The sequence below is a fragment of the Homo sapiens genome, chromosome 3 (assembly GCF_000001405.40).
Source record: "Homo sapiens chromosome 3, GRCh38.p14 Primary Assembly".
NCBI classification, from domain to species: domain Eukaryota; kingdom Metazoa; phylum Chordata; class Mammalia; order Primates; family Hominidae; genus Homo; species Homo sapiens.
In genome coordinates, this window is record NC_000003.12 from 172,012,235 (window position 1) to 172,560,530 (window position 548,296).

The following is a 548,296-nucleotide window of genomic DNA, read 5'->3' on the forward strand; positions in this document are numbered from 1 at the left end:
AAGTCTAAGAATAAACATAATATGATTCCATTCATGTAATAAATGGATTAAATCTGTTTTTGTACAGACAAAGAAAATTTCTGGAAGCTTGCACACAAAAAATTAATATGGTTACTTTTGAGGAAAAGGTGTGAAAGTTTAGGTAGGATAAAGAAAACTTTACATACATTTCACATGCTTCTGTTGTTTGAATGCATGACATTAAAGATGTGTATTTATGTATTGTAATAATTCTTTTAACCCAACATATTAAAAAATTATCATTTCAATATATGTGATCAACACAATATTATTAGTGAAGTATATATTTATGGCTGGTTGATCTGAAACAGGTAAAACCACCTCGGGCTTGTGATTGATGTGAAGTGAGGGCAGGCCTGTGGGACTGAGCCTTTGACCTGTGGGGTCTGATGCTATATCCAGGCAGATAGTGTCGGAATTGAATTGAATTAAAGGGCACCACATGAATGTCTGCTGTAGAGTTGATTGGTTGCTGGTAGGAAGAAATCCTCACACATTTTGGTGACCAGAGGACACAGAAGTATTTTGTGTTGTGAGAGTAGAATACGGGGAGAAGTTTGTTTTTTCTGGGACTAAATCTTTCAAAGTCACTGTGTATTTTTTAAGCTTCCAGCACAAATTTCTTTTCTGTTATATGTAAGCTCCACAAGGGTAAGGATATTTGTTTTATCATTGTTTGCCCAGCACCTAGCAGAGTGTCTGGCACAAAGCAGGCATTCAATAAATATTTGTTGCAAGAAAGAGAGAGACAGAGAAGATAGGTCTCTTGTTCCTCAGGTATGTTGACATTACAGTGTCTTATGTGGCTTATATCAAGTGAACACAACTCATTCACTGAGAAAAAGAAACTCTAACAAGCTAAAAACAAGGGAGGCCTTGGGCAAAACCAGGAATTAGGTAAGACTTGTTTTTCATACCCCCTTCTATGCTCTTTCATCAAGCAAAACTCCAACTCTAGTTCTCTTATTCTATTCAGAATATTTCTAGTGCAGCTATTAATTTACTTTAAGGCATATGGATATTCTCACTATAATTTTGCTTCCCAATGTGTTACACTTCTCTAGGTTACTTACATTTTAAGGGATGTATATTTATATAGAAAAAGAAGTTCAACAGTTTAACAACAATATTAATAAAGAATTGAGAAAAGCTACAATTAAGTCTTTTTTGTTTTTTCTTGTTTGTTTGTTTGTTTGTTTTTGAAATGGAGTCTCACTCTCACCCAGGCTGGAGTGCAATGGCGTGATCTCAGCTTACTGCAGCCTCCACCTCCCAGGTTCAAGTGATTCTCCTGCCTCAGCCTCCCGAGCAGCTGGGATTACAGGTGGCTGCCACCACTCCCTCCTAATTTTTTTTTTTTTTTTTGAGACGGAGTCTCGCTCTGTTGCCCAGGCTGGAGTGCAGTGGCACAATCTCAGCTCATTGCAACTTCCAGCTCCCAGGTTCAAGCGATTCTCCTTCCTCAGCCTCCCAAGTAGTTGGGATTACAGGCATGCACCATCATGCCCGGCTAATTTTTGTATTTTTAGTAGAGACAGGGTTTCACCATATTGGCCAGGCTGGTCTTGAACTCCTGACCTCGTGTTCCACCCACCTCAGCCTCCCAAAGTGCTGGGATTACAGGCAACAGCCACGGTGCCCGGTCTAAGATTAACTCTTGGTATGACTTCAAATCATACTTAACAATTATAAATAGCATGTCCCTCAGTTGCTTATGTAACTTTCTATTCTTAATTTAAATTTTATCTTTTAAAGTGAAATATACACAATGTCAAATGGATAAGTAAGAATTATTTGGATATACACCAGTTCAATCATTTTTATGTCTTTAATGATTTAAGATGATAAAAAGGCATTAGTCTTTTTGTTCATGAATTTTAGGAAGTAAATAAAATTAGAATAAAAATATTATGCAAAGGTTACTACTGTTAGCCATGCTATACAAGTATTTCACTTCCATTCTTCATTTATGGTAGAATAGGCTCTGTGCTAGGGCCTGTGAATGCAAAGCTGTTCTCTGCCGTTGGAAAGCACAGTGTTGTGAGAGAGATCACTGAGAGCACAGAGGTTCATTATATTAGGGTGTGGTGCATGCAAAAGAATATGTACAAGACATAAAAGTAGCACAGAATGAGGAAGAATTGTCATCTTGACAGGTAAGGGAAGGTTTCACAGAGGACGGTTGTGAAGAATAAACAGGAGATTTTTTTTTTTTTTTTTTTTTTTACGACGGAACCTTCCTCTATCACCCAGGCTGGAGTGTGGTGGCACAATCTCGGCTCACTGCAACCTCTGCCTCCGAGGTTCAAGCGATTCTCCTGCCTCAGCCTCCCAAGTAGCTGGGACTACAGGTGCATGCCACCACACCTGGCTAATTTTTATATTCTTAGTAGAGACTGGGTTTCACCATATTGGCCAGGCTGATCTTAAACTCCTGACCTCATGATCTGCCCGCCTTGGCCTCCCAAAGTGCTGGGATTACAGGCATGAGCCACCACGCCCGGCCGAACAGGAGATTATTAAGTAGACCAAGCTTGAGGCAAGGAAGGGTACTGGAGGCAAGAAACATCTTGGTGTGCTCAGAGCACTGTGTGCAGTTTGTTATTGATGAAACAAGGCTAGAGGAATGGCTCCACAGAAGAAAGTGTGATAATATGAAATATATATTTGGTCTATGTTTCCTGGTATACAAATCTTAAAATCTTTGGCTTCCTCAAAGTGCTTTATCTTTTTATCTGCTAATGAATTGACTAATTACTGGCCTCCCCTGGGTAGCTTGCAGAAGGGGGCTGATCACTGGGAAGATCAAGGCATGATTAGAGGGTTAAGACTTTCAGTCCCACTCCACAACCTCTATTAAGTTGATCACCAATGGTCCACAATTTGATCAATCATGCCTAAGTAATGAAGCTTGCATAAAAACCCAAATGGACTGGGTTTAGGGAGCTTCTGAATAGCTGAACACATGGAGGTTCCTGGAGGGTGGTACCTGCAGGGAAAACATGAGACTTCCCCACATGCCTTGTTCTATACCTCTCTTCATTTGTATCCTCTATAACATCTTTTATAATAAACCACGTAAGTGTAAATAAAGTGTTTCATTGAGTTCCACAAACCGCTCTAGCAAATTAATTGAACCTGAGGAACCCCAGTTCCTAGCTGGTTGCTCAAAAACACAAGTAAAACAACCTGGGGCTTGTGACTGATGTGAAGTGAGGACAGTCTTGAGGAACTGAGCCTTTAACCTTTGGCATCTGATGCTATATCCAGGTATATAGTGTTGGAACTGAATTGAATTAAAGGGGACCAAGCTGATGTCCTCTGTGGAGTTAGTTGATTGGTTGCTGGTAGGAAGAAATCCCCACACATTTTGGTGACCAGAGGACACAGAAATACTTTGTGTTGTGAGTATAGAATAGGCGAAAATTTTGTTTTTTCTTCTCAGAGAAAGCAAGGCTGAAAAGGTGAAATGAACTAAGCTGAAATGTACTAAAAGTCTTGAGTACTATGAAAGTTGGCCCAGAAGAGCAGGGATGTGTCTGTTTTACTACTGACATCCCCAGCACAGTGCTTGACACGGGGTAGGCAGGAAATCAATAAATGAGACCAAGAAGGGCAAAGAAAAGAGAGAGTGAAGGAGTGAACAAGGAGAATGTGCAGCATCAGATACCAAAGTCGAGGCAGGAAAGTTTTGAAAGGGGGTTGTGGATGGGCGCAGTGAAAGCAGGGGCTTACCTACCTCATCACTCACACATATTTGTGAGTGTGTGAAAAACATTGATTTGTTAAATGAAAATATATAAAATATCCTACAATTTCTGGAACCTATCTTGCTATTCCTTAATTTTTTAATATACTTATATCCTCAGCAGGTGAAAACACTCCCACAGTTAGCCAGGTTCTACCCTCAGATGGTAGAAGTCTGGAGACAAGTCTAGGAGTTGTTGGAACTGTACCATTAGTTGATGGGGCAGTCAGTTCATTTAAAAGGTCCCCCTGCCCCCCTCCCCACCATTGCAAACATGATGAAAATACTGGCTCTCTTTTCACGCTGCTTCTACCAAGAACTTTCATCGAAAAACGCCACTTGAAAGAAAATAAAAAGACAGAAGGATGCCACTTGGGAAGAACTGTTTTAGAAGACCTACTGTTCCTGCACCCCCTTGACTAAGGCTCCAGTGCTTGAACCTTTCGTAACCTCTGGGATGACTTGACTGGGAATCAGAGACCATTTCCATGGAGTGGTAAAAGGAGAGTCTCAGTGCAGTAACTTGAAGGTGAGAAATGGTTGTGATCCTAGAGACTGTGGCTCTGAAGCACATTTTTTAGGATAAGAGCAAAATATGTTCTCTTTAAAAAGAGAAAAAAAAATCAGAAGTTTGGCTCTCTACATGGAAAAGAGTCCTGTATTATAACAAGAATGTCTTTCTTTACCTTCCACTGCATGTCTTTCTTTACATTTTCATAAACATGCTCACCTCACACTTTTTCCTTGCTTATCTATTACTAGAATGCCCTCCTCATCCTCTCTGTTCACCTAATGTCCTTTGTTACCAAACATCCGTTCCTCTGCTTCTGGGAGTACTTTCCCAAATTTCCTTTGAGAGGCCAGCTCACCTATTGTTTGTCACTGGTTTGGGTGGGATTCACTCTGAGCTGTAAGGGTAGGCCTAGATTGGTTTAAAATAATTCTTACATCCTTTTACCCAGGCAACCATGATTTGTTGAGGAACTGACATGTAACCTTGTCAAGGCCAATCAAAGACTAGGATGTATTTACTAGGAATTCTGGGATAGATACACTTCCTGCCAGAATCTATAAGGAACTTAAACAATTCAACAAGCAAAAAACAACCTCACTGAAAACTGGGCAAAGATACATTCACTTCTCAAAAGAAGACACACAAGTGGCCAACAAACATATAGAAAAATGCTCAGCGTCACTAATTATCAGAGAAATGTAAATCAAAATCGCAAGGAGATACTATCTCATACCAGTCAGAATGAATATTATTAAAAAGTCAAAAAACAACAGGTGCTGGTGAGGCTGCACAGAAAAGAGAATGCTTATACACCATTGGTGGGAATATAAATTAGTTCAGCCACTGTGGAAAGCAGTTTGAAGATTTCTCAAAGAACTTAAAACGGACCTATTAATAACATTCAACCCAGCAATTGCATCACCGGGTATATATCCAAAGAAAAATAAATTGTTCTACCAAAAAGACACAGGCACTCATATGTTCTTGGCAGGATTATCTACAATAGCAAAGACATGGAATCAACCTAGGTGCTTATCAACAGTAGATTGGATTTTTAAAACGTGGTACATAAACACCATGAAATACTATGCAGCCATAAAAAAATAATGAAAGCTTGGCCACGCACAGTGGCTCAGGCCTGTAATCCCAGGACTTTGGGAGGCCGAGGTGGGTGGATCACTTAAGGTCAGGAGTTCAAGACAAGCCTGGCCAATATGGTGAAACCCCGTCTCTGCTAAAAATACAAAAATTAAATGGGTATGATGGCACGCACCTGTAATCCCAGCTACTCAGGAGGCTGAGGCAGGAGAATCACTTGAACCTGGGAGGCAGAGGTTGCAGTGAGCTGAGATCATGCCACTGCACTCCAGCCTGGATGATAGGATGAGAGACTCCATTTCAAAAAAAAAAAAAGAAAAGAAAAAAGAAATCTTGTCCTTTGCAGCAACATGGATACAGCTGGAGGCCATTATCCTAAGTGAATTAACACAAGAATGGAAAACCAAATACCTCATGTTCTCACTTATAAGTGTGAGCTAAACATTGGGTACTCATGGATACAAAGATGACAACAATCGACACTGGGGACTACTAGAGATGGGAAGGAGGGCAGCAAGGGTTGAAAAACTAACTTTTGGATACTAGTGAGCGTAGTATTCAACAGTTTTTGTAGATCATTCCTATCCCAAACTTCAGCGTCACACAATATATCCATGTAACAATATTACCCTGTAATTTTGTTTGGCTTAAAATGAACTGGGAAGAAATACAAAAGTCAGCATTGGAACCCAGTGCCCCTGAGCAGGAGGTCCTGAGATCAGCCTCTTCAGTCTTTTATAACTAAAAGTAGAATAAGGAGGACAGAGCTAAGAAAAGGGAGAAATTAATCTAAACTAAAAGTTGAAATTATTAAAAAATTAAAAAATAAATAAAGTAATATGTCCAGAATAGACAAATATATAGGGAAAGAATGTAGATTAATGGTAGTTCAGGGAAGGGGTAGGGTGGGAGTGGGGGTGATGGCCAAGGAGTGTAGAGTTTCATTTTGTGGTAATAAAAATGTTGTAAAATTGATTGTGGTGATGGTTGCACAACTCTGTAAATGTATTTAAAATTGTTGAATCATACACTTTAAAGTAGGTTCATTATAGGGAATATGAATATCTCAATAAAGTTTCAAAAAGAATAAGTTAATATGAGAAAAATAGATAGACTTGAAAAATAATCTAATAAAACTTCTGGAGGTGAAAGATAGTCTCTAAAAGTGAAAACTCAGTAAGTATGTTAAACAGAAAAGTAGACTTAGTTAAAGGGAGAACTGGTAAACTGGAAAATAGTTTAATAAAATTCATGGAAAGCAACACAGAGAAAGAAATATATGAGAGATTAAAAACCCACATTTGTCTATAAAGAGTTCCAGAGAGAATAGAGATAATGAAGGAAAGGCAATATTTGAAGTGATAATAACAGAATTTTCCAGAATTGAAAAATGACGGATTCTCAGATCAAGAAGCACACAAAGTCCTGTGTAGAATAAATAAAAATAAATTTTAGCCTAAATGGATCTTAATGAACTCAGAGAACACAAAGTGAAAATCTTAAAAGCAATTATAGAGAAAATCAGAAATAACAAAAGGATAAACCCCCAACAGCTCAAAGCAATAACAAAGACCAGAAGATTTTGACTGTGTTGGGGGGAAATAATCATCATTTCAAGTAAAGAAGAAGTAAATATATTTCATTCAATAGATAATTCAAGGGTGAAGGGGAAACAAATATATTTTTAGCCAAAGATTGATAGTTTATTACTCCAAACGTATGATAAATCAATGCTAGGAAGGACATTAGATTCGGAATGAGGGAATGATATGCAAGAAACAAGATAGTGATTTTTTTTTAAATCCCTGACAGAAAAAATATGACGACTAATTTGGGAATTTTTTTTCTTCCTAATAAAGTGGAACAAAATATTAGCTACTAATATGTTAGATCGATCAGAAAAATAACAAAAGCATTGTTAGGGAGAAAAAAGGGAAGTTACATAAAGACAGAAGAAAAATTCACCTGGAAAAATGTAATAATCCTGAACTAACTTACATGTACCTCCCTACATAGCTTCCAAAGATACATTTCTTAAAGATCAGTAGAACCACCTGGAGAAGTTGATAAATTTCCAGATGTATAGATATTAATATTACCTCTTTCAGGAACTGATAAATCCAAAGAAAGGAAATAAATAAGCATACAGAAATTAAGGCATCACTTTCAATGCTCTTGATCTAATACATATTTGGAACCTCACACTTAGTAATTAGAAGTAGATATTTTCTCACATTTTCAGTATTAAAAAGAAATTGATTATGTACTAGCTCACAAAATTTAAAAATCAATAGCAGGTGACCAATATATTCATATTTTTGGAAATTTAAATATGATTTCTTAGTAATTTGTGTGTCACTCAAGAAATAATAATGGAAATTGGAGGATATTTGTATCTAAATATACATTGCTTTATTTATTTATTTATTTATTTATTTAGAGACAGGGTCTTGCTCTGTCACCCAGGCTGGAATACACTGGTGTGTGCAAGACTCACTGTAGCTTGGGCTCAAGCAACCCTCCCACCTCAGCCTCCTGAGTAGCTGGGACCACCATACCCAGCTAATTTTTAAATTTTATGTAGAGACAAGGTCTCTCAATATTGCGCAGGCTGGTCTCAAACTCCTGGGCTCAAGCAACCCTCCTGCCTGGGCCTCCCAAAGTGCTCAGATTATAAGTCTGAACCACCATGCGTAGCCTGCCCTATATATTTATATCTAAATGAAATTACTCTGTATCAAAACTTGTTAAATGCAGCTAAAGCAATACTTATGAGGAAATGTGTAGCCTAATGAGTGTTAGATAGTGATTCAATCAGAAAAGTCTTTCTTTTCTTCTTTATTACTTCTGCAAACAAATTTAGAATGTATCTCAAAAATAAAAACTTAAAAAACCTTTTTGTTGCAGTATACATACAGAAAAGTACTCAACTCAGCAACAATGTCTATGTATCTTATGTATAATGGATTTGATGTGGAGAAGTATAAAATGTGATTAAAATTTATAATATTAAAATGATAATCCGCATCATTTTATATCCCCAACAATAAAAATAAACTGTTTTCAATACAATATCACTATTAATAGTCTACTTCCTAAGAATAGATGTAAATCTATCAAGCAAAGATGATCTAGCACACCAAACAGAAAATATAAATCTGGTAAGTAAATATATGAAAGAACCTTTTGAAACAGTCCAATTTTGTTCTATATCCCATAGATACTAGAGAATTATTAGATATCACATAGGGTTCCAGCAGGGTTCCAGCAGTGAAGCGTGTTTAATGCAAGGTCTGTTTACAAAGGTATGGGCAAGGTTAAGAACAAGCAACAAGGCATGATGAAATTCTTGAGAATTTGTTCCCCACCCCCAGGCATCTTGAAAGGAGCTATATCCTTTGGTAGAGAAACACAGCCAGTCGCCCCAACCTGTGGCTTGACATGGAAGGAGTCCAAAGAACAAATGTCCCCCACACACCCTCCACCAGTCCTACCAGAGCCAGCAAGCTACTCACTCACACTGGGAGGGCCCAGAGACCTGCCTTTCATCTATACTTTGAGAAATAAATTTGTGACAAGGAGCTCCAGCATCCTTAAAAGCTCTGTGACCATTCTTCTCTGTCAGCCAGACCTTACAATGGGAACTGCAGCCATTCAATTGGAAAACTTAAATGTGGTGAGAGTATTTGGATCCTGAGGTGTCAGGAGCCAAGTGGTGGCATTCGACTGCCAAAGGTAAGGCAGGCATAGTTAGCATAATTGGCAGCAGATTCAAACAGCAATCAGAACAGTCTGCCAGTGCAGACCTATGGCATCATGGTGTTCTTAGAAGTGAAAGGGGTAGAAAAACTACTAAATTCTTAGTTAATCTGTATATGCAAATAAATTCTGGACCCAATGAACAAAAGTATAAAATGAATCATAAAAACAGACTCATGGCTTCTCAATCAATTCCCAGACTTGAGCCAGTTTACAGACACAGAATCAGGTCTGTAAACTCCCCAAAAGGGGAGGCCAGGTGCCCTAGAGGAAGAACCCTGGTATACTATGGAAAATAACTACTGTTAATCTTTTTTCCAGCCTTCCCTGAAGGGACCTACAGCCTTTCCTCAGGGTAACTGTGCATTGGGGAAAATGAAATAACCAGCTTTTAGGGGGACTACTTGGCACTGGCTCTGAACTGACACTTATTCCAGGAGACCCAAAATAACCCTATGGCCCTCCACGCAGAGTAGAGTCTTATGGGGGTTGGAAGATCAATAAATTTTAGCTCAGGTCAATCTCACAGTGATTCCAGTGGGTCCTTAAACCCAACTAACTAGGGGGATCTCATACGCTACAGGAATGAGCCTGCACTAGTACCCCTGCCAGGCTCAGTCATTCACTGGGAGCAGCCTGGAGAAAATGTGGCCTCAAAGAATGTGATGGTGGATCCACAGGTGTGGCCGCTGGGGTTGTCAATCAACTCCTAAGATCTGAGAGGCTTACTTTTCATGGCCACTGCACACGTCACTTACCTCTTTGTGAATTTGAGTACTAAGAGGAGAAAAAATGAAATGTACTTATTACAATTAGTGTTATAGGGGGAAGAATCAAAAGCTATGTAGATGGAATAACGTGGGGGCACACAAAGACCCTTTATGCTCTTGAAATATGCTCTACTATGCTGTCACAGCACTTACATTACCAACCATTAGTTTTTTCCCTTGGGTCAAAGCTTTAAAGACATATATTACAGGTATTCATTGGAAAAGCTGATCTTTAGGACATGCCCAGCCATATCAATTTTTTGCTCAGAGGGCACTCTGTTAGCCTCTGGTGTAACACATGTCCTACCTCATGTTACCATTAATTTACCTTGCTATCTTCTCCAGAGGGTAAGAGTTGTGTCTTATTTGATTTTATAACACATCTGACACTGACACATAGTGAGTTTTAAAGAAATGATGAGTGAGTGAAATGATTGAATGTGTGAATTAATGAGAGTTTGTTATCTAAGGAATCCAGAAGAAGTGGCCTATAGAGGAGGTAAACTTAGGTGAGGGCTAAAAGAGATGCCTCACTGTTGTGTAGTGGGGATTGATGAATACCTGGGAAGTGTGTGTGGAAGGAGGGGAGCCTTAGCTAATACGTGTCGACTTCATGATATTCCCTTGGTCTAACTGTTGTTCAGTCTGCAATTCATTGTCATGTTGATACTACACTTTATCTGTTTTTCTCAACTTCCCCCCAAAGCTCTGTCTACTGGAGGTCAGAATAACCTGTTAACTCAGAAATTCTAGTAAAAAACAGCAAAAACCAGTCATACTGTTAGGTGTAATAGAAAGGGCAAACAAATTGACTTCTACCTCTGAATTGATTGCTTTGGCATTTACAAATGCCAGTGCTTGTATAAAAGGATAGACTTCTTAAGGAAAAGGTCTTGGGACAAACTTTTTCATCAGAACTCTATGGTTGGTCTGAAGTTGGAGCTCCTGTCATATAAGCTCCAGTTACAATCAAAGTAAGACTAATGTATTTGCAAAATAGGTTTAGTCTCATTAAACTTGCCCTGATTATTTTATATAACTGCAGCAAGAATAACCATATAGGCTCTTTTTAAATTTGCTTTGCTGTAAATTTTGCCAAGGAATCTCAGATTAGACTTTAAAAAAATTGCTGTGCACTAGGAAGCCAAACCAAGGTAGACATCAGACTTTGCCTGCAGTATCTAATATCTGAAGATTCCTTGACCTGCCAGAAAGTGGCAATTTTTACACACTCACTGTAAGGGTGGGAACCCTTGAAGCCAGGCATTTTATGCACATTCTCAAATATGACATTCCAGTGAAAGTGTTGGTAATATAACCAATGCTTCTGACTGTATCCCGTTATGAAGAGGACAAGTTATTATTGAATTGATTCAAATAATCTTATTGTCATAAAAGTCAGAATACTCACAAATATTGTCCAAATTCTGGAAAGATCATGCAGAGAGAAAAAGCAAATGTTTCCATTATTATTTGCAAAAGTGTACTTTACCAAATTTCTGTAAACTACAGATAACTTAAAAAAAATTTTCTTAAATCTGAAAAACAAAACTTTAAAAGAACCAACAATGTTTCAAATTTACAAAGCCATAAAAACCCATAATTCTTCTTCATCAGTTCATTCAGTTTCATGTAATTAATTCTTGTTCTGCTTGGTCTTGGTTAGCCGTTTCATAAATTCATCAGTTTCTTCATTTGAGTGTTAGAAATATGAGTGTTAGAGATCGTCCCATGGTATGATCTTCAAATTATCAGAAACTTGTATTTATCAGGGTTATTTTCGTCCTTTCCATGAACCTCCTTGAAAACACAACACTGTGTAATATTGTTGCTTATAAAAAGTTTTCACAAAGGCATCAGAATAAAGCAACAAGACTTGAAATGTCCATGGTTAAAAACCTGATGAGAGTTTTTAACTCTCATCAGAGATGAGATGTCAATTGATGATGTCCATCATCTGATGATGATGCAATTGACAACTGACCAAGAAATTTGGTTATTTCTGTGGCATACAATATGTTAATATAATAACCAGAATTATAATAGATAACATACTAGATTTCTTAGATTTTTATTCAGTTTTGTGCACATATCAACAACACAACCATGCAAATACAACTCAAAGAAGAGTACACGTAATTTCTTACTTTGACAATGCTCTCTGCATAATTTAACATATCACATAAACAGAATTGGCTTAATATGTCTCTTTCCTACTTTCAGGGGCTCTTCTGAAATGTCCCAAAGTTAGTTTGAGGTAAAAAAAAAAGGACAATTTTAGAATTTGATTTGGGGAAATTTATCAAACATATCAAAAGGTTTAAAACACTTGATCAAAATAGGATCACAGGTGACTGTAAAATAACAGTCATTCATTTGACCACAGTGATAATTAAAAGGCTTCAAAGGCAAATGCAGAAGATTACATACAAAACCTTCTGTAAAAAACCTTAATTCTTTCAAGACTGTCTGTTGTTGTTATTGTTGTTGTTTCAGAGACAAGGTCTCACTCTGTTGCCCAGGCTGGGGTGCAGTCATGCAATCATAGCTCACTGCACCTTTGAACTTCTGGGCTCAAGCAATCCTCCCACTTCAGCCTCCTCAGTAGCATTTTGTCCTTCTATAAAATTTAAGAAGCCAAAACACAGCTGAGTGAAGTGGCTCATGCCTGTAGTACCAGCTATTTGGGAGGCTGAGGCATACGCTACCATGTCTGGCTAATTTTTTAATAGAGATGGGGTCTTGCTATGTTGGCCAAGCTGGTCTTGAACTCCTGACCTCAAGTGATCCTCCCACCTTGTCCTCCCAAAGCACTGGGATTACAGGCATGAGCCACCATGCCCGGCCCAAGGCTTAGTTTTCTTAAGTAATGAAAGACCTAATAAAGAAATCACGAGGCATAAGAAATTACTTTGATAAAACACAAAATCTTTTGTTTCATAGGTCAATTACTTAGAAGGTAAAGAAAAAGCTTTTATTATTATTTCTTATTAAGAGGAGTAAATACTCTAGGAAAACTTTGTTGTTTTAAGACGGGAGCATTTTATTTCACATCAGTGTACTTTTCATATTAAGGCTTAATTTTTAGAAAAACCTAAAAACAATTTTCTTCTACTTTTAGCCAAATTGATTACACACAAAATTTCTTTCATAAGGAATAGAAAGGAGATAAGATTAATCTCCCACAAATGTATCACTTGCTTACACCTTCAGTTTTGTCCTATACTTACTTCCTTCTCATATTGGAACAGCCAATCATTCTACCTTATGACAAAAATTTACTTTCCTTTTCCCCTTATCCTTTTGACCACACAAATTCTCTCTTATACCAAAAAAAGAAAAAAATATTTCTCTTTTTAACTATATGCTTTTACCAAAAAATATATCCTCATACTTATAATAACCTTCCTCACATCTCTTTCTCCTACCTACTGATTCTTGCCTGCCTTGTTTTTATTTCATTTTTTTTTTTTTTTTTTTTTTTTTTTTAGACAGAGAGTCTCTCTCTGTCACCCAGGCTGGAGTGCAGTGGCACGATGTTGCCTCACTACAACCTCTGCCTCCCGGGTTCAAGTGATTCTCCTGCCTCAGCCTCCCTAGTAGCTGGGATTACAGGTGCTCACCACCACACCCGGCTAATTTTTTGTATTTTTAGTAGAGACGGTGTTTTGCCATGTTGGCCAGGCTGTTCTCAAACTCGTGACCTCAGGTGATGCACCCACCTCGGTCTCCCAAATTGCTGGGATTACAAGTGTGAGCCACTGCGCCCAGCCTATTTCATTCTTAAATCCATATTTTGAAACAACTTTTAAATAATTTTGAATCACTTTGTAACAAAAATATGTCCTCCTGTCTCCTGTCTTTATAACAATTTTTCTCACCAAAATGTACCTTACTTTACTTTACATATAGAATTGTTTCTTTTCTTTTTTTTTTTTTTGAGACGGACTCTCGCTCTGTCGCCCAGGCTGGAGTGCAGTGGCGCCATCTCGGCTCACTGCAAGCTCTGCCTGCCTCCCGGGTTCACGCCATTCTCCTGCCTCAGTGTCCCCAGTAGCTGGGACTACAGGCGCCCGCCACCACGCCCGGCTAATTTTTTTGTATTTTTTAGTAGAGACGGGGTTTCACTGTGTTAGCCAGGATGGTCTCAATCTCCTGACCTCGTGATCCTCCCGCCTCGGCCTCCCAAAGTGCTAGGATTACAGGCGTGAACCAACGCGCCCGGCCTAGAATTGTTTCTCTTATTTCTAGTACTTTTAATTATATATATAAATTAGAATTTTAATTCTTAGCCATTGTGACCTAGAATACTGAAGACTAATTCCATTTCATAGTTTCTAGAAATATGTGCTTCTTCTATGTATAATTTTTTAGTGTGGAACAGGACATATTTACTGACAGACCTAAGTATGTTTTGTCTTTCTATAAAATTTAAGAAGCTGAAACTAAGCTAAATGAAGCAGCTTATGCCTGTAGTCCCAGCTACTTGGGAGGCCAAGGTGGGTGGATAGCTTGAGCTCAGGAGTTCGAGACCAGGGTGGACAACATGGTGAAACCTCGTCTCTACAAAAAATATTACCTAGGCAAGGTGGTGCACACCTGTAGTCCCAGCTACTTGGTGGGTTGAGGCAGGAGGATCTCTTGAAACTAGGAAGTTGAGACTGCAGTGGGCTGAGATCGTGCCACTGCACTCCAGCTTGGTTGACAAAGTAAGACCCTGTTTCAAAAAAAAAAAAGCTCTTAAAACCATTTTAAGTAGACATATTTTATAAAACAATTATTCTTGAAAAAGTATAAATTTTTACCTCATTTACATCTAATTTATTTATTTTAACAATTATGCTTGAACTGTTCATGAAAATTATGCAACATTGAACAAAACTAGTTAGCCATGATCTCACATTGTTTCCCTGTTACCTTTTTTTTTTTTTTTTTTTTTTTTTTAGACGGAGTTTTCCTCTGTTGCCCAGGCTGGAGTACAATGGCATGATCTTGGCTCACTGCAGCCTCTGCTTCCTAGGTTCCAGCAATCCTCCTGCTTCAGCCTCCTGAGTAGCTGGGATTACAGGCGCCGGCTACCATGCCTGGCTAATTTTTGTATTTTGAGTGGAGATGGGATTTCACCATGTTGGCCAGGCTGGTCTCAAACTCCTGACCTCAAGTGACTTGCCCGCCTCTGCCTCCCAAAGTGCTGGGATTACAGGTTCAAGCCACCACACGTAGCCTCCTGTTGACCATTTTAAAAACATGGGAATGTTGGGTAATCATCACCAAAGCAAGGATCCTAAAGTTAGAGACATGAGCGTTGTGCTGATGAGAATATACAGTTTTTGTTTGTTAAACCAATATTTGACTAGTCTTATTTACCAAATATTTGTCCAAATTACATGAACTAAAAGGCATTTAAGTTAGTTTCTATTTTCTTGATAAAATACTTAAGTGCTGATTTTTTCTTTAATTAGAACTCTTTCATACATTTTGATAGAGAACTATCACACACACGTAACACATATAGACACACAGACATACAGACTTACAGAACAGACAAAAGGAGATCTAGCTTTTTGCCAAATTGATTACACGCAAAATTCTTCATTTGCCAGTTTTCACGTAGTTTTTCTCGTCCCTTTCAGGTCTTCGATCCTGTCACTAGTTGTTAGCTAGGCAACCCTAAATTGGCACTTCCAAAGTTATGACTCCTAGATGAAACAAGGTAGAAAATTTACATCTCAAAGACACAGAGCTTAGATCTAAACATTATTATTTGCAGAAACAAGGAAGGCAGAGGTAAAGTTCCAGGTAAGAAAAGATGGCCAGGAAAAGCACCTTAAAATTTCTAGTGACTTACATACAAAGAGGGAGACACTCTTACATACAGAGATTTCCTGTATACATGTAAATTTTACAAAAAGTTTCAGGCTGGGCACTGCGGCTCATGCCTATAATCCCAACACTTTGGGAGTCTGAGGCAGGTGGATAACCTGAGGTCAGGAGATCAAGACCAGCCTGGCCAATACAGTGAAACCCGTCTCTACTAAAAATACAAAAATTAGCTGGGCGTGGTGGCACATGCCTGTAATCCCAGCTACTCAGGAGGCTGAGGCGGGAGAATCACTTGAACCCACGAGGCGGAGGTTGCAGTGGGCCAAGATTGTGCCACTGCACACCAGCCTGGGTGACAGAGTGAGACTCCGTCTCAAAAAACAAACAAACAAACAAAGTTTCAAAATAGCTGGCTAAATTTCAGAAAGCTATATTTTGGAGCCTGATTTAGTTTAATAGGCAGTTTTTTCAACTAATTTTTAAATGAGATTATTGACTTTAGGGCAGAGTTCACTGACATATAGGGCAAATAAAGCATTTTCTAGGCCTGCTTGACCTGGGAGTCTAACTTTTATAAACATTTTATTTAGCTGTATTTTTGTCTTTGGGATGGGATAGTAACTAAGTGAAAAAGTTGGTATATTTAATTCATATCAATTAGCCATTTAAGCTCTTTGTTTGGTCTTTTTTAAAGAGCCTTTTAAAGGAGGCAATAAAACAATTTAAAATATCCTTAGATGATTCAATGTTGTTCATCTGGAATGTTCCACATAATGACCATTGCAATTTTAAATGATTTTTATGAAGATTTAACCATTATTATAAGTATTTGCAGCTTCTAGGGCCTAATACGTATACAGCTGACCGCTGAAAACACGGCAGTTTTGCACTGCACAGATGGACTTCTGTGCATTTTTTTCAATAAATATATTGGAAAAGTTTTTGGAAATTTGCGACAATCTGGAAAATATGCATAAGCTGTGGAAGCCTAGGAATATCAAAAAATTAAGCAAAAGTTAAGTATGTCACACATGCATAAAATATATATGGTCTGTTTTATCATTTGATACAATAAAATACAAATTCATTTTAAGAAGTGCTATAGCTTAGATGTTTGACCCCTCCAAACTTCACGTTGAAATTTAATTACCAATGTTGGAGATGGGATCTGATAGGAGATATTTGGGTCTTGGGGCAGATAACTCATGAATAGATTAATGCCTTCCCTGGGTATAGGGCTATAGTGAGTGAGTTTTCACTCTGTTAGTTCCCATGAGACCTGGGTTTTGTTGTTGTTGTTTTGTTTTGTTTTGAGATGGAGTCTTGCTCTGTCACCCAGGCTGGAGTACAGAGATCTCAGCTTACTGCAACCGCCGCCTCCTGGGCTCAAGCAATTCTCCTGCCTCAGCCTCTCGAGTAGCTGGGATTACAGGCACCCGCCACCACACCTGGCTAATTTTTATATTTTTAGTAGAGACAGAGTTTCATCATGTTGGCCAGGCTGCTCTCGAACTCCTGAACTCCAGTGATTCACCTGCCTTGGCCTCCCAAAGTGCTGGGATTACAAGTGTGAGCCACTGTGCCTGTCCTAGACCTAGTTGTTAAAAAGATCCTAAGGCTGGGTATGGTGACTCATACCTGTAATCCTAGCAGTTTGGGAGGCTGAGGCAAGAGGATCACTTGAGGCCAGGGGCTTAAGACCAGCCTGAGTAACATAGCAAAACCCCATCTCTACCAAAAAATAGAAAAAATAGCCAGCATGGGTTGCATGCCTGTAGTCCCAAGCTACTAGGGAAGCTGAGGTGGGAGGATTGCTTGAGCGTAGGAGGTAGAGGCTGCAGTGAGCCATGATTGTGCCACTGCACTCCAGCCTGGGTGACCGAGTGAGTCCCTATCTCCAAAAAGATAAATAATTAAAAAGAGCCTCAGTCCTCCCCCTTCCCTCCTTCCTTCTCTTGCTTCCTCTTTCACCATGTGATCTCTGCACAGGTCAGCTCCCCTTTGTCTGCCAGCATGAGTGGAAGCAACCTGAGGCCCTCAGCAGATGCCTGTTAGGCAGCAGAATTGTGAACCAAATAGACCTTTTTTCTTTATAAAGCACCCAGTCTCAGGTGGTGCTTTATAGCAACACAGAATGGACTAAGACAAAAAGTTAAAATTTATCAAAACATGCACAAAACACACAGATCATATGTGGTGCAATTCACAGTTGAGAGAAATGCAAACAAACATAAAGGTACAGTATTAAACCACAACTGCAGTAAATGAACTACAGTACATACTGTATTAAACTGTAATAATTTCATAGCCTCCTCCTATTGCTATAATGGTGAGCTCAAGTGTAGGAAGTATCCACTTAAAATGTCATGTGATGCTAATAATCTCCATGTGGACAGTTCATCTCTCCAGTAAATTGCAAATTGCAGCAAAAAGTGATCTCTTGTGGTTCTCACGTGCTTTTCATCGTGTTTGCTCTAATACTCTAAACCTTGAATAACACTGTGGAACCCATGCAAAGTGCCACTAGCAATGCTGGAAGTGCTCCCAAGAAGCAGAGAAAAATCATGATATTACAAGAAAAAGTTGTATTGCTCAGTATGTACCATAGATTGAGGTCTGCAGGTATGGTTGCCTGCCATTTCATCCTGTGAACAGATGACATCAACTTATGGGATGGATAAACACAGAATAATACTGTAGATGTATTTTTCCTTCTTTATGATTTTCTTAATAACATGTCCTTTTCTCTAGCTTCCTTATTGTAAGAATACAGTATATAATACATGTAACATACAAAATATGTGTTAATCAACCATTTATGTTATTCACAAGGTTTCCAGTCAACAGTAGGGTAGTAGTAGCTCACTTTGGGGGAGTCAAAACTTATACTCAGATTTTTGACTTTGCAGGGATTGGCACTCTTGATCCCCTAATTGTTCAAGGATCAACTGTATATCCACAAATTAGTGTCTGGCATAGGGTAGGTGCTCAATAAATATTTGTACAACTATTTAAAGACCATGAGATATTGGGAGCCCACGGTTTTCTCTTTTCTTTTCTTTTCTTTCCTTTTGTTTTCTTTTCTTTTCTTTTCTTTTCTTTTCTTTTCTTTTCTTTCTTTCTTTCTTTCTTTCTTTCTTTCTTTCTTTCTTTCTTTCTTTCTTTCTTTCTTTCTTTCTTTTCTTTCCTTCTTTCCTCGCTCTCTCTCTCTTTCTTTCTGAGACAGTCTCGCTTTGTTGCCAGGCTGGAGTGCAGTGACACAATCTCGGCTCACTGCAAGCTCTGCCTCCCAGGTTCACACCATTCTCCTGCCTCAGCCTCCCAAGTAGCTGGGACTACAGGTGCGTGCTACCACACCCAGCTAATTTTTCTATTTTTAGTAGAGACAAGATTTCACCATGTTGGCCAGGATGGTCTCGATCTCTTGACCTCGTGATCCACCTGCCTCGGCCTCCCAAAGTGCTAGGATTACAGGCATGAGCCACCATGCCTGGCCGAGCCAAGGGTTTTCTAATGTGTTACAGTATAACGGAGTTTATCACAGAGACAGGGAGAAGTAAGTCTGTCTGAGTGTGGTGCTGGCCTTGTGGGGCGGTGCTATAGAGTCCCCATGGCTGGATTAGTAGATTACTTTACACAGCTTCTTAGGCTTCTGCAGGTCAAAAAAAACTTGGTCATAAACACACAGGAAACTTATAGAAAGAACTGGAGAGAGTACAAAGAGAATGGGAAGTCCTAAAAAGATGGTAGCTGCCAGAGTCAAAGAAAGGATATTTTTCATGTTAATGTGATCAAAATTTTACCCCCGGCTAATGAGGTCTGAGACACACAGATTATATGTGAAATTCCAAAGGGTATGCTTTCAAGAACTAGAACTAATATTGTGGCAACTATACAAATGGTGAGAAACTATTTAAAATATAACATCCTACCCTTTACAAACCAGAATAGGCCCAGTTGTCTCTGCAGTTAAGTTTACTCTGTTTTCAACTTATTACTTTCTGGTCAAATCTCAGAATCTTTCCTTGACCAAAATGGCTTGTATCTGAGCCATACTGCCCGAGCTAAAAACTTTTTTGGCTTCATTTTTCTGTGAAAGAAACACTGCTATGGACGGAATGTTTGTTTTGTTAAAATTCGTATGTTGAAATCCTAACCTCCCTTTTCTCTCCCAGCATGAGTGGAAGCAGTGATCATATTAGAAGGTGGGGCCTTTGGGAAGTAATTAGATCATGAGGGTGGAGCCCTCATGCATGGGATTAGTGGCCTCAGTAAAAAACACATGAGAAAGCCTTCTTTCTCTGTCTCTGCTCTATGTCTTGTGAGGATACAATCAGAAGATGGCCATCTGCAAACCAGGAGTCAGGCTCTCATCTTGCAAGAGATCTGCTGGTGCTTTGATCTTGGACTTCACAGGCTCCAGATGGTTAGAAATAAATTTCTATCATTTAAACTGCCCAGTCTATGGTATTCCGTTACAGAAGCCCAAATTGACTAAGACAGACACATGTATGTATGACTATCTACACACATATTTTTATCTAGGGCATATTCTGAAGTTGTTTGAGGATGATAGTATTTAGCATGCCTGCTGTGAAGACACCTACATATCATTCATTTTTTTATTTTTATTTTTTATTTTTTTGAGAGGGAGTCTCACTCTCTCATCCAGGCTGGAGTGCAGTGGCGTGATCTTGGCTCACTGAAACCTCTGCCTCCTGGGTTCAAGCGATTCTCCCACTTCAGCCTCCTGAGTAGCTGGGACTACAGGTGCGTGCCACCACGCCTGGCTAATTTTTGTATTTTTGGTAGAGACAAGGTTTCGCCATGTTGGCCAGACTGGTCTCCAACTCCTGATCTCAGGTGATCCACCCACCTCAGCCTCCCAAAGTTCTGGGATTACAGGCTCATTCAGAGGTCTTGACCTTTTAGGAAAAGAAAGTGACCCAAAAAAATTGTCCTGGTTTGTTTTGTGCTGCTACAACAGAATACCACAGACTGGGTAATTTATAATAAACAGGAATTTATTTGACTCACAGTTTTGGAGGCTGGGAAGTCCAAGACTGAGGGGCCACACCTGGTGAGGGCCTTCTTGCTGCACCATCCCTGGCAGAAGGCAGAAGAGTGAGAGAGCCCTTGAAATAGCAAGAGAGGGCTGAACTCACTGAACTATCTAATGAGTGGGTTTGTGATAATGAACCCACTCAGATAGATAGATAGATAGATAGATAGATAGATAGATAAAATAGATGATACTGATCTATTCATGAGAGCAAAGACCTCATGACCTAATCACCTCTTAAAAGTTCCACCTCTCAACACTGTTGCACTTGGGATTAAGTTTCCAACACATGAAGCTTGGGGGAGACCTTCGAACCATAGCAGGAATAAATCAGGTAAGAGGGTGTGTGTCTTGGTCCATTTGTGTCACTATAAAGGAATACTTGAGGCTGGATAATTTATTAAGAAGAGAGGTTTATTTGGCTCATAGTTCTTCAGGCTATACAAAAAATGTTGCACTACCATATGCATCTGGCAAGGGGCTCAGGCTGCTTCTACTCATGACCAAAGGCTAAGAGGAGTTGGTGTGTGCAGAGGTACAGAGATCACATGGCAAGAGAGGAAGCAAGAGAGAGACGGGGGAAGTGCCAGGCTCTTCTTAACAACCAGCTCCTATAGGAACTAATAGAGTAAGAACTTGCTCATTATTCGAGGAGGACACCAAGCCATTCATGAGGGATCTGTCTCCATGACACAAACACCTCCCATTAGGACCCATCTCCAACATTGGTGATCAAATTTCAATGTGAGGTTTGGGGGACAAACATCCAAACTATAGCAGTGGGCAAGAGTGGTGACAATGACTGTGAGGAAAGTAAGATCCAATCCTGCCCTGCGGTGGTACGGCTTAAGGTAATTCAGTGTGATAGACAGATTTTTTTTTTTTTTTTTTTTTTTTTTTGAGATGCAGTCTCGCTCTGTCGCCCAGGCTGGAGTGCAGTGGTGCCATCTTGGCTCACTACAACCTCTGCCTCCTGGGTTCAAGTGATTCTCCTGCCTCAGCCGCCCCAGTAGCTGGGATTACAGGCGCCCGCCACCATGCCCGGCTAATTTTTGTATTTTTTAGTAGAGATGGAGTTTCACCATGTTGGCCAGGCTGGTCTCGAACTCCTGGCCTCAGGTGATCCACGCACCTTGGCCTCCCAAAGTGCTGGGATTACAGGCATGAGCCACCGCACCCAGATTCATAGCTTTTTAAATAACTTTGCCACAAGAGAAAAATTACTGGTGATATGTCTTTGTCCTTGTCTTGTTTTATGTTTTTGTTAATGACTTAAATGGCAACATGGAAAGCATGCTTCATACTCATCAATATCACAAAACTGTGGAAGGTTGCTTGATAATAGACTCAATGTCCAAAAAGTACTCGTTGGCTGGGATGTAAAAATGAAACTTACAAATAAAATTTAATAAAATTATATATTCAACCAGTTAACTAATTAATGTCAGTTAAGATTAAATCAATTGCATATCTAATTTATGCCCAGCTTCTCATGGAAGAAGAAGCATGAGCTAACAGAATGAGGAGGCTGCTAAGAAATTTAACAAAATATTAAACCGTAATAGTAGAAGCGTTTTGTCCAAACTGAAGCAGGAAAAGATAACACTCTTTGTAGCTGTAGTCTTTTCATGCCTGAAATATTATGAGTGAAATCTGGATACCCAACTGTATCAGTCAGTTCTCGTACTGCTATAAAGAAATGCCTGAGACTGGGTAATTTATAAAGAAAAGAGGTTTAATTGGCTCACAGTTCCTCAGGCTGTACAGAAAGCCTAGTGGCATCTGCTTCTGGGGAAGCCTCGGGGAGCTTTTAATCATGGCAGAAGGTAAAGCAGGAGCAGGCGTCCTACACGGCTGAAGCAGGACCTAGAGAGAGGGGGAAGGTGCAACCAGATCTCCTGAGAATTCACTCACTATGCAGTACCAAGGGGGGACGGTGCTAAACCATTCATGAGAACTCCGCCCCCATGAGCCAATCACCTCCTACCAGGACCCACCTCCAGCACTGGGGATTACATTTCAACATGAGATTTGGGTGGGGACACAGATCCAAACCATATCACAAACTTTCAGAGATGCTGAACAGGTAGGCCCTCAGAGGTGGTAGGAAAGAAGGATGAAGAGAGATCTTTGACGAGTTCGGCATGTCAGGGACGTTTATTCAGGAAAAGAGAATCTCTAGGGAGCAAATGCCAGGCATGTTCAGTTCATTGGAAGGGAGGTCATGTGGAAGGTGAGTGTTGTTATTTTGTCTGCCTCCAGAGGGCAGAAATAAAACCAGTGGGAGAAAGTTGTAAGGAGGCAGTTTCAGAAGACCTGGGTTAGAACTACAGTTGTTGATAATAAGCTGTCTCCACAGGAATAGGTTTTCCTTTCCCTGGTGCTGTTCAGACTGAGGCTGGGTCCTTAGTTGTAATTGACATGGGAGCCAAGATTTCTGCTTTGGGAGGGACAGTGGGAGTCTATCAACCTGTGATTTTTAAGAGCCCTGTCAATCATTCAGCTTCTACCTGAATAGTTCTGGTAACTGTGGGACAGATCTCTTTGTTTAAAATGTGTTTTTCTTTAAATAAAACATTGAGCTAAAATTTGCTTATCTTGCCTTGAACAATAGAAAAGGCGGCAAAACCACAGATGTGACTGGTGAAGTTGTTGGAGAAATGTGCTTCACTGAAGTGGCAGTGTTGCTTTTAAAACAAGATGAATTGGCTTTTGGTCAGTGTTCATATTGAAGCTGGTGTCAGATATGGCTCAGGACATTAGAATAAGTAGTAGATGCAAAGAGTTAATGCCTTCTATTTAGGGTCAAGAGTATTATTATTATTATTATTATTTTTGAGATGGAAGTTTGCTCTTGTTGCCCAGGCTGGAGTGCAATGGTGCCATCTCAGCTCACTGCAACCTCTGCCTCCTGGGCTCAAATGATTCTCCTGCCTCAGCCTCCCAAATAGCTGGGATTACAGGTGTCTGCCATCATACCAGGCTAATTTTTGTATTTTTTTTTTTTTTTAAGTAGAGATTGTGTTTCACCATGCTGGCCAGGCTAATCTCGAACTCCTGACCTCAGGTGATCCGCCTGCCTCAGCCTCCCAAAGTGCTGAGATTACAGGCATGAGCCACCATGCCTGGTGGTCAAGAGCAGTTTTTAAGAGTAGGGGCAGAACTGAGCCTGCCTTGGGAACCTAGCAACTCGAGCTATAGGGAGAAGAAGGACATTGAAACTGAGAATGCAGCTGGGTCTTGTAGATATTACGTGTTACTAGTCATAGTGATCTTTGAGAGAGAGTTTCAAATTTAAACATTTTAGACTACAGAAGTGTTCAGAAAAGTTGAATTGTTTGAGACCTTTTCAATGCTAGCTTCAATACTTTCATTCTTTCCTGTGTACTACTGTTGCATTTTTTGATATAAATTATTTGAGATGAAGAAGTATGACTAAGAATCTTTTTAAAATTTGGACTCAGCCTACATTGCATAGGTGGTAGAAGGGTTTAAGAGTCTCTATATTTTGTTATAGGCCTTAACTTCTAGGCATCTTCATTTGGATGTTAACTTTTGTATTTGAGCAAATCTTAAGGTGCTTTTGGAGCAAAGTTTTAGCCAGGACTATAGTTTCATAATTTGGGACCTAGAGCAGCAGATTATGCAGGTTGTCAACACCAGATAGTCATACTCATTGCCTTAGGTTGAGGTCCTTCTTCCTATTCCCAGAACCATGACTCTGGTGTAAGTCTTATCATTTCCAAAGTAGGTTCAGGGCATGCATCTCTGACATGAGCCTTGTTCTATATCCTGCTGCTAAGATAACCTTGAAACCTATTTTAATTACTTCATGCCTCAATAATCCCACAGTGTTCTCACTGTATTAAATCTAAATCCCTCAAAGTATAGGTGAGAGCCCTCTATCACAAATTCCACCTTTTTCTCTGAAGCTTCCAATTCTGTCCTATTAATCCTTTTAAGAAATATATCTTTATTAATTCATTTACTCATTCATTCATTCATTCATTCATTCAAGGAGTAACCAATATTTATTTACTGAGTACCAGGTGCTTGAGTTTTTTAATCCTCACAACAACCTTGACCAGAAGGTTTATTAAAGATCACAATTTAACAAATAAGAAAATTCAGGTTCAGAGAACTTTATGCCCAACATCACTCCTTTTCTCTCATTATGTTCTATGCTCTCTCCAGTGTACCATACTTCCTCTCATTTTGCAAACATTTAATGGGCTTTTTTTCTGTGCCAAAACTGGTGTTAGGTGTTAGGGCAAAGAAGATGAATGAAACACTGAGATCATATATATGAACATGCATGTGAAATTATAAAGCATTATATGAAAATTGAAACTTTTTCTTCTTAATAAGAAAAAATTCAGTCTAGTGGAAGAAACAGGAATAAATAACTTTGTCCTCCAAACTTCCCTTGCCTACTTTTACCTCCTTTGCCAAGCTTGTCCTTCAACCTGAATTTGACCTTTCACATTCTGAAGTTTGCTCACTTACCTAGTCATTCAGATTCTTCCACATACTTTACAATTAATTCATTCACCAAACACAAAGGGGTCTTATATTCAAAGCAGAATTCTAGGTTGATACTAGGGATACAAACATGAACAAAACTCAGTCAAGTGGAAGAGATAAAGTATAACTAACTTCAGGCTGGGCACAGTGGCTCATGCCTATAACCCCAGCACTTTGGGAGCTGGGGCAGGAGGATTGCTTGAGCTCAGGAGTCTGAGACCAGCCTGGGCAACAAAAATGAAAAAAAAAAAAGAAACATTAAAAAAAAATTAGCCAGGCGTGATGGCACACACTAGTAGTCCCAGCTACTTGGGAGGCTGAGGTGGGAGACTCGCTTGAGCCTAGGAGCTTGAAGACGCAGTGAGCTACGATCATGCTACTGCACTCTAGCCTCAGAAAAAAAAAAAAAAAAAAAAGACTAACTTCAGAGCAATGTGAGAACTGACAAGGATTATAAGATTGTGGGGAAAAGAGGTATGAGACTGTAGGGAGGAAAGGAGGGAGTGGTTTTAGCCGGAGATCAAGGATGAGTAAATGATCTTAAATAGGGAAGAAGAAGTATGTTTCAGAGGGAAGGCACGTACAAAGGGACACAGGTACCTTCTGGAGCCATGAGTGATCAGCTGGGCTGAAGGCATGGCACCTGAGGAAGCCAAAGAGTCTGGAGCCAGAGAAGGCATTTGGACTCAAATGGGATCTATTGGATTGTACCCTATTGGCACTAAGGAACTACTGCCTACCCCCCGCCCCGGCTTCTCATGCAGGACTATGACCTAGAATTGGAGTTATGTTATAGAAAGATGGCTTCAAGTTCCCCTTTGAGGAGCTCCACAGTAAATAAGCCATTTAGGAGAGAGGTCCCCATTTCTCTGGACTCACCATTGCCTCCAAAAAAAAAAAAAAAAGGCTAAAATCTCCCCAAAAGAATGGCAAATGAACAAGGGAAGGAAGGAGCTATTTCTTAGTGTTCTTTAGACTTTAACAGAGTATTATGTACTGCTATTATTATTTTTTAGGTTAACAAAAGTAATACATTGTCTCTAGTGACTCCCTGAATGCTCCTTTGTAGCTTAATAGTTGAGGCTGAATGTAGCTATTCAGAATACCTGGACAGCTATGGATGGAAGGGGCTTCTCTAGGCTAACTTTTGCTCTCTTGTCTCCTGAATAATCTGAGGGGTGGCATGGGATGCAGTCTGTTAACCTCTTAGAGCCTGTACAACAGAAATACATTACATTTGACTTAATATGAACTCAACAGTTATTTAATGAGTCCTATTGTGGTCCTTGCACTGTGCTATATTTTACGGATATAAAGATAAAAGTAAGAAACAGTCTTTGTCCCTGAGAAACGCATTGTGAAATAAGGCTGGGTGAGTTGGCTCACGCCTGTAATCTCAACACTTTGGGAGGCCAAGGCGGGAGAATCACTTGAGCGACAGAGTTCCAGACCAGCCTGGGCAACCTATTGAGACCCCCTCTCTTCCAAAAAAGGAAAAAAAAAAAAAAAAAAAAAGGGTGCGGTGGCTCATGCCTGCCCCGTGCCTGCAGTCCCCAAAACAAACAACAACAACAACAAAAAACAAAAAACAAAAAGAAAGAGGAAAGAGAGATTTTAACTTAAGTATAATAAAAATTGCTCATACTATGTTAGTTGTATGAATAAAATGCTGTGGGAAATGTGGGAGTAATATAGCTCACAAGGTTGCTGTGGGGGTTAACAACAACAAAAAGCGAAATATATGTGTAAATGAAAAAAAGTCAGTTTTAGGCTTAATTATCACTGAGTAAACATTGCCTTTATATTACTTTGGCGATCTGCAGAACGCGCAGCCCTCGCCATTCAGGAGTTGTTAGTTCCCTAAGCCTCAGGTTTCTTTAGTCTGGCTGAACCAAAAGGAGTTTCTGCTTAGCTAGGCAGGGCCGGGGGACAACAGCTTCTGCGAGTCTGCGATTGTGGCGGCCGGTATATTCGGCGGTTTACGGTAATGGGCGGGCCCCAAATCCCCATGTGGTCCCGACATCATTGACATGGCGGAATCCCCCATCAAACCCTCCTGGTAGTTATTTGAGCGGCGGCGGCGGCGGCTGGAGGAGGAGAGCGGCGGCGGCGGGAGCAGCGAAGGGGGCGGCAGGGATCCTCCAGGCTGCCGGCTGGGAAGGCGTGGGCGACCCGGTGTGTGGCGCGCCCAGAGCCCCGCGTTTCAGCCCTAGGGAAGGTAAGGCGTGCAAGAGCCGGGGACTAGAGGAGACCGGGACCCCGAGCGCGATCGCCGGGTCCCGGTGCACTGGAAAGCCCCGGCCTGACGCCGAGTCCGCCAAAGTGCGTCCCTGTCCCGGGAGCGCCCTGGGCTTCCCGGCAAAAACTTGGCGCCGGAGTGCTGGGGCGCCCCGTGCTCGCCTGGGCACCCCGGGAACACGGGACCCGGGAGGGGGCGGCCCCCGCCTTGCTGGGCTGGGGTCCCCCGCCTGTGCCCCCTGCCTCAGGGTTTGGAGGAGTGAAAGAAACGGGTAGATTCCTCTTAAAAAAAATTGGGCAGTGGCTCGCGGCCTCCCCCCACCCCCAGCCTTCCCAGCAGATTTTGTCCGAGGAATCCGCTCCCCCTCCCGGAATCTCCGCGGCAGGAACGCTGCCCAGGAGGGGGAGGGCGGGCGGCGAGGCCGAGGAATCTTCGACGTGTCACTTTCTGAGGCTGTAGATTTCCATATGGTGGAGGGAAGAGGGCGGGAGTGCGAAGTGGGGCTGGAAGTTGGGGCCGCCTCTCCGCGCCGGCGGGGGCGGTCGGGGGCCTCGAACCCGGGGATGCTCGCGGGGAGGGTCCCGAGCCCGCGCCGGCCTGGCCCCCCCGTCCCCGGCTGGGCCTCTCCGGGACACTCCCCGCCCCGCTGCTGGCCACCTCCGAGCACGCCACGTCCTCCTCCCCGTCCTGCCCCCCGGGCTCCCCCCGGGCTGGGGGCGGTAACCGGCGGCCGCGGCCGGACTTGGCGAGCCGGCGGCTGGAAGCTCGGGCGGGGGAGCGGGGCGCGGCGGGAAGGAGCGGGCGACCCGGTGTGTGGGCCAGCGGAGCTCCGGTCAGTCGGTCACCCCGAGGGGCGCCTCGGCCGGGGATAGGGCGGGCGGGCGGAATCTGCGCCCCGAGGCGGCCAGGAGGGGCCGCGCGGACCGTCTGGTGCCCGCGGCTGGGCTGGGGCCGGCAGGCGTGGGAAGGGCCTGTCACTCTCGGCAGAAAGTGGGGCCTCGGGCTGTGCCCGCGAACTTTCCCAGAGGTCCGGGTCCCGGCGTCCCGTGGGAACCGGAGGACCCGGGCCCGCCGTCTCGGGAGACTGGGCTGCGCCGCCCGGCGGCGCCTTTGGCGGGGAGGCTTCCAGGAGTGCGCGGTCGGAGTTGGAGCTTTTGGAATCTCAGCTCCCACCCTGCCATCCCAGACGAAGGGAAGCAATGGCATTTTATCCAGACAGTGCCGTTTGCAGACTTCCTTAAAAGTTATAACTTTTTGTTTTCTTTTCTCCTCAACCCAGCATTTTATTTAAACAAAATTTAGAATTTGGCCGCAATGGGCCAACGCTGGGGCCAAAAATCCACAGGTTTCTCTCTCCATCCCTGCTGGTTTCTAGTCCCCCCTCCCCCTCTTCCCTCCCAGGCTTAATCATATTTTGGAACGGGTGAGGTCTTTTGTTGGGTGGGCACCCCCTGATTGCTTGTCTGTTTATTTTTTAATGTGCAACTAATTTGATTTGAATTTCCTTCAGTTTCCAGGCCTTCCTAGGGAAAGCTAAGGGAGAGGGAATATGCTTTTTAAAAATCGTTTTCTTTCTTTCTTTCTTTCTTTCTTTTTCTTTCTTTCTTTCTCCTTCTCTCTCCTTCCTTCCTTCCTTCCTTCCTTCCTTCCTTCCTTCCTTCTCTTCTCCTCCTCCTCCTTCTTGTTCTTGTTCTTCTTCTTTTTTTTTTTTTTAAATAAATGTGGCAGGAGGTGGGGCGTTGGGAATGGGGAGGCACGGTGGTTGTGGGCAAAGAGTCAGAAGGAGCAGACAGACCCGGAAGAAAAGGAATCTGCTCTGGAATAACACTTTTTTTTTGAGGCCTCAGGCCTTGGGCAAAATTGCTTCGCTCTGTAATGATTTCTGCTGCCGGAGTTGCTCCTCCACCCCTAAGTTAAAGCTATGAACCTGGGTGCCCGGGCAACGCCCCACAGTGGATAGCAGCCGGGAGCGCTGGTTTTGTGCCTTTTGTGGGGGCCCTTGGTTCCCCCTCATTGGAGGCTGACTCTGAAATTTACTGGATCAGTAAATTTCCTGGCTCCCTGGGAGCAGCTGTTAACGAGGATAAAGTCTCTGGGCATGTTTCTGGCCCTGCAAAAGGACCTCACCCATGAAGGTACAATTCTCACTTTGTTTAGATACCAGAGGGGCACCCACAGGCTGGCTGAGAATGAGGCATAGTTGATTAAAAAAAAAATCAGTCATTACAAAATTGTTTTTAAACTCACACGTGCTTTTAAAGTGTTGTGGTTTAAATTACTTTAAGATAAAAAAAATTCATCTGTAAGGATAGCGTTCATTTAAAAGATGCTAAAACTGCAGGATCTCATCATGAAATAGGAGGTTGTAGCTTCTAATTACAGTATATACAATTTCAGAAAGATATTCCGGTAATCTTTTAATACAGACTTTATAAATAGCTCACATCAGACGATGGGTTATATTGGAGAGCCAGTCTTCTGCGGTTTCTTGAAGAATGCTTGGGATCTGTGAGGAAGCTCTAGGCCCTTGGAGGCTAGGTAGCAGTTCACTCAGTAGGAGTTTGTGCTCCTTTTGCTCAGTATTTAACCTGGTAGCATTTGATGGATAAGTTCATTAGGAGCTAAGTAGAAGAACTTACCACACTTGTCAGTTTGGAAAATGAGGCCCGGGAAGGGAAAGTGACTTGTTGAGGGTCACCATTATAGACGAAAGTTTAATACAGGATTGTGTTAATAGCTCCTTTCTGGGATATCTGATGTGTACTAAGCACTAATTCCTGTGCTTTTATACATTATCTCATTAAAATTCTAGTATTTTCGATTTAGGTTGTGTTATGCACACTTTACAAACAAGGGGATTGAGATTTACAGAGAGAGAGTAACTTGCATAAGATCACGTAGCTACCAATGGTGTCATCCAATGGAATTTTCTTCAGTGTTGGAAATGGTTCTGTCTGTGCTGTCCAGCATAGCAGCCACAAGCCACATGTAACTGAGTCTTTGAAATGTAGCTAGTGGACTGAGGAACAACAGTTTAAGTTTTTTTTTTTTTTTTTGAAATGGAGTCTCGCTCTGTCGCCCAGGCTGGAGTGAGTGCAGTGGCGCAATCTCGGCTCACTGCAACCTCCGCCTTGCTGGTTGAGATGGATTCTCGCTCTGTAGCCCAGGCTGGAGTGCAGTGGCGCGGTCTCGGCTAACTGCAACCTCCGCCTCCCGGATTCAAGCGATTCTCCTGCCTTAGCCTCCCGAGTAGCTGGGATTACAGGCGCTTGCCACCACGCCCGGCTAATTTTTTGTATTTTTTAGTAGAGACGGGTTTTCACCATGTTAGCCAGGCTGGTCACGAACTCCTGACTTCAGGTGATCCACCCGCCTCGGGCTCCCAGAGTGCTGGAATTACAGGCGTGAGCCACCACACCCGGACTAAGTTTTATTTACTTGTAATTATTTTAAACTTAAATTTCCACTTGTGGCTAGTGGTTACCATATTGGAGAGCAAAGTGTAGAACTTTTTGACTCCCAAATCTTTCACATGTAGCTTGGTCATATTGCTCTTTATTTTACTTTGAGACAGACTCTCGCTCTGTTACCCCGGCTGGAGTGCAGCGGCATGATCACTGGCTCACTCACTGTAGCCTCCACCTCCCAGGCTGAAGTGATCCTCTCCCCTTAGCCTCTCCAGTAGCTGGTACTACAGGTGTGCACGCCACCATGCCAGGCTATTTATTATTATTATTGTTTTTTTGTAGAGACAGGTCTCACTAGGTTGTCCAGGCTGCATACTGCTCTTTAGATCTCTTAGTTCATTTTTCTTTCTTCTACGATATCAGAAGTTACATTCAGCCCTTAAATGGAATTTAAAGACTGAGTTAGCTATAGCTCAACTTTGCTTTCATATGTAGAGTGGATAAAATACGCACATTATTTGTTAACTCTTTGGTTTTAAAAACAATGTTTACATGTCATAGTTAAAACTGGTGGAAAAATCTTTAAATTGTATCTTTTTTGGTTTAATATAGGAATTGTGCATAGGAATTGCTGAAAAAGTAGTCAGAACTTGTTGGTTATTTTAGTGTAATAAGAGTACAAATAGGAAGCAATATGAAAAGTCACTAATAGAAAGCTGAAAAAAACGATCCTCTCATACCCGCGTCCATCCGTTCATTGGACAGTTCTTTTCAGACTTTGTAAGTATCAGTAAACCATTACTCACTTTTCCTTATGTAGCTGCAGAAGTAACCTGAAGAATTAAAATTATTCTTTTACTCTCAGTGTATAGAAATCAAATATCAAACACATTGGATTCATCCATGAATTGGGAAGAATATGTGTAAGATTAAAACAGTAAGAAAGATCTGTCCGATGGCAGATGTTCAAATCATTTTCTGATTAGTGGATTTAATTTAAATTCATTGAATTTTAGAGTTTCATTTGCTAAAAGGAATTTCAACAACTTTCTGATTTTGTATGGAATAGTGAAAATTCCAACTCTTTTTTTTTTTTTTTTTTTGGTGTGCTACCCTCAGGAAAAGGCAAATTATAATGTAATCTCTTTTTATTAGGATTTTTAAGAGGCAACTGCCAGGTTCAGTATAAATATATCTGAATCTATTGTATCTTCCATAGTTATGGTACTGTCCTGGGATAATTGCAGTTCATAGTCTTAACTCTAGACATATCCTGGAGGACCTATGTCTGTAAATTATCTTTGAATTGTTCTATGTTATTTTAGTGTTATGTGAATTACATTGCTTCCAGCTCTTTGAAAATCGTTAATTCAACTGCAGGTAAGGCGTCAGTTACTGAGACTGTTCAGATAACTGAAACATCCTGTTCATACCCATTCCTGACCATTGGGACCACTGTACTATTTTCAAGGATAAGATACCACTGTACTATTTTCAGGATAAGAACCATGTTATAAATAGAATTATAGTGTCCTAGTGAGTGTGACAAATATAGGAAACATGATTTAACCCATGACATATGGTTTGATTTGTAGGACATCCCCAAGTGCTTAATACAAATGAGAAATGTACTATAATCTTAAGGCATAAAGATGTTTAAATGATGGACAAAAATTGAGGGCCACATCTGAGCATCAGTTTGAAATCAGAATATCTCCTCTGTCAAGGAGTGACTTTACTTTCTAGCTGGGTCCTTGATAAGCTTTTGAATCTCTCTGAGTCTGGGTTTCCTCATTTTAATATAAGGAGGAAAGATCTAACTCGTACCTTTTCAAATGGTGTCACAAGGGATTAATGAGTCAGTGTATTGAGAAGTGTTTGGCAAAGCCTTATACAAACTCCATAGTTCATTATATTCCAGAGTTTAAAACTGAGCTGGTGCTATGGTATTTCTCTGCACATTTTCAGAGACCTCCAAATTGTGCTTGGACAGTTTGAAAAATGATTTATTTTTCTCTTTGTGATCAGTAAACAAGGTCCAAGCTTTAGATGTTGTATTTTATTTTACCCCACTCCTAATGGAATAGGTGATTTGTGACCTCTGCAAAGTTGTACTATACATAAGTTGTCCCATATCTGTGTTTTTGGGAAGCTGGTCTGTAGCTGGGCTAGTGTTGCTGAAGTGGGCAGGCCAGGCTTGATTCAGGGCTGTTTTTGAGGTGGCGGGAAAAAGTGCAGTCTCTTAGAGGAACGTTCAGTACTGAATGATAAAGGAATAAGGTTTTAGGCCTTGTATGTTACCTTAGCCTATTACTTGAGCTTTCAGCAATTACAGCTGAGAATGGAAAAGAATCGTATTTTCAGTGTAGGGGAGTCTTTGCAACCTACCTGCCTTTCCACTTTAGAAATCACAATTGCCTTTTCTTCTTGTTAACGAGGTTAATCCATTAAGTGGGATATTTATATGGTAAGACATTATTTTCAAGTAAATTAATTCTCACTCTTAAGGCTGTTGAGAATTCACTTAGGTGGTTGAGGAGAAGCTTTGTACTTTAGTTTACTGAGTGTCTCTCTCTCTCTCTCTCTCTCTCTCTCTATATATATATATACACTTTGCCTTAAAATATATATTATGGTTATGGCATTATGTGTTGTAAAGAGGGAGAGAATGCTTGAATTATTGTGGCTAGATAGGGGCAGGTAGACAAGCACAGGCCCAACTGGAAGGATGACTTGATGGTAGTTGAGCACTTTGCAAGGTACCTCCAGTGAGATGCCAGACCCTAGTAACAAGCTCACCTGGAGGGGAGTTTGTTTGTGGTGCAGGTTTAATGTCAAGGACCAGTTCTTGGAAACAGAAGGTATGTGGGGTGCCAGTTGAAGATCAGGGGACAGAAATGTTTTTAAAACCACCAAGTATAAATCACATAAGATCGATAGACAGTCGTGATCAGCCATCTACATACAGATGAGGATGTTTGTCAGTTTGAAAATGGATCGATTGTTGAATTTTTCTTTGTTTCTCCCCAGTTAAGATATGCAAGTTTAGCATTCTGTAAGTGTTGGATCAGAATTTCTGATGCCCTTGGCACTCACTACTCAGTGTCAGTTTAGACATTGGCTCCTAATTTTTTTTCTTTTTCTTTTTTAAGATACAGTGTTTCACTGCTGCTGGAGTGCAGTGGCTCTATCATAGCTTACTATGGCTTCGAACTCCTGGGCTCAAGTGATCCTTGAGTAGGGCTATAGCTAGGACTATAGGTTCACGCCACCATGCCTGGCTAATGTTTTTTTTTTTATTTTTATAGAGACAGGGTTTCACTTTGTGGCTCAGGCTGGTCTCTAACTTCTGGCTTGAAGCAATCCCCCCGCTTCAGCCTCCCAAAATGTTGGGATTATAGGTTATGAGCCACCTTGCCCGGCCCTGTTTTGTTTTTATAATATCATTAAAATACCTCATCAGTTTCAAATAACCATTTTGCAGGGTGGTAGGGGATTTTTCTGAGATGGTGTTGAGTCACAGTGTTATTTGAGGTTCTAGTAAGTATCAAAGTGTGTCTTGTGTTAAATGATTCTATTTGAGCTTAAAATGTAATTTCATTTCAGTTACTTGTTTATTGACTCAGAATGCATTTGTTGAGATCTAGACCAGGTTCTTTGTTAATGGAATGTTCTACTCTGTTCTGATGTTTTTGGAATCTTGTATAGAGAACAGTGTCTACCACCAAACTCCTAAGGCTGGATGGTGGTAAGTTCAACTCTTTGCTACCTTCTGAAATTTGAGAAATAGTAAAATTGGAGCACCTTCAGGCTGTGTTAGACTTTAAGGCTTCTAAATTATATTAGAATGTAAGGATACATCTTTGTTTTGACCCTGGAAAGAGTAGTAAAGATTTTCATAAAGGCCAACTAGTCATAAAAACTTACTTAAATTGACATGATCCTAACTCACAATTATGAAAAGCTTTCTGTTGAAATAATTGTGTAGAAAGTGATCTTTATACATGAACAAAGGTGGGATGTTTTAGAAATAATTGAAGATTCTAAGATCCCAGGAAATATAATGGTTTAATTTATTTTTAAGGGATTTAAGATTCCCCATAGCCTATGAAAGAGGGGTCTCTATTAAAAATAACGCCATTGTTCTAGATGTAGCTAATTAGGGATTTGCAATTATCTAGGCAAGGCTAGGATAAAGTTTGGCTGCCTATTCTGTATGAAAAGGTTTTACTGTAAATATCAAGTTTAAATAGATCTTAAGAGGAATATTTACCTAATTAAAAGAACAAACCACTTTTAAGCACCTTGGGAAAATCAATTTACTTAAAAGCAGTGTAAAAATGCAGAATGCATTCACTGATGCTGGTCTGCTGGTGGTCTTTTCATAGAGATACAGGAGCCCCTGGAAAGTCAGTGCTCTCTGTGGATTGCCATGAAATAAATATTGATTGACTCAATGCTATTATGTGAACTACAAACAGTTTACCAGCAATGGGTAGAACTATATTATTTGCTTGCAAAATACATCACAACAATAAACACAATATCTGCCTCCCCCACCCCACTCCACTCTACCAATAGACTCCAACTATGCCTATTTATTGGTTTTGGAGTTTTTCTATTGACATTTGTTTTGCTACTTGTTAACTTCTTTTGTCATGTGTAAGCATTTGATGGCAGATTGGGGACAGCAGGTGTTAAAGGTTTAAGAGCATCATTATTGCTTTTAGCTTCATTTCTTCTGCCTTTGTGTTTGGGCAAGATTGTGGAGAGTCCTGAGTTTAGTATTTAGATAAGGTAATTACATGTCCTTCTCCTCTACTTTTACTAAAGCAAGATCCTCCTGGGCAGCTTAGTTCCAGGTACTGTATGAACTTGCCAGTAATAAGAGTAAGTTTCTTTTAAAAGATTTCTGGATATTTTACGTTTTATACTCAGTCACTCAGATGCGAGGTTTTCTAGTATGTGTCTACTTAGGGGTCAGATTTGACCAGTTTTTAACAGTACAAGTTGTACATATAGGATACTTAATGTATTTCTAGGATATTATGCTTCATTTTCTCTTAGTATTTTAAAGGTTTTAAAAAACCCATTCTATACCTTCTATATCTTTTATTGTTTAAGTCATTCAATGGGAAAGAAAATAATAAAAGTCTTTAGATGCTGTTTCTGATTTTTCGATCATGGTTTTTTTAATCTCAAGAAAAATAATTCTGATTAAGAAATAGAGGTAAACATTATTCTGAAGTAGTGAATTAGAGAATACTTAAATATATTGAGCTGGAATCCTTGTGTATTGCATGTTGGGAATGTTAAATGATAAAGCTACTGTGGAAAACAGTTCTGTAGTTCATAAATATTTACACATAGAATTACTATATGATTCAGCAATTCCATTCCTATTCCTATACGCAAAAGAAAGCAGGGACTCAGGTACTTAAAAGCCAGTGTTTATAGCAGCATTATTGACAATACCTAAAAGGTAGAAACAACCCATGCCCATCAACAGATGAATGGATAAACAAAATATGGTATTATATATTGGAATATTTTGGTACAGTGGAATATTATTCAGCCATAAAAAAGAAGGCAGTTCTAATACATGCCATAACATGAATGAATCTTGAAAACATTATGCTAAGTGAAATAAGCCGGACACAAGAAGATAAATATTGTATATATCCACTTGCATGAGATGACTAGGATAGGTAAATTCATAGAGACAAAAAGTAGAATAGAGATTACCAGGGCTTGGGGGAAGGGAAGATGGAGAGATAGTGTTTCATGGGTTTAGAATTTCTGTTTGGGATGATAAAAAATTTCTGGAAATGAACAGTGGCGATGGTTGTACAACATTATGAATGTATGTAATGCCACTAAGTTGAATGCAGAAAATGGTAAATTTTTTGTTATGTATATTTTATGACAATTAAAAAATGCAAAAGTAAATATTGAAGATGTATCCTACACAGTCTCCATATGCCTCTTTACTCCCCCTTGGTCTGCTTCAGGCAGGTATATAGTTATTTTTTCTTCATCTGGCTGTTGCAGTGTAAATGGAGATTTCCCTAGGCCATTTTTTGGAGATCAGAGAGTTTCCTTATTTTATTAACTGACTTAAATTTAAGAGGAAAATGTTTAAAAGTAGATCTCTGGAGGGGAAAAAAGGGCATTTTAATATTGAGATGAATCAGGGAGTTTGTTAATATTGGCAGACCATGTAAGCACATGAAGATAATCTATCCTGAATAGCACAGCGAGTCATTTAGAAATCCAGTAGTAGGTGTACACTCGGACCTGTCACATTTTCTAACCTTTAAACATTGTTTTTTGTTTCTTTTTTTTGAGATAGAATTTCGCTCTTATTGTCCAGGGTGGAGTGCAATGGCGCGATCTCGGCTCACCCTGACCTCTGCCTCCCAGGTTCAAGCGATTCTTCTGCCTCAGTCTCCCGAGTAGCTGAGATTACAGGCATGCACCACCACCCCTGGCTAATTTTGTATATTTAGTAGAGACAGGGTTTCTCCATGTTGGTCAGGCTGGTTTCAAACTCCTGACCTCAGGTGATCTGCTCGCCTCTACCTCCCAAAGTCCTGGGATTATAGGCATGAGCCACCGTGCCTGGCCTAACCTTTAAACATTTTATTCATTCTTGACATCATTAGTACTGTGGAAAAACTTTGATTTCTGTTTAAGAGAAATGGTGTAAGTCATCTCTGTACTCATGTTGGAAATGCATTAGGTGTTAGAATTCTTTAGTTCCTTAGACTGTAAAACCAAGTTACAAAAGGGATAGAGTGAAAGAAAACACATAAATTCTGTTTTATTCATCTGAACTTGTCTCTGGCATCTAATGATTGCATAGTAGGTTCTGCTCCCTCTGTTTTTTTTTTGTGAGGTATTTGATGTTGAGTATAGTTGGATCATTTACCAAAAGATGGGCAAGATTTTCATTAAGTGATGGGATACCAAAGCCTAAACGTCGGATGAAAAGTATGTATACTCAAAATGTCAGATAAAAATTCTAATGGAAAGATTTAAATTCAAATGCAGGTAAGTTCTTAAGGAAAATTACATACCATTTACTACCACAAAATGTTTACCATTCATTCCAGAACTCCTGGAAAACAGTGTCAGATTGCAAGGGTGTGATAGTAATGTGTACATGTACTCTCTGTGGGTATATTTTCTTTTTTTTTTTTAAGATGGTGTCTCACTCTGTCACCCAGGCTGGAGTGCAGTGGCACGATCTTGGCTCACTGCAACCTCCGTCTCCTGGGTTCATGTGATTCTCCTGCCTCAGCCTCCGGAGCAGCTGGGATTACAGGCACGTGCCACCATGCCTGGCTAATTTTTGTGTTTTTAGTAGAGATAGGGTTTCACCATGTTAGCCAGACTGGTCTTGAACTCCCAACCTCAGGTGATCCACCTGCCTCAGCCTCCCAAAGTGCTGGGATTACAGGCATGAGCCACCACGCCCAGCCTTTGTGGGTATATTTTCGTGTGTGTGTGTGTGTGTGTGTGTGTGTGTGTGTATAGTGTGTATATATACTATATATACTCTTTATATAGTGTGTGTGTATATATATTGCTGTATATATAAATGGCTTGATACAAATTCCACTCAATGAGCTTTTCATACCATAGCTGTCATTTTTGTGGCCTACTAATTTCTCTGGCGGTAGGATCATTACGGATATCAAAAGGTATTGAGAGTCATGGTCTCCTCATATCCAGGAGTGATACGAAGAATTATTACATTGCATTTAGAATGCTCTTAAATGATTTTGGCCTATTCAAAAGAAAATGATCTCCCCTTTTCTTTGCATATCCTTGTTATGTTCCAGAGCCATCATTTTAGATAACTTATCATTTTCTTTCTTCTTTTTTTTTTTTTTTTGGAGATGGAGTTTCACTCTTGTTGCCCAGGCTGGAGTGCAATGGCGCGATCTCGGCTCACCGCAACCTCTGCCTCCCGGTTTCAAGCAATTCTTCTGCCTCAACCTCCCAAGTAGCTGGGATTACAGGCATGCGCCACCATACCTGGCTAATTTTGTATTTTTTTTTTTTAGTAGAGATGGGGTTTCTCCTAACTTAACATTTTCTTAAATATCTTCTAGCACTTTATCTGTACTTTTCAGAAGACTTGACTTTTTCATTGTTGTCTAATAGTCTCCTTGTCTCCCTTATTTGTGAGTAGGGATGATTTCTGATTTAACTTGGGGTCTTTTAATCGTGGGTACACAGTAAATATTCATTTGATGGCTGGGTAGCTGGATCCCTAGTTTGAATGTGCCATTTAAACTTAGCACCTTTCAATAAGAATGATACAGTGGACTTTGGGGACTCAAGGGGAAAGGTTGGGAAGAGGGTGAGGGATAAAAGACTACAAATTGGGTTCAGTGTGTACTGCCCAGGTGATGGGTGCATCAAAATCTCATAAATCACCGCTAAAGAACCTACTGTCTTTGGAACATGGCCTATATTTGAGGCATTTTTGTGTTTCCATGGTGTTCTTCAGTTTTTTCCTCAAAGTAGGGAACTAATAAATATTTAATTGAACAAATGAAGATGAAAGGCATGAGTCACCTGTAGTGCAAACCTAGCTTTTTATTCATTGCTATTTTAAAGAAATGAATGTTCTTCAGAGAATACATGACTTTTTTCATGTTTCTATTAGATTGTGAATTGATTTGGAAAATTCGAACAAAAAGCAGTATTTATGTTCCATGAAAATATGGGCCCTCAATTATGTACATTTTGTTTGTTTATTGGAGTCAGTTCAAATTATAAGTTAAGGGAATTATTTTTTAAAATAATGTAACTTTTCAGAGATTTGTGGTAGTTTTAAATGATCCTTTTTAAAAATAATCTTTGTCTGTCTTCTTCTTTTTTTTTTTTTTGAGACAGGGTCTGGCTCTGCTGCCCAGGCTGGGGTGCAGTGGCATGATCTCTGCTTACTGCAGCCTCCGCCTCCTGGGCTCAAGTGATCCTTCCACCCTCAGCCTCCCACGTGAATGCCACTATGCCCAGATAATTTTTGTGGGTTTTTTTTTTTGGTAGAGATGGGGTCTTGCCATGTTACCCAGGCTGGTCTGGAAGTCTTGGGCTCAAGCGATCCGCCCACCTTGGCGTCCCTAAGTGCTGGGATTACAGGCATGAGCCACACCTGGCCTTAAATGATCCTTTTATAAGTGAAATTCTAGAAAGGACATTTTAAGGGACAGAAACCCTCTCCTCCCCCAAATGTGCCTTGCTGAGCTGTTGGAGGCCCAGCTGAAAGAGTTGATTCTGTCCAAGTGTTGGTTAGTGCTAAACTAAGCCATGGAGAAAGGGTCAAAGAGCATGCCTTGGAAAGAACTTGAGGAGAATGACCTCAGCTATTTGCAGGGGGAGTTAAAGACTGTTAAGAGAAGAATCTCCTGGGACATTATAGGGCTGTGTGTTTGGAGAGGGGCGGTGCCTGTGAGGCTCTTGTTCTTTAGATCTGGGGTGGGATCTGGAAATCCTTATCAAGTGTTTCAGGTGAATTATATGATCAGACAAGTTTGGGGAACTCGGAGTTGGGGAGTTGGCCCTCTTGGTAATCTGTCCCTATAAGGTTTTCAATCTAATGGCTGGAAAGAGGTGAGAATAGTGCTTAGATTAAAGGACTCCAGTTAGGAGATAGGGCAAAATTGAAGGTTTTAATCATCATATTCCTTGGAGTAAAATGATAGCCAGCTATTGGCAGTTTTATTTAGAAATGAGGACACTTTTGTGCACTGTACTTCCAAACCCTCTGACCACAAGGCAGATGTAAAATACAGTAATAGTGGCCAACAATTTTCCAGCACTCACTACTTGCCAGGCATTTTCATGTAAATATGTATTCCATCCATATGTATATTCTGTGTGTGTCTGTGTGTATACATCCATTTATCTATATACAAACACACTTTCCTTAAAAAGTAATTCTGGAAGATATTCTGTTTTTCTGTAGGTGTTTCTAGTGTCCACCGCAGAAGCTGGTACATATTGAGTGCCCCCATAAGTGTTTATTGAGTGAATCAAAGATGAGAAGGCATACTCAAAAACATTAAAAAACTTTCCTAAGTCACTTAGAGTGATTTTAAAACTTTTTTTTAACTGTATCACACTGCTTCTCGATAGTTCAAGTTAATTATCTTATTTGTATCTCTAGACTTGGTACAGTGTCTGTGTTCCCAGGTGGCTGAATACTAAGGCTAAATATTAGCTGAATGCCTTCCATGTGCTCAACCTGTCTATTGTCTAGAAAACTAAAATCTAGGCTGGGCACAGTGGCTCACGCCTGTAATCCCAGCACTTTGGGAGGCCAAGGCAGGCAGATCACCTGAGGTCAGGAGTTTGAGACACACCTGACCAACATGGTGAAACCCCATCTCTACTAAAAATACAAAAATTAGCCAGGCGTGGTGGCGGGCACCTGTAATCCCAGCTACTCAGGAGGCTGAGGCAGGAGAATCATTTGAACCTGGGAGGCGGAGGTTGTAGTGAGCCGAGACTGCGCCATTGCCCTGCACTCCAGCCTAGGTGACAGGGCGAAACTCCGTCTCAAAAAAAAAAAAAAAAAAAATCTTCTTTTGAAACAATATTCTGGACATTTTCCAAGAGGGAGATTTTCCTAGATTGTTCTCTGTAGTAGCAACTTAAGCTTAGAATGAAAGAAACCAGAGGATAAAAGTGTACTTCATAGAAAGTAATGTATAAGAAGCACAATGGAGTGAATGGGAAAAATTTGAGACAGTTGGTTAAGAAATGGTAGTGAAGCTTTACCTTATTCGGACACTTTAAACACTCTATGAAAGGGAGTCCTTTTACTCACTGGTAAAACAGTTCTGTTCATCCGCAGTGCCTTTCATTTCAGTTAATAAGAGTAAGATGCTGTACCTATAATTTGCACCTGGAAAAGCAAATCCTCCTATTCCTAATACTAACTGTTTTTCTCCTTTTAAGGTTAATACTTTTAGGTGGTGTAGGTTGTACCCAAGGCAGCCACAGGGATGGGATGAGCAAAGGACTAGAGGGTGTCTATCTCTGAGAACTCAGAAAGCAGCTCCTGCAGTTAATTAAAGGTGACCTCAGGATTCAGAGGAACCTTGTGCTTTCCCAGACGGCCCAGGCTAAACCTGGGTAGCTGGCAACCCTAAATGCGTCCTTTGTTAGAAATCATGTAGGGCTCGACTCCATCTTTAGAAAGTGAGTTCACTGAAGGTGAGTTAAGGACAAGGCTCTGAAGAGCGGCCTGACTTGCTTTCTTTCCTTGTGTTTGTGGAGGGGTGTAGACAAAGACACTAAGTGAAGATGCAGCCCCCAAGGCTGTATTGCCTAAAAACCGTTTCTGGCTTCTTCACAGGAATATTCCTCGTGGTCTAGAAGGAGCTATGTGCTTCTCTGGAGATTGTTTCCACAGAATGGTGAGGACTGTTAGAACCACCTTCTCCTTTCTCTCCTGTCTCAGGAGGGAGGCTGTAAGTGCTAAAAATGCCCCTGAACAGGGGGGTAGGGGGTGCAGCACCTCCAGAGAAGTGGTACTTAATGCTGGCTGCCCACCTGACCCCTCTCTCTATAGTTGGAGGCTGGGGAAGCCTTTGCCTCCTTCCAGCTTTCAGGACTTGCTGTGGTAGGTCCTCATGATGCAGATTACCATAGCACTCAACTACTTCTTAAGAGTACATAGTTTCTTAAATATCAATATTATACCTCAAGAGGTAAAGAGAACAGTTTTAAGCATCTATCAAAGGAGGAATAGATTGTAATTTTAGGATCTGAGTGTTTTATTTCCTTATATTTCTTTAAAATTGCTTGGACTCTCTTCTCTCTAACCTCACACTTTCACCACCATCACCAAAATTTGCTTTGTATTTATACTCATTTTTAAATAAATTACTATAAAGTCAGTAATTTGGAGTCTCTTCGGAAGTTCATCTTTAAAAAATCCTCCTTCTTTTAAAGTGAAGTGGGAGGAGAAGAAATGGATAACAATTTTTAAGGTTTATATTTTATTTCCGGCTTTGTTTAGCAATACATATCTTAATGTACTATACAATTTCTTCACTAATGAAAAAACATAATTATTTCCAGTTTTATTTGATTTTGGACCTATTTTCTTGCTATGTGATTATTGTCCTGTATCTTTAATTACATCTTATTGACACCCGTGGCAATCTCAATAATTAGAAAACATAGCTTTTTAGCTTTTACCATTTGCTTATTATATTCAATTTAAACAGGGAAACAGTGTCACTTCCTGTTTATGTTTCACTTTGCAGTTCTCTTAAATTAGTTCAGTGTTCTCAGGAGTTCATTCAAACCTATGAGGGCATACTAGTTGACAAAAAAGAGAACAGAGGATTCAAATAAATGTCTCTAATAGATTATTTTAGCTTCATTTAGTGTGATTTTGGGTCTGAAGTGTTTGCCATTAACGTTCTAGTTGCATGTTTGTCTTCCTTGCTTTCGTGAGGAGCAGGGGCAGTGGGAGTGAGTAGGGGAGAACAGGCGATGGCTAGGGAAGGATGTAGCACTGATGAAGGTGAGTGAGTTTGTTCCTAGTATGTTTCTTTCTTTTTTTTTTTTAGACGGAGTCTTGTTCTGTCGCCCAGGCTGGAGTGCAGTGGTGCGATCTCGGCTCACTGCAAGCTCTGCCTCCAGGGTTCACTCCATTCTCCTGCCTCAGCCTCCTGAGTAGCTGGGACTATAGGCGCCCGCCACCACGCCCGGCTAATTTTTTGTATTTTTTAGTAGAGACGGGGTTTCACCATGTTAGCCAGGATGGTCTCAGTCTCCTGACCTCGTGATCCGCCCGCCTCGGCCTCCCAAAGTGCTGGGATTACAGGCGTGAGCCACTGCGCCCGGCCTGTTCCTAGTATGTTTCATGTGGGATGGCAGGTTTTCCAAATCCTAGTTTCCACTGAGTCATCGGTGAGTCCAATAGAGGGAGGATTCTAGCCTGATGTCAGACGTCCTGCTTGGCAGACTAATGAAGGACTTTTTTTTTTTAAAAAATGTATTTTTAACACAGATTGGTGTATTTGTATATCTTCAGTAAGTTTCAGTTTTAGCCAAGAAATAATCTTTCATAACATTTTTCATGAGAAAGCATAGAATGATTTTCTAGAAAGTTTAATGGCAAGTTGTGTTAGATGAAAAGGAAACATTTTTAAGGACACTATGCTTCTTGGGTATTCTTGAGCCCTTGTCTATAGATAATAGCCGGTTACAATGTACAGTTTTCATATTTGGAGGGGACATGGGAAACTACTCACTTAACTTGGAGTTAATATTTTGGTGCTCTGGAAACATCTGAGTTTGGAACTGTGCTGTGCACATCTCTAACTGGTTTAATTGCCCAGTCTCTCAGTGTCTTAGCACTCTCAGTGTTTTATGCTCAATCTCTGTGTCTTGTTATGACTATTTGGCTCAACGTAGTGTTTTGAACTAGTGATTAGGAAGTGGTAGCTGCTGCTGTTTTATTATTTTATTGCTTTACTCTGTGACTACAGACAGATTTAATTGTTGGATGTATTTCTTAATGGGATAATTATTTAAAAACATTCCCAGTTACTTTAAAAGCGTATGTGAATATTAGCCATCAGTTTTGTCTTGACCTTGCCTTTGGCTCCTTGAGTGTCTCTGTTCATGTGACAGCTTTCCAGCTCATCCTTAATGTCATACTCGAGCTGTTTATCTTAGTGAGGTAGTGTGGGCCTAAAATGAAATAATATATATCAAAAGCACCTGTGGGGGAAAGCACATCTGAATGCCAAGCAGTACTTAGTTACTGCAAGTGCTACTTCTACCAATATTTTTCTTCCTTTCTGCCCCTTTAAAGAGAGGTTGTCCCTTTTTAATAGATATATGACAGCTCTGCTTCCTTTCTTAAGTCTAAGATCAAAGAAATGTTGTAATAAAGGGGAGTCACTCCCTCCCATTCCTTCTCTCTTTTTGTGGATGTTGTTCTGTTTTTTAAGAGCGATCAGGTCTTGACATTAGTGGATGCAGCTGTTGGGCTCCCAAGCTCTGCCTTTCATCTCTGGGTCACCACTGCAGACAGCATCCTTCATCTCTGTCATGGTGTAAAGACACCACTGTGGGGGAACAGTGCGTTGCAGGTTAAGTACATGAAGTATTTCTAGAGATCCTAGCCACCTTTGCCGTTCATTGTTGTTTGGATGCACTTTTCTTTGAAATGACATGGAATGTTTGGCAGAGATGTCAATCAATAGAAGAGTTTCTCTGCTTTAGAGGTACCTAAACCTCACCAACTTCTTGTAAATTGGAAGACTAGCTCCAAAAAAGTAAAAGGGGTTGGGGGGAAGAACAAAACTTTTACTGGCAGGTTTTTTTCTAGACATAAACACAGTTGAATGGAAAGGATAATAGGGATCGAAGCCTGTCTTGCTCTATGAGAGTGAATGAGCTAGTGTTAGACTTTAATGCTGGAGAAAAATAACATCTACCTTTTTTTTTTTTTTTTTAAATGAGGCAGTCAGTGCAGTCTAACTGATGAAAATTAAAGGTCAGTTTCTTCAGTGCCCCACCTCAGTGCATGCCTTGGGCCATGTTAATAATGACAATCCCATTATTTCCTTGCAGTAGGCAGGAAATGCTGTCTACACCCATTAGATTTGTTTGAGTGGCCCCTGGCTGGAAATGAAGAAAATTTAATTTTCTAATTTGCAGGGAGGAAAAAAAAAAAAGCATACAGTGCTACATAGAGGTTGATTCTTGGGCTGGAAGGAGTGTCATTTTTAAAAACTTGAAATTCTGAATCTCTATTATTGAGACATTTGGCCCTAATCCACACTGAAATCATGTATGGATTTACGTGCAAGTTAGGTGTCTAGGAAACCTTTTTAAATATTGTCAGAATTGGCACAATTGTGGACGTTTTAACCACATGTTTGCAAACTGCCTAGTTGCTCACATGTCCCACTGGCTGCTGGAAACTTGCTTGAAGGAGGGCTTTGTCAGAGCTTTCTCTCGGAATATTAGTTTTGCTTTTCAGAAGCAACATTCATGTTGAAGAAAATCTGTATATTCATTAGGGTAATCAATTACTTTGTGGTTTCAATAACAAGAAAATATTATTAGTGTTACAGAGGAAAAAAATGTGAACCTGTCTTTGTACATTCTAATCATATTGCCTTGCAGAGTTACATTTCCTAATCTTAGGGCTGACTTGGTTTCTGCTACTGTTATGTCCTTTAAGAATGAGATCCTTAATTTTCTTTTTTTTTTTTTTGTAGCAAGTTGATGTCCCTCTTACATTTTTCCTTTTTATATAAGCCAAAAGATTTTTATTGCTATTTTGATATATTATTTGGTTTATTGGGATGTTCTATTACAGATCCTCAGTTGGTATATAATTCATTCTAAGATACTCAATATCACATTTTCCCATGAAATACATAATGAGAAGAGGACCTTAAGTTGAAAGGACTTGCTTGAAATCAGAGGAGTATTAGTAGCCAATACTACAAGAAGCAGACATTCAGTCTTTGTGTCTAGAGGAGGCAGAGTAAATCATCTCATTTTAATGGATCTGTAGTTTCTATTAAACAGAACCTGTCATATTAGCACCATAACTTCCGGTCATATATTTGTTTTGTATTGACTGTACATATAGAGCTTCTTTGTTGCTTCTTGAAATGATATATTGGAAAAACAAGGAGTTTCTACCATCTTCATAGGAGCATATCAATGAACCAAGAAAGTTTTATGAACATTTTCTTTTCTCCGTGTCCTAATTCCCAAAACCTTTAGCAGTTTGCCTAGAGCAGTGACCATTTTGCCTCTGACATTTTGTTTCTGGTTTTCATCAAAACCAACATCTTCCATAATGTTTATTTTCCTTATTTATTTGTCACTATTAATGCTTACAGGAAGCAGCAAAGCATGGAATTCTTTACTTTTTTAATAAGTGTAGTACTAGTGTAACTTATATGTGTGTTTTGTAGAAATACATTTTGATGATAGCACGTAACATAATACATATTTGGGAGCATTTTAAAAATATTTTCTGAATTTATATTTCACTTAAAAAAAAAGAGTGAGGTTTCTAGTGGCATTTTTGATATTAATAGTAAGAAGTCCTGTGATCCATACACCTTCCCAGTGGGTTTTTGGATAAGTCTCAGATTAGTTCTCCTCAGGACTCCTGACACTAATTGTTCTCCATGGCATGGGGGAATTTGAAGCTTATATATAAAGGACTTAAAAGGCTTTGAAAAATTTCTCCTGATACTCGGCATTTGGGAGTCAAAAGTTTGCATCTGAAAAATTGTTTTCTTGATTGAGAATTTAGGTTTGAAAGTGACTTTATGGATTATTAACTGGCCACCTGGCCTCTGTTATAGATTGTCTGACCTATTTATTTGAAATTTATCTAGTATACTTAAATTTGGCAAGAAATCAGGGCACAAATACAAGTTAGGCGTATTGTTTATTTTTCTAAGTCAATAACGCAATTCATTTTGCCATGGAAAAGTAATCATGGAAAACATTAATACCTGATAGACTGTATAAACTTGCTTAACTTTTAGCATAATGATACTTTTTTCCAGGATGCTGACCGGATGGTTTTATGTAAGGATGTTTATCTATAGTCCAGTGAATTAAAACTTTTAGGTAAATAGAGGGCATGTATTACTTATTCCTAGGGCAGTTCCTTTTGAATGATTTCACTTATTGAGAACTGTCATTTTGAAATGTTTCAAACCAATTAGGCATCTTTAGATCTAAATCTTCCAGCCTTCAGCTTTAGGGAATACATATTTGGATTTGCAAGAATGTGAAGATTTAGCCAGGTAGTCACTTCCTATTAGCTGTGAGAGGTCTTCGGACTCAATTGACTGGTGCTTGTTAAATATCTGTTTTTTTGGAGAATTTGTTTCCCTCCCGAAGAGAGAACCCTCATAGTCAGTGGGGCCCATTGACAATTCTCAAATACTATCTTTTAGGATTCTCGTGACTCAGTTTTGTAGTGAACTTTTGAATAAATATAAGTAATGAAAGATGGTAGATTTAATTTAAAAGTCTAGATTCTTTTAGATGTCAGTCAGTCCTGTTGCTAGGGTGGGGGGTGGTAGTGGTGTGTTCCCTCAGGTGAGAGTGTAGTGGTGGTGGTGGGCAGAGGGTAAGACACATTTATGAGTTGGCCCCACACCAGGCTTTTCTCTGTCTTCCCTAGGCCATGAGACTGATTACTTACCATGGTGAGAGAAAACCCTAAAGGCCCCCTCCACACTTCTCATTTGCCCTTTAGAAGACCTAGAAGATTGTAGGAACAGATAGATTGCATGAACTGGTACCTGAAGTTTAGGGAGCCATCAGTTCAATCAGTAGTAGTATTTATTTGAGTGTAGCTGTAAAGATGCGGCAAGAGAAGAAGCAGGGAGATGTCTAATTCCTCTGTTTGACTTTCCCACTAAAATCTAAATTCCTTGAAGGCAGAGACCGACACTTTCCTCTTCTCTTATATACAGAGACTGGCAAACAGACTGCTCAGCAAGTGTTTATTGAATGAATGATTTAATGATGGAGCAGGACATGTTGTTTTGACACTGAGATGCCATGTGTTTGAACCAGGTGAAAACTTATGTTTGATTTTAATTTTAAAGACATGTTCTAATTATAATTCTTACTATTGGAGGCATATGGAACTTTCAATCAAGAGGAATAACTGAGATACTTCAAATTATGTGAAGATAGAAAGGTTTTTCTTGTTCAGTCAATAATTATTGCATTGCAGATAACAGAAACCCACTTAAGCTAGTTTAAGCAATAAAGGTTTGAGGAAAATGAAGGCAGTGTTTCTATACCTCCTGAGCTCCTGGAACCAGCCCTGGGAAGTCACTGGAAGCACAGGTTGCATTTCATCTTTTCTTTGCTCTTCCTTCCCTGATATTTCTTTTTGCAGAGCCCATCCTATATGAATAATGGATGCTTATTCTAAACTCATGAAGTGATACCAATTTTTTCTTTTAAAACGGCCTGGTCTGCACATTACTTTTTTTTTTTTTTTTTGAGATGGAGTCTCGCTCTGTCACCCAGGCTAGAGTGCAGTGGCGTGATCTCGGTTCACTGCAAGCTCCGCCTCCCGGGTTCGCACCATTCTCCTGCCTCAGCCTCCCGAGTAGCTGGGATTACAGGTGCCCGCCACCAAGCCCGGCTATTTTTTTTTATGTTTAGTAGAGACAGGGTTTCACCGTGTTAGCCAGGATGGTCTCGATCTCCTGACCTCGTGATCCTCCCGCCTCGGCCTCCCAAAGTGCTGGGATTACAGGCATGAGCCACCACACCCAGCCTACTTTTTAATAGTAAATTGAAGTTATGGGTGTTAGATATATTCTTTGCAAGCCGTTTTGAAGCAGATTCTTTTCCTAATGTGTCATGTACAATCTGTGGGGGAAGAAGGTTATATAAAGCAAGAATGACTTCTATTCAACAAAATAGTGATATTCTATATTTTCCTGTCTCTTTTGTTTCTTTCTTTAAAATGAACTACAGTGAGACATGGCCAGATTGATTTCTTCCCTTAAATTGTCTCAGAAACTGTACCCAGTCCACTAATTGCTTTGTTCAGCGGACAGGAAATGGTTATATTTGCACAAGTTACACAATCTTAACTAAGTCGGGGCAAAGAACCAAAGAGATCTCTGATCTTTTTTTCCAGCATTAACCTTTCAGTTCCACAAACTAATGCATGATGCATAAACCAGGTTACTAGGGGACACTTATCAAAAACCATAAACTTATTTATCTGAATGACTTTCTGTTTAGGGATACTAAGAAAAGAAGTTACGTGAGGTAATCATGCTGGTGCTGAGGTTAAGTTTGTGCAGTTTCACTTCTTCCTTAATAGTTTTTTTATACATGCAATAAAGGACATGTCCGGAAGCTGATCAGTGCCAGCATGACCATGAAGTGCTCAGTCCCCATTCCTTCTCTCCTTACCCCTCAGCCCCCTTGCAGGCTATATACAAATTTATTCTTTTCCTTTTCTAGGGTTGGGAATTTGCCTCCTTTCTTCCTGCCCCTGTCTGTTATTGGTCCCTAGTACCCCAATTTCTGCTACTTTTCTCCTCCTTCTTTTTTTTTTTTTTGAGATGGAGTCTCTCTCCGTCACCCAGGCTGGAGTGCAGGGGCATGATCTCAGCTCATTGCAACCTCCGCCTCGCAGGTTCAAGTGATTCTCCTGCCTCAGCCTCCCGAGTAGCTGGGATGACAGATGTGTGCTACCACGCCTGGCTAATTTTTTGGATTTTTAGTAGAGATGGGGTTTCACTGTGTTAGCCAAGCTACCTGTCTTGACCTCCCAAAGTGCTGCGATTACAGGCGTGAGCCACCGCGCCTGGCCACTTTTCTCCTTCTTGAAAGTGGGATTTTCTCTTTATCATTGTTTGATTATTGTATAAGTATTATGATTGGCATTTTGCAATTTGAGCAGAGCTGATATTATATATGGTATTTCTAAGTACTTTTTTTTTTGACTCTGCCAAACTGTTAAGTCATTCTCCATCCATCTATCCATCCATCCACCCATCCATCCATCCTCTTCTCATTTTGACTTCTATTAGTTATTTCCTGAAGCCCGTATATCACTGAGAAAAAGTTAATCTTAAGTGAATAACTTAGGTCAAAATGAGAGGAGAATGAAGAATTAAGTGAATGTAGGCAGAGTCAGAAAAAAAAATAGTGTCTCTCTTTAAAGCATTACTTTTTTTGGTGATGCCTTTGAAGGAAGTGAAATTGGTGTATGATCTAATGCTACAAAACCATATCTTGCTCTCATAGATTTTAAGATTTCTCTTTTGAATGATCCATTGCTGTCCTTTCTTTACACGTATCTTTTCTCCCTATCTTCCTTGTTAAATACATTTTTTCGTTATATACTTTTGAAGCAAGTCTTGATTTTTTTGTATTTTCCCCATTTTTCTTCAAATGTTCCACAGTTCCCTAAAATAAGATAGCATTTTTGTCTTTTTCTACAGTCTATTCTTTGCTGTTTACTTCATCCCCACCCACCGCCACCAAAAATGCCTTCAGAAAGTCCCTACCTTTTCTTGTACATTGTCCTTCTGTTCAGATTCTTGTATCGCTGATACTCTCCCCTGCTACCCATTCTCCTCCCAACAGTTTTCTTTGATAGTGATATCTGCCTTGGAATTTCCACTGTGCCTGTTAAACTCTTTGAGAAGGATAATTCTGTCAACGTTTACTTCTCTTCCCCTTCTAGCCCCAAAGACTGAGGACAGTGTCCTCCTCATGCATTCCTGTGACGAGGAATCTGCACTGAGGTTTCTACTCTTTCCCTTACCAGGATTCTGAATTGTCTGTGACTGTCTGATATGATTGCTGATCTCTTTCCTGTTCTCAGATAGGACACAAGGGGTTCCATTCGGAGTTGGCTCAGGACATTCAGATGCCATTATTTTAGTAATGATCACATGATGTTTTGAGGGCAGCCTGAAAAAAATAGAGTCTCTAACAGAGGAGCTGGGTAAAATCAGAGTAGGACCATCTCTAATGCCTTTTCTAGCTCTCTTACTCTGATTTTGTGAATTTATCCTTAGGGACAGTTTTTCATCAGGATGAGACCCTGCTGTGGTCTGAATGTTTGTGTCTCTCTCCCCTCACCAAATTTATTTATATGTTGAAATCTAACCCCCAAGTTGATGGTGTTAAGAGGTGGGGCCTTTAGGAGACAGTTACATCATGAGGGTGGATCCCTCATGAATGGCATTCACGCCCTTATAAAAGAAGCTTAAGGGCCAGGTGTGGTGGTGCGAATCTATAGTTCCAGCTATATGGAAGGCTGTGGCCGTGAGAAGATTGCTTGAGGCCAGGAGTTTGAGGCTGCAGTGAGTGAATAACCCCTGCACTCCAGCCTGGACAACATAGCAAGACTCTCTCTTAAAATAGATAGATAGATTAGATAGACAGCCTAAGGGAGCCTGATTGCCCCTCCACCATGTGAGGACACAGCAAGAAGGCACCATCTGTGAACCAGGAAAGGAGCCCTCACCAGACATCTGATTTGTTGGTGCCTTGATTTTGGACTTACCAACCCCGAGAACTGTAAGAAATGAATTTCTGTTGTTTGTAATTACCCAGGCTAAGGTATTTTGTTAAAGCAGACCAGATGGACTAAGTCAGCCCCATAATGACCCGTTTTATATTTTTATTTATAATCTATCTGCTGCTTAATTTTGTGATTAGTGGCCAGCTACTGTTTACTCATCTTTTATTCATCTGTAAAACTCTTTTTAACTTGTCTTTGTAAGAAACGGTTGGCTAACAGATGAATTTTCAGGTTGTTCAGTTTTAAAATGTTTTACTTAAAAGGGTAAGACAACTCCCCAATGCAAAGTGTGACTTCAGAGATAACTTTCATTTCTTTGAAATGTAGGAAGTCCATAGCCATTGCTGGCTGACATCTTTCTGCTCAATATGCTCCAGGGGAAGATTATCAAATTTTAGCTTCTGAGCTTTCAAATGGCTCTTATTATCAGTGGCATATTACATGAAACTGGTTTTGGGCTCTTCAAATTTATATTTTTGGCAAAGGTGTTGGGAGATTTGATTTCATTCGTCATCACTGCAGTACCTGGCGCATAGTAGGCTCTCCATTTGGTGTGTTGGATGAATGAAGAAAGTGATTCTGCTAGTCAGTGGGGTTTAAAAACAAGTGTCCACCAACTTAATGGGTCCCCATTGATCCTGAGTTCACCTCTGTTGCCCTGTATATATGTGACCCCATGTTTATTGCAACCTTATGGGCATCTCAGGCACTGCAGAGAACAGCCTCTTAAAATTTCTGGTAGAGGCCTGGTGCGGTGGCTCACGCCTGTAATCCCAGCACTTTGGGAGTCTGAGGCGGACGGATCATGAGGTCAGGAGTTCGAGACCAGCCTGACCAACATGGTGAAACCCCATCTCTACTAAAAATATAAAAATTAGCCGGGCATGGTGGCATGCACCTGTAGTCCCAGCTACTCAGGAGTCTGAGGCAGGAGAATTGCTTGAACCTGGGAGGCGGAGGTTGCAGTGAGCTGAGATCGTGCCACTGCACTCCAGCCTGGGTGACAGAGCTAGACTCCGACTCAAAAGAAAAAAAATTTTTGGTAGACTCCTATGTGCCATTTCTGGAGAACTGAAATAGTAGTGGACATACATAGGATTCATTTTAGTGTAGATATGACTTTTTAGTGAAACTTGAAGTCCTACTTCCTGTGTGTGAAATAGGGTAATAGGATCACACCCGAAGAAATGCCGCCTTGTTCAAAAGTGACAGGATCGCTGTTCAGTTTGGAATATTGGAAAGTGGGCAGGTTTATTTGGAAGCACTTTGTTTTTACTATATGTGTAAAACTCCAGGGAGCATTGAATAGGATATGAGGTGCTCCCTTTGGCTGTGCATTAGCAACGTGGCAGTTACTGATCTGTCATTTACTTTGAAAAGGAATTACAAAGTTTTGGCCTCATGCCTGGAGTAGCTCCAGATGGTCAGAAAAGATTTTTGTACTGAAGTCAGAAAGTATATTGCAGTGATAGAATTGGGCTTGTCATGTTTATATTAGAACACTGGCTTCCCACTTTATTCCTCTGCAAAGTTTTTCTTTCTTTCTTTTTTCCCAGAGAGTGAGGGGAGGAAATTGTTGCTTTAGAGTTATGAGTCTAATATTTGGAATACTGTTGTTCTTGGTGATAATGATGTAGAGGTATGATTATGTGGTTAATGTAGTTACTTTGTCAACCTAAATACCCCTGATTCTTAGTATTTACAAAGGATGCATGAAGGCTTGGAATGTAGAGATACACCAAGACCATTGTAGCTGATGTAGAAATGCAGGTAAGAAGCTTCATTTGGGTTGCGTTTGCTTGTCTGATAACCTGGCTGTTAGCCCACAACTGTTATTTAGTAGCTTACCAAACTTCATCTGTTCTGTCTTCCCATGATTCTGTGGTTGCTAGGGGTAATGATGACGTTTGGGTGTTCAATATGGGTGGGAGGTGGGCCTGGGGAGATGAGCAGTGAGGCGATAATGATACTAACACCAAGTTTTGCCATTTTAGGCATTAGAGCATCTTAAATTCCACATATGATCTTGTGTACCTTCATATCAACCCTGGAAGGGGAACGATGTGATTCCTATTTTCCTGATGAGAAAACTGAGACTTTGGGAGGTAATATCTGCCCAAGGCAATATCTAGGTAACTCCCTTCTGCAGCCTGTTTACATATAGTTTTGGCGAAAATGACTACAATTTCCTGTCCTTTCAGGACAGAGGTGGCTACAGGCTTCAGGAAATAAAGCTCATTTTCCTCTGGGAAACTCAGGACTTGTCTGGGTTGAGCCATTTAGTAAAGCTTGGTCACAAGGCTCAGATTAAGACCTGGATCTACGTGCTGCTGTTCCCAGACTGCTTTCAGTTACTCTTGTGGTTACTGAGTAACTTGGGAGTTAGAAGAACATTAACAAAGTTTTGTGTTTTCGAAGAAAATGCTACACATGGAGAAGTGACACTAAGTTGCATACTTCAGAAAGGAATTTTTATCTGTTTTGAGATTCTGGTCTATACATTGAAAATGAACTAATTTTGATTATTATACTTTTAATTGGTTGCACGAGTGTGTGAACATAGGCAGCTCTTTTGAAGCACTTTTACTGAAAAGTGTAAAAATTTTTGTTGCTGTTGTTCAGTAGCAGACATATACAATACTCTCTTTTTGAGACATACACAATATTCTCTTATTGTGGATTTAGGGGTCTTGTACCAGATCACCCTTTTCTCAGATTGCAGCTCTTCCTCCTTGCTTTATGTAGAGTGGTTTCTAACTTGGTTCTTTCTCCTGTGCAGATATAAGACTTGGTCCGCAGTCTCCTACCCTCACCCAGTCTTCCATGAGCTATCAAAATCCTCCTCTAGGCTTTTATTATTTTGCTTCCTAATTTTGTCCTTTTAAATTTCCACTGTTTAGATATTATTCAGACAGCAGTGGTATTTTTCTGTATATAATGTGGCGCTGTAATTAGTTTGAGTTCTTTTGGGGTTGTGTCTTAAACAGCGAGAATGGCCTGATTGATGTGCTTTTTGAAGTCTTACTACCTTTTTGATGAGAAGGATGAAAGTGGTGTGGAGATGAGTTTGTCTGGCTTACTGTAAATCTGATCTGTGAGGCTTTTCTGCGTTCACTAAGGCACCAGAGTCGGACTCTGCTTTTTTTCTTGTTTGATGTTACTTTATTACACTTATGAATGAAATACTAATGCTGTTATTTTATAGAAGATCATAAAATAAAAGTACACTTTCTTAGTGTTTTATGTTTCTTTAAAAAGATAATTACCGTGAGTCATAGAGCTACAATTACATCAAGAGTTTCCTATACGAAGCAAAGTCTCTGGTGGGTTTTTGGTACAGTCTTTGCACCTGGATCAGTGGAGCAAAATGTCATCACACTTGAAAAAAAAATTACTTAACAGGCCCATTAAGAATCTTCAGAAGTTTGCATCTTGTTAGGGATTTGTGGTCCAAGAGTTAGTACTACAGAACAGGCTCTTTTGTAGACCTAGGGAAACCAGTTTGTTTCTCTGCCACTTAACCTGCAAGACTTATTATAGGTGTTTCCTTCTCCTGTCTGTTTTGAAGAGACTTCCTCTGGGAATTAATGGTAGAATACTTATGACTCCTGAGAGCAGAGAACGTTCAGGCCATCATCATCTTCTCCCTCTGGGCTGTACATGGCCTCCCTGTGTCTCTACTGCCTGTCATACCTCCCCACTCCTCCACCTCAGTCACAGGGCGACTGCCTTGCTTTCGGTCTACCTTTCCCAACTCTTCAGGCTCATCCTGGTGGATCCCATTCTGTAGCCCCTGCTGCTCTTTTCAGGGGATTCTATTTTGTCTTATACACTTTTGTCATTTAGTTACCCACCTATTCCCCCCAGTGGACTCCCATTCTGGGCTCCTGCAGAGGGCTTGTAAGTTCACCTTTATATCCCCAGGGTCAGAGCTGATGCTCTGCCGAGTGAATGGGGAAGCGCCAGAAAGAACAGAAGCTAATGATGGACTGGCTCGACCATGGCTCCCACTTTCAATACTCATCCCTCTGTTTCCTCAGACATTTTACTTGAATTAATTTTGTAGTTCTCCTTCTGAACTGCTGAGCAAGTATTTGGACACTTTGTGAGGAGCCTTTTTTTTTTTTTTTTTTGAGATGGGGTCTCACTCTGTCTCCCAGGCTGGAGTGCAGTGGCACAATCTCGTCTCACTGCAGCCTCCGCCACCCGGGTTCAAGCAATTCTCCTGCCTCAGCCTGCTGAGTGGCTGGGATCACAGGCTTAAGCCACCACGCTCTGGTAATTGTTTGTATTTTTGGAAGAGATGGGGTTCCACCATGTTGGCTAGGCTAGTCTCAAACTCCTGACGTCAGATGATCCACCTGCCTCGGCCTCCCAAAATGCTGGGATTACAGGCATGAGCCACCGTGCCCGGCCAGAGGAGCCCTCATTTATAGCAAGAATAAAAACATTTTGTCAGGAAATTTAATAATAAGCCCAGACTGAGTGCTTGCTATGTGCCAGACACTGTTCTAAATGCTTTACATGCATTTCTTCATTTAATCCTCACAGTGTCCTGAATTAGGTGCTTTATTTTATTATTTCCACTTTGCCAGTGAAGAAGCAGAGGTAGTGAGAGGGTAAGCAACTTGCCTGAAGTTAAAAGCTAGTCAGTTGTGGACTTAGGGTTTGTAGCCAGGCAGTTGTGGTCTTCAGGGAGGGGACATAACATCATTCCCCTCCTGAAACTCCATATTCCTTTGTAAATCTTATTCTGTGTTACATATTTTCCTGTCCTTCATTTAGTTATTTAGGTCAGCTTCTTGTACTTCTGCTGCAAAACGTTGCTGTCAATTTACTTGACCTGGTAACCTCCCGGTGAGTTTCGCCAGGGCTTCCAGTCAATTTAGCAGGTCACTCTAGTACCTGTGGGAGGGTGAGGGCATGGAATCCTCAGGAGAGGGCTCTGCTGTTGGCTGCTGTCTCCACTTGAAGTGGACAGTTTTGAATATCTTAATAAAATCAAATCGGATGTTCTTAGGTATTCATTCATTTTATTTTCCTAAGCAAAATGTTTTGTAAAATGCTGCTTTTACGTGGCTAGAGCCACTAAATATCTCTATTAATACTTTTAGGCAAAGGTTGAGATCTTTGAAGAATTAGTGGGTTTTAAAAATTTACTTATTTTTATTTTTTAATTTTAAGTTCTGGGATACATGTACAGAACGTGTGGGTTTGTTACATAGGTGAATGAGTGGGTTTTTTAAGTTGTTTTTGCGTGCCTTTAGTCTTACTGGTTTGCCTTAGTTTCTCTACTCTCCAGACTGCTGTGCTGACTTTTCATAGCTATCTGACTTTTCAGTCCAGTGCCCTTTTGATGCTCTGGCCAGGTGGCTCTTGTTTCAGCTTCACTGGGAGGGAGTTGTGGAATCTGGCTGACAATCCCATTTAGTCTTCTTCAATTTAATTGGCCTTTTCCCCTTTCAGATTCCAAGTAGGGGAATAGCCTAAAGCCATTTTAGGGGGGCTACTAAAGCAGTTTACAAGGTGATGCCTTATATTTAAATACCACCGTATTTCCAAATCTGTTTCTATTATATATATCGTTTATTGTAGCATTCTCACAGTGACCCTGTGGTGTGAACACAGTGACTATTATCCCAGTTTTCAGATGAGAAAACCTAGTCTGAGAGTTGTGTGCCTTTCCTTACTTAGGGCACTGTGGCAAATAAAGGGAGAAGTCAAGCTACTGCTTCCATTCCAGTCTCTGAATTCCAGGTCCCCTGCTCCCTTTTCTTTCCAGGGCATGTATGATGTCTCAAGGTTGGCTAACCTCTAATTGAAAATCTGTAGGTGCTTATCTTCTGCACTTTTGAAATGATATGAACGTGAAATATTTTCAACATGCTAACATTTTTCCAGGCCGTTATTAGGGGATTAAATCATCCTGTTACCGTAACTGCAATTTTAGATGTTCTGGTGCTAAACTGAGATCTGTCAATAGAGTGCAACCTTTCGAAAGTCTTAAAAAATAGGGTACATCTTGGACTCAAGAATTATGATATCAAAATAAGACCCTTGGCTATTTCCGGAGTGTGTTAGCCAATCTACCCTGTGGTTTTCTTTCTCTGGAATTGGTGAAGAAAGAGATAAACAAGATCCAAAACCAGGTCGCATGAAAGGATCAACACTCCCCTGGACATACAGTTGTTTGGGATAATCGTAAATCCTGCTGTCTGTAGTGGCTGACGAGGGGAGAAGAGCAGAATCCTAGCACTCCGGCTACTGACTGTGAAACTAATGTATCTTTGCTATCACATATTTAGCATTTACCTTTTACTTTAAGCCAAAAACACCTTACACTTTTCTTAGATGAGCTTTTTAAAAACATTGTAATTTATGAAAAAAATTTGAACATAGACAAAAGTAGAGAATAGTAGTGGATCCCCCTGGACTTATTACCCAGCCTTGACAATCAATCAGCTCGTGCCAGTCTTGTTTCATCTTTACCCGTTTTCATTCTCTGCTCCTTGCTGTAATATTCTGAAGCAAATCTCAGGCATATTATTTCATCCTTCAATATTTCAGTATTTTTTTCAGATAAGTTCTTTCGGAAATATATTTTCATCTAATTTAAAACAAAAAGTTTTCAGGAAAAATACAGGCATTTTTGCTGCAAAAATTGGTCAGGATTATGCAATTTCTAACTAATCAGCATTTTTCAAGGTTACTGGTTTTGGCTGACAAAATTTTTTTTCTTATATGTGGAAAAAATTATTCACAGTAACAAATGCGTGTTTTGATAGTGCTAAAAATTAGTCTATTTTTCAGACTTAATTATTCAATTAAAAAATAAGACACTTCATAAACTTTAAAACTATTGTGTAGAAACACACTGTTCTTCAGTTTTATGTGTTTTCAGTCATTATATTTCCCAGCTATTTCAAATAGGCTAAATATAGTATACCCTAAGCTTACTCAATCGTTAGTTTAGACTCAACTAATTTGGAATTTTCATTGAGTTGGATATAACTTTAATAGCAGGTTTCCATTCAAGCAAAGTATTTGCTAATTGCAGGTGATTATTAAGGCAAAGTCTTAAGGATTTATAGAATAAGTAAATGGTTTTATGGGCTCATGGATCTTTAGGTATATATATATTTATACACCTTAATGGTATGAATTTAGCCTGACTTGGAAAAACTAACCTGGTTTATATGTGTATATAGTCCATTAATTGATTCACTAAAATTTTTATTTTGTTAAAAATAGTGAAATAAAATCAGAATTAATTTTTTTTTATTCTCTGTGAAGAGTCTTATGAAAGGTGGTCAGATTTATAAGTCAGATTGTGGCTAGTGAATCTTAGTTTTTCTCTCAAATACCTCAAGACAGCATGGAGGCTGGTTGTCACACACATTCAAAGGAACAAAATACTTATTAGCTAAAAAAGGGTATGCACATTTTTGGGGGCTTTGAAGCATATTGTAGGGCTTAGTAATAATGACAGTGAAAATTAACATAGCGAGCACTTCCGTATGAAGTCATTTTCTCATTACCATGGTCTTACGAGGATAGATGTTGTATTTATCCTTGTTTTACAGATAGAAACTGAGACATGGAGAGTGAAGTAACTGGCTCCAATCCCAGTGCTAAGTGGTCAAGCCAGGGTCAGAATTGTAACAGTTGAGTTCATGAGTACTGGCCCTTAACAACTCTGCTGGAGTGCCTCCTTTGGTTAAATACTAGTAGTTCATATGTCGGAAACTCATCCTTCATTTTCTTCAATGAAAATACGGCATTTTACAGCAGTGCTGTCCAATAGAATTGTTGAAATTATGGAAATACCCGCGTTATCTAGTATGCGTATGCCCATTAGTCACATGTGGCTGTTGATTACTCAAATGTGGCTAGTGTGACTGAGAAATAGAATTCAAGGTTTTATTTAATTTTAAGTAATTTAAATTTAAATAGTTACATGTAGCTAGTGGTTCTAGTACTGGACAGAGAGGCTATAGAGTTTGAGAGACCTGGGAGAATTTGTAGTTTGCGTTTCCTGGGGTAATGACAATATCTTGGCATTTTGTGGCTATCAGTATCTTGACCTCGTTAGGGTTGTCAGTGAATGGTTGTGTCATGAAATAGTAATAATGTTAATAAAGGTGAAATTTTTACAAAGTGGATAATTGAATGTTTAAAACTGTGATGCCTAACAACAAAATCCTGTTTGATCACCAACCTGGGAAATCCACAGTCTACCGCATCTGGAGGCATCCTCTTGTTAATTCCTTTGTAGCCAAGCAAAAACTGCTTTGACATTCCCGCATGATTTTCAGCCTTGTAGATGAGTTCTTGCTTTGTAAAGAGTCCAGCTTCTTGGTCAAGCTTAACATTAGGCGTGATGATAAGATAGTAAAATGGACTTTGTGGGCCAAAAGCAGCCATTAAGAAGCAAGTGTTTAACTCTTTATCTTTCTCCTACAGCCTGATGTTGACAGAGCTCCCATCTATGAAAATACATCAAGAAAACTCAGTGGTAATGAAGCTAGATTTCATTTCAAATGACACTGAGGCCACATAAACGGTGACACTGATGCCTCTTATGATGTGCTTTCATCTAAGCCTTTATGTGGCACTTAAGTCTAATTATTTTAATTTTTTCTTTGTGTTGATGAAAAGGGCCGGAGTAGTTGTTTCCACCAGCCATGGTGGGGCTCTGAAATGGAAGCAAGCAAAGCCTCCAGATGGTGGCAGGTATTGGACCATAGCCACCCTGCAGACATAATTAAACATGTCTGCAGCCCTCTCATTTAGCAGTTATAACACAGACATTTTCTTTGTTGATGGGATTGAACTGTTATTGTTAGCATTTATGTGAAGGACTTGCAGTACTATAGCCAGGTGCTATTTCTCAGCTACTGTGTTAAACACTGGGCCTGGAACTCTGCTTTGAAAGGTTTGGAGAGAAGGTTCCTCCCAACATTGGGAATGAACATGGTGGTTGGGGTGTTTTCAGCAGGTCCTGTTTGCCCACTTTCCATTTGTAATTCTCAAGTGTAACAGTTCGAATGTAGAGACTGGCTGTGAAAGTGGATTGGGATTTTAAGACAAAAAGTATTGGACAGCAGGTGAAACACACTTCGTTCCTGGCTGCAGTACCAGCTTCTGTCTGAAGTTAGGTAAATCATTTAGTTGCTGTGGACTTTGACTTTCTTCAGTTGGCAAAACAACCTTTGGGAGGGGAAACCAAATATCACTAGAAAGTGATTTGACTTCTCGAAAAGACAATTATGGTTTATTTGTGAAATAAAAGGTAGTTGTGATGAGTGAGTTCCCGTTTGCTGTATCTGCCTCCTTGCCAATAAACTTCCCATTTACACTTTTAATGATGATTCAAAGAGCAGATCAGCATTATGTAAAGGCATTTTTGATGAATTAGTCTTATGCATGTCCCTATATGGTATATTCTGTAGTTAACTGTTTTCATTGAACCTTTACAACTGACTCCACCTTACAATGGGTGCATGATTTTGTAGCGTAAGTTTACTACCTGACCTTGTTTCATGTCCTCTTCACTGAGGACAAAAAAAAAAAAAGTAACACTTTTCTCTTGTGCTTTTTCTCCCCTGATCCCTTCCCCCACCACATGACCCTTAAGAAATGTTGTCCTTTTGGAAGCCAGGTCATTTGTCTGAATTTAGGAGAATGTTGAGTTGCATCTTCAAGAAAGGGATGCAACACAGGATGAGGACTGTGGAGGAAGACTTTCTCTGAGTAAGACCTTGCAAAACATAGATTGAAATATAATTGTCTGCAAATGAATTGACAAGTGTTGGACCCCATTTTTCCAGGCACTTGATTGAAAGGCTGCTTCTAGCCTGAGGGAGGTCTTGATGATGCTACATTATTGCCTGTGGCCATTGTGAGTGCCACTGAGGTGGCCCTCTTGTGTGCAAGTAGTTGTGGTTCCACAATTCCGCTAGGCTAGTATTCAGACCTAATTCTCTGCTTACAGATGCTGTGAATTCCGTAACTCAGAAATGTGTGCTCACAAACATCAAATCAGCCTGTACACAGATACATAGAGCAGCCATGTATCAAGGACTTAGAATGACTGCTGATCCTTGAACTCTTTTTTAAAAAGGAAAAATTAGCACAAGGTTAAAACTTAAAGACATCAGATTAGTTCTGTTTAACAGCAACCTGTTACTTCGTGCTTTTGCATGTCAGCAGCTTGTCCTAGAGTCAGCGAGATTTCTTGCTTGTGACTTAAAGAATCTTGTCTTTTGGCTGTAGAGTATGATTTCATGGTGGAGGATGTTGCAGATATCTTAGTTTGCTATTTTATAGCATGGGTTATACTTTAAGGGCTGAAAAAAATAAGGTAATTTAAGCCTGTTTTGAGACACACGGAAAGGAAGCTATTTCATAACTATCAGTCATGTGAAATTTGGCAGGCCCCTAGCCCGTTAGTGGCCACAGTCACATGATTGATTACCGGTTGGGGACCCACAGTTAGCTTATTGCAGAACTGCATCTGGCATAATTGGTGTTGTCATCCAGTGTCAAACTATCCACCCTGTTCTGCCAACTTCCTTCCAATAACAAAACTTTCTTGCCTTGCACGAGTGAAAGCCTGTGTGATTGTATGTGTTTAGAATTACAGAGTTTTAAACATGATCCAATCACAACTATTTGAACTTCTTGATTTTAGTACATTTGTACCTATGTTGCCAAAAACATTTTTTTCCTTGTCTTTGTGTCTTCTAAAACATTGAAGGAAGAGGTCTTTGATGCTTCCTTAATACTTTTATCATGTTTGAAGTCCTGAGCTCTATAAATAATATAGTCCTTATTATCTTTTTATCTTGATAATTTATAAAACTGACTGTCCAAAGATATGTACGATACTTGTAGTTTTATATCAAAGAATTTTAAATGCCAAGAACCAGGGAAGCCATCTAATTCTCCATTCGAGCTAGTGCCGAGACCTACTGGACAACATCTTGACACTTGGTCATTGGCCTGTGCTGGAGGCATGATATTCTAGTCCTGGTTCTGCCTCTGCCCGCCAGTTTGGTTTTAGATCTCTTCATTTTTGTGATTAATGATATGAAAAAGTTGGACCAAGTGGTCACTTAGGTTTCCTTCAGTTTTTGATTTCTGTATGAAGATATAGAAATATCCCCTACACGTCAACAACAACAAAAATGGGAATTAACCGATTCCTTCTAAAAGCTGAAGGCTCCTTGGCAGTGGATATTGACCCTTCAACTTTTAGAAGGAATCAGTTAATTTTTTGTTGTTGAAACATGTCTCATTTTTATATTGAGCCTAAATTGGCATGGTCAGAGATAGGCTTCTATAGCACTATTTTTCCACATATTTTTGAGTGGGGCACACATTGAGAAACATATTTTACATTGTAGCCCAGTAAACACACACACACACACACACACACACACACACACACACACACAAACATTTATATACATATAACTGAATCAAAAGTTTCACAAATCAATACTTGCCTTTTTCCTTTGTGATGCAATTCTATTCGATTTTATTTAAAAGAATGCCAGTCAGTGACCCACTAAATTGATTATGTGACCCAAGAATGGGTCCTGACCTGGAGTTCAAAAAACACTACTCCATAGCAACCCAGAACACATTCGTTTCTTCTTTCACATGATAACCCTGTAAACTCAACTATGGTTAGCTTGTTTGCCTTTAGTCCTCTTTTACAGGCTTAAGGTCCCAGTTTCCAAAGCTTTTTCTTTCGTGATTTGATATTTTGACTCATCACCATACTGGTCGGTTGTTCCTGGATACTTACGGTTTGTATCCCTCTTAAGGTACCAGAAGAAATCTAATCTCAAAATAAAATTTAACTAGGGCCAGGGTCTTTCTTTTATATTGTTTCCTACTAATGTCATTATATTACACATTTATTCTACAAATGTTTGTTCTATACATGTGTACTGAGCACTACTATGTGTTAGGGCTATCCTTGGTGCTTGAGGACACTGCAGTGAGCAAAACAAAAATGTCTGCATTCAGAGAGTGTACATTGTAGAGAATTGCACTAGCCACTAGGAGTATGGCAATGTCAAATGAAATACCCAAGCGCTCAGTCATAGATATTCCTCTGTACTGCTCAGTTGCACGTGATCTTTTAGGGCACCATGTTATTGTAGACTGTCAGGCATTTACTCTCTTCATTGTGAGTTCCTCCTGCCTTTCCACTTGAGTGCACATCTTGGCAAAGATGAAATGTCAATTTCTGGGAAAGGCACCTATGTGTTGTTTCCCTTATTATTTTTAATTAATTTATTTTTTTTAAACAGAGTGGAAATTAGAGACTTAAAAATGATCAAAATACAGAAATATGAAATTATTTTTCCTGAGGTTCAGACTGGTTAAAGGAAGATTGAAAGTTTCCATTGTATTTGATAAAGGCATGTGAATTCTAATCAGGTCACAGGGCATCAAGAGGGGTCTTTAACTCTTTGGGAACATAAAGTACACTTTTTAAATAAAATTATAACTTTTCCTGGGGTGACTTTGTCATGGGTAAATTTGGGCCAAGGTTAATGGTTTTAGAGGTTGAATTACTTATGTTTGTTTTATGTAAAGTAATATATTAGGGCAAGAGATTTGAATGAACAAAATAAACAAAAGATATGGTCTCTATCTTCAAAGCTTGCATTTTAGTTAGAAAACAAAATCTGCATAATGAAATTATATAAACGAGTGATCAAATCACATAATAAGTACAACTTGAAAATGATGATAGGTAAATAGAATTCATCAAGAAAGAATAACTGGAGACCCAGCATTTGAAACAGATGGGAATAAATTGGTTAAAAAAAATAAAAAAAAGTGTTTATAATAAGTTGAATGTAATTTAAGGAATCTGAAGCATTAAAAATCTGTGCTTAGGTGAAACTGCAGTTTATTTACCTTTTAGAAACTAGTCTGATTTTTTTTCCTTCTGTTGTTTGAAAATTTACAAATTAGGAATTTGTCATAGGAGATGTAAATATATTTCTAACATGAGAAACTAATGTCTAGATAATGAAAGGGCATGGGAAGGAAGCCTTAAACATGACATTATTCAGTCAGAATAGGATTGCATTGATCCAGCGGTGTGAAAATCATTATGGAGTGGTGTTTTCACACAGGCCTCTTCCTTTACTTTATTCTGAACTACATAAATATCAATTAAAGCTTTCTAGTCCAAGTTAGCAGATGGCGATTTATGTCGGACTTATAAACAAAGCCCCAGAACATTACTATACCTAATTGATGAATGCTCTCTCCCTTTCCTGAACAAAGATTTTGGCCTCCAGTGTGGTTGTCTGAGAGAAAATTAATGAATTCTTTTCTGTGGTCTCATGTAGAAAGGCTCCCGTTTATAGAAATATTTGACTTTTTCCCCCCCAAAAAAGAAAACTTGAATGCTTTTAAGTTGCCTAGTAATTTAAATTCCCAAAGATGGACTGGAATAGTATTTGGCATTAACATTTACCTAAAAAATTATATTTTCGGCTTACAGCAGAATGATGCCTCAAAACACAAAATAGTAATCAAAATAAAGCACACAGAAAAGTGGAATGTGTTTAATTATTATAACTTTAGGTAGACATCCAAATTAGGGCTCATATTTTATTGTTGTTTTTAATTATTTCTATTTATTATTATTATTTTTTGAGATGGAGTCTCCCTCTGTCATCCAGGCTAGAGTGTAGGGGCCAATCTCTGCTCACTGCAACCTCCATCTCCTGGGATCAAGCGATTCTCCCGCCTCAGCCTCCCAAATAGCTGGGATTACAGGCCGCCGCCACCATGGCCTGCTAATTTTTGTACTTTTAGTAGAGATGGGTTTTGCCATGTTGGCCAGGCTGGTTTTGAACTCCTGACCTCAGGTGATCCGCTTGCCTTGGCCTCCCAAATTGCTGGGATTACAGGCATGAACCACTGCACCCAGCCAGAGCTCATATTTTAGACTCTTTTTCTGTGAACTCTTTTCTTTCGACTTGTTGTTCTTTAAGGTGAGATGACACTTTGTACTAATTCTTAAAATGAACCCTTCCCTCAATTTGAAATATGTGAAAATAGCTGTTTTGTACTATGGACCTGTAAGTGGCGTCTTGTGGTTTAGGGGCTGTTGCAATGTCCACCTCCAGTGGAATGTAGGTCGCTGCATCAGAAGAAGGTAGAGGAGCCAGGCCTGTGACTGCAGAATGTATTCCTTACCTTTTGTTTGAAAATAGTAAATTTCATTTGTGAAACAAAACCTGCCTTTTCTTTTTCATCCTAGCTTCTTTGAAATGAGCAGTAGGCTGATCGGGGGTAGATATTCAAATATACTGAAACATTAAGGTTGCTGTAGATGAGAAAACAGTGGTACTTTGGTTGAGGGCAATCTGCACTAAACACTTTGACTTTAATGATAGCTTTCTGCCCGCTGCCACCCAGGTGTCTTTCTTGTGCTCATTGGTTTGAGGGTGCATTCCTCAAATGAGAGGGGCAATTCAGGTAAAAGTTTTCAATGTTCCTGCCCAAGGCAGCCTGCTAAAGGAAGTTCTCTTGGTGATGACCATCACATGATTGCCACGGGAATGTGTTTACTACACGATCTGTTGATACAGGTAATAAAGAACACACTGATGACTTTTCCCCACGTAATCTCTGAGGTCGGTATTTTAGTAACCTTTGAGATAATAATTTAACTCACGCCCTATAGAAATTATGTATGCAGTAGGCCCTTGGTAGAGACTGACATTTATATAAGGTCAGTGTTGGTTGACCTAGTTTGATCTGGCCCTAGATTTATAAATGAATGAATGATCTCCCCAGAATTAGGAAGACATGACATCAAAAATATGAATTCATCATTACTGTAAAAGTTTAACATGCTGTTAAACTGTAGCATGTTAGTGAGACGAGGCCTCAGTATCTTCTGCTGGTTGGGGAAAAAAAATAAATGTGTATTAAGTCTCAGGAGCCTGCGTGGTCCTCATGCTTGTTAAATCCAGAATGGGTCTCTCCCTTTCTCCAAAGATGGAGTTTGGCCTTGGTGGGATTCTGTGTTGGGAGCTGCAGTCCCAGATGCTTCTGCTAGTTTAATAGAAGAGATCAGGAAGAACAAACTGGCAAGTGAATTGGACAGATACAGACCCAAAAGACTTCAGATAATTGGAAAGAAATTTTGCAACCAGGGCATTTCTGCCATCAAAACAGAGGTATCTTGCAATGATTCTTGTGCTGGCTGTTGTTGAGGTCTTACTTTAGCACTGGGGATGGGAGATAATTCCCGTATAGCCATAATATGGGAAATCACCAGTATCCTTTAAGATGACAAAATTCAAATTCTAATAAAGACAGGATTTGGGACATTTTTTAAAGAGAGGTGCTGGGTGTGGAGAGGGAGGAAGTCTGGTTTCTGATAAGGGCTTCTCCTCATTTTACAAGTCTGCTTGTCATGAGAGAAGTATTATTCCTGGAAATGAAAAACATGGAGGCAGAAAATCCGTTTCTTCAAAAACAGATAGTGGATTTTTGCACTGCCAACCTAGCTGTTGATCTGTCAGTCTTGGTAACTGAAACCCTATGAGGCTGCGTAACATCTCAGATGTTCAGCTTCAAATCTGAGATCACAAACAGGGTCCTAAAACAAAAAGTTTGTTAAATGCCCAGTCAAGAAAATGGGGCTACGGAAAAACTCAAAACAGAAAAATAAGGTTTGTCTTACAAAATGTTCATACTGCATTCTTAGACCTAGTTGCTAATGACAATCAGTTACCTGAATTATAAAAAAAAAGGGGTACTACCCAGTTTCATTAATTGCCTTGTATCCAGGGCTTTGAAAGGAGATTGGATATTTCATGAATTGATTTTTGAAACTGAGTGTGGTCCTGCTATTAACCATGTCTTGGGAGTTCCCACCCTTGAAGGCATCTTCTGAAGCTTAGAATTTTTTCTTTCTTTTTTTTTAAGAGACAGAGTCTTGCTTTGTCACTCAGGCTGGGGTGCAGTGGCATGATACTAGCTCACTGCAACCTTGAACTCCTGGGCTCAAGTGATCCTTCTGCCTCAGCCTCCCAAGTAGCTACGGCTGTAAGTATGTATTACCATGCCTGGCTAATTTAAATTTTTTTTTTTTTCTAGAGATGAAGGGTCTTGCTATATTTCCCAGGCTGGTCTTGAACTCCTGGTCTCAGGCAGTCTTCCTGCCTCAGCCTCCCAAAGTGTTGGGATTACAGGTGTGAGGCACTGTACTAGGCCTGAATCGTTGAATTTTTGACTCTAGTCTTGAAGGGATGGAACCTGCCCTTCTAGTGTTGTTTCACTTTGGGATAAAGCCCAAAGGCTCAGAGCTCACCTGTAATCTGGTGGTGGTAGACTGATGTGTGTCCATCATGGGTTCAAAGTTGATATTTACTTAGTAAAAACCTGCCAGGCCTCAGATGGGAGTTAGATGGTGAATCTCCTCTCTGTGTCTGTTAAGGGCACCTCATGTGTTTCATGTAAAATCCTTGTAGAGTAGATTCTCTGAATCCAACTGTTAGATTGTTTCAAGTGTTGGACTCATTTTCCTTATAGTAACTTACTTAGGAATTCATGTAAGTTAAGGACTTCAGCTGCTTACGTTGTTTCCCATTGTTTGGAAATAGTTAATGCACTCTTAAAAATTGATTAACTGACCATCAGTGTGTCATGCTAGTCTAAGATTTTACTTTAACAATTGATATATAGAGATTGAAAGTTGTGATGTAGTAACTCTATTTTCCCTAAGATTCATCTATTCGGTTGACTTTTTTATCCCAGTACTCTCTTCAGGATTGATCATAGGTATTGATTGGCACTAGTGGTTTACAGATGTAAGAACTGAGAGTTAGATTACCTTTTGGATTCTCCCACTTAGCAACTACAGAAATTTGCTTCTGTCTTACTTTACTTCTGTAATCATCACTGTTTTCTCCATTAATCAGAAATGTAACCTTGGTGTCGGTGGCATTTCTTTTGTCTCAGTAGCTCTCTGATTTTTGTTCTCTTTTTTTTCTTTACAGAGCACAAAACTTATTGACATGAGCCTGGAATTTTGAAGTAAGGGCAGTCATGCTAATATTGTGATTTTCCATATTTGTGCTTTGTATGTAAAGTGACTGTTTTTAACATTTTAATTTTAATTATTATGGGTACATAATAGTTGTATATAAAGTGACTCTATTTTGAGTTTTACATTTTACAGGATAAAACCTTAAGATTAATTCCATACATACATTTCAAAATAAGGCATCGACTTGATAGAAAAGTTTTCTTTTTCCTTAGATCGATAATATGCTGAATACACTTTTGGATGCAGAAAATAAAATTCTGAGCAGTATTATAAATTAGAAGATTGAATGGCTCTGTTGGTAAGGTTAGTAACAGGTGACAGATTTGGTATTCATACCTGTTTGTCACTCGTCATACCTTTTGGCAGTTATTCTTCAGAGCAGTTAGATTAGTGCATTAAGCATTTGGTTTTAAGAAATGTGCTTCAAAGTGAAAGGTAGTTAATGCTTACCTAATTGACTAAAAAGAGCTTTTATTTCTTTTAAGGAAAATAATTTCCTCTTGTTTTATATTATCTGGGCACAATGGCTGAGTGAAATTAATTGTTAACTTGAAGCACATTTATTTTCTATGGATGTGAATATTCCCAGAGTACATTTGACACTTTGATAATACTTAATTATGGATTAGGTTCACAATTCTGTGTGATATGTTGAGATGCAAGTCAGGGGAGCCTATTACATTTATAAAAGTTCAGTAAAAAGAAACTCATCATTAAGGTGGCAGGAAATAAGGATATAGTTTTGGCATTTGAATTCTTTTGTGTATATGAATTATTTTCCTCATCAGTCTCATTCATTAATGTGGAGGTCTGACCAATATATGTTTTCATAAACATTTTTTCCTGTCCCCAAATAATGTGAATAAACTTAGCTTTATTCCTGCCTGACCCAGTCATTTACTTTCTATGGACAAATAGTATTCCTTGTTATTTGCAAGGCTGATGTAACGACACAGCTGCTGGATGCTTGGCATTTCTGCTTCTGGTGAAATGCTCTTTGTGCAGATTTATCTGATCCAGATGTGTGACCAGCAAGCTACATTTCTAATTATAAGGACAGCCAAATTCCATTATAAGCACATCATGGGATTATAGGGCCGGGAGTCATCCTGAGAGGACATCTAGTTCATTCTCCAGCCGTTCAGCAGGACCACACTTTGTAACCTACTCCAGCACTGAACGAAGCAGCAAAGAATGTTCCACCCATGTATAGGCTGAACGTGGAATCACTGGAATTGTAACTGGAAAAAGAGACAAGTCCCTCTGGTCTGGCCCTCTTGCTTTGTGGGTAAACAGATTCAGGCCCAGAGAAGTTTGACTTAATGTGGATTTTTATGACTCTTTGCCTAAAACTTACTCTTCTTTTCTCTGAAGTGGTCTGTGCTGAGGGAGTGAAAGGGTAGAAGACTGGATTGGAAATGCCAGTTTCACATCCAGATGTAGCTCTCTACTCATTTAGAAGTAAGAGGTACTGAATTAGTGACAGCTAGATTCCATTGAAGTTTATTAAGTATTTCTGAAACCCAGTATGAAGTACGATATTTCATGTCTGTATATATGTTTGTGTGCCTTAGTGATAAAGTACAAAGGAAACTAGGCATGCTGTTAGGGTTAGAATGTTTGCAAGTGTGGTGTGTAAGCTTACCAAGAACAACATCTCAGAATAAATAAGTGATTATTTAACTTGATTTGATGTTGTTGAGTCTGGGTTTTGATTGTACCCTACTTCAAGTGATAGTTAGCCTGCCACAGTTTCATGGATGCTGGGAGAAGACAAGGGGTTCCTGTACCACAGAAAAAGGACTGTATTACTCCTGACATACCAAATAGTGTAAACTCTTATGCTTAGGGCTTACTGGCATGCCTATGTTGGTTCGTCCTTGCCTCCATGTCCCACAGGGGTGATAAGGATGGAGCGTGCAGATGGAGCTGCACACACTTTGGGTTTGCGTTGCTGCTGAGGAACACTGAACTCGGAGAATCTGCTGCTTTTATAGCATGCAGTAAATGAACTTGCTCTTTGTTCCAAGGGGGAAGATACTACCTCATCTGTCTGTTCACATTGCTCACTGCAAACATAACTTTGAGAAATGGCCTTGATACAAAATGGCAGGATATGTAGAAGCATGAGAGACCTATGGAGGGGTGTCTCAAAACCATCATGTCCTATAATTGGGACAATCAAATAAAACACTTCACTAGCAACTTCACAGAGAATACAAGACATCAGGTAGTTGTTAGGAAGCAAATTCATAATGAAAATGGTAAGTGCTGGATAATTAGAGTGAAGATGGGTAGAAAATATAAAGAACTTGATTTCTTCTGTATATTGACGTCTTCTTACGATTTCAAGATGTGGTCAGATTATAATAAAAAAATACTAAAAGAAATCAGGAATTATAAATCTTGTTTCTACACTGTTAAATCTATTAATCTTTTTGTGAAATGAAAGTATAGTAGCCAGGTGGACCCAGGCATAGGTTTAGCTCTGTTTCTTAACTGCATTGTGACCTTAGTTTATTTTTCTTTTTAATTGTGAAAGTTATTTATATTCTTAGTAAAGGAAATTTTTTTTTTCAGACAATAGAGAGGTATAAAAAAGTAAAAGCCTCTCCTAGAGTTCATGGAGGTTGCCACAGTTCTGTGGCCTTTGGATCAGTCAACATCAGAATGGAAGGGAAACGTTAATGATTTTAGTGGCTACTTGTTACTTCTGAAGGATCAAAGGGCTTGGGACGTTTACAAAGTATTCTGGGCTGGGTGCCGTGGCTCACGTCTTTAATCCCAGTAGCTTGGGAGGCCAAGGTGGGAGGATTGCTTGAGGCCAGGAGTTTGAGACCAGGCTGGACAATGTTGCAAAACCCTGTCTCTACAAAAAAATAAAAAAAATTAGCTGGGCGTGGTGGTGCACGCTTGTAGGCCCAGCTATTCGGGAGGCAGAGGTCGGGGGATCACCTGAACCTGGGAGGTCAAGGCTGTGGTGAGCTGAGATGGTGCCACTGCACTCCAACCTGGTGACAGAGTGAGACCTTGTCTCAAAAAAAAAATATGTATATGTATACACACACACACATACACACACACACACGTATATTCTGAATCTCTGGAAAGATTTATGAGGCAGTATTATGCTTCTACCACTAAAATAGTGTTATTATTTTCACTTTTGTTCACTCAAATATTTAGCTAATGGTTGTCTTCAACGTAAGTTGGGGCTACATAGATCAGGCAACAGTATCTTTATTTTATGGATAACGAAACTGAGACATTCAAGGTTAATTTGTCCAGTTACATGGTTTGGCCGTATTCGGCTTCTTATCTCCTTAGAAAAGATTTTGGCCCCAAATAAAACTTTCATAAAGTAGGAGACTATGTAGTTAGTGCACCTGATTTCAATTACTCTGTTCTGTTTTTTAAAATAGTATGTATCATTTTCTTGCATACTACATAATTTACTTATTATGTTCATTGTTTCTTTCCCCTTACGAGAATGTAAACTTAATGAGAACAAGAATTTTTGCCTTTCTTTTTTTGTCTTGGGCACTGGTGAAGTTTCAATTTCTGGAACAGCATATTAATGCATAGTGGGTTCTCCAGCTCCATAGTAAATTTGGTGATGAAATGAATCAACATGTGGTAAATACGTGGTGCTACAAGGTGATGAGATCATCTCCTTGATCTTAGATTATGTTTTCAGCTTTGAGCAAGTGGTGGGACATCTTGGGATGATACTGCTTACCTCATTTGATTTGATCAATGAGATTGAATTTGTAAAGCTGGGCTTCAGGATATGGCCTACAGATTTTTTTGCGTTTGGTTTTGTAGAGTGTTTTAAAAACTTTGCAAGCAACATTTAAGAACTAAGGGATTTCACGTAAAATAAGATTTCTAGCTTTTTTGGTTTGTTTGTTTTGTTTTTTTCTTTAGAAACTGAAAGATCTGACAACATGGCCTGCATTCCTATATGGTTAGTGAAGGTCTTGAACTAAATAGCAGCTCACTGTTAAGAAAGGGCATTTGCTCTCTAGTTTACCACAGTCCCCCTGACTCTCTGTTAACTCTTGATACCGAAGCTGAGTTGTCAGTTGCTTTTTCCCATCTTTTACATTCTTTAATTTTTAAATATGAAGAAATATTCAGCCATGTTTTTTGAAAGGAAATAAAGGAAAGGTCAACCACTTCACTCATCGACATTGCCTCCATGGCCCTTGTTAGGCAATTGAAACTTGGAGCCCCTTGATGTGTTTATCTAAGACCTCTGCTTCTTTGAGGTCTAGACTTTTTATGATTATGGTTATGATTGCTGATGGTATGCAGAAGAGAAGAGATAGCAATTCAAAGGAATTAACCTCAGTGCTTTGACTGTGGAAGTGGTAGCATGGAATGTGAGTCTGGGGAAAAGTGCTTCCTTTGTTGAACTATTAATGCATAATGGATTCGGATGTTAAAAGTGCATGGCCACATTGCTTGTTTCTCAGATACAGTATTAGAAGGGCTCTATAGGTGTATACATAGTCTCTATTCTAGAGAGCTTTTATTTTTCTGTTTGTAAAGGTGGCAAAAATTGCAAAAGATTTAAAAAATATTACTTGTAAAAAGTGATATTTCATCCAGGAGAAATGAATGCTTGAGATTTGTTGTCTAAGACCTAAACAATTAAGCTCTGGGCCAGGCATGGTGGTTCACACCTGTATTCCCAGCACTTTAGGAGACTGAGGTAGGAGGATCACTTGAGGCCAGAAGTTTGAGACTGGCCTGGGCAACATAAAGAGATGACGTGTCTACAATAAATTAAAAATTAGCTGGGTATGGTGGCACACACCTGTAGTCCCAGCTACTTGGGAGGCTAAGGTAGGAGGTTTGCTTGAGCTCAGGAGGTAGAGGCTGTAGTGAGCCATGATCCTGCCACTGCACTTCAGCCTGGATGACAGAGCAAGACCTGATCTTTAAAAAAAAAAAAGCTCTGCTTCCCTTTTAATATAAAGAACAAATGGCATATGCTTCCAAGGGTACATTGGAAAATTGGCAATTTCAAGCCATGTTTAATGTGGAAATGTGACTTGTGTTTTGTTATTATATGGATAAATTAGATTGTACAATTAGTCCTTTAGACTCATGAATTGCCTATTTGATTATGTGACTCTTTATGTAAAAATTGGCCTAAGTTCTTATTTAAAGGAACTATGTAAGTGAAATGCTAATAACATTTCTTATTTTCATATAATCTTTATAAAATTGGGATTTCACATAATCTCATTAGGAGAATTGAAAAGAATTAAGTTGTTAGATCAGAGTTATCCAAAAGGCATTCTCTAGTGAACATTAGATCTTAAAAAGTTTGTGTGTTCAAAAACGTTCGGCCTTGGGGAGATTCTCAGTGTATATTAAAAGTTCTTTGAAGTGTAGTGTTAAAGAACTTCTAGCTCTTCAACTCAGAGTTTCTCAAGCTTGATGGAAGTTTTCTACAGAAGATGTATTAGCATGTAGCAGAGTATTTTTCCTGTGTCACATACCTTAGAAATTTTCACCTGGATAGATTTATTAAAGAACAGACACCACAGGTGGTGAGTTCCTGGCTTCACATGGTTTCTTGCTTTTCCTCACTTTTACCAGAGTTTATAGTTCCATTTCTTCCAAGCCACTCCCGGAGATGGAAGGAAGTGGCATGCTCAAAACAGTGTAGAATCCAAACGGAATGAGAAGGATAATTTTGAGTCATCTTTCTTTTGTTTAGAAAATAAATATACCTTTTTTGAAAAGAATTGATTTCCTATTTTTAGGTAATGTACTTCTAGTTAAGGCGCATAACTTACCTTGCCTATATTATAAACTATCAGCTTGACCGAAGCCATCTTTTTCTTCTGCTGTTGGTCTTTTAGAGACTTGCTGTTATTCACATAGATAATACTTGTTTTCTCTGTGAGCCGTACTACTTGCCAGGTTTGGGACTTCTCACATAGAGGCTGATGTAATAGGGAAAGACAGTGGGATAATTAACATTTTGGAATTTGATAAGTAAGAATGAGTGCATATGTGTGTGGGCGTTAAAAGAGCTTATAACTTGGTTAGATTTCCTTTGTAAACTTAGGTGGAAAATATGCTTAGAAATTTGAAGTGATTTGAGAAGCAAGAGACCTTATCCTGCCATTAATCAGTGGTGTGACCTCTGAAAAATAAGGGATGGAATAGATAATCTCAGAGGTGCTGCTGATTAAAAAAAATTTTTTTTTCAAATTTCATTGCAAATTTTAAATCCTGATGTTGCATTTTTAAAACTTGTATAGGTTGTAACATGCTGGAAATGAAATCAAACCCTCACTGGGGAAAAATTAATGCTGATGTACAAATATGATTTGGAATCTTTGGTATTTGCCAGGGGCTATAAGAATTCAATGCTTCTCCATTTGTGATCTTTCTGTAGCACGTGAAGGCTGATTGAGAATTTGAGAGCCCTAGCTCTAGATCTCCAAATAATTGGAGATCTCTAAATAGTTAGAAATATGCAAGAGAAGATAGTCCACATTAGCAAGAGATGAGAATGTAGTATATACCACTTTGGTTCATGTATCTTGAAGCTTTTATCATTCGTCACCTCAGCCATTCGTTTTTTTCAGAGTAAGTCATATGCTTAGAACCAGGAAATTGCCTGCCACATCTTGTTCCTGGAAAAGCTGACAGCCTAAAAATGCTTATCATTCAAGGTGTGACCTAAATGAGTGTTGTACAGCTATTGTAATTTTTCTATAAAGTTATGTGGCTAAACAAGGTACTTTCTAGGGAAAATTTCTTCCAAGTAGGCCTTTATTTACAACTTGAATCCTAAATTAGCAAAACCGCTGTACTGGTACCACAGAAGTTCATATTAGAAGGGAATTTGCAGGTAGTCTAGTCCAACCTTTTTATGTTGCAAATAAATGTAGACTGAGAAACCTAACTCCTGCAGCTAGCATACATAACAGAACTGAAACCCAAATCTCCAGATGGCCACCACGGTCATCTTTCCTCAGTATCATGTGGGTTTCAGTCAGTGTCTCTCGTGCTAGAATGAATCCCATGTAAAGTATGTTTTAAATTAAATGTAATGCCCATACATCAAATCACACAAGTCTGTACCTTCGTAATTATATTTTGAAATGCAATTGATTTGCTGAATATAAATGTTTGAAATGTTTTGTACATAGCTATTACATTTCTTTAAACTGTATTTTATAAGATGTATATTTCAATGACAATACTTATCCTACAAAAGAGAATGGTTTCATAAATTGATTTAAAAGTAGGTGCCAGTGTTACACTTATAAATAAAAAGATAAATTTTACATAGTGAAATCTAAAAAAGAAATGCAATTGATCATTTAAAAACCACATTTTAAATAAATTCTACAAAAGGTAGCCATTATGATTTTATGATTACTTGTGTTGACAGTATTCTCCTGTGGAATGTGTGATGCTTAAAATGATTAGCTTGTACAAAAGCTATAACAATAGTAATATTTTTACTCATTTATTCAACTGTAAGATTTTAAAATTTACAGACAATAGCCAAATAATATTCAGGGTTCTGTTTTAAGTGATAAATTAGCTTTCTACGGGACAAAAAAGGCATTGACAAGAGCACTGACTTGTCATGGTATTGAATTTCACAGAATTAGTTTTGGATAAATGGGATTTTCAATGTCCTGTGAGCTCTCAAAATTCATAGTGAGCAACTAATACCCATAGGACAAAGTAAAATTTAGTTCACAAATTATTAATTATTTAATTTGCAAAGTAAAAGTAAAAATTAGTTCAGCACAAATTATTATTACTTTACTAATTCTTGTTTCCAAATTAAATATTTGAATCAAGAGTGTAGGAAAACATCTTTTAAAATGTGTGTTATAGGGGTACAGTATAAAACTAGGGGCAGGATATTTTACCATAGGATTTTCTTAAACCCTAGAAAAAAACAGTAAGAATTCATTAGGGATGAGGAAATTTCCTTAGTGAATGTTGGAAACAGGATGCAATGTGGCACAGCTGTCCGCAGAGGTTTGGAGGATTTCCCTGGGAAGATCAGTACTGAGTCATCAGTTGATCGAAGGTAGGGGACGGCACAACACATACCATGCACAAATCGAATGTAGGGTGTATTAAGCCCTCAGCAGTATGAAGATTTTAAATTATTGGGTGGGTACAAAAGTAATTATGATTTTTGCCATTAATATAATTTCAGTCATAGCACTATCTTAATATCTCTGACAGAAGACTCTTGGAACATTAAAAAAATCAAGATTCTAATAAGGCTGTCTTGTGAAGATCAAGGCATGGAGGTTTGAAAATCTCAGTGTCGATTCATTATCTAAAAATCTCTTGAATAGCTCAATTACAAAGTCAGCCATAAGTGGAAAACTATGTATCTAGGGTCTGCACCGTGCCGGCTGCATAAGATACCGAGTAAATGTTTGAACAACTGAGGGAATGAATTCCCAGGTCGGCCATCTCAACTTTTTACAACGTTAATGACAAATATGATTTCGACATATATAATTCATTTGTATCAGTGTTTTGGGTGTGATATCTGTCAGTTGTGATGGCTGTTATATGAGTTGAACAGTTGTGTTTAATCCTGATATGTAAATTGTTAGATACTGCTTTAAAATTTTTAAAATTAGTCTATTCCGAATTTCCAGATATTAATATTATCTCTGAAATGTTGAGTGAATTAGAAGTGGAAGCCAGAGACTTTGTCTTTTTCTCTACAACTCGTCCAACTTCAAACGTGCCTCCTTTTTTCTGCTACTGTTGTTACTGAGAAAACTTGAGCAGGCAGGTCCTTGGTGCTTTTTTCTAACCAGTGGATGGCAAATATGTGATGCACATCTCCTAGCTCCTTAATCCCATGACCTTGACAGCCATCTCTAATTATCACTGAGCGGGGGCAGTGAATCTTTCTCAACTCTGCACTCTAGGCAGGTACCAAAGTCAATTGGAGTGGGCATGTGAGAGGAAACCTAGGGCTGTGACCAAAAATAAACAAACAAACAAACAAACAAACAAACAGGGAGCTGGAGAAGGACTTGTGCTTAGGAACACAGAAATAGTTCTTGGTGAGAACAGAATAATCCAAGTTTCCTGCTTCTCCAGAGCAGTATTCTTAATCACTTTCCTTGCTCATGGAGTGGGATAGGGTTGTGAAAATGAACTGAAATGGCACCCTTTCAGTTTTTTCCTGTTACTTAGGATCCAGCTCACAAAACTAAATTATTCTTTACCTTGTGTGATCCGGGTACTGAAGATAATACAGATTGAGTATCTGCAATTTGAAAATCCAAAATGCTCCAAAATCTGAAACTTTTTGAGTGCCAACAGGATGCCACAGTGGAAAATTCCACACCCAACCTTGTGTGACTGGTTGCAGCCAAAACTTTGTTTCATGTATAATATTATTTAAAATATTGTATAAAATTATCTTCAGGTTATGTGTATAAGGGTGTATGTGAAACAGAAATTTCATGTTTAGACTTGGGTCCCATCCCCAAGATACCTGTATATGATACTTTGTATTATGTATATGCAGATATTCCAAAATCTGAAAATTCAGATCTGAAATCTGAAACACCTAGGGTCCCAAGCATTTCAGGTGAGGAATACTGAACCTATATAACTACTTTTCATCCCAGTAATTTCTTCATTGCCTATGAAGAGTTTAGGAAATAAGTAAAACAAGGACGGGCTTGGGGAAGTGGAGGGAAGGAGTAGAATATAATAAAACTCTTCTGAAGTATTTGGGAAAATATTTTTTAAGTAACTGTTATAGATACAAGTATGTCTTATCTGTTAAGTACAGAGGATTTCCACCTGTCAGTGCTGTTGAAAGTTTTAGCTGCCTTTAAATTTCTTGTTGCAAATGCTTCTTTTCATACATTTAGATGGGCCTTTTTTCTTCAATTAAGTTGAATTACCAAGGTTTTGCTCTATCTATGTAATTTTAAAATGTGAATAGAGGCAGTACATATGGAAGAAAAGGTAGATATTTTCCCTTAATTTGCAGATGTATGAAAAAATATGATTAGAAATTACAGAAGTCAGAATTTTAAAAATAGATTTAGAGATGAGCATTGTAGTATCAAGCACTTTGTAGTTTCCTAGTGTTCTGAAAAGTGTGTGTGCGTTTGTGTATGTGTGTATGCATGCATGCATGTTTGTGTATATTTGCTTTGGAGCATCTTAATTTTAGCTTTAGGAAGTAACTTTGTCACTGCAGTTGCTAAACATATAAGAATACGTATTCATATCTGTTAAATATGGTGCAAAAATTATCTTCAAAAGTTGGCTTTTATTTGTAGGAAATACCTCTTAACACACATTTTCATGTGGAATTTGTATTTAGTCATCTTGACAAGAGTAGTCACTAAAGAGAAATGGTCAAAATTGTGTAGCTTCTAGTAATATTACTCACAGTGCCCTGACTTTACTGGGGTGTGTGTGTGTGTGTGTGTGTGTGTGTGTGTGTGTTAGGGAGGTGAGGGGGTAGGGGAGTGCTGTAACAGATGGCTTTAGATTGCCTCAAATAGGGTTGTAAATTTGACTATAAGATGAGTCAGTTTTCTGTGTTCATTTCATGACCATGCATGGCACCTCTAACCTTAAGTTTCTCTCAAATGCTGTCATAAAGCCATCATTACTGATAGAAAAAACAATGCACATTTCAAGTGTTTATGATAGTGGTTGATAATATCATCTTGGAGTAGAAGAACAGCAAACCTCCTATGTCAAACAGAGCAGCACAGAATGACAGGTCTCTCCATGCAAAAGCTCTGTATGGACTCCTCAGCAAACCTGGAGATCCAGGAAGAGATTCAAGCTAAACGATTGACTTTTTGGCTATCAGTTAAGGAGTTCATCAAATGCCTGAGCCCCTGTCATATGCTGGACTCTACCTTGTGTTAGGTATACATTTTCTGAGCCTTAACAAAAAGATTCTTCCTTAATTTATTTAGCTTCCCCACACATTATTAAGTGGGGGAGAAAATTGCTCAATACACATTATTATGTGGATGTAAAACGTGGACTGAATGGAGGAAAGGCTGTTTGCCTGGAGTCTTTTTTGAGTATCTCTCAGAGAGGCTCATAATTTCAGGTATGGGAGAAAGTCTAGTCATTACCCAGTCCATCACCCTCCTTTCATGCATGAGGATAGGAAGACCCTAAGGATTCTCTGTAGAGGTTACTGTGAACCGTAGTAATTTTGATGTAGCTTTAAGTAGCACGACCTGGACAGAACTGTGGGTGTCCTGGAAAAGAGGAGGAGAGAATAGCAAGAGCAAAAGCTCAGCAGCGGTCTCTTGCTCCCCAGTATCAGGACACTGTTCACATGGGAGGGTTGTGTAGGGCAGAGTAGGAAATACATTAGATTTTTTTGTTTTGTTTATACAGTGTCTCACTCTGTTGCCCAGGCCGGAGCGCAGTGGCATGATAATGGCTCACTGCAACCTCTGCCTCCTGGGCTCAAGTGATTCTCCCACCTCAGTCTCCTGAGTAGCTGAGATTGTGAGCTGAGACTACAGGTGTGCACCACCACACCTGGCTACTTTTTTATTTTTTGTAGAGATGGCATCTTTCTATGTTGTCCAGGCTGGTCTTGAACTACTGGGCTCAAGCGATCCTCCCACCTTGGCCTCCCAAAGTGCTGGGATTACAGGCATGAGCCACTGCACCTGGCCAGAATCTTTTTTTAGAGACAGGATTGTCGCTCTGTTGCTCAGGGTGAAGTGCAGGGGCATAATCATAGCTTACTACCCCTTAAACTCCTGGGTCCTTGACCTCCTGATCCTCCCACCTCAGTATCCCCACCCCACCCAGCTAATTTTTTTTTTTTTTTTGAGACGGAGTCTTGCTCTGTCACCCAGGCTGGAGTGCAGTGGCACTATCTTGGCTCACTGCAAGCTCCGCCTCCCGGGTTCACGCCATTCTCCTGCCTCAGCCTCCCGAGTAGCTGGGACTACAGGCGCCCGCCACCGCACCCGGCTAATTTTTTGTATTTTTAGTAGAGAAGGGGTTTCATCGTGTTAGCCAGGATGGTCTCGATCTCCTGACCTCGTGATCCGCCCGCCTTGGCCTCCCAAAATGCTGGGATTACAGGCGTGAGTCACCGCGCCCGGCCCCATCTAATTTTTAAATATTTTAGAGAGTGGGTCTCTTACTGTGTCGCCCAGGGTGGTCTCGAACTCCTGGCCTCAGGCTGTCCTCCCTCTTCAACCTCCCAAAGTGCTGGGATTACTGGTGTGAGTCACTGCACCTGGAAGGAAATACACTGGTATAGCCTTTAAGGTTCAGAAAAAGATCAAAGGCAGTGCTAACTTTAGTGTACTAAGGAATCTTCTGGAGAATTTCGTGAGAATACACACTGCCTGCTCTTTCTGTTCAAAGGGAGGATATCTAGGCCTCCCTTCAGAGATTCTGGTTTAGTAGATCTAAGTGAGAACTGAGGACTCTGGATTTTTAAACAGCTGTATTGAGATATATTTCACATGTCATACAGCTCATGCATTTAAGGTGTAAAATTTAATATTTTTAGCATATTCATGTCGTTATGCAACCACCACCACTAGCAAATTCTAGAACATCGGCATTGTGTAACCACCACCACTAGCAAATTCTAGAACATCGGCATTGTGTAACCACCACCACTAGCAAATTCTAGAACATCGGCATTGTGTAACCACCACCACTAGCAAATTCTAGAACATCGGCATTGTGTAACCACCACCACTAGCAAATTCTAGAACATCGGCATTGTGTAACCACCACCACTAGCAAATTCTAGAACATCGGCATTGTGTAACCACCACCACTAGCAAATTCTAGAACATTTTTGTCCCTTCTAAAAGAAACCTCATAGCCGTTGGCAGTTGCTTCCCACCGTCAACCCCAGCCCCAAGCAACCACCAGTCTACTTTCTGTCTACATTTGCCTATTCTGGACATTTCATATAAAGGGAATCGTACATTATGTGGCCTTCTCTAACTGGCCTTTTCTACTTTGCATAATATTTTCAGGGCTCATCTATGCTGTAGCATGTATCAGTATTTTATTCCTTTTTAAGGAATGTATCCATAAAATGGATACATTTAAGCTATGCGTCCATAAAATGGATACATTTTTGTGTGTCCATTCTTCTGTTGGATGGTTTCTCCTTTTTGAGTTATTTAAGTAATGCTGCTGTGAATATCTGTGAGGAATCTGCGTTTTTAAACAAGCACCCCGCTTAATTCTGTTGCTGATAGTTCCTGCACATATCTGGAGAAACTCTAACCTGAATGGTTAGTGTTGTAGAATGACTCCCCTCACAGTGCTAAGTCCTCTGTTCCCCATCTCTTATGGGTGCTTCTGCTTGAAGAATCACTGGTCTGTGAGCGGGTGTGTAGTGGCTTAGTGGAAGTGAGGTTCCAGAACTAAATTACATGGTCTGCATGTGCAGGGTAGAGTGGACAGAAGGGACATGACAGGGACAGTAGGCAGAGTAAATGGGTCCTGTACTTTTTCAGAATCTAGTAGTGACTTGACTAGTTCCTGAACTAGGGTGTTGCTGCTGGTGGTGGTAATGGAAAGGAAGAGTCAGAGGTAACAGACTTCATCAAAGGAATACTCTCTTCAGTAATGGTGATTTTAAAATACTCGGCAATTTTTGTTTTTCATTGACTCAGACACAGTTCTGTCTAATTCTGACCTTATCTATTCCTATCATCCTGTTGTTCAAAGTAAATGTATTTTTACCAACTGTTTGAGAGAGGAAATCCTGGGATAATTAGCTGAAGGATATAGTGTAATAAAAAAATACCAAGTTTTGATATTTTGAAGCCTCTGATCTACTAGGGATGTTTAGATACAGTACAAGCCTGAGTCAGAGCTGAACTTCTCAAAGTTCTTTTTCAGACTTGGGATTCTGTGGTATATTCTGAAACTGAAAATAGCTTCTAGGAGATTCACAGTCCCCACCACCACTGCCCATTGGCGCCACTGGGCCCAAAGTGAAGGGCCTAGAACAGCTCACACCTTTTTCTGAGAGCTATAGCACAGCTTTAGAAGAGAGATTGTCGCAGCCAGTGACCCATATCGGGTACTCATAGAGAGGGGTTTTGTTTAATAGGATTACCCTTGACCAGATATCCATGATCTGTTTCACATTTTTCCGTTAGATTATTTGGCACAGATGTGATCAGATTGCCCTTAAGATGCTCTTTGTTCTGTGTACTATTTTTCCCCTCTCCTAACACAAGCATCATTAAAAAAGTCTTGGAGCATTGATACATCAAAAGATTCTTCTTTCTACCTACTTTATCAAAATCACTATGAACACTTTGGTGTATGTTCTTCTAGACTCTTTTCTTTGTTAAAAAAACAAACAAACAAACAAACAAACAAAAAGCCTAGTTTTGCACAGAGTATCACAGCGTGCACTTCCTTGTTAACCTGTTATTTCCCCCTACAAACAATGTGTTGTGAACACCTTCCTATGTTAGCAGATTGATTTCTACAGCATTTAAAATTGGCTGTAGAGTTTTGCATTGTATGGATAAAATACCTTCCAAGTTTTCACTGTTTCATACTGTGATGTATGTTTTCATACATTGTTCTAAAATATCTTAAGCCACATCGTACATATTGCCAGTTTGGTTCTCTGTGAATTTTACTGGTAACAATACAACCTAGATGCTCAGGGTTAATTAAGTATTCTGGGGCAAAGTGCCATTGAACCTGGTTCCTGGTACATACATTCATTCTGATTATTGGTTGGGATAGGTTTATAGTTGTGAAATAGGTGCTACAGACAGTTAACATAAAACATCCTGTAGCTCTCAGAAGATAGAAAATGCACCCTTTAACTTTCAGAAACTTGCATACCTATAAACGTAGAAACAAGGAATTGCATTTTTATTAATTCATGGAATCCAGTCTTCATAATGGATTTAAATAATTCTATTTAAAATATGTGCACACAATCTAAAAGCATTTTGTCATTGTAGCCTAATATCATATAAAAAGAAATTGTGCCTCTGAGTGCACAGTGGACATACCTGTTGTATCATCTGTTTTTCTGGTTTATTGCCATCTTTCTGCCAGAGTCCAGGACCCTAGAGGAGAATTTCACCATCTTCTCTGAAGTAAAATGTGATTTAGGAACCAGCTTGCTTATTTTTTAAAGTAATGAGTATCACTGTTATGTATCAAAAATAAAAAAATAGGCAGATTGATTATAATCTGTAGCCCCTTACTGTAAATTTCAAATAGAAAAGCAAGATTGAGAGGAAATACATCATCATTTTAACAGTGGCTATTTTTGAGTGGTGAGATTATGAACAATTAAACTTTCTTCTTGCTTTTCTGTATTTTCAGATTTCTAGAGTGAACATGTATTATACGCTATAACGCATAGGAATGTGGGAATAAAAATACGGGCCAAATATTTTTAAAAGGTATGGGATGAGGGCGGGTGGGCTGGAAAGAACCCATAAAGATAAGAGTGGGTAGTTACTTTTCCACTGTTAAAGAATGAGGCTTGCCAGCTCCTAAGGAAATCTCTGACCCCACCCTGTACTTTTCAAGCAAGAGCTTTTGAAGTCTTTTGTGCTAGTTAGAGACTAGCATAGTTAGTACAGCTAAGTAAGTATGTAACAGATTCTATTATTAGGTTTATCTTTGCTGATTCCCATTTGATTGACAGCGAGTTCTCCACCCAGAAAGTTTGATTTATTTTGGCAGTTGGAAGAGGATTTTATGGAGCACTTGTTATCTAAAAAAAGTAAGGCTGTGGAACCTGCTTCCCCCACCCCTCTTTTTTAGCTGTTTGGGTTGGTCCTAGTGAGCATGCCTAATCTAAGGATTACTCAGCAAACATGACCTTAGGGCTGGTTTTGTAAATGTTACCAAATCTATTACTTAACCACAGATGTTCTTCCATTGTTGTGTCCCACAGCCAGAGTAGAATGGTGACGATTAGTTCTGTGAGACTTGGATAAAACCTGTATTCTTTAGGTCTCTTTGTATGTGGTGGTTTGAAAGTATTTCCTCACAAAAATTTAAACAATCACATGGTGCAAAGTAAATTGAATTATGTTTTCTTAAAAAAGTTAACTTATATCATTATACAAATTATAGATGCTCATTGTAGAATATTTTAAAAAATATAGCAAGTTCAAAAGAAAAATACAACTTATTCGTTATTCTATTATCCATAAGTTAAGCATTAACATTTTGGTTCTATTTCATTTCAGTCTTTTAAAAAATTGTGTATACATATATAATCTGACTGTGTAAATTGCACTAAGCATTCTATTGTGAACACTTCCTCATAGTCTGGTTTACTTTTTCTATGTTGTAAAAGCAACTTCCTGACACTAGTAAATGGTATTATTTATGATGGGCATGGATACACATATCTTTTATTTTACAGCAGCTGCCTTAAGTAGACTTCCAGTAAATCCTTGAGATGTATGTATTACTTGTGATATTCTTTATTATTATACCCAAATTGATAGATTAGTAGAACTGGCAGGGGCATTGGTCATGGAATTCAGTCCTTTAATTTGAGAAATAATCCTTTGAGCTGGAGCTGCAAGAAATTTTTTTTTTTTTTTAAGAAATGAGAAAAATAAGCCAGAAGAGTTGCCCTTTGCCCAATATTATTAACTTATTTAATGGCCGTAAGATAACACTGTTGGAAGCAGCTGCCTCTTTTCTTGTACAGGTTGGGAAGTTGGGGTATTGAGAATTTAATCAACACATTTTTTTAAAGAACCAGGTTGTACTTCCTTACATGCTCAAGTATGGAGGAAAAAGCCAAACCCTGAGGCTAGTAGTTTAGTATTGAATTGCCAAAATCTATTTATTAATTTCATTTTTCATTCACCAGTTGATTTGATGGCATGTGTAAGCAGTCACCATTGTCTTGATTTCCTGCATGTACCTGTACAGAAGTCATTGTTAACATGATACTACTGACAGTACATGCTTTTCTAGTTGAGGAGTTAAAATAATTTTTTGGCTTTGCAGTTAAACACAGTGGTCGGTATTTAAGGTATTTAAGGAATCGGTATTTAAGGAATCAGTGGAGTTATGAAGTAATATTTGAAGTTTTGATTTTTTAAAAATTGCACATTCAATGTTAACACCTTTCAGTTGGCTTTGAAAAAGCAGTAGATTCTTGGGAGTACTTTCCAGAATATTTGAGAAAAACAATTATGGCTTAGTATTTTTTTTTTAAAGAAAAACAAAGCAATACCCTGAGAGATTATCTAGAAAAATGAAATGGAATTGTTGAGTTTCCCCTTCACCTTGGGAAGAACTCGGGGGAATGGTTGTGAACAACACTGGCTTTGTTGACCCTGAAGTGTAGGCAGTTAGGGCCTGTGAACATGGCATTTATAGTGGTCCACCATCCTTGCTGCCTTGGAAAATTCTTTCTGGAATGGCAGAGGTGCTCTTTGCAAGGCGTGCTTCCTGTGTGAGTACCTATTGTGGAGTCCTCGGTTGAATGGGAGGTTTGTGAGAAGTGGTTTCCCACCAGCACACAATGCTGCCTCTCGGCAATGTAAATACACATTCCACTCAGGGTCAGGCTAACAGTGACTGGCTAGAGCAAACGCCTTCGCAAAGAAAGATATTTTGGAGTTCCATTTATTTATAGCGGCCAGTGGAAAATTAATATGCTTGTTAAATCTATTTTTAAAAATGAAAGGGAAGTCTCTCATCTGTTTGTTGAATGCAAATCAATTAGCTGTGGCATATTTTGATTTTGCTAATTTGTTGCTCTAGGAACTGAATTTCAATGTCCTACTAATTCCTTTGTCTATATTTGAAACTTGAGGTTCTCATTTTAAAAGTTCTCTTTATGCTTTGGAAGACTTCTTTTGGGTTCTTTGATGAAAGACATAAATAAATGAATGACCCTAGAAAATACTAGATCAAATCATGGCGGGACTTAAAATGGGCTCATTGAGCAGTAAATGAAGGTCTAGAGATCAGAGCAGATATGATTCTTCCTTAAGAATGGCAACACAATATTATTTGTCGTTACTTCCTTAGTGTTTGATCATTTGCTTTGAATCTGGGGCATGAGTCTGATTACAGGAGAGATTGCACGGGGATCCCCATCTAACAGGCCTGGATTTATGGGTGTCAAGTCTCCACCTCTCCTGTACTCTGCTGACAGCCCCAGCAGGAAGTACCTGGCCCCCAACATCAGTTTTCTTAGCCCTCCAGCCTGCTTTTCTGCTCTCATGATTTACCAAATGAATTTGCCTCACAAATGTTCTCTAATGAGTGTGGCATAAAGTCCTGGAGAGAGACATCTGTGGTAGAATTAGAATACCTCTTAATTTGGATTAATTTGTTCTTCCTTTAGACCCTGTCAGGTGAACTCTAGTTGTATAATAGAAAGTATAAAGGAGGGACAGCAATCTGTTTTTTTTATGTTTTTACGTATAACTTGCTTGTGTGGAGCAACAACTCTCAAAGTGTCGTCTGGGAGACCCTTGGGTACTCCTAAGACCCTCTTGGGGGTTCATGACATCAAAACCATTAATAATCCTAAAATGTTACTTGTGTTTTTCATTCTGCTTCTTTGAGTTTATTGGTGACATTAACTGAAAAATATTTTGTGTGTGTCTTTTGTGTTCATATAAGGAGAAGTACTAAAATTGAATTGGAGAACATGCCTTTTATACCAAAGCTGAAATTTAAAAAGATTTTTCTGGAAAAATTTTAAAACCCGTTAATGAATTCCTTAAATTTAGAATTTGTGTAACTTCAGCACAGAAGAGTGTCTTGCACAGAGGAGAAACTAAATAGGTATTTCTTAAATGAATGGATGTAGCTGCTTACTTTTTCTTAACAAATTGTATTAGTATAAATTAATGTCATTGTTCACAGGCAGTGTTTAGAATATAGGCAAGCACCATGCTTTCAAACACTGAAATTCACCTATTTGCGTATAAGCCATATATATACCAATTATCATTCTTATCTATTAAATAAAACAAATCTCCTTAATTCTCTGGTGTGCGACAGTTTTCTGTCGAGAGAAAATATTTTTCTAGAGAATTTTGCATTTTTATGTTTTCAAAATGTTTATCTGAATTAGTAATATGACTATATACATACTTTATATTAAAATTTTATCATAATGAGCTAATCTGAAATAGTAAATAGATATTCCCTTACACAGTATGTCTTTGCACCTGCTAATTTGTTTGTTTGTTAACTGTTGTCATTTCATGTGAAATTTCTGTTTCGGTCTCTTCTGAGCTCTAAGTAACACCTGGTATTTGCTTTATGTTCGGTCACATTAAGTGAAAAACAAAGCTGCTTATGAGAATGTCATTAAATGTAATATTTCTCAAGAAATAACTTGCCTTTAGTTAATAAAAAACAGTTCTAAACTGATTTTCAATGTATCAGACAGTGTTCTTACTGATTTCCATCCCCCCAACCATGCAGGAGTGAGAATCAGATAATTTTTTGAAAAAATATTTGAACCAATATCTACAATTGCTTATGTCAGAAATCTTTGAAATATATATTTAAGTATAAATAGGAGGAACTGTCAGTGATGTTTAATGGTACAGATTCTTTTCCTTATAATGAATGTTTCATAACATCGGTTCAGTTAAACAAAACTGAGTGTGTAAAATAAACATGATTGAATTCTATACGAGCTGATTAAACAAAAAATTTTAGTATCCTCCTGGCTGATCAGAAATGAAGGTTAAGGCATGGGGTATGTTTTGAAGACAAATTCACCTTCTGTAACACCTGTCAGATTTCAAAGTCTAGAAAAGAGGCCACAGCTGGGAAACCAAATTTAGACATTGGGGCTTATCTCAGATGAAAGGTTTCGTAGAGCATGGAGGTCTGTTGACTTTGTGTGGTATTTCGTCAGAAGTGTCCAATGCAGATTCGTTTTTAGTTAACTGAGTATAACATTTCATTGTAATGCTATTTAACCTTATGCCTTTATTTCTAGAACCCTAGAATTCTAGCACAGTGCCACCACAAAGTGGGTACACAGTAAATATCTGGTTAACACAATGGTTGATTACCTTTTTTCAAGTTCTTTTGTTTGATGTTATTTTATAAGGTACCTTTCAGCTAGGTCCTTCTTTTGGAATATTGTTATTATTAAAGGGAGAAGCCTTCAACCTGCTTTATACTTATTTTACAGTAGTTACTTAAAATTAATAGAATCTTGAAACCCTTTGTACCAAAGATATTACTCTAGCAGTCTCTTCATCAATAACTTGCTGCCCTTTGGAAATAATTTTGCTTTTGTGTTTAATCATGGCACATTTCATTAAAATCACCATGGAAGACATAACTTTAGCAATTTATAATTTGGTTTCTGCTAGTTTTTTCCCCCCTCTAATTTTAAACCATCTAGGCTAAATGGTAGTATAATGGATTTGCTTCATCTTCCTTAAGCTACTTTAAAATGTGCTCTAAAAATTATTAAGTCTGCATTTTGGTAAGGAAGCACCAAAAACTCAATTGTAGCCTTTGTGGAGGGGAACCAAGCACTCCTTAGGAGGGAGATGTACTCTCATGGGTTGTCTTTGAAAGTTACCTTTTGATACCTTTTCTGTTTTGTACCATGTGCTTGTTTTATCTAGTCTTTAAAACTCACTAACCTATATATAAATTTTAGCCAGCTCTTCTACTTGGGTTTTGTTGTCAGATTCTTAGATGTTACAATTAGCTCGCTAAGAGCATGGACTTTTCATTATCACTTTCTGAGTCTCTTTGGGAAAATTATTTCTTTAGCCTTAGTTACTATATTTGTAAATGGACAATACCAGCTACTTCATAGGATGTTTTGATGCTAGGTAAGAATTAGTGTGCAGGTGCCCCAAACAGTGCCTTTGCCCCAGCAGGCTGAAATAGCAGCTTCAAAGCTCTTCCTCCACATCTTTCCAGAAAGCAATCAGTTGTTTGGTGCTTGCAACACATTTTTTTTTTCTTCTATTCAAGGGTGTTATGCATGTCTCTTAGGTGCCCAAATTGATGCACAAATGTGAATTTGATTCGTAATAGATCTCTACAAATAGAACAATAAAATACATTTTGGATCTTATTAAAGGGCTATCTGGAAGTCATGTACTTAAGCAGCCATATCATTCATATTATACATAAAGAAACTAAGACACAGAGAGCTTACATAGGAAAACCTTGAACCACAGTCCTGAAAAGCAGTGGGACCTGTCAAAGTGCTGTGGGGTGCCAGGCAGGTGTAGTGCCCAAGGTCTGGGCAAGGGCTGGGTAAAGCGTGAGCTTCTGGCGCTGGGGAGGAGGAGCATGTGTTCTGACTTCCTGTCTCTTTCCACCTCCCCGTGCAGATTAGAATTAGACTTCCTCAAGGGGCTTTAGAAGTGATGTTTTTCACTATCTGACTACAGTTCTGTAGACTTTTCTCTCACTGTCTTACAGAAACACATAACATTTCAAATTTCACTGAAAATCTATATTTTCAGTTATTCCCATGTTTGGATGCTGTGACCAGGTTAGCTTGGGTATGTGTGAGAATAAGGGCTCATAGCTTTGGCATGTTTCCTTGTAGATACTTGACTGTCATCCTTGGGATGTCAGGGTGTGAGATGTATTGTGATATGAGTGTACCTGGAATCTAAGTGTTCTAATAAAAATGGTTAATTACGTCTGCAAGCTTATGTAAATACCACTTAAAAACAACGAACAAAGCAAACGAACCTTTGGTTGGTAAACTTTTTTTGTAGATAAGCCCCCTTTCCCTTTTAGTTAATATTTGCAAAACTGAGCTGGTATTATGTGAGGATGTGGATCTGAGGTCAAGAGATTGTGTATATATAGTGATGTAATTTTTTTCCATTTAGTTTTTATGTTTCTGTAAAATTTGGGGTATGTCGGGCTGCTATGGAAGCAACCTCTTTATATTAATAGGGGTTTACGGAAGCAGCCTCAAATTACATGTAATTTTTACTCATAATCCTTATATATATGGATTTTTCTCCCCGAGAAAATAGTGCTTTCCTGTACATTAGATTTGAGTTCAGACATGACTCTGCTTTGCCAAATTTAAAATTATGCCAAGCCAAAAATGTTTAAAAAGCATCTATGGATTCTTGAAGGCAGGGCCTATACAATAGGGACATCCATCCCCTTTTTGCACTTAAGGGCACAGTGGATGGTTCCTTTGGGCTTGTTGCTTGAACCTAGTATTTATTTTAATCTGAAGTGGTGGTGTTTTTAATCTAAAAAACTCAGTTTCACAGGATTTCTCTGTGGATTTAAATGCTCCCGACTAAATCTTTTATGCTTATAATTGGATGTAAAACGCAAGAACGTTTTTAAGGTTAAGAACTTTTTCAGACAACTGTGATTTTACTTCACTAATGAACACATATCAGACAAGAAGGCAAATTCCAGACTGTTTGTGCCTCAACCAAGCAGCTGGGCACATACCTCCAGGTACTGCTCATGTCTCAAGAGGTTTTTCTGCATGAACAATTATCACCACTCCTTCTTTCCTTCAAGTGGCAAGCCATGGCAAGAGTCTTTCTTGCACAGCTGTATAGAACTCAGCTGTAAAATTAGATTTTATTGGCATAAAAACACAGTGATTATCAGCACTGTGTGCTCAATACATTCTTTTCTCAACATTTTACTTAGATTCTTCCTTTTATGCAGAAGGCTCAAGCTGTACTTAAATGAAGGAAACAGGTTTTTAGAAGTTTTTTTATGTGTCTTTTTTTAAGCTTTAGTTTAATCAATATTAGGTATGCAGGGTAAGCAATTGGTATTGAAGGGAGGAAACATACTCCCTTAAGATCAGAAAGGAACCTTAAGGGCTAATCTATAATATTGTCATTTTATAAGAGGAAATTAATTACTGAAGTTCAGAGCTAATTATTTTATTGACAAATCCCAGATTAGAACTCATGTTTTCCAATACTCAGTGCTGGAGCCTGTCCACTATAGTTTTTTTTTTTTTTTCCAAAGTTTTTTTTAGCATAGGGGATGTGAAAAATTCTAATAACAGTTCTTAGTCCCTCTCCATATCCTTTTTTTGTGCTACTTAATTTGATTTTTTAAAAAGCAAAGGGGAATGTTTGCCTGAAGTGTACAGGAGCGATTAGCTCAAGGAAAAGCACTAAAACAACCTCTAGGTTTCTCCTGTCCAATGGCAGTGTCCCACATCAGGTTCATAATGGCGACATGCTAATTCCACATGGGCAGAGCCAATGCCAAGGCATTGGTGTAGTGTTACTGGGAAGAGAAAGAAAAGCCATATTCTCACAGTAGCAGGGAAGTGGTCAAAACAGTCAGGTGTGTGTTGATGGATGAGCAGATTTTCCCAGAATTTCAGAGGTAAAGAAGATCACATTGTGTTTCTATTTTGTTTTAATGAAATTTTTTTCCTTTTGTTGATGCTGTTGGTGTTTCCATGGTTATTATCAAAAGCAGTTTCTGGTTTTGCTGAAAGGCTAGAAATGACAACTATTTTCAGAGTTTCTAGGTCTTGAAACATCAGTCAACCTTTCAAAGCCAGCATTGATCAAGAAGGAAAGAGGTTTTTCTAATGAGGAAAATAAAATAGTAAATGATACTTTGACATTCCATTAGTTGTAGGAATGTGTGCCCCAACTGACTACCTTGCTTTGCTCTCTCTCTTTCCCTCTCTTTTCTAAGTTTTGCTAATAATAAAACTTAGGAAGTACACATTTAGGAAACTGTCTGTCCTTGTGACTGATGGCATTTATACATAAAGGCCACCCGGGGTGTATGGGGGGAGGTTCATGAATGCAGTTTTTCTTTTCTTTTTTCTGTGTATATGATTCCGTATCAAATTTTAACTTCTAGATGTTTATTTTTTTAACTGCAGTCAAGGCACAAACCAGTGTAAATCAGCTGCACAAATGTTTGTCATAATAAATTTTTATTAGGTTTTATATTGGAAGCCATTTAGAAACTAGTCTTATAATCACTCATAAAACATTAGCTATCTTATTGTTTTACAAGAGTATGTAGAGTATAGTAATTTCTTAGTAACATCCCAAATCCGTCTTTCTCCAAACACAATACAGCAAAGCTGTGTTTTCTGTGATTCAGTAAGTCAGATTGCATTTTGAGTATTCATGTAGTTTTCCCCACCCCCCTGAATCAGGAATTTTCTTCCCCCATTATTATTGTTTTCTTAAAAAAAAAAAAAAAAAAAGATGGGGTTTCGCCATGTTGCCCACACGGGCCTCGAACTTCGGAGCTCAAGCAGTCTGTCTGCCTTGGCCTCCCAAAGTGCTGGGATTACAGGCATTTTATTACTGTTATACAAATGGCCAGGATGTTTCTCTGCTGTATTTTCTGAAACTTGACCCACTATAGATTCTCACTATTAGAGGTCAGTGGGTATTTTTAGTAGAGAAGGAAATTTTCATGAAGTACGAATTGAGCTGATTTTACTGTGTCTGTGACAATATATTTTTCAGGCTACAGAACAAGCATGTAGCAAGCAAAATGTTTACATGTTGTTATGTTTAAAGTGTGTGAAGGTGATTGGTTAATCTGTGTTGGAAAAGACTAGCTTTATGGAGTACTTGGAATCACAGTTAACTATAGTGGTATGAATTCTGATATTATTTTCAAGTTGCTTTATGGGTGCTTGTATTTGATGGGTTTTGAATTGGAGTATGGAAGTGAAAAGTTAAAACTGAACACATACATTCTACTTACTTGTTATGTTACTCCATCAACCTTTTTTTTAAAGAGACAGGGTCTTGCTATGTTGCCCAGGCTGGACTCAAACTCCCTGGGCTGAAGCCATCATCTTGCCTCAGCCTTCTGAGTAGCTGGGACTACAGGTGTGCACCACCATGCCCAGTTTTCCACTGACCTTTTTAAACACTGCTCCAGGATAGTCAAAGTTAGTGGGAGGTCTCATTAGGGTGCTGGTGAAGTGGGCCTGGGAGCCTCAGCCTGGCTTGTAATTAAACTCAGGGAATCAATTCCTCTCATCCAGGCTGGCCCGGTGGGTTTGGTTCTGATGGGTATACTTTGTTCCTTTTGGTACTGTTATGTTTCTTTTTCTCTTGTCATTTGAAATTAATTTGCGTACTGTACTGCTAACTCACATCTTGAATTAATGTAAGGAAATTTGGGTCATTGGCCCTCAGAGTGAGGACCAGGACATTTTGTTGTTAATTTGAAGGCCAGTTTCACAGACTTAAAAACTCTCCCAGCAGTGATTAGGGCTTTGGCTTTAAGTTAGACATTCTTCCTAGTATATAATTGCTTTGGCCCTTTGCAGGTGGGGGCTGCAGTTCTCTTCTGCGAATCGTTGTTTTTCATGAATTTGGCCTGTGTCTTTCTTAGTATAGGCTGGGACCAAAGTACCATGGAAAATCTTTTTAGACTTGGAGAAGAGGAAGCAAAATAAGAAGAAAAAGGAATAAGCTAGTTGCCTAGAGAAATGCAAAAACTGAAGATCTTTTGTAATATTCTTTTAAAGTTTTCTTTAAAAGCTTTGGGGACATATTTGGGTGGAATTAATGTCTTACTAACAGTGAGGATCTGTTCATTCTGTTTCCAGAGTGTCCTGCCCCAAACCCTGCGTTTGAGCTCAGGGATTGTTGGAAATGCGGGGTCTTGCTAGAAGGTAACCAGTGGCTTGCTTTCTTAGGGGAAAGGGAAGTTAATCACAAGTGCCCACGTGGCAGCCTTTCCCTGTCAATCAAAAGAATAGAACTAGCTGGGTGTGAAGCACTTGCGGTTTTAGTGTTATGTGTGGTTAGGGGGAGAGGTTGCGAGGGCCTGTGGTTGTTACCAAATTCTTTGAAATGGAAGTATGGGTACAAACAAAATAAAGAATAGGAGAGAAACCCTGGTGCTCTGTGTGGGGGAAAGAAAAGTTCATAGAATTCGACAAATAAATGCGTTGTAGTAGAGATGATCTACTTTCTGTTTTTTTTTCTTATTAGTTTTGCAGTGCATTTCTTCATTTGTAAAGGGTAGTTGATTTCAAGAATGGATTCATGATCACATCTCCGTGGTGTGTTGGGGGACAGTGTGGATGTGGTACAGCCTTGACCAAAATGCCTGAGTCCTGTGATAGATTTGGCCAGCTCAGATACACATCTGTCTAGGAAAGAAGGAACCCAGACCAAGAAGATGAGTGTTAGTCAGGGTGGTTTCTACTGAGACTTTTTGACTAAGATGAAAATGAGTTACAGTGCGGTTATCCAGAGATCACACATCTGGCCTGCTCAGCTACCTTCACAGCTGATGATCAGCTGGTGGTGAAAAGGAAGACTGCACAAAGCGCACGAGGAACTTCTGAAACTGTACTCAGGGACTCCTCTCTGTGTGTGTATGTAACTGACAATCTGGCCGCTCAGCCCAAAGAAAATTTAAGACAGCAAATTTAGGAAAAGGCCCTGAGACTGGAGGGAGTGTGGTTAATGAAGAAAAGAGAAAGAAAAAAAAACATTAAAATTAAGCATAAGAACTTATTGGGAGGCCGAGGCGGGCGGATCACAAGGTCAGGAGTTCGAGACCAGCTTGGTCAACATAGTGAAACCCCGTCTCTACTAAAAATACAAAAAATAGTTGGGCATGGTGGCACGTGCCTGTAGTCCCAGCTACTCGGGAGGCTGAGGCAGGAGAATAGCTTGAACCCAGGAGGCGGAGTTTGTGGTGAGCTGAGATCACGCCACTGCACTCCATCCTGGGCAACAGAGTGAGACTCTGTCTCAAAAAAAAGAAAAAAAAAAAGTAGAGGTGGGGTGATAATAGCTCTGTATATGTAAGGTCAAAATGTTTCAGTAACATCCTCATCCATCACCTTATGACTGAATACAGTATTCTTATAAACTGTCCTGAAATCCCTAAGAAAAAAGCTGTGGCCAGCCTGCTCTTTAATGAAGAACATGTGTAATTTCCATTCGCAATCATTACAAACAAATAGAGTAAGCTTTAGTTCTTAAAGTTAACTGTATGGATGAAAGCCTTCCACATCCATTGCTTCCTCTTTTAATTCCATTGAAAAGCCTTGTCGGCTTTCATCAGGTAGGTATTCCTGAGGTCTCCTCACAGCTGAGTTGAGCCACCCTGTTGAGAGTTAAGTCCACGTGTAGTTTTGTCTCAGTTACTGGTTAAAACAGAGGAGGTTCACTTTTGGGTTGCTGTGACTATAGAGTGATGACTGCTCATGACAAGCCTTCCCAGGCCTCCTGGCCTGACTTAACCTGCTTTAACTGTTGATGGTTTTGCAATGTGGTTTCCCCACTTCACAACCTGAATCTGTGACTTTCTACTGGGAACACTCACTACGTTTCCCTTTTCATGCCTGGGGAATAACCAAAAAGATACTACTGTGAACGCTAAGTTTTATGTTTTCATGCTTTTATGCTTTTCCTCCTTGCCTTTTCTCTAGTCTGTTTTCTATGGAGCATAGACTAAGTCATTTCTATTTTATGATCATTTTAAGGGACAGCTTGGCAGGCAGTTGGCTTTTAAGTAGTTGGGCAGTTCCTTGCCTCGAAATAATTCATTTCTTTGTATGTCTCTTGCATTCTAGGCAAATAAAAGTACTCTCTGTGTGTGCATGGAGCACAGAAATGGGGATTTAAACATCGTTGGCTGCATGTAGGCCCCATCTAGCTGAATCTGTTACCTTATATTCTTGTCAGGATGAAGTCTGGTTTATCTCTGGTGAAACTGTTAGGGATTACAAAGAAGGCCTTGGATTCTTTTTTTTTTTTTTTTTTTGAGACGGAGTCTTGCTCTGTCACCCAGGCTGGAGTGCAGTGGTGGGATCTCGGCTCCCTGCAAGCTCCGCCTCCCGGGTTCACGCCATTCTCCTGCCTCAGCCTCCCAAGTAGCTGGGACTACAGGCGCCCGCCACTGCGCCCGGCTAATTTTTTTGTATTTTTAGTAGAGACGGGGTTTCACCGTTTTAGCCGGGATGGTCTCGATCTCCTGACCTCGTGATCCGCCCGCCTCGGCCTCCCAAAGTGCTGGGATTACAGGCGTGAGCCCCGCGCCCGGCCGAAGGCCTTGGATTCTAGCAAGCTGGTGGCTGAGGGAAAAGATCAGCAATACTGGTTATGGCTAAGTGAGACTGCTGGGCTCACAGTGGCCTTTATTCACTTTTATTATTTCTTCTGTTTTCTCCATGATCAACGGTGTGACTGTTGGGTGGTTGAATTGAAACTTAGGAGTGTATGATGTTCATATGTTCCCACTTGATCTTTCTCAGGAGTGTTTGTACATACAGCCTCCCTGTCTCCCCTTCCTCCATCCCTTCCCAGTCATTTCTAGTAACCACTGAACACTGTATGAGGTGGAAAGTCCATCACGTAGTAGAGAAAAAGATTCAGGCATCTCACCTAAAGTTGTCTATGAAGTTTTCAAAAGCAAATATAATGATCTCCTTGTGCCAGTGGACTTCTTTGGTTTATTTGGGGGGTAAAATGCCTTATGAAAAGAGATGGTTTTGCACATCTGTGTCAGTCCCCATACTCTTCTATCCTACTTCTGTAAGGCCTTTGTGGGCCTGGGTCTGGGGGATCCATCTACCTTATCCCACACTTGCAGAACCTGGAGTTAATGCCCTGCTTAGGACTTGACACCTGTGCTTAAGGGTGCTATTTAGCGGGGTTGGATTGCTATGTCTCATTGACAGCGGTCCTGTTAGTTAACACAATGCCTACCAGAAGGTTAGAGTTGTTAGTGTTAGATGTGTTGTTGGTGTTCAGACATTCTTCGGTACTAGAGACAGGAGACCAGGAATGCCTAAATATTGTACCAGATCACAACTGTCTTCTCTTACTCAGTTCAACCTCCCCATTCCCTCACAGGACTCACACAAGAAACAATGAGAAATAGGAACAAAGTAGCACCATTATTTGGATTTGAGCTGCAAATCCAAGTGTTCAAAACTTTGGTTAGATGGGTTGGACCACATGGAGTATAGACAGCTTCAGCCCAAAGCAGGTCCTAAGGACCCTCATCTCCCTCCCATTTGAACTCTCTAAACCTGTATCATTATTTACTGTACGCTGGCCTAATAGAAGGACCTATGGAGGCTGAAGGGACCTAGAGTGAGGCCCTGAAATGGGTTTACTCCTCTTGCCTTGTTGGATAAGAGAGAAGAGGTTCTATCCTTAGGCTCACCTGTAAGATGTCAGAGCTATGCCAAGCAGGAGAGGGCTTTGGCACTCGCTAATGTAGCAGAGGGGATGCAGAGAAGACAACAGAGCCACAGTCTGCACCACAGCCTCAATAGCAAGTGCCCAAGGAGGAGGGAAGAAAAGGTGAAATTGCTTCTCCACCCTTAGATCCTTATACTCAGACCCCCTAATGTAAATAACCACCCTGTTAATCCAACCTGCGATTTTGAAGAAACATTAAATAAGACATCATACTTAGCACTTTGGGAGGCCGAGGTAGGTGGATCACCTGAGGTCATGTCAGGAGTTCAAGACTGGCCTGGCCAACATGGCGAAACCCTGTCTCTACTAAAAATATGAAAATTAGGCGGGCATAGTGGTGCGTGCCTGTAATCCCAGCTACTTAGGAGGTTGAGGCAGGAGAATCGCTTGAACCTGGGAGGTGGAGGTTGCAGCGAGCTGAGATCATGCCACTGCACTCCAGCCTGGGCAACAGAGTGAGACTCCATTAAAAAAAAAAAAAAAAAAAAAGATAGGCCTGTGTAATGTCATCAATTTGAGAAAATAGCCATTTTTCTCTTATGCATTATTAGTAAGATAAAGTATATTAGGAATGAAATTGAAATAGACATTAGATTTCTTCTCCATCATTTGACCTGTTCATAGTTCAAACAATTAAGTCATGATAGTGTCAACAGGGATTATCTTAATTTTAATTGTAAAAGAATCTGTTTTCTTTCATGAGGATAAACTATCAGGCTTTGGGCTTGGTACTTTTATTTGCTTAGGAACTGAGTAATTGCCTCATAAAACAGCATGATGGTACTATTAACACCGAATTATAAGACCTGTTATTATAGAATTTGCTTTTCTAGTTGGGATAAGACTTCATTTTTTGGTGCTTAAAATAATTAGTTTCTCCAAATGGGTGTATAATAAACAGGTAAAATTTTGCCTATTTAAAGTAAAAAAGTTTATAATCTCTTGGGTGGCTTTTATATATCTTTTGATACTTCCAAGGGAGGACTTTTTTTGGGTGGGATGGAGGGAGGAGAGGTATGCTTGACGTTTAGAGTGGACGTGTTTAAGAATGAGAATAAGTATTTTATTTCTGTCATATCTACCTGAGACATATTTGAGGCAGTTATTAACAATTTTGCCCCATTATTTTGTCTGATTTGAATATTAAGTATTAAAGGGTTCATTGACCAAATGTCCTTGAATTTGAAATTTTGGGGACTCTATTATGAGTGATAAATTTAACTGCGAGCTATATGGCAATTTGTTCCTGAGATCATTTAAAATTGTGTGAGAGCGTGTGTGTGTATTTATATTTGTTCGTTTATACTTCTTTGTCCATCTTTGCCATATATTTTGGGCATAATTGAAGAATAAACACTTCTTAAGGAACAAGTTATAATTGTAAATAGGAATTAACTGTTATTTTCCTTCTATTGTATTGCAAAGCTAAATGATGGTGGCAGATACCACTATGGGATGAAAGTAGGCTTTGTGTTATTTTGAAAATGTGTATGAATTTCATTACAATAAATGGAATAAACGGAATAGAAACAACGGAATCTACCTTTAAGCCTGACTGAAGAAGTTGCCCTGGATATATCTGAGATACAGGAAAGTTATGTTCACATGGCCACTTAGAGATTCTGGTCTTTTGTCTCCTAGTTCAGGCTATTTCCGTGCCTTTGTTCTACCCCTCTTTGGGGCCTGACATAATAATACAGGGCTCTCAAATTAGAATAACTTGGGTTTCACGATGGAGCACTTAGATTGTTATGTGACTTGTTGTGTTACAGGTGATTTTTGTGGTTCTGAGTCCTTTTTAAAAAGCGGCGGTTCTCTTGCAGGAAGCCAGTTGAGGGAAGTTCTCCATGAATGTACGTCACAATGATGATGACCGACCAAATCCCTCTGGAACTGCCACCATTGCTGAACGGAGAGGTAGCCATGATGCCCCACTTGGTGAATGGAGATGCAGCTCAGCAGGTTGGTGTAGGAAGAGGGAAATTTAAGTCAAATTGTCTAAGTGGGAAACAGTAACACAGTATTTGATTTATTTTGGGATTCAAAGGTTTGTGATTTCAAACCTTAGCATTTCTAGAGGTAAGTGTTTTTGTTGTAGAAATACTGTATCGTTTTTTAAAATGTGATTTTAGAGAACAAAATCTTCCCTCATTCAGTTTGTATTCTTGAAGTATTGAAAAATGGATGACTTCTGAAGTGAGTCATTTTCAGACTGCATAAAAGTCTTCGAAATAAAATGACTGTTTATTCATGCTGTATTGTGCTTGACTAGTTTGCTTGGTTGGCCAGAGCTGCATGCTCAGAGGGTCAGGTTTTGGCTTCACACAGGAGTGATCTCGACAAGACACGTAGGGCAGTGTGAACCCACCCTTGCTCCTGGAATAGTCCTTCCAAATGTGTAGCTCATAAAATCACGGTACTTATTTTCTCTGAATCTCCTTTGTCACTAGTCACTGAACATTGTGGAATAGAGTTATTTGTGAACTCAGTCAAGTAGCACTTGGGGGAAACAATTTAGACAGTAAGTGAAACTTTAACAAATTATTAGGGATTGAACTATTATCTCTAACATTAATTAAAAATTTTTATTGCAACAGTTGGGCTTGCACAGTTTTACAACTAGATATTTTATCTTTGTACATCCTTCAGAAGCATAAAAGCGAATTTTTATTTTGTGAAAAGTAGAATTGGGAGCAATTGCTTGGAAAATACCCAAAATATACTAATAATTCAAATAAGTTAATCATTTATTTGATGTCAGTACATGCCCCCTGCTCTAATCTATCATACAGTATATCCAACCTCTGTCTATCGTAGTATATTCTTTGCATATACTTGGTTGGAGCTGACCTTGCTGCTTAATAATTTATATTATTTTCTCCTGCATTGTACTATCAACCTCTTAAGAACAAAAAATATATAATAGGTGCTCAGTAAATGTTTGTTAGTTGAATGCATTTCATGTCTTCTCACCACTGATGCAGATAACTCCCTTCCTGATTCCTCAGTCTCTTCCTCTGCTGGATTACTTCCACCAACATACAGTAGTATCTTTTATCTTAAAAACGTAAACACCTGCACCTCTCCCCACCCAATAAAACAAAACCTCCTCAGTTGATTCCACATCCCCTTCCAGTTGCTACCTTCTGTCCCTTTTTCCCTCTTTGGCAGTATTTCTCCACTTCCTCTCCTTCCTTACCGCCCACTTTACAGTCTTCACTCTGTGTTCTCATCTTCCTCTTCAGTCTTTAGCATGTTCTGTTGGCTTTATCTCAGGAGTGTGTGCTGAATCCATACTCTGCCGTATCCACTTCACTTCCACTACCACTGCTGGACCCCGTGCCGTCATCTCACTAGGGTAGGACAGGACAACCCTTCTCGCTGGTCTCTCTGCTTTCCCTTTTGCCCCACCAGAAAGCAGTCTCCACATAGATCCTGAGGGGTCTTTTCCAAATAAAAACTTTCTGATGTCATTGGCCTACCTCAGGCCACGTTCTTACACCTGGAGTGAAATCCAGTCATGCTGCCTGGCTGCCAGCCTTCCGTGTTAGTGCTGGCCTCTCTCTCTGTCATTCTCTGCCTGCTCTTCTGCTCACTGTGCTCAAGTAGTTCATGGGAAGGTTGCAGAGTGTTGTGGATGGTTTCAAGATGCAGTGTTTGGTCTCCCAATTAAAAGAATTACTAATACAAAGAAAAAAAAAAGACAAGGTATTTAGTCAAATGTGAGTAAACTTGGAAAATGACTTAGGTCTCTCAGATGTGGTCACCTCATTCCCATTTGCCTGTGTAGCCAAGAGACCTGAGGCCACCCATCCATGTTGTTGTACACCATGTTTATGTTTTGTTGATTTCTCCCACATGTCTGTAATTCAGCTTGCCCAGCAGGCTACGTGGCATTTCCCTACCTTGCATATCTTACCTCAACTCTAAGCAGAAGCTGCTTAACAATTTTGGTTAATAAAACCATATTTTCAAAGCTGGATGAGGTGGTGCATGCCTGTAATCCTAGCTACTCAGGAGGCTGAAGTAGGAGAATCCCTTGAGCCCAGGAGTTTGAGACCAGCCTGGGCAACAAAGTGAGACCCCATCTCTAAAAAGAAAACAAAAACAAAAACCCGCATTTTTATTAAATCTTTTTTTAATCTTATTAAAGCTTTCTCTAAAGCTAATAAGAAGAATCTGTTAATGTATCTGTTTTATAAATAGTCAAAATACTCAAGCTTTATGAAAAAGTGGGGGTACACTTAAAAAATCTCACAAGAAGGAACTGTTTTGTCTTTTTAATTAGTAAATATGTTTGTGTTAGAAGCATTAACATCCTTGGTTCCAAGCTATTACTTGGCATTAACTCTAACTTTTCCTTAATGGGCAAAATTGTTAAGTGGGTAAAGTGTGTTAGAAATGTCCCTCTCAGCAGGACCAGCCCAAGATTTACCATGCTTTGTCATTGCCTCTACATCACTGGGGCTCAGCCTAGGCAGTGGCCTCTGTGCTTGACATTTTTCTTCCTCATTCTGCTCCCAGAGTCTCCATCCTGTGTCTCCTCATTCTTTCAAGCCTCAGTTCTTTCCTTTGGGTTCTAACATTTAGCATTGGCCTAGGTGTGCGTGGTAGAGGCTTGGGGCCTGTGGGTTGAACCCAGGTGAAGGCACAAGGGGAAGACAGAGTGAAGGAGAAGGAAAACCAAAAGTGGCAGAGAAACACAAGAGGATGTAGGGAAAGGGGAGAGATAGAGGGCCATTCAAAAGAAGAAAGAACAAAGGTGAGTCTCCAAGACAGGATCCCAGAGTGTGGGGCTGCATGAGTTTTGAATGCTTGCTTTGGGCACCTGCTGATGTTTGCTGCCTGCCCTTAAGAGCCTGCGTAATGTGGTGCTCAGGTGGTTCCATGTTAAAGGATCAGGCTACAGCAGACATACCAGAGAAAGTGATCTATATGAATGTTTTCTGAGGCTTTTACTGTGCTTTCTCACTGAAGCAACACCTTTTCATCTTAATAAGAACCTTTTGCAGGCACAGGATTGACTCTAGGGGTGGACATTGCAGGCACTGTACAACAGACCCTCGGCGGTGGCATCCTAAGGTATGTGGCACCTCAGCCACCTCTCACATCATACAGTTGTTAAGAGCCATCCCCTGGCCATAGGATTCTGCCTCTGAATATCTGTTAGGAGTGTGTATGGTGAAGCTTACCTTGTATGTATTTACAGCGTTCTTAATACTTTGCAGCTGTGCAAAGGACATTCTAAACATTTCTATATATGCAAAAGAACTACCACAGTTATGAGAAAGCTCTGCAGTTCCCACAGCCCTCCTCCTTCTGATTTCTGTTCTGCTGGTTCTGGATGTAATTAGGACTAGTTCTTGGCAGGATTCTCTGTTGCGTTCTGGCTCTCTAAATAAGACACACTGTTAATTTTCATTATTTGAAGTCAAATTAAGTTTGAAACCTTGGCTTGTCATTTTGCGCAGGTAGGAGGGAAAGGGCAAGAGTGAAAAGGATGATTATTTTCTTAAAAAGAAAAGTCATCCTCATTACGAATGAAGCTTTTAAAAGCATTATCAACTAAAAATAAATAACAAGAAACAATGTGAACAGAAGCAGCTTACACAGTTTTCCTTATTTAACAGCTTTACTGAGGTATAATTCACATGTCATACCATTCACCCACTGAAAGTATACAATCATTGGAATCTGGTATATTCACAGAATTGTACAACCTTAACTACAATTAATTTTAGAACATTTTTATCACTCTAAAAAGAACCCTAGAGGGATCACTCCCTATTTCCTGTTTCTCTCTCCCTTCCCCCCGTCCTAGGTAACCACTAATTCACTTATTTTCTGTCTCTGTAGGTAGATATTGCCTATTCTGGAATTTCATATAAATAAAATTACATAACATTTGGTCTTTTGTGTCTGGCATCTTTCACCCAACATCTTTGTTTTTTTTTTGAGATGGAGTCTCGCTCTGTTGCCCAGGCTGGAGTGCAATGGCACGATCTCTGCTCACTGCAACATCCACCTTCCGGGTTCAAGCAATTCTCCTGCCTCAGCCTTCCGAGTAGCTGGGATTACAGGCATATGCCACCACGCCTGGCTAATTTTTGTATTTTTAGTAGAGATGGCATTTCACCATGTTGGCCAGGATGGTCTTGAACTCCTGACCTCAAGTGATCTGCCCGCCTTGGCCTCCCAGAGTGCTGGGATTACATGTGTGAGCCACCACGCCCGGTTCACTCAACACATTTCTAAGGTTCATTCATATTGCAGCATGTGTCAGTACTGTATTCCTTTTTTATTGCCAAATATTTTACTGCATGGATCTACCACATTTTATTAATCCACTCATGATCTGATAGACATCTGAGTTATTTTCACTTTTTGGCTGTTATGAATAATGCTGCTATGCACAGATTCTTGTGTGGACATGTTTTTTATTTCTCTTGTATATATAACCGTATATATAACCAAAAGTGAAATTGAGTAGCTTTATTTTGAAGTATTATTTTCCAAATAAAGTTATCTCTGCTTTGTATCACCATTAATTTCTCCCACCTCTGAATAACTACAGCCTAGCTTAGCTAAATAAAGTTTGCTTCCCTTAATATGCCTAATTGTATACTATTGTTGAGTTATAAAAATCAGGTTTCAACCTGAGTTTTTAATGTGTGGCTATTATAAATGATGATGAATGCCCTTCAATAATCAGAAAATTGATGCCTTTGTTGACATTTTCAGAAGCTTGTGGTATATTAACTTACCTGTGTTTGTTATGGACTTCTGCATTTTAGCGATTTTAAAATGTAGCAGCCAGTTTTGCGCACAAAAGAATAAACATCAGCCCAAATTCTGACTTTTTATTGATTTAATATTTTAATAATTTCTGAAGAATTATAGCAGCTACCAGTTAAACCATTAGATTAAAAACAGAAGTGTCGACATAGGGTGGCAGAGTTTACTGATTTGTTAATTTAACGTGATACTTATAAGGGTATCTGTGACCTGCATGAGAGTAGTGTGCCACTTTATATTATATTCTTAGTGACTTTGCTTAAATATGTATTCACTGAGGGTCAATTCCTAGTGGAACTGGATTGGATTAGATACCTCTTTGACCTGACTAGCATTTAGCATATGGAGGACATCGAGTAAATGATTTGTCATACTATTCTTCTTCTCTCTTGCCTCTTTTAATTCTTCTATTCTTCTAGAATATTGCTGAGTGTTTTTAATGCTTCTTCTTCAGAAAGTAGAACTCCTTAAACATATACAGAAAACTCGCTTCTCCTGCTAGCTCAGGATAATTTATCATCTACTTGCCCTGGAAGGCAGAAGGCAATTGCCTCAATCATGTCCAATTCTCTTGACTTTGCCTATTCCTGTTGATCAGCACTTAGCATGTCATTTCATGGAGAGAGTTTTTTTCCCTCTTTTGTTTCTTCTTTTGAAAGCCCTTGTTTCCTCTAGGCAGAATATGTAACCAGAGTTTTTTCCTGGAGTGTTCTTTTGAATACACATTTCCAGACAGTATGTTCAACATATTAAAGCTTTCCACCCTCAGATGGTGCTCATCATCAGCATGTCTTTTCCATCAAATGTGCCCCTCCTCCTAATCCAGTGACCTTTTCTGTTCTGGTTGATATCTTCTTAATAACTTTCTTCTTGATGGCTTCCGTCTTGCATTCAGTAGTTCAAATCCTGTCACCTCACAGGTTTACTCCTTAAATATACTGATAGCCACGGTGTCGGGGGACCCGTGAAGAGTTTTGCTTACATAACAGAGTTTGTCTACTCCTCAGAAATCCCAACAGAAAGGAAGTTTTGTAATCAGTATATTGTAGAAAAATGAATAAACAACTCTTGAGACGATTACCCAGGAGAAAGAAGGATATTCAGATGAGAATGGGAGTGACAGTTAAAAAAGAGACTGCAGCTATTATTGCTAAATAACATTATAGAAGAGCTCCTTTTGTGGCAGAATCCTGTTATGGGCTGGGACTTGAGCTAGAAAGTAGAAAGAGGCTGGTCATATGTTGGGTATGGAAAACCAAGTATGGGGAAGCTCGGTCTTGGATCACATTCTTCAGCATCAAGATGCGTGAGAAATGCACAACCTGTGCAAATACTTAAATGAAATTATTATTGCTGACTGCCGTTCATGCTTCCTCTACCACTCAAATTTATAAAGCCCTCTGGAGTCAAGATACCGTCAGCCTCTCTCCTTTGAAATTTGGGGTGGAAAAGAATGAGAGGATAGGCTGGCATGTTGGCTCATGCCTGTAATCCCAGCACTTTGGGAGGCTGAGGCGGGCGGATCACGAGGTCAGGAGATCAAGACCATCCTGACTAACATGGTGAAACCCCGTCTCTACTAAAAATACAAAAAAAATTAGCCAGGCGTGGTGGTGGGCGCCTGTAGTCCCAGCTACTTGGGAGGCTGAGACAGGAGAATGGCGTGAACCTGGGAGGCGGAGCTTGCAGTGAGCCGACATTGAACCACTGCACTCCAGCCTGGGTGACACAGTGAGACTCTGCCTTAAAAAAAAAAAAAAAAAAAAAAAGAATGAGAGGATAGGATTTATGACTAAATTTAGGAGTGACTGAATAATAGATTTGTTCATTTTAATAAGTATTTATCAAATGTCTTATATGCTGGCAGTGTATTAGGTGCTGGTGACAGAAAGATGAATAAGGCACTGTTCTTGCCCTAAAGGAATGAGCAGTCTAGTTGAGGAGCAAAATGTGGCCTACCAAAAAAAAAAAAAAAGGCTGTATTTACACATACGTGAAATCACAGGAGAGTGCTTGGATTGCAGAGTGTCACAGTGCTTAGGAGTTCAGAGGAGGAATTGAGGATTGGGATAAGTGGGCAGGAAAACAGACCAGGCTAGGAAAAGTATCTGTGGGGAGGCTGAGCCTGGGTCAGATCAGATCTAAGATGAAGTGAAGGCTAGAACTATCCAGACTTTGTACATCAAGTAATCCGTTTCTGTTTTATTAAAGGAGAATACATTATAGGGATTACATATGCAGTGGAGAGCTATTAGGGGCACTACAAACAAACCTTATCTGCATAGTCGGTGATCTCTTTGCTTGAACTTCTGCTACTTAGTGTCTTTGTTAGTGAATGTATTTGTCCTCTGATTCTCCAGTCCGAAGGTCCACCCGTCCGCTTGATGCCTGTTGCTCAGAATTACTGACTCCACAGTGGGGCAGATCACAAGCACCCCCCACAACCAGATCCACTTTTCCAGCTGCGGAGGCAGCAACCCTTGCTTTGAGGGCCTCCTTTTAACTATAAAAAAAAGGTGTGATTTTATCCAGATCTGTGGTCTGACTTTTCAGATCTCTCTGAGTTAGTTTTGCCAATTTTGCTCACTACAAAAGCTTCCAAAAAGGCATAGCCTATGCAGAATCTCAGTCTTACAAAGGAAAATGTTGATGCCATGTTATCAGAGGGTGTTGTTATATGTGGCACCCCCAATAATTAGAACATAGGACATATAATTATGGCAGCTCTGAGCTGTCTGGGTTGAGAGACACTTCAGAATTTAATTAGCCAAAGGCAATAATAATAAGATATAAGATGTAGTCAGTATCCTTCAAATGCTAGAAATTGAGCTGCCCTTAAAACAGGAAGGATTAAGGTAAAATACTGGCATGGTAGCATTGCACTGCAGAATAATGGCAATTTTAAAATCTAAGGTGATTTTAACATTATGATTGTTTTCAAATTATTGCAATTTTTGGCTGTCTGATTTCCTTGTTAACTCAGGGTGGGTAGGGACTGTCCCTCTCTTGTTCATGCTGTGCCTGGCATCTGAAGTAACATTCAGTAAATCTTTTTGAATGGATGAAGGATGAAGGCAATGAACAGATTTAATTCATCTATATCAGGGCTTGAAAAGTAGCTTATTGCCTTTGTCATACAGGCATGGGGGGGGGTGTGTGTGTTGTTTTTGTTTTTGTTTTTTTACCTTTAGTTTAAAAGAAAAAGATTTCAGTACCAATATTAAAAATGGGAAGATTTATATAAAACTCTGGATTTTTCTGTTTAATTGGAAAAACCAGAAGACATACGCCTGTAATCCCAGCACTTTTGGGAGGCCGAGGCGGGTGGATCACCTGAGGTCTAGAGTTCAAGACCAGCCTGACCAACACGGTGAAACCCCGTCTCTACCAAATTGCCGGGCGTGATGCTGCATGCCTGTAGTCCCAGCTACTCAGGAGGCTGAGGCAGGAGAATCGCTTGAACCCAGGAGGCGGAGGTTGCAGTGAGCCGAGATTGCGCCATTGCACTCCAGCCTGGGCAACAAGAGCAAAACTCTGTCTCAAAAAAAAAACAACAACAACAACCCAGAAGATATGTTAACACTGGGCTGGTCCTTCCTACTTGGCAACAATTGGCACAGAAGTTGCAGCCATTTGCTGTTGATGCGGAATGTCCTCTTCGGTGCCTACTCTGTCCACTTCACTTAGTTTCCGAGCCTGCCTGAACTCTGTGGTCATCCGGGTTTGGAATCTGGAAATTGTTAACTTTTTAAACTTTAAATTGCATCTTGTGCTCATGCATATCATATTTTAAATACAGAAAAATGATTAAAATTTTTTCAGGCATGTGCATTGTGTATCAAACTGATAATGTGTTTTAAAATCTTTTAGTTATCTACTTGCCCCATGACTTGTAAAATGAATTAGGCTGGGCGCTGGTTCATGTTGCTTTGTAGAAGGATTTCAACTTTACCTCTTACATGTTAGGACCCGTGTGGGTTTTTTTGTTTTGTTTTGTTTTTTGGCTTTTAGTTTTTAGGATTTGAGGCCCCCAATAAGTGCCGCATGGAACATTCACTAAAGCATAGACAGGCCAAAAGAAACAATCCTATTCCTTAGTTTTACTGTTTACAGTCTAGTTAGGAGACATTAAACACAGATGCAAGGTAAAAGCAGTCCAAGCGCAGAGATGCAAATACTTGTGTTTATATTCTTTTTTACAGTTTCCAAGAATTGAGTCTTTAAGTATTTATTGAAAGAGTTGTTTTTAAGGGTAAACTTTTCCTGGTATTACCTAGATGAGGAATTTTTATTTAAAGCATTTATGTATGTATGTATGTAAGTATTTAAGACAGGGTCTCCTTATGTTGCCCAGGCTGGTCTTGAACTCCTGGGCTCAGAGGATCCTCCTGCCATGGCTTCCAAAAGTGCTGGGATTACAGGTGTGAGCCACTATGCCCGGCCATAAAGCATTTCCATATTAACTTTTAAAGACATAAGATTAAATTGGATAGATTTCCAAACTCTGATTTCTCCTTTTCTTGTTTTGAAAATGTGTATTTGTCATGTTGAATGTGATGTGATAGCTACTGATGTATCTCATAGTACAGTAAAAGTAGTCTATAAACACAGGAAGAAAAGATGAGACACTTCTGCATCCAGAATGTGTTAAGACGAGACACTTCTGCATCCAGAATATGTTTGCACATAATCGTTTTCATGTAGGCAGACTCTTTTCTTTTTTAGTCCAAATGATTGATTTAAACATATGACTATATAAAATATATGCGTTACACTCCAAACATGACAGTAGTAAGCAAGCTGCGTAAAATTCGTAACATTAATCTCCAAGTTCCAAATGCAGATACTCATTCTCGTTCTTTTTTTTTTTCTCTCTCCTACATTTCCAAATGCAAAAATAAACAGCCTGCCAAGGAGCCAGTTGCTGAAGTGCTGTAGTGTTTTATCTAGGTAATCTTGGATTTAGCTGCCTTTAGATTATATTTGTTCCCTCATTTAAATTGGCATTGGCCAGAACTAGATGCCTCTTAGTCATTTTCTGGTCAGCTTTAATGTTACAATAACTTGAAGCTAGACATGGTGGGTCCCCAGAAGAAACATTATGCATGTGCTGCTTTAGTGTTAATGCCTACATTGGTATTTCTTCCCTGCCCTGGGCCTTTTTCCTTAACAGGTGACCATCAGATCAGATCATCTGTTGAGAGGGAATGTGTTTTACCTGAGCAGCAGGTGTGTTCAGCACTTTGATGAACAAGAATAATTTGGCCCTCCCTTCCTGGGTCTTCTCTTTCCTGCCCCTTCCTTGCTCCTTACAGCATAGTAGACAAGCATTTGAATAAAATGGACAGTCTGCATTTAGCAAATTACCCTTCCAAGGGCTTCTGCTTTGCAAATAATTGGGCAGTTAAGTGGAGACAGCAAAGATCCAGAGGTAATTGTGGTCTAGTTTTGGGTGCAGGTTGACTAGAAAGTATATCAGTAAACTTGTTACTAAGGTTCCATTTCTGTTGTTTAAAAAAATGCAAATCAGTTCTTGTTAGCCACACCTTAGATTTGAAGGGACATGGACTTGTGTTATTGACCAATTATGTTACATGACTTTTAGTTTTCAGGAAGGGTCATTAATATGTTTTGTTTTTGAGACTCACTCTGTTCCCCAGGCTGTAGTACAGTGATACAGTCCCAGCTCACTGCAGCCTCAACCTTCTGGGCTCAAGCTATCCTCTCACCTCAGCCTCCTGAGTAGCTGGGACTATAGGCATGCACCAGCATGGCCTGGCTACTTATTTTTATTTTTTGTAGAGATAGTCCCCTTATGTTGCCCAAGCTGGTCTCAAACTCCTGGTTTCAAGCCATCGTCCTGCCTAGACCTCCCAAAATGTGGGATTACACAGGTGTGACCCTCTGTGCCAGGCCTTAACCAAACCTTTTGTTGTTGTTGTTATATTCATGCAATCAGAAGTTGATAATTTTTTTTTTTTGAGTTGGGGTCTCATCTTGTCACCCAGGCTGGAATATGGTAAAATGTTTTTGTGTTTTCTAAGCAGTAGTCAGAAACATTAATCACTGAGCATGTTACTGTCTCAGAAGTTTCTTTGGTCTTTATATTGGAGTGTTGAGTTGTCATTCTAGTTCAAGGGAGAAGCTGTGACATACAGAAGGATGTGCTTTAATTAATGATGTTGTTTGGTAGTTAAATAGGCCACAGTAATGCAGCTAATTTTTAATTTTTGTTTTATATTGCCAGAATGGATCTGTTTAGAACCCATTTAAACTCTTATCACCTTGGCAAAAAAGTCACATGGAAAACATCTATATAGAATGGCTATTTCTTTATAATTTACTTGATGGCTTTAGTTATGACTGAATGTAAAACTATAATATAAAATATTAATAAGAATTACAAATGAATGGCATCCATATTTTTCTCTTAGGGTTTGTGATAGGAAATCAGATACTAGGTTTATCTATATGAATAATATCTGTCTGTTTTCAGGACACAGGGAATCAATTGATGGTGGAGTTGGGTGTTAGGAGACATTATCCTTTCATAGATCGGTGTCCACATCCAGCTTACTTCCCACGGTCTCTTGCTTTCTCATTTTTAAAGTGGTTTACTCGGGATGAGAGTGCTCCTACTTTTTATTGACTACTTCTGCACACTTGGAACTTTTTTTTTTCTCTCTAGATGAAGTCTTGCTCTGTCGCCCAGGCTGGAGTGCAATGGCGCGATCTCAGCTCACTGCAACCTCTGCCTCCCTGGTTCAAGCAATTCTCCTGCCTGAGCCTCCCAAGTAGCTGGGATTACAGGCACCCACTACCACACCCTGTGAATTTTTAAATTTTTAGTAGAGATGAGGTTTCAACACATTGGCCAGTCTGGTCTCGAAGTCCCAGCCTCAAGTGATCTTCCCGCCTTGGCCTCCCAAAGTGCTGGGATTTCGGGCGTGAGCCACCACGCCTGGGCCAATCTTGGAACTTTAAAGAGCCTCCATTAACAAGGCAGAAAGATAAGTGTCACACCAGGTGTGAATGCTGTCTTTGGAGGGGGACAGTGACTCATTTTCTAACAATTACTCTTAAACCTAGAGGGAAATGTAGGACAAAAGATGCTGTAAGGTTGACTCTTCCAGAGATTTCCATACCTTAGCAATCTAAAAACTGTATGAAAGGTCAGAGTTAGGACTTTGAAAGAATGCTAAGTGTTAATTTTTGGCATTTACCTCAAACTTAAGTGCTACTTTGGAAGCCTGCTGATTACTAGAATGCTTTTAGTCTCAATCCAATCTCAACTTTTACTTGAGTGGTTATCTGTGGACACTAAGTTAAAATTGTTGGAAACAGTGGCTTTTAATGGATATTTTTATCTCTTTCTTCCTGCCGAGGTGGAGGGAAGGATTAGTGACTATTGGGGAGGGCTTACGAGGTGCTGGGGCTGGTGCTGAGCCCTTACACACATTATTTCATCCAGTAATTACACACGCTGTAAGGCGGCAGTCATCTTTATAGACAAAACCCGAGGCGAGAAAGGTTGAGTATTTGCAACTGGCAAATCACAGAGCTGGAATTTGAACCCACTTATCTCCTCTTCCAAAACTCAGATCCTACCTTCTGGGAAAGGTGGAGCTGCCTGGCTTGGACTCACCTCTCTTAGTCTTGTTCAGGTAAACAGCTGGGGAGCGAGATGGCACTTGGTTTTTGCACAGTAGTAAATTGTAAACTTTATAGAGGCCATTCCTCTTCATTATCTTACATGATCTCCACATTAACTCCAGAAGGTGGCAGTGCCTCTGGCTCCCCAGCTTCTGAAAATTGAGGACTAAGCAGCAGTGGTAGTGTCGGAAGGCCTGGAGGTCAGGCTTGTGTTTGCAAAAGGAGCTGGGAGTGAAATCTTCCGAAGCCCCAGTCCGGGTCACAGCAGCGGCTCCCTTTTTTCCTTAGGGAATGGTTCTTTTCTTGAGATTGGCAGTAGGAGGGCTGCTCCCTCCCGGGTCAGCAGTTGCTGAGAGATGGTGGTGGCCAGAGAAGGGTAGTAGACGGTAGTAGTAGGTAGAGATAGTAGAGGTAGTAGAGGTTCCTCCCCCGTGGGAGTCTCACCCTGGAGTTAGGAGAGGGCCTTTTGCCTACCTTTTCTTCCCAAACCCCGTCCTTCATTTCCATTAAAAAATTGCATCACCCTAGATGCAGCTTTGAGACTAAAGAAATTTAAAACCTTGTAAGATTTGAACACATTAGGTGGTTTTTCATTCTGAGTTTACAGAGTAATGCCAGAATAAAAGAAACAAAGTGTATCCTTCAAAAGGAAAGAAAATGGCCACTTCGCGTCACAGGTATTTCTTAAATCTCTCGCTTCTACTTTTCCTGTTTTCTAAGGGGAATACAGAATTAAGTGTCACGCAGATTTTTACTATGAGCAGTGATACCGTACCGGGTTGCTCATGAGTTCCTCGTTTTCTTTGTTTTAGGTTGATGAAGGACTGCTTGGACTTTGACTCTCCTGAAGATGTTAATTATATGTTTCAAAAATCATGTGTTCTGCTAAAAATCACTTATGCATAGCCTTGGAAAAAGAACTGGAGGCAGGGAGTTGCTTCAGGGTGCAGAATATCGTTTTGGAGGCCTTGGGAAATAAATCTTGAGTTAGTTCATTTACCACCAAGACATATTTAGTCACTGTATATAAACAAAAGAAGTCACAGTGTGCCTGGACATTATTTGTCCCAGATGGAGTTTCAACTTGGCTCATTATACTGCACTGATGTCATGGTACATAAACTGGCTCCGAATTCAACGTGCATAGAATCGGCTGTGTGCTTGTATGTGCTGAGGGTGTGCGGGAGGAGGGGCGGGGCTGGCTGGAAAATCTTTGTCACATTTTTCCTTTGCTCTCTGTAGAGGCTAGTGTCAGTCTTGAATTTGGACTTGGTGCAGAATGAGAGAAGAATTGGAATAATCTGTTCATGTGTACAAGTCAGTGTGTGTATGTCCTCAAAGCTGTAGTTCTTCCAAGACCAAGAATCTAAGTGTGCCTGGCTTTCCAACAGTTGCTTAACAAAGCTCTAGTAACTCAAATCTAGAAAGGAAAATCTTAAAAGCATTACATTTTAAAAGAGCATTTTTAGTGTGTTTGCCTTGAAGTCTTAAATCTGGACAGCTTCTTTCAACTTTGTAATGGTCTTAAGTATCCAGCTGTAAAATTCTGTTTTCCTGGATTGTATGGTGGACAACGTCTCAAACTAGTTGCTTAAAAGTATATAAAAAGGTGGCCGAATTTAATTCTTCCTGTGTGCTTTGAGAGGGCAGCTTGTGGGTCAGAAAACTGAGCCGGAGAGGGTCCTTTCCTGGACTTCTGAGCCCTTAATAGGAAATTTCCACATACTGTGGTGTTACTTTATTACTTTTTATTGCTGGCTTTTGTTATGATAATCTTAATTAGAAGCATTTCCAAGTAATTCAAACCATTTTGTAGATGTAAAGGGCTTAGATTTCAGAACTTCTGTGAATGGATTCCTATAGGAGTCACTCTTGTTGCCGGGACACACAGAAGCTGAGCAGACACTGGAATGTGAATGCATTGGGAGGTGAGCCCTTAAGGAGAGCCCAAATGTTTACCAAAGAGAAAATCTGGTCAGAGGTGAGAAGTGGCTGGTTTTAGATTTTATCGAGAGCATGAAACATGGCAGATTTGGTAAAAAATTTTTCTTGAGACTGTAATTTTACTTAACTGAGAGACTTGTTACTGGTAGGAATTTGAAGAAAAAGAAGTTGGGGGTAGAAGGCTCTGCTTCAGGGAGGAACACATATTTCCTAGAAGAGAACTTGTCCTGCCTTTGGGGATGTTCCTTTGACCCAGTTAACTGCATTCTCTTATTTTAGCAGTCTTGTTGAATTATCTCTGTATTGAATTGACATGGTGAAACCACGCCTAGTAGAGGGGAGAAGTGGTGGTGTGGACTAGACGAGTATACATTTTGGTCAGACATGGCTGGATTCCAGTCACTTTGTAGTTTTGTGACCTTGGAAAAGTTGCTTGTCTTCTTCAAGCCTCAGTTTCCCCACTTGTAAAATCTAGTTACTATCTACCTGGCAGATGACAGGGATTCAATAAGTAGTAGCTGTTTCTTAATCATTGTAGAAAAAAAACCTGGAAAAAGGAGTTGATAAAGTACCCTGCATCATGCCAAATTAATCTTACAGACACATGTGATATTGAGGATACAGCTTTTTTTTAAACAAAGAACAGCACATTTTTATTTTTAAGTTTTATTTATTATTATTTTGAGACAGTCTCACTGTGTTGCCCAGGCTGGAGTGCCATGGCAACTGCTGCCTCCCGAGTTCAAGCGATTCTCATGCCTCAGCCTCCAGAGTAGCTGAGACTACAGGCACCCACCATTACCCCCGGCTAATTTTTGTATTTTTAGTAGAGACAGGGTGTTGGTCAGGCTGGTCTCTAACTCCTGATGTCAAGTGATCCATCTGCCTCAGCTTCCCAAAGTGCTGGGATTATAGGCGTGAGCCACCACACCCGGCCGAGGATACAGCTTTTGAACCTTCTATTCTTTGAAGAAAACAGTATTAAAACTTTTGGAGTAGTGGATATTCTTGCTCCTTATTTTGCATAGTAAGAGTCCTAAAGCCCAGGAAAACATATTTGCCATGTATCCTACGGGTTGTGTTGAGCAAGGGGAGCTTCACCTACAATGTGTACCCTTGGACCTTGAGTTCCCAGTGTTTGCTTAGGTCCCCTTGGAGGCTTCCTGTTATTGTATATTATTTTTCAATCAGCTTTGGATTCAGGCTTCAGGTAGGGCAGTGAGCAAAATGAGGCAATGGACACATTCACATCTTCTTCCAGGATCTTTCTAGTTTACTTGCTTATGTTTTTAATCCTGGGACATTTTCTTTGCATGTGTTATTACCACAAAGATAAATATTTGGCATTCGCACCCCATCGCTTCCCTTTTCCTGATTTGGAGAAAAGAGGGGGCTCAAAACACAAATACTGCTTACTTTTCAGTTTTGCCTGAGGCCAGCTGTGTTCTATGGCACACAGACTGGGGTCTCAAAGGTGTGTGTGGATGAACAGTTTGGGTATGGGGGCCTGGGAAGAGCTTGGAGATTGGGAATCTTGGGGGTGGGGCTGGGGAGTGGGGAGTTGGGAGTATGTGTGACCAGAAAATAGTAGCATGAGGAATAGGTGGTAGTACTCTTCTCATGTAGTCAAAGGTCACTTTTGAAGTTATTAGGTATTCCTGGCTAGAATCCTTAGTTGCGTGGAACTCCTCTGCAGCTTTTAGATTGTATCATTTTCCCCCTTAAAGATACCTGTTGGATAATCATAAATGTGGGCTCCAAGGGAGAAGTATTCATTTATACATGAAAACAAGCTACACAAAGTGTGGCCAGTGGAAAAAACTCTAGAAGTGAAATGGGATCTCCTCTCTGGTATGGTTTATATCTTGATTGTCTGAGGGTTGGATTTAACGCTTAAAAATGCTGCAAGTGTACTATTTTGTCTTTGGTCAGTTGGTACTCTTCTCCCAGGAGGAGCTTTTTTTTGGGAGACAGTCTTGCTCTGTTGTCCGGGCTGGAGTGCAGTTGGCACCGTCACGGTTTGCTACAGCCTCGACCTCCTGGGCTCACGCGATCCTCCTGCCTCACCCTCCTGAGTTGCTAGAACTACAGGAATGCACCACCATGTCCGGCTAATTTTTACAATTATTTTTGTAGATATGGAGTCTCACTATGTTGCTGGGGTTGGTCTGGAACTCCTGGTCTCAAGTGATTCTCCCCGTCTCAGCCTCCCAAAGCACTGGAATTACAGGCATGAGCCTCTGTACCTGGCCAGAAGCTTTTTTGATGGACTGATCCATTACCCTGATTGCTTATTTGAGTGACTGGTAATTTTTTTATTTGAGGCATAAATTAGACATTTGCCTCCAGGAGTAGTCTTAGATACTATTGGCACCTGGTTAATCAGCCACCCAAGGTTTAAATTGCAAAAGTAGCCTCCCTTTTCCTCTTTTAATGAGTATAAAACAGAGTTAGGTTTAGATTTATACCTGTAAAGGAAAGATATTACACCTTCTTTCAGTTCTCCTGTTAGACAAAGAATTCCCATGATGCTGTGTTTACTCAATTGTATTAATTGCAACTCTTGTTTTATTGTTTCTCTGGACTTTGGAAGAGTGGTCACTTATTTTTCATTAAACTTTGATAAACTGCCTTCTGTTTATTTCCAGCTTCTTGGTTCATGTAACACTAACGGTTTTGAAACAGATCTGATGAAGCAATAGTAGCTTAGAGGATGCTCCCATGATTTGATTAGCATGGTTCTTCTTAAGATCTCTGGAGAAAAAAAATATCTAGTTAAAATCTTTGTCTTTTTTTTCTTCCTCTGAAGACATGGTGCAGTATGAATCAGTTTAATGCTGACTTTGGAAAAGTAGGAAATGCTTAGTGAGTAGACAAAAAATGATGTGGTTTGGACAGCGATGTTCTGTATCGCATTTTATATTAAGGAGGACTTGTAGCAGTTATTATATTTCTGCTTTGTGGTTGGGGAGAGGGAGGGAGGGAGGGGGAGAGAGAGAAATTGCCCAACTTGTATGATAGGAAAGGTTAAGTGCCGGGAGTTGGCCAGGTTGTGACTCATGCTCCTCGGGGCTGCGTGATGCAAGACCTTTTGCCGCCAGCTCATTCATGTCTGCTGTCAGGACCGGTCATTGGGCTGGTGTGTGTCAAACTTATTTTTATCTCTGCTTTATTGACAATGAAAACAGCTAGGTGGTCAGCCTCCCTCAGTATAATAAAATGCTTTCTTTTAAAATACCTCAGTGCCAAGATGAATATGGTTTGTTTAAATAATGACTTCTGCTCTACTGAGAAAAATTGATATTGGGACACAGGAGACTTGCCTGGTTTCTGAGGTAACTTGGTAGATTATAATCTGGTTGCTATGGCTACTCAGCAGCAGTGAAAATTACATGAACTAAACATTTGAAGGGAGGTATTTTCGTCGGATGCTTAAAAGCCCGTTACCTATCATCTTTCTCCCTGAAGAAGTGGGATGGGGGTCAGGAATTGAACTCAGTAAGCAGGGGGGGAAGGTATAAGTGGACCTTAGAGGCTGGATGCCTCTGCGTCGTTCTTTGAAGTTTGGCCTGGTGTCAGTGACCACTGAGGAACTGTTACAGACACTTTTTGTGCAATATGATAAGCAGATAATGTGACGACAGTCCGGACATGTCCCAATTCAGAAATCCGTTTTCTTGCCTGGGACTTTCCGTAATACTGGTGAATTGTATTTTCTGAACCGGTATTCAGGGCACATTGTCTGACAATTATGAGCGTGGTAGAAGAGAGTATATGAATTTGGGATTGTCAGAGAAAATCTAGGACATAGAGTCTTGGCATCCATTGGTTCCCCCCTCCCCCAGCTAATTAATTCCATGGGCATATATTACAGTTCTATCCCTAGAGCTTTAAACACAAAGCAAATGGTTTTTGCTTTATTACAGTGATGCTAGAATTGGTCTAAGGACCTTTAAAAAGACATGGATAATTGTCTGTATTGAAGTGTGATTTTCTTCCATTGTAGTTTTTATATTGTATATTTATGTAAAAATAAATGATTTTCATGTTAAAGAAATGACTTTAAAAGCTCCTTTTCAAGAAAACAAATATTTGGCCCGGCGCAGTGGCTCACGCCTGTAATCCCAGCACTTTGGGAGGCCGAGACGGACGGATCACCTGAGGTCAGGAGTTCGAGACCAGCTTCAACATGGAGAAACCCCATCTCTACTAAAAATACAAAATTAGCCAGGCGTGGTGGTGCAGGCCTGTAATCCCAGCTACTGGGGAGGCTGAGGCAGGCGAATTGCTTGAACCTGGGAGGCGGAGGTTGCAGTGAGCTGAGATCGCGCCATTGCACTCCATCCTGGGCAACAAGAGCGAAACTCCGTCTCAAGAAAAAAAAAAAAAAACCAAATATTTTAATCATTCTAGAGATCTTGAAGGAATTTCCTTTTGAGTTTTTGAAACAGTACAGTGTGCTTACATTGGTGATAATTTAAATACTGAAAACTCAAAGATTATCTACAGTTATTATATAGGAAAAATAAATTGCCTTGAAATAACTGTCATAATTCAAGATAATGAGAAGCACCAAGGGTGAAGCTTAGTCTGAGTTTCCCTGAATGATCCTGTTTTTTCCAGGTAATGTATTTTCTGATTTAAAAAAATTTAGTATTCCAGCAGTATCATCTGGATGAATTATTAGAAGAGGCAAAATACATGGATATTAAAGATTGAGTATTTAAAGATGAAATGGTTTTGATTTCAAAAGTTTTACAAAACAAATTATAGTGTATACAGTAAATAAAGTTGACTTTTAAATTGCATCTTATGAAAGCTTAATTTCTAAGCTGAGATAATTATTTGCAATAGTTTTTTTTTTAATGTTTTATGACTTTCATTCATTCAGTGAAAGTAGTTATTGAGCACATAACTTATTCTATGCCAGGCATGGGGCTAGATAGCTGGATGTTATCCTTATCATGCCTAGATTAAAGAAGGAAAGGCAGACACTAACATAATTGCTTAGTTAATTGATTGCAGTTGTAAATTCTAGGAAGAAGTAGTAGAGCGGGTATTTTTGTTTGATTTAGAACACATAGTGGGGGACTTGACCTGTCCTGGGAGTCAAAACACTGTTATCACAAGCTGAGAAGGATGAATAGACGTTGGTTGAGGATGGAGGAAGGTAGGTGGTAAGCTAAGATGAAGGAGTACAGGAAGAGTATCACAGACAGAGGAAACAGTATGCTTGACAGTTTCAAGCCAGGGAGGAACAGGGCTTGTTCCGATAACTGTAGGATGAATGTGACACTGACATCCTGTCAATTTCTAGAAATTATATGGTGATTTTTAAAATAGTGTTAGCCTTGTACATGGTGGTTTTTAACTATAGTTTTTGTGGTGGTGGTGGTTGTTTTTGAGATGGAGTCTTGCTCTGTCACCTAGGCTGGAGTGCAGTGGTGTGATCTAGGCTTGCCACAACTTCCGCCTCCTGGGTTCAAGCCATTTTCTTTTCTCAGCCTTCCAAGTAGCTGGGATTATAGGCACCTGCCACCACGCCTGGTTAATTTTTGTATTTTTAGTAGAGACCAGGTTTCACCCAGGTTGGTCTTGAACTCCTGACCTCAAGTGATCCACCTGCCTCAGCCTCCCAAAGTGCTGGGATTACAGGCGTGAGCCACCGTGCCCAGCCTAACTATAGTTTTTTAAGTTGTATTATGTCTTTTAACTTGTATTTAGATATCAATTAGTGATTTTTTTCCTTTGATTATCCTTTGATTAGAACTATTAATAAAACTATAAGGCTGTTGACAGAACGTACTTTGCTATTACCACTCATGGTCTAGTCTTGGAAGTTGTCTAATATTAAATATTTATGTTCATATAAGTAAAACATTGACTTTAAACATTTGGGTATTTGGCGGGGCCTATTTATAATATTTATTTAATACTGTTCATTATTGTCTTAAGATCCTGTACACAGATAATTCTTTTTATAAAAATTTTTCTTGTAAATATTTTTTGTTGTCACACAATAGAATCATATAACCAGATCAGTAATAGACACTTGGGAACAGTATGCAGCACTGTTAGGTCAAAACCTCATTGCTAGATGCAGCTTTCTTCTGTAAGTATGGTTTCTGGTGTTTTTTCTTCTGTAATTGTAGTTTCTAAATTTGTGAAAGCGAAAAGGGAATTGTGCTTTTCAAAGAAAAGTTTTCTTCAAATGGAGTTTTTAAAGTTAGATAGCATCATAAGCAACACAGGAGAATTCACTTAGCTAAATTTGAATGCATGTACTCCTCCTACCCCCATGCCCCCAATTAAGACTTATACTCCAAGTTTTGTGTTTATAAAAGATTTTATGCCACATGCTTCCTGTCTAGTATATAAATTTAGGTAATAACACTTAACAAATCCCAGAGGTTCCAGTATTAAACTGAAATTAATGTGTTGTTTTGGCAGGTTATTCTCGTTCAAGTTAATCCAGGTGAGACTTTCACAATAAGAGCAGAGGATGGAACACTTCAGTGCATTCAAGGTAAGGACATTTTTGGTAAATATTCTAATCAAAGATTTTTTTCTTTATTTGAAGGAAGTAATGTTTTTCTGTGTGTGTCTGCATGTAATTTTCTAGAAGTAAAGTATATCTTGGATATTCATTTTCTTTTTTTTTCTGTCGCATGGTCTCAAATATATATTATGATGTTATCCAAAGGACATTTTTAGTGGTAAAATCTGTATTGGGTATCTGTTGGTTAGTTATTGCTAAGTAACAAATTACTCCAAAATTTGGTGGCTTATAACAACATTTATTAACTCACAGGGGGCTAATGGTAGGAAGTTTTCTACAGTTAGTTGTTAAGTGGGCCTCTCCATGGAGAAGTGGAGGGAGCTTATGTTACCGCAGCTGGCTTCAGAGCCAATAACTAGAGGGCAAGAGGGAGCTAGTAGGTCCAGCCCAGACTCAAGAGAAGAAATTATGAAAGGGCGTGAATACCAAGAGGCAGGTCATTGGGGGCCATCTCAGAGGCTGCCCAACACAGGCTACTCTTTGGCCCCCGATGATTCATGTTCCTTCCAAATGCAAAATGCCCCGTCCCAAGATCTCCAAAAGTCTTATCCCATTATAGGATTAGCTCAGAGTTCAGAACCTTATCATCTAAAGTTCCAGGTGTAGGTAAGGCTTTTGGGTGTAGTTATTTTATTACAGCTCCTAGCACACTTCTAGTGTGTATACTAATGCCTCTTCTGTATAGTTCACTTGGAAATAAATGATGTAGGTACTTTGATCCATATGGAGTTCTGTGTAGGAAGATCAACCTAGATCTGATGTTAGCTGGTAAACACTGTAGTGTTAAAAGGCACTGTTTATGATAGCTCTTTTTGACAGTGACTGGGATTATGGGGCAAATGGTAAATGGCATGCAATTGAGATCAGTATTAGGTTATTAATTGAACTGGAATCTAATCTGAGGCTTTACTATTAATACCTGAACTTGCTTACCAATATACAAACAAACTGGGGGAAATGCCCTTTAGTTTCGGTTTCCCATAATAAGCTGTATAGAAACAGTTTTTTTTTTCCTTGCGTAATAGTAGAGCATGTTGCTTTGTACTTTTTTTTTGTATCTATAAGAACAAAAACTTAGAAAATATTTCTTGAGAAATGAGTATATTTTTAAAGATTCAAGGCTAATGAGTTTTAATTGAAGTTAATATGAAATTATTTAATCACTTTTATTAATGATTTCTACTCTGCATTTCTCTGTTGTGTCCCAGAAATTGATCTTTGGAATTCTAAATCATTTAAAATCAAAACCTAGTCTTAGTCGATGCACAATATGGGGAAACTTCAGGTCAAGGAAGAGAAGAAATATTTTTAAATAGTATGGACTATAGAGTCTTTCACCTATTTGTAGTACTATAATAAACAGATACCGTGAACAATTAAAACCTCAGAATCCTACAACCCTGTATCTTAAAAAAAAAAAAAAAATCACACTAGAAAAACTAGATGAAAGTCACCTATATGGGATGAAGCTGAAGTTTCCAGTTCAGTAAGAAAGCAATTAAGCCTCTGGTTATGGTAACATTGGCACCCCATTAATTGGCTAGTACATAATGTCCCTCTACAACTGAGTGTGTGTAATAGAATCTATAAAAGCAAATCACTTAGTGGATGAACATGCATTAAAATCTCTTTCATTCCACCTAAGTTTACTTTTTGGTGTCTAAGGAGTGTGTGTATGTGTGTGTGTGTGTGTATATATGTGTTTTTTGTGTGTATATATGTATGTAATTTCACTGAGTTGGCCGCTCCCCCACTTTTTTCTTTTTTTAATCCATGTTATAACTGGTGCACTTTGCAGGAAATGTTGCAAGTATATTGCTCTCTTCACAAAGGGAGCTTTGTATTTATTCATGATGATACTTGGAGATAAGTGACACTAACACTCCTAACAGTGATTTCAAAAATGCCTTTGACCAAAACAGAATTGTGGAGCCATTATCTTTGGCTCCCTCCAGGCTTCCTATTCTTTGTTCTCTTCTGAAGTCTCAGATACTATGGTTATCTTCATTTTGGGGAGTGGTGGTACCTGGCCCAATTAACTGAAATGACACAGGATGGAATGAGGACTAGGACCTGGATCCAGGTGCTTTACTAGGGTTTCGGAAGCACTGGGGCAATAGGATGAACTGCAGAAACTGGAAGGAAAGTCAGCCCAGCAGGCTGAACCCCAAATTCAGACTCATTGACTGCCACTAATGTATAAAAGGCAGTCACTCAGGCAAAAAATAAGAAACCCTTTATATGAGTCCCAGTATGAGTTCGTGAATACTTCATTCCAGTTGGGTAGAATATAGCAACATAAAATGTGGCAATAGGCAGTGTATTTGTAAATTCCAACACAAGTTGCTGTGTCATCCTCACAGTCCCAGTGATTAACATCATCTCTACCATTGCTAACATTTATTCATCTCAGGCTGTGCTATGCATTCTTTCCTTTAGTGAGTGTGTAGTTACACATAAGGAAGCTGAGGCCTGTCGAAAAGTCACAAAGCTAGAAAGAGGCAGAGTTGAGTTTTCTTCCCTGCTATGTCTGATGCCCTCAGTTCCTTGTTCTGTGCCTTTATGTCAGGGAGGACTCCATTCTCTTGACAACAGCAAGGTTAAGTTCCTGTTCCTGGAGTAACAGGATTCTGAGCTGGATAGCAGGATGACTACTTAGATACCCAGAATGAGACAGATGGTTTGCAGAACAAAAGTGGTTGGTGGAGACTGAGTCTTGGGAATAAGCTAGGGGCGAGCACTTTGTTAATGAAGTGAGATCTACTGGTTGAGCAGTGACTAGCAGACAGTGTGATGCAGGGAGTATTGGTTTAGAACTCATTAAATTATTTCTGCCCCAAATCAGGTTTGAGTTCAGATTTGGGGTGGCTCAGCTTCCAGGTGGGGCTTCCAGCTCCAGCTCCAGCTGTTGTTGATTGGGGCCAGGGAGGGCTCCAGCTCCAGGACAATGGGAGAGGACTTGTAGGTACAGTGGGAGGCAGTTCTTTGTCATTTAAAAACCTATTAGGAAGGAATCTGAAAATGGTCACATTGTAATGGAAATTTCTGAAAGAAATATTTGTATTTTGTTAGGGATTTAAGAGATCAAAACTCTACTTATGTTCTTTGAACACTGGCCAACAGGCGGGAGTGTTTTTGTTTTGTTTGTTTTTTGTTTTGAGATGGAGTCTCACTCTGTCGCCCAGGCTGGAGTGCAGTGGCACAATCTCGGCTCACTGCAACCACCGCCTCCCGGGTTCAAGCGACTCTCCTGCCTAAGCCTCCTGAGTAGCTGGGACTACAGGCACACGCCACCACACCTGTCTAATTTTTTTGTATTTTTAGCAGTGACAGGATTTCACTGTGTTAACCAGGATGGTCTCGATCTCCTGACCTCAGCCTTCCAAAGTGCTGGGATTACAGGCATGAGCCACCACATCCGGCGGTGTTTTTCTAAATTGAGGGGAAGGTGATGGGTGGTGGTGGCCTTCCTGGAAATTTTGAAGTCATACCCATTGATTATGCCGTGGTTGAAACTGTCAGCCTAATAACTTTGCTATTTTAACACCAGCCTTCAGATTAGGGACTGCTTTGTGGGGATTTCAGGTAGGGAATGGAGTTGGTTGCTGGGCCTTCCTGGAAACTTTGAAATCACATTGTATGAGGTCAGTCCTCTTTACTTGTAACTGAATTTATTAGCCTGATAATTTTATCTGTAGGACATTTGTGACACCACTAGAAAGACCTCAGAAGCTCATTGTGATCTCATTAAAAGGCAGCTTGGAAGTTGAAAGCAAATTAATACAGAAGAATATGGGCTGAGTAGGGAAGCTCACACCTATAATCCCAGCACTTTGGGAGGCCAAGGCAGAAGATTGCTTGAGGCCAGGAGTTAAAGACTAGCCTGGGCAACATAGTGAGACCCATCTCTACCAAAGAAAGAAAAAATTAGTCAGGTGTGGTGGTGCATGCCTGTAGTCCCAGCTGCTCAGAAGGCTGAGGTGGGAGGATCACTTGAGCACAGGAGTTTGAGGCTGCAGTGAGCTATGGTTGCACCACTGCACTCTATCCTGAGACCCCGTCTATTAAAAAAGAAAAAAAAATGTGTTTTTATGGGAATGTCCTTGGTGATAAGGAAGAAAACACAGGAAGCATACAATATGCTGTGAACGCAGATTCATTTCTAATGGAATATTTCTCAATATTTCCCATGAAACATGAATCATAGGTCTTGAAGGGGCCAAAAAAGGTCATAGTTTATTCTCACTTGGGGTTAGCCTATACCTATGGCATCCTAGACAAAGGATTTATTTTCTCTTGGCCAGATCAAAGTGTATAAAGAGCTAATTGTTAGGAAAAAAGAATCTTAGCAATCAGTATGAATTTTGCCTTTGCTTCAGTTCAGGAATTAATAGAGGGCACACTTGGGTCTCTCCCATTATTTTCATATCTGTGTCTGGGCTGAGGTGCTGGCAATGCAGCCTTCCTTCCTGTCTACACATGCCATCTCTTTATCTGCTCCCTGTAAAATCCTCCAGCCAAAACAAACATCATGCTTCCTTTAAGACTTTAGGCCTCTTTCTTCCAAGAGCTCTCTCAGACCACTGCCTGACTTTTCCCTGAATTCTGGAGGAGCAGGTAGAGGTAGCACTACACAGTCTGGTTATATGCGTAAACCTTTCCTTAGCTCTCGAATTAGATGTGAATTCAGTTGTGACAGGAAACAGTGTATCTTCACCCTGCTCCCCAGCCACACAGCTTGAGAATAATTACTGACTGGATTCCTGAGTGGCTCTGGTATTACATTCAAGCATGATGATTTTTCTTTTAAATTTTACTCTTCTGATGGCAGTTTAAAGAGGTTTAGTTACGTGCTTATAGCAGTCTCTAAATCTCAATAGAAGAACTTTGAAATACTAGATTCCATTGATAATTGAAGTTAATGAGTTTCCTTTAGAGAAATATGTTTAAATTCTAAAGAACTTTTACAATGACCCTACATTATTAATACTGTAATTTTTTATTTAAGACTATTAGATATAAATTGTGAGGCTAAAGAAAATAGGTGAGTGTGATGGTGATAAAAAATACTGATTAAAGTAAAATTCTTAGGAAGCACCATTATGTTAGTAAACAGTAATATTTAAAGATACTTAATTGCTAATAGTTTTTGTCCAAAATAATTTAGGAATCTTTTACCATAGCAGTTAATCTGCTGACTTGTGTTAAGTGAATAGAGACCTCAAAATGACTAAATGACAACAGAATGCGTGCAGAGGGGAATTCTAAGAGGGCACTACTATGAGATGGCTGTAGCTTTGAAGCTATTCGAATGTGAAACTTTTTCCGCTCTTGCTTGTTCTCCATAAGACTTCTTCAGCTCTGTGTCTAATTCTCCCCCTGCCTCAGTGAGTGTGGGAACTGTATCGTTGATGAACATCATGCTCTGCCCAGTGGCTCTGTGAATGACACCATTGAGAGCTGTTCACCATTTCTGAATTTCCTCATTTGTCTCCCATCCCCCGCCCCTCCATGTATGAGTCAGCATCCAGAATGTCACAGGGACCTTAATGTTACTTGTTTTTCCTTATGTGATACTTTTGGGACCTTAACGTTGCTTTTTTTTCCTTATATGATACTTTAAGTGCATTTATTAGACTTGTTTGGCACACTAAAACACTGACCTGTCATTCTTTCTAAGAATTTTATGACAGGTCCTAGGGAATTTGGGTTGTCTCTTGCTTTGTTTAGTGTGAAATGACAAGAATGGTGTCATAGCTTGGTTTTGCAAACTGAGGTAGACTAAAACTTCAAAAGCAAAGCATGCATATGGTCTCTCCCTTTAATACATACTTTGCATATAAATGAGAAATTCCTGTTTTACTAGCTTAAAACCCAGGAAGAGGACCTGTTGCAAATGAAGCTTGCTTTCAAAGATTGTAGTGAATCTCTGTCTTGGCTGAAATTTGCAACCAGTTTTTTGATTAAAAATATTTGGGTGATTTGAAAGTAAAATTATTGTAACATGAATGCATTAAATTCTGAATCTTTGCCAACTTTTATTATATTGGATGAATTGTTATTTGACTATTTGTAAAATGTCTGTATTATAAATGGAAATGTTTCTTCCTATTACAAGATTAGGATTTTAGGAGCTTGTTTTCTACATAAGAAACTGCCTTGAAAACCATTTCTTTTTTTTTTTGTTTTTTGAGACAGGGTATCCTGTCTCAAAAACAAAGACCTGGCTCTGAGACAGACTTGCTCTGTCACCCAGGCTGAAGTGTAGTGGCACGATCAGATCATAGCTCGTTGCAGCCTTGACCTCCTGAGCTCAAGTGATCTTCCCACCTTGGCCTCCCAAATTGCTGGGATTACAGGCATGAGCCAGTGTGCCTGTCCGAAACCCATTTCTTTAGTATTTGGTGGATTTGTGAGGGATTGCTAACAAGCTGAAATGTTATTGTGAACACTTAGGCCTCACTTGGAAAATCTTCTAGAATTGAAAATAGCAAGTCATTTGCCAAGGCTAGCCCTAGTGTCATGGCCATCTTTCTTTCTGATTGATCCAAAGCTGTATATGGTGAGAGTTAATCCTCCCAGGAGGCTCTAAGCCAAGATAGTCTGAATTTCTAGGAAAATCTGAATTACTCTACCAACTCTCCAGCTTACCTTATGATACTTAAATGTTAGCTTCAAGACCAATCAGTCTTTTACCTGTGTGTGTCTGTACTACAAATATATATTTACGTGTGTGTATATATATTTGCTTCATTAGACGATTTTTCCATTTTCCATGATTGGATTTACATGAAATTTGGAGAAAGATTGAAGAAAAATTACTTTCAGCTTTGTGGAGTACTCTTGATCTCTGAAATGTTTGGGGGCTCTATTTTGCACATGACAGTTAGCAATTCCTCTCAACATGGACTGATGCACAGCTATTTGTTACAAGTAGACATTCCATACGCTGACCTGAGAAACCCTTTTACAGACAGCAGCTTGCTGCTGAGTAACTGGAAGTTTACCAGCAGGTGGTTTCCACCAGGGCCGGAAAATACTGACGGGCCCAGAGCAGAAAGTCCAGGTTATGGAAGGAATGAGAGCAAAGGCTGTGATTGTACGTGCAACTGTCATCTTGCTGGGATTGTGTAATGTCATGAGGCTGGGTTACGTCAATACCAAACTATGTTGCTTTCCTAGGAGGTTTTAAGTCCCTCTCAAGGGAGGTACTCAGGGTATATGCTGCTTCCTGCCTTTCTCCTTCTTCCTGTCTCAGTTATCTTGATTTTTATGTTTATTCTTATATTTACATAAGAACGGAATGTTAAACCCTTAGATAAAACTGTCACCCAATGTTGTGTCATCAGACTTAAGATGAATTGGTGTTGAGTTCTCAGAGTACAGCTCTGTAGTGTGAATCCCTGGTCATTTCGTAGCTAATGCTTAACCTGTTAGCCCCAATTTCCTCTCTTAAAATGGGAACAATGATAGTACCTATCTGATAGGATTGTGAGGATAATCCATTGTAAGTGTCATTATTCTTATCATCATTATCTAGTTGTATACACAGCTTTACTGATTTTTCCCCCCCCTAAATAGATGGCATGATTGTGGGCAATGACTTCATTTTCCTACTTGTAGAAATCAGTTGAAATTCTAGTCTCCCTTTCATTGCTTATTTATGATAGACTTGCTTTCATAGGGTTGCTGGTGATGGCACCAGTTCAAACATTTTAGATGAAGGTTTATAAGAATGTGTATACTGTTCAGATATGGGGTTATAGCTAAAACAATGGGTCCAGTGTTCCATGAATTTAAAGTAAATTTTGTTGTAGATTTTTAGTTGTTGGTTTTCTTTTGAATAACAGCCGTTCACTCTTGCACCACGCCTGAGCAGCTATATTCAGAGAAGGCTGTATCCTCTTATTTTATCCAACAAAGCAGTTTTTCTAATGTGCCTCCTTTTACATTTTCATTGAATTCCATACTTCTGGCTGGGCATAGTGGCTCACGCCTGTAATCCCGACACTTTGGGAGGCCAAGGTGGGGCAGATCACCTGAGGTCAGGAGTTTAAGTCCAGCCTGGCCAACATGGTGAAACCCCATCTCTATTTCCCCCTAAATACCAAAATACAAAAATTAGCTGGGCTTGGTGGTTGGCACCTGTAATCCCAGCTACTCAGGAGGCTTGAGACAGGAGGATCACTTGAACCTGGGAGATGGAGGTTGCAGTGAGCTGAGATCGTGCCATTGCACTCCAGCCTGGGAGACAGAGTGAGACTGCGTCTCAAAAAAAAAAAACTTGTTTCCATACTTGTTAAAATTTTTATTTAGTGCATTCTGTTTCTTAGGCAGTACCAAGAAGCAGTCAGGGCTATATATTGGGAAGATCATTATAGATTTTGGAGTGAGATTGCCTGGCTCAAAAATCCCCTGCACATTAGATGTATATTGTAAAATTAGTTCCTTAACTTCTCTACACCTCAGTTTCCTTATCTGTAGAGCTGGAATAGTAATTTCTCTCTGGAAGGATTGCTGTGATTAAATGAGTTATTGTGTACAGAGCACTAAGAACAATTTCTGAGTCATAGTAGGGGCCCAATAAATAGGAGTGATTACTAAGCTTTCGCTCTTTATTATGGGTGGGCATTGACCCCCCCTTCATTTTTTGTTAGCTAATCATTTTTAAAGCATTTCAGAAAGCCTATGCGAACTGGAGTTATTAGGATTTTTTAGATGTCTTCACGTTTAAATTCTAACACTTCAAAATAACATGTTTAAAAGTTATGCAATCGCAGTTTAACTCCTCAACCCTTCTGCCCTTTAGGCTTGTTAAACAATGATTAAAATGTCATCTCTGAAGGTACCACTGCTTAGAGTTCTTTAAATGTCACAGATCTTTGCATGTCAGATAATTCAGAAAAGCGAGCAGTGTCGCATTACCTCAGTGGTTGGCCACAGGCTATTTCACAGCTTGTAGTCTTTCAGTTCCTGCTTTATTCTTTCTGTATTTTTTACTCTTGTTCTTGCACTTCCAACCTGAAATAGAAAAGTTCATGTTACAAGTGTCTTTAAGGAAGACTGGATTAAGTTCTTCAAGGGCAAGGGTCAAAGCTTAGTCATCTTTGTATCCCAGAGCCTATCCTGCATGCAGGAGGCATTCAGACTGAAGGAAAGTCATTTCCTGATACTTGTCTTAGTCTGTCTGGGCTGCTATAACAAAAATACCAGAGACCGGGTGGCTTATTAACAACGGAAATCTATTTCCTACAGTTCTGGAGGCTGGGAAATCCAAGATCAAGATACTAGCTTCTTTGGTGTTTGAGGAAGGCCTGCTTTCTGGTTCATAGATGGCAGTTTCTCTCTGTGTCCTCACGTGGCTGAAAGGCCTAGGGGTCTTCTTGGGCCTCCTTTATAAGGACACTAATCCCTCATGAATGGGGATTAGTGTCCCTCATGATCCAGTCACCCCTTCTAGTACCACCCCTTCTAATACCATCACCTTTGGGGTTAGAATTTCAATGTATGAATTTGCGCTGGGGTAGGGGACACAAACATTCAGACAGTGATAGTACTGCTGAAGATAAAATGATGGAAAAATTCTCTTAGGTAATTTAGAGAAGTTATTTATTTTTGTTGTTCTGAAAAGGTAGTTAAATTTAGTTATTTTCACTCTTAGTTCCTCAATTTAAGATAATGAATACAGGCATGAGTGTGTTTCCAAAAACAGTAATTCTGAAAAAGTCCAATATATGGATTAGCTTCTCTTACCTGTAAAAATGCATGAGGGAATCATTATATTCATGCTTTTAATAACTTTATTTTGGGGGAGAATAGGATGGGAATACCTTAGAAAATGTTAGGCTATTTAATCCTTAAAGATACATCAACTTTTTCCCAAACTTTGTATTTATTTTTGTGTTATTAACAAATATTTTAGGTTACTCGTTAATTTTATTAATATTTTATGTTTTCTTGCTGTTGGAAATTATAGCGTTTATGTATAGTAATAAATTCTCGGTAAACTCTGTGTCAGACCCAGGAACAAATTATGCTTTAGTAAATGAGGGTTGGGGCGGTGGCTCATGCCTATAATCCCAGCACTTTGGGAGGCCGAGGCGGGCGGATCATGAGGTCAAGAGATTGAGACCATCCTGGCCAACATGGTGAAACCTTGTCTCAACTAAAAATACAAAAATTAGCTGGGCGTGGTGGCACACACCTGTAGTCCCAGCTACTCTGGAGGCTGAGGGAGGAGAATCGCTTGAACCTGGGAGGTGAAGGTTGCAGTGAGCCGAGATCGTGCCACTGCACTCCAGTCTGGTGACAGAGTGAGCCTCCATCTCAAAATAAATAAATAAATAAATAAATAAATAAATAAATAAATAAATAGTAAATGAGGCTCATTCGTGCTTGTCAGTGTTTGCATTGATGTAAAGAAATACTTGAGACTGTGTAGCTTATAAGGAAAAGAGGTTTAATTGGGTCATGGTTCTGCAGGATATATAGGAAGCTTGGTGCTGGGATCTGCTTCTCGTGAGGGCCTCAAAGAACTTACAATTATGACAGAAGACGAAGGGGAGCCAGCGTGTCACATGGCGAGAGGAGGAGTAAGAGAGAGAAGGGAGAGGTCCCAGACTCTTAAACAACCAGATCTCCTGTGCACTGAATGAGAACTCACTCATCACCATGGGGATGGTGCTAGGCCATTCCTGAGGGACCCATCCTCACAATCCAGTCACCTCCCAGCAGGCCCCACCTCCAACGTTGGGAGTCACATCTCAGTGTGAGATTTGGAGGGGACAGAGATCCAAATCATATCATTTACTGAGTTAAATGAAGGTGGCATAATGGTTTTTCTCTACCAGCGGTGTGATTGAAGAGGGCAGGCAGGCGTCGAGCCTGAAGGAGTGCATTCGTGGTGGGATGTGGAAGGAGAAGCAGATATTACAGACATTTAGGAGATAGTCATGACTTGTGACCAGTGAGAACACACTGGATGAATGTTTCCCTAAGGTAGATGAACTACAGTGTCTTAGAAAAATATTTGTCTTGTAACATAATTGAGAGCACTAAACATTTTGTATTCTCTGTCTCTTAATTGGACACACATTAAGAGTAACAAATATGGGTTTAAAAGGCAAACTTTTTTTTTTTTTAAGTGGGTATTTTTTTCCTTTTCCTCAACTTGGGTATTTCCTCTCTGAAGAGGGTTTTCAGTGTCTTGGAAGGTAATTTGCACACTATTTGTGAGGCAAGACTGCTGAGTTAATGGGGAATATGCTTTACTACTTCTTTTTTGGATCCAATCTAAATACGGAGAAAACTGGCCTCAGAATTGCCCACAGAATGGGGGTTTCCTTTATGATTCCTGCTTTTGAGTTCTTTGAATTAGCTTCACATTTCTTGTGTGGTTGGATAGACCCTCCTCCCCCTACCACTTTTTTTTTTTTCTATTTGAAGAGAAAAGATTATTTCCCCCCTAAGTATTCAAGTCTTTTTGTGCCTGAATTAAGGTCGAAGCATTCCATAATTTAAATATAATACCTTTTTGGATGCTTTATATATTGCATTGTGGAGCCAGTTTTAAACACCTGTTTTGTTATCTTTCTAGCTATAGGAGTGTCCACATCTTCACTTTATTTAAAAAGCTCCCGGGTATGTATTAGCAGATTATTATTTCTGTTCCAAATTGATAAGAAGAGGAGGGAGGTGTAGCATCAAGGGAGAAGTCTTTGGGAGTAAAAAAAAGAGTGGAAACTTAAATCAAAATATAAGTCCTTTTCTTGCTCTGTCTTCTAGTGAAAATGTTATTCTGTGTTAGAGAAATGACCAGATGAATTGTGTTTCCTGTTTCGTTTTGCAGTTCTCATTAAAGTGGGTATACGCATACACTTATCTCATGTAAATGTCAAACTGTTTGTTCTTGAAGTGCTGAGTCTTCAACAGTTCTCCTTGGTTGGATTTTGAACATCATTTCAGAATGTCTTATGCTAGATCCAGCAATGTCAGTTTTTGCCTGCTGCACTGTGGTACCTTGTGAATAAAGCAAGTATAAATGGTCCAGATTTATAATGGTTTAAGATTTTTCAACTTTACGATTGTTTCATTGGGACGTAACTCGGTCACAGGTTAAAGAGCATCTGTACTTAGGCAATGCTAGAACTGAGCTTGTGTTCTGTTGAGGAAGAGTAATCTTTGCAGATAGTATAAATTGTCTTTGAGTGTAAACTTGAAATAGGTTTCTTTCTTTTTTTTTTTTTTTTTTTGAGATGGAGTTTCACTCTTGTTGCCCAGGCTGGAGTGCAATGGTGTGATCTCGGCTCACTGCAACCTCCGCCACCCGGGTTTAAGCGATTCTCCTGCCTCAGCCTCCTGAGTAGCTGGGATTACAGGCATGCGCCACCACGCCCCGTTAGTTTTGTACTTTTAGCAGAGAGGAGGTTTCTCCATGTTGGTCAGGCTGATCTTGAGCTCCCATCCTCAGGTGATTTGCCCGCCTCGGCCTCCCAGAGTGCTGGGATTACAGGCGTGAGCCACCGTGCCTGGCGGAAATAGTTTTTTAAAAACATTAATAAAATATATAAAAAAAAGCATGGCACTATCATCCCATGAGTTAGAAATCAAGATCTAGGATTAAATTGGTTAATTTATTCTTAGTTAATAGTCACGACAGTTCTTATTCTGTGAGTCAAGCGCTCACCTGTTGAGTGACATAGTTCTTGAATCATATGCCCAAGGAAAAGGACATGTCTAACATCTCAGAATTTTAAAACTGTGTGTATTAACAGTGGCTTATATCCTTTTGCACATCAGAATTACCTGGGAACTTAAAAAAAAAGTTTAAAAGTTGATATGTAGGCTAGTTGTAGGGAAGTGTCACATTGTCTGAGCCCAGGGGAATTGTCAGATTGTAGGGGAATTGTCAGATTGTAAGGGTTGGGGACTGGGCATGAGTGGTTTTGAAAAGCTCCCGGGCCATTTGAATATGTAGTGAGGTTGAGAAGCTCTGGTTAACGTAACCCTCAGGACAGCTCAAGAAATTCTTGCACTGTGCTTTCCCACGTACATTTCAGTGTACAGGCTGTGTACCTGTGGCTGTTTATCAGGTTCATCTTCTTTAGCAAGTTTGGCAGTTTTGTAAAGTGTCTAAAGATCTTTTATCTTGTATTCTTATACATATTAAGTAAAATCTATGTGGTAGTTGGCTTTACTGAACCTATTAAAATTGCTTTTTAGCTTTGGTTATAAGCTTCTAAGTAATAAACAAGAACCATCAGACAGAAATATGAGTTACTGCTTTCGGCAGAGTACAGATTTACTTTATACTTACTTAGATGTAAACACAATAGTTCACGTATGTTTAACGAAATTCAAAGTTCACCTATGTTTAATGAAATTCAAAGTTGATTGGAACAGGTATGATTATGCAGAGTGGACAGACTTTAAAAAGTGAGATGAGAAGGCCAGGCGTGGTGCCTCACGCCTGTAATCAGCACCGTGGGAGGCCAAGGCAGGGGAATCATTTGAGGTCAGGAGTTTGAGACCAGCCAGGCCAACATAGCAAAACCCTGTCTCTACTGAAAATACAAAAATTAGCCAGGTGTGGTGGTGCATGCCTGTAATCCCAGCTACTCGGGAGGCTTGTGGCAGGAGAATTGCCTAAACCCAGGAGATGGAGGTTGCAGTGAGCTGAGATTGCAACATTGTACTCGAGCCTGGCGACAGAGTGAGACCCTGTCTCCAAACAAAAAAAAAAAAAAAGTGAGGTGAGAAAATAACCATCTTACAACTTGCCACTTTTCAGAAGCTGATAAGCTGCTGTGAGCCCTGTTTTCGCATGCCTTTATGAAATGATTGGACTGGGACTTTTGCTTCCCTCTTTGTTCCCTTCCTAATCTAGCTCGAATGGTGTAGGTCCCTAGGAATCATTTTGTTGCTTGACTTGGGTGGGTGGTCCCTATAGTATATGAATTCAGTATATGACATCTATGTCAGACCCTAAAGATTATCAACAGGTAGTCTCGGTTCTCAAAATGTAGCATAAACCAGAATCACCTGGAGGGCCTGTTAAAACACAGTTGCTGGTTCTACCCCCAGGGTTTCTGATTCAGGTCTGGGGTGGGTGGGGCCAGAAAATTTGTATTTCTGAGATGTTCAGGGTGTTACTGATGTTCTTGGTTCAGGAGTTCTGAGACTCATGGAGGTGGAGATCGTCGGGGTTGGTGACATTTGTAAGAGAAGGGTATTTACAGAAGTTGTACCCTTAAATTAAAAAGAAGGCTCTCAGAATTAAGTCTGGTCACCCAATGGACAAAAGGGAAAAAAATTCCATCTAGATGCAGAAAAATAAGAAAAATTGACTTAAAAGATTATTATTTATAAGCTCAAAGATAGAATTTTTTTCTTTTTGAAAAATTTTTCCTCCCTTTTCTACAGTTTTAATGAATTGAGGTTTGAACCCGGGACTCTAATTTTCAAAGGATTTGTTTGTAGTCTTTCAGTTTCCATCTCCTAATTCAGTTGCTAATTTTATTAAGTTCCTAATTTTATTAGGAACTTGTTTTTCTTCACTGTGCCTCAGTTTCCCCATAATAAGAATAAATATGATTGCCAGAGATATCGTTAGGTTATTTTAAAGTCTAATGAATAATATTATGTAGTATTTGGAGATCATCAAGTTAGGAAACTTATAAAAAATATGAAAAATATTCTAAACATCTAAATAAGGGATGTACTTATTCAAGCAATAAGTACATCCCTTTTTCCCAGTCAACTGGGCCACGGTAAAAGAAGCAGCCAATGTGGAGGGTAAAAAAAATAGTGGGCCAATATGGAAGTTGGCTTCATTTTGTAAAGTACTATACAAAAATGGGAAAATTTTAAAGCATGAAACTGGTGAGAAAGGAAGTGACTCAGAATTCAAAATAGATAGGACTCCACACCAGTAATGATCTGGAACTGAGGAACATTGCCTACAGAAGAGAGAAGCCATGAGAGACAGTTGAGGTGAGTGAATTGGCTCCATAGTAACATGGAAAATGGAATTACACATTTCTTTTTTTTCTCACGTGGACAGAGACTATTGTAGCAATTTAGAACTTCGGGCCCTGTTTAAAAAAATCTATTTCAAGCGTCAAATTATTGATTGCCAGACTGAGTATTATTAGTAATTACAGTTACAGCACTGAGGAGTTTTCTCATAGTGTCTGAGTTCTGCTCCTGTTCAGTGGTTGAGTTCATTGATCATTTTTCTACTCCTCATTGCACCTGTCATGCTGGTATCAGCAATTAACATTCCTCAGAAGCGAATAGAATGCCAGGCTCCATCTCAGATGTAACTCAAGAACAACAGGTGCATTCTACCTATTCTTGGCTATAGACAGAGTAGTTAGAAGGCAAGTAATTAACCATAGAGCAGACTTTGAAGAAAATGAGATTCTTTAGAATTTGAGACAAAGTGCTGAAAAGTAGCTCTGGATAATGTATTTAGGAGACATAGGAAATGGCTCAACAGGAAGGGTGAAATAGCCTTACCAGTCTGGCCTCTTTAAATTTGTTTCAAGCCTGTTTCCCTTCACTGATACAAATCTTACTAACTCTGCACCTTCCACAGACCCTTTGTTATGTGCAGCTGTTTTTGTTTGTTTTTATGAAATTCACTTGAAAAGTCATTGGACTTGAATTTATACAGTAAAAAATCAATTAACTAGATTCTTAAATTTTCTCTTCCACTTTAAATGAAGACACCTAACGGTTTGAAACCTTCTGGCTCTGAGAAGAGGAAGAGGGTCCCCAGATACAGGTTTCAATTCCTTACCATTTAGTCTGGTTCCATTGATCAGGGGTTCAGTTTTCTCACCTTAAAATAAGAGGATTAGAACAGATAATTTCTAAAATTATTTTTACCACCCCTTTTCTCTTTTCTTTCTTTAATTCCTGTGGCGTTCTCTGCAGTTTATATGTCCCTAATTTTTATGAAAATACTTAAAGCTTTACTTAAATAGGTTCAAGTGTGGGCAGATTTCAAGAGCTTAATTATCTAGGATTTTCTACTTGAAAGTGAGATTTTAAATTATCATTGAGACCTTACTTTAGGTCCTACATAAATTTCTCTAAAATTTTATAAGCATATGTTACTCTTGACTAGTAACAACAGGAAAGAAAATTAATCCAGTGTGATTTCTCTTGTTTTAATAATTGCTACTTTAAAAAAGCTTGTGTATACCTTTTGTATGTTGGGTGTTTTTTTTTTTTTTTTTTTTTTTTTTTTTTGAGACAGAGTCTTGCTCTGTCACCCAGGCTGGAGTACAGTGGCATGATCTCAGCTCACTGCAACCTCCGCTTCCCAGGTTCAAGCGATTCTCGAGCCTCAGCCTCTCGAGTAGCTGGGACTTCAGGTGCCCGTCACCGTGCCCAGCTAATTTTTGTATTTTTAGTAGAGACAGGGTTTCACCATATTGGCCAGGCTGGTCTCGAACTCCTGACCTTGTGATCCACCCACCTTGGCCTCCAAAAGTGCTGGGATTACAGGTGTGAGCCACCACGCCCAGCCATGTCGGGTGCTTTCTCTCACTGGTTGTTAAACTTGGCTGCATGTTTGAATAGCTAGAGATTTTTAAAAAATACTGATGCTTGGGCCTCACCTTCAGAGATTTAGATACAATTATTGGGTCCCAGAATATTTTTAAAGATAGTATTGTCATAAGTATTTAGTTTACGTTGCACTTCAAAAAAAATTGTAGATTTAACTTTTATGTCTAATATTTAAGGTTTTGAATTATTTGTGAATGAAAAAACTCTAAAACAGAGAAGTGGTACCTTTTCATTTTAGGTGTACTGCCTCAGCTAAAGGATGTGTGTGTGTCTTGACTCCCCATCCCCCATGCGTACACCTCTTATCTGCTGAGCTAGATGGGATGGCCTTTCTGCTTGTCTCTCATCTATGGGGCATTACACATAGTTGTCCTTTTCCAGTTGGTTTTTTAGGATTATTTGGTGTCATTTTGTCAAATCTATGCCATTGGTTTTTAAATGCATCATTCTTTTTTTTTAAATGTCTCTACAAAAGAGATAACACCACCGATTAAGTTGACTTCCTTTTTCAGGAGATGTGAAAATGTGAAAAAGGTACTTGGAATCGGTGAAATATGCTTATAATTTTTTATTTAAAAAAAGTTTGTGGGTACATAGTAAGTGTATATATTTATGGGGTACCTGAGATGTTTTGATACAGGCATGCAATGTGAAATAAGCACATCATCGAGAATGGGGTGTCCATCCGCTCAAGTGTTTATCCTTCAAGTTTCAAATAATCCATAAAATACACTACTCTTTATTTTTCTCATCTAGGTATTTTTTAAAAAATAACAAATCTACATAGGTTTTTTTTCTAAGTTTGTGTTTGCATAATCATTTTGTGTGTATGAAAAAATTGAGATAGCTTTCTATTCAATCTCCTTAGTTGTAGAAATATGACTAATTTGTTTAAACATCATTGCTTCTAAATATGCCCTGGAGGACTTACATACAAGTCATAATCTTGTGATATTCTTTGTTAGTTTGTCTCATTATGCGGAAAGCCTTATTTATTTTTTGTGTGTGCATATGTATGCATATTTGTGTGTACTCATACAGACACACACACTCTGTATGTGTGAGTGTATATTTGCCAGTGCTACCACTTCCGTGTGTTCTGCTTTGTCTAACCTTTTGGTAAAGTCTACACTTTGGGTTTTAAATAATTTTAAGGTTTCCATTGTTCACGTGTTTGCTGTTGTAGCATTATCCTATTAAAAACTACATAACCCAGTTCAGCAATCTAAATGTGCTTCTAACTTTATATGGAAACTATTTAGCTTTCTTTACTTACCGTCTCCCCGACTCCACTCCCCACTCCCCCAACCTCTTTTTTTTTCCTACAGTGTTAACCAAGAGAGATATATTACCTTTGGATCTAGCCCATCTACCTCTAGATACTTCACTTGCATAATAACTAATTTAAATTTATTCCAGATGTACAAGAAGTATTTGAGATTTGGTAGTTTTAATTTTGGAAATGCTTTTAAAATGTTATCCTAGATTAGTAGGTGATTTTTCTTCCATGAAAATGTATATTTATTTAAAACCTGCGGTAGCTAATTAAACTTGAAATACCCTAAGTCCTCATGTAATGTTGTGGATAGGTTCTTGGAAACTGTAAGTGAAACATATAACAGGTCCTTGAGTTGCGTTGTTTCCTTCGATGTGGATTTGTTACAGCATTGATGAGGGGAAAAACGGTTATGCGTTATTTCACTCAAAGTTGCAGCTTCCAGGAACCTGTGGATGACGTTATGTGAGGGCTTACTGTATTTCTCTGGTTTTCAGTAAGTTAAAAGGTAGCAGAATCTAATATTTTCATTCTCCCCATCAGTAGAGGAGCTGGTGATATCCACTTGTGGATACTCAGTCCCTGTCTGATCACCAGGTTTGATGAATTGGCCGCTCACTTTAGAGGGTCTGTCAGGCTTCTTCATGTTCACAAATGACTGGAAATAAAAAGGAATACCTTTTACATCACCAACTCTCTAAGTACCTATATAACATTTCGGTTTGTTTTGGCTGCCAATTCCTCTTCACAAAAATCGCTGGTTTTGCAGCCATAGGTGGCCTCCTGGCTCTGTGTGGTTTTCTCCCTTTACTGGCTCACTCTTCATGCCCATATTGCTGTAGACCTCTCTTAGAAGCCTCACCCCTTCACTCCCCACTCCTTTTGCATTTGGGTTTCTGTGTGTATGTATGGGGTACTTAACGCCTTCTAAGTAGTAGCGCAGTGCCTGGCAAAATTGTCAGAATCAGGATCAGAATCAGACTGCCTTTGCTGTGTTTCCACGGGTGTGTTGCATTGCTTCCTGTCCGTTCTCCATCCATTGCCCATTCTCCGTACCCTTCATGTCCTCAACTACTCCCTGTCTTCACCTCCTGTTTCCTGTTTTTTCTCCTGTTTCTGCCACTCACATTCTCCATGGGAAGGGCTTTTTTTTTTTTTTTTCTTCAAACCTGGTATTTTTGGAGAGAAGGTTTTGACATTGGGGCTGTCTTTTAAGAGCCCTTCCCCTGATAGCAGAGGGGAACGTGCTCAACTTACAAAGTTTCTGAAAAAAATCACACTTCTTCTTTTCACGGGACCCCTGTTTGAAATTTGCAACAAATTAAATGCTTAGGAATCCAGGTGCCTAGGAGCCCTGCTATTTCAGCTCTTTCCCCTTAATCATGTTGGTTTACATGAGGATTGATTTTGGACTCACTGGGCCAGCTACGTGAAATGTGGTATTGTCATTGTCTCTTTGCACAGAACAATTCATTTGCTGCTTGTCGTGAATCCATCCTGTGAGGTATTATGATGACATCTGGCATGGCTTCTTTGTTTACTGTGTTTACCGTATGTGTTTAGAAGGAAAAAGGCCTGTAGTGACCACTTTTCTGTGTCGGCCCCTGGGTCAGGTTTTCCATCCTGACTCATGGGTGTCGGGACCGCTGAGATTGGTTGATGGGGTGTGCAGAATTTCCTCTGTCGGGCTTGGGAGCCAGAAAGCCACGATGAAGTTTGATTTGGCTTGTGGCAGCCTTTTCCAAATGTGAATTTGGATACAGTACAGTAAGCCCTCTAAGAAAAGGAGAAGAAGAGAAAATAATAACTCTAGAGCTGGGAATATCTGGGGAACATTGAAAAACGGGGAAAGTCTCAAAGATAGTATTCTGTGTCTCCCCTGAGCTGGTGTTGCTGTAGTGCTCAGAGGCCAGCCTTTTTTTCCAAGCCGAGTGCTCCCTGCACTTGGGAGAAACCACAGAGGCGGCCTCTGTCCTGCATGTGCTGCACGCTGCCTTGCTCCAGACTGTCTTGAATGTGACCTGGCAGCCAGTGCTGTTTCCTGCTGACGTGGCCTCCCACAACTGAGCAGAACAGAGCCACCTCAGTGTACTGAGGAAGGAGCAGGCTGGGGGCATGAATCACCAGCGGGATACGGAACAAATTCAGAGGGGAAAGCGCCTAACTATTCAGGTTTCCTGGTAGATATACTTAAAAGACACCTTTCTTATAGGAAGGAAGGAGGAGGAAGAAAAACAGGAGTGAAGAATGCCTCAAGAGTCAAACAGTGATTTGTTTGGCCCTAGGAAGGATTTCTTATCAGCAGGAGTTACCTTCTGGGGTAAGCCCCAGTCTGTCTCAAACATCTGAGAGGATGCTTTGAGGAGGCCAGACTGGACTGCAGCCTTCACAGCCACACTGTTGCACAGGTTGGTGGCGATGTGAGCTCTTAGCCCTATCCTGCAGACAGGTAGTAAAGAAACAAAAACCTAAACCAAAAGACTAGAGTTTGTGTCTTGGTGGAAAAAGTTCCCTCAACTTGGTAGGAACTGGAGAAAAGGACTCTGAGAAACTGCTCAGGAGCAAATCCTGTGGCCTAGTTTTCCCTTCAGTGCTGTCAGCTTCCCGCTTGATGCTCGATAAGCGCTTGTTTCAGCCACTACTGAATATTTTTTGAGTTTGCTTATTTGAAGGCATCCAGGACAGCTCCTTGTTACTGTCTTCTAATAGGCCCCCCAAAAGTCATAGTATCACAGAATTTTAGAGTGAGATGGGACTTTAATTGTAATCTGATCGAGACCGTTAATGGTTTCTTTTTTTTTGAGACAGAGTCTTGCTCTGTCACCAGGCTGGAGTGCAATGTTGCAATCTTGGTGCACTGCAACCTCCACCTTCTGGGTTCAAGCCATTCTCCTGCCTCAGCCTCCCGAGTAGCTGGGACTACAGGTGCGTGCCACCATGCCCAGCTAATTTTTGTATTTTTAGTAGAGACGGGGTTTCACCATGTTGGCCAGGATGGTCCTGACCTCGTGATCCGCCGTCCTCCGCCTCCCAAAGTGCTGGGATTACAGTCATGAGCCACCGTGCCCAGGCTATGGTTTCTTCTAAGAAGTGATCGTAGAACTTTGTCTTCAGTTACTCCCACCTGAAAGCCCACTGTACAAAACGTGCAGGTGGAGCTGACTGAGGGCAGAGAGGCCGGAGCCCAGCTGCTCATCTTTCTTTTAGTAGTGGCCCTGGAAACTCTTCCCCTGACCATTCCACACTCCCGCATACTTAATTGAGAAACCACTGATGAAATCTACAACCTTAATTTTATAGGTGAGGGAATTTTACCTTTGGTAGGGTCACGGTGTTAGGTCATTATGATAACTTTCAAGGTGCCTGGGAATAAAAGTTTTATAACTTTAATCTGTCTCCTGCTTTTGAGCCTTCGTGATCTCTCCAGGAGCTGCTGTAATGGCTTCCCACCCTGCGTGGGAACAAGTGGGGTGCTGGTGGGACAAGTCGGGGGCTGGTGATGTACTCTATGTGTTTGTAGGTCAGAGCTGGAAACCACAGAGAACAGCCCAGGTGGTTTCATTAGTCTAGGTGTGAGGTCACTGGGGGGCGGCAGTAGGATTGGAGATGGAGGGAAGCTTTGAAAGGAAGAGCCCTTAGCATTTTAAAGTATGGTTAAGTTTTTAAGTTACAGAAACTGGATATGGAAAATTACCAAGAGAACTTAGTCAAAGATGATCCTCAAATACCCAGCCAAAGTCATAGGGAGAATGTGGAGACTGTCTGACTTAGATAGTGGAAAATCTTTCTCAGTTTTCTTTGTTTAAGCTTCAGTAAGTCCCTCTCGTGGAGGATTCTTCTTTGGAGATAGGAAAGCAGTTTGATTCCCTGATTCTCTTTACAGCTGTGGCATCCCAATCTGATTGTTGGATGAGTTTTGGTATATGGTGTAACCCTTAGTTCCTGGTGTGTCAGTTGTCTACACAATTCACTTGCATTTGTTTTCTGGATTGTTCAGCCTAGATTATGGAACAGAACCAAGGCAGATTCAGGTCTGTCATACTGACCTCATTCCTGGTTCAGCACTGACTTTCCTGCATAGCCTCAAGTCTAGTAGGTAGGTGGACTTGTGATTACAAACAGATTTTGGAAATCATTTACATTGGCCAGGTTTTCCAGTGTTTTCCCCTTTCCTGGAAGCCATTTTCTCCTATTGCTCGCCTCTAACTCAGTCAACAGAAGCCTCTGCCCAGGGCAAACAATTTTGTAAGAAAAGAGAGCAAAATAGGAGTGAATGGAGAGGATGGGATATTAAATATGTAATAGGCCTATTTCCATTTTCAGTAAAGTCACTTGATTTCCTTTAAAGAGGCTCTGATTTTCTTGAACCATGCCTTGGTGGAATTAGAAAGTTACCCACATCATTTATGGTATTTTGTTGTTACTGTTGTAGGCTGGATTTGTACTTGGTCCGGGACTAGAAGGGGAGAAACAGCCTTATCTGTTAATCCGTTGCAGTGGCAGAAGAGCTGTATATGTAACTATATGCTTTTTTCCTCAACTTATACTGGAAAAAGAAAAAAAATTGCCCAGAGACTCTTTTTCTAAATGGTTTTGGTAAATGTATTCTTCAAATACAACTGCGAGTAGGAGGCCATGTCAGTGGGGGGTGATCATTCTTTTGTGTGATGGTAATGAGATAATTTCTGCATTACAGATTTTCAGGAGACTCTTTGTTTAAATGAAACTTCAGAGCCCTCACAAAGCCTCACAAGTCTCTTTGCCTTATTAAAAAAAGTTTTTATTAATCTCATGTGTTTTGCCATCATCAATTGCATAAACAAATAAAATTGTTTTGAGCAATAGAACTAAGGCTGTCATTTGTTTGGCATCCTGTCCTCTCTCCTTTTTCTCAAATACAATTTGACAAAATCTGGCTCCGAGTTGCTGTTGTTCCCACCATTAGCCATCGGCTCCAAGTGGCCATTCCCTCTGGTCTTGGATGGAGGCAAGAGGAAGTGTGCGCAAGACATAGCCAGGCAGGTTGCTGCCTGAAGGCTGGCAGCCGCTTTCACATGGGCTGGCAGGGATCTGCAGCCAGCAAGTGACTGGCACAGGAATTTCCGTTGCGTTGCAAGAAGGAACCAGGTAGGCCTGAGGGTGTCAAGTTGCTAGCCAAGATCTTCAACGTTTCTTTGTATGTATCCTTTGCTAATTGAACCTGGAAAACCTAACCATGAAAGGGATCTACAGAGAAAAGTGGCTAGTGCTGAGTTTTGAAGTTTTTTTTTTTTTTTTTTCCCCACTGTCTGCTCTCTAAAGCAACCAGTATTTATTTGGTTAAAAAGCAGCTAATTAATCTGTTTGATCTTGATGTGGAAATGAACCGTATCGAATTCCAGGTCAAATCACTTATCCTTGTAGAATGTTTTTTTAACCTTTTGAGGTGTGTTTCATCAGATTACGGACTATCAGAAGTTTACTTGTCCTCAATATTCCGGTCTGCATGGTGACATGGCTATTGTTCTAATAACAGTGCTTTTAAGTATAAACCTAATATTGTCTACAAAAAGAAAAGTCACATTTATCAATGGACTGTGAAAAGTTGTAAGGGGATTGTGTAACTTAATTATACAAGCAGTGTCATATATGATACTATTCTTGAAAAATACCTTGCCATCTGGTCCCATTTATCTGAGATGAGATCTGTTGTTATTTTTCTTTTTCTCTTCTTAAGTTTCGCTAAGCTGCCAGCAAATATTATTTTCCTTATTTTAAACATGAAGAAACAAAGGTCCAGATAGGCCAACTAACTTATCCAAAGTAGTGGTAGAGCCAGAACATGAACCCAAGATGGTACCAAAGCTCCTGGTATTTTTTTTTTCAAACTTTTATTTTGAAATAATCATGAATTTTTAAGGAGTGGCAAAAAATGTGCAGGGAAGTTCCATGTATCTTTCACTTAGTTTTGCCTCATGGTAACATCTTGCATAACTATATTTTAATATAAAAATCAGGAATAGACATGAGTACAGTCCACGGAACTCATTCAGATTTGTAATAATCACTACCATAATTAAAATATGGAGTGGTTCTAGCACCAAAAGGCTCTCTTGTGCTAGCCCATTATAGCCACTCCCCTTTCTTCCTGCTATCCCTAACTCCTAGTAACCACCCATCTGTTCTCCATCTCTAAATTATTTCAATAGTGTCATGTAAATGAAATCTCACAGGATATAAGTTTTTGAGATTGGCTGTTTTCTCAGCCTAATTTCTTTGAGATCCATTTGTTTTGTGTATCAATAGCTTATTTCTTATATTGCTGAGCAGGATTTCATCATATACATGAATCAGTGTAACCTGTTGAAGGACATTTGATAGTTCTGGCTTTGCTTGAACATGACTTTTAGTTTTTTGGGATAAATGCCTTCTGAGGTCTGAATGTTTGTGTTCCCCCAGAATGCATAGGTTAAAACTTAACCTCCAACGTGATGGTATTAAGAGGTGGGGCCTTTGGGGGCTGATTTTATCATGAGGACTCAGCCCTTATTAATGGGATTAGTGCCATGATTAAAGAGACCAGAGGGACCTTTTTCACTCCTTCTACCCTGTGTGGACACATGGAGGGGTGCCATCTATGAGGAACGGGCTTTCACCAGGCATTGAATCTGCTGGTGCCTTGATCTTGGATTTCCCAGTCTCCAGAACCATGAGCAATACATTTCTATCATCTCTAAATTACCTTGTCTATGGTAGTCTTGTTACAGCAGCCTGAATGGACTAAGACAGTACCCAAGAGTACACTGCTATAGCCTATTATTATAATTGAATGTTTCGTTTTATAAGAAACTGACAAAATTTTCCAGAGTGGTTGTACTATTTTATGTTTCTATCAGCCATGTACAAGTGATCCCGATTCTCTTCATCCTTGTCAGCATTTGGTCTGATGTTTTTAATGGTCACTGTGGCCTTGATTTACATTTCTTCAATGGCTAGTAATCTTGAGCATCTTTCAATGTGCTTATTTGCCTTCCGTATCTCCTCTTTGATGAAATGTCCTTGTTTTTCACCCATTTTCTAATAGGATTGTTTGAATTTTTTTTTTAACTGCTGAGTTTTGAGAGTTCATTATATATTCTAGACACAAGGCCTTTTTTGGATATGTAATTTGCAAATACTTTCTTGTCTTTCCCTCCTTTAACAGGTTCTTCTGCAGGGAAAAAGTTTTTCATTTTGATGACATCCAATTTGACAATTTTTCCTCTTATGGTTTTGGTGTGAAGTCTAAAGACCTTTGTCTACTCCCAGACTCCAAAGATTTTTTTCCTTTTTGTTTTCCCTACAAGTTTTATAGTTTTACATGGAAGTCTATGATTAATTGTGAGTAAATTTTTGTATAATGTGTGAGGTTTAGGTTGAAAGGCTCTTCTTCTCTTTCTCCTCCTCCTTCCCTCCCCTCTTCCTCTCCCTCCTCCCTTATCTTCCTTTCCCACCTCCTCTATCAATGTCCAGTTGCTCTAGCAATATTTTAGAAAATACTGTTTTCCTCCCTTGCATCACTTTTCACCTCTGTTAAAAATCATCTGGGGCCGGGCATGGTGGCTCACGCCTGTAATCCCAGCATTTGGGAGACCAAGGTGGGCAGATCACAAGGTCAGGAGTTCGAGACCAGCTTGAACAACATGGTGAAACCCCCTCTCTACTAAAAATATAAAAATTAGCTGGGCGTGGTGGCACATGCCTGTAATCCCAGCTACTCAGGAGGCTGAGGCAGGAGAATCCCTTGAACCTGGGAGGCGGAGGTTGCAGTGAGCCAGGATCGCACCATTGCACTCCAGCCTGGGCAACAAGATCGAAACCCTGTCTCAAAAAAGAAAATTATTTGGGTATATTGGTGTGTGTCTGTTTCCAGGTCCTCTGTTCCTGGCTTGGTTGAACTGTGTGATCACTGTATCCCTCCTCCCACACCACATTGTCTTGATTACTGTAGCTACATAGTAAGTCTTAACATTGCATCCTATTCACTCTAAAGTGAATTTTATCTGAGATATTTAGGTAAATAAGGACCCAAGAGAGAGATGCCAGCTCTCCGTAAACTAGTGCCTATAACCAAGAGTTATTTAGGAGCTTTGGGTCATCTCCAACTTATTCTGAGAAAATCAGTAGGAAAACCACAAAGTAAATATTCAGAAAAGTGAATATGAGTTAAGTAATTTGGTTTGTAAGTCTAAAGTTCTGTACAGCTGTCTCTGAAGCCTGGATTGATAATGAAGTCTAGATCTTTGGGTTTGTTTGGGTTTGTCAGTAATAGCTATTGATGATCAAAAAAGCCATATGAGCAAAAGGTTTTGAGAAAAAAGTTAGGTTCTGGATTCATTTTAAAAAGTTAGCCACTCGTTTGTGTATTTTAAGAAATCTCATCTGCTGTACTGAAGCCTTATATATGTTCCTTTATCTTAAGATAACATAGATAGTACACCATTTTAGACTTAGAGAGGTGGTAGAGGTCAATTCATTTAACCATCACATTTTACAGGTAGGAAAATCAGGACCCTTTTATAAATGGGCTGGCACATCTGCAGATTGTCCTGGGTCACTGGGAAGGTGGGGGAGGCCGGCAGGGGCTGACCAGAATCAGCCTCACCAGTGGATACTCTGTCAGCCTTCTCGCCTGCCTGTAAACCTGTTTTCACTCTTTTTCATCTGGCATGGTCCTGAAGCCAAGGGCAGCAGTGGGCATTACTATTACACAGTACTACACACTATACAAAACTATGCCTCCTTCCAGCTCCCTGGAATAGGAACCTCTGTTCATAGACCTTTGCCTGGAATTAGACTGAAATAGGCTGTGCTCACTGGGCCTTGCCTGTTGTGGATTTTGGCTTCCCACTTACAGGGGCGGAGCTGCCTCTTGTGCCTCCCAGGGACTGACTTTGCATTTCCCTTGGCTCCCTCTCTGTGGCTTTGTTCCTCATTTTCATCACCAGCCTGCTACTAGGACTGGTCCCTGCTGTGGTTATGTTAACATCTTCTAGGGTTTACACCCCAACCCTAAGAAGTCATGTGAAATCTTACAGAAGAGCTGCTAACAATCAAGGGCATGAATACTGCTTTCCGAATTTCACTAATATTGGCCAGCTCCTTTTAGAGTTGCCCTGGAACAGAGAAATTTACAGCCAACTGTAAATCAGAAATGTCAGTTTGGGCTAGGGGGCCATGATCCAATAGTGGAGCAAGATTAATAGAATAATCTATACGTATTTTAAAGTATACTCATCTATAAAGAATAGAATTAAACTTTTATTGTTATAATATTGGCCTTTGGTTATTTTTATCAGGTTTTAAAAATAAAGATGCTGCATAATAGCAAATTATTACTAAACATTTATATTGGCCACAACTGTCATAAATCCAGAGTAATGGAAGGAATTCCTATTTTTGCCTTTGGATTTTATTTTATTTTTTTGTCCCGAATTTGCCGTTGAAAGAATTTTTGTGAACTTTCCAATGTGCATAGTATATATCAAGATACAATAAATTCAAAAGAAATAAAAGAGAAACAGCATAAGATTACCAAAAAAGGAGGGAACCAGGAGTAATTTTGAATTTTACTTTTAGAAAGTTTGTTTTTTAATCTTATTTTTGTCAGTGACTATTCTTGGTATGTTATTTCTGTAATTTCTTAGTTGTGTTCATTATTAACTGTTATATAGAACTGTCATTAGAAGCAGGATTGAACCCCATTGGAAGTGTTTTAATTTCACATCTGAATTTGAGCAGGCTGTTGAATATTGGTGGGATGGAATGTGAACCGACTGATCGCTTTTCCAATCCTGTTATTTTCCAGTGTGGTTTGGAAAAAAATCTCTACATATGAAGTCAAGAAAGCACAATGAAGCCTTCTGGTTAATGAATTTAGTGAGTTTCAGATTTTCCTCTCATGGAGAGTCCTGGAAAATCACTTCAGAAAAGAGTGCTGTGGGTCACTTGTAGAAGAAACTGCTTTGCATGCATATATGATTTAGAGCATTCTAAAGGCTAACATGGATTCTGGCCCAGCCTCTGATGAATAGAATCAAAACCTATTGATTACCAGACCAAGAATTGGAAACAAAGCCATTTGATACAGCTTTTAGGTTTATGACTAGCCAGTCAGATCTCTCTCAGCTGCTGAATGTAGAAGTTCACTGGACACATGCGTGTATTTACCGAAGCCTGACAATGTCTGACACTGTTGTGCCTTGACTGTGGTAGTGATCACCTGTAATGCAATTTTTCATAACAATTTTGTTGAGATATAATTCACATACCATACAATTCACCTATTTAAGCATACAGTTCAGTGGTTTCATATATTGTGTATCCATCACTACAGTCAGTTTTGGAGCATTTTCATCACCTACAAAACTCCATTCCCATTAGCAGTTACCCCTGATTCCCCTACATCCCCAGCACTAGGCCACCAGTAATGTACCTTCTATCTTTAGAGAGTTGCTTATTCTGTCTGGACATTTCAGTGGAATCATATAGTATGTGGTATTTTGTGATTGTCCTCTTAGGATAATTTTTTTTTTTTTGGGGGGGGACAGAGTCTCTCTCTGTTACCCAGGCTGGAGGGCAGTGGTGTGATCTCGGCTCACTGCAACCTCCGCCTCCCAGATTCAAGCGATTTCTCCTTTCTCAGCCTCCTGAGTAGCTGGGACCACAGGCAATGCGCCACCATGCCCAGCCAGTTTCTGTATTTTTAGTAGAGACGGGGCTTCACCCTGTTGGCCAGGCTGTTCTCAAATTCCTGACCTCAGGTGATCCACCCACTTCGGCTTCCCAAAGTGTTGGGATTATAGGCATGAGCCACCGCGCCCGGCCTCTTAGCATAATTTTTAAGGGTACTTGTAGCATGTGTCAGTTCTTCATTTTTTTATTGCCAGATAATATTCCAGCATATGGATGTATCACACTGTATTAATCCATTCATCAACTGATAAACATTTGGGTTGTTTCCCCTTTTTGGCTATTAATACCGTGGCTATGAGCATTTATGTGCAAGTTTTTGGGTGAATATATATTTTTATTACTCTTGGGTATATACCTAGGAGTGGAATTGCTGGGCCTTATGGTAACTGTATTTAACCATTTGAGGAATGGCCAGACTGTTTCCAAAGCAGCTGTACCACTTTATCTTCCCACCAGCAGTGTATGAGGGTTCCCGATTTCTTCACATTCTTGTCAACACTTGTTATTACCTGGTTTTTTTTTTTTTTTTGGTCTGTAATACAATTTTATGTGTTTTTTAATTCCTTTGCATTGTTGATGTTTTTCCTGCCAGGGATCGGCATTCACATACTTAAGGAAGTAGGGTATGGTTAGCTATGATATGGCTCTGAGCTGTAATGAAATTCTGTGCTAGGACCAGCTTGTCTATTTGTCTCTTACCTTGACTTCTGATCATAGCACTAACCAAACCACCATGATACCACAGAAATAATTGTTTTAGAAGCTCAAATCTAATCTTTTAAATCTTGAGATGTGTCACACATACATAAGAATGCATAAAATATATGTATAAGGAATAATTAATAGCTGGGCATGGTGGTTCATGCCTGTAATTCCATCGCTTTGGGAGGCTGAGGCAGGAAGATTGCTTGAAGCCAGGAGTTTGAGACCAGCCTGGGCAACGACTCTGTCTATACAAAAATTTTTTTAAAAAAATTAACTGGGCATGATGGTGCACACCTGTAGTCCTAGCTACTTGGGAGGCTGAGATGAGAAGATTACTTGAGCCCAGGAGTTTGAGGCTGCAGTGAGTTATGGTCGTGCCACTGCACTCCAGCCTGGGCAACAGAGCAAGACTATATCTCATATAAGGAAAAAAAAAAATAGAATTATAAAGCAAACACCCATATAACCCACCCACATCATAGAGTAGAAATTTACAGTTCTAAGTAACAGTTAATAATGAACATGACTGAAAATATGTTAGCATTGTAAACATTAATAATCATTAACAAATTAAATCACTTTTTGATGATTTTCCTTTTCTTTGTATCATTTTGTTTTTCTTTATAGTTTTACTGTATGTACAAACACACACACATGCACGCACACATGCATCCAACACCGCTACCCCAAAACATGAGCTTGAAGTTGCCTGTTTTTGAACTTCACATAAATGGAAACATACTATATGTATTCTTCAGTGACTTCTTTTGCTTAACATTTCAAAGATATTGTGGGTAGCTGTTCGTTCATTTTTTTTCTTTTTTGCTACTGTGTAGTTTTCTAGCTTCTGTGTTCTCCTGATGAACCTTTAGGTTGGTTCTGATATTTGGGTATTATGAGCAGGGCTGCTATGAATATTCTTGTGGATATTTCAGGTCTGTAAGAGTTTCTTCAAAATAGTTACCAAGGAGTAGAATTACTGCTTTCCTAGATAATGCCAGAGTCTTTTTAAAAATGTTGTAATCTTTTCTCCCACAGCATTACCAGCCTTTGGTACATTCAGACTTTTAGCAGTTTTGACAGTCTGTTGGTTGCTTCTGTAGCAGTATCTCATTGTGGTTTAAATTTAATCTCGCTTGAGTTTTATTATTACTTTTACCTTTTCACCCAGTGCATTTGCAGTTATAGATTTTTTTATTTTCTCAAAGAAAAGTGGACATTGGGCTACCTGAAAATCATATTTGGGCTAGTGAAAATTCATTGAGCTAGTAGCATTCTTTAGGTTATTCTGACTGAGAACTTGATCACTTAGATGATGAGTACTGTCAGATTATTTTTGATCCTATGGTTTTATCTGGCCTTACACATTTTTGTATAATAAAATTTAAAATTTATGGAATTGCTTATTTAGTTTACCAACTTGATATGCTACAAGCAATAAGTCTGTAGTTTGCTCATATTGATTCTAAGCCCAATATATAAATTGTCATTTATTTATGGTGAATTAAGTATTTATCCCTAAGAGGAATTTACAACATCTAGTTCAAAGTATTCTCAATATTAGGAAGTAATACCTATATGTGTGTGTGCATGAGTGTGTCAGAGTGTACATGTGGGCCAAAGTGCTGAAAGATGTGGCATTTTTTGCCAGAGGAAGAAGTTTACTGAGGAAAACTCAATATTCTAAAACTTAAAAAAACTTAATAGTAATGTAAAACAAATCTTGCTTAATTTAATGAGAACAAATAAGATTATTTAAGTGCGAAGAAATGGGGTGAAAGCAGAATTTTATTTGTATGAGATTAAGAATTGACCGAATACTCAGCATATGACTTCTATGAGAGCAAAGTTTCATAATATGTAGTGCATTCTCACTGGAGCTTTTGCTGTTTTGTTTGGTTGTTTGTTTTTTAACTTAAAAGAAATAACTACAAGTAATATATCATCCTGTCAGGTGATTCGTGTACTGTGTTAGAAAGAAAAGGTAACAAATTACTGTGTTTATTTCCAGTTCCTGAATGTAGATGAATTTAAGTTTGTTATAGGGGGAAATATTTTCTGTCTCATTGCAAGTGTTCTATTATGGCTTTCAGTTAGCAACACGTGCTCACCTTACTCTTAAGTATTATATATTTTTCAAGATATCTTAGGAATAGTTATGGTTTTATTTGTTTGTTTGGACATAGAGGTTTTACTCTGTGGCCCAGGCTGGAGTGCAGTGGCACGATCATGGCTCACTGCAGTTTCAACCTCCTGGGCTCAAGTAATCCTCCTGCCTCAGGCTCCGGAGTAGCTGGGACTACAGGCATGCGCCACCATGGCTGAGTTTTGTATCTTTTTTAGAGATGGGATTTCACCATGTTGCCCAGGCTGGTCTCAAACTTCTGACCTCAAGCAATCCTCCCACCTCAGCCTCCCAAAGTGCTAGGATTACAGGTGTGAGCCACCACATCTAGCCAGGAATATTTATGTTCTACCTGCTGTAAGAAAAGCCTACCCAAAAGTCAATTCTGTATGTCAATTAATTTTTTTGTTGATGGAGAGGGAGTAGTTTCAAGGAAAAGTGAATTCAGCAGATTCTTTACTGACACTGGGAATCTAAATGGGACTGCTGAATAGCTTTCCATTTTTTTGTTTTGGTTGTGTGATTGAATATGTTTTATACCAAAATATAGTTTATTGTTCCATGAATATATTTAATAATTGCAATATCTTATAATCTCACTCTAGATTGAATTTTCATACTGTAGATTGAACTTTCATACTGTACTATACAGAGTAGAAGTGAGTTTTCATTTTTAACTACATGAAATCTCAGTTCTAAGGTCAATAAATTTTTCTTCTGTTTCCCACAAGTAAGATCCCATTATATAAACCATCTCAGAAGATGTCCACATTAGAGAATAATGTTTACAAGTAGTTACCAAAATGAGAAACTGCCAGGCATTATTTACTTACATGACACGAATGTTCACTCTCTTGAATTTTCCTATAATATTCATAATAATTACATTAGATTCAGAAATTCAGGAATATTTTAACATACATATGTACTAAAAAATACCTTAGTTATCAGAAGGGAGTGTTTCATTTTGTTCTTTTAACAAATGGTTGCTTTTATTCTTTTGAGAATATTTGTTTCCTAGGTGAATGAGAGCTAATCTTTTATGCATGAAGGGCCTAAAGTGCTCTGATTTATATTAATAAATATATTGACAATTTAGGAAACATAGAATCCTTTAGACCTTTCCTATAGAGAAGAAGAGTAGTCTTTGCAAATTTGCTTTACATTGGTGAAAAAAGTCATCATTTCGAAGCCACTCATTTCATCGGAATTGGGAAGGCCACCATCTTATAGCTGGGCTTGTGAACCTTTGACTTTTCCCAGTATATATTGGACTATTTTGATCACTGCTATATGCTTCTAGTTCCTCAATCAGTATCTGCCACAGAGGAGGCCCTCTAAATTTTTTGTGGAATTACTTAATGAAATGAATGAGTGATTATTCGCCTTCACAGGATTGTGTGAGACCATATAAGGTGTGTAGAGCGGTTTGACCTCCCACCATTGAAATGCTCCTTACCATTAGCATCTAAAGTGATTCACTTGAGAAATGTGTGTGCTCTCGTGACAGTCTGCTTGTTCCAGCCTTGCTGGAATCTAGATCCACGAGAATCCTGTGTTCATTTTTCTCTAAAGAATAATTACGACCATCTAAGGTAATAGCTAAAGAATCGAGACCTGTAAGAACTCTTAGCCAGGTACAGTGGCCTGTGCCTGTAGTCCCAGCTACTCAGGAGGCTAAGGTGGGAGGATTGCTTGAACCCAGGAGTTTGAGGCTGCAGTGCCCTATGATTGTGTCTGTGAATAGCCACTGCATTACAGCCTGGGCAACATAGGGAGACCTTGCCTCTGGAAAAACAAACAACTCTTGGTAGTCTCCTAATAACCTATTCAAAGAGTTCAGAATTTGGCGGGTGGGTGGGGGGAGGGGGGTCCATTTATCTCTGTTCCTCTTCATATCTTTGCCAGAGAAGATAATTTTAAAAAAGAAAATATTGTTGTCATTTGCTTTTCTACGAAAGAAGCACATTTAGATAGTGAAGGAAAAGTGAAAAATGTTCTTTATGCCGTTTACATTGTCTCATTTAATTATCCCAGTAGCACTGCAAGGTTGGAATAGTGACTAGCCTATTTTATAGATAAGGAAACCAGAGCTCTTAAATATTGCGTTGTTTGTACTCTAGAATATACACTTAAGGGCCGGGTACATTGGCTCACGCCTATAATCCAAGCACTTTGGGAGGCTGAGGCGGGCGGATCACCTGAGGTCAGGAGTTTAAGACCAGTCTGGCCAACATGGCGAAACCCCATCTTTATTAAAAATAAAAAAGTTAGCTGGGTATGTTGGTGCACACCTGTAGTCCTAGCTACTCGGGAGGCTGAGGCACGAGAATCGCTTGAACCCAGGAGGCAGAGGTTGCAGTGAGCCAAGACGGCACCACTGCGCTCCAGCCTGGGCAATAAAATGAGACTGTCTCAAAAAGAATATAGACTCCAAGAGGGTTGCAGTTTCACTGGTTCTGCCTGGTTCACCCTTGTGTCTTCAGTATAAACCATGGTGCCCTGGCACGTGGATATACTGGTTGGTTTTACTTTTGCCTAAGATAACATCGCTAGTTAATGGAATCTACTGAGATTTGCATGTAGTTTTTATGCTTTCCACAGCCTATGAGCTCTTTTCACTGCAGTACTTTTAAGTTTTCTAAGACCGGGGTCCCCAAGCCCTGGGCCATGGATGGTACCTGTCTGTGGCATGTTAGGAACCAGGCCACACAGCAGGAGGTGAGTGGCAGGCAAACGAGCATTACCACCTGAGCTCTGCCTCCTGTCAGATCAGCAGTGGCATTAGACTCTCATAGGAGCACGAACCCTATTGTGAACTGCGCATGTGAAGGATCTAGGTTGCGTACTCCTTATAAGAATCTAATGCCTGATAATCTGAGGTGGAACAATTTCATCCCAAAGCCCTGCCACCGCATCACATCCATGGGACAAATTGTCTTCCACAAAACCTGTCCTTGGTGCCAAAAAGGTTGGGGACCACTGTTGTGAGATCATTTCGAGTTACACCTCTCTGAAAAAGTGGACATATTCCAGTGGTGTTTACCTGGCAGCTGTTGTAATGCTATGATGTAGGTCTTTTCTCTATACAGAACATGCTGATGCTGATGACTGTATTCTTTGGCAGCTCATAGTATGAGCATATAATAAATCTTATGTATGCACTTTTTACCCTCACTTTTCAAATTGTTATATTTAGTCAGTGAAAGCAACTAGAAAAAAGTAAAACTGATACCAGCTGTTATACATATTGCCATATCCCAGCATGATTTGCTCCTGTAAGCCTGGTGGTCACATACAGCAGTCTGCCTTTCCTGCTCTCCTACTCATCTTATAAAAAGACTCTACCAGATTAGCCCTCTTTTCTTTTATTCTGATTCCTGCTATTTTGAAGTTGTGGGAACCAGAGAAGGAGTTCATATTTCTCTACCATTCTATGGCACCTTTGCCCTAGTAGGATGGAGTAGTACTGAGCTGACATGTCAGTGGTATGCTGGTGATAGCTTCTATCACATGCGAGAACTGACAGTTAAATTTTCAGACATTCTATGAGCGGTTGTTAAACATAGTCATTGTTAAATGTTAAAATATACAAGCTTACAAGTTAAATTATATTTAATAACTGATAATATATACTCATCACTTCCTGTTATTTCAAGTGTTGCTATATATCTATGCTTTTAAAGTTTCTATCATGTCTGTGTGATGGAAATACTGTGCTGCTGTGTATCTTTTTCTTTTACTTTTTTTTTTTTTTTGAGATGGAGTCTCTGCCACTCAGGCTGGAGTGCAGTGGCGCGATCTCGGCTCACTGCAACCTCCGCTTCCCGGGTTCAAGTGATTCTCCTGTCTCAGCCTCCCGAGTAGCTGGGACTACAGGCGGCGCCACCACTCCCGGCTAATTTTTGTTATTTTTGCTAGAGACGGGGTTTCACCATGTTGGCCAGGCTGATCTTGAACTCCTGACCTCAGATGATCTGCCTGCCTCGGCCTCCCAAAGTGCTGGGATTACAGGCGCGAGCCACTGTGCCCAGCTTGGCTCACTGTTGTAAGAGCTAAGCTAGATTGCTCAAGTGTTTTTCCCTCTCCTACCTTGACATAAAAGTTTTGTCTGTGTCAGACATTCGTATTTTCAGCCACACCCCAGAGTGCATCACTGATGTTTGAGGTTCTTCACCAGCAAGCCCACGTCAGCACTCGGTCATGTCTGTCCAAAAGGTGCTTTGAACCCTTGGAGGATGTGGAATGCCATGTCGACCTCAGTGCCACCAGGGGCATACTCGAGCCCACCAAAGGAGCAAGTGAAGGGGTTGCCTGAGCGGCGCTCCGGAATGTGCTGCAGCCTTCTGCAGAATGATCTTTGCTGAGTGAGGCCTGCCTGTAGGAGCTAACTGGTATGTTTGGTAGTGGAGGCATCGGACAGTGTAGTCAGTAACAAGATACTAAGATAAATGCAGGGGTTAAATGCTTCCTAGAGTGATGTTTTTTAAGCTGGCTAGTTTTGTTTATTGCAGGAATTAGGTAACTTTGTTGGAGAGCAACCTTGAAGAGCAGTGGAGATGAGTCAGACTTCCTGGCTACTTAGCCAGTATCAAGTAATTAAAAACCACTCCATGGATGGGGCCACGCCGGCAGAGAAACCTTCTTACAGGGAATGACTTTATGATACCCACACTTTTCAAAGAGTGGGCTGCATTGAGCTGGTCTCATTGGGAAGCATGTTACCTACGAGTGAGTGAGAAAAGCTGCACAGGTGCCTAGCAGTTGCTCTGCTCATTTCACTTCCACTGGATGAGTTACTTTGTTCCCCATTCCAAAAGCTGACTGTTCCTATTCCCATTTAAACGGCACTTTATAAAATTCTCATGTGTCTTTACATTTTATGCTTGCCACAAAGAAGGAAATTCATTGCTTGATTAAACTTAAAATAGGATTTTTTAAACTAAGGGAACCTAAAAGCCACTCTTGACTCCAACATATCAATTTAAGCCACTGCAGCTGCGGTTTCTGTCCCGTCCTCTGCTGTTTTACACAGAACTGGCTTCTAGTGGAGCTCCTAACATTCCAATCTATTTTTTTTGTTTGTTTAAATTTCGTTATCTATGTTATTTAAAAGGTATATTAAAAATATAAGCAAAGTTGTTTTCTTCCTCCCCTCTAGCTTTTATTGAAAATATAAATGTAAGCCCAGAGGGGAAAATTATTTCCTAATTCTGTAAAGATTCCTGCAACATTTTCCTTCCAAGGAACTGGCAGTATCTCCTCTGTTACTCTCAGTTGAATATAGAATATTTGGGATTGTGGACAGGTCATATGTTTGTTTCTCTCCTTCCCCCGTGTTCCGCTTTGCCCAAGTCAACAAGCCATGGTTGCCAGGAGGCTCTTCTTGGGCCAAAGCAGATACCAGGACTTCACCTTGCTGTGACAGTGGTTGGGGACCAGGAAGATGAGCAAGAATGAATTTGTAAGCAACTGAATTTGCAAGCAATGTATTGATTGTAAATGAATTATTTCGTACATCCCTGTAGTTGTCCCCAGTCTCCATTCCAATAGGATCCCTGGAGCTGATTGGGAGAGAAGAAAAAGAGATACCTGATTGGTACCCCTCCTAGCTGTTCCAGTAGCCAGGTGGGCTTGGCAGAGACTATGAAAGAGGCAAGCTACAAGTGGATTGAGACTGTGGGGAATCTTACAAAGAAATAGGGTTGTATATTGTTTCGACTCCTTTTGCGTGGTTGTCTTCTCCAAGCTGCCTAGATAAGTCAGCAGAAGGGCTCAGATGAAACATGTTTTGTAAATGTAACTTTCAGGTAATGAAACAGTACCTTCCCATTATTGAGCTCTTTTTTTAAATAGCTAGTTTTGAGTTGAAACCAAGACAATAGATATTCATTATGCAAACCTTTGAGCCACCTTTATGGTATTACTGTCTTAGTATTGCTCTAATGTTAAATGTCTTCTCTGTTTACTGTAAGATAAAACCTTTGTGTTCAGTCAGAAAATAAAGGGACTCCTTGGAGGACTTTGCCAGGGGCTGCATGAAGATATGTGGCTGAGACCTATATACAAAGGCCTTCTGTGCAGGGTCTATGTGGCTCTACAAAAGTGGTAAGCTGAGCTGAGAGGAGAAGCCTACAGAAATGGAAAGTGGAGGTTCCTGTGTCCATTATTTCAAACTGAAGTTGCTCCTTTATTTAGAAAACAAAGCAACATGCCAGACAAGTACATAAACATTTCATGTAATTATATTAAGATAGGCTTGGAAAGTGCTGATGGAGACTTTAAAAACACCTGGTTCAAAAGCATGTATTTATCTTCTCTGAAATTAACTGGTGTTTTATGTCATTTACAGTCTAGTGTGCACACTTCTTATTTAGCAAAAAATACCACTTCATTTTCATTTTTTCCTTGTTGTAGATGTGGCACATATTACTACTGGAAACTTCGATGCCCAGTATTTTTTTCTCTATTCTTTTTATTAAAGAATGGGGTATCTTTTTAAAACTCTCTTTGCACACTGGCATGAACAGGGAACACAGTATTGGTGGAGATGGGGTTGGGGGAGGTTTAGAGGGAGGAATTGCATTCTTTTGGCATTCCTGAGAGGAAAACAGCTGTATTAACTTTTTTTTTTTTTTTTTTGGAAAGTGCAGAGGCATCTCCCCTGACTCTCAGAATTCCAGTTCTTTACAGCTGAGCAAAAACAGCATGGCATATTATTTATGCCTGGAGTCAGCATGCATGAATGTTGCTGTTCTGATTATTAGCCAAGAGAAAACAGCTGTATACATTACTAATAAAAGGACTTTGAAATGAAAAAAAAAAAAATCCAATAGTGGGGTTTTCCCCTATAAACAGCAGATGTGTACAGGGTTTTACCCCATGTCTGCCCTGTACTTTAGCACCACTGTCCTGGGAGGTAAATGGAAGCCAGCATGAGAGGTGGAAGTATGGTGAAAGTAGATATGTTTGTAGCAAAATAGGTATGCTGTGGTTGACTAGAGACATTTTAAGGTTTATTATTTTAAGAGAGCAGTTGTGCCTAGCCATCATTCCATTCCTCCTCCTTCGCCTCTCATAAAAAGAAAATATTGTGTACCTGCAAACATATGCTCTGCTATCAGCATTCAGACACCCAAACACCGAAATCATTTAGCAGCTCTTACTGCTGTCAGTAAGCAGATGATGGCGTAAGGGGTTTAGAATTTGATATGTGTTTTCTAAAGCATCTCTCAAAATAGGCATTGTCTATTTCTTGTTTGTTGCTTGTGGGAAATTTTTCGTCAAGTGTACCTGTACCTAACCCATGACTAAAACTTACCTAGATCTTAATTTCTAGATTTAAAAAGAAGAAAAAAGGGATCAAGTAAGGAACAGCGAAGTAAAGAATATCTAAGATTAAAAGTAGGAATAGCTACAATTACCTAGATTTCAATTTCTGGGTTATTTTTAGTGTGACAAAGTAAAGAGTGTCCAAAATTACAAATCTGAGGGATAATTCAAAGATCCTTTTTTGTTGTCATTGTTCCTGGGGGAATATGTTTCCTGGGGGAAGGAGCATATCTGACTGGTCCCAGGGAAGAAATGAAGTAGAACTGGTATTGAAGAGATATCTTTCTATGGGAATCCAGCAAAAATACTGGGTTCCAAGAACTTGCTTGCCTGGGGAACTCCCAGATTCTTTAAAAACCTTACATGTGAAATAGCTTAACATAAATATATAGGTTTAGACATACTGATTGATGTTTCAGTGCCTATTTTTATATGCATTTATATCGCTCAGGTCATCTATTTTCCACTTGTTCTATTAAGTCATGGTTTTGCAAATGGTCACCATTTAAATATAAGGGACCTATTTTGCTTCTTTCATATTCTTCGACATTTCCTCAATGAAAGAATAAGGAAAGTTTAGGAGTGAGTTACTTAGGGTGTATTCTACTCTGAGGATTTCAGTTTTACTATAGCTGTATTTAATCTTATATTAATTGGGCACTTATATTAATTTAGTGCCTGTATAATGTTGGCACTGAAATGGTTCTTTAGTGTGTTGTGAGAAAATTTCAATGAAGTCATTTATAGAAAACTGTTTTTCTCAAGGGAATTTCCCTTTCCCCTTTTCAGAAGTCAGAGGAAAAAAAAACTGGAATTAGAGTATAGAGTTAGAGATAAAGCGAAACGATGGCAGAATATGCTGAGACATTTGCTCAGGGGTTAAAAGACAGGGAGTTTATAGAACTCCCTTTTCTGCTTGTCATAAGGTTATCTGTTCCTTCTTTTGGACATCTCTCTAGAGGTGTTCCCAAGCTTTGTATCACAGATTCTTTTATCGTGGGGGTCCTAAACTTTAACCATTTAAAAATAAAAACCAAGGGTTACCAAACACCTTAATAGAGACTTCTCTATGAAGTTACAAGAAGTAAACAACCATATGGAAGAATTTGATGTGTTCTTTGAAGTCACTGCTTGTAAGAGAAGACAACGTGTAATTTTTGAGTTACTGTATGACTCACGTTGGAAATGTTTAAAGCCTTCTGTAGGCATGGTGTGGTGGCTCACACCTGTAATACCAGCACTTTGGGAGGCCGAGGCGGGAGGATCACTTGCACTTAGGAGTTTGAGACCAGCCTGGGCAACATAATGAGACTTTGTCTCTACAAAAAAAAAAAAAAATTAAAAAAATTAAAAATAAAAAAAATTAGCCAGGCATAGTGGTGCATACCTGTAGTCCCAGCTACTCAGGAGGCTGAGGTGGGAGGATCTCTTGAGCCTGGGATGTCAAGGCTGTTTGAGTTGTGATTGTGGCACTGTGTTCCTGCTTGGGCAACAGAGCAAGACCCTGTCTGGGGGAGGGGTGGGGCGCGGGGTGGGAAGCCTCCCGATGTCCTAGGAATAGAAGGCTTTTGCTGTTGCAGGAGTACTGAAATGGAATAGTAGGAGCTGCCAGTGAAACTCATTCAGTGTTGATGTAGCATGTTTTAAGAATGTGTTATTTACGGGGAAAACTCTCGAGTTCGTCAGCGAACTGAGAATCCATTCATGGGTGCAGAAAAAGATGCCCATTGCGGGAAATGTGTCTGTACTCTGTGGCACCTCCTTAGGTGGGAGGAATGTGGTGGGGGCTGTGAAGACTGTGCCACTTTCACACCTCTGCATGCAGAATGACTCTCATTCTCTTTTACCAAAGAGCGAATTCATTATTGAACCTGTTAGGATCCAAGGCATTCAAGCATATTTGGGGAAGACTACTCTTGTTCTCTAGAGAGACAGGTCTAAATGATTAAGTTTCCAAATACTGAGCTTATTCCAGAAATAATTTGGTTTCTGCATGCTTTGTTTTCTACAGCATGGTGAGACTGCCACTTAGTTAGACTGAGTCTTGTGAATTGAAGCCTGTTTACAAGAAGTCTGACATACACACTATTATTTTTAGCCTGAACAACATGAAAACCATCTATTTAAAACTCCCAAATCTGAATGACAGTCTCATCTTGCTTAAAATTCCTTCTAGTACTTTTTAAGCCAACAGAAAGGAACATATAAACAATTTGTTAATTGCAACAGCTGGTCCCTGAGTATCTTTATGTTAATGTTTGGAATCTTTGAATTTGAAAGACTTTTAGAAAGAGCATCTGGATTAATGTAGTGCTATTCAGACTTCAGTCTTGAGAAGTGGAATCGACCTCATCAAGACAAACAAACAGGGGCCTTATACAGATTGGGAGGGCGACAGCAAAGGCATGGTGAAATTTCTTTAAAAATCTTAGTAGAGAATGAAGACAAATGGTCTCGGTTTGGTTGTGGGTGAATAGCCTCTTATTTAATTTAGTATGATGTTTATCTAGCTGCTGTGGTAAATGAGGTGAAATCTTTTGTGTATACAGTTAATTCCCAATTATTCATACATGCTTTAGCCAAATTGCTGATTCTCTGTGGACTTTGGAGACCTTCCCCCCGCCACCCCCCCCCCCCCAATACAATTTGCTGTCCATCCGGTCCCATGTCCTAGTTTCCTCTCTGGCCATGCTTTCTCACAGGGGTTCCCAGTTGCTCTCCTCATTTCCATCTTTGCTCCCTGACCAGGCCCCTGCTGCTTTTGCTTTCTCGCTGCTTTTGCTTTCTCTGCTGCATTCCCTGGATTTGTCTGACAGTCCAGGGTTCTTGTCTCCTTGCCGTTGTCTCTCTCAGTCATCTCAGAGTGGTAATAGAGAAGCTAGTTGATGGCCAGGGAAAAGCTACAGAGAGCTAATGTCTGCTGCTCCTTGCTTCTCTTCCTGTCACCTTTGGGCCTTTGTTGAATGAACAAGTGGAGAGTAAGTAGAGAAAGGGGTTTCCTGAAACATTTCCAGCCTGTTCTTTTAAGTGCTTTTTTTCCTCAGGATTTTATAGTCCTATACGTGGTAGGTAGGCGGATGGGCGGGTGGTGGGGGAGGTATTACAGCAAAATGCTTACATATTCTTTTCACCTCTTGTTTTCTTTTTTGTTCTCAACTGGGACCTACTATTCTCCTCCCCATTGCTGAAAGGCAAATTCTTAGAAAGGGGCCATTTAGAGTATGTGTAGCTGAAGAACCTCAAATAGTTCTTCATTTAGCAAATATTTAATTTCTTGAGTTCTTTTTATGTTTTGAATATTCTTAGAGATACGAAAATGAATTTGATGTAGATTCTGCCCTTAAAGGGGTTTAAGTAAAATCTAGAAGCAGAATTTACACAGACAACCACACAGAAAACCCTAAATCTAAAGCCGATATGTAAACACATGATTACCATAGTAAGTGAGAACCTTGTACCGCGTTGGAGAAGTGTGAAGGGTCTCCCCAGAAGACATTGTTTTTCCTGGGGAGGGGATCACAGTAGTACAGATGTGAAAAATCTGCCCTAATATTTTTTGTTTGCACTATGTGGATGGAAATGAAAACTTACCTGTAACAAACAGTTTTATCTATAGAATGTTTTATAAGCCTATTTTTGTTCCTTTTCTATTATATGTCTACACAGAATATAAATTTACCCCATCAGGTGAAAGCTCAGCATAGGTGTGCAAGCCCCACTTGGCTAAAATATTGGTTAGAGCAATAAAATCCTGTGTTCCATTCCCAAACCAGTTCCAAGCCAGGTAATGGGTTGAAAAGGCCTTTGATTAGTTGGATTTCCTATAAACCAACTCTGAAGTACGCATGCATTGATTGAATTAATAGAAGAGCCCTTCATTCCCTTGCCAGAGCCTGGTGTTGCTTAATCTTTTAGTAGTTCCACTAAAGCTTTTGGTTTCTAAGCCCAAATGAGATTACAACCAGCAAATTTTAAAGAAGTGGAGCTAAGAGAGACGAGTATAGTAATAACAAGTCTGAAAAACTGCAAGAGGACACAAGAATTCTGAGTGAGCCTGGTAGTTTCTAGTGAGATTTCCATTTAAAGTTTTGATAGTTAACCTTCCATGGACTATCTCAGATCATTCTTTGGATTCATAAAGTATTTTTGTTAGTTTCCTTGCCATAGCCAAATAAAAATAATCTCTGAATTGAGTTAGGAAATTTAGTTCCTGCTACAACTGCAGATTTCATGTACAGGAAGAGGAAGGGGTGGGCAATTACAGAGGATTAGGGAACATCCCTTTAGAGTTCTTCCTGGGATGACAATGGTCGAATGAGATAATGTGAGAGTGCTTTGCAGTTGGAAAGTGCTGTAGGAACCCTGAATTCATCTGAAACTGTAGCTTAGTGTTTAAATGATGTCTGTTATTACTTTTTTGAATAGTCTGGAGTGCTTGTTAAAGAAAAAATTATTCTGTGATATTTGTTGAATGAAGCACAGTGAGGAAGACTTTACTCAGGGCCCTTGTAATAGCTATAGGGACCACTGCAATAGGGTCTTGCAGTGGGGGAGAGAGAATAGGCTCAATTCTGAATACATCATCATGGGCAAGTGGGAATTTATAGCCAAGGAGCAGTGTGGGGATCAGTGGATGGAAAATTACTAAGACAAAACCTAAGGGGTAAGGGGGCTTCTGACTCAATTGCCCTAATAAGATTCTTGGTGAAGACAGGCCAGGGTGTTGAGACATTACCTGGGGAGATGGTGGAGGATGAGGAACTTGATCAGATATTGGAGATGATCAGAAATTGAGGATGGAGGGTTCTGAAACTGACTTAACAGGATTCTTTGCTAAAACCAGATTCTACAAGGAAATACACATATGGGCCTAGCGGAAGATACAGAACCCTAACTGAAGTTTGGCTGACCAAAAAGAATCTTTGTTACTGTTAAGTATTCGGATTCCTGGGCCTAATGCCAGGTCTACTGAATCAAGATCTCTGAAGACAAAGATGTCAGAATCTACATTTTAACAGACTCCTTGGGCACTTCTTTTACCCATTACGTTAGAGCTGCTTAGATAGAAGTTGCAACTTTTTTGGAGTCTGAGTTTGTAGTTGTAAAACTTTGCTTTTTGATAGAAGGTGAGTATGAATGTGGTAGCTCAATCAGAGTGGGCCACATTGTAACTAAGTGAAGGGATTCTCAAACATCTGTCTTGGAGATAGAGATGGAAAGATTCATGTCTTGAAAGCTTATACTGTATTATATTTAATTTCCTTATATGATAAAATTTACCAAATAGCTCTGAGGAAGGAATCATTTTTACCACCATCTTTTTTTTTTTTTTTTTTTTTGCACAGGGGCAAATTGAAGCTTAGAAAGGAACTTTTTCTTTTCTTTTATAAAATTTTACTTTAAGTTCCAGGATACATGTGCAGAACGTGCAGGTTTATTACATAGGTAAATGTGTACTATGGTGGTTTGCTGCACCTTAACCCATCGCCTAGGTATTAAGCCCTGCATGCATTAGTTATTTGTCCTGATGCTCTCCCTCCCCTCACCCCTGTCCCTGACAGGCCCCAGTGTGTGTTGTTCCCCTCCCTGTGTCCTTGTGTTCTCATTGTTCAACTCCCACTTATGAGTGAGAACATGCAGTGTTCGGTTGTCTGTTCCTCTGTTAGTTTGCTGAGGATGATGCTTCCAGCTTCATCCATGTCCCTGCAGAGGACGTGATCTCATTTCTTTTTGTGGCTGCATAGTATTCCATGGTGTCTGTGTACCACATTTAGAAAGGAACTTTCTTAGGACCATACAACTGGTTGTGGAAGGAGCAGAAATTGAACACTGGCCTGTCTGGGTCTGAAGCCCAAGCTCTCAGCCTCCATGCACTCTGAATTGCCTAGTGCTGATGGCCACAGTCATCAGGGAATAGAGGTTAAGGGAGGAGAGGCAGGCAGAGGCTAAAGTGTCACTCCAGCTGTGGGCTAAAGGATGCTGACCTGTGGACATTAGCCCAAACCCCAGCAAACCCATTAGGCATGATACACTACTATGTAAATTTAAGGCCTAGGAGACATTTGTAGCAAGCTGGTTGCTGTCACCGAGAGCTCATATATTGACTTTGTCAAGCAAGAGTGAGAAGAGAAGATCACATGTTTTACTTAACATTGCCTGTAAACTTTTCACAAGACTTTTCAAATCAATACTTATGCTTTTTCTTTCCATATTGTAAGACACTCAGACTGGTAAGTGAAGGGACTTTAAAGCTTGGCATTGGTTTAGGGCTGTAGCTATGGGGGTAGCAGGAAAAGATGGGAGGAGGGAAAAGCGAAAGAGCTGGACACATGTGGACACTCAGCCGGGGCATCCCTGGGACCCCACATTCTTGAGATTTTATTATGTCTTGAGACCAAATATATGTGGAGGGAGTGATGGTAAAGGTGATAAAAGTGCAAGTTATAATAGAATTTCATAGATAGGGAAAATTGAAAGAAGGATAATATAGTTTATGGGTAAAAAGCCTGTGCCACATTCTGAGAGCTTCAGGGTCTTTTTCTTCCACACTACCCCCTTCAGCGCCTCCACATACCCAGGGGGTAAGCTCTAGTATTTTTGATTTTCATATTTCTGCCTTGTGATTAAATATGAATACCATATTGACTAGAAAATTGGTTTGTCTTTAAATTATGGTTTTGAAAAGGTTTACTCTCTTTTGCTATTCCATAGAGGTTAGTAGGCCATAGGGCCCCTTTATCTTATTTATTTATTTATTTGTTCATTTATTTAGGGACAGAGTCTTGCTTTATTGCCCAGGCTGGAGTGCGGTGGTGCAATCTTAGCCCACTGCAAAGTCCGCCTCCCAGGTTCAAGCGATTCTCCTGCCTCAGCCTCCCGAATAGCTGGGATTACAGGCACGCGCCACCATGCCTGGCTAATGTTTGTATTTTTAGTAGAGACGGGTTTTCACCATGTTGGCCAGGCTGGTCTCGAACTCCTGACCTCAGGTGATCTGCCCGCCTTGGCCTCCCAAAGTGCTGAGATTACAGGTTTGAGCTGCCGTGCCTGGCCGGGCCTGTTTATAACTATTATGCTCAAGGTAAATGTAGAATGTAGAAATTAAGGTGAATAAAACATTCATATTAAAAGCAAAACATTAATTTTGTATGTTCAGGATATATGGTATGAGCTGGGACACCTGGGCTTTGAGCCACAACTTCACTGTCTACAACACACACAAACTTCCTCCCTCCCCCACTGTATCCCCTCCCCCACCACCTCCGACCTCCACCCCAACTGTAAAAGTTGAAGCTGAGCATGGTGGCTCCCGGCTGTAATTCCAATACTTCGATAAGTTAAGGTGGGAGGACCACTTGAGCCCAGGAGTTTGATGTTAGCCTGGGCAACATGGCAAGACTCCGTCTCTACAAAAAATACAAAAAGTTAGCTGGGCATGGTGGCGACTGCCTGTAGACTGAGCTACTTGGGATGCTGAGGTAGGAGGATCATTTGAGCCCAGATGACATCACTGCACTCCAGCCCAGGCAACAGAGTGAGGCCCTGTCTCCAAAAAAAAAAAAAAAAAAAAAAAAAAAGAGTGTAAACAGGTAATTTTACTGGGCCTTAGTTTCGTTTCTTCATCTCTCTGATGAGGGGTGTGGCTGAATGACCTCTTTGGGGTTTTTACATTTCACAGTTGTCAATCATAATTTTCTGTGACCCTGACCAAGCCTCACTCTGACCTAATGACTCATACAAACATTTCTCTTCTTCTCTTCATGTTTGCGTATTTTGATTGCACATGTACCTTGGACTTAGTGGGGTCACTGGCAAAGCAAGTGTATTTTCTGAAATACACCAGAGAAGTGGGTGTGCACAGTGTTTTCCCTTGGGTCGAGCCATGCTTCTGCTGTCCTTCCAGCTGGAATCTGTCAGATGTGGACTGTGGATCTCCTGAGTGCTTAGTAAAAATGCAGAATCCTGGGCCCCTTGCAGACCTGTTGAGGGGGAGTCTCTGGAAGTAAGGCTCTGGGCTCTGCATTTTAATAAGCCCCTAAGTGATCCCCAGGCTCACTACTGTTTGAGAACATGAATGATTCTCCTCTAAGTATGCACTGTGGTCTTTAGATAGAACCCATGGTTCCCTCAAGGCAGGGGTCATGCTGTGTGTGTGTTTATAAATGAAACTTCTCAGGATAAATTGTGATCATCTAGTTTATTCACTCATGAAACAAATACTTGCATCCTTCTTTTATACAAAGTCCTGTGTTAGTTGTGGGAATGGAGAGAAGAGAATGTATCTAAGGAGGCAGAGCAGACAGATTTTGGCAACTGATTAGATATGAGGGATGTGGGAGAGGTCAAAGTTAGCTAGCGGGTTTGATCCGGAGTGTGGAACTCTAGTTGTGCCAGTACAGAAATGGGCAGACAGTCATTGGAACAGTTTTGAGAAGAAAGATGCCCATATAGGAAAGAGCCCATAGAATGGTTATAAAATATGCCTGGATTTGTGGAACCAGTTCTAAAGCTGGCATTACTTTCAGATTCTTAGTATCTTAGAGGTGGGTGTGATCTTGTAGATCCTGTTTCAGTCTCCTCAGAAGCGGGAAAAATTGGTATCATTTGGAGGCTATTGTTTAGGTTGGGGCAAAAAAATATAATGGGGGGAGACATTATATATAAAGGTGATATTTACTTCTTAGACTTGAGAGAAGCTGGCTTTCTTAATAATCTCTAACTGATTTTGAACCTCTATTAGAATAAGCCCTGGAAATAATATTGGAAATGATATAGGCATTCTAAGTAGATATATTCTAAGATGACAGCCTGGTGTGGTGGCTCATGCCTGTAATCCCTGTACTTTGGGAGGCCGAGGCAGGTGGATGGATCTCTTGAGCCCAGCAGTTCGAGACCAGCCTGGATACCACGATGAAACCCTGTCTCTACCAAAAATACAAAAATTGGCTGGGTGTGGTGGCGTGTGGTCCCAGCTACTCAGGAGGCTGAGGTGGGAGGATCACTGGAACCTGGGAAGTCAAGGGTGCAGTGAGCTATGATTACACCACTGTACTCCAGAGCTGGGTGCCAGAGTGAGACTCTGTCTCCAAAAAAAAAAAAAAAAAAACAAAAAAAAACACCTTTAGAATTTACTGTCTTGTGGTCAAGTAGAATGTTGGCCCGTCTTCTTCAAAGACAGCCTTTCTCTCCTGATTTCCCTTAAACTAAGGAGGAGGGAAGTAATTAAGATTTTCAGTGGGAAGCCAGGCGTGGTGGCTCATGCCTGTAATCCCGGCACTTTGGGAAGCCTAGGTGGGCATATCACGAGGTCACAAGATTGAGACCTGCCTGACCAACATGGTGAAACCCCATCTCTACTAAAAATACAAAAATTAGCTAGGTGTGGTGGCACACACCTGTAGTGCCAGCTACTTGGGAGGCTGAGGCTGGAGAATTGCTTGAACCCAGGAAGCAGAGGTTGCAGTGAGCCGAGATCACGCCACTGCACTCCAGCCTGGTGACAGAGCAAGACTCCATCTCAAAAAAAAAAAAAAAAAAAAAAAAGATTTTCAGTGGGAGCACAGACTGCTGCTCACTCACTGAGTGGATTTCATTATGTAGTCTCAGTGTTTCCCAGACTGCTTGACAAATGAAGGATGTACGTTATTGCTTTTTCCTTACTTTGGCCTGAGAATGATGCAAAGCAGGCCTGTTGCATTACCAAGCATCTTGGGATGCTGCACTGAGTAATAGGCTTTTAGTATGTGTTACCTTGTCAACAGCAGTGACTGCTATGCCCAGGACATCAGCATTGAGTTGTTTTTGCACTTGTGGGGGTGACTTCCTATTGTCCTACCAGAATCAGCAAGGTAAGTTGGGAGAAATCCTTTGTCAGCAGGATGAGAAGCAGCAAGTGAAGGCTGGGCTCAGTGGAGGAGAACAATTCTAGGAGCTGGCGTGGTCACAGGAAGGATAGAGAACACGGAGGTCAGGAGGAAGCATGAGTCAGGCTGGTGGCTGTCCGGGGTCTTCTCACATTAGCAGCTGGAGAGCCAGGGCTGAAGGTTGAGTCGTAAGTGGCCAGCCTTGTGAATGTGGTATGCTAGACACCAACAGAACTTCCTGGAGCTGGGAGTTTCCTGGGGTCTTCCTGATGTGTAAGAACTGATGATCAGGACCTTACAGGTTATGTGTCTATTTTGGTTGTCCGCTCTGACAGGGCAGTGGTGTTGTGGTAGATACACTTTTGCTGGAGGCATTTGCTAGGTGAGTGGGCAAGATGTGATTTGTATTGGGTGTAATACTCAATCCAGCAGTGCTTCTCTGCTGCAGTCAAGTCCAGACTGCAAGAACCTGTTAAACGCAGGGAATTCCAACATAGAATCTTAAGAAGTTTCTCTACTTTGAATGTATCCTCCATGTTTTTCGTGTCGACAGAAGTAAAAGTGCAGTGATACATGAGTAAATTTTCAGCTCTCTTATCATAGGATTTGTTTAATTTGGTACCAGGATGTAATGAACTTGAGGTGTGTGAATGAGAAATGGAGATGAAGTGTTTTATTAGTTTAGAAAAGGGAGTAAAAGGAACTCTGAGTGTAGGCACGAAGCTTTCAGCTCTGAAACTTCACCTTTTTGCCACACTAGCAGCAGAGAAATTACGGAAAGCTGATTGTGTTGTCTATTTGGCAAGTCAAAGCAAGATACAGCAAGCTAAAAGATGAGTCTTCTAGATTGCTTTCACCTTCTGTGACATGAAATTTCTAAAAATAAGAAATAAGGAGCCCCTGGGCAGTTGCTCTTTAGAATTTGTGTGGACAGATCCAGGTCATCCTTGTTCTTCTTTGTGTTTTTTATGAAGTGAGACTTTCTGATTAGTGAGCCAGAAATTTAATCTGACAGCTTTTAAGTTTGATGATTTAAAAACACAATTGGTTATAAAAATTTTAAATTTATAATTTCCAGTAAAGTAGGAAATGAAAATTACCCTTTTGCTCCCAATTTCACTTCCAGAGGTTTATATTTACCATGTACTAAAACCTATCATTTCTCATCTACTTTATAAATGTATGAAAAACTCTGATTTTATACCTCTTTTGCTGTGTGTCATTAACATGATTTGCTTAACTTAATTTTATGTCCAGTATGGCTCTTGAGAGAGGGAACTGTGTCAGAATGTGTGTATCATTTTAACCCATTTCTGGTTGTTGTTGGAAACACAGTTAAGTTGCTTACTGGTCTTACTGCTGGTTTGCTTTATAAGAAAATTCAATCCGTTTTGTCTTCAGGTAACACTACATTTCTTTCAGTCTTCTGAGACATTTCATGGTTTCACTTATCCAGGTGTTGCTAATCTTACATAGCAGTTTATATGCCTTGTCTATTCTTCTTAACTAAGATAACCTGTTGAAGTATTATTAAATTCAACTATATTATAAAATTATTAAACTGTAGGCGGGATGTGTTTTCTTCCTTTCTCACGTAGCTTCCCTTCCACTCTGGAAATGGAAGGTTTGACATCCCATCATTTGATAGGTCTGATGACTTTCCAGTATTTTAAGCAGTAATATTGAGACTAGGGCTTCTTGTTCCTCCTATCCTTAAGTTTTGGCATAATGATTTGCATTAATATTACTAGCTAACTTTTATTCATTTTTACTCTATGCCAGGTACATGGCTAGATGTGTAACCTCCTCCTGATCCCCAGAATTACTTTAGGAGGTGTAGGTGCTGTTATTAAAAATACAAAGGAAGAAATGGAGGCATAAGTGAATAAAGATAAGTAATTTATAAAGTAAATACAAGTAAAAAATGAATATTAAGTAATTTGCCTGCAGCTATTAAGAGCTATGAAGTGATGGGGTGGAAATTTGTCCAGAGGCCCCCATTCCCCTCAAAGCCCTTTTAATCTCTGCGCTCTGCTGCTTCTTGTACCCTTTTACTCTTGTTCTTTTACTCAGCTCATATTAATGAGCACTCACCATGCCAGGCTTGGTTCTGGGTGCTGAGAAGACAGCAGCAAACAGAACTGACAATGAAGAAAGAGTTAAACAAATAAACATATACCAGAGGAGGTGATGGCGATCAAGAAAATACTAGGTAAGAGAGAGGGAGGGTATGCTTTCTGGCAAAACTTATAAAAATATGAGAAACTATTCTAGTCATTGGTTCTATTTAAACAGCCTAGGACAGTATGAAGAAAAGGCAAGAGTTGAGCGGAAAAAATAAATCAGTCCTAAAAACAGACAAAAACCCCCTCAAATCCAGGACCTATCAAGTTTCATATCTTCATTGAAATGGTGACAAATGGTGTATCAGTGTGAAAACCAGAAAGGCTAATTGTTTGTATACCTCACAGGGCAGTGTGTGATCATCCAGGAGGGACATGTGAAGGAGGTTAAGATTTAAATGTTGGAAACACCAACATTCTAATTATTCCTGAGTTTCAACACCAGTCATTCAAGTAACAGTTGTAAGGAATTTTCTTTTGGAATTTTCCTTTTCCTTTAGGTTCTCCCCTTTCTTTCAGGATGGTGGGGAGCAAGAATCCCTAGGAATATTGTAAAAATATTTCACCAAGAACTGCTAATTAGCAGAGGTCTTTTCTTGTATCCCTTTTGATAATTCCCACAAATGAACTTAAGATTCAGAAGCAAAGGAAAAGAAAAAAAGACTCAAAATACAAACATTAAGAAGGAATATTCTGACCACTTTGGAAGTCACCGTCTTAAGTGCTGAAAAATTATCCATTAAAAATATTTTTTCAAGAGGGTAGATGAAAGCCATTGCTATTTGCCATTTAGAAATTGTGTTTTCCTCAGAGACTGTTGTCATGAACATTGGTCTATTAATAACACTGAACAATCTCCACTCCATCATCCATTTGGTTTGGTTCTGGCAAGTTTATAACTCCTTTCACATGACATATAGATTTTTCATTTATAAAAAGTTGGAAAAAGGATTTCCCATTTCTTCCAGCTAGGTAGACTTAAAAAACATCGTGACCCCTTTCTGGCCCCTCATCTTCTTCCCACTGTACCCATTTATTGGCCTGATAGCCTGAAGATTGATTAGAGAGAAGCGATCCAGATAGACTTGGAAAACACCTAATCCTGTGCATGGCCGCACCTCTGAAAAATTGCATGCACTATAAACCAGAGCATTTCAGCTTTTTAAAACATGCATTGTTACACTGGGGAAGATAGAGACATTGAGTTCTTCTACAGAATGTATCTACCGTATTTTCAAGTTTTTAAGATTGAGATAGTTCTTTTGCAGAGGTCTATTTCCTATTGAGATTTGAAAAGGAATGTTTTGATTTTAAAAACTTAAAAGCAAAACTTAATTCCTTGCTGTTTGCAATATGTCATGATACCTTGTGTCTTTATTTAGCGTACGTTTATCATAGGAAAATTTACTGTTGCCAGAAAACAGGCCAATGGAATCTGTGAATTTTGTATTGGTGATTTAGTAGATTACAAAGAAAAATAATTTGACGTATTTGCGGTGCTTTTTAATTATGAGGAAATTATACTGCATTACTTTAATGTAGACTTTTCACTTTCTTTGCCACTCTCAAATTCAGTCCAGTAAGTGTATTGAATTTTCACCAAATGGCTAGCTCTGGGAGCTGTCACTGATTTAGGGGACCACACTTTCTATTTTGCTTGTGGACTAAGATGTAGAAACCAGATAATAAAAAGGAGCGTTAATATAATTGGCAAAAAGATGGTTATAGATCTTACAAGTGTCTCAAGTGAGAGAGGTTAGAAGAGGAAGAGAGAAGTGAAAGCTGAAGTAAGGATTTCAAAAGTTGGGAAGCTTCACGAATTTTTATGAATTAAGCATTCTTAGAAATCCTTACATCACTCCCTTCTTCCATCAGTAGAACAAAAGCCTTTTTCTCTTATGATGCTCTGCCTACTATAGTTTCTTTACTATATGGAAACTGGAAAAATAAGTAATTGGGTTTATCACTGTTGATGTCTAAATAAAATTTGGGATTACAAGTGCTTTTCTCCTCACCCTCATAACATTTTATAAGAAAAGAACTCCCAATTTGGGGTTTGAGCATGTTCCTCTAAAAGCATCGGAAATACTTGCTTTATTAGTTCAGTTAAAAATTTAAAGATTTATGGTAGGACACATCCATAGGTGACTTCATAGAAGACCACCATGGGACTCAGTGAGTACCCCTCCAGTCTGGGAAAAGCTTGACAAACTACATAAACCTGAGCTGAGGGAGAAAATACACATGCCATTTCCCCAAATTCCTGGTTTCTAGTGTCTTGGCACTATGGTATTTTTACTCTTATTTTATAAATCCTATACCAGCATTTTAAAAAATGAAGAAAATGGCAAGAAAATCATGGAAAATTTGAGTCCTCATTTAGTACCTCCCTATCTTGATTTTTTGTCTTTTAACAGATGAAGTGGTGAAGAGAGCCTGCGATTGAAGATTTTTTCATCTCAGCTTTTTCCCCCTTACCTTGTTCTCTCTCATGTTTCATGATCTGTGTCATAGATATTTCTTCATTACGAGCACTTCGCGGTGTGGCTTTTCAATGTCTGAAGTGGATTAAGTGGCCCACAGTCAGTTCTGTGACTTGAGTTTCAAAAGTAAAATTACCATCAACAATGTGATTCAATTTTATTTTCTATACTAGCTAAAAGCAAGGAACTATATTATTAACAATCTTGGCTTTACTGTAGTTTAAGGCAGGTGATGATGATGCTTATTAGTCCACCTGAAAGAGTCCTTCCAGGTTTTTGGAAGCTTTATTCCTGCTTATTACCTTGCCCTTGAGAAGTCCTTCATGGAAAGTGGAAACACTGGGTTGACTTCTTTTCCCCATATCCTAGTTGAAAGGGACAGCTTATATGTATGTTAGACTGTCCAAAAGTGTTTGTAGAACCTCATTTTAAAAAATCAACTGTATTGTACTTTTTAAAAAATGGGATCTTAAACTCTTTATTAAAAATAATAAATGGAAATGTGTTAAGCAAAAACATTACTTGACCTCTTCTTATTCATTGTGTAATAATAACGTATAAAATAATTGCTTTATTTACATCTGTATTGACCATGGCTGAACTTCTTGCCAGTAGGGGTGTCGTGAGTCCTGTTCATCTCTCTGCCCCTTGGTGGGATGCCTAGCACTTGGCCACTTGGTAAATACTGGAGGAATGATTGAATGTGTGAATCCTGGATTAGTTCTCAGGAATATTATAATAGAAACAACAATGATATTTAGTAAAAATTGAAGACATAATTATCCAGTTACTTCTACAACTTTTAAACCAACTTCAATGAAGTGTAGCCCAAAAACATATTGCAGATGTGTTTGGGTAACTTCTTTCTTTGTATTGTTTTTTCCCCCTCTTTTGGAGACTGGATTCTCACTTTGTTGCGCAGGCTAGAGTGTGGTGGTGCCATCTCAGCTTAGGTGTTCCTCCCATCTCATTGTCCTGAATAGCTGGTGTATGCCACTACACTCAGCTGATTTTTGTAATTTTGTAGAGAGCGGATTTCGCCATGTTGCCTAGTCTCGTCTCAAATGGCTGGGCTCAAGCAGTTTGCCCACCTTGGCCCCCCAAAGTCCTGGGATTACAGATATAAGCCGCGGCCCAGCCTGTATTATTATTAATTATAATTCAACCCTAGGAATATACATTGAGTTATAATTTAAATTCCATTTTTATATTTAAGCAGTTTTTTTTTTTTTTTTGAGACGGAGTTCTGTTCTTGTTGCCCAGGCTGGAGTGCAATGGCGCGATCTCGGCTCACTGCAACCTCCGCCTCCCAGGTTCAAGCGATTCTCCTGCCTCAGCCTCCCTAGTAGCTGGGATTACAGGCATGTGCCACCACGCCCGGCTAATTTTGTATTTTTAGTAGAGACAGGGTTTCTCCATGTTGGTCAGGCTGGTCTCAAACTCCCGACCTCAGGTGATCCACCTGCCTCGGCCTCCCAAAGTGCTGGGATTACAGGCATAAGCCACTGTGCCTGGCCTTTAAGCAAAGTTTTATAGGCATTACTGTTTCCCCTTGCTATGTTTAGAGTGGTGGAACTGAAGTTTCCCCTTGCTATGTTTAGAGTGGTGGAACTGAAGTTGGTTTTTTGTTTCTTTGTTTGTTTGTTTGAGATGGAGTCTTGCTCTGTCGCCAGGCTGGAGTGTAGCGACGCGATCTTGGCTCACTGCAACCTCTGACTTCTGGGTTCAAGCAATTCTCCTGCCTCAGCCTCCAGAGTAGCTGGGACTTCAGGCGGGTGCCACCACGCCCGGCTAATTTTTTGTATTTTTGGTAGAGATGGGGTTTCACCATGTTGGCCAGGAAGGTCTTGGTTTCTTGACCTCGTGATCCGCCCGCCTCAGCCTCCCAAAGTGCTGGGAATACAGGTGTGAGCCACGGCTCCCGGCCCGAAACTGAAGTTGTTTAATTGAGAAGTTTCAGGGCTGTGAAATGTACACTGAGCACACACCCTGCACATTTCATCTTCCCGCCTTTGTTTTGGATTCTATATCTTCAGTGCCCTTAAAGTGTGAAACTCTCAATCAGACCCCGCTTCCTGCACTGCTCCCCAGGTATCTTACATTCCTTGCAACATTTTAGACTGCATGTACTATTTTGTACTCAATTACATAATTTTATTTTGTTCACTATTGTTTTATCCTTGCTTGGGTGTTTTCCTCACTATGGGAAGAAGAACCCTAAGAATGAATCATCTCACTGGGAAAGGAAGCATTTAAAACTTATTTAATGTATTTTTATAATTGGGGAACTGTAAGTATTTCTTTTAGCATTAATGCTTGTTTCCAAGAAATGGTGAACTTACCTAAACTTAGTAAATTTTTGTCATAATAATAGAATATTCACAATTGTTTTTAATTTATAAAAATGTAAGTTGCTTTCTACTAGGGTGTTATTTTAGGGGGGAAGATTTGTAAAAATGTTCAGTCAAAATATTGTCATGTTAATCGTATTTTTCAAGATGTGCTAAAAATGATTTCCCACTTAGAACAAATTAGCTGGAGGCCACCTTATCCCACCTCCAGCCCCCTCTGCAACACCCTTCATAGCTAATTACCTGCTTTTCATTCCAAATTTTCTATGACAAGGTGTTCCTACCTCAACAGGTGATCACCATGGCAACGAGGTAGTCTGTTCTATTTTTGGAGTATGAAAGTAGTGCCTTCTTAAATCTAATAATAAATGAGAGTTCCAGAAAACCAGTGCTTCAAACAAATTTGATTTACTTGAATTTTTTTTTATTTTAAATCACACTTTGGGAGGCTGAGGCAGAAGGATCACTTGAGCCCAGGAGTTTGACACCAGCCTGGGCAACATGGTGACACTCTGTCTATACAAGAAATATAAAAATTAGCCAGGCATGGTGGCACACGCCTTTGGTCCCAGCTGCTCAAAAGGATTGCCTGAGCCTGGGAGGTTGAGGCTGCAGTGAGCTATGATTGTGCCACTGCACAACAGCCTGGGTGACAGAGTGAGACCTTGTCTAAAAAAAAAAAAAAAAAAAAAAAAAAAAAAAAATCATGTCATTCAGTCATGTTTTTATTATTTTTTCAGACTGAGGAGATAGGGAACCAGTTTAATTGTGATCTTTTATTATTTTCAAAAACCAGCAACTACCATTTACTAGTGGCTTATTGTGTCTTGGCAGTATGCTGTTTTTATTCCTATTGTGCAGATGAGGAAACTGATACGTCAAGTCTTGATCAAGTTCACAGAACTAGCAAGAGCAGGAATTGGAATTCTAACCCAGGCGGCCTGCTTTCAGATCCTCCACTCTAATCCATTTCTCTGTCTTGCTGGAGCCTTGCTAGAATGCTTCCTCTCTTGGGAGTTCAGCCGACTGGGAGTGCCTGACCCTTTATAAAGGTGCTTAATATGATGGGCAGCCCTACGCAAATAGGGGTGAATGGAATGAAGGGGGATGAGCATGATGCTATGGGAATGGTAGCAAGTCAGAAACACCTTGGAATTCAGATAGCAGCGTGTCCTGTCACTGATGTTTAAAATTATATAGTTTGAAATATAATGTTTTTAATAAAGTTGGTTGCAGATGACTCAACAGCTATGGGAGTTATCAGAAGGTGATGTAGAAATGCTTTTAGTGTTCTTCCAAATGCTAGGAATCGGATTGCAGCATCTATTTCACTCAGCATTTGGGTCATGAGACTCTCCTTTCATTCTGTAGTCAATTTTCAAATTTTGCCCTTGTAAATATTAAAAGGCTCAAGTGGATAAACTAATTAAACCATAATGGTTCAGTTTATTTTATTGTGACGCCTTCTAGGGAGGGGTTTATGATTAAATATTCAAAAATTTGCCTTGGTTTGATAACCATTGTGTCTTTTTTTGTTTTGTTTTGTTTTGTTTTTTTGAGATGGAGTTTTGCTCTTATTGCCCAGGCTGGAGTGCAATGGCACGATCTTGGCTCACCGCAACCTCCACCTCCTGGGTTCAAGCGATTCTCCTGCCTCAGCCTCCCAAGTAGCTGGGATTACAGGCATGTACCACCATGCCCGGCTAATTTTTTTATTGTTAGTAGAGACGGGGTCTCTTCATTTTGGTCAGGCTGGTCTCGAATTCCTGACCTCAGGTGATCCGCCTGCCTTGGCCTGCCAAAGTGCTGGGATTACAGGCGTGAGCCACCATGCCCAGCCCCATTGTGTCTTTTGTTTAATGATGAAATATTGAAGAAAGAACTTGAAATTATCTTTATATTTTAATCTTATTTCACATCTAAAATCATATAATTATATAAATAGATGAGACTGTAGAATATAACCAACCCTCCTTATGTTCCAGACGAAGAGACTAAGGCTCAGAGAAGCCATGTAATTTGCCCAAGGTTGCACAGCACACAGCTATTGATGAATGGAGCCTGGGTTCTTTAGCCTCATCACACTGAGTTTTTGTGCACGTGCTCATGATTTTTAATTTGGTTGATGTTAACATGTTGGCATATATTGAAAGAAGTGGGAGTGTCCTTGAAGAACTTAACATGTATTAAACATTTGCTTCGTGCTGGGCAAATTTTACTCTTTAAAGTACCATCAGAACTGATAGTATTGTCACTGATACCATCATTATTGTCCTCCTCATCATCATTCCCCATTCTAGAGACAGGAGGGCCTGAATTTCTCAGAGGTTAAGCAGATTCTTTGAGTGGGGGATCTAGGTTTCAAATTCATTGTTGTTGTTTTTAAGAGATGAGGTCTCACTCTGTCACCCAGGCTGGAGTGCAGTGGTGTGATGATGGCTCACTGCAGCCTCAACCTCCTGGGCTCAAACAATCCTCCTGCTTTAGCCTCCTGAATAGCTGGGACTACAGGTGCATGCCACCATGCCTGGCTAATTTTTAAATTTTTTGTAGAGATGGGGTCTCACTGTGTTCCCTGGGATGGTCTTGAACTTCTGGGCTCAAGTGATCCTCCCATAGTGCTGAGATTACATGCGTGAGCCACCGTGCCTGGCCTCAAATTCTTGTGTCAGGCACTGTGTATTTTGCAGCAGGGAAAATGAGGTTTTGACTCTTCTGCCAACTCTCAATCAATTGACTGTAGCTGATTGGAGCGCTGTGTAGAGGATATAGAAGTAGCCTCTGGGCTTAGTGGGACAAATGCAGTGTCTGGTGGTGTATGCCATGGCCCTGAAGTGTGGTCGGGGTGGTACATGTATGTGGTACATATGTTACCAGACCTATAATTTCTCTTAACATAGCAATCTGATTCTTAGTTTCAGAGGATAGGAAACTCAATTTTAAGTTTACCTGGGAAGGTGGAGGAAGGCTTGGTTGGATCAGGCTTTGGAAAGCCAACTCTTGTTAACCAAATACACAGAAGACTGTTTTTTTTGTGTGTGTTTTTTGTTTTTTTTTTTTTTGAGAGGGAGTCTTGCTCTGTCCCCCAGGCTGGAGTGCAGTGGCGTGATCTTGGCTCACTGCAACCTCCGCCTCCCTGGTACAAGCGATTCTCCTGCCTCAGCCTCCTGAGTAGCTGGGACCACAGGCATGTGCCACCACCCCTGGCTAATTATTATTATTATTATTTTGTGTTTTTAGTAGAGACAGGGTTTCACCGTGTTAGCCAGGATGGTCTTGCTCTCCTGACCTTGTGATCCGCCCGCCTCGGCCTCCCAAAGTGCTAGGATTACAGGTGTGAGCCACCGCGCCTGGCTGGTATGGTCTTTAATTGTAAGAAAATTGAAGAGGGAGGCAAGTAAACAAAGATTTTACAGTAATAACTCTAATCTGAGTGAATAGAGAAGTTCTTGATTATAGCAGAGGCCAGGAACTGTTTTATAAGTACTAATACTAATTCAGTAATTTTTACCTTTCTAGTGTGGTTCACTCACATGTGTTTATTCTATAAATGTCTTATTTTATAAATGTTGACGGTTAGGATCTCTAATTACAGGGCATGAATATATATATATATATTTTTTACCTCATCTTATTGAAGATTCTCAGATGAAGAGCCTGTAGCCTCCAGTGGACTGACTTTAGTAAAAAGGCTTTAATTGCAGAACCTCTGAGTTGACTGTAACAAATGCAGTTTATTCCCCTAGACTGGAAATAACAAAACCAACCAGTTTGAGTTTTTGTCAAAACTCAAACTCGGTTATCTGAAAGAATTTATTATCTGTAGAGTTTCAGTATGAAGAATGCAGTTACTTTGAAAATTAATGATTGTCTTAAATGTCTGCTTGTGATTGTTTGTTAATTGCTTATTTTTGTCCTTTTGTCCTATCTCTCCAAATCTGTCCTCTTGTGTTACTGTGTCAATATTAGGTCATAGCCAGCCTCCCTCCCTCCCTCCCTCCCTTCCTTTCCCTGCCTCCCTTCCTTCCCACCTTTCCCTCATTCCCGCCCTTCCTCTCCCTCCCTCCCTCCCTTCCTTTCCATCCCTCCCTCCGTTCCTCCTCCCCTCCTCCCCTCCTCCCCTCCTCCCCCTCTCCCTCTACCTTCCCCCTCCCCCTCCCCTCCCTCTCCCATCCCCCTCCCCTCCCCTCCCCTCCCCTCCCCTTCCCTTCCCTTCCTTCCTCTAACTGCTTTCTCTATAATTTTTTTCAAGATATTTAGGTTGCTAGTCTCAAGTATAATAAGGGATATTGCAGAATATTTAGATGCATTAGATGGATCATATTACTCAATTTTTAGTAGACCAGTTACTTTGAGTGACTTTTTGTTTTGGTGTGTAGCTCCTAATTCATGGTTGATTTGTAATCTTATGCTTGGGGTTAAGGGGTCTGCTCTGCATGCCCTGTAGCATTTTGATCGCTGGCTGATGGCACCTCTGCCATCCCCACTACTGCTGGACTTTGTCTAGGATTTGGGAAGCCTGGGTCTGTCTGGATTCACTTGGCCTGTTTTCTTTCCTCCTCCTTGTGCTTGTACTCCATGTTGGAAGGGACCTGTATTTGATGTCTAGAAATGTGCCCTTGTGAGGAAAGTACATCACAGACTATACTAGTTCCACAAAAGGAAGATCAACAAAGCTTTTCAAAAATAACATCATCTTTTTAATAACTAAAGTGTTCACACTGAAGGGTGAATGGAAGAAAGGAGTAAGTTTTTGGATAAATAAGAATTGTGGGTGAGCAGGCCAAATGTTAAAAATTCTCTTAGTGGTGGTCGGGCGTGGTGGCTCACGTCTGTAATCCCAGCACTTTGGGAGGCTGAGGCGGGCGGATCACAAGGTCAGGAGATTGAGACCATCCTGGCTAACACAGTGAAACCCCGTCTCTACTAAAAATACAAAAAATTAGCTGGGCGAGGTGGCGGGCGCCTGTAGTCCCAGCTACTTGGGAGGCTGAGGCAGGAGAACGGCGTGAACCCGGGGGGCGGAGCCTGCAGTGAGCCGAGATCACGCCACTGCACTCCAGCCTGGGCAACAGAGCAAGACTCCATCTCAAAAAAAAAAGAAAAATTATCTTAGTGGTTATACTGTTGTAGAGTAGTATTGATTGATGCATTTATTCAACCAGCAGCCCTTATGTGGTTCTGCTGTTTCGTACTCTAGTAGATACTTTGAGAGCTACAAAAATGTAAACGTGTGATTCTTGTCGTTGATGGATGACCTTACCTGTCAAGTGAAATGAGACATGTTTTTGTTTTTGGTTATTTGCCATTTAAATGGATTTTAAAATCCTTCGTACTCACTCCAAAGTTATTGTTTTCTGCGTCTGGATTCTACCTTACTGCTTCTATAAAGTTGCATCTTTTCATCAAAATTATATATGGTACTGCTAAATGGGTTGGTGGAAATACTCATTGAAAAGAATATAATTATGACATAGATCATATACATAGCTTCACATTAAGAAAAGGGTATTGAGTATTTGAAACACTTGACATTGTGTTTATAAATATCTACTCATCTAGTCCAGCACTGAAGAGTCATATAAGTACTTAATTTCAGAGGTGAATCACAAGTGGCATTAAAAATGTATTTTTCTTGTTACCTGGGGCCTATACATTTAATGAGTTTAAATTATTCCTTTGGCCTCAACTCTGGTGGGTAACCTAATTCTAATACCATGGTGAATGGTTACTGTGACTACCCTGTTGCTAAGAAACCTGTTATGTTATCAGGTTGCCTTGGCGAAGTAACGGCTTCTTAGGACTCCTTAGCACCGCTGGGAGGTTGTTAATCAGAGCTGTGGAGGACCTTACAGAATTAGTTTCCAAGGTTATAACTAATTTTTCTTTAGGAAGAGAAATAAATCTAAGTCTGTAAAAACTGAAAGAAAACAAAGTCTAAATTATTTTCAGTTAAATCATGACCTTTAGTTATTTTAAAAAAAGTTTGATCTTGAGATAAAAACCTATTTTTACTAGTATTTTTACTAGTTACAAGGATCTATGTCTTGAATGGTGGCACCCCAACCCCCACCCCTCTTAACTTAGCATTCCATTTTTGTTTGCTTAGAGTGATTCTTGGCAGGGTATTTGCAATGTATAGAAGAGTATTTGAACTGAGATCCCGAGGGAGAACACTGTGTGAAATTATTTTAGTCATTTGATATCAATTGCTCTTGCTATGAAATGATTGAACATTTTATTTTAAACAAATGGTACACTATGTAGCATTTTTTAAAATGCACCACACTTGATACTGGGTCAATAATTCTGTTCAAGGCAGGAAGCTGGCTTTCACAAGCTTTGCTCCATGGCAAAAGGTTTCAGATGCTTAAAGCTCCACAACACACGTTAAGAATCTGAGAAGTTGTGCTGCTGTTAATTTTGTGTAACTTAGCTCTCTTCCACATTGTTTTCTCTTTTTATCTCTATGCCTGGAGGTGCTTGTTTTCAGCAAATTACATTTTGAGAAACTCTGTTCTTGACTATTGTTTAGAGGTACAATGCAGAAGGGGTCATTCCCATTTGACACCATTCTCATTTGTAGCAGTACAGGTTAAGTCACAAGCCAGCCTGAGGAATAGGATGAGCTGTTCAATTACACAGGAGTGGGCACAGTTAAGAACCCAGGCTTTGGAATTCCAGTCAGAGTGCCTGGACCCAATTTTGGGTCTTCTGCCTCAAACTTTTTGACCTTAAATCAGTTACATAATGACACTAATCCTCAGTTTCCTCAACAGTAAATGAGAGATAAAACCCTTTAGATTTCAAAGAGTTGTGTGGATTAAATGAGATTATATGAAATGCTTAGCATAATTTCTGGCACTTAATGTGAGCCTTTGTAAATGTACAATGTTAATTATTATAGAGGACACTTTCTGGGGAGCTGTGAGTTGTTTCTTTAAATCTGAAAGGTTTAGGTACTTGGCATTTGATGAAGCCACCCACACTAAAGCTTTTAATTGCTGGGAAGATTTTTCAGATTTTTAAATTTAATTTATTTTTAAATTTAACCTTAAATGTAAAAACATTTTTTTAGACACAGTGTCTTGCTCTGTTGCCCAGGCTGGAATTCAATGGTGTAATCATAGTTCATTGCAGCCTCGAACTTCCAGGTTCAAGGGGTCCTTCCCACCTCAGCCTCCCAAGTACCTGAGACTACAGGTGCCTACCACCATGCCCAGCTAATTTTTTTTTTTGTAGGGATGGGGGTCTTGCTCTGTTGCCTAGGCTGGTCTCAAACTCTTGGCCTGAAGGATCCTCCTGCCCTGACCTACCAAAGTACTGGGATTAGAGTCTCCCAGCCTTTAATATTTTATAATTTATTTCCATATGTCTTTTTCCTTGAGTTTAGAGTTGGACATTCTAAGTTTTAGCCCTAACTCTTGGTCTTTCTGGGACATCAGTTTTCTCATCTGTAAAATGGAGGTGGGAATTGGCTGACATTTCAGGTCACATTCTGTGATCTGACCCCTGGGAGAGCTTGGTGAAAGGTTCCCTTCTGATTGTATCCTGAATAGAAGAGGGAGGGTCTAGAGGTTAAGGACAGCCCTCAAAGTCTTGTAATGTTAGGATGAGCCACACAGATGATGGCACCTCACGTTTCGCTTTTTCTTGTCCAAAGAAGACAGCCGGAGCTCTCAGAGTAAGTGAGTTAATTAATGGGCAGTCTGTATTTGGGTTAAATATATGCTTTCGGTTATTACTTTTCTCTTTTTTAAAGAACAATTCTTGGCTGGGCATGGTGGCTCACGCCTGTAATCCCACCACTTTGGGAGGCTGAGGCGGACGGATCATGAGGTCAGGAGTTTGAGACCAGCCTGACCAACATAGTGAAACCCTGTCTTTACTAAAAATACAAAAATTAGCCAGGTGTGGTGGCATGTGCCTGTGGTCCCAGCTACTCGGGAGGCTGAGGCAGGAGAATCACTTGAACCTGGGAGGTGGAGGTTGCAGTGAGCCGAGATGGCACCACTGGATTCTAGCCTGGGTGACAGAGTGAGACTCTGTCTCAAAATAAAATAAAATAAAATAAAGTAAAATAAAATAATAATTATTTAAAATGTTTGAAACAGCCTCAAAACTGCAGAATTGTTACAAATACGGTGCAAAATACTTGACAGCACTTGTTAGCTAACCCCAACTTAGTTTAGAGAAATAATTTGAATAGCACAGAGAACATGTTTTTTCTGAACCGTTAGAGAGTAAATTGGTCTCTTGATGCCCATCAACCCTGAATATTTGTTGTATTTCCCATAAACAAGGATGTTCATCTGCATAACTACAATACAACCATCAACATTAGGACACTTACTTTGATGTCTATATTTCTACTGTTGAATCCTCAGACCCCATTGAGGTTTCGGCGGTGAGCCCCACAAAATCCTTTATAGCACAAGGATTCAGTTCAGAATTATATGTGTCCTTTAGTTGGTGTGTCTTTTTAATTTCTTTGAGAGTGGCACAATAATGCAGTCTTTTTCAGAATGCTGTGACCTTGTTACTTGTGACAGTTACAGGTCAGCTGTTTTGTAGAATGTCCTATTTCAATTAGTTGATATATCCTCATGATTAGATCCAGGTTATCCATCTTTGGCAGGAACATCACAGAAGTGACACTGTGCTCTCATTGCATTCTTTCAGGTGGTCATAATATTGATTTGCCTCATTACTGGTGATGATCACTTTGATCATTGACTAAGATGGTACCTGCCAGTCTTCTCCGTTGTAGAAGTCCTAATTTTCCCATTGTAATGAGTAAATATTTTGTAAGGTGGTAGTTCAAAGTGATATAAATATTCCTTTGCTCATCAGATTGTTGATTTATTCATTATTTGTAATAGTACCAACTCATGGTTTTGTTACAATTCAATGGGTTATATATAATACATTACTATTTTTTTAATGCTCAAAATTCCTTTAACCCATCTTATGTGTGCTTTTAACATGTCCTCTTCATTCTTTGAGCACATCTTTTCTGGTTCAAAGAGATGTTTCATATTCATCTTGTACTTTTCCTGCCTTAGTCCTGAATGAGCCATTTCTCTAAGAAGTCCTGGCTTCTTTTTTAATAGAGAATCGTATTTAGAAGCCAAGATCTGTGGGGGGGTACATGTGCCTGTTAGTATTGCAGTTGTGCCTCTCCAAAACTCTTAGTGGATAGAGCTGGAGAATACTTGAATGTATGTATGAATATACTTGGACACTCACCATAGGTAATACACATGCATAAAAACACATATTTATTTTTACATCTTACTATGTAGTTTGATATCAAGGAGTTTACACTGATACCTCCAATTCTGATCCAACACTCAAGGGGTTGTTCTAATTCTTTCTATATTTGTAAAACTTCTACCATTTCTATGACAGAAATCTGACACGTGTACATGTAACCAGCCTCTCAGTGCATCTTTCCCTCACACCCTAGGCTCTGATACCTGATGTCAGACTGCCATCGTAGGTGATGTCTTCCTCCTGACTGTTTTCCACATTGCATAACAGGCCATTCTTTTATGTGGATACTCCATGTTGCGCTGTTCCCACATCTAGACATCTTCCTTATCCCACTCCTGACTCCCCATATCAAGCTGACCCCCTAAGCCTGGGATATCTACCTTGGAGGTAGGGAATAGGAACAGGAAGAAGAAGAAGAGCTCTTTTCTTTTCCATTTCCTTGATAAGGTCTCATTCTGTCACCCAGGCTGGAGTGCAGTGGTGTGATCATGGCTCTCTGCAGCCTTGGACTCCTGGGCTTAAAGTGATTCTCTTGCCTCAGCCTCCCGAGTAGCTGGAACTACAGGTGTGCACCACCATGCCTGGGTGATATTTAAATTTTTTTTGTAGATACAGGGTCTCACTTTGTTGCCCAGGCTGGTCTTAAACTCCTGGCCTCAAATGATCCTTCCTCCTCAGCCTCCCAAAGTGCTGGGATTATAGGTGTAAGCCACCATGCTTGGCCCATTTTCATTTTTAATATTCCAAGGGAAGCTGTTTAGAATATTTTATTTTATTTTTTATTTTTTTTTTTTTGAGACGGAGTCTCGCTGTCGCCCAGGCTGGAGTGCAGTGGCGCGATCTCGGCTCTCTGCAGGCTCCGCCTCCCGGGTTCACGCCATTCTCCTGCCTCAGCCTCCCGAGTAGCTGGGACTACAGGCGCCCGCCACCTCGCCTGGCTAATTTTTTGTATTTTTAGTAGAGACGGGGTTTCACCGTGTTAGCCAGGATGGTCTCGATCTCCTGACCTCGTGATCCGCCCGCCTCGGCCTCCCAAAGTGCTGGGATTACAGGTGTGAGCCACCGCGCCCGGCTAGAATATTTTATTTTTGAAAACACTATTGAACTTACCAAGGAAAATGTTATGTATACAGTTAAATCCTTTCTTAATGTCATCAATAGGTTCTTGGAAACTGCTATTTTAAGCAAAATGATGTATAATGAAACTAATTTTACCATAGGCTAATTGATATAAATAGAATTAAATTCCTGTGGCATATTTTAGGCCCCCAAAACATCACCAAACTTCTAAACAAAGACCCCAAACATTTCTAATGGTAAACATGGAAATAAATGTGAGCTATACACACATTTAAGAAAGATTGATAAAAACAAGGAAGACAATTATTTACCCAGTGAGTGAGTGACAGCAGTCATGGTGGTGGCAGGTTAAATTAAGGAATAAATGTTTGCGAAGTGAAAATTGTGAGGAACATCTCCTGCCACCACACAGTTTACAAACAAACAATAAATATGGTGGGTTCTCTGCGCGCTTTTGTGTTTCGTGCATTTGTATGGTTACCATATACTTTACACATTTCTGTTTTACAATACTTTGTATTCATTCATTCATTCATTCATTCATTCATTCTCTAACCCATTATTCCAGTTCAGTGTTGCGGGGGCCAGAGCCTATCCTGATATTACAAGGAACAGATGGAACCCACCCTGGACAGGATGTCATTCCATCACAGGGCACACTCAAACACATACCCACACTCACTTAGACTGGACAGTTTAGACACACCAGTGCACCTAATGTGCACATCTTTCAGATGTGAGAGGAAACTGGAGTACCTAGAGAAAACCCACACAGACATGAGGAGAAGAGAACGGGGAAACTCCACACAGAGGCCTTGGCCAGGAGTCAATTTTGTTTTCTCTTATCAATGTTATCATGAAATGATGTTGAATGAAACGTTATTCAAAGACCTGCTGTATACAGAAGGTCCCCAATGGTTAGACTTGTGATTTTTTGGCTTTATAATGGTGCAAATGTGATATGCATTTGGCAAAAACCATATGAGTACCCGTGCAAACCATTCTGTTTTTCACTTTCAGTACAGTATTCAATAAATTACATGAGTTATTCAATACTTTATTATAAAATAGTGTTTATGTTAGATGCGTTCACCCAACTGTAGGCTAATGTAAGTGTTCTGAGTGTGTTTAAGCCAGGCTAGGCTAAGCTATGATGTTTGGTAGGTTAGGTGTATTAAATGCAATTTTGACAAGATATTTGCAACTTATGCTGGGTTTATCAGAATGTAACCCCCCTCTTAAGTGGAGGAGCATCTGTAATTGTTTTTGTCATTTGAGCCGTAGTTTAAACAAATGAATGCAATGGTATATTCCCTCAGATAAGTGACCTAGCTTGAAAAATAAAACTGTACCTGAAAACTAGGTAAAAATGGATCTTGTTGTTTGGGAGGGGAAAGAGAATTTGAAGCGTTTTCTCAAAAGGGTACCCAGCACCCGAGTACCTTTCTTTTGTTTAATTTTTAACAAAAGAGCTATCTTTGTGGCAATTGTTTTCAATATCTCTGCCGTACACATATGTGGGCAGAAAGCTAGAGTTTGAATAACACTTGTTAATGGAAACCAACTTCTTTATGGATTTGTTTGAACAGTGGTTCAGAATTTTTATGCTTACTATCTTATTCCTGTTTGAATACTTGGCCAGCCATATTCTCAGAGCTCCCTGCCCCAGCCAGCCTCTCTAATGGCTCCTACGGTGAAGTTCTGTTAGCGCTTCCATTGGAAACCTACCAGAATGGCTGGGTTCTGGCATGGTGCCCTCTCACGAAAGCTGCAGCCCCAGTGGGGGAAGCGCAGGGTGGAGTTTTTCCACCCTGCTTCTGGCTGCTCTCCAGACCCTGGAGTGTCTGTGAGGTTTTTTTTCCTCTTTTCTTTCTCCCATAACAACAAACAAACAATAACACTACTACTTGGACATATTAGGGACATGGGATATGCGTGCGTACGTGCGGTGGAGTGGGCCTTTTAGTTAGCTCCCCAGCAGTGTTCTTCTGCCACTGGGCTCTTTTGTTCAGTGTGACCTCATGAGAAGTGGTAGCAGTACTGTAAGCTCTAGAGGATTTCCCTATCATGGGCCTTTTATTTCCCTGTGGTTGTCTAAGCAAAGCAATGGGAATCTCCTGGTGGGTATTAACTATCTTTCTAGACCATTCTTTGCACGAAATGCTGACTTAATGAGAGTCTGAGTCACCCTTAGCAATTTCTCCAACTCCAGACCATGGCGTGTTACAAGATGGCAGCTGTTTAGTGGATATCAGAATAGCCTTCATGTTTTCATGGCAGGGTTACCAGATTTAGGAAATAAATTTACGGGATGCCCAGTTAAAGTTGAATTTCAGATATACAGCATTTTTTTAGTGTAATTGTGTCCCATGCAGTACTTGGGATATGCTGGTATGAAAAGTTATTTGCTGTGTTTTTGAAATTCAACTTTATCTGGGTGTGCTCTTTTATCTGGCAGCTCTACTTCGTGCATTTTTGCATGATGTAATAACTTGGATACATGTTGTACTTAGAATATTATGTATATATGATTAGTTCCTAAAAAGTGACTGGCTTCACAAATAAACCCTTGAGTGCATGAAATTTTGAGCTCCTTAAAAGGCAACTGCAGTTGAGCTGGCAAATCACATATGCCAGATTTCCAGACTGAGTTGAGTCGGCCATCATGAGGCAGGAACTTGAAGTTACATCATCTAGAATTTCCCGGTACCCTTTTTTTCCTCCCTCTCTTTAATGACTCTTTATTTGTAAGTTAGAAATTTGGGCTAAGCATTCCCTGCAAAAAGGCGTCTTTCCTTTATTCATTGAAAAACACAGAAATCTTTAGTCTTAAGCAATACAGACTGGTCTGTATGAGGTTGTATTTGTGCATGTAGAAAGAAAAAGTAAGAATTTTATAAAGCCTTCTGCCTTGCTTTGGCTTTTTTTCGGCCAGTATTTCCTTTTGTGTATTCTACAAGAAGACCAGAGAACTACACATGATAGTAGTAAAGATCCCTCCCGTCCCCTGTTAGATACTTTCTGTCATATCCTTTGACACACTTGATTCAACTAACACCCCCTTGTAAGGGCAAGTGGTTATTCCTAATTTTGTAAGTTAGAAATTCTCCAAACGGAACAGTGTATTGGTCTCTTTCCCAAAGGATGCAAGATTTGTCTTCTTATAAAGTCTTAAGAATGGTCTCATTAACCATCTGTTATTGAATGAGTAGATTCCCGTGTAGACCCTTCTGTTCTCAGGGCGGTCATTCCACCTTCCCCTGAGTCTCTGGTCCATGACCCCTGGAAGAGATTGCCTGAAAGCACATTCATAATTTTGCTCCACATTCATGATTTGGCTTAAACAAAATTAAGAATTATTACTTGAGCCTTTTTAATAGTTTGCTGCGGGTGTGGCACACTTTTTCTGTAAAGGGCAAGATGGTAAATAACATGCTTTGCAGACATACAGTCTCTGATGCATACTCTTTTACAACCCTTTAAAAATGTGACAACCATTTTTAGCTTGTGAGCTGTACCAAAGCCGGCCATGGGCTGGCAGTAGTTTTCCTGAGTGTTTGTCCTTAAAAACATATTACATGGGGAGTTCTGTGGATTCTGAAATTTACCCATTATTTTCGATATATATAGAAGTGGGAATGAATACTTAGCAATAAAAATATGTGACAAGCTGTGGGCACTCTAACATCCTGGAGGACATTGTCTCTCTCCCTGCCCCCCTTCCCCTGTGGCACTTACTCATATTTTTAAAAGGAGAATGTTGTAATTTCTTGTTAAAATTTTGGATTTTGTGTTAATGCTAAACAAAATGTCATTCTGATGGGTTTCTTTTGTCAGGTATGTAGGAGCAAGTGGTCAGATAGCAAATTCATGCCCAAAGGCGGGAGAAAGCAAGACAGGACATCGGTTTGTCTTCTCTTTGAATTTATTTATTTATGACATTGAGGATTTGGTGAAATTTTGGTATAACAGAACATCCTAGCCAGTTTTTCTATCTTTCTGAGCCATCAATTCTTAAGAAACTGCATAAGCATTTTATTTTGAAACCTTATGGGGAAGGATGTTACATTCACATAAGAATGAAACTCAATAGGAGGTTTGCCCTTTGATTTGCTTTATCTTTTCGCTGATTTTCTTTGAAAGATTATGCTTGGTGTTCTTCCAGATCGCAGTGGTAACAACAGGCAGGCTCCCAAAAGCACCTAAGGGGAGAGACATCCCATGAGAATCCATCATACATTTCATACCTTTCCAGCTGCTGCTCTTAGTGATTGGTGTAAAGCCATTCAGGCACCCCTTGTCTTTTATTACACAATGAAATTGGGGTATTTCCCGTCACTTTTTTTCCCTTCAGACTTTTACAAATGATTTTTGGGCCCGAATGTGATTGTGAATAGACAGACATAGCTTCTAAGAAAGCCGTTGGGACCCACTGAATTGTGACTGTCAGACAAAGGCATTTTGTTTAGAAGGCTTGTCCCAAAGTGGTGTTGGAGTCTGAAAGAAGGGCCGCCAGCGTCTCGTTCTTTCTGCTGTGAACTAATAGGAAAGCTGATGTTTGCTGAGTGGATGGCTGTACTCACTGTCCAAACAGATCTGTGTTTGCCAACTGTGAACATATTGCTGCCTCTGTGAGGCACTCCATCATGCCTTGAATGGATCCTCTTGTGTTCAGAATTTTCTGACTCAAAGCGAGGGAGAGAGAAATATTTCTTTCAGACTTCAGCATTCACTGTAGCATCCATAGTCTCATCAGACCTTTAGAAACCAAGCATGCACCGGAGACGCTTCTTAAGGAGAGTGAGAAAAGAGCAGAGAAAAAGGAATAAAGAGACAGCCCCATTGAAATGCCTTTATTCTGACCATTTGTGGCCAAGTTTTCATAAATAAACCAGGCTGCCTTGGCAAATAGAATTGTGAGAATATTTTTTATTTCTCCTGAGCAAAATAGAACTCTGAGTTTCCAACTCATGGTCCATTTCTGTGCATGTATACATACATGCACAGACAAAAATAAAAGCATAGAATACATTTATAATGTGTTATTAAATGGGTGACAGAGTTTTATTCCACCTGGATAATCCCTTAAGAAAAGGCTAATTGATACATATGAAGGAGTTTTGATTACTTTATAAACTGTCTCTTAGTTTTAGGGTTACAAACCTATTGTATATGAAAGGGTGAAAATAAAGTGGGTTTTTTTGTTGTTGTCAGTTTAGTCACTTTCTATAAGTTGACAGTAATAGTACCTTCTGGCAAAGTCTAGTATTCGCTGCATGAACTGCGGACAGAGCCCATGGAAAAGATGTGGCATTCCTTGCAATTACCCATTGTTTTGTGTGTTAAATTTCAGAAACCTTGGTTGAGTGGGTGGAAAAACAACATTGCTGATAATGAAACTCAGTGAGCACATGGCATGCACAGGACACTTACCATTCTGGTCTGTGTTGCTTATTGAGTACATGTTCAACACTGAACAGCTTCACTCGGCATTGTAGTGGAAATGGAGAGAGACGGGAAGGACAGAATGCTTTTGTGAGTGGAAAGGTAGATTTCTGTGTAGTTCTCTGCAGCAGTAAACCGTTGCCTGGCCTTAGTCAGTGAGAACTCAGTATTTATTTGCCTACCTGTAGTAAATGATTTTTTTGGCATATATAACCCATAAAAGTTTAAAACCAGAATTACCATCCCCCGCCCAGGCTACAGTATTTACCATTTGGTTGTCTGGGTATTCTTATCCAGGACTAACTGTACTCATGGAAAAATCTAGTTCTTTAAACTTACTGGAAATATAACAGGAATAGCAGGGACAGTTGGGGTAGGAGAGGGCCTGGCAACCATGGCTGCCATTGATGTAATAGTAATGATCTCAGCTAGCCCAGCTGGGAAGCCAACCATGTGCCAGGTACTCTTCTAAGTATTTTATATATGTTAACTAATTTCTTCCTCAGACAATCTTGTGAAATTGTTACCATTGCTTTCTTCATTTTACAGGTGAGGAAACCAAGGCACAGAGAAAGGTTTACTAACATGCCTAGGATCTCACAACTAGTCATTTGTGGAGTGTGGAATTGAAGTTAGAGGAGGATGGCCCCAGTATCTGCCACAATTACTACAGCACTACGGTTGGCGAGGGAAGAAATCTGCATTCTCCTTGTAGAGTTTTCTATTTATCTTTCCTTTATTTCTTGGAGTATGTGTATCATATCATATGGTTTTGGAAAAGTGTCTGAAGGTCATCAAAATCTAAGTACTAGGAGGCTAAGATCAGAAAGATAATGCATTCTGTAGGTAAAGAAGTTTGCTCCTCTTTGTTTTTGTCACAGAAAGAAGTTCCACATTTAATTAATTCCTGGTTATTATTATTATAAATTGGTTGAATTACATTGTGGTCTAGTAGATAGGGCTGGGTAATACATTTTGTTCAGAACTTAATTGAGAGCTTGATTTTAAACTTAAAGTCAACCATTATGAGGTATCTTAGTATAAAATCAGGATATTTATATGTAGTTAGATGCTAATATAAAAATATTCAATCATATTTCTTTATGATGATGGATTGAGCGGGGATATGTTTATATGTAAAGCTTGGAAGCAACATTTTTACAACCGTAGGGTAATAGTACTATTGCCTAGTGTAAGTAGCTTTTCTCAAGAGACTATAGGGATGATTGAAATTGGCCAGTTTCAGATGATTTTTATAGGAGTAATGTTTATTGCAGCTCATTAATGCCATGTTTAATAGTTACTGGTTATCTGAAATGTTGCCCTGAGTGGAAAGGGGGTCATATGGTTCCATTGCTAGAGGATTGGACCTAAAATGGTTTTGCGTGAATAATGTTGTTTGTAAGTTATTTCTTGGGATCCTATCTCAAAGAAAGTGTACTTGAAAGGCCAGGCGCGGTGGCTTATGCCTGTAATCCCAGCACTTTGGGAGGCCAAGGCTGGTGGATCACCTGAGCTCAGGAGTTTGAGACCAGCTTGGCCCACATGGCAAAACCCTGTCTCTACTAAAAATACAAAAATTAGCTGGGGGTGGTGGCGGGCGCCTGTAATCCCAGCTACTCAGGAAGCTGAGGCATGAGAATCACGTGAATCCAGAAGGCGGATGTTGCAAGGAGCCGAGACTGCACCATTGCATTCCAGCCTGGGCAACAAGAGCGAAACTCCATCTCAAAAAAAAAAAAAAAAAAAAAAAAAAAAGTATATTCTGGAGACTATATTTTAGAAAGTGAGTTATAAAAAAATAAAAATAGGTCACACTTTATTGTGATGTTTTATGCAGTTTGTATAAACACCGACTGACTGAACTTAAAATTTTTGCACATTGTATTGACCACATGAAACCTATCAAGATGTTTTAGTATATTGGGTTTGCTATAAAACTAAAGTTTATTCAGGTTTCTTCTTTTGAGAGAGAGATTATGACAAAAGAATAGCTTGGCTTTCTGCCCCAAGAATCTTTGTTTTGGCCTTTTTTGCCTTTGTTTTGCTTATTTTGTATGTATTGGACCTGTTTTTGCCTATTTTGAACCTGTTTTGGAGGGGCTACCAAACTGCCAAACCAAAGAGCTCATCACAGAAGAGGCAATTTCACACCCAGAGAATTGGTAGTCCCAACTTTCTGAATGACACCTAAGATCATTACCTTAATTTTTTTATCTGCTAGTCAGTAATTTTCAACAGTCTTTTCTGCTTGGTTTAGGTTTAGTCTGTAAAAGGGAAACAGGATATTAATTTGCAAGAAAACCTGGAGAAATTGGAAAACTTCTGTTGGGTATTACTTTTGCCTGATACCTACTCAAAATTAGAAACAGAAATACCTTATATTATTAGCACTTTCTCCACAATCATTAATATTAAAAATACAATGGGTATCAAATAAATAACACAGTTTACAAGGAAAAAAGTGACCAAAGCACCCTGTGGATCAGATTTGACTACTTGCTGCTTTTGTGAACTTGTGCTTCACTCTGTGTTTCTGTTCTGTAGGTTTTGATAGGCTAGACTTCTCCAGATATATTAAAACATGAATAATTTGGTAAATAGGCTGAGGTTTTATTGAGGTTTACCTGGGCTCAGGAGGGAGGACAGGTGTGCTGATTGGTCCATGGGCGGCCATGGGCGGGGCCTGGAAAAAGTATCATCCAATTGGCCAAAAGGCATCAAGGAGGTTCTCACTCCCAGTAGCAGTGGCTCACACCTGTAATCCCAGCACTTTGGGAGGCCTAGGTGGGTGGATCACTTGAGGTCAGGAGTTCAAAACCAGCCCGACCAACATGGTGAAACCCTGTCTCTACTAAAAATACAAAATTAGCTGGGCATGGTGGCACATGCCTGTAATCCCAGCTACTTGGGAGGCTGAGGCAGGAGAATCACTTGAATCCGAGAGAAGGAGGTTGCAGTGAACCGAGATTGCACCACTGCACTCCGGCCTGGGCAACAAGAGCAAAACTCCACCTCAAAAAATAAAAAAAAGATAATTCAGTAAAATTAAAGGGTTGAAGTGTAGCTTAGTAAAACCTTAGCCTTAGCAATGCTTTCCCCAGTCTTTAGAGGGAAGATTTGTTTTTAATTTCCTTGTAAATTTCATTCTATAAAGTCCATGCTGGACAGCAGATTTGGTGATTAAGATCTGAACCTTTATTTTTTTCTTTCCTATAGCTGACATTAGTAAGAATATAATATATTGTGATATGAACACCTGGGAAAGAAAAACCGAAGGTGTGATGAAGCACAAATTAAAGGAATCTGACATTTTCCCCCAACTCCTGGGGAACAATAGTAGTTTGAACTTTAATTTACTGTGCAGTTAGAGCAATTTAATAGATTAGGTGGACATGCTGTGTACTGTCAGAAATGGCTTTTTCAAAACATGAATAATAATACATATATTTATTTTGAGCCCTTCTCATATAGCCTTCTCCCAGAGGTTGAGCAGGTTAGGGGGCATGAGTATATCGAGAACAAATGGAGAAGACCGAATGTGTAGTTTTAGTGGACAATATGGTTTATTTTTATTATTTATTTTTAAAGTTGCTATATAATCGTTGTACATATTGTTGGAGTACATGTGATATTTTGATACCTGTATACCATGTGTAATGATCAAATTCAGTTACTGTTGAGTTATCATCACACAGGATCCTTCGGGTGTCACTTCACCAGCCAGAAACCTCTGGCCGGCGGCGCCTCTGCTTGAGTTTTGCTCGTGCCTTCTGGGCTTCTTCTGCCCACTTGGCCTGGATCAGGCAGCACCACCGGCCAGGATCCTCCCCTGCCAAGGGTGCGCCAGTCACGGAGCGGCGAGGGGTGTCTAAATGATTGAGCACAGGGTCCGGCCACTGTGCACAGCTAGGCATTCTGGCTGTTGCAGTGGGGTGGGCAGCTCCATGCACCAGCATAGGTGCTGGCTCCGTGCAAGGCTGTGGCTGGACCAGACATACCACAAGCTGTGGGTACCAGTGTCTGGATGAGGGGAACACAGTGGCGCCTGAAAGCTTGGAGATGCCAGGAACCACAGAGCCCCAAAGAGGGTGTTACAGCGTGTCACAGCCCTGGCTCCGGGAGCCCTGAGTTCTGGGCTCTCAGTAGGGCCACACCTCTTCTCTCCTCATTGCCTACAGTGCGCAGTGAGCGGGGGTGGGGGTGGGGGTCGTGTTTCAGCCTGTTTGTGTTACAGCTCTTTCAGTCATGCTTGCCTCTGGCTCCTGGGCTGGTCCAGCACCACCACTGCTTCCTGTTGCATGAGGTGGCTGCCTAGTGCTGGCAGAGGGCGGGAGGGCTGTAGTGTTACAGCCCCTTTAGCTGCCGCCCACAGCTGGGCAAGCTGGCCAGGAAAGTGTTACAGCTCCTTTCGTTCCTGCTGTTTGGTGGGTCTCGAGTTTTTCTTCCACATCCAGGAAGAATGAAGTTACACGGGCAACTGGAGGGTGAGCAAGGCCGAGAGGAGCTTTATTGAGCAACAGGAACAGCTCTCAGTGGAGAGGAGACCCAAAGTGGTTAGCACCTATCCACAGACAGGTGATGAGTCGCTGAGTCTGGGGGTTTTTATGGGCTCAGAAGGGAGGGCATGTGTGCTGATTGGTCCATGGGCGGCCACAGGCGGGCCTGGAAAAAGCACCATCCGATTATCCGAAAGGCATCAAGGAAGTTCTCACTCCCAGTAGCCGACTCCACCCAGAACTGGCAGCCTCGACCATAGGCTTCAGGCCCTCCCTGGCTTAAAGGTGGAGTTTCACCAGGGACCTGCCCCTTCCTGCCTAGGAAACTGTCTGCCTCCCACCACTATCAATATGCCATCCATGGCGCCCAGGCTGTCCGGCCCGAGGGGCACCTGCAGGCCCGCACTGAACTGCCCTCAGCCCCTTGGCCTCCTTCCCATGCTCGTTGGTGCCCAACGTCTGGAGGGAGTCCAGGCAGCAGGGGGCTGACATGTCAGTGCTGCCCTGAGCACACACACATCCGGCTGGCTCGCAACAGTGCCCAGGCTCAGCCACAACTGTTTTCCGACTGGAGTGGGTGCCAGGGACAGGGAGAGGCCAGCCAGGGAGTGGAAGCAGGCACTTCTGAGCCTGCGGGAGCGCAGGGATGCCTGGGTCCAGAGCTGCAGCTGGGTGGCTGCAGCTGTGCCCAGGGACGCAGGCTCCCACCCTGCCAACTTGGTAGGGCACAGGGTTCCCACCGGGATCACCTGTTCCCAGCCCCCGCCAGCTCCACGAAGCCGCCCCCCACTCCTCCATGCAGTTGGCATCTTTGCAGTGGCTGCTCCACGTGGGCTACCACTGCTATCATTATGATATGTTTTGATAAAACAGATCATTGGATTTTTCTTAAGAGTTCTGCATTTTTCCTTAATTTTCTTTTTTTGTTTTCCTTTTTTCTTTTGAAATGGGGTCTGTTTCACTCAGGTTGGGGTGCAGTGGCAAAATCATAGTCCTGGGCCCACACAATCCTTCCGATCCTTCCACTTCAGCCTCCCAAGTATGCTGGGACTACAAGTGTGTGACATCATGTCTGGCTAATTTTTTATTTTTAAAACTTTTTTAGAGATGAGAATCTCACTTCTTTTTTTTTGCCCACGCTGTTCTCAAACTCCTGACATCAAGTAATCCTCCCTCCTCAGACTCCCGAGTGTCTGAGATTATAGGTGTGAGTCACCGTGCCTGGCAAAATCTGCACTTTTGTAGTATTTTGTTTTAGTTAAACTTTTCAGCCAAGTGCAAAAAAATGAAAAGATTTGCACATGAATATGCAAACAGGTATGACTGTTGAGAAGAATAAGCTAAGGTTTTAGGGAAGCAAATATTCTTTTTTCTGGCTCAAGTGAGAGAATTAGCTCAGCTTAGAAGTTACTTGCTTTTTGGATGTGTTACTTGGATGTGTTACTCGGATGTGTTACCCATACATAGAATCATTAAATCATTATTTTTATACACATTCTTAGTGAGTTGAGATTTTGCTGCTGACACATTTGCAAAAGTTGGGATTGAAAATTAGAGTTTCTTGTTCAATGCTTTACTACTCTGCTGTTCCAGAAACCTTTAAGTTAAAGTAACAGATTAAAATATTTCATATGAAGAGAACTTTATGATTTCATATGACAATATACACACACTGAAAAACATAAAACTTTAAATATTTTAATGATTGCAAAGAGTATAACATAAAAATGACTCATAACATAAATGTAAAAACGTAGGTTTTTAAGCAGTGAGTACAGTGCTGATTGGAATACTAAGGATTTCAATAACCTAGTGTAATTCAGGATGAAGAAACAGAAATCATGACCTTCTTCAGATTTGAACTTGGCGGGATCCTGTTTGCAGGCTCTGCCTGTCTCTGCAGTGGGTTGAGTTCCTCATTGGTCCACTGACCCTGGTGTAGGGAAGAGGTTGACTGGACTTATTTCTGAATTTGACTGTCAGTAGCCCAGGGTTATAATGATTTCCCACACCTTGGACATACAGAAAATGATAAAATATAATGTTTTTAGAACCTGATTTTGCAAAGGGGCATAGATAAGGTAGATTGTTAGAAGGACCCAAGGGGAATGGTTGGAAGGCATGTCATAGAAGGAGAAGATAAAGAAAGCCCAGATGATTTTTGCCTGTAGAAGAGGAGGGCTGATGGGATTCAACTGCCTAAGTTTGTATCTAAATCTTGTTTTATGGAATTGAGGTTACATTTTGTTTGTATGGCTCTTAAGAACAGAATTCAGATTTCTGCCTTTGAAAAAGGGGAAACCCTTTACCAGTTAGGATTATTAAAAAATGGAATTTCTCTGCATTTTGAGATAGTAAACTCTACATTGAAGTATTCTGCTACTTGTTAGAAATTTTGTTCAAAACTTCAAGCATTAAATGGGGAATTGGTCTGGATGACTGTTAAGATCCCCAAGAGAATTCCAATTCTTTGATCTTAGCTGTCAATTAAAGATGTTTATAAATGTTTTATCAGCTGTTCTACCTACTTCCTTATTCTTAGATGTATACTATTTCATATTAAACGATCACCAGGGACCATTAATCATATAAATAAACAGCAATAATTGCATAGACTGATTCTTCATAGAGTGCTTATTATCCTATATTATATAAAATCCTGTGATCATTTTGTTGTTGCCATGGAAGTAAAACAGTGGTTGCTTTATTATGACTAAAGCTGGGGGACTATTTTTAGCCAAATTATAGTCATCTTTGCCAGCTGAAGCATATTCAATTAAATATCCATTAATAGGATAAAGTTTATGGAACTCTGTTAATGACTCTTTTTCCCTCTTTACTTTTAAACATTGTGATGAAATTAAAACTTAGCTAATTGGACTCAAGGTAACTACAAATGAGATGTGCTTCAAGGATCTTGAATGAGCCTGTTTTTTTCTACTTTCTATTTATTTTTTACCGCGTTCTTTCCAAGTCATTCTTCTGAACTGGTCCGTAGCACATCTGCATCAAAACCAGTGATCAGGGATGGCCTGAGGAAGTTGGGCTGCTTGTGGGGAGAAGCAGACTCTGAAGGCCTGGAAATCTACATTTTCAAAAAGGCCTAGAAATTTTGACGTAGCACATTTGAGGATGATAGCAGGAAGAATTTAGAAATTGTCAGCTAACACCTGTTTTCTAGAATCTGCAAGCACAGACCTACGTGACACCAGTACCACCACTACCACCCAGCATATTACTCTAGAAGGAAGCACAGAAATTATCAGGTTTCTTCTCTTTTACTTTGTATCATGAACAATTAAGTAACTTGCCCAGGGCCATACAGACTGAATCCCATATCTCCACTGAGCCATTTGGTTTTGATGGGGATGGACTGAAGAGAAGAACTTTAAAAAATACTATTGGAAAGCTGAAATGGACCAGTGACCAGCCTCTGGATTCCTGTGATTTGTATCAGTTACCGTTTTGAATATCATGCATATGCTATGGTCACAGATCTCTTAATGTATCACGAGGACAGTTGGAAAACAATTCAGTTGAGATTAATTGGGTACATGTATTTTCTGGTTGTGGCTTTTCTGCCTTGTTTGTAGTTTACACACCAATCCATGAAATTATTTCCTTCCTTTTTCTTTTTCTTCCATGTTAGGTATCTGTCTGGTTCCTCCCTTCTTTTTCAAAGAGAGGATCAGCTTTCTGCCCCAGATCCTTCTTTCTCCTTATCTGTTCTCCACTTGATTTTAGTAACATTTCTGTGCAGACAGCCTAACAGACCTGACCTCAGATCTGTGGCCAGAAAATTTTTACTCAAATACTTTGACAGTGTTTTACTCATCTAAAAGTGAATGTGATCCCTAGACAAGTATGAGGCCAAAGGTGCGTCTCATTGGACCTCAGGCCATGTGAGCATACGCACATGGGAACATGGGGATTCTTTTACAGTTTAAGTCATGGGGAAGACAAGTCATAAACCACAGTGGTTTCTCAAAGGCAGTGATAGAGATAAGGTGATGAAGAAACTCCTATCTTCTCAGTATTCACAGTTTTGTCTGAGTAGGGATGTCTGGAAAAGGGAGGAGTATAATCCTAAAGTTTTGCCTTGAAGGGATTTATGAGTTGCTCATATTTATATATCATGCATATCATTTGTTTGTGCTCATACTCTTGCTTAACCAGTGATAGTACTATATGCAAAACTCCCCATTTTGATGTAGTCTTGTTTTTAGTGATTACCTGGTAATTTTGCCTTCTCCCCATTCTTACCTATCCTAATACGGCCTCGGTTTTTTAGCCTTTCCAGATTAGCAAACCCCAAAGGCTTAGTAGTTGTTTTGAGGAGCTAACTTTAAAATGTATCTGTTCTTGTTGCTTTTTCAGCTCAGGATAAACAGCAGTGAATCAGTTAGGAGACCTTTCTGGTAGCCTGTTACCCCAAATGTAGACCCTTGATTTTGATTTGTCTCAGGCCCCCTTAGTAGTAGATGAAGGGTTGGTTTTTGAAAGTGAAATTGTAGCTTGTTTAGTAAAAATTGCTTGTTTCTGTGGAGGCAATGTGCCAAAATTAGAAGCATCTATGGTGCCGCGCCATAAAGCAGTCTGGTGCCTCTCAAACAATAACTTTGTCAGTTCATTTTTATGGCTGAGAAAATAGCAGTCTAGGTGACCAACTTTCCCACAATTGCTTGGGGGTGTTTACTGACTGCCCTTGATCAGACGCCAAACACTTCAGAGGTAAGAGAGCCTAACCTATTTGTAGTTGTTGTTTACCCTCAGCCCTTAGCCTGCCCTTTGTTTTTCACTTACAAACAAAAGAGTAAAATCAACAGGCTGGTCTGTAAGAACTCTCATTTACTTTCCGGACCCCTTCTGTGTGGTTTAGGTAAGGCAGAGACTGGAACTATATACATCAAACTAATCATCTCACAGCCCATTATTAGGTCCCAGCTGCCGGACAACTTAGAGGATTTTTATTAACAATCAAGACACTTTTGTAAAGTTAAGTTAATTTTTGGAGATTGCTGGTCCCTTCCAGCCTGACACTGAAGTGATGATGAGTGAGTGAGCAGCCTTCTAGATTGGCAAGAAAGTGGCATCAGGTAGATAAGCTATGACTCTGTTTTATGGAATATTTGGTTCATTTTTTTTTCCATTGAGCAGCCTTCTAGATTGGCAAGAAAGTGGCATCAGGTAGATAAACTATGACTCTGTGTTTATGGAATATTTGGTTCATTTTTTTTTCCATTTCCATAATCACTTTTGATTTTCCTTAGTAGTTCTAGTCCATACATCCTGGACATTTCTCTCTTGCCTTTGGATTTTAAGTGCATGAGTTAAAAGAACTAAGCTAGTAAACCACGTTAGGATGTTGTCAATAAAATGCCCTTACAGTGTTGTCAAAGACTTTGCTTTATGGCAGGCACTCTTGCAGGGGCAATGGAAGAGCCAACCCTGAGAGTAGTTAAAAGGGATCTTCTGTGGTTTGCTTTGTAAGCCTCACTAAAGCAACAATAATTGAAATCCCTGAAATATATTGAGTAATGATATGTTGGTAAAGCAATACATGATTATTACTTGTCATACAGCTTTCAGGTTGGTGATGTTTTTCATGTTCTTTCATTTGTAACAGATGAATAATGTAAAACAGAGCTTGTGAGGAGTACAATGACATTTTGTTGTCTGGTTAATAATTTCAGCACTATTTGCAAAATTGCCCTGCCAGAGCATGACCTAGGAATTGTAAAGTGGAACACAAATAAAATAGGAAATGTGTATTTGCCCATGAGTTCTTCATGGACTTGTTATAAAAACACTTGTTTGCTGTCCTGTCTTTTGCTCACTTCTCTGTCCCCACTGGGAGAAGAGGGCCTTGTGGCCAGGCAAATGGGATGGAAGTGGGGGTACATGGAGGAAGAGTAGACAAGGTTTTATTCATCTCTGTTCCCTTTCATAACTCTTCCTAAGAGCAGAGAAAGCTGGTGAGAGAATGACAGGCAACCCTGTTAAAAGACTCGGAGGCTGGGCGTGGTGGCTCACGCCTGTTATCCCAGCACTTTGGAAGGCCGAGGTGAGTGGATCACCTGAGGTCAAGAGTTCGAGACCAGCCTGACCAACATGGTGAAACCCTGTCTCTACTAAAAATACAAAAATTAGCTTGGCATGGTGGCAGACACCTGTAATCCCAGCTACTCGGGAGGCTGAGGCAGGAGAATTACTTAAACCCAGGAGGCAGAGGTTGCAGTGAGCCGAGATTGCGCCACTGCAGTCCAGCCTGGACTCGGGGCCAGTGCAGCAAATAAATTCTGCCCCGTTCCTGCTGAGACCTCCCTTAGTTGCTCTACTTGCATCGACTTTTAATGAGCAATCTTTCTGATTCTTTTCTCTACAAAATGAGTAAACTTTAACATCTTAGTCTGCATTTTACCTCGGGGCATTTAAAATTTAAATAGCCTTGTTCTGATAAGCAGAATAGGGGGTAATTTTTTACCCTCAACAAGTTTGTCTAGAGGATACCACTAGGAGTCATGCTCACCTGTTCCTATTCACCTCTCCTGGGAACTCCGTCTTGAGTTTGTTATTAGCTGAAATGCTAATAGATCCTCTTCACGCTGTGTGAGAAAGTCCGAGGGCGTCTCGGATGCCCTTCATGTGCCAAAGAGAGAAAATGCTGGGATGGTTTGCTTTTAAAGGTTTTGAAATGAAGCACTCGATGCTCTGGTGATGCCTTTGTTTTAATTTTGCTGTTGATATTTGCAGGGACTTTACTTGTTAAATATCAGAAGCCTTTTCTCAGTATTATTGAGTTGCATTTGTATAATTCTTTAGGGCTTTAATGTTTACGGGGTCCTGGTTTAAGTATAAATAAGCCTATCTTTGGATTACCTGCCATTCCAAACCTGACATTAAAGATCAAAACAAAGAAAGATGGGATCTTAGTATTCATTTAAATAAGTTTAACTGGCTGGGCACAGTAACTCGCACCTGTAATCTCTGCCCTTTGGGAGGCTGAGGTGGGAGGATCGCTTGAGGCCAGGAGTTGAAGGCCAGCCTGAGCAACATTGTGAGACCACATCTCTACAAAAAAATACAAAAACCAGCTGCACATGTAGTGGCTTGCCTGTAGTCCCAGCTACTCAGCTACTCAGGCTGTGGTGAGAGGATCGCTTGACCCCAGGAGGTTGAGGCTGCGTTGAGCTGTGATCATGCCATTGCACTGCAGCCTGGATGGCAGAGCGAGACCCTGTCTCAAAATAAATAAATAAGTTTAAATGATAAGGTAATCCTGAATGTTGTTTATTTGTAGCCTAAGTAAATTATGTTTCAAACTGGGGCAAGGTGATAAAGTTTAACTTGAAGAGCAGAGTCCTGAGACCCTGGGAGATTCAGCTTCACCGTCACTCTGGATGTATGGAACCCACTGTTTTTTGTTTTTCCAAAGATAATTTCTTGGACCTTTTCTCAGAGGTCTTCTACCTAACTCTTCAATTATTTCTGTTGCTAGATCAGACTTTCACCAAATGCTCATGCTGCTTGAGTTGTCTGGGCTATATGCCTGACTCCATGCTGAGATACACAGAAACCTCAGGCCAAAAGCTGGGTCTCCCCGTCCCCCACATGGTTCTGTGCACCTGTGCATTACTCATTCCGCATGCCATTCTCTCCATAATTAAGAACAGAAATGCTTGTTCTCTTCAATGTCATTGTGTCCTTGGCATCCTGCACAAGGTCTGGCAGTTACGTTGGGTTCAACAAAAGTTTGTTGAACTGAACAAAGCAACAACCAAGGGTTCTAAAAACTGGAGTTGAAGGTTATATTACAAGCCTGTCTCCTGGTACCTGATGTCTTTGACAGTCTTAAAGCTTGCATTTCTGTAGCCCTGAATTTAAATCAAGTTCTTTTTGAAACCATGTTAGGTCATCATGCCTGCTGTGAATGGATTCACCAACTTTCTGTACCATTCATTGCTAGTCACTGAATTTTGAATATTCTTCCCCCACCCACTCTAAGGATAATTGTTATTGTCCAGCTCCAGAGTTCCTTGCCTCTAATGAAACAATTGCTGCTGCTTTATGCAGTAGTTTGTTGTTTATGTATGTGTTATAAAATCTTCTGTGTGACTTTCAATTCCTTACATCTTGCACAATGAATGTTGATTGAATTTAATAAAACATAAGCTAACAAAAGAATAGCATTATGTATTTACACAATAAGTGTATAGGGTTTTTTTTTTAAAACCATTTAAGCCTAAAAACAACTTGATAAAGTAGCTAATTGGGTAGATACCTCAACTTCAATGAAATTGAGGAAAATTGGGATTTAAGAAGCTTGTCTTATGTGAGAATTAAACCCCGGTCTTTCTATTCCTGATGCCCTTAAAACAGCTAAGTAACAAAACAAGTTCAAAGAGGAATGTTTGAAAGAAAAGACTTGAATTTCAAATTGGCAAGACAGAATTGTTCACTAACGCTGGCCTTGTGATTTGAAATGGCCAGGTGAGAAGATGGTGGCTACCCTTATTTAACAATTCTATCAGCAACTCAGTTTTGGTTCTTGGTAGTGATATACGTTAAGATTTTAGCAGGAAAATTTAGTCATTGAGCAATTTGTTCTTTTGGTCACTTGCTCCTTTTAAAGACAATGACTGGGCCAGACTAGAAATTCTTGAAATAAAGCCAATGCCAGAGAAACGGAGAAGATCGACTTTCAGGAAAAAAAAAAAAAAAAAAAAAAAAAGGGCTGGTCCTTTGATTTAGAGCTGTCTGAGGACATCCCGAAAGCTGGCACACCTAACTTTCCAAGATTTCCTAGAAATTGGGGAAGCAGGACAGGTAATTTTGGGAGACACAGAGGACTAGGGTTGGGGGGAGTAGACAACTATGACAAAGCAGCCACCCTTACCTTGTTATTTTTATTTTCTTATTTTTTAATAACCATAATTAGGTTATCGTGAAGATACTACATTTTCAAGAGGAGGATATTCTTGCCAAGCTATAAGATGGAAAGATACTTTAGGAGAAAGAATGTGAAGAGTAAAAAAACTCACTTGCTCATCTAAGAAACTGTGTAACTCATTTGGCCTCTGTGGTGAATGATAACACTGTGTGAACCTCTTTGTTCACATGGTATTTTTCTTCTACTGGGGCAGTGTGAAAGTTGTTAAGATATTATTCATCGAGGCACAGTGCTAGGTACTTTATATGCATTACATCTTCCAGTCCTGCAACAACCCTTGAAATTAGCAGCTGTCATCCCTTTTGGTAGGCCAGTAAAGTGTTGATCAGAGAGTTTTAAGTAATTTGCCCCAAGGTCATGCTAGAATGTGATGGAGTCCAGGTGCAAACTCAAGCCTCTTTAGCGCCTTCCTGCCCTGTTTCCTCTCTGGCTGGATGCCTTTGGGAAGAAGTAGTCACAGGTTGGAGAGACCAGTATGCCTTCCATCATTTTACCTGAGCCAGAGGAAGTGCCATCAGTACCTAGCTTCTGTGTGAAAATAACACCTTGAAAGAAGACGAGTTTGCCAGCAGCAGTTTAAGGAACAAGAGATCTTGCTTTCAAAGGAAAGTGAAATTAGAAAAACAAGAAGAACAGAGTTCTTGTCCCTGTTGTTCCATCTCTTGCCTGCTCTTTCCTGGGCTGGTCAGCTTGCTTCTGGGCCTCAGTCTGTTTATTTGTAAAGCTGTGAGACTTCTACTATATCCTAAGGGCCTTTGACCTCCTCAGTTCTGCAATTACTAACGTTTCCACAAGATAGTAATCTTTTTAAATCTTGTAAAATTTAGACAGTGCCTGAAATGCCTTCTTGTGTTTATTTGTTTATATGTCTGTATCCCCATGCAGTTGCTTGTGGATAGACAATGCACCTCTTGGCCTTTGCATAGCACAGTGTCTAGAAATAGTGTCCTTACAAATATGAATGTATGTGGAATGAAAATGTGCTCTCAGAGATTTATATGCAGTTGCTGTTTTGTAGCTTGTTAGTAACCCCAGTTTTACTACCTTATCTTTCTTTGGTTATTTGCATAATTTTTCAATTCTTTTTTTGTTAAGGTGAAATGCATAAAACATAAAATTAACTCATTAAGTAAATACACCTATTCACAATGTTATGCAACCACTACCTCTGTTTCCAAAACGTTTTTCATCACCCCAAAAAGCTGTACCCATTGAGCGGATGCTCCTCAGTCCTGCAAACCTTCCACCCACCCTCCTGCCTCAGCCTTTGGCAACCACCAATCTGAGTTCTGTTTCTGTAGATTTATTTATTCTGAATATTTCGTGTAAGTGGAATCACACAATATGGGTGATCTTTTGGGTCTGATCCTAATGCTTTCAAGCTTTATCAGCATTGTAGCTTGTATTAGTGCTTCATTCCTTTTTATGGTGGAGTAGTATTCTATGGTTTGTACACATTTTATCCATCCTTCTCCTGATGGACATTTCAGCTCTTTCTATCTTTTGAGTATTGTGAACATGAACACATGTACAGGCTGCTGTGAACATGCCTGTAGATGTGTTTGTTTATGTGTTTGCAATTCTCTTGGATATATTACTTTCAATGGCAAAAAACACAGTTACTTTTGCACCAACCTAATACAAGTAAAAGTGGAATTGGTGGGTCATAAGGTAATTTTACATTTAACTTTGAGGAAGTGGTACAGTTTTCCACAGTTTCTGTTTACTTCCTACCAGCAGTGTACAAGTTTCCAATTTCTCCACAACTTTGTCAACACTTGTTATTTTCTGTGTGTGTGTGTGTGTGTCTTTTAATAGCCATCCTAGTGTGTGTGAAGTGGTATCTCATCATGGTTTTGATTTGTATTTTCCTCATGACTGATGATGTTGAGCATCTTCTTATGTGTGTGCATGTGTTTGTGTGTTGGCTATTTACATATTATCTTTGGAGAAATGTCTATTCAATTCCTTTAGCCATTTTTAAGTAGGGTTGTTTGTCTTTTTGTTGAGTTGTGAGAGTTCTTCATATATTCTGGATACAAGTCCCTTATCAAATATGATTTGTAAATATTTTTCCCATTCTATAGGATGTGTTTTCATTTTCCTAGTTATGTCTTTTGATGCACAAAAGTTTCTAATTTTGATGAAGTTCATTTTATCTGTCTTTTGTTGCTTGTACTTTTGGTGTCTATAGATCTGTTGCCAAATGCAGTGTCATGAAGATTTACTTCTGTTTTCTTCTAAGAGTTTTATTTTTTTTAAGCTTCTATAAGTAGGTCTATGATCCATTTTGAGTTGATTTTTGTATATGATATGAGATAGGGGTCCAAGTTCATTCTTTTTGTCTATTTGGAGTCCCTGGAATTTTGATAGGATTACATTGACTCTAGATCACTTTGAGTATTATTGCTAGCTTAATAATAAATCTTCCATGGCTGGGTGTGGTGGCTCATGCCTGTAATCCCAGTACTTTGGAGGCCGAGGAATATCACTTGAGCCCCAGGAGTTTGAGATCAGCCTGGGCAATATAGTGAGACTCTGGCTCTATTAAAAAAAAATAAATAAATCTTCTTTTTCATGCTACTATTTAGCAGTGTTTTGTAGTTTCAGTATATAGACCATTCACTCCATTGATTAAATTTATCACCAGGTATTTTATTCTTTTGGATGCTGTTATGATTGGAATTGTTTTCTTAATTTTCTGATTGTTCATTCCTGGTGTGTAGAAACACAATTGGCTTTTTTTGTGCAGATATTATACCTTGCAGGTTTACTGAATTAGTGTGCTAGCTCTAGTAATTTTTTTTGTGGGATCTTTGAGATTTTCTATACGTTGGGATATGTCATATGTGAGTAGATAAGTTTTACTTCTTCCAATTTGGATGCCTTTCTTTTTCTTGCCTAATTGTTCTGGCTAGAACTTCCAGTACAATGTTGAATCTCAGTGATGAAAGTGGACATCCTTGTCTAGTTCCTGATGTTGGTGGAAAGTCTGGTTCTTATAGTCTTCTGTCTCATGAAGTCAGAGCTTATCAAAGCATGGTCCCTAGACAGCAGCATCCATACCACCTGGGACCTTGTTAGAAATACTCATTCTTGGAGGTTCCCTCTGAACTTTCTGATTCTGACACTGTGCGAAGTGGGGCCTAGCAATTTGTATTTTAAGAAACGCTCTAGATGATGTGGATGCACACTGAAGTTGAAGAACCACTGCAGCAGAGTTCGAATTTCTTTAAAGTTAGCATCTGTGCTTTATTTTCTTTGTCTTCCTTTTAGTTCCCTTGTGGGATTAATCAGTGTTGAATAATTTAAAAAAAAAAAAGAATGTCAAGGCTAACCAAAGTGCCTACATTATCTCTTAGCTTGTGTAAGAGTCTTGAGTCACCATGAATGATTGCAGATTCATCATTAGACATTTATGAGATTCATCAGAAGACCTCACATTTTGTATGCAGTCTTAGACCCATTGCAAACAGCTTAAATGTACTTGTATTTAGACCATTTGTTCTGATAATTACTTTCACCATTATTATCTGTTTACCTACTAGCTGTGGCCTTATGGCTACTTCTGCCAGCAAGAATTTCTGTTCCTCAGCTATTTAAAAAGACTGAAGGGTCACTTTTATAGGATAAATTAGATTTTATCACATCATTATTTCATCTTTGCCTTATTTTCATCTTGCTATGTTGTGATGTCAACTCCTTTACATCCTTTTTGAGCAAGATGATATTTAAATCAATTAGGAAAAAATGTGATCTATTGCAGCTAATGGCTATTGTTGAAAAATAGCCGTTTAGACACACAAGTACCAGTTTATAGACAAGCACAATAATTCTATGAATTCATTATCAGATTATAGACAAGCACATGAATACTCAGATGATAAAAATACCATTTAAAAGTGCCTGAAATTATAGTATAATTGATTAGTTTATAGCTGATCTTTTTCTAAGACTTGTTTAAATGATGATTTGTACCCTGGATTCCCAGTTTCCACCATTTCAGACTTCCAAACTTTATTTGTAATTCACCTAATCAGTCTGGTTCTGTCTGCTCCCAGAATGGGTGAATGTTGTGAAGATAGCATCTGAGATGTGTGAGCTCTAGGTCAGCAGTTCCCAACCTTTTTGGCACCAGGGACCGTTTTTGTGGAAGACAATTTTTCCACGGATTGGGGGTGAGGGGGGCTGTTTCAGAATGAAACTGTTCCACCTCAGATCATCAGGCATTAGTTAGATTCTCATAAGGAGCACACAGCCTAGATCCCTCTTCACGATAGGGTTCGCTGCTGATTAGGAATCTAATGCCGCTGCCGATCTGACAGGAGGCAGAGCTCAGGCAGTAATGCTCGCTTGCCCACTGTTCATCTCCTGCTGTGCAGCCCATTTCCTAACTGGCCACAAACCAATAGTGGTCCGTGGCCTGGGGATTGGGCGCCCCTGCTCTTGGGGATCCCTGGTAGCAGGGAAGAAACAGAGGATGAGGCAGAATGATCTTGCAGCCTTGGTGGAGGCTCAGGAGCTCTCCAAGAGCTTGTGTGGTCCTAAGAATACAATGTTGCTGGTCTTTCCTTTTGTCTCTTTGATGTGTGAATACTGTCATACAATCATTGCATTAATTACCATTGATTGAATAATAAAGCGGCTCTCCAACCTTTCTGGTTCAAGGTTTAAGTAAATGAAAATTCAATTCATTAACAATTGCTAGCAGACTTTTAGGAACTTTACGAAGAGAAATTAGTGTTTTAATTAGGGAAAGATTACAATAATATTGGGCATTCTCAAACACAGTTCAGCAGAGATAGTAAACTCACAGATTGGGAAATAAATGTTTAGGAAGACAATAACTTCTTTTCGTACCACTATGGTGAATGAGATTTTATTTTGCTAGCTTTTAAACTCCAAATTGCCTATAGATGCAATGGTTTATTTCAGAAAGGAGAGGAACTTGGGGTTCTAAGGCAAGGTGGAGTTTTGGAAACTATTAGTGCATATTTTTAAATGTCCTTTGAAATAGTTTTGATGACAGTGACAAAAGGGGGAACAAGCATGTTAAAGTCATTTGGCTACTCTTGAAATCAAGACTGTGAAGAAAACCTTTTCTAGCTGTAAATCACATGCTTGTCCTACATTCTTTAAAGCATTTTACACAAATGACTTTAACAGTTTTAGGGGTCATGCCTGGGGTTAAGAGACTATTTGCATGGTATACGTTTTGGTGATTAAAAAGCAATACTTTATTGAGATGGTAGCACCTCTGTTCACACTCTGTACTGTGAAACATTTTATTTTTACCTAATGAGGAAGGATTGTTCCCTAAGTCAATGTTGTACCAAGTGTATACTTGTTGATTTTATGTTGCATGGGTGTGGAATATTAAAAAGCTTTACTACTTGTAATAGTAACAAAAAAAAATTTAAAAAGCAACCAAAACTATCTATAAAATTATAAAAAGCATTGTAAAGAATAATGATAACTAGTAACATTTTGATGAGTGATTATTGTGCCATGCACTGCTCTAAGCGCTTTTGCGTGTAATGAATTTCATCTTTAAACCTGACCATATGAAGTAAGAATTGTTATTCTCACTTATGACTATTAGGAAGTAAGGTTCAGAAAGGCTAAGTGAATTGTTCAAGGTCACGCAACCAGTGTGAATAGTGAGCTGGGGAATAAAACCAGGCAGATCACACTCTTAACATCTGCTCCATTGAGCTGTGTACATCAGCCCTTGAATTTCACAGATACTGCTCAGGATGGGGCAGACATCATTGTTTATGATTTATTTTTAATGAGTCAATTCAAATACAAATATTAAGTAAATACACAACTCTCTCGTTGGCTGTGTCAAAAATGCTGAGGCTGACAAGAAAAATGGATTTGGAAACCAAAGCCTTCAGCGATTGGTGGATGTATTCGTTTAAATTATACTTAAGAATTAAATGGGGTCATGCAATGATCGATTTTTATGCCATTCTCTTCTTTTGCTTTAAATTATTGCCAATGTGTTAGCATGTGAGAGACTGCTGTGTTTACTTTTTACAGTTACAGAGATGACCAGATAGTTGAGTGATTTGGTATATTATCCATGAATTTGGATTGAACGGTTGGCATTTGGAATGTTAGATAAATAGTATACAAATTTTCTTCCCTGCTCCTGTTTTTTTTCCTATTTCACAGACTTGTTCATATGCTCACCAGTGTCCCTGTCCCTTTCCCCCTGCTGAGTCCTCTCCTGTGAAGTGGTCATAACGCTGGTTGTACTGTGAAGTGAAGGATGCATTGTGTGCACGTTTAAATGCAGCACTGGATGGCAGGATCTGCCTTTTACCAAATAAAGTGTTGTATTTCTCTTGGTTTTTGTTCCAGCTGAGCAATTTTCATTGCCGACAGCACAACATACATTAGGATAAAGCAAATAAACAATGCAAGGCACTTGGAGCCAGGAAGTCGCATCTCAGACTAGAAACACATAGTTTTCTATTGACATTTGGGAGGTGGGCTGCTAAATAGGCGAGCCAGCCACCAAATAGAAAACCAGTGGCCATGAGGTTCTTGCACTTCTAGGGAAGCCATTTATTTAATCGTTAGATCTTTGAAAGGTGTCTGAAGTTGATTTTGATGTAACAACAGCCAGTTTCTTTGTAATTAAATATTAACTCAAAACTATGTCTTGGGTAACTGTTAACCTTTGCCATTTGTTGTTTGCCTTAGACATGTAATTAACATTCATTGAATTTAATTTGTTGTTGTTCACGTCTTTTATTAACTCATACACAATTACTTGTCTTCTGTTTTTAAAAACTTTTTTGGGAAGACAGGGTCTTGCTCTGTGCGCAGGCTGGAGTATGGTGGCTTGATCTTGACTCACTGCAGCCTCGACCTCCTGGGCTCAAGCCATCCTCCCACCTGAGCCTTCCAAGTAGCTAGGACCACAGGCGCGCACCACCATGCCTAGCTAATTTTTTATTTTTTGTAGAGATGGGATCTCGCTATGTTGCCCAGGCTGGTCTCAAACTCCTGGGCTCAAGTGAGCCACAGTGCTGAGCCTTGTCTTCTGGTTTGTTGAAGCAGTAAGTCAGACAATATTTGCCACAATAATGTCTGTCAATTGTTTGTGGCTGGCCATAAAAACTCCAGCATCACATTCATCTGAAGGACACTGCTAATGAAGGCCACTCATTTTGCTGTTGTCATCCACCTTATTGTATCTCAGGACATCCAGCTTAATCTTTTTCTATTATGTTTATTCTTCTTGGGAGTGGTATGACTACTTCTATGAAGTCCCAACACAAGATGAAGAGCGGACTCCTTTTGAATGTGTAGTTAGAGTATGTTCATCCTTCAGTTGCTTGCCAGCAAAGATCAGTCTCTGTTGATCAGGAGAAATTCCTTCTTTATTCTGGATCTTGGCCTTTGGATTTTCTGTTGTGTCCAAGGGTTCAACCTTGAGAGTGGTGCTCTTCCTGTAAGGACTTTTATGAAAATCTGCCTGTTGCTTGTGGTTCCATCCCAGATGGTGGATCAGAAAACTGAATTTCCTATTTTGAAACAAATTTCTTGTTAATTTAATACTTTACTTTGAAATAATCCATGTAAATTTGGCATACATATTTTTAATAGTTCCTTATTTTAAAATATGATCTAGACCTGGCACGGTGGCTCACAGCTGTAATCCCAGCACTTTGGGAGGCCAAGGCAGGCGGGTCTTGAGGTCAGGAGTTCAAGACCAGCCTGGCCAACACAGTGAAACCCGTCTCTACTAAAAATACAAAAATTAGCTGGGCGTGGTGGCGGGCACCTGTAATTCCAGCTACTCGGGGGGCTGAGGCAGGATAATCGCTTGAACCTGGGAGGCAGAGGTTGCAGTGAGCCGAGATCGCGCCATTATACTCCAGCCTTGGTGACAAGTGCGAAACTCTGTCTCAAAAAAAAAAAAAAAAAATGTATTCTTTCCCCCTGCCTTATTCAGTTGGTTTGGAATAATTTAAGGATTTCTTCTATTTCAAATTATGGCATATTACAGTAATTTATTAAAAATAATCTAACTGAAAATCATAAATGCAAAGTCTATAGGAGCTTTCTAAACCAGAATAAAAAATAATTTTATAATTGATTTGTTTAAATATTGATTAATTATGCATTCTTTTAAAGGCCAAATAAAAAGAAAGAAACTTTTTGCCCCACTCTGTTACACTACTACTAACTGAGCAATCTTGGTTTATGGAACTTGAGGTTTTGGGAATCATTAAATATTTATAAAGATACTTATAGTTTTGGGTTTTTTGTTTGTTTTCTTTGAGTTGTATAGCTGGAGAATTCCTTTTCATTCATGGTTTCAGGTTTAGCTTTAAGGCAATATATACCAACTTTTGAAGAGCAAATTGTCAAAGTCATTAATTATCTTCAGTTTGGATAGTACATTGAAAACATTAATTATTTTGAATAATGTATGTTTCTTCAGCTATTAACATCTGACTCGTCTGTTTTAGGACCTGCTGAAGTTCCCATGATGTCACCCAATGGATCCATTCCTCCCATTCATGTGCCTCCAGGTTATATCTCACAGGTAATCCATTTGATGGACTTCTCTACTCACTATGGACACTGTCGTTGCTCCAACAGAATATATGTTGAGGCTTCAAAGCCATATTCCAGGAGTTAATTTGGGTACCGTAGTGCTAGGTTTGCCATCATTTTGTGGCACCACATGGCGTTTCTTGTGTCTTGCCACTTGACGTACCAGAGAACCAGAGAAAAGGAGACACAGAAGGCCTACTAGACTGTCCTCTGCCAAGTGGGGTTTTTATATTTGATTGTTTGGTTGTGATTTCTTTATGGAGTCTCCTGCTTCAGACATTTCCTTCCACCTGTAATACAACTTTCTGGAAGAAAATTCATAGATGTAGTTAGTTAACATATTAAAGGAGACATAGCTCACATAAACAGGGCCTACCTTCTGTTACAGAAGGAAAAAAATGGAGTTCAATTGCTCCACAATGTGGCAAAAGCTAGGCTTGGTGAGTTATTGAGTATGATGTGAGAACTTGGCTGTTTGCACTTAAATTTCTCTGAGCTTTGGTTTTCTAAGTAAAATGATGGTAATAGCAATCTCAGAGATCTGTGGGAAGGGTAGAAAAGCTTTAAAGGATGAAGTTATGTTCCTGTACGTGAATAAAGCATAAAATGTTCTGCATGGCTGGAACATTGTGGACATCTGTATATACTTTAGTTTTTGTCCTAGCCTCAGCACAATATGCAAATCTTCTGTTTCTGCATAGCTACCTTTCCAAATACCTAACAAACTGTTTTTCTGTCTTTCTGCCTTTTTTGTTCTTCCTACTTACCATAAAAGGAAAAATATTTACCATTTTACTATCCAGAGATGATAATCACTCTGCTAACATGTTTTTGATTATATCCTTCCAGATGGATTTTTCTTTTCTCTACTCTTTCTCTGTCTCTCAGCCTCTGCTTTTAAAGTGGTTTAAAATATGTAATTTTCAGTTTTTAATGATTCTGCTAGGGCGAAAAATTGGCAGCTACATAGGAAAGTTGCTGAAGCGGAGGCAGGAATCAAAGATTTATCCTTCTCTGATATAAAAACTTACCCATTTTTTCAAGTGTAAGGCATATTGCAGCCACTATAATTTCATTTTTTTCCATCCTTTTTTTTATGTGAGCCAATTGGACTTTATTTATTTCTTACTGAGTTACTTACTTACTTACTTACTTACATAGCCAGATTGCTGGCCAGTTTTCCTGCTGTTGCAAATAAATGACTTACTTTACACAAGTCTTTGTAAGTAAGAATCACTGGAGGGAGAAAGGGGTGTAGAACAGGCTCTTCCAGCAGGGACACCAGATGATGGATCACATTCACATCAGCCGTCAGTTAACAGAAAAGAACAAGGAATGTAGAATTCCATTATGTCTCCTGCTCATGTATTTTGAGGAAGCATTTCATTCCATTGAATAGAGTACAGTTCTCACCATTGTGACGCAAAAATAACACCTCCTTTTATGCTAAAGGTCCATTTAAGAAATACCAGTTAAAAATTGAACATTTCTAACGGAGAGAAGCTTCAGTGTGCTTTTTCTTACTAGTATTATTGCTGTGATTACATTAAATGCAAAAATATTTATTGCATGTACTAGGAAAAGTGGAGAATTTTTGACTTGGATATAGTTCGGATTCTGGAAAACTTCTGTAGAAAATCCAAATAGAGTAAAAGTAGAGCTGTACACTCGCTTGTATGAAACTGATGATGGAAGCATGTTGATGCTCTTTCCCGGCTGACAGGTATGGCAGAATATGCTAGACAATATTGGAAGAATAGTTAAAATGGAATAATTTGAATTGAAAAAGGGAAAGAAGCAGTCTGTAAGGCATGTGAATGACTAACTTCATTTCAATTGGGCTCCTTGACCAGAAGATGGGTGCAAAGTTAAATGACCTTCCGTGATAGTATTATGTCTTTTATGACACGTTACAGTAGAGTATCTGAAAAAGATTGTTAATATGAAGAAAATAGAATTGAGAAGCCAACAGGATGTGTACACAACATCTTCTTTAACGCTGGCAGTACACACACTTCAATGAAATGAGGAAGGCCGAACCAAATATAAAATGTCTTAGTTGTCTTGTTATCACCAAGAGATAGGAGCAAGATACATTGTTGTCATGCAGTTGTAGAAAGAAAGAAACACACACACACACACACACACACACACACACACACACACACACACACACACAATCTCCTGCAGCAGGCTGGACATATGTGAGAAGTGCTCAGTACTAATCTGTCCCTCTGCTAGTTAGTTCTGTACAGTTATCCCCACAGTCCTCTTCCTAAAGTAGACATTACTTTCTTGTTCAGGTCTAGAGTTGGTTGCCTTCGCATGTAGTTAAAGTTCTGTAGCATGGTGTATAATATCCATAACACTCAACCCTGCTTACCTCTCAAGAGGCACCTTTACCTGTCACCCCACAGTCTATGTGTTAAATTTCTGTTCCCTAGATACCTTGGGCCTCTTTCTAAATACACACTTTCATGTCCATTATTTCCCCCTGTCTGGAATACTCTAGAGCCTTTCATTGACAATTCACTTGTTCTTTTTGGTGCCCCTCCTCAATGTGACCCTTTTAGAACCTTCATCACAGAAATAGTTGTTCTGTTTTTTCAGCATCTGTGATTCTTTCCCTCCCTGTCATAGAATAAAATGTGTATTTATAGTCATCACCAAGAACTCATATTGCCTCATGGGGATTGTATCTCAGCATCTAGAATACTGCGTGGCACAAAGTAGGTACTTGCTAAATGTTTCTAAATATAAATGATTGTCCAAGCTTAAGTAAGTACAGGAGAGATTCATATATATTCTTAAATGATTTGCATGTTTAAAGAGAATAATATAATGCTCAATAGATGGAAAATAACAATGAGACTGATCTATACCTGCAAAGAATGAAATGTTCTGAATGTGTATTTAAAAGAGAGAGGAACACCAAGACAGTTCACTGGAGAAAAGAATAATCTTTTCAATAAATGGTGCTGGAAAAGCTGGATATCCACATGCAAAAAGAGTGAAGTTGAACCACTACCTCACATCATATGCAAAAATTAACTCAAAATGGACTATAAACATAAATCTAGGAACTAAAACTATAAAACTTGAGATACAAAATTTTATAACCTTGGATTAGGTAATGGATTTGTATATGTAACACCGAAAGCATGAGCAACAAGAGAAAAAAATAGATAAATTTGACTTTAAACAAATGAAAAATTTTTGTGCCTCAAAGGACACCATTAAAAAGTGGAAAGAGGCCTGGGACCGTGGCTCACGCCTGTAATCCCAACACTTTGGGAGGCCGAGGCAGGTGGATCATTTGAGGTCTGAAGTTCGAGACCAGCCTGACCAACATGATGAAACCTTATCTTTACTAAAAATACAAAAAAAAAAAAAAAATTAGCCAAGTGTGGTGGCACATGCCCGTAGTCCCAGCTACTCAGGAGGCTGAGGCAGGGGAATCACTTGAACCCAGGAGGCGGAGGTTGCAGTGAACTGAGATCGTGCCACTGCACTCCAGCCTGGGTGACAGAGTGAGACTCTGTCTCAAAAAAAAAAAAAGAACAACAACAACAAAAATTAAAAGAAAATTCACAAAATGGGAGAAAATATGTACAAACAATATGTTTCAGAAAGGACTTGAATCTGGAACGTATAAAAAACTTACAAGTCAAGAATAAAAAGAAATTTAAAAATGGGCAAAGGACCTGAATAGACATTTCTCTAAAGAAGATATACAAATGGCCAGTTAGAGCATGAAAAGATGCTCAATATCATTAGCCATCAGAGAAATGTAAATCAAAACCACACTGCAATACCTTAATGTGCTAGGATTTCTATAGTCAAAAAGACAGTAACAAGTATTGGCAAGGTTGTAGGAAAAGTGGAATACACTGTATGTGTTAATGTAAAATAGTACATCTGCTTTGGAAAACAATCTGGCAGTTCTTCAGATGGTTGAATAGGGAGTTGCATATGACCCAACAATTGCACCCCTAGGTATATACCTGAGAAATGAAAACATATGACCACACAAACACTTGTACAGGAATGTTCATAGGAGCATTATTCATAATAGCCCCAAAGTGGAAACAACCCAAATGCCCATCAACTTATGAATAGGTAAATGTAATATAATATCTTCACACAATGGACTATTATTCAGCCATAGTGAGGAATAAAGAACTGATACATGCTAAACTATGGATAAACCTTGAAAACAGTATGCTAAGTGAAAGAAGCCAGATATAAAAGCCACATATTGTATCATTCCACTTATATAAAATGTCTACAATAGGCAAATTCATGGAGACTGAAATAAATCAATGGTTGCCAGGAGTTGGGGGGAAGGAGTTAATGGGGTATGCTGTTTCTTTGCGGAGACGAAAATGTTCTGGAAGTAGATAGTGGTAGTGGTTACTTAACTGTGACACTAAAACCTACTAAATTGGACACTGTGACCGGATGAATTTTATGTTATATAAACTAAATCTCAATAAAGCTAGTACAAAAGAAGGGGCAAGGGGAAGACAGTGACACGTCCCAGTTATGAATTGGGAAACAATGGGGCAGCTGGGAAAATGGCCCCACTTTGGAGTTATTGGTGGTGGTGATGGTGATGGTAACTACTATGAATGTTGTGCACTGTGCTAAATGGTTTATTTTTATGTCTAGTTTTCACTGTCCTGTCTTTACATATGAGGATGCTGACGCCCCGGTTGGAACCAGGATTGCAGCCCATGCATTTCTGATTACACTGACCTCTTTCCCATTATGATACAATCTCACAGTCCGTGGCAGAGCCTTGTCCTGATGATTTTTATTGCTTTCTGGCAGTGTGAGTGTGGGTGTGTGTTGTGCCTACTTATGCATCTCCATTTCTAAAACACCAACTGCTTGTGCATTGTATGGTCTTTATTTACCGTTTTTTTTTTTTTTTTTTTGAGATGGAGTCTTGCTCTGACGCCCAGGCTGGTGTGCAGTGGCATGATCTTGGCTCACTGCAACCTCTGCCTCCTGGGTTCAAGCAATTCTCGTGCCTCAGCCTCCCAAGGAGGTGGGATTACAGGCGCGCATCACCATGCCTGGCTAATTTTTATATTTTTAGCGGAGATGGGGTTTCATAATGTTGGTCAGGCTGGTCTCAAACTCCTGACTTCAAGTGATTCACCTGCCTCAGCCTCCCAAAGTGCTGGGATTACAGGTGTGAGCCACCACACCCTGCCAGTATGGTCTTTAATTGTAAGAAAATTGAAGAGGGAGGCAAGTAAATCAAGATTTTATGGTAATAACTCTAATCTGATTGAATAGAGAAGTTCTTGATTATAGCAGATTTGTTGTATAATTAAATAGCCGAAAGTCCTTTAAAGATAAATTAATAAAATTGGTCAAATCTGACAAAATACAAATGTCAGTAATAAGCAGATAATAAACTCCTGAAGTTTAACAGACAGCTGTGGAGGTGCAATCAACAGCACGAGCTTTGTTTTCTTAGGTTGAGAAGGGCTGAATTGGTGGACCTTACAGATAACTGTGGACTTAGGGTGCAAAAACAGTGGAATCCTGTCATTTCAGCTTGGTGGTTTCTCTGATATAGTAGGTTGGGGGATGTGGTGTGTTTTGTGCCTTATTTTTTAGTGGGATGAGAGGTAGAGGGATTCTTTTCAACTTGAGAGAAAATATAGACCTTTTTTTAAACTATGAGAAAGTGGATTTAGGTAAGTGGGAATTTAATCTTATCACAGTCATCATCTCCATTATGTAAAAGCACTTGTGAGTGTGATTAGAGTTGAAACTGAAGGAGAACATGGACGTTACCTGGAGAGGCCTTTCTTCAGATTCCATCTTGGCTACTTTCTGTGTAACTTTGATAAATTATTTCACCACATATGTGAACACCTACTTGACGTGGTAGAGGTAAGAATTAGGAGAAATGTTATGTGAGGTGTGGCACTCAGTAAGTAGTAGCTACTACAATGAAAAAGACTGTTACAACAGTTCCAATGGAAGTTTGGCAGAGCTTGCCCTCCTAAATACATATTGAAATCACATGGTGTGAAGGAAAATTTTCCTTCCATTGTATACTGGCCATGGCTCTCTGTTTTTTAACCTCACCATTAACTTTCTGAATAATTTATATGTAAAAATTTCTTAAGCAGATGCTTTGAGTTTTATTTTCCATGCTTCCGTAGTAATTTATGATACATTTGCTCAAATGTTATAGGGAAAACTTCATATTGACCCAAGGATTTAAAAAGCATATGAAGAGAAAAAGTGAAACCTCCAAGTTAATGTTCTATCATTTGGGAAACCACTCTTCTTTTTCCAGATTAACTGTTGTAATCCCAAAAGTTAGTAGTCAAAATAAATATTTTTGTTGTGAGAGCAGAAACAACAAAAATACCGCATTGGATTATTTTGGGGATTAATTAATGGGTCAGTACCTGTTGAAATTATATATATTTCATTTCCCTTAGCCAGGGAAAGACAAGAAATGTATTGAAAAATATATTTGAATTTTGGTTTGGTTGGTCATTTGCCAATGATGAGTGGAGAGCTGGCCAGAAAGCAGACACCTCTGTGGAGAAACAGTGGGGCCTGTTAGGTGGAAGCTGTGCAATACTTTCCCCCCATTTCGCTTAGCCAAGCCAGCTGAGCTATAGACATTAGCCTCAACTGCTTCCCTTTGGTAATTACAGCTGGGGATTAAACCACTGCTTTGTTTCACCTTCAACGTTGTGAAAATGATAACAGAAAGGCACATGGGGGACTGCCCTATGCCCTGAGAAACTGAGATTCAGACCCATTTGGTGGCCAATAAGGAGAATTGGATTCTCTTTCAACACTCTTGGTCCTTCAGAGGAACTGATTTCTCTATAGGAAGTTAGGGAATTGTTCCATAGTGTACATTGTGTGCATGGGGGTTGGTATTGTGTTCCATGGAAAACAGCATAGTACTTAGATATTTCGTTTCAGTTATCAATGGATTTGAAGCAATTTTATTTTTTATCTTGTGGCTTATTTTGTCCAAGGAGCAATTACAGACAGGGTTGGCAATGCTAAATTAAAGAAATGTACCAAGGACATCCCCTCCCCTCAAAGTATTGTGCAGTTTCGTCTTTCTGAGCCTTCTCCCTGTTCTGCATTTTCTCTTTGATTTCTTTCCTTTGTTTCTGTGATCCCGGCATCGTGACATAATAGAACATGGGATTAGTGGGAGGAAACGAGGGCCCAAGCGAGGCTCTACATCCAACTCTCTGTGTGATTTTAGGAATATTAAGTGATTTATTTGGGTGTGTCACTTGTTTACTTGATCATTGTCTGTCTTCCTTTTAGCATTTAAGTCCACAAAGGCAGGGACCTTGTGTGTCCTGTTCAGTCCTGTTCATCACTTGATCTCTAGTTCCTTGAAAGGTACCCAGCACATAATAGGCATTTATCAAAATTTGGCTATCTGGCTGGAGTGATTTTTATCTCATGGAGGGAAGCGGAGAGAGGAAAGTGTTTCAGGATCTCTGGGGTTCTTTTCTAATCTAAAATTAGATTATTCTCCTCTGTTCATATTATTCCTTAACAGGGTATCAAATGAGACTATACGTAAGTTTCCAAAAGCAGTCATTACCAAAGCAGTGTGGCACACTTATTGACATTTAGCATTTTATTGACTAGAATGCTAGTTTTCACCTCTATACAAAAATGATAATTGATTTTCATAGTAGGATTGACACAGTATCACATCCAGAAATGACTTCGGAATCATTAGTGTTAAATTTGCCCTTTCTATTACATTTTATTTAATTGCACAATTATTATAATCTATCTTTCTAAACTAGTAAGTCATATTTGTCATATGTAATAACTTTTTTAAGAAAAATACCTTTTTCTGACCTGTTGGGTAGCAAAACTTTACCAAGGTTAGATGAATTTTATATTTCTACACATTCTTTGAAACCCATTAGGTTCACAAAATTAGAATTATATAATATGGTTATTTTAATCTGTGATAGGTGTTACCTGAATATCTTCAGAATGGGTTCTTAATTCTTTATTGTACCAAGGAACCCACTGACAGACTGGGGAAGCCTTTTTTAAAGGAAAATATAAAATTCATAGGTACAAAGGAGACCAGTTTTTTCAAAACTGGTCAAATTTTTTTAAAAGGTGATACGGTAAGTTTTGTGCTGGTTTATTTGCACATCAATAACATCTAGCATCAGATCTAGTAACTACAATAATTTTGAAGTTGTGATTATTATAAAGATTAATATTTCTATAACACTGTAATATGACATGGAAATGTCACATTTTGTTAGTAACCAAGTCAAAGGTACTGCTAATACTACTATGATTTGCTGCCTACATTTATAAATCAGGGAAATACAAAATTTCAGTTGGATGTTAGTGAATAATAAAGATGTAATTTCTAACTGAGATCATGGTCCCCTGAATTCTGTTCATCTTATTTTGGGGGGATTAGGGTCTGTGTACCTGGTTAAGGCTCTTGCCCCTTTTGGTGAGTAATAGTATGTTTGAAACTTAGAACCATAGCTCTGTTACTGGGAAGGGTCCAGACTGATTTCTTGATACCTCATGTCTAATCTCATAATCTGAGTGGGATAGTACAGTAGTAGAAAGAGCAGGGGTCAGAGTATTCCAAACATGGGCTCTACCCTGTACAGCTACAAGTTGAGTAACCATGAAAAATATTCTAACTTCAGACTTTGCCTTCATTTCTGGAAAGGTATAGCTGTATCCTTCCCTGCAGAGATTGTCTGGGCTGTCTCACAGGTGTGAAAGTCTTGAATGGTAACATGTTCTGTTTAAATGTAAGGAATTATTTTATGTTGATGAATATGCCAGTTGCCTGTTGGGTTAAGTCTGGAAGACCCTGTTCTGTGTATTGGCATCACTGGAATAATCTATCTGTGTTTCCATGGACCTGAGTGTGCCTGAGAAGCTGGGCTGAAAAGATGTGACTGGCCTTCCCTTCTGTGATGGGTAATGGACAGGTACTGCAGATGCCCACTGCTGATAGCTTTATTCACATCTCAGAAGCAGCTCAACTGGGCACAAATAAAGCCATCAAATGTCTACTTACTGTTTGTCACCTAACAGAAAGCCTGTCCCCTAAAATAGCATTTCTGTTTAATCTGAAATAATTATTTGATCCATTTTAGTATCGATTGAAACTCTTGGGATGGAACTTTTTTCACTTGTCCAGTGTTCTTATGTGCCACACATTTGTTTGCAGGATTAGATTTGATTTTTGATTTTTGATTTTTGAATTTGGTTCTTTTTGGTATTTAGGTCAGTAATATACAATCAAGTGTGAAAGAAGTGGAGTGGTATTTCCAGTGAGAGTATCTGGGTATGAATCTTGTCACCCGTTTAGCCCACCTTAGGTTAATTTACTTAATCATAGCTGAAGATTCCTCAGCTAGAATTTAGGACTGTGATGCTGCTTATGTTAGATCTTCTGAGTTTTATGCAAGTCAAGGTCTGTGCCAAGTGTTTTATAAACTATTAAGTGATATACAAATTGTAGGAGTTGCTGTTGTCACTTCGATTCTTATATATTAAGTTAATCAATTGCTGTTTTGCTTTCAGCATCAGTCCCCAGTGCTGTGTTTTTTTGGACCCCTACTTTGAGATGAGGCCTCGTGGTTCTCTGCAGTATCTGGAGAAGCTTAGCCCTCTAACCAGGGAGGGGTTCCTCTTTGCCCATGGGATTCTCTATCTGGGGACAACTCTGGGCTATAGTAAAGTGGAGCTGTAGCTAGCTAACTGAGGGCTCATCCTGGGGTCTCCAGTTCATAAGATGTGTCTCTTGACCTTGCTGGACTTCCTTCTTAATTTGGAAAGTCTTTATTACATAATTCACTGAAGTAGTTGGATCAGAGAGGTACCACAGAGATCTGTATTTGTTTCCATTCTCCTGTCCAACCCTCAGGGGTTACTGTCATTGGACAGTAGCACCTGGAAAGAGCTAGGTGTTCTGGTAAAGTACTCACAGTTGATTTCATTTATATATGACTTAGCTGTGCTCCTTTGCCAGATTTAAGACTTAAATAAGTGTGAATAGAAGCTTGGCTTTATTTCTGAGTGTATAAAAGTGTTGGCATGTACAAAGCCAGTGGAAGGATTGCCGTTTTTGAGAGTGTCTTCTTATACTGATCACCTCTGAAATAAAGCCTGTCGGTAAGATTCATGCCCAGAAATGCTGAAGACAAGCACCAGTACCTTCAGTACCTTCAGCTGTGATTCTCCTGAACAGCAACACTTGATTTGTTAACTGGAGCTAACCCTTCTCCCCTCAGTCTGTACCTTACCTATTGCCTGCAGTTGGTGTGTGGGTTAAAAATTAAGCACCAGCTGGGCAGTGTGTGCCTTACAGGCCGGAGGATTGCTTGAGCCCAGGAGTATTGGGCTGTATCACACTATGCTGACAGGGTGGTCGCACTAAGTTCAGCATTAATGGGGTGACCTCCTGAGAGCTGGGGACCACCAGGTTGCCTAAGGAGGGGTGAATTGGCCCAGGTCAGAAATGTAGCAGGTCAAAACTCCTATGCTGATCAGTACTGGGAACATGCCCATGAATAGCCATCACACTCCAGCCTGGGCAACACAGTGAGACCCTATCTCTTAAAAAAGAAAAATAAAGCACCAATGGGATGGGAAATTTCAGATTTCTAGACATAAATGAGAGTGCTCATAAAAACTCTGGGGACTTTTTGTTCATGAATTAACTGATTAGCGAAAACCTTCATTTTGATCACCTATAAAACAGACAAAATTAGGTGTTTAGACTTAATCACTGGCAAGAACTGTTTGAGACAGACAATTGTAGTTTTCAAGGAACTTCTTCTTTTTCCTGATTCAGAAGAGGATATCTGTTATCAAGCTGTAAGTACTCTGCAGGATAATCTTTTTTTGTTATTATTTAAAGGGCTTTTAGAAACATCACCAGTCACTTATTTTTCCTTTTGAAGACAACAATAATCATGTTCTGTGGCAAAAGGAGCTGGTCCGAAACCTAGAATGATAATGAAAGTTTGCAAATATCAAATATTATTTCATCACTATTAGCCATTTACAGATGTGAAGAGAAATGAGCTTGAAAAGTAGTTTGATGTTTTCAACCACACTTTTAATCTTTAGATTTGAAAACAGAAAAGGAAGTCTGGAGATTAGGGTAATATATTCAATTCTTCCACCATTTTTTAATTTTTGATTTTTATTTTTGAGACAGGATCTTGCTCTGTCACCCAGGTGGAGTGCAGTGGCATGACCTCCCTTGCTCAAGTGATCCTCCCACATCATCCTCCCAGGTAGCTGGGATGACAGGACCGTGCCAGCACACCCAGCAAATTTTTGTATTTTTTATAGAGATAAGGTTTTGCCACGTTGCCCAGTCTGGTCTTGAACTACTGGGTTCAAGCAGTCGCCCGCCTTGGCCTCCTGAAGTACAGAGATTACAGTCATGAACCACCACAGTCAGCCCTCTACTGACATTTTTAAGTCAAGTAGCTTAATCTATAAAATAAAATGTTTGACCACTTAGTACTATAAAACTCTTTTGTTGCCCTAGAACATTCCTTTATCCTAATTTTTCTTTCTTCTTATGGTACTTGGGTGATGGTGGTGAGAGTTGGCAGCACAAGGGGGATTGGCTAGGGTGGGTACAGACCTTACGTTTCAAATCTCTACCCTACCTGAAGAACAAGCTTGCCTTTCCTTTTTTATATTATCTACCATATTAGAAAATGCAGAGGGAAGAGTTAGTGCAAATTGGGAAAGTGAGTACCGATGCATTTGTACTCCTGATTGGTGAGCAAAATAAAACTGCTCAGCCTCCTATAGGATTAAAGTAGAACTTACACTGGAGATGTTTGATCTTTCTGTATAAATGTTTGTGATAAAATCATGCTTATTTAAAATAAGAAGATCAGGAATGATAGATATAAAATTAACTGGATTCAGATTTTCTGAGATTTTAGAATAGGATGTCAGCTATTTACCAGAGTTATGGAGAAAAGTTTTAATAATGACGTGCTAATATTCTTGGCAGATACCAAATCTAAGCAGATATAATTAATTTATTTTTTTTTTTTTATTTTGGCTTGCTTTCTTATTCATTTACTCATTTAACCAACATTTACTGAAAGTCTTCTGTGTGCCCAGTTGCTTCTGAGGGACTTGCAGCTGGGTGGGAGAGACAGATGTGTAGTCCAAGCTACAGGATAGAGGTGCTGAGTGGAGAGGGGAGAGGTGAGCACCAGCCTGCTTGGGAGAATCCTGGATTCTGCCTACCCATCCCCTGAGTCCATGCAGCTTGTTTATATTGACCAGCCTTGTTCTTCTCTTTGTTCATTGTTCGCATGCTCACTTTTATCTGAGACATCTTCTCTTCCTGGAATGACCTGGGATCCCACTTTAGGCATGTTGGCAGCAATAAGAAATTCAGCCTGAGCCTGACTTTCACAGACTCATTTGGTCCCAGTTTTCTGTGTCCAGGCAACTCACCCAGTGTTTTCTGCCACCCTGGCAAACTGGCTGCCAGCACATCACACTACGTATGTTTGTGGGTTCATATGTGTCCACGTGCAGAATCTGCCCATTTCCTGGATCATCCTGGGCCATCTGGGGAAGCCTTTTTAATTTTTTCTTTTGCCTCCTGCCTTTCAAGCTTCTCTTTTGATTCTTGTGGCTTGTAGTCCAACAAGAGTAGAAGGAAAGAGCTTCAGGAAGTGAGGAGTTTATTAAAATTCCTTTGAAGCATTTCAATTCAGTAAGAGGAACTATCTTTTCTGTTAGCTAAGACAAAAAAAAAAAAAAAGAAAAAAAGCAAATAACAACAACCCTCAAAAAAATATAAATGTTTTTAGGAGATCCATTTTAGTTCTTTTTTTTTTTTTTTTTTTTTTTTTTTTTTGGGATGGAGTCTTACTCTGTCACCCAGGCTGGAATGCAGTGACGCGATCTTGGCTCACTGCAAGCTCCGCCTCCTGGGTTCACACCATCCTCCTGCCTCAGCCTCCCGAGCAGCTGGGACTACAGGCTCCCGCCACCATGCCTGGCTAATATTTTTTTGTATTTTTAGTAGAGATGGGGTTTCACCGTGTTAGCCAGGATGGTCTTGATCTCCTGACCTTGTGTCCTGCCCACCTCGGCCTCCCAGAGTGCTGGGATTACAGGCGTGAGCCACCGCGCTCAGCCCCATTTTAGTTCTTATACACAAAATTGATCCTCCTTTACCCAGTTCCGTGTCCTTGAGTGTATTACCTTCACTTCCCTAAGCATCATTCTTATTTCTAAAATGGGGATAACTGTAACTGTATGTGCCTCACAGGATTGTTGGCAGGATTTAGTGGAGTGGTAACATTAATAGTAGTAATTGATGAGTAAGATTTTGTTACATTATGTATCAGGTACTGTTCTAAGAACTTGAACTCTACCTAACTCCTTTCTGGTAGAGGGTATTAAAAGCATAGCAGTATTCAATAAGTATTAGTTGTATCCTGAATCCTTTTCACATCTCTTAATAACTCAGGTATCCTAATTCTCAACAGTTGATTGTTTACCTATTTACTTCTCAATATACAGCTTCTGTATAATTTTCTACATAATGAAAACTTTGATGTACACACCAGTATGAAAAATCTTGGTTCTGCAGCATACCAGTTGCACAATTTAATCATGCTGTGCCTTGGTTTTCTTCATCTAAAGCAGGGATGCCAATACCTAATTCTCAAGTGTTAAGGAAGTTGAATGAGATGGCCCATGTCAAGCAGCTGACAGACCACAGGCACTGACTGATGTCCTTTTCCATCTCCCATCCTGTGCTGCTCCTGGGAACCCTCCATCTTGCTGTTATCCCCAGGCTGTTTCATTTTGTTTTGATGATTCTCTTGGTCATATTTATAAGAACACTAGTATAAGACAAAGATTCTCTCCGTTGCACATTTTGTGCCTTATTCTCTAGCCACTTATGCTTGTTTCTAGGCCACAGGATAGCAAGAATACTAGGCACGTAGAAGATTTTTTGTAAACGTGTACTAAGCTGGATAAAACAGACATGATAAAGAATCAGCCTGGCTTCTATTAGCCATCAGGCCAGATTTCTTCATTAGCCTGAGCAAGATGGCTCAGTGTTTGTTCACAGAGGCTAAACGTATCACTTTTTAAAAGAGAGTTTTTGTTTGTTTGTTTTAAATCAGGCAAGGCTTGTAGAACTTAAGGTAGAAGAAAGTGCTGGATTGAGCCTTTGTAATCTAAGGGGGTGTATTAGTTTAGTAGGGCTACCATAACAGAATACCACAGACTGGATAGTTTACACAAGAGAAATTTATTTTCTTACAATTCTAGAGGTTGGAAGTCCAAGATCAAGGTGTCAGCAGGATTAGTTGGTTTCTTCTAAGGCTTCTCACCTTGGCTTGTAAATGGCCATTGTATTTTCCATTTTCAAGCTGCTAATAAAGACATTCACAAGATTGGGCAATTTACATAGGAAAAAGGTTTAATCAGACTTACAGTTCCACATGGCTTGGGATGCCTCACAATCATGGTAGAAGGCAAGGAAAAGCAAGTCACATCTTACATGGATGGCAGCAAAAAAAAAAAAGAGCTTGTGCAAGGAGATTCCTGTTTTTCAAAACCATCGGATCTCATGAGACTTATTCACTATCATGAGAACAGCATGGGAAAGACCTGCCCCCATGATTCAGTTACCTCCCACTCAGTCCCTCCCACAACATGTAGAAATGCAAGATGAGATTTGGTTGGGGACACAGCCAAACCATATCATTATGTACCTGGCCCCTCCCAAATCTCATGTCCTCACATTTCAAAACAAATCATGCCTTTCCTACAGTCCCTCAAAATCTTAACTCATTTCAGCATTAACTCAAAAGTCCACAATCCAAAGTCTCATCTGAGACAAAGCAAGTCCCTTCTACCTATCTGCCTATAAGCCTATAAAATCAAAAGCAAGTTAGTTACTTTCTAGATACAATGAGGGTACAGGCATTGGGTAAATACAGCCATTCGAAATGGGAGAAATTGGCCCAAACAAAGGGGCTACAGGCCCCATACAAATCCAAAATCCAGTGGGACAGTCAAATCTTAAAGCTCCAAAATGATATCCTTTGACTCCATGTCTCACATCTAGGTCACACTGAGGCAAGAGGTGGGTTCCCATAGTCTTGGGCAGCTCTGCCCCTGTGGCTTTGCAGGGTACAGCCTCACTCCTGACTGCTTTCACAGGCTGGTATTGAGTGCAGATTTTCCAGGCATGTGATGCAAGCTGTTGGTGGATCTACCATTCTGGGATCTGGAGGATGGTAGCCCTCTAGGCAGTGCCCCAGTAGGGACTTTGTATGGTGGCTCTGACCCCACATTTCCCTTCTGCCCTACCCTAGCAGAGGTTCTCGATGACAGCCCCACTCTGCAGCAAACTTCTGCCTGGACATCCAGGCATTTCCATACAGCCTCTGAAGTCTAGGCGGAGGTTCCCAAACCTCAATTCTTGACTTCTGTGCACCCGCAGGCTCAACGCCACATGGAAGCTACCATAGCTTGGGACTTGCACCCTTTGAAGCCACAGCCTGAGCTGTACCTTGGCCCCTTTCAGTCATGACTGGAGTGGCTGGGATGCAGGGCACCAAGTCCTTAGATTGCACACAGCATGGGGACTCTGGGCCTGGCCCACACAACCATTTTATCCTCCTAGGCCTCAGGGCCTGTGATGAGAGGGGCTGCCATGAAGACCTCTGACATACCCTGGAGACATTTTCCCCATTGTCTTGCGGATTAACATTCAGCTCTTTGTTACTTAAGCAAATTTCTGCAGTGGGCTTGAATTTCTCCTCAGAAAATGGGATTTTCTTTTCTATTATATTGTCAGGCTGCAAATTTTCCAAAGTTTTATGCTCCGCTTCCCTTATAAAACTTAATGCCTTTAACAGCACCCAGGTCACCTCTTGAAGGCTCTGCTGCTTAGAGATTTCTTCTGCCGGATACCCTAAATCATCTCTTTCAAGTTCAAAGTCCCACAAATCTCTAGGGCAGAGACAGAATGCTGCCACTCCCTTTGCTAAAACATAAGAAGAACCACCTTTGCTCCACAAGTTCCTCATCTCTATCTGAGACCATCTCAGCCTGGGCCTTATTGTTCATATCATTATCAGCATTTTAGTCAAAGCCATTCAAGTCTCTAGGGAGTTCCAGACTTTCCCACATTTTCCTGCCTTCTTCTGAGCCCTCCAAATTGCTCCAACCTTTGCCTGTTACCCAGTTTCAAAGTTGCTTCCACATTTTCGGGTAACTTTTCAGCAATGTGCCACTCTTCTTGGACCAATTTACTGTATTAGTCTGTTTTCATGCTGCTGATAAAGACATACCTGAGACTGGGCAATTTACAAAGGAAAGAGGTTTAATTGGACTTACAGTTTCATGTGGGTGAGGAAGCCTCACAATCATGGTGGAAGGCAAGGAGGACCAAGTCACATCTTACATGGATGGCAGCAGGCAAAAAAAGAGGTTGTGCAGGGAGACTCCTGTTTTTAAAACCATCAGATCTCGTGACACTTAAATCACCATCATGAGAACAGCACGGGAAAGACTTGCCTTCATGATTCAATTACCTCCCACCCACTCCCTCCCACAACATGTGGGAAGTCAAGATGAGATTTGGGTGGGGATACAGCCAAACCATATCAGCCATCTTCCTTTGGTGTCTTCACGTGATGTTCCCTTTGTGCATGTGTCTTGTAAATCTCCTCTTATATAGATACTGTTGGATTAGAGTCTACCTATATGACCTCATTTCACCTTAATTGTCTACTTAAAATGCCCTGTTTCTAAATACAGTCACATTCTGAAGGTAGTGAGCATCAGAACGTCAACATTTGAATTTGGGGACACATAAGTCAGCCCATGATAGGTGACAGTCTGAGAACCCGGCATAATGATCTTTTCCAAGGCTCTATGCTTCTCTGGAGAGGATATGTGAGTGACAGTTCTGTTGGGTCATAGAGCTGGAAAAAATTTAGATGAAGAATATTTATTCTGATTTCTGAAATCACCACACTTCTGCTTTCTTAACAGCACTTACTAGGACTTAGTCTAATTTTTCTCTTTATATTCTTAGGCTGTGTGGATGAGTCTTACTGTTGAGCACTTATTTTTTCTCCCCTTTGAATATCCAGTCCTTAGCACATAGTATGTGTCAGGAAATAATAGTTGAATTGAATACAGGTGATTCATCTGCCTCTGGACATTCTCACAATTTCCTACACCACAAAAGGAAATGAATTTGTCTTTTCCTTAGTCGTCTACCAAGAATGAAGGCATATTTTTTTTGCCTCAGGTGTTTTGGACTGAATTCTGTCTGATGTCTAAATTCGACTACAGTAATATATTTATTTATGAGCCATCTTTATTAAAGAATGTTACTGCCACCGTTTCCTTAGTTGCCAATTATTTTGTGCATTGTTATTGCTCCTCAGATTTTCTTATTTTGGGGGAGACTTAGGCATAATTTCCTTAGATGTAGATCAAAGCTGAATTGGATAACTAAAATATGTTGCAATTTATGTTATAGAAAAATGGTAAAAATATTCACATATTTTTTATATTTCTACTATTTCAGAATTAATATTTCACCTTTTTTTTTTTTTTTTTTTTTTTTTGAGTCGGCGTCTCCGTCTGTCACCCAGGCTGGAGTGCAGTGGTGCGATCTTGGCTCACTGCAGCCTCCACCTCCTGGGTTCAAGCAATTCCCCTGCTTCAGCCTCCTGAGTAGCTGGGACTACAGGTCCACGCTGCCACACCCTGCTAATTTTTTGTATTTTTAGCAGAGATGGGGTTTCACCATGTTGGCCAGACTGGTCTTGAACTTCTGACCTCAGACAGTCCACCTGCCTCGGCCTCCCAAAGTACTGGGATTACAGGCGTGAGCCACTGCGCCTGGCCAATATTTCACTTTTTTAAAATAAATCTTTTTAATGATAAGACAGGCTTGGGTTTGTCAAGAACAGGTTTCTAAAAGGGTTTCATTATGCATGCACATGTAAATAAAAACCTTTTACAAATCCCACAGAATAAGATACTTTAAAATGGAGCTGTCAAGCAATTTTTATATGTACAGGCAATTTGTGGTTTCAAAAAGCTACTTCAAAAAAAACTTCAAAAAGTTAGTGCTTTTTGATAATTTTTTTTTAAAACCACTTTGTTAACAGGTCCAAAGTTATATGATAAAATGATCAAATAAATTTTTTCGTTATAAATAGTCTTGTTTAAAAGTCCAAAGCGTGCCTCTTAATATTTAGTGAGAGCCCTGTTCTTGTTCTACTTCATCAGTTGTCTATGTTGCTGGTTGACTTTTGGAAGTTTTACACTGAATGAAAGAATAAAGATTGTAAACCTCTAGAAAACAAGTACTTTACTTCTGTGGTCCTTCCAGGATTGAATGAAGGTTCCATGAAAGAGAAACATCTGGAATATGCCTTTTTTTTTTCTTAATAGCTAGTAGAGGGTGAGGAGGGAAATAAGACACTGTAGGATAATGCATGTTTGTGTCAGATCGTAGGAAAAAAATCATGATGTATTTATACTACATGTGCTATTTATATACATGTGCTACCAAACAGCATGCAGCTCTATGTTTTAGACAAAATAGAAGAAGCTTTGATGATAATTATCAATACATGCATGAGAATTTCCAATGTCATGGTTTAAGCACCCACTTCACATACACTTGTAAATTAGCTTCCATGCATTCATAAATGGGGTTAGTGTGATTAGCTTGCCAAGGCCCAGAAGAGATTATATTTATTAAAGATCACATGAAAAGCTGTGTCCTAGGCATCTCACTAGGAATCTTAATTTTAAATAGGTAATATTATCTTATTTATGAACTATTAACACAGTAGAAACATTTATTTTGATAGATTTATTAATGAATGTAAAGATTTCTGTTTTTTTAACATAAGGATTAATGGCCGTTCATTCAATCTAAACCTATTTTGTACACTGAAATATAACATAAACATTGATAGACTTGCCAATCTGTCTTAAGCACTACTTTTAAAATATGAAGCTAAGTATAGTTTTTTGTTGTTATTAAGATGTTTTAGACATGATTAAGTCATTTTATTTTGTCCTATAATTAACCTCCTGAGGTATAATGAGAAATCCATTTCAATATAGAAGGTCAGTTTTGTGCGGTTTTTAGATTTTTTTTTTTTTGTAAAACAAAACTTCCTGTCAGAGTGTGTGCCCGATCGTGCATTTGATTAGATCAGCTGGCATGGCTTCTTGGCAGCCTGGCCCTCACTGCCAGGTTTACTCCGTGTCCACTTCCTTGCAGGGCCCTGACCTAGAGGCCATCTCTCAGCTGTCCCAGCCCTGCCAATTGTTTGAGGTCCCTGAAGCCTTTCCTGATTCTCCCATCTCACGTTATCATTCTCTGTACCCTACAACTTTACCTTTTCATCATGGTATCTGTTGTGTTAGTTATTTCTTTCATTGTGTTTCACCAAAGTTGTTTGCTCATAGGAGCTGGTAGTGTGACGCTGGCCACAGAGGCAATAAATATTGGCATTGTGCTGCCTTCGTTGCTCTACTTGGATGAATTAGAAAACATTCAGAGGAGCTGGGCACGGTCGTGCATGCCTGTAGTCCCAGCTACTTTGGAGGCTGAGGCAGGAAGATGACTTGAGGCCAGTTCAAGGCTGTAGTGTATGATGATCACACCTGCGTGTAGCCACTGCACTTCAGCCTGGGCAACAGAGTGAAATCCCATTTCTAAAAATAAATAATGAACAAAGAATTGGAAAAAGAATGGATAGAGTGTTGATTGGCTTGCTTTTCTCATAGCAGGTTGCTTTTCCAAGCATCTTCTTTCACAACACTCATCATGAGGACATCTTGGGAGCAAAAGTGTCCATACTGATTTGGGGTTACTTAAGTTTTTCTTTGGTCAGAATCCCTCATTTCATCCATATCCTCAGTCCTAGATTAAGTAATCTTAGGGCACACTTACGGCTTCTGACGTTAATGCCACCTTTGTTTCCTAAAGCCCTGATGATGATGGAACTGTGCATGTTAAAGCAGGAAAGGGGAAGAATGTTGTCAGCATATCTAGAAGCCTAGCCCTGGAAAAGTACTTAGGTGGCACAGAAAGCCTCTTTCTGGAAAACCACTGAACTGATAGTTAAATTCAAAAGTCACTCCTAGAATCAGTTTCAGCACACATTAAATTCACTCGTCTTGGATGAAGCCAGTGAAAATTTTAAGACAAAAACAAGATTTATTATCAAATACTGGTCTCTCCAAAAAGTTACATGGGATCAGAATCAGATGTCAATGAATAATTTGTTTTTGTACGTTTTTATAGTTACATGTTATTACTTCTAGAACTCATTTGACTGGTTGAACTAGAGAACCAGAATACAACATGCATTTGTTTTTTTCTATGGTGGAAGAGAAAAGTAAAATTAAAGTGGAAGTTATTAATACTATATATATTCATAGGCTGCTAATATGTACTGCGTTCTTTCCTTTTGTGTTTTTCTTTAGGTGATTGAAGATAGTACTGGAGTCCGCCGGGTGGTGGTCACACCCCAGTCTCCTGAGTGTTATCCCCCAAGCTACCCCTCAGCCATGTCTCCAACCCATCATCTCCCTCCCTATCTGACTCACCATCCACATTTTATTCATAACTCACACACGGCTTACTACCCACCTGTTACCGGACCTGGAGATATGCCGCCTCAGTTTTTTCCCCAGCATCATCTTCCCCACACAATATATGGTGAGCAAGGTGAGTAGATTTTCGTTGGCGTCAGGAGCCGTTGAAACTGATTACAGCGTTTCAATAGTTCAAGGCGGTCCTTTGTTTCTTGTGAAATAAGCATAGTAGAAAAGGATCTAGGTGGTTTGTAAGACTCATGGGGAATTCCTAGCTTCCTTTGTCCTGAATGGTGCCTTGGAAAAATTACTTTGTGGGTTTAGTTCTTTTTCTTTCTTTCAGTTTTCACAAACTCGGCCCCAACCCCCACCTTACAAGATCAAGGAGTAAGGTAGCCACCTTTTATTTTAGAAAAGTGGCAGTGTGACATCGTTCCCATGTCCTGAAAGCATGTTTGTATGTGAGAGTGGCCTGAGGTACAACTGTGGCACATCGTTTCTTTGGTATCCATATGATCTACCAGTTAAAGGGAAATTGAAAAGTGTTTTGTGCCCCATTTCCAGTGTTTGAAGATTGTGAAGTCTCAAGAACCTTTAGGTTTCCTAAAAGGCTCTATGTTGTGATGCTGGCAGAACTCAAAAATCCCCTGGCTGTTGATGTGGCCTTCCTGAACCTGCTTTTAGTTTAAGAGTAGCCATTAGTGCAGCCGCAATTTCACTGATTGTTAGGCAAATACTTACCTGGATATGAAAAGAGCCTCAGAGCTACCAACATTATATCTTTTTAAAGTTTTGACCCTGGTGTTGGTTTAGTCTAAAGGCTTTCTCTATCAAAATGGATACTAAGAAACCAGATAATTGAGGGTAAAATTAGACTTTAGCCTCTAGGACTTTGCAAAGTGATTTTCTTCTGAGTCTGACTATGAATGGAAGCATTTTACTGCTTCAGACATTTATTATGTTGGTTTAGATACATTGTAGAAGAAATGCCTGTTATACCATAGAATGTTTGAGCAAGTTATCACTTTTAAGAATTATATATATATAATTATATAATTTCTATATAATTAATTATTTATTTATAATTATATTTTTATATATATAATTATTCCCTGTTCATCTCACATTATAACTTATTCACAGAAAAAACTTTTTTGAGATGATATTTTAAGTGAAATATATCGTTGTAACTTAGGGATAGAATTTGACTGTATGTGTGTTTTGTTTATTTTTTTTTGTAGTCAAAGAAATTTGACATGATTCAAATTAATCAGGTGCTTTCACAATGTCGTATAAGGGGATGATAGCAAAACATGAAATCAATACTTTGATTTCATAGCAGCATCAATAACTTCCTATCAATTTGATCTTTTTTCCATGCGACACACCAAGAAAACATCAAGTATTGGGGATATACTATGAAAACATTTGGATAAAAACTGAAAAAATTTAGTTAGCTGTAATTTTTTTAATGTATTCAGTGCTTTGACTCAACATGCATTAAATAATTGAGTGTTTCTTAGAGCTTTCTGGCTGTATCTGAGCTCTGATGACATGAAAGGCCTTGGTGACTGACTCATTGCTTGCTGGTATATGTCTGACTTGCCTTATTTTAGCAGTCTGTTAGTAGGATGCCACATGGTTACTGTTTTGTAAATGCTGTCCTTTGCAATTTTAGGCAAGACAACAGTATGATTTAAATCGTCATTAGAGTTAAGCAAAATTGTAGTCTCTTCATTTTATGGTGTATTTGGGTCTAATTCCATTAAAATAACACAGAGCAATAATGTATGCAAATAAAAATGCCTTCATTGATTTCAAATTAAAGCAGTAAAACAAAATCCCTTCCCTTTATAAATAAGCCATTGATATATTCTTTTACCTTAGTTCTTAGTGTGCATACCTAAAAGCAATTTAAATATTAATTTTCTAAACTATAAGAGTTTTAAAAGTTTTCAACATGTCTGAAAAGATTATTACTGCCCATAGTGAATATGTTAAATCTCATGTGTAATACATCGTGGTGTTTAGAACATTTACTATCCTTCTGGTATATTTTGACATAGTTTCTTTGGATACACACTCTCTGAATAGGATTATATTTGTTTTGACACGTTCTCTAGTGCAAACTGGTTCTCTCATGAAGATTTGTTTTTTAACAAAACAACTCTTGTTTATGCTTTAGCTATGTTAACAGTAAGAAACAGTGGAGCTTTACTGTTGAGTAATTGAGACAGCAGTTTTGTTAAATTATGCAGGGTAACCATACATTTCTGTTGTGCCTGTGACAGTCCTAGTGTAGGTCTCTTGCCTTGAAGAAATTATTGATATTCCTTCCTTTTCGCTCTCAGAAGTGTTCAGATTTGGATGGTAATTTATATTGTCACTCCATAGAAGAGGTGACCCTTTTTTCTTATAAAGATGTAAGGACCCAATCTTTATGTTACGCATTGTCATTTTTACTGATACCTAAAAATAATTTTGAACTGATTTAAAAATTTAAATTTAACATAAAGTTTTCCCCTTGAGATCATAAGATTGCTTGCAGGCTTCTATTTTCTTTTGAGCCACTTTAAAATGTGCATAGTAAAGTCAGGTGACATTCTACATTTGTCTTGCCTTCTATTACTCCAAAAGAGAAGTTTGAGACCACAGCTTATTATGTTTGGCACCAGATTTCAGAGATGGCTTTTCTTTATCCTTATACTTCCTCCTTGAACATTTCCCCTGATTCTGTGAGCTTTGATTATTTTAAATGGAAATATGTCATCTCATTATCTTAGTTAAATTTGTTCAAATGTTGGCTCTTTTGTATGCCACAGAAAACTTTGACTGCAATATACTTCCCAGTAGAAATACTATTCTGTCTACAGGGATGAGTAGACTTTTAAAGTAGCTTGATTCTAAGTACATGTTTAATAGGGGTATTTTATTTGTTCTGACTTTTTCATGTATTGCAACTACTGAAAACATATTGAAAGGTAAAAATCAAACTCAGTTATAAATGCAACTAGAATATGAGCTCTTTAGGGATAACAACCTTGTCTTCAGTATTCTCTGTAATATAGGAATTTTTCTGAACACACAGTGTAGTTTTTAATGATTGATTATTCCTTGATTGGTTAGAAACAAATGGGAATGCTTTAAATGTATATCATGTATATGGCATTTTCTTTTTTCTTTTTCTTTTTGAGACAGAGTCTTGCTCTGTCGCTCAGGCTGGAGTGCAGTGATGCAATCTCAGTTCACTGCAACCTCCGCCTCCAGGGTTCAAGCGATTCTCCTGCCTCAGCCTCCTGGATAGCTGGGATTATAGGCGCCTACCACCACGCCTGGCTAATTTTTTGTATTTTTAGTAGGGATGGGGTTTCACCATGTTGCCCAGGCTAGTTTCGAACTCCCAAGCTCAGACAGTCCGCCCACCTCGGCCTCCCAAAGCGTGAGCCACTGTGCCCAGCAGTATTTTCTTAAAAAATATTTATTAGACTCTATTTAGTAATACTTTAGACTTCCTTTATACTTTAGACTTCTTCAGGAGCCAGATCATTTGACCATTTAATAATTTATTATTGAAAATGTAAACTGAGTTTGGGTTTATCATAATCATCCATTTTAGAAATTATACCATTTTATGGAATGTCAACCTACATCACCCGAGAAGACCAGTACAGCAAGCCTCCGCACAAAAAACTGAAAGACCGCCAGATCGATCGCCAGAACCGCCTCAACAGCCCTCCTTCTTCTATCTACAAAAGCAGCTGCACAACAGTATACAATGGCTATGGGAAGGGCCATAGTGGTGGAAGTGGCGGAGGCGGCAGCGGTAGTGGTCCCGGAATTAAGAAAACAGAGCGACGAGCAAGAAGCAGCCCAAAGTCGAATGATTCAGACTTGCAAGGTAATACTCAAGATGTTTGCCATAGAGTGAATTATCAAGACAGAGACATCTCAAATGATGTTTCCACATCTTTTACATGAGAATATTATTTCATGGTGGTTGGTTGTTCTGCTAAGAATATTTGAGTAGACCTTCTTTGATCTATTTCTTGGTAAGGAAATAATATTGCATTGTTTATTTTTTATTAATACTTCATGGCAGAAATACTACATTTTGGTCACAGATGCCATGCAACTTTGCACTTAATAACAAATATTTGAAAATCTTTTCATGTTAGCCTACTTCTGTTGTTTCACTCTCTGAATAGACAGATGTGGAAGAAATCCAAAGATAATTTTTCTAAAAGTGTAGGCTAGTTTAAATCTCAAAATAATTATACCTCATAAACCATACGTAATTACTTCCTTTCTGTAATGAAATCTATCATTGAATCACAGAAATATGTTTCTGTTTAGTTTTGGCATCAGTTATTGTCTCATACCACCTTTTGCCTGTGAATTAAGTGTTCAGAAACTAAGAATAAGATGGAAGAATGAGGGCCACCACATATAGGTAGAGAAACATCAACTCAGAATGGCATCTGTCTTTTTGTAGATGAATCTCTTGGGTAGATCAGTTCATTTGGAGGAAGGTTTATGTGTTTAAATGAAGTTTTGGAGGTAGTTTAGAGAGAACCTATTTTGATGCCACATAAGGAAAAACAGTGGCTATTTCTATAGGCATAGGGAAGAATGACTTAAGTGAGGCAAAAAAGGTAGCATTTGGATAAGGTAGGTGAGTTTATAGATATAAATGACTGGAAAACAAAGACTTGAACAACTTTTAAACATAAGATCAATTATTTCAAGTAGATTCCCTTTTTCATTCACAATCACATTCTCACAGACACAGTCCCAGTTTCTACCTGACTGAGATGCAGTAAGGAATCTGATTATAACACTCATTGATTATAACACTCATTGAATTTATGGATTCCTTACTGCATCTCATTCAGGTAGAAAAAGGGACTGTGTCTGTGAGAATGTGATTGTGAATGAAAAAGATGGAATATGTGTATTTTTGAGTGTCTATGGAAGAGCTTCTGACAAGAGAGAGGAAGATTAGGTAAAATGAAATATCGCCGTCGGCATTTCCCCCTACGTTATTTGGGTGAGTGAATTTCAGCCTGAGAGAGGAATAGTAAGATACAGTGAAATGTGAATAGATCATGTGTTCTTTTAATTTGAATTATGTATTCTTTTCTCTATTTTCCAAACTCTGCAATTATCACGTTATTCTTATAACTCTTAAACAAAACATAAATCAATATCATACAAAAGAAAGCAAAGATTCAAGAGACTTTTACACAACTCTTAAGGGAAGATGCTGGGTCTCATATAAAATAATTTTTAGTCAAATGATACTGTAATTTCTAAGTTTGAAATTAGTTTATTAGCAATGTTACAATTTAACCATGACTATACAAGAACTCATACTAAAAAAAATTATGAATAGATTTTCCTGAAGAGAATTTTTATCCGAAGAAAAACGAGAGAGAATGTATAAATTGTCCAGAGAGCTTACGAGGTTTGAAGTACTTTGATTACTTGACTCATTCTTTAATAATTTTCACCTTGCCTTGCACCAAAACTGATTTAAGGGAAATGACTTAGACACAAAGAAGCAGATAAAATAAATGTAAGCATTAAGGAGCCGAAAGATGATAAGGGAAGGAAAATATTAATAAGATGAAGCAGGGTTCCAGTAGCATTGCTTGATGTGAGCCATATATTTTGTTTTCAGCCTCCTGGTTGTCACAGCAAAAAGGCAAACGTGAATCACATAGTGTAGACGAAGAATAAAACACTTCTTGTTCATGGGGTCCATCAAGTGGCTCACAATGTTTCAGTTGTGTCTGCCTCAAAATGTGGTTGTTGGCTCCTAGGATCCCAAAAGGCTTTTTCCTTCTTTCTCATCCTTACAGTGTATCTCCTGCTGGAGTTTACTGCGGCTGACATCTAAATCTGTGCCCCGGAAACAGACTTCTTAACTGATTCTTAAGTTTCCAGTGCCACCTGATTAATCTAAAACTATACTTAATACTAGTATGATAAACCTAATAGGTTCATATGTGGTTTGCACAAGAGTAGAATATATACCTAACCATAACATGTGACTTGTGTGTGTTTTTTGTTTTTGTTTTTTTTATGTAATGTTTTACTTAGGTTAAGTTGTTCTCATGGCCAGAAGAGAGAAATCTTTTTACTTTTTTTTTTTGAGATGGAGTCTTGCCCTGTCACGCAGGCTGGAGTGCAGTGGTGTGATCTCAGCTCACTGCAACCTCCGCCTCCCAGGTTCAAACCATTCTCCTGCCTCACTCTCCTGAGTAGCTGGAATTACAGGCATGTGCCACCACACCCTGCTAATTTTTGTATTTTTGGTAGAGATGGGGTTTTGCCATGTTGGCCAGGGTGGTCTCAAACTCATGACCTCAGGTGATCTGCCCACCTCGGCCTCCTTCTTTTTACTTTATAATTCCTTTGCCTTTGAGTTAATTTGCTTGAATAATTTAACTTTTTATCACTTACAAAAAACAAATCTTTAAAAAAAGACTAAGTTTGTGCCTGGTCCTGTGGTAAAACTAAGCACATGTAAAAGAAGCAAACAACTCATGTTAATATAAATACATGTATTAAAAAGATGCGGATACCTTAATTTCTCTCTTGAGGTCTAGTTCACTCAGTTAACTATGCTTCAGAAACTTTAAAGCAATAGAGATTCATGGACTCCATTTTAGACCTACTAAATCAGAATCTTCATACCACTTTTGACTTCATGTTTTTTTTTTTAATCAAACCTCCATTGGGGATAATGTATAATCAGCCAAGATAGAAAATTATTATACTATCATAGTAATAAGGATGGTTAACCAAGTTGTACACAGTATGGAATAGGGACTGTATCTGTTTTATTCATCATTCTCTCCCTCCTTCTAGTACCTGACACATAGTAGGTACTCAGTATATATTGTTAAATGAGTCCTGTTTTCTTAATTGCCTTGTTTTCCAGAGTAAGCCTTCTTTTTGAACACACAAAGCTATTGTACCATTTCCTTTTCCTGGAACAAAGTGTTGCATTGCTCAAGGAAACTGCTCTGTGGCTAGCCTCCCCTTTCATTTACTGTTACCTTCAGGAAAACAGGCATGACAGAGGCCCATAGTACACTCTGAGAAATATGGGATCTCTGTCTTCTTGCACTCCCTTGGAGCTAATGGTGTGATGTGAGCCGAGAACAGTTGGGGCTTTAGTATTAGACATATAGTACTTGGCTTAGAATTGGGCTTTGTTACTTACTATTTCCTTTTAGTTTTCCCTGAATTTCCATGTTCACTTTGTAAAATGGGCATTTTAATTTCCATTATTAAATATTAAAAATACCCTTGCTTTAGTTCTTAACACTTTAATATAATGGTAACCCTTATGACTTGAATATTCTTGTCTCTCTCATCTTTAGGACTCCTGTTATTATAGGATCACCTCTCATCTGAGATAGCTGCCTCTCAAAGTAGGCATCTCTCTACTCTCCATCTGGCAGCCTTTTCCCTTCCCTTCATGCTCCATTCCCCTCACCCCAGCTCCCTACATTTCTTCTTTAAGCCAGAAGTGGCTTCCTTTGCTTAAACCCGTCTTATATTTTGAAAGCTAAACCCTGCATTCCTGGACCACTGTCTCTGAAAGTTGCTTCCAGGCTCTTTTTTTTCTTTTGAGACGGAATTTCACTCTTGTTGCCCAGGCCGGAGTGCAATGGCGTGACCTCAGCTCACTGCAACCTCTGCCTCCCAGGTTCAAGCGATTCTTCTGCCTCAGCCTCCCGAGTAGCTAGGATTACAGGCGCACACCACCATGCTTGGCTAACTTTTTGCATTTTTAGTAGAGATGGCGTTTCACCATGTTGGCCAGGCTTGTTTTGAACTCCTGACCTCAGGTGATTCACCCACCTCGGCCTCCCAAAGTGCTGGGATGACAAGCGTGAGCCACTGCGTCTGGCAAATTTTTTTGTATTCTTAGTAAAGGCGGGGTTTTGCCATGTTGGCCAGGCTGGCCTTGACTCCTGGTCTCCAACTCCTGGCCTCAGCCTCCCAAAGTGTTGGGATTACAGGCGTGAGCCACTGTGCCTGGACACTTCCAGGCTCTTTTAAGAAAGGTTGCCACTGGGTAGAAACGTACAGATACCTTGGGGTCCTCTCTGGTGGAATTGGTACCAGATCTCACACATCTCCTCGTCACCTCGTCCTAGGGCACTTCCAGCTCTGAGTGAGAAAGAACTCTGGTGCACAGCCTCTTGGGACTTCCTTTCTCATGGTCCCTGGTGTCTCCTCATACGTTTCTTAGGATTTTCTTTGCTCCCTCTGAACCTTAAGAGACTGCCCAGAAGGGCCACCTTATGGTTTAAGATGTGTGATTATTCATTTTCCTCTCCAGTGCATCCTCTCTTGTGACTACAGTTAAATAGATCTCAACATTTTAATTCCTTCCTTGAGAACCTTTGTGGTGCTCCCCACTGTCTAGAGAATAAAGTCTAAACTGCATGATATGACACATACTCACCTCTTGTGGCCCTTCACATTTCCCCACCAGACATGCGGTGTTCTGCCCCATTTTGTGAATATGCCTCATTCCCCTTTTTTGGCCTGTCCTTCCAGTTCCTCTGCCTAGCAAACTCCAACTCAGGCCTTCAAGAGCCAGCTCAGTTATCACCTCCTCTGTGAAGCCTGCCTGTCTCTCCAACATATTATGATGGCAGATAAGTTAAGGGAAAATATTTCAAGAGTTTTTGCCTTCCTTTTCTCTTCCTCTCCCAGCATTTCATTTTAGAACAGTGCTTGGGCATCCAGTCCACAGATGTTCAAGGACAGGAATGGAAAAATTTGTTCTTGTGTACGGAGTATTATGCAAGAGCTGGGCCTTGAGCCTGTTCTGTGGCCAAAACCCAGTTAAAATAGTCACATTGCCTTTCACTGCAGAAGCTAAAGAAGTTTCTGTTGCTCTTCATTGAGTGAGAAGGAAGCTTCATTTCTTCCATTTTATTCTTGATAAAAAAACCAAAGCACACAATATTTTAAGGAAGTTATTGAGTGGGATACAGTGAGTCAGGATCCAGTTTTCTAACTGAAATCCTTCAATTTTCAGCCAGTTATAGCCCCTCAGAAAGCAGTTAGGTTATCTGCTAATATTGTTATAGAAATAATTAGGTGAATTTAGAGTAAAAAACAAAAGCTTTGATGAGGATCCACTGTTTAATTTTAAAAGACCTAAGTAGTCTCAATAATATGTATGTGTGTGTGTTTGTGTGTATATGTGGGCAGATGGTGAAGGGAGAGGAAATCAAGAGTGTAAAGTCACAATTTCCAAACTTTTTTTTTTTTTTGAGACAGAATCTGGCTCTGTCGCCCAGGCTGGAGTGCGGTGGCGCAATTTCGGCTCACTGAGACCTCCACCTCCCAGGTTATAAGCAATTCTCCTGGGATTACAGGCACCTGCCACCATGCCTGGCTAATTTTTGTATTTTTAGTGGAGATGGGGTTTCGCCATGATGGCCAGGCTGGTCTTGAACTCCTGACCTCAGGTGATCCACCCACTTCAGCCTTCCAAAGTGCTGGGATTACAGGTGTGAGCCACTGCGCCTGGCCTCCAAACACTTTTTTATGTATAAAAATTTGCTGTGTGCAGTTGACATTGTTGACTTTCACTTTGTTCCTGGGGCTTACCCTAAGAGTGAGGATGTCTTTTTCATATATGACTTTTACATTTTAAAAACAGAATGGAATTGTAAGATTTTAAATAATCGGCGTTCTGGACTGTGTGACATAGAACATGTCATTTCACTAAGCCGTGGTTTCCCTTTCAGTAAAATGAACAGGTGAGTTACAGTCAGTGATTTTCAAAATCTTATCAATGAGCACATTGCCTCTCTTTTCAGGCAATCTTGTGTGGATTACCAGTTTTAAATACAGTATCCCTTCACCCCTACCACATCACACGCATTCATACACACACACACACACACACACACACACACACACACACACGCACTCTGAAAGCAGACAGCACTAGAACTCCAGTGGTTTGAGTGGAGGACCTGGGTCCTTGTCACCCTCCACAAGGCTTTCCCAGGGATCCAGCCCTCACCTGGGTCCTGGCTACTCATGGGCTCAGACCAGCAGTATCAGTACCATCTAGAAGCTTGTGAGACATGTACCCTTATGACCTGCCCCAGACCTACTGAATACAGGCTGTGTAGGTGGGGCCCACCAATCTATGTTTCATCAGGCACTCCAGGTAATAATAAGCCACAGTAGCATTTGAGAACTGCTGGCTCTTTGAGTGCCAAGCAATTTTTAACCAAGATTTTAAATGGCAGGGGTGGGAAAGCGGCGGGTGGGAGGCATTCAGTTGGAACACTTGGTTTAAGTTGAAGTATGTTCCTTGTACTATCTGTATCATGATAAATATATACTAGTGATGGAAGAGTTCCTTTTGTGTGACTAACATATAGGTAGCAGCTTATGTGAACTCTTCTAGAAGTCATACTGCCATATGGGAAAAATTGGGACAAAGTGGCAAGAATTCCAAATACGGAAGAAAATGAACGTACAGCATACTCTTGGCATTTGACCTTTGGAATTGTTAACAATCCAAAGACTCAGTTGCATTTTAGATCACATTCCACGACATAGACTCACAGGTTCTGGTTATGATACCGAAAGCCAGTGATGAGGGCATTATTCTTGTGCATTTGTCTTTCAGAGTTCGCAGATTGCTTTCTGACTCCAGCAGTGTTCCTTATTACCGGTTCTTTGTATTCTAATTCTTTCTCAGGTGGTCCTCCCTGGCATTTTTTCTCTTACTATTCTTATATTTTGTGATCATTGCTCAGAAACCAGAATCAGACTACAGCTTTACTTCCCCCAAAGCAGCAAGAAAGTGTATTCACAATAACAGTAATTATTCATAATGAGAAGTCACAGCGCACCAAGGTTTGGGATGGCGTTTTTTCCCTCTGGGGGTCTGAGACTGTGGATATTTTTGGGTCCTTGGAGTCTATCCTTTTGCTGAATGGCTTGGGCTCTGGGAGGGCATAGCAGCATCCACCTGCGCAGGGCTGACAGTGGTTTCCTTTGTCTGGAATGACGTGCTTAATGTTAATAAGGTCTGGAATGTTGGGAGTCAAGACAGATTTTCTTTTGGAATCTCTTTGGTCTTGGCTCCCTGTAACAGATAATGCTTGTGCTTTTCTGTTTTCTGATTAAAGTAGGATATTTAGTAGGGCTTTTGCACTTCACAAGTGGCAGATTTCCTCTTTCTCTTGTAAGCTTTTTCTGTCTTGTGAGCACATATCCTAGGCATGCTCAGACGAGGTGTTTTGGAAGGCTGGAGTTGGCAGGGTTCTTCTTTTCCCCCAGAGTATCTGCTTCCCTTACTGCATTTGAACACTGTACTGTTTCTAGATACATTTTTAATATTGCTTTATCTCTCAAGTCTATAGGTGATGATGAATCCTGTGTTTTTTCACCTGTCTATAGCTGCATATAAATTCTGAGTATTGCAAAAATATCAAGAAAACATGAGAAAAGTTAAAAGTGAGCTCAGGTCAGTGGAATTCATCCATCTGGCTGCCAATTACAGTCTGAAAAGTAAAAATAGTCCAAACAAGCCCAAATAACTTTTATTTTTTCAAAGGACAGTGGGGACCCCTGGATTAGAATGCAAGAGACATGAGGCATTCTTCTTGGCAGGAAACTGGACAATTAACATCGCCACTTCCATTTCAAGCGTAGGCTGCCAGATCTCTCTGCTTAGTTATAGAGGCCTCTGAGTGACTCTAGTTAGGGGCCGAGCGCACTTGAACGCCTTGCAACTGTCTATGTGTGGGATGGAGATAGTTCTGGGGACAGAAGCCTGTTTCATAAGGAGCATGCTGCTCATTAACATGCGCTTTCTGACTTGGGCCTTATCCTGCAGGCCCAAGGCTGGAGAAATCAAACTGTGAATAACTACTTTTCTGTAAGACCCCTTTATGATGATTTTTTTCCCTCTTACTGGGATGTTGATTTTACTAGTGCAAAGGCAAATTTACAGCTCAACAAAGAGGAAACCATGGTGGCCCAAATTGTTAATTAGTAGAGTATATAATTGTCTTTATTAAGTTACATCACTTATCCTATCTTTTGCCTTTTGCCCTTTCCCCCTCGTATTTTTGTTGCAATCTGGAATGTTTTAAAGATGTTTACTACATGATTCTTTCAACAGGCAAAATGAGATATTTTTGTCATGTCAAGTTAAGAAGTCTTAACCCATTAAATCATACTTGAAGCTTCACATTTTTCACTTGCATATAAAGACAAAAAGCATGCAAAAATAATTCGTTGAGTTTTCTTTTGAAATGAATGTTCACCAGAAGTTTGAGGTCAGAATTTTGATTAGTTTTTACCATATGTAGTACTGAACTCTGTAAACCCATGTTATTTTCTCTGCCTTTTTGCTTTCTTGGGAACTGATCATGACAGCATTTAGATGACATCAGAACCCATGTTGGTAAAATAAATGTCATCCCAAAGAACCCTTTAAACAGCAGGTATAAGTGATGATATGGTTTGTTTCTGGTATATTTGTAACCTTCAATTTTATTGATTTGAAACTTCTATATGTTATTTCTTTCATTTAGCTAAGTTGAATTCTGAATTTAACTGGGTTAGAGATCGTCATCACAAAAGTGCCATACTCAGAAGCATATTTAAAATATGTACTAGTTGGGACCTTGCAGATCTTGGTTTAGTCTCAATTCAGCCACTTGGGAACTATGTGCCCTTGGGCATGATAGTTCATCTTTCAAGGCTTCATTTCTTTCTTGTATGTAGAAAATAGGGGTAATTAATGGCATCTCTTTCAGAGGACTATCATCAGCTCTTAGTACAATTTCAGACACTAAGTGCTTTAAAAATGTAGTGGTATTGGTGAAGAAAGACCATGAGATTTTTTCCTTGTGAGAACTGCTTTCTGTGGGCCATTTTATTATAACCTCAGCTTGTGAGCATGCCCATCAGAATGCTGTTGGGCAAGGCGTCCTGCAGGCTGGGTCAGTGTTAAGTAATAGTGAATGCCAAGGACTTGAGATAGGGGAGAGTTCAGAGGGGCATCCACTCCCCAAAAAAGGTTCTCGGACTATTGCCAACCCACAAACAACCTGCTGAATTCTGGGCAAGAATAAAATGCAGTCCTCTCTCCGTGCTTTTTCCCTGTCACCTCTCTGGTTGAATTCTCTGTGTGAGCCCACAGAATGGGGTCTGACAGGCCTGCTTGATTCTGTTTGAACCCACTCAGCAAATTAACCACTCTAAGTTACTTTGCTAAAAGGGGGAGATTTCAGGGGACATTAGCTGGAGGCGATGGGCAAACAACAACTTCTCTATATTTATTTTTCTCCCACCCACATTCCTTGCATTAGGGCAATTAGTTAAGCTAGATGGATAAACTAACTGGGTAACCCACTAAATTTCCAAGTCTTTCACAACCTTTCCTTACACCTGGCAACTTGTACACCATGTCTTCCGCATTCTGTGGGCTGCATAGACCTGCCCTGCTACATTGCGGAAGGGGTCAGCACTAGGTTTAAGTAGATCATGGGGGTGGCGAGGCATCATGGAGGCTGACTACCAGGTATGTCGAGGTGGAAACCATTTCTGTTAATACCTTATCTGAAAGAGTCTCAGCATTTGTGATGGAATTTTGGCAAATTTCCTGCTGCTATGTCAACATCGATTTTGTCATTGCTTCTCCTTCTGTGGAATGGAGCTCTAGGATCTTTACATAAACTGCAGTGTCAAGAGGCAGGGTGTTGAACTTCTGGTTTTGTATGATCAGTATTGTAATGTGATAATTATAGTCTATACTACAAATATGTTCATTATTCTTCATGCTTTCTGCCATGGTCAGCTGTGGCTTTTATTTTAAATTTAATTTGCTCAACCAGACACACAGTGTAGCAGACGCTATTACCGTATTTCAGTTTTTGGTGCTGTAGTGAGACTTTGAAATTCTAGGAATTGAGTAGATAACACAAGTGTGATGTGGGAAAGGTCCCTGGGAAACAACAGTGATTCTATTAGGCTGGTGCACAAATAATTGTGGGTTTTGCCATTACTGTTGTACCCACATAATAGCTCAGTGCATGCAATTTACAAAGTAATAAGTGAAATGCTCCCCATAGTTGACTATAACATTTCCTCATTTTTCTCTGAATTTGCTTTTTAAAAAACTCTTCCCCTTGCCATTCCCTTCCCCATTCCAGATTGTAACTGCTTCTTTCCAGCTGCATCAGAAGAAGGGGACTTTCCATGTAGGTGTTATTCTCAGAAAAGGCCAGAAAAGACCAGGTCATGGTGGGGATGATTTGCTCCAAGCATAAAAGAGAATTGTGATGGTTCAGGAAGACTGGAAAATAACGAGACTGGAAAGAAATGAGAAGGGCTTCAGAGGAATGGCACATTGAAATAAAAGGAAGTGGTAAGAACAGGAAAACAAGTGGAATGAAAGGAGCACACAGTGGGCAGGGATGATTGGATAGACTGTGGAATAAAGATAATTTGGGAAAAAAATGGGCAGAAAATAAGAGAGGTTTCATGGTTCCATTATTGTATATTCTATTCCTCCTACTAGGTTAACATTTCCCAGAGGGGTTGGGTGGAGACGGGGAAAGCCTTTTTGCCCTGTTGTGGTCCATGTGCCCTTCTGCTGGCAGATCCACTTGGAACAAATCTCCATGTGAATACATCTCCTACTCTTTTCCTATTTGGAGTTTCCTGATGCTTTTGTCTACCTCTTGTGCTGGATTAGAGCATCCACTGCCAGCATGCATTAATGTGATAAACAAAATAAAAGTGAAGTCTTAAGTAGAACTTTGCAAGGAGTAGCAGTACACTATACGGAGGTATTAGGTTTTTTTGAATATGACTTGAAGTTGTTAAAATGATATTTTAGAGTTTTGATGTGCTTAAAAACTGGAAATTGAGAATTTTTTTTTTTATTTTTTGTTTTAAGTTAAAAATTAAGCACAAGATGCCAGGCATGGGAGGATCACTTTGTGAGGCCAAGGCGAGAGGATTGCTTGAGCCCAGGAGTTCAAGACCAGCCTGGACAGCATAGCAAGACCCCATCTCTGACAAAAAAAATTAGCTGGATGTGGTGGGCATGCCTGTAATCCCAGCTACTTGGGAAGCTGAGATGGGAGCATTGTTTGAAGCCAGGAGGTCAAAACTGCAGTGAGTGTTGATCATGCCACTGCCCTTTCGCCTAGATGACAGAGTGAGACCGACTCAAAAAAAAAAAAAAAAAAAAAAAAAAAAGCACTAGAAAGTTGGGAGAGAGGGCAGCACTTTTCCTTTATTGCTGGGTTAGTATGCCTTTGTCAAAAGCAGCTTGTTTTAAATGAAGATGTCATGCTTATTTCAAGTCCTCTTAAAACCAAATTCACTCTCATATCCCCTTGGTATGTAATAAAAAGCAATATATATAAATATATATATATATATATGGCATTTCTGTGAAATAATCAACTCTTGCTTTCTAGACTTATTAGAATTACCTCATGAAAGCAACATGAGGAAGTGAGTGGGAAGAACTAGGTCTACAACAGTTAAAAATTTTTTTTCATAAATGCATTTATTACTGCTTCTCTTAATTCACATGGTGAACTTCCATTGACCTTTTTTCCTTTTTATTTGAAAAGACACAAATTATTGTATGGAACAGTACGATCTTTCAAACCAGGAGGGATGGAGAAACTGCCATATTTTAGGTTCACTGAGTTCCTCAAAACTATTTAAGTGTCTTGCCAAGCACATTTTTAAAAAATTCATATTTAGTCTTTCAGGAAGATTTATCTTTTGTTGGAATGTTGCTCCAAGGAACTCTGTAATATACCAGCATCTCTTGAAAGCTTTGTTAAAAATGATGTGTTACTTAAGTGAAAAATGGTTATGGGTGCCTTAATTATTCAGCTATCAAGTGTTTTTTTTTTTTTTTTTTTTTTTTTGACACACTGACAGCATTCGTATTATTTACTACTTACACTATCATCCATGGGAAGATGGCTCCAATGTACTTGTAGACAGTTTTCAATTTGAAAACTATATCTTCATTTCATTGAAGAATTTCATGTCTGGGAAGTACTATTCCCTATAGAGTTTAATCTCTGGGTATAGTGGTCTCAACATCATCTACAACATTACGCATGAGGACTGTTTAGAGTAAGTTAGGTAAGTTGCTATTGCATTAGCATTCCTCTGAAGAAAGATGATCTTTTAGGTAGTAAACATACATGCATCATAGAATCAGTAGGATTTCCTGATCTGCCTGACTCTGCAGTGCTTCCATGCCTGTTTTCTGTGTCATTTCTTCATTTTCTTTTCTTTTATGGGTTGGGGGAGAGACAGGGTCTTGCTCTGTTACCCAGGCTGGAGTGCAGTGGCGCTATCACAGCTCACTGCAGCCTCAACCTCCTTGGCTCAAACAATCCTCCTGTCTCAGACTTCTGAGCAGCTGGAACTACAGACATGTGCCACCCCACCTGGCTAATTCTTTTTATTTATTTTATTTTTTGTAGATACAGGGTCTCACTTTGTTGCCCAGGTGGTCTCGAACTCCTTGGGCTCAAGTGATTCTCCCGCCTCGGCCTACCAAAGGGCTGAGATTACAGGCGTGAGTCACCACGCCCAGCCCTGCATCATTTCTTTTAAATAATGTCAAGGACAGCAGGTTCTATGGCCCTGCTACCCATAGTTGGAATGAGAGATACAGTAATCATCTAAATCTTAGCCTTTATAGTTAAGATTTCAGAACTTGGTTTTCTGAACTGAATAATCTGTGGGATGTTTGTACCCAGAAATTAGGATTCTCATTCATCTCTTTTTCTTCTATTTTATATGTTTGTTTCTTGCATTTTTAGATTCTATGAATTCTCTACCCCTCTCTCCTGTTCTGTATATCTGGCTTCCAAGACTTGCCATATTTATCATCAGTAATACTATAAATGGACTTTTAAAATTCAACACTTTCATTCATTCATGTACTGCTGAGGTATTTTTTATTTTATTTTGCATTTTGAACTGGGTAAGGAAATAGAAAATGATAACGATACATGAGAAGGATGTTTTTAATACTAGATTGTTGTCATAGCTGTCAACCTATTTACTTTTGAAGAAGAAAGTTTCAATAATTGCTCTTATTTTAAGACTATGTTACAAGCTCATTGAGTGCATCCAAGGAAAAGGAAGCATTTCAGATAAGCTAACTGCCCTTCTTTAATAAGGGTGCATGGTCCAGTTGCTAGATTGTCCTTGTCATCTTATTTCCATTTCCTTCCTTTTGTCCATTTTTATCTTTAATGATCTCAGTAGGAGGTAAACAACCTCGATAAGAGGATAAGGGAGAATATATCCAAGTGCGGCTTGTCAATAGCTCTGATAAACATTTGGTGTGTGTGGAAAACCTGAAACTTAAAATGATTCTCAGAAATTATCTCTAGGGTTCATTTGTAATATTGGGTAGATTACTATTTCTGTAGGTGGGAAACTACTATTTCTATAGATCAAAAATAGTTGAAATTTTACATGCTTCAACTTAATATTCCACACATCAATATGAAAGATAATTAATAGGTATCTATACAAAGTATATCTCTACTCTGTGTCTCAGCTGTTGGTATGCTAGAATTTGTTTTGTTTTTACTTTCAGTGTCAAAATACAGTAAAATGTTTAGGGAGAGAAAACAGTGAACATCAAAGAACTCAGGTAATGTGTCCACTGCTAGGATGTTTTTTGCAAATAGATATTAAAAATGATATTTTCAGGGGAGCAGTAGATCAATAATCTGTTTAAGGCAGGAGATACTGGATTTTATAAAGATATGAAGGAATAAAATGAGTGCCCAAGATGTTTACTTGAAATGGTGGCTAGAGTCCTATTGATTAATGCTGGTGACTGAGACTTCAACATTGAAAATAAACCATCCCCAGACAATTGGTAATTATAGGTGACAATTATGTTATTATACTTTATTTAGGTAGTAGTTTTGTTCCTGGAAAATTACTTTTATTCAAGAGAAAAATTTGAAGCATTTGAGAACTGAATGTTTTGTGGGAACTCTTGTGTATAATTTTTCAGTTTTATTCAATTTCATAAGTCTTCAGGGAATGTTTTCAGGCCTAGATTTACGGACACTGTACATAGTACCTACTACCAAAAGAACATTCTACCACCAGGCTTATTAGAAAGCATATTGTCTGTTTTCCTGCTGCCTTGTTGTGAGCAGATGTTCCCTCAGCATTTCTGAATTATTTTAATGCACAAGATGGGAAGAACAATAAGTTAAAAGAAAAAGATAGGGATGAATTTTTTGACTAGGTAACTGCATTTGAGTGGGGATAAATGTCAGTATTCTCAATCTTTTTTATCCCTCTGCTCAATTTGAGGTAATACCATGTGGTGACCTAGTCTGTCATCAGACCCTAAAAATTCAGTAACAAGCCTCAGTTCTGTATTAATAGGAGAATGGATTAAAAATAAATTTGTAATAAACTCTAGCACAGTCTTGCCACTTGAGCTCAGTTCCTTTGATTTGGCCCAATTTTCTTCACTGTTTTTCTTTTCATATTGTAATGACTACTGTCCACAGAGAAGGTTAACACAATGGAGGCATACTTCTGATGGGCTCTGTGTTTGTTTCCTGTGACTAACAAATCAGCACACACAAAGCTGGTGCTTCTTTTTTTTCCCCCATAGAGATGGGGTCTTGCCGTATTGCCTAGACTGGCCTCTAACTCCTGGGTTCACAGCATTCTGCCACCTCAGTTTCCTGAGTAGTTGGGACTATAGGCATACACCGCCGTGCCTGGCAAAGCCAGTGATTTAAAACAACAGAAATTTATTCTATCACAGTTCTGGAGAGAATGTAGAGCTCAGAAGCCCAACATCATTGTTGCCCAGGTGAAATCAAGGTATTGGTAGGCCCGAGCTCCCTCCGGAGGCTCTAGGAAAATATCTGTTCCTCGCCTCTTCCAGCCTCAGGTGGATGCTGGCACTCTTTTGCTTGTAGCCACATCACTCCAGCTTCAAGACCAGCATCTTCAAATCTCTCTGCTCTTTTCTTCCCCTCTGTTTGTGTTAAGTCTTCCTCTGTCTCTGCCTTATAAGAATACATGTGATCTCATTTAGGTCCCATCTGGATAACTCAGGATAATCTGCCATCTCAGAATCCTTAACCTAATCATATCTCCAAAGACTATTCCTTGCAGGGTAACATTCACAACCACCACAGTCTCCTTCCAGCATCTGTGTTCTAGAAACCTGGCTGAGCCAGCCCATTTGGCTGCATCCTAGGTCTGATTGATACACCCTCACCTTCCACAACATCTACTACCTACTATCCGCTATATGCTTTTTAGTGAGCTGCAGTTAATTTCATCCAAAGGTACAATAGCAGCAGCAAGTATCTGTCTCTACTAACACAGGCCAAGAATCATTTAGCAGAGCTACCTCCTCTCTTTAGAGAAGCAGTTTACGTAGGGAAATCTACACACACACTTTTTTTTTTTTTTTGAACAGGGTCTCACTCTGTCACCCAGACTGGAGTGCAGTGGTGTGATCTTGGCTCACTGCAGCCTCGACCTCCCTGGCTCAAGCAATCCTCCCACCTCAGCCTCCCAAGTAGCTGGGACTGTGGGCATGTGCCACCATGCCTGGCTAATTTTTGTATTTTTTGTAGAGACAGGGTTTCACCATGTTGCCCAGGCTGGTCTTGAACTCCTGAGCTCAAAGGGTCCTCCTGCCTCAGTTTCCCAAAGTGCTGGGATTACAGGTGTGAGCCACCATGCCCAGCCTATGCACAGTAAATTAAGCTAGTTTAAGCAGTTCATAAAGCTGAATGCTATAACAACTGTGCTGGAAATAGAAGTGAGTTGTGCTGTGGACGTGCATGTGTATTCACATGTAAAATGGCGGCTGTGTATTTTCAGGGCATATTTAATAGTTAAATATCAGAATCTGTATAATTCCTTTTAAATGATGACCGGAGCTCATGGCATTTCCCAAGAAGAAGTGAAATGAACCTATCTGATTTGGAACATATATTTTCTTTAAAAAGTAAGTAAGATTGTTTTCAGGGAGCATGAGATAAGATTTACAAAGTTTAAAAGTAATCTTTAATGAATCTTATGTCCCGTAAATGTTAAATAGCCCTCAGGGAAATTACATAAAGCTGGTACTCATTGGATATTACACTAAATAGCTAATGTTATAATAGATTGATTAGAGGTGTCTTTTCTCTGATGGCTGTCATGTAGGCAGAGTCTAATAATTAATTTAATTTTGAAGAAGATTTCTGTGGACCCTGAGGTGTCATATGCCAAGTGGGTGACAAATTCTAAAGCCCTGTTATCTGCCTTGTGTTTTTAATAATTATTGCCCATTGTAATAAACTTGTATCTTAGATTTCTTTTTTCACCCTTCAGTGGGTGTTTTGCCTAAATTGAAAAGACATAGAAGATTTTAACTACATATGAAGTACTATTTTAAGTCATTTGAGATTTTTCTCTCCTCCAGAATTTTTTAATCCTGTCATACTTGGCGGAAAATAATGTATACATCAAAGTCAAGCATACTTAATTATATAGTTTAAACATCAGTGCATCATTAGTTAAATGAACAAATTAGTTAAAACTCTGTATTTGCTGTGGGTTTCAAAAATTACCTGGACAGTAATTAGAGTTACAAAGAGTTCTAAAACAAAAGTTGATGAGAATAATGAAGTTGAACTACAAAGCCCTGATTGTATAAATAGGGCAAGAAGAAATAATACCAAGAAGTGGGGGAAAAAGTGTTTTGGCCAGACCTGAGAACTCAGCTGGATCATGTGGTATCAGCCAAGATAATATGTGACAGAGAACGGCAGATACAAATACCATGACACTCTGTACATGGGAATAGAGAAATCAGGGATAAAAAATACAAGTCATGTAGATCACAGCTCTCCGTGTAGCCAGGCTCAAGTTAAGGTAGTTCAGTTGTATAATCAACTTTCGTGGTATTGCTAGGACCTTAATAGAGGAGAGGCAAAGCTGAGGGGAGATCACATTATGTTACCTCTCTGGAATAGTTTCTCCAATCTTTCCATGCATTTAAAAAATTGGATCTGTCTAATTCAAGCCATTTAGTTCTACCCATGCTCATGATCCTTTGGTTTTAGCTACTTATGTGATTTTTCCATACAAATATCAGTCACTTGCAGCATATACCATGCCCTGCCAGTTCCTTTTGGAATCAATTTAAATGAGAAAAATAAAGGACTTTGGGAAAAACTATTTAAGTGTGTCTGTTAAATTGTTTTACTATTTGAGAATAGTTCTGGAGTCTGAAATACATTTTCCATTTAATAGTATTTGGCTTTTTTTTGTTTGTTTGAGCCATAGCATTCGTGGAAATATGTTGAAATCTTAAGTGGAGAGAATATGACTTACTGCTTTTGGTATTACTTGCTGTCTAGAACGTTACAGTCTCCACTATAGTATGTTCCTGGTCAGCAGCATTAGAAACAAGGACAACTTCAGACTACAAAGAAATGTGCATATTGTGATTCACAACTTTCTTCCTATTTTAAAATCTCCATATTTTTTTTTCTTTCCTTTCCTTTTCCTTTTTCTTTCCTTTCCTAGGCTCTCTCTGTCATCCAGGCTGATATGCAGTCGCATGATCATAGCTCACTGCAGCCTCAAACACTGCATCTCAAGTGATCCTCCTACCTCAGCCTCCTGAATAGCTGGGACCACAGGCATGTGCCACCATGGCTGGCTAATTAAAAAAAATTTTTTTTTTTTTTTTGGTAGAGATGGTCTTGCTATGTTGCCCAGGCTGGTTTTGAACTCCTGGCCTCAAGTGATCCCCTTGTCTTGGCCTCCCAATGTACTGGGATTACACCTATGAGCTACTGCCCCCAGCCTATTCTGGATTCTTCAGATTGTAGAGCCAACTGTACTACAAATCTGTGTGGTTTTTTTGTTTGTTGTTTTGTTTTGTTTTGTTTTGTTTTTTGGAGAGAGGGTCTCACTCTGTCGCCCAGGCTGGAGTGCAGTGGCACAGTCTCGACTCACTGCAACCTCCACCTCTCGGGTTCAAGCGGTTATCCTGCCTCAGCCTCCCAAGTAGCTGGGACTACAAGTGCGTGCCACCATGCCTGGCTAATTTTTTTTGATATTTTTAGTAGAGACAGGGTTTCACAGTGTTAGCCAGGATGGTCTCGATCTCCTGACCTCGTGATCCGCCCACCTCAGCCTCCCAAAGTGCTGGGATTACAGGCGTGAGCCACCGCACGCGGCCTAAATCTGTGCTTTTTTATAGGACATTTCATCAAATACATATTCTTAGTCACTTGAGTGGCAACTCTTCCTAGATATTAATACTGTATACAAAAAGTTAGGTCTAGAAAATGACATCAATTATTGTGAGACAAGTAACACATTTCTGTATATCCAAAACATATTTCATTAAATTTGACTGTTTTCCTAAATTTCCAATGTTATTGTAGTGCTTGTTTTGTAATATTGTGCTTGCGTGTGCACATGTGCACTTACATAGAGCTTAAATGGGTAAAATAGAGTGTTACTCTCTTTGCTGGTCTCACTGCTTTAGCTGTTGTTCCCTTAAAATTCGTTCTCTGCACAGCAGCTGGGTGAAGTTTTTATTAAAACCCCCATGTTTTCCTTTCGAACTTAGCATACAGTGCAAACTCTACTATGGCTGCTGCCTGATGCGCCTTCTTCCAGCCCTGCTCCAGTTCTCTGTGCCCTTGCCACACAGCATACTTTCTCCAATTCTCTAACATGTGGGGCCCATTCTGCCCTAGTGCCTTTGCCCTCTCTATTCTCTCTCTTGGAAAGTTCTTTTATACTTTGTATAGTAGAATCCTCCCAATCCTTCCTGGCATAGCCCAAATGCTTCAGGGTCAGAGAGACCTTCTTGGACTACTTCATCACATCACGCTTCTCTACATATTCTTCATGACACCCACCACTAGCTGACTCTATTGTGTTTGTTTGTGTACATTTTCTATATTCTCCTGCAAGAGTTCACCCTTGACTATATTGGAAACAGATTGGAGTTGGCAGAAGATAACATGCAGAGCTCACTCAAGGGGACTTCCAGACATCTTTTATAGATAATACGAATTGCTAAATTTGCTTTTCATCTAAAAAATTTCATTTTATAAGACTTGGGTTAAAATACAGAATTCCATTGCAGTTGGAAAGAGTTACCAGATAGTTCATTATGTGTGCTTGAATGCCAGTCTTGCACAGCATGTAGCACAGTCAGTATGAAACCCTTTTTTGAGGAACTGAAATGCCAGGTAAGAATTCTATGGTAAGCCTATTTCAGCCCCACAAATGAAGGCCTTTCCTATAAATGTGGTCTTGTATTTCCTTCCAGCCAGATGAATGCAAGAAACTGTCATCGTTGCTCTCTCCATTTTTGTTTAGTAAGAACGAGCCTCTTTAGGTGTTTGTAGAGTTATTTTGGCAGTCTAGTATTATTTCCACTATCATTAGCTTTTACCCTTAGGTAGAACCTGGACTTTGTGTTTTCACCTATCCAATTTTCATTACATTTCATGTAATTCATAGAAATTAAAATTTCACTCAGATACTCTTGACTGCATAGCAACAGACCTATTTTGGAGTATTAAAACAAGGTTTTAATATAGAAACTGTTTCAACCTTTTGTTTTAAACTATTGATTTCCTACATAGTTTGGGAATTTTTTTAGATACCAGCTCTCTTCAGTAGTTCCGATTTCTTAGGACTTTTATAAAAAACATCTTGAAAAAATGGTATCATAACTTTAATATTACTCAGCACATTTTTTGTTGTTGTTGTTCAGAATGGTTTATGCGCTCTTATTCTGATGAAAAAGAAGATGAAAACATTCTTTTCTAATTGTTGGGAAATGTTGTGGAACCTGACTTTTTGACCGCTTTTGCCAATGCTAGGGCCTGTTGACCTACTCATTCCCACTTGGCTCTGCCAGCTGGGGCTGCCTTAACTGGTCTCCATGCTCCTATGAGAGAGTTCTTAGGTAAACGTCAAGTCTGCATCAGAAAGCCGTGCAGACGTGGAGAGCCATCTTTTTCCAAACGTTCAGTGCAAGGCAGAGCAACAGGCTCTGCTTTGAGAATTATTGCTGGAGACACCATCCACGCATGCAAGCATTCTGTACCGGGTAGTACACTGACAATTTGGAACAAGGATAGACACTGCCATCTTGGTTCAGAAGGCCTCCTAATAATGGCATTCTAGAAGAGAAAACCTGGATTATGTAGCCTAAGATATGGTCTTGTTCTGGTAGAACATGTGTGAATAGGAAACACATCGTAGCCCTTGCTGATACTGTTACTAGGGTCTAGATCACCGTTGGGCTTAAGCAGAGATGGGTAATTTTTGCTTTTTCTTAATATTCCAGCAGTCTAAACTAAAAATATGGAGAGATTATAAACCTGTGTTTGCCTGAAAACAAGATTGTCACCAATCTCAAAAGTCAGAAATAAATCATTTTTTCTCATACTCTGTATAATAGCTATAAGAGAGTGGGGACTGGAAAGGTATTTTGGAGTTTAAAAGTAGTAAAACACAGAACCATGAGTCCTGCTTGCAACTTTAATAAAATTTGGGTATTGTCTGTGTAGAACACCTTTTCTGTTCCTGGGTTAGGCTATAAGGACCTCCCGTTATGAAACCAAGCCAGAAACTGCCCTAAGATTAAATACCTTAAGGAAAAGTAACCTTTGTGGCAGTGGGGAACAGTCACAGCTCTGAGACCACATCTCTGGTCAGTGACCAGAGATATCTGAGAGCTGATGGGCTGTAGTGGGGAGAAGGACTGGCTGCTACAGGAAATAAACCTTATTTCAGACCCACCTGGAAATGATCTTACTTAATATGTTGCTTTTTACATGTTTTAGGGAATTTTTAGATTCACATTTCAGGAGACTATTCTGTATTTGAGCCTTTGGGTTTTGCTGAAGAGCATAGAACCCTAAAAACCGAATATGATGATCTTAGAACTTCCTTAATTTCTTTCTTTCCACTCTTAGTCTCTTTTCTCATTTCCTTTCACTGCTCTGAAAATTAACACCTGCTAGGGAAATCAACTTTAGGCTGCTTTCATTGGAAGCCAGTGTCTAAAAATCAATCCTGGCAACTAGTGTAAAATGAAATTTGGAAGATGTCTTGATTCTCATGGACTTGTGCAAGCTGAAGTTATTAAAGAGGATTAGGAACCACAGCTGGTGAGCAGATGGAATGCTTATAATTTCACAATCTGAGGTAGCTGTAAACTCAAATCTGCACAAAACTTCTTTGCTTTTTCTCTAGTTTATTTCACTTTATCTTCCTGGACTGTAACTCTGGGCAAGTACGATCGTTTAATTGTTGGAGATGATGAGCCTTAATAGGTTCCTCATTTAGATGGCATCATTTAAAATTCTAGTTGTACAATTTCATACTCAGAATTTCATTTCAGAAACCAACTATTTAATAATGGACTTATTAACAGCACAATAAGTAGGAAATGGTTTTACCTTTCGTTCAAAATGTAGAAATATATTTTAAATTTGAACAATGAAGACTGGTTCACAGTAATTGCAACTAGACAATATAACTACTTGCTTCTTAAAGAAATGCTTGATTCCATCAGTTTCTTCAGCTTTTTCTGTGTTCATTTCTACTAGAAATTCCTGTGTCATAGAAAAAAAGTCCCCTAAAGCCACCTTCTTCATTGGCTCTGTTACCTAATCACAGGCTCCCTGCTCCCTGTATATTCCCCGCACCCATGACTACTTCTCTGTTCATTCTATCTGATCATAATATAGGGGCCTTATACATGCACAGAGCAACTGTTTGCCCCCTCAGAAACATAAGCCTAGACCACATTTTCTGGGTAGATTAGTGTTTTCTCCACAAAGGAAGGTGTTTGTGAGACTTTCATCCAGTGGCTGCTAGGAAGGTCAAATTAGGAACTTTTGTCTACAGATACAAAGACATTAACTTACACTTTATGTTAGTGGTTGTTACTTTATTTAACAATGGAATTAGTGTCCACTCTACAGTTTAGCACCTCTTTATCCTTACTGAAAGACTTTAGAGAAATGGCTGCTAAGGTGGAGTTTCTTCAAATACAGAAAAACATCTGGAGCCGTAAATAAGTTGAGCAGCCCGGATACATTCTGTACTAGCTGGTTGGGAAGAAAACAACACAGGGATATTTCAGGTGGTGCCGCACAACAAACAGCGGTAGTTTATGGTCTGAGATAGTCTCTGTTCTTTTGGAACCGGTGTGTGCTTCTTCTCTAAAGCCACAGTCAGCAGCAAAAAATACTGTAACATGTCTTTTGGAAGCAATTACTGCATGATCCTCAGTGTTCTAGCCTCAGAACATCCTGAGTGTTCCATTTCTATACGTGCGGGAGAAGAGGACATATTACCGATGCTTTGGCATGAAGTAATCTGGAGAATTATTATAGGATATGGTCTTTCTTGACCAGCTTTTGAAATGGCTTTCAGTAGCTTCTCTTTGGATTTCCAAACTGACCTTCTGTAATTGGATATGGCCTCTTACAGAAGCAGTAGTATAAACATGTTTAAACTTCTAATGTAATTATTTTATCCTGAACCAAGTAGTCTAGCAGTCTCTTCCAGCGGATAGATTTGTTTATCTTAAGTAGAGTTGATCTCCCCGCCTTACCCTTGTTACCTTTGGACACAGGAGATGGCAGGAGAAGAGGTTTTGGATGGCCCCCAAGAAGAAGTAGACTTGGACCGAAAATCAGAAGACAAGAAGACCTGAGGATTTGATACTGGGTTCTTTTAGATTTTCCTGTGCGATCTTGACCAGATTCATAAAATCTCTGATTTGCTGAATCTATATCTAGTAAATGGGTATAATAATATCTAATATGTATTTGCATATGTTTGGTATGTGTATTGGTATGTGATGACTGACATAACAAAGTAGCACAAACTAGGTAGCTTACACAACACAATTTTATCTTCTCACAGCTCTAGATGCTAGAAGTCAGACTGCAGTGTTGGCAGGGTTGGTCCTTCAGGGCCATGAGGGAAGGATCTATTCTAGGCCTCTGTCTTTGACTTGTAGATGGCCATTTTCTCCCTCTGTCTTCACATCATCTTCCCTGTGTGTGTCTGCATCCGAATTTCCTCCTCTTCTAAGGACACCTGTCATATTAAATTAGGGCCCACCCTGATGAGCTCTTTTTAACTTAATTACCTCTTTAAAGGCCCTATCTCCAAATATAGTCAAATTCTGAGGCACTGGGGGGCCAATCCAGATTTTTTTGGTCATCCATTTTTTTTCTTTTCTGTTGTCTTATCTATTATATTTTCCTCTTGTGTGTTTTTATTTCTCACCCAGATTAGTCCATGACCTAAATGGCCGCTTTTGCTCACAACTGCCTCTTGGGCTCAATAAGCTCACTGTTGTCTAGGGTTTATACACCTCAGCTGTTAGGAGTTGGAGATCAGATGAATGTGGTTTATCGTCTGTAGAGTGAAATATGGCTACTAAGTGGTGCCATTACAGAGCCAATTTGGGGTGTAAATCTAGTATTTCAGCTCTTGGACTTTTTAAACTGCATCTTTAAATAGAACACTAGTTTCATTCTGAGGGGGGGAAATATACATGCAGAAGACATTAAGGCCTATGATGAATGTCATGTTTTGAACAACAAGGGCAGCTCATTTGGACAACAGAAATCCATCTGCAGGGCTTAAGAGAATCCTTTATTTTATACAGAAACCGAATAAGTTCCAAATAATATAAATGTTATTAAAGACTTAGAATGAGATAGCAATAGTGCATAGCTTTGGCCTAGAGTAGGTAGGCTTGAAAACAATTCAGGACTTCTTTTACATTGACCCTGGATTTGTGGATGTCTGTTCTATCATAATATGTTTTAGAGAATAAAATGGAAAAGCTTGTAATACCAGAGAGCTTCTATTCCTCAGAGTGGTTGCAATTCTGGAGAACAACCTCTTGCAAGTAGCATTTTCCGTATAGACATTTCTTGCCTGCTGGCCCAATCTTAACTTTTCATTTTAGTTCATTTCTCAGTTCAGTGCATTTAGAAGACAGTGCATTTTTCTTTTCTGGACTAGGGCAGATGGTGCTGTCACTTTTGATTATCTGGTTTTTTTTTTAAAGGGAAGTGTTGATTAGGGAGAGCAAGAAATGAAATACCACCAGATTAAATTGAGAGCAGAAATTATACAATCCCAAAAGAGGCAAATCTGTTCTATGTTTTTCTGCTTAGTTTACTATAGTTTATGTTTGACTTTCTAGATTTCAAGTTGGATATATTTTAAAAGATCATTTTAAGATAGCTTTTGGGTTATGAGTTTGCTTTGTTTCTGCTTTCTGGAAGATATAGAAGATAGAAATGTTTAGATGGTTTTCTTTTTCTAGTCACATTTAAGTAAGAAGATCCTTGGGTAAGAGTAGCTTTTAACAAATCCAAAATGTTTGGATAATTTCTACTTTATGCCACTGAAATCTCTCACTTGCAGTCTAGTGGCACTTTGTGTCTTGTTACTGTTTGGCCATCTAATCTTAAATTAGAATATTTAACAGGTGTTCCAAACCAGAAGTCACAAGGAAGTGGACAAAGAGGCCCAGAAGATAGCTTGAAGAGCCTCCTGCTGGCTACATTTAGGGCAAATTTAGTGTCCAAAAAATAATGATGGTGGTGGAGTGTAGCAGATTTTAACACATTGAATTAAAATAAAAAGAATCTGGGTTCAAGATACTTTGAAAAGTGGGAGGGAGAACTAATAAACATAGAAGGAATAACAGAATTAGAAAAATCACCATCTGGAAACTACCTGTAATATAATGATACATGCTAGAGATCATCAGTATTTACTATAACTGTCAGGTAAAAGGGCATAATGTGCTTTGACAATGGAGAAAGGTTTTACACACAATACCTTGAGCAAGTGACCAAACTGAGCATCACCTAATAGTTCAAACAGCAGTGTGCATGTTCTCATGTCATACGATGGGAAGTATATCTGTAAACAATTCTTCCCCAAAATTCTTAGCCTGTATCTAATTACGAGGAAATAGCATCACACTACAGATAGTGATATATTCTATAAGAAAACTGGCCTGACTGCTCCAAAAATGTCAACTTTATAAAAAGTATAAGGGATTTCTGTTCTAGATTAAGAGAGACTAGTAAAAACCTGACAACTAATGCATACTTGGTCCTCGATTGGATCCTGAATTAGGAGAAAAAAAATTAAAGATGTTATTGGAACAATTGACAAAATTTAACATGGATTTTAATCTCAAATTTATTCGATTAATGTTAAATCTGATTGTAGTAATGTGTTTTTGTTTATGTAGGAGAAGCTCCTTGTTCTCAGGAAAGAAATGCTGAAGTTTTGGGGGTGAAATGTCATGAGATCAATAACTTTCTTTCAAATGGTTGTGAAAAAACGTGTGTGTGTGTATATATAAGTAGAGATCAAATGTGAGCATGCAAATGTAGCAAAATGTTAATAAGTTGACCAATCTAGGTGTTTTTCTATAGCAATCTAGGTGTTTTGCTATAATTATAGCAGCCTGAGCTATAATTGGGTGGCTTAAGCAACAAACATTTATTTCTTACAGTTCTGAAGGCTGGGAAGTCCAAGATCAGGGTGCCAGCATATTTGGTGTCTGGTGAGGTCTGTCTTCCTGATTTATAGATGGCACGTTTGTGCTATGTCCTTGTGTGGCTGAGAGAAGAAAGCGAGCTCTCTCAGTACCCTTATAAGGACATCAGTCCCATCTATGAGGGCTTTATCCTCATGACCTCATCTCATTCTAATTACCTTCTAATGCCATCACTTTAGCGCGTAGGGTTTTAAGATACACGAATTTTGGGAGGGCACCAAGCATTTAGTCCCTAACAGTGTTCATAGTACTGCTCCAGCTTTTCTATAGATTAAAAATGTTTTAAAATATGTATTTTTTACAAATCGAGCAATTTCACATAAAATTTTGCATTTCTAGATTCTCTAGAAAAGTGGGAGTGTCTGCCTTACACCCATGATACACCAAGAATAACTGATTGGCTGCATAGCAGCTGCCCCCCTCAGATAGGGTGAGGTTTTTTCCATTTTCCATAGTCCTTACCCTTCCCTTTTGTTTTATATACCCACTTTCTTTACTCATTGATATTACCTGCCTAGTGGCTATAGGCATTTTAGTATGTACCCACACATGTAACACTTGCTGATTTCTTGGGGTGGTAGTAGGTTGTGTCATGGATGGTAATGACTTTTTCATATGCTGGAACTCTTGAGCCCTCTGGATTTGATACCCATATCAGGTGATGAGCTTCACTTGGCTCCTTGGCCACAGGCTGAGTATCTAGCCTTATTCCCAAATAATTCAGTCATCTGAGACATAATTAAGAAAATGTGGATGTAAACACTGTTCAAAACTTGCTGGATAGGAGATATACATATTAAAATTATCTTTCAGATGCAACATATTAGAAATTGTACTCTGGATTCTGCCTGTCAGTTGGCACAGTCTTGCAAAAAGTATTGTATAAGCTGCTTGAAAAAATGTAATATGGTATGCCAAGTCCTAATGAAAAAACATTTTGTGGAAACGTTTGTAGACTCCCATGCAAAAAGTAGTGTATGAACTTTAATTACCTTTGTAAGTTGTTCTATCCTGTGTTTAAGTGACTACTTTCCTGTTACATACCCAGGGAGGGTACCAGCTCTTGCTGGATAATCATGGTCTTGAGCCTTCCCCCAAAACACAAGAGCAGTATCTGGCAGAGGTTAGGGTTCAGCTAGCAGTGAACAGTTCAAAAACACAGGGAAGAAGAGGAAAGGACTGGTGCTAGAGTTAATCTTGTCAAGCAAACATATCTACCTAATACTTAATCTGTTTTTGTGGGTTTGCATCCCTGTACAATTTGATGTTCTTAAAAACACTAGCAGCCTTTGGCCGGGTGTGGTGGCTCACGCCTGTAATCCCAGCACTTTGGGAGGCCGAGATGGGTGGATCACTTGAGGTCAGGAGTTTGAGACCAGCCTGGCCAACATGGTGAAACCCCGTCTCTACTAAAAATACAAAAATTAGCCAGGCATAGTGGCGCACACTCGTAATCCCAGCTACTCAGGGGGCTGAGGCAGAAAAATCGCTTGAACCCAGGAGGCAGAGGTTGCAGAAAGCCGAGATCGCACCACTGCACTCCAGCCTGGGCAACAGAGTGAGACTCTGTCTCAAAAACAAAACAAAACAAAAAAAACACTAGCAGCTTTTGTCCAGTTCCATGCATATACATGATTTTTACATTGTGAAATGAACACAAAGATTTTTCTTAGGGAATCTGACAGAAATGAGCATAGAATCTTACTAGTATTTCAGTTCATTAAAGACCTAGACCTGGCACTCCATGTTGCCTCTCTTATTACCCCAGGTGTTACACAGCATTTGCCTGAAGGAGGCCATTTGCCTGTGAGGGGGTTAATGTGAATGTTCCCTGTAGGGCTTGACTCAAATCACAGGCCTGGGGAGTGGGGGGCGGGGGGCGGGGAAATCATCCTGTCCAGTGAATTCCAGAAATAGCAACAAAAGCTCAGAGGAAATTAGCCCCTGTTGTCCCATTGACATTCTCTGGCCATCTCTCCTGTCCAGCTGGGCACACTGCTTGGAAAAGAAATTCATTTGTGTTTCTCTCCTTTCTCTTAAGGTTCCAGAACCTGTTTGGAACCTAGGCCGCTCTTGAAAATATTTTCCTGGAATGGAAAGCAACTGCATGCAACATATGTTTACCTGCCTGCTGCTTTCTTTTTCGGTGTTGAGAGTCTGGTATTCCCTTGGCTACCTTTCAGGATTTCAAATAGAGTAACCACTTCACCAGCGAAATGGCTAGCAAGATGTTTATCTTTGTATTTTTAGCATCAGGATGATTGATATCTCAAGATATTTCTGGAATAGTTGTTTTTGGAGATTAACTGCATTGTCCTTATATTATGCAAGTTTATTCTTCGTGTTGTGATTTTACTCATCTTTAATATTTGTATTTAAAACCACTAACTGTGGATCATAGTCACTAAATGGAGAGTCTTAGATAATTAATTCTTCTTTTGTATGCGCTTATTGATTCCTCTTTTTTTCCCAGCATAAGTAATATTTCAAAATTGAAGATGGCCAATATTCTTTTTCTGAGTAGAAAAGCAATTCAACACATATTCGTTGTTGTTGTTGTTGTTGTTGTTGTTTGTTTGGGGACAAGTCTCCCTCTGTTGCATAGGCTGGAGTGCAGTGGCGCCATCTCAGCTCACTGCAGGCTTCAACTCCTCGGGTTCTAGCGATCCTCCCACCTCAGCCTCCCAAGTAGTCGGGACTACAGGCATGTGCCACCAAGCCCAGCTAATTTTTGTATTTTTCGTAGAGATGGGGTCTTACTATGTTGCTTAGGCTGGTCTTGAACTCCTGGGCTCAAGCTTTCTGCCCGCCTTGGCCTCCCAAAGTGCTGGGATTACCGGCATGAGCTACCACATCCAGCCATCAACACACATTCTTAATATTGTTTTCTTTTGTCCCCATTCATGCTTATCAGCATTAGTAGGCATTGACTAGGTATCTAGCTTGTCCTTATTATTGAGTAGTCACATTTTTCGTTTTCACCTAAAATTATTTATTTCTGTTTCTTTTTTGTTTGTTTGTTTTCATATTGATTGTTTACTGTTGGCTTTAGGCTTCTTATCTCCAAAATGAGCATGATCAGAAGCCACACATTTTCCACGCCCCTAGTTCATTATACATGATTTGTTAAAGAGAGTAGCTATGTCAGCTCCTTGGCAGATCTGAGAAAGCATATGATGTTATGACAGGGATATCTACAAATGAGCCTTGTGGATAAGAACTAGACAGAAGGTTTAGAGAGAAATAATGTTGATGTCATCCCATTGGAATGATAGAGCTGTTACAACCAGAAATACATTCTATAGCTAGTAGCTAAGTGTGTAGCTCTATTTCTTTTCTAAGAAGGAAAAAATGTGAAATAAACCAAAGAAGTAAAGTATGTTTATAAAGGAGGATATTTTAATTAGTTTAGGTCTTAACAGTTATTCAAACAGTCTGAACTTAGGTTTCTTTTTGGAGCAAACATGAAAACCATTATTTATGGAAAATTTAAATTTCACATGACACATCTTCCCTCTATGTGTGTGGGTTTTTTCTTTCTTTCTTTTTTTTGAAAAAAACTATTTGCTTTGCTTGTGTATTTTTATTTCAACCTTCCTTTTACTAAAAATGCTTTATTTCCTTGGTGTAGGAGATTTGTTTTTAGGGAAAAGAAAGACTTGTGTCTCTAAGCTGAGCCCCCTTTCCCTTTTTTAGCATTTCCAGATAGGCTGGTTCTCAGCTGACCATGTTTGAATTAGAGGCGCCCAACTTAGCTCCTTTTCAAAAACTTTCCTACCATTAAATGTGCCTATATCTGCAAAACAAAATGCCCCTTCTCTGTGTGAAACACTATACAAGAGTGCCTTATTATTATTATTTATATTTATTTATTTATTTATTTATTTATTTATTTATTTATTTATATTTTGAGACGGAGTCTTGCTCTGTTGCCCAGGCTGGAGTGCAGTGGCACGATCTCAGCTCACTGCAACCTCCACATCCCGGGTTCAAGCGATCTCCTGCCTAAGCCTCCTGAGTAGTTGGGATTGCAGGTGTGCGCCACCACGCCCGGCTAATGCCATTCAACTGCTAAGAAGGCAGCAATGTAGAAAATGGTTTTCATGTTCATTTACCCCAGCCGTGGTCACCAGCAAGGTGGAATCAGGTGGAAAATGGTTTCGATCTGTTTACTTACGTTGTGGCTGCTTCAGTGTAAGGAATAGGAAATATAGGGTTTGCTTACATGATTTTGTCTAATTTATTTACTGCACACCAGAAGGTGGAAAATAGCCCCTGAGAATGAAGAATAAGAAACTTGTCCTCTGACCTTGCACCAGAACCTTGCATTTGTGCACTTCTGGGGCAATCTCTTGTTTAGTTGGCTCACACCAAGTACCAAGTTCTTAAGAGGGGAAGAAACAAAAACCAGACAGAGTTTTCAGCTTGAATAAAAGAAGCTACCCTAAAGGCAAATCAGCAGAATTTTTTTGTTTTGTTTGCTTATTTTTGTGAGGGGATCAGTTATTCTTCTTTCCTTCACAATATGGGAGGTGTGTGCATGAGAGAGACAGGAGAAAAAAAACAAAAAAAAAGAAAACATGCCACCAAACAATAGCTTCATCCAAACTCTGACATACACTCTTTGTACAGCTGGGCTCTGAAACTGTTTTATGGAAAGAGTGGTCATTCAGTGTACTTCGAGGCACGCTTAGATCATGCTTAGGGTGAGATAGGCCAAGGGCTTAGTTAACTCGCTTATTTAGGTCGTAGAGATGTGAATTTTGACATTTTCATACTAGACTGTTAGCTTTCGTACAAGAGTTGATCGTTTATGTGGGAAGTAACTGTCACTTTAAAACAAATTTTATTTTTACTCTTGTTTGGTGCAAATTGTGTCCCTGGGTTTTATTTACCTTTTCCTTCTTAGTCTGTGGCAGCACGAATGGAAAAGCATTACATTAAATAAATGTAATATAAGTGCATTTTTCTCTCTTTTTTCCCATATTTACAATTAGAAGCTTGAAAGAAGACAGAATTCCATCTGGCCTTGGTACCACGTTTCTCCTAACATGAGGGGCTAGTGACCAGACACGATAGGGCAGTGATTGCTTTGTCACTGCCTTCCCTCCCCATGCCCTGCCATTTTTATTTTTGATCTTCTCAGAATCCTTTGTTTATTTGGCCCCATTCAAGGCCCACTTTTTAAATTCTTCCTTTCTTCATATACATTCCCAGCAGATAGGTGGCCTTTGCTCTATTCATTTGACAACCTTTTCTAAGTTAAAAGCAAATAAGAAAACCAACATAAACCTTCCCATAGGACTGAGCAGATCTCCTCTGCTGCCTTCTCTTTCTCCCATCCACCTCAAGGCCAACACCCCACCAGTATCAACCCCATGTTTTCTTTCTCAGTGTCCTCTCCCTCAGGATCCCTAGATCTCTATTAACTCTTCATGATACAGTCAAAGGTTATACTTGCTTTGGGACCATGTATTAGACTTGTGGCCCTGGAGAAATCACATCTACTCTCTGAGCCTCAGTTTCCTCATTTGTTCCTTATATTCCTTCCTCAGTCAACAAAGACACCTATGGGTGGTGTGCCCAGCACCGGAGGTGAGAACCATGATGAGCTAAGTAAGCATAAGTTCCTATCCACCACTGTGAAATGGAGCAGAGAATGTCCATCATGCAGGGGATATTGTAAAAATTAGCAAGGTGATGATGCATAGATGAGCACGTATGTAGGTGCTCAGGAAATGTCAGTTTTCGTGATTGTAATCAAAGGCAAACAGAGAAGGCAAGTCCTGACCTCTCTTTGGAAGTTGTTTTTATCTCAGGAGGACCTTTCCCTTGTATTTCTGGCTTTTACCTGAAACTCATTTTTTTTGACTTTGGACAGATTTTTTTATTATTATTCCTTTTAATCTAGCCTCTTTCTCTATTTTTTCTTTTTTTCTGTTAAAAGCATAACCATTTCTTCTGTCATGTGTATTTGAAAGCAAGGTGGGAGGGGGCGTTCCAGTTTTTGTGGGACAAAGCATCCTGTTTTAACTCTGTTCTTTTATAGTGTATTTCTAGTGCATAGTCCTGAGGATGTTTTATTTGCAGATCCCTTTAATTCTTCCCTTCCTTGTGTGTTGAGTAGGTGATCATCCCTGTTCTAAACTTTTATTACTCCAAGGATAGGGTCTGACTTGTTGCCTTTCTAAGATAATCTAAATGCCTTCTTCATAGCAAGAGGAAACAGTTACCTCCTTCAGCTGGTTGTTTGAACATAACTATGTGAGTGTTTGAAACCATAGGGTCCTTCAAATTCTACAATAACCAGAAATTGAGAACATTTTGTCTTTAACAACTGAACCAGTTCATTTATTGTGACTATGCTTATGTTTTGTTTTGATTTTTTTCTAACCGGCAGTTATCTCTTGAGATTATATAATATTTACAGTTTACTTAGCAGGGGCTTCCAGAAAATGTGAGGGTATGTCAACTTTTGATTTATGGATACAGTTTATACCTTAACATGAATACATAGTTATAAATGAGCTTGTGACATTGGGTCTTTTGAATGTGGGTTTTCTTTTAAAAGGCTACAGTTTTCAAAACCATGATATTACCACCAGCCCATTTGTATTTCTCACCAGACTAAAGGTAGCACGTCCTACTAAACAGAACGCAACAGGAAAAAAAATAAGGAACAAGTCCTTTTAAAGTTTGGAGTGGTGCCAACTACAAGTTTTTGTTATTTTTAATATAGACTTTGTTCATTTATTTAGTCAAGAAGCGTCTGTTGAGCTTTGCACATGTAGGGCCTGTGCTGGGTGCTGCGGGTAAATGGTGATTTTGTCCTAGGGCAGGGGTCATTGAACTATATAGCCTCCCTGTAGCCTGCTTTTGTATGGCCCACAAACTAAGAGGTTGTTAAAGTTTTAATGCGTTATGAAAACAAACAAAAAGCAAAATATGCAAGAGACCTATGTGTGGCTCACAAAGTTTAAAATATTTATTTGATTCTTTAGGAAAAAATTTGCCTACTCCGGACCCTGTGGTGTCTCTGTCTTCCTCAATCTTATGTTTGTTAGTAAGAAAGACCAGAAGTAAGCAAGGGAACAAATAAGAAAGATAGTTCTTTTCAGATTTTGATAATTGATAAGGAAATAGCATGTAAGAGTGACAGAAATGAGGCTGGTGTCAGGTGTAGCAGTTAAGGTGGGATTTTTTGAAAAGATGAATTTAAGATTAAACCTGAACAGTAAGGACAAACAGGTCTGTGCAGAGCTGGGCGTATTAACCCATCTCTCACTCCTTAGGTCCACATCCCCCTTCCCCTCCAAGTGCCTGCTTATTATACACAGAGCTCAGCTAAATGCTGGTTCCTGGAAGACTATCTCGAATGCCCTCTTTTGGGTTACCTTTACTACAGCACCCATCACAAGGCACTGTAATTGCCTATTTGGTTTCATTCTTCCCACCTCCCTCCACTAGACTTGAAATATCTTGGGGGCAGGGACATATGTCTTAGTGATCATATCTCGCTAGCGTTTAGCTCATAAACTAGGTTAAATGGAGTCTACTCTAAACTCAAAATTAGATTCCATCAAGCCCACTGTGAAAATCAAGAAGATCCTCTAACAAGTTGCAGATTCTTAAGTTCTATCACTTATCTTTTTTTGTACACATCCTTCCCCCCTCGTACTCTCTTCTCCAAGCACTATTCTTTCATTTCTAAAACCTAATTATTGCCCCACCCCCAAAACATGCCCATTTCCCTCGTGTTATTAAAAGGCACCGTCATCCATCCAGTTGAGCAAGCCGAAAACTAGGAATTAGCCTTGGTGTGTCACGTTTCCTCACCCTTACCCATCACATCCAGTCCTTCAGGACCCACACCTCCTCAACTAGTCCTGTCTCACTGTCTCTACTCTCAGCTCTAGCCCAGGCCAGCTCTAGCCTTTCCTTTGCCTGGGCCACTGCAGCAATCCACTGACTGGTCTTTCTGTTCCCTTGCTTACCTTCCATATATCCGTTGTTCACACAGAAGACAAACACATCTTTTCAAGCTCAAAAGAAGATCATATCTGTCCCTTTTCTTAGACACCCCAGTGGCTGCCCGTCGAACGTAAACATGTGAACTTAAGTAAACAAGTAAAAACAAGTAAATAAACAAGTAAAAATACAGCTCAAAGATTTGAGCTCACAGCCCTGAATGGAATAACCATTGTCTCTTCAACCACATCTTATTACTCTCAGTTTCCAGGTACATTGGTCCCTCCACTTGCCCTTCTTAGGACCCTTTATTCTCTGTTGCCTGTTAAATTATTAAATGTTAAATGGAACCCCGTGTTAATCTCCTTAACATCGCGAACACTTAAAACTATACAGTGACAAGTCAGTGAACCATAGTGAAACTCCATTCCCCAATGACACCTTCATTCCTGATTTTCCTGGTAACATTTGTAATATCAAAAATTCATGATAACAGGCAACTGATTTAATGATAACTCCAGTTAAAAGGCCTTGGGGAAGGAACTTGACAACCTTACTGCCTTCTAATGGTATTGTTTTTCCTTTTTTCTTTTTCGCAATGCAGAATATGAGTTGGAAGTAAAGAGGGTGCAAGACATTCTTTCGGGAATAGAGAAACCACAGGTATGTCTTCTGGATTTCTCAGCATAAATGACACTTTTTAAAGTATTTCAAATGTGCTTTTTTTTTTTTTCCACCACACAGTAGGTAAGGAAAAGGGCTCTTTCCCTTTGCAGATTACTCATCAACTATGAAATAGTGTTCGGTTCAGTTATTAATGGACCATGAGACATAGAACAGTAGCCTTCTGTGTGTAGTCGTAATCTACTGAAATGTCTTCTTTATTTAGGTATTCTGAATGCAATTAGATATTCTTTCCAAAGATTCTTTTTTTTCTCTCTCTTTTTTCAGTCTACAGTTTTCTTTTGGTAGTTTTTTTTTAACCATATAAATGTAGTAATAATTTTTGAAAACCTCAGTAATCCCAAGTATTTTTCCAAGTAAACTTCAAAAAGATATTTAAATATTAGCTGTGAAAAATAAGTCCAGAACATTGGGTGCAATGGCAAGACAAAAAAATGGTCGAAGTGGTGAGGTTTTGATTTTGCCAGGTGCTTTGAAATTCAAGTGAAAAACTCAGAATGTTGATTCAGCCTTTCATCTGAGATTAGAGAGCCAGAGTTCTTTGGAGTATTTTCTAGCTGAATTGGAAAACCTTGATTCTGCATGTGTTTCAAATACTGAGGCTTTTTAACAGAAGAGTCCAAACATGCCTCAGGGTACATAGTTGAATTTGACAACCTAAAAGCTTGAGGTGTGTTGAAGGACAGGCATAATAAGGCACTTGTAGAGGAGTGGGGTGTTGCCGTTGGGAGGGGTGCAGGGAGTCTGTACTTACTCTGGTGAGGAGCAGGCTGCCACTGGGGGTTTTTGAGCAAAGAAGTTATGTAATCAGGGCTGCATTTTCAGAATGATCAAACAGTTGGTGGATGAGTTGGAGTGAGAAGAAGATAGATGCAGGGAAGAGCAGTGTTAGAATCTGCTACTGTAGTCCTGGTGAAAGGCTATGGGAGTCAAAATTAGGGTGGTGACATCTGTGTGGCAGGCAGCAGGGGACAGATACAAGAGCCATTCCAGAGATAGAATACGGCACTATAACCTGTTAGAATAGATATCAAATGTCAAGGATAACTGGGCTTTCGGGTTTGGATGCCTCCTCTCAGGAATTGCTTCCTCTAAGATGCCTTCCTGATTGCTGTCCATGCCCATCAAGTGGGAGGCTCTACCCCCAGCTTTGCTGTGCCCTTCATGGACTTCTGCTACTGTATTTAATATATTGTACTGCATCTACTTGTTTCTGTGTCTTTCCCGGTCTGTGGTTTCTCTAGGACAGGTTCACAGCTTTGTCCTTTTTGTATCTTCAGTGCCATTCTTGGACATGCTGAGTTTGTTTCACTGTCAGGGACTCTGGAAAGATAGATACAGCGGGCGGTCGCAAATGTCTGGTAGGCCGATGCTGAGGAGCGAGGAGGAACAAGATACAAGACAGGGAGATCACATGCATAGCAATGATACTTCATGTTGTAGGATTGGATGATAGCTTTGCAGACGGGGGTGCAGTATAAGGGAGAGATCAGAAAAGGTGTGAGGGCAGAATTATGGAAAAAGCTTATGTTTGTAGCATAGTAGAAAGAAGAAAAATCTGTAAGGAAAACAGAGGAGTCAGAGAGAGAGGGCAGAGCAGCGGGTTCACTCATGGCCCCAAATGTAGTTTCAGAACTCCATAGTCGCTTCTTAATCATGTTTATGCACACAGTGCTGTTCCTCAGATATTCCTAGTCACTGCTCTGCTGAAGAAGTGACAGAATCTCTGTTTCTTGTGGGTGAGATGGCTCTAGCAAGACAAAAGCCATATTTAGATTCATTGGTCCTTTTTCTTGATGCAGTATTTCTTAGGCATTTAATCTTTTGAGGTTTTAGGGCAGGGTAATAGGCTTTTTGTAAGTAGCTGTGTTGTAAAATATAATAGGGTAAGAGCGTCATCTGAGAACTTTTGCCTGTATCATTTGGAAACAAGCATTGCTTGGCTACAGAAGCACACAGATGTTAGCTCTATCCATGACAGTCTGGCCAGGCCGTTCTGTACCCATCGCAGAGAATTGGCTTCTCAGAGCCTAGTGCCTTTAGGCCCCTGAATCATGTAGATAACTCCCCTTGTTTTCATTTGGTGCTCACTTAGTAGCCTTTTGAGAATTTGACTTCCTTGTTGCCAACAGAGAGAAAGTATGTGAGGCAGGTTGACAGTGCTATCTAATCTACCAGATACTTCTGTTTCTCATTATGAATCAATTAACTGGCAGTCTGATTGTATATATCTGATTCCATAAGTCTTATAGTTTGACATTCAAGTCTGACTCTGGAATACCGGCTAGATTGTCTGAGTCACTGGGCAGGGGCCTGGACCTGGCGAATTCACTCAGGTAAATGCCACAAGGTAACAGCCTGTCTGCAGGGCCAGCCAGCTTAACTGGACTCTATCCTGTCTCATTACCCTCCTCCAAACCTTTGAAGTGGACTTTGAATGAGAAATTCAGTCAAAAGATAACATTTCCATATCAGCGTGGCTTAGATGGGCACAGACGTAGTCAGTATAGCTGAAGAGTTTCCTTAGTCCTATAAAGCTGGAGTTGTTAATTCTGTAGCATAAGCAGCACATTATCTTTCTAGGTTTGGAAAAGGCACGTTGAGAAACTTTCTGGAGGTGAGTAGAAACAAAGCCTCAAGTAGTTACACACTCCAGAGTCATGAAAGATCTGTAGATCCGCATTTATATCTCATGCCCTTTTTAACAGTGAGGCTTGAACTTGCCAAAATACTACACCCTACCTTTTAAGCAGTTTGATGAAAATCACCTGATAGGAAGTGGGCGTCTCTGGACACAGTTGCTTTGCCAACATGTGGGTGGTGGTTGGTGCTAACCACCCTGCATGTCTGGTTCTCTGGATGGCAGTGTAAGTGTATCCAGGTTGCCTGGGCTGAAGGCATATCAGACAAGGGGAGTTTGTATGAAGAGTGCCATGCTTGTTCGTGCCTCCTGCTTTTGCACATGACTAAAACAACTTCTCTTTCTCTCCACCTATATGTTTCCTATTGCTGCTGTAATGATTTACCACAAATTGAATGGCGTAAAACAGTACAAATTTATTGTCATAAAGGTCTAGAGGCCAGAAAGTCCAAAATGTCTCTGGCTAGGCTGTAATCAAGGTGTTGGCAGGGCTATATTTCTTTCTAGAGGCTTTGGGACAAAATCTGTTTTCTTGCCTTTTCCAGTTTCTAAAGGCAGCCTGCATCCCTTGGCTTTGTCTGCAAAGTCAGCAGCCATATTCCCCCAGCTTCTGCTTCCATTCTCACATGCCTGTCTCTCACTGTCCTGCCTCCCTCTTTCACTTATAAGGACCCCCGTGATTTTACTGGGCCCAGCCAGATAATCCAGGTTAAGTCTCCCCTTCACGAGAGCCTTAACTTGGTCACACCTTCAAAGTCCCTTTTGCCATATAAGGTATTCATAGGTTCCAAGGACTAGGATGTGGACCTCTTTGGGGACCTACCACACTCCCCTTCTGATCCTCATAAATGTTATTGCCTGAGACAGTCCACTGTTTCTTTCCAGCCCAATTAGTTGTTTATGCAGTTTCTGTCTTTCCTCTTCGTACCACTTTTCTCTCTGAAGTTCTTGTTTGTGATTGTGTGTTATTTAACTTTTCGCTCCTAATACCTAGCACTGTCCTTGGGACATAGTGACCCCTTAATAGATCTTTGCTGAATAACTGTGTGGCTGTAGCTGGGTTCTGGCCGGGGGCACAAACGCCGGAAGTCTGACCAGCCTCAGGATGTGCCTCCGCCAGCGTGTAAGGCAGCAGCCACTAGAGGGAAGGCCTGTGCTTTGCAATCTGGCACTCTGGGTTGGGACTTGCATTGGCTGTTACCTGTCTTTGTGACCTTGGGTAAGTTACATCATTTCTTTGTGCCTCAGTTTCCTCATCTTTGAAAGGTAGGATAAGAAATACTACCTGGGACTATATGAGAAGTAAATTATATACTTGGAATGCAGTATTTATAGTTTGTAGCGTATCACTAAGCAAAAGTGAAACTTCTGTGCTCTTACATGGGAAGGAAGAGGTATCAGGCCATCTGACAGGGAAAGAAGCAGAGCCATGCAAAGTTGGGAGCACAGTTGTAAAAAGGATTATTTAATTTTGTGTTCCTTTCAGCCACAACTGGTAGCACCTCTAAATAAAAGGCATATATTTTGCTTTGAGGTTTTGCAGATGATTTTATTTAGGTGCAGAACTTGTGGATTCCAGTCATCTTTCTAGGACTTTGGGCACCCTGAATTGAGCAAGTCTTTTACTCTTCAGAGACCCAGCTACTGCAAAGGTCCAAATACTTAGTTTCATTTAAATTTTATTAAAATGGTATACAAGTATACTAGGTATTTATCTTGGGACTGGAACAGTTAGGTGCTATGGGGACTTCACTGGTATAGCCTCCACCATGACAGAGCAATAAGCCTGATATTATTCTGAGTGGCTTAGGAATTAGCCAGCCATCTCGAGCCTAATGTGGTCTGACCTTCTCTGGTGGTGGTGCTAGATGTAGTCTCCCATAGACTGGTGGGCTGTTTATTTTCAGGATATAAATAATGTAACCTGGAATTGTGGTTCTGCATTGTTTCCATCCGCGAATGTTTAGCTTGTTGGAACAATTGATTTGTCGGTTCCAGAAGCGAGTAAACTGACCTGCGAGGAACACTTCCCCTGTAAGAAGCAATCCCTTGAAAGATAAACAGTAGTGCATCTGGGAGCAGATAGGCGGCTCTTAGCACTTCAGGAATCATAAAAACAGATGACTGTGAAATTCTTAGATTTCAGTATCCTTTTTCTTTAACCTTTTCCTTTTTCATTTATTTTCCTTTGTGGTGGTGTTTCTCATGATGATCCTTTAGAAGTGAAGCCAGTATTTGTGTGGTAATATTTCCTTAGTGTACTCTTTAATTAGATCAGTAGGCCTCCCACATAGTTCAATCCAAAGGCCAGAGCAAATTTAGAAGCTACCAATGTACAAGGAAATATTTTTGAACATGAAAGAAACAATTTAGTAACTATGAGAATAAATGGTGTTTCTGATCCAAGTACTATCATTTGCATAATAATAAAATATCAGAAAAAAATGGAAAATTTTACAGAACAGTATTAAAATATTGGGATGAACAGGAGAGAAGGTGCAAGGAGAAAGCAAGCTATGGATTACGTATCAAATAGCTACAGGACAATGCGGTTTTATAATTTCCTTATACACACACATATAGAACAACTGCTTTCAAGTTGGAATCTACATTTAATAAATAGACGAGTGATTTCTAATCAGTATGTGACCATTTACAAGTAGGAAGTAATTTTATGAGTCCTTCAAGGTGCTCAAAAGCAGTTTAGTTTAAATAATTCATATGCAGACTTACACTAGTAACCTGTACAACAGACCCTTTTATAGCAGTTATTGAACTGCTTTTGAATTGGAATCTACATTTAATAAATAGACAGGAATGATTTATAATTAGTATGTGACCACTTAGTAGTAGGAAGTAATTTTGTGAGTCCTTCAAGGTGCTCAAAAGCAGTTTAGTTTAAATAATTCATATGCAAATGTATACTAGTAACCTATACAACAGACCCCTTTATATTACTATTGCAGAAACAAATGTCAGATTGCACCTCGTCCAATAATTTTATAACTACAAATTACCCCTTTTATCACCATTACAAAGGAGATTGACTTTCTAGTTACGGTAGGTTAATTAAATATCAGGAAGTCAGTTTTATGGCTTCTAAACTTTTTTGAGGGGTGAGGGGAACAAACAGCCATGGTGATCACTGTGATGATCAGATTAGCCGTGCCCTAGTTAAGCTTGTTGGTCACTGCTGGCAAGAAAGTTTCAGCACAGGCAGACTTGCAATGTGAAGGTCATATATGAGTGTTGTTGCTCTGAAATCGGCATGAACCTAGATAGAGTTCCTAGAGTTCCAAATCTCTCATTAAGGCATTACCTCCCAGGACACTTGGAGTAAATATGTCTAGTGCTGAGAATTCACCTTCAAGTGACATTCTCTTGAAAGACAGCATGTCAGTTTCTGGAATCAGCCTTAAGTGGAAACAAGTTCCAAGTCCTAATGGAGACTAAGTGATCTTTTTCTCCTCATTCCATTGCCTAAACAAGGGAAACCTCGGGCCAAGAGTCAGTGAAAGGGAGAGAGCAGGAGGACAAGAAGGATTTGGCCCCAGAACATCATCATGATCTGGGTGTCAGGCTGCTTAGCTCAAGGAAAGAATTCACAGAAACCGCTTTCCTTTGAGAATGATGCTGAGTTCTCAAACTGCATTTCTGATAGGCTGGCACATTGGAAGAATGTATTTCCACAAACACCTGCATTGCATGCTGATGACAGTGTACATCCTGAAGGCTTGCTTAGGGACTCTAGGGAAAAAGTGAATGTTATTTTAGTTGATGCTTCAAGTGTTGTATTTCTCTGTTCAGGTAAATAATAATTTAACCAAGTCCTAAGGGAAAAAAGTAAAGTTGTCATAGCTGACATAAAAGGTAGAGTTTAAAGGGATGTGACTTCATGGATATTTGTTTGGTATCTAGAACGTTGGCATTTGACTGAGCTATTTTGAGACATGGTTATTTCACACCACCATTCATGGAATCAGTGTTACTGTCTTCTGTGTTCTTGGGTGCAAAGCAGCCACTTATCACCTTGGCTGAGTGTTTTCCAGTACCTAATGAGCCTCCTTTTTTTCCAAGAAACCAAACTCTTTGTAACAAATTATCTCCCACGTTAAAAATAAAATATGATACCCAATACCTCAGGATTACTCATTAATGGTATGTGAAGGAATTGAGCAGATATACTGTTGTATGTTGGAAATGCTGTCTTAAAATCTAGGTAGAGAAACAACACACAAATAACCAAGTAATGCTCTGTGTAATGGAATATGCACCAAATGCAGGGATGGAAAATAGGCAAGAGTACAAAGAAGAGTGGTTGAATCTGACAGTGCAGACGGTACAGGAACCTGTCCAGAATCAGTCTCAGAACACTTAAGAGTCCCTCTGTGTTCAGTATATCTGCCATGAGGCCCCTCATGTGCCTGTCTCTCTTCAACAGGTTGGGGCTCCTCGAGGCCAAAGATCATACCTTAATCATCTTTGTATCCACAGCCCCTCACAGGGTGAGGTATGACCATTAAATGAGTAAACAAAGGCAGCATTTGAAGTGGGTCCAAGAGAAGTTGGTTAAAACCAAGGAAGTAGGAGAGTTAAAAGCTAAGTCCCAGGGGTGTGAGAGAGGGCATAAGAGAGGCCAGCATCCTGGAGGTTTGGTCACAGCATCGTGGTGCAGATGGGTTGGAGGGGTGGGGAAGAGGAGCTGCTAGTCTGGAGCTATAGCAGTCTTCCTCAGATGTTTTAAAGAGATGTGTAATGCAAGCCTACCATCTTCTGATAGTCTGTGTCAGAAACTCAGACTATCTTATTTCCCTAGATTTTTTATTCAACAAACATTTACTAAGCAACCACTGATCACAGTTGACTATGACTTGGATTCTGTCCTTAGGGAGTCTCAAAGCCCAAGGGAGGTAGACAAAGGCCATAATGTGATTAGCAATTATAGCAGTATCCACAAGGTTCTGTAGAACATGGAGGAGTGACAATGCATGAGATAATTTAGAGAAGGCTACTGGGAGGTAGTGAGGCCGGGCTGCGGTCTTTAAGGATGAGCAGGAGTTTGACTAAATAATTGGCTAAATATATCATGATATTCTATTTATATGGAATAAATAGTACGAAGTGATCTCCACTAAAAATGTAGTGAAGGACAGACTGAAGAGAGACTCTGCATTCATTTTCCATATTTATTATTTGTATTTCAAGTATTTAATAATTCCAATAATCTTTATGTAGATCCTATAGTGACAAAAATGGAAGAAGGAAAAAAAGGGACTGAACAGTTTACCTGTCTCCATCTACAGCCTAATAATCTACAGCTATAAAGTCTTTGTGAACATTAAGCTTTAGCGTCTGTATTGTCTTTTTTGTTTTTAATATGCTATCCAGACCAATATCCAGATAGCAATAGAATAGCCTTTAGACAGTTACAGCGTTAAAGTTTTGTCCTTAGATTTATTTTAAATAATTAGATCATATTTTAGGTTGGGTTTCTCCAGAAATGGTCTCTAAAACCAAGTATTGAGTGCAAATAGTTTATGTGGGGATGTGATCCAGGAAGCCCTGGTTAGAGACAAGGGAACTGAGACAGAGAAGGGAAGTGTATTAGTCTGTTCTCGCATTGCTATGAAGAGCTACCTGAGATTGGGTAATTTATGAAGAAAAGAGGTTTAATTGACTCATGCTTCTGCAGGCTGTACAAGCATGGCTGGGAAGGCCTCAGGAGACTTACAATCATGGTGGAAGAAAAGGGGAAGCAGACATGTCTTACGTTGCCCGAGAAGGAGGAAGATAGAGAGAAGGGGGAAGTGCCACACACTTTTAAACAACCAGATCTTGTGAGAACTCACATCAGGAGAACAGCAAGGGGGAAGTCCACCACAATGATCCAGTCACCTCCCACCAGGCCCTCCTCCAAGATTGGGGATTGCAATCTGACATGAGATTTGGGTGGGGACACAAATCCAAACCGTATCAGGAAGGAAGCCCATGCGGGGGTCTATCAATAAACAGGTTACAGCTGTGGCCAGTCAGAGCTTAGTCCTTATAAACACCTCTGGAAGATGGAGTAGATTTTGTAAAACATGCCTCAGAGTAGTATTTTAAGAAGGTTCTGGGTATTTTAAGTCCCAGAGTCTTCGGTTCAAATGAAATCTGAAGCAGAGGCTAAACCAAAAGTATGAAAGCAGAGCTTAGAGAGGTGAAACATCTCCACATCTATAATGATATTAATCCCATATCAGCCTGGTCCTTGGTTCCAGTTTTCCACCCATTGGGTTCTCCTGGGAATCTGCAGGACTTCAGCGGGTATTGTTGGAAAGGTATTAGCTTTGAAGAATGATTTGACACCATGCAAGGCTTGAAACCAGATCAAAGTACCTGTGGGTATGGCTTCTTCCACATAATGTAGAAATCATACATTCAGCTTTTTACTTACGTTAAAAAAAAATTCCCTCGCATGACATTATTTTACTTTATGGAGGACAGAATGCAAATTGCACTGGATTTGGATGAAAGTTGGCATTATAAGGACAGATGTTGCAAGAACCATATTTTGGATACCAGGACTTTGAAAGAGAGCACCATATAAGATGTCTTTCATTGTAATTAAACTAGTTTACCTTGGATTAACTGTGAGCCAGTTTTATGCCACTACTAATAATTCTGAAAATGTAAAATGGATTTGAATACTTTTGTCCCATGTTTTTCTTCCTCAGGTTTCTAATATTCAGGCAAGAGCAGTTGTGTTGTCCTGGGCTCCCCCTGTTGGACTTTCCTGTGGACCCCACAGTGGTCTTTCCTTCCCCTACAGTTACGAGGTGGCCTTATCAGACAAAGGACGAGATGGAAAATACAAGATAATTTACAGGTTGTGTATGTTTCTATTGTTTTTCTTTGCTGCTAAACTGTAAAATTGGAGTTGTGAAGGAAAATGGAAAACAAAGGAAAACCTTATAGGCTTGGCAAATTTTCCTTTAGTTTATTTTAAGATTTAGTAATAATTATAATGCTAAGAATTCATTGTGTCCAGAGTAATTCTTATTTGGAAATGAGTAGCATAGAGCTATTTGGTATGGGTGTAATACATCACTTGGTTATATTTGCTGTCAGTAGAGTATTAATGAAAACTTTCTGTTAATGTCTGTCGGCAAAAGGCGATTATGACTTTTAGTTTTTGCATACATTGGGCGATTATAAGGTGACCGCTTATGTTTTAGATCCAGACCTTTTTGTAGCCCTGTTTTTTAAAGTTCTACAATATGTTTCCTTCTGTTTTACCCTATTTCTTACCTTGCACAATAGTTTCCAGCCTGTAATAAAGATACTTTAAAACATTTCATTTGGAGGCCTTAAGTGGTCAAAAGTTTGGCTCACAGGGAAGGGATTAGCCCCTTCTGCTCTGTGGACTCCCAGGTATTGACCATTCAAAAGATTTATAACTGTGTTCTAAATGTGAGAAAAATTTTAGGGCCACGTCTTTCTTCTTTGTAATTACTGGGTACTGCTCAGATTTGCAGAGCAGGAAATCAGAAAGTTAGTTTTGTTTTAACTGCTTGTTTGGCCTCCCTGTGAGTGGACCCTCCAGTGACTGCCCGTGCCCAGGGTAATAATGTGGTCACACAATCCTCACTTTTTCTGCCAGAGATGTTTCTTTTCTCCCCTATTTTCCTGCTGCATCAGTGCCACAGATGCGTATCTCCCCTTTCCTGTTCCTAATTCTTGCTCCACAGACAGTCTTCCTGACAAGGAAAGAGGGACAGAGGTTAAGGACTCAAGCCCTGTGGCTGCTGTGTCCTCCTCTTGCTACCCAGGCTACCTCCACTGTCTCTTCCCTGGACGCCCTCAGGAGTCTCCTGCAGGTCTTCCACCCCCGACTCTTGCTCTTCTACAAGCTTGCCTACTCACTGCAGAAACAAACTCAGGCCAGATCACTGCCCTTCTGATAACACTCCAGGGATTCCCCACTGTATTTAGGATATTCCTAACTCTGGCTCATCACCGTTTTATTCTAGTCTGAAAAATCAGAATTAGTAGCAACTTTAAAGAAATACAGAGTGCCATGTCCCCCATGCCTGGCAAGGAACAGATGCAATTGACCCTTGAACAACACAGGTCTGAACTGCACGGACCCACTTATGCACGGATTCCTTGTCAGCCACATGCAGACCAGAACAATATTCACGGGATATGAGACCTGTGGATATGCAGGGCCAACTGGGGACTTGAGTATGTGTATACGCTCTGTGGGGGTGGGGTCCTGGTACTGATTCCTTGTGTATACTGCGGGACAACTGTGGATAGAGTCTTTTCATGCAAGATGAACATTGGTGGCAGGAGCTAGAGGCTCACGTGCCCAGAGAGGCTCAGCAGGTAACATACATGAGCAAAGTGGAAAGGCTGAAAATGAGGTGAACAGGAGAGCTCCTGTTGCCATCGAAAGGAAGCAGTCACCACTCAGCCTAAGTTGATTGTTGCTAAAATTTGCTGATTCTTTGAATTTTTTTTCAAAAGATGCTGAAAATCTGAATTATTATACAAACTTCCCTGTTATTAAATTAATGGAACAAATGCAAGATATTTTAAAGATACAATGTAGGCCAGACAACAGAGCTTCAGGCAAGGTCTGGACACAGCTTCCAGTTTTCAACTTAAAACCCAGCCTTTTATTTGGAATAGTTTCAAACTTATAAGATGTCCCCAAAATAGAGAAATCAAGGAATACCTATATACTCCATATCCAGATTCACTTGTTATTAACTTTATACTCTGCTTTATCATTTGAACTCCTTCCTCTTTTCCTCTTTCTGTCCTCAATCCACATTTTTTTCCATAAGTGTTTTTTTTTTGAGACAGAGTCTTGCTCTGTCGCCCAGGCTGGAGTGCAGTGGCACTATCTTGGCTCACTGCAAGCTCCGCCTCCTGGGTTCACGCCATTCTCCTGCCTCAGCCTCCTGAGTAGGTAGGATTACAGGTGCCCGCCACCACGCCCGGCTAATTTTTTGTATTTTTAGTAGAGACGGGGTTTCACCGTGTTAGCCAGGATGGTCTCGATCTCCTGACCTCGTGATCCGCCCTCCTTGGCCTCCCAAAGTGCTCGGATAACAGGCGTGAGCCACCGCGCCCGGCCTTTTTTTTCATAAGTTTTATATGTAATGGTCCCTTACTACAAAATACTTCAGGATATTTCCTATAAGAATTTTTTTAAAGAACCACAGTGTAATTATAACTTCATAAACTTACATTGATATGATACTTTTATCTGTTGTCTATATTCCAGCTTTTGTCGCTTGGTCTATAAATAATGCCTGTTATATTTTGAAAAATTGGGCAGTTTTCACCCCTTCCCGCGCAGGAGCTAGTCTAGGGTCATACAGTACCTTTAGTTGTCATGTCTCTTTAGCCTTCTTTAATTTGGAACAATTCCACAATATTTCTTATACTTTTATGACACTGATATTTTTGAAGAACACAAAGTAAGTCACATGCACACACACCTTTAACCTTTTTAAAAATTTTCAATAGAACATTCCTTATTTTGGTTGGTTACTTCCTCATGATTTAAGGTGAGGTTCAGTTGCAACTTTTGAGGACATAAATGGTTTTATTTTATTGAAGAGAGCTATTTGTTCGGTGCATTGGTAAGTGAGGAAGTGAGATTGTGATTTTTCTTAAGACAGTCCAGAGTTGAGATAATTGAGGTTCCTGCCAAGGTAAGTGTGGAAAGTGCCTTCTGTTAACAGCTGGTATGATCATTTTTATTCATTTGTTTGTTCATTCATTCATTTGCTTACTTAGTTACTTATATGTATTTACTCGTAAGAAGTGATAAGATCTTTTAGAATTTTATTAGTAAGTTAACCATGCCATTTTCGAGATCTAAGATGGCATCATTAAAAAGAACCTGATTTTCTAGTCCCAAACAAATAATAATATCAAATAAGAAAGTTTATTTCTGGTTTATGGTGGAATCTGACATAATAGTTCATGAATTATTGTCAGTACATTACTGGACACCCAAATTCCAAATCTCGTTTGCTTTTGAAACTGGAATTAGCAACTAATGAATGCTTTTTCTTTACAGTGGAGAAGAATTAGAATGTAACCTGAAAGATCTTAGACCAGCAACAGATTATCATGTGAGGTGAGTTAGGATATAAGAGCCAAACTGTATTGGAGAATCCAGGTGGCTAAAGCAAAAACATGTACTCCCTTTTAAGTTTTTGGTGAATGTTGCTTACCTTGCTGAAAGTTGTAGAACCATGGCTTATGGGCCATTCATTGACTCTCAAGAGCATCGTAACTGGGAAGACACAGAAGCGCTTCTGTGAACAGAAAAGTAGGTGTTAAACACTGAAAATCATTTTAAACATTTTAAAAGTAATTTTACATGGTCTTCTAAGATCTATTGGACTATGGTTTAACAGTTTCTTTCTGTAAAACAAATGAAACTTTTGTCACCATGGGCATATCATTGTTTCTTATAGACCATCATATAAACTGTTTATTCAGACCAAATGACTGAAGAAGCCCTTTCCATGTTGCAAGCACACCGTTAGACCTTAAAAGCTGGTAGATTTTGAAAAAGACAAGTAATACAAGCATCAAATTATCTCTGATGAGAATTAACTCAATTTGGCTAAACAGTTAACCCATGTGGCATAGTATGTAGCCTGAAATCTCTCCTGTGATTTTCTGGAATCTCTACTGTGACTACTCTGGAAGGTAGGGCTAGCTTATTTTAGGAAGAAACCCAGCCAACCACAGATCTGTAAGGAGGAAAGTGTTATCTGAATTTTTTAGAGAGACCATCTGATTATTTAAAGATACATCCATCTATTTATTTGCCAATAAGAAGGTCTGAATATGACCCATAACACTAAAAAAACTTTTTTTTAATCTTTATTTTATCTAATATTTAAGTTCCCCAGAAAATATAGTTTTATTTAACTGGATGTACAACAACACATTGTTTCCCTTTTTTTTTTCAATTATATATGCATACATAAAGATTGCAGAATAAAATTGTAAGCATGAAATATACATCTATTACTATACTTTCCAAAGGTTAATTTACATCATGAGTTTCTTTGTGATTTCGGGATGAGGTTGGAGGCAAGGTAGCCTAGTAGGAAGAGCGTATATGAATTACCAGGAGGCTTGAGTGTGAGTCTGGTTCTGCCCTGAACGGGCTGTTTTAACTTTGGTCAATTCACATAGAACGCTCTGCCATGATTTTCTCAGTTAAAAAAAAGGTAGTAAAGCAAGGATGTGCGTTGAGGATGTAATATCTTATTAGCTGCATAAGTTCTTAAAAATAAGTTTAAAGTAATGTATATCAGAGTAAGTTGTTTTGTTTTAAGGCATAAAGTGCACATCTGCTCAGCTATCATATTGTTTAGATGAGCTCTCTTGCAACCATCTCCTCCTGTTTAAATCAAAACTTTGGATTTTGAGTCAATTAGCTTCCGCCCAAACGTATTGAGCTTTTCACACACTCTGTACAAGAAGATCTGTGTAATTTGTGAAGCTAAGATGATAATAGAAATGGTTTAACCATTATTCAAAATGGTCAATTTAACAACAAACCAGAAAATGTAAAACCAGAAAATGTAAAAGTCATGTAAATGTTATCTATTATTCATTGTTAACATATGTTTCTTTCTGCTCCGTGCTTTAACAGTTTATTGTTCCTGTGGTTAGTAAAGGTTTACTTTATTAATTTCCTGCTCATTCATGAGCTTACAATATCCTTTTTAAGAAACTTAAATGTTATGAAGAGTCTTCTCTTTATTTACCATCCTGTCTGTTGTTCCATTTATTTTTTTTTTAAACCCTTATTACAAAGGGTAAATTTGAGAACACTTGCTCATCAGCTATTTTTACCGACAAAACCTATGAACATCTTGAACTTCTGGGCAGATAGAATAGTTAATGGATTCCCCAAAAGGAACAGGATGGGAGCATGACGTGGTTACCATCTAGGGGCCTTGGGTCTAGACTTTCTCCTGACACATTTGGGACTCCTTGCATTTGGTATTTGACACACATGTGACACCAAACACGTACAACCTAGGGTGCCACCAACTGTTATTTGTTCTACCTCTCTGCTTTCCAGGAAGATAGGAAGTTCTCTCTCCTTGGGGATGGTCAATTTTAGTATTTTTTTAACATCCTTTCTCTCCTAATAAAAACGTCTATAGTCCAGATTTAGTCTTTGTGCACTGCCTAATGCACAGTCCATATAGATCATACGTTCTTTTTCCTTTTACAGTCTTGTCTTTTTTAGGCTAGAGAAGAATCTTAACACTTGCAACTCTTATTTAGATGTAGCTTCCTCTGCCTTGAATTGCTTCGGTGAAGCAGCATGATGCATAGTGGACATGGCTTGCAACTTGAAGTTAATGGCTCTGTCATTTACTAAGGGTGTGTACTTAAGCGAGCCATTGAAACTTCTTTGGTCTCGCTTTGTCATGTATAAAATGAGAATGATAATGATACCAGCCTCAGGAAAATAGGATGAGAGCAAATATATGTGCAAATCTATTTTAGACCTGTAAAGTCATGTATAAGTGCTACCTTTTGGTTTTCCCAAGCTCGTTGCAGTTTTTCCAAGCTGTGAAAATAAAAAGGACTTAATGATGCAAGTTCTTTGAATCTGTATATAGTTTGATCATATCACTCACATTTTTATTGAGATGAAGATGTATTTTACTTGACACTGAAAACAAGGAGCAAAATCTCTTTTTACAGTCCAGTTAATAATCTTAGTTCTGGGAATGTAAGCTTTTATCATGTAGAGTGGCCGCAAATATTTTAAATGTAGCAGTCACCTATAAGGCCTCAAAAGGCCGTGTGGAAATAGTTTCTTCACTAAATTTTCATAACAGCAACTACAGAAGAATTTCATTACTGGACAGCTGCAAAATAAACAATTACGCTGAGTGCAGTGGCTCACACCTGTAATCTCAGCATTTTGAGAGGTCGAGAGAATGACTTGAGCCCAGGAGTTCAAGACTAGCCCAGGCAACATAATGAGACCTTGTCTCTACAAAAAATGAAAAATTAGCTGGGTATGGTGATGTATGCCCGTGGTCCCAGCTACTGAGGAGACTGAGGTGAGAGGATCGCTTGAGCAGAGGGGTTGAGGCTGTAGTGAGCCCTGATTGCAGCTGCTGCACTCCAGCCTGGGCAACAGCAGGAGACCTTGTCTCTAAATAAATAAATAAATAAGTGAATAAATTCCTTGCCATTTTTGTTTGTGCATTACCAATTTAGAAAGTGATGGAAGTCTGTAGAGCCAGTTATGAAAACTGAGATATTTCTTTTAGCAGCACAAAACAAGGTACATTTTTTCTTCCAACTCTTAATATTGCAACATTTTGATTAAAAGTGTAAGATTTCTGTCTTAAATCATGTACTGAAGTCTCACCTAGACTTCTGTTCTTGTATTCCTTGTTACTTTTCATTTTGCTACTCTGAGTCTATCTTATTCACATTGATTGCTTGATATCTTCATATAATGCTTTTTCTCATTTTCAACTCCCCCGGCCCATGCCCGCCCCCATATTAGTATTATTGCATGAGTTCACCCATCAGACACACAAACCTTCTTCTTTTTCAATAGCAGTCTCAGTCATGAAGCCCTGTCATTTAACTGCCTGGTAGTTGCCTTCAGTTACTAGGCCAGAACAGCTCTTTCCACCAACTCACTGTTACTGGGAATATATTGAGACTAGTGGCATCCTTTAGACAGTGCTGTAGCTCACATGCCTGTGGCTGCTCCAGTTGGCATCTGACATGCCATTTGAGCCAGATTCCACATGGAAAATTATATTCCAAGACATTTCAGGTTTACAAAATGTTTCTTCTTTTCCACTTTTACTATGAGGTTTTGTGTATCATTCTTACACGTCTGTTCAGTCACTATTCTTTTTTTCTCCTAATCTCCTAGTGGTGATTGAGGAAGATAATACCCCTCTATGATGCATACATTGATTAGCAAAATTTAGGAAGACCTTTATTAAAATCACTTTCATATTTGTTACCCTATTCTTAACACAAATAAATTTTTTTGGTTTAATGTTCATACAATATTTCAAAGGAATCCATTTGTAATTGTCAAGATTATTCAGTGCTTCTGTAAAGGGCATTGTGTTATGTATTGTATAAAGCCACTAATAAAAAATCTCCTGTCTCTGTGTGTGTATGTGTGAGAGAGAGAGAGAGAGAGTGTGTGTGTGTGCATGTGTGTGAGAGTGTGTGTTTGTGTGTGCCTGAGAGAGAGAGACAGAGACAGAGAGACAAGAGATTGTGTGGAGAAATGAGAAAAATCCAATATGTAAATAAATTGCATTATATTTTAAATACTTATATATATATAAATATGTAATTTTACAAACATGAACATTTATACATATATACATTTATTTGTACAAATAAATATGTATACATACACAAATGTATGCTGTGTATGCATCTGCCAGAGAAGTATATTTGTCTTTTAATTGGTAGTTCTATAATTAATAATGGCATTACAATGACCATTTTACTGCGGGAGTCAACAATTTATATCTTTATCAGCGATAGGATAATCAGTAATTTGAGTGATGGAATGGATAGCAATTTCATGAAAATTTTGAAGCAGTTTTCTAGTCATCCGCCTAAACAATTTGGCAAACAAGTTGCCCAGAGATGATATCATATAATGACATTTCCCAGAAAAATTGTGCAATGAAACATTTCCAAAAATATGGTTGACAAGCACAGTGAAGGATTATAAAATACATGTTATTGACCAAAAACTGTGGCTCCTAGTATGTTACATCGTGCTAGAAAAAGTTGGAGGCATACTTCTGAAATTCTTGGAGCACCTGTTTCCTAAGCATTTAGCCAGGATTTAAGCTGAAACAAATGTGAAAACAAGATTAATTATATTGTTAGAAAAATGTTTTCTTTTCTTGGGATAAATGCAACAAAAACTGAACTGTTTGCTGACTTATTTAACCCAAGAAACTGACCGTACTCTACAGATACTCCTTTTACATGATGATATTTATGGAAAACTCATTGCCATTATGTGGAAAAAAAAAAAATTGCAGTATTCTTTTAAAATGTAGCATCATTAGCAGAGATTTTTCTTTTCTATAAAAGTTATTGGTAAAAATGTTGCTAGTCACTATAACAGTAAGTTGCTGTCCATTTACTGAACTACTATAATTGACAGATGTAATCAAGGGATACTTAAGTGTGGTGCCAATTTTTGTACTATATGCAGCATACTTACATTGCCATGCAAAATGGCTGACAAAATATTATGTGTGAAAAGCATTGACCCTTAGCATAACATTGTTTAAGATTAAAGGCAAGAAAAATAGCCAACTCCATCTGGCCCATACAACTGTCTGTTTTCAACAACCTCAAATTTCTAACCTGCATCAGGTTCTTTTACTTTTATCCTCACTGCCATCCTCCCAGCCTGGCCACCAGGAGTCTCCATCACTTACGACTCTCCAGCCTAGGAAGTATGGATTGCTGCCTCCAAGAATCCCACTAAAAATGAACAAAGAATTTACTGAGACCAAATTTACCTTTCCCCAGACAACTGACTGCATCCTGCTAGTACTTTGCAGGCTGTTTCCCTGCCTTCCTCCCTCTGCTCTATTATCCAGATGGATTTTTGGCGGTGGCTGTTTTTGGGAACATATAGGACCTGATCTGCCTGGGTATACTTCTGCATTTGTAGGCAAATGCCCAGTCATTGCAAACTGACATACTTACTGGGTGGAGGCAGAGAACCTAAACAGCTAAACTGGGTTGGGTAAGGGTCAGCTGAAAAGCAGTCTCAGTGCTGTGGAGACAGTAGGAATGATGGGGACTCTAGCGAACTCTGCAGCACCTGCTCCATCTAAAGCGGGGAGCTGCCCACAGATTTAGCTCATTACTACAGGGCAGGAAAGAGGGCCGAGTGAGGCCAGGTGCAGTGGCTCACGCCTGTAATCCCAGCACTTTGGGAGGCCAAGGTGGGTGGATCACCTGAGGTCAGGTGTTCAAGACCAGCCTGGCCAACGTGGTGAAACCCCCATCTCTACAAAAATACAAAAATCAGTCAGGCATGATGGCAAGTGCCTGTAATCCCAGCCACTCAGGGGGCCGAGGCAGGAGACTCACTTGAACCTGGGAGGCAGAGGTTGCAGTAAGCTGAGATCATGCCATTGCACCCCAGCCTAGGCGACAGAGCGAGACTTCATCTGAAAAAAAAAAAAAAAAAGCCAAGTGTTGCTAAAACCTTGAGTTTTTAAGAGAAGCCAGAAGTTTGGTTTTTAAAATGAGAGCGCTCCAGATATTTTTCAGTGAAGGCTTAATTTTTACTTTTTTATTTCAGAAAATGTTAGATATAGTCAGAAGTAGATAGTAGTTTAGATAGTAGTAGTTTAATGAACTCTCATCACTCAACTTCTGTTACCTCATTGTCCTCACTTACCTCTCCCCTGCCCTGATGATTTTGAAGTAAGGTTCAGACATCATATTATTTCACCTATAAACTATATTACCATCATCACACACACCTGAAATGTCTTCACAATCCCGGGACTGTTCCCATTTCCTCAGTTCTAAGAATGAAGATTTTGTTTCTTTAGTTTGTTGTAATTGGAATTCAAATGTGTGAATATGTGGTTTGGTTGATATGTCTTAAATATATTTTAATCCATTCATTTTTCCCTTTATCTTTTTCTCTTTCTTGCAACTTGTTTGTTAGATTAATTTGTTTGTCCTGTAGAGTCTTCCACAAGTATGAGTTTGGCTGACTGCATCCGTGTTGTGTTGCTTAATATTGTTCTCCTGTCCTCTATATTTCCCATAAAGCAATGAAGAGGTTTAATCAGATACAGGTTCAGTTTTTCTGCCAAGACAGTTTTGTAGGTAGTGACATAGTCCTTTATTAGGAATGCATGGTGTCTGGTTGTCTCTTTTTGTGATGGTCATTGCCTGTATCTTTTAATTCATAGGTGGCTCTAATACTTCAAAACATTATGTTTTTGCACACTGCCACCACACATACACATGTGTCTTGGGTCAGATGCAACCCATGAGTCACCTGTTGGAGAATTCTGTGTATCAAAGTTCAGGCTTGAGCCCTGCCCATGTCTGGAACATGTTGTGATTCATTTAAAGTAACTTACTCCCAGTGAGCCCATCCTGACACAGGGAAATGATCTTACCAGATCTACCATTTAGTTTTATATTATCACGTGCCTACTTACAGTGCGTGCAAAAAGGACCTTTTCCTTCATCAGGGGTTGGGTGGAGAGCATCCCAATGATAAGCATTATTTGTTTGGATCAAATTTCATGCTGTCCTCCCATAAGGCAAATAGATCAAATATGTAATATGTATGTATTTTTATCTTTTGAGGTACAAAGTAGACATATCTATTAGTGCCTTTGACGTATGGCCTCTATGAATTTTTCATGATGGACTTTGTGGAGAAATGACTTTGCAAATCACACACACACTTGGGACCTATCTTCCATAATGTTGTTATCTTTACCTGTTGTTTGTGTTCATTGGGTAGGGCTAAGGGAAGTGGATTGTGGTGTTTAGAGGAACATGATTGCAGGATGAACAAGGGGAATAGGCAATACCGTATATACTGGTTAGACTTCCAGGGATAAATACCATTGATCCAAATTTCTAACTGTGTGGCCTTGGGAAATGTACTTCATCTCTGTGTTTCCTTCTGTCTGCAATGGGTAATAAGATTTCCCTACCTCAGAGAGGGTGGCTATAAGAATTAAGGGCTCAATATCTATTTGCCAACTCTGTGAATAGTTTAATCCTTGCATCTGTTTTAGGCAGCAAAGTGTTCTTTGTTGTTGTTGTTTTTTAAGAGTACATTTTCAATTTTGAAAAAATAAATTCCCAGTATAAAAAATGGAATAGTAGGAAGATGATAAAAATCAGCATAGCCCTATTTTATGCTATTTGAAGAGTGTGGCATTAATAGTATGTTCTATGCTTTTTCTTCATGGCTTCTCTGGAGAAATCAAGCACATATGTTGCAGTGTTGAGCCAAACATTTTAGTGTACAGACCGAACATCTTTAATCTTGGCTTCATGTATAAGAGTTAAATATTCACGTGGATTAAACTGTACCTGAACATTGTTTTTGTGGAATTAGAGAAAGTCACACTTGTTAGCTTCTCTGTGAAACATCCCTAGTTTTACATAAATGTGTACAGTATTAAATGTAGTTCAAAGATGGTATCTACCCTGTTTGTACTTTTATGCTTTCTCTCCAGTCTGTGACCTCTTATTACTGTTTCTTTTGCCTTTTTATCCAGCTCTTAACTCTTAGCCTTTTTCCAGATAAAGTCAACCAGAGAGTAGCTCATGGGGTTTTAGAACATATATTTGGAGATCGTTCTGGGGTTAAGGTTTATTTTCTTACTTAGAATAATCTCTTCTAGTCAGTAGATCCTGCCTATCTTGAAATGGAGCTGGGTGGCACACACTGAGACAAATACCTGTTGGGATGACTGTCCCCTGTTAATGCTAACCATAGGTCAGGACAAGACCAACAGATAAGAGCAAGAGCATGATACTCACTCCGTAAGAAATTCTGTTCATCTACAGAAAGCCTTAGGGTGAAACAAAGATAAGAATCCTGGTCTTCTATGATGAGTCACTGCCACTGACTGTGTCTGTTTTGTTTTCAGGGTGTATGCCATGTACAATTCCGTAAAGGGATCCTGCTCCGAGCCTGTTAGCTTCACCACCCACAGCTGTGCACCCGAGTGTCCTTTCCCCCCTAAGCTGGCACATAGGAGCAAAAGTTCACTAACCCTGCAGTGGAAGGTGGGTAGCTCAAAGCATCAAGAATCGTCTCAATTTAAAAATTAGCCAGGTGTGGTGGCAACGTGTTCCTAGTCCCAGCTACCTGGGAGGCTGAGGAGGGGGGATCACTTGAACCCAGGAGTTTCAAGGCTGCAGTGAGCCATGATCACGCCACTGCACTCCACCCTGGGCAACAGAGAAAGAGTCTCGAGTTAATATAAGGTCAGTCTATAGCCATTTGAAATATTTTTTAGCACGACTCCAGTCTTGTGATATGTTTGGTTTTCTGCATAGTAAGTATGTGCAACCAACTGTTATATCAAAAGTTGTCATTTCTGTAAGAGTTGGGCAAAGGGGTGGGAGGAGGGAACTGCAAAATCTAGCTTTAGCTTTTTTTTGCAGCAGTATTTTCTAAATGTCTTCAGGTCATAAGCAACACGTATAAGTGATATAGGTACTTAAAATACCTACATCTTATCACTTTCTAATAGTCTAGCTCATTTCAACAAACATTTGAGGACTTTAGCAAAAAGTTTTTATCAAGAAAGATTCAGAGATAAAGTAGTTTTATGGCCCTTTTGGCACATTTCAGTGGTGATACTGAAATGTTTAATACATAAAACAACCTAGAACATTTAGTGATCTAAACTATGTTAGTACTTCATTAAGTTTCACTACTTAGGCCATACACCAGTCAGGATTACTAATTATTTAAGAAAAAAAGACTGAATTATATATTTTCATGAAACACAATTCACTGGCTAAAATTAGCTGTTACCAAAGAGAGATCATATTGCCCCTTCCTCAAGAGGCATCACTAGCTTGTTAATCATAGTTGTGTGTTTGTGAGAAAACAGTAGATTGTTATCAATCTCTATAGCAGTTATTTCTCTACATCAATATTTTAAAATATAATTTAAAATGTAAAATAGATGGAGGTAGAGATAAAGATTTAGGGTTTGGGGGGAGAATAGTAATGTGTGAAAGAAAGAAAATGGCTAGGAAGATCCATTATTAGTGAAGAAATATTTTATCTTTTCATTTCTGGCCCAGAGAGTCAGGTTGGTCTAGGGAGCTGATGAAAGCAATTGAGAGTAGTGGTTAGCAGCAAAGCATGGGCCTCAGTTGATCCCTCTTAGGTGGGCAGCTGCATTCTCATAGCCAGTGGCCAGCATTGAGTGTGTTACTTGGACAGAAGCAAAGTTTAAACTGGCTTAGAATCTGAACTATTTTATTTTCCTTCCTGGCTTCCAGGGATAATCCAGGTCAGTGATTCCCCACCTTTTCAGAGTTTTAACACCCAACTGGCATCATTGTTTAATTCCTTAGAGTATACACATCCATTTAAAAAATGTGCTCTATATTTACACATACATATGTAAATATATCTTTGTAAGGAAAGAATTAAAATCCATTTTGTTTGGAAAATATAAGAACTCATCTTTAGATGACCTGAGGGATCCCGGGGTCTTATAAACCTAAAGTTGGGAATCACTGATGCATACTCTGCTTAAAACCTGGATGAATTTCAGGTCTCAGGCAGACCAGCAACTTCAAGAAAGAATTTTCTTATTAGGAGGAAAACGTTTCACATTTTCTTTCTCCCTTTCCTCAATTGTAAATCAGAAACATACTCTTGTTCCATTCAGTCATGTACAAACTTGAAAGTTCTGGATTTAGTTCAGTTTTCATTTAAATGTCCTTAGAACAGATTCCCTGATCAAAGTGCTCCAGGTGGGGGCACAAGGACAGGGGAACATTCTCTGGCTGCCAGTCTGTCCTTGAATCCACAAAGACGCTGAAAGCACTAAAGATCTGACATCTTTTTGTTCGTCAGCAACAGTTATTACTTACACAGGAGATAAGGCAAAACAAAAACCTAAGTCAGTGTACCCACCCTCAAGGAATTAAGGGACTAGTAGTGGGGTAGGATATCATCAAAGAAACTACCAAAGAACAGTTTTTTTTTGAGTTCTCATCTTAGAGATGGGTTCTCATCTTAGAGAACTTTGATTTTGTCAGTTGTTTATAACTTTAAGTGCATCACTATCCTCTCCTCCAGATTGAGCCTGCAAGAGCCTAAAATAACAGTTTAGGACTTAGAGCACTCACCTGAGATCCGAGTTTTGGGACTCAGAGATTGTGTGACTCTAAAGAGAGAAGGAAGGGAAGGAGAGGGAGAAGAATTTCATTATTAATTTAACTACCATTTACTGGGCCCCTGAGGTTTTATTACTAACCATAATAGAGCAATAACAACTGTTTACTGAGTGCTTCCTATAAAACTGGGTAGTTTAGTAGGTGATTTACATATTCTCCCAATTATTTATCATACCTATCTATTCTTGGAACATGAAATTAGTTGTTGATATTGATATTAAACAGCTAGCACCAGACCACATGCGACAAACAGCCAAGGTAGGATTCAGATACATCTCAGGGGAAGCTGAGCTGCCTTTTGCCAGGGGTAAGGCACTGTGCTGTTTGTTAGGCTCTTGCTCTTTCCTAGGGAAGAGTCGGCCCTGGCATGTTTTTGAAGTGGGAGACACGATCCGACTCCTCTTCCTGGTTGCTTCCCCCAACTTGTAGTTCCACTGTCTCTCTAGATCTGTCTACCCTAATGCTCCAAGAGACCCCACTGCGGCATCACCTGTAGCTCTTGGAATCCTGAAAAGCATTCTTTTCTCCAGAGTTCTTTACTTCCCTTCCCATTGTTAAAAACCCACTTTCTCAGTGAAGCAGATCTCAGCATGCTTTTTAAGAGGAAAGCAAATGATGAAACTTCCCTCTGCTAACGTATGAAGGATGAATAGCCTCTAGTCATCTATCCAGAGGATCACATTTTTTCCCCATTTTTTAAAAAGAGGAACCTTAATGTCGCTGATGGCTTTCTAATCTTAAGTACTTTTAAAAAATTAAAAAGCTGTATGTGGGATGTTATAAAAAGAAAGGCTTGACTGTGCTCCACCAGACCTCCAGCAGTGCCTGTGTTTCTCAGCTGCCTTGTTCTCACTCTACGCTTGAATTCAAAGTCCCTCTTCAAAGTCCTATCCCCAGAGGAAGTAGCGTACCATGAGGGTGTAAAAAGGGAGAGGTGGTGGTGGTGGTAGGTAGGTTTGGCTATTTGTGGAGTATGATTTATTCATAGTGGGGACTCTCTCTACTGTTGAGGTATGTCAAAGTTAGTGTATGATGATGATTGACCAAGGAACGCAGGAACCATCAGCTTTATCCCCCTGAGGGGAGAGCACAGGACTATCATAGACACTGTATGTGAGCCAGGTGGGTAACTCATAAGTTTTGTCTGTGAACAACTTTCTCTAATCTCATGTTACTATTTTTTTTAGGCACCAATTGACAACGGTTCAAAAATCACCAACTACCTTTTAGAGTGGGATGAGGTAAGCTTATTTTCATATTCACCCATCTAAAACACCATTTCAAAAACAAAATTAACTGAACAAATGCCATCTTATTCTTTTATAAGACATGCTAAACACAGAAAAAAGGAATGCTAGTAGAGAAATTTAAATCAATAGTTATTGACTATGGAAAATGAAGTTAGATTGAAGTAGTATTATGAGTTGTGTATTGAAATATATGTACCTGGCTTATTTGCAAGCACTACTGCTGAAAGAAAAAAAGTGGGGTCTTATCTATTTTGGATCTCCAGTGTCTAGCCAGCCAATAATTTGTATTAAAAATTGACTGCTTTGTCATCTTGACTGCTCAGATGATTTTGATAAGGTAAAACACACTGCCGCTTGGAAAGCATAATTTGCTTTTCCTTTTTGAATGCCATGTATGTACTTTGGTGTTACACTGTTGAGTGGCCTCTGTGAGAGCAGAGCAGTACATAGAAGTCACATTCTACCCATGTGCGAGTGCCCTGTGGGTTAGAATGTCCTGTATCGGATGCCCCCCTTGCTGTTCATGTCACCAGAGGCCCTTGGAAGGTATCTACGGTGGAGTGTCCTTATTCTCAAAGCCACTGTGTGCCAACTGGTGGACCCAGTGCATTTCTGGCCTAGCTAACTCTACACACAGAATCTCAGGCAGGAAACACTTGACCTAGAAGCCTTTCATTTCTAAAAAGCAACTGTAGGTCGGGCGCGATGACTCACGCCTGTAATCCCAGCACTTTGGGAGGCCAAGGCAGGTGGATCACGAGGTCAGGAGATCAAGACCATCCTGGCTAACACGATGAAACACCGTCTCTACTAAAAATACAAAAAAAAAAAAAAAAAATTAGCCGGGCGTAGTGGCGGGCGCCTGTAGTCCCAGCTACTCGGGAGGCTGAGGCAGGAGAATGCTGTGAACCCAGGAGGCAGAGCTTGCAGTGAGCCGAGATCGCACCACTGCACTCTAGCCTGGGCGACAGAGCAAGACTCCGTCTCAAAAAGAAAAAAAAAAAAAAGCAACTGTACTTTTTGTTCCTGTAGATCTTAATTGTATTTATTCATTTGCCCCCACTTTATGCTTTCTCTGGTTGAGAAATTGGCTAAGGATTTTAAGAATAAGAAATGTGGAATTTGGGGAGAAATGCAAGTTAGCTAGCCTTCGTGACTTAAATTTGGAGAGATTGAAAGATTTAGAACTTAGGCAAAAAATGACTTGGCAAGTATGGAAAAATATTTTAACCAAATGTAAAATGAAAACTGGATGGAATTCCCATGATGAAATTTTGATGTGAAAGAGAGGTCCGTCATCACTTTCTGCAGAAGCATATTTTCCCATCTGGGTTGCATCTGAACAGCTAGAGTTCCAAGTTACCCAGAACAACCGTCTGTTGTTCTTAGGATCGTTTCGAATAGCTTGTACATGCAGGTTGGTAAAATCTCAGCCTTAACCCGTACATTCTACAGATTAGGTGGATTTCATTTTAAGGTGGTTAATTAGAAAGTGAAACCACCTCTCCAGCCCTTAGAGGTTTTTATAGTCAGTCAGGAATGTTGGAAAGAAACTCGAATGACCTGTGAGCATATAGTAACATCTTCCCATCTCTTCCTCTTTGTAAGGACAGGTGACCGTTTAATGAAAGTCTCTTTTTATATGTTGATTTGTTGCACTCACCTTGTTTTTTCTCATGTCTCGAGGTTCACCAGTACAGAAAAGGCATTTTTTTTTTCAGTTATCTTCTTAGGGCACTGTGTGTGTATGTGCGTGCGTGCATGCACACACTCGTGCATGCATATGAATCCTGTGTTTTTTTACTGCTTCTCTGCCTAAGACCGTGAGTTCCTAAGTTAAGGAAGGCCAAAAAAGTTGAATACATACCTCAGTGGGAAACCTCCAAAGAAAACTCGGGTGCTGCAGGAAATGGTAACTCAGTTACCATTGCTCAGTTCCTCATCCCTTCCCTTAGAATTTGAAGTGAGAGTGTCGTAGCTGATGATGCTGAGAGGAAGGATGCCACAGCCTCTGCTGAAACAGGACAGGCCACGTCTGATGACTTTTTATGTTCAGCATGGTCCATTACAGGCTAGCGGTCAAAAAATGTTAAATGGCTGAGTTTTGCCCTCTACCTTTCTCCTACTTGATCTCCTTCCAGCTTTTCCTCTCACTTTTCTTAATTCCCTTCCCTCTTCTTTCCCCTTTTTCTCTCCCACCTTCAAATTCCTGCTGGTATCAGCTCTGTTGAGCTTTGCTGAAGATTCCAGGTTAATCGACTCTCATCCACCATGGATCTTTTGCCAACACAGGAATCCTTTTACATTCTGTGGCTTCATGTCCACTTTCTAGACATCTCCTGCCCCCTCAATTCTAAGGCACTCCCTTGCCTTTGGGTGCAACGAGCTTCCTGGCAGGAGAGGATAATTGAAGGAACACCAAGATTAGGAAATATGGGTTCTGTTCTGAGTTTTATGCTGGGCAGCTTGACCTCTCTGGTCCTTAGTTTTTTCCATCTGTGAAATGGTGAATAGATTAGTTCACCAGCTTGTGTGCATTTACATTATTTATGCTCTCACAAAACAGATTATTTAGGATTGTCTCTTCTGACAAGAGAATATTTGGAATCATTTTCACTGTTCATTAATTATTTCAGCATTTATGGAGTGTGCTCCTCAGTAGTCCACATTGCACATTGTCCTGTGAGGGATCTGTGACGTAGTAAAGATAACTGTGATAGCTGTGATAGCTGAAAAAGCAAACGTACGCCTATCCTCTTGTGCTTTTAAGCAGACACAAATAAAACACGTTGCCATATGCTTCTCAAATTGTTCTGTCCAGTAGCTTCTTTGCTTTGTATTATACCCCTCTCATTTCCCATCCCCTTATAAAGATGAAAAAATGGTGCTATCGGGTTTCCTGGCAATGAGAATTCAAGCAGTAGTAACAAGTTCATTCCTGCCCATCCTGTCATTTCAGAAGTGAAGTTTCTGACAGAACAGTCTGGCAGTCTGTGTTTCTAAATTTAGAGCTAAGTTGAGGATCAGTAGCACTCTTGAGAGTAGCTCACTTGGGTTGGTCTTTGGGTCCCACATTCCTATGCTATACAGGCCTTAGCTTCAAGAAGGAAACAGGAGAACGGCATCTGGTCTGTAGGAAGTGTGAACACATAAGGCTCTGGCCATCCCTCTGAATCCTTCTGCTGGTAGTTTCTACAGCCAGGTGCATCTCTTTGGTACCAGGACTGTTTCCAGACTCTGCCTTAATAGAAGGCAGTGAGGCAGGAGAATGGGAAGTGGATGTTTTGCTGGAATCACCCTTTCCCCACCCCTCCCCTCTCTAAGAGCCACAGCTCTCCCCTCCTCTCCTCTTCAAGGATATCTGCTCCAGCCACACACCCATAAACCTGTCTGCCATCCAGGGGGCTGAAGAAACAAACTTAGATTGCAGAAAGTTTTTGAGGTGCACAGAGACACAAATCACTGCCTGAGAGTGAGACAGTGCTGCTCAGAGTCTTGAAGAAGGTTGTGTTCAGGCATAGCACTCTTCCCTGTCTCTGCTCTGGCACCTGGTCTGAGAATCATGACTTTGAGGTGAGGTTGCCTCATCTCCATATATGCAACCACTAATGTCCAGGTATCCCCTGCAGCCCCATATTTTTATTACAGTATAACAGCATGGATTAGAGTTCCAGAATACTTTAGTCTTTTGTTGTTTGTAATCACCTTTGCAATAAAATGAGTAGAGTAAAATTTTGAAAGTGTTGGTTAAACAAGAAGACAGGGCATCAAGCCCAGCTTTCAAGCCTCTTAAAAAAAGACTTGCATGGAAAAAGAGCAGCAGCCTTTATTTCTGCTGAGATTAGGAATGCTGTGCCGAGTTGACCTTCATGGGAAGATCCACCTTAATCAGCAGCTAACTATATGCTGGGCTCTGAAGTACAAGGGCAGGTGGAACCCTAATGGGGAGCAGAAAACAGAAACGCATTACAGTACAGGGGAAATCTGATCCACCATCTCTCCTCTCTTAAATTCACTGTCATTAATTTTGCATCACTGTAGCATAGAATTCACTTGGAAATTACTCATTAATAGTTCTATACTAGGGTTAACTGCCTGTTATTTCTCCATTAATAACTAACTAGACAACATCTTAATTTTTAAATCAATACAAGAAGTTACTATGACTATGAAATGGTAATTAGCAGCTAAAAACGGAATTTACAGCCGGGCGCGGTGGCTCACGCCTGTAATCCTAGCACTTTGGGAGGCCCAGACGGGTGGATTGCCTGAGCTCAGGAGTTCGAGACCAGCCTGGGCAACACGGTGAAACCTCGTCTCTACTAAAATACAAAAAATTAGCTGGGCATGACAGTGGGCGCCTATAGTCCCAGCTACTTGGGAGGCTGAGGCAGGAGAATTGCTAGAACCCGGGAAGCAGAGGTTGCAGTGAGCCAAGATTGCACCACTGCGCTCCAGCCTGGGCGACAGAGCGAGACTTGTCTCTGAAAAGAAAAAAAAGGAATTTACAGGTGTCATTGGCTTTTCAGCTGTGGCCTTCAGTTTCGATTTTCACCTGAAACAGGTCAGTTTTTATTACTTGAGAAGGTGTGGCCATTCCTTGCCAAGTTCCCTTGTGGTGACTCGTGAGCTTTAGTGTTTAGAGCCATGGGGTTTAATAACTGACCCCGCATTTTTGTAGATTTTTAGCCGCTTTCCTCCTTCAGGAGACACCCCATTAGGAGCAGAAAGGCAGAAGGTCATTTTCAAGTCTTTTTCACTTGAACGTTAGATGAGTCACATCACATTTTTATTTCAGTGTCCCCGCCCCCGTGTTTACACTTTAATCTACAAGCACTTGTCATTCTGATGGGTAGCAGAAAGCAGATCAGAAGCTCCTAAAAAGGAGCTTGGTTAACAGCAAAACAATGACTAGATGCTAGATTTTTCAAGGTATAGGTTCTTTCCACAATGGAGAGTCAGTGAGAGGGGGAAGGCGGACACCATGCTTGAGACACTATACCCGTTGGCCGCACCCACACTAATCCCTTTGACTGCCCATCTTTTTTGGGCACCCTTCCAAGCTACATTGACCCTGCATTGCTTCTCTTTTCCTTCTTCTTTCTTCTTCTTTTTTTTTTTTTTTTTTTTTTTTGAGATGGAGTTTTACTCTTGTTGCCCAGGCTGGAGTGCAACGGCACAATCTCAGCTCACTGCAACCTCTGTCTCTCAGGTTCAAGCGATTCCCCTGCCTCGGCCACTCGAGCAGCTGAGATTACAGGCGTCTGCCACCACACCCAGCTAATTTTTATATTTTTAGTATGTTTCACCATGTTGGCCAGGATGGTCTCCAACTCCTGACCTCAGGTGATCACCCAGCTCAGTTTCCCAAAGTGCTGGGATTACAGGTGTGAGCCACCATGCCCAGCCCTGCTTCTTTTCTTGATGACATATCACTATCTAGCAGAGGTGGGAGTTTTTCTCTAGAAGAAGCTATGGGAGAAGGATTGAGGATATAGAGGGCTCTAGGTTAGGGAAGGGCTTTTAGGAAAAAAAAAACTAGGAACCTCTGGGTTGAGTCATTCATAAATGTCTGCCCAGTCTGTTTTAATGTTCCTAAACAGATCGTGATCTGGCCTTATTCTTGAAAACTTGAGTAAAGGAGTGAATTTTAATGGGCAAATAAGAACTTTTTATTTTAGAAAAAATTAGTTACATAAAGAAAGTATTTATGCAAAGTTGGCTTGTTTTAAGTTCTGCCTTAAGATATTGTTTTAATTTGAACCATACAGAACACTAACTGGTGCTGCTGCAGCTGTCAGAACAAATACAGGTCACCTAAGATCTTGCTATGAATATGTGGCATGGATTCATATTGATGATATATATCAATGATATGATGTTTATCTAAAGAAACCTGAATTAATCGTCTCAGCTTTGTCTCTGTCTTCATCCATTTTGTGCTGCTGTAACAGAATACCTGAGACTGGTTACTTTATAAAGAACAGAGATGTATTTCTTACAGTTCTGCAAGCTGGGAAGTTCAAGGTCAAGGACTTGTATCTGGCAAGGGCCTTCTTGCTGTGTCCTCCCATAATAGAAGACAGGAGGGCAAGACAGCGCAAGCGTGAGAGAGGGAAGGGAACCAAACTCGTCTTTTTATCAGGAACCCACTCCTGTGATAACAAACTCACTCCTGTCAAAATGGCAATGCATTTGTGAGGATAGAGCCCTTGTGACCTAATCACCTTTTCAAGGAAAAAAAAATGACCACCTCTCAACATGTTGCATTGGGGATTAATTTTCTTTTTCTTTTTTTCTTTTTTTTTTTTGAGACAGAGTCTTGCTCTGTCGCCCAGGCTGGAGTGCAGTGGTGCGATCTCAGCTCACTGCAACGTCTGCCTCCCGGGTTCACGCCTTTCTCCTGCCTCAGCCTCCCGAGTAACTGGGACTACAGGCGCCTGCCACCACGCCCAGCTAATTTTTTTGTATTTTTAATAGAGACGGGGTTTCACCATGTTAGCCAGCATGGTCTCGATCTCCTGACCTCGTGATCCGCCTGCCTCGGCCTCCCAAAGTGCTGGGATTACAGGCGTGAGCCACCACGCCCGGCCGGGGATTAATTTTCTAACACATAAACATGGGGGACACATTCAAACCATAACAGTTTCTAGTTACTCATGGTATACCCCAAGCAGGTAATTTAACGCCTTAGCCTCGGCCTTTCCACTGGAAAAACAGTGTCAGTTATCTCACGGGTACGTAAGACTGAATGAGATAAGTTGGACAACAGCCGATTCAGTGTAACGATTGTTCCATATTGTTGATATAAGTTTACCTAAGCAGATGCTAAGATCTGAGATAGGGACAGTCAACAATTAGAACAATCATGTATAAGGAATATGACATTCTTCTGTCAGGAACTTAAACAAGAGCCCTGAGGTTTATGTCACTTGTTTGAACTAAATAAAAACTGATGTTAGTGCTATCGATGGATGTTAACTTGCTATTAGCCTAACTTCTGGACATGACATGCAGGGCACAGAATAACCAGAAAAAGCACTTTGTGGGAATGTGACTACTGGAGTCCCCAAAAACCTTCCTCACTTGTGACCCAGCTAGCCCAAAAGGAAGTTCACATCTGGATACACAGAATAACCAGAAAAAGAGCTTTGTGGGAATGTGACTACTGGAGTTCCCAAAAACCTTCCTTACTCATGACTCAGCTAGCCCAAAAGGAAGTTCACATTTGGTTTCCCTGGTGACTAATGAGCCAACACAGCTGTAAAACACAGTGGACTAAGAATGAAACAGATGCCACAGAAATCAGGGGAAGCATAATTAAAAGTTGAGAGAGGAGAAAAGGCCAGCAGCCGGTAGAACCCATGCCCCTGGGGAGCCATTAGCAGGTCAGGCCAGGCCAGGCAGGCCCAGCAGTCCTGTCACAGAAACCTCCTGAAGCAGGTGGCCAGCCCCAGATTGCAGCTTCTTGGACTTCTGTATCATTCAGGAGGAGCCTTGTTTAGGGATTGAGTTGGCCCCGTAGAAGATAATCAGTAAGAGATCAATTAATCAGACTCCTGCTTAGCTCAAGTGTTGAATAGTTCATATGGATGATCTCTCATAATCCTTCTGAGTGAATTTGCACAAACCTTTTCTGGTTAGATAACAACTGTTCTGAGAATGAAGGGAATGGAGCAGCTACAAGCACAGTAATTAACTAGGTCCCACAGCATGGATGAAGAGAGCCCCCTGAGAATTTGCTTGACTCCAGCTCTCTAAGGTGCCACACTGCCTTAGGGTGGACAGTGTGTTGGTTGGTTTCATGACAAAAGCCAGGAAGGTCAGCTTTCATTCCCCTGCCCAGGCCCACATGCACTTTGGTCATTCTTGGCAACTGTGGGGATTGGAAAGTGGGGTTCTAAGTTCATTTTGGCTCTGTCCATCAGAGACCATCTTTCACATGAGTGCCCACTGCCATGTCTTACGGTTGTTTCAGAAAGCCAAGAGAATTGCTGCCCCACTATAGCTGCTATTGAAGGAAACTAAGCCAGGAAGGATTGAATAACTCAGAGGCATCTTTAGGTGCCACTTCATGATTAAAAGGAGCCCCCTCTTTTAGGGACCTCAGTCTCAGAGATCCACACACCTGTAGCAGATTCTCTGCCTTCTCTCTTTTACCATTTCTCGCATGTGTACATGATGAGGTTGTGTGTTTGGGAAGCAAACTTGATGTGGAGCTTCTTGCTGAGGCTAAATTATAAATCTCCTCTTGGTTCCTGACACCTGATTTATCAACTCGCCTTTGTCATGGCTTCTCATCGTGAGCTGGAAGAAGACTGCCTTGGGCCTTCACTAGGTGGATGGACCAACCCCATCCATCCCTTGGTTCATTTGTAAATTGTACTAACAGTCTGTTCTGAAATTAGGCCCTCGGCTCCCTTGCTCCCCCTTCCCTGAGACAGTCTTAACACATCGATCCTCTCAAAGCATTTGAAAACAGATGAACCTCAATATTTGGAGAAATACATAGGAAAATTTTCTTTGTGTGTTTGTTTAAACCAGAAGACCTAGTGATCATCCTTGGCTATTTCAGGCAGCCAAGCCTCCCCTCTTACAGAAAAGCTAGTGTGCTGAGGGATAAAATGCCTCCCTGTTTATTTGGTAACATGGAACCACAAATCATCCCACCCACTTTTCTTACCTTTGAAACATCCTCTGTGCCAGAGCGTGCAATAAAATGAAAGAGGCGTCCCTGGGGGAAGAGTGGGGTTTGGCACGAGGAACTTCTGAGTCCACCCAAATGCAGAGTGTCCCTCCCTCCCTGTTAGGAGCCTCTTATATATGGTTATGCTGAACACATACGTGCTCTTTTATTTCTGAAGCCAACATTGGTCTTTGATGTTGCCTAGGATCAGCCGGTGCTGGAACAGCTTCTAAATATAGACACTCTAGCAGACTAAATCTTAGAGTCTGGCCGTAGTTCAGTTGGCCAGTGCAACTTTATTTTTTATGTATTGTTGCCGTTTCTGACAGGTTGAACTATACTATTAACAGAGAATGGCCAGCCCAGAATCCTTCAGCCCATGTCTGGATTCAGCAGCCATGGGCCACAAGCACGTGACAACTGATAACCAAATTCATGGAACTTATTTAGCAGACAGTCATCAAACCTGGTAAGAGCAGCTCAGGAAGGCAGCAGGCATGGCTGTGGAAGAATCTGAAAGAGGCCGGGCTCAGTGGCTGACACCTGTAACCCCAGTACTTTGGGAGGCCGAGGCAGGTGGATCACCTGAGGTCAGGAGTTTGAGACCAGCCTGACCAACATGGTGAAACCCTGTCTCTACTAAAAATACAAAAATTAGCCGGGCATGGTGGCGCACTCCTGTAATCCCAGTTGCTTGGGAGGCTGAGGCAGGAGAATCGCTTGAACCTGGGAGGCGGAGGTTGAGGTGAGCCGAGATCATTCCACTGCACTCCAGCCTGGGTGACAGGGTGAGACTCTGACTCAAAAAAAACAAAAAAATCTGAAAGAGAAGGAGGACAGTGGAAAGATACCACACATCAAGAAAACATCAGGAGGAGTAAGTCACAAGACCAAAGGGAGAAAGTTCACCATGAATTCCAGCATCCTTGTGTTGGCCATTCTTAATCTTGTGCCAGGAATGAAGCAGTTATAAAGAGGAACAGGAAGTATCGTTTCCAATCTATTAATTTAAAAGCAGTTGAAAATATCAGCCAGCTTCATCTGTTAGTGCCAGCGGTGTTGGAAATACCCACTTCTAGTGTTGTTAGTGCCAGGGTAATTAGAAATGTTAGTCAGGGCAGCCACAGCCCCCACAGTCTACAGAATTACACTGGCAGGAAAACACTGTAGCCTGAATTAATTGGGATGTGTGTGAGTTACATGTATAGAATGAGCCATGAGTTGTGTTCCTTAATGGGAAACCAGCCCATTTAGAGGATTCATCTTCCCAAGTACTGAGGAAAGCTTTATGAGGATACTAAGTTAGTAAAGAAGAAAAATTAACTTGAAAAAGTTCTTTTGTTGTTGTTTTCAGTCTTTCAACTACACACTTTTACAAATCAACACAACAAATATATTTTTAAACATACTCTAAATATTAGTTGCATTTTATGATCTTAATCAAATACTTTTTATATACTTAGCTGCCAGTTTTCAAGTAGGTAGACCATCTGTAAATTTGTTTCTTCACTGGAACTCTTGTATGTTTGTAAACAGATACCCAGAGAGAGAGGTGGAAAGCTGGTTACATGAGGAAGTCCTTTGAAATGTTCTTTTCTTTGTTGACTCCTGTGGTTTTAGGCTATGTCATACCTAAACTGTCCCCTAGAGACCATTGCGTGTCTGGATTTAAAAATCTCCCAAGAGTTCTCTAAGTTTGGGATAGCATTATTAAAAGTCTTATTTCAATCTAAAATGTGATTCTGTAAGATGAAGTAACTGCATAGCTGTTGATTGGCAATTTTGGTTGATCTTTATCGTCTAGGAGTCTGGTTCTATTTTTAGCTTATACAAAAATAACTTTTAAAATTATTCAGAGAGGTCCTTACTTTGGTGGATGGCTTTGAAAGAAAAGGCATGTACTAAGTGCATGTAGAAAATAGGACCCATCATATGTTACACATTTATTTTGCTTTTGTTTTTGTTTTGTTTTGTTTTGTTTTGAGACAGGGTCTTGCTCTGTTGCCCAGGCTGGAGTGCAGTGGCACAGTCTCGGCTCACTACAGCGTCTGCCTCCCGGGTGCAAGCAATTCTCCTGCCTCAGCCTCCTGAGTAGCTGGGATTACAGGCATGCACCACCACACCCGGCTAATTATTGTATTTTTGTATTTTTATTTTTTTATGTTTATTATTTATTTATTTTTTATAAATTTTTTTTAGTAGAGATGGGGTTTCACCATATTGGCCAGGCTGGTCTCAAACTCCTGACCTCAGGTGATCCACCCGCCTCGGCCTCCCAAAGTGCCGGGATTACAGGCGTGAGCCACCATGCCCAGCCAGACATTTATTTTGTATGCTAGCATGCACATTACATTCCCCCACCTTCTAGCTGTTTACAGTGTAGGAGGAATTTATAAAAGTTTGCAGAAATTCAGAGGGGTAAAACTTCATGCTATAAACGTATATAGACTTCAAAATAGATGAGTGTAATATTGCATAACAAATTACCCCAAAACTTAGAGGCTTCAAACAATCACTTTCTTATGCTTGTGGACTCTGGGTTAGGGATTTGGACAGGGCACTGGGGAGTGGCATCTCTGTGCTCTATCATATCTAGAGTTTCAGCGAGGAGGGCTCATTGGCTGGGGACTGGAATAATCTTCTGGCAGTGTTTTCACTCACAAGTCTAGCATCAGTGCTCACTTTGGACTGGACCTATCTGGGGCTCTTCACATGGCCTGGGGTTCCCACACAGCGTGGCAGCTTCAGGGTAGTGAGAATCGAAAATCAGGTGTCCCAGCAAAAGTTAGAAGCTGTAACACCTTTCCACACCCAGCCTTGGCTTCATTTCCACTCCAGCCTTTTGGTTACAAGAGAGTCACAAGACCACCCGCATTCAAGGGAAAGGGACATAGACTTAGACTTTGTTTCTCAATGGATAGGGAATCACAGAATTTTTAGACATGTTTAAAGTAACCACTTGTGGTATAAGCCTTCTCTTGTCTCCTTTTGGTCCTGAGAAACCATTAACAAATATTTTTTTCTTTATCTTTGTATAGCACATACAGTTTTTTAGGTACTATAACCTAAGACTGTTAGATATAAGGTCATATACTTTAAAAGTACAACGTAACTCTTTTTCCCATCCCTGATTCTTTTCTGAGTATTCTGGAGACAGGGAGAGTGGGGGCAAATGTGTACCCAGAAATACAGTGACAGGATGGACCTCATACCTCATAGCCAGTGCTACTCAGCCAGCCAGTGAGACATGCCTCAGTGGCTCTCAAATACCAATCTTCTCAGCTAGCAGATGGAAGAGATCACTCTGCCTGCTCCCTTAGTGATAAGGGCAGGGAACCCAAACAGACTGTTTATCTCCAGTTAATGTCTCTGCCTCAGTTGTACTTGAAAAGCAGGATCGTGTATTCTGTTCCCTCAGGTGACTCATGATAGTGCAGCAAAGTGTTTTAGTTTTTGTTTGTTTGTTTGTTTGCAGGGAATATAAATGTATTTAAAATCTTTAACAGACAGTTTTTGTTTTTTAACTACAAATTTGAAAGAAATTGAAAAATATTCAAGTAGGTAGTAAGGGGGTAAAAGAAAAAATAAAGATGTTCCTTAAAATATTCAAAATATTTTATATTTATAATTTATCTCCAAATTTCATTTTGGAGAATGGCAGAGCTGGACATGGTAGCTCACACCTATGATCCCAGCACTTTGGGAAGCCTAGTTCAGGTGGAAGGATAGCTTGAGGCCAGGGGTTCGAGATCAGCCCATCTCTACCAAAAAGAAAAAAATTGAAAATTTAGCCAGGTGTGGTGGTGCATGCCTATAATCTTAGCTACTCAGGAGGCTGAGAAGGAGAATCCCTTGAGTCCAGCAGTTTGAGGCTACAGTGAGCTATGGTCTGTTTGTACCACTGCTCTCTAGCCTGAACAACAGAGTGAGACACCTTGTCTCTCACACACACACACAAAAAGTAGAATATTTGGAAACAGTATTTCTCCCTTGTGGGGGGAAAAAGAAAAAGTCTTTGTCCTGGAGATTATAATCACATCTTGGAGATGTTTTCAGGGGTTGATCATTCTCTGCTATGTAGCCACATAGTGCTTTTTATATACTCTCCAAGCTCCCTTCTCTTGCCCCTTTTTTTCTGTGTTTGGGGCCTTTCATAGTCTGGCAAAAAGTTGGAGGTTATTGCCATTCTTCAGAATTTAGCAGGACCCTGTAGGAACAAGAACAATATCTAGACTCCCATTATTAATTAGGACTTGAAACCAAAAATGCATGACCCTTCTAAAAAGTGAGTGAGGATGAGGATGAAGCAAAGGGGAGGCAGGTGCTCATAGAGTATGTAGTATTCTAAGCGTTACTAGGCTGGGACTTCCCCCCAAAGGTGATGACTTCCTTTAGTATGTGAATCTTGAAATGAAAGAGGCACTTACCCAGGTTCAGATAAATGAGGTGTCCAGCTTAGGGCAGGTGAACTCTGTGGTAAGAGTTATGATGACATCAGGGGACAGGTTTGCGCAAGGCACACTGGACGGAACATAGAGTAAGATGATCCAGTGGTGTCTAGAATGTGGATAATACCCAATGTATTTTTGTTTGATGATTGGAAAGGAGAAAGAGGCAAAGCCCTTTCTCCCTTCCCAGGCTTGGGAAGGGCTGATCTGATGCATGCTGTGAATATGAGTCGACTTACTGGCGAGCCAAGTCCTTTCCTGGAGAGCAGTTTTGACCAGAAGTGGTAGACAAAACACCCTCGTCCCTGGTTGGAAAACATTACCCCAGGGTGATGAATTGGTGCTCTCAGGCTAGGTCTGGGTGTGGAATGAAGATAGATAAGCAACAACTGTGAATTAGGTTGAGTGCGAAGAGGAACACTCAGCTTGGGAAAGGAAACAACCCACGTTTGCAATGCGTCATCCTGCGCCAGATTGAGCACCTCAAGGTTTGTCTGCACACAGTTGGTTTGTACTCCAAGATTTCTTCACATTGTAGTAAAGAAAGATTAACCTTGCCCTTGAATGAACTTGGTCTGAGCTGCAGAAACAAGCATTTGGGCATGCCCAAGGTTGCAAAATGGAAACAAGCCAGTGCACCCTGAAAATCTGCCCTTTTTTTGGCTCACAGACACTGGCAGTAGAAAGTTAGGCCAGAACTGGCTGGGGTTATATTGGTTCATGTCCAGTGAGGTCAGTAGCCCAGTGGCTAGGTCTGTTCCAGAATGATCAATGGTGTTCACTCTGACCAGTTTCTCTAATTCAGGTGAAGTATCTTTTCCATACCCCGCTGAGAACAGGGACTCCAGTGTCACCTTAGAGGTTCTGATCCTGACTGCTCATGTGCTGCGAACCTGACCCACCAACGCGCAGAGAAGCGGAGTGCAGCTAGGAGTCTCTTCCCTCAGCCCTGCGGACCAGCTGACTCCCAGGCCCTGGCAGCCCCTTTGAAAGCTCTTACTCTCCTCTGTGTGACACACCACAAGTGGCCTAGCAGCCGTAGCTGGCCAGGATTAGGCCTAAGTCATGGCTGTCCCTGCTGCCTGTGTGTGACCAGATCATTGATGACAACAGGTCTGAAAAGTGTCAGGATGTTACCCATTTCTACTGCAGCCATATTTTAGTAGGGAACTTTGAACAAGGCTGAATTTAAATTATTAACAACTAAGTTTCCGAAGTCAAGTCAGCGTATCTCAGTAATCCTGTGTAGTCTAAATTAGATTTTTTAAAGGCGGGAACGTGCCATAGATTATAATCTCTCAAAATCTCTGGGAGCCACACAGCATATAAAATATGAAAGTTGTCATTTACCATCTCTAAAACTTCACTGACAGGAATGATTTGGATATATTTAACTTCTGATAAACAATGATAAACATTCACTTTATCACTCCTGTCAGTTCGTATGAATCTTTCAGTCCTCTAAAGCATTAGCTCTTTTCTTTTTTAACTCCATTTCTGTCAACAAGAACAGGAAAATGTTTTGTTTATAAATGCTATTTGCAACCTGGGACCCATCTTGTTTTATGAACAGATTCTCCAAATCTTCTATGCCTTTGAACACGGACTTACTCTACTCTAATGCTTAAGCTCCAGAGCCGTCGGAGAGCCTGGCGCAGTAGACAGACCAGCACGCTGGCATCGGATCACTGGAGCCAGTGGCCTTCTCCAGTTCACTTGTTAACTTCTCAGCTGCAGATCACTTTTTGTACTGCAGTGACTTTTGTGAACATTAATTTTTTTCTTTCCAGATATGCATTTTATTTTATTTTATATTAGAGACAGAGTCTCGTTCTGTCACCCAGGCTGGAGTGCAGTGGCGTGATCTCGACTCACTGCAACCTCTGCCTCCCGGGTTCAAGCAATTCTCCTGCCTCAGCCTCCCAAGTAGCTGGGATTACAGGCGTCTACCACCACGCCTGGGTAATGTCTTTGTATTTTTAGTAGAGACGGTGTTTCACCATGTTGGCCAGGCTGGTTTCGAACTCCTGACCTCAAGTGATCCACCTCCCTCAGCCTCCCAAAGTGTTGGGATTACAGGCGTGAGCCATCACACCCCGCCCAGATATGCCTTTTGTATTAAACTTCATGTTATACATGAATATGTTCTTTTATTCAAAACTTCTCTCATGTCTGAAATATTTTAACCTACTTTCCCTTGTTTTTGTTTTATTCTCAATGACTTCTAAAAATTCATCAATAAGCCTTAATTCTTTTAACTGTCAAATATTTGTATTCTTACCTCTACAGACTCTACAGACAATGCTTCCAAAACTGAATTCCAGGGTTTTAACAACTCTGGATCTTTCTAGGTGTCCCTAAGTTTATGCACATAGTAGTACATCCTGGAAGTTGTTATGATAGAAAATTCGGCATGCTTTGTCTATATGGGTTGTAGTTTATATAGCAGTTGTTCCTGATTTTAACAATTGGTCCTGACTCCAAGATTTATGTTTTGTTTGTTTGTTTTTGAGATGGAGTCTTGTTCTGTCGCCCAGGCTGGAGTGCACTGGCGCCATTTTTACTTCTTTCACAAGTAGAATTTTTTTAAATGTTAGCAATATAGGAAGATGTCTTGAAGGTCACACAGTTCCCCTTCTCCTAATTCTTTAGTGAGCGTGAGTGCTCTGGCTCTCTTAAAAGTCATTTCTCCCCTTCGAACCCTCCCCAGTCTTTTTCTCGTTTGAGCCACAAACAGTCTGGTTTCTACTGTATTAAAGCAAATTAACCTAGTAAGAAACACTGACTTTTTTTTTACTGGCTACAGTTCTAAGCACAAGAAAAGGGGAAAGGAGACCAAATAAAGAAATAGGAAAAATGAGGCATTAAAGGGGAGCCAACACGGGGTTTGGAAGGGATGAGAGCTTCCGCCATGGCAGGATGGGCCTTTCTTGCACTGCTTACTCTGAGTTCAGAAATAGAGGAGGAAAGAAGGTAGATCATGCCACAGCCTGAAATGGATACGACACATACCAGGGCTCCCATAGAGTGTGATCGGATGCTGGGTGTAATTATTCAAGTGTATGCATTTGAATAAATCATCTTCCTCAACCTCAACACTCAAGGTTGAAGTAAGCATAGTGTGTGACATGCCAGCCACATAGTGAGTTCACTCAAGGAGCAACTGAGAAATGTCAGGCTTTACTTGCTGCACACCCCCAACTCGGCCACCAAGTTGCATCTGAATGCACCTTGAACCCTTGATAAAATGAACTTTCAATCTTAAAGACTGTTAGAACTCTCACTCCCTTCCATTGGGAAAGGTGCTTCCTGGCTCTAGGAGGTGGGTGGGGAAGGGGTTCCTTTGAGGAGGATGAATGTGGTGTGATTTTTTTGGGGGGCGGGGCGGGGCAGGAGGACGGAATCTCACTCTGTCGCCCACACTGGAGTGCAGTGGCGCGATCTCGGCTCACTGCGAGCTCCGTCTCCCAGGTTCACGCCATTCTCCCTCCTCAGCCCCCTGAGTAGCTGGGACTACCAGCACCCGCCACCAAGCCTGGCTAATTTTGTTTTTGTATTTTTAGTACAGATGTGGTTTCACTGTGTTAGCCAGGATGGTCTGGATCTCCTGACCTCGTGATCTGCCCGCCTCAACCTCCCAAAGTGCTGGGATTACAGGCGTGAGCCACCGCGCCCGGCCAGTGTGGTTGTTTTTAATGTGCTCACCGTAGCAACAGTCAGGCTAGTGGTGTGTTCATTTTATTTTTAATTAAAACCACCTGGAATGTGTTTTAGTGGTATTTGGAGACCTGCTGAAAGGAAGGAGATGCTTAAATTTGTTTACGTAAAAAATGTGCTTGCTTTGTTTTTTGTGAAATAAATTGAGAACTTCAGACACATTGCTCAAGGCCCTGGGCCTGTCCAGTTAGAATGCTAAGATCCACTCAATGTTAGCTTATGGTTTTCTTTTGCATGAACATGGATAAGATAGTAAGATAATGTGGATATGGGTAGGAAATATTCTAACAAACTACTGATAAGAGTATTACATGCCTGTGAGTGTGGCATAGGGCGGTTAGACTTTTTCCTTACTTGTTGAACCTAATACGAGACCCCACTAGAGTGTTTTATTTTTACTTTAACGAATTTGAAGTATCACATAAGGCTAGGAAGGCATTCAAAATACATTTCTAGCCTGACAAGAAACTTAGAGTGACTGTAATATACATAGATTAATTCAACCAATGTTCCAAGTGCTTATCATTCACTTCCACCCTGCAAGCATTGATTGAGCTCCCAGTTTGTCCAAAGCACTGTTATGAGCAAAGCAGACGTGGACAAAATGATTCAAAGGTTTGTGACCAGTAGCAGCAATCAGTGAAGAAACACCATCACTAGAATGTACTTGTGAAGGTATTGGAGGCCACTGCATGGCAAGAAAGATACAGCTGGAGAGGGCCTTGTATGGCACACTCAGCTGCAGAGACGGGTCTGTAGGTGCTCAGGAGTTACTGGGAAAGGCTGTGTATTTTCAGAGCCAGTGACCCCTCTGTGGATGCAGTAGACTCTTGGTTGATCAGGCTGGGCAGTTTGGGCCAATCTAAGTAAGGAGGAGGATCTTAGAAATTGTGATCGTTAACTGGAGCATCGTCTTGTGCCTGAAAGGACCTTTTTTTATTTTATTAACCAAAAAAACCACAGGTACAGTAAATTACCTGTCTCAATTACAGAATTTTCTGTAGTGCCTTTATGTTAGAGATGAGATTTCATTGTAGAATGCTTTATTTGCAACATGGACACTTCCCTGTAAGTTTCTATTGTTTTTGTTCATTCAAACTAGGAAATTAAGCAGTTATTCAAGATGTTCAAGATGCTCCTTCATTTATTTAGGGTTATCTGTTGTTTTTTTTTTTTTAAGTATATGCATTGTTTCATTGTTTACTTTTAGGGAAAAAGAAATAGTGGTTTCAGACAGTGCTTCTTCGGGAGCCAGAAGCACTGCAAGTTGACAAAGCTTTGTCCGGCAATGGGGTACACATTCAGGCTGGCCGCTCGAAACGACATTGGTACCAGGTATGACGTTTCCTTGTCCTCTTGCCCTTCAGCCTTTGGATGGTGATCCTGAGCCTTCTTTTACATAGCTGGAAGGCATGAGGAAGCCTGCTGCCTCCACACTAAATCAACTGGAGGTTTTCCAAGAGGGAATCCTAATCAGAGGAGAGAAGGCCTCCTTTAAGCTGGTGAATGTCACTATGGCCTCTGCAGTCTTGCAAGCTGTATTGCGAAGGCCCCACTAGGGGTCTCTAAGAACCAAGGTGAAGGTAGCAGTACAGATCTTGAAAGGAATTCCTCTTGGAGCTTTAATTTTTTAGATCACATGCCTTTTTCTTTTATCACTTTAGCAAGCTCTTCATTCACTTGCCTTTTTTCAATTATGTGAGTGTTTCCTGGTACAAAGAAAGAGATGCTGGGCCAGCCATTGTTGTCAAGCCCAGGGCAGATACGGAATTGGAGAAAACCTGGACTGTCTTAGAGGCCTCTGCAGGCCTCTAGGCTGTATGAGAAAGGCGAGAACGGGTGTACTGTAAGGTATCAATTGATTAAAGAGGCTTTGAAAAGGCCATGTTTCAGTTGCACTTGGGGGGTAACTCTTCATTAAGGGAAAAATCTTTTTCTTTCATCACTGCTTGTTGAAATCTTCTTAAAGGTTTTGCACATCGGTGGTCCCCAACCCTCTTTCCAACCTAAAGAACCTCTTTTTAACATCACAAAGTTTTACAGACCTGCCTCCACCACCATGGTAGCCATTACAGCTTCAGAGTTCACTGGTTGAAAAAATACCGACACAAAGCCCTTTATGGCTCAAGAATTTTTAAATGAATTGGAAGCATCCACAAACTTTTGAAAAACAGCACTGTATATATTGTAAAACATTATTTCATCAACAAATATTTGTTGCTCACATTGATTTGAAGGCTCCTTGACCCGTAACTTGATAAACATTGCCTTGTGCTATACCTTCTTTCCAGTGCTTTTGAGGGGGGAAAATGAATTCTTAAGTACAATTGTCCTTTGGTTTCCACAGGGGATTGGTTTCAGGACTTCCCCCACCTCCCTGCCATGAATACCAAAATCTATGGATGCCCCAGTCACTGATATAAAATGGCATAGTCTTTGCATATAACCTACACACATCCTTCTCTCCTTAAATCTTCTCTAACTTGCTTATAATATCCAATATAATGCCCACACGTCACTTCATTCACGTGGACTCAAGATGCAGAACCCAAGGATACAGAAGGCCAACTGTATATTGTCCTGTGACTTGGTGTGTGTGTCTAGTAGAAGATCATGGGGTGGGGGGATGGGGAAGCTGAAGGTGGTTATAGGGAATATCACACACAGCATCCTTACCTGGCTTTGCTTACTCTACCTGCTAGGCTGAGTTGGGTAGTGTGCAGGCTGAGCCTTCCTCTTTTAAAATGCCAAGCCTCTTCACATGCTTCTAACTGTGTGCCTCACTTTCTTTCTCTACAGTGGTTATAGCCAAGAGGTGGTGTGCTACACATTAGGAAATATCCCTCAGATGCCTTCTGCACCAAGGCTGGTTCGAGCTGGCATCACATGGGTCACGTTGCAGTGGAGTAAGCCAGAAGGCTGTTCACCCGAGGAAGTGATCACCTACACCTTGGAAATTCAGGAGGATGAAAATGTGAGTTTTACAGATTTTATACTTCTCTGTGTTTTGTACGAGTCAGTATTATTATAGCTACAGGGCACCATGAAATTAGATTAACTGCATCAGTTCAAAGCCAAACTCTTAATTTCTGCCTCTGTCACCACCACTACCAACACCGGCCTGTTCTTTCCCATCTCTGTAAATGACATTTCCATCCTTTCAGCTGGGGAAGCAAAAACTCTTGGAGTCATCCTTGATCCTATATATAATCAGAAAATCCTTTTGAATCTTCCTTAGAAATTATTTAGAAATTAACCATTTTTATCTCCACAGCTACTATCCTTTTATGAGCCACTCATCTCACCTGTGGATTATTGCAATAACATAATATTGTTATTGGATTATAGCCTCTTAATATTCCTAACTTCATCCTTACTAGGCTTCAGTCTGTTCTCCATACAGAGCCTGGGTGGAGAACATCATCTTGTAAAATACAAATAGATCATGTCAGCACCCTGCTCAGAATCCTTCCTGTCTCAGTGCCTTCCCCTCTTTTTCAGAGTAAAATCCCTAGAGCTCTTACAATGCCCACAAGGTCCTGTGTGATTGGGCTCTCCATTACTGTCCTCGTTGCTTCCACTCACTGTAGTCTTATTAGCCTCTAGTCTGTTCTTTTTGTTTTGTTTTGTTTTTGAGATGGAGTCTTGCTCTGTCACCCAGGCTGGAGTGCAGTGGCGCGATGTTGGCTCACCTCAAGCTCCGCCTCCCAAGTTCATGCCATTCTTCTGCCTCAGTTTCCCAAGTAGCTGGGACTACAGGCGCCCGCCACCACACCCGGCTAATTTTTTTTTGTATTTTTAGTAGAGATGGGGTTTCACCATGTTAGCCAGGATGGTCTCCATCTCCTAACCTCATGATCTGCCCTCCTCAGCCTCCCAAAGTGCTGGGATTACAGGTGTGAGCCACCGCACCCAGCCAGCCTCTAGTCAGTTCTTTAAACACACCGTGTGTGCTGTGGCCTCAAAGCCTTTTCAGTTCTGCCTTCTGGCCAGAATGCCCTTCCAGATGTCTTTGACTCCCTTCCCTCATTTTCTTCAAGTCTGTTCTCATATGTCATTTCTTTGGGCAGTCCTTCCCTGATCACACTGTAGAACAGCACCACCCAATAGAACTTTCTGCAGTGATGGAAATATTTTATAATTTGTGCCATCCAGTATGGTGGCACCTATACACATACAACTCTCGAGCACCTGACATATGCATGTTGGCCTATAGTATGGAGGGTTTGTGCTTGTTTGTTTGTTTTGAGATGTAGTTTCGCCTTGTTGTCCAGGCTGGAGTGCGGTGGTGCAATCTTGGCCCTCTGCAACCTCTGCCTCCCAGGTTCAAGTGATTCTCCTGCCTCAGCCTCCCGAGTAGCTGGGATTATAGGCACGCAGCTCCACGCCTGGCTAATTTTGTATTTTTAGTAGAGACGGGGTTTCTCCATGTTGGTCAGGCTGGTCTCGAACTCCCAACCTCAGGTGATCTGCCCACCTCAGCCTCCCAAAGTGCTGGGATTACAGTTGTGAGCCACCAAGCTCAGCCAGTACTGAGTTTTTAATTGTAATAAACTTAAATTCAAAGAGCCACATATGGCTACCATATTTACCTCCAGCAGCTGTAGAAAGCCCTCACCAGTTCCACCACTGTATCCTCCTACCTAGCTTTAGTTTTTGTCATAGCACTTAACACCATGTGACATACATAGCAGCTTTTCTGTATTGTCTTCTCCCACTGGAATGTGAGCTTCTTGTGGGCAAGGCCTTTTCTGTTCTTGGGCAGTGCTGAATCCTTAGAGCCTAGAGGACAGCCCAACACAGAGAAGGTACTAAGTAGTATTTTGATGAGTGAATGATAGAATGATAGAGATAGAACTATTGAATGAGTTCCCTGAGTTCAACTTTTAGTGGAATGTTTGCCCTCCTAAAGGATTGTGCCCTTTCCCATCTAAGCTGTCCTTTCTCCCATGGCCAGAAGAGGGCACTGTGTGGTCAGGAAGCTCAGCCACACTTTACTGCATAGCACATTGCAGTTTGATAGTAAAGACCTCGGTGCAAAGGGCTTTTTTCATGACAACATTAAAAATGTTAAATGTATTTTCAAAAGTTGCTTAACTCCTTTGTCACAATAAATTTGACCAGACCCAGGAGAAATTACAGTGTGATGGAGATAAATTTTTATTTAAAGCTCAAGTGCTATCCACAATACTCTGGGCTTCTGATTTTTCTCTTTTGCGGTAGCTGCCAGACCTCTGGCCAGTTGCTGGTGATGGTAGGGAAAGGCAGTATAAAAATCCTGTATTCAAAGGTATTTAATGCCCAGAATTTTTTATACTGATGTTTCTTCCTGGCTTTGCCTTTTCAGGATAACCTTTTCCACCCAAAATACACTGGAGAGGATTTAACCTGTACTGTGAAAAATCTCAAAAGAAGCACACAGTATAAATTCAGGGTGAGTCAGTCATTTTGCTACCTGAACTGCTTAAAAATGAAACTGTTTTCTATTTCACCATTTACCATGTCAGATTGACTCTACAGGTTAAAAAATGAAGTTCACAGCACTTTACATTTTGAAAGTAACATTTATAAAGTGTACAACATGCTTTATTTATTTATTTGAGATGGAGTCTCTATGTCACTCAGGCTGGAGTGCAGTGGCACGATCTCGGCTCACTGCAACCTCTGCCTCCCGGGTTTAAGCAGTTCTCCTGCCTCAGCCTCCCGAGTAGCTGGGACTATAGGCGTGTGCCACTATGCCCGGCTAATTTTTTTTTTTTTTTTTTTTTTTTTTTTGTATTTTTAGTTGAGACGGGGGTTTCACCATGTTGGCCAGGCTGGTCTCAATCTCCTGACCTCGTGATCCACCTGCCTCGGCCTCCCAAAGTGCTGTGATTACAGGCATGAGCCACTGCGCCTGGCCCATGCTTTAATTTTAAAACCAACTTGTGAGCACAAAAATTGTCATCATGTGCTGTAATAAATTGCATTTACAGCATGGCCAAATGCCCTTGCCTGGGAAGAGACACACCAGGTGCTGGAGTGCACCTGTCACTTACCTGCACTCCATACCTTTTTCCTTTCGAGCAGTCTCTTTGCTCTTCACTTTCCTTTGCTCTTCTGCCCATTTATTTTTCCTCACTTGCTTGTAATTTTCTCTTCCATGACCCACCCCCTCCCTACCTGGGCTGTCTTTGGTCATTAACAGCCACCATTAATGTTACTATAGGACTATGTGTAGTAGCCAAAAAAGTGAATATGACTTTACGATCACTAAGAGATCAAAACGATATTCTGCAGCACTGTATTTTCTAGTATGACAAGTGTGCGTTTTGGAAGATAAGATTGTCTTCTGATTCCACACATTCTTCTCTAAGTCAGGGACCAAATGCTATTATTTGGCACATAGCAATCACTCAATAAATAGTTGCCAAATTATCAAGTGCAGTGTGTGACTATTTGAGGGAAATGATAATTTTTAACATATTTTTTAAAACCCTTATTATCGATGCTGGCTATGAGAACATAGCTATACTGCTAACGTTTCTCCACAAGGTGGCATTGCCCTACGCTTTAAAAAGTGGGGCTATTTTTATGTCCCCCCCCCCACCCCCATATTTTCCTTTCACAAAACAATACAAACCAGGTGATGACATACTTGTTTTATCATGTCTTTTTGAAAGGGTAAAAATATCTTTAAAACCCATCTTATCATTTTATTTTTATTTATTTATTTTTTGAGTTGGAGTTTCGCTCTTGTTGCCCAGGCTGGAGTGCAATGGCATGATCTTGGCTCACCGCAACCTCTGCCTCCCAGGTTCAAGGGATTCTCCTGCCTCAGCCTCCCGAGTAGCTGGGATTACAGGCATGTGCCATCACGCCCAGCTAATTTTGTACTTTTAGTAGAGATGGGGTTTCTCCATGTTGGTCAGGCTGGTCTCGAACTCTTGACCTCAGGTGATCCACCCACTTTGGCCTCCCAAAGTGTTAGGATTACAGGCGTGAGCCACTGTGCTGGCTGGTTTTATTTTTAATTGTTAATAACCAACTATACAGTAAATGATTTATAAAATAAATACTGTTAATACTTGAGTTGAAAGAGAAAAAAATGTGTGTGTGTCTGAGTTTATGGGTGCCTTAATCTCACCATGTTAAAAAGTGACCATTAATTTAATGATCCCTGATAACTAAATCATGTTAACGTTTCCTTGGTTGTGTTCTAGCTGACTGCTTCTAATACGGAAGGAAAAAGCTGTCCAAGCGAAGTTCTTGTTTGTACGACGAGTCCTGACAGGCCTGGACCTCCTACCAGACCGCTTGTCAAAGGCCCAGTTACATCTCATGGCTTTAGTGTCAAATGGGGTATGTTTTGCTGCTGCTGCTACTGTTTTTTTTTTTTTTTTCTTTTGATAGATTTTTAAAAAATGATTCATTTTAGTAGTGACAAGCCAAAAAAATTGTGGATGGTATTTGCAGAAGTTTTCTGCATTCGGAATATATGTGTGAGAAACATCCTGAGAATTCTACAAATTGGAATGGACAATTTCATTAAAATGTAATCGTAATGGACAATTAAATTTTAGTGGAAATTAAAATGGATGATTTTTAAGAGTATCTCATTTACTCTATGATTTTCCTGTTTACATATTTTTTTCTCCTATATTTTTAAGGCATGGATTTGAATGTAGTAATCTCTGCATGCATCGTTCATTCTTCAATAGTTCATCCTTAAAAAATTAGCAATACTTAATAGAAAAATTTTGATTTATAAAGTTAATATTGAAAATAAATTTCAAAATTTAGGTTTGTTAAGTAAACTTTAGCATACAGAACATTTAAGTTGCAATGAATTAGGGATAGTTTTGTTTCCATTGGTGTTTGTTGTATAAAGTCTTGAACTTTGGGAAATTTTAACATTAAAGTTCATAAGGAGTTTGAGGTTGTCTGGCAAAAGGATATTGTGCCTCACCTCTGTTGTGTGAATTATTTCAATAAAATGAATACAATTAGAAGGTTGACAATTAATATGTAAAAGTGTTATGCGTATCATTTTTACTAATGTCATAATAATATTAACTAATAGGCAAAAAAAAAGTTGAAATCTTAAATAAAATTTTACCTTGCAGCCAAGTAATATAAGGGGAATTTAAAACATTATTACACCAACCACTGAGACATATAACTGTTTCAAGTTACCTAATAATTGTGAGATAGAATTATTAGGATTTCTGTTTCCCCAAGAGATGGATATAATTCAGAGAAATGATAAAAATCTAGATGTGCTTTTAGCCAGACCATAGAGCTTTTCTCTCAAAGAACCTCAGAAAGTTCTGTCAACACTACTTACTTTCATTGGCTATATGCTATAATATTTAACTTTATAATTATTATTGTAAATATCTACTACTGAAGTATATATACATTAATGGAAATACCAGGTGAAGGAGAGGGGAAGTGAATGTTCTAAATTTATATATAAGTAAAACTTAAGATTTTTTAGAAAAATCTCCGCTATGTCTAAGAATATAGAAGTGGCAGACTGATAATAAGGGTACATTCTTTATAGTTTTGCAAAATTAGACTGCAAAGGAAGTGTTTTTCTGCTCAGAAAATAAAATTCCTTTAGGCACAGAGTTATGGGTAGACTATATACCCAAGGTGCCTAGGGCTCTAGTCATAAGCCAGAACCTTCTTCCTCAGACTGTCTGCTGGTGCACTGGTTCTCATTGATCCACACCTCTGGTTTCATACCACATTCACCTGGGATGCTGGGATGTAAAGTTTGCTTGGTAGGAAACTGCTAGAATGGACGTATTCCATTTTGATATTTTATTTATTTTGTCAATAAATTTTGTACTTCTCTTTCCGTTCCTTTCCATCACTCAAAAGAATCTTGTTGGCCGGGCACGGTGGCTCATGCCTGTAATCCCAGCACTTTGGGAGGCTGAGGCAAGTGGATCACCTGAGGTCTGGAGTTCAAGACCAGCCTGACTAACGTGGTGAAACCCTGTCTCTACTAAAAATACAAAAAAATTAGCCAGGCGTAGTGGCGGGCGCCTGTAATCCCAGCTACTTGGGAGGCTGAGGAAGGAGACTCGCTTGAACCCAGGAGGCAGAGGTTGCCGTGAGCCGAGATGGCGCCATTGCATTCCAGCCTAGGCAACAGAGCGAAACTCCATCTCAGACGGAAAAAAAAAAAAAACAAAAGAATCTAGTCACTGATAAAATAAGTGAAATAAAAAGAATAAAATCAGAAATATGAACATACAGTCTTACATAAAAATCATCAAATATATTAAAGAGCACCTTCAAGTAAATTCAACAACTTGATCAGTTTGTGCCGAGTTTTTTGTTCATATTTCACTACATGAATGCTCTTTGACATTTCTATATCTAAGAACTTTGAATAGTCTGATAGTATTCAGAGATTCCTGGTTTGTTTTTTTCTTTTTTTTCAACAGAGGAGTTGGTGAAATAAATTATTTTGCCTTTTGGTCATGTCTAGAATTCAGATAGTATAATGGTGTGTGATTTTATGAGTCCTGATGATGTTTACCAATAAAAATCAATATCCTTTTATTGCTAATAAGACATTTGGTTATTTTCCAGATCCCCCTAAGGACAATGGTGGTTCAGAAATCCTCAAGTACTTGCTAGAGATTACTGATGGAAATTCTGAAGGTGAAGTTTTTGGCAATTGTTTTATTCAAATCCAATAGCAAGCTCTGTTTTCTAATATAGTAAATGTCTTTATAGTAATAGTGAGTAATCATTAATTCTAAAGATAGAATTATTATTACAATAAACAAACTTTAGTCACATATTGGCAGTTTTTCTATTTCAAACACAGCACCAGAGATCAGAGTCTACTTGAAACTTACATTTGTGTTATTTAACAATTTTTCTGTATCTTTTTCATTGGTGTTTTGTTTTGTTTATCTTTTGTTTTTGTTTCTTTGGTTTGGTTTGTTTTTGTTTTGTTTTTTGAGATACGATCTCTGTCACACAGGCTGGAGGGCAGTGGCACAAACATGGCCCATTGCAGTCTCAAACTCCTGGGCTTAAGTGACTCTTCTGCCACAGAAGATGAGGAAGAATACATTTTTCATAGTGATGGGGTCTCACTATGTTATCTAGGCTGGTCTCAAACTCCTGGCCTCAAGCAACCCTCCACCTTGGCCTCCCAAAGTGCTGGGACTATAGACATGAATCACCACACTCAGCTTCCATGTCTTTTTATGAACTAGGGTTCCTAATTAATCAGATAAATTTGGTATTTTCATCTCCTAACTTGCCATATGTTTTCTGGAAATTCTTATAAGCAGCCGAGAGTGGTGGCTCACGCTGTAATCCCAGCACTTTGGGAGGCTGAGGTGGGTGGTCAAGAGATCAAGACCATCCTGGCCAACATGGTGAAACCCCGTCTCTACTAAAAATACAAAAATTAGCTGGGTGTGGTGGCAGGCACCTGTAGTCCCAGCTACTTGGGAGGCTGAGGCAGAAGAATTGCTTGAACCCAGCAGGCGGAGGTTGCAGTGAGCTGAGATTGCACCACTGCACTCCAGCCTGGTGACAGAGTGAGACTCTGTCTCAAAAAAAAAAAAAAAAAAAAATTCTTATAAGCAAAGAGAGTATCAGAGGCAGGAAGGGGAAGGTGGAGATAGTGAAAAGGGGTAGGTTCAGTAATCTACAAATTCCCATGCATGATTAAACAGTATATAGTATTGTGGGCTAGTGACAAGAATCACACTTTTATAACAAGTTTAGAAAATGTCTTTCCAACTTCATTGTCATTTTGCTTCAGGTTTTTGTTACTATTCATACTGGGTGGATTAACATGGGACAAATGTTAGAAATAAAATTCCTTAGTGCCTTTTTAAAAATTCTAAGGTTTTCTTTCTAATAAAATTCATTAGACTTTAATAGAGAAAAGTATAGTCTTCAAAACTTTTTAAATGACATATCATCTCACCACTGTAATAATCTCTCTAACTATTAAGGTTTTGTTTTGTTTTGTTTTGTTTTGTTTTTTGAGACGGAGTCTCGCTCTGTCGCCCAGGCGACAGAGTGCAGTGGCGTGATCTCGGCTCACTGCAAGCTCCGCCTCCTGGGTTCATGCCATTCTCCCGCCTCAGCCTCCGGAGTAGCTGGGACTACAGACGCCCACCACTAGGCCGGCTAATTTTTTTTGAATTTTTAGTAGAGACGGGGTTTCACCGTTTTACCCAGGATAGTCTCGATCTCCTGACCTCGTGATCCACCCACCTCGGTCTTCCAAAGTGCTGGGATTACAGGTGTGAGCCACCGCGCCCGGCCCACCATTAAATTTTTTTTTAAATGGCACATGCTAATGCCAAAAACAGAGAGCATTGATAAAACTTTTACAAGCAAGCAGTGCTGATGTGTGGCTGGCTTTTTATTCTGTACCATGAGAACCACCTGGAATTTTTTTAAGTCTGTTGGTTCCTATTTTAAGCTGAAAACATGAGAATTCTTTTGAGATGAGCACAGCTGTTCTAAACATAAAATCATATTTTGTGGTTAAAAACCTGGTTTAGAACTGCTGGGCATGGTGGCTCACACCTGTAATCCCAGCACTTTAGGAGGCGAGATGGGTGGATCACGAGGTCAGGAGTTCGAGACCAGCCTGGCCAACATGGTGAAACCCGTCTCTGCTAGAAAAAATACAAAAATTAGCTGGGTGTGGTGGCATGTGCCTGTAATTCCAGCTACTTGAGAGGCAGAGGCAGGAGAGTCGTTGGAACCCAGGAGTCGGAGGTCGCAGTGAGCCGAGATCGCACCACTGCACTTAAGCCTGGGCGACAGAGTAAGACTCTGTCTCGGAAGAAAAAACAAAAAACAAACAAACAAACAAAAAACCTGGTTTAGCTTTTCTTCATTAGAAAAACCCAACTAGGTTAGAAGTCATGTATATGCCAGTGGCTCGTTGTGAATATTTAAGTATGTTTTGAATTCTCATGGCTCCCTTTAGCTACTGATGACAAATCAAAAGTAGGGGCCCTTCTGGACTTCCAGTTAACAACTTTGTGACTGCATGGCTGAGTGAGTGATTGAATCTTTTCAGTAATCCTTGCTCCCAGTCACCTTTTCAGTACAGGTTTTTTTGACCTGTAATATCAGGATAATTGCCTTTGCTATTGCCTTTCTTCATATGGCCTTAGTGCATGCGACTCTGTTGTGAATCTAAACTAATAAGCCGCTGGGGGAATTTGTGGAAGTTACTCTAGTTAAAATACCAGGGAATAGAAAAAGCATTTCCCCTAAAACAACTTCATGTAGTAAAAGGCTTTTGTAAAGTGGTCAACTGGAAACACAGCGTGAGTGGGAATAAAACAGAGGAGTGAAGAGCCTCCCAGTGGCCTGGAATTGTGAGTCAGGCAGGCGGCTGAGGCAGCCCTGGGTGCCCTTGCTTCTGACGGCATCAGCCTTGGGGGGCACCCAGACTCCTGGTGACCGTTTCTCTCTTCAGTTCCACAAAGCGGTCAGATCACTTGGGTCATGCCACATTTGGTCTTTAATTTGTCACCCCCGTAGGCATTTTTGTCTTTTTTTTTTTTTTTTTTTGAGAGAGTTTCACTCTGTCGCCCAGGCTGGTGTGCAACGGCGCAATCTCGGCTCACTGCAACCTCTGCCTCCTGGGTTCAAGTGATTCTCTTGCCTCAGCCTCCCAAGTAGCTGTGATTACAGGTGCCCACCACCATGCCCAGCTAATTTTTGTATTTTTAGTAGAGACAAGGTTTCGCCAGGTTGGCCAGACTGGTCTCAAACTCCTGACCTCAGGTGATCCACCCACCTCGGCCTCCTAAAGTGCTGGGATTACAGGCGTGAGCCACCGCCTGTAATTTTTGTCTTTTAAGTGGAGCTCCATGAAGGCAGTCAAAAGACCCAGTTTTTAAAAGAGGATTTCACTTCCTTTGACCTCTAGGCAGATAAGAACAGGGAGAAATTCTTGCGTACCACCCCAGACTTGCCAGAAGCCTCGTGGCCAAGAAGTAGCCCCGTGCCTGGCTGCCCCTGAGGCCTCCTCACACCAGGAGCATTTGATAGCTTGCCCACCCCTGTTCTGTGTCTCCTACCACTCCCTCCATGCCAGCGGCACGTTTCATTATGGTTTCCCACATCCAAACCTCATAGCAAATGTAATTGTGGTGATAATAGGTAGTCTAGCCAGCAACACTAAGTATTAAAAATGACTCAATGTTATTTTGGTATTTAACTTTGTAAAAGAAAAAGGAAGAGCTTTCTGGCTATTTAAAAAGAAAAAGAAGATGTTGGTTTTCATGAAAACATAGAGCTTTTTCTTGTCAGCAATGGCTGATATGCTACATTTTTACAAGAGGCATAAAGTCATGCATAAGTCTTGTTTTACAGCGAATCAGTGGGAAGTGGCCTACAGTGGGTCGGCTACCGAATACACCTTCACCCACTTGAAACCAGGCACTTTGTACAAACTCCGAGCATGCTGCATCAGTACCGGCGGACACAGCCAGGTTGGTTTTGTTTCCATATGAAAGTAAACCTCATTGATCAAATTCGGACAAACTGTCTATAACATCAGAAGCAAATTGCAGTTTAAACAATGTATCTTGGTAATGCAACCTAATAGTATCATGTCAGGAAATGAAAAATAGAGCTTTCTGAATTGCTGTTTAGAGGTATAAGATAGGCCTAAATGATTCCCTACTGAATTGTGGTATTTTCGGGTACATTTGTCACTCACTCATTTCTCAGAAGGCTTTGACATAATCACCTGTGACAGTTGAAAATTGTCTGGAATTTGCATTGACTAAATAAAGGAGACCTCGGTTATTGCAATGATTAAAAAACTATAGATTTTAGAGTAAAAAGATAAGACCTGCACAGCACTGCTGTTACCACATCTATCAATTTTAAGAATTTGAGACATACCTTCCTCAAGGTACTTTACTGCCATCTGCTGGAAAGTTGTTGCAAAAACAATATAAATCCATGATGACTGAGCTGAGTGGCACCTCCTGAAGTTGTGTGGTACCCAACGTACACATCTGTAGGCAGCATCCATTCTTTTGTTTCTACTATTTATATGACTTTAGACTAACCTGTTAACATGTCAGGAGCCTTAGTTTCAACCACATAGTACTCTCATAGGCGCAAAACAACCTAATAAATATACATGGAGTACTCTAGAAATAATTGTTATCTAAATGGTTTTAACTTACACTCAGAAAAGTGAATGAGAAACGAGATGCCAAAAGATACTTTCACTGTAGAGATATTTAACATTATGATTTGAAACCACTAAACATTTAAAATGAAAGAGAAGGAGAGATGGTGGCTTACAGCCCTGTGCTGGGTTGACTTTTCAAGAGAATACCTGCCATTTGAAGGCCTAACTTTTCTAGTCAACCCACTTGCAACATCAGTTTTTGTGTTTACTTTCTTTTGCCCCCAAGGATGGTACTAGGGCATCTAGACTGCCCATGTAGACACTGCCTGTGAGGAGAAGGTCCAGCTGGACCATCTTTATACAGTGCCGAAGCTGTCTGGAATGCCTCCCAGGTGGAGTAAATCCAAATCAAAGCTGAGATTATCAGTGGTCCTTCCTATGTGTGAGGCACTACACAAGGTGGCACTGAGGCTGAACTGCTCAAATGCATAGAGTTCATTTCCTCTGTGCCACTTCTCAGGAAGAAAACTGAATGTGGCTGAGCTGTATAGCTCTACCTGATTTTCTCCCGTCTCAGGAAGTAGGTCAGCTTCCATACCACTAGCCTTACGCAACCAGATCCTGCAAAATAAAGGACTGCTTATTTTAGCATTAACAGTACCTGCTGGTTGATGTCAGAATCAATTGATTAATATTGAGTTTATTTGCTTTTCTGCTCTGTATGTGAGTGGTTGGCCATTTATGGTACCATTTTAAAATTTCATCCAGCTGTCGTTTTGTGTTCTCTTCTGTCCTCATGAAGGGTCTTTCTAATTTTGATTTGAAGGAAAAGAATTGTGTGCTTAGGATATACAGTACTCATGTCTGCTAATCTAACTTCAAAAATAATCATTCTTGTTTTTCCCAGTGCCATATGAAGTCTATAGCCACCCTTAAAACACACACACATAAATTTATATGAAGATCTTAATTACATTAAAAGCATACCATAATGTGCACACATTTAGTGTGTAACCCCTTTTCGGTAACATTTGCAGTTATGGGGTGGAATTTGCCTGATATGTAGAGGTCTGATAAATTCACAGTAACTAAGAGATGGTTCTCTCTGGTGTTTCTCCTGCAGTGTTCTGAAAGTCTCCCTGTTCGCACACTAAGCATTGCACCAGGTCAATGTCGACCACCGAGGGTTTTGGGTAGACCAAAGCACAAAGAAGTCCACTTAGAGTGGGGTGAGTGAACTAACCTTCACATTGACATTGACAATTTGGACAATTGGAGATGAAGACTTATGCTTTGTAGTTAAGTTTCAAAGCTTTCTTCTAAAGACCATATACGTTTTTGTCTGTTGAGGATGTCCATATTCTTCTTGAAGTATGTTGACCCAGGTTTTTTATGTGTGTCATTCCCCCCATCCACACCCGCAACACTGTCCCTCACCTTCCTCTTCCTGATGGTGCCACACACATGGTTTATCCCCCGCACTTCAGGGGACACATTTCTAGGGAGTATTTCAAGAACAGCCAGTCTTTTTCAGAAAGTTTTCAACTTTATTCATGGGAAAAAAATTTTGTGCTCCATTTAGAATTTAAACCAAAGAATGGTTTATAAGATCACATGGAATTCTTTCTCGTCTTTGTTTGCAACCACCTCTGCTGCATTGTCCTGTGTGGGTCCTGATGTTTTTACAGCATTGATTTAAGCTGTATTAGCGTTTCCTGTTGTGTCCAGCAGTTTACAACATGTATAATTACAAGTACAAATGTACAGAACTCTCTAGCAGACTATTTTTTCCTACCACTTATGTCTAAAGTATAATAAATTGTGCCAATTTGGGGTCCTGTATTTTGATTTAGCATGACCTTTGGTTTCCAATTAAAGAGATTTTTCTTCCCTCTTTTTCTTCCATTTACCTAGCATTAGAATATGAAGAAATATATCTAATGTTCCTATAATTTTGGGATTATTTTATCAATGTAATTAAATAAACTTCAGTGGACCCGCTTTGGAGAGTATGGATAACATCATTCAGAAACTTTTATTTTTATATCTCTTTTTTGGTGGGCATGGATTCTTTTGTAAGGGAGATACTGAGGCCGGCCACCTATGTGATATTTTGCTCAACTTGTGTGAAATCTGGTGCACTTTGGTCAACTGGAAGCACAAAGTGTTCTAAGATGAAAAAAATTCTTCATTCCCAGATGTTCCTGCATCGGAAAGTGGCTGTGAGGTCTCAGAGTACAGCGTGGAGATGACGGAGCCCGAAGACGTAGCCTCGGAAGTGTACCATGGCCCAGAGCTGGAGTGCACCGTCGGCAACCTGCTTCCTGGAACCGTGTATCGCTTCCGGGTGAGGGCTCTGAATGATGGAGGGGTGAGTATAAGCCCATACACCATAACCAGAATCAGAATGCATAATCAGAACCCAAAGTGCTAGCACTTCTGTCTCTAGCCTCCTGAAATTTTTGACAGTCTTGATGCAACCTTGACAACCATTAATGCAGTGTCTGTAAATCTTAATTCTGAGTTGATATTGTTGTGATTTCATATAGACCCAGCATTAGAAGTTTTCTGTTTCTTTTGTCCTCATATCATTCTATGAAGACAGCACTCAAGGTTAATAAGGATATCACCCTGTAGATATTTTCGACAGTTTTTGGAAAATTTCCTATTCTATTGACTTTATCAGTTCAGGGAAATTAGGATTAGATAATAGTTCTAATAAAAGTTTTATACTGTCTTGTCTAAATGAACCAGCAACATCTTAGGTCAGTTTTTACAACTAGAGAAGGGTAGTGGCCAGGGACACCAGCTTGTTTTTGTTTTGTTTCACGTGAAAACTACAGGACTCTCTCCTTCTATTGCTCCATTTGGAGTTGTCAAGTTGAGCTATCAAAAATTGAGAATATATATGTCTATGTTATATCCATAAAGGTTGTTGTCCTTTTTTTCTTTGAAATTGCCAAATGATGTGGATTTAGGGGGAGATGAATAATGAGCAGTGGGAGTCCCAGTAACTGTGAGGCTTTTGGGTGGGCTCAGAGATTGATGAAGCATAAAAGGGCAGAAGCGTGTGGGTAAAGCCAGCTAAATGCCCCGTCCAAAGTGCCAGTGGTTTGTGTAGATGGGCTCCATGCAAATAAATAGAATTAATTAATTGATGATTTTTTAAAAAAATAAGACAGCCCAACTTGCAGTGACTTTTTGTTTTAAGTGAAAGCAAGTTTATTAAGAAAGTAAAGGAATAAAAGAAGGGCTATTCCTTAGGCAGAGTGCCCAAAACTGGATTTCTCCTAATTCTCCAATAGAAAAGAATTTCAGACACAACAATGATACTTAAGTGAAAACAAAAAAGTCTGAACATTAACGCCTATGTACCTGAACTTATAATCATGTAAGCGAAAAGAAGATGGATAGTGATGAGCACACTGTTGTGTCTACCCCATTCTCTCATCAACTTTTCAGTTACTATCTGCCACAACAAAGATAAATGTGCAACTGGGCTGGTGTGAGCTGTACTTTTCTCAGCCCTTTCACTGATTTATCCTATAAAGAAACTATCTTCAGCTTGGGTTTATTCCTGTTGTATTAGAAATTAACCATATATATCGCTGTAGTCACCTTCTGAGGTCCATTTCAGAGAGCTTCCCCAACTCCCCAGCATCTTTGCATGTTATGTTGAGAGGTGGTTTTTTGTTTCCCCCCTCCCCGCCGTCTTTTTTCTCTCATTTTGACAAGGACAGTCATATATTTTGTTAGCCTGGCAAGTTTTTACTCTGCTCCAAACCTTTGAAGTATCAAATATGCCACCATTAAAATGGGTGGTTCAGGTGGCTGTGACTCTCTCAAAGTGTGGTAAGTCTCTAGCAATTCCTGGCTCTGAGCAGTGTGGTCACTGATGGTAACATCAGGATTGCCGTGGATACCCTTGAATAGGTGAGGTGATGGGAACACACTGAGAAAACATTACAGAAGCATTTATTTTCAAAATGGAAAATACCGGTAACTAGAAGAAATACCTAGAATTTGATCACCAACAATTCCAAGTATATTTTTATTCATTAAAAATTAAACTGCAGTGGGCATCTGACTTAGTTTTCTTGGATGTCCTCTGAGAAATATGAAAGCAGATTGCCCTGTTTTGTCAAAAATCAGCATATTTTTATTTCATGTCCCAAGAAAGGGAAAATATTTTGTCAACCAACTAATTATTTTACAATTAAAAAAATGACAGACATCTACTACTCAGGGACTGTATATAGGAGAAAAACTTACACACATTGAATTGAAAGTGAAAATCATTGGGTAATATTTGTTAATTAGTTGTGTTGATGATGATGTTAGCCTAGCTTTTATTTGGTTATAAGCTTTTGTATGCACACACATTCACAAACACATACACGCATATATACATACGTGTGTGTGCGTGTGTTTTCTTTCAGTATGGTCCCTATTCTGATGTCTCAGAAATTACCACTGCTGCAGGGCCTCCTGGACAATGCAAAGCACCTTGTATTTCTTGTACACCTGATGGATGTGTCTTAGTGGGTTGGGAGGTAAGTCAGGCATATTCTGCATCAACTTCTGTTTCTTCTACTTTACTCCCAAATACAAATACCAATTATAAGGAAGCTGCAAATCCAAAATGCACATATAGATGATTTTTTTTTTTTTTTTGCTCTGTGTACTATAGTAATCACCCTTGGCACTTGCCACTTGCTTATATTATTTAGGGTTGTGGAAGTTTTACTGTAGTCAAAACTGAGAGGAAATGGTTTCTCATGCCTTTCTTTTTGTAAAAAATTTTATTTTATTTTACTTATTTTATTTTTTTGTGTGACAGAGTTTCAATCTTGTCACCCAGGCTGGAGGGCAGTGGCACAATCTCGGCTCACTGCAACCTCTGCCTCCCTGGTTCAAGTGATTCTCCTGCCTCAGCCTCCTGAGTAGCTGGGATTACAGGTGCCCACCACCATGCCTGGCTAGTTTTTGTACTTTTAGTAGAGATAGGGTTTCACTGTGTTGGCCAGGCTGGTCTCGAACTCCTTATCTTAGGCAATCCACCCACCTCAGCCTCCCAAAGTGCTGGGATTACAGGCATGAGCCGCCGCACCTGGCCCTATTTTATTTTTAAATTTCTAAATCTCAAAAAAAATTTTGTGGGTACATAGTAGGTATATATATTTGTGATCGTGCCTTTCTTTTATATGTATTTGAAATATTCTGGGGCATGTTGCTCTCTTTCCCATTTTAGTTAATTGAATACAAGCACAGTAGGATTCTCTTCTCAGTGGCATTATTAACTACTTCCATTTCTGCCTTTCCAGAGTCCTGATAGTTCTGGTGCTGACATCTCAGAGTACAGGTTGGAATGGGGAGAAGATGAAGAATCCTTAGAACTCATTTATCATGGGACAGACACCCGTTTTGAAATAAGAGACCTGTTGCCTGCTGCACAGTATTGCTGTAGACTACAGGTAGGTTGACATTATTCAGATGTTACTCACAAGGACTGCTGTCCCATGAAAGGCACTTTGGGAAACCCACTCAAAGGCTTGTGGTGGAGGCTGTCAGGAGGGATGATATGGAAAAAAAGAGTCCATTTAAATAAAAATATATTTGGTTGTTTTGGTGTTTTGCAGTTAATTTCCACTTCTCTAGGAAATTCTGAAACTTAAGAACAAAATAAGATTCTTCTCCATTCTGCTTCTCACCACCCTTGTATCTTGTCTGTTCATCAGTTTGCTGAATAAATGACCCAAGTCCAAGGGAAAGATGACACAGCTCCTTAGGGAAGGAGCCTTCTGTCTCATTCCCCTGAGATGTACATTTCAGTGGGAAAGACTCTTAGAACTGGTAAAAGACAGAAAATTATTTTACGAGCTGTTAAATGGAGCCAAAAATAATCTGGACTAGTCTGCATTAGATTACAGGACCCCACCTCCCACCTCCCAGTGACGGTTATCAAGGCTGGTTATCTATAAGCTTCCACTTGGGAGTCCAGATAGAATAACATCAAGAAAAATTGGTTCATAGCCTAACCCCTCAGAGTGACAATAACCATGGGTTTACTTTTATTTTACTCTCTTGGCTATATTATTATTTTTTCTGTGTAAAGCCTTAGTCTCTTGAGAAAATAGAGTTCTTTGTCCTCCTCTTTCCATTTGTTCAGTAACATTTCTTGAGCATTATAGTACTTTGTACCAGGATCAAAGGAAGATCAGGAAGAGAGATACAAAGATTAATCAGATGTGGTTGTTGACCTTGAAGAGCTCTGTCTTCATACACATTTAGATTTGAATAGATAAAGAAGCAAAGATGCCAAAGTCAAGTTCCCACCTGATTTAAGTCATGGATCAAATTCGTTATTATAAGTACACCCAATGTCTCTGGTCTCTTTGGAGAAAATATTCGCTTCATAACTTAATTTTTCAGATCAACTGAAGCATTTCTGTTAAATTCAGAAGTCTGCTGTATTTGAAACATTTCTGATTAAACTCTTTTGTTATACACCTTTCTTGCTTCTCGAATGAAGCACCTGGGACATAATTAACCTTTTGACAATGAGTCAGTGTCACAGCAAATTGTCTGATATTTATAATAGTGATGCTGAGTCACTGGGGAAAGGTTAAATTATGTGCCACACTCTTGTTTTTCTACCAAGGCAGGATATAAATAAAGAGCTGTCTGCCACCCCAGTAAAGAGCTTCACTCCATTATGGTTTTTGAGTTTTGGTGTTTCTTTAAAATGTTATTATATCTCCTTCTCTTTCAGAGTCTATGTTGTCTTAGCATTGACTTCCCAAAGCTGCATTATAAAAGATACATTAATAAGAATAGTACCTGCATAATCTTGCCTCGTTGTATTAACAGGAGTAGAAATATATTTTCAAAGGTCTGTGCTTATTTATAATAAAATGAGTCAGATCTTATGAAGGGAGTACTACTTTTAAGATTACCATTGCCACACTAAAGGACTATTGCCAGGAAGGGGGTCTGTTCAAACTATACCAATTTATTGTTATTTGTGGACCAAATATGAATTATTTTCATTCAACATGATTACAAAGTCAAGTTAAACCCCAATATTTTTTGAATATATGGCACTTAAGAATTTAAATATTGGCCGGGCATGGGGGCTCACACTTGTAATCCCAGCACTGTAGGAGGCTGAGGCCGGCTGATCTCTTGAGCCAGGAGATAGAGACTAGCCTGGACAACATAACAAAACCCCTCCTCTACAAAAAAAAAAAATACAAAAATTAGCCAGGCATCTGTAGTCCCAGCTGCTCAGGAGCCTGAGGCAGGAGGATCACTTGAGCCAGGTCAAGGCTGTAGTGACCTGTGACTGCACCACTGTAGGCCAGCGTGGGCGACAGAGTGAGAGCCTGTCTCAAAAAAATAAAAATTTATTATAATACCTGTACTGTGTTTTATAGAAATGTGGTGGAACATTTCTTGTTTTGCTCAGGAATTTTTGAATTTTTGTATTTTCAGGACTGTTTTAATTAAGTACCAACGTAATTCCATTCATAGGGCATGTTGTATATTATAGGCATACTATTATTTACAAAAAGTTGATTTTGAATTAAATTTCATTTGAAAACTGTTAATAAAAAGTGGTGTAAATCAAGAAATGTTTTCCATAGAGCCAAGCTAGTTAAAAAGAAAGTAGGATCCTGCAGTAGAAAAAGAACATTGGAAGAATTGGTAAGATTCTGATTAGGTCTGTATGTTAATAGTATAGTATCAGTGATAATGTTTTTCTTTTCTTTTTTTTCTTTTTTTTGAGATGGAGTCACGCTCTGTCACCCAGGCTGGAGTGCAGTGGCGCGATCTTGGCTCACTGCAACCTCCGCTTCACAGGTTCAAGCGATTCTCCTGTCTCAGCCTCCCGAGTAGCCGGGATTACAGGCGCCTGCCACCACGCCTGACTAATTTTTGTATTTTTAGTAGAGATGGGGTTTCACCAGGTTGGCCAGGCTGGTCTCGAACTCCCGACCTCAGATGATCCACCCGCCTCAGCCTCGCAAAGTGCTGGGATTCCAGGTGTGAGCCACCGTGCCCGGCCACCAGTGATAATTTCCTGGTTTTGATCATTATTCTATAGTTCTGTAACATGTTTCTCTTCGGAAAAGCAGAGTAGGAGATAGACAGAAATTTCTCTGTACTATTTTTGCAACTTTTCTGTAAGTATAAAAGTAGTACACAATAAAAAGGTGTTTGAAAAAATAGAGAAAATACTATTTTGTTCATAATTTTCCCAGTGGGAAGGAAGAAAGTGTAGCTCCTACTGTTGGCCTGATACTCTGCCAGCATTTTACATATTAACCGATTTAATCTTTACTGTAATTCTATGAATTAGGCATTACTGTCCCCATTTTACAGCTGAGGAAACAAGCTCAGAGAAATTAACTAACCTAAGATCACACAGTTGTTAAATGATGGAATCAAGGTTTGAACTAAGCTTCAACTCTTAAAAGCCATGTTCTTGTCCTTCTGTGATATGGTGATACAAAGCCCTAGTTGATAGAAACATTGGGCTCCATGATATCCTATTTTTCTGCCCCTGTGATACATTTATATCAGTACCAAAATCTCGAAATACATACTTATAAAATAATTTGTCATGTTAAAATTTTTCCAGAAAGAGAGTTGAGGTATTGAGGTATTGTAATGAAACAGAAGTGGGTATGACAAAATGTTGCAGTAGAGTTTCAACTGTGATTTAATAGCAAATAAATGCTTTAAGCCTGCTTCTTTGAAATTAACAAAGGAGTTATAAGTTTTGTTTTAGACCTTGATTTAAGAGCTCAAACTTAGCTGGGTGTGGTGGTATGTGCCTGTGGTTCCAGCTACTCAGGAGGCTAAGGTGGGAGGATCACTTGAGCCTGGCAAGCAGAGGTTGTTGCAGTGAGCTGAGATTGCGCCACTGCACTCCAGACAGAGACAGACCCTGTCTCAAAAACAAAAAACAAAACAAAACTCAAACTCCTTTAGTTTTGTAATTCAACCTCATAAGCTGTCCAATAAGCTAAATGAAAACTAAGTTTTAGAGTACATTCACTTTTGTAAGAAAGCTGCCAAATGTTTTTCTCTTTGTAAGAAAGAAAATCTTTTTGATAACATTTATTGAACACATACTCTGTATCAAGTACAGTTGCCAGAAATACAACAGTGAGCCAGACAGGCAACTTTGCCCTTATGTAACTTGCATTCTAATCAGAGGAGTACTATATACTATGTCAGTGATAAGTGTCATGATGTAAAGTACAGCAAAGAAGGGAAATAGGAAATGTGGAAGACCACAGAGGAAGGATTGCAAAGTTGAAATGTGTTCAGAGAGGGCTCGCTGAACAGGTGGCACCTACAGACCTTCTCTCAAATGAAGGTGATTGAGTGAGCTGTGCAGATGTCTGGAGAAAAAGCTTTCTGGACAGGAGGAGCAGCCAAGTGCAAAGGCCATGAGGAGGCAGCAAACTTGGTGTCCCTGTGGAGCAGCAGGGAAGACAGTGTAGCTGGAGCAGAGTCAGTAAAGGGGAGAGTAGCAGGCAATGAAGTCACAGTGCTAATGGGTTTTTGAAGGGGAATGGTGGTGAACAGCAGATCATATAGTCCTGTAGGGTTTTGTAAGAACTTCAAAGTTTTTTCTGAATAAGATGGAAACCCACTGAAGGAATTTGAACCAAAAATCTCGATAATCCTGATTCATATTTTCACTGAATCACTCTGATTGCTGTGAATTTAGACTATTGGGCAAGGGCCAACATAGATACCAGCTAGGAGGTCATTAGAATAACCAGATGGGAGAGAGAGTAGTTGGACTAGAGTAATACAGGATGTGCTGATGGCCTGGAGAGGGGTATGAGAGGAAGAAAGGTGTCCAGAGATGACTTAATTATGACTTGAGTGCTCTGAAGGAGGAGGGAAACCACAGGAGATGCAGTCAGGTTTTTGTAAGGAGGGATGGGATGGGGATGAGGAGCTGTGTGGACATTTGAGTTTGAGATGCCTGTTGGACATGCAAGTGGAGATACTCAGTGGTTGAATACAGATACCCTAGACCAGTATTCAAAGCAGGGGACTGGGCCACCCATCCAAATTGGGGAGTAGGTTATCAGTGGCGTTTACTCCTTGAGACAAGACGACATCTCCAAATGTTTGAGTAGAGGTAGAAAAGAGGAGGTACCGAAGTACTGAGGGCTGATACTCACCAGCGTTAAGAGTTCAGGGGATGGTGGCAACCAGGAAAGGTGATTGAGAAGCAGCAGGAGGTAAGGTAGGAGGAGAAATAAGTGTGGCATCTTGGAGACCTAGTGATGAATAAGCATTTGAAAGACCTGGGAGTGATCAAGGTGTCAGCTGTTTCTCTTGGGTAAAATCAGATAAGCGCTGACGATTGACTTCAGGGATGAGTTTATTATTCATGTGGAAGATAGAAGATGCCTTTTCCTATTGCTATTCCAGGACAGCTCTAGACTTAAAAGTCAGATGAACCGGATTCCGGTCCCAGCTTTGCCTCTAAATCTGAGGCCTAAGTTATCATCTGACTCTGAGTTCCTGTCTCTAAAAGGCGGATAAGAATACCTACCATTTAAGATCTACCACAGGGGGTTATTATGAAGATCGTGTAAGATGATGTATAAACTGAAATAGGTCATGCAAATATAAAATATTATTTTTAAATTATTTGTCATAAGAAACGATGGTGGCCATATTTTGCTTTAATAATGGAAAAAATGTGGTTAGCATTCTTTGGAAGGTGGTCATCAGATAGTAGACATTTTCTAGGATTTATTTCTACCTGCATATGTGGAAATGTGTACTACTTTAGATTTATTTAATGGCAGCTAACTCAGAGGCATCAAAATGTGCTAATGGTGTAATATGGCCTTTGTCTTGCTGTTCTGTTTTGTAGGCCTTCAATCAAGCAGGGGCAGGGCCGTACAGTGAACTTGTCCTTTGCCAGACGCCAGCGTCTGCCCCTGACCCCGTCTCCACTCTCTGTGTCCTGGAGGAGGAGCCCCTTGATGCCTACCCTGATTCACCTTCTGCGTGCCTTGTACTGAACTGGGAAGAGCCGTGCAATAACGGATCTGAAATCCTTGCTTACACCATTGATCTAGGAGACACTAGCATTACCGTGGGCAACACCACCATGCATGTTATGAAAGATCTCCTTCCAGAAACCACCTACCGGTGAGTGCAAGGGAGTAGAAATCTGCATCAGCACATCAGCACTTGGGGATCTAAGTAAACCTCTCGGGGAAAATGACCAAGTGGATGTCATCTCCCAGCTGTTTCTAAGAGCCCAGATGTCCAGAGTATTGTCTCACCTTGATCCCTCAGGCCAGAAGACCTGTGAAAAAGCCACACTGGTTCAGGGACTCACTGGACGGTTTTGTGTCCACTCTAACCTGCACCGTCTCTACCCCAGAGTGGACTCAAATCCTCAAGTCAGTCCTCTGAACATTGAAGTCAGAAATTATAAAAGGGCTTTGGCAATATGTTAGCCCAAGAATTTGGCTTCTTCCAGAAATTGTGCCGACCTTAACAGTGGCTTAAATGATGGTAAAACTTTTAAGATTTCTAAAAGGATGGCATTGGAGATACGTTGACTTTTATTAAACAACCTATAGTTGTTTAATGACTTCTAAAAAAATATCTGGAGCTCAGGGGTTCAACTGAGGGAACACATGTTGAGAATCATTGTTTACTAATTAAATGCCAGGTAACCGTTGAAATTATCAAAAACATCTTCCACGTACCAGAAAGCACCTCAGAGGATAGTTCTGTTATGGAGAAGATGAAATGGTTTAGTAGTGTAGGAACTATGGAAAGGTGAGCTTAGATTTGGATAGTAAAACCTCAAGACCCTATTTAAAAAGTATTTTATGAATGCAGCATAAATAATTTAATTCAGTGTTAATATGCCAAGGCTAGTATATTGAGCTGAATGTGAAAAGAAACTCACATTGGGAGAATGCCACCTTTTCCTTATAAGATAGCTTTGAAGATACCATTTTAGACAGATGGAAATTGAATAGCTTTAGAAAAGGCAAATGTTTGATCTTGGGGAAAAAAAAAAAACTTTAGATAGTCTTTGCTGGCCAATCAATAAATTATAAACTGGACATTACATACTTGAGGTAAAAATAATTCATACTTGCTTTTTCTTTTACATCTTGAAGTAGAGGCTGATTTTTCAAAATAATGAATAGGCTACCAAATGAAGGAAAATCAATCAAAACCTTAAAAATTCAAAGTATGTTCAATATCATTCTATAGTAGTTTATTTCTGGTTAACATGTAGGACAGTTTTACATACCCATTTCTGTTTATATACAAATAGAAAAAAATTTCAAATATGAATTATCATATTTAAATTGTTTCCAATTTTAATCCATTGTTCACTAAATCTGAATTACATTTTATGAGTCAGTATTTATCATTTAATAATAGTACATTTTATATTTTATATCATGAAATCATAAACTAAATATTAGGGACCAAGTTCAATTAATATTTTTGCTTGCTAATGTTTATAACTAAGATATTGGTATGCCCGTATCAGTAAATGAGTATTTTTTCAATAAAGAAATATAAACAATAAAAAAAAATAATAATAATAATAATTCATACTTAAGACCAACTGGTTTATAGCTTTAGGAATTTTAGTTTCTATAGTACACAATTGGGTATACTGTATAGTATTAATAGAACTCTGGTCAACCCACAGTCTTGTTGTTTTATGTTTCAAAAACATAATTGCAGTAATTATAGTGAAATACAAAATGAGTATTTCAGGGAACCAAAGGTATAATTTTGGCCCAATCAACTTTTATTTCACCTTTTTTCTGTCCTATAAATTGGTTAAAATATAAATGAACAGATCATGATGTTCTAGATAAAAACATGTGGAATGAAACATTTTAAGCAGACCATGGAGCTTGGATAAAAGACTTGTTTCTTTTGTTTGATTTTCTTTTTTTTTTTTTTTTAAGCCTTCAGCAGTTACATATTGTTCTCATACCAAGCTTATTCTTTCTCTGTGTTGCCAGGACAGGGTTGTACACCTCTCTAGTAAATGTACTAATGCAAAAAAGCTTCTTCAATGGATCGGTCATTTCTCCATGGGTGCTATTATAGCAAACTACCCATTGGCTTGCTGACACACTCTGTAGAAATTTCACTAGAATTACAATACTACTTTTAAAGGCATTCCTTTAAGTTTATAATTGAGTTAGAAATTGAATTTGTCCTTTAATTTGAAGGAAAACAGTATTATTAAAAATGAAAACCTAACTTTGCTCTGTGTGCTTCCAGCCAAGTAGTCACAGATTTGGCAAGATAAGAGGGTAATCGGATCACCTGGTATCACCCCTTCCCAGTCCTTGGCTTGAGCATCTTCAGTGACAGGGGCAGTGGTTCTAGCTTCCACTCACCAGGCAGTCCATTCTATTTGTGGATAAACCTCTCTATATCTAAAATCAACTGCTGACCTTAGAACTTCCTCAATAGCAGTGATTCTCAAAGTGTGGTCCCTGGACCAACAGCATTAGCATCACCTGGGAACTCGATAAAATGCAAATTATCAGGCTCCACCCCAAACCTACTTAATTAGAAAATCTAGGGGGGGGGCCTAGCACTTGGTGCTTTAATTAGCCTTTCAGGAGATTTTGATGCTTATGAAACTTGAAAACCTTGGCCCTAGAGCAGTGATTCTTAAATGTCAGTGTATGTAAGAGTTGCCTGGAGAACCTTTTCAAAATACAGGTGTTTGAGCCCTACACCTGTAGGCCGCAATTGGCCCCAGAGGGGGCCTAAACATCATTACGTTATAATGTCAGCTGTCTCTTATTTACCCATCCCACCATCATTTACACTGTCTTCATTAGCACAGGTTTTCTATAACTGCCTCCAACCTCTTCTTTAAATGTTTTCAGGTTTTTGGTGGCCTCGCTGATGTGCAGTGCCCAGACCTCCAGGAATGGTCTGGTTGGCTGGCTCAGAGCAGACCAGGACTATTGCCTTCCTTGTTCTCCATACTGAGCAGTTAGTGAGGTTGCCTGAGATTACTTTTTTTTAAACAACCTTATTATATGCCTGACTCAGACTGAGCTGGCAGGCAACCAAAACTTAAAGTAGATTTGTTTGTTTTGCTCATTTGTACTCCTTTTGCTAAGTAAAAAAGGCTTAAAAATAACATGTATTGAGCCCTTACTATATGGTAAGCACTATGTTAGGCTGCCCAGAAGTGAATCATAAATCATTTTGTCATAACAAGGTGAGATGGGCTTTACTAGGAGACAAGTTCTGGGTAGTTCAGTGGTAGCAGACGAGTCAGACAGCCTTGACTTCAATCCTATCCTTCATTTATTGTCTCTGCAAACTTTGGGAAGTTATTTAAGCTCTCTGTGCCTCAGTTTCCTGACCATTAAAAAGGGGATAATAATTTTCACTACTTAACAGAGTTGTTGGGTATTTTGATAAGAGGTCAGGTACCTAGTATGGGGCCTGACACATAGTAAATAAATAATCAGAAAATCTGTTGTTAATGTTCGGTAGGGAAGAAATGAACTCAAAGATGGGTTGTGACCAGATTATAGGTAGAGATCTTATCTGTAGAAACCTTATCCTTCAAGGTTTTTTTGCCTCCAGAGCAGGGTATGAGAAGAGCAAGTCTCAGTGCCTGGAGCTGGAATGGTGGCATTGGTGTCAAAGGAGCTTTCAGGAGCAGGAGCTTGGTGGGAGGCCAGTTCCGACTCCTCCTCCAGGAAGCCTTCTATGAATAACTTTACTCGGAGCCCATCTTTTCCCCACCAAAAGGGATTTTCGTTGTTTGCTATTATTTCGTACTTAAGACATTTTCTGATGATTATTCTCTTCTTTCATGTTTTTCTTAATTAGATGATAATCTAGGGCAGGGGTGTTGTAAAAGCCAGCCCATCTTTTGCTTCTCAGGCCCCTCCTACCCTAGCCCTTTACCTGCGGGCCCTCTCAGTCTCCCTCACACCCACACTCTTGACATCCCGAGCTCTGAGATGGCCAGTCCTGATGAGGGAAGTCTTCCCAGCTAAGGATGGTTTGTTTCGAAAGTCATTCTTCTTTTAATATATTTTGTAGTAGAAATTTGATTATGTATATGTATATATTTAAAGTGCGTTGTAGAAGGCTATGATCTTCTAAAGCAGGAGTGTATTTGCATGTAAAATGTGGTCCTTTAATGGTGGATTTTTAATCAAAATTTATAAAGAATGTGGTTCTTTGATTTATTTGATTTGTTTAATCAATAATATTAGTATATTGATGGATATTGCAGACTCCTGGAAACATGAAGAGATTTTTCACATCAGCCTAGCCAAGAAGAATTTGCTTGGGATTACATTACTTCTCCAAATTGGAAAGGAAAATGCTACTTCCCTTGTACTTAATTTGCAGAGCTGAAGATTTTTTAAACTGACATAATGCAAATTAAACAAAACAAAGAGACCTGCAGATTTTATCTAAGTTTCAAGATTAGCATGTTACTTGAGCTAAAGAGAAAACTTCTCAAGTTTGGGTTTTGGATAGACTCTAATTAATAAAACTTAAAGTTTAGTTTTTATTTTCTGAGGTGAATTCTTGGAGTGGTTCCTCAGGTTAATGTTTGTTTTGCCCATTAGTCCAATGTCACCTTTCACTGGAATTAGGAAATTATTTTCCCATACTGTGTTTTTCACCCTAAACCAAAACAAACAGTAACTGCCTTAGTCCTCATTCAGCTGTCTCAGCCTCCTGTGCTCAGAGGCCTTAATATTTTCCCCAGAATGCAACAAGACATCATTTCATTCCATTTTATCAGTTCCTCAGTTTTTTTTTTCAATTTTGAATGTTACATCATCATTAGAAATAATTAATGTTAGTTCAGTGCATCAGCTGTACACGTAAATGTTCACGTATTTTCGCTGAAACAAAATGTGTTTTTGTAAAAATGTAGGATAGGTTGAATTGAGTATTTTAGAATCTAGGTAGTTGATTTCAGGGCCAGATGCTGTTTAAATAATGTGAAGTAAACTTGTTGACTCTTCTAAATGCCTGCTTCCTTGGCAGACGGTCAATGTTGAACTGAAAGTGTGGTTTGAATTAAAAATGGTCATTTGGTAGGATTTGTAACCATATTTGGCCCCTGTTACGATATAAGAGTATGGTGTGCCAGACACACAGGCCTTTGCACCTAAAGGGAGTTCTGCTCACGCCTGGATCTAACATGTGTCTGACATGACCTAGCTGAGCTGCAGTTTCTTCAGTTGTAAAGCAGACAAAGTAGCTCCTACCTTATGGGGTCAGCATAGAAATCAGAGATGATATTGTAGATGTCAAACCTAGCTTTCAACCCCTAGTAGTCACTCTGTCATTTAGATCAAGTTATTTAACCTCTCTGCATTTAACTTTGATTTCCTCATCTCTAAAGGCAGATGTAATAGTAGTTCCCACTCTGTAGTGCATTTTCTGGAACAGAGCAAGTTCTCAATGTGTGTAGTGATGGTTGCCATTGTTGTTTTCTTCAGTTCCTGAGATCTTTGTCTCACTCTCACCTTGCTGCGGATGGCCTAGAAAGAAGCCCATCCTTTCAGCTGTTGCTGAGTCCTTGGCCATTACTTGGAGGAAGTGGGATCAGCAAGTTACTCATGTTGTAAAGTGAGGTGGTGTAATAGTGCAGCCGCAGTGAAGACCTGTCCCTGTGCCAGCACTGTTGGGATGGCGTGACACTCTCAAAGAAGTCATCAGGATAATGACTCCAAAAATTAACACTTGAAAATTTGCTAGTGCTTTTGGCTGCCTTGAATCCTCTCCTGATTTTACTGTGGAGTATAAAATATTAAAAATTGGAAAGTGCTTCTTACATCCCTTATCTTAGTTAGGTAATCTTCTTTGTAATTGCAGAAAAAAGTCACTGTCCCCAATTTATAGATAAGAAAGCTGTTACTTAAAAGTGTTCAATAATTTCCCCAAGGTCTCCAAATTGATGAGCAGGATTCCCAAAGAGGCTACACTGCTAAAGAGTGTTAAATGCTACCACAGTTTTCTTGGTGGTGGTGGTGGTGGTGGTGGTGGTGGTGGTGGTGGTGGTGGTGGTGGTGGTGGTGGTGGTGATGGTGGCGGTGGTGTGTGTTAAGGCTAGGATTATATGCCTAGGAGATACTCAGTGAAAGATTAGAGAACCCTAGAGCTAAAGATATAAAGAACCTAGTACTTACCAAAATACTAGGGAGGCTTTGAGGAAGGAAATGAATTTACAACAGAAGCCAAAAATCAAATCTAAATTTTTTTTATATCTTGATACTTGTATCTTCTAAACTATTTTTAAATTCTTATAAGTGATTTAAATCTCTTAGCATTTTTTTTCTTGAGTATAGAATAGAACAACAATCTTAAGGAACTCATTACCTCATTTTCTTTTGTGTATTAAAGTAGCTAAGAGCTATTCAGGTGGCACAGAGCAAAGGGTAGGATCACCTAGAATACAAGGTGAGCCAGCAGATGGCAGAAAGGATCTTGGCCTCTGGAATCTAGGAATGTTTGTACCTAGAGTAAAGGGAAGGAATGGTGGTTTGGACACTGGAAGGACCTTAATATAAACCTTGTAGGTGAGGAAATGTGTTACACTGTTGAAGAAAGACTAAAACTTAATGTCCGGCTTAATTTCCTTTTCCTGAGAAGGGAAAGAGGATAGTAATTTCTACCATCATGATGACTGCCTTTTTAAAAAGATTTTTCATTTCCAGTTGCCGAAAAATATGTTACATTCCAATCATAGAAAGAAACTCTTCTATTAATACCATAAAGCAATCTTATAAGACTCATATGGGAGGCAAGGAAGAGTTCTAATCTTTCAGTGTTATACCGAGAGACTTATATTGCTTTATCTACAAAAGACTTGATGCAGCCCCAGTGTAATAGAATCTGGGAAAAGTAAGGCCCTTTGTAATGGAGTTTTTGCTCTGCTTTATCAGAGATGAGTATTTACTACGTTCCAAACTATGAGGAGATATTTATCTAGTTTTAGGTGATTATAAGTAGAGCTGCTGTAAACATTTGTGTGCAGGTTTTTGTGTGAACATAAATATTAATTTTTCTAGAGTAAATAAATACCTGGGATTGGGATTGCTGGGTCATGTAATAAGTATATATTTAAAAGGCAACTGTTTTCCTATGTGGTGATGCCAGTTTTCATTATCACTAGTGAAATAGGAGAGTTCCAGTTGTACCTTATCCCTGCCAGCACTTTTTTAACATAATGGTATTACATTGCGAATTTAGTTTGCATTTTTCTAATGGCTAATGATGTCAAACATGTTTTTGTGTCCTTATTTGCCATCTGTATTCCCTCTTTGGTGGAGTGTCTATTCTAGTCTTCCGCCCATTTTTAATGGATTATTTCCTTAACTGAGTTTTGGGAGGTCATTATACATTCTGGTTACAAATCATTTGTCAGATGTAATATTGGCACATACATTCTTCCAGTCTCTAGTTATTTTCATTCTCTTAGCAGTGCAAAAGTTTCAAATTTTGATGAAATCCAGTTTTTTATTTTTTTCTTTTATGTAAGATCATGCTTTTCATGTCATATCCAAAAACTCTTTACTTAATTCTAGGTAGTAGATTTTCTTCTGTGTTTTCTTCTTAAAAGTTTAATATTCTACATTTAGATCTGTGGTCCCTTTTGAGCAAAGTTTTGTGTAAGGTGTGAGGTTGAAGCTGAGGTTTATTTTCCTCCTATTGATATCCAATTATTTCAACACCATTTGTTGAAAAGACTGTCTTTTCTCCATTGGATTGCTTTTGCACCTTTGTCAAAAGTCAATTGGCCCCATTTGTGTAGGTCTATTTCTGGAGTCTCTATTCTCTTGTATTGATCTAGGTGTTCTTCTCTTCACTGGTACCACACTCTCTTGATTACTGTAGCTTTATACTAAGTCCTAAAATCAGGTAGTGTGATTCTTCAAACTTTATTCTTATTTTTAAATTTTGCATTAGCTATTTTAGTTCCTTTGCCTTTCCACATCACTTTATTTTTTTAATGTATAAAGAAAAGAGATTTGTTTGGCTTATAATAAACTGTAGGCTGTACAAAACCTTTGGTTCTGTAGGCTGTACAAAAAGTGTGGTGCCAGCATATGCTTCTAATGAGCCCTCAATAAACCTTTAATTATTCAGTCCTCCTAGGCCTCTGGAGGAGAGGGTCCATGTCTCCAAGGTTTGTGAAATGCCCTTTAAGGGCTTTTCCCCATTATCCTGAATATTAGTACCAGGCTCCCTTTTAATCCTGCTAATCTCTCTAGCAAGTGGTTGCTCTACAGACTGCATTGATTCTTCTCCTGAAAGTACTCTTTCCTTCTCTACCACATGGCCAGGCTGCAAATTTTCTAAATTGTTACTCTCTGCTTCCCTTTTAATTATAAGTTCTAACTTTAAGTCATTCCTTTGCTCCCATATCTGATCATAGGTTGTTAGAAGCAGCCAGGTCACCTCTTGAACACTTTACTCTTAGAAATTTATTTTGCCAGATACCCTAAGTTATCACTCTTAAGTTCAGCCTTCCACAAAGCCCTAGGACATGGAAACAATGCAGCCAAGTTCTTTGCTCCAGTTCCCAAAAGTTCCTCATTTCCATCTGAGACCTCCGCAGCATGGCCTTCACTGCCCATATTTCCATCAGCGCTTTGGTCATGACCACTTATTCAGTGTCTAAGAAGTTCCAGACTTTCCTGTCTTCTTCTGAGCCCTCCAGACTCTTCCAGTGTCTGCCCATTACCCACTTCCAAAGCCAGTTCCACATTTTCAGGTATCTTTATAGCAACCCTCTACTCCTCAATATCAATTTTCTTTTAGTTCATTTTGTGTTGCCAAACAATTCTCCCACCACAACCTCCCAAGTACTGGGACCACAGGCATGTGTCACTATGCCCACTAAATTATTTTTTTGTAGAGATGGAGTCTCACTAGGTGGCCCAGCCTGGTCTCAAACTCCTGGACTCAGGCAATCCTCCTGCCTCGGCTTCTCAAAGTGCTGGAATTACAGGTGTAAGCCACCACGCCTGGCCTAAAATAACATTTTATATATACATTTTAACTCTTCGATTTTAAATTCATGGATGATTAAGGTAATATGTTTCTTATCCATAACTCTGTGCTACACATAGCAAACATCCAGCTAAGATTTTTGCACATCTGGATGCCATCCCATTACTAACAATATCTGCATGCTTAGCTCTAGATAAGGACTTGCAGAGATTGTTGGATGAGGCTGGCAAAAGGGAGACATGAAATGTCCTGTTGATGAGTTGTCCTGTGTTTTTGACTCTGAAGGAGACTCATTTGTTCCCCCATTTCATTTACTCTTGATAGCTCACCTACTTCCAAAACTGACCATGAGGTAGCTAAACGGTAGCTAGGACAAAATATAAAAGCGTATCTTTAAGATATCTTCCCTGAGACAACAAACCTATTTTTTTTAAATTAAAGAACTAAGAGATATCTTGCTACCGTGCTTTTTTGCTATTTTTTTTTTAAATGGAGACTATAGTCTGTCCACTGAGCAACCCCGTGCTTCTATTTGTCTTGAGTTACTTTAACTTGTTTTTCTTCATTCTATGTTATTGCTTTAGGGACAAGTAATAAATACTATGCTCAATGTTTATTTCGAATGAAGAATTGCTGCTGCTTTAACCTGCATTGTCTGTATTTTTTTTTTCCTTTCTCTAGGATCAGAATTCAGGCTATAAATGAAATTGGAGCTGGACCATTTAGTCAGTTCATTAAAGCAAAAACTCGGCCATTACCACCCTTGCCTCCTAGGCTAGAATGTGCTGCTGCTGGTCCTCAGAGCCTGAAGCTAAAATGGGGAGACAGTAACTCCAAGACACATGCTGCTGAGGACATTGTGTACACACTACAGCTGGAGGACAGAAACAAGAGGTGAGGTGGGGGTGAGGATGCTCCTGAAGCTTCTGTAGCTTTGGCTTGTGGGATGAAATCTCAATTGTACATTTTTATTTGCTTGCACTAAGACCCTCTTCCTTCTTGTTCAGAGGCTTCCTTTGACTTGAGCCCTGCGTTTTATACCCGGAGTCGTTCCTTTTATTCTCTATTTGGAATTTCTAAACATTCTAAAGATCCTGATTTCCCTACATAGCATAATATGCACTTTTTTTTCCTTTCATCAAGCCAGATAATGGAGAGAAAGTATCTAAAGAAAATTGTCAAATTCAAGTTCACACTATGTAATAGCATTATATTAGTCATGAGTGCAGAGGGAAATAAGACCCAGGAAGAGATGTTACCTCTTTAAATATTCAGTAACCATCAGGACAAACATGTTTACCAATGTGAAATAGCTGTGGGTGATGTACAGATGGGGACTGTACTCTGTAACTATGGGCAATGCAATATCAAATTAACCAGAGCAAATAGGAGATTCTTCATAAAACTCCATACCCAGGAAACATTCTTGGCTGTCAAAATCAAATGTAGCCTTTCACGTAGTATTTGTTTAACCTAACTTCATTTCCTCTGAAAATGTCCGATCAGAAGACAGCCAAACTGTATTTAGAAATAATCCAATGTCAAGCAAAAGTTAATGGTGACAGAATGTTCTGTTACCAAAAGTCCTAATCAGACAATCAGGTAAAGGGAATGGGAGATCACCATAAAACCAAAACAACCAAAATGCTACTTCCCTGCTTACCTACTGACACACAAAACCAGTGTCAGGATAGAAGCATTTCTGTTATTTCCTTTTATGCATGATACTATTCTGTTCCTTCACGTATGGAACCCATTCTAGTTACACGGAAAACCCTGTCCCAGTCTCCACCCCCTACTCTGCAGTCAAGCACTTTGATGGATTTCAGTACAGTGGAGTCCTGTGGGCCTTCAGTGGAGACCAAGATTAGAAATCACATAAGACCCTACCTCTAGAAGCATAGTATCAATTTTTAAAATGGCCATAGAACATTAGTGTCAGAGGAAAAAATTGCTTTGGGAGTTTGAAGGAGGCAGAGACCATCTGGTTTAAAAGATCAGGAAAGATTTCTTGAAAGAGGTGACATTTGAGCTTGACTTTGGAGGACCTGGCAAACCTGGTAATTTTTATGACAGAACAAAACGTGATTATCCTCTTGGAAATTAGTTCTAGTGAAGAGAACACAGGGGAGGTAAAGCTTCTTTTGATAGGTTCATGAAAGATTAAATTCATATCCACTGATACACAAGAGCATTCATCTTATTGTGCTATATGTGCCTTCGGATGTGTTTTCATGGGCTTTTTATTTTACTGGCTAGGGACAACTCAACAGGAGAGGGCTGGCAAGAACAGCAATTGTGAACTAACAGAAATCACAATCCATGTATAAAAAAACTAGCATTGGGGGAAATTTTTAAATGTCTTTTCATTTTTTCCCAGACCTGTGGCTTCCATTGGTGGTAAATCCTTAGAAAATAGCTTCTAGTTGTGCTGTTTTAGAAAAAAGTGAAGCACAGAAAAGTTGTTGAAAGTGGTAGCTAGCTGAGTTGGGATAAAGGCCAGTGCCTCCCAATTCCCCGTGCCCTGCCTCCACTGCCATCTTAGAAATGTGGGAAGTGAAGGCTCTGCCCCAAGGGCACCCCCTCTTGCTGCAATCCTGCCCTGTGTGGGGCAGCAGCCCACTAGTGCCTCATAGGGAGAACTATACAAATGTGTAGTCTGATCCAAGGTTTTCCATGACACGGTGGCTCCTGGGCAAAGAACAAAAGCTCCCCAAGCACTTTTCCAAATGAGGTTCCTGGCATGAGGCATTTAAATATGCCAGACAAAAAACAGTGCAGAATCTAGTAATCAATACATGTTGTTTCTTCCCCCCTCAAAAAGCCCAAGGCTTGCCTAATCAAATAAATGACTTGCCTAAATTTAAATGGCAATTTAAGAAAACTTCGCATTAGGAACAGTATTTTTCTTAATTACAGGAGCTAGAGTCCAAATTTATCTTTTTAAATTAGATTTGTCAGTGCTCTCAGAAAGTTATTAAAGTGATGGGAATATAGAGCATAATAAATTCTCATTCTATTTGTGAATAATTTTCCTGAGATTTAATAGAATGAAAACAGCCTAATTTTAGTTTGAAGATGACCTTCCTCAGTGTCTTGAAACTGAACTCTTGTAGTGAGTGGCCTTTTGAATTCAAGCCTTTAACTTTGGATCTTGGCACATGGGTATCAAGGAGAAACAATTTGAGTTGGATACATCATAATACTTTTTATTAGCATAGCCTTTGTCAATCTAGCCTCCTCAAGGTTCTTTAGGACCTGGCTTCTGCAGTTGAAAAGAACAGTGTCTTCCTCCCAAGGGGCAGCTGTCTTTTTCATTGAACTTGTTGCTAGAGGAGCTTCTAGTTTTAAAGCACATACTCTTTAGCGTATGTGTTAATTTCATTAACCACCAGTAAGTTCTTCTTATGCATGTGGCCAAAATAATGATATATCCCGCTTGTGGCCAAGGTGAGAACCATAGATAGGCTTGTTATTTTACTTTTCTTTCTTACCTGCAGGCTCTCAAAGATATTTTTTCTCCTTAAGTTTGAGCATATTTCATGTAAATAAAAGGGATCCCAAAGAGCATCTTGTGCGAACCCTTGGCTCAAGACAACCCAACCTAAAATTCATCTAGATCACCTGGACTTTTATGTTGAAAGGATTTTTCCCCCAGAATAGGACATTTGTTTCCCATCTATTCTGGCTTACAATACTGAAGAGTCCCAGTCCATATTTATGAAGGAAGCAGCCTTAAAGTGTTACCATGAACACTTTATAAACAGGCATTGTGGGCCTTTGAAAAGAAAGCTGCTGATGTCTGAGTTTTATGGGAGTCCTAGCCAGCTGTTTAAGTGTTCTTCTTAACACTTAAGTATATTTTGTAACAGAAGAAAAATGAAAATTAGTATATCTGCGCTTCATAATTATCATATTAAAGAGTTGAGTCGATTTTAGCAACTAAACTATTGCTCTCCAAATTTCCTTAATTCATTAAATAAAGGGGTTAAACTAGAAGACGATCTCTGATATCTTTTCACCTTAAGGCAACAAATCTTTGTAGAGTATTTGTGAATTAAATCCTTTATGAAAAGGTGTCCCTTGTAAATGATTGGGGCATGTTGCCTCTTTTCCTTCATATTTTTAGTTTCTGCTATTCATAAAAAAATAAGAAAAATACTAACTTCCCTTAAGAGTAACTACTTAATGTCCAAAAACCCCTCAGGTTCTGCAACTATGATGCACTGATTTATGATGTTTATTTATATACCTCTCAGAAAATTTGAAATGACCAAGAGATTTACAAATGCAATGTTCAGCCAAAAATGTTTTTAACATTCTAAAGGATACTTATATTTTTATTGTTGTTGTTTTGTTATTGTTGTTGTTGTTTTTACAGCCTCCCTCCCAGGAAACTTGGATTTATTGCATGCCTACAGGAGCGCTAAGCATTGAGAGCTTTGTCTACATTATTTAGTTCTTGAGTAAAAAGGGAAATATTTTCTAGAAAGTAGGGTTTGTACCAAAGCCTTCTACCATTTAGGTGAAAAAAAAAACATAGTTTCTGATAAGTTGAATTGATTTCAACTTACAATTATTGGAGTTTTATATGTCAAATAGAGGCACTGCTTCAGTATTAGATGGACAAAGATGACTAAGATCCCTGCCCTTAAGGAACTCACAGTCTGGTGGGTAATGGTAGAACACAGATGCTTTAAAGCAAATTATGATGTGGAAGGCCTAAAGATTGACACATGCACAAGGTATAGAGGGAAAATTGAAGAATGGCATCTAAGGTAGGCTTAAAATCAAATGAACACTTCTTAGAAAAGATGACAGGTTGAGTGAGTCTTAAAGGATGCCAGTCTTGTAACCTCATGCCTGGGGAGCATTGGGATGGAGACTAGTGATGAAGACTTGAGATAGGATGGAAATTACAGGCAAAACCTCCAAAGTATAGAAAGGTGCCCTGAGTCTTTCTCCAAGTAACTGTCTCTATTTTGTTATTTTCAGACCTGGTGCTTTCTTTCCCCTTAAGTTTGGGCATGTTTCATGTAAATAAAAGGGATCCCAAAGAGCATCTTGCCCAAACCCTTGGCTCAAGGCAAATCAACCTAGAATTCATCTAGATCACCTGGACTTGCTATGTTGAAAGGATTCTACCCCCCTGGGATAGGACATTTGTTTCCCATTTATTCTGGCTTATGATACTGAAGATTCCCCATCCACATTTATAAGTGGAAGCCACATATATAAGGCAGGAAGCAAGCCTTAAAGTAGTGCTTCATATTTATAGAACTAAGTTCATTTCAATGATAAGATTATGATCATTCAATCATCGATTTTTTTTTTTTCTTGAATTACTACTATGTGCTGGGCCTTATGAGGTATGTGGACTATCTATGAGAGCTTATCTTGCTAAGGGAGATAAATTAACATCAAACAATAAGCAGACAGTAAAACAGACAGCAGACAGCAAAACAAAAATTAAATTAGTTTGGCCTTAGAGTGATTAAGTCTATTATTCTTAACAGATCCAGCACAGAAGATATGAATGTCTTTGGTTCCCGTGTTATACAAGAAAAATATATCTCCAAAGTAAACATTTCCATAAAGCTGCATTAACCTCATACAGGCACTAGAATAACAGGATCAGCTTGTGCATTTTAAGATTGTAGCACTGTGCCGATGACTTTGAAGATGCGTTTATCTGTGTTAAATGAAATGTTATGCTGCCCTAACAGAATCGGAGTTGATGCTGCTTCCTGTCCTGACCCCTGTGGGTCTGTGTTCCCTGATAATTTTACACAACACTGAGGCGGGAAGAACGTAAATTCCAGGAATGCATTTATGGTTAATCTGTTGTTGAGGTTTAGTCAGACAGCCAGTGTTTTATAAACCAAGCCTCCCATGAAATTGGGCTGGAGGAAGAGGGATCTAATAGAGCAGATAATTACCACTTGCTCTCCATTAACTCAGCCCTTGTGCCCGGGACACTTTTCCTTTTGGCCAGCAAAATTGGAGTGGCTTTGTCATGTTTACAGGGAGCCTGCCTGTTGGCTATTAGAGAGGGACAGAAAGAATCTGCATATAGAAACCCTGAAAGAATACACACTAGGCAACTAATAAAAATGGTCGGGAACCTGAGCAGCATAGTGAGACCCTTTCTCTAAAACAATTTTTAAAAACTTAGCCAGGCATGGAGGCACACACTAGGTCCCAGCTACTCCGGAGGCTGAAGTGGGAGGATCCCTTGAACCTAGGAGTTTGAGGTTGCAGTGAGCTGTGATCGCACCACTACACTACAGCTTGGGCAACAGAGTGAGACCCAGACTCTTAAAAAAAAAAAAAAAAAAAAGTCTGGAATATATGGGCACTGAGGAGGTGTGAGCTTTCTCAGCGTATGCCTATTATAGAACAAACTCCTGCTTACATTTATCAGACCATGTTGCCAAATTAAATGAAACAGATGTGAGGCAGCCAGCTCAGGGCCAGGCCCTTAAGAAACCCTCAGGATTTGTTTCCAGTGCTTCTCTGACTAGTCCCCGATCCATATAATCATCATTGTTTGATAAATGACATTTTCATATGACATCCACCAGCAGGCTATCATGATTCTCGACATGGGTATCAAATCTCTGTTGAAATCTCAGAACTGTTGCTGGGTTTCTAGGTGACTAGAGGCATATCCCTTCACTTCTTTTTGCCTTAATTTCCCCTACTACAAAATGCAAATAATGATAGCTGTCTTCAGTCCTTAATTGTTGGGGAAAAAAAGATTTTAGAAACATTCTTGGCCAGATGCGGTGACTCATGCCTGTAATCCCAACACTTTGGAAGGCCGAGGCAGATGCGTCACCTGAGGTTAGGAGTTCAAGACCAGCCTGGCCAACATGGCGAAAACCCGTCTCTACTAAAAATACAAAAATTAGCCTGGCATGGTGGCAGATGCCTATAGTCCCAGCTACTCAGGAGCCTGAGGCAGGAAAATTGCTTGAAACTGGGAGGCAGAGGTTGCAGTGAGCCAAGATCACGCCACTGTACTCCAGCCTGGGCGACAGAGCAAGACTCCATCTCAAAAAAAAGAAAGTAACATTTTTGTTTCTTAGAAAAGGAGCATAACAATTTAGCCTTTGAAACCGAGTAGCTTAGTCAATCTTAGGCTAAAATATCCAGGCACAGACAGAGGTGAGAGGTGGCAAATGAACTATTTGAGATCTTAATTGGACCAGAAATAGAAGGCAGATTACAGTTTTACCTCTCATTTACTAAAAACAAAAATAACAGAATGGAATTAGATAGCATTTTTTTCAGGTTGAAACAAGGCCACTAAAACATTAGTAGGCAAATAGAAATTTGGAAAACTCTGGGAAGAGTATCCTTGAAGATTTCACTGCATATACTTGAAAGCAAAGTAGGAGAGTGGGAGATTGCAAGCTTTTCAGGTGGTCTTTAGAAATTCTAGTCATCCTTTTTTTAAATATAAATAAATCTCCATTTTAATACATTAATGTCTAAAGTATACCGAAAAAAAAGTTTTTTTTTGTTTTATTCCTTTATTCTTTGTAAAGAATTTCCACCATCAATAGGTATAGTGAAATTTTATCTCTTAGAAAAGGAGCATAAAAAAATTCCACCCATTAATGAAACAGTATTACAACCTGATCACTCACAAGCCAAAAAAGGTCCATATACAGCCAGGGACAGAGGGTTAGGAAATTAACCTCTTTTCTCAATAGCTGTTGGCACGTTCATGCTTAGTCGGTAAACGGGGACTCTTGCCAACATCAAAATCAGTTTAGGTATTGCACCTTCCCTGCCTCAGGTGTCCCCACATGATGCCATCTGCTTCTCCATAGACATGGTCGGACTCTGTGTTCTTGGCAGAGTGAGGGCGAATACTATCCATTTCTATTTTGAGCACCGTTCGTTCCCAAATGCCACCTGAGTAACATACGAAATTCTCTCTCTCTTTCTCTCTCTCATTCATACACATACACACAATCCATGGAGCCCAGGGAAATTAAGAAAAAAAAAAAGACATGTCATTTTTAATGAATATTGCTGAGCTGTTGATTTGTGATATTGTGAAACATGTTTTGAAAGGTACCATTTGCAGCCTTTAGTAGACTACAGGTTATTTTAGGTCAGCAGGTTAGAGCATTTTGAGGAGTTAATATTAATGTGTTGCTGTGAGCCTGTAGTTGGCCTAGGGATTATAAGATAACAAGGTAGTAAATATAGAAACGTTAGCATTATCTCTTATTTTCCATCATAAATTTAAGTTATAGGCCAGTTAGAGCATTCTTGGATTTTTTTTCAAAATCAAACTGTTTTAAAGAAACATTCTAAAGCTAAATTCTTCATGTATATTACATTTCCCCCTATAGTGATTTAAAATAAAGGAACATTTAAAGATTTAACATGATGGAACTTCTTCCTTCAGTTGCACTTGAGTGCAAAAAATCAACTTTCACAATGTTAAAGCCTAAAATACTGAAATTAAAAGTATAGTCTTCCCCAAGAATTTCTGGAAAATGCCCAGAATCTGTTGTTTGCCTTTCTAGTGCATATTCAATAAGAAGTCATAGAATTTACTTCAATCTCATAAAAGTTCCTGCCAAGTGAACAAGACAGCTGTTGTCTGGCAGTTGAGCCGTAGAGAGTTATGTGACTTGTTCAAGTTTACAGTGAAGGTAATAATCTCTGCATTCTGGCTAAGGTCTGTGTGTATCTTTTTGCTCTTGAAAGCTTGCTCTGTCCCGCCATGGAGTACTCTGACCGGCAAGCAGAATAAAATAAGCAGTCATTGGGTATTCACAAACACATAGAACTTTGTTTTTCATTTTTAAATATCTTTATTTTTTAGAGCAGTTTTAGGTTCACAGCAAAATTAAGCTGAAGGTACAAAGATACCCCTTATCCCACCTACCCCAACACATGCACAGCCTTTTCTATTATCAGCATCGTCCACCACAGTGGGACATTTGTTACAGCTGATGAACAGACATTGGCACATCATTATTACCCAAATTCCATAATTTACGTTAGGGTTTACTCTTGGTGTTGTTCACTGTATGGATTTGGACAAATGTATGATGACGTGTTTCCACCATTATAGTATCACACAGAGTTGTTTCCTCAGTATCTATGGGTGATTGGTTTCAGGGCAACACCCTCCCCCCTTGCCCACCCCCACAAATCCATGGAAGCTCCAGTCCCTTATATAAAATGGCATAGTATTTGCATATAACCTACGCACATCCTCCTGTATACTTTAAATCATCTCTAGTTTACTTATGATACCTAATATAATGCCATTGCTACGTAAATAGTTGTTATGCTTTAGGGAATAATAAGAACAAAAAAAGCAGAACATGTTCAGTATAGATGCAAGCATCCTTTTTTTCCCCCATTATTTTCTATCTGCAGTTGGTTGATCCACAGATATGGAACCTAGGGATATGGAGGGCTGACTGTGCAGAATGTTTCTTTAATCATTGGTAAATCACCAACATTAAAACTCATGCGTGCTTATTGCCATCCGAGTGTCTTGTTTCAAGAAGATATTACAGTCAAAGCTCAAACAAGTTATGGGCAGAGCCATCAAGAATTCATTTAGACTGTAAACTTTTAATGACCCACCCAACCTTCTAACCAGTTTATTTCCCCTTTCCAAGTAAATATTCTTAGTGTAGGAGAGCATTTCTCCCCATCTTTCTTCTCTCTAAGTAAAAATGCCCGACGCTATGGGCAGTGCCTAGATTGGGCGCATTGCCCCATCTTGGTGTTTGCAGCAACAGTTCTTAGCCTGGACTCACCAGGACAGGGTGATCTTGGTCACATGCCCAGCTCTTCTCTCCAACTCAAGAAAACCTCATGGAGTGAAAATGAGAGGGATGCCATTCTGAGGACTCCTTCAGCTTTTCCAACCTTGTAAAACAGACTCATGAGCATTGGTGCTTTGTTAATAATACTCGTGTTAGAAACAATAATATTTACATAGTATTAAAAACAGTAGTATTTATGGAACATTTAATAAGTGCTAGGCATTGTCTAGTGTTTTCCTTCATCATCCCTTTTAATTCTCTCAATAATGCTACAAGGTAGTTACTCTTATCGTACCCACTTTACAGAGGAGGAAACAACTTACCTGGTTATAGAACGCACCATTACCAGACTGTTGAGCCTGAACTCAGACCCAGGCCAGCTTACTGCAGAGCTTATATCATCACCCAGTGTGTTGTATCCAAACTCCCTGCACAGTGGAGCCCCACAGGTGTTACTGTGCTTGTCCTCTTCTTGGTCCTCACAGGAGCCTGGGTCATGGAGCTGATGCCTCTGAAGCTTCATGGGCACAGGCAGCAGGGGATGGAGGTAGAGTAGAAGACCCCTCAGAGATATTGCCAGCGTGGGCTGGGGCTCCTGTGGTACCATAAGGGTTGCCTGTAGCTACATATGCCTCAGCCTGAACTCATACTAAAATGACTCAGTGACTTTATTGAGCATATGGTATGTTCCAGGAACCGCTATATATACATTATTCCTTGTTGCTTTTGTCAGCAAGCGTGCTCATGTCATGAAAATAACAAAGTGAGCATTTTATTTGTATTCCTTGGCCACCAAATTAGATGAGTGATTTATGTTGGGGAGAACTAAATGTCTGGCATAGGCTGTAACAGAACATCACAGATTTAGATGGACATGTTCCTGCTGGGTCAAAAGCTGTGAATGACCCCAGTAGCCTGGGGAGAGGCCTATATAGCAGGAACTGGGAGCCAGAGGTCCTCAGGATACAATTCAGATCCCCAAAAGGTGACCTGTGGCCTTCCTGGTGCAGAGTTTGGGGCCATTGGATAATGCCATATGCCAGGCTCTTACTGTGTCCTAGGCTCAGTGCTGAGGTTTTACCAACATAAATATTGCATTGACTCTTAAAACAATCTACGAGGTAGATGCTGTGCCCATTTTACAAATGGGAGGAACTGACACTTAGCAGGGGTGAATGATGTGGCAGTAAAGCGCAGAGCTGGTTAGAGCACAGGTCTTCCTGGGTCCAAGTCCCTGTGCTCCACTTCCTCCACCGACAGTGTCAGAGTTACAGAGGGGAGTGAAGGATGGTCCAGTCCTTCTCAGCAGCCTAGAGCAGGGGAGCAGCCCAGGGTTAAGCAGGTGTGACTCCTCGTGGAGTGCATCCCTATTTCCTGAGCCCCACTCGCTGTTAGAAACCAAGGTATTGAGGGCTTAGTGAGAGTTTTTCACCATTTCCTGCTGCTTTAGGTCCTCCCATTTCCAGTTGTTTTCTTCCTACTCCAGGGATCTCCTCCCTTCCCCAGGGTTGAAGCAATGCACACTGAAGTATTAATAGTAGTGATCAGCACCTTCAAGACAGCAGGACCCTTCTGTTGCCTTCTGGCTGTGGTGTGATGTCCTAGGGCCTGTGGTGCATAAGCAGGTGGAATCTAAGCACTGACCCTGGTCATTCTACATATAAGAGGAAGAGGACTAGGAAAGCTCGACAAATGCTGTTCTCCTCTTCATGGCAAAGCCTTGCTCTTTGGAATCCTTATCTGCATTTAAAATGTGTAGTCTTCAATCATTGTGTCTTGGGATGCTTGGTATATTTAGTTCCATCACAAAAGGCCTCTGGCTTACTTATTAATGAATTCTGAAATTAAGTTGTCTTTTAAAAAAGATATAGGAGCAAGAAAAAAATTAACTTAGTCTTTGTAAAACAAATATTTGATGAATATTTGTAATCTCTCCCTGAGTGGTTCTAGCCACAGGGGTGTTAACCTACAGAGCTTCCTAGAAAGAGCACCATACAAATGGCCATAAATCACTGGCCCCGAAGAAGGAAGATTCTCTCTTATTTTGCCTCCTGGAATGATGGGAAATAATTATAGAACTGGGATGAAAGAGGAATTATATTATTCTTGTGTTGGCATATGTGCTTTTTATTATGTTTTGGTAGGTCTTTATTGTCTGATATTGGAGGAGCAAGGGGAACCAGACATTACTGTCAGCATGTACATTTCATGCTAGGGTTTACCAGAAAGAAACTTAGAATCAACAGTTATCTGAGGCCTGCTGTGTCAGAGCTTGGGGCTTTTATGTGAGCCGTCAAATTCAGACCTCACCAGTGTGTTCCAAGGAAGCGTCTCTGCCTGTACTTCACTGGCAGGACCCGCCTGAGGGAGAGTAAACAGCCTCACAGATGTAGTCCCACAGCTCATGTCTGAGGCCAACATGGCAGCCTGCTCTGCAGGGTTGCCTCTTACCATGCGGCTGACTTTCCACCTAGAAAAAAATCTGTGTTAGCAGTGATGTCCGTGGTCTCTCAGAACACACAGGGAGTCCTTTCTAAAAATTCTGTCTTCACAGCATTAAGATGATTATAACTAACACATATTGAGTTATTATATATCAGGATTAGCCTAAGCACTTTGATTTTATTTATTTACTTATTTTATTTATTATTTTGAGACAGAGTCTCGCTCTTGCCCAGGCCGGAGTACAGTGGCAGTCTTGGCTCACTGCAACCTCTGCCTACCGGATTCAAGCGATTCTCCTGCCTCAGCCTCCTGAGTAGCTGGGACTACAGGCACGCATCACCACGCCTGGCTAATTTTTGTGTTTTTAGTAGAGATGGGGTTTCACCATGCTGGCCAGGCTGGTCTCGAAATCCTGACCTTGTGATCCGCCCGCCTCGGCCTCCCAAAATGCTAGAATTACAGGCCTGAGCCACTGTGCCCGGCCAGCAGTTTTCTTTTATTAACCCATTTAAACCTCACAATATCTCTGAGGTTGGTTCCATCATTTCACTGATTGTACAGATGAGAAAACTGAGGCACGAAGAGGCTAAACTACTTGCTGGTGTTTCATAGTCTACAGAGCCAATTCCAGTCTCAGAAATTGCATTTACTGAGAGCCTACCAAGTACCCAGATCTTTAGGGGGTATAGAAGAAGTTTAACTAGAATCTATTTTCTTATGTATTTAATGAATTTTTTTGTTGTAGAGAGTAAAATGACATGAAATTGGAAATGACTGTGATAAATGATTTTCATAGTATAAAAATTGGTACCAAGTCTTTCTCATCCCTTTCATGTCATGGTTTCATTCTTGCAGTTCTCTTTCTATTCTTACCTCTTTTATTTCCTTAAGAAGAGGAAAGGGTAGGGAAAACCTTTAAAGTGAGGAAGGTGTCAGCTTTTTAATAATGTGCCAACTTGCTACCTCTGTCTTTAATGTCTCCCTGTGGCTCTTGGTCACACTTCAGAGTGAGATGACTGGAGAAAGTCTTCAGAAGGCATTAGCTATGATCATCTTGCATCATTGCTCAGCCCTTCTGACCTTGGGCCTGTGTGTTCATCTTAGGGCACAGGCCCCAAAAGGACAGGGTACATCAGTGTTTCTAGATGGCCCAATTGACACTTGATGCTTTCCTGCCTTGGGCTGTTTCACCCAAAGCTCTTAGGATTCCTTATGTCTCCCCTTCCCACCTTATACTTGTTTCACCCAGGAAAGAGCCTCTGTCATGCCCATCGTCTCCTTCCCTCCTGAAGGCTCAGTATCTGGTTAATTACATGACATAGGAATTACTTACCATCTATTTTGGCTATTTCCATACACATTCTGAGAACAAAATAAAAGAGCTCTTCTCCATGCCCCTCTCATAATTTCTTCCCATGCCCTTTTTTGGGGAAGGCAGGCCAGTCAAAGCAGTGATGGCTTTGATCAGAGCAACGAGCAGATCATGATTTATTATTGCCGGAGTAGACAGTGGGCTACATTAGAGGACTGCTTAGACGCATGCTTATTCTAGAAAAGGCTGAAGGAAGAAAGAACCACCCCTTTCCCTCCTCTTCTCAGCTCCCTTCTGCTGGGAGCACCTGGCTGCCAGTTCCCAAGTTCCTCTCCATGGGGAATTGCAGCTCCAAGGTGGCCTCCTGGAGCTGCCTAACTCCGCCTTCACTGAAAATAAGGTGATTGAACTGTAAAGCTGAAATCCTCTGCAGTCATGTCTCCTCCAGAGTCTTCAAGGTCACTCCCACTTTTTTTCTAGACACAAATGGGGTCATTTTTGTAATTCTAATTAACACTGTCTCCAGACATAAATAAAATTTTAAATTTCTCATTGCTATCAGCTGTTTCCACTATGTTTTTCATAAATTGGAATGCAATTTTAAACAGTTAATAAAATTCTCCAGTACAAGAGCAAAACAAGAAGTTAAAGGAACACAATAGTCTAGAAACAGAAGATTTTGATGTATTTTTAAATTGATATGTATGTTATCTGTTCTATTTAGATTACAAACTTAGAGTAATGAATTTGCTTCAGTAAATTTCTTTGTGACTGTGAGTGCTATTGCTTATATTATAATTGGGTCTGGGTCCAAATATATATTGAACTTATTTTCCAAAAGAAATACTCTCCTTAGATTGTGGCATGGCAGGAAAGCATACTGTTCCTAGTAGTCCTCTCCAAACTCCTTTAAAAACTGAGCTTTATGGCAAATTTGTAATGAAGATGTAACACTTTCACTACTTAAACCATGACTTCAATTTGTGATATAATTAAGGGCAATTACTCCTGTTAGAGATTGTAGACTAGGTTAGGCTGAGTTAATAAATAGCTGTTTGGCTCTGGCATTAGCAAGGATGTCTTCATTAGGGTAGTAATGTGTCAAGAGTGCTAAATAGGTTGCCATGGTATTTGTGGGTTTCAGCCTGGACTCTGGCTTTCCCTGAAATTAAAAATGTTCAGCCTTTAATAAAAGGCACTTCCTTACACAGCAAAGCAGACAGAACACTAAATAGGTGAAATGACCAGGGCTCAGGAACTTGATTGCAGAGGCTGATGAATACACACGTGGATATTTTAAAGTAAGCATTGACTCTGACAGGCTTTGTTAAAAAAAAAAAAAAAAGAAAGAAAAGAAAAGAAAAAGAAAAGAAAATGTTTTAGATCTGTATCTCTTCATTTTTCCATCCATTCATCCATCCAGAGGGACTGTGCTCCAGCACATGGAAAAGCTGCTGCCCTGCTTCAGAAAACCTTGCCCACACTCAGGACCAGCTAACGCACAGGGATTAGGTCTTATTCATCTTTCAAATCCGCAGAGCCTAGCACACAGCAGATGTTCAAGAAATGTTTGCTAAATGAATACATAAATTCTGCTTACCCCTAGGCCAAATTGGCCCAAGAGTCAGACATTTTGGATTATGATTTTGTTAGTGGCCAACTTCCAGTATCTGAAGACAGTGGATTGTCCTCAGATGCTGTGACGAAGCCCTGGAAATGTAGAATCCATTGGCCTGTCTGTCTAGGAACAAGGCGTTGTGGTTGGATTAACTTATGTAGTGGTTCTCAGCGTGTCCACTGGACCAGCAGGATTCAAATACTGAATCTACTAAAGATCCTGGATGACTTATGGGAAGTTATGTTATTTCCAAAATTTTACAGTTAAACTATATTTTTTAAAAAGATGACAGCATACTGTAGTTCTCAAATATGTTTTTATTGTGAAAACGTTGTTTTCAAGACCCTGGGGGAAAACACCTAAAACATAAGGCCTTGTTTGTTTATCTGTGTGCCTGTTATGCTTAACGTTTCATGGAAATCTTAATTAGCAGAGAAGTGTAAAATAGTCCTGGATCCGATGGGGGAAGGAGCCAAAAGCTGCCAGTCCAAACTGTCCAGCCCACCTGTGCTGTTTGTCTGTGATTTTGATGAACCTGATGGATGATTCTGAACACAGCATTTTTTTTTCTTTTTACATGTGTTCTCAACGATCCATAATCCTAAATATCTCCTTAGCAGTTGAGGAATGGGGCTTTGAAAGCTCTTGGTAAGATCGATAAAAGTTAAAATTAAAAGCATTTCTGGCCAAACCGCAGTTATTTGCAAAATTTGGCTAAAGAGGACCTTATTTCTCAGGTGTCCTGTTAACATTAACTTCATTGCCTAGTACATAGTAGAAGATTAGTTTACACTACCAGATTATAGATATTAGCATTATGAAAAATTTGAAAATTCTGTTTTTTATTAGTAAATAAAAACATGAGCAACTGATGTTTCTAGAATCTAGATCCTAATTAAAGGAGTCTCATTCCAGTCTTTATATGTGCTTAAGTTTATGTTTTTCTTTTATCAAAACATACATTTAGACATTAAGCTTAACCCTAATGTAGCAACTGGCTGATTATTAATTCAGAATGTATGGAAAGCGTTTACCAGGTTGGCCTAATCTGCTCCATTAGTTTGCATCATAATTAATTTCTTGTCATTAGTAGACGTTCAGATGGCTAATTGATTCTGCTCCTTCTTCTAGGTTTATTTCAATCTACAGAGGACCCAGCCACACCTACAAGGTCCAGAGACTGACGGAATTCACATGCTACTCCTTCAGAATCCAGGCAGCAAGCGAGGCTGGAGAAGGGCCCTTCTCAGAAACCTATACCTTCAGCACAACCAAAAGTGTCCCCCCCACCATCAAAGGTGTGTAGACTATGTATTCTTTCTCGCTCTCTTGTGAGAGTAAGGAACTGTTGGGACTTATAGAAAGAAGCTCTTTTCTGATGTTAAATATAATGTCAGCAAGATAGAATCAAAAGAACATTCTAAAGAAGATTGAGCAATGATGGGTTGTCTGGGGGAAATGAGAGACCTTGAAAGGAAAGGGCCTACTGATGACTTTTCTCTGTAGGTATGCATGTTTATCAAAAATAATGGTTAGAAATAAGGGTTAAATTCCTGGTGCTGCAACCCTTAAGACAGTTTACCAAGGAAGGCGTCAGACTCCCCTTTCCTAGACTTTCAGAGAAGCAGAGGTTGGCATTCATCTTTCAGTGACTTTGGTGCCTAGAGACTGACTTAGGCAACTTCAGCAGCCTTTCTCTTTTGGCGCACAGCTCTTGGTGTGGAGCACTGCCTTTGGAAAGCTGTAGCAGCGTTCTGCTCTAATCTCCTGGGGTACTTATCTTGAAGTTTCTTCAAGGATGACTACTTTCCTACTCTGGCCCCTTAATGGGATCAGGTACTGCAGAAGTTGTGAGAGCCCCATGTATCCAGATCTTCCCCATATCTCTCGAAGCTAGTGAACAAAAGACACTCTGCCTGGACCCTTCTTCCACCGGGTCTGCTGAGCCCTCAGCCTGTTATATAGCCACAGAGCTATGCCTGACTGCGGCTGACTTGCAAGGCAGGAAATAGCAATAGAAACCATAGCATGCTCAGCCTGTCCACCCAGCCACTCATGGACTCCTGAGGCCCTGCCTCATCTCCTGCAAATACTGTGGTTCTTGTGGAGGTCCCTGCAGCTTGTCTTTTAGGGGACAGACAGCACAAGTGGCTTATCGAGCTATTGCTCAAAATAACCCTAAGGCTGACAGATAGCAGGGTAAGTACAACCTGCACAAGAGATCCTTGCATATGTGTTTGACTCTCTACTCCCACATGAAGGAGGTGTGTCAGCTACAACCAGGGCACAAAGTCAATTATAGGAACTTTCCAGGACCTGGGTCAGGATTTGGCTTGGATTCTACGAACCTCATAGCTCCTTTCAGGATTAGTTTAGGGTAAATACCTTCCTCCTGCTTCCCTGCCCTGCAGACTCTTTGGCAGACCCTTCTTTATGTGACTAAGACATGAGTATGAATGTGCATACACATGCACGGCCTTGTCAGGTCACTTTGGCAGTAAATGCCCTGGCCCTTTGGTGCAGCTTTGCCTTTCAGTTATAACACAAAAGATGTCTGAGCACACTGTGGCTGCTTTGGTTTATTAGTACCAAGGAAGGGTGGCCACATTGATCAGTTATCCCACTTCAGGGGTCTTTCTAGAAAGTATGAAGGAGTACTATCTTTGCCTCTCAAAGTGATTCTTGGTGGGGATTCATTTTACAAAAAATACAATGGCACATTGATAGTGCTTGCATCTCCCAGCCTTTCTACTTCAGAAGGTCAGTTTTCCCACTCTGATGCATGATCAGGTAGTCTTCCTCTCACTCTTAGACTCAGGAAATTATTGTCATAGCTGGAGGACAGTTTAATCTGATAGGCTTCCTTATTTAGTTTTTTCATAAAATGCTTGGAATTTTGGCCTAGTATTTCCAGCGTAGGCTCCTTTTCTTCTTCTTCTTTTTTTTTAAGGAAAGCATTATTTTTCTGAAACAATAACACACAGAATTGCAAGCAGAAACAACTGTCTCTAAAGAATTAGTTGCATGTAATTAGGGATTAAAGTATAAGGGGGTTCAGACAGGAGATATACATTCTAGTTACAAAATAGGAAAATGTCCTATTGAATCAAGCTGTAGAGATAGAAGTTATGAAAATATTTTTTAAATCTAGAATATTTTAAGTGCCTTACTGCAGACTAATATAATTTAGCTTTAAATGAGAATGAGGAGTTCAGGAGGTGAAAAATAAAATATATATAAATATAATTTAATTTTTAAAGGCTTTCAATGCTGCCCATTCCCCAGGACTGTTCTCACATGTCACCTGCTCCTCAAACTTTCCTTAGACCCTCACCCAGGTATGCTCTTTTCCTCCTCTGGAAATTCCCAACGTTTTGTTTGTACCTCTCATTTTTATTCCCTGATGTTTCTTTTTGTATGCGTCTCATACCTTGCTCTCCCCTTCCTTCAACTAACTCTTAAGTTTCTTGAAAACAGGGTTTACCTTGCCTGTTTTTGCATCTTCCAGAATACCTAGGACAGGGCCTAAGCCATAGAGGATACTCAATTGCCATAGGAGAAAAAAAGATGTGATCCACATCAAGCTGTTATTAATGGGATAATGGGCAAAGGATTTTTCATCAATGGCTTTTTAGTCATGGAGTAACTTCTCTGTGCCTAAAGGGCACCCTGCTGGTTTTATGAGAGGCTGGGCAAATCAGCTCCTCTCTCAGGGCAAACACAGGCACAATCTTGCTCTCTCTGGGTTCTCACTAATAGTGCTAAAGTGTTGACTATTAACATGATACTTTGAATTTTGAGCTTGGATGTGTGGATTTGTATTTCAGCACCTCGAGTAACACAGTTAGAAGGAAATTCATGTGAAATTTTATGGGAGACGGTACCATCAATGAAAGGTGACCCTGTTAACTACATTCTGCAGGTATTGGTTGGAAGAGAATCTGAGTACAAACAGGTAAGAACCAGTGTGCATGGCACATGTGCAACTGAGTATGGCTGGCTCCATGCCTCTGCTTATTGCTATGAATGACTCAGTGAACTATGTTTTTCTTAAAATCAGTGATAGAAACTGCCTAACTTGTACTTATTGTATAATTCTTCAGAGTGGGTGAAACCTAGTTTACATTTCATTTTATATATGGTGGTATTCATCTTCAATTTTCAGTTCTCAAGCATATGTTTGTCTTAAAGAGTTGTAAATCGTTTATTTGTATTTGACATTGATGGTGAGGTTTGCAAGCATCAAAGTCAGTATGTAATTGAAAACTAAAGTGCCTGTGATTTTACTATAGAGGGAAGTAGTCTCTTTTTTTGTTGTTGTTAGTATTGATCTTTTTTTTTTTTCATTATACTTTAAGTTCTGGGATACATGTGTAGAATATGCAGGTTTGTTACATAGGTATACATGTGCCATGGTAGTTTGCTGCGCCCATCAACCTGTCATCTACATTAGGTATTTCTCCTAATGCTATCCCTCCCCTTGCCCCCCACCCCCTGACAGGCCCCAGTGTGTGATGTTCCCCTCCCTGTGCCCATATGTTCTCATTGTTCAACTCCCACTTATGAGTGAGAACCTGCGGTGTTTGGTTTTCTGTTCCTGTGTCAGTTTGCCAAGAATGATGGTTTCCACTTCATCCATGTCCCTACAAAGGACATGAACTCGTTCTTTTTTTATGGCTGCACAGTATTCCATGGTGTATATGTGCCACATTTTCTTTATCCAGTCTAACATTGATGGGCATTTGGGTTGGTTCCAAGTCTTTGCTATTGTGAATAGTGCTGCAATAAACATACATGTGCATGTGTCTTTATAGTAGAAGGATTTATAATCCTTTGGGTATATACCCAGTAATGGGATTGCTGGGTCAAATGGTATTTCTGGTTCTAGATCCTTGAGGAATTGCCACACTGTCTTCCACAATGGTTGAACTAATTTACACTCCCACCAACGGTGTAAAAGTGTTCCTATTTCCCCACATCCTCTCCAGCATCTGTTGTTTCCTGACTTTTTAAATGATTGCCATTCTAACTGGCGTGAAATGGTATCTCATAGTAGTTTTGATTTGCATTTCTCTAATGACAAGTGATGACGAGCTTTTTTTCATATGTTTGTTGGCCACATAAATATCTTCTTTTGAGAAGTGTCTGTTCATATCCTTCACCCACTTTTTGATGGGGTGGTTTTTTTCTTGTAAATTTGTGTAAGGTCCTTGTAGGTGCTAGATATTAGGCCTTTGTCAGATGGATAGATTGCAAAATTTTTCTCCCATTCTGAAGGTTGCCTGTTCACTCTGATGATAGTTTCTTTGCTGTGCAGAAGCTCTTTAGTTTAATTAGATCCCATTTGTCAATTTTGGCTTTTGTTGCCATTGCTTTTGGTGTTTTAGTCATGAAGTCTTTACCCATGCCTATGTTCCGAATGGTATTGCCTAGGTTTTCTTCTACGGTTTTTATGATTTTAGGTCTTACATTTAAATCTTTAATCCATCTTGAGTTAATTTTTGTATAAGGGGTAAGGAAGGGGTCCACTTTCAGTTTTCTGTATATAGCTAGCCAGTTTTTCCAACACCATTTGTTAAATAGGGAATCCTTTCCCCATTTCTTGTTTTTGTCAGGTTTGTCAAAGATCAGATGGTTGTAGATGTGTGGTGGTATTTCTGAGCCCTCTGTTATGTTCCATTGGTCTATATATCTGTTTTGGTACCAGTACTATGCTGTTTTGGTTACTGTAGCCTTGTAATATAGTTTGAAGTCAGGTAGCATGATGCCTCCAGCTTTGTTCTTTTTGCTTAGGATTGTCTTGGCTATACACACTCTTTTTTGGTTCCATATGAAACTTAAAGTAGGTTTTTTCTGATTCTGTGAAGAAAGTCAGTGGTAACTTGATGGGAATAGCATTGAATCTATAAATTACTTTGGGCAGTATGGCCATTTTCACGATATTGATTCTTCCTATCCACGAGCATGGAATGTTTTTCCATTTGTTTGTGTCCTCTCTTATTTTCTTGAGCAGTGGTTTGTAGTTCTCCCTGAAGAGGTCCTTCACATCCCTTGTAAGTTGTATTCCTAGGTATTTTATTCTCTTTGTAGCAATTGTGAATGGGAGTTTGCTCATGATTTGGCTGTTTGTCTATTATTGGTGTATAGGAATGCTTGTGATTTTTGCACATTGATTTGGTATCCTGAGATTTTGCTGAAGTTGCTTATCAACTTAAGGAGTTTTTGGACTGAGATGATGGGGTTTTCTAAACGTACAATCATGTCATCGAGGAGAAGTAGTCTTAACCTAACTACTGAAGCCTACATTCTGTCTACCTTTTTTGTAGAACTAATGGAAGGTTAAGGGAGATGATGCATAGGCCCTGGAGGCCTGTGATTCAGAAGCTCTAAGTCATGCATGTCACCTTTTAATGTCAAAGGAATCACCCGGGAATCTGTTAAAATGCAGATTCTGACCTGGTAGGTCTTGGGTGGAGATTCACCCTCCCAGGTGACACTGACATTGCTGGTCCATGGACCATAATTTGAGTAGCAAGGCTCTGTAAATCACATAATAAACCCACATAAGAGAGAATGCATTTGGAATATAGCCAGATAAGAAATTAGTTTTATCATGTTTCATAGCCCTTGTTGATTCTTAATTCTTCCAAAGAAGAATCAGATCAATGACTCTGAAGGATTTAGATACTCTATAGGCTTTCATAATAGTCCCTAGAACTTGTTTTTGTCAAATCAGGATATAATATTATGTATTCCATTAGGAAAGCTGAGGTGCATTCTTCGTCAGCACTTTTAATAGGAGCGTTCATTTATATCAAACATAAAGATGAAAATAAATGCCACCTGTTCTCTGAAACAGTAGCATAATTTATAAAAAAAACTTTGTTCAGTTCCAAATACACAAGTAGAAAATCATTTGATTCAGAGTTTCTGTTAAATTTCTCATTGGTGTTTGCTATATGATAATAAAGAATATTGGCAAATAAAATGTTTTTAAAAAAAGGTAATTTTGGACATTTTGCTGTACTTTGTTAATATGATGTATCAGATAAAAGATTTAATTGTTTTAAACAAAAAACTTTATCCTAAATATGACATCTACCAGTGTCGATTAACATCAGCGGATGATGTCACCAAAGTTTCCATCATTCCTCTTAAATAAGAACAAAGACACTATGGTTCCTTTTATTTTTGAATCTCATTTTATACGATATATTCCATTTCAGAGTAAATAACTTACATGCGTAATTGTTTCATTTTACCAGAAAGATATGATTGGTTTCGGGTCTTAGCTCAAATAGAGAGCAGAGAATTTATTCTGTTCCATAGCAATGTGAAAATGGTTAAAATATGAGGTGTTAAGAAATTTTACAACATATCATTTGACGCTTAATAATAATTCATTTCCCAGCAGTACATTGATCACACATTTGTTATTGTATTGTAAAAATCTTTTATTTTACGTGCCGTGCTTTTCCACCTGTTCTTGGAAAAATGTTCTGCTTCCCAAAGCACAGTGACTGCTGTTTCCTGTTGAAAAAAGCAGCATTATTTGCTTGATACCTATACACATCAGGCATTGCCAAACTATAGGTGAATCTATTCAGTAATTTAGATTTTATTGGCAGATGATCTCTTTTGAATGTTGTCTGTTTAATGTTATATATTTAGACCCATGGCCATATAAATGCTAATATACTAATGCATAATCATATGTATGCCACAGACTATTTTTCTTATTATAAACAGTTATAAACAAAGTGTTCCTTGTTGTAAACAGGTGAAAACACACAGTACTGCACGGCAGGCTCAGCAGATGAGGCTTAGCATTCTCCACATGCCCATTTGCTTCCTGCATTTACCAAGAAATGATTAAGGAGAGTAGTCGTACATGAAAAGCCACAGTTGAGTCAGGGACAATTTGTACTGGTTTCTTTTTTTTTTTTCTGGCTTCTCGCTATTCAGCAAACATTAACTTAAACATGATGTTTTAGTACTTCATTGTTCTGGACATGAGCTAGGGAATGAAACATATTTATGTGTGCAGAACAATGGTTAAAATAATTATAGTTCAAGGATAACAGGCAACAGGCTTTGAATTCATAGAGGCAAAGCAAAAGAAAATGAGAGGTAATTACTGCTGTACATCCACCACAGCGGAGCTACAGGCTCACTGTGTATACCTCAATTATAGCACTAATCAGACAGGACCCACTAATACGTGGGCTTGTGTTATTCATTTTTATTTTTCCAGTACTGGCATATAGTTTGACACTCAGTAAATGTTTCCTGCATGCATGAAAGACGCAGCTTCAAAGCACCAGGGTTATTTATACCTGCAGTGGTGACAAGAGTAAACTTCAGCATAGAAAGAAAAAAATCACCCCTAATAGGATAATATCCTTTTCCCCCAAGACCTTTTTTCTTTTTTTTTTTTTTGGACAGAGTCTCACTCTGTCGCCCAGGCTGGAGCACAGTGGCGTGATCTCGGCTCACTGCAAGGTCTGCCTCCCGGGTTCACGCCATTCTCCTGCCTCAGCCTCCCGAGTAGCTGGGACTACAGGCACCCGCCACCACACCTGGCTAATTTTTTGTATTTTTAATAGAGACGGGGTTTCACTGTCTTAGCCAGGATGGTCTCGATCTCCTGACCTGGTGATCCACCCACCTCAGCCTCCCAAAGTGCTGGGATTACAGGCGTGAGCCACCATGCCCGGCCCTTCCCCCAAGCTCATTTTTATAGGCGACACATGACAAGTGCCATGGCCTTTTCTGATGTTTTGTTTGAAGCATCAACTCTAACTTTGCCTTGGTTCTAGGTGATTCGCTTTCTGTTTTTCAGGTGTCACAATGTGGGGCAAGCAGCTGATTTTAATTATTAAACAATCTATTAACTTGAAGTATTAAATTATTACTCACAATTTTACTCTTCATTAGATTGCATGCACATTTGGTTTGCCTTTTGCCATTTAATAAATATTCCAAGCACAGCTTTTTTTCCAGGAAGCTTAAAACTTCTTTTCAAATAGGCTTAACTGTAAAGTATTCTTTAAAAGAATGAAAATTGTGTCTATATGCATGTGACTTCTTATTTTGTACAAGATATAGCATAGACAGTTTCATGCATAGTAAGAAGTAAAGCAAAACAATTCATATTCCTATTCAGGCAGCAATAACTTTTCTAAGAAGTATTTAATATAAGCATTGAAGACAAGGAAAGGATCAACAAATTGTGAGAAATTATTACCTATTGGCAGTCAAAATTTATGAAAAATTACTGAAATTCTTGGTGCTCAGATTTGTTGCGTAAAGAAAACCTCTGGGCTGGGCGCGGTGGCTTACGCCTGTAATCCCAGCCCTTTGGGAGGCCAAGATGGGCGGATCACGAGGTCAGGAGATCGAGACCATCCTGGCTAACACAGTGAAACCCTGTCTCTACTAAAAATACAAAAAATTAGCCAGGCATGTTGGCAGGCACCTGTAGTCCGAGCTACTTGGGAGGCTGAGGCAGGAGAATGGCATGAACCTGGAAGCAGAGCTTGCAGTGAGCCGAGATCGTGCCACTGCACTCCAGCCTAGGGGACAGAGCGAGACTCTGTCTCAAAAAAAGAAAAAAAAAAGAAAAAAAAAAAAAAAACCTCTGAAGTGTCTAGAGGTCTGTAAAGCTACACATTTAATTTCATGGTATTTCTGTATCAATATATTTTTATCATGTATCATTTTTAGAATATAGTATCAAGGCATGCATTGATTCTACATGGTATCACAAAGAGTACCACAAGGAAAGATCTTCTCTTGACCAAACTATTTTAAAGTCTTGGAGCCTCCTTTTTTTTGAGATGGAGTCTCGCTCTGTCGCCCAGGCTGGAGTACAGTAGCATGATCTCAGCTCACTGCAACCTCTGCCTCCCGGGTTCAAGTGATCCTCTTGTCTCAGCTTCCCAAGTAGATGGGATTAAAGGCGCCTGCCACCATGCCAGGCTAATTTTTGTATTTTTAGTAGAGACGGGATTTCACCATGTTGTCCAGGCTGGTCTTGAACTGCTGACCTCAAGTGATCCACCTGCTTCGGCCTCCCAAAATGCTGGATTACAGGCATGAGCCACCACACCCAGCGGCTAATTTATTTTTGTATTTTTAGTGGAGATAGGTTTTCACCATGTTGGCCAGGCTGGTCTCCAACTCCTAACCTCCAGTGATCCACCCGCCTCACCCTCCCAAAGTGCAGGGATTATAGGCGTGAGCCACCATGCCTGTCCCCTTCATCATATTTTTTTAATGACTTTCAACTCATTTCCCTAATACAGAAATTAAACAATGAGGCTATGACTGTCTCATAGGACAGTTTTTTATTTCTGCATGAATAAAGGGTCAAATTTAGAACAAAATAAAAATAGATCAAGATAGACCTCTTTAAAAACCATCGTTTATTTTACTGATTCTTAGGGCTTTTTTAGTTTTATAGGTTTATTTAAGTATCTGAAGGTCATGACCCCTTATATCAGAAAAATTCCCATACATGTACCCATACCTCTACTTAAAATTCATGTAAAATGAACTGATAGTCACTTTCATGGAGGCCAGGTAGAGGACTCCTGGTTTATTGAGAAACTGTCGGGTGTTTTACATTGTGAGGGCTTCCTGGCATAGTCAGTACTCTAAGAGTTTATAGGCCCATTGGATGAAAACCCCCAGGAAGCAGTTCAGTAACGGTACCCTTGCCTCTCATCTTTGGCTCAAGGACAAAGTTATGTGCCCAACATTATGCCCTCAATAGAGGAGGCCTGCAGGTTAGCACATTTCCCCTTGAGCCTGGTAGGCATAGCAGGGGAGACACGGCGACAAGTCTCCCTCCCATAGTCATGTAATTCTGGAGGAATTAATTCACCTAGTTGAGTCTTGGCTTTCTCATTGTAACCCTAACTCAGGTGGTTACTGTGAGCATTAGATCATTCAATCATGAGAAGGAGGTGTACAGATGATAACATGGTGCAATTATATCTCCCCTTCAGTTCTTGGGAGGGGTGACATTAGTAAAGAGATGAAGGTAAGCCTCCAGCAGCCGAGTATGCACTGTTCTCGCCACCCTTCCCAAAAAGCTCCCTGTTATTTACAGGATTTCAACTATGCAGCATGTTATTTTGAATTAAGGGTTATGGATTCTTGCTTTCAGTTGTCTGGGTATTACTTTAAATCCTCTCATTTGGAATAAACATGTCAAGATTACTTTAAAATATATCATTCATCAAATCAAGAACAGAAATAGTCTTTGTAAAAATAATAATGTTTCTATACTTATTACAATATTATGATTGGTTACTTCAATAAAAAAAATCTCAAATGGAGCCATGCCGTTTAAATTGGATTGAGTCAAGAGGAAAAGCCCATAAGGGTGCCTTTGTCAAAATGAATGAAAACAAAGGGACACAAAGCGTGGCCTGCTGCCCTGATGCGCAGAGCTGCACAGTCCTGGGGGAGGCACAGCTGTATGGCAGGCCTGGCGACATGGTGATTTTTGTGACATCATTAGTTCCTAAGTACTGTGGGTTGTAAGTGTCCGTGGCCATGTCTGGACACCAAGCCAGCATCATGGGGCTCCCCTTCCGTTGATTTCTGCAAGTCCTGTATTTGTAGGCCCCAAGGGTCCCTGGCACCAAGCATTTGTCCTGGAGTGTTACACATGATTTCTGCAAGGCGGGGCAGGGAAAGTACAGTCAAGTAGCAATATAATATATCATGTTGACATTTCTTAGATGCCTACTGCATGCCAAGCCCCGTCCTAGGAGGTTGCTACATGTTATCCCACTTAATCAGTAATCCCATAATCACATGAGACTATTATTTTCATGTAGGGGGCGGGGGATGTTTCTCTTCCGCAGAAGGATGTTACCTTCAAGGGACAGGTATTACAAAGATGTTGAATTAATTTTCAATTATTTGGGCTTCTTAATCGTATCTGGGCTTTTGGATCTCATATTTTAGTTTTAAAACCCCATCAGTTTATAGTTAATAACATAAGTTTACAAGTGTAATAACTCAAAAATTTATTTCATTTAGTTGTATAAAATATGATTGGCTTATTCCACATGCAACCATTTAGTTAAAAAAATTGAGACATTACATTTCATTTTAAAGCTCATCTTTGTTACTTTCTTTGAACCTGAAAATCCTTAATCTGTTACTCTAAAAAAATCTTCACTGAGATATGACTGGCCTCACCACACTGGTCTATGTGAATTTGCTGACTTTTAAGGACATTATAGTCAGAGCCAAGGTAGACAAGCTATGAAGTATGTGTGCTCTCACATTTACATATTTATACAACTAGAAGAGTATTTGCAAAGTTTTAATATTTGGATCACTTTAAAAACTATTAGAACGTATTAGAAAAACTATTAGAACATATTAGAAAATGATTAAAACATATTAGAAAAACTGTTCACGTGTGGGGGGGTGGCTCACGCCTGTAGTAATCCCAGCACTTTGGGAGCCTGAGGCGGGTGGATCACAAGGTCAAGAGATTGAGACCATCCTGGCTAACACAGTGAAACCCTGTCTCTACTAAAAATACAAAAAAAATAGCTGGGCGTAGTGGCGGGCGCCTGTTGTCCCAGCTACTCGGGAGGCTGAGGCAGGAGAATGGCCTGAACCTGGGAGGCGGAGCTTGCAGTGAGCCAAGATCAAGCCACTGCACTCCAGCCTGGGCGAGAGCGAGACTCGGTCTCAAAAAAAAGAAAAACTATTCACGTGCATAAAATATACTAGAAACTACATGTTTTCTATCAATAGACTCCATTTTTTGCTGCACCTATACCAAACTGTCTCTTGCCCCTGTGGTCTGTGTGTGCATCTTAATGCTTACTGTTCACATTTACTTGTTAGTTTCTCTTTATAAACACTGTGGTATCAGAATATCTACTCTTTGAGTATTTGAGGGTTCTAATTAGAGAACATTCGCTGAGCATCTACTTTGTTCAAGCCATTGTGCTGGTTGCTGTGGAGATATGGAAATAATAGAACACTGTCTCACTCAATATATTTATCTTAAATGTAAAAAAGATAATGTTAACATTGTGTTGGCAAGGCTTGTGAAAGAGGGAAGCTGTTCCAATTAAAATAACAAGAATAGCTAAAAGAAAAACATTTACAAATTAAAAACTAACTTTTGATTAGACTTTCGTTAAGAAAGTTCCCTTCAGTTAACTATTTATATTATTTTACAATGCTTTTTGCCTAATGGTACAAGAAAAATAGGATTCCTTTATTTTTAAAATACATTTTCAGATATCTTCCAGTCTACAAAGTTAAAGTTGGGAAGTTTTGTTAAAATTAATATATGAAGTCTTTGTTCAAGAGTCTCTAAACTGGGTTTCTGGGAAATTAAATATACGTTTGGGCTCACTTTTTTTTTTTTTAAATCTTAACCAGGGTTTGTCTTGAACTCCTAACCTCAAGTGATCCTCCCGCTGAGCCCACTTTTTAAAAGGGATGTAGCCATGCAAATTCTGGAAACTGTAGAAATAATTAAAATAGATATAAATATATATTTATATTCACTTTCCAGAAGTCTTTACAACATTTGTGGGGATAGGTTATTAAGTGGTTTTCTACAGTGATGTCATTGTTCGATGGCAGAAATTAAGAGGCCACATCACAAAAACACTGTCCAGGTCTTTGCTTGGCAGAAACTGAGCAGGGAACTGCTTTCAATAACATCATAAAAGATAGTGTTTTCCTTTATGGAGCAGCAGGAGCCGTGGTGGGATGATTTAGAAGGTCTTTCATGGAAATACCAGAGAGTTAGCAGCGAGCTATGGGAAGACATAGTCAGAGGCCGTGAAACCTGGACCCGGTGTCACACTGTAGTCATTAGAAGAGGAGTAAAGTGGAGGACAATAATGGAACAGGCAGAGCTGGGGCAATTTCAGTGGTGAGGGTCGGTGTTTGATTTGGAAGTGGAGTCTCATCTGGGATCCACCACTCCCTTTATTTGCTAAGAGACTTTAAGAAATTAACAGCCTCTCTGAGCCTTAGTTTCTTCATATCTAAAATGAAAGTAATGATATTCACCTGACAGCATAATTAAGAAGATTAAATTCAATAAAGCAGACATACCCTCCAGCATATTCCTTTTGCAGAGCATTTTCCACATCCATTTTCTTGACTGATCCTCAACCTCCTTTGGAGTAGTGTTACTATTAGGTCCTGGATCTAGCTCCATGTTAAAGATGAGAAAACTAAGGCACAAAGCTGTTACTTGCCTGAGATCACAGACCTAGTAAGTGGCAGAGCAAGGACTTAGACTGAAATCCTGATTCTAGTTTCTGTGCTTGAGAAAAGTCTGCTTAATGCTTCCGAGTGCCAAGTCACACCAGCCAGGCCCAGCTCCCAGGATTGCACAGAGAAAAAGAACTCTTAATGACTACATTATTTGACCCTTTGATAAGGGTAAACAAATATTTCAATAGGTGTCACCTGCAAAAGAATCAGTGAAAGAGGTGTATCAGAAAACCTTGCTTAGATGTCAGCTTTTCTCCAACTTGATAAACATCCCAACATTAACTTATCGCCACCATAGAGTGTCAGAATAAATAGTATACCTGTGACTTTGAAGATAGGGAAACCAAAGCCCAGATGGCAAATGTGAAAGGACTTGCTTTATCAAACTGGTGGAGTCCCAGAAGTTGCAAATCATCCCCTTCATGAACGGTTTCCAAGAAAAGCATTCTATACTTAGGAAATCATCCTCTTCAAGAACAGTTTCCAAGAAAAGCATTCTATACTTAAGAAATTAAATCTAAATTAAGAAAATAAAGAACACTCACAACTAAAAGCTATCTTTAAAGAAAAAAAAAATGGCTATTGTTTTCCTGAGACCTCCCACATGTTGGGAAATAACTTACAGTGAGGCAGTTTCCTTGTGGTGTAGTCTGAACTCTTGAATAGCTGGCTGTGTATGGATTGCGGCAGTCACCATAACAATGGGCTCATCTTAAAACGTTCATTTAGATTCATTATTGGAACTGTGAGCAGTGAGAAAGGAATGGTCTCTCAGGACCGTAAGGGGTTTGCTTACAGCTCTTCTTAGTTGCTCCAGCCTAGCTATTTGTAACTCAAACAGCTAAGACACATGCCACAATTTTAAGAAACAGGATAACTCACCAGGAGGAATGTGCTTAAAGTCTTATAAAAAGAATAACAAAAGCAAGATAAATCTGGAAAAGTATAAGTAGTAAACAGAATTGGTTGTCTGGAGTTTAGTCACTAAGCAAAAATATAATAAGATGCTTGAAGTAAAGTTTGAAAATGAGGGAGGAATCTCTTTAAAAGGATAACTACCAGGTGAACATTGGAAGCCTGGCCTCCGTTCCAGACCATAAGATCCTTTTTTTGTCTTTCAACTTGGAGCCAACACTAAATTCATGTCCAGTGCACTTGTATTCACTAATGGAATGTCCTGTTTCTTGGTGGAAGTTTACACACTGGGCTTTAGAAACATGTAGAGGCATTTGTAGATTCCCGCTAACTGAATAGGTGGCAAGTGTTTTAGGCAAAGGTGAGTTTGTTGGAAATTCACTTCTAGGGTATTTGTATTAATGGGTAGAATTATTTGGATTGAATTTGCCAATAAAAAGACAAAGTAACTGAATGAATTTTTTCTTTTTTTTTTTCTTTTTTTTTTTTCAGACAGAGAGTATTGCTCTGTCACCCAGGCTGGAGTGCAATGGCACAATCTCGGCTCACTAAAACCTCCACCTCCCATGTCCAAGCAGTTCTTCTGCCTGTATCCTGTATCTGGGATTACAGGCATATGCCACCCTACCTGGCTAATTTTTGTATTTTTAGTAGAGATGAGGTTTCACCATGTTGGTCACGCTGGTCTTGAACTCCTGACCTCAGGTGATCCACCCATCTCAGCCTCCCAAAGTGCTGAGATTACAGGCATGAGCCACCATGCCCAGCCATGAATTTTTTTTTAAGACCCAACAGTATGCTGCCTACAAGAGTCACCTCACTTTTAAGGACACCCATAGACTGAAAGTGAAAAGTTGGAAAAAGATACTCCATGCAAATAGAAACCAAAAGAAAGCAGGGATAGCTAAACTTATATCAGACAAAATAGACTTTAAGTCAAAAACTGTAAAAAGAGACATTATATAATGATAAGAGCATCAATTCATCAAGAGGATATAACAGTTATATATGCACCCAACATTGAAACACCTAAATACATAAAATATTGAAGGATCTGAAGGGAGGGATAAATTGCAATACAATAATAGTAGGAGACTTTAATACTCTACAGATAATCCAGACAGAAAATTAATAAACATTGGGCTTGAACAATACTGTAGACCAAATGGACCTAACTGACGTTTCATCCAACAGCAACTGTATACACATCCTTCTCAAGCATACATGGAACATTCTCCAGGATAGATCAAATGTTAAGGCACAACACAAGCCTCAGCAAATTTTAGAAGCCTGAAATTATATCAAGTATCTTTTCAGACCACAGTGTTAAGAAACTAGAAATCAATGCCAGAAGGAATTTTGGAAAATTCACGAATACATGGAAATAAAAAACATACTTCTGAACAACAAATGGGTCAGTGAAGAAATTAAATGGAAATTAAAAAATATTTTGAGGCAAATGGAAACACAACTTATTAAAATGTATGGGATACGGCCAGGCACAGTGGCTCACACCTGTAATCCCAGCACTTTGGGAGGCTGAGGTGAGCAGATCATGAGGTCAAGAGATGGAGACCATCCTGGCTAATAGGGTAAAACCCCTTCTCTACTAAAAATACAAAAAATTAGCTGGGTGTGGTGACGGGTGCCTGTAGTCCCAGGTACTCGGGAGGCTGAGGCAGGAGAATGGTGTGAACCCAGGAGGCGGAGCTTGCAGTGAGCCAAGATCATGCCACTGCAGTCTAGCCTGGGTGACAGAGTGAGACTCCTTCTAAAAAAAAAAAAAAAAAAAAAAAAAAAAAATGGATACAGCACAAGTAGTTCTAAAAGCAAAGTTTAAAGCAATAAACACCTACATCAAAAAGCAAGAGAGATCCCAACGTAACATTATACCTCACGGAACTGGGGGGAGGGAGAAACTAAGCCCAAAGTTAGCAGAAGGAAGGAAACAAGATGAAAACAGAAATAATTGAAGGAGACTAGAAAAACAGTACAAAGATCAACAAAACTAAGAGTTGTTTTTCTGAAAAGATAAAAATCAACAAATCTTTAGTTACACCAAGAAGACACAAAATCAGAAAAAAAGATTACAGCAAATACCCCAGAAATACACAGGAACATTTGAGACTATTAGGAACAAATATATGCCAACAAATTGGATAACCTAGAAGAAATGTATAAATTTCTAGATACATGCAACTTATCAAGACTGAAGAAATAGAAAATCCAACAGACCAATGGGTAAGGAGATGAAATCAATAAGTTTTCCATCAAAGAAAACCCTAGGGCCTGATGGCTTCATGGCTGAACTCTACCAAATATTTAAAGAACTAATACCAATCCTTCTCAGATTCTTTCAAAAAGGTAAATGAGGAGGGAATACTTCCAAACTCTTTTTTGCAAGGCCAGCATCATCCTCATATCAAAGGCAGGCAAGGCCATTACAAATAATAATAATAATAAATTACAGGCCAATATCCTTTATGAACATAGATGTAAAAATCCCCAGTATAATGCTAGCAAACCCAATTCAACAACACATTAAAGGATCATCCACCATGATCAAGTAGGATTTATCCCTGGGACGCAAGGATGATTCAGCATACCCAAATCGACAAATGTGATACATCATTAACAGAATGAAGGCCAAAAACCATATAATTATCTCATTAGATGCAAAGAAAGTGTTTGACAAAATTGACAAGTTTATTGCTGGGTTATTTTTCAGTTCTAAATAGCAATAATAATAATAGCTAACTCCTACTGTGCACTAACTTCATGCCAGGTGTGTTTTAAGCACTTCACAGGTATTAACTCAGTACTACTCAGATAGAGTTCCGTTAATTTTATTTTCTTTTTTAATTATCAGCCAAATCGCTTATTGATTTGGTTTCATTTCTGCTATTTTTTTCTTTGTCTGTCCATTGACTCTAAGCCATAAATTTTTATGCAATTTTAATCTGATTATCATTTCCTCTTAAGTTTTTTGAGGATTGGTTTCATTTTGCTAGAAGAACCTTGTGAGACCTTCTTCCTCCATTCCCCTTCAAAGACTCTTGTTAGTTTCAGTCAACCAAAATGTGATAATGTCTAAGTAAACTGGTCATTTTCAAGTTTCTGTAACAGTAAGCCTCTTGATGATTATGTTAATGTTAACAAATAGGAAGAAAACATCCCAGATTCTTAATAGAAGAAATCAGGTTTGTCATACAGAGATGAAAACTCAAGACAGACCACCAAATTATTTAAATGTTAGTTTGTGATAAAGTGGGCTACATCCAAAAAAAATTCCTCAAGAAAACAAGTAGGCATGCCACAAAACTGGGAGAAAATATTCTCAACACATATATCTGGCTAAGGACTTAGATCCAGATCACATAACAAGGCCCTGCAAATTAATAAAAGTCAAGCGAATTGCAAATTAAAGATAGGCAAAAGACTTGTACATATTATTCACAGAAGAAGGTACATGAACAACCAGTAAGCACGTGAAAAGATGCGCAGCATCTTTCAGCATCACAGAAATGCAGTCGTGGTACCATTCGCACCCTCTAGGATAGCTAAAATAGAAAAGACTGACGATCAATGTTGAAGAGGATGTGGTGCAACTCAGACTCTCGTGCGCAAAGGGATCCAATCTCTTGAGAAAACTGTTTCTTGTGAAGTTAACTACAGAACTACTCTGTGACCCAGCACTTCCTTGTATTTACCCAGAAAAATAACTTAAGTTCTCAAAATTTGAACAAAAACATTCATAACATTCTTATTAATAGCATTTTTATTATACGAAACCTCCAAACTGGAAATAACCCGAATGTCCATCGAAAAGAAAATGGAGGAATTAAGGTATAGTTATAAGGAACTACTACCGAATAGCTCGATAACATGAGTGAATCTCATAGGCACAAGGGAGTGTGTTCTGCATGATTCCATTTATATGAACTCCTAGTATAAGCAAAATTAATTACAGAATTAGAAGTCATTATAGTGTCTACCTCTTGGGGTGGAGGTGGGATATCTTGAGGGGATGCGTTTGTAATGTATCCAGTTGTCAAAAAATCATCCTGCTGGAAAATTTACATTTTGTTTGCTCAGTTTTTAATTGTTTCCATTTTAGAATGTTAACTTTGTTCTTGGGACCAAAAACATAGACCTATTTGTATTATGACATCTTCTGATTTATAGTCTAAATCAGGGGTCCCCAACCCCCAGGCCGGGTACCAGTACTGGTGAGTGGCCTATTAGGAACCAGGCCGCACAGCAGGAAGTGATTGACAAGCAGGAACGTTACTGCCTGAGCTCTGCCTCCTGTCAGATCAGTAAGGCATTAGATTCCCACAGAAGCATGAAGCGTATTGTGAACTGTGTATACGAGGGATCTAGGTTGTGCACTCCTCATGCGGATCTAACACCTGATGACCTGAGGTGGAACAATTTCACTTTGAAACTACCCCTGTCCGTGGAAAACTTGTCCTCCACAAAACCAGTCCCTGGTGCCCAAAAGGTTGGGGACCGCTGACCTAAATTATTAAAATTTAGTGAGATGCATCCTTACTACTTAAAATGTCAGCTGCATTTCTAGTCAGTGCCTTATCTCCTTCTGTCAAAGTTCGAGTCACTGGATTTTATATTGTTTCATTCAAAGTGTGTTGGAATACCCTTTTTATGGTTGGAATACAGATTGAGAGAAGTACATTTTTATATCATCTTTGTTATAAGAGTGAATGTGAATATAAACCAAGAGTGAATGGAGTGAATCTAAACCAAGATTCTTCTAGAGACAACAGTGTTGCTATAAATTAATTAACTAGGACTCTTCTTTTCCTGAAGGTGTACAAGGGAGAAGAAGCCACATTCCAAATCTCAGGCCTCCAGACCAACACAGACTACAGGTTCCGCGTATGTGCGTGTCGTCGCTGTTTAGACACCTCTCAGGAGCTAAGCGGAGCCTTCAGCCCCTCTGCGGCTTTTGTATTACAACGAAGTGAGGTCATGCTTACAGGGGACATGGGGAGCTTAGATGATCCCAAAATGAAGAGCATGATGCCTACTGATGAACAGTTTGCAGCCATCATTGTGCTTGGCTTTGCAACTTTGTCCATTTTATTTGCCTTTATATTACAGTACTTCTTAATGAAGTAAACCCAACAAAACTAGAGGTATGAATTAATGCTACACATTTTAATACACACATTTATTCAGATACTCCCCTTTTTAAAGCCCTTTTGTTTTTTGATTTATATACTCTGTTTTACAGATTTAGCTAGAAAAAAAATGTCAGTGTTTTGGTGCACCTTTTTGAAATGCAAAACTAGGAAAAGGTTAAACTGGATTTTTTTTTTTAAAAAAAAGAAAAAAAAAGAAGAAAAGTATACCAGATACCAAAAGCTAGCTTTCTTATGTTTTCCTTTAAATTTTCAGATTTACCTTCATTCTGTTTTCACTGATGTCTTTTGCAAGCCTTTGATTTTTTTTTTTTTGTTACAGTTTAGTAATTTATATTCACCAGTCACTTCATATGTCTTGAACATCTGTATCTGTAAACATGAATCACCGTGTGTGTACTTACAGGGCTAGGATTTCAGTGTTGTCAGAGTATTACCACACAGCAACAGCAACATACAGAAGATATGTTCACTCAGATAAGACTGCCCTAAACAACCATTTTGTCACTCAGTTATTTAACTGTGTTTAGCTCATTTAAATCAAAATGTGTACTTTAATCTAAAATGTTTTAATAATCTGTATTTCTTATAATTTTAACACTATGAGCTGCCTGTATAAGAAATCAAGTAACCAGAATGCACCTATAAATTATGGAGCATTGTAGATTTTACCACATCAATTCATAGCAGTAACTTTAAGAGGGCATTGTGCAATAGTTAGTTGTTTTCTTGTTCAGCTATTTTAAAGGCTGCTTTAACTTGTTTGTTTGTCTTTGTATATAACTACTTCTAATCTAATCACTAGAGTTATTATATTCTGTTATGTTTGACCAGAATTATATGACAAGAACTGGTGACAGTTTAGTGCCTCTGCCCATTGTCCATGATTTACACTAATTGTGAGCAGTCTTCTTATGTGTCAGCTCATTATTTTTGAAACATTTGCCTTTAGGCTGTTCTTTGAGGTATCAATGAAGTGATTGAATTTCAATACCTTAATTCAGTGCACATAATACTAATGTAACAGCAGATGAAAATTGATAAAACCCAAAAGAGAGTCATCTAAATTTGTAGTTCCTATTTCTGTGGGTTTGCCTGGCCATGGTTGGAGAGGGAATGGTGTTTGATGGTAAACACAGGGTGTTTGGGGATCAAGGAGCCTAGATTCTCTCCCTGGATCTGTCACTAACTTGCTGCGTGACCTGAACACGTCACTTTACCTCTCTGTGCCTCAGTTTTCCCATGCATGAAAAATAAAATAAAATAAAACGGGGATTCTAATGTTTGTAAGTGCTTTGAGATCTTTGACCAACAGGTGCTATTGGAGTGCAAAGTGTTACTCTTACGTGTTTATTTTGAGTCATGAGATAATCAATTTTAACCCAAAGTCATTGGATTATTTATATGAAGTCCATAATGTTCGAGTACCTCAGGGACATTTAAGAGTTGGAGGTGCAAATATATTCCAAAAGGGTGCAACAGACACAGTGTATCCCCCTGCTTCTGTTTTTGTATATTTTTGCTACTTGGTTTTTCTTGATCATAGCTATTTTGTGCTTGATCTTTATTGTCTAAGATGCAGTATCCTGTACTAGCTTATAATATTCCCATACCAAAGTCATGGGGAAACAAACATTATTTTGTTTTTGGTTTATTTATACTATATTCTGCATACAGTACTTTAAATGCCAATTACAGTGCAATCTTTATTTATTGTAAAATTTTTTAAGTGTACTTATGTACTAATTTTCCCTTGTAGCATGTTATATTTTTGTGTTTTATACTTTTGTAATTTTAGGTCAGTCTTGTTCCTTGGCAACATCTGTAGTATTATTAATCTTCTGACATTTTCTTATGTTTTTAAAAAGATAAGAGCATCTAGTGCATTAAATGCCAAAAAAAAAATACATTATCAGTGATTGAAACGTTTACATGTACCCAAAAACCATAATCATCTCTTGGAAGAAAATGCTGAGATCAATGAATTATTCTGTGTGCCTATATTGACGTAGTGAGTACTAGAGAGTTCTGTATTTTATTATTGACTATAATAATTAGTTTAATTAGCTTTGCAAACTGATGGCATCAAGGTAAATATATTTTTGCCAAAGTTCTGGCCTTCCAAAACTCACCCCCTTATTTAAATGTGTGCTATGACCCACTATGACCACAGCATCTGCATTTTCTAAAAAATTCCATGCAGGTGTTTTGGGGAGAGGTATTTTTTAAGCAATGAAAATTCAACTGAGTACAAAGCCCCCTCTTGGGGGGTTGGGGAAGTCTCTTTTTTGAAACACTTCAGAACTGCTGCTATAAAGAAATTCTCTAATTGGTTGAATTTTTTTTTTAAGTAAATAGTACTTTAGGCCAAAATTTATATGAATATTTGATCTTCTTGAGATTTTCATACTATCATTTAACCACCAGGAAGCTGAAGTGTGTGAAGTACAAAGCTGACAGCACTTTATTTTATTGCTCTCCATTATTTGGTATTCATTATATTCCTTCAGTCAGAAAATTATTACTCTCTATGGCACTGTTTTTTATCACAAATATGTATATGTGATATTGATATATAACTATATATATTGCCATCACACACGAACAATAAAATAAAGTGTTCTATTAACCTGATCTCTTTGCCCTTTTGCTATGTGAGGAGTGAATGAGTGGCCTTCTGATGCTCTGACTCTTCTCTGTATGTCAAACTCATCCCTGGCACAAGAAATTCCAGTCATGTGAAGCAAACTGCCCTTTGTCCTCAAAGAAATTGTTGAAAAAGAAAACTTTTTAAAGAGATTTTTTGCATATTCTCTGCCTTGTTCTTATCAACTTGAAATGTTGGCATTTTCTAACCTTGTTTTGTTGGCTACAATAATTCAGTATTCATGTCAAAATTGAGAAGTGCCCTAATTGAATGTGTTTGAATGTTATCCTTGCACAATTCTTTAAATTGAAAGATAAAATGTTTTACCTCACTGTTGGACATACATTCCAAGCTTTTCAACTCTAGGAGAAAAAGAAAATCATGTTTTCCTGTATTGTAAATTTTAGACTATTTCATATACATTGTATTAAAACTGCCATATCAATTTTAATGTATAGATTTTGCAAATATTATGCTATATGTAATACCTAACTGTATCTGTAGTGTATATGTAATATATTTATGCCCAATAAATGTTTTAATTCTTTCTGACTTAAATAGGGTTTTTCTGCCATGACTAGGATTGCTTTTGTTGTTGTTGTTGTTGTTTCTTTCTTTTTTTTTTTTTTTGAGACGGAGTCTTGCTCTGTCGCCAGGCTGGAGTGCAGTGGCGCGATCTCAGCTCACTGCAACCTCCAGCTCCCAGGTTCAAGTGATTCCCCTGCCTCAGCCTCCCAAGTAGCTGGGGATTACAGGCACTCGCCACCATGCCCGGATAATTTTTTTTTTTTTTTTGAGTTGGAGTCTTGCTCTGTCGCCCAGGCTGGAGTGCAGTGACCCAATCTCGGCTCACTGCAAGCTCCACCTCCCGGGTTCATGCCATTCTCCTGCCTCAGCCTCCCAAGTAGCTGGGACTACAGGTGCCCGCCACCACGCCCGGCTAATTTTTTTAATTTTAGTAGAGTCGGGGTTTCACCATGTTGGCCAAGATGGTCTCGATCTGACCTCGTGATCTGCCCGCCTCGGCCTCCCAAAGTGCTGGGATTACAGGTGTGAGCCCCCGCACCCAGCCTTATTCTTCCCTTTTAAATACTTAAAGCACATTCAGATTAGTTGAAAATTCACGTGTTTTTGGAGGCCAGGCAGGTGGCCTTCTGCAGAGACAGCAGCAGCTCAGCTCTTGCTGACCAAGGCCTTGGAGGACTGTGAGCCACAATCACATATGTCCATGTTTCAAAAGAAGCTAAATATCCAGATTTCCTCCATGGGCCAACTAAAAGGTGATTGTGGACTATACAGGCTGCCAGTTTAATCCTTTATCAGAGTCTCTGTGGATAATGTACCTTGTTGCCTAATACTTTATCTGTCTACCAAAACTCAGTCCAGATCTCCCTCTGTTCACCTGGCACACTGGGTGCTTCCTCTCCCCTGACGAACTCTATAGAGTGTTCATGTCCTTTCCTGCAGGTCTCATTCAACAACAACAACAACAACAGCAATAAAACACAGTGTTCCTGCTATGGCCATGGTTTTGTGATTTTAGATTGTCTTAGTAGGAATTCCCACTATCTCTTTTATTTTTCAGGAAAATGGGTAAAAAAAACTGTCACTTTATTGAACCTCACTTATATGAAGCATGGTAATTATTCTGGGTAAAGATGACAAATTGAGCACATCAAATTTTGAATGCTCCTGACACCACTAAAAGTAAAGGATTTTTTATTTTTTTAAGTCACAACTCAACCCTCAAGACTGGGAAGAAAGAGGAGTTATTGGCACCAGAATTTTGGAAATATGATCAACAAAACTTAATTCTAATTTGGCAGAGGAGAAAATGAGCATCAGTGTTTTTATTCTCAATGCAGGATACCCTAAAGGCTCAAAAATTGACAGCAACATATCCCTTTGAAGTGATAGTGAAGAGAGAGAGGAGGCTAAAATAGTATTGGTTGAAAGCTGTTTAAAATGCAGTTAGATCAATAAAATCCCTCCCCCTTTTTTTTTTCAGCTGGACAAAAATGTCCCTCCTCCCCACCCACCTCCATCACTCTTGCAGAAGCCTAGAGGTGTATCCTCAGGAGAAGGTTCAAATAGAAAGTCCCTGGACTGGGAGACACGATCCACAGTTGAGAATGAAGGCACCATATCAAAAGCAAATTAGTGAACATAGGCTTATGGAAGAACATTACAAAGAGCCTCATGGGCTGGGAACAACAAAAAAGAAATCTAAAAATCTAAAAATCTTCAATGAAATGGTTCAGCCAGAGCACTCTTGGGTAGTACTTTTCAACCTGTACATTAATATCACCTAGAGAGCTTTTCAAAATTCTCGTACCCTACACCAATAAAATGAGTATTGCAGAGGCATCAGTATTTTTTAACACTCCCCAGGCGCTTTCACTGTGTATATGAAATTGAGAACCATTGCTGAAAAGTGAAACTCTCAGTCAGCAATCCCCTATCAGCTTTTTAGTCTTTCATCTTAACCAAGGATAACCTGATATCTGATGAAAGTGTCTAACGTGGATGAAAAGCCCAAAACCAACAACTTGGAAGAATCAGAGACTACATGGAGAAGAAGCTTCAAAAACCTGTCATATCTCCAGAGAGATGAGAAAAGAAAAGGCATCTGTAGAATAAAGATAGACTACTATAGAAAAGGAACTGTTAACAAGAAAATGTTCTTGGAAATTAAACATTCGGTAGCATGGTTGGAAGCTGAAATTTAGCAAATAACCTGAAAATTTGAGGAAAAAAGAAAGGAAAAGATTAGGATCAGACCAGGACCATTCAATATCCAAGTAATAGGAACTCCAGAAAGAACAGAAAGTGGAAGAGAGGAAATCGTTAAACACATGAGTTTCTAGAATAATAGGGTATGGGAGCACACAACACAATGGATGAAAATAGGACTTGTACTAAGGCTCGCCATCTTGAAGTTTCAACACTAGAGAACCTCCCCAACATGAAAAGCTGGTCACATAGAAGGATTGGGAATCAAGCGTGGCGTTAGACATAAGCAGTTGCTTCAAGATTTTGAAAGAAATATAATAGATTTCTCGCCTGCCTACTCTCAGTCAAGTGTAAGCTACCACGAAGACATTTTTTAAACTGGAAACTCCCACAAGTTTGTCTCTCATGCACCTTTTCTCAGGAAGCTACTGGAGGATAAGCTTTCCCATATAAGTGAATGAATCAAAGAAACATCTATGAGATTCTGTTTCCAGTGCTTTTTATTTAGGTCAGAAGTTGGCTCTCTGACCCTATGCCACGAGAGGATTTATGCAACTATCACGTTCTTACCCTTTCCCCATCCCCAATTGACCTGAGTGCACACATACATTTCCCTAAACAGGAGGAGTGTAAAAATGAGCCTTTTAAACAAATCTCTCAGGGTATTTTGCCTTGAGCCAATTAAAATCAATAGTTAAATTTGTCTACAGATACCCTTTATTCAGGGTGACAACTGAAAAATAATTCCCACCTCCACTGCTAGACTAGTACCTCAAAAGCTGGGGGAAGGGAGTGTGTGCATGGGGCAGCAAGCCTCATTTTAACTTTGCAGCATCTAGCACATTTTCTGGCCCATATTAGAAGCTAAAAAAGATTTGTTGAATTGAACTCACCTAATTTGGTAACCAAAGTTGGCAGAACAGTGATGTGATCCATAGACTTGCTGCTTCAACCCATAATCTTTCCCCTCAAGTGTGTTATTTTCAGTGCAATACTTTCTTTTTTAATGAAGTAGTTGTCAATATTTTAAAATTTGGAAATTTTACATAAAATACTGGAATTCCAGATTCTACTGAAAGTTGGAAGACCTGGCAACTCTAGGTCTTGTTCTGACACGGAGGTTATCCATGGAGATGAATATTGGCTGCCTTTGCTGGTTGGGGCATTTTGTTCTGCTCTTGATCACATTTTTCACTAAATCTCTGGCATGGATATGGATGTTATCTTTTCTGATATCTCCATCAAAGGTGAGTAAACATGGACAGGACATCCACAATGATGGAATGAGGACCTCCATAAATCCACTTCTCCATAAAAACAACAAAAACACTAGCAAAAAAGTACCAGAATCAACTTTTCTAGAACTTTGGAAATTAACCGCAGGTTTGCATCCATCTGAACCTTGGTACGAACAGCTGGTTTTGTGGCATTTTAACTCAATCTGCTCCATCCTAGCTCTCTGAAGCTCCACCGTAGTCTTGGAATCAGCACCCCTGCAGCAAGGAGAGGGAGCATACTCAGTTTGGAGCTCCTCAAAACGTCTCCTCCCCAGAGCATTGTCACTGTTTATCGTACCTCACAGCTGCCTGGAAAAGGTGCCATTTGTAGGGTGTTATTTAAACTGACTGGCAGCTGCTCCATGGGAAAAGCCTAATACCCAGGGTACTTGTTGGAAAATAATCAGTGCAGTTGTTTAACCCAGTAGCTGCCTAGGCTGTAGTACCAGTTGAAGTAAATAAATAGGCTAAAAACTTGAAGATCGGGGGAATGAAATGTCCATAGGAGGCTTTTCAAAGTTTCTGACATGGTCGTGGGGATCTAGCAGACCATATGCATGTGCACGGCTGTGCCCGGACTCAGAAGATGGAGAACGCCCCCATCCTTCACTCCTGTCTGTTGTCAAGGTCTTGGCTTAACCAGAATTGTAAACTTCCTGAGCTTTAAAGGTGTACTTCAACATTCGGAGCCCTTGACAAAGAGTGGAAGATTTATTGGTTCCTGGTATTTAAGGAAATCTGCGAACAGTCATTAGAGGACCATTAAGCTGAACAGAGATTACAGTGGCCAGATGCAAAGGAAGAAGTCTGGAACAATACAATCCGAATTCATAACTCGGATTAACCCTAATAGGGAGTGGGGAAATGATGGTTAAAGAGTTGTTTGGTCTTAACTAATATTTTAGCCTTATAAATGAAAAATGGGCCCCAGATGTGGTGGCTCATGCCTGTAATCCCAGCACTTTGGGAGGCCGAGGCGGTTGGATCACTTGAGATCAGGAGTGCAAGACCAGCCTGGCCAACATGGTGAAACCCAGTCTGTACTAAAAATGCAAAAATTAGCCAGGCATGGTGGCAGGAGCTTCCAGCTACTCAGGAGGCTGAGGCAGGAGAATCACTTGAACCCAGGAGGCAGAGGTTGCAGTGAGCCGAGATCGTGCCACCGCACTCCAGCCTGGGCAACAGAGCAAGACTCAGTCTCAATAAAATAAATGAAAAATGAATTATTTGTGTAATAAAAATCCATTTTTGTGGCAAACAAAACCATATCAAAGAAATGAAATTTCTTCCCCCTTTTCTGAGTCAAAGGATAAATATAGTAAAAGATGGGTCTTAATTTTTTCTTAGGACTAAAGGTATGGATTTTTATTTTCTGTCCAATCAGTTATAAGAGAAATATGTTCAATTCAGATAAAATTTTTTGCATCTATGAGCCATTGAATGTCTCTGATTTTCTACTCTAACAGTGTTTCCCAAAGTAAGGTGGTTATACAAGACAATCCTAAGTGGCACATGTCTAACATCTTTCAAATTATGTAGTTTTTGTCATCTGTACCAAGGAGGTATACCAAAGAAAAACAGATCAGATTAAAGTGGATATTTAAGTTGATAAATATAATAAGTAACTCATAGTGCAAGGGCTACTCAGATATGGCAGAAATCAAAGGGACGATAAGCAAATGACCAAAGTTTGAGAATGATGCACCATGGAACACTGCCTCCTGAGATACAAGTGGATCTATGGAACAGAACACATTTGTATGCTAGCACCTGCACATACATTTTTTTTTTCTGCAGGTGAAGAGTTCTGTTGGAGGAGAGAGAGAGAAGAAAAACCTTGATCCACATAGAGCTGGAAATTGAACTGGACTAGAAAGTTTGTGCAGCTGATCCCCACCAGCCTCAATAACTGGCTTAGAATTTCCTGTTTTACTGTGCATTTTTCCCTGTTCAGTACTTCTGAATAGTCACATGAGTGAAAATTGGCATTTGGAAAGTAAAAGTTCTTTAGCACAAACCCTGAAGGTTGTATATACATCATTATTTTGCAGAGCCTGAGATAAGAAAATAGATGTTGATTTTAAACTAGGCCTGGGGGAGACAGCAAGGGTACAGTGGGCCTCTTGTTTTGTCTGACGGTCTTTCCTAGGAGCAGCGAGCCAGAGACACCCTCTTCCACCCCAACTTTATCCATTTGGTTCTCTAGAAGTTGTGTTCTCCCAAGACCCCTTGCACAGACTAAGGTGCATTATTCAAGAATTGGGTCCCTAGCCTGCACCTGGACCCATCCCTGGATGTGGGATTAAGACTCCAGTTGGTCTTGCTCCAGTGGCTGAAGCTGTAAGATGAAAAGCTTGAAAATTCGGGGCAGCTGGTTTTCTTGATGTAGAGAAAGCCAGTGTTCAGTGAGGGGAAGCAAGGAAGCTAGCAGGAAAAGAGAAAAGAAGAGGATTAAGGAATAATTTCTTATTAATAATCTAATCTATTCCTATTAGATTATTAGATACTAATTTAATCTATTAAGGAATAGATTCCTTACAAGGACCCTAGTTAAGGCCCAGTTCATCCTGTTTTTCAGTTTGCTGAGACCCATTTCCCTGTTTTCCTTATGATAAATTTCCCTTTATGTTTAAGTTAATTGGACTTGAGTTTCTAAGACCAAACCCCAAAATTTCCCACCTAGGACAGAAAGCATTTAACACCTGATTTCCTATTGCAAAGGAGGCTTATTTAAAGTAGGGTGTACTGTGTGCAAAAGGCACAGCCTCAAAGTTTTTTTTGTGCTGGGAATTTATTCAAATTTGGCCTCTGTGTTTTTGTTTTATTTTTCACCCTTCAAGCAATATAGACTGAATCTAGGAAAGCTTTAATTTTTAAAATTAAAACCAAAATAAAATTGTGCTGAATTAGAGCACTTATTTGTGAGCTCATGCTAAGCACTTGACATACATTATCTCATTTATGCCTCATATCAACAGTTTGAGGTGAGTATATCCATGCTCTTGAAGGATAAGTGCTTAAGTAACCTGGGCAAAGCATCTAAGTAAAGTGTTGATGGAAGATTCAACCCCAGCTCTCGTTAATTTCTGAGGCTGGTGTACCTTACCCCTATGCTGTGCTACCTGTCAAAAAGCCCTTCAGAATTTATTGTTATTGTATTTTAACTGATGTGAACAACAACGGTATCAGCATTAGACTTTATCTCCTAAGTATTGTGATGTTAAAATAAGCATCCTAAAATACAAATGGCTATGCAACATAACACGTTTGTAAATTAATCAAAGGTTTGTTGAATTGAACTCAACTAATTTGGTAACTAAAATTTGACAACAGTGGTGTGACCCAGAGACTTTTGCTGCTTCAACCCATAATCTTCCATTCAATATTGTACTGAAAGTTGTGGCTAAAGTAAAAGTTAAAATAAGGTTTAAGCACATATTAAAGGACCAGCAGCTATAGTCTGGAACTTCAGGCTTGAGTTTATCCTTTCACTGCCATTCTCACTCTTTCTGATTAAAGAAAAGGCACAAGTGTACTCATCTGAAAGTCAGATGTTTGAGGAAGGGACTATCATCTCTATAAAAAATGGACTGACTTTCGCAGAAGACAAGGAGTGATAAGTCTCAGTTCTGAGCCTTGGGTTCCTCCAGTGAAGGCAAATTGAACGACACCGTCTAACGTCTTTACGATTCTATGAAGACTAGACTCTAAGGTAGGTGGGCTTCAGTCCAAACTACAGTTCCTTGATAGAAATAATCAGAGGACAGCCTGCAAGATCCTCCACGTACATGCAGCCTCCACAATTCTTTGGTTGAAAAAATTAGCACCACGTGCTGTAAACATTGAAATCTGTATTGCAAAACTGCCATTCGGGAGAGTTGTCCAGTCAACTCCAGTACCTCTGCTCAGGGAACACACCACACTTCTACAAAGCTGATTTCAGTGCTACCACAAAGGGGCTAGGAAATAAAAAATGCTACAGAAAAGAGTAAACATATGATACCAAGTAGGTAAAAGGAAAGGAAGTGCAGGAGTGGGTTCTGAAGACATGAATGTTGAAAGGCCAAAGGAGTTTGCTGAACTCTTGCTAGGTTTCCCCAGGAGAGCCCTGATCTCCAGGAAATAGACCTGTTTGCCCATGTGCCCACCCTTGCTGAGGCCCTCCACCTTGCAACAGTATCCAGCCCTTCAGAGCCAAGCCCTGAGATTTTCTTTCCGTCTGTCATCTAAGCAAATTTCTCACAAGTGCTTGTAAGTATATTTCTGGATTGCTTTATTCAGCTTGCTCATTGACAAGGGATTTGTAGTAATTTCTTACAGCAGCAGTAAAAAATGAATACAGATTTTAAAAATATAGAATATTTGTGTGACATTACATAGGATAGGTGAGGTGTTAAATAGAAATCTAAAAGCCTAAAGGGAAAAGAGTGACACATTTAACTTATTAAAAATAGAGAAAATAATTGTGAAACAACGTTGGCAAAGGGTTAATATTCCTCATATGCAAAAGCTCCTATACATTAATAAGAACAAAAACAAACTTTTTTTTTTCATTCTAAAAAATAGGCAAAGTAGCCAGGCATGGTGGCTCACACCTGTAATCTCAGCACGTTGGGAGGCTGAGGCAGGAGGATCACATGAGCCCAGGAGTTTGAGACCAGCTTAGGCAACACTGTGAGACCCAGTCTCTACCAAAAAAAAAAAAAAAAAAAGAAAAAAATAGCTGGGTGTGGTGGCTCACGCCTGTAGTCCCAGCTACTCAGGATGCTGAAGTGGGAGGATAAATTGAGCCTGGGATGTCAAGGCTACAATGAGCCATGATCGCTCCACTGCACTCCAGCCTGGGTGACAGAGTGAGATCCCATCTCAAAAACAAACAAACAAAAAAAAGCAAAGCAAGTAAATAGAAGAAATATTTGATAATTTGTTACAGCAGCAATGGAATAGGAATACAAATTTTTAAATACCAAAGCGGTTTACAGAAGAAATATAAATTACAAAAATCATAGAGAACAATGTTCAACCTTGGTACATGTTAGGAAAATTAAAATTCAACTAATGGGAAATATTTAGCCCTTAAGCAAAAAAAAAAAAGATCAATATCCTGGCCAGGTGTGGTGGCTCACGCCTGTAATCCCAGCACTTAGAAGGCCGAGGCAGGTGGATCACCTGAGGTCAGGAGTTTGAGACCAGCCTGACAGACATGCTGAAACCCTGTCTCTATTAAAAATACAAAAATTAGCCAGGTGTGGCGGTGAGCACCTGTAATCCCATCTACTCTGGAGGCTGAGGCAGGAGAATCACTTGAACTGGAGAGGTGGAGGTTGCAGTGAGCTGAGATTACACCACTGCACTCCAGCCTGGGCAACAAGAGCAAAACTCCATCTTAAATAAATAAATAAATAAATAATCAATATCACATTGGAAAAAGTATGGGGAAATCACCTATCTATCTCTCTAGGAAGATGTCAATTACTATAGCATTTTTGAAGGTAATCTGGAAATACTACATTTTAAAATGGAACATATACTTTAACCAAGCAATCTTAAAAGTCTAAAGAAAAAATGAATTCATATGTAAGGGTGTACATGCAAGGATATTTATTTCAGCACTGCTTATTAAAGAAAAACAATTTAAATATTTATTGATAGAGCAATGCATTCAAATTATTAACTATTTTAGATCTATTAAAAATGAATTCACATCATAAGAAAACAACAGATCTGAATCTAGGAAAGCTTTAATTTTTTAATTAAAACCAAAATAAATACAGATGCAAAAATCTTCGACAAAATACTGGCAAATAGAATCCAGCAACATATAAAAAGGATTAAAAACCATGACAAATAAATTTACCTCAGGAATGGAAGATTGGTTCAACATATAACTAACTAATGTAATTCCCCATATTTATAGAATAAAGGACAAAAACAATATAATCATCTCAACAGACATATAAAAAGCATTTGACAAAATCTAACAGTCTTTCATGATTATATATATATATATATATATATATACACACACACCAAACTAGGAATAGACAGGACCTTCCTCAACTTGATAAACAGCATCTATGAAAACCCACAACAAACATACTTAACAGCGAAAGACTGAACACTTACCCTGCTAAGATCAGGAACAAGTCAGGGAGGCTTACTCTTGCTACTTCTATTCAATATTGTTCTGAAAGTTGTAGCTAGAGTAACTTGGAAATAAAATTAAGTAAAAGCATCCTCATGCTTTAGAGAGCAGTCAGGAGCCCTGCTCCATGAGAAAACTTGTTCATAAAGGATCTTCGGGATGTTGATTTTCTGGCTGGAAACCTGTGTGACCAAAAGCGCCTTTGCCCAAGTTCTTGGCCAAGAAGAATGAGGTACGCAGACAAGTGAAGGGTGCACAGATGAGCTTTAAATGTTAGAACAGCTCAAAGGAGTCCTGCAGTGGGTAGGTCCTCTCTATGGGCAGGTCACCCTCAAGTGTTCAGCTCTCAGAAGAGAGGAGGTCCTGGAGAAGGTTACTCCTCTCTGCAGCTGATAGTCCCAACGTCTCTGCAGGTCTCTGAAGCTCTCAGCAGAGAGGGTAGCTCCTCTCTGCAGCTGGTTTTCCAGACCATAGTCTCTCCCTTCTCGCATTCTCTGCCCTCCTTTGGCTAAGCCTGGGGCTTTTATGGACCTCAGAAGGAAGGAAGTGCATGCTCATTGGTCCATGGGCAGCCATGAGTGGGCCTGGAAGAGGCGTCACAAATCCTCACTCAGGTCTCGGGACTGGCAGCCTGGCCCCTAGCCTTCAAGTCCTCCCTGGCCTGAAGGTGGGGCCTTACTGGGGATCTGCCTGCTTCTGCCCAGGAGCCTGTCTCCCTCCCTCAGCCGTCCATGGCACCCAGGCTGCTGGCACCAAAGGGCACCTGCAGGCCAGCACTCAGCTGCCCTCATCTTATCCCCCAGAGAGGGCTGAGCCAGCAAGGAGCTGGCAAGTCACCACTGCCCCAAGCATGCGCCCACCTGGTCGGGCTGTGACAGCCCCCAGGCTTGGCCCTAACCCCGCTCCAAGATTGTAGCAGGTACGGGAGCAGGAAGACATGAGGCAGCAGGAGCAGGCAACTCCGAGCCTGCAAGGGCAGGGGGGCCTTCCCAGGCCCCCCAAGCTGCAAGGATGCCTGCATCTGCAGCCACAGTTTGGTTGGCTGCAACTGCGCCTCGCCTGGGGAGCGGGACTCCTGCCAGCTCTCTAAAGCAGAAGGCCTGGATCCACAGCCACAGCTTGGGTGGCTGAAGCCCTGCCCAGGAGGGTGGGGCTCCTGTGCATGCCCAAGTCCCAAAAGCATGGGATGCCCAGGTTGCAAATGCCACTTAGGTGGCTGCAGTTGCACCTGGGAAGGTCCCGCCCCACCAACTTGGAAGGGGCAGGGCTCCTGCTTGTACCTGGCTCCCACCAGCTCCATGGAGCATGGCACACGGCTGTGCCCCCTTGCAGCCTGGGGGTTGGGGGTTGCTCTGGGTCCTCACTGGGCCTGGGTGGGCATCTGGGACAGGGGTGATGAGGCCAGGAGCTCCCCCTGTGGCTCCAGTGCTCAAGGGTGGCCTGGAGCTCCCCTTCACCAAGCCCACGGCCTGGTCCCATTGTGGTGGCCCCTAGGGTGGCGGGCTGCGGGAGGCGGGGGCAGGCTGTCTGCCACCTCCCCTTGGCCACACCAGATGGCCCACCACTGCCATCAAATGTTCATAGCAGCATTAGTCACAATGGCCAAATGTTCATCATGTGATGAATGAATAACCAAAATGTAATAGATCCATACAATGAAAGATTATTTGACCATAAAAAGGAACAAAGTACTGATACATGCAATAACATGGAAGAACCTTGAAAACATGCTAAGTAAAAATTCAGACACAAAAGTCCATATATTTTATAATTCCATTTATATGAAATGCCTAGAATGAGGTAATCTATACAGACAAAAAAGTTAGTAGTTGCCAGTAACGGGAGGAAAGACAATTCGAGAGTGACTGGTAATAGACACAGGGTTTCTATTTCGGATGATAAACATGTTCTGGAATTAGATAAGGTAGATGGTTGCACACCTCGTGAATATACTAAAAACTGCTGAGTTATAAACTTTAAAAGAGTAAATAAATTTCATGTTATGTCAATTATATCTCAATAAAAATGGGAAAATGAATTAAACCATCTTTACTCACCTGGAAATATATCCCTGACTTACTACAATATGAAAGAAATACCAGCACAGAAAAGTATGGAAGGATTATCAAGCCATTAATATTGATTACCTCAGTAAGATCAAGTACAAAAGGAAAGTAAGAAATAATGTTTTCTGACTGGGCATGGTGGCTCACGTGTGTAATGCCAAGAGTTTGGAAGACTGAGGTGAGAGGATTGCTTGAGCCCAGGAGTTTGAGACCAGCCAGGGCAACATGGCTCATAAGGTTAGGCTTCGTGTTCCCACTCAAATCTCATCTTGAATTGTGATCCCCAGGTGTTTAGGGAGAGACCTGGTGGGAAATGATTGAATTATTGGGATGGTTTCCCCCATGGTGTTCTTGTGTTAGCAAGTGAATTCTCACGAGATCTGATGGTTTTATAAATGGTGGTTTTTTCCTGCGCTGACACATCCTCTCTCTCTCACCTGCCACCATGTAAGACGTGTCTGCTTCCCCTTCTGCCATGATTGTAAGTTTCCTGAGGCTTCCCCAGGCATGTGGAACTGTGAGTCAATTAAACCTCTTCCCTTTATAAATTACCCAGTCTCGGGAAGTTCTTTATAGTAGTGTGAAAATGGACTAATACAATGGGAAAACGCATCTCTACAAAAATATTTTAAAAATTAGCATTGTGGCATGCACCTGTGGTCATAGCTACTTAGGAGGCTCAAGAGCAAAGATTGCCTGAGCCCTGGAGGTCAAGGCTACAGTGAGACATGATTGCACCACTGCACTCCAGCCTGGGTGGCAGAGTGAGACCCTGTCTCAAAAAAAAAAAAAGTTTTCTTATAGACTTCAATATTGCTCAGCTTGCTATGAACAGGCATTTAATGGTTTACAAGAACAAGTAAAAGCACACACACACACTATTAAAAAGTGAGTATAAAATCGTGGCATTTAGCAAGTTTGAAACATTAAGCAAATCACTTGGCTACTCCAGGCTTCAGTTTTCTTCTGCAAAAAAATGATTGGTTGGACTGGATGGCAACAAGGATGCTGAGAGAGACTTCAAACAACCCCAACTACCAGGGAGCGAATAAGAAACAGCTGGGAGAAAGGAGAAGCTAGGAGTGTATGTTTCGAAAAACTCTCCAGAGGATTGATTCTCTTTTAATATCCTGCTCCCCCCATCCCCTCTACCTATAATAATCCCTGATACGAACCCTTATGGTTTTAAAAAAAACTCTTCTAAATATTCTCTATGACTCCTTCACTTGAAAGTCGAAGCTCCTATAATAATGCGTTAGCCTTATTTTCTAACATCTGATGAAGCAGAAAGACAGTAGGTTTTGCAATCATCACAAGCGTCAAGATCCTGGCTTGACCACTGTGTTATTCAGCTATTATTGTATAACAAGCCACCTCAAAACTCAGTTGCTTAAGACAATCTGAGGGCCCCAGGAGTCCTTTGTAAGAATAGTTTCCAGAAAGACAAGGCAGGAGACGGATTACACAGTGAAAAATGAATAGTGATGAGGACTTGTAGTCAGTGGGGTCTGGAGTGAAGAAAAGAAGAGAACAGTAGCTGGTCAGAGAAACAAAGTTAAAGGAAGGATGTGCGTGGTTAGTTAGCTTTTATTTGTAAACGAGGAGAGACTTAGGTATTTGGTAGATCCAAGAGACAGTTCTAATCTAGAAGTAGCAATTGAAGATACAGGAGAAGGTATAATCAGTGTAACAATGTTCTGTAGAAGATGACATAAATGAGAACTGAAAGCACAACTAAAGGATTTAACCTTAGAAACTAGTAGAAATATGACTTCATTTGAGATAAAAGATGAGAAAAATACAATGAATGAATGTAAGGCTAAGTGTAGGAATGGAGAAGAGGGTCACGAGAAAACTCATGTTTGGAAGGGCCTCTGTTCTTTCAGAAAGAGAAGGAATGAATAGTCTTCAGAGAGTGAAAGGCCAGAAGGATGGAGGATGGTTTGGAACTGGAGGAGAGGAGGACAGGGTTTAGAACAGGAAAGATGCCTTAAGAAGTCTTTGTGGAGATGCCCATCAACAGTAAGCAGTTTCCATTAGCAAAGATGGGACACAAGGAGCAGTGTCAAGAAAATGAATAACAAAGACTTAATGAGGATTTCAATATCATCACAGTAGGTCAGACACCAAGGAGGAGAGAAGAATCTTCTAAAGAATATGCAACAGGGGAGTTAGAGGCACTTACAACTTGAGAATTACGAAGAAATGTGGCATGGCTTTGTATCCTAGGCCTATAAAATGGGAGCTAGAATAAGCAGCACAAGGCCTGGGACTCTGTGTTGATCACAAACATTTATTAAGCACTTGCTGGATTCCCCCACATGAAGCTAAGCCTCTGATAAGCATTATTTCATTTTGTTATCATAGTAATACTTTATAAGATATTGTTATTCTTGGCCAGGTGCGGTGGCTCACAGCTGTGATCTCAGCACTTTGGGAGGCCGAGGTGGGCAGATCATGAGGTCAGGAGATTGAGACCATCCTGGCTAACAAGGTGAAACCCCGTCTCTACTAAAAATACAAAAATTAGCCAGGTGTGGTAGTGGGCCCCTGTAGTCTGAGCTACTCGGGAGGCTGAGGCAGGAGAATGGCGTGAACCCAGGAGGCGGAGCTTGCAGTGAGCCAAGATTGCGCCACTGCACTCCAGCCTGGGCAGCAGAGCGAGACTCCATCTCAAAAAAAAAAAAAAAATTGTTATTCTCGTTTTACCAATAGGGAAACTGAGCTTTAAAGAGATTATTTTCTCAAGGTCACTGTGGCAGATATTTTCTGAAGATGACTGCAATCATTTCTCTCATCTTCTACTATGTGGCCGTACAAGTCCGTCTCAAAGAGTACAGTTTAATTCCCTATCCTTGAATCTGGATGGGGTTGTCTATGCGTTGACCAAGAGAATGTGACCAAAAATATCTTTATGTGGCTGCCAAGGCTTTGTCATAAAGTTCTGCGCATCTACCTGGTTCTGTTGGAACTCTACCTCTGGCAGAAGACCACCATGTAAGAATTTTGACAGTCCAAAGGCTGCCATGCCGGAACATCACCTGAACATGGCTGAGCTCCGAGCCAACAGCCAGCATCAACTGCCATCCATGTAAGTAAGCCAGCTTGGTCTCACATCTGGCTCAATCTAGTCAAGATTTCAGATGACTGAAGCCCAACCCGACATCTGGCTGTAACCACATGAGAGACTGCCCAGCTCAGCGCTTCCTGAAATACCCACAAAATCGTGAGCAGAATGAAATGATTGTTGCTTTACAACAAGTTTTGGGGTAATGTATTATGCAGCAATTGTAATCAAAATAGCCTCACAACATCACAGAACAACAGAGCAAGGATTCAAATGCAAGCTTGCCTGACTCTGGAGCCCATATTTCTCTTTGTAGATTATCGTTCACATTTCTCTTCTTAAATCTCCTGCGTCTAGCCCAGTTTTTACCTCGGAGCATACGCTGAACAAACATGTTACTTACTTCTTAGGTAGATGTCTTCTTCTCACCTCTCATTATTCTGTTCCCTAGAAAATTTACATGGCATAATGGATCATTGTCCAAAATTGGGAAAACATAGCATTGGTTATTAAAACTGTTATCATGTCATTGCCAAATAAATCTTCATACAATCAACCACTCACATCCTATTCTTTTATGTGTTGGCAAGTCAAAAAACCTTGAATTCCTGAGACTTTGAGGAAAATACTGTGTCTTTCTTATATAGATGTTAACCAGAAATTACTTGAGTCTTCATATTTCTTTCTTGGATTTTTTGCTAGGCATATTAAATTTAAGGAGACCGAAATCACAATAGACACTGAAAGCATGACCTCTTATGATTAGAAGAATCATAACTAGTGTTGAAAGGTTGAATTTGCACAGAACCCAGATTTTTCAAAAATTATTTTATGAGTACATGTGCAGGCTTGTTAATATTGTGTGATGCTGAGGTTTGGGGTATGAATAATCCTGCCACCCAGGTAGTGAGTATAGTACCCAACAGGTAATATTTCTTTTTCTCTTTCCTTTTTGTGGGTACATAATAGGTGTATATGTTTATGTAGTACATGAGGTATTTTGAGACAAGCATGCAATGCATAATAATCACACCAGAGTAAATGGAGTATCCATCACCTTAAGCATTTATCTTTTGTGTTACAAACAATCCAATTATACTCTTTTAGTTACTTTAAACTGTACAATTAAATTATCGACTATAGTCACCCTTTTGTGCTATGAAATACTGGTTCTTACTCTCTCTACGTTTTTGTACCCATTAGGCATCCCCACTTCCTCCCCCCGACCCCACAGTCCTTCCCAGCCTCCAGTATCAATTCTTCTACTATCTCCATGAGTTCATTGTTTTAATGTTTAGCTCCCACAAATAGGTGAGAACATATGAAGTTTATATTTCTGTTCCTAGCTTATTTCACATAACACAATGATCTCCAGTTCCAATCATGTTGTTGAAAATGACAAGATCTCTTTCTTTTTTTAGGCTGAATAATACTGTTTATATGTACTACATTTTATTTTCCATTCATCTGTTGATGGACACTTAGGTTGCTTCCAAATTTGGGCTATTGTGAGTAGTGCTGCAATAAACAAGGGAGTGCAGAGATCTCTTTGATATACTGATTTCCTTTCTTGTGAGTATACACCTAGCAGTGGGATTTCTAAATCATATGGTAGCTCTACTTTTAGTTTTTTGAGGAGTCTCCAAACTGTTTTCCCTGTTGGTTGTACTAATTTACATTCCCACTAACAGTGTATGAGGGTTCCCTTTTCTCCAGATCCTTGCCAGCATTTGTTATTGCTTGTTTTTTGGATAAAAGCCCTTTTAATTGGGGTGAGATAATATCTCATTGTAGTTTTGATTTGGATTTCTCTGATGATCAATAATGTTGAGCACATTTTCATATACCTGTTTGCCATTTGTATGTCTTCTTTTGAGAAATGTCTATTCAAATCTTTCTCCCATTTTTAATCAGATTATTAGAATTTTTTTTTCTTTTTTTTTTTTTTTAGATGGAGTCTCGCTCTGTCGCCCAGGCTGAAGTGCAGTGTCACGATCTCAGCTCACTGCAAGCTCCACCTCCCGCGTTCACGCCATTCTCTTGCCTCAGCCTCCTGAGTAGCTGGGACTACAGGCGCCTGCCACCACGCTCGGCTAATTTTTTGTATTTTTAGTAGAGACAGGGTTTCACCATGTTGGCCAGGATGGTCTTGATCTCCTGACCTCGTGATCTGCCCACCTCGGCCTCCCAAAGTGCTGGGATTACAGGCATGAGCCACCGCGCCTGGCCATTAGATTTTTTTTTCTAAGAGTTGTTTGAACTCCTTATATATTCTGGTTATTAATACTTTGTCAGATTAGTAGCTTGAAAACACTTCCTCCCATTCTATGGGTTGTCTCTTCACTTCGTTGATTGTTTCCATTGGTGGGCAGAAGCTTTTTAACTTGATATGATCCCATTTGTTCATTTTTGACATTGTCGTTGTTGCACATTGTTCATTGTTGCACAGGCAACAGCCTGTGCTTGTGGGGTCTTACTCAAGAAATCCTTACCTACTCTAAAGTCCTGGCAAGTTTCCCCAATGTTTTCTTTTAATAGTTTCGTAGTTTGAGGTCTTACATTCAAGTTGTTAATCCTCTTTGATTTGATGTTTTTATATGGTGAGAGATGGGGTCTAGTTTCATTCTTCTGCATATGGATATCCAGTTTTTCCAGCATCATATATTGAAGAGACTGTCTTTTCCCCAGTGTATGTTCTTGACAGCTTTATTAAAAATGAGTTCACTCCCGGGAGGCAGAGCTTGCAGTGAGCCGAGATCATGCCACTGCACTCCAGCCTGGGTGACAGAGTGAGACTCCGTCTCAAAAAAAAATGAGTTCACTCTAGGTGTGTGGATTTGTTTCTGGGTTCTCTGTTCTATTCCATTGGTCTATGTGTCTGTTTTTGTGCCAGTACCATGCTGTTTTGGTTACTATAGCTCTATCTGTAGTATAAAGTCAGGTAACATGACTTCTCCAGCTTGTTCTTTTGCTCAGGATAGTTTGGCTATTCTGGGTCTTTTGTGATTCTATATAAATTTTAGGATTGTTTTATTTGTGTCTGTGTTGAATGTAATTGGTATTTTGATAGGGATTGCATTGAATCTGTACACTGCTTTGGGTAGTATGAACATTTTAATAATATTGATTCTTCCAATCCATGAACATGGACTATCTTTCCATTTTTTGGTGTCCCTTCAATTTCTTTCATCAGTGTTTTATAGTTTTCATTGTAGAGAACTTTTACTTCTTTGCTTCAGTTAATTCCTAGGTATTTTATTTTATTTTGTAACTATTGTAAGTGAGATTACTTTATTGATTTGTTTTTCAGATTTTTTGCTGTTTATATAAATGCTACTGATTTTTGTAAGTTGATCTTGTATCCTGCAACTTCACTGAATTTGTTTAATCAGATCTAATAATTTTTTGGGGAAGTCTTTAGGTTTTTCCAAATATAAGATCATTTCATCTGCAAGCAAGGATAATTTGACATTTTCCTTTCCAATTTCGAAACACTTTATATCTTTTTCTTGTCTGGTTGCTGTAGTGAGGACTTCCACTACTATGTTGAATAACACTGGCAAAAGTGGGCATCCTTGTTGTGTTCCAGATATAAGAGGAAAGGCTTTCAGTTCTTCCCCATTCAGTATGATACTAGCTGTAGATCTGTCATATATGGCTTTTATTATGTTAAGGTATATTCCTTCTATACCCAGTTTTTTTGAGGGTTTTTACCATGAAGGGATGTCAAATTTTATCAAATGCTTTTTCAGCATCAATTGAAATAATCATATGATGTTTGTCCTTCATTCTTTTATATGATGTACCACATTTATTGATTTGCATATGTTGAACCATCGTTGCATCTCTGGAATAAATCCCTGGAATGCATCCCTGGAATAAATAAGTTCATGATGAATGAACTTTTTAATGTGTTGTTGAATTCCGTTTGCTAGTATTTTTTTGAGGGTTTTTGCATCAATGATTATCAGGGATATTGGCCTGTAGTTTTATTTTTATGATGTGTATTTGGGTGGTTTTGATATCAGGGTATTACTGGCCTCATAGAATGCCAATAGGTAGTTTTTCAACACTTATCCCTCTCTCTCTCTCTCCCCACTCTAGTAATCCTTAGTATCTGTTTTCTCACCTTTGTGTCCATGTGTACTTAAGGAGTTTAGCTCCCACTTATGAGTGAGAACATGCAGCACTTGGTTTTCTGTTCCTGCACTAATTCACTTAGGATAATGGCCTCCACCTACATCCATGTTGCTGCAAAGGCCAGAATTCATTCCTTTTTATGGCTGCATAGAATTCCAGGGTATATATGTACCAAATTTGCTTTATCCAGTCCACTACTGATGGGTATCTATGTTGATTTGATGTCTTTGATATTGTGAATAGTGCTGTGAGGAACACATGCATACATGTGACTTTTTGGTAGAATAAATTATATTCCTTTGGGAATATACCCAGTAATGGGATTGCTTGGTTGAATGGCAGTTCTAAGTTCTTTGAAAAAACACAAATTGCTTTCCACAGAACATAGATCTTACATTTTTTCCTCCCAGTGCTTTCCTCTCAGTATTATCACCTCTTTTAACAATACAACACCTTTTGGATGCTCTATCCATCTTGAAAACACCTGTATCAGCAGACAGCAGAATATGCTAGGAATCATGAAGCAAATTAAATGTCAAGCAGAAATGAGTCAATGTGCCCTGTGTTTCATTAACACCACCCAGTGAAGTTACAAATTCTGCCTGAATTGAAATGTAAGCCACATCAAGATCAGAGGGCCTGTGCTTGGATCTGTTTTCCTCCTGAGTTATGAAAGGCTGAGTTGTTACTATTGAACTAAAAAAACAAGGCTATCCTTGAGCCACCAGTGTCATTTTCAATCTTATCTGGCCAGTACCTTCTCTGTTTCTTCTGTTGCTCCCTTGTTACTAGTGTCCAAAGTGGGTAGCCTGTTTTTGTACTGAAAGAGAGCAGGATCTTCATGCTCAAACACTCTACTCACTTCATTACTATTTCATTACTGAATGTCTTTTCTAATATTCCTAAACTATACCCCTAATCTTGACATGAGCGATTAGTACAATTTTTATAAAAATTGTCTTCCACAAGATCATCCACGGGTGGGTGATGCCTAAAGATGATGATGCATTTTCTTTCATGCACTAATTACTGCAAAAAAAAGCAGGAGCCCATGTGAGTCACCTGAGACCAGGGTGATGATTTTACAGTCAGCAGCAGCATCCAACTTCCCCTCACCTCATTTCCAAATCCTACTGTTTTTTTTTCCCTTCTCCTCCAATTTGTTCTCTACTTTTCTGTGCCTGCAAGGTAACAGTAGATTTTAAAATGGGCTGTTAGAGTAGTGAGATATTATTGTGAAACAGCAAACATACATTATTTGATAATCATAAGCAGAAGAGGTCTTGGGGAACAGTCATATGATTACAAGCCTTATATTTCACAAGCTGAAGATTTGAGGACAGAATATCACAAACAATGTGAGTTCTGGAGGTTAGTTCTGATTTATCTATTTTGCTTATGTCAAGGTTAGTCTTTATGTGCTTCCAGTTCTCCAAAGGCGTCCATGGCTCCTGGATACCAGATTTCCTATTTTATTTCCTAAATTTTAGGTTTGAGGTGAATGGCATAGTGGCTAAGAGCAAGCACCTGGAAGCCTACTGAGGATTTGTGCCCTCTCTTTTTATCCTAATCGGTATGACTAGAAACTTTTCAACTTTTTGGATTTCCTCAAGGAATTATAGTTTCACTGAGTTTCTCTGTTTTTTTAAATTGTTGTTTAATTCCTGTTTTGATCTTTACTATTTCATTTATTCCACTGACTTTAAGTTTAATTTGCCCTTTTCTCTAGTTTCTTAGGTCGAAGCTGAGATCATAATTTAGACCTTTCTTTGGTCAAGTATAGGTATTTTAGGCTATACATCTTCCTCTATATACTGCTTCAGTGGCATCCCACAAATTTTGAAATGTGCTTACCTTGTTTTTTAGTTTGAAATGCTTTGTAATTTCTCTTTGAATTTCTTCTTTGATCTATGGGTTATTTGGATGTACCTTATCTAATTTCCAAATATATTGGGATTTTCCACAGATTTTTCTGTTATTGATTTCTAATTCAATTCTGTTGTGTTTAGAGAACCTGCTCTAAGGGGAAGACAGCAAAGCATTAATTGAAGGAGATAAATTTCTTCCTTTCCTTTTCAAAACAATGTGTTTAAGGCAGAAAAAAACCTTGACTAAGAGTCAGAAGCTCTGCTATCTAGTCTCAGCTCCTCCACAATCAGCTCAGTGGCCTTTCACATTTTCCTTCAAAATTTTTCAGTCTGAAATGCCCTTTCATTCATCAGTAGACAGTCATATGGCTTGAACACTCAGTTCCTTCAGGTCTGCACTTTGAAAGAAAATAAAACAAGATAAGGGGAAAAGGAAGGCACTATATTACAGAGGCTGCTTACAGAAGGCTTCTCTCTTTTTGAAATTGGATAGTGACAATTTATAATTGTATGTATTTATGGGGTACAAAATGATATATGTATACCATGTGGAATTACTGACTCAAACTCATTGAAATATCTATCAATCACCTCAAATATTTATCACTTACTCCTCAGGTCTAACTGAACATTGTGTTTTTTGACCAACATATGCCATTCCTCCCACTCCCCAGACTCAAGTAAGCACCATTCTGTACTCAACTTCTATGTATTCAATTTTTTAGCTTCCACACGTAAGTGAGATCATGCAGTATATCCTTTTTGTGCCTGGCTCATTTCATTTAGCACAATGTACTGCAGGTTCATACATGTTGTCACAAAGGACGTAATTTCCCCTTTTCAAGACTGAGTAATATTCCATCATGTGTTTATAACACATTTTTAAAATCCATTCATCTGTTGATGGATACTTAATTTGATTCCATAACTGGGCTATTGTGAATAATGCTGCAATAAACATGGAAGTGCAGATATTTCTTTAACATGCTGATTTCAAATCCTTGGCTATATACCCAGAAGTGGGATTGCTGGATCATATGACAATTCTATTTGTAGTTTTTGAGAAACTCCATACTGTTTTCCATAGTAGCAGTGGTAATTTACATTTCCACCAACAGGGTGCAAGGGTTCCTTTTTCTGCACATTCTTGCCAACACTTGTTAAATTTCATCTTTTTGTTAATAGCCATTCTGACATGTATGAGATAATATCTCATTGTGGTTTTAATTTGCATTTCTTTAATGATTAGGGATGTTGAGCATTTTTAATGTATCTGTTGACCACTTGTATATCTTCTTTTGAGAAATGTCTATTCATGTCCTTTGACCATTCTTAAATTGGGTTGTTTTATTGCTATTGGGTTACTTGAGTTCCTTATATATTTGGGATATTAACCCTTTGCCAGATGTATGGTGATATGGTTTGACTGTGTCCCCACCCAAATCTCATCTTTAATTGTAGTTCCCATAATCCCCACGTGTTGTGGGAGGGACTCAATGGGAGTTAATTAAATCACAGGGGGCAGTTACCCCCATGCTGTTCTCATGATAGTGAGTTCTCATAAGATCTGACAGTTTTATAAAGGAATTTTCCCCCTTTGCTTGGCACTTCTCCTTCCTGCTACTATGTGAAGGACATGTTTGCTTCCCCTTCTGTCATGATTGTAAGTTTCCTGAGGCATCCCCAGCCCTACAAACCTGTGAGTCAATTAAACCTCTTTCCTTTATAAACTACCCAGTCTTGAGTATTTCTTTATAGCAGTGTGAGAATGGACTAATACATATGGCTTGCAAATATTTTCTACCATTCCATAAGTTGTCTTTTCAGTCTGATAATTGTTTCTTTGCTGTGCAGAAGACTTTTCATTTGATGTAATCATATTTGTCTTTTGTTGTTGTTGTTGTTGTCTGAGCATTTGGTATCAAATCTAAAAAATTATTGCCTAGACCAATGTCATACGGTTTTAGCAAAGGTTTTTCTTATATTTGAGCAAATAGTTGAAGCAAATGAGGGTTCAAGTTATATGAATATCTCTTAATGAATGAAAGAGAATTTCAGGCTGAAAAATAGAGAAGGAAAGAAAATAACATGAAGGCCTATCAGAGAGGGTTAAGTAAATTATAGCCTATACATTTAAGAGAAAACTATGCAGACATTAAGAAGGTTGATCTATATTAATACTCAATAGCATAGAAAGATTTCTTTAATAATTTCTTGAGTTGAAAACAAGCAAGTGTATAATTTTATTCTATTTATATAAAAGTGTGTGTGTGTGTGTGTGTGTGCGTGCGTGCATGCCTGCATGTTTGTGTGTGTGGAGGCAATGTATACATAGAGAAATATCTAGAAAGATGGTTATAAAATGTTCATAATGGTGATCTATTAGACATACACAAAAATAAAGATGATTGAATAATATTTATAGCCTGTCTGTCTCACCAAAACATAAACTCTATGAAAACAGGAACTTAGCTTTGTTCACTACTTCATTCCTACTATCTAGATACATAATGAATGAATCAGCAAAGGAAAGAAGAAAATACAGGGCCTATACATGGACCAAATAATAGCTCAGATTACTGGAGTTCAAAGGCATGCAGGGGAGCAAAGGAGATAACAGTAGATACCTGAGCAGATCTGATTGGGCAGAGCTTTGAATCCCAGCATAAACCTGGACTTCATGCTTCAGGAAATGGGTAGATATTGCTCACTGAGATGAGGAGGTGGAGGATGGATTTTCTTTCTTTTTTTTTTAAGTGTAAGTATGGACTTTATTTTTTTTAAAAAAAGTATTTTGAGAACTACAAATTATGAAGTAAAATCAGATCACTATGTAGAAATCTAGTGAATACATTTGCCTGTGAATGAAAACTTTATCAAAGTTATTCCTTTAACAAATTCAACCCATTCACAATATTAAGTTATAGTATTCTTTTTAAGGTTACTATACCTTTATTTCAAATTATATGACATGTTATTCCTTCAAAATGAACTTTTAAATGACAAACTTTTGGCTCATAAGAATGGCACCTTCAAAAGGGGCGATTTCCACTCAGTCTCTGGTGGCATTATCCCAGGCTAGTTTCTTTCACCAGTTAAAAACCTTCAAAATGTTCACTTTTAACACAAAGTCTTTCTATAAAAAGTGTGGCTACATTTCCCCCCTCCCCCCACCACCAATGACTACATACACAGATGGGTAGCAGCAAGAAAAGCTGAAAATAAAAAGGCAACCATGAAAATAAATGGATCAATTGTATACAAGAAATATTTGGCTCATGGCAATTAAAAATGGCAACTAGGGTATGTTAATAGCCAAAGGCTTCAGTCATTACAGAATATGTTAAGAGAATGAAGCCAGTCCAGTATGACCAAGTAGGAATATATAATTGTCATTGCACTTCATTTGTTATAGCAAATGCTCTAAGCCAATAGGAAATCTAAGCTATATCTAGATTCTCAATTAGAACAAGCTGACCTTTAACATTGTCAACAATTTTTACTGGGTTTAGTACATCAGTCATTTTCTTTACTCAAACTCCTTTATGAGTCTTTTCCTATCAATCTAAGGGTATTCTGTGCATAAAATACCTTAAATGATAAGACTTTTCTAAGGTTCATTTGAAAATGGTTGTATAAAAAAAATACCCATTTGTTTTGCCTGGAAAGATACAAACTAAATGCAGAAGTTTCTCAAGGGGAAAATCTCATCTTTCTTCTTCCCGCCACCTCTGCCACATTTTGATTTCCTAAACTTTTCAAGTCTGTTCTCCATGGCTTCTCTAAGGATAAAACCCAGAGAGCAAACAATTGAGCTTTAGGACAACTGGAGTTAAAACAAACAAACAAACAAAAAAAGTTAATGGCAAGCAATGGTCCACATACTCAAGATTCATGTTAAACGAATTCAATTATTACATATGGGTTTTTCATTGATGAGTAGGGCCCTGGGCATGCCATATTATCACGCAAATCATTGCCTTTGAGACTTTGGACACTTTTACAGTTTAATTTGCAAACAGAATTTTTATAATAAATTATTTTTTAACTAAATCATATCTTGAAAACTGTTTATAGAAAACCCAGGGAATAAAGTGAACTGTTCATTGTGGAAGGTCTTAAATTATTACAGTAGAAAATACAGGCGGTAGAAGATAACTGAAAAGACTAATGCAACATTAGATTCAAATCTATATCTCCTGTAGCTACTTAAAACATGGTTTTAGAAACTAAACCCAACATTTCCAGCAACCATAGAAACAGTTAAAATAAAATTTGCCATGAAAGCCCTTATATCATGCTTGATACAGGGAGGTAGGAAGATGTAAGAACCAGGACACATGAGACAGGACATTTTATCTACAACTCCTGTTTGCTTTACTGAGGGTGTAGTTTCAAAATTCAGTCACCTTCTTCAGCTTCAGATTCAGATTCTTCTTCAGCATTTTTGAGCCACTCTCCAAACTTTTTCATTTGCTCAAGGAAAACACTCTTCCCCTTTGCAACATGTGTACCTTTATACCACTTCAAAATGGGCTCTTTGCTCAGGACTACAGCTTTATAAAAAGCACCACTATTTTCCGGAAGGCTTTCATGAAATGAATGTTGTCATAGCAATACTCCTGAATCTTCAGTAACAGGGTCAGCTCAGACTGACTTTGAGTAGTAAAGGCAGCAAGTAGAGGGCTGTGTTGCTTCAAGTGTTTGATGGCTTGCTCTGCTACAATCTCCTCTCTTTTGTTCCATTCCACAGCGCTCATTACATTTGACCAGACTATTTCGATGACAACTGGTTCTGGGATGTTGTTTTTTTTCATCTCCTCCTTGACATATAAAATTATAACCTTAAATGGATCCCCACGGGACATCTGTTCTTGAAGTTCTTTCTGCAGCTCCTTACAAGCTCTGATGGTTTGCTGATTCCGAACATATTCTGAAAGCTCTTTCAGGCCTGCCTCAGTAAAATACTTCGTGAAGTGTTGAACGCTTTGCTTATTGGCAGGAAAAAGTTCCATCAGGCTGTTATCCATGCTGACTTTCCTTGCAGTTACTGCATTGATATCTTTTTCATTTATACATGATTTAAATAGCTTTCCAGCAAAAGCTGTTGAAACCCCTTCTTTAACCAAATTCTCATTATAAAGGCTATTAAGAATGGATGCCATTAGCCAGAAGAACACCAGTCAACATAGCCAGTTTTTTCCTCTCCGAGTCTGAAAAACCCTTTCAGAACACCAGCAGCCTTTTTACTTCATCTTCACAACATTTCTCAAGGTATTTGTAGTGCCTGATTAACTTGTTAAAAACCTGAGCAAATGCTTGCATGGTCTCTAGGTCTTCTTGGGCTGCAAACACGCAGACATCTGTACGCATGATGTCATCTGCCAGTGTACCACCTGGGGCCAGCATTCCACCACCCACCAGAATGTCAAAGAGTGTTTCTGCACATCGACGGTAATCAAGTTTTGTTCCAGAAAAGCATCAAGAAACTTAGCTACTGCTTCCAAATCAGTACCAGTTTCAGTTCAGCCTTGAATAACGTAGTCCTGAAACTGAGTAGGGTCAAACCTCTCTTTTTCATCTCTTTTTCTGGTTTTAAAATACTGGGCCTGATAGCGTTGGCTTTTGCTGCTTTTGATTACTCATAAAAGACACCCGAATTTAAGGTGATGAGGAAAGAGCCAGAAATCCCCAATGTAGTGGCAACTGCCATGGTGTCTCCTCTGCAACCAGAACTGAGGATGGATTTTCACACCACCGTCTAGCCTGATGGATGCTCTTAACCATCTCTCACTACAAAACAAACTCCGTGAATAAACAAGGCATTCAGACATCTTTCAGGCTCATGATAGAGAGTTTTAAACCAGTTAAGGCTTTAGGGCTTAACATTCGCTTGCTGGTTGATGAAGGCCCAGAAAACAAAGTGAAAATGCTTCCATTTCCCCATTTCAATCTGTGCGCCACCATCTGCCGTGCTGATTCCCATGATGGCTGCCATGGTGAAGATAGAAAAGGAATGGCCCAGGAACCAGAGTCTCATTGATGCCAACACAAGATAGACTCACAGCCCTGAGGTCAAGAAATCTTTCTTTCTGATACTTTGTCTTAAGCAGTGCCGGGACTTTTCACTTTTTATACTAGGGCCTTGTGTAGGCAAGCACAGGCGACTGAATTGGTTCCATGGACCAACCCTTTGATCATACCATATGTGGAAACAATACTGCACTATTTGTCTTTTCTCCCTTTGAGAAGTCCTTAATTATTATTGAAGGGATGTTTCCTATTATTCATCCTGTCTCCTTCAACGCAACCCCACCAGCAGACAGACTGGTCTTCCTTAAATGCAAATGCTACCCCTTCACTCACTCTCCCACTACAACCCTTCGTTGGCTGTACATTGCTTTTAGGATACTCATGTTGTCTGTCCCTGGCATAGCCTCCAAGGCCCTATCTCCAGAACAGTGTCCACCTTAGGCCACCCTCTCTCTTGCCCTCTAGGCTCCAGCACTCTGACATTCCTTCAGCTCCTCAAACATGTCATGTTCCTTCCTAACTCAGACCTTTCCCACGCTGTTCTTTATGCCTGGAATCGTACTCCTCCCTTCAGCAATCCGGTCAGCTGCCACTTATCCTTTAAATTATGGTATAAATGTCACTACCCCAGGGGTGCCCTCCTCAGTGTCATGCCCCAGACCAGCCTGGGTAAATGTAAAAGAGGCTCCCACAGCATCTACCTAGAGCTTCTCTACCATAGCACATAACTCACCTACAGTTAAATAATTATTGGGCAATTATTTGTTCAACATGAGTTTTCCCCATTGGACAAATCAACTTGGTCCCAGCATAGTGCTGCCATGTGTGATCTTTTTAAACCTTTTTTTTTTCAGTGCTATTCTCATTGTACAATGTCAGTAAGTTAATAATGAGTGGAGTGAGAGAAAGTGGATACTGTATATTTCAACCAGTTTGGCTGTAAAGGGGAGGAGAGAGATAGGATAGGAGCTGGAGGGCACTGTGGAAGTGTCTTAACCAGCTCAGGCTGCCATCACAAAATACCACAGACTGTGTGGCTTAAACAAGTGATACGCATTTCTCACAGTTCTGGAGGCTGGAAGTCCCAGCTCCAGGTGCCAGCATGGTTGGCGTCTGGTGAGTGCTCTCTTTCTGGCTTGCAGACAGCTGCCTTCCCACTTTGTCCTCATTTGGTGGAGGGTGGGTGAGTTCTGGTCTCTTCCTCTTCTTTTAAGGACAGCAATCCCGTTATGAGGACCCCACTCTCATGACTTCATCTAAACCTAGTTACCTGCCAAAGGTCCCATCTCCGAATATCATCATATTAGGGTTTAGGTTTCAACATATGAATTTAGCAGAGGGATGTCAAAATTCAATCCATAGAAGGGATTAAGCAAAGTCTTTTTATGACAGGAAATCTTGAACAGGCTTAAACACTGATGGTAGATGCCAGCAGAGAGGGGAAGGATGAAGCTTCAGGGGAGACGGGATAATCATAGGAGGTGGGAGGAGAAAAGAAGCAGTGCATTGATGGAGAGGATGTCTTTGGGAGGACAGACACTGCTCCTGCTGTGACATGAGCAGAGGAGCAAAGGGCGTGTGCGACTCCAGAGGACCTTTTCCATGTGGTGACAATGAGGCAAGAGAATTCTCAATGAGCAGCTTCTTATTCCCTATTCGAAGTAACATGTATGGATATCTGATGAGGGACTGGTGTGGCTTGTGGAAAATGGAGAAGGTTTGGAATAGATTCTGTGAAGAGTAAGAAACAGAGCTGCTGTGATACGAATGTTTGTGCCCACCCCCATTTATGTGTTAAAGTCCTAACCCCCAAGTAGAAGGTATTAGGAGATGGAGCCTTTGGGAGGTCATTAAGCCTTGAGGGCAAAGTCCTCATGATTGGGATTAGTGTCCTCCTAAAAGAACCCAGGGAGTTAGCTTGTCTCTTCCACCATGTGAGAACACAGCAAGAAGGCACCACCTATGAGCCAAAAAGCAAGCCCTCACCAGACATTAAATTGGCCTTGATCTTGGACTTTCCAGTCTCCAGAACTGTGAGAAATTCTGTGTGGAGGGAGTAACAGCTGAGAGCCCTGGAATGACAGAAGATTGTGGTCACAGTATGGGATGTTTAAGTGCAAGATTTCAGAGGAGGAGAAGTTCCTGGTGACAATGGATCAGTGTAAAACCTTAGGCATGCGTGGCTGAACTGGAGAAGGGGTAAAGAGCCTGGAAATTGAGAAGACCAATACTGCAGACCCTTCCTTTCAAGTCAAGGGTCCAGTGCTTAGAGTGAGCCCAGCTGGAAAGCAGTCTTCCTTACGAAACTGCATCTTAACAAGGTTTATTTCCTTCAGGAGGGTTGCCTGTGCCACAGCACTGGTTCCCCATGTAGATGTTACAGGTTCCAAGGGAAATGGTTAGTCTCTCCCTCTCCTCTCTTTTTACCTATCAGTGCTACACATCTTGAAGCTCTTTTGGAGCTACAGATATAGAAAAGATAGAGGAAGCAAGACACTAATAAAGAAGGGTCACACAGCCATTGAAAACACAGAATTCAGGTGACATTGACATTTATCTGATATCCAATTCTTGCTCTTGGCTCCCAAGACTGAATGGAAATCTTTGCCTTATAACAACAGTGTTGTGGAAGACCTTTGGGAAAATCTTCCTTTAGGGCCTCCCCCTAACAACACTGCTACATGAAATCAAAACAAAGAAATATCTTTATATTGATATTCTGAATTTTTAAAAATAATATAAATAAGAAAATTATTCTCGGCATGTATTTACGTACTTTAATCATTTATGTGGCCATATCTATCTGCAATACTGTATCACTGGTATTTCTATGATGAATGCTTTTTTGATACACTTTAATCTTCATTTTTAGTAAAATTACTTGCAACCATTTTCTATATTTACAGTTAATAAATTTGAAATTCTTAACACTTTTTATTACTCTTTCTAGTAGGCTCAGAACAAATGCTGAGAAAAGGAGGATATTATTTTCTGTTTTGTAATATTGAAATGTTTAACTTCAGCTCAAATATTTTTAGAGATTCTGTCACTTTGTCGCTTTTTAGAGACTTTTATTTAACAAATATTTTTATAAGACAAAACTTGTCAAATAAGTTATCTATGATTCTTTTGAATATTTTACCACATTTAGATCTTAGAAAATAATAGGCCTTCGGCTGAGCATGGTGGCTCACACCTGTAATCCCAACACTTTGGGAGGCTGAGGAGGGAGGATCACAAGGTCAGGAGATCGAGACCATCCTGGCTAACATGGTGAAATCCCGTCCCTACTAAAAGTGCAAAAACAAAATCAGCCAGGTGTGGTGGTGGGCACCTGTAGTCCAAGCTACTTAGAAGGCTGAGGCAGGAGAATGGCATGAGCCCGGGAGGTGGAGCTTGCAGTGAGCCGAGATCACGCCACTACACTCCAGCCTGGGCTACAGAGCGAGACTCCATTAAAAAAAAAAAAAAAAAAAAAAAAGCCTTCTCAGCTTTATTCCACCAAAAATTTCAACCCAATTTTCAGATATCTTAAATACCAATTATAGAATTTCAAAATTGAATCAGTGTAGATTTTGAGTCTTCAAATGTAATTCATTCAGTTTCTCCTTGTTTGTACAGATGTATTTTTAATGTTTTCCTGTTGCAAGCTTTGTTTTTCATAAGTTTGTACATTTCTAAGAGCTTCAAATACTAAAAGTTTTGGGTTTTAAGGGTTTTATGGTACTCCATTTGTTGACTGCTCTGATAAAAGATTTCAACTGCTTTTTTTTTTTTCTTTTTCTTTTTTGAGACGGAGTCTCACTCTGTTGCCCAGGCTGGAGTGCAGTGAAGTGATCTCAGCTCACTGCAAGCTCCGCCTCCTGGGTTCATGCCATTCTCCTGCCTCAGCCTCCCAAGTAGCTGGAACTACAGGCGCCTGCCACCATGCCCAGCTAATTTTGTTTTTGTATTTTTCATAGAGATGGGGTATCACCATGTTAGCCAGGATGGTCTTGATCTCCTGGCCTCATGATCCCCCTGCCTCAGCCTCCCAAAGTGCTGGGATTACAGGTGTGAGCCACCATGCCCAGCCTCAACTGCTTTTAAGAAAAAGACAATAACATTAGAAAACTCACTTACAATCCCATTTTAGGACACTAAGAAATTACAAAGTACTTATTTTAATAAACAAGCATTTTTGAAATCTGATTAGTGATGAGTAGCAAAAAGAAAGTGAGTACTACCATTCTGAAACATTTTATTTTTTGTTTCATTACTCTGTGCTTGTGTATGTCTTGGTACATTTTCTGTTGCCATAAGTGAATACTTGAGGCTGGAGAATTTATAAAGAAAGAAATCTGTCTAGCTATGGTATACAGTCTGGGAAGTTCGAGGGCATAGCCCTGGCTTCTGGTGAGGGTTTTCATTGCTGCATCATAACATGATGACGAAGGCCAAAGAGGAAGCAGACACATGCAAAGAAACAGGACTTGAGGGGGCAGTCTGCTTGCTCTCCCAGGGACTAATCAATTCCTACAAGAACTAATTCAGTCTTTGTATTAGTCCGTTTTCATGCTGCTGCTGATTAGGACATACCCAAGACTGGGAAGACAAAGGGGTTTTAATGGACTTACAGTTCCACATGGCTGGGGAGGCCTCACAATCATGGCAGAAGGCAAGAAGGAGCAAGTCATGGATGGCAGCAGGCAAAGAGAATGAGCTTGTGGAGGAAAACTCCCCGTTTTTAAAACCATCAGATCTCATGAGACTTATTGACTATCACGAGAATAACATGGGAAAGACCTGCCCCCATGATTCAGTTATATCCCATCAGGTTCCCCCCACAACATGTGGGAATTATAGGAGCTACAAGATGAGATTTGGGAAGGGACACAGAGCCAAACTGTATCATTCTGCCCTGGCCCCTCTCAAATCTCATGTCTTCACATTTCAAAACCAGTCATGTCTTCCCAACAGTCCCCCAAAGCCTTAACTCATTTCAGCATTAACTCAAAAGTTCACAGTCCAAGGTCTCATCTGAGACAAGGCAAGTGCCTTCCACCTATGCACCTATGAGCCTGTAAAATCAAAAGCAAGTTAGTTACTTCCTAGATACAATGGGGGTACAGGCTTTGGGTAAATAGAGCTGTGTTCCAAATGGGAGAGATTGACCAAAACAAAGGGGCTATGGGCCCCATGCAAGTCCAAAATCCAGCAGGGCAGTAAAATTTTAAAGCTCCCACATGATCTCCTTTGATTCCATGTCTCACATCCAGGTCATGCTGATGCAAGAGGTGGGTTCCCATGGTCTTGGGAAGCTCTGCCCCTGTGGCTTTGCTGGGTACAGCCTCCCTCCTGGCTGATTTCATGAGCTGGTGTTGAGTGTCTGCAGGTTTTCTGGGCACACAGTGCAAGCTATCAGTAGATCTACCATTCTGGGTTCTAGAGGACAGTGGCCCTCTTCTCACAGCTCCACTAGACAGTGCCCTAGTAGGGACTCTGTGTGGGGGCTCTGACCCCATATTTCCCTTCTGCACTGCCCTAGCAGAGGTTCTGCATGAGGGCCCCACCCTGCAGCAAACTTCTGCTTGGACATCCAGGCATTTCCATACAACTTCTGAAATCTAGGCAGAGGTTCCCAAACCTTAATTCTTGACTTCTGTGCACCCACAGGCTCAACACCACATGGAAGCTGCCAAGGCTTGAGGCTTCCACACTCTGAAGCAACAGCCTGAGCTATACCTTGGCCCCTTTTAGTCATGGCTGGAGCAACTGGGATGCAGGGCGCCAACTTCCTAGACTGCATACAGCAGAGGGACCCTGGGCCTGGCCCACAAAACAATTTTTTCCTCCTAAACTTCTGGGCCTGTCATGGGAGGGGCTGTTGTGAAGACCTCTGACATGCCCTGGAAACATGTTTCTCATTGTCTTGGGGATTAACATTTGGTTCCTTTTTACTTATGCAAATTTCTGCAGCTGGCTTGAATTTCTCCTCAGAACATGGGATTTTCTTCTCTATTGCATTGTCCGGCTAAAAATTTTTTACTTTTATGCTCTGCTTCCCTTATAAAACTGAATGCCTTTAACAACTCCCAAGTCACCTCTTGAATGCTTTGCTGCTTAGAGATTTCTTCTGCCAGATACCCTAAAATCATCTCTCTGAAGTTCAAAGTCCCGCAGATCTCTAGGGCAGGGGCAAAATGCTGCCAGTCTCTTTGCTAAAATGTAACAAGAGTCACTTTTGCTGTAGTTCCCAACAAGTTTCTCATTTCCATCTAAGACCACCTCAGTCTGGTCTCTATTGTCCATATCACTATCAGCATTTTTGGCAAAGCCATTCAACAAATCTCTAGGAAATTCCAAACTGTCTCACACTTTCCTATCTTCTTCTGAGCCCTCAAAACTGTTCCAATCTCTGCCTGTTACCCAGTTCCAAAGTCACTTCCACATTTTTGGGTATATTTTCAGTGGTGCCCCACTCTACTGGTACTAATTTACCTTATTAATCTGTTTTCACACTGCTGATAAAGACATACCCGAGACTGGGAAGACAAAGGGGTTTTAATGGACTTTTAGTTCCACGTGGCTGGGGGTCCCTCACAATCATGGTGGATGGCAAGGAGGAACAAGTCACATCTTACATGGATGGTGGCAGGCAAAGAGAATGAGTTTGTGCAGGGAAAGTCCCATTTTTAAAACCATCAGATCTTGTGAGACTTATTCACTATCACAAGAATAGCATGAAAAAGACCTGCCTCCATGATTCAGTTATATCCCACCAGGTTCCTCCCACCACACATGGGAATTATGGGAGCTACAAGATGAGTTTTGGGTGGGGACCCAGAGCCGAACTATATCAGTCTTACTACAGCAAGAACTCATTCACTACAGTAAGAATGGCATCAAGCCATTCATGAGGGATCCTACCGCGTGGCCCAAACACCTCCCACTAGGCCTCACCTCCCAACACTGCCACATAGGGGATCAAATTTCAACCTGAGTTTTGGTGGGGACAAACTCAAGCCATAGCTGTGTAATTTTTGTGAATTTTGACAATTCTTCTTCTTCTTCTTCATCTTCTTCTTCTTTTAACAAAGTCTTGCTGTTGCCTAGGCTGGAGTGTGCAGTGGCGTGATCTCATCTCACTGCAACCTCCACCTCCTGGGTTCAAGCGATTCTCCTGTCTCAGCCTACTGAGTAGCTGGGATTACAGGTGTGCACCACAACACCTGGCTAATTTCTGTATTTTTAGTAGAGATGGGGTTTCACCATGTTGGTCAGGCTAGTCTCGAACTCCTGACCTCAGGTGATCAGCCTGCTTTGACCTCCCAAAGTGCTGGGATTATTCTGGCTCAATTCTTTTTTTTTTATTGACAGTATATCACAACTTCTTCGGGTGAATTATGAGTTATACAGGTACCACAATTCCATGCTTGGATGTCTGCTTTATAGAATTCATAATTTAGTAAGAACATTGCTTTTATCATGACACTATGTCCCTCCAAAATTTTATTTGTATTGTCGCCCCAAAATAAATACATTTAACATCAATGGAGATCTTTTAAGAAAAATTTCAGTTACATTCTCAATAATGCAAAATATTTCACTAAACAAGGATTTCCAAAAGCTTTATTTCAATTCCATTAATTGGATGAAAAACTCAATCCATTAGTGAGATTAGCTGATTCTTTTATTTAAAGCATGTGATCGCATTGGTATAAAATTGGCCTCATTCAACTGTGTGCCAAGATTGTCTTCTGACAATGGAGCCAAAACAATAACAACTGTCATGAACTTTTTGTGCGTGTGTGAGAAACTATAGACTCCAAAGTGAGTACAACTAATTTGAAAGAACAATTGTTTCATTTAAATGGAAAAACCTGCTTTGCGTACTGAAACTTAAATGTGCCTTCTGCTGTCCCATGTGTTAAATTGTTATATCCGGACATAGTTTTTATTGAAATAATTAGTAACTTCAGTAGATTTATAGCAAAATTCAAGGTTGTTACCATTTAACAAAAGTGTTTAGATTATCCTCTAGAGGAGAGCTACTCAACCTTTATTTCCTGCGCTTATTGCATATGTACATAATCTGTAAGGTTTTGCTGTTGTTGCTGTTTTTGAGACGGGGTCTCGCTCTGTCATCAGGCTGGAGTGCAGTGGCGCGATCTGGGCTCACTGCAACCTCTGTCTCCCGGGTTCAAGTGATTCTCCTGCCTCAGCCTTCTGAGTATCTGGGATTACAGGTGCCCACCACCACGCCTGCCTAATTTTTGTACTTTTAGTAGAGACAAGTTTTCACTATGTTGGCCAAGCTGGTCTCGAACTCCTGACCTCAAGTGATTTGCCCACCTTGGCCTCCCAAAGTGCTGGGATTACAGGCGTGAGCCACCGTGCCCAGCCTATAATATTTTTCCATTTTCCACCGACCCTACTGACTTCATGCATCTTGAAGATTGCAGTAAGAGCCATAGCAGAACCGCAGAAGACAATAAATAGCCGCCAAATATTTCTCCCATCAATACCACCTAAGACAGAAAACTTGACATTCCCTAGCAGCATGTGCCACCGCCCACTTTGTTTTCTTAGCAAGTGTTTTTGCATGCTTTCTTTGAAAAGGAGGGCTTAGTTAAATTGCCCCAGGAAAGTGTTGGAAATAAAGAGAAAGATTAAAGCTGGTCGTCTTTCAGATTTACTGTGCGCTAAGGAGAGAACTCTGTTTCCTGAACACAGACCTCACATGCTGCTAGACAAGACCATGGCAGAAGATGGATATAACCAAATGGAGATCCAGCAAACTCACCTCAGTTTACTTTAATGCAAATATTAATGATATATCTTTTAAAAAATGAAAAAATCCAGGACAAATGCAAACTAGATGGGATGCCCGACCGCAGGAATAACCAGTACTATTACAGACAAAGGGGATACATTGTTACCCTACCAAGAACCCAACACAGCTCAGTGTCCTTGGGAGCCACTACCAATTGATAGGGGTTGACCCACTGGAGGAAACTCCCTAAATGAAATTCCTCAGACCCTGGACAGTCTCTAAAGCGTTATAGACTTGGATTCATTCTCTTTGAAGAGAACCAGTGAATCTCTATATTCTAAATGCTTTTACATAGAGATTAGAAGAGTTCTTATCTAGAATTGTTGGTATCCAATGTGCTCCATTCACTCTCTCAAGGATGGTGACTAATGTTTGGGCCACACTGAATGTGCTGGGAGCTAGGAAGCCACACTGTTGCACACCTCCACACTTCTGATTTACCAGCCAAGTTAAAAATTATGGGCTGGGTGCAGTGGCTCATGCCTGTAATCCCAGCACTTTGGGAGGCCAAGGTGGACAGATCACCTGAGGTCAGGAGTTCGAGACCAGCCTGACCCACATGGAGAAACCCTGTCTCTACTAAAAATACAAAATTAGCTGGGTGTGTGGTGGGGCATGCCTGTAATCCCAGCTACTCAGGAGGCTGAACCCAGAAGGCGGAGGTTGCAGTGAGCTGAGATTGCACCATTGCACTTCAGCCCTGGGCAACAGGAGCTAGATTCTGTCTTAAAAAAAAAATATGTACTAATTTATAGTAAACTGATAAAATGTGATTGCAAAAAAGAAAACTGCTCTTTCTCTGAAAACTATATTGAATTCCTTGGAAAGTCTTAAGAAAGGCAAGTGACTAAAATGCTCGTTAAAGTAGATGTGGGTGAAACTACTGTCAAAATTGGGGTGGGAAGGGGACCCTAAAACTGTAGGATTCTGCATTCAGATTTCTTCACACGTTTTAGGTTCTTGCTCTACTTTAAAGGAACTCATCACAGATGGTAAACATCCTAACAAAATATAGTAATAAAAAAAGGATGTGTTGGGCTCTCCTGTGTACCAGACACTGTCCCTTCACATATTCTGTGTCATGGGATCCTGTCAACAAGCACACAAAGCAGGTAGTCTTATGATTCCGATTGTACTACAAAATCAGCTGAGACCTAGAGAGGTTAATGTTGAGTAATTGCCCATTGTCACATGGCTGCTAGATGGTGAAGCCAGGAGTAAATTCTATAATTGTTTGGCTGCAAAGTCTATGCATACTATACTTCATGTGTTTTGTTCTTGGAGCATAAATCCTGAAAGAAAAAAATCAGTCGATAAAGATTCTGGTGATAAAGGTCCAGAGAGTGAACAAGTGACCATGAATAGAGGTATACTTTCAGGAACCCAGAAGATTCTCCCGGCTCTCCCCCTTTACCTCCTACCTACATCTTCTTCCACCTTCTGTTGACTGAGCCTGAAATTATTTTTTATTCCACAAATAGAGGGACAAATGCCCCCTGGGAGAGGAGCCAAGGGCTCACAAAGTATATCTGCTGCATTTGGGGAAAACCTGACAGTGCCTTGTCAGCACTACAGGCAGAGTAATTACTAAACTTTGCCAAATTTGCAGCTGCTTTTATGAGCCTCTGTAAAATTCTGTAAATGATCAATGAAGTTGCTGCAAGACCTTCCCAGTTGGGTCAGGGGAAGATAGAGAATTCTGAAGAAGTATTCTAGGCAACAGAGTACCTAGGAAATGGGGGCACAAAATGGGGCCACTTTATACTTTGCTAAGTAACCAAAGGATCACTGTGGCCATTTAATGAGCACCTACTAAGTGTCTGGTACTTTATATGGATGGAGGTTAAGAAACTTGCCAAAGCCACATAGTTATAGCAGCAGAATTGGAATATAGGCCTGATGCTGGCTGGCTTTGCTCTCCCACTACCACCTCCCTGAAACTGTCACTGCCAGGGAAGAGCAAATGTCCTAGCAAGGACCTGCAGAGGCCCAGAGCTCAGAGTTAGGGCTGGACATGGAAGCTGTCTCCCTGAGGACCACGGTCCTCACAGAAGCCAGGCAAACCCGAGGTCCCAGATACAGTTAGAGGCTGAGAGCAGAGAGCAGGATCTGGAGCAGGGCCAGGAGAGAGCCAGTCGCTGTCTTGTAATAACTCATTCTGCCACTTTCCATTATCGCAAGGATAATACACATTCTTTGTAGAAATGTTGGAAACCATGGAAAATAGAAACAAGAAAACATTTCAACCAACCAGAGAAACACTGTTAATACTTTAGTATGCTATATCTTTTCAACCTCTTTGCTCTGGGAAAGTGCATTTTTTTTTAAAAGATGGGACAATATATGTTTTCCTTTACTAATATTGGGTAAACATTTTACCCACGTTGTTACAATTCTTTTTCAATAACATTTTTAATGTTTACAATATCATTTTAATGTTTGCATGGGTAAAATGAGGACACAAGACCCTAACTAGAATCTAACCCATTTGGGACCAAATTTTAGCCCTACCATTTCCTATCTTATGTGACAAAACTTCTCTTGTCTCTATGACTCCCAGCCCCCCACTCCACACACCCACAGGCATAACAACACAACCTCTTCCTAGGTATGCTGGGAAGATTGTATGAGAAAATGAACTGAAAGCATTAAGCACAATGTCATGTAAATGTTAACGATTATCATTACTGTAATTTATCTAACAAATTCCCCATTCTCAGACATTTGGGCTTTTCAGGTTTCCACAATTACAAATCAGATGCAAGGAACACCATTATAGATGGTGTTTCTCCGTAATCATGTCTCAATATAAAATTACTGTATCAAAGGGTAAACTTTGGAAGAATTTTATACATACAGTCAAACTATTCTTCAGAAGGTTTGTATTGATTTATAACTAATTTGATGGCCCCTTAAGGAAGCTGGTTATGAAATCAGGAACCGATGATGAACTATGAGTCCAGAGGCAAGGGGCAATCAGCCTTTGTAGATGACCCCAGAATGTGAGACCTGCTAAGAGGGCCTCCTGCCTGCTCTTCCCTTGTCCTTAGAGTTGGGTCTAGGGTCTACTAAGGGGACGAGCCTGAAAAAACGGGATGGGCCCTGGCTGGCATTGAATTAAGGGAGAGGTGGATAGCAGGTGCCAAAAGATATTGGAAAAGGACTCAGTGGATCTATAAAAACCAATCCCATGATTTGCTTACTTGGATTGTTTTAATGTATTACTAATTATCGGCAAGTATTTCTCAGACATTTTAATTTAGGTGCTATTTTTAAATCATAACTAACTCAAAACAGCATACATGTATAATTTTGTGTAATGTAGAATACATTGAATTTTTGTACTGTGACTATCCTTTATTCTGAGATTACATCCTTTACAATTTTTTTCTTAGTTTATGTTCTTTTAAGTTGAAATGATGGTGACACTTGGTGGTAGAGTATTTTAAAGTCCCCTAGTTGGCAAATAAAATTGCCCGCTTCCAATTTTAGGCTTAAATTTGATTAACCCCTGGAATCCATGTGTCTGGAAGCTAATGACCAGGTGACACATAATCCAGTCTTTAAACCTTCATTTGTCCAACATTCAGTGAGTAGCTACTGAGTCCAAGGCGAACAGACATCCTTTCCCTGACCCAAAGAGCTCATGCATGGTCTTTGGATCAAATATTAGTGCAACACCAGGAAGGGCATATTGGCTCTGAAGTGACAGGCTGGAAGGGTCAGAGAGGTATGAGAGCGTGGGATCACAGTCCATCACAGGGTCCTTTACTCTTCTTAATTCTTTTTTTTTTTTTTTGAGACAGAGTCCTGCTCTGTCACCCAGGCTGGAGTGCAGTGGCACGATCTCAGCTCACTGCAACCTCTGCCTCCTGGGTTCAAGTGTTTCTCCTGCCTCAGCCTCCCAAGTAGCTGGGACTACGGGAGCACACCAGCACACCCAGCTAATTTTTTGTACTTTTAGTAGAGATGGGGTTTCACCATGTTAGCCAGGATGGTCTCGATCTCCTGACCTCGTGATCCACCCACCTTAGCCTCCCACTCTTCTTAATTCTTACAAGAATTGTTTAACTCATTATTAAATATTGGAGCCTTTGGGGAAATAAAATTTACTACAACAAACACCTCCTCATAGGTGCAAAATACATATTTCTGGAATTAAAAGGAAAAAATAGAACTAAATCTGAGACAAGAGTAGAGGTAAAATATTCCAGACACCAAGTTTTGTAACTAAGTGGAAGAAGTCAGCCATATGCTTTAAAAATACATTTATTAGGCAATTGTTTGGTTGAGAACACTCAAAGGAAGGAATACCTATGTGTAGTTGCATACAACAGGTACATGAAAGCTATCGTAAACTCTTCATTGACATTCAGAAAAATCCCTAAAGAAAAAGAATTGCAAATCAAAACATCATCAGTAACATCTATGACAAATCAACCAAGTATGAAATTCTATGCAGATATGGAATACCTCATATATCAGTGAAACAGGGGACTAGGCTGTTTGGACATATATATACGAACAAGTGTTTTTCTTTTTCCTTCCTTTTTTTTTTTTTTTTTTTGAGACAGAGTCTTGCTCTGTCACCCAGGCTGGAGTGCAGTGGTGTGATCTTGGCTCACTGCAAGCTCCGCCTCCTGGGTTCAAGCGATTCTCCTGCCTCAGCCTCCTGAGTAGCTGGGATTAAAGCCACCCGCCACCATGCCCGGCTAATTTTTGTATTTTTTAGTAGAGACAAGTGTTTTCTAGTATACTAAACCTATAGTGGTAAAAGTGAAAAAGATAAATGTTTTTGTTGTTTGAGCAGAGAAATGTTTTGGACTTAAGATGTTAAACACACAAAAAATCTTTCAAACCATTCTTCTTCAAAGCTTTCTCTGTGGCTGGGGGCGAGAGGAATTCTGGAAAGAATAGTCGTACCCATTTTGGTGGAACTTCCTGAACGTTTACACGAGGCATGATTTTTGAGAGATTTATTGGCTTGCCAGCTTTGAGTGTAGTTGCTAGTTCCTTGAGCAAATGTATATCCTGTGTCATAGCATAAAATATTAATTGGAATTCCAGCAAATATCCAGATAGTTGGGAGGGGAATAGACATGGCAGCCTTTTTTGCTTAAGGATGGTGACAATTCTGTCAACAAAAAGCTAGCCTCTAGCATCCTGCAAGTTGGAGTTCAAAAGAGAAAATACAAAAACAAGCCTCATCCAAACTTTCCCCCTCACCTGCTTCAAACTCAGATTCTTGTCAAGACTAACATGATTGAATTCATTTAATGTGAATAAATAAGTGATGTTAGCTTAAAACAGCATCTATCACTAGCACATTCTTTTCTACTGATTTCGACCAGACGTTCATTCTCTAGATAAAAAATATTTATGTTGTGAATTCACTGAATTAACATCGGTCACTAATCACCCAGTTAAGTTACAATCGTATATATTCTGGCTGGTGTTGCAATTTAAATTGCCAAAAAAATAGGCTAATCATTAGCTAATGAACTATATTAGACATGGTTTGTCTGTTAATGACATTATCTTTATCCTTTAATGACATTATTTACAAGAGATTCAGTGTTTGTGAAAGCAGAAAGCTCTATTCACTCATTGTGACAAGAAATTTTGACACGTAAATATGTATGTCATGTTTTAAAGATATACATACTACTTTTTAAAAGACAGGAGAGTCTTTCAGGCACCAAACTTGCAAAAAATCTCACAGTTTTTTTTAACAGCATAATTCAAGTATATGAGTAAATAAAAAAATAGAAAAAAAAGTTAAAACTGCCAGTGTGGAACTAAAAATTATAAAATGCTTGTAATGATATGAGATTCTTAATAAAAGTATTGGCATGAAAAAGTGGAAATTCAAGTCAAATCGCATCACAACAACATGCACTGCAATAAAAAGTTTACTATAAAATGATTTTCAAGGTGTGGCCGGGCACTAGAGGTGTTTCTAAATCTCATTACAGTGAAACTTCTAATTTTGAGTAACTCATGGCAATGAATGTTTAAAGCAATCATTTAAAAGTTCTTACTTATACAACAGTTACTCCCTGTAATGAAAATGATCCAACACTTGATTATGTGCCACAGTGTAAGGTGTGGTGACAAACACCTCATTGCTCGATAACCAGGAAAATGGAAACACAGAGTAAAAAAAGATCACTTTACTTTCCCTACATTAATGAAGAATGTGTTGAGTGTAATTACTGCTAGCAGACACATTAACTGTGTCTACAGAATTGACCAGTTGTTGGAGGAACAGCCCATCTTGAATTTATTTTGAGCCAAATACACAGCAACACAATGGGATGAACAGCCAGCCCCTTGATCCAGTGTCAACCGGAGATGTTTATTTCACAATTTAAAGAAGTTATCAGTTGCCTGCTGCAACAAAACACACAAGTGATTGTGAGCTCCTTAAGGATAAAATCCTTGGCTTATTAATTGTTAGAGTTTAGAACATGTCAGGCACATACTAAATGCTTATGAAATGATGGACTTTTACAAACAATACTCCTCAGTTAAGTTCCTCTTTTCCCTGAGTCTTAAATGATTTAAGGAGTATGATAAAATAAAGAAGTTACAAACAATAAAAAGGCAATGGTATAAGAGGACAAATTAAAGATCTCTTCCTCTAAACATATTCTCTGAGTTTCCAGATTAATACCACTGAAGGACAATGGTGGTCCCTACTACATTAACTACTCCCTGGAGGTGAATTAGGCCAAGACTAGACATAAACCCAGAAGAGAGGAGGCTAAGCAATGAATTAGAAGTTGGGATTGTTTTCCCCCAAAGCAATCAGCTGTGTGATGGAGGTCAAGGTTTTCTTGTTTGTTTCCTCTCAAGTAGGATGTATCTGTAGACAAAAATTCTAAGGCTTCAGGAAGCTGAACTACCTCTTTTGGATTTATTGGGCCCTCTCCGGGACAATAATGTTTAATGCCCTAATTAGTATCCCATGAACTTAAATGGGTCAGTGTTTTTTTTTTTTTAATATTGATGCACTCTTAGGAATTAACTACATAATCAGCTTGCTAGTGTTCTGTATTTAGACCACATTGGTGGTGCAGTTTTAGTGTCAGAACGAATCTCAGAAATATTTTTCTAGAGAAATGATTCTAATTATGATTGTGTTTGGATGTTTCCAAACTAAATAATCAATCGATTATTTCATCATGATTATCTTTCTTTTTGATGAAGGAAAAAACAGTCATGGCAGGAATTTCCCTAAATGGTTCCATCCATTCCATAGTTGTGAACCAATAACTTCATGAAGGAACTGCTTATATGACTAAGTATTGCACAGGATTATGAAAAAGTTATTTTTGGGTTAATACCTTTAGTATGCAAAGAGTTGACTGTATAGGAAGCAATGTCAATATAAATGAAAATTATATACTTATAACCAAATGTATAATATTTAGTTGAAGATGTCTATTCATTCATAATTAGAATTAAGAGAGGGTCTGGAAGTCCAAGTAATCATATCTATCAGATAAGCAATGGGATATAAGCAGCAAAACTAATTTGGAGACAGGACACAGCATAGACATTTAAAAATAAATGGCTATAAGATTTTTGAAAGTTTTTAATATCAATAAGCAGTAGCATTTAGGGGATTCTCAGTTTTTCACATAAGCCTGCCTTCATCACTTGAAAAATTTCTATATTCATTAACTTTCTTGTAATCTTGCCAGAGCACGTTACAAATTGTTCCCTTATTCACAAATCGAAGCCTTATAATTGACTTCAAAATTTTTGTTAAGCCATATGAGGCAGTTTGTGATTACCCATAATTGTTTTAAAAAGTTTCATTTCCTGAATATTAACACATGCAACTCAACTTAATTTAAAAATGTATGTTACACATTTCATATTCATTCTCTTCTGAGCATACAGAACAGGACATTTAGGTGTGATTTTTAGTATTCATCACTCTAAAATTCTGCTGTGTGAACATCACTATAAAAACATTTTAGGGAAACAGTATTTATTTTTAAACATTTCATATAAGGTGAATGATAAGTTTTGTATATACTCTAGAGCTGTACTGTTCTGAGTGGTAACCTCGAGCTACTGGATACTTGAAATGTGACTAGTGCAACTGAAGAACTGAATTTTTAACTTTAATTAATTTTAAGTTTAAAGGTTTACCGTTGTTTCAGTTACTGGAAAACTTTTAAGTGTGCTTAGACAACTTAGATTGTTGAATCTACTTTTTATCTGTAAATTTTATGAAATCTAAATACATCAAATATTACCAATGAAAACTTAGTGTCCAAATTGAGGGTTTCTGTAAGTGTAAAAAGCATGCCAGATTTCAAAGACTTAGTGTGAAAAAAAAGAATGTAAATTCCTTTTTAATAATTTTTGTACTGATTGCTCACGTGCCTCATGTTATATTTCTCTTGGATAGCACTGCTCTAGAGCTTTATGAAAATAGCTAGTTTTTAAAAGTTACATTTTAAATTTTGTATTGTAATGTCATTCTTTTAACCAAATAATTTTGATCATTATGAAAAAGCAAAGCAAATTTGTATTTACCTACCAAGAAGTGCCCTAATTGCTCACTCTGCTCTTCCTCCTTTCTCTGAATTGCAAAGCCCTCACCAGCACCCGCAGCAGAATGCAAAATCATAGACAGTGAATATGCAGAAATAGTGTATGAGAGCACTGATAATTGTGCGATCAAATCAAACTGCTCACACCCTACAAATGATATCTTTTTTCCCTCCCAGATGTTTCTGGATCTATGTGTTCCTAATTCCAAAATTAACCTTCAGCTTCCTCCCAAGTTCTGCTGTGCTATGTCTTCCGGTTTAGAGTAATAAGCGGTGACTGTACTCGCAATGTGCTAGGTCATGTATTAATACTAGATTCTGTCCAGGCCCGAGAACTTTCATCTTTCAGAGTGGAGAGCTTTCTCTGGGAGAAGGGTTCGAATCCCAGAAGTCTGAACACTGCCACCCGGTACTTCTTGGACATGATGTTGTACAGAATGGGGTTGATGGCAGCACTGAGGTAGAAGAGGACAAAGGACACGAGGTTGCAGTACTGGCTGATCTGAGCAATCTCCAAGGAGCCAGGCTCAAAGGATTTGGAAAATAAATATCGCCCTACGTGGAAGGGGAGCCAGCAGAGGATGAAGGCAAACACCACTACAGCTAAAAGGACAATGGGAGAGAGATAGTCAGCTCAAGAAATGTCACAGCAAATCACATTCTATTTTTAAGACTTTGTTTTTGTTTCATGGTCTATGACCATTGACTTCAGAGAAACATTGTGTCCTGCTCTTCCTGTTCCAACATTTTAACAAAGATTCAGTCTGTCTGGACCAACAGTTCAACAATTTTTACTGAGCTCCCCAGTCATTTCTATTTAACAACTATCTGAGTGATTTTGTACTGAGTTGACACATTGACTCAACTGACTAGACCATTTATTCACAATAGTCCAGCAGTTTTTATGTGTTAGACACAACAGACACACTTACGAGGTAAAGTGGTTGTACTCAACCATAGCTGTGTATCCGAGTCTCCTGGGGCACTTTTTAAAACAATGCAGATTCCTTGGATGTAGTATAGACTCAGTCAATTTAAATCTCTAAGAGGGCGATCAGGACATATGTTTTATCTTCTCTTTTTTTTTTTTAAGTTTCACAGAGGATTGAATATACAGTTAGGATTAAGAATCACTGAGATGAATGATTCTATGCCACTTACAATAGACATAAGTAAGGCTATTATTAAACCAACTCATATAAATTATCATCCATCCAAGTCTTCATTTTGCCTATGTAAGATAATTTTTAATGATGTCTAAATGTTTAGATTGTTTTAAATTCAGAAATCAGGGAAAAATAATAACAAATAATTTTTTAGTCGTTGTAACACTTTAGTGATCCCCTTCAAATTGTCAAGGAAGAAGAAAGTTAACATTGGTGTTGAGACACCAATGAAGAAATTAATGGCTTGAAAATAAAATTGGAGGAAATTATTAAACTTATCCTTAAAACTAAGTTGTATAGTAGCAACTTAACTGCCACAGTAACAATGTGACTCTCGTAGGTGAGAGCTTAGGATCCCTTGGAGGACACTAGCAGGTTTATAACCTATGAGTCATATCACGAGAATCACCGGTCCAGAAAATAAAATCTTTGACATTCCTTGAATAAACTCTATCACTTTAATATGGAGGATCCAGGAACTGTAAAATTGGAAATATGAAATCATCCTGGAATGGCTTCTAAGAAGCCTTAAAATATGCCATTAAGTATGAAGTCTTGACTATAATATCTAAATAATAAAATATACAGACCTTGGTTTTGAAAATGCAAGTAGAGTTAATATTTTGCTGGGCTGTAACCATATTTATTATTACTTCACTTGTACCAAACACATATACTTAAAGAAGCTGAATTTGTGCAATAAACATTCAGCAAATCCAGTTATGACATTGTGCCCAGATGTTCCTGAAGGGTCATTTGGGGAAGTAGTGAATTCTGTTGGTTTCCACAAAGTCTCCTTTCCTCCTGTTGGAGCTTTGTTTAATCTAGTTTATCCTTACCTTATCCTAGTCTATCCTACCTGAAGAGGCAGGTAATCATAAAAACAAATGAGACTTCACTGATTTGTCACTGACTTCCTTACAAAGCTGTATGAACAGCAGCAGGGTAAACAGAATTGATGCAATTATCTGAAAAAATGCAGGGCAGAAAACAAATCACAATATTGAAAGAAAAATGAATAATCTCTAAGAGGATTATCCAAATTGATCATGTCTTTGGTTGAATTTACCGCTGAACGCTTTCTAGATCCAAACCCTGCTTTTCTTAATGTAACTTAGATATTCACAAATCCTACTTGAGGCAGGAAGTCAGTCCTCACTTTTAACGCTTAAAGACCACAATGGACTTTTATAAGATATCTCGATTTTTAAAGTGGAGTTTCTGGGCTGATATAAAATTTATTTTAGGGAAATACAAATATGGGACATTTTTGCATGAAAGAGAGAAAGGAGAGACAGGAAGAAAGAGACACAAAGAGATAGAGACGGTAAGAAAGACACTGACAAAGTAAAGGGGGAGGAGAGAGAGAGACAGAGACAGAGAGAAAGATTGAGAGATCAAAAACATCACTCAAGAAAGCAAGAGGAGAGAATAATTGAGAGAAACGCAGAGAGACAGAGGCCCAGAGAAACTGAAGAAAGAGGTAGCGACTCAGGGGGAAATAGAGATGGAGACTCAGAGAGAAGGGAGAAGGCACAGGGAGAGGATAGGACCCGCGAGAGAAAGCCTGAGCGCGCGCTGAGACCCACCCAGCATTTTCACGGTTTGCTTGTGGTTCTGGTCCCTGAGCGAGGCACCCACGACAGCATCGCCGCGCCTCCTCCGCCACAGCTTCCTGCCGATGAGACTGTAGAGGACCGTGAGACAGAAGACAGGAAGGAAGAAGAAGATGCTGGACACCCACACCATGACCGTGAGCAGTCCAGAGCGCACCGCAAACTCGGTGGGGCGGCACTCGTTGGTGTCCCAAGGGTCGGTGCCGTTCTCGTGCTCCACCCCGACTAGCACGAAGATGGGCCCGGCGCTGCAGAAGGCCACGGCCCAGATGACGAAGATGACCAGCTTCACCCGCCCCTTGGTGACCACCACCTTGGCCCGGAGTGGGAAGCAGATGGCGAAGTAGCGCTCGACGCTCAGCGCTGTGATGGTGAGCACCGTGGCGTAGGTGCAGCTCTCACTGACGAATTGGAAGAGTTTGCAGAGGAGGTCGCCGAAGTTCCAGGGCCGGTACTGCCAGAGGCGAACGAGGTCCAGGGGCATGCAGAGGAAGATGAGCAGATCGGAGAAGGCCATGCTGGACAGGTAGAGGTTGGTGGTGGTGCGCAGCTCGCGGAAGCGCGACACCACCAGCATGGTGAGCAGGTTGCCAGCGATGCCCACCACGAAGAGTGCCACGCAGGTGGCTGTGACGCCCGCCAGCAGCGGCGCGGGGAAGAGCTGCAGCAGCTCGTCGCCCAGCGAGTCGTTGCCGGGGGAAGCATCCCAGTCCAGGTCGGCCAGTGTGAGGTTGAACCCCGGCTCTTCGCTGGGCGTCGCGTTCCACATGCTGCCGGCTCAGCTGAACAGGCTCTGGGACGTGACTGCGCTGGGAGGCTGGACCGAGCTGGCTCCCGAGGAGGTCCGCTTAGGCGCGGGAGGGTGCGAGGGAGGAGCGGGTGCAGACGCGTAGGGAGGATGCTTGGAGAAGAAAGAGAGGGAGGTGAGAGGCAGAAGCCGAGGAAGAAGGTGAGATGGGGACAAGGAAGAGGGAGAGAGACTGGTGGTCAGTGGGTGAGAGAGTGACCCACTGCTTTCTCTGACACCTCCCCTTTCCCCCACCAACTCCCCCAAAGTTTCTCCCAACACATCCTCCGGCCGGCGCCCACACGCATACCTGTCACCAGCCCTGCCTCGCATTTGCGTTCTCGATCCAGTTCCATCTCGCACTTCCCAAAGCGTCGCAGCGAGTGGGGACCGCAGGGACCAGGCGCCGCGAAGCGGGAGCGTGAGGCGCTCTCTCCGAAGCCCTGGGCGACGCTGGACTAGTGTGCCCCGGAAGGACAGGTCACACCCGGGGGTGGGGGTGAAGACGACGGTGGCGGTGGGGAGGACACCTTTAGCAGCTGGGACCTGATTTCTTCCTCCACAAGGCTGCAGCTGGCTATGGCCCTGGTGGAAAGAAAAAGCGAGCTTGACCAACTCGACTTGGGAAGGGGGATAGAGAGAGAAAAGAAGGACCTTGTGTTTGTATTCATACCGGTGAGCACCAAAGAATAGTCTCACGCAGTTATAGGACCCAGGTTCAGCGATGTGACTACTTGTCCAAGGTCACACAGCGAGCTGGGGACTCGGGGACCAGTGTCGGATCTCCCACCCGGTTGGGACTTCTGAGCGCACAGGGGCAAGATATGTGAGTAAACCCTGTCCAGAATCCCAGTCCTTTGTATCACTCGGTAGTGGTAGAGAGTCTGCTGTAGGGTATATTACTTTTGCTTGATGCAAACCTGGTGGCGGGGTGCCGAGGTTGGTCAGGGAGGGAACAGGAGAAAGGAAAAAGGCAGGGTTGGAGGTGTGTGGAGGCGGCAAGTGAAGAAGAGGCTGTGAGGCTGGCGCGTCGAGAGTGTGCAGGAAACATTTTTTGAGGCATAACTGAGAGAGATCAGCCATTTAGTAGCCGTATTCCCTTGGGCAAGGTCTTCAACCTCCTGAGCATTACGTCTTTTTCTTTGAATTGCAATGATTTGTGCGGACCACTGGGGGTGATATCAAGTGTCAGGGACCACCGGAGGCACTCAATAAATAGAAGACGCGTTGCTGTTGAGAAGTAGAAGCTGTGCCGGTGGGAACAGGTCAAAGGCCACCCCTACACTAGCAAGGTGACCCTCTGGACGCGGTCTGTGCGTCTCCTGCTCAGAGCCAGAAATCAGCACCCGAAGGCATGAGACTGCCAGTTGCCAGCGAATTCACAAATCCGACCGGCCCCTCCCGGCCCACCGACCTCGGGACCGCCCCAGGAACATATTCAGCACTGTGGCCAGCGCCACATCCATCCTACCGCAAAGCGCCGCTGGAGGAATGGCTTCCCTGTCACTCCCACCGTTTTTAACTTGCGCTTCTAACGCCTCAGTCCTACCCCACGGAGGAGCAGGGCAGACTCCCACGAAGCACAGGCCGGCGTTAGTCACTGCCTTGACCATACACATCGGCGCTCACCCGATGAGATACCACGTACTGTGTATGAGAGAGTATCCCCCTCAGTTGAATGCGTTTGTACTTGCCTTTCACAGACAGTTTGTACCACCTCTACTACCTAAATTGTTAATACTTAAAAGTCCACAAAGACCTAAGACTGAATGTGTGCACAAATGCGTGAAAGACTCCATGCAGTAAATTACTACATGAGAGAAGTTTGATACAGGAAATTTAACATAGTGGTTTGGTTGCCGCTGGTGTGTTAGACATTGGACCAAACTGAGTTTTGTTTCGTTTTGCTTTGTTTTGTTTTGTTTTGCTGGTTTTGTTTTGTTTTGTTTTGAGACGGAGTCTCCCTCTGTCGCCCAGGCTGGAGTGCAGTGGCGCGATCTCTGCTCACTGCAACCTCCGCCTCCCAGTATTGGATCTCCCACCCGTTTGGACTTCTGAGCGCATAAGTCCAGGTTCAAGCAACTCTTCTGCCTCAGTCTCTCTAGTAGCTGGGACTACAGGCGTGTGCCACCACGCCTGGATAATTTTTTTTTGTATTTTTAGAAGAGACAGGGTTTCACCATACTGGCCAGTCTTGTCTCGAACTCCTGACCTCGTGATCTGCCCGCCTCGGTCTCCCAAAGTGCTGGGATTACAGCCGTGAGCCACTGTGCCCGGCCCCAAATTGAGTTTTTAAAACATTAATTTCAGACTACTATTTTTTAAGTATTACAACTAAGTCAAACTACCAATTACAAACAAGTTTTTATTTAATCAATAACTTTGTTACTCCCTGACCTATATTATCAGTAGGTTGATGTATGTGGAAAGAAAGGGAGAGAAAGTGGACTGGGATAAATCAGAATACTATGGGAAGTTATTGCCTAAGACTGAGAATCAGGAAAATATTGTTGGATATATTTCTAGTCTACTCAGTGCTAAAGCTATGGCTGATAGTTGAAAAAACTGAAAACAAAAACCACCAAAACTATTGTGATAAAAAAAATTTTCATGTTAGCTAAAATAGCCAGCCATTTAATGGCACTCAACCAGTTTCTAAAATATAGACAAATCTATATTGCATGACCAAGAAGAAACAGAGGGTGCTATTGTAGTTGCTCTATTTATTCACAACATGTGAAATATTATGTAATACCGTATATAAAACTATCTCTAGTAAGTGGTAGGTACTAGGATAACAAAATAAATAAAACCCAGACAGATCCTATATTTATAAACTTATAGTCTAGAGAGAAAAATACAGTTAAATAAGTAATGCTAGTACAGTATTGATAGGTGCATTTAAAGAGGCATGTACAATGAGCCCTGTTGGAATTCAGAGAATGAATGAACCACGTGGAGGCTTTAGGGAAGGCCTCTCAGAGGAAGCAGCATCTGAGCTGGATCTTGGAAAAGTTCAGTTCCATCAGAAAAAGGAAAACTTGCTCAACCATTCAGACAACGGACACAAAAGCATTTTGGAGTGACATTCAGTATGCCTTGTTCTATGAATGGTGTAAAGAGTATTATTATTGACTTGTGGATTTTTATATAGTAAGTGCATACCAATCAGTTACGGCGATTGTTTTCTTTTAGACACTCAAATTGTCCCATCTTTGGCCAATGAGATCCACTTCAAGTTGGTTCCAGGGTCCTTTTGACATAACTCACTTAGATTTTTAGAGCTTACATGCTGTGTTTTGTGGCACAATGAGATGCCTCAAGCTCACCTTGTAAATTCTCCACACTATACCTAGGAGCAACCATTATTTCAAGAATCCCTGGTATCCGCAGTGGGAAACAGCATTTAGAGACCAACATTTGGGCAGTGGGGTTGGTTATTATCCCTGGAGCATTATGGTCTAGGTTCTGCAGACAAAGGTAGGATATATACATATGTATACACATTATATGTATATTCTATACATATAAATAAAGTTACATAGTTTCCATTATGAAGATGTACCTTAGTTTCATTTAACCAGTTTATTGATAAATATTTGTGAGTTTTTAATAATCTTTTATTGCTATAATATATATATTGCTATATATTCTATACATATATATGGTGTGTATATATATAGGCTATGTACTATATACATATATATACACATATATAGATGAGTGTGTGTATAATCATTATCATCTCACAATATCTAGATATCTATAAATCATGAGATGATAATTATGATACTGTAGATAAATCAGACAGACCCTGAGCAGATGAACAAAACTAACATCACCACTATGATACCCTGGGAAGGACACAATGTCACTTATATGCATTCCAGCTAGAAACGAAGAACCTCAATCTAATCACAAGGAAACATCAGACAAACTCAAAATGAGGAATCATTTATTTAAAAAATTATTCCAAAAATTTCAATGTTACATAAGACAAAGGAAGACTGAGAAAATGTTCCAGAACAAATGACACCAAAGAGACATAACAACTAAATGTAATTTCTAATTTTAATTTCTGATCAATGTTCGGTTTATTGAAGTTGACAGCTACATGGAAGAGGATGTTCTTATTCTTAGAGATGCACACTCAACTGTGATTTATGCAGCTTACTCTCAATTGTTTCAAAAAAATCATGTGTGTGTGTGTGTGTGTGTGTGTGTGTGTGTGTGTAGATAGAGCAAATGAGGAAGCAAATGGGGCAAAATGTTAATAACAGGTAAATCTTACGAAACGGTAAAATGATTTTCTTTGCACTATAATTGCACATTTTCTATAAGTTTAAAATTACTTTCAAATTAAAGTTCAAAACTCATACATTTGTATAGATATTTCTGATTCAATTTCCAATTATTAACTTCTTTGAGTTGATATTTATACTGAACATCTTGTTTCTAACAACATAAACATAATTATCTTATACATAAAATGATTTCAGACTAATAACGTCAGCATTACCACTAATAATAAAATTGACAAATGAAGTTTGAGATGTTTTTGCAGTTCTCTTTTGTCCTTACAGTATATCCCACTAAGTTTGTACAATTGCTGTATTTTCAAATTACTTGAAACAATGTTTTTCTATGTGTGGTTATTTACCAATTTGATACATGGTTCATTTGTTTCCATTACTTTCAATTTTTAAATTTTCTATTTATTTTTAAATTTTAAATTTGCTTTAAAATTTTAGTTTTTAATATATAAAACATTTTCTTGATCTAACAATTAAAATGTTAAAGTATGGTTCTAAATTTAAAACTTTAAACAAAAGTATACCCAGGAAAATGTTATTTTCTTTTCCTACTTTTCAAAAGATAACATTTAAAAATTTTAGCTTCTAATTTATCTGTCGTGTGTGTTTCTTTTTCTAAGTTTATGTGTGTGTGTGTGTGTGTGTGTGTGTGTGACCTACTAAAAGGTAGTATACCATACATTCATACCAGACTGTCTTCTGTGTTGCCTTTTCAATTTAATATTATATCCTGGGATTCTCTCATAGCAATTTTTTAATGTTTTCTTTCAATAATCCACCTAGAGAAAGTTACACAGTTTCCATTTATGAAGATGTACCTTAGTTTCATATAACCAATGTTTATTGATGAATATTTGTGTTTTTAATAATCTTTTATTGCTATAAATGATAATGTATATATCATTTTATATGTGTACAGCTGTATTACAAAATAATATAAAATAATTTAATAAAAGAAGAGATGATACATGGCGGTATACAAATCATTGAATGGCACAATACAGCATGGAGACACAGTGTATAGTGCCTGATCGTCAAGTCTGGGCTGTGAAAACATATATAGAGAAATTTGGTATGAAGTAACAGATACAACATTACATTATATTCTTATAAGTGGGATTGTTGAATCAAAGGGTCAAAGTACCTGTAATTTTGTTATATATTGCTACATTCCTCTCCATGGGATTGTATCACCTTTTATCTTCACTAGCAATGGATGAGAGTGCCTGATTTCTCCCAGCCTCTACCATAGTGTTGTCAACTTTTGAATTTTTGCCAATTTAATTGTTAGGTGAGAAATGGTTTCTCATTGTGTTTTTCCTTTGCATTCCTTTATTTTGAGTGAGATGAGCATATTTTCATATGTTTAAGGGCCATTTGCTTTTCTTTTCACGTGAACTGCTGGACTATGACTTTTGCCCATTTTTCTATTGGGTTGTTTTTCTGCTTTTAAAAATTGATTTCTAGGAGCTCTTTCTGTGTTGGAGAGATAGTCCTTTGGAAGAACATAAATAGAAAATATTTTTTCCCAGCTGTTCATTTGTCTTTTCAATTTTACTTATGGGTATTTTTCTTTATTTGACACACACAAGTTTTAAATTTCTGTGTCATCAAATTAGTCAGTCTTTGTTGTTATTGTTTCTGGATTTTGAGTCATATTTATGCAGGCTTTACTCACTGCTAAGTTATAAAGGAATCTGTGTTTTGTTCTATTATTTTTTGGCTTTAGTTTTTAACACTTATATTTCTGAATCCATTTGCAATTTATCTTGGAACATGAAATGATATATGGATCCAATTTTATCCTTTTCCAAATGGTTACTCAGTTGTTTCAGCATCATTTATTAAAAAGTTTGCCTTTTCCTTAATAATTTAAGGTGACTCTTGTCTTGTATTAAATTTCTATATGTATTTTCAGAGCCCAGTCTCAACACTCAGGCACTATATACTGCCTATCCATGCTGGATTTGTACCACTCAATGAATTGTACACTGCCATGTGCCATGTACTCTTTAATTATTAAAATTTCACTTTTTGATACCATATTTCATGTATTAATCAGGATAAAGATTGGATACATACATCAGGAAACCTAAAAAAGAGACTGAAAAAACATAAAATCTTATGGATTCATTTTGCTTCTAAGGGAAATCGGAATATAGACTGCCCAGGACTCGTATCAGGAACTCATGCTCCTTTTGCCTCTCTGCTCCACCATCCTTTGTGAGTGGCTTCCAATATCAAGGTTGCTTCCTGGCTCAAGATTGGTGCTGGAGCTCCCAGTCATCTAAATGAGTTCCAGGCAAGAAGAAACAGAGAGGCAGGGATAAAGAGCTTTCTTAAAATTCTGACTCAAAACTCTCACGTTACATTGGCCAACTCCATTTTCAAGAGAGGCTGGAAAATACACATTTATAGCAGGGCACGTTATCACTCCCAGGGTTCTAGATTTGAATAAACAATTTACAGTTTCTGCCATGTTTCCCAATGTGACTGTAAGTAATTTGAAAGCAAAGACATATTTTTCTTTAGATGACCTAGTACAATGTCTTGTAGGTAGTAGAGCACCTAAAACAAACATTTCCTGTGTTGATTAAATTTATATTTCATTTTAATAAAAATATAGAACATATAAGAAGGCTTATAAGGAAATTTAAACACTATATTGTACTTTTCATAAAATATATCATTTATTTTAATGTTCTATTCAAGCTTTGAACACAATGTACTAATATATCTGGCTTCATCACTTATACTCTCTCTACCACATCATGTAGCCTCATTTAAATAATGTCATGTACATATTTCAAAGCAAGAAGTACACATTGCTCTTTCCAGACCAGCAAGCTGTAAGAATGTATATTTAATATCAAGTATATCAACAGAGGAGTAGAAATATATATCTAAAATAATCTTCGCATTCAAGTACCTTAAAAATCATCAGCAGCATTATTTTTTAAGAGATAGGATCCTGCTCTCTAGCCCAGACTGGCATGCAGTGCCACAATCACAGCTCACTGCATTCTCGAACTCCTGGGCTCAAGGGATCCTCCCACCTCAGCTTCTTAAGTAGCTAGGACTGCAGGTGCACACCACCAGGCTTGGCTAATTTTTTTTATTTTTTGTAAAGATGGAGTCTTGCCATCTTGCCCAGACTGGTCGGAAACTCCTGAGCTCAAGCGATCCCCCTGCCTTGGCCTCCCAAAGTGGTGAGATTACAGGTGTGAGCCACCACATCCGGTAAAAATCATTTTCTAATTAGCAAATGAGACCTATTATCATAAGTAATCACTATGAAAATTAAAATAATTTTACAATTTAGAGATTCATTTTAAAATCTTTGTGATTTTCTGACTATAGAAGTAACATGTTTCTTAAAAACTCAAACATGTTAGAAAGTCTCCTATACCCATCTCTTTTTGAATTTTCCCCATAGATATTTCAGTGGGACTTTCCATATTTTTACTGATACTCATACCACTAGTTTTGCATCTGATATTAAGCATTACTACTTTTACCTAGTCCTTTAAAGCCTAGTTAATACCAGAATTTATCTATTAATAGTTATCAAAGTTACATATAGGTTTATAATTTCAAATACTTATACAGGGCTTATTAAACCATATTGGCACTGATTTATGCATTATGCATTATTATGTATTGGTATACTGTTATGAAAGAAGCTTATTTATTTCTTTTATACTCTCAACTCATGAATCACCCATATATGGGTACACGCACACACATACACACACACACACACACACACACACACCCTCCCCTCTTTCATCTTCCAAATGTAATCATACTATAATTTTGGGATTAGATTTATCCTCAATATTCACATTTTATGCTGATGTAGATATTACTAAATCTGAACCACATAGTACACTGTGATAATATTCTCCTTTCTTGAAACACCTTTTGTTTTCCTTGGTGTTATAACCACCTTATTGGATGATTTGCCTAGTTTCTGAATAACTACTACTAATCTTCCTCTCAACATTTTTTAACTCAACAGGTTATTTTACGCATTTCGACCTGTTTCTTTGGGACAGTGCTTCTGGATACCTACACTCCGCTACTCCAATCTGAACTAGTACTCTCTGGGCTTGTTACACAGGTTATTGTCCTGATTGTTCACCATCCTCTTGGGTACCTCCTTTGCCTGGCCAGGTACTGTGTCTTCCTCTTTTTCGGTTCACTTTCTGTTAAGAAGGTGCACATTCTCCAATAACTTGTTGAAAAAAGGTACATGGAAGATACATTTTTGAGGAACTTTTATATTATGAGTATTTTTATTGTACCATAACAATTTATTGGGAGTTTAGTTATCCTCTTAGTCTGTACCACAGTAACAGAATATCATAGGCCAGGTGGCTTATAAGCAACAGAAATTTATTTCTCACAGTTCTAGAGGCTGGGAAATCCAAAATCAAGGCAGATTTTGTGTCCAGTGATGACATCCTTTCTGATTTCCTAGATAGCCATCTTCTCACTGCATCCTCACATGGCAGAAGGGGTGAGGAAGCTTTCTGGGACCTCTTTTATATGGTTACTATCCCATTCATGAAGACTCCATTGCCATGACCTACTCACCCACCAAAGGCCCCACCACCACACCACCTAATACCCTTACATTTAACATTAGGATTTCGGCCGGGCATGATGGCTCACGCCTGTAATCCCAGCACTTTGGGAGGCTGAGGTGGGCAGATCACAAGGTCAGGAGATCGAGACCATCCTGGCTAACACGGTGAAACCCCATCTCTACTAAAAATACAAAAATTAGCCAGGTATGGCGGTGTGCGCCTGTAGTCCCAGCTGCTGGGGAGGCTGAGGCAGGAGAATGGCATGAACCCGGGAGGCAGAGCTTGCAGTCAGCTGAGATCGCACCACTGCACTCCCGCCTGGGCAACAGAGCGAGACTCCATCTCAAAAAAAAAAAATTAGGATTTCAATACATGAATTTGAAGGGGTGGGCACAAACATTCAGTCTATACCAGTTATGGAATTTTACTTCAGATATCACTTTCCCTAAGAATTTCAAAGGAATTGCTCCCTGGAATTTCCCAAATACAACACTATTCTAATTCCTGATCACTTGTATAAAATGCAGTTATTTTTTTCTCTGAAATGTTTTAAGATTCATTAATTTATTCTACACATATTTACTGAGCACCTGTTTTGTGCCAGGCTCTATTCTTACAACTGAGAATACAGAAGTAAGTGAAAGACACAAAAATTTCTATCCTCTGGGCACTTATATTCCAGCAGGTGAAATAAATAATATAAAGATAAATAAGTAAAACACATAATGGGTTAGACGGTGACAAGTGCTAAGGAAGAAAATAAAACAATGAAAAATCAAAACAGAAATAAAATTTTAGATAGGATAGCCAGGGAAATGACTTCTGAATGAAGCCTTGAAGGATGTGGGGATATTAGTGGGTGAAGACAATGGCATTCCAGGCAGAGGAAATAAAGGTTCTGTGGGAGGTATGGTGACTTTGTACTGTCTACTTAGCTAAGCTAATTTCAAGGAGTTTCCAAGTGTGGTTCTTGGCTAGGATTGGCCACAAGAGTCATTTGTTCAAGTTTGGAAAGGTAAAAATGAAGCGGCAGTCATTTTTTCCTCAGAATATTAATGTAGGCCAGGTGCTATTGTAGCTCATGCGGTTGCTGCCTTTGTTGATATGGGGCAGCAGCTGGGACCACAGCTCTTCCAGCTTCTGATGGATGTCCTCTTTCAATTTCTTCAACCACTGGGCCGTGTGCATGTTTAACTCCATGAAAAAAGGCACTAACTTCTCCAACAGAGAATGCTCCACCTGCAGCATTGGAGCTAGAGTTTGGAGGTGGTGAGAGATCACTGTGGGTTCTGAAGAGACACATGTGAGTTCCAGTTCATCATTCATTCCAGCTCCTTCTCAAGGGTCTCATATTGCACTTGATCTCCCCCACTTTCTATCTGTCTTTTCTTCCCAAATTCCTGCCATGCTAATTTCAGAATCAGCATCATATGCAGAAGCAACAGAAATTTATAAAGTGTTTAACAAGCTACCTCAGTTGCATAAGGTCAGAGCTCTAAAATTAATCACTTATTCTATGTCATTCATTGAGGTTCTGTTTCTTGGATCTCATACAGCAAGATAAGGTCTAGCTTGTGGGAGAAGCAGCAAAAAGGCCAATGTGGCTGTAGTGGGGCAAACAAATGGGAGAGTGACAGGAGGTGAGTTAAAAGAGAAAATGAGACCAAATGGTGAACTTCTTAAAGTTATAGCTATGATATTTTACTCTGATTAGATGGAAAATCACTGGAAGATTTAAGGCAGAAGAGTGACATGATCTAATACTTGTAATCCGATCACTCTGACTGCTGTTTAGGAGAAAGATGAAAGGGAAACAAAGGCAGTGGGAGGGAGGCCATTTAGGACATTATTTTAACAATCCAGGCAAGATGTTATGGAGACAAGAGATGTTGGTGACTTAGACCAGAGAACTGACATGATAGTGGTGAGAAATAGTTGAGTTCTGGACTTCTAAAAGTTAGAATCTATATGCTATGCTTATGTAACAGGTATATATATCTACTGGCCTGCGCAACTGTAAAGTATGGAGTTGCCATTAACTGATATAGGAGAGACTGGAGGTGAAACAGATTTTGAAAGGAAGATTAAAAGCTTAATGCTAGATGTATGAAATTAGAGATGCTTATTAGAAATTTTAGTAGAGAACTTAAGAAGACAGTTGGATATACTGGTATGGAGTTCGGGGCTGGAGATAAAAAATTGGGGTGTGGTCAGCAATAAATAGTATTTAAAATAAGGATGCCAGTTGAGATAAGCTAGGAAATAAGCATAGCTACAAAAGAGATGTTCAAGGGCCTAGAGATTTAGAGCCTTCCCCAAACATTTAGAGATCAGAGGCATGAGAACGAACTAGCAAAACATACTCATAAGTGGTCAGTGGAGTAGAACTCCAGCCAGGAAACTGTGATATTCTAAAAGATAGGAAAGAAAATATATCAAGACAGGAGTGATCAATTGTATCATATACTGCCATGGGTCAAGTAAGATGAGAATGGACCATTGTATTTAGCAACATGGCGGTAATTATTAGTTAATGAACCTGGTGGCATGTTGGAGCAAACCTAGTTGGTTCAAGTGAGCATGGGAGAAAATAATTTGGAGACATTGAGTATAGACAACTCTTCCAAAGAATTTTATCACAAAGGGAGGAAGACTAATGAGGTGGTAACTAGAGGAGATATGGGGTCAAGAAAGTTTTTGTTTTAAAGGTGTGAGAAATAACAGTGGTTTGTATGCTGTTGGGGATGATATCCTATAATGGGGAAGCTGATGGTGTGGTAGAATGGAGAATGGCTGGAGCAGTGTTCCTGTGAGGGGTTGGATCTAGTGCTCAAGAGGTAGGGTGGGCCTTAGGGGGAGTGTGCCTAATGCATGCCCCAAAACAGGAGAGAATGAAGAATACGTGGGCACAGATGTAGGAGAATGGGTAGGTGTAGAGGGCCAGGCTGCAGGAATTCTTCTTTGATGGCTTCAGTTTCCTTGGCAATATAGAAAGCGAGGGGACAGCTGAGAATGGGTGTGGGGAGATGCTGGAGGTTGGAAGAGAGGAACACAATGGGAAGTAGTTGCCTGGGAGAGGGAAGGGTACTATCATCTGATTGCTGGGAATCAGTAAGGGCCCACTTGAAGTTAATGATCATGGCTTTAAAATTACACCAGTCAATACGACTGTTTGTTTTCCCATCTTTGTGTTCCAGCTGCACTCGGTACAGAAATGGAGTGGAGAGACATTTAACTTAACCAGATTGTGCTTTTGCTCAGAACAGATGAGAAAGTACAAGAAGGACAGATATTAAGGTTCTATCCAAGGAATTGGTTAGAATAATTGACAACTGAGTTTAAACTGAAGGAGATAAGTGAGGGCATGAGGAGGGTAAAGGACTGAGAAAGATGATTAAGCTCAGTGGATGTTTTCTGATTCCTGTGTTTCAAAGTGTCTTGAGATGTGATATGGTGTGGGTCTTTTCCCATTCATTGAGCGTGATGCTCTTTTGGCTTTTCAATTTATGTCCTTCAGTTCTGGAAATTTTTTTTTCTTTCTGATGCTCATTCTTATTTCATAAATGCAATATCATCTCATAGTGCTTGGAAACATTAATTATATTTTGGGGGGATTTTTTTTTTTTTTTGCTCCCTGCACTGTCTCTGTTTTTTCCGAAGTTCTTCTTCACCAGTACAATGAAAGCCTGTGTATCCTTCAGCTTCAACTGTTAAAAATATTTTGTCAATTTGTTTCACCTATTCTGTCAACTCTTGAGCATTTATTTTAATACCTCATTTGAATTTCGGTTTTAATTACAGTATATTGACATACATAAATCTCTAAATTTTGGGGGCTGATTGGGTACTGCTCCACCATCGGGCTCTCACTTTCTCATAGTCCACCATGCTTATTCTCTCCGTTTTCTGCTTTTGGCAGCTTGGATTTCATGCTTTGTTATTTAATAACACTTCTGTTAATATCTGAAACTTCCTGGCTCTCTTTTTCTCTCTGGCAAAATTCCAACCTTGAATAAACTCAGAAATTTCCTCTCCTTTACTTGCATCTAAGCAACCTAGGTTTGTTGGAGAACATCCCAGTAAAGGAAAGATTGGCTTCTCCCTAAATTTATAATCACTGATCTCAAGTAGGCCCTCAACACTGCTTAGAAATCTTACTACATTTTCCTGGTCAATTCATTCTCTGTCCTTCTCAGCAACAACTTAAAAGAAATTCATATTTCTCCAACTTTCAGTCCCACCCCCTACCTTCCTCTTCAAAATCGGAAGAGAACTTAGCCAGTTACTGTTGGAAAATAGAATCCATAAAACATAAACTCTTTCAGCTTCCCAAACTCAAACTTATTCTTAACGCTTAGTGACCTCTTAGCTATCCCACTGCTATTCTCTCTCTCTCCACTAGAGGAGCTCTTTTTCTTTCTGAGGCCAATTACTTTACCTTCGCTTGGAACCCATCCTATTCCACTTTCAGAACATTTACATTATGTATTATGCCTTCTCTTATACACCTAGACTCTCTCTCCTTCCCATCAGCTTTTAAATATGCTCAAGACTTTTCAATTAGAAAACAAACAAAAAACTTTTCCCTTCTTCAATCTACATCTATTCCACCTCTTTTCTTTCTTGTTGCAAAACCTACTGAAACGTCAGCCTATTCTGATCTTCTATCTCCAATTCTTGATTAAAACAAAGTTACTCAAGTCGCCAATGATTCTCATGCTGTTACATTTTTTTCAGTCCTCATCTCACTTTGCTTCTCAGCAGTATCCAACACTGTGGACCTGCATTTCTGAAACACTGTCTCTTTACTTTTGTGACACAGCACTATCCCTTTTTTTTTTTTATTTTCCGAGATAGAGTCTCACTTTGTCACCCAGCCTGGAGTGCAGTGGCACAATCTTGGCTCACTGCAACCTCCGCCTCCCGGGTTTATGCCATTCTCCCAACTCAGCCTCCCAAGTAGCTGGGACTACAGGTGCCCACCACCACGCCCGGCTAATTTTTTGTATTTTTTTTTTTAGTAGAGACGGGGTCTCCCCGTGTTAGCCAGGATGGTCTCGATCTCCTGACCTCGTGATCTGCCCACCTCGGCCTCCCAAAGTGCTTGGATTACCGGCGTGAGTCACTGCACCCGGCCAGCACTATCCTATTTTTTATTTTAACTTCCTACTTTTCTAATTAATCATTCTCTCCTCTTTTAAAGACTCATTTCTCTTTATCCAGCATTTAAATTTTAGAGTTCCTTCAGACTCCTAAGTCCTTTTTTCTTCTTGCTGTAAACTCTCACCAGGTGATTTCACTTATGCTCTTGAGTTCCTTCACTTCTCCATAAATAAGCCTAATCTTTATATCTCTTCTGATCTCTAAATACAAAAATTATTTACCATCTTCATCTGTATGTCTCAAAGGCCCCTAAAAATCAACATATTCTAAACTTAACTTGTGATCTTGGTGGATGATAAAAATCACCATATTCCAAACTGAACTAAGATCTGATGATATGTTTCCTACCTCAGTGATCACTGTCCATCAGTATCCATCCAGCTATGCAAGCTAAAGACCAAGGAGTCATCTTTTCTACCTCCAATCTCCTTCTTTTCTGTGACTCATATCTAATTTGTCACCAATACTGTCTAACTGGTGCCCTATAGCTACTCTGAACCTCAACAATCTATTCTCCAAAAGGCAGGCATAGTAAATTTAATCATATCATCTCTCTCACCGAAACACACTAAAACCCTTCATTGGTTCTCTATTGTTTTTACAGAAAACAACCAAAATCTCAAGATTGACAGATGACTTATAAGCCACTGCCTTGACCCTATTTATGTTTCTGGCCTATTGCACAGCATGCTGATCATTTAGTTTCTTGAAAATGCCATACTTCCTCCATTCCTGGCTCTGGGTCCAAGCTGTTTCCTCTCTCTGGAAAGTCCTACTAAAATCTCCCATTGCTCTGCCAGGATAAATCCTCTGCATCACTCAGATCTTACTTCAGCTACCACTTCCTCAAGGAAGTCTTCCCTGACTATCTGGGTCAATGCCCTCAAGTAGGTATATGCTTTCAGGCAACCACACCTTTTTATTGGTGTGGTTCTTTGATTAATGCCTATTTTGCATTAGGAACTATTGAATTCTCAGCCTCTCAACAGTGCCTGACACATTTTATAATGCTCAATAAATGATAGCTAAATACACAATATACACATTTTTTTCTATAAATGTATCATGAATAGTTTAAACTTTCAGTGAAATCGTGATTTCCAGAAAGGTTGTAAAACCAGACTTAGAAAGCAGGTCAAGGGATGGCAGACTGGGCAGCAGGGAATACTGTGGTCAAAATCAGGGCCTTGGAACCTCATTGTGAGGTTCATATAGCATAATATCTTCAAGGTTCATCCAAGTTGTAGCATGTGTTAGAATTTCCTTCTTTTTTGAGGCCAAATAATATTCCATTGTGTCTATATACCACATTGTGCTTATCCATTCACCCATCAATGAACACTTGGGCTGCTTCTAATTTTGGCTATTGTGAATAATGTTGTTTTGGGCATGGATGTACAAATATCTATACAAGTCCTTGCTGTCAATTCCTTTTGTTATATACCCAGAAGTGGAATTGCTAGATACATATGGCAGTTCTATTTTTTAATATTTTTAGGAACTGCCATATATTTTTCCACAGTGGCTATGCCATTTTACATTTCCACCAGTGGTAAACAAGAGTTCCAATTTCTCCATATCCTAGCCAACATTTACTATTTTCTGTTTGTTTGTTTTTTATAAAAACCATCCTAATGGAAGTGAAGTAGTATCTCATTGTGGTCTTGATTCGCATTTCTCTAACAATTAGCAATGTTGGGCATCTTTTCATATGTTTATTGGCCATGTATATATCTTTTTGGAGACATTTCTATTCAAGTTCTTTGCCTGTTTTAAAATCAGGTTGTTTATTTGTTGTTGAATTGTCCCTTTGACTCTTGAGATTATGTTTTTTCTTGCCAATTCGTCTTCTAAGGACTCCGAAAGCATCGGGAAATAAATGGAAAGACGAAAATTTAGTAAAAAATAGTATTCTACTATAATGGGTATGATTGTTACATCCGGTTCTATATAAGCAAGGCAGTTTCAAAGCCTCAACAGATGGTGCACAGCAATTGAGCTTTGCTGATAGAGTTACAACAAATTCCATTGAATTAAAACTCCCACTTAGCAGATGCCTTCAACAGTTGTTGTCCTCTCTGAAGCTAATCTCTGTAGCAAAGATATTGTTCTTTTGGTGTTTGTCATTTGTAATGTGTTTGGATCTTTGAAATTTGAGATTTTTCCGTGAAATACTATATTGGCATGTTGGTGGTAGTTTATTTCAGCAGAGTTGAGGGGTAGGAGGATAAAGAGATAAAACATACTTTCATCTCTGACAAAAAGGCACAATGGAGGTGGGTCATTAATAAACCAGTAAAAAACTCGCAAACAGGACATGCATGTATGCTTTATTTACAAAAATGTCCAATATATCTCAAGATTATTTTGCTAAAGATTGCAATATATATTAGTTTTAAGGAAAGTTAAATATTATAAATTATTTTTTATCTAAGCAAGATCACTAAAATAGGACTCTGTTTACAGCTCTTATAATTACTATTGTTAGATTTTCTAAATATCAATAGTTGCTTATCAAAACTGGTAAAAAATGCAAGCAAATCTATGACTAAGCAATTAAATTTTATTGCGTGAAAGTAATATTTAATATAAGATTGAGATGATTTATCAAAATATTTCATTCTGTAAAGTCTTACCAAGTTCTTTAGAGTCCAGAATTTTCCTTTGTACAAATCATGAAACATTCCTTTTTGGAGGGCTATTAAGAGAAGACAACACGGGATTGGAAACAGTACAGAGAGATGCAAATAAAATCATCCAGTTTATATTGCCTCTGCACATTTATTACTGGATAATTCATCATCATTTCAAGCTCATTGTATGTCCAAAGCAAATTCATTATTTTTAACCTGTTGGATGTTCCTAATAACCACCTCTTATCTCCATTTCTAAGTCCAGTCCCTCATTCAACAACCATGAGGGCAGCAAGTTCTTCTTGGTCTAATTAACCACAAAAATCTGGCAGAACTAGACTTCTTTAAATCTTGCTTTCATCTCTATCCTTCTCAGGCAGTATAAACATTTGTAATAGCTCCTTGTTTAATCTCACATCAAGTCTTTTAAACTCTGGCCTTCCAGAGTTCTCATAATTGGGCCTTACCTTGCCTATGTAGCAATATTTGTCCCTCCCTCCCATTGAACCATCTCTGCTCTATAGGTCCCTTCCTTCACTGTTCTGCCTCTTGCCCCCCGTATTAGTCAGGGTGGGTTCTCTGAGGGACAGAACTAATAGGATAGATGTGTATATGAAGGGGAGCTTATTAAAGAGTATTGACTCACATGATCACAAGGTAAAGTGCCACAATAGGTCGTCTGCAAGCTGAGCAGCAAGGAAGCCAGTCCAAATCCCAAAACCTCAAAAGTAGGGAAGCCGACAGTGCAGCCTTCGGTCTGTGGTCAAAGGCCCAAGAGCCCCTGGCAAACCACTGGTGTAAGTCCAAGAGTCCAAAAGCTGAAGAACTGGGAGTCTGATGTTCGAGGGCAGAAAGCATCCACCACGGGAGAAAGATGAAGGTGGAAGACTCAGCAAGTTGGCTTCTCCCACCTTTTTCTGCCTGCTTTATTCAAGCCCCCCTGACAGTTGATTAGATGGTGCCCCCCACCCCACCCTACATTGAAGGTGGGTCTGCCTCTCCCAGTCCACTGACTCAAATGTTAATCTCCTTTGGCAGCACCCTCACAGACACACCCAGGAACAATACTTTGCATCCTTCAATCCAATCAAGTTCAAACTTAGTATTAACCCATCATTTAGCATTGGGTATATCTCCTAATGCTATCCCTCCCCGCTCCCCCCACCCCACAACAGTCCCCGGTGTGTGATGTTCCCTTCCTGTGTCCATGTGTTCTCATTGTTCAATTCCCACCTGTGAGTGAGAACATGCAGTGTTTGGTTTTTTGTCCTTGCAATAGTTTGCTGAGAATGATGGTTTCCAGCTTCATCCATGTCCCTACAAAGGACACGAACTCATCATTTTTTACGGCTGCATAGTATTCCATGGTGTATATATGCCACATTTTCTTAATCCAGTCCATCACTGTTGGACATTTGGGTTGGTTCCAAGTCTTTGCTATTGTGAATAGTGCCGCAATAAACATACCTAATGCTAAATGACGAGTTAATGGGTGCAGCACACCAACATGGCACATGTATACATATGTAACAAACCTGCACGTTGTGCACATGTACCCTAAAACTTAAAGTGTAATAATAATAAAAAAATAAATAAAATAAAATGAGAAAATAATAATAATAATAATAATAAAAGAAACAGTATTAACCGTCACACCACCTCTTGCCTCTGGCTTCTCCACCCAAGACCTAACCCCTGGAGTCCTGAAACATTTCCTGCTTTCAATTCCTGTAGTGCTCAGAGTTAGAACTTTTCAGTTTATTTCCCAATTATACACTGTTTCTGTGATTTTATACTTGTGAGTCACCTCTTCTATTACATTATAAGCTTCTTGAAGGTAGTTTAAATGTTTCATGGAAAGCCAGTCAGTTCACATAGGGTTCTAGTTACTTTTCACCATCTCTACCACCAATGCCTCCAAATCCCCCACTAGAACTGCTACAATACCCAAGGGACTGATCTCTCTCTGTCCACTGTTGTTCCACAATCTATTTGCCACCTGCAGCCAGTGATCTTTGGGAAATACAAATCTAATCCAGACATTCCCCTGCCTAAAACCTCATTGGATGCAGCTGTGTTCCAATAAAACTTTACTTACCAAAACTTGTGATGAGTCAGATTTGTTTGCTGACCTCTGATTTAGATTAGCTTAGATTAGCTAGAATTACAGAGGTAAGAGAAAATTGGTTTTTCCAATCACAGTGAAAACAAACCTACAATAAGAATTCTCACACCCTAGATGTTTACTAAGCCAATCTTCCTGTCAGTGATTGACTCAAGAATGAACTATGACTCACCTCTGGCCAGTATGGAGAGGAGGTATACTGAGGACATCTGGGAAAATTCCTCCCACTCTTAATAAGCAGCTGCTGGTCTGCCCCTGGCCACTGCCTGGAATGGCTGTGTGATATCTGAAATCACTACAGCCACCAGCCTGAGGATGAAGCTTAACTAAGGAAGGTAGAACCAAAAGATGGAAAGAGCCAAATCGACCAACCATGGATCATGCCCTGCCTTTGGACTTCCCGTGAAGGATCTCTTTTCTTACTGTGTAACCCCATCAGAAATGAGGTTTCTGTGAACTGAAGCTGAAAGTGTCCTAATTGATTCAATTTTATATCTCCCCAAATTTATTTTAGTTACAAATATACCAAACCACTGGTACCTCCATGTAGGGAATTTCTTGTTTCTTTTAAGAGACATCATCATGGTATTTTACCCTTCCCTGAAAAATCGTCAGGTGTTGAGGCTGCCATTTCAAATCAGGAAAAAGGGAATAGCATTGCCCAGTTATTTTTTAATATTCATGCTCTTACCCCAGAATAAATACCCTGGAAGCCCCAGCCCTGCATTTTTTTTTTTTTTTTTTTTTTTGAGACAGAGTCTCACTCTGTCGCCCAGGCTGGAGTGCAGTGGCGCGATTTCGGCTCACTGCAAGCTCCTCCTCCCAGGTTCACGCCGTTCTCCTGCCTCAGCCTCCCGAGTAGCTGAGACTACCGGCGCCCACCACGACGCCCGGCTGATTTTTTGTATTTTTTAGTAGAGACGGGGTTTCACCGGGTTAGCCAGGATGGTCTTAATCTCCTGACCTCGTGATCCGCCCCCCTCGGCTCCCCAAAGTGCTGGGATTACAGGTGTGAGTCACTGCTCCCGGCCGCCCCAGCCCTGCTTTTGGAACCAATTCTTTTTAGGCTCTTCCTCTGACTCAACATAGCAGACATTAGTGACCACCTATCCTGCAGCCATTCTGTCCACTCGTCTTTCCTGCAATCAGAACCTTGATTTTGTTCAGCTATCAGGATACTGCATACTTTAGAAAAGACTGAACCTTCCCCTAGCTCTAGGGAGGATAATCTTCATTAATCTAAGTCCAACATAGAAATTCTATTTTCCCTACCAGTGAATGATTTAAGAATGGGCATGTCTAGAATTCTGAACAGTGACTAGGGGAGAGTTTTTCTGTCTTAAAAGGGGATACAAGAGAGATTTTTTCTGTTGTAAAGTACTTGAAGCTGCTGCAGCCATCCTGCAAGCCAGAGTCAAAAGCTAACATGATGAGCAAAGCACAGCAGAAGAATGAAGAGAACCTGGGTCCTAAATGATGGGCAGGTGCCAATGACTTAACTAAGCCCAGAATCATGTTACCTTAGGCTTTTTATGCTATCTTTCTACGCCAACTGAGTTCAATGTTCTGTTCAATGCCACTGGAACCCTACCAACTGGAACATTCACTGATAAGTTGCTGTGGGCAAATTGCATCTGGGTTCCTCACTTGTCTATACAGGTTAAGAAGAAACAGGCGTGTTGGCGGGCGCCTGTAGTCCCAGATACTCGGGAGGCTGAGGCAGGAGAAAGGCGTGAACCCGGGAGGAGGAGCTTGCCGTGAGCCGAAATCGCGCCACTGCACTCCAGCCTGGGCGACAGAGCGAGACTCAGTCTCAAAAAAAAAAAAAAAGAAAAGAAAAAGGAAAAGAAACAGCATGATGTTTCTGCTGCACTGATCTCTCTCTGAGGTAGTATATATAGACTGTGTACTGGTAAATTATTTTATGGACTCTATGAAGACTGCATGGATATCGTCTTAAAATATTAGGCAAGCCTAATGAATAAGTCAGAATGTTTTATACACCTCAGGCAAATTAGAATTTGCCTATACTTTATATTACAGTCTACTAAATCAATCACTTTAAAATTGGCACCAGGGATTGTAGTAAGATCATCAGACCTTCTAATAAATTTAGAAAAATTATCACAAGATAATTTTGAGTTTTTGTTATCAGATTTTCAGGCAGTTTGTTGTTATTTAATTTAGGATTCTTTAATTATCAAAGCAAAACATGAGAACCAGTTTTACAGAAAACAATTTTGCCCTTATCACTTCATCTTCACATGTGGAAAATATTCAAAGTTTGTTTAAAAACCTCTGATGCAGCCAGGTGTGGTGGCTTACACCTGTAACCCCAGCACTTTGGGAGGCCAAGGTGGGCAGATCACTTGAGGTCAGGAATTCAAGACCAGCCTGGCCAATATGGTGAAACATTGTCTCTACTAAAAAAATTACCTGGGCATGGTGGCGCATGCCTGTAATCCCAGCTGAGGCAGGGAAATCACTTGAACCCAGGAGGTGGAGGTTGCAGTGAGCTGAGATTGTGCCACTGCACTCCAGCCTGGGTGACAGAGAGAGACTCCATCTCAAAAAAAAAACCCAAAAAAACAAAAAAACCTCTGATGCTCAGACAAATAACTAATGCATGCGGGGCTTAAAACCTGGGTGATAGGTTGATAGGTGCCGCAAACCACCACGGCACATGTATACCTATGTAACAAACCTGTACGTTCTGCACATGTATTCTAGAACTTAAACTAAAAAAAACAAAAACAAAAACAAAACAAACACACACACACACGCACACAAAAACCTTGGATGCTCTGTTTTTTTCCCTCTTGTATCATTAAAAATAAAATTCTTGTTTTTATTCTCTTTTGTTTGGACACATTTTAGAGCCTTCCAAATGTGGTGATTATAACTTTTTATTGAATTACTACAAAGAATGATAATAATAATTATTATCACATTAGTATAAAGAATACAGAAAATCTTTGTCTCTATAATATCCCAAGGAATGACAAATTGTCAACATTTCTTTTAGTGGTAATTCATGGAAAATTAAAGAAAATATGGTATATTTTTATATTTATTTAGTTTAGTTTTTAAGTGAAACATTCTGCAGAATGGCACAAAAAATTGTGAACTTTTAGAGTTAAAAAGAATAATTCATTCTTACCAAGATTATGTAAAAGTATCAATTCTCTTGCCCTATATTTTTTTAAGGAAAGCTTCTTCTGGAAAGGATTAGCAGAATAATGAAAGAGAGGACTTAGGTATAATCTTCCTAATGAAGTCAATATTCACCTCCAAATACAAGTAATGTTTATACTAATTTTCTTTTTGAAGTTTGTGTCAGTATTACATGGGAGAGGAAGATGAACTCATATAGACTTTTGACTCTTCCATTAGTCCACATCCATTATGCATCGTATTCTCTTGTCTATTGTGTTCAAAAAATTTAAATGAAAATTTTAAATAGAGAAGGGAGGAAGTGACTAGGCTTTCTCTAATATCCCTGTCATGAATATGTCACTCACCTCAAAATATGTCACTGAAAGTACTACAAAATTGCCATAATAAGCTAGTTACTGCTTTTCTTATCTCCAAGTTCCTTGCCCATTCAAAGCTCTACAGGAAAAAAAAGTACTCCTCAATAATACATTCACCATTCACTATGAATAATACACAGTGAACATTTATGTAATGTAGGTTTTAAAAACTCTCACATATATTATTTCTTTGATTCTACCAATAATTCTGTGAAGAACATAAAACACTTAAAACATAAAAGAGGATTCCTAGCAATTACTAGCAATTAAGACGGCACTATCAAAGGTCATCTGACCCTCCCTCCTGACTTGCTGTCTATGATACAGAGAACATAAATATCAGTCATGTTCAGAAATCAACATAAGAATGTGAAAAATTCTTACAATGAAGGAAAGTTGCTGGGGTCTGAAGTGGAGGAACAGCATCCAAGAATGTGGCCTGGAACAGGAGGGCACCAGGGATCACAGATGAAGGACGGATCATTTTCTTTCCCCCACTACTGCAGGACAAGATATCAGCAGTGCCAAACCAAACAAGAGTATAAGATCAGGACAGGAATCTGGCTGGAGAAATCCATTGTCCAGGCTGGCAAAATGAATAATTTATTAAAATGTATTAAAATCTAAATAAACAAGGGCCCAAAAACAGTAATAACAAAATTAAAGTATAATCTAGTACTAAAACTCCAAATGGTATCAACAGCAATATAGAGATGGTACAATGGGAATTAAGAAATTCTTCCTAAAATTCTTAACTATTTGGGGATAGGTGGGTCAGATTCAGAGATTAATAACATTTAAACAGGTTGAGAAATAAACATAACTACTAGTCTTATAAGTTAGCGCTAACCACTAGACATTTTAAAAATAGAATTTACAACTCTAAAAGTACTAGAAATGAATTTAGGCTGGGTATGATGGTGCATGCCTGTAATCCCAGCACTTTGGGAGACCAAGGAGGGAGGATCGCTTGAGCCCAGGAGTTTGAAACCAGCCTGGGCAATAAAGTGAGAAATTATCTCCACACACACACAAAAAAAAGAAAAAAAACTTAAAAACACCTGCAGTCTCAGCTACTTGGGAGGCTGAGGTGAGAGAATTGCTTGAGCTTGGGAGGTGAAGGTTGCAGCAAACCAAGATTGTGCCACTGCCCTCCAGCCTGAGTGACAGAATGAGCTCTTCTCTCAAAAAGAAAAAAATTTAAACTATCCAGTGGAAGTTCAGAGAATGCAAAAAGAAACAAAACAAAGCATGGTAAAAAGAAAGCAAAGAATAGAGATACATAAATAAGTCCCAGTATTACAGTGGTTACAATAAATATAAATGGGTGAAACTCATTAATCAAAAGTAGAGATTCTCAGATTAATAGCAAAACAAGCTTCAGCAATATATAATTTATAAGAAACATTAAGAAAGGGATATAAAGAGTAGCTGAAAATAGAGAATAGAAAAAAATGTAACAGGAAAACGTGAAACAAAAGAAATCTGAGGCATCAATCTTATCACACAAAAGAAAATGTTAAGGGCAAACAAGATAGTTATATACTGGTTAAAGAAATAAGAGATCAAGAAAGCATAATTAATACATACAGTTCTTTTTTTAATTGAAGTGAAATTCATACACATACTTTTAAAGTTTTTAAGCATTCACAAAATTTAACCATATACCAGCCTACAAGAGACATGAATAAATTTGAAACATTTAACATAACAGCAAATTTGTTTTCTGCCTTCAGTGCAATGAATTTAGAAGTCAGTAGCAAAAGGGTCATTTAAAATTTTCATGTTTCCTAATTTAAAAAATTTCCCATATAACCCTTAGTTTATTTTCCTTTTCTTTCTTTCTTTTTTTTTTTAATTTTTTATTTTTTAGACGGAGTCTCGCTCTGTTGCCCAGGCCAGAGTGCAGTGGCGTGATCTTGGCTCACTGCAACCTCTGCCTTCCGGGTTCAAGTGATTCTCCTGCCTCAGCCTCCTGAGTGTCTGGGACTACAGGTACACACCACCATACGCAGCTAATTTCTTGTATTTTTAGTAGAGACGGGATTTCACCATATTGGCCAGGCTAGTCTCGAACTCCTGACCTCGTGATCCGCTCGTCTCGGCCTCCCAAAGTGCTGGGATTACAGGCGTGAGCCACCGTGCCTTGTCAATCCTTAGTTTCAAGAGTAAATAACAAGTTAGGTTATATAAAATTTAGGACTCATTGAAAATACAAGTATTATATGTCAAAAATGTATGATAAACAGAATAATACTTAGAGAAAATTACAGACTTAAATTGGTCTACCAAAAAAAGTAATATTTAAAACAAATGACTGGTGGGCATGTTGGCTCATGCCTGTAATCCCTACACTTTAGGAGGCTGAGGTGGGAGGATTGCTTAAAGCCAGGAGTTCGAGACAAATCTGGGCAACGAAATGAGACCCTGTTTCTAGAAAAAAAAAAAAGTGTTGAACGTAGAGGCATGCACTTGCAGCCCAGGTGTGGTGGCAGGTGGCTGTAGTCCCACTTACTCGGGAGGCTGAGGCAGGAGAATCACTTGAACCCGGAAGGCGGAGGTTACAGTGATTCGAGATCGTGCCACTGCACTCCAGCATGGGTGACAGAGTGAGACTCCATCTCAAAAAAAAAAAAACAGGGACAATTTGTTTATGCAGGGTAAAAGATAGGAATATGATAAACCTGTGACAAAAAGAAAGAGTAAAATGAGAGAAGATGCGAATAAATGAGTAAAACAAAGTTATCTGAATCTCAAATGTTTACTTAATGATAAAAATTAATGTCTAAATACTGCAGGATCTGATTATGTGTTGAGTGGATACAATAAGCTTTGTATGGGAGGGCTTTTCACAAACATCTCTAAATCTAGCCATCGCTTCCAAGATTATGTTTTAAATTGTCAATATAAACTATGATCTTATTGTTATTAAGAAAAAATCTAGTCCTTTAGTGCAAATAAATAATTAAAGTAAATAAATCTTAATTTTATATATAAAAAAGAAAAAGGGCAGTCATTAAAATCAGAAACTTCCCAAAGAACAACATGTTATGTATAGAAAGAAATCCTTAAATTACTCCCTTAGGCAAGTGGAAATGATGGACAAAAGCCCACTGCTAGTGAATAGAGTCATCTGAGTAAAAAATAGCTACAGCCACATAGAACCTCAGAGCTAAGGATGCTAAACATCTTGCAATGCAAAGGACAGCCCAAGGCTGGAAGCGGTGGTTCACACCTGTAATCCCAGCACTCATGGGAGGCCAAGGCGGGCAGATTGCTTGAGGTCAGGAGTTTGAGAAGGACAGCCCTACGTGACCAGGAATAGCTTGTCCAAAAGGCCAATAGGTCGCCATTGAGGACAAATTATTGACTTACCCAGGATTCCCCCTGTTTGGTTTCTGGTCCATATTTTTTTCCAGCACTACTGTCTTCATGAAGAAATATTATTTTATAGAAAAAAGCTCCTAACATAACCTGATGGGCAGTGTGGGGTTGGAGGAGGATACAAATATTTCTGGAGGTAGCTTACTGAGTGAGGAAAGAGTATTGAAAATTTACAAGTCAATAATATAACAGGAAATAAAACATTATCTATTTATTTTCATACTTGCTCTTGTATCAGGCCACAGCAAGTAGCTTTGCATGTGTAGGCCGATTATGTTAAAAATGATACTAAATTTTTGAAAACTATTTTTATTTTCATAGGTTTTGGGGTAACAGGTGGTATTTGGTTCCATGAGTAAGTTCTTTAGTAGTGACTTTTGAGATTTTGGTGCACCCATCACCTGAGCAGTATACACTGAACTCAATTTGTAGTCTTTTACCCCTCACCCCCTTCCCATCCTTTCCCCTCCCCGAGTCCCCAAAGTCCATTGTAAAAAATGATAGTTAATTTTAAGAAAATTCTGTCAGTAATGTTTAGGTCTCATTTCCCCCTCACCCTTTCTAATCCCTTTGCAGGCTTTTGTGATGCAGAAACAGAGTCAAGTTCAGAAAGAAATATAATTGGAAATGAGTATGTGGTCAAATTCTCCTCAATAGAGAGAAGAAAAAACAGAGATTGGAAGAAAAGGGTGAGCAAGGAGGAAAATAAGTTCAGGTTTTCAAGGAAGTTTTGTTTTGGGAATGGGAGCAACACTTTGGGAGAGATATGGAATGAGAGACAGAGCAAAGGAACCAGAAAAAAATTTTAAGAGATGTTGTGGGTTCGGCATTCATTCCCACATCATAGTCTAAGAGACATGAGTATGAAGATTGAAATCACTTTTGTTTACTTTCAGATATTAGATTGTATTCATCTGAATATCACATGGAGACTGAGACCAGGCCACAAGGCCCTGATATAAATTTGGTGACATATGTTAACTCAGTTAACTCTTTTAATGCTAGAAGTAGATAATATTCTCATTTTATAAGGGAAGAAATGGAGGCTCAGAGATGTTTTCCCCAAATTACTCAGATTTTAAGCAGTGAAATGGGTTTCTAACACAGATCTGATGCCAAATTTATGCTAATATGTTACACTAAACTGTCTTTTTTCTTTTGTCTTCTTTTTTTCTCTTTTCTTTTTTTTAAACTTTTATTTTAGGTTCAGGGGTACATGTGCAGGTTTGTTACATAGATAAACTTGTGTCATGGGGGTTTGTTATACAGATTATTTCATCACCCAGGTACTAAGCCTAGTATCTAATAGTCATTTTTTCTGCTCCTCTCTCTCCTCCCACCCTCTACCCTTGAGTAGGCCTCCATGTCTGTGGTTCCCTTCTTTATGTCCATGAGTTCTCATCATTTAGCTCCCACATATAAGTGAGAACATGCGAAGAGAGAATATTAAGGGACTTCGGTTTTGATTTAGGGGCGCAAGTGTCTCAGAAGCAGATTATGTTTGTATTCGTGTGAGTAGAGCTTAGGCTAACACTGTGGTTTTTTATTTTTTTCCCCCAGAATTACATAGAAACGCTCATCTCACCTAACCCCTTTTTCGGTTTGGACATATTCCATCCCAGTAGTAGTTTAACACTTGAGACAAACCTAAGGCCAAGACTTTTCACTGACTATAATAATTCTGTGACCTCAGTTTCTTATCTCTGTCCCCATGTCACAGGGCCACACAAGGTGTTTTGGGAATTGAGGGAGCATGCCAACAACTAACTATAGCAGAGAAAGAGTTCAATAGACGGCTCCTCCTCCTCTTCCACATGATTTTTTTTTTTTAAACAGAGTTTTGCTCTTGTTGCCCAGGCTAGAGTGCAATGGCACGATCTCAGCTCACTGAAGCCTCTGCCTCCCAGGTTCAAGCGATTCTCCTGCCTCAGCCTCCCAAGTAGCTGGGATTACAGGCATTCGCCACCACATCCTATTTTTAGGAAAGATGGGTTTTCACCATGTTAGCCAGGCTGGTCTCGAACTGCTGACCTCAGGTTATCCACCCGCCTCCGCCTCCCAAAGTGCTGGGATTACAGGGGTAAGCCACCATGCCCTGCCCACATGATTATTATTAACTCCCTGGAGTTAAAGTTGCCCCCAACCAGAAGTCTGCCCAAGTGTAAACAGCACCGCGCCCAGGTCACTCTCCAACTTTCCACTCATGTGATGAGCTTCCTGGAGCTTGGGGGAAAGAGGAGGACTCCTCTCCACCCTTCAGCCTGTACCATGGACTGTGTTGTATATCCTCCTGATCTTCATCCATTGCCTGTGCCCCTCCAGGAGGGAGAGGATTGGGAGACAAAAGGGGATGGGTTGCAGGCAGGCAGGCAGTGTGGCAAGTTTGTAGGGAAGGGAACGTGTGCAAAAAGGGGAAGCAGGCGTTGCAGAAGCAGAATGCTCATCTTCCCAATGTATCCTAAGGATGCGTTCATCTCACTTCACAGGGCAGTTAGGAGCAAGTGAGTTTCACAAGTTGAACCAAATTCTTAATGCAGAAAGGAAGCTTACTTTTAAAGAAAGACTGCTATTCATTTCTTTCTAAAATGCTCTTTTGTAATCTCTTAAATTTATCTGTTTTATTAAACTTGAGGGTTTTATACATTGATTTTTCTCAAAACAGGACGTACTTGAGCCCTGTTTTATACTTATCTATTTTAACTAGGTCATTTCCAATTTTGACGTCAATATGACTTTCTGGGAGATTTTAAGAATAAAGAGAAATCTGAAATCAAAATCAGCATGAAAGCAATTAAAATGAGGCTGTAAAACCTCTGTACCAGAGGTTTTCTTCGTCTTCTTTTCTTTTCTTTCCTTTTTTTTTTTTTTTTTTGAGACGGAGTCTTGCTCTGTCACCCAGGCTGGAGTGCAGTGGCGCGATCTCGGCTCACTGCAAGCTCCGCCTCCCTCTTTTTTTTTTTTTTTAAGCATATTGAATGCTTAGAACTTGCCAGGCCGTATCTCAGCACGTCACTCATATTAATCATTTCCTAATAACCGCTACAAGTTGGGTTTTGTTATTATCCCCATTTGAATAAATAAGGCACGGAGACACAGAGAGGATATGACATAACTACCAGAAGCCATTGGTGGCAAGATCTCAATCAGGACATGTCGGTACAATGCTCTGATTATCTCGTCTGCATCCCTGATTACTTATGGTCCAGATATAAACTACTCCTCTTCACTTTCATTTTAACCAGAATTTGAAGTCATTTTATTCTCTCTCAAGTACTTTGGGCTTTGAGGAAAATAAGGGAAACTCGCCACCTGGTGGCAGCTCATAGTGTGTGGTAACAAGGTGGCTGCCCCCTGTCTGGTTTCAAGGAGAGAGGAGAGAATGTCCCTGCCTTGCTATTCACGCCTCTCAAACAGCTGAGCTGACCTCTCCTCAAGGGCCATTGTCTTTAGAAATCCCTCGCCCTGTCTAGGTCCATTCTGATAAAAATTGGAGTAGCAGTTTTTTCTCTATGCTTCAAGTGAGGAGGTTGGATGGGACAGAGTCCAGCGATGAGAGGCCAAGACTCTCTTGACCTTATTTCATTGTCAAAAAGATCAGTATTCATGTTCTACAAGAAGGAATCCACAGTTGTCCAGAAAACTGTCCTTCAAAAATAGCCAGTCCACAGCTGCTTCCCGTATCTTAGGCTTTAGTTTCTGAAGCAGAGGAAGTAACATGCAGGCATCATCCCTTGTTAAAACAATTCATAGAATTAAAATGTTGCAGGTGAATTGAATTTTTGAACATTTAATCAGAATGATCACTTGGGTATCTTGTTTTCTTAAATACTTAATTCGCACACCACAGGGTTTGAAATGTAGGTTTTTCAAGTCTACATAGGTTCTATTCGTGATTTTCAGTTGCCTGTCAGTGAACAGGTGCCAAGTTAGCTGTATCAGAATCACTTGTGGAAATTAAAACGTAAACAAACACAGGAAGATTCCAATTCAGTAGGTCTCTGAGGAAGACTGAGCATCAGCATTTTTAAATGCTCACCAGGAGGTACTGAGAAGCAGTGTGCTTAGGAAGCCACTGTACCTGCACCACCTTTGCTGACCAGAATGGAAGCAGCAGGTAAAGAATGTTGGTGGTTAACACAAAAATTAGATACTGTTTTCACTCATCAGGCTGGCAAACAGGAACACAAATAGTAATATTTCACTCTGGTGATGATGTGGGGACCAGAGCATTCTCATTTTCTGTTGCTAGGTGTGTAATGTGCTACAAAAGATTAAGGAAGTAATCAGGGAGTTATTTATTTATTTTCATTTTTTTGTAGAGATGGGGTTTCCCTGTGTTGCCCACGCTGGTCTCAAACTCCTGGCCTCAAGTGATCCACCTGCCTCAGCCTCCCAAAATGCTTGGATTACAGATATGTGCTGTCTCAGCCAGGCCAGACAGGTATTTTTAACATCTAAAATGTTAAATTGGCCCAGAAATCCCAATTTGGAATCCAGAATGTTGAGATCAATGACAAAAATGTTTATTGTAGCATTATTTGTAGTGACAAATAATTGGGAACAATCAAATCTTGGAATAAATTATAATCTATTCATTCAATGAGTTATTATGCAGTATTTTAAAAGAACCAATTAAATCTGTATACTTTGATCTGGAAAGGAGTCTATGTACTATTAAAGGAATGAGTTGCTGAGTTTTATACACAACTGCATATGCATATACCTATATATGTATGTATATATATTTCCATTTGTAAAACAAAAAATTAATTAAGCTAGAATATTGGGAACAGGGAGAAACATATGAAAGGACACAGAGTTTTTTGGTTTTTTGGTTTTTTTTTAGATGGAGTCTCACTGGAGATTGTACTGCAACCTCTGCCTCCTGGGTTCAAGTGATTCTCCTGCCTCCGCTACCCAAGTAGCTGGGATTACAGGTGCATTGCCACCATGCCTGTCTAATTTTTCTATTTTTGAAAGAGATGGGGTTTCACCATGTTGGCCAGGCTGGTCTTGGACTCCTGACCTCAAGTGATCCACCTGCCTCAGCCTCCCAAAGTGCTGGGATTACAGACATGAGCCACTGCACCCAGCCAGGACACAGAGTTTTAATATTGGATCCTTCATGATGGGAAGGGAGTGGGGGGATTACAGATTTTTAACATTTTTCTTCATACATTTCTACATTTCACTCATAATAAAAAACATACCTTTCATGTGCAATTTATAAGATCCAATAAAGTTTTTAAAAATGTTGGTTGGACCAAAGAGTAGTGCATTACCCCCCCAAATCCCTGGTTTGGCATGCTTACCAACACTATTCAGGTAAGATTTAAACTGCAAAATTATAATGTATGTGTAAGGTGTAAAAAAAGATACTACAGAGAACCAGCCCTATGAACCCACATAAAATTAATGAATCCAACCCAATAGTCCCATGAACAGTTTTTGGGTTTTTTTTTTCTTTGGATAAACGTAGAAATAGACTTTTCTGATCTTACAGTGTGAAACTTACCTTTGTTTTATCTGAGTTCCTTCCTCGGGAAAGGACCCCCAGGCCTCTCAAACAGTATCAAAGAACTGAGACTCACCACATCATGGCATCAGGACAATGAGACTCCAGGCCCCTCATTCATTATGATTGCTTTCTTACCCCTTTCCAGTTCCTGCTTTCTCACACATAGTTACATTTCTTCCCTGCTATATAAACCCCTAATTTTAGTCACTCAGGGAGATGGATTTGAGACTGATCCCCAATGTCCTCAGCTGTAGCACCTGATTAAAGTTTTCTTTCTTGGCAATAATTGTCTCAGTGATTGGCTTTCTGTGCGGCCAGCAGCAGGACCTACACTGAATCCCTGGTGCTTCAGTAACATTAAGAAACAGAACTTTATCGTATCTTTTTGTTTCTTATTTGATTTACCTTTTATTTTTTAAAATTCTTTTATTTTTAATTATTATGGATACAAAATATTTGCACATACTTATGGGGTACATGTGATGTACTGATGCAAACATACAATGTGTAATGATCAAATAAGGGTAATTAGGATATCCATCACCCCAAACATTTATTATTTCTTTGTGTTAGGAACACTCCAAAAGCACCATTTTAGTTCTTTTGAAAAATACAACAAATTATTGTTAACAATAGTATCCCTATTATGCTATCAAACACTAGATCTTACTCAGGGGGAGTAACTCTACTTTTGTACCCATTAACTATCCCCTCTTTATCCCTTGCTCCCCGCTACTCTTCCCAGCCTCTGGTAACCATCATTCTACTCTCTCTTGTCTCCATGAGGTCAATTTTTTCTTTTAATTCCCATACATAAATGAGAACATATAATATTTGTCTTTCTGTGCCTGGCTTATTTCACTTAAAAAAAATGTCCTCCAGTTCCATCCATGTTGCTGCAAATAACAGAATTTCATACTTTTTTTTTATGGCTGCATAATGGTCCATTGTGTATATGTCCCCCATTTTCTTTATCCATTCATCCATTGCTGGGCACCTTGGTTGATTCCATATCTTAGCTATTGTGAATAGTACTGCAATAAACGTGGGAATGCCAATATTACTTACCTATTTCCTTTCTTTTGGATATTTACCAGCAGTAGGATTTCTGAATCTATTTCTACTTTTTTTAGAATTCTCCACATTGTTCTCCATAGTGGTCGTGTTAATTTACATTCCCACCAACACTATAGGAAAGTTCCTTTTTTCCATATCCTCGCCAGCATCAGTTACTGCCTGTCTTTTTGATACAAGCCATTTTAGCTGGGGTAAGATGATTTCTCATTGTGATTTTGATTTGCATTTCTTTGATGATTAGTAATGTTGAGCATTTTCTTTATATATTTGTTTGTCTTTTGTATGTCTTTCTTTGAGAAATGTCTATTCTGATCCTTTGCCCATTTTAAAATTGCATTATTTGTTTTTTGCTACTGAATGTTTGAGTTCCTTACATATTTTTGTTATTAATCTCTTGTCAGATAGGTAGTTTGCAAATATTTTCTCCCATTCTATAGGTTGTCTCTTTACTTTGTTGATTGTTTCCTTTGCTGTGCAGAAGCTTTTTAACTTGGTATCATCTCATTTGTCCATTTTTACTTTGGTTGCTCGTGCTTTTGAGGTCTTAGCCAAGAAATCTTTGCCCAGACCAATTTTGCGCAGTGCTTTCCCAGTGTTTTCTTTCAGTTGTTTCATAGCTTCAAGTCCTAGATTTAAGTCTTTATTTTGTTTTAATTTTTGAATTTGACAGTAGGAGTCTAGTTTCATTCTTCTGCATAGGGGTATCTAGTTTTTCCACTATCATTTCTTCTTTTTTCTTTCTTAAAAATTTTTTTTGGAAGTGGGGTCTCATATTGCTCAAGCTGATCTCTAACTCCTGGGCTCAAGTGATCTTCCAGCCTCAGCCTCCTGAGTAGCTGAGATTACACGCCCAGCACCATTTATTGAGTAGACTGTCCTTTCTTCAATATATGCTCATGGCACCTTTGCCAAAAATGAGCTGACTGATAATGTGATAATGCATGCATTTATTTCTGGGTTCTCTATTCTGTTTCATTGGCCCATGCATCTGTTTTTCATGTCAGTACCATGCTTTATTGATTATATAGTTTGTAGTATAATTTGAAGTTAGGAAATGTGATGCTTTCAGCTTTGCTCTCTTTGCTCGGGATTGCTTTTACAATTTTTTTTTTGTGGCTCCTTATGTATTTTGAGACAGGGTCTCCTTCTGTCACCCAGGCTGGAGCGCAGTGGCATGATCTCAGCTCACTGCAACCTCCGCCTCCTGGGTTAAAGCGATTCTCTCATCTCAGCCTTCCAAGTAGCTGGGATTACAGGTGCACACCACGACGCCCAGCTAATTTTTGTATTTTTTGGTACAGACGGGGTTTCACCATGTTGGCCAGGCTGGATTTGATCTCCCGACCTCAAGTGATCTGCCCACCTTGGCCTCCCAAATTGCTGGGATTACAGGAGTGAGCCACCACACCCAGCCATGGCTCCATATAAATTTTAGGATTATTTTTTCTATTTCTGTGAAGAATGCCATTGATATTTTGATAACGATTGCATTCAATTTGAAGACTGCTTTGGGTATGGACACTTTAACAATATTGATTCTTCCAATCCACGAACATGGTATACCTTTCCAGTTTTTGGGTCCTCTTCAATTTCTTTCATCAATAATTTACAGATTTCACTGTAGAGATCTTTCACTTCTTTTGTTAAGTTTATTCACAGGTATTTTATTTTATTTGTAGTGATTGTTAGTGGGATTGCTTTCTTGGTTTCTTTTTCAGATTGTTTGCTGTTGGCATACAGAAATGCTACCGATTTTTGTATCCTGCAACTTTACTGACTTTATCAATTCTAATACTTTTTTTTGCTGGAGTCTAGGTTTTTCTAAACATAAGATCATATTGTCTGCAAACAAAGATTACTTGACTTCTTCCTTTCCAATTTGAAAGTCCTTTATTTATTTCTCTTGTCTTACGGTTCTGACTAGGACTTCTAGTACTATGTTGAATAAAAGTGATGAAAATGGACATCCTTGTATTATTCTAGATCTTAGAGGAAAGGCTTTCAGTTTTCCCCATTCTACATGATGCTAGCTGTGGATTTGTCATATATAGCTTTTATCATGTTGAAGTATGTTCTTTTTACACCCAATTTGTTGAAGAAGCACCTTTGATGCTCTCATGAGATTGCCAAGACTCACATTCCTTCCCTTTACTCTGGATTACCTGTTAATTTTACTGGTGACTTTCCTTATAGATTCATTATATATATACATAATGTGTGTGTGTGTCTGTGTGTGTACACAATGATTAATTTTTGTGTGTTTATGTATGTGTGTGTACATATATATATCTAAACAATATATTCATAATTTTTAAATATTTATGGACTTCACATAAGTTAAGCCATTTTTATACATATTATTCTGAAACTGTACTCCACCTTATGATCATGGTATTCATTCATATTGATGATTGTAGCTGTAGTTTCATTTTTTTTGCTTTATAATACTCCAGATTTTGTCATTTTACTATTAATAGTCATTAAATTTGCTTTTTACTTTATTTTTATTTTTAATCTTTTGTTAGAGACAAGGTTGGCTGGGCGTGGTGCCTCACACCTGTAATCCCAGCACTTTGGAGGGCCGAGGCGGGTGGATCACGAGGTCAAGAGATCGAGACCATCCTGGCCAACATGGTGAAACCCCATCTCTACTAAAAATACAAAAATTCGCCAGGCACAGTGGCAGGTGCCTGTAATCCCAGCTACTCAGGAGGCTGAGGCAGGAGAATCACTTGAACCCGGGAGGCAGAGGTTGCAGTGAGCCAAGATCACGCCACTGCACTCCAACCTGGTGACAGAGGGAGACTCCATGTCAAAAAAAAAAAAAAAAAAAGAGACAAGTTCTTTCTGTGTTGCCCAGGCTGGAGTGTGCAGTGGCTATTCACAGTTGTTGAACTCCTGGCCTTAAGTCATCCCCCGATTTTAACCTCTTGAATAGCTGGGACTACAGATGCACACCACCATGCCCTGTTTTCATTTTCTTTTTCTAACATCATTGCACATTCTTGCTCATGATTTCTATTACACATGTGCAAGGTTTTCTGTAGGGGATATATATAGGAGAGGGATCACTGGGTTTTGGACATGTAAATAATCCACTTTATTAAGCAATGCCAAATGGTTTTCCAAAGTGATGCACAAATTTACTCTCTCATCTGTAGTGTATAAACGAATCGATGCTCCATACCCTCACATACACTTGAGTATAGGACCTTTAAATATTATATTAATTTATTCATTCATTCAACAAAGTCAGGCACTATTCTATGTACGGAGGATGTAGCAGTAAATAAAATATACAAAAGTCATTGTCCTCATGGAGATTTATAAGGGGGGAGAAAGAATATAAATAAATAAAATACATAGTATGTTAGAGAGTGATATATAAAGAAGAAAGCAAGAAATGAGAGAATGTATCTCTGTGTTGAGGAGGGTTTGCAGTTATGTATAGGCTGGACAGGGAGGGGTTTGTTGACAAGGTGATTTTGAGCAAAGACCTAAAGGACTTGATGAAATGAGCTATGCAGACATCTGGAGGAAGAGCTTCCCAGGCAGGGAGAATGGCAAGTTAAGAAACCTGAAAGGAGAATGTTTTGCTTGTTGGCAAAAGAGTACAAAATTCAAAGTTGCTGGAGGGGCATTAGGGAAGGGGAAGTTTTATAGGAAGAAGTCAGAGAAGAAATGACAGCATACCATGTAGGTGCTTGTAAGTCAAAGTAAGGATTTTCACCTTGTAGGTGACATAGGGATCCATTAAAGGGTTTTGAGCAGAGGATTGATATGATTGGGGTTTTAACAGAAGCCATTTGACTGACATGTGACTGGACAGGGCAAAAGCAATGAGAGCAGGTGAAGAGTATTGCAATAATCCACGTGAGAGATGGTGATGGCTCTGACTCGGATGATGGCAGTGGAAATGGTGAGAAACAGTCTAAATCTGGGAATATTTTGAAGTTAGGGATAAGAAGATCTGCAAATAGATCACATTTGGAATATGAGATAAAGAAGGAAGTCAAGGGTAATGTTAAGATTTTGCCAAATTAATTAGAAGGATGGGATTGTCATGAAAGGAGATGGAGAGACTGGAGCAGATTTCAAAGGCAATACCTAGGGCTCATTTTTAAAAAATGTATTGAGAACCCTGTAGAAATACCAGTGCAGATGTGGAGCAGGCAGTAGGATGACCCTAGAGTTCAGCTGTCTGGGCTAGAGATATCCAATTGGAATTCATCAGCATAGAGATGGTATGAAAGCCATGAAGCTGAATGAAATGACTTAGGGAATGAAAGCAGATAAGACAACAGAAGAGGTCCAAGACCAGAGCTCTAGGTCACTCTGCTTTATAGTCACATGAGAAGAAACCACCAAAGGAGACTGAGGAGGCTTGTGCAGAGAAAGAGGAGGGAAATCAGGAGACTGCGTCTAGGAAACAGGAGAAGTTGTTTTATAGAGGGAGTAACCAACAGGGTCAAATGTTGCTGACAAGGGAGACCTAAGAATTGATTACGGTGTTTAACAATGCAGAGGTCATTGGTCACACTACTCTTTGTCAGTGAAATATGTTCCAAATATATCCTTCCAATTTGTATTTTGTCTTCTCATTTTCTTTGTAACTTTAGATGAACCAAATTTCTTAATTGTAATGGCATTGGACTTATTTTTAATAATTCAACTCCATTCAACTCCATTGAATGGAGTTGGCACCCTTGTCGAAAATCAATTGGCTTTATATTTATGGATTTATTTCTTCTCAGTTCTATTTCATGGGTGTATCTTTATGCCAGTACCACACGATTTTTGACTACTGTAACTTTGTAGTAAGTCCTGAAATCAGGAAGAGTAAGTCCTCCAAATTTGTTCTTTTTTAAAATCATGTTGGCTATTTGGGGGTCCTTGCAATTCCATATGAATTTGAGCATCATGTTTTTCATTTCTGCAAAATAGGCTGTTGGAATTTTAATGGAGATTACACCGAATCTGTAGATCTTTGAGTAGTATTGCCACCTTCACAATAGTAAGTCTTCCAATCCATGGACATGAATGTCTTTCCATTTTTTAGATCTTTAATTTCTCTCAAAAATATTTCATAGTTTTTAGTCTAAAAATTCTTCCCTTTTTAAATGTTTTCCTAGTTTTTTGTTTGTTTGTTTGTTTGTTTTTAACGGAGTCTCACTCTGTCACCCAGGCTGGAGGGCAATGATACAATCTTGGCTCACTGCAACCTCTGTTTCCTGGGTTCAAGTGATTGTCCTGCCTCAGCCTCCCAAGTAGCTGGGACTACAGGCATGCACCACCACACCTGGCTAATTTTTGTATTTTTAGTAGAGATGGGGTTTCACCATGCTGGCCAGGCTGGTCTCGAAATCCTGACCTTGTGATCCGCCCGCCTCGGCCTCCCAAAGTGCTAGAATTACAGGCCTGAGCCACTGTGCCCGGCTTCCTAGATATTTTATTCTTTTGGAAGCTATTATGAATTAAAATGTTTTCTCCACTTCCTTTTCAGATTGATCACTGCTCGTATATAGAAACAACTGTGTGTTTGTGGTCTTGTACTCTGCAACTTTGCTAAACTTGTTAATTAGTTCAAATAGGGTTTTTTGCGGATTCATTGGGATTTTCTACATATAGAATCATGTCAGCTGTGAATAGAGATAGTTTTACTTCTTTGTTTCTAATCTGCATGTCTTTATTCATTTTTCTTGCCTAATTGCTCTGGCTAGAGCTTCCAGTACACTGTTGAATAGCAATGATGAAAATGAGCATTATCGTATTAATATATGATTTCAGGAGGAAAGCTTTCAGTCTTTCAGCACTGACTATCATAATAGCTATAGGTTTTTCATAGATGTCCTTTTTCATTTTGAGGAAGTTCTCTTATATTGCTAGTTTTATGAGTATTTTTATTATAAAAGGGTGTTGGTTTTGTTAAGTGCTTTTTCTGTGTCAAATGAGATGATCATATGGGGCTTTCCCTTTATTCTATTAATGTGATGTGTTACATTGATCACTTTTCTTAGGGTGAACCATTTCTACATTCTTGGGATAAATTCCACTGGTCATGGTGTAAAATATTTTTAATATGTTATAGGATCCAATTTGCCGGTATTTTGTTGAAGATTTTTATCATATTCATAAGAGATCTAGGTTTGTAGTTTTCTTTCCTCGTGGTATCTTTGGGTTTGGTATCAGGATAATCCTGACCTTATAGAATTTGATAGGAAGTGTTCTCTCCTGTGTTCTTTGGAGGAGTTTGAAAAAGATTGGTGTTATTCTTCCTTAAATGTTTTGTAGAATTCATAAGTTAAGCCATCTGGTTCTGAACTTTTCTTTGTTGGGAGATTTTTGATTACTGAATCTCTTTGCTTGTTACAGGCAGATTTTCTATTTTTTTTTGACTTAGTTTTGGTAAGTTATGTGTTTCCAGAAGTTTGTCTATTTCATCTTGGTTATCTGATTTGATGGCATACAATTGTTCATAGTGTTCTCTTATAATCCTTTTTATTTCTGTAAGGTTGGTAGTAATGTCTCCACATTTATTTCTGATTTTAACTATTTACATCTTCTTTCTTTTTTTCTCAGTCTCACTAAATGTTTGCCAAATTTTTAATTATTTCAAAGAATCAACTTTTGCTTTCATTTATTCTATCATTTTCCTATTTCATTTATCTTTATTTTAATCTTTATTATTTTATTCCTTCTGCTAGCTTTAGGTTTCGTTTGCTTTTCTTTTTTGAATTCCTCAAGGAATTCAGGCGGATCACCTGAGGTCAAGAGTTTGAGAACACTCTGGCCAACATGGTGAAACCCCGTCTCTACTAAAACTACAAAAATTAGCCGGGTGTGTTGGTGCACGAAGATAACTATTGATTTAAGATTATTTTTTAATGTAGGCATTCACAGCTATTTATAGCAGTAACTATTGCTTTTGTTCATCCCATAAGTTTTGGTATGCTGTGTTTTTATTATCATTCATCTCAAAGTAATGACTATTTTCCCTTGTGATTTCTGCTTTAACCCATTGATTATTTAAAAGTGAACTTTCCAACTTTCTTTCTGTTATTGATTTCTAGCTTTCTTCCATTGTGGTGAGAGAAAATATTTTGTATTGTTCTAATTTAAAAAAATGTATCACAACTTGTTTTGTAGCCTAACATTTAGTTAATCTTTAGAATGTTACATGGGCTCTTGAGGATAATATGTACTCTGCTATTGTTGGGTGGAGTGTTCCATATGTGGGTGTTAAGTTTAGTTGATTTATAGTATCGTTTAAGTCCTCTATCTCCTTAATGATGTTCTGTCTAGATGTTATAGTCATTACTGAAGGTGGTGCATTGTAGTCTCCAGTTTATTATATAAGACTATATATAAGGCAATCACTAAGTGCATGAATAGTGTTGCTAGCAGAGACTTTATGGGCAGCTAAAGAAAACTCAAAAGCATGAGCAAGAAATGTCTAATCCATTAAGGAAAAATTACTGTTATCTATCTCCTTATTTATCTGTCAATCCAAAAAATACATATCTGTTGCACATCTAGGAAGGACGGAGGGAGTGGGGTAAGAGGGGGAGACAGAGAGAGTTGGAGGAAGAGAGAGGAAGAGAATTCCATTTTGCTTTCTATTTCAAAATAGACCTTCGTGTCCATCTCTCCAGAAAACAGAGCCTACAGCTCCTCAACAAAGAAGTTAATTCTTGTTTTATCACCTCTAACAGCTGAGGTCATGATGATTTCAGGATGATTTGAAAGATTTTCAATGGCAAATTTGGATATTACTACCATTTGCTTACTCACTTTGGAACTTAACAATCTTGTGAAAAGCAATCTGACAGTAATTCATTAATATTTAAGGACTATGTTGTATAAAAAAATACATATCTTTAAACATTGTCACATTTGACTTGGTGAAATACTCAGGCTGTGAGAGACCTACAAGATCCAAGACCAACTGAGGAAACAGATTTAAGTCTTTCCTCTAAGGCTCACTCCAGTAGTTACACTTACCAATTAGATTAAATTTTCGTTTCTGTGTGATTTTTTTCTTTTTTTCTTCTCCTTGGCTTTCTCTTTCTCCCTCCCTTCTGTCCTTTCTTCCTTCCTTCCTTTGAATTAGTAACTCCACACCACGTGTAGGCGTAACAGTATCATATTTTGGTCACCAGTTCAAATCATATACTGCAGCCTGTAGTCCTGTAATCCATCTTCAAAGAGTTCCCTCCAAGTTTGCTCCATAGTTGGGTCTTCCATAAACATTCCGCCTTTTTATAAGCCAACTACTTTGGGATAACAAGAGATATGGTAAAACCAGTGAATCTCATGATGTTGCCTTGCTTCTTATCTTTGAATTGAGCCTTCGTCAGAGGTAATGCTGAGTAGAAGGACATAATAGTGAACAGAATTCATTGCTGGAAATAGAAGACAGAAGACAAGTGGAACATGATACATCTAATTACTTATTCTCAAATGTCTTGCTTCCTATCCATCCAATAGTAATTTATAGTTTTATTATCAAAACGTATTCTGTGAAAATATAACTGTTGGCAAGGATGTGGAGAACAGGGAACACTTGTATAATATTGATGGGAATGTAAATTACTATAGTCATTATGGAAAACAGTATGGAGGTTCCTCAAGAAACTAAAAATAGAACTACCATATGATCCACTGATCCCACTTTTGGGTATTTACCTAGAAGATTTGGAAGGAGCATGTCAAAGAGATGTCTGCACTTGCATGTTTGCTGCAGCACTGTTCACAATAGCCAAGATAAGGAATCTAACTAAGTGTCCATTAACAGGTGAATGGATAAAGAAAATGTGTACATATGCACAAAATGGTACTATTCAGCCTTTGAAAAGAAAGAAATTGTCATTTGCAACAACATAGATGGAATTAGAGAACATTTTGCTAACTGAAATAAGCCAGGCACAGAAAGACAAATGCTGCATGTTCTCATTTATATGTGGAATCTAAGATGATCGAACTCATAGAAGCAGAGAATAGAATGGTGGTTACCAGAGACTGGAGGATGGAGGAATGGGGAGATGATGGTCAAAGGGCACAAAGCCTCAGTGAGACAAGAGGAATAAATTTTTTTAGATTTATTGCACAAAACATAGTGGATATAGTTAATAATAGCGTATTGTACATTTCAAAACTGCTGAGAGTACATTTCAAATGTTCTCACCACAAAAATCACAAGTATGTGAGGTGATGGATGTTAATTAGCTTGATTTAATTATTCAACGTTGCATTCATATATCATAACATCGCTTTGTGTCCCATAAATATGCACAACTATAATTTGTCAATTTACAATAATTTTTTTTAAGTTTAAAAAAATGTCTTCTGTGGACCAGCAGCCGCAGTGTTATCTGAGAGCTTGTGTAATATGTAAGTTCTCAGACCACAACCCAGGCCTACTGAATCAAAAACTCTGGGAGTGGGTTTTAAAAATCTGTGTTTTAACAAGTTCTCCAGGCGATTCTGATGTTCACTAAAGTTTGAGAAGCAATAATTTAGTTTTAGTGCTTAAAGGAAGAGTGCGTCCACCAGGGGGCACAGCAATGGTTCCACTGGGTTGAAAGATAAGATTACCGCATTGTCATGTTCCTCATGCTTTGTGGATAGGATTTTCTTTCTTTCTCTCTCTCTCTTTCTTTCTTTCTTTCTTTCTCTCTCTCTCTCTTTCTTTCTTTAATTTTACTTTAAGTTCTGGGATACATGTGCAGAACCTGCAGGTTTGTTACATAGGTATACATGTGCCATAGTGGTTTGCTGCACTCATCAACCCATCATCTAGGTTTTAAGCCCCACATGCATTCGGTATTTGTCCTAATGCTCTCCATCCCCTTGCCCCCCACTCCCTGACAGGCCCCAGTGTGAGATGTTCCCCTCCCTGTGTCCATGTGTTCTCACTGTTCAACTCCCACTTATGAGTGAGAACATGTGGTGTTTGGTTTTCTGTTGCTGTGTTAATTTGCTGAGAATGATGGCTTCTAGTTTCATCCATGTTCCTGTAAAGGATGTGAACTCATTCCTTTTCTTTTTTTTAATATATATATTTTTATTATACTTTCAGTTCTAGAGTACATGTGCACAATGTGCAGGTTTGTTACATATGTACACATGTGCCATGTTCGTGTGCTGCACCCATTAACTCGTCATTTAACACTAGGTATATCTCCTAATGCTACCCCTCCCCACTCCCCCACCCCACAACAGACTCCAGTGTGTGATGTTCCCCTTCCTGTGTCCAAGTGTTCTCATTGTTCAGTTCCTACCTATGAGTGACAACATGCGGTGTTTGGTTTTTTGTCCTTGCGATAGTTTGCTGAGAATGATGGTTTCCAGCTTCATCCATGTCCCTACAAAGGACATGAACTCATCATTTTTTATGGCTGCATAGTATTCCATGGTGTATATGTGCCACATTTTCTTTTTCTTTATTTTTTATAGCAGGATATGACTTTTTTTTTATTATACTTTAAGTTTTAGGGTACATGTGCACAACGTGCAGGTTTGTTACATATGTATACATGTGCCATGTTGGTGTGCCTGCACCCATTAACTCGTCATTTACATTAGGTATTTCTCCTAATGCTATCCCTCCCCCCTCCTACCACCCCACGACAGGCCCCAGTGTGTGATGTTCCCCACCCTGTGTCCAAGTGTGCTCATTGTTCAATTCCCACCTATGAGTGAGAACATGCAGTGTTTGGTTTTCTGTCCTTGCGACAGTTTGCTCAGAATGATGGTTTCCAGCTTCATCCATGTCTCTACAAAGGACATGAACTCATCATTTTTTATGGCTGCATAGTATTCCATGGTGTATATGTGCCATATTTTCTTAATCCAGTCTATCATTGTTGGACATTTGGGTTGGTTGCAAGTCTTTACTATTGTGAATAGTGCCGCAATAAACATACGTGTGCATGTGTCTTTATAGCAGCATGATTTATATTCCTTTGGGTATATACCCAGTAATGGCATGGCTGGGTCAAATGGTATTTCTAGTTCTAGATCCCTGAGGAATCACCACACTGACTTCCACAATGGTTGAACTAGTTTACAGTCCCACCAACAGTGTAAAAGTGTTCCTATTTCTCCACATCTTCTCCAGCACCTGTTGTTTCCTGACTTTGTAATGATTGCCATTCTAACTGGTGTGAGATGGTATCTCATTGTGGTTTTGATTTGCATTTCTCTGATGGCCAGTGATGATGAGCATTTTTTCATGTGTCTTTTGGCTGCATAAATGTCTTCTTTTGAGAAGTGTCTATTCATATCCTTCACCCACTTTTTGATGGGGTTGTTTGTTTTTTTCTTGTAAATTTGTTTGAGTTCTTTGTAGATTCTGGATATTAGCCCTTTGTCAGATGAGTAGATTGCAAAAATTTTCTTCCATTCTGTAGGTTGCCTCTGATGGTTCTGTAGGTTCACTCTGATGGTAGTTTCTTTTGCTGTGCAGAAGCTCTTTAGTTTAATTAGATCCCATTTGTCAATTTTGGCTTTTGTTGCCATTGCTTTTGGTGTTTTAGACATGAAGTCCTTGCCCATGCCTATGTCCTGAATGGTATTGCCTAGGTTTTCTTCTAGGGTTTTTATGGTTTTAGGTCTCACATTTAAGTCTTCAATCCATCTTGAATTAATTTTTGTATAAGGTGTAAGGAAGGAGTCCAGTTTCAGCTTTCTACATATGGCTAGCCAGTTTTCCCAGCACCATTTATTAAATAGGGAATCCTTTTCCTCATTTCTTGTTTTTGTCAGGTTTGTCAAAGATCAGGTAGTTGTAGAAGTGTGGCGTTATTTCTGAGGGCTCTGTTCTGTTCCATTGGTCTATATCTCCCTTTTGGTACCAGTACCATGCTGTTTTGGTTACTGTAGCCTTGTAGTATAGTTTGAAGTCAGGTAGTGTGATGCCTCCAGCTTTGCTCTTTTGGCTTAGGATTGACTTGGCAATGTGGGCTCTTTTTTGGTTCCGTATGAACTTTAACTAGTTTTTTCCAATTCTGTGAAGAAAGTCATTGGTAGCTTGATGGGGATGGCATTGAATCTATAAATTACTTTTGGCAGTATGGCCATTTTCATCATATTCATTCTTCCTATCCATGAGCATGGAATGTTCTTCCATTTGTTTGTATCCTCTTTTATTTCGTTGAGCAGTGGTTTGTAGTTCTTCTTGAAGAGGTCCTTCACATCCCTTGTAAGTTGGATTCCTAGGTACTTTATTCTCTTCGAAGCAATTGTGAATGGGAGTTCACCCATGTTTTGGCTCGCTTTTTGTCTGTTATTGATGTATAAGAATGCTTGTGATTTTTGCACATTGATTTTGTATCCTGAGACTTTGCTGAAGTTGCTTATCAGCTTAAGGAGATTTTGGGCTCAGATGGTGGGATTTTCTAGATATACAGTCATGTCATCTGCAAACAGGGACAATTTGACTTCCTCTTTTCCTAATTGAATACCCTTTATTTCCTTCTCCTGCCTGATGGCCCTGGCCAGAACTTCCAACACTATGCTGAATAGGAGTGGTGAGAGAGGGCATCCCTGTCTTTTGCCAGTTTTCAAAGAGAATGCTTCCAGTTTTTGCCCATTCAGTATGATATTGGCTGTGGGTTTGTCATAAACAGCTCTTATCATTTTGAGATACGTCCCATCAATACCTAATTTATTGAGAGTTTTTAGCATGAAATGTTGTTGAATTTTGTCAAAGGCCTTTTCTGCATCTATTGAGATAATCATGTGGTTTTTGTCGTTGGTTCTGTTTATATGCTGGATTACATTTACTGATTTGGGTATGTTGAATCAGCCTTGCATCCCAGGGATGAAGCCCACTTGATCATGGTGGATGAGCTTTTTGATGTGTTGCTGGATTCAGTTTGTCAGTATTTTATTGAGGATTTTTGCATCAATGTTCATTAGAGATATTGGCCTAAAATTCTCTTTTTTTGTTGTGTCTCTGCGAGGTTTGGTATCAGGATGATGCTGGCCTCACAAAATGAGTTAGGGAAGATTCCCTCTTTTTCTATTGATTGGAATAGTGTCAGAAGGAATGGTACCAGCCCCGCCTTGTACCTCTGGTAGAATTTGGCTGTGAATCCGTCTGGTCCTGGACTTTTTTTGGTTGGTAAGCTATTAATTATTGCCTCAATTTCAGAGCCTGTTATTGGTCTATTCAGAGATTAAACTTCTTCCTGGTTTAGTCTTGGGAGGGTGTATGTATCCAGGAATTTATCCATTTCTTCTAGATTTTCTAGTTTATTTGCGTAGAGGTGTTCATAGTATTCTTTGATGGTAGTTTGTATTTCTGTGGGATTGGTGGTGATATCCCCTTTATCATTTTTTATTGCATCTATTTGATTCTTCTCTCTTTTCTTCTTTATTAGTCTTGCTAGCGGTCTATCAATTTTGTTGATCTTTTCGAAAAACCAGCTCCTGGATTCAATGATTTCTTGAAGGGTTTTTTGTGTCTCTATCTCCTTCAGTTCTGCTACGAGGCTCTCTGTTTGTCTGTTATTGGTGTATAAGAATGCTTGTGATTTTTGTACATTGATTTTGTATCCTGAGGCTTTGCTGAAGTTACTTATCAGCTTAAGGAGTTTTGGGGCTGAAAGGTTGGGGTTTTCTAAATATACAATCATGCCATCTGCAAACAGAGACAATTTGACTTCCTCTCTTCCTATTTGAATACCCTTTATTTATTTTTCTTGCCTGATTTCCCTGGCCAGAACTTCCAATACTATGTTGAATAGGAGTGGTGAGAGAGGGCATCCTTGTCTTGTGCTGGTTTTCAAAGGAATGCTTCCAGATTTTGCTCATTCAGTATGACATTGGCTATGGGTTTTTCACGAATAGATCTTATTATTTTGAGATGTGTTTCATCAATACCTGGTTTATTGAGAGTTTTTAACATGAAGGGATGTTGAATTGTATCAAAGGCCTTTTCTGCATCTATTGAGATAATCATGTGGTTTTTGTCATTGGTTCTGTTTATGTGATGGATTACGTTTATTGATTTGTGTATGTTGAACCAGCCTTGCATCCCAGGGAAGAAGCTGACTTGATCATAGTGGATAAGCTTTTTATATGCTGCTGGATTCAGTTTGCCAGTATTTTATTGAGGATTTTCACATCAGTGTTCATCAGGGATATTGGCCTGAAATTTTTTTTGTGTATCTCTGCCAGGTTTTGATAGCAGGATGATGCTGACCTCATAAAATGAGTTAGAGAGAAGTCCCTCTTTTTCTATTGTTTGGAAGAGTTTCAGAAGGAATGGTACCAGCTCCAATTTCTACCTCTGGTAGAATAAGGCAGGCCTGGTGGTAACAAAATCCCTCAGCATTTGCTTGTCTGTAAAGGATTTTATTTCTCCTTTGCTTATGAAGTTTAGTTTGGCTGGATATGAAATTCTGGGTTGAAAATTCTTTTCTTTAGTAATGTTGAATATTGGCCCCCACTCTCTTCTGGCTTGTAGAGTTTCTGCAGAGAGATCAGCTGTTAGTCTGATGGTCTTCCCTTTGTAGGTAACCTGACCTTTCTTTCTGGGTGCCTTTAACATGTTTTCCTTCGTTTCAACTTTGGAGAATCTGATGATTATGTGTCTTGGGTTGCTCTTCTCAAGGACTATCTTAGTGGTGTTCTCTGTATTTCCTGAATTTGAATGTTGGCCTGTTTGCTAGGTTGGGGAACTTCACCTGGATAATATCCTGAAGTGTGTTTTCCAACTTGGTTCCATTCTCTCCGTCACTTTCAGGTAAACCAATCAAATCATACGTTTGGTATTCTCACGTAGTCCCATATTTCTTGGAGGCTTTGTTTGTTCCTTTTCATTCTTTTTTTCTCTAACCTTGCCTTCATAGCTTATTTCAGTAAAGCAGTCTTCAGTCTCTGATATCCTCTCTTCTGCTTGATCCATTCAGCTATTGATACTTGTGTATGCTTCACGAAGTTCTCATGCTGTGTTTTTCAGCTCCATCAGGTCATTTATGTTCTTCTCTAAACTGCTTATTCTTGTTAGCAGTTCCTGTAACCTTTTATTAAGGCTCTTAGCTTCCTTGCATTGGGTTAGAACATGCTCCTTTAGCTCAGACAAGTTTGTTTTTACCCACCTTCTGAAGCCTATTTCTGTCAATTCATCAATCTCATTCTCCTTCCAGTCTTGTGCCCATGCTGGACAGGAGTTGTGATCATTTGGAGAAGAGGCATCCTGGTTTTTGGAATTTTCAGCATTTTTGCACTGGTTTTTCCTCATCTTCATGGATTTATCTACCTTTGATTTTTGAGGATGATAATCTTTGGGTGGGTTTTTTGTGTGGGTGTCTTTTTTGTTGATGTTGATGTTGTTGCTTTCTGTTTGTTAGTTTTTCTTCTAATAGCCAGGAACCTTTTTCTTCAGGTCTGCTGCAGTTTGCTGGGGGTCTACTCCAGACCCTGTTACACCTGGTATCACCAGTGGAGGCTGCAGAACAGCAAAGATTGCTGCCTGCTCCTTCCTCTGGAATCTTCATCCCAGGGGGGCACTGGCCTGATGCCAGCCAGAGCTGTCCTGTATGAGGTATGTGTCAACCCCTGTTGGGAAGTCTCTCCCAGTCAGGGGGCATGGGGGTCAGGGACCCACTTGAGGAGGCAGTTTGTCCCTTAGGAGAGCTGGTGCACTGTGCTGGGAGAATCCTCCTTGTCAGGATCAGCTGCTCTCTTCAGTGCCGGCAGGCAGGAAAGATTAAATTTGCTGAAGCTGTGCCCACAGCAGTCCTTTCCTCCAGGTGCTGTGTCCCAAGGAGATGGACATTTTTTCTGTAAGCTCCTTACTGGGGCTGCTGCCTTTCCTTCAGAGATGCCCTCCCCCGTTAAGAGGAATCTAGAGAAACAGTCTGGCCACAGCCTCTTTGCTGCCCTGTGGTGAATTCTGCTCAGTCCAAACCTCCCAGCCTCCTTAGCACTGTCAGGGGAAAACCGCCTACTAAAGCCTCAGTAATGGCAGACGCCCCTTCCCCCACTCCAAGCTTGATGGTCCCAGGTCAACTTCAGATTGCTGTGTTGGCAGTGAGAATTTCAAGCCGGTGGTTCTTAGCTTGCTGGCCTCTGTGGGAGTGGGACCCACTGAGCAAGACCACTGGGCTCCCTGGCTTCAGCCCCCTTTCCAGGGGAGTGAACAGTTCTGTCTCACTGGGGTTCCAGGTGCCACTGGGGTACAAAAAGAAGAAACTCCTGCAGCTAGCTTAGTGTCTGCCCAAACAGCCACGCCGTTTTGTGCTTGAAACCTAGGGCCCTTGTGGTGTTGGCACAAGAGGGAATCTCCTGATCTGTGGATTGCAAAAACCGCGGGAAAAGTGTAGTAACCTGGCTGGGTAGCACAGTCCCTCACGCTTCTCTTGGCTCAAGGAGGGAGGTCCCCCAGCTCCATGCACTTCCTAGGTGAAGCAACGCCACACCTTGCTTCTACTCACTCTCCATAGGTTGTACCCACTGCCTAACCAGTCCCAGTGAGATAAACTGGGTACCTCAATTTATGCAGAAATAACCTGCCTTCTGCATTGGTCTTGCTGGTAGGTGCAGACCAGAGCATTTCCTATTCAGCCATCTTGGCCCCTCACCAATGGATAAGATTTTCTTTTTAAAAGTTAAAATGTAACTTAAAACCCAAATCACAAAACAATTAATATAGTTAACAGTGACTTTCTATGTAATAGCATGTACATCTTGTACACTGGACCAAAAATTACACTTCTAATATAGCTAAACAAATAAGATGCAAAATAAATCGCTTGAAAAACTGTAGACAAAATGTACAAGCAAAACAAGGTGGCTTATATTTACTAAATGAAGTAGAAATTTAAGGTAGAAGAAAGTTGAGAAGAGACATAAGGAAGGGGGTTAAAGCTGTAGTGGTTTGTCATTGGTTGTGGCAGGTGATGGCACAGAGGAGTTAGGTGGTGGAGGGTCAATTTCAGGATCTGATAAGATTCTCCATCATGTTGATGTTGCTATATCCGTTTCTCAGGGAATGAGGTTTGATGCTTTTGGATGAAGAAAGTTGCTAAATAGAGCTTTGCTCTTTGCTGATGCTCCTCTTGTTTACTTTCATACACGTCTTTCTATGGTTCCAAAAAGACATTGGGCCATTTTTGAAAGAAAGGCTTTTATCATATTGCCACCATGGTCAAGGACATTATTTTTGCATCTGCATTGCCATAAATTCTTTGACGTCAGCTGCATTTGGTGGTTTGGTTAGCTACTCTTTGGGTTCTTTTTAATCAATAATCTCTTCTGCAAATTGACATTGCACATCCAGCTGCACAAATTTGGTAGTTCGTTATTTATTTATTTATTTATTTATTTTGAGACGGAGTCTCGTTCTGTCTCCCAGGCTGGAGTGCAGTGGTGTGACCTCAGCTCACTGCAAGCTCGGCCTCCCGGGTTCAAGCAATTCTCCTGTCTCAGCCTCCTGAGTAGCTGGGACTACAGGCGTGTGCCACCACACCTGGCTAATTTTTTGTATTTTTAGTAGAGATGGGGTTTCACCGTGTTAGCCAGGATGGTCTTGATCTCCTGACCTCATGATCTGCCTGCCTCAGCCTCCCAAAGTGCTGGGATTACAGGCGTGAGCCACTGCACACAGACAAAATTTGGTAGTTCTTTAGTCTGAGATTTCAAAACCTTCCAAGATATTTTTATCTGTTTCTGCAAAGAGAGCTTCCTTTGGAAGGGTGGATATATTTACTGTGGTGTCAAACATCTATTTATAAAAACTTTTGAGGTTAGTGGCCAGGAGCAGTGGCTCACTCCTTTAATCCCAGCACTTTGGGAGGCCAAGGTGGGCGGATCGCCTGAAGTCAAGAGTTCGAGACCAGCCTGACCAACATGGAGAAACCCCATCTCTACTAAAAATACAAAATTAGCTGGACGTGATGGCACATGCCTGTAATCCCAGCTACTTGGGAGGCTGAGGCAGGAGAATCACTTGAACCCAGTAGGCGGAGGTTGCGGTGAGCCAAGACTGTGCCATTGCTCTCCAGCCTGGGCAACAAGATTGAAACTCTGTCCCCCAAAAACAAACAAACAAACAAACAAACAAACAAACAAACCACCTTTTGAAGTTAGTTTTGTTTGTGAGCTTGGTTTCTTTCCGTTTGTGACCCTTTGCTGCCTCACTTAGTACTACTAACATCCAAGAAGCATATTACCTAAATTGTCTCTATTCACACTGTTCGAAATGTCTACATGTAGTTCTAACATGAATTTCAATGGTATGTGGGATGTAATTTGAGAATTTTCTCAGAATATGTTTTGTTTAAACTGCTGAACTGAGTTTTGTAGAGGCAAATTAACTTTTTCACTTCTAAACTTTGTTTGAAAAATGATTTTTTCTTGTTTTTCTTCTTTTACTTTTTATTTATTTATTTTTTGAGACAAGGTCTCACTCTGTCACCCAGGCTGGAGTGCAGTGGCGAGATCTTGGTTCACTGCAACCTCCACTTCCTGGGCTCAAGTGATCCTCCCATTTTGGTCTCCCAAGTAGCTGGGACTACAGGTGTGTGCCACCATGCCTAGCTAATTTTTGTATTTTTTGTAGAGATGGTGTTTTGCTGCCTCTGTCTCCCAAAGTGCTGGGATTACAGGTGTAAGCCTCTGGGCCCGTTCTATTTTTTTATTTTTTGTGGATACACGGTAGGTGTATACATTTATGCATACATTTATGGGGTACATGAGATATTTTGGTACAGGCATGCAATAGTCTAATAACTATATCAAGGAAAATTGGGCATTCATCACCGCAAGCATTCATCCTTTTTGTTACAAATAATCCAACTATCATCTTTTAGTTAGTTTAAAATATACAATTAAATTATTATTGACTATAGTCACCCTGCTGTGCTATCAAATATTAGGTCTTATTCATTCTTTCTAACTATTTTTTTTTACCATTAAGCATCCACACCTCATTCCCAACCCCCTACCCCCGCTGACCCCCACAGCCACTACACTCTTTCCAGCCTCTGGGTAACTGCCACTCTATCCTGTATCCTTGACATTGGTCTGAGCAAAAATTTCGTGGGTAATGCCCTAATAGCATAGGCAACAAAAGCAAAAATGGTCAAATGTGATCATATTAAGTTAAAAAGCTTCTGCACAACAAATGAAAAACCAACAAAGTGAAGAGACAACCCATATAATGGCAGAAAATATTTGCAAACTACCCATCTGAAATATGTTGTAGTAAGAGATACCCGTGTTCCACGAAGTGTTTGAATTAAAAACCAAAATGCTTTATATCAAGATAGGCTAACTGGAGAATGATTTTGTGGAATATGCATCAGTTATTCACAAATCAATGCTAATAAATGTTCAAACATTTGAATATTTTTTAGATAAATATGAAATAAAAAGAAATTAATCATATGAATATATGTGTAATCATTAAATAAACTGAGCCACTTATCAAAATTCTACTCTTCTGTAAAAGGGAAAACTCCCTGCCTTATTTTAGGAAGTTAGTATAACCTTGACACCAAAATGGCATATGAATACAATGAGGAAGAAAAATTTTAAAATAATCTTATTAACAAACATAAGTAAACTAAACATAAGTAAAATTCCTAAGTAAAATATTGGCAAACTAAATTCACTACTGTATATAATAAATAACATGATCCATTAGAGTTTGTCTCAAGATTATAAGAATAATTTACCATTATAAAAAAATCTATTAATCCAGTCTATCATTGTTGGACATTTGGGTTGGTTCCAAGTCTTTGCTATTGTGAATAATGCCACAATAAACATACGTGTGCATGTGTCTTTATAGAAGCATGATTTAGAGTCCTTTGGGTATATAGCCAGTAATGGGATGGCTGTGTCAAATGGATTAAGAAAATGTGGCACATATACACCATGGAATACTATGCAGCCATAAAAAACGATGAGTTCATGTCCTTTGTAGGGACATGGATGAAATTGGAAATCATCATTCTCAGTAAACTATCGCAAGAACAAAAAAACAAACACCACATATTCTCACTCATAGGTGGGAATTGAACAATGAGAACACATAGACACAGGAAGGGGAACATCACACTCTGGGGACTGTTGTGGGGTGGGAGGAGGGGGAGGGATAGCATTGGGAGATATACCTAATGCTAGATGACAAGTTAGTGGGTGCAGCGCACCAGCATGGCACATGTATACATATGTAACTAACCTGCACATTGTGCACATGTACCCTAAAACTCAAAGTATAATAATAATAAATAAATAAATTAAATAAATAAATAAATAAATAAATAAAAAATCTATTAATGCAGGCACCTATTAACAGGTAAATGGATCAAAAAATCATATAATTATTTCAATATATCTAGACAAAGCATTCAACAACCTATTCATATTGACACTCTTAGGAAGCTAGGGATAGAAAGTAATTTCTTTAACCTGATAAAGTGTTATCTACAGAAAACCTGCTTGCTCCTCAAAATTGTAAAGGCTTCAAAACAATGATCATCTGAGAAACTGCCACTGTCTGGAGGAGTCTAAAAAGAAAGGAAGTCTAAATGTAACATGGTATCCTGGATAGGATTTCAGAACAGAAAAAAATTAGGTAAAAATTAAGGAAATCTAAATAAAGTATGGACTTTCCTTAATAATTATGTATTAGTATTGTTTCATTAATTGTGACCAATGTATCATACTAACAAAAAAATTAACAATAGGGGAAACTGCATGTAGGATATACAGGAACTCTCTAGACTATCTCTTCACAACTTCTTTGTAAATCCAATCTAGATGAACCCTTGTCTCTTGTAAGTGTTTTACACTTAAACTCTATTTTTGTCTGAGATTAGTATGACCACTCTAGTTCCTTTTTGGTTACTATTTGCAATAATATCTTTTTCCATCTTTTCAATTCCAACCTATGTGTGTTCCTAGGTCTAACATGAGTCCCTGAGAGACAGCATGTAGTGGGATCATGGTTTTTTTAATTAATGTGTTTAGTCTTTTTACCTATCTATAGCATTTTATTGGGGAATTTGATCCATTTATATTTAAAGTAATTATGGACAGGGAAGGACTGACTTTTGCCATTTGTTATTTGTTTTCTGTGTCATATAGCTTCCTTTGTCCCTTTCCTCCATTACTACCTTCCCTTGTGTTTAGTTGACTTTTTATGGTGACACTTTTTTATTACCATCTCATTTCCTTTCATGTAGATTCTATAAATATTTTCTGTGTGATTACCATAAAGATTATATATAATATCCTAAAGTTATAAAATCTATTTTGAATTGATACCAACTTAACTTCAATTTCATAAAAAACATTTACTTCTTTAGAGCTCTATCCCTTCCTCCTAACTCCATATTATTGTCCCAAATTAGATCTTTATATATGCACCCACTAACATAGACTTGTAATTGTTTTATGCAGTTATGTTTTAGATATTGTAGAAAATACAGAGTTTATAAATAAAATTACAATAATTCTGATTTTTATATTTTATTATGTGTTTCCTTTTACTGAAGATCTTTGTATCTTCATAAAGCTTTGAATAAGAGAGTTTGGTAAGGTTTATGGGTACAGATCAATATAATAATAACGGTTAACAATTTTTTTTTTTTGAGATAGGGTCTCTCTCTGTAGCCCAGGTTGGAGTGCAGTGGTGTGATCACAGCTCACTGTAGCCTTGGTCTCCTGGGTTCAAGTGATTCTCCCACCTCAGCCTCCTGAGTCATGGGAACACAGGCCCATGCCACAAGGCCTGGATAATTTTTGTATTCTTTGTAGAGACGGGGTTTTGCCATGTTGCCCAGGCTAGTATCAAACTCCTGGGCTCAAGTGATCTGCCTGCATTGGCCTCCCAAAGTGCTGGGATGACAAGCATGAGCCACCATGCCTGGCCAATAGTTAAAAATTTTGTTTGCATTTATTATGTACCAGACATTGTGCTAAGTATGTTAAGTGTAAAATCTATTAATATTCACATCAATCATGTGAGAGGACTACAGTAACGACCCTGTTTTACAGAGTTGGAAACTGAGACCCAGAATTTACTAATCTGTTCAAGTAAGTGGTGGAACTAGGATTTGAATTCCATCAATCTGGATCCAGAGACAATGCTCTCAATCACTATGTTGCACTGTTTCTCAAAGTTAATACCTGCTCCCTGCATCAGCTACTTTAAAATGTCATTAAAAGACATAGATCCCATTCACGATGTCAAAAATAAGTAAATAAATTCAACCTTATTGGAGGTCATTTTAGATGGTCTAAATAAATGGGGGGATACAGTCACTCACGTTTGGGAAGTATCAAGCTAAGTATCTAAAACATGGAAGCTATCCCCAGATTAATCCAGCAATTCAATGCAATTCTATCAAAATCTCTAAAAGGTTGTGTGTGTGTGTTTGTATGTGTGTGTGTCTGCATGTACACAACTTCTAGGTGGTTCCCAAATTAACAGGGAAAAGTAAGAGCTAAGAATAGCTCAGATTATTTTGTACCACAGGACTAAAGAAAGGGAGCATACATCCCTGATATCAAGATTTATAGTAAAGCAACAGTGGTTAAAACCAGATGGTATGATTGACCAATGAGTGGATGAATAAAACGTGTTATACATGTAAAATAGAATATTATTCAACCTTAAAAAGGAAGGAAATTCTGGCACATGCTACAACATGGAAGAACCTTGAAGACGTTATAGTAAGTGAAATAAGCCAGTCACAAAAGTGCAAATATTGCATAATATATGAGATACTTAAGTGAGTTAAATTTATAGACAAATTAGGGAGAATGGTAATTACCAGGGAGTAATGGGATGTTACTGTTTAATATGTGCAGCATTTCATTTTGGGATCATGAAAACTTTCTGGAGATGAATAGTAGTGATGGTTGCACAACAACGTCAGTGTACTTAATGCCACTGAATTGTACACTCAAAAAGGATTAAAATGATAAATTCTATGTAAAGTAGAGTTTACCATAATTTTTAAATAAAAACATGACGTAGAGCAGGAATGAACAACTAGATCAATAGGTAAAAAATATCCACAGAAACAGAACCATGAGAGCTTGGTGTATGATAGAACAGACATTAAAATCAGCAGGGAAAATGAGGGACTAATCAGTAAACAGTGTTGGACAACTGGCTATTTATATGGTAAAATATAAAATTAGGCCGGGCACAGTGGCTCACACCTGTAATCCCCACACTTTGGGAGGTCAAGGTGGGTGGATCACGATGTCAGGAGTTCAAGACCAGCCTGGCCAAGATGGTGAAATCTTGTCTCTACTAAAAATACAAAAAAAATTAGCTGGGTGTGGTGGCATGCGACTGTAATCCCAGCTATTGGGGAGCTGAGGCAGAGAATTTCTTAAACCTGGGAGGTGGAGGTTGCAGTGAGCCAAGATTGCGCCACTGCATTCCAGCCTGGGCAACAGAGCAAGATCCCATCTCAAAAAAAAAATTAGATTCCTATCTCACCTCATACACAAATTAAATTACAGTTGAATGACATTATCAAACCATGAAGGCTAAACTTTAATTTTTTTAGAAAAAATATATGGTGATATCTGTATGATAGTGCAAAAGATTTCTTGAACAAGATATGAAAGGTAAGGTAGTTTCCTACAGCTGCTGGAACAAAATGTCAGAAAGCAGGTGGCTTTCAACAACAGAAATGTACTCTCTTATAGTTCTGGGGCCCAGAAGTCTGAAATCAAGGTGTCAGCAAGGTCGTGCTCCCTCTGAGATTGCATAGAATCAATCCTTCCTTGTTTCTTCCGAGCTTCTGATGATGGCTGTCAATCCTTGGTCATGCTTTGGCTCTCAGCGGCATCACTCCATTCTGTGTCTGTAATCACCAGTGTTCTCCCCGTGTGTCTTTGAAACCAAATAACCAAATTTCCCTCCTTTTTTTTTTTTTTTGTTTTTTGAGACATAGTCTCTCTGTCACCCAGGCTGGAGTGCAGTGGCGCAATCTTGGCTGACTGCAAGTTCCGCCTCCCAGGTTCACGCCATTCTCCTGCCTCAGCCTCCCGAGCAGCTGGGACTACAGGCACACATCACCTCGCCTGGCTAATTTTTTGTATTTTTAGTAGAGACGGGGGTTTCACCATGTTAGCCAGGATGGTCTCGATCTCCTGACCTCGTGATCCGCCCACCTCGGCCTCCCAAAGTGCTGGGATTACAGGTGTGAGCCACCGCGCCCGGCCCAAATTTCCCTCTTCTTACAAAAATGCCAGTGGGCCAGTCGCAGTGGCTCATGCCTGTAATCCCAGCACTTTGGGAGGCCGAGGGGGGTGGATCACCTGAGGTCAGGAGTTCAAGACCAGCCTGGCCAACATGGCAAAACCCCATCTCTACTAAAAATACAAAAATTAGCCGGGCATGGTGGTGCACACCTGTAATTCCCAGCTACTCAGGAGGCTGAGGCAGGAAAATCGCTTGAACCTGGGAGGTGGAGTTTGCAGTGAACCGAGATTAAGCCATTGCACTCCAGCCTGGGTGACAGAGAGACTCTGTCTCAAAAAAAAAAAAAAAAAATACTAGTCATCTTGTATTAAGGGCCCATCCTTTTCCAGTATGACCTTACCTTAACTAGTTACATTCACAATGGCCCTATGTCCAAATAAGGTTATATTCTGAGGTACTGGTAAGACTTCAACATATCTTTCCTGAGGACACAGCACAACTCAACCCAGAACAAAGGTATTAGCCATAAATAAAAGAACTGATACATTTGATCATATTAAATTAAAAGTAAGAAATTTATTTCTTCTGTAATATGTGTCAAAGATATTATGAAAAAAAGATTAGAAGTCTTTTCCCCCATTTTTAGTAATCTTGATATTATGAAACAAGTGAGTACTAAAACAAAAACAACAATAAATATGAGCACTACAGCAAACATGACATACTGTAATAGAATTTTATTGAAAAAAATAACACGTACTTACTGAAGTTTTTTTTTTTTTTTTTTTTGAAACCAAGTCTCGCTCTGTCGCCAGGCTGGAGTGTAGTGGCATGATCTCACCACACTGCAACCTCTGCCTCCCGGGTTCAAACAATTCTCTTGCCTCAGCCTCTCAAGTAGCTGGGACTACAGGCATGTGCCAACACACCCAGCTAATTTTTGTACTTTCAGTAGAGATGGGGTTTCACTATGTTGGTCACTATGGTCTTGATCTCTTGATCTCGTGATCTACCCACCTTGGGTTCCCAAAATGTTGGGATTACAGGTGTGAGCCACTGCACCAGGCAAACTGCGATCTTTTAGTGGTGCCTCTTCTCTCTTTTGACTTAAGGATGTTGTCCCTTAAGGAAACCTGGAGGCTACTACTGTGATACACTACTTGAGAGATGGATTGTTGCTCTTTCTTCTACAGTCTTTACAAGGAGTAGATTATAAAGACAGAAGATGTTAACCATTGCATTAATGTTTGGAAGCTGACAGTCTTCTAGATTTCTGCTAGCAAACTGATATGAGGTAGAGTCCTGAAAGATCTTTCAGCAATTTCATTCTCTTGGGATAAGTGAGTCACTTTCAGAACAGTGTGTGTTGTAGAATTTTTTGGTTGTGGCTGCTCTACTCAGATTGCATAGAGGTTTTTTTGTTTTCTGTTTTCTGTTTGTTTGTTTTGGTCAGATTTTTTGAAACATCTTCATAGTGTATCATCCTGAAAACTGAATAGTCACTTTGAGGTTATTGCTTTTTCTTTCCAGGTCAGTTAGCCAACTAAAAAGGCCCCAAAAAAACTGGCTTCATGGTCCATGTCTATCAAGTGCTCATTTGTTACAGAAACAAAAATTCTGTCATTTTCCTTAAGCTCAAATATTCCCCCTTGATAGATGGAATAGAGTCCATATTCTGCATCTTTAGACCAACAACTATTTCTAGCACTTTTCATCAACAATATAGGGTCAGGATAACTTGTGTATTTGTAAATATATTGGACCATTTGTTTGTCGTTCTTTGTGTTTTCTTTTATTTCCTCCTGAAATCGAAAGTATGTTTGGGAATAGATGTAGTAAAACCCTTTTTCATGGATGACCAGTTCACCATTCCTCAAGTGCAAGTTGCTCAGGAATGAATGCCCACTCCTTGATGATTCCCAGGAGTTTATTTTGCGGCCCAGAGCCTTTTCATTCTTGGAGTCTGTAGGAAATTTAGAGAGAAAGAGCGTTAACAGAAGGGAATTTGTAGCAAAGCAAGGAGCTTTTTTGCAGCTGTGGCCAGCCTATATTTTTGTTGGGCTTGCCAGGGATTTCAATCTAATATCAAACTTCTTCCTCCTTCAATCTTAATGTGGATTATAAATTCTAGTCACATAGAAATTGGGAGGTTCCTGCATCATTGTGACATTGGGAACTGTTGGGAGTCCCTTGTCTTTTTATACCTTGTCAGCTGCTTATGCCACATGTGTCACACTTAGAATGGTAGCACAAGGGATGGCCCACTCAGATAGCAATGGTTTCTCCTGGGCAGAACTTCTGCCCTGAATCTGTTCCTCCCGTCTTGTGCTGGTGAACTTAAGTGGACAATCCAGAAGGAAACCGAAATAAACGTATCTATTTCTTTAGGCCTAAATCTCAGAAGTTCTTGCCATTCCTTTTGGACTCTTTGGGTCCCCCCTTGATCTTTCTCAGCTCTCCAGAGTCAAAGGCACATCCAAGCAGATGGCGTCTCTAGCCAAAAATAATAGAGGCACAAAGTTGGCAAAGGAGCCTAGATTTAAAGATCCTCAGATCCTTGAATCTTTCACACTCAAAGGTTTTGAATGAAAAATGAACCTTCCAAAATGATATTCATTTACACTTTTAGCCTATCTCCACGATTGGTGCAAAATTGGGCTTTTCCAGAGCGTAAACCAGTTATATTTATTGATGAGTAGCAAGCAGTAACATCATAATAATCCCCTCACTTGTAGGCAGAACATGACAATCATTTATAAAACATGAGTCCAAGAATGTCAAGAAGGCAACTACCCAGAAGAAACTAAACCAACCAACCAACCCCAAACCCCCAAACAAACTTTTTATCTATTAACTGATGTCTGAAATATTTTTAGACAAATTTACGGGATAAAGCCTCTGACAAAAATAAAGGTGAGTATTTCTTGAGGACATACAATAGACCAGACATTTTGCATCATTTTGTGGGTTAAGATTTGTCTCATCTTTGCATATGAAGAAACTGAAGCTTGACTAGGTTAAGTAATTAGCTCAAAACATGCATCTAGGTGAAGAGGAGCTGTGATTCCAACCTAGATATTTACACTATAAGACCCATGCACAGAGGCCTGGTGTGGTGGCTCACGCCTGTAATTCCAGCACTTTGGGAGGCCGGGGGGGTGTGGATCAGCTGAGGTCAAGAGTTTGAGACCAGCCTCGTGTAGTGGTGCATGCTTGTAATCCCAGCTACTCGGGAAGCTGAGGCAGGAGAATCGCTTGAACCTGGGAGGCAAAGGTTGCAGTGAGCCGAGATGGCACCATTGCACTCCAGCCTGGGCGACAAAAGTGAAACTCCGTCTCAAAAAAACAAAAAAAAAACAAAAAAATACCCATGCACAGTATTACATAGCAACATATCGACACATGTTCTGCCTATATATAAATTAGATGTAACATATATGGTTAAACTATATGAAACTGACATTTGTGTAAGTAAAATATGGTCAAATATTGGCAATCTCCTGTGGTTTAATTTAATGTAAATGCCACTAGGAGCACCTAGTGATTCATAGGGATAGTAAATGATTTAGAACCTTTAAAGAGAAGGGAGATTTGATGGCGAGCAAAGAAGAGAAGTGCAGAGGGATGGAAGAAGTAATCATAAGAGAGAAAGGCTGGGTGCAGTGGCTCACACCTGTAATCCCAGCACTTTGGGAGGCCGAGGTGGGCGGATCACCTGAGGTCGGGAGTTCGAGACCAGCCTGACCAACATGGAGAAATCCCATCTCTACTAAAAATACAAAATTAGCCAGGCGTGGAGCTGCGTGCCTGTAATCCCAGCTACTTGGGAGGCTGAGGCAGGAGAATTGCTTGAACACTGGAGGCGGAGGTTGCAGTGAGCCGAGATGGTGCCATTGCACTCCAGCCTGGGCAACAAACGTGAAACTCTGTCTAAAAAAAAAAAGGAAAGAAAGAAAGAAAAAGAAAGAAAGAAAGAGCGAGAAATTACTCTAAAGAAGGAAAAAAAATGGGATCCTGAAAACTGCAAAGACAAAATTCTCCCACTTTGTAATTTTCCTGAGGCCAGTTATGTCGTGGCAATAATTGAGCTGTTTGTCTGTAATCTTGCATCTGAAAACAGTCAATCTGAGATCTGATTAATACTGAGCATTTTGTAGATAGCCATATAAACATTTCAGATAAAATTCTTTAAAAAATAAGTTACTTGGCACAATCCTTCCATTATTTTCCCTTAAGTCACTTATTTGTTGTTTCTCTTACTTGGAGAAGACAATGTGTTGCTTCTTCCTCTGGTCCCAGTTATGTGAGCTGCTACTCTCTGAGGACCTCTTTCTCTCACTAGGGGAGAAATATTTTGTTGCTTTTCTAAAAGAGAAATGATAAAGGGTCATCAACACTTGCCAAACTAGTTCTCCAATACCTTGCTCTTCATAGGTGTTGTCAATCAGCCATCGTAAGCATACTGGGCTTCCAAAGTTGATTCTATGAGTTTTCATAAAAATAACATTTTGATATTATGATCAACCTACCTCAGCTTATGATCAACTTGAAAAGTACTTTACACGGAAAGAATAAGCAGTAACATGGATTATAATTTATTAGTGTCTCACGGGTAGGGTCCAAAGAGAAACAAAGTGAAGATACAACAAAGTGAAGATTCTATCCCTTTTCCAAAAATATAAATAAAGAAATAGCTGTAGCTGTGTAATAATCCTGCTGAGTTAAATTGTGCAAATAACTACGTATTGGCAAATTTCCACCTTGAATTACATACAGAAATAAACAGAGTGGTACCAACAAACAGATGGTCAGGAGATTGAGACTATCCTGGCTAACACGGTGAAACCCCATCTCTACTAAAAATACAAAAAAATTAGCTGGGCATGGTGGCAGGCACCTATAGTCCCAACTACTCAGGAGGCTGAGGCAGGAGAATGGTGTGAATCCAGGAGGCGGAGCTTGCAGTGAGCAGAGATCTCACCATTGCACTCCAGCCTGGGCAACAGAGCAAGACTCCGTCAAAAAAAAAAAAAAAAAAAAGAAATGTAACAAATGACTTTCTCTAAAAGAATCAGTTCAAACTTCCCAAGTGTGCTTACATTGGTTGTAAGTAAATTATATTCTTTCATCAAACAGACAGTGCTAGGGTAAGGCACTACACCCCAGAGGGCTACAAATATTAATCACTGATTTCACTGACCATGTCCTCAAGGGACTTACAGCCTTCTACAGAAAATATGAATTAGAAAGTGACAATTTGGAGGCCAAGATGGGTGGATCACTTAGCCTGAGAGTTTGAGATTAGCCTGGGCAACATAGTGAAACCTTGTCTCTATAAAAAATAGAAAAATCAGCCAGGCGTGTTGGCCTGTGCCCGTAGTCCTACTATTCGGGAAGCTGAGGTGGGAGGATTGTTTGAGGCCAGGAAGTTGAGGCTGCAGTGAGCCATGATCGTACCACTGCACTCCAGCCTGGGCAACAGATTTGTTAAGGTCATTTCAAGGATATGGATAGGAAAGCCTAGATTTGAAAGCAAATTTTTAAAAGAGGAAATTTCCAACTGGTTATAGCAAACACCTCCCAAAAAAGAAACCTGCAAATATGTATATCGAGGTACCATGGATATATCTTGGTATACAGAGTTGTGTTTCACCTTACTGGGATGAATAACAAAGAATTTTATTCTTCCAACACTGAAAACAGTACATGCATCTATCTGCTGTAGACCATTAATCTGGTATGCCTCATCTGAATAGGTGGAGTGTTCAACATTCTCACTACTGCTTTCACCTTTGGAGAAATGATAAGAAAGAAGGCTTAGACCCCAGGAACAGGTCCTGTCCTTTATATTTAAGAAAACATATTTAATAAAGGAAAATGGGGGTGCCAAGTGATGAAGAAGTTTATTGCATTGGAAAAGAATAACAGATTTAAAAAAATAACTGAAAGGAAATGAACAAGGTACATGTGATAAAAATAACAGAGTGCAGGGAATTTACTTAGAAAGGTGTCCAGGGAAGCCCTCTCTGAAGAGGTGACAATTACGTGAGCTGTAAAGTACGATGGAGTGCCAGATGGAAAGCTAAAGAAGCCAGCCTGGGCAACAGTAGTGCACAGAGAGGTGGGTCGAGAGAAGGCTGCTGACCATGAACAAGAGGGTGGTGTGGCCACAGGTGGAGACCGCAGGATGAGGATCGTGGGTGGGTAGAAAGATTGTTGGGAAAAGGATGATGGAGGAGGAGGCTTTTGTAAAGAAAGACCTGGAGCCCAGTGGTGGCCTGAAACAAAGAAGGGTAACTTTAAGGGACTTCATTTATTTCTCTCAATTTCCCAGAAACGATTTAAGATGGCTTCTTTGTAACACATTAGAAGGTAGAAACTAATAAGTGAAGAAATTAAGGTGAAAGGAAAATTCATGGGGAAGAATAAAATTAAGTTGAAATAAAGTTCTGACCATAGATGGGCCACAGATTTGGTTCTGAGCTTCCTAGCTGCCAATGTAAAGAGGGAAGTAGAATCAACAAGTGGCTTGAGATACGGAGCAGCAGATCAGAGGATGGATGAGTGGATGAGAACACAGAGAAGGAGAATGGAGAACTATTCACAACCTGTCATGAAGATGACAGTAAAAAATTAAAATAACAACAAAAAAGATACTACCTTGAACTGTAGAAATGGTTTCCTCAGAGGTTCTCAAAATCATCTGCAAATATTATTGAATAAAGCTTGTTAATTTCCCTAAAAATTTAAACTGACTATAGAATGCCTATGGCTCATCTTGCTGATGTCTAACAGGAAATTTCTACATGCATTATCAATCTGGGAAGTTTTAAGTTGGTCAAGCATAGGGTCTGTAAGGGGTGGGGTGGGAGCTGGGATAAATATTGAGATAGCTGTCCCAGCACAGCAATCAAGGGATGGTCCCCTGCCTGGGAAGTTCTGTTGCTGGATGAAGTCTTGGAAAGGCCACACCTGGAGCAGTGCAGGAGGAAGAAGCCATCCGCCATGTGATGTCAGCCAAATGTGGCTGATGGGTGTGGCAGCCATGTCATGTCACTTTCTGTGTGTGGGGTGTATGTATGTGCACATTCATGTGTGTGTGTGTATAAGTGCACTGGGTAGCAGAGCCCAGGGGCTTAAAATTATTGGACAGACCCAAGCCTCAAGATGCAGGGCACACTTCCTCTCTCTCAGGATGCCCACAGACATACATAGCCTATCGAGGTATAACCTGACAACACCGTGTCATTCTTTCACTTCTGAGAATGTGGCTGAGCCATTCTCAACATAAAGATATTTTACCATCTTCCCATATCTTTGCTAAATATCTAGTAACCTCCCCCAGCCTTTGTACTAACCAGTGGGGAAAACCAGTAAGAAAGAGTGAAAACCAAACCTCTCTATTAAATGGGAAGACCCTGACTTGGCTCATCCATGGCTTCTGAATTCAGCTCTGTCCCTCCTGCCACCTTCTCCCATCACTGCCCTCTTTCTCAGTCACTGTAGTTAATGTTGCAACTGTCAGAAACTTGCCTTCTCTGTACTTCCAGCCCAAAGCAGAAGCTCTCTGCTTCTCCCTCCACCGCAAGCCCTGATGCCGGATAATGGGGGCAGGGAGTGGTGGCGGTGGACTGACTGTAATCAGTTCCCTGGGCACTGACTTACGGGAAGGGGAAGTGAGAGGAAACCACAGCATTCTCTCTTATCTCTGCCTCTCATTTCTCTCTGTGTGTCTCTCTTTCCCACTCTTACTCTCTTTCTCTTATTCTGCAACAGAAAGGAAGGAAAGAAGGGGAAGCAACAGGAAAAAGAAAAGGGTCTTTCCTACAATGTGGGAGGCAAAATAAAAAGAGTGACTAGAAGCATGGCCAGATGCCCTGCATTCAAATGTTTCAGTTACTGGCTCTGTGAGACTGTTCAAGTTATTTAACTGATCTAAACTTCAATTTATTAATCTATTTTTAAAATATATTTAAGAGGATAATAACGATTTATTATTCAGAGCTGTCGTGAGGATTAAATGAGATAATGTATGAAATGGGCATAGGATATTTACTGGAATAAATCTGTTCAACTAATGTGCCTGAAAAGAAAAAGAGAATTATTTTTCCCACATTCTCACCTATTCCCTCTGTGTTCTCTCCCAGCTTCCCGCTATTCTAGTTGGTAGCAGGATGTGAGAATGGGAGGGAGAATGGCAGGAATAGCAGGAAAGAGAAATGTCCTCACTATTTCTCTTATCTCCCCACTCCCTGTCCACAGCACCCAGCCCTCTCCTCAGTCTCCAGATTTCCACCCTAGTTCTCAGTCTCTCTGCCCTGCTGGACAATCGCACCTCCACCCTCCCCAAGCCCCTATCCCGGGAACTTGGGAGTTTCATTTCTCAGCTTCCTCAGGACCTTTCTCCAGCCCAGGCTTTTCCTAGTCTCCTGGTCCTTGCCCCCTGAACACTTGCTGTCATTTGCAGTGGTGGAATCATAGCTGCTTCCGTACAGCTTGTGTGGAGTGGGCCCCCCTGTCTGGAGCAATGCCGCCAGGGCAGCCACAGAACAGGTATGTTTCTAGGACTCCTAGAAGGAAGTCTAGTTTCATTTCCCATAGAAATAGCATCTCACATGTGTCAGGGCTCTACTGTGAAAACAGCTCAGGATTATCAGCTTGATCCCTAACCACCAACATAACAGTATTTATATGGAGAAACAGATGCAGAACACCAAACAATGGACTTATAAACATGTGTAAAACACATTCTCCTCCTACCCTGGGAATTCCCCCAGTTAACGTCTTTAAACAATGGTGGTGTATGTGGTACTTCATAGTTTACAGAGTATTTTTATAGCTGTGTTCTCATCTGATATTTTCACATAGGCAGAAGCAATTTTTTTTTTTTTTTGGTTTTTGAGATAGAGTCTTGCTCTGTTGCCCAGGCTAGAGTGCAGTGGCATGATCTCAGCTCACTGCAACTTCTGCCTCTTAGGTTCAAGCAGTTCTCCTGTCTCAGCCTCCCAAGTAGCTGGGAGTACAGGCACACACCACCACACTTTGCTAATTTTTGTATTTTTAGTAGACACAGGGTTTCACCATGTTGGCCAGGCTGGTCTTCAACTCCTGACCTCAGGTGATCCGCCTGCCTCAGCCTCCCAAAGTGCTGGGATTACAGGCGTGAGCCACTACACCCGGCTGCAAATATTATTTAATGCCATCTTATAAAGAAGGAAGAGCCTAAGAGAAGAAACTTGATTAGATCTGTCACTCTGCCACATTTAGTAAAATAAACTGTTAACTAACATGTCTCTGCTGGAGGTCCTGTTTAAGCAACTTCCATAAACAGATACTTTTTGTAATTTGTTATTTATTGGCTGTAAATTAAGAAAAAACCACCTTCAATTTCTCAAAGTATCTCTTTCTTCCCTTCCCTTCCTTTCCTCTTTCTTTCCTCTTATTTTCCTCTTTCTTTATCTCTATATGCATACAAAAACAAATATTTAATTCCAGACATCAGCAATGTGGGAAGAATATAAAATATCATTATTTGATCTTCTTTATCTTTTGAATGAAAAACAATGCCACACATTCTTTATGACTTTGTGACCTTCTCTTCATTACCCTGTGTGTGCCTCAGTTTCCATAATGTGAGATCAAAAGGTTAGACTAGATGTGGAGGCTGTCCGGGGCAGAGGAATGAACTCTAGACCAGGAGTCGGCCAGGTCCTGCCCTTTGCTGCTATGCCCCATTTTCCTAGTTCTATGAATTTGGGGAAAATTACTTAAATACTCTGGGCCTAAGTTTTCTTATTTGTAAAATGAAGAGTCTAGACTTGATTATCTTAAAGATTCCTTTGCTTTAAGGAATTCTTCTGGCCTTCTCCGCCTGCTGGTGAGGTCACCTGGTGAGGTTACCTACCTTTCTAACGAGCTGACGGAGTTGCCACTTGACTTGCCAGCAGGGGCTGTTCATACTCTCTTCGTCATTGGGGTCCCAATAACTGTCATCTTCTTTTAAGAAACAAGCAATGCCACTTTTGGAGTACTTGTCCTGCATCTGGGTTGAGATGGAATATAACACAATATTTTGCATAAGTGCTTTTTATTTTTGTTCATTTGGAAGTTAAGACAACAGAAACTGATAGCAGACTTAAAGAAGTTTTGGCATATTGAGTAAGTTCCTGTTTGAAATAAAAGTAAGCATGCTCTCCTTTGTCCTTAAAAAAAAAAAAAAAGAATAAAAGTAAGCAGCTGGATATGGTGGAAAGGATGCAGGTGTGCTTCAGGCATCTGGAGTCACAGTGTCCTTCCCTGCCTCCCTTACTAAACAGCTGTGCTTTTCTTGACAAGTTGCTTCCATTCTCCTGTGTCTGTTTATAGTTTTGAGCCGGTTCACTATGGTGATTCTGAGGTCTCTTCCAGTTCTGCCATGGTATGTATCCCATTTTGAAGCTGGAAACCTACCTAGATACAAGGTCGGTAGTGGAGTCAGTTTACATTTTAGGATCCTAAATAAAAAACAGCCAAGTCATTTGGGAGGGGGTCATGTTCTGTTTCTAGCTGTGGCTAGCTAAATAGATTCTAGTTACTGATCTGATTTCTACTCCTCTGGCTGGCAAAATCTGGACCATGTTGCCACTAGAAATCTGAATGCTGTCTCATTAAATGTTTACACTAACTAGGGATTTATTGGTAGAGACCTTAAACACTCTTTGAAGGTTTTCTCCCTGTTCTGATTGAAAGTAAACAATGGCAATAGTCAGATCATTATCAACGAGCTCCTCACCCTCATCAACAAATCCTTGCTTGATGTTATAAACACACACACACACCCACACACACCCCATCCCAAACCACCCAGAACTCTTTAGGCTGATAATTGTTTAATTGAGAAAAACAGGAAACAGAAGGTCCAAACAAAGCCAGAAGGGTTTTGTTTGTTTGTTTGTTTGCTTTGCTCATTTCTTCTCTTCCGTTTTGTTTTGTTTTAACAAGTGGGATGGAAGAGACGTTATTTCCCTGAAAAAATCTGCTGAATTGGCCAGGCGCGGTGGCTCATGCCTATAATCCCAGCACTCTGGGAGGCCGAGGCGGGTGAATCACAAAGTCAGGAGATCGAGACCATCCTGGCTAACCCAGTGAAACCCCATCTCTACTAAAAAAATACAAAAAATTAGCTGGGCGTGGTGGCGGGCGCCTGTAGTCCCAGCTATTTGGGAGGCTGAGGCAGGATAATGGTGTGAACCCGGGAGGCGGAGCTTGCAGTGAGCTGAGATCGTGCCATTGCACTCTAGCCTGGGCAACAGAGCGAGACTCCATCTCAAAAAAAAAAAAAAAATCTGCTGAATTGACTACCTAGGGAAATAAATGAGAAAATGACAATTTTAATCTGTTATTTGAACTAAGGTACTGCAAAGGTTGAAGGGAGGATCAAATTGAACGATGATTCACTCCTTCCTATAGAAAGACAATATCATTTTAAATCAAAATATCTTAACTGTTTATGAGAGGTCCCAGCTAGAATCACACAGTTCTGTACTCAGCCATGTAACCCTTGGACATTTGGCCAAGGTCCCTCAAATGCAAAGGTGCAAACTTGAGTTAATAAATTTCTTCCACACACCCTGACATAGATCATTCATTTACTTTTAAACAAATGTTTATTTTGTTTCTTCCTCTTTTAAATTACAAGAGAAAAACATTCCCGTAGTATATGTAGTTGGAGGTGAAGCTGGGGCCTCCTGAGTTGAGATATGACTGGCCATGGACTTAGGTACATTTCCTTGCCCCTGCCTGCCCCACCTGTAAACATCCAGTTGCACCTCGAATTGACTTGGGAGATGCAAAACCTTTCCAAGGAAGGCACTCAGTCACATATGATTCAGAAATATGAGAGCATGTCTAGCAAACTGTGGGAAAGGATCAAGAAGGAAGAGACGAGAAACTGGGATCAGCCACAAGGCCCGAGGGTGGTTCCAGGAAGAGCAAACTTTCCCTGGACACTGTCCCAGTTCACTCAGTATGAGTTGGCTCTGGCCAAGCTTCGGTTTGATTACACTGAACAAGCAGGCTCACAAGTCTCTGTAACTTGTTGGGGCAAGAAGGTGTGCATAACACAGAAAGGAGGGAGCGGTATGCCTTTTCACTTCACATCAGCTGTAAGCTATCTCAGCAGGAAATGGCTGAATATGGGAGGCTTCAGCTGTGAGAGGCAAGGTGCAGAGTTGAAAGCTGCCTGTGATCAGGCAGTAATGGCAGCAGGCAACAACTTATCAACTGAGGTGGAGTTTGACAAGGATGGTCGTGGTGGAGCTTGTGCCACAGGGACTAGCCCAGGTTAGCACCAATTGCTGGCTAGAGCCTGTGATCCCTTCTGAGTATTTTCCAGAAATACTTTCAGGAGGAGGTGGAAGGAACCTGGAAAATTGAGTAAGGTCCTGGGTATAAGTGGATGGGAGGTTAACAAGTTAATGTAGCTACATTATTACCCAGGAGTTTATAAAGCCTGGATACATTCAGGATACACAGGCAAGCAGGGAAGCATGGAAAAGTAAAGAACACTTTTCTAAAAGAAAAAAAAAACCCTCCAAAAACTAAATAAGTAAATCACAAAAACAAAACAAAACAACCACTAATAGCAGCTATATTCTCACCTCCTACTTAACCTTTGGATGATATCTCTTGTTTACAGGGGTGAGATCAGACTGTGTGTGTGCATAATTTTGAGTATGGTTGTTTTCTCATAAGACTATATAAAAATGCTGTGTTCTTTAAATCTGTATGAAAATTATACATGGATAGCATGGATATTTTTATAACATTCCCTGTAGAAAATTTGTAAAATATAGAAAAATAAAAAGGAAAAAAAGTACCCATAATCATACCATCTAGAGATCACATTGTCATTTTGGTGTTTCTCTTTCTAGACCTTTTTATGCATAAATATTGATTTCTGAACAATAGAAATCCAGAGAGGAAGCCCCAGTCACTCTCTCCACCCTCACATGTTTCTTGCATCATGAATTTTGGTAGTTTCTCCTATAGAACTTGGCCAATGCTGGTGACTAGACACATGGCGGGTTGACGTGAGGTGCTGTGGTTATTCCAAGAATGATAATTAATACGATACGTCTCCCCCGCCTCCTCCCATCCTTTCCACTTCAAAATATGAGTTTCCTGCAGCATATCATAGGCTGAGGCTATATTCTCTAACTAACCACACTTGGGCATTGGGGGCAGAAGGTAGCGTGTGGGGATTATTTTCATTTGCGTGCCTCTGAAAAGAAAGCTCTTGCACTGGGTGCCTGTTCTTCAGCTCCAGAAGCCCTTGGTTCTGAAAAGTGGATTTCCATGGTGACTGCTCTTGGTGCTGTTACAAACACGGTGGTTGTCTAGGCCAGGGTCAACCAGTCCTTGATGGGGCTTGAGGTCAGCAGGGTAGACTCAGCAAGGTAGACTTCAAGATGGCAGCAATGACCCTGTCTGCTGCCCAGACATTAGTCTCTGGCAATCATTTTCTGCAAACTGCAAATAGCATAAAGGATCATTTATGGAGATCCGTGGAGAGGAAGCCCTTCTCCTTTTTCCTCCCCATCTATGATGTCACAGTGACAGGCCATTCCTTTATCATAAAACTTTCTCAGAGGGACACAGATTTCAGGGGCTAAGCCCATATTTGTTGTTCATGTTTGCTGGTCTACAGGCTATTTGTGAAGGTCCAATCCAATGTTATGAAGCCTTCCTTAACCCTTACACCCTATAATCCTTGCAGAGTGTATCTTCTGCAAATGTTCACCAGACAAAGTGGAGCCTGTATTCAATTTTAAGAAATTAATACTTATGTTGAATATACTTTTCCAAAGTCTACACAGAAGATTCAAACTTATTTTCCCTTTGGAAAATTTCTGATGAAGAAAGTGACACCTTCAGGAGACTTTTCAGCAGTAATTAGAACGCTACTATAAAAATAGCATTGTATTGTATTGAAAAAATGTATTGTAAAAAAAAGTAGGTGCTTCAATTTATTGAGTACCTCCTTCATGCCTGGGTTCAAAATCAGGTTTTACCTTTTACTAGTTTTGTAATCTTGAACAAATCTCTTAACTTCGCCTGAGCTTTAGTTTGTTCATCTGTAATATGGGGTAATTATACTTACATAATAGAATTGTTATGAGAATTGAAACCAGGCAATACTTTTCAAAGTTGCTGGTACACAGTAATTGCTCAATATCTGTAATTCTCCTAGCTTTCTAGCACTCTCAATGAATTCTTCTGCATGCCTAATGTACATGTGTTCATATGTCAATATGCAATTAGGAAAAATGTATGCAAGTGGGAAGATCTTAAGCCTTATATGAAATTTCCATTTTTATAGTAGAATTGAAAAAGAAATTTGATTATATATACAGACAATTGCATGAGTCAGTTGAGTAAAGAACTGGTTGATTCAATCTTAAAATTAGTCCAACTTGTAATGTAAGCAAATTGATGGAGCTACTTGTGTGTGGAGTAACAGCTTTACTCTGTTTATGCTGCAAAGTTAAGAAAGGTTAGGAAATTCTGGCTCCAAATTGGTGAACATAGCAGTATTCCAGTCTCTCGTGTAGACTTAAAGCTAAAGGTATGATTACAGTTTCATTAATATTTTTTTCTTACAAAAGAAAATCTTTTCTAAATGTGTCCTACAATAAACCTGACTTTACTGGTCATCTAATAGTAGCCATAATTTTCATAATTAGTTGCAAATAAAACAAGAGTCTGCCTCATCCATTTCCAAAAGAAAAATTTCCGACTGATTGGGATAACCAAACTTACATTCCACAGGATATGCAAACTACATTTCCCTAGCAAATAGTTACTACTCTATGTCTTTTGCACAATTTATACTTTTCTGAGATCCTTAGCCTTTCATTTCCTAGTCAGCTGGCAGAGTTGGTGCTGCAGGATGCGCTGTGCATGCACAGTGTACATCACAAGGTGTAGATAGGTTAACCCTGTGGACATCCCACTGTGGAGGGAAGAGCCTACAGACCTGGGTGCTAGCCGCCCCACGGCCAGCCTCCAAAGCCTTGTCTGAACTTGAGTACATTATTTCTTGTCTCCTCGTCTGTAAAAAGTGGTTGTGGTGGTGGGGGGAGGATCTGACGTTCCTTGCAGCTCATAATTCTCTACTATTTAATATACAATGAATTAAAATATATATTAGAAGTCAAAAACTGAGTTGGTTTATTTTCAGCAATTTTGCAGTCATAGTTCCAGGGGTTTTCATCGAGAAAATCATAAATTAAAATAGCACTGTTTGTTTGTTTTGTCTGTCAAAGATACCTCAATTTGTACATGGACCATCCACAGGCAGAGATTGGCAGTTTGCTTTTCAATTGTTTTATCATGAACAGCTGTGTCTATCTGATAACTTCTTTATTACAGATTTTACCCATGACATGCCCGTGCCCCAGGAATAGGCAGAATGCCAGTCCTTTGTATTCTCACTTATTGTCAACACAGGAATGCCACATAACTAAAAGCAAAACATTTCAAAGATGTGAAAGTTCACCAGGACTAGCTACATCTGGAATACAAAACGGGAGTGTTCAGTGACTTAGGGCCTGGCTTTGGGTTGAGCCTGACTCTACCCTTGTCGCCTGCATATTCGTGGTGCCTACCACATCTGTGAAGGCTGTTCATTCACTCAATAAGTATGTAGTGAACCACAAGTATTAGTATTAGTGGCTACTTGGGAACCACATGCTAGACCCAGAGGTATACTAATGAGCAGAAGCAGACACAGCTCTGATACAGCTACCCTCACCCTCAAGAATTCATGAGTCAAGAACTGTAACTCCAACCTGCAACAACAAAGCAGGGAAGATGGCTACAGTTACCAAAACAGCATGTTACTGGTATGGAAACAGATACATAGACCAATGGAACAGAACAGAGGCCTCAGAAATAACACTACACATCTACAACCACCTGATCTTTGACAAACCTGACAAAAACAAGCAATGGGGAAAGGATTCCCTATTTAATAAATGGTGCTGGGAAAACTGGCTAGCCATATGCAGAAAACAGAAACTGGGCCCCTTCCTTACAGCTTCTACAAAAATTAACTCAAGATGGATTAAAGACTTAAACGTAAAACCTAAAAGCATAAAAACCCCAGAAGAAAACCTAGGCATACCATTCAAGATGGCATGGGCAAAGACTTCATGACTAAAACACCAAAAGCAATTGCAACAAAAGTCAAAATTGACAAATGGGATCTAATTAAACTAAAGAGCTTCTGCACAGCAGAAGAAACTATCATCAGAGTGAACAGGGAACCTACAGAATGGGAGAAAATTTTTGCAATCTACCCATCTGACAAAGGTCTAATATGCAGAATCTACAAGGAATTTGTTTCTTGTAAAACAAATTGACAAGAAAAAAACCACATCAAAAAGTGGGCAAAAGATATGAACAGATACTTCTCAAAAGAAGACATTTATGTGGCCAACAAACATGAAAAAAAGCTCATCATCACTGGTCATTAGAGAAATGCAAATCAAAACCATAATGAGATACCATCTCACTCCAGTTAGAATGGTGGTCATTAAAAAGTCAGGAAACAACAGATGCTGGAAGGATGTGGAGAAATAGGAATGCTTTTACACTGTTGGTGGGAGTATAAATTAGTTCAACCAGTGTGGAAGACAGTGTGGCAATTCCTCAAGGAACCAGAAATACCATTTGACTCAGCAATCCCATTACTGGGTATATACCCAAAGGATTATAAATCATTCTACTATAAAGACACATGCACACATATGTTTATTCCAGCACCATTTACAATAGCAAAGACTTGGAACCAACCCAAATGCTCATCAGTGATAGACTGGATAAAGAAAATGTGGCACATATACACCATGGAATACTATGCAGCCATTAAAAAGAATGAATTCATGTCCTTTGCAGAGACATGGATGAAGCTGGAAGCCATCATTCTCAGCAAACTAACACAGGAACAGAAAACCAAACACTGCATGTTCTCACTCATAAGTGGGAGTTGAACAGTGAGAGCACATGGACACAGGGAGGGCAACACACACACTGGGGCCTGTCGGGGGTGGGAGGCTAGGGGAGGGAGAGCATTAGAACAAATCCTAATGCCTGTGGGGCTTACAACCTAGATGATGGGTTGATGGGTGCAGCAAACCACCATGGCACATGTATACCTATGTAACAAACCTGCACGTTCTGTACACGTATCCCAGAACTTAAAGTAAAATAAAAAAATTTAAAAATAAAGAAATCTGTTTGCCAGAATTCACAAAGAGCAATAGACCTCATGTGAGTTATGAATCTGAACTTCATCCTGCTGTGTGCTATTGGATAAAGACTCTAAGAGCTACATTACAGATTTTTTCGACAGGAAGTATCACAGTAACAAGGCCCTATTTAAAGGCTGTTGCTACTGCTGTGGAACAGATTTACCCATTTGTGTTTGAAAGCAGGAAAGAAATTTTATCATTCACCACTTAATTGGTTAGAATCTCTTACTGTGCACCTTTTAAAACCTGCTGCACATTGGACTCAAAAGGAAAACTGAACCAACGGTAATTGAGGAAATAGACTCTTTTATTTATTCATGGCTACAGTGTAAGCTCCAGTCCCTTTGGATTTTATTCCAAACCTTGTTATAATATAAAAAAGGAAGTTTACAAGACATGTCATTGCTGCTTTTACAAAAGGACATTCTATTTATTTTCGCAGGAATTCTCATGTCCCCATAAGCAGAGCTGTCACAGTGTGCACTACCTTAGGTTGTTTTATTGTTGTCATTGTTATTTTTTTCCATTTTGAGCTAATGTGTTTTATCTGTGAATAGTCTTTTACATTTTTGTATGCTGAAAATGGGCACCAAAGAACCTGTAAAAATTATCTTTTTCAATTGAATGTGCACAAATAAAAGTTTGGAAAAGGAAAACAAAAGAACTACAAAGCATTTAGCAGAAAGCTTTCATGAAGAGTTGCAATGGCTGATATTATAAAATACACATACTTTTAAAAACAAAAAATCCCTCAGGAGTTTTGTTGCCCACATCTGCTAGTAACTAGTGAAGCCAGTTGTGTAACTGCACTTAGTTTACACAATTTCTTGAACTTACAGTTTTGCAAAGACCTCAGTTGTTATGTGATTTAGCAGTTAGAGTGTACCCACAGAGAAAGGAAGCAGGAAAGTCTTCAGAGAGGGGCAAGCTGACATGCAAAGAAGCAGGTAACCAGACATTTGCTAAGCGCCTCGAAGACTGAGTGCACTGCACTGCACTGACCTGCTTCAGCTCGTTGGTAAAGTACACGTAAGTTACAGCCACACAGAGAGACTGCAGGAGCACTGTGAAGATCACGATCAGCACGCAGGTCTGTCCCAGGCTGGGTCCCCCCTGGACCTCCATCATAGCCATGATCCTGTCAGAGTCTGACTGCTGTAAGTCAGCCAGGCAGCCGGTCACTGAAGCCCTTCCTTCTCTATTCTTTTATAGTCAGTGAGGAAATGAAAGCGAATGAGTTGTTTTTCTGGGTTCTGTGGCCTTGGCCCCACCCACATCTATTGAACCTGCAACTGTCCCTCCCCTTTCCTACTGCCCAGGGACAGCTCTTGTCTCAAAGTAGTCGTTGGAAAGGAGGGAAACTGAAAGAAGCTCCTCTCCTTGCCCTCAGGATCCATGCACCCCTTATCTGCACTCACCTCAAGCCCATTTCTCTCTTCTCTTTCTTGCTCTCCTTTTGATAATGTCCTCAGCCAAAGAGGGGAGGGATTTTCTTTGCTTTTCCCTAACATATCCTCATTCTACCACAGAGCTCTAAGCCTCATGGCCTGGCTGTCATAGGCACAAGGCCTGTTTTCTAAATTATAAGATAATTTTTATGACCTGAAACTTCCATATGTGGTTTTTCTCATGCTACTGTGAGGGTGGGAAGAGGGCAGGGTGGGAGTGGATAAAGGAAAATAGAAATACTGTCTCATAGCAATGGTCTTGCTACATAATTCCATCTTGAATGTCAGAATCTAAATATTGACGACTTCTTCCTCTTTGCAAACCTTCAGACACAAATTCTAATCTCCTTCTCAGATCTCCATCCCTACCAAGACAACATGCCTGTGTGTTAGGCTGGACAGGTAGGAAGTAGTTGACACACTCAGAAAGGCAAAGGAAAAAAACATGTGGATGTTTTCCAAAATATTAACCCCATCACAATGTCTCGCTGTCACTATCCTTTTACAGATTAGGAAAAGAAGTTACAGGGAGTTAATTACCCTCAGATTCAGGACCCAGCCCCAAATCTCCCCACTATCAGATGTCATAAGCTGGCCCAGCTGTATGTTGTCTCTATATCTTATTCAGCATTTCTTTCTTTCCTTTTCTTCCTTTCTTTCTTTCTTTCTTTTCTTTTCTATTCTTTCCTTCTTTCCTTCTTTCTTTCTTTCTTTCTTTCTTTCTTTCTTTCTTTCTTTCTTTCTTTCTTTCTCTCTTTCATGTATTTATTTATTTTTTTGACAGAATCTCACTTTATCGCCCAGGCTGGAGTGCAGTGGTGCAATGGCACAATCTCGGCCCACTACAACCTCCACCTCCCAGATTCAAGCAATTCTCCTGCCTCAGCCTCCCAAGTAGCTGGGATTACAGGTGCATGCCACCATGCCCAGCTAATTTTTTTGTATTTTTAGTAGAGATGGGGTTTTACCATGTAGGCCAGGCTGGTCTCGAACTCCTGACCTCAAGTGATCCTCTTGCTTCAACCTCCCAACGTGCTGGGATTACAGGCATGAACCACTGCATGGGGCCATTGTTTAGTTATTCCATTCTTGACCCACTGAGTCAGAGTTTCTGGCAGTGGACTTAGGAACCTACATTTTTCAGCAAGTACTCCAAGAGATCCTTTGAAACCTAAAGTTTGGGACCCTAGATCTACAGTTACATTCCTGAGTTCATTCAGGCACCGCTGGTCACCATCACTTCCTGCCCTTGCCTTCTATCTGTAAATGAGTCTATATTTAAGAAAATATTTTCAAATTTTAAATTTGCCTCTGTCAAATTGCCAAATTTTTAAATGCAAATTCCTTTCAGACACAGACAAATTGGCAAGGTAGCATTTTTCCTACTAAAAGTTTTAGACATTATGTGAACCTAACACTATTTGAACACACTTACACTCTAAGTCCTAGACTGAATGAGTTTTTTAAATCAGGTGAAAGATGAGTAGGATAACCGTAATGCACAAGACACACAGCCGGGCAGGGCAGAAACAAGAAACGAGAGATGGCAGAGAAACACAGGGGAGAAGACCAAAGAAAACCAACTTAACACCTTTGTTATAATCCAGAAATAGAAACATTACGGCTATGATGTACGTGAAAGGCATGAAACGAAGGAATGGGAAACGTGCAGGAAGTCAACATCTCTATCTTATAAGCACGTAAGAAAGTCTAGAGTGTGGAAATAAGGAGGCTTATCTCGGGGTCAGGTCAAGAGATGGGGTGATTTGAGGAGTTACAAGAGTCGGCTGGGCGCGGTGGCTCACGCCTGTAATCTCAGCACTTTAGGAGGCCGAGGCGGGCGGATCATGAGGTCAAGAGATCGAGACCATCCTGGCTAACACGGTGAAACTCCATCTCTACTAAAAATACAAAAAATTATTAGGGCATGGTGGTGGGTGCCTGTAGTCCCAGCTACTTGGGAGGCTGAGGCAGGAGAATGGTGTGAACCCGGGAGGCAGAGCTTGCAGTGACCAGAGATCGTGCCACTGAACTCCAGCCTGGGTGACAGAGCAAGACTCCAGCTCAAAAAAAAAAAAAAAAAAAGTCAAGAGGTCTGGCTACCTCTATCTTTGAGCCTCCTAACGTATTAAATATGAAGATATTATATATACATATTTGATATAGAGAAATCTTAATCTTTTTGTTATAACAATGTTTAAATAATATAGAGCTAAAGCCATTATTATTATTATTACTAGCATGGATCTGCTGACTGGCATCCATACATTAACCATAACCTTTAATCAGCAATTCAGTTTCTTTAAACTGGAGTGAGAATTTGTTATTTTATTTTATTTATTTATTTTGAGACAGAGTCTCACTCTGTTACCCAGGCTGGAGTGCAGTGGTACAATCTCAGCTCACTGCAACCTCCACCTCCTGGGTTCAAGTGGTCCTCCTGCCTTAGCCTCCCGAGTAGCTGGGACTACAGGTGCCCGCCACCACACCTGGCTAATTTTTTTTTTTTTGTATTTTTAGTAGAGTCAGGGTTTCACCATGTTGGCCAGGCTGGTCTCAAACTCCTGACCTCAGGTGATCCACCTGCCTTGGCCTCCCAAAATGCTGGGATTACAGGCGTGAGCCACCATACCCGGCTGAGAACCTTTTAAAAATACTTTTTTTTTTTTTTGAGACAGAGTCTCACTTTGTTGCCCAGGCTGGAGTGCAGTGGTGGGATCTCGGCTTACTGCAACTTCCGCCTCCCAGGTTCAAGAGATTCTCGTGTCTCAGCCTCCTGAGTAGCTGGGATTACAGCTGTGCACCACCATGCCTGGCTAATGTTTTGTAGTTTTAGTAGAGACGGGGTTTCACCATGTTGGTCAGGCTGGTCTTGAACTCCTGACCTCAAGTGATCCACCCTCCTCAGCCTCCCAAAGTGCTGAGATTACAGGCTTGATTACACACTGCACCCGGCCTGTTTTATAATTTTTAAGTAATTTTTAATGAAGTCCTTACAAAGCATTAAATTCAGCATTCCAAGAAACAACTCATATTTTATTGGCTTCCATGATATTTATATGAACTATGTAATTACAACTGGCATAATCAGTTCTGAGAATAATTTAATTCTTGTTAGATATATAGATGGAAACAGAAGAATAGCCTAAGTTCTTCATTCCCTGTGTGGAACATACTGACTGAAGGTTAGAGAACTTCCAGTGTATCTTGTTTCCTTTTTTTTTTTTTTTTTTTGAGACGGAATCTCACTCTGTCCCCCAGGCTGGAGTGCAGTGGCGCCGTATCCGCTCACTGCAACCTCCACCTCCTGGGTTCAAGCGATTCTCCTGCCTCAGCCTCCTGAGTAGCTGGGATTACAGGTGCATGCCACCACACCCAGATAATTTTTTGTATTTTTACTAGAGATGGGCTTTTACCTTGTTAGCCAGGATGGCCTCAATATTCTGACCTCGTGATCTGCCCACCTCGGCCTCCCAAAGTGCTGGGATTACCGGCGTGAGCCACCACGCCCAGCCTCTTGTTTGTTTCTATACTTATTTGTTTATTTTATGGCTACCCCATTTATAAGAATGTAGGTTGCATGAGAGTGAAACTTTGCCACATGCATTGCTACCAATGCCTTGCACACTGTGAGCACGATCTATGCTGGTTGGATGAATGAGCATTTCATAGTCTCCAGAATCTTAAGGCTCTTTACCTCAGGAGCAGCAGTGTGTTCTGCAGAATGGTCACAGACACAGAATTGTTAAGTCTTCCCCACCAAGCCTTACAAGAAATCTATTACTTGTTTCCTAGTGCATGACATCCCTAGACTAAGTGCCAAATATTTCATTCTGTGAATAAAGATGTTAGTTAAAATGTAAATGTTAAAGTAAGTTTAAGTAACCACACTGGGAGGCTTGGATTGTTTTCCTAATCAGACCAAGGGACAAAGGAGGTGAAGAGAAGACTGTACATTCCTCAAGCAGAGATGCAGGAAAAGGTTTCGGGACTATAAGGCTGGGTATTTCTCTAAAAGATCTATACTTCCAGCACTTAATTTTGCCAATAGTTGATCCTTGTTTGCTTTTAACATGAAGGGAAAAACAGAAGCTGTTGCTGCCACTGGTGCCCTGTGAAGATTTTTGAAGATTTTTAAAGATTTTAAAACTTTTCTTCTGAAGTAAGGATTTAATTATAAGAGCTGTTAGGCTGGGCGCGTGCGGTGGCTCACGGACATGGTGGTGCGTGCCTGTAATTCCAGCTACTCCGGAGGCTGAGGCAGGAGAATCACTTCAGGCTCGGAGGAGGAGGTTGCAGTGAGCTGAGATCATGCACTGCACCTCAGCCTGGGCAAGAGCAGGACACGTAGACTCAAAAAAATAAAAAGTAAAATAAAAATAAAAATGAAGTCTTGTCAGGTCTTGGACACACTGTCTTTGAGTGAAGAAATGAATTCTATTATTATTGTTTTTTAAATTTTTTTTTGAGATGGAATGTCGCTTTGTCACCAGGCTGGAGTGCAGTGGCATGATCTCTGCTCACTTCAACCTCCGCCTCCTGGGTTCAAGCAATTCTCCCGCCTCAGCCTCCCAAGTAGCTGGGACTATAGGCACGTGCCACCACACCCAGCTAATTTTTGTATTTTTAGTAGAGACGGGGTTTTGCCATGTTGGCCAGGCTGGTCTCGAACTCCTGACCTCAGATGATCTACCCGTCTCGGCCTCCCAACGTGTTGAGATTACAGGCATGAGCCACCACGCCCAGCCAAATCCTATTATTTTTATAATCAGACAATGGTAGAATCATAAAATGACTGGACTGTTAGACATCTTAAAGACCCCCAGGAAAATTCTATTGCTTGGTTGATAAGGAAACTAAAGCACCAAAAGTTAAGTGAGTTAGTCGTGGTTGTTGAATTACAAAATGGCAGAATGACTAGAATTCACATCTATTTGCTTCCAGGTAAATTGCTCTAAACTTTGGCTATTTTATCCACACTATATTGGAGCAAAAACAATTCTGTATTCCTCAAATCATTTATTCCTCCTCCCCCCATCACACTAGATATGACATTGGATATGTGTTTGGACACTTCTGCCCGAGCATCCATACTCCACCACTCAATAGCTGCTCATTCAGGCTAGTAATCTCATATGTGTTGGGACAACTGAGCTTCCAGAATGAAGAGGGCAAACTGCTGCCAGGTGAGTCCTCTTAAGCAATACAAAGTATCTGTCCACTTTTTACAAACTCTTTGGAGATAACAGCTTTTTTTTTTTTTTTTGAGACAGAGTTTCACTCTGTCTCCCAGGCTGGAATGCAATGATGTGATCTCGGCTCACTGCAATCTCTGCCTCCTGGGTTCAAGTGATTCTCCTGCCTCAGTCTCCCGAGTAGCTGGGATTATAGGTGCCTGCCACCACATCTGGCTAATTTTTGTACTTTTAGTAGAGACGGGGTTTCGCCATGTTAGCCAGGCTGGTCTCGAACTCCTGACCTCAGGTGACCCACCCGCCTCAGCCTCCCGAAGTGCTGGGATTACAGGCACGAGCCACCACACCCAGCATCTTCTGAGAAGACTTCAATAGCTATTAAAACAATTATATCAGGCCATGTGGAGGTTGCAGTGAGCTGAGATCATGCCACTGCACTCCAGCCTAGGTGACAGAGCAAGACTCCGTCTCAAAAAAAAACAAAAACAAACCAAAAAAACAGCAATTATACCAACAGTAGTCACTACCTAAGTGTTTCTTTCTTTATGTTGGAGGATGGGGTGGGGTATAGGTTAATATGGTAGATCTTATTATTTTCTCCAATTCTTCATCCATCTCTCTATTCATACCTTTTGCCATGTGGCTTCACAGTTCATATCAGTATATAAGGAGTATATATCCCCTCTTCACCCATGTGGGACTTGGTAATGTGATCTGACCATTGGAATATCAGTAAACCTAACATGAGAAGGCTTAGATTAAAATTTCATGGTTGGTCTTGTCCAACTCTGTTATTTCCATGAGAAGACAAACACTGGGTAGTCCAAGGAGGATGAGAGATACATGGAGCTGAGATAGACCCAGTCCACATTTTGGAGCCAAAGTCAGCTCAACACAGCCTAGATCAGCTGATTCCCAGGCAACCCATGGACAAGTGAGCAAGAATAAATAATTATTGTGGCAATAGAAAACTGATAGAGCTTAGGACTGGGGATTATTTAAATACATTCAGCTACAATTAACAAAGAACGCCACTTAAGATAGCTTCAACCAAATTTCAAGTAGTGTTTTAGTGTCAAGCGACTAACACCAATTCCGACAAATGGAAACAGAAAAATGACTTTATCAAAAGGATATGGGGTTGTTTGAATCTTGGTGGCGGCTGAGGTTGCTGTAAACGTAGATTTGGAGCTGTCAAATCCAGAATCACCAAAACCTATCCACACTGTCACTCTGGTAGCAATATAATTGCTTCCACCACAGGATACACACATCACAGGAGCAACACTGGTGCCACCTACACTAGACATCAAAGGCTGCTCCTAGAACCAGTGATGCTGCTTTTCTGGAAACTGAATACACACGCAGTCACTCGGATAGCAATATAACTGCTTCCACTGCAGGATACACATATCACAGGTGCAACACTGGTGCCACCTACACTAGATGTCAGATGCTGCTCCTAGAACCAGTGATGCTGCTGTTTCTGGAAACTGAATATACACACAGTCACTTTGGTAGCAATATAACTGCTTCCACCATGGGATACACATGTCACAGCTGCAACACTGGTGCCACCTACACTAGCCATCAGAGGCTGCTCCTAGAACCAGTGACACTGCTGTTTCTGGAAACTGAATACAGTAGTCAGTGGACAAAACCCCCAGAACAGAATCTGCTCAGTGCCTTCTTCTGCTTCATAATTCATGAGCTTCATAATTCATCACTAGCTTCTGTTTCGTGTGTGTTTATGTACCTGATTGGCAGAGTCTAGGTCATGTCACACCCTAGCTTCAAGGGAGGATGAGAAGGTGAGTATCTAACATTTTCAGTTTATCGGATGAGAAGTGAGCTCTGCCTTGCAAGTTGGGAAAATTTCAACACTGGAAGGAAGTTGCATGCTGGTTAGTCAAAGCAAAAGCTAAATGCCACAGCCAGAAGGGATGTTATCAGCTCAAACCACAAGGGACCTTTTCAGCTCATTGATAACTGTCAGGGTAATAGTCTGTTGCTACACAGCAGGCCTACAAACCTGGCAGTCCTAGAGCAAAAGTTCCCTCATGCACTTTTCCAGTTAACCCCCTCCAGGTAATTACTTTTTGGCTTTTTTTCCTCCTTAATATAATGTTTTTGAGATTTATCCCTATTTTGCGTGCATCAGTAGTTTGTTCTCTTTTATTAGTAAGTAGTATTCCATAATTTATTTGTCCCTTCTATTGATGAGCTTTAGGGTTGTTTTCAGTTTTTGATAATTATGAATAAAGTAATGTTGAATGTTTTTGTAAAGTTTTTATGCACAAAAGCTTTTTATAAAGTAAGTGTTGAAGAATAGAATTTCTGGTCACAGTGTAGATGTTTAACTTTTTTAAAAAACTGCTGGCCAGGTGTGGTGGCTCATGCCTGTAATCCCAGCACTTTGGGAGGCTGAGGCGGGCATATCACCTGAGGTCAGGAGTTTGAGACCAGCCTGGCCAACATGGTGAAACTCTGCCTCTACTAAAAATACAAAAAAATTAGCTGGGCATGGTGGTGCTTGCCTGTAGTCCCAGCTACATGGGAGGCTGAGATATGAGAATTGCTTGAACCCTGGAGGTGGAAGTTACAGTGAGCCAAGGTCTCATCACTGCACGCCAGCCTGGGCAACAGAACTAGACTCCATCTCAATTAAAAAATAAAAAATTAAAGGCCAGGTGTGGTGGCTCACACCTGTAATCCCAGCACTTTGGGAGGCTGAGGCAGGCAGATCACAAGGTCAGGAGATCGAGACCATCCTGGCTAACACGGTGAAACCCCGTCTCTACTAAAAATACAAAAAATTAGCTGGGCGTGGTGGCGAGCACCTGTAGTCCCAGCTACTCGGGAGGCTGAGGCAGGAGAATAGCTTGAAACTGGAAGGTGGAGGTTGCAGTGAGCCGAGATCACGCCACTGCACTCCAGCCTGGGCTATAGGCTGGGTGACAGAGCGAGACTCTGCCTCAAAAACAAACAAAAAAAATCTGCCAACAGTTTTTCAAAGAGGTTGTAACATTTTACACTCTAATAAATAATCTGTGTATTTCGATTGCCCACACATCCTCACCAACACTTGATATTGGCAGTTTAAAAAAAATCACAGCCACTCGCGATCTCGGCTCACTGCAAACTCCGCCTCCCAGGTTCAAGCGATTCTCCTGCCTCAGCCTCCTGAGTAGCTAGGATTGCAGGCACCCACCACCATGCTTGGCTAATTTTTGTATTTTTAGTAGAGACAGGGTTTCACCATGTTGGCCAGGCTGGTCTCAAACTCCTGACCTCAAGTGATTCACCCTCTTTGGCCTGCCGAAGTGCTGAGATGACAGGTGTGAGCCACTGCACCTGGTCATGTTCTGCAAATTTTAAAGACAAATTCTATCAAATTACAGAAGTCATAGTTTCTACTTTATGTAAAATATTCCTGCACATTTTACATAAAGTTGACATGTAAAATGTCAACTTTAAAGTGGAGAAGAGAAGATCTGAAATAATGAAAACTCTTAATTTAGCGAAAAAAATTGGATAGAAGTCAAGATTTTGGACACGAAAGAGGGTGACAATGGAGATATGTATATTTTCCAAATTCACCACTGTCTCTAAAGGAATTGCAAATAAAAGACTGGAAACAACCCAAAACATTGAAATTGTAAGTACTTATTCCCGTGCTGGTTGTAAATTGATAACTTTAACTCTGATATTGTTTGAAATGTGTATGTTTAATCTTTCCATCCACGGTGAAAAGGAACGTCTTCCGAGAGTGGTGGATGAGGGGACAGGAGATGTATTCTGATCTTGAAATCATGTGACAATGTTTCCAAAACATATATTGCTTGAACATATGTCTTCTAAGCAAATGTTATAAAATACTTAATTGGGGACATGAAATTTCCATTAATAAATATAGGAAGCTTCTTTCTGAACAACAGCAACAACAAAAAATCATACCCATTGTAGTGGATGTGAAGTGGTGGCTCATTATGGTTTATTTTATTTCCCTAATGACTAATGATTCTTCGTGATTTGTTTATTCATGTATTTTTGTCGTTGGGCTTTTCAAATTTTTATTGTTGATTTATAAGAGCTTTAAAATATATGTAAGCAGTAAGTCTTCACTTGCGTCATTCATAAGTTCTTGCAAACTGCAACTTTAAGTGAGACAACGTACCGTATAACAAAACTAATTTTACTATAGGCTAATTGACATAAACAAGGCAAATTCCTGTGGTATACAGTATGTTGTTTCACTTAAGTTTACAGTTTACAAGAACCTGTTGACAACATTAATGAAGACTTATTGTATTGTATTGTTAATTTTCTGTGTTGATTGTCTGATATTGTCAGTGGGGTGTTAAAGTCTCCCACTGTTATTATGTGGGAGTCTAAGTCTCTTTGAAGGTATCTAAGTACTTGCTTTATGAATCTGGGTGCTCCTGTGGTGGGTGCATATATATTTAAGATAGTTAGGTGTTCTTGTTGAATTGAACCCTTTACCATTATGTAATGCCCTTCTTTGTCTTTTTTGATCTTTGTTGGTTTCAGTCTCTTTTGTCTGAAACTAGGATTGTAACCCCAGTGTTTTTCTCTTTTCCATTTGCTTGGCTCTGTGCCTGCCAAGGCTCTGACTGCAATGGTGGTCTGGCGCGGTGGGGGGCACAGCAGAGTGCACTCCTGTTGCAACAGTGTCAGGGCAGGGTGCATACACACAGGCGTACAGGTGGGGCAAGGAAGGCAAAACCCACTCATACACGCACAAACTGGCAAAGTGATGTGGGGTTTTGCCATCGACCTGGGGGAAGCTGCAGTCTGGGAAGGGAGTGGGCAGGCTGGTGCATGGCCATGAGGGCCACCCCGCTGGAGCTCTCCACCAATCAGACATGATCCACCAGCTATGATGTGGGCCCCTGGGGTACCCAAGGCTGCCTTGCAAGCAGGTGTAGCCAGGCTGGGGCCCTAGAAGAGGCCAGCAGACCAAGGGGTCCTCGGGTTAAACCCACCCCGTCTGATAGGCAAGACCGTCCTTCAGAATTCAGGTCCAACTGTTCCACTAGGGCTAAAGTCTCCTATGGGAGCAAGTCAAGCCCAGGGAGATGAGCTTCTCTGGCCATCCTCCGCTACAGATGCTCCTGTACCAAATTGTCTTGGATCCATTTCAGCTCGTGTGCTGCCCCTACCACTTCTCTAAGCAGCTCTCCTGCCAACTTGAGTGTCCCTGATGGCCGAGGGGTCTCCTCCTGTCAGGATTCCAGAGGCCTATGGCAAAAGCAGATTGCTTTTTGCCAGTTCAACTCATGCACTCCCCTGAAGTCATTGGGCTTCATAACATGAAGCCTATTTTATAGTAAAATGTTGAATATCTCATGTAACACATATTGCTAGTTTGGGAAAAGATCAAAATTGAAAGTTTGAAATACATCAAAATTGCAATAATTTCACACCATCATAAAGTTGAAAAATCATTAGGTGTAACTAATCATTGTAATCTGGAGACTATACTTGATACTGTGTAACGGGTCATTGATGTCTCATTCTTTCCGCACCCCCAGCCCCATCAATTTTCTTCTCTCTAGTCCAGTATGTGTATCTTTGTTACTGTCTTGCCCTCAATACTACAAAATATTTCTTCTGCATTATTTAATTTTCCATAATTTCCATTTGATGAATGTGTTATTTCGATATTGTTTGTTTCACTTTTAGGGTTTCCATCTGGTTCTTTTTCAGAATTTCACACCTTTCCTGAGGTTCCCCATTCCTTCACTATTTATAACCATTTTTTCCTACTGACTTAAAAAATATGTTTGTAATTGTTTTAAAGTTCTCGTCTACTAATTCCAATATCTATGTCACTAATGGCTCTTTAATTATTAACTTTATTATAAATTTAATATGGGTCTTATTTTCCTGTTTCTTCCCATTCTAGTAATTTTTGGTTATATACCAGACAGCACAAATGATACATTATTTAAACTGTGGATTATGTAATCTTCCTCTGAAGATGATTGAGTTTTTTCCTGGCGGGCGGTTAAATCACAGGTGGATCACCTTGATCCCATGGAAACTTGGTTTTAGGTTTTGCTATAGCAAGTCTATTTTGTTTTCCCTTAGTTCTAGGGAATAGCTATTAGTCCTGGGCTTTGGTACTTACTTTCAAGACCTGGCCCTCCTGGGGTTTTAGTAAAGACCAAGGAATTTACCGAGTCTTCTAACTTGGTAAGATTTGAACTCCAAACTCAGTCTCCCCTTGTACTGAGTAGCTGCTAAAATCCTTGCTCATCTCTTCAGGTTTTCAGAGTTGCTTTCCACTGGTCTCCCTGGAGTCTTGCTATGTGCATGGATAGTTTAGGATTCAGCCAAGCATTTGAGGGAAATTTGTATTCAGGTTTTAGAGCTCACTTCTCTGTGGCTCCCTTCTTTCTGGGATTTTCTCTTCAATTTTAAGCTGCTGCTATAATAATCCCCAAAACTATTCTCAGACTCCTCAGTCCAATAAAACTGCTGTTTTCTTTCTTTTTTCTTTTCTTTTACATTTTATGAATCTTTCTTTCTTGAACTTTTAAGTTCTGGGGTACATGTGCAGGATGTGCAGGTTTGTTACATAGGTAAATAAAACAGCTGTTTTCTGCTTGAACTCTATTCCCCTGCATTTTGCACACTGGAGAGTTCCCTCATGGGAAAGCCAGTTAGATATCATATCTTACCCAGTGTGTTTCCCTTATTTCAAGGCTTGTGTCTCTTCTAGTTTCTGCTTGCTTTTGGTTGCTCATCAGTGCCTTGAAACAGTTGTTTTTAGAAAATATTTTTCCCCAAATTTAGAATTGTTATGAGCAGAGAAGTAGTTCAATACTATCTACTCAGCCATTATCAAAAGTCAGAAGTCCAATCGTACCTTACTCTTTTTTTTTTTTTTTTTTGAGACGGAGTCTCGCTCTGTCGCCCAGGCTGGAGTGCAGTGGCGCAATCTCGGCTCACTGCAAGCTCTGCCTCCGGGTTCACGCCATTCTCCTGCCTCAGCCTCCCGAGTAGCTGAGACTACAGGCGCCCGCCACCACGCCTGGCTAATTTTTTGTATTTTTAGTAGAGACAGGGTTTCATCATGTTAGCCAGGATGGTCTCGATCTCCTGACCTCATGATCCGTCCGCCTCAGCCTCCCAAAGTGCTGGGATTACAGGCGTGAGCCACCATGCCTGGCCCAATCCTACCTTACTCTTAAGACTGAGGAAAAAATTCCTCAGACATCTCCAGAAAATTCTCCTAATGGCCCATGTGCTAGACTTGGGTCACAGGGGTGGATCCCTCACGGCACGGTGCTGTCCTTGCAATAGTGAGTGAGTTCTCCTGAGATCTGGTTGTTTAAACGTGTGTGGCACTCCCCCCACCCTACTCTCTCTCTTGCTCCCACTCTGGCCATGTGATGTGTCTGCTCCCACTTCACCTTCTCCCATGAGTAAAAGCTCCCTGAGGCCTCCTCAGAAGCCAAGCAGATGCCAGCCTGTACCGCCTGCAGAACTGTGAGCCAATTCAACCTCTTTTCTTTATAAATTACCCAATTATAACAATTGGAGAACAGTCCACTATAGTAATGCATGTCAGAAGGAGATCTTACTAGCTGTGTGCTCTTGGCCAGGCCAGTTGACTTCTCTGATCCCAAGTTTCTCTTCCATCTAGTAGGGATTCTAACAGTTCAGGTGGCTTTCTGAGTAGGCCTGAAGATGCAAATGAGGCAGGAGTAAAGTTTCCTTCCCTTTCTCCAGGCCTTCTGCAATCAGCACTTGAGCCCAGAGGGCTGTTAGGTTCAGCCAGGAAATGGTAAAGAAGGACCAGGATGTTTACCTGCTGGGAGGAGGGAGGAAGTTAACAGGTGTAACTTGTTTGGGCAAACACTTCCCTATCATTCTTTCCACACCAGTAGAGTACACAACTATTCTTCTTTCAACCACTTTGCTCCTTGTTCCTTTGTTTTCAAATAACCTATGACAGTATTGCGTTTGCATTTTATTATAAGTTGGACTCCCCCACAGGACTGCCCCCCTAATAGGTAGAGGCCCATCTTATTGTCTTTGATTACCAATGCTAGGAGTTTCTGGCACTTAATAAGCAGTAGGTGTACAGGAGGGAGGTAAGCGTGAGAGGATGCTGACAGGGCTTCCTGGAGGAGGTAGTTTTGGACTACAGGCCCTGACACTGAAGAGCAGGCCTGAAATGTCTGAGTCAGGGAATGGCAATGGTACCAGAGAGGGTGAGGAGTTTCATCCCATTTGGCAGTTCAGCCTACAACAGTTCCTGGAGACCAAAACTGCTCGCCTGGACATGTCAGAGGCAAATCTAGGGGAGGATCTAATGCTAGTAGGGTGTTTTTTATGGTGAGTGATGTACATATCAGTGTGAGAAAGGAAGTCTGGGGCTAGCTGGCTTCTCGATAAGTAAATCGCTGCCCTGAATCGTTTTATGTCTTTCTTATGCTGTCACAAGAAAGGCAGAACATAGTCTTAGAGCCTGTCAGACAGGGAGAAACACTGGTAGGCAGAGAGAGAACTTTTGCTTTTGCATTTATTTCAGTAATTCAGTATCTCAGTATTAAGAGGGTGCTTAGCAAATATTTGTAAAATTTGTAAATTCACAAATGCCTCTTCCAAGTTTCTGTAAGTTTTGCAACCTTTCTTCCTTCCTTGGGAAAGAAGACTCAATTCTGGGTCTCCTATGGGGGCCTCCTGACCCCATACCCTCTTGTCTTCACAGGACATTCATAGCTAGAATTTTAACTAAAAAGGCAACCAAAATGACAAGTTCTGTTTGACTTTCAAACTAACAAAGATACAGAGGTTAAAAGGTAGAATCCGTTGTGGGAGGAGTCCTACACACAGTGAGTATAGGCTCATTTCCAGGCAATTATTGTTTGAAACTCAATTGTTTGAAAGAAGAAATCTAACTTAATCAATCTACAAGCAAGCAGATTAATTTTCCTTCTTCCCTACTAAAGTAAACATCTCTTCCTGTAGTACAAACAGCACCCTTGAAACCACCTTTGCGATATTATGACTGAGACAGTGAAAGAGATTTAACTTAACTGACTCCATCTTGCTTCTAACCTCCAAGCTGTCCTTGTTCATTCCTGGGCATAGGCTGAACTAACTTTGGGAGAAACTTAATTTATAGTTTAAACAAAGGCAGTCACAGCCCTTCCCCAAAGCACTTTCCCAAAAGACCTCCTTCCAGAGCCAGGGGACTGCTCTAGATTGCCTTCGTAGGATGAACATTAGCCACAAGATTAGAAATTATAGTTTAGGAGGCTACAAGATTCTGACTTTCCCTAAATTGCTTCTAAGATCAGTGCTTGAGATATTTTGCAGACTCTGAATTTGATGGACCAGCTGGCCCCACCCAGATCAATAAGCTGGCTCATCTGATCTTGTGGCCCCCACTCAGGAACTGAGTGAGCACAAGAAGACAGCTCCAACTCCCTGTGATTTCATCTCTGACCAGTCAGCACTCCTGGCTCACTGGCTTCCCCACACCCACCAAGTTATCCTTAAAAGCTCTGCTCCCTGAATGCTCAGGGAGACTGATGTGAGAAATAATAAAACTCTGGTCTCCCGCACAGCCAGTTCTGCGTGAATCACTCTTTCTCTATTGCAATTCCCCTGTCTTCATGAATTGGCTCTGTCTAGGCAGGGGGCAAAGTGAACCCTCTGGGTGGTTACACCCTTGGGCTGCAGGATATTTTCCCTATGAAGAAATGTGAGAAAAAAATAATTTTGAAGGATTGTTGTATCTAGACACTTTGTTGGTTGGTGCCTCAAAAGCTTTAGTCACTCCTGTTGAATACAGAGGAAAATAGGGCATCCCTTCCTTCCCAAACACCTACTGCTTACTAAGCCAGGAAATAAGAAGACATGATCTGTTTTCACCTCTATTGTCTAACGAAGGTCACTATGTCTGATGGGAACTAAAGCAAATCATTCTGACAGTTACACTTGGGGAAATTCAGGCTAATATTTTTTGTTTTTCCCTTGACTTATTTGGATTGCTGTTTTTTTTCCTGTGGGTATGGTAGGCATTTTATTGTTTCCCAGAGGTTTCTTCCTCTTTTTGTTTTTTTTTTTTTTCCTTTTCTGCACACTATCTGGATATTTCTTGCCAAGTAGCTCTACTGGAGTCAGTTTCTCTGTCATCAGGTCAGTCTCTGCTACTTGCCTACTAGAATCATTTAGCAAGAGATGATGCAAATAACTTACATGGAAAAATGGGAGGGGAAATGACCAGAAAATAATGACTATGCATTGAAAATTCTTTATTTTCAAAAATGAATTTAACTAACAGATCCTAACAGTTCTCTACTTAGAAGAAATTCAACAACTTTAGCTTTTGTTTCTCAAAGACTTCAGATGTATGAAGTCAGGTTAACAGCACCTAAATCATGTCCAATATCTGCATGACTGGCAGTCAATCTGTGTTTTTTTATAGTAGGGTCTTATAGCTGGTGAAGAAGTTAACACAGTGTTTTACAGCTTAGAAGAGAATGGCCTGTTTGATGCCTTAACTATTAGTCTAGGCTGGTAACCAGGTTCCTCCCTGGGTTAGTGACCTATTGAGCCATCAATTCTTGGAAGGCGTATGGGGTAGTGATAAAATTCACGGGCTTTGGATCAAGAGGGGCTGGATTTGATTCTGGTCTCTGTGATTATTTTCTCTGTGACTTCTTTCTGCTACCGTTTTCTTATCTGTGAAGTGGGAATAATACTAATATTTATGTTATAGAGTTGTATGGGCGAGGCATGGTGGCTCATACCTGTAATCCCAGCACTTTGGGAAGCCGAGGCAGGCAGATCACGAGGTCAGGAGTTCGAGACCAGCCTGGCCAATATGGTGAAACCCTGTCTCTACTAAAAATACAAAAATTAGCTGGGCATGGTGGCGCATGCCTGTAGCCCCCGTTGACTTGGGAGGCTGAGGCAGAAGAATTGCTTGAACCCAGGAGGCAGAGGTTGCAGTGAGCCAAGATTGTGCCACTACTCTCCAGCCTAGGTGACAGAGCCAAACTCCGTCTCAAAAAAAAAAAAAAAGAGTTATATGGAGGTTCAGTAAGACAATGCAAGAAACTGGGTTAACACAATACCTGACACTAACGAGGGCTCAGCACTAGTTAGCTGCTTTTAGTAGTGCCAACTTACCCATTAGGCACAGTAGGCAAAGTGCCTGAGGCCCATGAAACTTTATGAGTTGATAAAAAATGTTTTAATTTTAATTTTTTAAAAAATCAGATAAAAAATGAATAATGAGTGTATAATAAGTAATCCAACCTGGGTTATATTTGTTTTTTTACCAATGCAGTCATAAAATATAATTGTTAACATATTTTATGGAAGAAGGGACTCAGACAAAAGGGCCTGGGGCCCATGAAACTCATAATTGTGGATCTCACTGTTAGCAGTCATGACTGTGGTAGTATTAATCGCAGAATCCTCAACAATAATAGTAGAGTGAAAAAACAAAATGTCAAGATTGTAACTGAGCTATTTACTGATCTAGTTGTAGTTAATCTCTTGATAAAAGAAGTTGGAGTAGGTTTGTGTAATAGTTGAGTATGATGTTTATTACTTTTCAGCCATCCCTTTAATAATAGATGAATGAGTACCTTTAAAAAGAACCATGTTGTTTTTCAATACTACTGGACTATAACGAACATATCATCAATGCAGAAAATACAGTAATTGTAAAATCAAATAGTTTTAGGTTTAGCAGTGAAATAGCTCTAGGTATCGTTAATTTTTTTTTTTCTTTTGGCAGTATCAACATTGTGTTGATACTGAAGAATGCATTTTCTGGAAAGACAGGGATAATCAATTTTCTCCCAGATTCAATGGGAGAAAATCATACTCAATATGAACTGTATATTGAGAAGTTAAACATGCCAAGTTTTTACCATATTTTGTTTTCACTAATACATATGTAAATCTTAATTTATTTTTAAAAGACACAAAATGCCTATATTTTATCCACATTATTCTTAGAATTGATCATGTCCGCTTTAACAAATTTCTATTTTAATAAAAATTGGATTTCATAAAACTACACATTTTATAAAACAAAAATAATTCTTGCTAAACCAGCAATAAAGAAACATATTTGTTTAGAAAGTATATTTCCAACTGAACGAATTAGCTTGTCTCTCCATTGACCAAAGACAGGGTTAGAGGTGTTGTTAAGATCCTTTCTTTTTTTGTTTTTTTTTTTTTTGAGATGGAGTTTTGCTCTTGTCCCCCAGGCTGGAGTGCAATGGCACGATCTCGGCTCACTGCAACCTCTGCCTCCCAGGTTCAAGCAATTCTCCTGCCTCAGCCTCCCGAGTAGCTGGGATTACAGGCACACGCCACCATACCCAGCTTGTTTTTGTATTTTTAGTAGAGACAAGTTTCACCGTGTAGGCCAGGCTGGTCTCGAACTTCTGACCTCAAGTAACCCGCCCGCCTCAGCCTTCCAAAGTGCTGGGATTACATGTGTGAGCCACTGTGCCTGGCCAGGATCCTTTCTAAACTTGTTGAATTTTGGCCAAGTGTGGTGACTCACTCCTCTAATTCCAGCACTTTGCGAGGCAGAGGCGGGCGGATCACCTGAGGTCACGAATTCCAGACCAGCCTGGCCAACATGGTGAAATCCTGTCTCTACTAAAAATACAAAAATTAGCTGGATGTGGTGGTGCACACATGTAATCCCAGCTACTTGGAGGGCTGAAGCAGGAGGATCACTTGAACCGGGGAGGCAGGGGTTGCAGTGAGCTAAGATCACGCCACTACACTTCAGCCTGGGCAACAGAGCGAGACTCTGTCTCAAAAAAATAAAAATAAAAATAAATAAACTTACTGAGTTTAATTTTAGAGCTTGGCTAAATGACAAAGGAAGAGGATAAAGGAAAGGAACAAAGAAAGACCAGGCCATAGCTTTAATCTCTGTGATCAGACAGCAGTGTTGTGGCAGGGTGTTGGAGAGGGGAGGAACTTGGTATTAATAATATTTGTAATCTGCAATTTTCCCCCAAAATGTCTTTGGTTGATTATTTCATTTAAGGTAACATTTTGACTTCAAAATAGTTTACATCAACAGTATTTGTCAGTCTAGATTTAATCAACAGTTTTAAATAATTGGCTGGATTCTCAACCTTGGATCTTTTCCTAGAAAAATGTTTCCTTCCACATAGTGAACCTGATTTTGAAAAAAAGATATGGGAGATTATTTCTCCAGATAAGAGAGTCTTCTGGGAATCAAGTGTTTTTCCATAATATTATGTGAAATAACTAGGTAAGACATCTGAGTAGAATATAAGGAGTGAGAGTTACAGAATATAAGAAGGCAGAGTTCCTTGCTGGGCTAGAACTGTGCTGACAGCTCTCTGGTATAATTTATTAGCTCCTTTTAGTAACAAACAAATTATCACTGGAAGCATACCTGTGTGCTACATATTATAAATAACTAATACTTTTGAATGCTCACTAAGTGCCAGGCACTCTTCTAAGCCTTGTATGAGTATTATAACTTTTTATGTGACAGCAACCCCATGAGGTCACATTACCCTCATTTTTATTGGTGAAAAAAAGTAATGTAATTGTCCTATGACATTAAACTACAAATTGGTGGCCTGAGAGTTTCAAGCAGTGTGACCCCAGAACCCATAATACTCGAGGTGGGTCCATGGTCCAGCAGTCTCTGCTGCACCTGGGAGCCTGTTATAAATGCAGGTTCTCAGGGCCCACAGATCTCCTGGGTCAGCATCTGCATTTTGTTTTATGTATTTATGTATTTATTATTATTATTATTATTATTATTTTGAGACTGAGTCTCGCTCTGTCACCCAGGCTGAAGTGCAGTGGTGCGATCTCAGCTCATTGCAATCTCCGCCTCCTGGGTTCAAGCGATTCTCCTGCCTCAGCCTCCCGAGTAGCCGGGACTACACCTGAGTGCCACCACGCCAGGCTAATTTTTGTATTTTTTAGTACAGACAGGGTTTCACCATGTTGGCCAGGCTGGTCTCGAATTCCTGACCTCAGGTGGTCTGACTGCCTCGGCCTCCCAAAGTGCTGAGATTACAGGCATGAGCCACTGCCTCTGATCAGCATTTGTATTTTAATAAGATTTCAGGGGATTCACCTGCACAGTAAAGGTTGAGAAGCTCTGGTGCACTCTCTCCCTTTCTGACTGCATGAACCTGGGCAAGGCATTTAACTTCTCTAAACCTCAGGTTCTTGTCTCTGTAAAACAGGGATAATAATGCAGACTTAGAGATTTGTTGTGATGATAACATGAAACTACGTTGTGAAGAATGCGGTACTTAGAGACTACTTGATGGCTGCCCAATGTAATGGTGCTTACACATCACCCAGACTTCAAAAATATTCAATGATAGTATCCAGAGAACTTGAAAACATTCCTACCCCAAAGACACTTTCCACTGCTGAACAGTTGAGTGACTTAATGTTTGCAGAGACTCTTTCTTTTTTAACGTTTGAATATTCAGTAGCAACTTCTGGCTCCAAGTTTAATGCCTTTCTACTATATTGAGTTTCTTATTTTGTTCCTTTTAAAATTGCTTTTTTCCCCCATAGTATTTTGTTTATTACTGAAGGAAAAAAAATCAGCAGGAAGTTCAATGTGGCTTCAATAAGGCCAGGTACTTAGCTTTTAACATTCCTACCACACTCCAAAAGTCATTACTACAAATTACCGGTTGAATCTATCCTGAGGAAAAACAAAACTAGAAAAAATAATTTAAACATTCTTCCAAACCACACATTTATGAGTATTACCATATTTCAGATGCTTGAAAGGCATTAATTCTCCATTAAGGGAAAAGCATTTTGCTATTGGCAACATTAAAAACTCAGCTTTAAAATTTGAAAGCTCTACTGTTTTGGATTCACAGTTGAGCAGTATTTTTGTCCTTATAATAACAACTGCAAAGTGCTTTATACTCACCTTCTTTCAAGTAAATCTACAGAAAATCCGATTGTTTCCAACGTTTGTAATGCAAAATTATTTTTGTACTTATAAAATACATCATGCCTATAGAAGATAATATAAAACATATATATGTATAATAAAGTGATAATTATAAAGCCATGAAACTAACACCTAGGTTGTAATTAGAACCTTGGTATATTACAAGACCTTGGTGTAGTACAAGGTCTATTACCTTTGTCCAGTCACTTGGACACTCCCTGTGTGCCCATTGCCCCCAGAGTGAATTGCTATCTTGACTTTTATTGTGATATTTAATTTCTTGCTTTTTAAAAAATAGTTTTACCAACTGAATTCTGTGTAAATAGAATCATATGATAAATATTCTTTTATGACTTGCTTCTTTCACTCAATTTTATTATTCATACAATTCATTCATGTTGATGTATAACGCTGTAGTTTGTTATAATTTTCACTGCTCTTCTATACTCCATTGTAGAAGTATTCCACCATTAATCCACTCAACTGTTAATGGGCTTTTAGGAAGTTTCTCAATTTTTGAATAGTCGGTATTGTCGTGAACATTCTTATATATGTCTCCTGATGCACATAAACATTTACCTGGGTTGTAGATTTTGTTCATGTCATTTTACTGGGAAAAGTTTCCACAAGCTAGCACCAATTTGTCATCTTTCCAGCAGTAAAAGAGTTCTTGTGGCACTGCATACTCATTTGGTATTGTAGGAGTGTTTTGCCAGCTGGTAGTGTATAAGAGGATGTCACTGTGGCTTTAATTTGCATTTCCTCATAATGGGGCTTTAATTTGCATTTCCTTATAATATTCAACCTAATTATATTTTTAATATGTAATTGTTTCTTGATATGTAATTATTTAATTAGGGTTCCATCTTCCTGGCAGTAACTGTTCAAAAAATTTTTTTAATGCTTTTTTCTATCATATTGTTTTGCTGTTACCAAATGTGGGAATTCTTTTTTTGTTGTTGTCGTTTGTTTTTTTGAGACAGAGTCTTGCTCTGTTGCCCAGGCTGGAGTGCAGTGGCGTGATCTCAGCTCACTGGAACCTCTGCCTCCCAGGTTCAAGCAATTCTCCTGCCTCAGCCTCCTGAGTAGCTGGGATTATAGGCACACGCCTGGCCAATTTGTGGAAATTCTTCAGGTAGTCTAGATACTTGTCCTTTGCTGCTTATGTGTGTTGCAAATAATCGAGTGCTTTGTGGATTTTCTTTGCACTCATTTAGTGGTTTGTTTTAATAAGCAGAAATTGTTAATTTTAATATAATAAAATGTATTAGCTGGGAGCGGTGGCTCATGCCTGTAATCCCAGCACTTTGGGAGGCCAAGGTGGGCAGATCACGAGGTCAGGAGATCGAGACCATCCTGGCTAACACGGTGAAACCCCGTCTCTACTAAAAATACAAAAAATTAGCCGGGCGTGGTGGCGGGCACCTGTAGTCCCAGCTACTTGGGAGGCTGAGGCAGGAGAATGGTGTGAACCCAGGAGGTGGAGCTTGCAGTGAGCTGAGATCGCACCACTGCACTCCAGCCTGGGCAACAGAGCGAGACTCCAACTCAAAAATAAATAAATAAATAAATAAATAAATAAATAAATAAATAAATAAAAACAAAAAGCCTTCTTGCCACCTTCTTCAAGAAAATCTTGGCTATTCTTGTCCTTTTGCTTTCTTACCTTCAAAATTAAGAGTTGTTACTACGTAAGTCTGTGGTTCTCTCCAGCTCTGAAAGGTTTATTCTATTCTATAGCAGAGCATGTTGTATAATCACGTGGTTGCTTTTCTTGATGATTCCATTGGGTCTAACAATTATTTTACCAAATTATATTAATACTTGGAAATAATTCTTCGTGGTTCTAGGGTTATTACATTAATACTTTTCTCTCTTTTTAGGATTTTTTGCTTTTAGCCTTTACCACCATTTTAGGGTAATGGCATTGTTGCTATATGAGTATTTTGTTTTTGGTATTTATTTATTTATTTATTTTGAGATGGAGTTTTGATTTTTTTGCCCAGGCTGGAGTGCAATGGTGTGATATCGGCTCACTGCAACCTCTGCCTCCTGGGCAGTTCTCCTGCCTCAGCCTCCCAAGTAGCTGGGACCTCAGGCACATGCCACCAAGCCTGGTTAATTTTGTAATTTTAGTGGAGACGGTGTTTCACCATATTACTCAGGCTGGTCTCAAACTCCTGACCTCAGGTAATGCACCCACCTCGGCCTCCCAAAGTGCTGGGATTACAGGCATGAGCCATCATGCCTGGCCGATATAGAAATATTTTTAAAGTATTACATGTGCCCAGCAGTTGTCTGGGGTTTAAAGGAGATGGAAAGAAGCATAAGCCAATGTTTATGATCTGGAAGAACACGTTTGAGCTGGGGAGACATAACAATGAGTCAGTTCTACCTCTGGCTACCTGTGGATTTAGTAGGCTAATTGCCAGGACTTCGGTTTTGTTTTGTTTTCATATTTAAAAATGAAGGGCTTATATGAGATTAGTGCAAGGTCCCTTTAGTTCTAATATTTTTTGCATTGCTGACTTAGTCTGTTGGGGTTTCTACAACAAAATATCTTAAACTGGGTGGTTTATAAACCACAGAAATTTACTTCTCACAGTTCCAGGGCCTGGAAAGTTTAAGATCAAGGCAGACTTGGTGTCTGTGAGGGCTAGCTTTCCTGGTTCAAAGACAGCATCTTCTTGCTGTGTCTTTGCATGGTGGAAGAGGTGAAAAGAGGTGACAAGAGGTGAATGAGCTCCCTTGGGCCTATTTTAGAAGGGCACTAATCCCATTCACAGGAGCTTGGCCATCATGATCCAGTCACCCTCCAAAAGATCCCACCTCTTACTACCATCAGCTGGGAGGTTGGGACTTCAATGTAGGAACTGAGGGGTCAGGGTAGGGCAGACCATAGCAAATGGCCACACAACAGGTCTTTCTAGTCCCTGACCATGAGAAGGCAGTCAAAACACAGAGAATCTACAAGGTGATTTATTCATGTCATAGTAACAAAGGAAGAAAAAACTTGGAAGGAAAGATTTTTTTTTTTAAAGAAATATTTTGATGGGTGAAAGAGGAAGTCCCAAAACATAGCTGCAAAGAGGAAATATAAGTTTGTGTTTCATTTTTCTCCTGTTGAAATCAGTTTCTATTGTGAAGTTTCATTTTCCTATTTCTTTTTTAGGTAGTAGAACCTGGACTCTTGCCATAGTAATCTGTTTTCTATTTTGTATAACATCTGAATGTTAGATTTGGTTACAAAATAACTGTGTGAAAATAATGAGAGACCAGTGATCTTTGGGAACTTTTTTTTTTTTTTTTTTTTTTTTTTAGGACGGAGTCTCTCTCTCTTGCCCAGGTTGGAGTGCAGTGGCCTGATCTTGGCTCACTGCAACCTCCACTTCCTGGGTACAAGTGATTCTCCTGCCTCAGCCTCCTGAGTAGCTGGGATTATAGGTGCCTGCCATCACACCCGGCTAATTTTTCTATTTTTAGTAGAGACGAGGTTTCTCCATGTTTGCCAGGCTGGTCTTGAACTCCTGACCTCAGGTGGTCTGCCTGCCCCGGCCTCCCAAAGTGCTGGGATTACAGGCATGAGCCACTGCTCCCGGCCCTTGCACATTTTGACTCTCAGTGAAGAGTAATGAAAGGGAACTTGTTTCCAGAGGTGAAGGCTACAGGCCAAATGTTGCCTTGCCCTAAAGAGGTGATATAACTTTCCTAGGATCACTTGACTAGTTAGAGATAAAACTATGACTAGAATTCTGGTTTCCAGACTCTGAATTGGCTATTCTCCCATACAGAAGTGTATAGATGTAGCATTTGAGGGAAGGCTCTGTGGGAGAGGAGATCTACTCTCTCCTAAATGATGAAATGATTTTATTTATGTATTTATTTATTTATTTATTATTTATTTAGAGACAGAGTCTGTCACCAGGCTAGAGTGCAGTGGCGCAATCTCAGCTCACTGCAACCTCTGCTTCCTAGGTTCAAGGAATTCTCCTGCCTCAGCCTCCCGAGTAGCTGGGATTACAGGCATGTGCCACCATGCCCAGCTAATTTTTTGTATTTTTAGTAGAGACAGGGTTTCATCATGTCAGCCAGGATGATCTCCATCTCCTGACCTTGTGATCCGCCCACCTCGGTCTTCCAAAGTGCTGGGATTACAGACGTGAGCCACCGCACCCTGCTGATTAAATGATTTTAAAGTGATGATTCCAAATGCAGATAGCATTATCCTAGGATTGGGAAGAGGAAGAACTTGCCTTTCAGGATGCCATAGAAGTAAATATGCAAAGGTACAACACGCAAAAGCATTGTCTTAAGACTGTCTGGACTTCAAGGCTAATAAATATTTTCAGGAGATAGACCGTATGCCCGTATGTCAAAAAATATGCTTGATTTATATTAATACCTGTTATAGACTAAATTGTGTTTCTCCTCAATTCATATGTTGAAGCCCTAACCCCCAGTATCTCAGAATGTGACTGTATTTGGAGATAGGGTCTTTAAAGAGGTAATTAAGGTCAGATAAAGTCATAAGGATGGGCCCTAATCCAATATGACTAGCATTCTTATAAGAAGAGGAAGAGACACCAAGGGCATGTACAGAAAATAGGCCATGGGAGGACAGAGCAAGAAGCCGGCCGTCTGCAAGCTAGGAAGAGAGGCCTCACCAGAAACCAACCCTGCCAGCACCTTGATCTTGGACTTCTAGCCTTCAGAACTGTGAGAAAATACATTTTTATTATTGAAGTCTGTCATGGCAGTCTGTTAGGGCAGCCCTAGCAAACTAATACAATACCTCTTGAATCTCTTTTTCTGAAAATGCCTCATTATTTTTCTGGATGTTTTATTGTCTACACTCAATAAAAATATTCTGTCTGAAGGCTCTTGTGCCTACTGAGCAAAGCACGATTTCCTTAACCTGAGCACTTTTGGCTCCAGCTTCTGGCTTTCCTGAGATTGACCCCTCAACCAAACTCTTCCTTCGAGAGCAGAGCCTCTTACCCTTTGCCCCTCCGTGCCCCACTAGGATTCCTCTCAGGAGTGCAGTGAATACAGAAAAAGTGGGGTAACCCAGACTGTATCCTCTCTGAGATACAGGAGGATAATTATTTTCAAGTTTTGACACATAACCTGTTATTAACTAAACAAACGTCAAGAGTATTTTGGCTAGAACATCATGCAGTCAAGGTAAAAAGTAGATGTTGATTTGGAAAATATGAGCAAGGCACATACTTATTTTCTTAGAATTAAATTAATGATTCTTCTTTTTTTCTTCCTTTCTTTTTTAATGCAGAGAGCTCTGGATTATCATTAGGGGCATTTGCCCGAAGTTATCTTGTTTAAATGTTTACACAGCTCAACTGCTTCAGATAATATTTATGATGAGTAAGCATGGTCTAATTTCACTAAATCAGCAGTTTATAAAATGCATCTCTGGGTTTTTCTGTGTGTATTTGTGTGTGTGTGTGTGTGTGTGTGTGTGTGTGTAAAGAAAAAGGGTTCTCCAGGAGGCAGAGGTTGCAGTGAGCTTAGATCATGTCACTGCATTCCAGCCTGGGCAACAGAGCCAGACTCCGTTTCAAAAAAAAAAGGATTCTGTGGTGAAGAAAATTAAGCAGTTCTTTGCCTCTTCACTCAACCCAAGGCACTTATTTTTATTTATTTACTTTTCTTGTTTTTGAGACAGAGTTTCGCTCTTGTTGCCCAGGCTGGAGTGCAATGGCGCAACCTCAGCTCACTGCAACCTCTGCCTCCGGGTTCAAGCTATTCTCCTGCCTCAGCCTCCCAAGTAGCTGAGATTACAGGCATGTGCCACCATGCCTGGCTAAGTTTGTATTTTTAGTAGAGACCGGGTTTCTTTATGTTGGTCAGGCTGGTCTCAAACTCCCGACCTTAGGTGATTCGCTCGCCTCAGCCTCCCAAAGTGCTGGGATTACAGGCGTGAGCCACTGCGCCCGGCCTTCTTGTTACGTTTTATGGCATACATTATGTGCCTGGCACTGTGCTAAGTGCTTTTTATGCATTCTATCATTTAATTCTCGCATTATGATGGTGAGGTATGTGCTAATCTATTTTATGTATCGGAAACTTAGAAACAGGAAAGTTAAATGATGGTCCTAATTAATGGCTTACGGTTGAGCTAGGATTTGAACACAGGTCTCCCAGAGGCATTTAACCACTAGCAGCGCTGCCTCACAGTCTTTAATGGCTAATATGCATGTGAATTTTCAAGAATAAGATGTTTAATTCAGCATTTCTCAAACCATTTAACACAATTTTACTTTTTTTTTTTCTGAGTCCTAGATTATTTTGAGACACTTGCTTTTCACAAATCGCACCCTGGGAATCCTTAGAAACGGCACAAAAATGGCCCAAATATATCAGTTTTAATTGGTGAAAAGGATCTTTTTACAGGAGTACAATTAAAATGCCGCCAGAGACATCGAACTCCTTGAAATTAAGATGAAAATATTTTTATATAAAATATTTAATAGTGACTGTTTGGGATCCCCTAGAAGCAGACTCTGAGATGGGGATTCCTGTGCAAGTGATTTATTGAGGGGGTCGCTCTAAGGAGCAGGGAGAAAGCTAAGCAAGGATGAGGCCTCAGCTGGAGCCTAGCTTCAGCCCCATCCCCTGGGCAGCTCTGGAGCATGAATTGCACCTTATTGTTTATTGCACACTGGGGCTGGCTCTTGCACTACTAGGTTAGTCAGTCATTCCTGCTCCTGTGGGTGGCAAGGTTGGGGGTGGAGGGAGGGCATAAATTCTTGAGGTAGTTCTTGCTGCTCAAAGACAGTTCTCTGGAGAAGGAGCAGCCACACAACAGCTGGGTCATGACTCAGACCTGCTCAGTAGGCGGTATCTGTGTGAGGCATCAGTAGCACCCACTGTATCCTCCTCGTGTACTGGTCAGATCTACTTGCTTCTTACACTAAGTTCTCTCTATCTAGGCATATATTCTTCAGGGTTCCTGTTAGGCCCAGTTTCTGGGGACGTTTATAAGAAAAGATTTGGCGGGATGAATTATAGTCCCTGCCGCTGAAGTTGGTCCTGGGGTGGGAACTGATGCTCAATCCTCCTCCTCCTCCCCCACCTCTTCATTTTCCTCCTCTTCTTCCACTTGTTTTAGATTACTATGTGTATTTATACTGGTCTACTTAACTTGCCTAGTTCAGTCACCCAGGCCTTCATCTGTGAAGTGGTCTGAGCCGCTGGTTACCATGACCTAAACAGGCTGTGGTTGCTGTGTTTGCCCATCTACAGCTAAAACTGAGTATGGGAGTGCTAATAGATGCCCCAGTGGATCACCTGAGAGCCTAATATTTTCCTCTCTACCCCATTACATAGTATCAGATCTACCTTCTCATGATCATCAGATGCAGTTAGTCCTAATAGTATGCTGACTCTTTTTTGTGCCTGTTGGTGTATTGGCACAAGCAACCTAAAATCACCAGGGGACAGCTCTAGCTTTAAATATAATGATGTTTTACTGTGTGCACAGTATAATTGACAACCTTTTGGGAACCAGAATATTCAGATCCACAGAGACTAAAGTTGCAGGGATAGGAAGTATAAATGCCCCAAAGGGTCATTGAAAGTGATGTTAAGTGGGGCTTCTCCTACCTCTGCCTGTTGTTTCCCGGACTCTGTACTCTACCTATTGAGTTCAGCATCATACACTGGCCATTGGTTTGAGGCAGTACTGCACCTTGAAGTCTAGTGCCCATCATCATGTGGTGTTACCTCCAAGCTGGTGCCACAGCTGCAACTTCACTTTCACTCTGGTAGTGGTCAGCATCTTGCGGATGGTGCAGTATGTGATAGGGTTGGTGGATCTCACTGCCATGTTTCCACCAATTCATCTCCTGGGCCATAGCAAGGGTCCCTTGGTCTGAGGCAATATTATATGTGATCCCAGTTTGGTAGATGAGCCTTTGGGTGGTGGGCTGACTGAGATACTATAGGCAAGAAAGGCAAATCATTACCCAGTCAGGAAGAAACATTGCCCTTTCTAAAGTTGAAGGGATCTGATCTAATCAAATTGTGACCAAGTGGCTGGTGGGCCTGTTTGAGGAATGGTGCCATGCCAAGGGCTCAGCATTCATCTCTGTGCTGACAGGCTGGACATTCAGCAGCAGTGGGCTTTGACAAAAGAGAGCCCATGCAACTGAGCACATGCATAGCCTCCCTCTCTGTCACCATGGCTACTCCATTCTGAGCCCATTGCACAAGCACTGGGGTGGCTGAGGCCACTGCTGGTGGACATTTGCAGGCTGAGCCCTCCTATCCACATGCTTATTTAGTGCCCCTTCTGTGAGGGGTGCTCTCTGGGGGTGGGGAGGTATTAACACATGACAGAAAAATCCTCATCCTCCCTCGGATCCATCCACATGCGTCTTCTCTGGACCTCTTTAATCTTGACTTTACAATCTTGCTTCTTCCAGGTTCCCTGTAACCAGCTAAGCCACTTGATATTCCCAGGCAGTCAGTGCATATCCTTAATTCACACCACCTTTGTTTTCACACAAAGTTCATGATCACGTGCAGTACTGGAGCTCTGCCCATCGGGAGGATGTTCTCTCTCCAGTATCTTTCTAATACTCTGATGATCCAGACACCACACCTTGGCCTGTGTTTTTAAAATTGTGTTAAATCAGACAATATTATTTTACAAAAGTAAAGCTATGGTCTTTGTTTCATCATCAACACTGTTCATAATGAATATTTGACATTTTGGTTGCCCACCATCCAAACACCCTTCTTAATTGAGGGGATTTCCAACATTAGTGAGAGGTCAGTCTTAACTCCTGCTACAGAAGCCAAGAAAGATGGATATTACATTGCCTCTGCCCCTAACAGCTAGAGTGGCTGAGCAGATGCCCCTACCAGTTCTGGACTCTTAAGATAGACTCAGTCAGCTATCAGTCACTGTAGCTGCAACCACAGAAGCAAGATCTCCTTGCTCAGAGCTGGAAGAGTTCTTCAGTACAGCAACAGTGAGAACAGAGTTGGCTGGCAGTAGGTAAGCATGGTGACAGCAGTAATGATGATGTCCTGCTAGGCCATTCCTGTGACAAGGGCTCAGTTCTTGTATTTGTTAGTCAGTTCTTGCATTGCTACAAAGAAATACCTGAAGCTGGGTAATTTATAAAGAAAAGAGGTTTAATTGGCTCATGGTTCTGCACTCTGCTCATGAAACAGAGTGCCAGAATCCACCTCTAGTGAGGGCCTCAGGAAGCTTACAATCATGGCGGAAGGTGAAGAGGACACCAGCAAATCACAGGGCGAGAGCAGGAGCAAGAGAGAGAAGGGGGATGTGCCACGTTCTTTTAAACAACCAGATCTCACCTGAACTCAGAGCAAGAACTCACTCATCGCTAAGGGGAAGGTGCTAAGCCATTCATGAGGGATCCACCCCCATGATTCCATCCCTCCCTCCAGGCCCCACCTCCAGCACTAGGGTTATGTTTCAGCATGAGATTTGAAGGAGACAAACGTCCAAACCATATCAGCCCTCCTGGGCCTCCATTGCATCCTGCTGAGTCCGGATCTCTGGTTTTCTTTCCAATTCTGTCAGCAGCCCAAGGCTCTTGCAATAATTCCTTCTCTTATTAAGTTATCTGGAGTCAGTTTCCACTTTTGCAACCCAGAACTCAGGCTAATATATACCCTTTTGTTAGCATTAATCAAACATGTGGCATGGTACATAGTGCAAGGTAACAGACGCAGAAAGATATAAACCATGGCCCCTAGAAAGACCAATACCAGGCTAATAGAGAGTAAGCCGAGCGTCAAACGAATCCATGTGACAAGCATTCACATAACCTGAGCGGTTAGGTAAGGGCCCCACTGAGAAAGAGAGAGGGACTTGAACTATGTCCCAGGTAGCTGATTTCCACAGTTACAGAGGTTACTAAACAACCCTGGCACCTTATTTACCTCCATTATCTTTTGTTTGTGAGCTCCATGGACCAAGTCCATCTAGGGTGAACTACTAGATCTCATTCTGTCAGTCTCCTGCCTTTCTTTCTCCTGCTATGAAACAGTTTGAAAAAGAGAAATAATCGTATCTGTACAGGCATTCAGCAGTCCAGTCAAAATGTTCTTGTTTTCTTCTTTTCCAGAATAATATTTTCTTTATCAGACAGGACAATTTACTTCCAAAACATTATGAAATCCATTTTTCCTTCTTTTTTCCTCCTCATTCTTTCCCTCTGTCTCTGTCATTCTTCCTTCCTTCTTTCCTCCCTCCTTTCATTCTTCTTTTTTTCCTTTCACAACAACTCTCATTTTATAAAAGTTAATATGTCTTCATTTTAGGGGAATCAGAACAGGCAGAAAAATGTAAAACCAAAAGCAATAATTATCAACAATCACACTGCCCACGGATTTTTTTGTATTTGGATTTTTTTGGTATATTTCCTTTAAGACTTTTTTCTATTTATTCGATTCTGTATTAATAAACTTGTGATTAGGAATTGATAATGTGAGAAAATATTTATGTGTATACAATATATGTATTATATATATGTATTATATATCCTGCTTTACCTACAATTTAACCTAAATGAAATTTAACAATTTCATTTTCCATTTTATAAAAGAAAACTCATTAGAGACAGCGTTTTTATGACCACATCATATTCTATCATACAATATGACTTTTTAATCCATTCCTGTAACAACACTTGGATTGCTTCCAAATGATACTACAATCAATGTATTGTGAATGTTTCACTTGTTCACAAATCTTTTCCTCCATATCTAATTGCTCTTTTAAACTACTAAATTAAAAGATAAAAAAATTTAAGTTTATTAAAGCATATTGCCAAGTTGTTTTCAGAAAGGTTTTACTAATTCACACTCTCACTAACACTTGCATAAGAGAACAAATCTTACAAGTGTAGTTTTGAAACATCTTTGCTGATTTGAAAATTATTATTTCAGTGTTGTTTTATGAAACTTTAAGTTGTAAATTCTGCTCCTGCTTTGATAATCAGAGCTGTCACTTATCTGTTATTTCATATTTCCAAATGCACAGCGTGGTAGGGAAGAGGTACAGAGATTTTAACATATTTTCATTTTTAAAAAATCTATTATATTACTTATTCTAGGAAAAGAGAAGGATTATGTTGCCTGTAATTTCTTAATATGAATTAATAAGCCCAATAATGTATAATAACTCAATAATGTGCAAGTTGTCCATTTAATGTACATGCAAATTATCAGCATATGTTTTCTATCAGGTTGTAAATCTCCTATTGCAAGCTTTTCTTTCAAAGTTAGGTAGTTTAATCTGAGACTAAAGGTAACAGGCCAGGCGCAGTGGCTCATGTCTATAATCCCAGCACTTTGGGAGGCCGAGGCGGGTTGATCACTTGAGGTCAGGAGTTTGAGGCTGGCCTGACCAATATAGTGAAACCCCATCTCTACTAAAAATACAAAAATTAGCCAGGCATGGTGGCAGCCACCTGTAATCCCAGCTTGGGAGGCTGAGGCAGGAGAATCTCATGAACCCGGGAGGCAGAGGTTGCAATGAGCCAAGATCGCGCCCCTGCACTGCAGCATGGGCGACAGAGTGAGACTCCATCTCAAAAAATAAATAAATAAATAGATAAAATTTTTCCTTTAGACCCAATCAATTGTTACCTGTAGAAGAGTGACTGTCAGAGTTCCCTAATGTATACTTATATACACACTCATCTACGTGCACACGTGTACCCACACCATGTCTCCCTCTCCTTTAGTACATCACCACTCTACGTGGTGATTGGATCTAAGCAATATTTATCCTCAAATCTACATTAAATAAGGATTTATGAGGGCTCTGCGCACATAAAAATATTATTTGATAAAGTATAAAATGGAAGACTGTGCTGAAAGATAACCAATAGTCACATGTTTTCATGGTAATTAATACAAAGTTTAACTGAACAGAATAATTGAGTCTTTAAAAAAAAAAGCAGCAGAGAAGATACCAAAGAGATTATAAATCAGCATTATCGAGAAGGAAAGTTGGCATTGTGTATCAAAAGCCATAAAAATATTCATCCCCCTTGGCCCAGCAATTCCACTGCCAGGAATGTATCCTAAGAAAATAATCACAGTTTTGCAAAGAGATTTATGGGGAAAATGTTCAGTGCATCAATGTTTATAAAAGAAAATTTGGAAGTAACCTAAAAATCTAGTAACAGGAAAATATCAGGTTGAAACACTGAAATCGGTGATACTCAACTACTTTAAACTAGAAAAATAGCTATTAAAAGTAGTTCAACCTAAATATATACACTAAATATGTTAAATTTAATTTAGGGGCCAGATACATCAATAAAGTGACATGATGTTTGGTATGTGGTATTGATAGAAGAATATTTAATGATATGAAAAAATCAAAATACAGTAATTAGATTTTTTTTTTTTAAGACAGAGTCTTGCTCTCTCACCCAGGCTGGAGTGCAGTGACACAATCTCGGCTCACTGCAAGCTCCGCCTCCCAGGTTCACGCCATTCTCCTGCCTCAGTCTCCCAAGTAGCTGGGACTACAGGCGCCAGCCACCACGCCTGGCTAATTTTTTGTATTTTTAGTAAAGACGGGGTTTCACCCTGTTAGCCAGGATGGTCTCGATCTCTTGACCTCATAATCTGCCCGCCTTGGCCTCCCAAAGTGCTGGGATTACAGGCTTGAGCCATCGCGCCCAGCCAGTAATTAGATTTTTTAAAAATCATATAACAAAACAGTGAATAGAACATGTCCTTTTAATGACTTGGTGGATACGAGTTAATATCTACATATTGACATGATTAACATGCATTATCTCTGGCTGTGGGACTGTAGATTACTTTATATTCATCTTCGTGCCTTTCTTTGTTTTCCGAATAGAGATGGCAATTCTGTATTATTTTTGCAATCATAAAAATAAACTAAATACTACATACACACACCTCAGTAAGGAGAATTGGGCCGGGTGTGGTGGCTTACGCCTGTAATCCCAGCACTTTGGAAGTCCGAGATGGGCGGATCACCTGAGCCCAGGAGTTCGAGAGCAGCCTGACCAATATGATGAAGCTCCGTCTCTACTAAAAATACACAAATTAGCTGAGTGTGGTGGCATGCACCTGTAATCCCAGCTACTCGGGAGGTTGAGACAGGAGAATCGCTTGAACCCAGAAGGCAGAGGTTGCACTGAGCCGAGATCGCGTCATTGCACTCCAGCCTGGGCAACAAGAGTGAAACTCCTTCTCAAAAAAAAAAAAAGAGAGAGAGAGAGAATTGGCAGAGTATTCCTGCACCATTATAGCTCTGGAGAAAAAAAAGACTTTGCTTCCTCTCACGACCTTCTACAACTCTTGTCATGGGTCCATTTTCATTTGCAATTGGGCAGATAATCAGGGACATAAAGCAATTTATTGTCCACCCTTAAATAAAGTTTAAACAGTTGACTGGGAGGTATGCCTTTAGCAAAGAGCATTCCTTGTGTTTCCCAGATGGCTGAAATGCCTTTCACAGAGGAAACATTTAAAAAGGACAGGCATTTTCCCTGAGAGGTAAAATCCTCATTAGGGTTAGGGGAAGGGCAAGGAGAAAGCATGCAAAGGCTGAGTGGTCAAGGCCAGCTTGGGAGCTGCACTTGGGGCAGGCAGTGATGGCTGAAGAAGGAAGAGGTTGGTCCCAATACAGACCTACTCAAGTTCACAGCTGAGAAATAGGAAACCAGAAAATAACAAGAACAAAGCAGTAGCTTTCTAACACCTTTTCATGTTGGACATGAGTGGTGAATTAGAGAAAGTTCTTGATATTCCCCTGAGCATCTATGTTCAGAACCAACTGTTGAGAAATCTATTTGAACTGGATTTCATAACCTACTAGAGAGACCAAAAACATGTTGAAACATGAGAGAAAATGATTAAAGATATAAATAAATCCAGACTTGTTTCAATACATGTGGCATCTCAAAGTACAAATTTTGTTACTTCATACTTTGGCTAGTTATTTTTTTTGTTTTTTTTAACAAAATAGTCCTTTGCCAGATACCTCCAGATAAATGGCTGGGTGTACACAGGATTCCAGAATTCCTATTCAATGATAATGGAAGGATGCCTCCCTAGGGTTTTATAAAACAAAGGGTCGGGAAAAGAACACATGACATTATTAGTAAAATATACAGATTTTCTAGCTAGTTCATGTGCACAGGCATTGTAAAATACGTGGGTGTCGTTTTGATGATTGATTTCTCCACTCAGTAACTAGTCATAGCACAAACTCCAGAGCCAGGCTCTGGGCTTGTCTCCCAGCACTGTCACTTATTGTCTATGTGGCCTCAATCAAGTTACCTAACCGCTCTGTGCCTCAGTTTCTCTATCTAGAAAATGGGGTTAGTAACACTAACCCCCTTGCAGGATTATTGTGAAGACTAAATGAGTTAAATACGTAAAGCACTACAGCACCTGGCCATGGTAAATAATAGGAAGGTGTTGGCTCCCCGTCTCTCAGTATTCCTTTGTCTTCCACATCAGCAGTTATCAATCTTTCCCCCAGTTCATCACATTGAGAAATATAATATGTTTTCTTCAGTAACAGGAGCTTACTATGGCAGTGATTTTTAAGAGGAAGGTATGGAAACTTCCCTGGATGGGGTGAGGGTTGGAGGGTGGGGAATTAGACTCTTGTGGATGCCTTCACCTTGTAAATGCTCCCCAGATGACTTTGACATCCACTTCTTTTTTTTTTTTTTTTTTTTGAAATGGAGTCCCTTTCTGTCACCTAGGCTGGAGTGAAGTGGCACGATCTCGGCTCACTGCAACCTCCGCCTCCCGGGTTCAAGCAATTCTCCTGCCTCAGCCTCCCAAGTACTGGGACTACAGGCACACGCCACCACATCCAGCTAATTTTTTGTATTTTTAGTAGAGATGAGGTTTCACTATGTTGACCAGGCTAGTATCGAACTCCTGACCTTGGATGATCCATCTGCCTCAGCCTCCCAAAGTGCTGAGATTACAGGCATGGGCCACCACGCCCCGCCATCCACCCCATTTTCATGAGAGTCATGAGGTAGAATAGTCCATCCAGAGATAATGTTAGCATCAATTATTCTAATCTGTGCTAACTTAACAATTTCTTTGATGACCGGTTGGTCCCTGACAGAACGATCCTCAGATCCTGCCCACCCCTTTCTACCCACTGTGTCAAATTATCATCATTATAGGTTTGCTTCTCTTTTTACAGTAAGAGAATATGCACACGCCATGCATCACCCAAACTACTCCAACTCCTCAGAGAATCATGCCATCTCCCTGAGCTGGAAGCAGCTGTCCACAATGGGGACACAAGTTATGCAACTATCCTGTGATTTGAAGTGAGGACCAATTTATGAGGGTGTTTTTCATGAAGTGTTTTGTTTTGCTGTGGGGAAACCCAAAGAGGCCATCTCTCTGCAGAGTTCTCTCTTCTAAATATTGCAGTCAGACTTTGAAAACTGCCAGCATGTGGGACGCAAACTAAAAAACTGCCTTTCCTTGGGGCCACAGCCAGGGCTCTACTCTGACTTTCATGGGCCTGACACCTTTGCTTTGCAGGCCCCTTCCTCTATTAAAAAAAAAAATTAGGTAATATTTTATGACTATGTTGGCATAAAAATGAATGTTTATATATTAAAACATTTTATTTAACTTAAGAGGTTAGGAGTTTTTATTTTAAAATAAAGTAAACCCCCCAGCATTTTGGGAGGCTGAGGCGAGTGGATCACGAGGTCAAGAGATCGAGACCATCCTGGCCAACAATGGTGAAATCCTGTCTCTACGAAAAATACAAAACTTAGCCGGGCATGGTGGCACACGCCTGTAGTCCCAGCTACTTGGGAGGCTGAGGCAGGAGAACTGCTTGAACCTGGGAGGCGGAGGTTGCAGTGAGCCGAGATCTCGCCTGGGCAACAAGAGCAAAACTCAGTCTCAAAAAAAAAATTATTATTTTCATTTTGCTTTTGTTTGTTTGTTTTTGAGACGGAGTCTCATTCTGTCACCCAGGCTGGAGTGCAGTGGTGTGATCTCGGCTCACTGCAACTTCCACCTCCTGGGTTGCAGTGATACTCCTGCTTCAGCCTCCTGAGTAGCTGGGATTATAGGTGTGCACCACCACGCCCAACTACTTTTTGTATTTTTAGTAGAGATGAGGGTTTCACCATGTTGGCCAGCTGCTCTTGAACTCCTGACCTCAGGTGATCCACCCACCTCGGCCTCCCAAAGTGCTGGGATTATAGGTGTGAGCCACCACGCCCAGCAACAATTATTATTTTCATGCGATAGCATCTATTGGCCTCCTCCTATAGCGACCAATGCAAAGAAGAGCAAATAAATCACTGCTTTGTTCACCTGTTAGCCTCAGAGCATAGCCAAATTCCTAGCACATATTAGGCAATCAAAAATATTTCTTGAATGAATAATCAAACAAATGAATAAATAGTTCCTAACATGTTTTAAAATAAGTTATTAACCTTGTGGCTAGCTGCAACATTTCCCTCTTTCCTGTATCTTGTTTTTAATTAATAGGTTATTTTTCCTAACAGTAAATGTATTATGTTGTTGAAATTTTGGATACGACACAGAAAAGTGCAAAGGAGAAAATATAAAACCACACATACCCTAA

General features: G+C 39.9%; 3 protein-coding genes, 1 long non-coding RNA gene and 4 pseudogenes across 18 annotated transcripts, besides 43 other annotated features; 4 read left to right on the forward strand and 4 right to left on the reverse strand.

Annotated features, from left to right (window-relative positions):
• Positions 24,041–24,100: an enhancer, noted in NCBI's record as "active region_20816". NCBI's record gives its function as "activates an Ori minimal core promoter by ATAC-STARR-seq in GM12878 lymphoblastoid cells {active_cell/tissue: GM12878}" and the evidence as "EXISTENCE:reporter gene assay evidence [ECO:0000049][PMID:35858748]".
• Positions 27,164–27,831: an enhancer, noted in NCBI's record as "NANOG-H3K27ac-H3K4me1 hESC enhancer chr3:171757188-171757855 (GRCh37/hg19 assembly coordinates)". NCBI's record gives its function as "activates a minimal SCP1, AML or CMV promoter by ChIP-STARR-seq in naive H9 embryonic stem cells {active_cell/tissue: H9 hESC(naive)}" and the evidence as "EXISTENCE:reporter gene assay evidence [ECO:0000049][PMID:30033119]".
• Positions 27,164–27,836: a biological region, named in NCBI's record as "NANOG-H3K27ac-H3K4me1 hESC enhancer GRCh37_chr3:171757188-171757855".
• On the forward strand, positions 27,344–389,435 carry FNDC3B (fibronectin type III domain containing 3B). 11 transcript variants are annotated; one of them, XM_024453717.2, is made up of 27 exons: positions 28,297–28,390; positions 69,129–69,165; positions 100,218–100,356; positions 121,237–121,312; positions 214,637–214,713; positions 235,299–235,542; positions 239,026–239,307; positions 273,692–273,750; positions 283,129–283,280; positions 286,494–286,553; positions 295,129–295,267; positions 298,594–298,647; positions 316,718–316,842; positions 318,307–318,481; positions 320,855–320,941; positions 322,710–322,848; positions 325,096–325,167; positions 328,879–328,997; positions 330,777–330,882; positions 331,852–332,024; positions 334,093–334,206; positions 334,978–335,127; positions 340,569–340,849; positions 350,399–350,611; positions 366,036–366,202; positions 368,732–368,859; positions 384,930–389,435. In XM_024453717.2, exons 3-27 carry the CDS (start codon positions 100,246–100,248, stop codon positions 385,239–385,241), a joined length of 3,615 nt encoding a protein of 1,204 aa, XP_024309485.1. In that variant the 5' UTR covers positions 28,297–28,390; positions 69,129–69,165; positions 100,218–100,245; the 3' UTR covers positions 385,242–389,435. The 11 variants fall into 11 exon arrangements, with proteins under 11 accessions (NP_073600.3, XP_016862551.1, XP_016862553.1 ...); XM_047448754.1 differs by lacking the exon at positions 28,297–28,390 and adding an exon at positions 50,374–67,301; NM_022763.4 differs by lacking the exons at positions 28,297–28,390; positions 69,129–69,165 and adding an exon at positions 27,344–27,537.
• Positions 27,417–27,596: a silencer, noted in NCBI's record as "silent region_14895". NCBI's record gives its function as "represses an Ori minimal core promoter by ATAC-STARR-seq in GM12878 lymphoblastoid cells {active_cell/tissue: GM12878}" and the evidence as "EXISTENCE:reporter gene assay evidence [ECO:0000049][PMID:35858748]".
• Positions 27,737–27,836: a silencer, noted in NCBI's record as "silent region_14896". NCBI's record gives its function as "represses an Ori minimal core promoter by ATAC-STARR-seq in GM12878 lymphoblastoid cells {active_cell/tissue: GM12878}" and the evidence as "EXISTENCE:reporter gene assay evidence [ECO:0000049][PMID:35858748]".
• Positions 27,832–28,498: an enhancer, noted in NCBI's record as "NANOG-H3K27ac-H3K4me1 hESC enhancer chr3:171757856-171758522 (GRCh37/hg19 assembly coordinates)". NCBI's record gives its function as "activates a minimal SCP1, AML or CMV promoter by ChIP-STARR-seq in naive H9 embryonic stem cells {active_cell/tissue: H9 hESC(naive)}" and the evidence as "EXISTENCE:reporter gene assay evidence [ECO:0000049][PMID:30033119]".
• Positions 27,832–28,696: a biological region, named in NCBI's record as "NANOG-H3K27ac-H3K4me1 hESC enhancer GRCh37_chr3:171757856-171758522".
• Positions 28,017–28,266: a silencer, noted in NCBI's record as "silent region_14897". NCBI's record gives its function as "represses an Ori minimal core promoter by ATAC-STARR-seq in GM12878 lymphoblastoid cells {active_cell/tissue: GM12878}" and the evidence as "EXISTENCE:reporter gene assay evidence [ECO:0000049][PMID:35858748]".
• Positions 28,327–28,696: a silencer, noted in NCBI's record as "silent region_14898". NCBI's record gives its function as "represses an Ori minimal core promoter by ATAC-STARR-seq in GM12878 lymphoblastoid cells {active_cell/tissue: GM12878}" and the evidence as "EXISTENCE:reporter gene assay evidence [ECO:0000049][PMID:35858748]".
• Positions 43,174–43,303: an enhancer, noted in NCBI's record as "active region_20817". NCBI's record gives its function as "activates an Ori minimal core promoter by ATAC-STARR-seq in GM12878 lymphoblastoid cells {active_cell/tissue: GM12878}" and the evidence as "EXISTENCE:reporter gene assay evidence [ECO:0000049][PMID:35858748]".
• Positions 90,901–91,045: an enhancer, noted in NCBI's record as "145 bp enhancer 67 fragment used in the MPRA reporter construct; PK_construct_309". NCBI's record gives its function as "activates an SV40 promoter by MPRA in HepG2 cells {active_cell/tissue: HepG2}" and the evidence as "EXISTENCE:reporter gene assay evidence [ECO:0000049][PMID:23512712]".
• Positions 90,966–90,979: a transcriptional cis regulatory region, noted in NCBI's record as "HNF1 motif; enhancer activity is reduced when this motif is scrambled". NCBI's record gives its function as "necessary for full MPRA enhancer 67 activity {active_cell/tissue: HepG2}" and the evidence as "EXISTENCE:site-directed mutagenesis evidence [ECO:0005528][PMID:23512712]".
• Positions 91,611–91,810: an enhancer, noted in NCBI's record as "active region_20818". NCBI's record gives its function as "activates an Ori minimal core promoter by ATAC-STARR-seq in GM12878 lymphoblastoid cells {active_cell/tissue: GM12878}" and the evidence as "EXISTENCE:reporter gene assay evidence [ECO:0000049][PMID:35858748]".
• Positions 95,041–95,130: an enhancer, noted in NCBI's record as "active region_20819". NCBI's record gives its function as "activates an Ori minimal core promoter by ATAC-STARR-seq in GM12878 lymphoblastoid cells {active_cell/tissue: GM12878}" and the evidence as "EXISTENCE:reporter gene assay evidence [ECO:0000049][PMID:35858748]".
• Positions 122,341–122,390: an enhancer, noted in NCBI's record as "active region_20820". NCBI's record gives its function as "activates an Ori minimal core promoter by ATAC-STARR-seq in GM12878 lymphoblastoid cells {active_cell/tissue: GM12878}" and the evidence as "EXISTENCE:reporter gene assay evidence [ECO:0000049][PMID:35858748]".
• Positions 124,161–124,984: an enhancer, noted in NCBI's record as "OCT4-NANOG-H3K27ac hESC enhancer chr3:171854185-171855008 (GRCh37/hg19 assembly coordinates)". NCBI's record gives its function as "activates a minimal SCP1, AML or CMV promoter by ChIP-STARR-seq in primed H9 embryonic stem cells {active_cell/tissue: H9 hESC(primed)}" and the evidence as "EXISTENCE:reporter gene assay evidence [ECO:0000049][PMID:30033119]".
• Positions 128,281–129,104: an enhancer, noted in NCBI's record as "H3K27ac-H3K4me1 hESC enhancer chr3:171858305-171859128 (GRCh37/hg19 assembly coordinates)". NCBI's record gives its function as "activates a minimal SCP1, AML or CMV promoter by ChIP-STARR-seq in primed H9 embryonic stem cells {active_cell/tissue: H9 hESC(primed)}" and the evidence as "EXISTENCE:reporter gene assay evidence [ECO:0000049][PMID:30033119]".
• Positions 130,293–130,342: an enhancer, noted in NCBI's record as "active region_20821". NCBI's record gives its function as "activates an Ori minimal core promoter by ATAC-STARR-seq in GM12878 lymphoblastoid cells {active_cell/tissue: GM12878}" and the evidence as "EXISTENCE:reporter gene assay evidence [ECO:0000049][PMID:35858748]".
• Positions 141,045–141,339: an enhancer, noted in NCBI's record as "tiled region #1756; HepG2 Activating non-DNase unmatched - State 14:Gen5'". NCBI's record gives its function as "activates a minimal TATA promoter and a strong SV40 promoter by Sharpr-MPRA in HepG2 cells {active_cell/tissue: HepG2}" and the evidence as "EXISTENCE:reporter gene assay evidence [ECO:0000049][PMID:27701403]".
• Positions 141,052–141,141: an enhancer, noted in NCBI's record as "active region_20822". NCBI's record gives its function as "activates an Ori minimal core promoter by ATAC-STARR-seq in GM12878 lymphoblastoid cells {active_cell/tissue: GM12878}" and the evidence as "EXISTENCE:reporter gene assay evidence [ECO:0000049][PMID:35858748]".
• Positions 146,478–168,783, forward strand: LOC124906304 (uncharacterized). Its single transcript, XR_007096169.1, has 2 exons — positions 146,478–146,558; positions 149,026–168,783. It is a non-coding gene; the product is annotated as an uncharacterized LOC124906304 (long non-coding RNA).
• Positions 154,727–155,266: a silencer, noted in NCBI's record as "fragment chr3:171884751-171885290 (GRCh37/hg19 assembly coordinates)". NCBI's record gives its function as "represses an EF-1alpha promoter that drives an FKBP-Casp9 reporter gene in an ReSE screen in HepG2 liver carcinoma cells {active_cell/tissue: HepG2}" and the evidence as "EXISTENCE:reporter gene assay evidence [ECO:0000049][PMID:32094911]".
• Positions 167,537–167,696: an enhancer, noted in NCBI's record as "active region_20823". NCBI's record gives its function as "activates an Ori minimal core promoter by ATAC-STARR-seq in GM12878 lymphoblastoid cells {active_cell/tissue: GM12878}" and the evidence as "EXISTENCE:reporter gene assay evidence [ECO:0000049][PMID:35858748]".
• Positions 167,537–167,919: a biological region, named in NCBI's record as "Sharpr-MPRA regulatory region 4529".
• Positions 167,625–167,919: an enhancer, noted in NCBI's record as "tiled region #4529; HepG2 Activating DNase unmatched - State 5:Enh, and K562 Activating DNase matched - State 5:Enh". NCBI's record gives its function as "activates a minimal TATA promoter and a strong SV40 promoter by Sharpr-MPRA in HepG2 cells, with weaker activation in K562 cells {active_cell/tissue: HepG2 | K562}" and the evidence as "EXISTENCE:reporter gene assay evidence [ECO:0000049][PMID:27701403]".
• Positions 169,885–170,179: an enhancer, noted in NCBI's record as "tiled region #6188; K562 Activating DNase unmatched - State 14:Gen5'". NCBI's record gives its function as "activates a minimal TATA promoter and a strong SV40 promoter by Sharpr-MPRA in K562 cells {active_cell/tissue: K562}" and the evidence as "EXISTENCE:reporter gene assay evidence [ECO:0000049][PMID:27701403]".
• Positions 181,861–182,051: a silencer, noted in NCBI's record as "fragment chr3:171911885-171912075 (GRCh37/hg19 assembly coordinates)". NCBI's record gives its function as "represses an EF-1alpha promoter that drives an FKBP-Casp9 reporter gene in an ReSE screen in K562 erythroleukemia cells {active_cell/tissue: K562}" and the evidence as "EXISTENCE:reporter gene assay evidence [ECO:0000049][PMID:32094911]".
• Positions 197,129–197,692: an enhancer, noted in NCBI's record as "H3K27ac-H3K4me1 hESC enhancer chr3:171927153-171927716 (GRCh37/hg19 assembly coordinates)". NCBI's record gives its function as "activates a minimal SCP1, AML or CMV promoter by ChIP-STARR-seq in naive H9 embryonic stem cells {active_cell/tissue: H9 hESC(naive)}" and the evidence as "EXISTENCE:reporter gene assay evidence [ECO:0000049][PMID:30033119]".
• Positions 197,693–198,255: an enhancer, noted in NCBI's record as "H3K27ac-H3K4me1 hESC enhancer chr3:171927717-171928279 (GRCh37/hg19 assembly coordinates)". NCBI's record gives its function as "activates a minimal SCP1, AML or CMV promoter by ChIP-STARR-seq in naive and primed H9 embryonic stem cells {active_cell/tissue: H9 hESC(naive and primed)}" and the evidence as "EXISTENCE:reporter gene assay evidence [ECO:0000049][PMID:30033119]".
• Positions 200,988–201,047: an enhancer, noted in NCBI's record as "active region_20824". NCBI's record gives its function as "activates an Ori minimal core promoter by ATAC-STARR-seq in GM12878 lymphoblastoid cells {active_cell/tissue: GM12878}" and the evidence as "EXISTENCE:reporter gene assay evidence [ECO:0000049][PMID:35858748]".
• Positions 201,058–201,117: an enhancer, noted in NCBI's record as "active region_20825". NCBI's record gives its function as "activates an Ori minimal core promoter by ATAC-STARR-seq in GM12878 lymphoblastoid cells {active_cell/tissue: GM12878}" and the evidence as "EXISTENCE:reporter gene assay evidence [ECO:0000049][PMID:35858748]".
• Positions 210,539–211,042: an enhancer, noted in NCBI's record as "OCT4-NANOG-H3K4me1 hESC enhancer chr3:171940563-171941066 (GRCh37/hg19 assembly coordinates)". NCBI's record gives its function as "activates a minimal SCP1, AML or CMV promoter by ChIP-STARR-seq in naive and primed H9 embryonic stem cells {active_cell/tissue: H9 hESC(naive and primed)}" and the evidence as "EXISTENCE:reporter gene assay evidence [ECO:0000049][PMID:30033119]".
• Positions 211,585–211,879: a silencer, noted in NCBI's record as "tiled region #15581; HepG2 Repressive non-DNase unmatched - State 14:Gen5'". NCBI's record gives its function as "represses a minimal TATA promoter and a strong SV40 promoter by Sharpr-MPRA in HepG2 cells {active_cell/tissue: HepG2}" and the evidence as "EXISTENCE:reporter gene assay evidence [ECO:0000049][PMID:27701403]".
• On the reverse strand, positions 213,194–213,635 carry RPS27AP8 (RPS27A pseudogene 8; annotated as a pseudogene).
• Positions 225,113–225,363, forward strand: RN7SL141P (RNA, 7SL, cytoplasmic 141, pseudogene; annotated as a pseudogene).
• Positions 243,874–244,069: a silencer, noted in NCBI's record as "fragment chr3:171973898-171974093 (GRCh37/hg19 assembly coordinates)". NCBI's record gives its function as "represses an EF-1alpha promoter that drives an FKBP-Casp9 reporter gene in an ReSE screen in phorbol 12-myristate 13-acetate-treated (for megakaryocytic differentiation) K562 erythroleukemia cells {active_cell/tissue: K562(+PMA)}" and the evidence as "EXISTENCE:reporter gene assay evidence [ECO:0000049][PMID:32094911]".
• Positions 277,345–277,639: an enhancer, noted in NCBI's record as "tiled region #14584; HepG2 Activating DNase unmatched - State 17:Gen3', and K562 Activating non-DNase unmatched - State 12:CtcfO". NCBI's record gives its function as "activates a minimal TATA promoter and a strong SV40 promoter by Sharpr-MPRA in HepG2 and K562 cells {active_cell/tissue: HepG2 | K562}" and the evidence as "EXISTENCE:reporter gene assay evidence [ECO:0000049][PMID:27701403]".
• Positions 288,587–289,255: an enhancer, noted in NCBI's record as "OCT4-NANOG-H3K27ac hESC enhancer chr3:172018611-172019279 (GRCh37/hg19 assembly coordinates)". NCBI's record gives its function as "activates a minimal SCP1, AML or CMV promoter by ChIP-STARR-seq in primed H9 embryonic stem cells {active_cell/tissue: H9 hESC(primed)}" and the evidence as "EXISTENCE:reporter gene assay evidence [ECO:0000049][PMID:30033119]".
• Positions 293,345–293,639: an enhancer, noted in NCBI's record as "tiled region #11565; HepG2 Activating DNase matched - State 14:Gen5'". NCBI's record gives its function as "activates a minimal TATA promoter and a strong SV40 promoter by Sharpr-MPRA in HepG2 cells {active_cell/tissue: HepG2}" and the evidence as "EXISTENCE:reporter gene assay evidence [ECO:0000049][PMID:27701403]".
• Positions 302,452–303,350: an enhancer, noted in NCBI's record as "H3K27ac-H3K4me1 hESC enhancer chr3:172032476-172033374 (GRCh37/hg19 assembly coordinates)". NCBI's record gives its function as "activates a minimal SCP1, AML or CMV promoter by ChIP-STARR-seq in naive H9 embryonic stem cells {active_cell/tissue: H9 hESC(naive)}" and the evidence as "EXISTENCE:reporter gene assay evidence [ECO:0000049][PMID:30033119]".
• BZW1P1 (basic leucine zipper and W2 domains 1 pseudogene 1) lies at positions 411,961–414,863 on the reverse strand (annotated as a pseudogene).
• Positions 431,057–436,222, reverse strand: GHSR (growth hormone secretagogue receptor). 2 transcript variants are annotated; one of them, NM_198407.2, is made up of 2 exons: positions 435,384–436,222; positions 431,057–433,231 (listed from the first exon to the last, which is right to left on the reverse strand). In NM_198407.2, exons 1-2 carry the CDS (start codon positions 436,177–436,179, stop codon positions 432,927–432,929), a joined length of 1,101 nt encoding a protein of 366 aa, NP_940799.1. In that variant the 5' UTR covers positions 436,180–436,222; the 3' UTR covers positions 431,057–432,926. The 2 variants fall into 2 exon arrangements, with proteins under 2 accessions (NP_940799.1, NP_004113.1); NM_004122.2 differs by lacking the exon at positions 431,057–433,231 and having other exon boundaries at positions 435,309–436,222.
• Positions 435,381–436,148: an enhancer, noted in NCBI's record as "H3K27ac-H3K4me1 hESC enhancer chr3:172165405-172166172 (GRCh37/hg19 assembly coordinates)". NCBI's record gives its function as "activates a minimal SCP1, AML or CMV promoter by ChIP-STARR-seq in primed H9 embryonic stem cells {active_cell/tissue: H9 hESC(primed)}" and the evidence as "EXISTENCE:reporter gene assay evidence [ECO:0000049][PMID:30033119]".
• Positions 437,100–437,600: an enhancer, noted in NCBI's record as "H3K4me1 hESC enhancer chr3:172167124-172167624 (GRCh37/hg19 assembly coordinates)". NCBI's record gives its function as "activates a minimal SCP1, AML or CMV promoter by ChIP-STARR-seq in naive H9 embryonic stem cells {active_cell/tissue: H9 hESC(naive)}" and the evidence as "EXISTENCE:reporter gene assay evidence [ECO:0000049][PMID:30033119]".
• Positions 437,601–438,101: an enhancer, noted in NCBI's record as "H3K4me1 hESC enhancer chr3:172167625-172168125 (GRCh37/hg19 assembly coordinates)". NCBI's record gives its function as "activates a minimal SCP1, AML or CMV promoter by ChIP-STARR-seq in naive H9 embryonic stem cells {active_cell/tissue: H9 hESC(naive)}" and the evidence as "EXISTENCE:reporter gene assay evidence [ECO:0000049][PMID:30033119]".
• Positions 455,091–455,291: a silencer, noted in NCBI's record as "peak4924 fragment used in MPRA reporter construct". NCBI's record gives its function as "represses an SCP1 promoter by STARR-seq MPRAs in K562 erythroleukemia cells {active_cell/tissue: K562}" and the evidence as "EXISTENCE:reporter gene assay evidence [ECO:0000049][PMID:32103011]".
• TNFSF10 (TNF superfamily member 10) lies at positions 493,274–511,196 on the reverse strand. 4 transcript variants are annotated; one of them, NM_003810.4, is made up of 5 exons: positions 511,019–511,196; positions 502,627–502,764; positions 499,383–499,425; positions 496,983–497,087; positions 493,274–494,685 (listed from the first exon to the last, which is right to left on the reverse strand). In NM_003810.4, the coding sequence occupies exons 1-5, from the start codon at positions 511,148–511,150 to the stop codon at positions 494,258–494,260; spliced, it is 846 nt and encodes a 281-aa protein (NP_003801.1). In that variant the 5' UTR covers positions 511,151–511,196; the 3' UTR covers positions 493,274–494,257. The 4 variants fall into 4 exon arrangements, 3 of the variants coding, with proteins under 3 accessions (NP_003801.1, NP_001177871.1, NP_001177872.1); NR_033994.2 differs by lacking the exon at positions 499,383–499,425; NM_001190942.2 differs by lacking the exons at positions 496,983–497,087; positions 499,383–499,425.
• On the forward strand, positions 509,994–510,667 carry TBPL1P1 (TBPL1 pseudogene 1; annotated as a pseudogene).
• Positions 511,128–511,177: an enhancer, noted in NCBI's record as "active region_20826". NCBI's record gives its function as "activates an Ori minimal core promoter by ATAC-STARR-seq in GM12878 lymphoblastoid cells {active_cell/tissue: GM12878}" and the evidence as "EXISTENCE:reporter gene assay evidence [ECO:0000049][PMID:35858748]".
• Positions 529,065–529,359: a silencer, noted in NCBI's record as "tiled region #3413; HepG2 Repressive DNase matched - State 9:DNaseU". NCBI's record gives its function as "represses a minimal TATA promoter and a strong SV40 promoter by Sharpr-MPRA in HepG2 cells {active_cell/tissue: HepG2}" and the evidence as "EXISTENCE:reporter gene assay evidence [ECO:0000049][PMID:27701403]".

What these genes read in the sequence shown, in the direction of transcription:
- FNDC3B (NM_022763.4), top strand. Translation starts at nt 100,246, where the DNA reads ATGTACGTCACAATGATGATGACCGACCAAATCCCTCTGGAACTGCCA. An exon ending in AAATTCAGGAGGATGAAAAT is followed by an intron (nt 318,482 to 320,854) that starts GTGAGTTTTACA and finishes TTGCCTTTTCAG; the next exon opens with GATAACCTTTTCCACCCAAA. An exon ending in GTGTCTTAGTGGGTTGGGAG is followed by an intron (nt 334,207 to 334,977) that starts GTAAGTCAGGCA and finishes CTGCCTTTCCAG; the next exon opens with AGTCCTGATAGTTCTGGTGC.
- GHSR (NM_198407.2), bottom strand. Translation starts at nt 436,179, where the DNA reads ATGTGGAACGCGACGCCCAGCGAAGAGCCGGGGTTCAACCTCACACTG. An exon ending in GCAAACCGTGAAAATGCTGG is followed by an intron (nt 433,232 to 435,383) that starts GTGGGTCTCAGC and finishes TTGTCCTTTTAG; the next exon opens with CTGTAGTGGTGTTTGCCTTC.
- TNFSF10 (NM_003810.4), bottom strand. Translation starts at nt 511,150, where the DNA reads ATGGCTATGATGGAGGTCCAGGGGGGACCCAGCCTGGGACAGACCTGC. An exon ending in TCCGTCAGCTCGTTAGAAAG is followed by an intron (nt 499,426 to 502,626) that starts GTAGGTAACCTC and finishes TAATATTTGCAG; the next exon opens with ATGATTTTGAGAACCTCTGA. An exon ending in CAACACATTGTCTTCTCCAA is followed by an intron (nt 494,686 to 496,982) that starts GTAAGAGAAACA and finishes AATTTCCTACAG; the next exon opens with ACTCCAAGAATGAAAAGGCT.